We start from the raw sequence: 513,781 nt of genomic DNA, 5'->3' as shown, positions 1-513,781 counted from the left end.
ATGAATCATCGACACTGATTTGATATGCAGAAGCTTGCTTCATAAGGGCCACATGATCGATTGAAAACTAAGTGCGTACTCTTGCCCCACTCTACTCTAAAGCAAAAAAAGGTGTGGCCCGCGGGCCGCAATGTAATTTCGCTTTGATCAAGTTTTACGGAGTAATTTCAACACCAATAACCGTTTTAATACCCTCAGCTGATAGATATATTTTAAAGCTTTCTTCCAAGTACTAACTTGTATTGTCAAAGCTCATTTTTATTATGTAGCAAAATAAGGAAAAAAGGTCCAAAATGCTAAGCATCACTGACTTTTTGTCACCCCCGATGACGGTAGTATTGAAAATTCTCAGGAGCGTAATGTCTTTTATAGATTTTATGCAGTTTCTGTTTACTGTTTACGATTCTGTTTACGTTTGTCTATCTCGCTGGATTTGTCTATCCAAACTGGGTTCTTAGAGTAGAAGCTTTAGTACACATCAAATAGTGGCGGAAACCCGGACAAAACTTCAATATTTTTGTTTTTTTGTGAATCTCGTATTTTTTCAATTGTACACATATATATTAAATCAGATCAAAATTTGATTATAGCTTGAAAATTTAATTTTTGGTGACTTGTTGAAGTTGATGCTGTAAAGCGTCTCTCTGTATGTATGGAAAAAGGAAATTGACTACACTTTTTTTCGGGAAAAATTCTGAACTATCTTGCATCATGTATTAAAATCTATTGTTGTTTTTTGTTCTTTCCGGTGGTTAGTATGGTGAATTGCGACTAGCTGCGCCAAAGCTGGAAATTGACTTTGTTAATGTTAGGATGAAGACGCTGTTACTGTTTTAGATCCTAAAGCATGGGCTTCCAGAAGTGTTTGACTTGCATAACCTCAAAATGAGTTCAGCGATCCAAAATTACTCTTTGGTGAAAAATTTGAGCAACATATTAGGTTTTGTCCGGCATTTGTATGGGGGCCCACCACTGTGCACTGTAGCCATTAATAATGTTTTGTCCAGAGAAAAGATATTTTAGTTACTAGATAAAGATTGTCGCTTCGGTTCCCTTTGTTCTGCTGTCCGGAACATGTTGGGTACCAAGCTGTCAAATCGTATGTATTTTTCTTCTTTGACATTTAGCTCCTCTATCCTCGCCAGCAAAAGATGTTCCGGACAGCGACGACAGCGACAATCTTTATCTGGTAACTAAAATATCTTTTGTCCAGAGTGTATGTAATTAAGAGTGGCGACATGTGCCGCATTTGACAGGTCTTCTGCTCGTTTGGAACGCGATTTTGTATGGGAATGACAAATAAATTTTGTTCCAATTCTGAGAGTGTTAACACTCTTAATTACATAAACTCTGGTTTTGTGAAATAATGCATCCTTATGCTGAAATGGCTGTTTACTATGTACCATGTTGTATGTAGTAAATGTTTCATTTTACCAATAACACCGGTTTGAGAACCAGTAATTTGGCTGCTAAGCCGATGCAAATGCAAACTAGATATTGGTCACGCGAATAGGAGCGACACTAGCAATATAATATTTTGAATCAATTGTTACTAGAGAACTTGGAAGTTTTCTTTTGTTTTTGGGTACTATTTCATTCACATTTGCAAGCATGACGAGTGTTCAGCAAATGTCGTCGGCAAGCTGAACTGTACCGGATGATCTTGTGTGGAATTGCGTGGCAGAATATGTGGGGCGCCCTGAGACACAAAGAGGTTTCTGAGAAAATCATCGTCGTAATCGGCGAGATTCTGGTACGTGTGATTGACTGTGAACCAAACCGCTGCAGCCTATAACCATGAAGCACCTAAACAACTTTGAATTTGCGAATGATGTTGCACTCCTTGCTCAACGGCGCTCTGATATGGTCAACGACCTTGCCGAGCACTTCTTCTCGGCAGGTTTAATCAACGTAAACGTCAACGAAGCCAAATCGTTGGAGGCGAAAACGGCGACCCCTTCCATATTCACAGGGATTCCACCAGAAAAGGCAGCGACAGTTAATTAGAGCTAGGCATATGTCTGCCGAAGCTTGGGCAGCAGAAATACACATATTCATTGAATTCATATCCTCTTCGATTGCGTGGACGTGCCCTTAATTTTCCGACCGCATATTTCGGTCGGTTTTGCTGAATTTTGGAATTAATTGCATATTATTCGGCAACTCGGCCGTACGAAAACCATTTTTTTGTTAAATATCTTGGCTGTGCATATGCACAGCATATGTTTCGAAATGGACAAATTGATATGAAATTTTGCGAAAAAGAATCCACGTGTCTGTAATCAAGTGTCGGTCTTCCACCGTCATTAGTCGTCTGAGTACAGGCGACCGCTTACGAAAGGCAATCAAACTCATCAAATGCTTTAGCCAAGCAAGCAGGCACAGCAGAGTGCGATTGATTCGCATTCTATACCGTCCCGCCCAGCCAGTTGCTGGGGGGCATGGAGTGCGATCCTCTCGTTTAATAAACAATGTGCACTCGTTTGACTGTGGATATACAACAGTAAAGCACATGTGGAGATTGGACAAATCAAGCATCCGAAAGATATTCAATTTGCAAAAAAGAGAGCTAACCGCGGTGGAGGTTGGTACTCGGATTCTGATGGCTTTTCCGCAAACGTGACCTTTAAGTGGTCTTGTTGTGTAGGGGTCATCACGCCTATCTAGAGAGTAGGAGGTTGAGGGTTCGAGCCCCTCCAAGACACGTGGATTCTTTTTCGCAAAATTTCATTTGTTTTTGGTACGATTCTTGATTGATTGATTGGTCACTACGGACGTCGAAGTTTGAGATTGTGAATAATCGAAAATTAGAGCATTCACTGAACCGATTGGACAATTGCGAAACTGTTGGTTCCTCCAGGTAGGCTGCCACGGTATATGTCCCGTCGAGGCTAGAGATTTTGTATACTACATGCTGGTTTGTTCACCTCTCTATCCCTCACGTATAGCCGAGAATCATCTTGCGGAGTGGCTGCGCGGGCATCGCTGGAGCTGACTGATTGGCTGACTTAGCTCAGTGTTTTGCTGTGAAGGTCAGTTAAGCTAGAATAGTGTGTGTCCGCCGAAGCGAAGGAACTCTACGGTATATTACATCACATCTCTTTCTACCCCATATTTGCAACCACCCTATTGAGGAACGATTGCACCATCGAAGAACGGGCCAAGATGCCATCGCTTAAGCTGTTGATGGTCAAATTGAGGCTGCTTTCAACGATGTATATCGATTAAGTAGGGGGATTCAGGAGACTTCATCCCTCACACAGATTCTTCTTCGGCTGGAGAAAATTGACGATCTTTGGGAAAGGTACGGAGCTACTGTGGTGGAAATTCAATCCCACGAAGATTTCGACGAGGAGGATGTGGACGACGAGGGTAAAAGTGATTCTCTTAATAAAAATAGGCAGGAATTTAGTGGAATCGCTACTGTGAGGTTAAGGCAGTTTTAACAGATCAGGTTAGGGAAAGACAGGAACCAGCTACATTGTACCAACCTTTACTTGGTGATCCTCCAGCACCAGCTGCACTCAAACGTGTACGCCTTCCGCAGATTCTGCCATCTTTCAATGGGGAGATAGACGAATGGTTAAGTTTTAGGGATCTGTTCACTTCCTTAATCCATTGAAAGACAGATTTACCCGACGTAGAAAAGTTGCACTATTTAAAAGGCTGTCTGCAAGGAGAACCTAAAACCTTGATCGATTCTCTTCAGATCACTGCGGCCAAACGCAAACGCATGGAGAATGCTGACCAAACGCTGTAACAACAGCAAATTGTTGAAGAAGTGACAAATCCAGTCTCTTTTGAAGCTACCAGTTCTTGTCAAGGAATCTGCCTCGGAACTACACCTTTTAGTTGGAGGTTTTGAAAAAATCGTGCAAACTTTGGACCAAATCGTTCAACCGGGCGACTACAAAGACTTGTTGCTGGTGAATCTGCTGTCGTCGCGTCTAGATCCTTGTCCTTGTCGTAGTTGGGAAGAGTTCTCTACAACCAAAAAACAAGATACATTGAAGGAGCTTACCGAATTCCTTCAACGACGCGTCCACGTTCTAGAACCTTTACCTTTCAAGGCTGCAGATTGCACGAAATCAATCCATCAACCAGCATCCAGGCAGAAGGTCTCCGCTTCAGTACGATGCAAATGTCCGGGGGACACTGCCAACTGGCACTGGGACTGGCACCAGTGCGGCACTTTCCAACGAATGTCGGTGGCGGATAAGGATTCGTTACTACGGTCGCATTATTTGTGCAAGAACTGTTTCAGGCAAGGACATCAAGCCAAGCATTGTCAGTCCAAGTATTCCTGCAGAAATTGTAAGGGTAGACATCACACACAGGTCTGTTTTAAATCGGAAAGGGATTCCAACCCAAGGCCATCATCTAAGCAACGTTGTACCAACGTGTCCAAAGGAACCCCAGAACCTACTCCATCGACATCTGGCTCCACTTCACCCCAAGTAGCTAACCTGGCGGCTACGGACAGCTTGGTGGCAGGCACAGTTCAGCAATGCTCGTCGAAGCAATTGTCGTTGTTCAGGATGACGACGGCAAAAGGATTCCTGCTCGTGCTCTCCTCGATTTGGGATCAGGGAGTAATTTCATTACCGAGCATCTCAGCCAGCGGCTGAGAGTAATTTCGGAGTAAGGTTAATATTTCGGTTCACGGCATTGGTCTGGTAGCAACCAAAGTGAACCAACGGATTGTGGCTACGATTCACTCTCGGCTTTCGGAGTTATATCTTCTGGTGCTTCCGAAGGTAACAGGCAATCTTTCCACTGCTAACGTCAACATCGCTGGTTGGACAATATCTAAAGGAGTCGAGCTCGCCGATCCATCGTTTTGTGTGTCATCAGGGGTGGAATTGAAGCATTTTTTGACTATTTCGACTCTGGCAGAAAAATCGAGCTTGGAGCGAAACATCCAGCATTACATGACTCCGTATTTGGCTGGATTGTCAATGGAGGATTCTCCAAAGATATTCAAGGATTGCAAAGCAGCTGGAACATCGCAACTAAAGATCGATTAGAACATCTACTAACTCGATTCTGGGCCATGGAGGAAGCAGACTCGAAAACAGTTCAACGCAGATCCGATGGCCACTATTCCGTAGCACTTCCCAAGGACGATGCCATTTCCAGGTTGGGAGAATCCAAGGAGATCGAATTTCGGCGGTTTCTGGGCACCGAACGAAGACTTATCAAGGATACTAAACTTCGGAAGCAGTACGTAAAGTTTATGGAGGAGTACCTGCAGTTAGGTCATATGCGAAGGGTTGAAGAGGATCCAAAACCCACTAAACGATGTTTTCTTCCCCATCATCCGGTGGTCAAAGCTCTTAACATTTCAAAATTTAGGGTCACAATACTCACAATAAGTGAAGAAATGTGAATAAAAATGAGAAAAAAATCGATTTTGGCAACACAAATGGTCCAAACGTGTTGCCAAAATTGAATGGGATCTGTATCACTACTCTTCTATCATATTTGATTATACTTATAGATTCAAAGGCCTTAGCTCCAGCAAATTCATTGATGACCAAGAACATATACCGTGAATGCATTTTATTCTTTTTATCACTAGAAGCATGTAGCATATTTAAAACAGGCTGGATGATATTTGGTTACGTGTGTAGAGCAAAAGGCCATTCTTACATTCTAACTATAGTAGCACTATGCACCATATTTGAAACAGGCTGACTGATCTTCGGTTACGTGTGAAGATTCATAGGCCTTAACTCCAGGTTTGGATGACCAATAACATATACATTAGGGTGGTTCGAAAAATAGATTTTGCTCCACAGTGTTCATCTGATTCTTTATCATGTTCTGAGTGTCGTCTGAAAATTTGAGCTCATTTGGATTAAAACTGATTTACCACAAGCCGTTTCAAGTTTCCATGCAAATTAGTATGAAGAAATTTATTTTTTCATTATACTGTTAATAACGCTTCCCCATTAAGCGCAGGTTAAAAGAAAACCTACATAGCTAAAAGGAATACTTAAAAGCTTTCACTCAGTGAAAACCGCATCTTAATTAATCGTTCCAATAATTAGTAATCGAATTTAATCTATACCGTGATTTTCTGGAGCTAATTGCGTAACTTCTCAACAGGCAACATTGCTGCTCGTGGTGCGAAAGATAGCGCACACAAATTCAGGCTACTATGTTGCACTGCAAATTTTCAGTGATGCCCTCAAAGAAGTTTAACGATCATGACTAAAGATTCGCAACCTGTATTGAAATCGATTACTAATTATTGGGGCGATTAATCAACATGCGATTTTCGTTAGGTGAAAGCTGTTGAGTATTCCTTTTAGCTTTGTAGGGTTTCTTTTAACCTGCGCTTAATGAGGAAACGTTATTATCAATATAATGGAAAAATAAATTTTTCATACTAATTTGCATGCAAACTTGAAATGGCTTGTGCTAAATCAGTTTTAATCCAAATAAACTCAAATTTTCAGAGGACACTCAGAACATGATAAAGCATCAGATGAGCACTGTAGAGCAAAATCGATTTTTTGAACCACCCTAATATACATACTGTGAACGTATTTCATTATTTGTATCACCAAGAGCATGTACCATATTTGAAACAGAATGGCTGACCTTTGGTTACGTGTGTAGACTCAAAAGCCTTAACTCCAAGGATTTCTTGGATGGCTAAAACATATACTGTGAACGCATTTTATTCATTTTATGACTAAGAGCATGTAACATATTTGAAACGGATTGGCTGACCTTTGGTTACGCTTGTAGATCAAAAGGCCTTAGCTCCAGGGCTTACTTGAATGACCTAAACATATTCTGTAAATTCATTCTATCATTTACATCACTAGAGCAAGTTGAATGAAAATATTTTTTTTGAATGTAACATTCATGTTTGCCAAAAATACTACGCCTCAAAAAACATCAGATCTTACATGGAGCAATATTTTATTTTTATATACATAAAAATGAATTTCTGTCTGTCTGAACCTTATAGACTCGGAAACTACTGAACCGATTGGCGTTAAAATTCGTATGCAGAGGTTTTTGGGGCCGGGGAAGGTTCTTAAGATGGTTACAGACCCCTCCCCGCTTTGAAAAAGGGGGCTCCCATACAAATGAAACACCAATTTCTTCATAACTCGAGATAAAATTAAGCAAATGGAACCAAATCTGGCATGTGGAGGTTTTGAGAAGGAAGATATGCTTCTGTGGTGGTTCGAAACTCTCCTGCCGCCTTCTGCAAAGTGGGGCTCCCATACAAATGAAACAGAAATTTCAGCATAACCCGAGAACTAATAAGAGAATAAACCAATTTTAGGCGAAACGAAGTTCGTCGGGTCTGCTAGTACTCAAATATAACTGCTCACTAGCGCCACCTTTGGAAAAAGTAATCATTATACTGAGTACCGCTGTATAGTCCTGGATATCCTGAACAACTTTGTCGAATACAACTTGAGTGTAGATACAAAGGATCTCAAGCTAGAGCCATATTTCACACATATAAGAATATTGCAGGCACACTAACGCCACCTATTCGTAAGATTCCTAATTTCTTCTTCTATCAAACCCACTCAAAGAATATTTACAATGTACTATATTCCACATATATGAGAATCTTGAGTAGTCTAATATATTGGGTTCATACATACCACCACATAGCAGCCAAATTCTAAACTAATCAATGCCCCATATCAAAGCACACACCTTCCTGCATAACCTTTTTGAATAGGTGTAGTTTAAAATAAAAGATATTTTAGTTACCAGATAAAGATTGTCGCTTCGGTTTCCTTTGTTCTGCTGTCCGAAACATGTGTCGTACCTAACTGTCAAATCGTATGTATTTTTCCTTCATTGACATTTAGATCCCCTATCCTCGCCAGCAGAAGATGTTCCGGACAGTGACGACAGCGAAAATCTTTATCTGTAACTAAAATATGTTTTTTTCAAAATGGGTAGGATTTTCAGATATAAGCAAAATAAGCATAAAAAATCACTGTGTTCGTACCCTTTTTTACGAAAACCCCTCCCCGCGAGGTTCCCGCCCACCTATGATCAAACTTAGGTAACATTTTAAAAGGTGATTTAAGGTGATCGGAACAGCCCAAAAATCCAGAATTGACCAAACAACCAAAAAATTATAGCAATTTCAATTTGGGGTCTATATGACCCCAGAGCGCAGACAACGTAAGTTTTTTTGAGCACAGAAGGTTAAGCTTATGCAACTCGACAGACTACGGTGGGTTCAGAGTGTATGTAATTAAGAGTGGCGACATGTACTGCATTTGACAGGTCTCCTGCTGGTTTGGAACGCGATTTTGTATGGGAATGACAGATAAATTTTGTTCCAATTCTGACAGTGTCGCCACTCTTAATTACATACACTCTAAGTCAGAGGATCCCAAACTGTGGTTCGCGACCCCTGGGGGTGTCATGGGCTGTTCAGTGGTGTGTCGCGAAAGACAAATCTTAATTCATAATTTTGTTACTATTTTGTCCCACAAATCTATTCCATATTTTGAATTAGGATCTAACTAATGATTGGATGATTAAAGAATAACAAACCTGACGAAGTCAACGGCCTTTTTGTTATACGATATTTGAGCAAGTAGAAAGAAGTCCTATACAATCCAAATGTAAGCTCCGAACCCAATCCAAAACCAATCCTAAGAGTGAAATCAGTAGTGATTCAGTTTCATTCCAAATTTTCGACCACTATTCTAGTTTGAATCTGGAGCAAAATAGAACAAACTCGCTGGTTTCCCCAGCAGTGTTCCATTCATGTTTTTCAAATTTTCAATTAAATGAAATCATTATGTTGCTGCCAAGAAACATGCCGGAAAGTGGAATTGATTCGTAGATAAAATGACGTATTCATATACCAAAACAATTGAAAAAAAAATTAACCCCGTGATTCAATCGTGGTTCAAAATAGAACGGAGCGTTATACCTGTTTTATTTTTTTTGACAGTTGACTGGTATAAAAACTGAATCTAGAACAGTTGCTGGAAAAAATAATGTTGAATCACTGCTGATTTTACTCTAAGACAATTCGAATCCGATCTAAATCAAATCCAAATCTATTTTAAATCCAATCCATATCTAATTCAAATCCAATCCAAATCCAATCTGAATCCAGTCCTAATCAAATCGAAATCCAATTCAAAATCAATCTGAATAAATTTCAAATCCAATCCAAATGCAACACAAATTTAATTCAAATTCCATCCAAATCCAGTCCACATCCAATCCAAAAAATTGACGAATTTTTGACCAATAAAATAATGAATATAAATGCAAATACAATGAAGCTATTTATTATAATTTGTCCAATCTAACGCGAACTCATTTTTATCTAATTTTACAAAATCAATGCATTTGGTACTTGGTGGGTCGCGAGCAATATAGGATTCTGCTAGGTGGGTCGCATATCCAAAAGTTTGGGAACCTCTGCTCTAAGTGGGTTGTGTAGAGATGTAATGTTTCGTTTCATAATCTAGACTATAAAATCAAAATGTATAATTGATATACATGCGATTATTACAAGTTTTTATATGAAACGCTTCGTTCTATACAATCATGTGATGATGTTATCGTCAGATATGAAGTTATATCACGTGCTTTCTTTTGCTTGTTCTGATTTCATCTATCATGCTCATTACATCTCTACAGGTTGGACACGTTGTTCGTACTCCGGAAGAGCGTCAAGTAAAGATAATATTCAATAGACAACCCGGCATCATGTAAGTTTACTACAAAAGTTTAATATTATATTCGCTGGGGTTCTGCTCGAAGCAAAAACATAGAGTTTATTTGATATGAATAGGTAGTGACATTGCGATAAAGCGAACGAAAATCTTTAAATGTTTATTTACTTTATTATTTATTTCCACTGTAGGCTATAATTAATTGCTTTCACATGTATATATCATCACAATCATTGTTTACGTACACATTTTAAGTAGAACCATGATTTTAGTCCTGCTTCGTTGCACGAAGGCATCACTCGAATAGTGTGTGCACGATTTAAATTCTGTCTAACCGAAGACTACTCTTACAACTGCCAATTTTCTCTCAACAGTCCTTCCTTTTTTCAAATTTCTAAGCTACTGATACGTTAGTACAGCACGTGTTTGATTTGTGCAGTTCACAAAAAGGATACACATAAATTATTATGTTGTTAAATTACGTTTCATTATTACGTACTACAGCTATTTAAAGCGCTTTGTAAATTATGAGATGTATAAAGTAGCTGCATTGCAATATATAGATTTGATTGCGTTGTTACAAATAGCGATGGCAGTCCAATCGTTTTGTTTATTGAATTCCTTTTCCGTATTTTCCACGTGCTACATAAATCTGATTAATAAAAGATGCATACGGGATTTGTGTTCCTAATGTTTCTGGTCGATAATGATTTCATCACCGGAGCGAATGTTATAGCTGTAAAGCCGCTTGTGGGGATACTTCATCTCTTCCAGACCTTGGAGGTCACGCAAATCCTGATCGACGTAGAATAAACGCATTTTCGATGCTGGAAGCCCCACGATTCTTTCCAAACGCGACTTGAGATCCACGACAGTTCTAGAACGAGAGATGAAATAAGAAATTATTCATTAAGGTTCGTTCATAAATTACATAATGAAAATTGACCATTTTCGACCCACTCGTTACGTTTCTGAAATTTGTATATGCCGTAACATTCAGACAGATACCCTCACACCGCTAATGTGGTATGTAATTTGTGAATGGACCCTTACTAGCGAAAGTCTATTTTTTGGAGACTAGATTTTTTAGGCGGCTGAACAAGAAATGTCACGTCAGCTATTCCTAAGATGGCAGGCCAATTACGTGGCAAGATATCGTAGCCCTGGTGTCTTACCGAAAAACCCACAATTTACCCCGAAAAATGTAATCGAAAATAGAGTATTGAATAATCCACACGGCAATGTTTAACGGAAACTTATGGGAAACGCGAGAGCTGCAAATGGTGATGGTGGAGATCGCAGCACTTCAAGATGTCCGATGGCGAGAAACAGGAGAATGGGAATTCTGCGCATTGAACTCAATTGCGGGTACCTCATTCAAGTATCACTTACATCTACTATACTGTCTATGATCGCACATTGGTTCCATAACAAAACATCAAATGGAGAAAATGTGGAACAAACATCAAGCCTTCTTATCCCATCTTAAAAATGAGCACAGACCGAGTCCAATTATCAAGGAAAAAGGGATATGTGGTCATTTTCCATCTGGTACAAACTGGCTTGTATTTTTTTCGATTTTTCCCGAACAAACATTCATTTTTAACAGTTGCATTAGATAATACTATGATGAATATGACCGTTACAGATTCTAGCTCGAAAACTAAAAAAAAATCATACGGGGCTGATATGCGATGTTAGACAGTAGGGTAAACTGGGGTAAAATGCATCCTCGGACGAAACGACCTATTGGCATTTTTGGCGGTGTTTCAGATATATTATCAGGAATGTTTACTGCTGGATTGGTAGTTCGAATTCCTACATGCGACTACATGCGCTGTAGTTAATACTCTTGAAAAACTGACGAAAATGTCTCCAAAAACACCAAAGGATCTTTTTGCCCCGGGGGTGAATATTACTCCAGTTTCCCCTATAGTGGTGGCGAGAAGGAGGAGTTTGGAGTTGGTTTCGTAGTGCTTGGCAAGCGGTAGCGTTGAATTATTAGATGGAGGCTGGTAGGTGATCGCATCTGTGTTTTTTAACGACAAACTCGATGACGTGAAGGACGAATGCTATGAGTGTCTAGATTGTTACCGGCGGGTAACAAATAATAAATAATTTAGAATTATGATTGCGGGAAAATAGGGTAAATAATTGTAAAGTTTATTCGCGAGTTTTAACGGTCATTTTATATTGACGCGCATGGGGCAGGCGATATGTGCGTGAGGCGCACCAGGTGCGATGAAATCATTTGGGTGCTGAGTGGGTGACGAGATCCACTGAACTGGATATAAGAGGAGGAGAAAAGAAGCGATTATCGGTTTTGGGCGGGAAGGTGTTGGTGAACGCTTGGTATGGCAGTTGATGTAAACCTGCGAATTGTAAAGCATCAAAGGAGGATTGGCTTTTTTCTGTCCGCAAAGGAGCACATTTTTTATGACGATTGAGTGAAGCGATAGTGAGGGTTTTTTGTCACCCAAGTTCGAACCAGAAGATTTCGGGACTGTTTTGGCCAACCGAGCCCCGAGTGGACCGTTGAAGACGAAGCCCCGGGACATCTGCAGTGCAAGTGTTTTTGATAGTGGCCCGTGTATTCGGAGTTAGCCACTCCGTGGTCATCCCCGTACCTCCGGATGATATATTCAACAGCGTCGGTTTATCAAACGGAGCCACCGAAGATTCCCCGCCGGAATCACTCCCGGGACCGCCATTCTCTGAATTCCAAGTTTTTAAGCCCGTTGCCGGCGAGCCCCGGCTGGTCTACGTGATTGTCAAGCCATCTCATCATCGACGCGGCCGCCATTTGGATTTCAACAAGAGAAACAAGCGTCAGTGAAGATCGACCTTCCACCCTTGAGGCCGCTGGTTTGCTTTCCAGTGCCCCACCCTTCGTTGATTACCGTCGTTGATACCGCTGTCGATGCTCGTGGCCCTCAGCATCATTCGACGATCGCCGATACGGGATTATACCAAACCAACCATCGTCCGGTGGATTTCCACCGGATCCGACAAAGCTACCGCTAGTCCACGTGATTTCTAGTTGTTCCACCATACGACGATCGCTAGGACGCAATCGCATCCGGGCCGTATTCTTCTCAGCCGCACACTTTATTGGATTACTGCCGACACCAACGAAGCCCCCGCTACGATTGCCTCAATAAAACCAAGTCCGACCGTGAGTAATTTGCGTAAGTTAGGTTCCCGTGATCCGAAAGCTCCCCCGCGTCCGTACGCCCTGAGACCCGGAATCCAAAAGAGGTCTTGAGCACCCACCCCACGGACTGCCGTTGGCTTTAGACCAGCAGTCTGGGGTCTGCTGCCGGTTTCCCTCCGAACCCGAGCTTTTAGGTTCCGGGGTCAAAAAGTAGGTCTTATAAGATAAGAGAATACCCTACGGAGAATACCCAAAACACGACGTGAAATTCATCATCCGTGACGCAAATGCACAGATCGGAAGGGAAGTGTTCTTCCGCACAGTTATTGCAAAGGAGAGCATCTACGCAACTACCAATGACAACGGACTGAGGCTAGTCAATTTTGCCGCCACCAGAAGAATAGCTATCTGTAGCACCTATTTTGCACGCACACTCGAAGACAGCCAAATGGCGATGCGTGTTTTCAAATCGATAATTTTTTGATTACCGTTTGGCATTTCTCAGATGTCATATATGTGAGAACCTTCCGAGGCTCAAATATCGACTCTGATTACTATTTGGTGGTATGTAAGATTCGCGCAAGGCTGTATAGCCTTGGGGAGACCCCATGGGGAAGTTCACTTCTACCTGACACAATTCCTGTCAAACCATGGCTGCTTCCGACAGTACATCCACAGGTTTGAACACGCGCGAATCCCCAACTTACCTGACTGCCTAGGTGTTGACGAAATTGCAGAGCACATACTGTTCGTATATCTTCGTTTCGACGTCGAAAGGAGAGCTATGCACTCTAACTTTCACCTACTCAATGACTGGGTAAAATTGTATTACCATATCTTTTCTTCCCACGGAAACGTTACTCAATTTCCGTCAAAAGCAGGATTAAATATAGTTTTGAGTTGTCCTGCTTTTGACGGAAATTGAGTAAATTTTTCGTGCGATAGAAAGAGAGAGCAATACGATTTTACTCAGTCACTGAGTAGGTGAAAGTGAACGTGTGCTAGACGTTTGCGGTCGGGACACAGCCCGGATACCCTTATGGCCTTATCCAGAGGTGGTGTCAAACAGTGGAGAAGTGGAACACGTTCCGAGAAACAGTTGATCAGCATGATTAACTGGTGAATGATTAAATAGAGCGGAAAGGGTTCGTTCACAAATTACGTAACGCTATATTTGGCGATGTTGGATCTCATCCTCCCTCTCATTAGGGATCATCCATAAATTACGTAACGCTTATAGGGGGAGGGGGTTTCCCGGAGTGTGACAATCCATACAAAATTTTTAAATGATTCGACACTTCGAGGCATAGCAGTGAGGTGTCAGAGTGACCACTAAGTAAGCCTTACATGGTGTGTCAGGGATGAGCACCCAAGAAAACCTCACATGAGGTGAGCGTCTTTTTTTTTCTTCCTATGCAATGGAGCTCAACAGACATCCTAGGTTGTCCAGGAAGTGCGGGGTTAGGGGCCACCTCCAACAGCAAACGAGAGAGGCAGGACTGCATCCCCGACCCGCTAAACCATTTTCATTGCCGCCAAGCCCATCGTCTCTTCGGTACAACTAGAAAGTAATGCTTCAAAAGGGGGCCGGTGCACAACGCACCCTCGAGGTTAGCTGCGTGTCCTTGCAGCATCGAACATCGTGACTCGCTTTTTTAGAAGAACACCATGGTATCGTGCCAGCGCATTGCCGGCTTTCCAGGTGGCCTTACCACGCCCTATGTCTTCGGAAGGTTGGAAGGGTCGACTTCGCGCCTGCTTCCCTCTGCATGACTGGTATCAAGAATGATGATGCCGCGTGCACCCCAAATTGACCTCTCTGCGATAGGGCCTATTCGCCAGCACACAGAGGGACTTGCCGACGCGGTGCCTACGCCTGCTCCAGCCTTGACGAGGACCCCTTTCCGTCCTCGGGCTCGGAATCCGCCCGGTTGACCGACGCCGCGAAAGCGACGATATCATGTTGTTCTTCGCGCGATCATTTGTTCGATAAAAGGATCTAGTTCGACCACAGGGCACCGGTATGACCCATGAAGCCGACTCCGAACCTTTGGACCACCTCTTATTTGCGCCTGAACTAGCTATTCCTCGAGTCCACGCGCCACCTTCTGTGTAGCCCCGAGACGATTTGGACGATAGCCGATAAAACGGCGTTCCAGCCAACTTCATTTTTACACATCCTTCGGACTAGGTTGTCCGGGGTAGTGTCCAGACCACATGTGGCAAGCATGTGGTCACGCATTGTGCGAAAACGCGGACATACGAACAACACGTGTTCCGCCGTTTCCTCTAAACCTGCGCACACCGAACCGGTTTAGATACTGTCTGAAGCAATCATGGCCTGTAAGGACCTGGGTCAGGTGGAAAGTGATTTCCCTATGGCGCCTCTTGACCCACGTACCTATCTCCGGTACGGTACGCGCTCGCAACTCTTAGGCACATGAGCCTATACGTACTTTCTAACTTCGTTCTGTAGCAGTTAATACGCAGGGCCGTGCCCCAAGCTGGCCCCCATACCTCAGTATGGACAGAGCGACACTAGCCAGAAGCTTGCGCTTGCTGGCATAAACCGCAGAGCTATTGGACATCATCCGGGACAATGCCACTATAGCTGTGGAGGCACGCTTGCAGGCGTAATTGACGTGGCTACCAAAGGTGAGCTTATCGTCGATCATTACCCCCAAGAGTTTGATGGAGCGTTCAGAGGTGACCGCGCAGTTGCCTGCCCTTATCACCGCTTGTTGCTCCGACTTTCGGTTGTTAACAATAACCACCTCAGTCTTGTGGTGAGCCAGTTCTAACTTCCTGGAACTCATCCACTCCTCCACAATTGCGATCGAGTGGGCTGCAGTCAACTCCACCTCTTCGATCGCTTCGCCGTAGACCTCTAGCGTAATATCGTCAGCGAAGCCGACGATTACCACGCCCACCGGGAACTTCAACCTCAAGACATCGTCGTACATGACGTTCCATAACACCGGACCCAGTACGGAACCTTGTGGAACCCATGAGGTTATGTCAACGCACTTCCGAACCGCCTCCGTGTCGTATACCAGTACTCGATTCTGGAAGTAGCTTCCGAGAATCTTGTACTCGGGAATTCCAAGACGCAGTAGCTCATCTGCAAAAGCTGCCCAACTTTCACTATTGAATACATTCCTCACGTCGAGAGTCAATACTGCACAATAGCGAACTCCCGTCCTCTTACGCTGGATAGCTATCTCCGCGGATTTGGTAACCGACAAGATAGCGTCTACGGTCGACTTACCCTTTCGGAAGCCAAACTGGTTACTCGACAGACCATCCGCACCCTCCGTGCGTATCAACAACCTGTTGAGGATGATCTTCTCGAGCACCTTCCCCGCCGTATCAAGCAGGCATATTGGTCTATATGCCGACGGATCCCCCGGTTGTTTTCCCGCCTTTGGCAATATGACCAAGCTCTGCCTTTTCCATGCTTCAGGGAAGACTCCCTCGTCCAGGCATCTCTGCATGACAGATCTGAACATCTCGGGAGCCTCAGCAATGGCCGGGTTCAGAATACCATGCGGTCATGGCACCTTACCTACACTAAAGGACTGTGCAATCCCCGCAAGTCACCCTGGCCGCTGGCAGCTCCACATAGTGAGGCCAGGGACTTGAGTCGATGACGCCCTGCGATGATCCTCTCCAGCATCTCTGGAGACCGCTCTGTAGGGGCCATCACCCCACGTCTCTTGCCCATTACGACCCCCCAAGCAGCACGCGCAACATCTTTCAAATATGTGTTTGTTCCTTATAAATTGCATTGAGGACACTGGCAATACATCGAGTCATATTAAAGCCACTTCCCAGTTTCAGAAGAACACAATGTTTCATTTCCGTTTAAGTGGCGTCGCAATTTTCTACCCATCTGACTTCTTGGGTGGTTTAAAATTCGATGTGTTTCATATCAGAAACAACACAGATAAGTTGCAGAATTAATAACACTTCGGTTCATTGCTGTTACGACAGTGTTTCTGATATGTTGCAAAACACTTTGAGCTCAGCTGAGCAGTATTTTATTTTTGACAGTCCCCTGTATGTTCCGTATAAGGTACAATGAAGTTACAAATGACTTTGTTGTTTATGTAGTGCACTTGTAGCAGAATCTCCAAATAGAATTGTTGGTGTGGTGGCTATAGTAGAAGTTTGCAAATCTCAAGGTCCATGGTTCGATTCCCGGTTGGTTTTTGTGTTTTTATTTTCATTGTAGCACCAACATGTTGCAAATAGGCTCCACCTCTTGCGCTTTTTGTGTCACAAAGGAGTTCCACAGATGGTACGCAGCACTTTCCTTTCAAAAACACTCAGTGCGCGTTGGTCCTCCACGAGCATCGTCCAGGTCTCGTGTCCGTAGAGAACTACCAGTCTAATAAGCGTTTTGTAGATAGTCAGTTTGGTACGGCAGCGAACTCTATTCGATCGGAGCGTTTTGCGGAGTCCAAAGTACGTACGATTTCCTGTCATGATGCGTCTCCGAATTTCTCTGCTGGTATCGTTATCGGTGGTCACCAGTGATCCCAAGTACACGAATTCTTCAACCACCTCGATTTCGTCACCTCCGATAGAAACTCGTGGTGGGTGGCTTACATTGACCTCTCTTGATCCTCTTCCTATCATGTACTTCGTCTTCGATGTGTTGATGACTAGTCTAATCCGTTTAGCTTCGCTTTTCAGTCTGATGTAGGCTTCCTCCATCCTCTCAAAGTTACGTGCCATGATATCAATGTCGTCGGCGAAACCAAATAACTGGACGGACTTCGTGAATATCGCACCACTCGTGTCAATCCCTGCCCTTCGTATTACTCCCTCTAAAGCGATGTTGAATAGCAGACACGAAAGACCATCCCCTTGTCGTAACCCTCTGCGCGTTTCGAAGATACTCGAAACTCGAACTACGCACATCATCCATCGTCGCCTTGATCAACCGTATCAGTTTATCCGGAAATCCGTTTTCGTGCATTAGCTGCCATAGCTGGTCCCGATCGATTGTATCATATGCGGCTTTGAAGTCGATAAATAGATGATGTGTGGGCACGTTGTATTCGCGGCATTCCTGCAATACGTGACGTACGGCAAACACCTGGTCTGTGGTAGAGCTTTCACCCATAAATCCCGCCTGGTACTGCCCCACGGACTCTCTTGCAATTGGTGTTAGTCGGCGCGATAAAATTTGGGAGAGTACCTTGTAGGCGGCGTTCAGCAATGTGATTGCGCGGTAGTTGCTACAATCCAGCTTATCGACCTTTTTTGTAAATGGGACACACGACACCTTCCATCCACTCCTGCGGCAGAACATCATCCTCCCAAACTTTGGTAATTACCCAGTGAGCGCTCTAGCCAGTACCTCACCACCGTGTTTAAACAGCTCTCGTGCTAGTTGGTCAACTTCAGGGGCTTTGTTGTTTTTCAGCCGGCCGATCTCTCCCTAGATTTCCTGGAGATTCGGAGCCGGAAGTCGTATGCCCTGCACGCATACTCTCAGGTTCATTACCATGCCGCCACCGTTGTCTGCTACATCACCATTCAGGTGCTCTTCGTAGTGCTGCCAAAGGTGGGATCAGCTCACGCTCGTTCGTAAGAAGGTATCCGTTTATGTCCTAACACATATCGGGTTGTGGCACGTGGCCTTACGTGAACGGTTCAACTTCTCATAAAACTTTCATGCGTTATTAGCGCGGTACGGAGCCGTCTCTTCACAATCTCGATCTTCCTGCAGGCGCTTTTTCCGCCGAAAAATCGAGTTTTGTCTGCTCCGCGCCTGTTTGTATCGTGCCTCGTTCGCCCTCGTGCGGTGTTGTAGCAATCTTGCCCTTGCTGCATTCTTCTTCTCGACTGACTGCTCACATTCGCCGTCATACCAGTCGTTGCTCTGATCCGGGGGCACCGTGTCTAGTGCAGCGGCTGCGGTGCTTCCAATGACGCATCGAATATCTCTCCAGCCATCTTCAAGAGACGCTGCGCCTAGCTGATCTTACGTTGGGAGTGCCACTTCTAGCTGTTGCGCGTAGTCTTGTGCTAGTCTACCGTCTTGTAGCCGCCCACTGCTTTGCCGCGGCGGACGACTCCGACGAGTGTTGTACACCGTCGAGTGTTTTGAGTGCAGACATACTGCAATGTGGTAGTGGTCGGATTCAATATTCGCACTACGGTAAGTGCGTACGTTCGTGATGTCGGAGAAGAATTTACCGTCGATTAGAACGTGTTCGATTTGGTTTTCCGATTTTTGATTAGGTGATTTCCATGTGGCCTTGTGGATATTTTTGCGGGGGAAGAAAGTGCTTCGGACTACCATTCCGCGAGAAGCTGCAAAGTTTATGCATCGTTGGCCGTTGTCGTTCGATACGGTATGCAGACTATATGGTCCGATGACCGGTCTATAAATTTCCTCCCTTCCTACCTGAGCGTTCATATCGCCGATGACGATTTTGACGTCCCGCAGTGGGCATCCATCGTATGGCTGCTCGAGCTGTGCTTAGAACGCTTCTTTCTCGTCGTCGGGTCTCCCTTTGTGTGGGCAGTACACGTTGATGATGCTATAGTTGATGAAACGGCCTTTTATCCTCAGATTATACATCCTTGCATTGATTGGCTGCCTCCCAATCACGCTTTGGCGCATCTTGCCCAGGAAACAAAAGGTTGTTGAATTCTACGGGCCCCAATCCCCAGGATTGTGTCTTTGGATGAGAAAAATAATCTCTGAAATTTTCAGCTCAATCGCTTGTTGCATAAACTGGCGCAATTGATTTGAAGTTCATATGGTGGATTCAGCCAAAATCTCCTCCCTTATTGGCATTACATCCCCACACTGGGACAGAGCCGCCTCGCAGCTTAGTGTTCATTAAGCACTTCCACAGTTATTAACTGCGAGGTTTCTAAGCCAGGTTACCATTTTTGCATTCGTATATCATGAGGCTAACACGATGATACTTTTATGCCCAGGGAAGCCAAGCCAATTTCCAATCCGAAAATTGCCTAGACCGGCACCGGGAATCGAACCCAGCCACCCTCAGCATGGTCTTGCTTTGTAGCCGCGCGTCTTACCGCACGGCTAAGGAGGGCCCCCAAAATGCATAGGAAAATACACCTCTGCCACTCTTTCGTTCAGGAAACTGGTTCGGTGTGCTCGATTGAGCTCAGAATTGCAATAAAGATAGTTCATATATAATTAAATAAAAAGTTCTATAGTTTTCGCCCGATCTATTAGGAGTTAGCTTGTGCACTTTGGAATTGAAAGGTGCCTGCGATATGTGGTTTCGCGCGCGCTTAGGGGTGTCATACGAAAGGCTGAAACACATAAGGCTATACTCATAAGGCTGAACTCAAAAAGCTGAAATCCCGAATGGCTGAAAGTCTCTAAAGGCTGAAAGTATCAGAAGGCTGAAATGTATCGAAAGGATGAAATTAATCACAACCATAGGATATGTTGAATCAACTATGTTGAGTGGTTGGATAGTGAATAATGTTTGAAGAATAGAGAATGATTGACTTAAAACATAAAGACTTAATTGACTTAAAGAATGATGAATAAAGAAAAGAGAATGATAAATAAAGAATACAGAATGATGAATAAAGAATAAAGAAGAATAAATAATAAAGAATAAATAATAAAGAATAAAGAGTTGAGAATAGAGAATAAAGAATAAAAAACAAAGAATAAAGAATAAACAAATAAAGAATAAATACTAAAAAACAAATAAAAAAAATAAAGAATAAAGAATATAGAATAAAGAATGAAGAGTAAAAAATAAAGAATAAAGAATTAAAAATTGCACAAAGAAGAAGGAAGAAGAGAGAAAGAAGATGGGAGAAGGAAAAAAGATGAACGATGGAAGACAGAACATAGAAAAGGAAGAAGGAAAAAGTAAGACAAAGATGGAAGAAGGAATAATGATGAAGCAAGAAGAAACAAGGAAGAAAGAAGACAGAAGGAAAAAAGAAGAAGAAAATGGAAGAAGGGAGAGATAAGACTGAAGAAAAGAGAAGGAAAAAAAAGATGAATGATTAAAGAAAAAACATAGAAGAAAGAAGAAGGAAAAAGTAAGATAAAGATGGAAGAAGGCATAATTATGAAGCAAGAAGAAAGGAAGAGGAAGAATGAATGGAAGGGAGGAAGAATGAATGCAAAGGAAGAATGAATGCAAGGAAGAATGAAGACAAGAAGAAAGGATAAAGATGGAAGAATGAAGAACGAACAAGAACGAAGAAGAAAGAAAAAGGAGAAAGAAGGAAAAATGGAAAAAGGAAGGAAAATTATGGAAAAAGAAAACAGAACAAAAGAAGAAAGAAAGATGAGAAAGAAGAAAAAAAAGGACGATAGAAAGAAAAGGAAAAAAATAAAAGAACGAAGAAGGTAGAATAAAGAAAGAATAGAGAAAAAGGAAAACGGAAGAAGAAACTAGGAAAAGGAAGAAGGTAGAGGAAAGAAGACAGAAAAGGAGGAAAATCAAGGAAATAAAAAAAGGAGTTAAGAGGAAAAAACAAGGAAAAGGAAGAACTAAGAAAGCCTAAGGAATGAATGCAGAAGGGAGAAGAAGAACAAAGAAAAATGAAGGAGTAAGAGTAAGAAGAAGAAAAAAGGAACAAGGAAGGCAGAGGAAGGTGTTCGCCATTCGCCAAGTACTGCAGAAGTATGCAGTATGCAGACTATATGGTTCGATGACCGGTCTGTACATTTCCTCCCTTCTTACCTGAGCGATCTTGTCGCCGATGATGATTTTGAAGTCTCGTAGTGGGCATCCATCATATGTCTGCTCCAGATGAGCATAGAACGCTTCTTTCTTTCCGTCAGGTCTCCCTTTGTGTGGGCAGCATACGTTGATGATGCTATAGTTGATGAAACGGCCTTTTATCCTCAGATTATACATCCTTGCATTGATTGGCTGCCTCCCAATCACGCGTTGGCGCATCTTGCCCAGGAAACAAAAGGTTGTTGAATTCTACGGGCCCCAATTCCCAGGATTGTATCTTTGGATGAGAAAAATAATCTCCGAAAAATTTTCAGCTCAATCGCTTGTTGCATAAACTGGCGCAATTGATTTGAAGTTCATATGGTGGATTCAGCCAAAATCTCCTCCCTTATTGGCATTACATCCCCACACTGGGACAGAGCCGCCTCGCAGCTTAGTGTTCATTAAGCACTTCCACAGTTATTAACTGCGAGGTTTCTAAGCCAGGTTACCATTTTTGCATTCGTATATCATGAGGCTAACACGATGATACTTTTATGCCCAGGGAAGCCGAGCCAATTTCCAATCCGAAAATTGCCTAGACCGGCACCGGGAATCGAACCCAGCCACCCTCAGCATGGTCTTGCTTTGTAGCCGCGCGTCTTACCGCACGGCTAAGGAGGCCCCAAAATGCATAGGAAAATACACCTCTGCCACTCTTTCGTTCAGGAAACTGGTTCGGTGTGCTCGATTGAGCTCAGAATTGCAATAAAGATAGTTCATATATAATTAAATAAAAAGTTCTATAGTTTTCGCCCGATCTATTAGGAGTTAGCTTGTGCACTTTGGAATTGAAAGGTGCCTGCGATATGTGGTTTCGCGCGCGCTTAGGGGTGTCATACGAAAGGCTGAAACACATAAGGCTATACTCATAAGGCTGAACTCAAAAAGCTGAAATCCCGAAAGGCTGAAAGTCTCAAAAGGCTGAAAGTATCGGAAGGCTGAAATGTATCGAAAGGATGAAATTAATGCCAACCATACGATATGTTGTACCAACTATGTTGAGTGGTTGGATAGTGAATAATGTTTGAAGAATAGAGAATGATTGACTAAACTTAAAGAATGATGAATAAAGAATAAAGAATGATGAATAAATAATACAGAATGATGAATAAAGCATAAAGAAGAATAAATGAGAATAAATAATAAGGAATAAAAAATAAAGAATAAAGAATTGAGAATAAAGAATAAAAAACAAAGAATAAAGAATAAATAGTAAAGAATAAATAAAAACAATAAAGAATAAAGAATAAAGAATAAAAAATAAAAAGTAAAGGTTAAAGAATAAAGAATGAAAAATTGCACAAATAATAAGGAAGGAAGAAGACAGAAAGAAGATGGGAGAAGGAAAAAAGATGAACGATGGAAGACAGAACATAGAATAAGGAAGAAAGAAAAAGTAAGATAAAGATGGAAGAAGGAATAATGATGAAGCAAGAAGAAACAAGAAAGAAGGAAGACAGAAGGAAAAAAAAGAAGAAGAAAATGGAAGAAGGGAGAGAGAAGACGGAAGAAGGGAGAAGGAAAAAAAGATGAAAGATTAAAGAAAAAACATAAATAAAAGAAGAAGGAAAAAGTATGATAAAGATGGATGAAGGCATAATTATGAAGCAAGAAGAAAGGAAGAGGAAGAATGAATGGAAGGGAGGAAGAATGAATGCAAAGGAAGAATGAATGCAAGGAAGAATGAAGACAACAAGAAAGGATTAAGATGGAAGAATGAAGAACGAACAAGAACGAAGAAGCAAGGAAAAGGAGAAGGAAGAAAAAATGGAAAAAGGAAGGAAAATAATGGAAAAAGAAAACAGAACAAAAGAAGACAGAAAGATGAAGACACAAGGGACGAGGAAGAAAGAAGAAAAAAAAGGACGATAGAAAGAAAAGGAAAAAAATAAAATATCGAAGAAAGTAGAATAGAGAAAAAGGAAAACGGAAGAAGAAACTAGGAAAAGGAAGAAGGTAGAGGAAAGAAGACAGAAAAGGAGGAAAATCAAGGAAATAAAAAAGAAGAAAAAACAAGGAAAAGGAAGAACTAAGAAAGCCTAAGGAATGAATGCAGAAGGAAGAAGAAGAACAAAGAAAAATGAAGGAAGAAGAAACCAGAAGAAAAAGAGTAAGAAGAAGAAAAAAGGAACAAGGAAGGCAGAGGAAGGTGTTCGCCATTCGCCAAGTACTGCAGAAATGCCGCGAATACAACGTGCCCACACATCATCTATTCATCGACTTCAAAGCCGCATATGATACAATCGATCGGGACCAGCTATGGCAGCTAATGCATGAACACGGATTTCCGGATAAACTGACACGGTTGATCAAAGCGACGATGGATCGGGTGATGTGCGTAGTTCGAGTTTCAGGGGCATTCTCGAGTCCCTTCGAAACCCGCAGAGGGTTACGGCAAGGTGATGGTCTTTCGTGTCTGCTATTCAACATTGCTTTGGAAGGGAAGAAGAGCAGGGATTAACACGAGTGGTACAATTTTCAATAAGTCCGTCCAGCTATTTGGCTTTGCCGACGACATAGATATTATGGCACGTAACTTTGAGAAGATGGAGGAAGCCTACATCAGACTGAAAAGGGAAGCCAAGCGAATCGGACTAGTCATCAACACGTCGAAGACGAAGTACATGATAGGAAGAGGTTCAAGAGAAGACAATGTGAGCCACCCACCGCGAGTTGGCATCGGTGGTGACAAAATCGAGGTGGTAGAAGAATTTGTGTACTTGGGCTCACTGGTGACTGCCGAAAATGATACCAGCAGAGAAATTCGGAGACGTATAGTGGCTGGAAATCGTACATACTTTGGACTCCGCAAGACGCTCCGATCGAATAGAGTTCGCCGCCGTACCAAACTGACAATCTACAAAACGCTCATTAGACCGGTAGTCCTCTACGGACACGAGACCTGGACGATGCTCGTGGAGGACCAACGCGCACTCGGAGTTTTCGAAAGGAAAGTGCTGCGTACCATCTATGGTGGGGTGCAGATGGCGGACGGTACGTGGAGGTGGCGAATGAACCACGAGTTGCATCAGCTGTTGGGAGAACCATCCATCGTTCACACCGCGAAAATCGGACGACTGTGGTGGGCCGGGCACGTAGCCAGAATGTCGGACAATAACCCGGTGAAAATGGTTTTCGACAACGATCCGACGGGTACAAGAAGGCGAGGTGCGCAGAGGGCAAGGTGGATCGATCAGGTGGAAGATGACTTGCGGACCCTCCGTAGACTGCGTGGTTGGCGACGTGTAGCCATGGACCGAGCCGAATGGAGAAGACTCTTATATACCGCACAGGTCACTTCGGCCTTAGTCTGAATAAATAAATAATAATAAAGGCAGAGGAAGGACGAAGGAAATAGGAAAAAGGAAGAAGCAATTAAGAAGGAAGAACTATGGAGGAAGAACTAAGAAGAAAGGTAGAAAAAGAAGCAAGAAAGAAACAGGAAGGAACTAGGAAGGGTTGAAGAAGAAAGAAGTAAAAAAATTTAAAAAAAAAGTGGAATAAAAAAGAAGGAAAAAGTAAAAATGGAGAAGAAAGAGAAGAGAATGGAGAAGAATGAAGAAGAATAAAGAAGGGAAAAGAAGCAGGAAGAAGAGAGAAGAATAAACAATAATAAAAGAAAGTAATCTTGGCAAGAATCAGAAACCAAATCCAAGAACCAAGAACAACAAAGTCTTGTTCCTTTCAATGTTACCTCAACATTTTTAGCTGTATAGACTAAAATATAAGAATTCCATATAAAAATTGAAACACAACAAGAAGTCGCAAGAAGGTTGCGGATCATTTCAGTTTGTGCCTCTATTAGCGTTAAATGTGAATTCTTCCACTAAAATTGGTTTCTCACGATTTTTCAGCCTTTCGAGTTTCAGCCATTTGTTATTTCAGCCTTATGTGAGATTTTATCTTTTTCAGCCTTTCGTGTTCAGCCTTATGTGATTCAGCCTGTCGTGGAAGACCCATGTAGAGGAATGCGCGCCACATCACATATCTAAGCCACCTTTGATAACATGCGTACGTTTTTCATGGCAATCAATAAATTCCAAAGTGCACAACCTAACTCCTAATAGATTTTGTTCGTATATTTAATTTTTTTTAATTTTTCCTTCATGATATCACGATTTTTGTAAGTACGATATGGAAGCTCTTTCAATTATCTTTAGATACAATGCTATATATAAACCTTGGTGTCCCCTTTCAAAACTGGCATGAAGTGAAGCAAGATTTTGAAGAGAAAATCCTCGTTTTTTACCTTTTCTCAACTTTGATAACTAATATCTCAAAAACTATAACTCATAGGGACATGAAATTGTGGGGTTTTCTTATCTTGTGTATCTACTTTCGAAAAAAATAGTGAAAAAATGATTGGCGAAAGTCGATTTTCCGATTAATGTCCGATTAATTCCCATAGTGAAGTGGCGGGTGTGTAGGGAGCTTGGTAGGAAGACTGGCGATTGGCTGGCGACTGGCACAAAAACAAATGACCTGGAGTTTGACGTTACAATAGATTGTGCTTCGCATAATACGGACGGAGTATACGAACTTAGTCCTTTAATCCTTGTTGAAGAGATTTTTAGCCCGAGGCTATCTCGTCTCTTAGACTCAAAATTAATTTATTGTATAAATGTACGGTTTCAAGGGAAAGCCACTAAATTTTGGGTCATTTTGTTCTAGTTGAACTTCCACAGTAATAAATTTAGAGCTTCCGATGTAAACCTATATACATAAAAATGAATTTCTGTCTGTCTGAACCTTATAGACTCCGAATCTACTGAACCGATGGGCGTAAAATGTGGTATGCAGAGGTTTTTGGGGCCGGGGAAGGTTCTTAAAATGGTTCGAGACCCCTCCCGCCTTTGGAAAGGGGGGCTCCCATACAAATGAACCAGACATTTCTGCATAACTCGAGAGCTAAACAGAGAATGAATCAACTTTAGGCGAAACGAAGTTCGTCGGGTCTGCTAGTTAATGCATAAATGTGTTCACTAAAGTTGCTTTCTACCTGGATAGATTGCATTTTTTAATACATACCTCATTTTGCACTTTTTTTTAATGCCACCTGCTTTATCAATTTTATGTGGATTTTTACGTGGAATAATTTGACTGTTTTATTGAATTCGAAGGCAAAAAGAGCAGAACAGACCGTATAAAAGGCAACCCCAGTGTATACTGTGTGACAAGATTCTATTATCAACGTCGAAATAACATTGGTCTGAATGAGAAGTACCGTTTTATCTCAAACAAATGTGGACTTAAAGGGAGAAATAAAACGTTTAATTAAATCGGGCCAATAGTCTTGAGTAGGAATATAGTTTTTTTTCTGGGAATTTGGTTTATTCGGGCGTTAGTAATAAAATCGTGTGACAATAATATGATATGCCTAGAAAATTTCTCATCGAATAAAATAGGAAATAAAAATAAGGATGACATACTTCATTTTTCGGAAAAATGTCATGATAGGATTCCGAATAATGTCGTATCGCCAAAAAATGATATTCACCTGTAAACATCCACGGAACGCTCCTCGCTGGTATCTCCATAAGTAAATGTGATTTTTACGCGTCGCTCGGGCCTCAAGTCAATGTTGACTAGTGGATCCAATTTACCGTGCACAGCAACCAATTCAAAGTATCTACAAAACAAACGAAATTAATTACCTACTGTTGGAACTTATTCCCCTAGAGCAGTTATACCTGTCAGGTCGGTCACTCTCCGGTTTATCGAGGTAATACCGAATGAATGATCGTTCCGCATCCTCGCGCTCCACCGAGCCGATCACGTCCCCTCCATTCAGGATGTTGATCTTGGGCAGTCTGGCAATCAACAGCTGCCGTCGTTCGTGCTCCGTTGAATCACATTTATCCCACAATGGCCAGCACTATGGAGCATCATTAGCAATGAATAATAAATTGGCGGGATTTATAAATTTGATTAAACACAATACTTACCTGCACGCGAAGGTTTTTCAAGGCAGGAAACCGCGCTAATCGATCGATGTCGTCCCATGAATCAATTTTAGCGTTGCTCAAATTCAGCAGTGTTAAATTCCTGCAAGCGAAGAAATAATTAAGCAAACCTTGAACGGAATGAACAGTAAAATCTATGACACGAACTTGAAATGCTCATGGCTTTCCGTTTTCGTTGGTGAGGAAGACGATGAACTGCTTTGCTCTTCTTCGCTGTGGGCATCAGGTGGGCAAAGTGACCTGTTAAAGCATATTGAATTTCAGTTTTAGTTGACGGATACCTTTGACAAAGCTGCATGTGGACACTAACTAAATTAAGGATATGGAAAACACAATGTTGAGATTTTGGGAAGTTCATGTCACTCAATTCTATTTACGTTGTCGGTATCATATCGACATTGTTGAAAAAAATACACATTGATAAAACCGACAATATGAACAAATATCCAATAAATCTAAAAAAAAGGCCAGTGGTTTGATAAAGGAAATAAAAATACATCAGATAGAAAAAGTTACAACAGAAACAACGTTTACATGGGGAACAGCAGATCTCATGGATCAAGATCTCAATGCATCAAGGACTTATTTACCAAGCACATGGCATCGCTATCTATCATTGTTCCCCCAATGACGCCTTAAAACTGCTGGTGGACCGTCTAAGCAGTCGAAAGCTCCGTAGAGTAAAATAACAAGAAATAATTGAAAGGAGTATTGCCATAGATCCTAAATATATCAGGAAATAGCTGATTCGATAAAAGGTGAAATTGAGTTATGAGGGAAAAATGCAGCGTGCAGCATACATGATTTGCAGGAAGGATGAATTAAATGTGAAGCAGTGAAATCAACTGTTTTGATAGCTGCACAACAAAATTTTTAACGGGGCATTTTTAACCCCTCACAACTGCGCGTAGTGTACATATTCGTTTATCTTTGTAATATCTAATGAAAAACATTTGCCAAGACGGCAGTATAATCCCGGAAAAATTATAGCGAATGTTTATCAAAGAGTTGAGTGTCATAACTTTCCTTCATAGAATTAATTTTATACAGAGAATCACTTACCTAATAGGGCAGTCTGCTAATACTAAGGCTTCCAAATTTGGAAACAGCCGACCGACTCGCTCGATTTCGCTCCACTGGCTGATATGATTACCGGTAAGATGCAGTTTGTGGACGCCTGCATGTGCCTCCGTTTTCCTATAGATAGAACTTTCAGATGCACTTCGTTTCTGTCCACGACTAGATTGGGTTTGTTCCTCTTCTTGGCATTGTTGGCAGGTTGTGTCATCACAGCAGGACTCATCGGTAGCCGTTTCGGTTTCGTATCCATCATCCACGACGGTATCGATCAGAACGTGCGTATACTCGTTCAGGCTCAAGTGAAGTTCTTCCAAAACTGGAAGCAGCCGTAGAAGGGTTTCCACTCCATACCATTCGAGTTTTGTGTTGTTTAGCACCAGACTGCGTAGTCGATCCATCGTACAAGGAGGAGGCAGATCGATGGGTCCCCCCAACCGGTTCAGGCTCAGATTGACAAACTCTACTCGAGGCATGTGGCATAGTATTCCGAAAACCTGTAATTCACGAAGGGTATTTGTAGGGGTCGAAACAATACTTGTTGTCATTGATCCATACCTCTTCCCAGTTTTCCAGCTTATTCTGAGCTAAGTCCAACTCCTTGACGGTACAACATTTTCGGCGTAAATCCTCTGGTTCTCCCGCTTTATCGATGTTACAGTCATTCAAAATGAGTAATTCAGGAATACTAAGAAACAAAAATTATCGAAAAAATTATTATAACTTCAAGCGGTAATTGTGTTATTCTTACTAAATTGTGTTCCTAGAATAATGATCTTAATCATAAAAAGCGGCGTCAGTGCCTTTCAGGCAAGTACATACACTTGATTCTGTTTTTACACGGATTTTTTTTACACGGCCGTGTAAAAAAAATCCCATACAAAATTTTTGCAAAGTTGCTCCATTTTACATGATTTGTCGAGAAATCATAAAACTTTTTTTACACGGATTTTCAAATTTTGAACTGAAAACTTTTTTTACACGGAACGCATCCCCCGTGTAAAAAAAGAATCGGGTGTATTGCAAAATGGCCCATTAGGGTGGACCACACTAATATAAATAAAATCAAAATATTTTTTTCAAAACCTATGCCATCTCAAAATAAAGTTTTTTTGCTCCCAGAAGCTGTAAAAATTTCAGCCAGATCTGTCAACTCTAAGTGGATGCTCGACAAGCATAAAGTTTATATGGTAAAAATCGACTAAATATGGAAAAATGCATACTTTCCACTTTTTTGCCTCTAGGTCGCTGTAGTCATTCAATCCCGTTCATTAGTGACATTTACAATATTTACATTATTGCGAAGAGGCTCCCGAAAACCTTATTAGGCTTAGGCTTATTTTTCATACATGAGTAGTCCAGTAGTAGTGTTAATTTGTATTCATTGCATTTATTAAAATGTAACACCGGTTCTTCTATGTCGTCTGCTATGTTCTATATCTAGTGTTAGTATTTTATCATTAAATTGCGGGGGTAAGGGTAGCATACTTAGCAGGTTTTGTAGCTGTTTTCCTTCTGACAGTGGGCTTTGTTGAATAGCTGGGCTATAAAAACTTCATGAATCCACAAGCAGGTCCTTCTAAAGTATGCTGCTCAAAGCCCACCAGCCCAGTGTCAGTGTAGGTGGGATTCTAACACGATGGCCCTTCGGCAAGACAGACGTTCCTAAAGTCTATTCACCAAAGTATTTGTATTGAAGTATTGTTTCTTGCCGGTAGTCACTATTGTTTACATTAAGCCCCACCTGTGTATGCTATCATAATGAAATGGATGGTGGATCGATCCATAAACAATCTTCTAAATTTGAAATCCAGAGCGTATTTAGTGAGTCGTGGGTTCGAGTCCTATCGAAGAAAATTGTTTTTTTCCTGTTCGGGTGTGCCACTGCGACCAATTATTAGATCTATTGTAGCGTTACCCGTATCCTTAGTGTTTAAGTGCATGTCGAATTACTCCAGTGCTATTGAGAAGCAATGCAGTATCGGTTTCGATACAGTTGTTGTTTTGTTTTCTCAAGAACACCATGACAAGGTCCCGCTAATTAGACCCTTCATAGAGAGCAATCCCATTGAAGGCGCGCCACTTATCAATATGAAATCAATCCTTTCTTGGGAAAACAGAACAGTAATACTGTTTTTGGCCATGCCTCGCAGTCCTAGCCACATCCTTGTCTTGCTTCTAGAATATCACCAGTAAAACTCTTAAAACCCGGGATTTAGCTCTGTCTACAAGACCATTTCAAGCAAGAGAATTTGTTCAGTAATAAGAGCTTTCCATGTGCTCCTCTCACTACCATTGTTCACCAGTTTAAGAAACGTTAGTACTCGATTTTTCCAGCAGTCAGTTCAGCCTAGGACCGGGTACCGAAGTTTTTAACTAATTGCTTGAAAAGTTGTTTCCGCTGCATACAGTTTAGTCTCAAACAAGAGGAATTCGAGTCTGCAAGCTAACATTAATTATGTTTTATTTTTGAGACTGCTGTTGGTAGCGGGGACTTAATACGATGAATCCTTAATTACCACAACTTATTGCCATAGCTAGAAAATCTAGAAAATGTTTGGTAGATCTTACACCGTAACACAGTACGTCAAAGTGATCTACCGTCAACCGTGTTACGGGAAAAGATTAGGTCTCGCATAAAATTTGTTACCTCCAATACATTTTTCATATCAAAATCATCCACATAATGTACATATTTACATCTGAGTTTTTCAGAACATTGTGAATAGAAATGTGATCACCCATAGCAGATTCATTGTTGATTGAATAAGGAATAATACAGTATCAAGGTTTGTAAATTTTCTTTTATGATTTTATTTTAATTTATTTCACTTTTTTGAACTAATCTCGTTTCAGAGAGCGAGTAATGGCACTTTAGCCTAGGCATAACTCCCACACAAACGTTCAAACATGTCTGTCAAGCATTGACTTAGCCCCACAAAAATTAATATTTTGATGCAGTGCTTGACCGTATGTAGAGTTGTTGGTTAACCCGGTTCGTAAAATGACTCTACATATGTTCAAACATGGCGTCAGGTTTTCTAATTTTCTGGAGGTGAAGTCAATGTTTGTCAAACATGCTTAACCGTGTGTATGCGGAATAAGAGCCAGGACATTTGGGAGAAATACCTGTGTCCCATCCCTGGAAGTTGGATCATCAAGGAGAGACACTAATCCTTTTAGCAATGTCTCTCCCAACGTCATCTATTCATATAACCCCTAAATATGGAACGGTTGGTACGGCTGTCCCCGTTTCTTCCTTTCGTAAATTCAAAACTCTTCGTTGATTATGTTATTCATTATAACATAATGAATAATCTGATTGCCGGTGAATTATGAATTATCTCCCGATTTCAAGCCTACACGGTGGGCCTGGCCGATTTAATATTTGTTTCATATTTGAGATATGCTGCAAATATTAATGCTGACAAGAAAATGCTCGGGAATACAACCGACATTTCCAGGATGCTTTACAACACTGGTTGTGCATGTGCTAAGACAAGACAAGATATTGTAAATAGAAATGTGAACAAAGTTCCCAAGGGCGACATCAAGATCTGCATGTGCTTGCAATAAGGCTCCAACCACGCGGAGTAGAAGTCCGGGGAGCACTACTTGCGCATCTGACCATCACCTTCTAATTGGCGAGATCCGTCTACATATTGCTCAGTTGCAACGTTAATTAGCAAATTGGTATGAAAAAATCCAGATTAATCCACCGAGCGGTGATGGTGCCTTTCTCGACCTTCGTAAAATGTGTGTGTTTGAAAATAGATGTGAAAACCGAAAATTGTATTTTGTCCCATTCCCGGATGTCGCAACTGCATCGCGAGTGAGAAGAAATGTGAGAAAATGCGATTGTCGCGAGACCTAATTTCGGTTTTCAACTTGATCAACAATATGCTAATAAGAATTTCGACATTTTTTTTCCTTTTCCAATTTGACGTACATACTCTTGTTTTATTTTACCCAGTCATAAAGTAAAGTTTATTTTACCCAGTCACTCTTGGATGTTTGTTAAACTGCTCTGACTACACAATAAGAAAACGAGAATGTCATTCCAAACAACCGAGCGGAGGGCAATATTTATTATGATATAGGGGAACTGTTCCTATTCCATCTCACTGAACATATATATTCAATTCGTCGAACTTAGTCGATTGGTTTCGGCTAAGGAGTTGGTTGAAGTGACATTTTTTGCGTCGTTTTGTGCGCACACACACATATATACACACACAGACATCACCTCAATTCGTCGAACTGAGTCGATTGGTTTATAACACTATGGGTCTCCGGGCCTTCTATAAAAAGTTTGTTTTTGAAGCGATCATATAGCCTTAAGTATACGAGGAAGGCAAAACATTGGAACATGTTTTTCACAAATGTCCAAAGTGTGTTTTTACTTGTTAATTAATATTGTTTTTATCTCAAGTGAAATTTATCCATTCACCCAAAAAAATCTGCACGTTGTTTCCACCTTAAAAAGTACGTAGATTTTTTCCACCTGAAATTCACGTAACTTTTACCTGATTTTTCGATAGAATTTTCATTCTACGTGAAAATCAGGTAAGTTTTACCTGAGTTTTGAATATAATTCACCGGACACGTAAGTTTCACCTGAATTTTCTGAAGCATTTGCAGCTACGTGTGCACGTAAAATGTACCTGAAAATTCAGGTGGAAACAACGTTTAGATTACTTGGAGTGTTCTACTTAAAGAAACCATAAAAAACTCAACGACTTTTACTCGCGAACAAAATGCTGCCGTACTTTTTGTCTTTGCTCTATCCATACTCGAGAACAAAGCAAGCGCCATAAAAATGCAAGCACGCGCGGAAACAGAAAAAAAAAGTTCGCGCTAGTGTGGCATATTTGGTAGGCCTAATTACACTTTTTTTTCTACTCGTGATGGAAGTAATTGAATCTCAGCTCTCTGGTGGAGAAATGGGACAAAGCCGCAACAGCTGACGACATTCAGCTCCTCTATGATATCTTACGACGCCTGAGTGCAGCAAAGATGGACTCGAGGATGCCAGTGTTCAGATACTCATCGATTCAACTGATCAGCTGAAGTACATTGAACAAATTTTCCAAATTTTGATCCCCGACCAACCATTACAATCTATTAATGAGTCCCCAAATATGTGAGGCGTTACCTGTGTTACCCCCAAGTCCCAATTCTGTGAGAAATTGAAGCAGTCATCCGAGACATCCATAGTTCAAAAATGGATTCATCGACTTGGTCATCCGAGCTGATGTTAAAGCGCCAGACCTCTTGAAGTAGTGTTTTCCGATACATTGGAAATTGGGTAATCAGTCCAAGCGGATATATATAACACGGACATGAGTACAGGTAGAATTAGTTTTGTATGGCGGTGTTGATCCTGCGGCAGTGCTCATACACTTCATTCCCATCAAACATTGAAGATAAATTTGTCTACGTTGGTGTTCCAGTGGTTCCTTGATCTTTTCCAGTAGTTCCAGTGAATGATCAAGGTTCTATTCTTCAGTGTGATTCTCCTCTAAGGCTTCAACGACGCGTTTGAAGTTGCTAAACAACTACGGGTTAAAATTCCGCCAGCTGCGTGCACCTCCTTACTTGTTGTGCAATTTCGTTTCTTTTTCTATTATCGCACTCACCAGCATGTCACCAACGTAGTGGCGTTCCTAGTCTTGCTTATGGACGTTCGTTGCCAGAAAAATAGAACAAATCTGACATGCTGATTCTTCATTCCAATTAGGATTCTTGGCCAAATATCTTGATAGCAGGTGAAATGCAGACCTTTTTGGGATTATACAACAAAGTCAGAAATCAGTCATCTTGGAAACCACGTATTTTGTATTTTGTCAAGAGCACGAGTTAAGAGAACCATAACGCGCATAGAAGTGAGATAAAAACAGATCATTTGCTTACTTGTTATGAAGAATCGACTTTATTTTATGGAACGTACACACGGTCAAGCAGTTTGACCAACATTGACTCCACCTCTCGTTTATTCAAACATCCATCAAGTTTTACCAACAGCGGCACAAACAATCAATTTATTCGACCAACAATATCACACACGAACGACCGAAGCACCAACTCGAGCACCAACCATCAACAAATGTATGGGGGTTTGTGCAACTTCACTACAAATGCTCAAACATGTTCGGCGAACCTTGACTCCACCCCCGACCACTCAAACCAAAATCAAACCGTTTTAATTTTTTCCAACCGAGCCGCCAACTGTCAAATGGTTGTTCGAACAACTTCACACACGTTCAAACAAAGCAGCAACCGAAGCGTTTTCTTGGGGGCGGAGTCAATGTTCGTCAAACTGCTTGACTGGTGTGTACGTTGCATTAAGCACTGTACAAACATTATTACATTAGATTTGGGATTTTAAAAATAGGAGAAGTAAAGTATGTGGTGAATTTAAAATTCACCACGGGATTCATCGTATAATCACCTTGAAGTGACGACGAGGAAAAATTTATGGTGAAACGCGTGTGAAGTGTAGTAAGATTTAGGGTTCACATCGGTGTTGAATTCGGGTTTGGAAAGTTTTGCGGGCGTCCCGCTGGTGGTTCAATTTATCAGGTTTAATCGAGAAGGGTTTGTATGGAAGAATCCCCTGGCAAGCGTATTTTTTCTAAAGTAATAGCATTAACGAAGATAAAAAGAAAGACCTGTTTATGAACTTTGCGGGAATGACAGTATTTGAGGAATTAAAGTTGCTCTGTTACATCTTTTCTATTCAACAGAAGAAAACTAAACTTTAAACTTAGCTTAGTTAGTTAGAAGTCAGTAACTTTGCTTACTCCATGCAAGGTGTGCTTGTTGGAGTTTAGCACCGATTTCACGCTGGACGTTTGTTGAATAATTATCTCAACGCTTAACTCCTCCACCCCACAGTAAACATAGAGTTGTAACGTAGTATCTCCCTCAAGTTGCAGTTCACCCGCAAGTTCCTCGTCAAGCAAGGTGAGTTTGAACTCGTCTTCTAGAAAGGCATATGTTTTAATCAACCGCACTACGGGTTCTTCTTCTTCTAATTGGCATCACATGCCCATCTAGGACATTGCCACCATTGGTGTAGGGTACATAGCTACCTCTTGCTATTGGTCGTAAAATTGGTGGCCTCGTTCAGTAGAACGTTCAGGATGATTCTTCTGATGAATCGAAAACTGTTACAATGGATCCTGGGCTTTGGAAGACTCCCCATTATGTTGGGATATGGATACTCGGAAGTAGTGCGTAACGGTGTAAATTCGGCCATATCGCCAGGCTCAGTACAACACTGAAGCTGACATGGCTTAGATAGCGGCATGGGGTACCTCCTGCAGGCAGGTGAGTGTTTTAAAAAAAAAGGTCTTGGAAGGCGGTAGGTGTCGCCACTCTACTTGAATGATGGTACTGAATGAGGTACTGTCCCATGGAAACCCGACACGAAGGTTCGACCCTTGGGGTCGGTTGATACTGTTCCGGTAACGTAGCCTGGTGGGACCAAAAGCTGACTGCAGCATTCCGGCGCACAATACTGGTGGATCTACGATGTACTCTACATGTACTCCGTGCGCAGGGATCAGGAGGTTATGGTAATGACGAGAGAGTGCAGCAATTCCTTGCAGTCACTGAATTCCAAAGTTGCATCTTATCATCATGCAAGTTCGGGTCGACAGCTCATCATGGGTCGCACTAATAGATGTCATCCAGTTTTACGATTTGTTCATGAAACCGTTCTGCTATGAGCGAGCGTCTAAAGTATGCTCTCAATAAACCGTCTAAGACGAATTAAGTACTGTCCATTTAATTCCACCAGTTAATTTTCGTTATCTTTGCAGATACGTATTTCGACCACAACTGTGTGGTCGTCTTCAGTGTCTTGTACTTGACTCGACGTCGAGTCAAGTACAAGACACTGAAGACGACCACACAGTTGTGGTCGAAATACGTATCTGCAAAGATAACGAAAATTAACTGGTGGAATTAAATGGACAGTACTTAATTCGTCTTAGACGGTTTAATACATTCCACTAAACGAGCTTAATATATTTTTCTGAAGATGCTCTCAATAGTTAGTATTGAAGAAACCTATGAGATCCGTTTCTAGAAGGAAATACAACCCACTGCTGCGAAGGGGCAGCGGTTGATGCTGATACTATGGCTGCTGCTGGTGCGATTAAGATGACTGTCTCGACGGACCACCCCTTGATTGAAGAAAAGCTGCAGTAGAACTAGACTCCTGGCCACCTTTCGCTTTGGCTATCCAGGGAAAACTCTATATCGGGTGCGCGACTCCTACACATTGTTAGCAAGGTTTGCAGAAATCGCTCTCAATAGATAACAAACAACGATAAAAGAACGGCAAAAACTGTTCCGAATCATAACAAGCCATGACAACAAATTTATCAAACTTGTATACAAGTGCGAAAAACAAAATCGGATAGGCAGCCCCCACAGAGAAGTGAATATTTTCGCTCATTTTGTGTTGGGGACCGCACAGCTGGGTAGAACAAGTTGAAATGTATAATCAGAACCAGTGCTCCCCGTGTTTGGAGCTTTTTAAAAGAAATTTATCACAAAGTATGACAGCTTGCGAGACTTTTTTATTTTCTTTTGTATTCAACCCCTGACTGTTAGTGATGCCATTTTGAACACATGTCGCATTGCACTATTTTAGCGGATACAATATCCAAAGGATAGTAACCCTAAAGTGTGCGAACACCAGTCCGCGAACCATCCGGAACGATATCGGATATCATAGTCGTAGAAGAATACCGCCATCGCAATTCGCGGAAGAATATCATATCTGCCAAGAACATGAAGAAGCGACTGGCTGAGTTACAAAGGGTCTAGCAGAATGTCATAATGGATGAGAGAAAATTTAATCATTTCGGGACCGATTGACTGGTTAGGGAATGGCGCAAACCGGCTGCAGAATTAGAACCAATAAAATTGCCAACGACTGCGAAGCAAAGCGGTGGTCATGTTATGGTTTGGGGTAGCCCTGCCGTCCTGTTTAGTCACGCTTAGTCGACAACTAAGAAGCTTTCCCCTAAAGCAAAAATTTGTGTTGGTCTATTTTAGCTCATTAAAACTCAGATTCGCCTATATGGGTCTCAGTATGATAGTTACTGTCAACTGTGTGTACAAAAAATAGTCAACGAATCGGTTTTAATTGTTTAATTTTAATTTTTAATCGGTTTTTGTTGCGCAATTACGGCTTCGCACTGCCGGCGCCCACACGAGTCGCAGTTGAGCGCTGATAGTTACTATCAACTCCCTCAAAGCTAACATGTTGTGCATCCGCGAGTACGGCTTCGCACTGCCGGCGCCCATATGGATCTTGATTCTGCATTGAAAGTATTCTATTGTTCACCTAAAATCGCATTCCAACATCCCCTGAAAACATATTTTATTTTGGGATACTTGGGTCATTTTGGGGTCCTTTTAGTGCAAACGGCATCAAAAATCTAATGACCTAACCCTTATTAATATATGAATCATTTGTTTGAGAAACTGCATAAGTCCATTTTACACTATTTCGAGAAAACAACAAAAAACTGTTTTTGAACAAATTGGCACCGAATCTTTCGATTTCTTCGATACAGATCAATAGTTTTTGGCAAAACTCAACACCCTAGGGCACTTTCAGTGCAAAAAATGTAAGCAGTACTCCACAATTGCTCTTCAAAGTACGTGGACATATGTAGTTTCTCAAACAAACGAAAAAATTTCATACATTCCTGAACAAAAATTTTTTTTTCGTATTTTTTGCCACAATACGTATTTTTGGACGAGGATTCAGAATATATAAAAATCTCATTTTGGCCAAAAATGTTACATATGCAGTTTCTCAAACAAACGGTTCATATAGTTCTATAGACGATTGCACGAGCCAAATACTCCATTTGAAACATTTAAACATTGCTCTCATGAAACTTCACTTGCTATTTGAATACGGGTAAAAAAATGCTCTCATATGTTGTCATATAACATCATGTTGCAATGGTTCATGGATTGTTTTTTTTTTGAGTATTTTGAAGGATAATATGAAAGCAAGCGCCGTTGAATAGGGTCATAGATCCAATCTTTACTTTGTCTAAAACAATGGTCCAAAATATTCTTCCAATCTCGTCAAATAGTGGTTGCTGTACAATGCCGAATCAACGCTCCTGCATCCTCCCTCAACCCCATTAAAAACCTGTGGGGTGGGGCTCAAAACAAATTTGACGTTTAATTAATTCATTAGGATAACGGTACTAATACGCTAAGAGAAGAATGAATCCTGTCATCAAAAGAAAAAGTAGAATCATGAAAAGAATTTCACAGCGAGGTATGGAATGCAACTTTCAAAATAATTTTCAAAATTTCAAAATAAAATTTATTTATAAATAATTTATAGCATGAGGTTAGAATTTTTATTATCTACATTATACATATATTAATTTGATTGCTAATGACAATGAAGTTTTTTCTTGAAATGATTCCGGAGATGGTACTACTTTTAATCTTAATTGAATTTCTAATCCCGCCTAATAAATCATTTTCAAAAAAATGTCTGTTTGTAATTTTTTAAATTATTTTCAATTCCATTGGCTATACCTTGCCGTGTTAAATTTCAGTGATTCTACTTTTCCACTGATGACAGCGTTCATCCACTTCTCCTCGCGTATAGTGGAGGTATTAGTAGATCCACAAAAGAAAATATTTTTTAAAAATTGATAATTATGGGAAATTTACAGCTTTAATATTTTAGTCAATGGAAAAACTAATAAATTTGCTAACAAAAATGAGATAGATGCCATTTAACATCAACAATTACCAAATATTGCTTGCACCACTATGCGTACACCCTAAATATGTTTTATTAATGATTTTATATCCGGACCAAAACTATACGGACAATTTTTCGAAACAGTGTAAATCTTAATCGTCCTCCACACTTCAGCCTTTTTGTTACGAGACCGAATGACCTTCATAAATATTTTTTGAGCTGATATTGGACTTATTTTATTACACGAAATCATCAAAACAACTAAGTCGAAACATCAAAAGCCAATTTCTGATACTTCCTGGCCAACTACAGTAGACCCTGCATTAGTCGAAATTGATGGGACCATCGAGATCTGGACCATGTACTATATGGAGACCAAATCACAAAGTAATCTTTAGCCAGGTAAGTTTTGCATTCATATGACGATATTAAGACCAAAAACATCAGCGCAGAGAGGGTCGACTGTAATATCCAGATCGTAGCGGTATCGATTGGGCTTACATACGAACACCCTCCGCATTAGAAACAGTGAGAGCAAAACAAAACGCGAAAACTATGATATAATAGTCGGCTATCATTAACTGCTGCAGTACCGATCAAACGAGATCCGCGAACGAGGTAATTGTGTTAGTGGATCTGGTCGGCTATGTACGCCTAATACTAGAATAGATATCTAAGCCACGATCTAAGCCAAACCCCATCAAAGGGTCACATTCTTTACTCATCGTCGCTAATGATATTGCGTTTTTTTTTGTTGAGGCATGTAACGTTGAATAGGTGTAGTGGAACACATAGAGCCGTTCTTTTTCGTGATATTGCAAGGCCATTCTATCGGGGTATGAAATGAAACACTCATATTGTTTAGTAGGTGACGGTGCTTAATGTTCCGCAGGAAATAGTATGTAGTCATTATGATGGCTTACCTCAATCTGGGCGGCAGTTTAGGCACAAATATCGATATGAGTGCCTCGTCCAGTTTGTCTCTTTGGCCTCCGAGACCGTATTTTTCTTCCAAGGCTTCCAGTAGTGTTGGCATTTTGGCTGTAAAAAAAGAATGACAGAAAGCGTTTGAAAATAAATTAACGCTGTCGCGCATCGAATGGTCCACTCATATATGAGCGTTGAGACAAGATACCTTGAAATAAAAAAAATGAAGGTTTTACCGGCTTAAATCTTTTTTTGCCCATTAACAATTCCGTGGTATGTTTATGCTAGATGTTACTAGAGGTTTCTATTTGAAGATGATAATATCATATTACTTAGAAGGGTTTCTGTTTCAATATTATACAGAAATTCACCACCAACGAATTTGCTCCTATGGGTGTTGGTACACCACGAATGAATGAAGAATTCGCAATGTGGATTATTTTTTGCCCAAAAACATTCTTACAGGAGACTGGAGCAGTAAATATTGCTTGTACATATTCGATATTTTTTCTGTTTTGGAAAAAAACATACCGTTTTATTATATACAATTTTACTCAACAGCCCTCGATTTTGCTAATTAAAACCAAACATAACAACAAAATTGCATTTTTTAAGTGATGTGGTGAAGCACAACAATGTATCGATCAACTGATAAATATTTAATACTAATCAACGTCGGCAAATCCGATCTGCCAAAGTTTTTATAATCGAAGAAATCAAGCTGAAAGGAACTTACTTTAACCAGTGCGGCGTCGTTCGTTCCTTTTGCCTATTCCAAACGTTCAAGGTTCGCGCGCATTTTGTACACAGTGGAAGCTCACCATCGCAGTTAAATAGAAATTAAGCGGCAAAAACGATCGTACCGCGCGCCAATTCACATCTGATGGATACCGGCATTGGCTTGCGTTTTTTTTGGGCACCTCCATACTGGGGTTTTTCGCATGCCAGATTACGGTTCAGCGCTGCATTTACTAGGCAAGTTAGTAAATGCTTTTCGAGGTGAGGCTAGTTTTGCAATTACCGACAACCGACTACCTCCGACAAATAGTTAAAATATGCCCTGACGTTGAATCAATCGTAAACTGCGTTTCCATTGATGCTGTGAGGCAATTAATTGGCATTTAAAATTTGTTCTATAATGATGATTCTTTAGTAGAAGCCCAGGTAGAAGCTCCTATGTTTGAAATGATTATTCCTACCTAGCCAACATATCGTACTTTCGAACTTTAACCTTTCGGGACTTGCATATTCCTGATTCATGTAAGATATCTCACTTGTGTTGAGTAGAAAAAACGTGTATCTTTCGATAGTGTTTTGCCTTTTACAAAGGTGCGAGTCCCCGAAAGATGAAGAAATCCCAGAATCTACCACTAAAAAGTGACGGTGTATTGAAAAAGGAAATACAAAAACGAAAAGCACATTCTTTTTTACTTCTTTTAATTTACATTTCACACATTATACTGGGACATTGACGCCTCGCAGCTAATTGTGCATTAAGCACTTCAACAATGTGATCGGGGCTGGCCCAATTTTCGAATAGCGCAGTTGTCGGTTTTGGCCTCAAACGCCGATGTTGTTCCAGCCGTATTGTAGTGAATTACCAGGATCCCCCACTTGGGTTTCAGAAATATCTTCCGGCTCCTTGATTATGAATTGATTATTTATAGAAAATGAGATTTCTGTTCATTTCCATTTCTAACAGAATGCTAGAATAGATGATTGAAGAAGGTATGCTAGAAGATGAAAAAAGTATGGACTCCGTTTCCGCGATTGCTAGAACATGAGAAAAATAGGGAAAGATACAAAGTAGGAAGGTGTAACGAGCCTGGGATTGAGCTTGCGACCTCCTGTGTATGAAGCAGAATATAATATTGGTGGTCATATGGCTACCGCTTCTGCTTCATACACAGGAGGTCGCAGGTTCAATCCCAGCCCTCTTAAATGGAAATTAAGGCGTTATTCCTAAGCAGGGATTGAATCCAAAAGAGAATGAGAAAGTATCTCATTTCTCATTTCTGTATACATATACGATATGTAGCATTCCGCGAGAGACTTCTTTCTGCTGTCATGATAAAGAACTGATTCGGGAGGCTATACCTTATGATAAATTTCTTTTAAAAAGCTCCAAACGCGGGGAGCACTGGTTCTGATGATGCATTTCAACTTGTTCTACACAGCTGTGAGGTCCTTAACACAAAATGAGCGAGAACAAAGTGAAAATCATCACTTTTCTGTGGGGGCTGCCTATCCGATTCAGTCCGATTCTGTTTTCGCACTTGTATACAAGTTTGATAAATTTGTTATCATGGCTTGTTATGATTTGGAACAGTTTTTGAATTTATTTTATGGTTAGTCGTTATCTATTGAGAGCGATTTATGCAAACTCTGTTCCTAAGTACTTAGCACTAAGCACATAAATTTAACTTGATCTTGGGATTGATGACTGTACATTTCATAGTTGCTACTCTGTGATTGACCAGAAAAATCAGTATCAACTTTTCTCTAGACTGTAGACTTTTCAATGATCAATAACGGCGCCGGTTACGTGCCTTCGGTTTATCGGGAACGGGGAGGAAATGATGATGCAATCACTCGCCTACTGCAAGCCGAGAGCACGCCTGCATTTGCCACGAGTGGCAGTATGCAATTTGGTAAAATCTCAAATTCTCAAATCTTATCGGCGATTCAAATCATACGTGAGTCAATTCCCATCAAAGAATTGCTCATGATTCGAATCGAGATTTGCATAATTACATGATTTTTACGTGTTCTTCATGGTTGAATGCATTGACTTAAGGTCACTCCTCACGGAATCCAGGTTTCAAAGTGCTCGCGTTTTCCGGGGCACACCACTCGATAAGGAAGTAGCGTACAACTGTCATTTTTATTATTTCACGCATGCTGCGACGCAGCAAAGCTAAAATAATAAAAATGACAGTTGTGCGTTGCTTCCTTGTCGACTGGTGTGCCCTGCGAAATGCGAGTGCTTTGAAGTTTGAATTCCGTCAGGAGTGTCCTTAACTTGTTTCGCTTTAAACAATGGCTAATAAATCAATATGTAAACAAAACATATCCTCAATTGCGTTTGAATACTTTTTGAATCGAAATCATTTTATGGCGAATGAGCGAAGCTATGCGGTTCTGTCCGAAAAACTCAAGCGCGATGCTCTCCCTACAGAATGAATCTCCCACATTGAGCGTGCTTACAGTAGTGGTACACTAGGAGTTAACTTACTGAAATCCGTATGGCGAAAAGCATTTAAGGTGCGATTTCTCAAAATTAAGCACCTACATCGAAAATAGCGAGCAAGTAACGCAGCTTAACCGCAACCATTATGCGACCTCCCAGCGGTTGCCGTGGCAGGCAGTAGCAAAAGCGACCATGCTATCCTGGTGAACCCGTACCTCATCACCAAGACCGGTGAAATAATCGCCGGGGTGAGGTCGCTGGGGCGGAAGTTTCCCTCCAGTGCAAGCAACTGGACGAGGTCGAAAAGACCTTTGTACGTCTAAAAGGTGGTCCCTTTTGCACGCCGATAGCCTACTTTAGGTTACCGTTCGCGGAAGCCACAAAAAGTTCTGGAGCGAGGGAAGTTGAAGATCGGCTGGTCAGACGACTGTAAGTGCCCAGACGGTACCAACCTGTGGCGTCGTTGTGGTGAGGGAGAACACAAGGCGCAGGAATGCGATAAGCCACCAAAGTGCTTTATCTGCGCCAGAAAAATGCAAGACCTTTGACCACGTTACGGGTAGACCTTCTTGTCCCATGGGAGATACAAACAAGAAAAAGCCGTGCAAGTAACACAGCTGAATCTTTACCACTGTGCAACTGCTCAGCAACTGCTGTGGCAATTGGTCTCGGAGTCGTGGACCCATGTCGCCCTCCTGTACGAACCGTACCACGCCCTTGTCGATAACGGCAATTGGATGGCGGACGGGTTTGGGATGGCGGCTATTTGCACGACGGGTCGGGTTTTGCCTGGTCCAAGAGGTGGTACACTACTCCGCTGAGGGTGTTAGCCAAGATCAATGGTTTGTTCTACTGTAGCTGTTATGCCCCACCAAGGTGGCCATTAGAACAGTTCAACCAGATGATCGACAGATTATCGTCCGACCTAGTGGGTCGGAAACCATTCGACTTAGCGAGAGACTTTAACCCTTGGGCAGTGGAGTGGGGCAGCCGCTGCACCAATCGCAGGGGTCATGCGTTACATGAGCGGTTTGCGAAGCTCGACGCAGTGCAAGTCATTCCGTAGGAATGGGGTCTAGTCGTGTATTGACGTAACGTTTGTCAGTCCTGGTATGGCAATAGACATGGGCTGGAAGGTGGATGAGGGCTACACCCATAGTAACCATTTTGTAATTCGCTTTGAGATCAATTATGGTGTGCGGCATCCGAGGGTGTGGGATCCCTATCAGGCCCATGGGTGGAAGACCAATCACTTCGACAGCGAAGTTTTCACCGCGGCCCTGTGGCTGAGAGCAAACACTGACAGTCTAAGCGGGGATACGCTGCTGGTAGCTGTCCTACCACGCGCGTGTGACGCCACCACGTCGAGAAAAAAAAGAATATTGGTGGAGTGCCGAGATGGCAGCTTTTTTATCAGCCTGCCGAAACCGATGTCGGCCAGAGAAGCGTTCCTATTACCGCAGGGGCTCCGCAAGGTTCAATACTAGGCCCGGTATCATGGAACTTTATGTACAACTAGTCGACCCGGCAGACGTTGTCCTGCATAGTAGGCGAAAATACGTGTTCTGAGCTGCCCATGCAAAATTTCCATACTATTCATAATTTTAGTTTTTCGCGATTTACTCAACTTACTAATGATTTTCGACTGAGGAAATATCATATAAACCCGTCGGAAACTATAACGAATGTAACTGCTGAAGGAATGAATCAAATCCATTCAGCCGTTTTTGAGTTATGCGGATACGAACACAGACCATTTCATTTTTATTATATAGAAGATGTACGACGAGGTTCTGAAACCAAAGCTCCCTCTTGGTGCCAAGATTCTTGGCTTCGCCAATGACGTAACATTGAAGGTCTACAGAGGGTCAATCCCTGAGGTACAACTGATCGCATCACACGCGATCAGCACGGTGGCGGATTGGATGAGCGATAGAGGCTTTGAGCTCGGTCAACATAAGACGGAGGTGGTTATCGCCACTTACCGTTATTCGCTTCAGAGAAATTTTCGAATGTTTTCTCTAGCGAGAATTAGACCGTGGAGAAAATTGAACTAGCAGCAAGACACACTCCGCTTCAGGGTCAAACTTTTAGTATTATCAATGTCGATGAAATGGTCAGCCCTCTTCAGACACTTTCCTCTCCGCCTTTCTCAAAAGACGCATTGAAGTGATATAATTGGAGATAATCCAGCACCTCCGTTCATTTCCACATCATGCATCCCGCAAGGCAGCCATTTGGCCCTTTGATTTTTATCAACTCCTTGACTATCCTACGCTGATCACATCTAGATTTATCTACAAATCGGCTCAATCGAAGATTATACTTTGTTTCAGTGACAGATACTAGTTTTGCATTAATTGGGTAACATCCAACTACAGGGTACTTTAATCGAACGCATAAGCGAAATGAGAGACCTAGGAGTGATTGTGGATTCTCAAATAACGTTTAAACAACATATTTCCTATATTGTGGACAAGGCTTCCCGTACGTTGGGGTGCATATTCAGGATGCCCAAAAACTTTACAGATGTTTACGGTAATGGCTGTATTTTGGACCGGGCTCTTATTTTGGACCACCTAGCTGAATTTTGTATTTATATCACACAAAACTAAATAAAACATGCAATATTTAAATGTTATTGCAAAAAGAAACTATCCATAAGGTATTTCCTACATTTGTTTCTTATAAAATATTGCAATTATTAAGAATATTTTCACGTATTTACCCATGCCGGCTGGATTAGACCAAAACTAAGACGACATTGTAAAATTGAAGTCAACTTTCAAAAGCTGTAAGTTTATTTGTACATAGATTTAAAACACGTGAATGATGTTGTTGACTTATTAAATCTTAATTGAAGCAGTTTCATATCTCGAGCGAAACATTGTAAGTTTAAAAACAGTATTCTGAAGCATGTCCAAAATAGGTTCATTTTTTATTGAACCGAACATATTTTCGACATATCTTCTTTTAAGTTCTAGATCTCTTAAACTTTTATTTTTAACCATTTGTTTCTCTAGTATCGAACCATTAATAAATTACTGTTCTTACTGCATTTATAAATTACCGTTCATTGATATAAGCCCTAGAAAAATGTCTATTAACCCAACATGTAACTGTTTTTATTATGTCCATACGAAAATACTGCCTATGATCACATATCAGTCCCACCTTTGCTGTAATTCCTATCCATATGGGACAAATATGCGATTATGAGCAGAATAGTTGAGAAAGCTCTACGACAAGAACCAATCTTTGCTAGAGCTCTCCGTCCGTGCTGTTTGCCAATGCAACAGAGTTTCGCGTTCTACGATTATGTTTCGTTTTGAAAAATGCAAATATGCAAGGAGCAGAACAAGGAAGAACCGGGCAACCCACTACTATCAATGGCGCAAATGGAACAGATCTAACAAACTACATAAAAAATATGCAGGGTATGTATGCAGGTGCATACATCTTGGCAATGGGCCACAATGGGTTTTGCTTTGATGATGCTGTACCGAGTGGTACTGAAATTGATATTAGTTTCAATACCCTAAGCTTGTAGATATTGTTCTAAGCTTTGAATGCCTATAAAAATGTATTGCTTAATAAGGACTTTCAGGATGAAAACGCCGAAAATGCTAGAGATCACTAATTTAATCCAATAGTAACATAACTTTGCAAGCAATACAAAATTACTCGAGTGGTCCAAAATATGTTCAATAGGTGGTCCAAAATAAAAACAGGTGGTCCAAAATTTAATCTTACATATCTTCAGAATTTACGATAGTTTGGTTCTTTCGATGGGATTTGCAACACTTTTACCTACAAATCCTACCTAGCATTCACCACTTTTTAGTTGCATAGGGAATTGATCGATATTACGAAATCTAACTATTATTCGACAAAATTGTTCGGCCATCTCCTAAAGTGGTCCAAAATACCTCCCTTACCCTACTGCCTAAAATCGTTGTACTCAGGCTACAGTCATGCTATTCTTTAGCCCATCGCCAAATCGTAGCCAGGATGTCCCGGGCACAATTTTTTTTTCATACTACTTTTCAATGATGACAGCGGTCTATGTCTATTGATGATGATGACACCGCGCTTGACACAGGCTCGGTTGTACTGCTCGCTATCCCGATCGATCTTAACCATCCAACAAGTTCTTCATAGCAGCGGTCTCCCAACCAAAACCTTCTCGTTTTTATTTTCTCCCCCGTTTTCTCTCCATTCCTCCTTTCCATCCCCCTCTCACCTTTCAACTTTCTCTATCTCTTTTAATCTGGTTGTTGGTCAGAGATACCAACCTCTAGGAACTGGTTTAGGTGAGTAGTAAGATAGGAACGAGGTATATATTATAGGACAAACGAATGAAAATTTAAATTTTTGAGCTCAATTACTAGCTAGAATATTCACTTTATTTTTATCAGAGGTCTATTTTTACTGTTGCAAATCCCCTATATTGTACCCGTAGATGACGGTAACAAATCTTAGAATCGGCCTACAAATTATAATTTTAAAAATTAAGATACAATATTTTTTTCTAACTGGGTCGAAAAAATGTTATGGAGAAAATCATTTTCTCGTGCTGAGTCCGCTACCACAAAAACATTGGGAGAACGGTCCAAAATGCACAACTTAAGCTTTTTCGATGTTTTCACCTATATAAACAAGAGTATCGAACTATTTCAACGTGTAGATGCAAAATTTACAAAACAAGCTACATTTTACAATGACCTTTTATTCGAAACAACAAGGTTTTCATAACTTTTTAACGCATTTAAAATCGAGCCTGGGGCAAAACGCCCACATGGTGGAGTAAAATGGCCCAATTGCATGTAAAATAATGGTGAACGCATGGTTGCTTGTTTTGTCCTAATGAATTGAACGACAATCTTACGGGTGAGGTGAATAATTCGCATTTTCAATTCGAATATTCAATGTCCTACAAAAGATTATATGAGTGATTTTGTCAGTCAGGCCACTGTTCTCCCCTAACATAATCGTCTTCAGTTCTAGACCAACATTTGAAAAGGGCGTAACAGCCAAAATGTATTCCTTCTGATTCCTAGTCTACATATATAGCTATATATGTAGACAAAGAATCAGGAAGAATAAATTTTGGCTGTTACGCCCTTTTCAAATGTTGGTCTAGAGTTAGCCTTGAGAGCAAAGACAAAGATTTGTCAATCCTGTTGATGTGGGTAACATTCTTGATCTCTTGCGCATAGTGAATCCAACGTCCTCGTAAAAAAAATGTATTCGTGCATTGCCTGTATTAAACAGCTTTAAATTGATTACTGGTCAAGTTTAAAAACAGATCAATTTCTAAAGAATGTAGACTCATTTAGGAATAAGAACAAGAAAACATTAAATTCGCAGTCGCAGGGAACAATTTTACTACAATCCTTCCTTATTTTCTATCTGTATTGAAACAGTATTTGTTTATTTAAAGAGTGTTCACGATAAAATTGGATTTGTCAGCATTTTATGTACACAACTTGCGTGCACGTATTTTAGATGTTTGCTGATTGCTGTCTGGTGTATTCTGTACTTTTATGCCTAATCCAGGTCGATCCTTGACTTTTTGTACTTAGCTTTGCCACATCACATCACCACAGATTTGCGTTGAAAGCATCCCCACCGTTCAGTAATTTCAACAAAGTGGCCGTACACTAATTACGTAAGCACTTATGGAGGAGGGCGATTGTTAGGTGATTGGTGATTGTTAGATTTTCTAACAATCCTGTATAAAAACCCACCAAAATCTGTAGGGTAAAAGATCCAATATTGGAGGAACTAAGCACGTTCCACCACTATTTGTTGTGCCACACCATGTCTATACTTCATATAACTTACCTCAAATGTGCATATGAATGTTTATTTGTTATATTTTATCCTTTTATCCATGGGTTGAACATATTTTTGGAAAAACTGTTTGTACTTGTTTAGTACGTTTCTAGTTGTTTTTCATATCATCGTCCAGTGGATTGTTAGTTTGGTAGTTGTTTCATAATTATAAATCTTAGGTTCATGCACTGATATACAAATTGAACCATGACTTGCTTCTAGTCCTAATAGTTGAGTTATAACTTGTTCGCTTTACGACACGCTACGCTATTAGTGAAACCGATTGTGTGGGGCAACAGCAGCATGAAATTATTGAAACTTGATCTTCTTCTACAGGAAACGCACAGAATTACTATATTTGTCAGTTTGAACTTAACTGACCTTCGGTAGTGACGGGCTATGAGCTATAGTACTACAACACAGCGGAACCCAGACGTCTGACCGAGAGTTAGGTTAAAGCTTACAAAGCGACATCGCTTGCATTGCGTTTCGACTGAAAAGACACCACGCTGCAACCCGTTGGTTGCAAAATCGCGAGCTGTTGTGATTATCGATCCGTTTACATTTTATTCCATATGACGACTCGACGACGGGACGAGACACAACAAAGGGGTCTTGTCTGTCCAGCTAAGCAACGAACGTAGAGCGATGTAGTGCCAAACGACATCGCTGTTCCGCTTCTGCGCAGTCTATATCGCAAGCTCGGTTTTTATGGATATTACGAGTGATTATAAATTACATGTCGAAAGATAAAGGAAACGAAGCGAACAGCCACTAGTACCAGTGGCAAGCAATTCTGAATCATAGCAACTACCGTACTTATTTGTGTGACGGTGGCTGTAGTAGAAATCAGCTGTTGGCTTTCGTTGTCTAAGTGCACGTGCCAGCTTCTAGCATGTGAGTCGAAATGGACAATGCTGGGTATGACTAGTTCAACCGTAGGGTTGTCCTTTGTTTTGATTCTATGTTTAAAAGAATGACCGTATTAACTTTTCCAACAATGAAAAACCATTTTCCAAGTAACATTTTTGTCTTTATAAAAGTCTCGAGGACTATGAGTTGCTTCATTAAATTACTTTCATGGCCGTATAAAACTTTTATGTTATTTTCATTTTGTATGATTTATGTATAGACCGACATTATCAGATTCATTATTACAGAATTACACAATTACATTATCTAAATATCCTATTTAAATAATTATCAAAATATACTATTTAAACCAAGTTTACATTCAGTGCTTAATACCCTTCTGGTTAAAGATTTGACGTGGCACCCCTCAAAACAAGACAAAGTTTTTGATCATATTTCTATGGTCTTGTGACCAATTTGCGATCTTCAATCGATAGATAATTATAAGATTTCTAACTTGAGATATGTGACACAGGAACAGGAGTGGGAACAGGAGACTAAATCTATAATCTCTTGATACCATTTTAAAGAACACGGTGAAACAATCTTTATGAATTTACTAAACTTTAGCTTTAGCTTAGCTTAGACTGACTGTACATATCAATGATTGCTGACTGTACATATCAATGGCTTACATTGGTCAATAGTTTGGGGTCACCTTGGCATTAGAATTTACTTGTCATAAGACGAGTTTGTACAATCCCATTTAATTCCACCACTTAATTGTACCTTGACAGATACGTATTTCGACCTCAACAGTAAGGTCGTCTTCAGTGTCTCGTACTTGACTCGTATCTGTCAAGGTGCAATTAAGTGGTCGAATTAAATGGGATTGTACAAACTCGTCTTATGACAAGTGAAGACATTCCACTAAAAAGCTCAACATTAGAATTTAGTCATAACTTATATTTTATTTGACCAATTTAAGCTTATGCCGGTGCATATGAAGCATAATAAGTCTAACTTTACTGAATGGCTTGTCGGGAATCGAACCCAGCCACCTTCTGCATGGTTTTGCTTTGTAGCAGCGCATCTTACCACACGGCTAAGGAAAGCCCACCGTCGCAAACCGTTTGTAATGTTTTTGACGGTTGAATATGAATCTAGAACAGCTACAGGGTACATGAATGTTTCAGATTCATTTTCAAAATGATGCCCCGAACAATTTGAATTAGCAGAATTAGCTCCAGCGATGCCAGATTTGAAGACATGTCTTCAATTTGAAGACATTAGATATCTCTGTGAAGACATTTACTGCAACTAACCGCAAGTTGAGCACATCTATAAAAACGTGCAACTGAGAAAACTGCTTGCAATTTTTTTGTAATTCTTCTTGTAATTTTGATCATTTTGATCAGCTCTTAACGTCACACATCAAAGATTGTTTGAATCTTTAATAGATCATAGAGGCTAGAAAGTGAAAAACTCCCTTACCGTGTTGAAAATCGCAGTGTGACTGACTGATTGTTTACAATCAGTATTGTGAAGCAATTGATTTAGCCATGCCTCGTATGAGCCTAAGACAATATTTTAGGACTGTTAGTTACAATAGAACAACGTTATAAGTTTTTTTTAATGTAGTCTACATTATGTTTGACGGAATAAATAAATAAATAAATTGAACATTTTGAAACGCACATCGCAGATTTTCGTTTTAGGCATGATATAATGTCGGTAATGTAGTATCGATATCAAAACTCAACAAGTAGGGTAATTCGCCAAATGTTGAACGGCTAATTTCTTCGCCTATTGTTGAACGCACGTGCATTTCTTATGGGAGTTCAACAATAGGCGACAATTTCTTTCCGCAACAATATGAAAAAAAAATCGTACGGCCAAGTTGCCGAAAAATATGCAATTAATTGTAATATGAAAGTGTTTCATTGCCCGTCTAAAAATGAAGGAAAACATAACTAGATCAACATTTGAAAAGGGTGTAACAGCCAAAATTGATTACTTCTGATTCTTTGGCTATATATGCAGACGAAGAATCAGAAAGAATACATTTTGGCTGTTACGCCTTTTTCAAATGTTGGTCTAGATATATGCTACACCCCTTTGAACGAAAATTTTTCCACAAAGTTTTACTACTAATAAAGTTATTCAAACTAATTATTGCAAAACTAAATTAAGGTTAAACCATGGAGGTTTCCGAGATTAAAAAAAAAGTATTCTATTCCAAAAAGGTTACTGACAGTCCGAAAGGATTTTTGATCCAAGAAGTTTTCTAAGTATTTTTAATCTGTTACGCCCTTTTCAAATGTTGGCCTAGGAATGTCTAGAGGCTCAAGAATCAAGAATATTTAGAGGCTTTCCAAGAAATTAAGTGTTTTGATGATTTTATGGTTTTCCTTAAGGTTATTAAACATTTTCAGGAAGTACGCAGTGCTTTATTTTAAAAATATTTCTGGAATCTCAAAAGAATGCTTGAAATTCTATTTAAATTTCTGTAGAAAATAAAGATTGATGAAATTGGCATGATAAATTACAAGTTTATAAAAAGTCTTACTTATTTTGAGGATTCTGAAAGTAAATGATCATTTTTGCCTTTCGCGTATACTAAGTATACGTAAAGGCTATAGCGTAACTCCAAAACCGAACTTTTGATAGAAGTCTCGGTGACCCATAGTGTTATATACCAATCGACTCAGCTCGACGAATTGAGGTGATGTCTGTATGTATGTATGTGTGTGTGAGTGTGTACAAAAAAAATTGAGATACACAATTTAAAATAAAACATATTCGAAAGAACTTTTGCTATATGTAGCGTGCAGTTTCAACACGTTATATTGGAATTTGGTGATGCAAAAGTGAAATGATGGATAGCATACTGCGTGCAACGTATATTACAATTCCTCTATGCATCAATCTTCATTCATCTTCAAATTCAACTTAACTTCCAACCACAACATATACTTGAATTCCAAATGTTTACACAATTTTCTTCCAAATGATTTGTTTTTGTATCTGAGCACATGTATTGAACAAATATGAATAATTTGTATGACATTTTACGAAGGGAGTACACTTTCACTCGATGAGACTGACTTGCGTTTACTTTTCCATATGAGACAATGTGACTTGGTATTTTTTCTACTTTTCTAGAACAAACTTCCCGCATAGAATTAGAATAACATAACGTATGTGAAATAAAAAAACATGTGAAATAAAGTGTAATTACTCAAAATTGCCAAAAATTCAGATGTGCTTGACTTGCGGTCAGCGGCAGTTTATTTCATGAAGACATGTTGAAGACTTTTCAAAATATTGGAAGACTTATCTACCTCTTTAAAGAAACTTGAAGACAATTAATAAGCCAGCGAATAGAAAATATTATTTTATTACTTAATTATAAAATCTGCTATTTCTATATGTAATTTATATGAATATTACAAATGTTATAATAGTCTTTGTCTCGGGCTTAGAATCATACATAGAAGTATATTTACACTAGCCGTTTGATAACTGCAACGTATTTTAGAACTCTTACAGACTTAACTTTGAGTTGAGTTCTGGTTAAAGAAATTCAGGAAAATTGCACAAAAAATGGGTGGAGTTGAAGGCACAGTAGAAAATTCAGAGGAAACTTGTTACGCACTTTCGTTATTTTTTTCCTTGAATTCCTTTGGTAAATCTTTTAGAAATATCTTCCATGAATTTCTCCAAGAAATCGTTCTGGTGTTCTCTCTGAAATTCCTCCTGAAGGTCCTCTAGAAACTTGCCCAGAAGTTTCAGGGAATTCTCCGAAAAATCCTCCCGGAATTCCTTTGGAATTTTTCCTAGGAACTCCTCCGTAAGTTCGTCCAGTAATTTCTGCGTGAGTACACCAAAGAACTCCCTCGGAAGATCCTCCAGAACTCCTCCAGTAGTTCCTTCACGAATTCCTCGAAGAGCTGCTGAATCCAGCAGTTCTTCCAGAAATTCTTCCGAAAGTTCCCCCAGCAATTCCTCCGGAAGCTCCTCCAAGGATCCCTCCTGAAGTTTCTCCATGAACTCCTTCGGAAGTTTCTCCAGGAATTCCCCTGGAAGATTCTCCAAGAATGTTACCGATAGATTCTCCAAGAAAGACTCCGGAAGTATACTATGGAATTTCTCTGGTATTTCCTCTAGGATTTCATTCGGAAATTTGTGTAGCAATACCTCAAGAAGCTTCTCCAAGTATTCATCTAGAACTACCTCCAAAATTCCATTGGAAGATGCTTCAGAAATTCCTTCAGGAATATTCTTCAAAAATTCATTAGGAAAATCCTTCAGGAACTCGTCCAGAAAATCTCTCCGGAATTCATCCCGGAGTATCTACAGGAATTCCTCCTTAAGCTCCTCCAAGAATTCCTCCTGATATTCCTCCGGAAGTTCCTTCAGAAATTTCTATGGAGCTCCTTCAGTAAATCCTTTGGATGTTGCAACAGGAATTCCTCCAGAAATTCCATCAGAAGTCTTCCAAGAGTAACTAGAAGCGACATCCATCATCAGGAATTCATCTGGAAGTTGCTCCAGAAATTTTTCCAGAAGTTCCTACTGAAAATTCTTTGGAAGTTTCGTAAAGTATTTCACGGTAAATTTTGAATCCATACAGAGTATTGTTTTGAAAAGAAATGCGGAAAAATTCCACGTGGAAATTTATTAAACAAATCCGGTGGAATTTTTTTTAACGACTCATAGAACATCCGTGGGAAACTCGTTATATACTATCTCGTGAAAATGTTTAAGAATATTCTCTTGATTTCTAACATCTAACGTTAAAAATATTATTCCACATTAGTGAAACTAAGACATGATTGAATTCACGAACTGGTGATTTGGATTTTGAAATTTCTCGCTGATAATCATTATTTTAATATTGACGACATTTGAAAATATCACCTGGCATCCCTGTTTAGCTCTAATGTATGATATGTAAGTTTTAGCAGTTCAAATAATGTTACAAAATTTCAATAACTCTTCAGCCCTAAATAATCTATTGGTCATTATGTTTTGCATTTCAGATAAAAATGTTTTGTCATTGTGAATACAAATGCATCTCAAGAAGTGTCTCGTATTAATAAGTACATTGGTCAAAATAATCGATTTCTTTTTATATTGCAGTCTTGTGGGGGGTCTCCAGTCTCCAGTGCGAGCAAAGGCGTAGGATTGCCAATCCGGAGATGGCTAGTTCGGTTCTCGGTCCGGTCTAGGATATTTCGGGTTGGAAACTTTCTCGACACCCTGGGCATAGTGTATCCGTTGTACTTGCCACACAAGAAACATACTCATGCAATGCCGGGCATAGAAAAGCTTTCAATTAATAACTGAGGAAATTCTTAAAGAATACTAAGTTGAAAAGCAGACCAAGTACCAGTTGGAATGTAGAAGAAGAAAAAGAAGACATGTGTCCAATTATGAGGCCTACAACGTGATGTAGACCTATGATTGTCATAATCAACCCTTATTTTTGTATAAGTGTTTGTCCAAGTTAAATTGCTTGGTATACACTTAAAATAAATCGCCGACTTCGGTAAAATTTTACCGAAATCTCAACCGCTGAACTGTTCGGTAACCCGAGCAACACACATGTTGTAAATCAGTCTATTGTACTTATATACGACTAAATTTGGTTATATATGAGTTATTTCAACCAAATCAACGTGAGTTGTGCTGCTAGGGAAATTATTTTACTGATTTTCGGTGATTTTGACAGTTGAGCAATGGAAAGAAATACAAAAAATCGGTTCAGATTTCGGTAAAATTTACCGAATACTGTAAAATGAGCTAAGTGTGTATTTCTCGTACTTCTAGGCTGGAATCGCACACTTGCCATTTGACTTCAAAAACTTTGTGCCGAACAAATGGTTCGGCATGAGGAATTCATACTTATAAAAACAGCAAACTAAATTCAAGCATATATAGTTCCAAAAGCTTACTTTAGTTTGAGGGATATAGGAATGTAGAATATTTGCATTTGTATAAGTTTACTGGTGTCTGTGGAGCATCATCAAATTTTGCTTCCGTAATCAAATTTGTGTCAACATAGTTGAACTAGTCAGCTTTACCATACAACTTATGTTTTCGCATTTTTCTGAAAGATGATTCCTTCTCGCTGAAATCTCTGAAAAAGCCGGATGGGTTATCTTTATGTCAGAAACATAAAGTAACATAACATTTTCAAAGTCCCAAGAAAAAGTTTGCTTGTCCCGTTACAGATCGAAACATCCCTAACCTCGACCAAACCGCGAGTCTTTCGGTTCCCCAATACTAACATTAGTGTATAAGAATCATGAAAAACTGTATGATTTCGGCTCCGTAGCGCTTCATGGCAAATGAGCCTCCCAAATATTGGCAAATATGTTGTTAAGTTTTTCCGGACATCTATTAGACTGATTAGAAATCGACATGGATTTCAGGTTGACTTAAAAAATATTTGTCATCATGACAGATATACTTAAGATTCTCCATTCTGTGTTTATAAAATTATCATAAAGCTATCATAGACCACCCTCATGCAAGACAATACTGTGCATACTGATCTAGCGACTTCGTGAAGCTTACTCGAGGCGAGAACAAACCGGCACATTCATCAATACCTTTGTCTGTGTCGCTATAGCTTGCCCAGCCACCAAGTCAGCACAGAGATTGGCAAGAAGGTGGCTATAACGTAACGTCGTAACAAAGAAACATTTTCCATAGGAACATTTATTTAATGGATGCATGTGCTCCACCGCGACCGCAGTTACTGAATTTTCAGTTTGCTCGGTAGCCCGTACTTGGTCGCGTAGGTGATACACACAAACAATATTCCATGCACCACCCACCCCTTGTCCAAATGGATGTACGCTGCACTGTGGTCACATATGAAGGCCAAAAGCGTGTTAAGAAGTAGTTAAACAGAGCTTTAAATTGGTATAGTATATTTGTGCATTGGATTCATTTTAGTCTGCCAAACATGTGCATTAAAAAATTAAAGGAGTATGAAATTGACCGCTGAAAATCTCAAAATTAAATAATAATTCATGTTTACGTTATCACGTTTTCGACGTTGATTATGAACTGGTAATGTTTTCTGCACTATTGAAGCGGCAGTTTGGATTTATTTTTCCAAATGCTTGGCCGATCGCTGGACTTTGTTCCTGGTACCCGGAAGCACATTAGCGTACATGATCAATAATATACCTTTGCATCTGAAAACTGGATTGCAGTAGCTGATTTTTCGAATGAGATGAATTTGACTACACACTTATTTTTCACAGAGATTACAGCAATTGTTGAGATTTAACATAAATTCGCACACCTGAACGCAAGGATTTTGTTAATCTGCCGGAAGAAAAATTCTCACTAATATCAGTGATAGAAAAAAAATCCACGTTTTATGTAGTAACAAGTAGTAGCATTTTTGATCAATAAATGAAATATTGATCATAAACCATAACTTCCATCACAGCCATTTTTTGATAAAATCATTATATTCTACAGAAATCTAGGCAATTTGAAATGTCTGCCTGTGTTGGAATTGTAGTAAACCGATCGTACAGTTGTTGAAAATTGGATAAATGTATTATCGAAGTCGATAATTTATTCTAAGTATTAGACATAAGGGCTGGCGCGTTAGTGTAAAAACTTGGAGCATGTTTATCTTGTGCATAATTAAACATTTTTATTGTTTTATAATTGAATCATTTGTTTGAGAAACTACATAAGTCCATTTTACACAATTTCGAGAAAAAACCAAAAAACTGTTTTTGAACAAATTGGCACCGCATCTTTCGATTTCTTCGATACAGATCAATAGTTTTTGGCAAAACTCAACACCCTGGGACACTTCTGGTGCAAAAACTGTAAGCAGTACTTCACAATTGTTTTTCAAAGTGCGTGGACATATGTAGTTTCTCAAACAAACGAAAGTTCATACATTACAGAACAAAAAATGAATTTCTGTCTGTCTGAACCTTATAGAAACCGAAACTACTAAACCGATCAGCGTGAAGATTTGGATCTTAAGAGGGAAGGAAGGATCTTAAGATTGTTCGAGACCCCTCCCTCCTTTGAAAAGGGGGGCTCCCATACAAATGAAACAAAGATTTCTGCATAACTCGAGAATAAATTAATTTTAGGCGAAACGAAGTTCGTCGGGTCTGCTAGTACATAATAAATGAACACTAAAGAATGTATTCGTATCCATACATTCTATCAAAAAATCGTTTTTGGAAGGCGCACGATTTCGTACAATACAGGTCTCCAATTTCTAGAAATGACGATTTAATTTTTTTATTATGTTTTTATGAATATTAATGTAATGTTCTTCAGAAACATAGACATTGACTCGGATGTAAATTAAAATCGGGCGCGTCGATCTAACGTGAGGAATTCACGAAATAACAGAACGATATGTTCCAATATCCAACGCTTGGCAGTTGAAGGGGTTGCTGAAGAGAACCGCCAGAAGCTGGACGAGCACATACGAGATGCCAACGGATTTGGCGACGTAAACATATTAAGGGAGAATATCCACGAAACTGTAGCTACATCATTGATTTCCAAGAAGTGTACGATTCAATGGAATAAGCTGTGGCAGATAATGTCGGAACATGCTTTTCCAGTGAAACTGATTAGGCTGATATGTGCAACGCTTGATAGCTCGAAATCAAGTATTCGGATTAGAGATTAACCGGTCAATGGTCGAACATAAATATATAGGGGAAATGACGGATTTGGCAGGTTTTGTTCTATTATTGTCAGGGGGTTTTTGTTGACCAAATTTCATGAAATTTGGCCACAATATTCTTTGATATGCAAAATGTGAGCATAATTAGGAAAAAAACATTCTGTCAAGTTCCATCTGAAACTGACTGGCAAAAGAAAGATGATGCGATTTGATCGCATACCGTGGCGTGCGGAAAGGGTGTCGATCGACGAGTACTAACTCTAAGTATTTTTAAATGACATATGCGTTCACCATTATTTCACATATAATTAAATCATTTTGATCATTGTAAAATGTAGCATGTTTTGTTAATTTTGCATCTGCACGGTTAGAAAAGAGTGCCTAATATTAGGTACTTTTAACTCAAATCGGCGGTTTAGTGTTGGAACCCAAAATTAAGTAATTTTTTCTTGAAATTAAGTAAAATTCACTTAATATTAAGAAAAATATACTTAATTTTAAATAGAAACTAGACAAAAATTAGGTCAATTTTGCTCAACTTTTGTAAACATGATTTTATTTAACGTTGGGTTCCCACACTTTACTGCCCTTGTTGAGTGGTTTTGCTCTTCATTTTATGACAACAAAGGGAAGAGGGAGATGTAAGAGAAAAAAGTATTTAAAATTAGGTACTTTGTTCTAGTCGTGTGCACATTGATATTCTTCTTTTTAGTGGTATTTGGTTCGGTATTCTTGTTTTTAGTGGTGAAAACATCGAACAAGTTTAAGGGGTGCATTTTGGACTGTTCTTCTCTGTCAAACTTAGACGTACATTTCCATGATAGATTTGGAAGCGTAAGTATAGATTTGATAGTTCCGTTAGGATACTGCAGTCATGAACATTTTGTATGGGAGTGAATTTTAGAGGTGGATTTTCTGAGATTAAAGAATTGTTATCATTTAGTATAAGATTCTACAATTAGCGCAAATTCTGCAACTAGAGGAGTTTGAACAACGAACAGAATTGTAGAGGTAACATCGGCCATACAACACATTGTGATATTGAGTCTCTTGAATGAGTTTATGAGATTATTGATGAACTGGGAATGAAATATAAGACTTTTTATAACAAGATATATTTTACCAAGTAATGAAGCTTGCATACTAAATTGGTTTTTAAAATTGATTCAGTATCAAATTGACTTCCAAATAAATTTCCCACTTTATTACTCGAACGAAAATTGAATTTCGACCAAATGTCCATTCGAACAAATGTCCTTTTGACGGCCAATTATCATCCTACCAAACAGTCTAGATTCCGTTCGGCTGATGCATGCCAAAATAAGCATGCCGAACGAGTATGTACATCTAGAACTGTTCTCAATAAGGCTATTTTTGTCGAAAATTTCTATAGATTATAGCACTGTTCGCAAGTGGCACGTTATGGACTAATGAGATTGTACCTCTTTAAGCGGTACCTACATTTCCACTCAAAAATAATTTGCTAGATCAAATGTATTTTTCTAATGCATGTACATACGTGTCATATGTACAATTTAATAGTAGGTGCTTACGTAGTCAGCTTGTTATGATGAAAATTGTATTCTATGTTTAAGATTAGTCAATGCATATGATGTATGCGTATAAAGTGGTCTAGATACTATAGTTTATACTTTATTTTAGTGAATTTGAAACTCCAAAACAATATAACAGAGTTCTATATAAGTAAAGTTAATAATAAGAATTTGTTTATGATGTTTCAAATTAAACCTTTTCCCCTATTTTTGTCAACCAAAAAGTTTATCTTCTGATATTGAAAACTGATACTGATTTGAAAAATAAATCTTTCGTAATTCTTTGTTCTTATAGGGAATGTAAGGTTCAGCTTTTTCATTGGCATAATTCTCATTTTATAGGGGTTTACCGCGACACATTTGCCGATTGGGTATACATTTTTCATTACTTTTGTCAAAACTATTAAAAACTGAGTCTACTGTAAAAGTATAAATTTTGCAATTCAAACTGGTTGCAGCGTGATTCTTAAAAGTGGGTTATTCCTTCCACACGTCATGACAAAGAATTTATTACCTTTTTCTAAGTATAGCTATCTTTAAGCTATTGAATATCCGCTTGTCAAACGTTGTGGAGTGGGTAAGCAAATTCAGCTGCAAGGCAAATCACCTTCAAACGTACGTCGCTGCACTGTTGTGATACACTCGTCTGGACCAGGTCACAGACAACGATACTGATTTAGCGGATACACGTTTTCTCCCTTTATTCTCTATCACTCTGACTTGGCACTGCGTTTAATTTTGCCATATGCGTTGTATAACATTGACAGCACTGAGGTGGTTTCACGTTTTCTCCCAATAATTGCGCGTTATATTACCAACGTTGACAAATATTCACTCTTGCTTCGACAAGTGGTCACAGCTCACCCTACTCGGCATTCTACTCGTCAAATGTATATAGGTTGTATATTTTATTTCTTACTTAACATTGAAACTTTATTTCGTTTCGTAACATCGCAGATTTTTCTTGTTTACATCCGACTAAAATAGAAATACCACAATCATACACTAACTCGCTGTAGGTCAAGATTTGCATATGTTTACTTCGGTGGCGATCTTCACGGAGAACTTCTAACAGAAATAGCTCGTATCCAATGTGGGATAGCACTTTTCCCAGACAGCTACTGATATATCCACACACGAGAGATGCAAGGTCAACACATTGAAAACACTATTTTCCCTATCCTTTCTTTTGAAGCAACAACGCGTGGGTGTATGAGGGAAGCGCGATATTCACACAGTCTACGGTCACATCAAAGTAACCTTTATTGTTGTGTGTTGTTTGACTGTTTTCCGAATGCGAGATTTCTTCTAAATCGCGCGCACATCTTGCTTCGTACGCGAGCAGAAAGAAAATAAGCAACCCGCGAGAACTCTTGGTGTTTGTACCGAGCTTATAATACAGGTCGCGCGAAACAACGCGCTGACGCGAATATGGCGAATTTACGCCGCGAGCGTGAGAGGAGAGGTGAGAACAAAGTAAACAAACCGTGTTTGCTTGTGCGCTGCTTTGTGTAGGTTCATACCTGGGATAAGAAGCAGAAACTGAATTCAAACTGCCTTAATGGTATTTATACGTCTTTAGTTCAGTCCGAGGCTCTTGCGTTGATTGTAACTAACATCTCCAAAGGATGCTAAAAAATAAGTGCCAGGGTAACGTAGCAATTCCTTTGGGCTTATTCCATAGTTATTGACTGCGAGGTTTCTATGCCAAGTTATCATTTTATTTATTTATAAATTTCCTAGACCGGATATCAAACCCAGCAACTTTCAGCATGATTGATTTGTAGCTGCGCATTTTACCGCGCGGCTAAGAAAGACTCTAAGTGTTCTTTACGCAAAGAAATTTTATGTAAAAGTTATATCTGTAGCTGTCTTCGGCGAATGAGCCAAGGATGACCTGAAAGTCGGAACATGTTGTCACATCCTATCCTTGGTCTAAATAAGAACCATATAGAAACCTGTTTCCATGGAATAACCATCAGTATGCGCTTAATAGAGTTGATTCAAAGATATGACCCATGCACACTTTACGCTTAATTTTGGTTTGAAAGTGTTAGTTATTTTTTCTGAACTGTTATTAATATTTTCTGATTTTCATTATACACTGGATTTTATTTTTACACGATTTGCACTTTCCTAATTTTTCACCCATCCTTAATGCTTAACGCATATTAATTACCAGGTGATTTTTCTTTGAATTATTTAGGATTTTTTGAAACATGTTGCAAAGATTTTGGTGGCAAATTGAAGTCACACGAACAAAAATACGAGTGAAAAAAATCGTGTAAAAACAAAATCCTGTGTATTGCATTCTTTTAGAATATACGCAGCGCTGTAGCGCGTGGTTGGCCCGAAATCTAGAATTGCTCTATGGGAAATGATGACAAATCTAATCTAGATTTTTTACGCGGTTGGACACCACTTGAATTTTCTTTAATTTTTGGTGGGTGGGGTGATTGACAAATCGTTGGGAGTGACTTTGCTAAGAAGATTAATGTACACTCCTTGGGTCCTCGACGTCTTGGATGGGACACAGTTTTTAGTCCTTGGTCCTTTAGATGGGCAAAAATATTCGCATAAATTCAGATAGATTACTATGAAAGCATGACGAATACTTATCTCCATCAGTGTACATATAGGCCTAGGTTTAAGCGCCATTACTCGCTCCAACATACCCATTTTTTTTAACTAAAAAAAAGTTGTATTCTAAAATTCACCGGTTCAAAGTGTTTCAGATTCAAGCTTTTAACAGACGATTCCCTCGGTGACTAAATCCGTGAATAACCGTTTGACTAATTTTCGAAAGGCCCTTTTTCGTCAATCACTGATACAGGTATAAAGTACGTCGGCTCAGGGAGCATTTCCACTGACTTTTTTATCTTCTACTTGATGGAAAAGGAAATGAAAAATACAAAGCATAGCATAGCATATCTGACCGCACACTATCCTGGGTTGACTGTCGATAGGGACGTTAGATGCGCCAGAAAAACAGCCTGGGGCTTGGCATGTTTTTCATTCGACGATTCCTTTGTTCAACACCTGGTCAGGTCCTTACGATCAGTGGGGATTTGAGTGGGAAGTGTTGATTAGATACCTACTGAGGAAGATGCGGGGAACTCGCGCAACCTTCATAGGTATTTGGAGTTGGAGTTTGGATGGGTTTTTAAAGGGTGCTTTTCTTGGCGAACAAGCATGTTATATTTTAATTGGTATTGATATTGTAAAAGGTGATGTTTTGTTCTTGAATGTAATATGAATAAACAGATTTTGGAAAAACAATTGCATTGATTTTGCAATCTGCAGCATATTTCTGAAATAATAAATTGTAGTTATATTAGAATTTATAGTGTGATGATGTGATCAGCACCCAATGTTTCTGAAAGTGAAGATCAATAATTGTCATTTGGTTAGGTAAATCGTTTATGACAAGATATTGTTTATAAATGTTTATCCGAGATTATTTAAAATATATAGAGCTCCGTGGTAATTTAAGAAAATGTATGGAAATATTAAGAATAAGTTTAGGAAAAAACGTTGAAATTTATGAAAATTAAAGGACAGCAAATTGATCCTTGACGTGAAACAAACTTATAATGAAAATATAAAAATATTAGATTATGAGAAGAAAAACTAAATATATAAAAATATAAAATTATATTTGTATATCTGTGTAAATAAGACATAGAAAATATAAATATATGTAAAAAGGGGAATCCGGAAATATAAAAAAATTGACACAGAAATTAAAAAGCGTATCCCATCCTTCCGATCTCAAACTTCTTTGCTCTAACCAAAAGCGCGTACGAGCTGCAGATAGCCAATCTTCTCACACTCCCGATCAACCAGACTGCTAGCTACTAGCCTAGTGGAACAAACTTATTTCAAACTTAATTAACTTACAACACATATTTTTTAGACCTCCCCAAGAAAAAAAAACTCATGAACATATAACAAAATAAAGATATGGAAATATAAAAGTAAAAACAAAAACATAAAAACATATAAACTTGAAAATATGGAATAATACAAAAATATAAAAGTATAAATAAAAATATGTAAATATGGTATATAAGTGAAATACGAAAATATACGAAATATAAAAAGTAAACATTTAAACAAGCAAAATTATGAGAATATGAAAGCATGAGAATAAGAAAGTATAAAATATGAAAATTAACTTCACACTTTCACACTATTATATTTTCATGCTATAAAAATAAAAATAAAAATATAAATGTATGAAAATATAAATATATGAAAATATAAATATATGAAAACATAAATATATGAAAACATAAATATATGAAAACATAAACATATGAAAATATGAACGCACAAAGAAACGAAAATATGAAAATAAGATAAAATAAAAATATAAAAATATGCACATAGGAAAATATGGAAATGAGATAATGATAAAATAAGAACGTGATAATATGAAAATATATTTGAAAAATATATAAATGAAACTATGAAGACATAAAATATGGAAATTTTCTAATTTAATAATATAGTACCTTATCAGCAGTGTATGGCAGCATAAGAATACAACATTATGAAATTATGAAAGCATGAAAAATAAATAAATGAATATGAAGATAAAAAAAAACAAAATTTGGAAATATGAATGTATGAAAATATGAAATTAAGTAAATATAGAACATATAAATATGGAAATGTGAGGAAATTAATTTACGAAAATAAGAAAATATTCAAATACAAATATATGTAAAAAAATGAAAGTTAAATAAAACTCATGTTTCTATTGAAATGTCTGTCCACATTGCTATCAGAAATCAAGGTAGGTGTAATCCTTGATTTCAATCTAAGATAAAAATGACAAAAACGTGAGGATTACTACTCCGGACTACGCCCATCTGCACCACAACTAGGGGAGGGGAAGGAAATGTTGATGTGATACTTAAAGAGAGGCTCTGGACTGGATACTGGGAAGGTATTCGTTGGGTCAGGATTTGCCTTTGATTTGGCAATGTGACCGTGGTAGATCTTACCCCGTAACACACCACGTGAAGGTGTCTACCCAGAGTTACGGGTAGGAAAAGGAAATGAAAAATACAAAGGAACAGAAAATACAGATGAAAAGAATAATGGAACAAGTTTTTTGGGAAGAAGCCAAGTTTTTTGAGGACTGCAATATGCCAAATGCGAAACACAGAGTAACCTTATAAACGCGTATAATTTTTGTTCGCAACAGAGAAATCTAAGCCCTTTTTCAAATAATAGATGCTCGGAAGTAGTGATAGGGAGTTTGTTTGAATTTTAGATAAATTCTTTTATTTAATATAGGAAAACTATTTGAGGCTCAAAAATGGACCATGCATTTGATCCAGTGAAATTTTCGATTCCTTTAATCCAGATATTGGTATGATGGTGAAAAAACAAGCAAAGCCGTTGAATATTCGATGATATTTTAATTTTTTTTCTCTTGGGTCTATACCCGAGTAGACGAAAATAACTCATTAATATCAAATGTTGATAAGATAGCAAAATGAGATATTGACATGATTGATATAAGAGATAAAAGATCACACGACAATATCAATATTTTGCACTTAAATATCAAGAAGAGATCAAGCTATGCTATTTGTAAGAAATAATCAATATCATGTGCCATTAGTTTGTTCTTATGCATAACATATCTTGATGTTCAAATGATATTTCGGTGCAAATTTTTGATATTGTTGCCAGTTCTTTTATCTCTTATATCAATCAAAACCATATCATGTTTAGATATTCTGTTCATGGCTTCTACCCGGGTATAGTTTGGTAAAGCTTTAAACGAGGTACTTATCTAAAGACATGTTGAATACGAGAATCTGTATCGAGGGATTTCAGTAATGAGTTTAAATTTATTTTTTCTTGATTCGAATTGGTCCAAAGTTGAATTTCTTGAGTTGGATTTTTCTTCATTATTAGGTCTAGCGGCGATTCCGAAGGTCATTCGACCCACTTCAATGTAGAGTTGATACGACTACGCCCGAAAGTGATGCAACCACTGTCCGGGACACTTTGAAGATAAATTTTATCAGCCTAGCTAGATCCACTAGTGCGTCAACTCACAACAAGGAAGAATATTTTTCGGTAACACACGCACGGATCTAGTTTTTTCATTTGCGAGGTTTTATTTAATCTTTAAGAAAATCGTCAAAATTTCTAGAAAAGGGATTCTTAGAAATGTTCTGGCCTTTCTAATAATCCTTACTATCTACCTATTGGAACATATGCAGGTTAAAGAGGCTTAAGGAATTCATTTATTAAATCCACCACGCAAATAAGGTTGATTTTAAAAATATCTTGGCTCTTATCATCCTATTTGTTTTGAACATGCATGAAAGAAAAGGAGGAAGTTTTTAAAATTACCCACAGCTATTTAGATTTCAACAGTACTTCACAGTGCTATTTGATCCTATTGATTCCGTTATGATCTTTGCCTGGATCCGTGTCTACGCTATACATTCGATCCATTTGCTGAAGTAAAATTCAAACAAGCGGTGGTAATCCTGCAAACACACCGTTCCGGTAAAAAAAAGTTTTATAGCGTCACGTCTCTACACATTTTTTAAATTCATTTCAATATTTGTGTTGTCAATATAAAAGTTAAATTTCTAACCCGAAAAATCAAACTATTTTCGGTTAAAACGTGTTTTAACGCTTTAATAAGCATTTTGAAAAAATGAAGTCCTATAATATTCCTTAAATAAAAAAGCACCATACGGCATCCATTTTGTTTCCTCGCTTTCGTCAGGGCCAATACGAATATTTCCAAAGTTGTTTCGAGCTCATGCGAAATCTAAGGGCTTTGTTCGGTAGTAGTCAACAGATTGCCAATGTGGAAGGATACTCTAATATTAAGAAATTTGGTTCACTACAATATTTGCAAATTTCCATAATAGTTTTTTAGTGTTAAAACAATATAAGGCGTTTCAACATTTACGACCCATAATTAATGAACAAAAGCAGATTTTCAATTGAATGGTAGAATAATCTTCGATGTGGTTACATCTCCGTGTCCAAAATTTGCCCTCAATATTTTTTTTAGATTGCAATCAATAACTCTGTTCGATCAAAGAAAAAAAAAACAAAAATAGAAGTCTATTCATCGTTATCCCGCATCCGCATGGATCGCAATCATATATGGAAAGTTGTTCATGCCTTACCTGTAAGCTGGGCTGACACAGCTTAGTTCAACTATACCGGATTCCTTCTGCAATATTTGTTCACTTGAATACGGGGCATCGAAGAGTGACCGATGATTGTCGTTTTTGTTCACTTACACCTCTACTGATTAACAATAAGCTACGAATTTGGATAGTTGTATTAAACGTAATATTTACCTACATTAACATGGTTTATTGCTTTTAATTCTTTTTACATTTTAGAAAATGCCACAAATTGCAATGAATACTCGATCATCTGTCGCCATAATAATGCTGCAACATTGTACAATGAAAAAAAAGTAGAGGGTTGTATCATATATACGACCGCAAATTGAACGTAGAATTACGTATAGTGCGATAGTGGATGCGAAATTTGATCATCAAGATTCTATCCATTTTTATGCGGATGGCTAATAGCCGAAATGTAGGCAATTTACTGTTAAAGTGCAATTTTAATATAGGTTGGCAAAATTGAATTTTTCAATAGTTGTATAGAATCATAGAAAGTTTATTGATTGACTCATACCAAAATCTCCGGAATCCGTTGAAAAACGGCTGAGTTATTAGCTCGTACTTTCTGACCTCTTTTCGTGACGGTCCCAAATTTGAAACTTTGGAGTGACCATGTCTTACCGAAAGACGTAATTCTACGTCAAAAGTAAAATAAGCGATTGTACCTAAAGTTGTTTCCCTAGTCATTTTATCAATGTTCTTGGTATTTACCTATTTGTGCGAAAATATAAAAGTTTCATTTGCAGTAGACCATGCATTAGATTACAACTATTAACTAGGTATACCCAATTATAATGCTTGGGTGGCACAATGTAAGGAAATGAACAAACATGTTTAAGATAATTGAGATGGAGATTGTACGCAATCCGGGTGTTTAGAGCCCCGTGTACGTTTTGACAGATTTTTTGGTGACCCCATCCAGCGACCATGGGGTACTGTTTTTTTTCATTGTGACCTCTGGCTCTTACCGACATCTCCAATCAGTCGTCGTAGGACGAACGCGAATGCCACGTAGGAAGTGAAGTTGTCATGGTCGTTGGCGAGAATATTGACCTCGTATATAGGAACACCCCAGGTGTCAGGTATCAGAACGTCGGCTCCAGGGGCACGTTCACCTCAATTTGGGAGATTTGTACCATCGCCTTCACAGCCTTTTTCATCACACACCTGACGGAAAAGGAAGTGAACAAAAAGGAAAGGAATGTGGATGGGAGAACAAAGGAATTGTTTGGAAAAGGGCCCAAGAAGAGGGCATACAACGTATGAGCGTACAAGAGCTTATAGCTCCTTACCACAACGGGTTATGAACAACAAAATACTCTGAAGGTTCAGGTTTCACTAAGTAACTGTTTACCAAATATTTGGAAGCGCAATTGTGCATAGACTTGGCAGTTACATATTAGATGATAAGAAGTTCCATAATCGGACTCACAACTATCACAAACAGATGATTCAACACGTTGAATTTTTGCCATGTGATAGTTCAGTCGGCAGTGACCTGTCAAGGCCTTTGACTAAGACACTGTAATTCTGGTTAGACAGATTAGCTAAATAGCTTGCCACTACCGGAGATGGCTCTCGGATGTACAATTTTGTTTGATGACATGAATCTAGACTACTCCAATTCCATTTGTGTTGAGTGACAGCCCGAGAATTGATCAAAAGCTTCACCCAACACTTGGATATTGGAATAGCTGGCTGAGGAACAAAAAGTCATGTGCTGCTCCATTACGAGCTAACCTATCAGCCAATTCGTTTTCAGCTATGGAAGAATGGCTAGGTACCCGTATAAGGTGTAAAGTATTAACTGAACTCAGTTCCTCAATTTGAGTTCGACATGCGATTACTAACTTCGAACTTGGGTTGGCAGAGGCGAGAGCTTTAATAGCTGCTTGGCTATTTGAACAGAAGTATATTACTTTGCCCATAATACGTTGCTGCAGTGCAGATTGCATTCCACACATGATGGCAAATATTTCCGCTTGAAAGACAGTGCAGTGTGTACCCAGTGGAGTGTGACTGTTCCAATCTCAGCTCACGCGAATAGACGCCTGCACCTGCTCTACCGTCGAGGAGGGAGCCGTCAGTGTAACAAACAATGCTGTCCGACATACTTCACTCCAAATAGCCAAATATCCACTCATCCCGCGAGGGAAATTGTGTTGAAAATGTCCTATAAGGAAAACTACTAACGTGTGTGAGATCACTTGGAGCAAGGAAAATTTTGTCCCAATTAACCATAAGCGGTAACAACGAAGTGTTGTAGAACTGCGGTTTACAGGATTCTCTTTCACAAAACCGAGTACCCATAGTCGGTAAGTACAAGAAAATGCTTCTTGTTTGATATGTATGTGTAGTGGGACCACGTCGAAGAGAACTTCGAGAGCAGCCGTGGTAGTTGAAGAGAAAGCACCAGTCATTGCCATTAGGCACATCCTTTGAAGATGGCCTAATTTAGCCTGAATTGTCCTCACTTCCCCCTTTGGCCACAACACAAGACATGCCACAACGCAAACACTTAATTTCCTAATCGCTGCTTGACGTAATGTCGGTTTTTAAGCATCTGGTGAATATATTTGGTAATAATATTAGGTAGCCCATGACAACGGCTTCCAATATTGCATTGAAAGACATGTTGTCGAAAGCACCTTCAATATCTAAGAAAGCACCCAAGCACGACTGCTTTTGAGCGAACGCTTTCTCGATATCGTACACAACCTTGTTTAGAAGAGTCACGGTGGACTTTCCAAATCGGTAAGCATGTTGATTAACATGAAGAGGCATGTTTGCCAAACAGTCATCACGAATGTGATGATCGATAATACGTTCTAAGCATTTCAGAAGAAATGAGGTCAGACTGATGGGTCTAAAACTCTTTGCTTCTTCATACGAAGCACGTCCTCCTTTTGGGATAAACTTTACAATGACATACCGCCAGGATATGGGAATATACACAGTAGCAAAACTGCATACTAAAAGTTTTTTCAAAACATGTTTGATATGCTCAAAACCTCTCTGAAGTAGAACGGGATAAATCCCATCCTCCCCTGGAGATTTGTAGGGAGCAAAACTGTTAAGTGCCCATTGAATCGATTCTGCTGCCCCCAATACAATCGATCGAGATCAGCTATGGCAGCTAATTCATGAACACGTATTTCCGGATAAACTGATATGGTTGATCAAGGTGATGATGGATCGGGTGATGTACGTAGTTCGAGTTTCAGGGCCATTCTCGAGTCCCTTCAGAAAACGCAGAGGGTTACGGCAAGGTGATGGTCTTTCGTGTCTGCTATCATTGCTTTGAAGGGGGTAATACGAAGGTCAGGGATCGACACGAGTGGTACAATTTTCACGAAGTCCGTCATTTGGTTTCTCTGACGACATAGATATTATGACACGTAACTTTGAGAAGATCGAAGAAGCCTACATTAGACTGGAGGGTGACGCTAAGCGGTTCAGACTAGTCATCAACACGTCGAAGACGTAGAACGTGATAGGAAGAGGTTCAAGAGAAGAGAACGTGAGTAGCGGAGTTTGGGGCAAGTGTGCCACCTTACGCGATTTGTTCTGTAACTTTTAAAAAACTCTTTATTAAAACTCGAATATGCGTTCAATACCGATTTACACTTTACATTTTTACTAATGATTGGGTCCCAGAAGAAATGAATGCAAAAAAAGCCATTTCCGAAGCGTTTTAAAATTGAGATTATAAATAACTTAGAGTGTTTTTTTGGGCTATGGGGCAAGTGTACACCACCCATATGGGCAGTACGGCCACCTAAGATAATATTAACCCAAGAGAAATGATACATATCAACGAAGAATTGCCTAACTTATGGCGTTTACTAAACGCTTTACAGATAATGGTGGCACATTTGCCCTGGGCAATATTTACAAGCTTCAAAATTGACTTTTTTTCGTGAAAAAAAAATTATTTTCTCTGATTGACTTCTAAAGGAACAATCACTCTTTCGTTCAGGTTTCTACCATACACTATACACTTTCTTGATATTTTGTTTTCTATGTAATCAATGACGGCTTATTTGAAATTGGTTGGAATATTATAATTTTGCACTCAATTGTGACGCAACTGTTTATTAAAATTGATCACAAAAAAGTGAATATTTGATTATTCTATTCAAAATTCCATACACTATGTCTGGTAATACGACTCAGATCTAGGCTGTGTAAGCCTTTGGGTCGCCTAATAGATATTTTACTGAATAAATGACAGGTGGCTCACTTGCCCTAAAAGTCCGCTATTTGTATCGGTGGTGACGAAATCGAGGTGGTCGAAGAATTCGTGTACATGGGATTACTGGTGACTGCCGAAAATGATACCAGCAGAGAAATTCGAAGACGCATCGTGGCTGGAAACCGTACATACTTTGGACTCCGCAAGAATTCGCCACCGTGCCGTACCAAACTGACAATCTACAAAACGCTCATTAGACCGGTAGTTCTCTACGGATACGAAACCTGGACGATGCGCGTGGTGGACCAACGCGCACTTGAAGTTTTCTTAAGGAAAGTGCTGCGTACCATCTGGTGCGGATGGAGGCGAATGAACCACGAGTTGTATCAACTGTTAGGAGAACCATCTTTCGTTCACACCGCGAAAAACGGACGACTGCAGTGGGCCGAGCACGTAGCTAGAATGTCGGATAGTAATCCGGTGAAAATGATTTTTGGCAACGATCCGACGAGCACAAGAAGGCGAGGTGCACAGCAAGGTGCAAGGTGGATCGATCAGGGGGAAAACGATTTACGGACCCTCTGCAGACTGCATGGTTGGCGACGTGCAGCCATGAACCGAGCTGAATGAAGAATACTTTTATGTACTGCACAGGCCACTACTGTTTTAGCCTGGGCAAATAAATAAATAATGGTGAGCAATTTGGTTTTCGCCATGCGAATTTAACCGCTCGTCAATTATTAAGAGTTTAATTCGACTTAACAGATCTGAAGGTACATTCAAAGTTAATTGCCTATATGCCGGGTAAAAAGCCACCCGGAGTGGAAATTAATGAATTATTGGCAGTGGCTGATTTTCCTACTCACCTGCCAGCTTGCACATCCAGGCCGCTATAGTATATGCACAAAGTAATGCCAGCAAGAGTTAACCGCCAGAAATTTGTATGGTGAAAGACATCTAACATGGTTTTCTCAAAATTAAAGGAACTTTCAAGTGAAAAAACTATTTGGTACACCGGTTATGAGGGGATGGTATCCCGCTACTACTACGCCTACCAAATATTTTTTTCGATTAGAGTGCTTAATTTTGAGAAATCGAACCCAGATGCCTTTCGCCATACTGATTTCAGAAAGTTAACTTCTAGTATGTGCCGCTGTAAAGCATGCTCAAAGCAGTCGATTCATTACTATGTCTGAAACTTGATTATAAGGGCATATGTACAACATGTGATAGATTTAGTTCGGAAAAGGTGATTTGGAGGGTAACCGCCCCTTCAGTGGGCTTTGATCCCACGGACCCCAGTTCGCCTAGACAGGTGCTTTCCCCTACTAAGCGCAAGAGCTTAGCCGGGTACTTGATGAAAGTCCAAATTCCCAGCACCAGGTACCAGCCGATCTCTAGCAATACATTTTCAGAACTAACTCTTTTATATGTATTTTTGTACACATGCCAACCAAGTAGGATGAGTATTTAGTATTGTCCGGCTCCTACACACTTGCTTCATCAGCAACGGAGCTCAATGACCCTACTTCATGAACTGAACTGAAGTGAACTGTCATTGCATTTGATAATTATTTGCTGAATCATCAGCAAATCCGAATAGTTCGCTGAAATCTCAGTAGATTCAGCCACTATGGAATTTGACAGCAGCTTGCTGTGTAAATAAATTCAACAAAAATATATCCAACTGCTTGCACTATAATAAGCTTTTAGCTACCCAATAATTAATAAAGACGATGAACATATTTTTTGAAGGGTTTCTTTTTTATTTATTTATACATGATACAAATTTATTTAAATATTATTTATACATATAAAATAAATGTAGTGAAGCTATGAAGCTGGATTGAAGAATGTCTAGGATTACCCAACGATCTCTCTGATTTACTGAAAAAGATTTAAATTTATCACGTGACTGTTCTTCAGTTCATTGGTTAATAAGTAATGGTTGTGTAATACTTACAGGCATAAGGGGTTCGTGTGTTGACAGAAAAAGAGATTCTCACATCTTATCAACACAGCATAATGAAAAGCATTACTAAAAATGGATACTTTTTTCTAAAGTTTGACAGTTAATAGTCGGTCAGTAGAAAAAGCAGATCGATCAGTAAAATATGCTGATTTTCAGTAAACTTCATAATTACTGTTTTTTCTAGCAAAAAGAAGTTTGCTGAAAAACTTTTTAAGGATTTGGTGTATACAGCACTGCTAACAAAGGATATTTTAGTTACCAGATAAAGATTGTCGCTGTCGTCGCTGTCCGGAACATCTTTTGCTGGCGAGGATAGGGGAACTAAATGTCAAAGAAGAAAAATCCATACGATTTGACAGCTTGGTACCCAACATGTTCCGGACAGCAGAACAAAGGGAACCGAAGCGACAATCTTTATCTAGTATCTAAAATATCTTTTCTGCTAACGCTAAATGAAACGATAGTGACTGTCATGCTTTACATTCGGAGTCGCCAGGACAACATTGAAAACAAAACAACTATGATCTCGAGTCAAAATAAAAATCCAACGGTAAGGAGCGCGCATTTTCCATTTCAAATAATTGAGAATTCAATGTTATCATATATAAAATATCATGAAGGAGATAGTTTATATTACGGACGAAATCATACAAGCAGAAATAATGAAGCTTGGAAACGTTGGTAACCGTGTGAGTATTGTGTAAATTTCCTGATCATGGAACACAGTAATTCAATTTTCTATTTTTCAGTCAGCGGTCGTTGATGAACTTGTTAGAGCATATGGTCTTTTAGATTTTTGTAAAATGATTAGTTCCAAAAGAAGTACTAGAGCGGATTTATTATCCTTCCACAGTTCAGATTATATTGACTGTCTTTTGCGCTATAACGATGAAAATGACATCGAGGAGGTAACGGAAGAGCTGCAAGAGTATGGACTTGGCAAGTACTAAAACGGTTAACCATCAGTCGATTATCGATATTAAGATCTAGACGTAATGTAACACCATTTTAGCTTATGACTGTCCAATGATTGAGAAGGTGTACAATTTTGCTACGTCTGTAGTTGGTAGTACGCTGACAGCAATAGATGCTGTGCTGGAAGGAGCTTCGATCGCCATTAACTGGAATGGTGGTTGGCATCATGCTCAAAGGTTAGTCTAACGTGGCATAACAAGTTGGGTAGTTGGGTTGGATAGACAAATCTTGATTCATACTTTTGACACTATTTTGACCCACTAATCTATACCAGCATTCAGATTATGATCTAAGTAATTCTTCATTTATAATTGGATGATCAGAGAACAACGAATTTTATGATGTCAATGCCCTTCAGTCCAAAAGTATTCCAAATCAGATTCAAATTCAATTTAAATCCAATCAAAATGTAATCTAATCCTAATTCAATACGATCCAGTCCAAAAGTATTCCAAATCAAATTCAATTCATTTTAAATCCAATACAAATTCAATTCAAATCCAAGTCCAATACAAATTCATTCCAAATCCATTCTAAATCCAACCCAAATCCAATTCAAATCACATCTAAATCTAATTCAATTAAAGTTCAAATCTGATTCAATTCCAATTGCAATACAAATCTAATTCAAATCCAACCTAAATCCTAACCAAAATCCAATTAAAATCAAATCGAAATCTAATTCAAATCCAATTCCAATCAAAATCTAATTCAAATCCAATGAAAAATCAATTAAAATCCAATTTATATCTAAATCAAATCCAATTTCAATCCAAGTTTAATTCAAATCCAATCGAAATTCAATCCAAAGCCAATCTACGTCCAAATCCAATCCAATTCAAATCATATCTAAATCTATTTCAATTCAAATCTAATCCAAATCAAATTTAAAATTGATTCGATTTCAAATCTTATTCAAATCCAAATCTAATCTAAATCCTTCCCAAATCCAATTCAAATCAAATCCATATCTAATTCATACCCAAATCCAAATCTAATTCAATTCCAATCCAAATTTAATCCAAGTCCAATCCAAATCCAATTCAAATCCAAATCTAATTCAAATCCAAACCAAATTCAATTCACATCCAATCCAAATCTAATTCAAATCCAAGTTTTATTCAAATCCAATCCAAATTCGATCCAAATCCAATCTAAATCCAAACCAAATCCAATTCAAATCAAATCAAAATCTAAATCTAGTTCAATTTAAATCTAATCCAAATCAAATTCAAACCTGATTCAAACCCAATGGACCAATCAATAAGCAAAAACTGCCGCTATGAAATGAATAGATCAAATCCAATTCCAATCCAAATATAATTCAAATCCAATCCAAATTCAATTCAAATCCAATCTAAATCTAATTCAAATCCAATTTCAATGCAAGTCAAATTCAAATCAAATCCAAATTCAATCTATATCCAATCTAAATCCAAATCAAATCCAATTCAATACTACTATTAACAGGCCTTAACCATTGTGCCAATTGATTTAATTTCAATCATGTGACCATTATTTTATGACTGTGTCATTTGTTATTAGTTTTTTCATGAAGCTAAATTCAGTATTATTGAGTTCTTCGCTGAGTCCCTAAACGCTTGTTTATTTTGTTCGCCTGTTAAGAGGCAAAATTATGGGACCAGCCAACCAGTTTTTCGGGAGCGACTGGATCACAAGAAGGTGTTTTAGTATGGAAAGATGAAGCTGAGTGACCCTTCGGATTAAGCCATTACCTGATGGCACCGGATTTAACAATTGGTGTTTTCGAATAAAGAACGTATTTGCAGCAGCTGGATGTTTGCATTGCGTCGAGATGGCTGCCGAAGATGAAGGGATTTTTGGCACAATGTACCAAGTACAGATTCCTGGAAGATGTGAAAAAGCAACGAAGAAAGTTCAACAGGTGGCGCGCATTAAACAGGACAATAAGTGTCGATCCGTACTCATTCAAGCTTTTCATTGCGGATAGCCATCTTGAATACGTTAAAGATAAAGAAAAGGTGAGTCCGAAGCGCAGATGTGAGGATAGCCTTCATAATATTTTTCGAACGAAAGAGCATTACAAACCGTTTTATGCTCAAGCTGACAGCTAGCTTTCAATGCGTTACTGATGGTAAAGTGAACGTCTCTCCAGGAGCATTTTCTTTTGAAGTTCGACCAATTGCGCAGAGGTTAAAAGGAGCCGGGAGCAAGGATGGAAAGAAGAAGAGCATTATTTGGTCATCTGATGCTTACAATGCCGTGGAAAAGAAGTACGATGCAGTGACCACCGCTATGGAGGCGGTTTCCGAGAATCTTACTTTGGATATGGTACCGAAGGAAATACCTGGACGTCGAGGGCTAAGCGAAGAGGACAGCATCGGCAGGATGCGGAAAGAAGTAAGAAGCAGCGATTTTCTGGGAAACAAAAAGATGGGTGCGTTGTCTAAAGTGAAGTGTTTGTTTTTGGATTCATGGTAGTTTAGGGGCCTACAAGAAGGCACAGTGTAAGAAAAGTAGAAAGCTTCGAAGGCTCGAAAGCCAGAAAAGAAAAAGTTAGTGCATAAGGAAGCTTTTACACAATGCAGGTATGAAGACCGTAAGCTTTTGTAGCTGCAAGGACGAGTGAGGTTGCTGCGGCAGTTGAGCAAGGGGTGGAAATGAATCCCAGAAGTGGTATCTTGATAGTGGCGCGTCTGGAGCAATAATGGTTAATGAGCAGCACATTATTTTGATTCAATTTTGGAAAGATTGGAACACACCGGTTGCAGTTCAGACCGCGAAGAGTGGGTTGTTTTGCAGGCTCATCGGAAAAAGGAACGGTTGCTGTGTATGCTGTAGTGAACAACGAAGCGGATCGTAAAATCGTGATGAAAAATGTGCTGTACATCCCAGACTCTGGCATTGAATCTTCTTTCTCTTCGGCGTCTTCTGGAGAGTTCTGGAAAGAGAAAGGTTATCTTCTATCGTGGCTGTGTAACGGTGGAAGCTGATGGTGAAATTGTAGCAATTGGCAGGCAGGCTGGCAAGTGTTATACTGCATGAAGTTTTGAGCGTAAAGAGAACATCTGTGGAAAGTGCTATGGTGACCGGAAGAAAGTTTGCAAAAAGCTAGAACTGTGGCATCAACCCCACGATTTGGTCATTTGGCCTAGAAGTGAAAATCTTGCGAAGGCTGGTTTCGAAAGAACATGGTGGAAGGTATGAAGATGAAGAAGAGATTCCAAAATGTATCCGTGAAAATGCGTTAATGCTGAAACTTGCATCATTGCAGGAAGCAAACCAGAGAACCATTTCCAGTGTCGATGTAGAAAAGCGAGCAAGTCGACCGCTGGAAATATAGTGCATGAAGTGACGTTTGTGGACCGAAATAACCCCGGTGACGATGGGACGGACATAACTATTTCGTCACGTTCACAGATGAATTACACTCGCGCTGCTCTGTTGTGTATCTCATGCGATCGAAAAGCGAGGTTTTGAAGAATGTTTTGAAGAGTTTGAGGCGTATGGCGTTCGGCGCATTTCGGTTCTGAAAATAGGTCGACTGGTTTGCGACAACGGCGAGAGAATATGTGGGAGCAACGTATTCAAAATGTTTTTCGGCCGTCAAGAACGGTGATTCGAATACCGCAAACTATCTGTGCCATATACCCGCAGACAGAATGGGTGTAAGTGAGCGCCTCCAACAGAACGATAGTGGAAAAAAAGTTCGAACTATGTTGATTTCGAGTGGAATATCGAAGAATATATGTGGGGTGGGGAGAGCGGTCTATGCAGCTGTTTATCTTCTGAATCGGAGGTCCGTCTGTATGGCCCGTGGACGGTAACAGAACACTACGTATGAAGTTTGGCATGGCAAAAATGCCGAATGTTGCAGAATCTTCGAGTTTTTGGAAGTGAGGTGCTACATGCACATTCCGAAACAATTACGGAAGAAACTCGATTCGAAAGAGTGAAAAGTGATTTTTCGTCGGGTATGCGCTCCAAATGGAGTTCCGTGTATGGAATAGGAAAAAGGTATTTGTTGCTCGAGACGTTATATTCAACGAAGAAAGAATTCAGACATTGCTCCGTTACGGAAGACTCACCTTTCAAGGAAGCGGAAAGTGATGTGATTGTGATCGAAGGAACTTTGCTTGCATGATGGTAGAACTGATCAAAATGATCCAATCTTCTACAATGTAGAAAAATCTCGGAGACAATCTTCGATCTTGAAGAGGAAAGTGATTCAGGCGAAGACTTCTGAACAGTGGCATAGAAGGGCAGATATGAATTCGAACGACGTCGACATGGGGTCTTGCGGGACAGAACCGGTCGCTCAAGGAGTGCAGCCTGCGTGCGCATAATGACTATGATTTGGGACGGAGTGCGCTTAGCGATGCGTTTGCCTTGTGCGCCGAAGATTATTTGGAATGATATACCATCGGACATCGAAGCTCTTAAGAAGAGGAGCGATTGGGCCGTCGTGGAAAAAGATGCAAATTGAAGAAGAAATTACTATCACTCGAGAAAAACAATACTTGGTGTTTAGTGAGCTGGACCTGCTGGTCGGAAGCTTATCCCGACAATAGAGTGGGTTTTTAAAGTGAAAAGACAACAGCGACAATACTGTCGAGGAAGGTACAAGAAAGCCAAGACTGGTGGCTCACGGTTTTTCCCAGCGCCCTGGTTTTTGATTTCTCAGAGACTTATTCACCAGTTGCTAAAATGTATCGACCTTTACGGATTATATATTATGGCACTATGCGAATTCAGAGGATTGCGCATGTTCATCAGATGGATGTCACATGCGCACATTTTTGAATGGTTTTTTGAATGAGAGACATCTATATGCGTGAACCAGAAAGCTACAGCTTTGAGAGGGGTAATGAGTGCTTGTATGTAAGCTGGAATAAGGCCATTTACTGGCCGCTCAAACAAGCATCTCCGAAGCTGGAATCAGCGGTTCCATGCAATTTCATCAAGCAGAGCTTGGTTTCTGCCAGAAGTGAAACATGATTTTTGTTTGTATTATCGACGACAAAACGGAGTGGTGATGTATCTGGATCTCATCTACGTTGATGATATTTTGATCACTGGTAGTTCGGAGAAGGCTATTTGTATGCTGCTGAAAACGACTGAAGTCCACAGAGTTCGAGATGAAAGACCTACAGGAAGTGAGCTGTTTTCTGGGATTAAATATTCATGTAATCGTGAAGAGAATTACAGATGATCGATCAACAAGCATACGTTCGAAGTGTGTTCGAAAGATTTGGAATGAGCGATTGTAAGCTCACCGCTTACTCCAATGGAAACCACGACTCAAAGCTAGAGAAAGGACGAGATAAAAAGAGGTAACAGACAAGCCGTACAGAGCTAGCTGGTCGGCTGTCTGATGTACTTGATAAAGGTGACATCTAGGCCGGATTTATCGGCAGCGGTAAAACTATTTTGCTGGTTTTCCAGTGTTATCACCTACAACCGGGAACATTGGATCTCACTTGAGACGTGGTTTTTACGCTATCTGAAAGGCACCCGGAAAAATTTCAAACTGGTGTATCATTCTTAAAGAGCTCGTCGGAAGTAAGCTTAGAAGCGTTTGCTGATGCGGACTGGGGTAATAGTCCGAACGATCACGTAGATCGATTTCTGGAGTAATATTACTAAGTTGTACAGGTCAACTATTACTTGGGCGACTAAGAAGCAAAGGTTCAAATTGCCCTATATCAACTACGGAGGCAAGACTAATGACTCTATACTTAAACAAGTTGCGATGTGGTATGGATATGAAATTTATAATATCTGATGGACAGAAAGTTGAGGAGCCAATCACTATCTTCGAAGACAATCAACCGCGCATCGCTGTTACAAAGGATCCTCGTAAACTGCGACATATGAGGCATATCGAGAATTCAGCATTTTTGCAGCCAGGGGAGTTGGTGGAGAAAGGACATATACGATTGGGTAGCATCTGCCTACCGAAGAACAAGTGGCAGATATTCTGACAAAAGGATTACCATCATACGATTCCGTAAACTAAAGAGAACAATTAGGAATCATCAATTGAAGGGAGCCATTAACGAATATAACCATTAGCCAATTGAGTTACTCCGTCTTAACCGATATTTATATTGACTGTATTTGTTAATAGTTTTCATGAATAAAATTTGGTATTAGTATTGAGTTCTTCGCTTTGAGATCTAGCAACATTTATTTTGTTCGCCTGTTAAGAAATACCAAATCTAAATCTAATTTAATTCAAATCGAATCCAAATTAAATTCAAATCTAATTCAAATTCAAATCCAATCCAAAATCATTCCAAATCCAATCTAAATCCTTCCCAAATCCAATTCGAATCAAATCCATATCTAACTAATTCATACCCAAATCCAAATCTAATTCAATTCCAATCCAAATTTAATTCAAACCCAGTTCCAATCCAAATCTGAATCAAATCCAATCCAAATTCAATTCAAATCCAATTCAATCTAACTCAAATTCAATTCCAATCCAAGTCTAATTCAAATCCAATCCAAATTCAATCTTAATCCAATATAGATCCAAACCAAATCCAATTCAAATCAAATCCATATCTAATTCAAATCCAATTCGATCCAATTCTAATTCAAATCCAATCCAAATTCAATCCAAATCCAACCCAAATCCAGTTCAAATCAAATCCATATCTAATTCATTTTAAATCCAAAATCTAATTCAATTCTAATCCAAATTCAATCAAATTTATTCCAAATCTAAATCCAAATCTAATTCAAATCAATTCCAATCCAACTCTAATTTAAATCCAATCTTAATTCAATTCAAATCCAATCCTAATTCAATTACATTTGAAATCCAATCCAAATCTAATTCAAATCCACTTCCAAAACAAGTCTAATTCAAATTCAATCCAAATCCAATCTAAATCAAATATCCAATTCCATTTCAAATCCGATCCAAATCAATTTAAAATCTGATTCAAATCCAAATCTAATCCAAATCCCATTCAAATATAATCATCATCCAAATCAAATAGAAAAAAAATAAAGAGACTTTCGCAAGTTGACTTTGATTTATAAAATCAAACGCGAAATCATTTTTATCTCATTTCAAAGAATCAGCTATATTTGATACCTGGTGGCTCTGCAAACAATATGGGATTCCTGTTATGTAGGTCGCATATCCAAAAGTTTGGAATACTCTGCTAACCCTATTCGCTTGAGCATTTACGAGGAATATGTGATACAGTATACCATCGCTAATCCGACAAATTTATGGTCGAACTATCGAGGTTTTTCTCGTTAATCCGACTGTCAAATCCATACAAATGAACCAAAAGAAAGTCACTGTACAAATTTGAAAACTGACAGCATAATGTGTTTAAATGGATATTGATACTTAAAAAAAGATATTTTAGTTACCAGATAAATTCGAATCCGACGGTAACATTATCTAGTAGTAAGATGCTAAACCCAGGTATGTCATTCAATATTGCTCCTCTAGAATTGAATCGATCAGATCCCAGTTTAATTGCCTGTAGCGGCGAACGTACTAGACCTAATATCGAACACTTGAACGTAGTTAATGGTATATACGCGCAGTCTGGCCAAAGCTGTCACCGTCTCAGTCATTAGTTAGAAACGTTTCGGATTCAGTAGGCACGTTAACTGCCCAATCGGTGCTGGTAGGTTCCCATAAACCAACGCGTAATGAGTGTTCCTAGTAATTTGCATCCTATAACTACACCGGCGATTGTCAACAGAACAGCAAGTGATCCAAACGTCAACAGTGTTCCGCTAACGATTAATGGTTCAGGTGCAGTGCAACAAGCATCCGCGATGGGTGCTAATATCCAAACGACAGTGAATCCAGCAGTTTCAAATCAAAGGGTTTCAGTGGGCTCCAGGGTTCCGGTTCGCAGCAGGTGGGACGGCAGCAACAGCTTCAACCAGCGTTGCACCCTCCAATACATGTATATGGACCGACTTCAGCAAATCGCAGCAAGGCACGTTGTTCCGAAAGACTTGCCGGTGTTCACAGGTGATCCTACAGAATGGCCACTCTTCGCTAGTAGTTACTACAATCTGACTGATATGTGCGGTTATTCCGAAGGAGAGAACTTGATGGTTACAACGTTGCCTGAAGGGCAACGCACGGAAGCAGTCCATTGCCATCTTCTTCATCCATCGTCGGTGCCGCAGATAATGACGACACTACAAACTCATTTGGACGACCGAGCTCATTGTACGGTGCCTTCTGAGCAAGGTACACCACACCAGCCCCAAAGGCGGACAAGCTTGAAACACTTATCAGTTTTGGTCTCGTCGTTCAAAATCTCTGCAGCCATCTACAGTCCGCGGGTATGGAGGCTCACCTGTCGAATCCTACTCTACTTCAGGAATTGGTCGATAAACCACCTACAAATTTGAAGTTGGATTGGGCATTGCATCTGCGTCATCTGGCAGTTGTAGACCTGAGAGCATTTGGTGATTACATGTCAACGATTTTCGCTGCTACTAAAGTCTGTAGGTTCCGATCCCGCGAGAAAATCGGAAAACCAAAGGGAAAGAGAAAGGTTTTCTGAACGCTCATTCCACGGAGGATACAGAAAAGCGCAATCAAGAACGAAAGAGAATCAGCCCAGATTACATAAAGGCTACATACAATCCTAAACCTTGCCCGATTTGTAAGAAGGAAGGTACAAGGTGAAGGATTGCAGCGGTTTTCTAAAAGCAGCCATCGAAGAACGCTGGAAATTAGTGCATCAGGCAAATCTTCGCAGGCGCTGCTTGATCGGTCATGGCAAATGGCCGCAAAGCTACGATATGTGGATTAAATGGATGAATTGGTGTCACCACCAGCTGTTGCACTCGGAGAAACAAGAATCAACGTCGCTTGCAAGGATCGTCCAAAGATCACTGGGACCGTCGGTGTTCACCGTCATCATTCTCATCCAACCCTCTTCCGGATCATTCCTGAACATCATGTGAACGGACGTCAGTTCACGCTAGCGTTTCTCGACGATGGTTCTTCCTATACTTTGAGAACAGGAACTAGCCAAGAACTTGGCGCTATTGGCGAGGTTGAACCACTTTGTTCCAATGGACCAGCGGAATAACAAGAACGAAACGAACCTCAACTCTGCAAATGGAAGTATCCGAGTTTACAGGAACGCAAATACAGTTTGAGAATGTGCGAACAGTGGAGAAGCTCTGATTTGCCACCTCAATCGTTGTCGTATGATGAGTTGGCTAATAAGTACGAACATCTGCGAGGGCTTCCCGTGGCGTTATGGGAGTACGGTACCATTTTGATAGAGTGGACAACGCTAACATGTTAGTCACACTGAAGAAGAAAGAGAGGGAAGAATGTTCGATCCAATCGCAGCCAAAACAAGGCTTGGCTGGACGATTTACGGAAATGTGGAAGGACCAGCAGTTCGATCTCCAAGTTCCTACATTCACAGTTTCGTGCATCCGATGATGAACTCCAATGACAAGGTTAAAGAGTTCTTTTCGCAGAGAGTATCGGTGCTTTCGGTCTCTCACCAGAAATTGAAACAGAAGACGATCGTCGCTCATGAAATCATGGAGAAAACATCATCCGCACAATTCATCTGGAAAGTCTGATTGGTCTCGTGAGATATGACGAATTTCCCGAAGCGGGTTATGGCTGAGCATCGCCAAATGTTTGGAAAGTCATTGCAAAACTCTGAATTGTACGCCAATGCAAACAGCAAATAGTTGATTATCAGTACGTTGATATGCGCAATGAATTAACAGTACGCAAGTGTCTCAAACGACAAGTTTTGCGTCGATGAGGTGTTTGATCCACTAGGCTTGGCAGCATTCGTCATCCACGGGAAATGTTTGATTCAGGATATTTGGCGAACCAACATCGGATGGGATGATGTCATTCCAGAAAACTCCAAGAAACATGGCGGTTTGGATCGCCGTTCTTGAACGAATCCTCTACTAAAATTCCACGTTGCTACTTCCCGGACTACAGCCCCCGTAGTCTCGAAACTCTCAACTCCACATCTTCGTAGACGCCAGTGAAGAAAGGTACTTGCGTGGCTTATTTTCGAATTATAAGTGGATCGGATCCGTTGTGCATTGGTCTCGTCCAAAAACAAAGTGGCAACTTTAAAGCCGCATTCATACCACGGTTAGAGCTTCAGGCGGCGGTCATCGGTACACGTTTACAAATCTATACAGCAAAGTCACACGTTAACAGTCAGCCGGCGAATTATCTGGAGTGATTCGAGAACCGTCCTATCGTGGACAGTCAGATCAAAGGAAATACTGACAGTTTGTCGCCTTCGTGGAGAATATTGGATGACGAAGGTGGAAGAATGGAGATGGGTCCCATCCCGCCTCAACGTAGCGGATGAAGCTACAAAACAAAGGAACGGACCAGCTTTCAAGAGAACAGTAGATGGTTTTGTGGTCCAGCATTTCTCTAGAGGAAGAAGCAGAATGGCCTACCCAGGAGCTGCCGACACCGAGTACAATGGAATAACTGCGCTCGCTGCAAGCACATCATCGAGCTATACTGGAACCCATAGTGGATTACGGAAGATTTTCCAATCTTCAACGGTTGATTAGAACCGTTGGGTATATTCGTCGTTTGTTGCTGTGGCAAGGAAGAAATTTGAGCATGAGGTTCCTGCCCATACGTTTTGTCAAGTAACGAACCCAGGAAGTGGAACAATCTATGGCGCTGCGTTCAAAGAGAAGCTTACTGAAGAGTTACGTATTCTACAAGAATAAGCAGCGAACCCCATCTACAGCAGAAATTGCCAAGGACAGCCATTGCGCAAACTATGTCCCTTCATTGATGACTATGGATAACTGAGAGGACGATTGAGAACTTTCCATGCCTCATATGAGGCCAAATTTCCGGTGATTTTACCAAAACCCACTACTACACCGAATTACCGTTTTATGGTATCACCAACGGTTTGCGCACGGCAATAGTCAAACTGTACTCAACGAAGTTCGCCAAAAGTACCATATCCCAAGTCTCCGAGTCATCGTTCGAAAATTGCAAAACGATGTTCGTGGTAAGCCGTTTCAAGGCTAGCCCAAGATTTCCTGATGGCACTTTACCTGAGGCTCGCATAACCCCTATGTTCGTGCATTTACGTTCATAGGTATCGATTACTGCGGACCTCTTCTTGCTGCGTGTTCGAAGGTATGAAGTGAAAAAGTGGGTAATGTTAGTCACATGTCTCACTATCCGAGCGTGCACCAGAGGTAGTAGGAAGTCTATCCACGAAGCATGTAAATGGCTATAAGGAGGTTCATAGAGAAGAGGAGCACCGCAGGAAATATATAGCGACCAGGGGACCAACTTCATCGGAGCAAGCAGAGAGCTGAAAGAAGAGATAGCGAGCATCAACAAGGATTTATCCGAACATTCACTAATGCCGATACACAATGGCGCTTCAACTCCACCAGCTACGCCTCACATGGAGGGCCTGGAGCGCCTTGTGAGGTCGGTGAAGGCTGGTGAAAACTATTTCATCGGAAAGAAGACCAGACGAAGAAACCTTTCATACCTATTTAACGGAAGTGGAGTCCATTATCAATTCCCCGCCTGTTAACACATGTACCACTGAATGCGAAGTGATGAGGCCATTACACCTAACCACTTCTTGTTTTTAAGTTCCAGCGGCGTAGTACAGCCAGCACAGATGTTATTGGACGAGCGCAAGCATTAAGACCAATTGAACCATATTAGACATCTGTTGGATCTATTTTGGTCCAAATGGATTAAGGAGTATCTGCCTCTAGTTAATTGTAGGTCCAAGTGGTTGTCGGAATCTAAGCCACGTGCAAGGATTTAGTGATGCTAGTGGACGCTGGTTTAAAACAACTGGAAGCGTGGCAGGATTGTGAAGGTATACGGAGGAAAGGATGGAACAATACGGCGAGCAGATGTTCAGACTACCAACGGGACGATGCAGAGATCAGTAACAGGCTTTAGTCGTGTTGAGGTGATGAAGTGTATGGCTGATCAGGGTGGTCAGCAATACGGGTCGGGGAATGTTGAAGATCGGAATCACCTTGGCAACACTGATACCTAGCCAGGCTGAGCTCAACATCACACAGCGTAGAAGGTCAAGATGTCGACAATTGACATTGACATGGACACAGAAATAGACTTAGGAAATGAGACAATAATAAATTATAAAAAGAACATTGATTAGTAAGACACGTGAAGAATAAAATTAAATACAGTGAATTATTTGATTACACAATTTATTAAATAACACAATCATATGTAAGTACACGACAAAGAAATACATGTAGGTGAATAAATAACATGAAATTTGAGTTTATAGGACAATACGACGATTGTTATGTAACGAAACATTACCAGATTGACAGACAAGTTTATAAATAAAAGGACTTAGAATTGTAAGAGATTACGTATTATAACCACAGAAACACTCAATCAGGCTTAATTACAGCTTAAAGTATACCCACATAAAACCGAGTTGCTAGATAGAGCGTCCGAAAGCCCGTGTCGATAACTGGCCAAGCAACAAAGAGAACAACGAATTTTATGATGTCAATGGCCTTCTATTATAATACGATAGTTGGGCAAATAAAGTCCAAAACAATCCTAATCTGAGCCAATAAAAATTCAATTAAAGTCCAATATATATCTAAATCAAATCCAATTTCAATCCAAGTCTAATTCAAATCCAATCAAAATTCAATCCAAAGTCAATCTAAGTCCAAATCCAATCCAATTCAAATCATATCCAAATTTATTTCAATTCAAATCGAATCCAAATCAAATTTAAATTTGATTCAATTCCAAATCTTATTCAAATCCAAATCCAATCTAAATCCTTCCCAAATCCAATTCAAATCAAATCCATATCTAATTCATACCCAAATCGAAATCTAATTCATTTCCTATCAAAATTTAATCCAAGTCCAGTCCAAATCCAATTCATATTCAAACCAAATTCAATTCACATCCAATCCAAATCTAATTCAAATCCAAGTTTAATTCAAATCCAATCCCAATCCAAACCAAATCCAATTAAAATCAAATCCAAATCTAAATCTAGTTCAATTTAAATCTAATTCAAATCAAATTCAAACCTGATTCAACCCCAATTCCAATCAAAATATAATTCAGATCCAATCCCAATTCAATCCAAATCCAATATAATTCCAACCCAAATACTATTCAAATCAAATCCATATCTACCCAACAAACAATTTAAGCTGTATAAGCTAGTTTTTTAGCCGAAGAAGTCTATTTATGGTTAAATGAACGCTCCATCAGCTTCCAATGTTTGTTGGGTAATTCGTACCCAAATTCAAACCTAATTCAATTCCAATCCAAATCCAATCTAAATCTAATTCAAATCCAATTCCAATCCAAGTGTTGAAGATCGGAATCACCTTGGCAACACTGATACCTAGCCAGGCTGAGCTCAACATCACCACCAGGGTAGAAGCGTCAAGATGACGGTTGACAATTGACATTGACATGCGTGACACAGAAATAGACTTAAGGGAAATGAGACGAAAACAATAATAAATTATAAAAAAGAACATTGGATTAGTAAGACACGTGAAGAATAAAATTAAATACAGTGAATTATTTGGATTACACAATTTATTAAATAACACAATCATACGTTGTAAGTACACGGCAAAGAAATACATGTAGGTGTAATAAATAACATGAAATTTGAGTTATATAGGACACATACGACGATTGTTAGTGTAACGAAACATTACCAGATTGACACGGACAAGTTTATAAATAAAAGGACTTAGAATTGTAAGTAGACGATTACGTATTATAACTACAGAAACACTCAATCAGGCTTAATTACAGCTTAAAGCATACTCCAGCACATAAACCGAGTTGCTAGATAGAGCGTCCGAAAGCCCGTGTCGATAACTGGCCACAACAAACTTTAAGAATTCTAACCTCAATTCTGCCACAGAGGTTTTAGAATTTTACACTGTACGGCAAAATTTTGCTCTGCGATGGCAACATCGAACCGACGACAAAGTGTAGTTCGAAGGCTATCAGATGACGAAGATCATCATGATTGTCCACTTTGTACGCAACCGAATAGCGCCGACAAGTGGATGGTCCAATGCGACGGCTGTGAAAGTTGGATCCACTTCTCATGTGCCGGAGTGGACGAGAACGTACAGAACAACTCGTTTGTCTGCGTGACATGCGCTCCCCCTGCGCCGGCGAGATCAAGTTCGGCTAGATCTGCATCGTCTAGTGTACGTGCCGCCAAGCGGGAACTCGCACTACAAAGATTGGCCGAGTAAAAGGCACTGCAGGAAAGGTTGCTAATGGAACAGCAACAAGAAGAAGAAGTTCTGCAGAAGAAAGCCCTGGAGCAAGAGCAGGAACGGAAAAGGAAGGCGATGGGAGAAAAGTTAGAGCTAGAGAAGCAGTACATCGATAAAAAATTCGAAATATTGCAAGCAGGGCTTGAAGAAGAAGACGACAATCGGAGTGTTCGAAGTCAACGCAGTGTCCGAAGCGTTCGAAGCACAGTTCAGCATTGGGTTGAGGAACAGGAAAAGCTGACTATGGCCACCGGTACCGGAACAGGGGTTCCCACCGTTCGCTCGTCAAAAACTGGAACCATACCCAAACGAACGTCTGCCGAGAACAGAGATACCAGCCAACACATCGTGAACACATCCCAAGTCGATACGCTTAGTAGACTTCCGTCTGCAACTGTATCTTCTATCGCGCCAACAGCGTCCATCTGGCAGATTCCTTCGAAGCCATCCAAAGCGTCGGCAGCAGTTGATTCATCTCTGATGATTGACTTGACGCCTCTGCAGATTTCTCCTCCTACAATCAGCAAAAATAATCTGTTCACGTCCATGAACATGGTCATTTCACCGCCTTACGAGACCGCTGCACAAGGAATCAGTTCTTCGAATCGTCAACGATCGCACGCTGGGGACTGTCATCAGAAAGGAGGTATCGGTCAACAACAATCAGATCGATATCTAAGTTCTACTATCGTTCAGACTAGTCATTCGAATCCGACGGTAACATTATCTAGTAGTAAGATGCTAAACCCAGGTATGTCATTCAATATTGCTCCTCTAGAATTGAATCGATCAGATCCCAGTTTAATTGCCTGTAGCGGCGAACGTACTAGACCTAATATCGAACACTTGAACGTAGTTAATGGTATATACGCGCAGTCTGGCCAAAGCTGTCACCCGTCTCAGTCATTAGTTAGAAACGTTTCGGATTCAGTAGGCACGTTAACTGCCCAATCGGTGCTGGTAGGTTCCTCTATAAACCAACGCGTAATGAGTGTTCCTAGTAATTTGCATCCTATAACTACACCGGCGATTGTCAACAGAACAGCAAGTGATCCAAACGTCAACAGTGTTCCGCTAACGATTAATGGTTCAGGTGCAGTGCAACAAGCATCCGCGATGGGTGCTAATATCCAAACGACAGTGAATCCAGCAGTTTCAAATCAAAGCGGGTTTCAGTGGGCTCCAGTGGGTTCCGGTTCGCAGCAGTGCGGGACGGCAGCAACAGCCGTTCAACCAGCGTTGCACCCTCCAATACATGTATATGGACCGACTTCTCAGCAAATCGCAGCAAGGCACGTTGTTCCGAAAGACTTGCCGGTGTTCACAGGTGATCCTACAGAATGGCCACTCTTCGCTAGTAGTTACTACAATTCGACTGATATGTGCGGTTATTCCGAAGGAGAGAACTTGATGCGGTTACAACGTTGCCTGAAGGGCAACGCACGGGAAGCAGTCCATTGCCATCTTCTTCATCCATCGTCGGTGCCGCAGATAATGACGACACTACAAACTCTATTTGGACGACCGGAGCTCATTGTACGGTGCCTTCTGAGCAAGGTACAATCTACACCAGCCCCAAAGGCGGACAAGCTTGAAACACTTATCAGTTTTGGTCTCGTCGTTCAAAATCTCTGCAGCCATCTACAGTCCATGGGTATGGAGGCTCACCTGTCGAATCCTACTCTACTTCAGGAATTGGTCGATAAACTACCTACAAATTTGAAGCTGGATTGGGCATTGCATCTGCGTCATCTGGCAGTTGTAGACCTGAGAGCATTTGGTGATTACATGTCAACGATCGTTTTCGCTGCTACTAAAGTTACTGTAGGTTCCGATCCCGCGAGAAAATCGGAAAAACCAAAGGGAAAAGAGAAAGGTTTTCTGAACGCTCATTCCACGGAGGATACAGAAAAGCGCAATCAAGAACGAAAGAGAATCAGCTCAGATTACACAAAGGCTACATACAATCCTAAACCTTGCCCGATTTGTAAGAAGGAAGGTCACAAGGTGAAGGATTGCAGCGGTTTTCTAAAAGCAGCCATCGAAGAACGCTGGAAATTAGTGCATCAGGCAAATCTCTGCAGGCGCTGCTTGATCGGTCATGGCAAATGGCCGTGCAAAGCTACGATATGTGGATTAAATGGATGTGAATTGCGTCACCACCAGCTGTTGCACTCGGAGAAACAAGAATCAACGTCGCTTGGCAAGGATCGTCCAAAGATCACTGGGACCGTCGGTGTTCACCGTCATCATTCTCATCCAACCCTCTTCCGGATCATTCCGGTAACAATTCATGTGAACGGGACGTCAGTTCGCACGCTAGCGTTTCTCGACGATGGTTCTTCCTATACTTTGGTAGAACAGGAACTAGCCGAAGAACTTGGCGCTATTGGCGAGGTTGAACCACTTTGTCTCCAATGGACCAGCGGAATAACAAGAACTGAAACGAACTCTCAACTCTTGCAAATGGAAGTATCCGGAGTTTACAGTGAACGCAAATACAGTTTGGAGAATGTGCGAACAGTGGAGAAGCTCGATTTGCCACCTCAATCGTTGTCGTATGATGAGTTGGCTAATAAGTACGAACATCTGCGAGGGCTTCCCGTGGCAAGCTATGGGAGTACGGTACCGCGTATTTTGATAGGAGTGGACAACGCTAACATGTTAGTCACACTGAAGAAGAAAGAGGGGAAGAAGTTCAGACCAATCGCAGCCAAAACAAGGCTTGGCTGGACGATTTACGGAAATGTGGAAGGACCAGATAGTTCATCTCCAAGGCTCCTACATATCTGCGCTCGTGCATCCGATGATGAACTCCACGACAAGGTTAAAGAGTTCTTTTCGGTAGAGAGTATCGGTGTTTCGGTCTCACCAGAAATTGAAACAGAAGACGATCGTCGTGCTCGTGAAATCATGGAGAAAACCATCATCCGCACACCATCTGGAAAGTTTCAGATTGGTCTTCTGTGGAGATATGACTTCGTGGAATTTCCCGACAGTCGGGTTATGGCTGAGCATCGCCTTAAATGTTTGGAAAGACGGCTGTCTAAAATCCCTGAATTGTACGCCAATGTCAAACAGCAAATAGTTGATTATCAGCACAAAGGATATGCGCATGAATTAACAGTAGAAGAAGCTACTAATAGTGATCCTCGTCGGGTGTGGTATTTGCCTTTAGGGGTCGTTCTAAACCCCAATAAACCCGGTAAAGTTAGAGTCATCTGGGATGCTGCAGCCAAGATAGACGGAATTTCTTTCAACTCCATGTTGCTAAAGGGTCCTGACATGTTGACCTCGCTAACGACAGTGTTGTACCGTTTCCGGCAACGCCAAGTTGCCATAGCAGGTGACATCAAAGAGATGTTTCACCAGATTCAAATTCGCCCACAAGATCGACAAGCTCAAAGGTTCTTGTGGCGAAATAAACCTGATGAGCCTGTAAAAGAATTCTTCATTGACGTGGCAATCTATTGAACGACCTACTCTCCGTCTGCAGCTCAATATATTAAGAACCGGAACGCGGAAGAATGGAGGAAAGACTTTCCAGAGGCTGCGGTAGCGATTACAGAAAATCATTATGTAGACGACTACTTGGACAGTCTCGACTCTATAGAAGAAGCGGTGAAACTGGCGACCGACGTAAAGAATGTTCATGCTAAGGCTGGTTTTGAAATTCGGAATTGGCTGTCAAATTCGGTACAGGTCATGCAACGGGTCAGGGACTCCGGACAACAAATTGCGAAGAGCTTCACCGTCGGGAAAGGGACGGATACCGAACGAGTTCTGGGAATCAGCTGGACGCCGAAGGAAGACTCTTTCATCTTCGCTGTCAACTTTCGAAACGACATCCTATCGCTGGTGAAAGGTACAAGTGTACCAACTAAACGACAAGTTTTGCGCGTCGTGATGAGTGTGTTTGATCCACTAGGCTTGTTGGCAGCATTCGTCATCCACGGGAAATGTTTGATTCAGGATATTTGGCGAACCAACATCGGATGGGATGATGTCATTCCAGAAAAACTCCAAGAAACATGGCGGCTTTGGATCGCCGTTCTTGAACGAATCCCTCTACTCAAAATTCCACGTTGCTACTTCCCGGACTACAGCCCCCGTAGTCTCGAAACTCTACAACTCCACATCTTCGTAGACGCCAGTGAAGCAGCGTACTCTTGCGTGGCTTATTTTCGAATTATAAGCCAGGATCGGATCCGTTGTGCATTGGTCTCGTCCAAAACAAAAGTGGCACCTTTAAAGCCGCTATCTATACCACGGTTAGAGCTTCAGGCGGCGGTCATCGGTACACGTTTACTAAAATCTATACAGCAAAGTCACACGTTAACAGTCAGCCGGCGAATTATCTGGAGTGATTCGAGAACTGTCCTATCGTGGATACAGTCAGATCAAAGGAAATACCGACAGTTTGTCGCCTTTCGTGTAGGCGAAATATTGGATGAGACGAAGGTGGAAGAATGGAGATGGGTCCCATCCCGCCTCAACGTAGCGGATGAAGCTACAAAATGGGGCAACGGACCCAGCTTTCAAGAGAACAGCAGATGGTTTTGTGGTCCAGCATTTCTCTATGAGGAAGAATCAGAATGGCCTACGCAGGAGCTGCCAACACCGGATACAATGGAAGAACTGCGCCCGCTGCAAGCACATCATCGAGCTATTCTAGAACCCATAGTGGATTACGGAAGATTTTCCAATCTTCAACGGTTGATTAGAACCGTTGGGTATATTCGTCGTTTTGTTGCTGTGGCAAGGAAGAAATTTGTTGTCGAGGTTCCCGCTCCATACGTTTTGTCAAGTAACGAACTCCAGGAAGCGGAAACAATTCTATGGCGCTGCGTTCAAAGAGAAGCTTACCCCGAAGAGTTACGTATTCTCTACAAGAATAAGCAGCTCGAACCCCATCTACAGCAGAAATTCGCTAAGGACAGCTCATTGCGCAAACTATGTCCCTTCATTGATGACTATGGGATAATACGATTGGACGGACGATTGAGAAACTCTTCTCATGCCTCATATGAGGCCAAATTTCCGGTGATTTTACCAAAAACCCACTACTACACCGAATTACTCGTTTTATGGTATCACCAACGGTTTGCGCACGGCAATAGTCAAACTGTACTCAACGAAGTTCGCCAAAAGTACCATATCCCAAGTCTCCGAGTCATCGTTCGAAAAATTGCAAAACGATGTTCGTGGTGTGCCGTTTACAAGGCTAGCCCAAGATTTCCTAAGATGGCACCTTTACCTGAGGCTCGCATAACCCCCTATGTTCGTGCATTTACGTTCATAGGTATCGATTACTGCGGACCCTTCTTGCTGCGTGTTCGAAGGTATGAAGTGAAAAAGTGGGTAATGTTAGTCACATGTCTCACTATCCGAGCCGTGCACCTAGAGGTAGTAGGAAGTCTATCCACTGAAGCATGTAAAATGGCTATACGGAGGTTCATAGCGAGAAGAGGAGCACCGCAGGAAATATATAGCGACCAGGGACCAACTTCATCGGAGCAAGCAGAGAGCTGAAAGAAGAGATAGCGAGCATCAACAAGGATTTATCCGGAACATTCACTAATGCCGATACACAATGGCGCTTCAACCCACCAGCTACGCCTCACATGGGAGGGGCCTGGGAGCGCCTTGTGAGGTCGGTGAAGGCTGGATTGAAAACTATTTCATCGGAAAGAAGACCAGACGAAGAAACCTTCTATACCTATTTAACGGAAGTGGAGTCCATTATCAATTCCCGCCCGTTAACACATGTACCACTGGAATGCGAAGCTGATGAGGCCATTACACCTAACCACTTCTTGTTATTAAGTTCCAGCGGCGTAGTACAGCCAGCACAGATGTTATTGGACGAGCGCAAAGCATTAAGGACCAATTGGAACCATATTAGACATCTGTTGGATCTATTTTGGTCCAAATGGATTAAGGAGTATCTGCCTCTAGTTAATTGTAGGTCCAAGTGGTTGTCGGAATCTAAGCCACTGCAAGTTGGCGATTTAGTGATGCTAGTGGACGCTGGTTTACGAAACAACTGGAAGCGTGGCAGGATTGTGAAGGTATACGGAGGAAAGGATGGAACAATACGGCGAGCAGATGTTCAGACTACCAACGGGACGATGCAGAGATCAGTAACAGGCTTAGTCGTGCTTGAGGTGATGAAGCACAGTATGGCTGATCAGGGTGGTCAGCAATACGGGTCGGGGAATGTTGAAGATCGGAATCACCTTGGCAACACTGATACCTAGCCAGGCTGAGCTCAACATCACCACCAGGGTAGAAGCGTCAAGATGACGGTTGACAATTGACATTGACATGCGTGACACAGAAATAGACTTAAGGGAAATGAGACGAAAACAATAATAAATTATAAAAAAGAACATTGGATTAGTAAGACACGTGAAGAATAAAATTAAATACAGTGAATTATTTGGATTACACAATTTATTAAATAACACAATCATACGTTGTAAGTACACGACAAAGAAATACATGTAGGTGTAATAAATAACATGAAATTTGAGTTATATAGGACACATACGACGATTGTTAGTGTAACGAAACATTACCAGATTGACACGGACAAGTTTATAAATAAAAGGACTTAGAATTGTAAGTAGACGATTACGTATTATAACTACAGAAACACTCAATCAGGCTTAATTACAGCTTAAAGCATACTCCAGCACATAAACCGAGTTGCTAGATAGAGCGTCCGAAAGCCCGTGTCGATAACTGGCCACAACACCAAGTCTAATTCAAATCCAATCCAAATTCAATCTAAATCCAATATAGATCTAAACCAAATACAATTCAAATCCAATTTCTATCCAAGTCTAATTCAAATCCAATCCAAATTCAATCCAAAACCAACCCAAATCCAGTTCAAATCAAATCCATATCTAATTCATAAATACAAAAATTTTAATCCAAATTCAATCAAATTTATTCCAAATCCAATCCAAATCTAATTCAAATCCAATTCCAATCCAACTCTAATTTAAATCCAATCCTAATTCAATTCAAATCCAATTCTAATTCAATTACATTTGAAATCCAATCCAAATCTAATTCAAATCCAATTCCAAACCAAGTCTAATTCAAATTCAATCCAAATCCAATCTAAATCCAACCCAATTCCAATTCAAATCAAATCTAAATCAAATCCAAATCCATTTCAAATCCGATCCAAATCAAATTCAAATCTGATTCAAATCCAAATCTAATCCAAATCCCATTCAAATATAATCGTCATCCAAATCAAATAGAAAAAAATACAAGACTTTCGCAATTTATTTTGGTTTGTAAAATCAACCGCGAAATCATTTTTATCTGATTTCAAAGAATCATTATATTTGGTACCTGGTGGCTCGCAAGCAATATGGGATTCTGTTATGTGGGTCGCATATCCAAAAGTTTGGGAACCTCTGGTCTAGCCTATTCAACAAGCATTTACGAGGAATTTTAAGTGATACAGTATACCACCGCTAATCCGACAAATTTATGGTCGAACTATCGAAGTTTCTCTCGTTAATCCGACTGTCAAATCCATACAAATGAACCACAACAAAGTCACAGCACAAATTTGAAAACTGACAGCATAATGTGTTTAAATGGATATTGATACTTAAAAAAAAAGATATTTTAGTTACCAGATAAAGATTGTCGCTTCGGTTCCCTTTGTTCTGCTGTCCGAAACATGTGTGGTACCTAACTGTCAAATCGTATGTATTTTTCCTTCATTGACATTTAGATCCCCTATCCTCGCCAGCAAAAGATGTTCCGGACAGCGACGACAGCGACAATATTTATCTAGTAACTAAAATATCTTTTCTTTTTAATCCGGACAATTCCGAACTTACGAGTCTGTGGATTAGTGAGGTCCGAATTAGCGGGGAGATACTGAACTCTTTATCATGTCATTAAGCTATTTAAAGCTAAGGCTATTAAAAAGTGTTTTGCTATTTGATATAAGCAACAATAAACTGGCCATATGTGAAATTGCTAGATTTCTATCTTTGTAATAAAGGCATGATCCGTTATAACCGAGCCTGGGACAAGCGCGGTGTCATCATTGAACATCAATATAAAAAAATGTGCCTGGTACATCTTGGCTGAACAATAGGGTGTCAGTGGCCTGATTATAACGCTGAACCAACATTGGAACACCACTTACATGGTTACAGTTGATTCAATTGGTCTAGTTAAGTAGTCGAATAATGCTCTCTACGTTGCGTACCTGCATGAAATATTTTCAGGATAATGGTTTAGGAAGTTCTGAAGGCAGGTTTTACAATCGATTTTTAAATAATTGTTGAGACAGTTAAATGAAGCTCTTTATAGAAATTTGAGATCATACTTTAACTTCTTTTTGCAGGGACAAGGCTACTGGATTTTGCTATGTCAACGATATTGTGATTGGAATCCATAAATTACGGACCAGATTTCAGAAAGTTCTTTATTTGGACTTGGACGTACATCACGGTATTTAAATAAATATCGCTGTATCTTTCTTTTAGTTTGAACTAAAGAAGTTTGTCTCGACAGGTGACGGAGTGGAAGATGCATTTAGCTTCAGTAAATATGTTATGACTGTCTCTTTCCACCAATATGAACCAGGATACTTCCCTGGAACCGGTGATGTCTCGGATGTCGGATATGGACCCGGAAAGGGCTACACTGTTAATGCACCGTATGCAAGGGGCATTGCTGGGCCTGCGTTTGTGAAATATTTCCATAGCATAGCCACAGACGCGTATAGAGCATTCAAACCGGATGTATGTATTGTACAGTGCGGCGGAGACGTTATTGTTGGTGACCACTTAGGCGGAACAAATCTTATTCCCGATGATTGTTTGAAATGTGTTCAGGAGGTGTTGAGATGGAATACGCCGCTTGTATTTCTGGGTGGAGGTAAGTATACTGTACTACGCTCATTTAATTGTGTCTTATGTTCTTCGAAAATTTGAGTTGATTTGGACAGAAACTGACTGAACACGAGTCGTTCCAAGTCTATATGGAAATTAGAATGAGGAAATTGTCCACGTGTCGTCACACTTTGACGATATTTTGTGTTTGATTGGCCCTGACGGCAGCGCGAAAACAACCCGGCAAGACATATAGGACGTCAATTTTAAAAGGCTTATTAAAACATTAAAACACATTTTAGCCAAAAATAGAATAATCGCTTTCATGCTTCGAACAGCCGAATCCTATGAAAACACATTAATACCAAACTGGCTATCAAGCAATGAGGATTAAGATTATCAAATTGTTGTACTTCTATGAAAAGCTGCATTTATCCGCAAGTATGCCTCAAAGAAGCGACCGTGTGTCGCTCAAAGCGCAGTCTGTTCTCTACCCATAGCGCCTGTTTACCAAGGAAGTACGGCTCACAACAGCGTCTGTTTCCCATATTAGGGGTAGCTGATCTGTGGTGCAAAACAGTGCAGACAGATTATAGAGGAGAAGGACGCAGTGCGGGTGGTTGTAGCAAGGGACCATGCAGAGCGTAGAAAGCTATAGGCGGAATCTGCGATAGCAGACCCGCATCTTTCAGGATAACAAAACGCCGCCTGGAAGAAGCGGAGTGCGAGGAGATGGAACAGCTTGTATCAGAAACTTAACGCATCCTGCAAAGGTTTCGTGCCACGAGCCGAAATATGCATCTTGGCGGACGAACTTGTGGTGATCGAAAGGTGAAAGCAGCACTTGGAGGAGCACTTAAATGGCGCTGAAAGTACGATACCAACCAACCCCATCTGGAGGGAAGGTCAGAATGCTGTCAGAATGCTAATCAATAAAGCAGCCGATAAGGATGGCATCGGAGCTAAACTCATTAGGATGCGCCACTTTTCTGCACAGTTTGATAGTATCTGGAAAACTGGTCAGATGCCGGAGGAAGGAAGAGGTCATATACCCCATCTACAAGAAAGGTGACATGCTGGAGTGTGAGAACTTTCGAGCGATCATCTTCGAAATCATCTTCGCCAATAGTAAATGAGTTTGTGGGAAGTTAACTGACCGGCTTCGTTGACGGCCGCTCGACGACGGGTCAGATTTATACTGTACGGCAAATCCTTTAAAAATGCTGTAAATAACAGGTGCCAATACACCATCTGTTTGTCGATTTCAAGACGGCATACGATAGTATAGACCGCGTAGAGCTAAAAATCCTGGATGAGAACAGCTTTCCATCGCAGCTTACGAAACTGATCAAAGCAACGATGGATGGTGTGCAAAATTGTGTGAAGATTTCGAACAAACACTCCAGTTGATTCAAATCCCGCCAGGAACTATGACAAGGTGATGGACTATCATGCTTGTTGATCAATATTGCACTAGGAGGTGTCATGCAGGATGTGGAACAGGCGGGCATCGATTTTTAACAGATCTATTCAATTTATCTGTTTCGAGGATGATATGAATATTGGCGTGTACTTGGGCTCACTGGTGATCTTCGATAACGATACCAGCAGAGAAATTCGGAGACGTATCATGGTAGGAAATCGTACGTACTTTGGACTCCGCAAAACGCTCCGCTCCGCCAAACTGACTATCTACAAAACGCTTATTAGACCGGTAGTTCTCTACGGACACGATGCTCGTTGAGGACCAACGCGCACTGAGAGTTTTCAAAAAGAAAGTGTTGTACCATCTATGGCGGGGTGCATATGGCGGACGGTACTTGGAGGAGGCGAATGAAACAAGAATTGCATCAGCTGCTGGGAGAACCATCCATCGTTCACACCACGAAAATCGGAAGACTGTAGTGGGCCGGGCACGTAGCCAGAATGTCGTACAGTAATCCGGTGAAAATGGTTTTCGCCATCGATCCGACGGGAACAAGGAGGCAAGGTGCATAGCGAGCAAGGTGAATCGATCAGGTGGAGGACGATTTGCGGACCCTCCGCAGACTGTGTGGTTGACGACGTGCAGCCATGGAGCTAGCTAAATGGAGAAGACTTTTATGCACTGCACAGGCCACTCCGACCTTAGCCTGATAATAAATAAATAAATGAACATTGGCGGCCGAACATTTGAAAAAGTGGCAGAACTGTGTATACCGACAGGAAAATCAAACAGCTGAACGCTAACCTATTTTTTTTTTCAATATACATTATTTATGTGTTTATCTAATTTACTCATAAATAAACTCTCCTCTGTACTACCTTTTGCTTTGGATGTTGAAGTAAGGTTCAACTACCCTACTTTTGGTCCGCGGATCTTGTCGTGATACTGCTGCTCAAATAAAGTTTATGAACTTTCCATTCTCACTCTAGCTATTTCCTAGTTCTACTTACGACGGATCAACCTAATTTGTAGTCCGAAGTCTCTCCGAATTAGGCTGACCAAATCATTTCGGTGAAAAAAACGGGACAAACGCGCTTGCAAAACGGGAAATCTCAATAAACCTTGTGATAAAATTTAAAAGTTGTGGGAATTCCAAAATTTGTGAGCTTAATTTTCATTTTTGTTAAAGAAATCAGAAATATCTTATAGTGAGTCATTTGCCACCATAACATTCTATTGTATTAATTTAGTTGTGGAAAAATACGCAACTACAAATATTGCACTCATCAAATGTTCAATGTTTAAAATAAAGTAGAATTTTGAAATTTTATTTTGATCTACTCTTAGATATGCATTAAGGATTTTATTTTTGACCAATATCAATAACTTATCCAATTCTGAATAATTGAAAATGACAAACATAAGACAAAAATCCTGTCTAAGGTTTTGAGAAAATCTCTGTATCATGAATATTAGTAGGGGAAAATATGCGGAAAGAATTACAAGATTCCAAACAACGAAAGCACATTAATAAAACGTAATTTTAATTATTTCCATGAATATTGTTGGCGAGAATAAATGTCTTATCTCATCTATTCAAAGTCCTTTTTGATCGAAATTGATTTAAATGATGCTTAGGCTCTGTCTCATTTCCCGAATCAAATTTAATTTTACTTAAAACTGACAGTTCGAAAATTTGAAATTCAGCCGGCCATAAGAATGGCTGCGTGCTACCCAGCAATTCCAATAAGACATCGACCAATAATGATTCGATATCTGTCAAAAGTAATCCTGCTCATCCAGCAGGGTTATTCGATAATTATTGAACTGTCACTTTTAAGTTTAATTTGAGTTTAATTATCCAATTGAGACAGACCCTTAAAGTAGCCTCACACCTGGGAATCTTGTCTATTGATTTTGTTCCCATGTGCTCCCAAAAAAGGCGAGACTCAACCAAACTCAGTCTGGTTTACAACTTTTGGAGATTTCTACTGGATTATATTTTAAATCGGGCCGAATTTCTAATTTTTCATAACGGAATATCATATTAAATCCCGTCCACACACATGAGAGCGAAATTTGCAGACAAGCTCTTGATGTGTAAACTACACACTTAATTTTTTTCACCGAGATCTCAGCATTTTTTGTTTATTTTCCCGAGATGGGCACCGCCGAGTTTCAGCAAACATGATTTTTGCCGAGATCTCAGTAAAAGTGACGTTTCAGTTGCTGAGATATGGTAAATATTTTGCCGAAAATCAGTAATAAACAAAATTTTATGCCGAAGTTCAGTTCTGAAATTTACTGAGCTACAGCGGTGCCCGATTTTGCCGAGCTCGAGAAAGAAAAAGTTAGTGTGTAGCTTTAAAGTGCGTGATGACCCTAGCCTTCAATCTGACTAAATTTTCCCTTAAAGTCGATTTTATTCAATTGATTTTTAAGTTATTTTTTTCGTGCCGTCGTTTTTGAAATATTCAGAATTATTCAGAAAGACTTTGAATGATTCTTAATATTTCAAAAAAAAATCAAATTATTAAAAAAAAAAATGTGGTAAAGCAGATTTGAAAAAAAATGAATTGCCTACTTCGGAAGATTCAAAAAGAATAATCTAAAATAAACATTTTGATTTTAGATTCCCAAAATAATTGCCTAAAATAATGAATTTGTTTGAATAATATTTTGGAGCTCTTTGGAAGAATCAATAAAAATACGGGACAAATTGAGGATTTTTAAGATTAAGACGGGACAGCACAATAAAGTTCAAAAAACGGGACTGTCCCGTTAAATGCGGTACGTATGGTCGGCCTACTCCGAATAGGAATTCATGTATCATGTACAAAACACTCATAAGACCGGTGGTTCTTTATGGACCTAAAACTTGGAAGCACACGGAGTATTTGACTATTTGAGAGACGGAAGCACTTCCCAGACGATTTTGTGATAGAAGGTCCGGAGACCCATAGTGTTATATACCAATCGACTCAGCTGAACGAATTGAAATGATGTCTGTCTGTATGTGTGTGCGTGTTCGTATGTATGTGCGCAGAATAAAACTCACTCATTTTTAGGCACTTATCTTGATCCGATTTGTTTGCAATAAGTTGCATTCGACGGGGAATCCTTTCCCATTGTTTCCTATTGAAGTCATGAATTGGCCAAATCGGACAATGGGATCAAACGTTATGGCCGAAATACGATTTACATACAAAAAAACACCGCTAGGTGGATCAATCAGGGGTTTTTGCTTTTCTCGTACAGCAGCGGTTCTCAACCTTTTTCTTGAGAGGTACCCCTTCGAAGTTTTGCATAATATGAGGTACCCCCTCTCGAAAGCAGGCTTCCAATCCTCTTGAAAACATAATTCCGAGCCCTTTTGAAGGGAAGCTCCTTTAAGCTTTTGAGTCCCTTTAGAGTAGGCTTCCGCGCCTCTTTATTAGAGGCTTCTGAGCTTCTTGTAGAGAGGCTTCCGAGCCTCTTGAAGGCGGTTTTCGAGCCACTTAAAAGGAAGCTTCCGTTGCATCTTGAAAGAACGCTTATGAGCCTCTTAATAGTATGCCTCCAAGCCTATTGAAAGAAAAATTCTGAGCTTCTTGAAGCGAGGCTTCCTAGGCTCTTGAAAGGAGGCTGCCGAGCCTCTTGAAAGAAGGCTTCCGAACCACTTGAAAGTAGACTTCCGAGCCTCTTGAAAAGAGGCTTCCGAGCCTATTGAAAGGAGCCTTCCGATCCTCTTGGAAAAAGGCTTCAGAGCCTCTTGAAAGGAGGCTTCCGAGCCTCTTGAAAGGAGGCTTCCGAACCTCTTGAAAGGAGGCTTCCGAACATCTTGAAAGGAGGCTTCCGAACCTCTTGAAAGGAGGCTTTCGAGCCTCTTGAAAGAATGCAGCCTAACCACTTGAAAGGAGGCTTCCGAGCCTCTTGAAAGGAAGCCTTCGAGCTGCTTGGAAGAAGGATTCCGAGAGGCGTAAAAGGATGCTTCTAATTTTCTTGCAACGAAGCAATCGAGTTCTGGTGAAAAAAAAAAATCATTTTGTTCATTCAACGTTTTGTTCGTTGGATCTTTTGTTCCGCAGCCCTTCATACATTGTGCTGGTTGTATCAATTGGGATTTATTGGTCGCATTACATATTATGTACAATATAAATTTTTGAAATAGAAAATACACAAAAATCAAAACTTTATAAATGAATTTTGATTGAAATTGTAATACGTCCGCCATTACGCATTTTTGTCCGAGGTACCCCCTAGGACCAGCGAAGGTACCCCCAGGGGTACATGTACCCCAGGTTGAGAACCGCTGTCGTACAGCAAAGTTGTACCGAAAGGCTATCATTTCACTCAAAAATCAAACTTTTTATAGAAGTCTTGGAGACCCATGATGTTATATACCAATCGACTCAGCTCGTCGAACTGAACAAATGTCTGTCTGTCCATGTGTATGTGTGTGTATGCACACGAAAACCGAAAAACATTAGCCATTTTTTCATATAGTAATTCTTAACCGATTTTCTCGCAACAAGTTGCATTCGACAGAGGACAAAGCCTTGTTGATCACTATTGAATTTGATAACGATCGACCATTGCATTTAAAAGTTATTAAGAAAATGGACACGAACTGTATAAGCGCCATATAAGGTTGGTGTCTTGGCTAAATGCGAGAAAGGCCGTATCACCACTCGTTGAATTAAGTTGGGTTTTTGTTTAAGGTCAACTTTCTCAAAGAACCCACATTTTTTACGCCTCTGAATATTAAAAAAAATAAAACAAAAGGAAAGGTCAATAGCCGTGCGAGCAAAGGCGTAGGATTGCCAATATGGAGATGGCGAGTTCGATTCTCGGTCCCGGTGTAGGTGTCTAGGATGTTTTCGGGTTGAAAATATTATCAACTCCCTGGGCATAGTGTATCCATTGTAATTGCCACACAAGATACATACTCATGCAATGGCGGGCATAGAAAGCTTTCAATTTAGGTGATTATACAACAAAGCCACAAATCGGCCAGCTTGGAAACCACGTGTTTTTTTTAGTGATTTTTCAAGAGCACGAATTGAAAGAACCACAACGTCCATGGGGATGAAACATCCGTAAATCGTTTGCTTACTTATGCCAGACAATCCACGTTAATTTCAGCATTGTACGGAAATTATTACGCCAGATTTGACGGTATAACAAATTATGCTTTTTCTACGTCTCGCAGGTGGTGAGGCGTTTCGAATGAAATGAGAATACCGATACCTCCTATTTGAAATCTACGGTCGTCTCACGTGAGAATATTCGGGATTCTTTGACAATCTTGAATCACCCAAAGCCGAGACGTAGAATAAGCAAAAATTACTATTTATGATGCAAGAGAAAAGTACCACTTAAGCTAGGTGTATTAATCTAGATATTTTTATGTTTCATATTAAGTGATTTTCATCAATTTCCAGGAGGTTACAACGTTATCAATACAGCAAAATATTGGACACAGCTTACTGCCCTCATCGTAGGACAAACAATCTCCAGAGACATCCCGGAAAATGCGTTCTTTATGGACTATGGTCCTGATTTTACATTGGAAGTCTTTCCAACACATACAAAAGACCATAATACGAAAGACAATTTATTAGAAAATGAACGTTGTATAAAAGGTGACAAATGACTTATGATTTATTATCTTCAATTGACATCGTATTCTTATTTTTTTTTCAGATAACTTGGAACGCTATGTTGTGAAAACGGTATGAAATTACTATTTAGATATAACTATACAATAAAAAATCATAATTACAAATAGATGAATTTATTTGGTTTCACAGTTCTTCTTTCTTTTCCGTCCTATCATCGCCTTCGTCATCGTCAGATTTTGCTTTCAACGTCTCATACAAACATTGGTGATCATTTGCTTTCAAAACACGATCCTCGCATAGATATTTAATAAGCGGAACCTCTTCCTGTTTGTTAAAATACCACTTTTCTATGATGTCCTCAAAATTTTCCACCATCGTCTCGCATTGCGTTTTCATCTGAGTAATTTCAGCCGACGGCTTATCCCACAATTCGTATGGAATGCCTAAATCAACCTTCACACCCTTGTCCACCAGACCATGCAGGGTTTGGAAGGTTTGCGACATGCCTTTGGCGAACCGTGTACTATCCTTGCGCTCCTTATGGATATTGTACTCGAGAATCCTGTCGCAGACGTTCTCCATCGATTCCAGCAACCGGAGCTCGCTCCGTCGATATTCGGTTCGTTTTTTGGGCTTCACGTCGTCCACCGAGTAGCTGCAATGGAAGAGAAGATAATCAGTGTTATTGAACGCACTGCAATCTCTTAAAACCAATCGTATCACTGGACTTGGTTATCATTTCTACGAAAAAAAAAAGTCAAATAAACATGTCAGTACATATTTTCAATGACGCACTATGAGTGAGCCTAGTGTCAACAATGTGCAGTAGGGTGGCTCAAATTAGTATGGGAAAAACTTTTTTCAATTTTTTTGATGGGCCGCCCTCTTATTCGTTTCTATTTGAGGCCCTGATGCTCTGGACAAAATTTCAGCCAAATCGGTCAACGTTTGGGCAGTGCTAAACTCGTTGGAAATTTATATACAAAAATGTATGCAGAAACATCCCAAAACAGTGAATTGCAGTTGGATAGCACAACTTACGATGACGAACTATGATACTTATTTAGATCTTGGAGAATTTAATACAGAATGTCATGCAGAAAACCGCGAGAAGATTAGAGTTTGCCCGGCTAAGTTATTTGCATTTCTCTGTAGTGGGGTTTGAGCAAATTTCGTTTCTTTTACATTTGAAAAGAAATAAATTCACCCCTACAACACTCCAGTAAAATGCTAATATCTTTGCCTAAAAAACTCTAATCTTCTCGCGGTTTTCAGCATAACATTCTGTATTTAATTCTACAAGAACTGAATGAGTATCATGGTTCTTGATCGTAAATTGTACCGTCCAACTGCAAATCACTGTTTTTGGATATTTCTGCATACATTTTTCCATATAAACTTTTAACGAGTTTAGCACCGCCCAAACGTTGACCGATTTGGCTGAAATTTTGTCCAGAGCATCAGGGCATCAAATAGAACCGAATAAGAGGGCGGCCCATCAAAAAAATTGAAAAAGTGTTTTTTGAGCCACCCTAATGTGCAGTTTCAGTTGTTCGGTATGCAATCTACGCTGCATTTTTACATGATCTGGTGAACAGTTAGCAGCTGTGTTCACCGCATTCCAAAAATCTACGTCCCGTCCCATCCTCTCAACGAGGTCGCGGCATACGCTAACAAGTAGCATAACATTTCGCACAATGTCAAAATCAAGTGGACACTGTTCCCTGTCCACGGATGATGGGGTCAACGTTGATAAGCCCAGTGTCCGTTTTAATAAAGGTGGTCAGTTGAAATATAGTCAACAAATTTATCAAGATGCATCGCATTTTCTTTAAAAGACTGAATCGCGATTAATGTTTATACCCACAGGCGAATGGCTGCCAGAGGGTAGCTTAAGCGTCTTAAAACTAAAGAGAAGAAGAAGATTAGTGATGAAGTATGTGAACGGACTTTTAGAGCTTCTTTTGTATGATAGGAACATGGCTTAGACGTTACTGATGGGAAAGCTACTACGGCACAAAACTGAATACTCTGAAAAATATTGAAAGAGACTTTGTATAAAAAACTGTTTTAATCAGGCCCTAACAGGAAACTATAATAACTAATAGACTGATTATTTATTACTTTACTTTGTTGAACTACTTAAACTTATAACATCAGACATACCTGCAACAGGAAGAATTCAGATATCACGACTGCCAAACACAATTGTTTAACCGCATAAATATAAGAGAAGCTCTCTAAGATTTATACTTAATTGAAATTAGAGGTAAACGTAAAACATATAATCAATAATCATGAATTATAACTAACATCTCTCCGCAGCTTAAATATTAGTCATAAAACAATTCCCAACCAGCCAAAACTCCTTAGACAGTGATATTCTGCCGTTGGACGCATAAATGTTACATGTTACATTTTAACATTTTTGAGGTTTTAATGTCTAACGTCAAAATTTGATACGTATTTTTGAAATATTTTGTCAAAACAGAGGTTTTATTCTAGAAAACTCAAAAAAAACAATCTAAAGTCAATTTGTCACATTCGAACAAATGGACGCATACTTGTCACACTAAAAAAGAGATATAACTATCACACAAAAAGACACATAGCATTGCGTGATGTGTCCTGAGGACCGTCCATAAAATATACCATGCTTTTAGGGTCATCTATAATCCACGTTGACAGTTTAGAAGGGTGGCTGGTAAGTATACAAGGTCTTTCCCAACCTTCAGAATTTATATGGACGGTTGTTCATGAAAAAAGAAGGGAGGTATTATATTGTCTAAAACCTCTCCAAGTATAACGTGGGAGAAGGCGATATGAAACTGTGACATATTTAAAATATTCAAGGTCCGTAAAAAGTGTTAAACAGGAGCTTTTTAGCAAACTCATTTTTTTTTGTAAAGCTTTTTTTTGTGGTTTAAAATTCAGTTTATTTTGCCAAATTCATGTTAGTTTTTATAATGTTGTTTCGAATTCAAAAATCTATTGTTAGTTCAAACTCTAAAGCGTTTACATCAATTCTTCCATTACAAAGATTAACGTAGCAGATGTAATTAATTAGAAGTTTTAGAATTTGTACACGAGCTACTCTTCGTATGCCTGGCAAAGTGGGCTTCGCGAGGTTTTCAAACGAAAGTCGTCTCCATCCATCCGTTACTTCCGCCAGCTTCTACTGCAGGACCGTCCATGCCGGGCCGACACGAGTACAGGAAGAAAACTTGTGTTGAAGTGTTTCGGGGTTGCCACAGTGCTGGCAGTTCTCGTCAGCTGCTAATTGCATCACGTGTAGCAGTTTACGGTGCTCGGTTTTCTCGTTCACGAAAAGATAGAGTTATGTACGTTGTGCTGATGATAGCTCTTTCATGCGTATATTGCGCCACGCACGTGGCCAGTCAACTGCCGGACTGTTTCGTTCCACCTTTGGTAGCTCAGTTTGCAGTACGAAATGCTGGTGGATTTGATCGGCGGAGGGGTTTTGTAAGATTTGGCGAGGAATGTGGGATAAGTTTGAAAGGATTGATTTGATGTCGGGATTGTCTATTGGAGTTGCTGGGCGAAGATTTGCGTGGAGAATAAAGGATTTTTAGTGAGGAATGGAATCGATCTCTGTTATGTGTCTATTTATTGCAAGACTCTTTGCTTTCAGTGCTGGGACTTGTAAGCCTAAGCCACCATGGTCCTTTTTCCGAACAAGTTGCATAATGGGAACGCGGGCGACTATTCCTCTCCATAGGAAAGATCCCATCGTCGATGTGATTTTTGCTGTATGCATGCAAAGAGAGGTACCACAATTTCGACGTGCCGAACGTATTCAGCGTGATTACCTTCTGGTGCAGTGTAAGCTTGCGCAAAGATTGTAGCCACATTTGTTGCGCAAACTTTCCCACCATCGCGTTCCAATTCATCGTTGTCATCAAGCGTATTGAGTTTGCGAAGGAAATACCCAAAATTTTGACTACATGAGTAGTTTATAGCCACTTCGCAAAACCGAACATTCACCGCAACTGTTTTGCACAAATTCAGTCTCGTGCCGGCGGCAAGACCAAAACAACGAAAAACTTCCCTCATCGCCTCGATCTGCCACGGTGACGTTACGATGACGCTGATGTCGTCGGCGTAGGCAACGATCAGATCATTCCCACACACTTGGCCAAGCCTACACACCAGTGGATGGGGATAGAGCACGAACAGATGCATGGACAACGGGTCGCCTAGCCGCACCGACCGTGTGATCTAAAACGATCGAGAGATGTGCCCATTGATAAGCAGCCGGGATGTGGACCGACTGGCTATGTGCGAGAGAAGAGAGATGAGTTCCTCGTTGAACCTGAGCGACCGCATGGTTTCGAAAAGAACGAGTGCCGCACCCGATCGAAGGCGTTCTCCAGAGCGAAGCTGATGAGCTTACCAGCGCGACGGTGATGACGGAGACTGGCGATCCGATCCGATCCCGTCTGTAGCTGCGACATCGTTGTTTTCTTCCGTCGTCTTTCCTCCAGCTGGAATATCGACATTGGCTCGCCGGCCACGTGCGTCTCGTTGATGCGCATAAACATGTGGGAGAAATTACGCTGCAGTGCCAACATTTCTCGCTTAACTTTTCAAAAGGACCTAAGTAACATTTTTTTCATGATTTAATTTGAATAGTGCAATCAATAGCTTTCATGTTGTTCTGTTCTGTTCTGTTCTGTCTATTCAAATTAATTCACGAAAAAAATGTTACTAAGGTCCTTTTGAAAAGTTAAGCGAGATTTCCCCTTTCAGCCGGTTGATGGTGGTGATCATTTGTGGCTGCTGATAATAGCCGTCGTATGCTAGCCGTAGTTGCGCATAGAGGTGCTGATGCGTATCGTGGAACTCCTCGTAGACGGCAAGAGATTTCCACTAGAAAAAAAGATTTGATTTTTGGCTCAGATTTGGTGGCTGTCGTACCACCATTGCATACACGATGCGTAGTTTCTGTGCTGACGAGTCCAATATTGCCACTTATACTGAAACTCGGCAACGTTTTCTTCGGTTAGAAGATGCGGTCGAAGGGCCCAGAAACCGCGCCCGGGCTCGTTTCCCAGTGGGGGAAGACAAAGTCTGAGCGTTAGCGCCTTGTGATCCGTGAAACAGCAGACGTGCGTGTAGGCCGACTGCAGTTTGTCGCGAAGACCACGGCTGACAGATCCGATCGAGTCGAGATCGCGCGTTTCGACAGACATAAGTAAAACCTTCATCACGTGGACACAACTTCTCCCATACATCGTGTAGCTGCAGCTGCTGTACAGCTGTTTTGAGGGACGGACTGGTGTTCGGGCTGGACGAATCGCACGTACGCAGCACGCAATTGAAATCGCCAGCTACGATGACGTTCTCGGTGTGGTGGCAGAGATAATAGGCAAGCGTGCCATTGAAGAACTCCTCTCTAGCAGCGCGCTGAGCAGTGCCGGAGGGAGCGTATACGTTGCAGATCGTTGTGTCGTGCACTCGCAGCGCGATTAGTCGGCTGTCCAGGCTCTTCTCCACGTGAGTGACATGGATGTGCTCCTTTACCGCTACAGCTGTGCCTCTCCTCGTGTGGTCCACATTCGCGAAAACGACAAAGCCAGGCAAGGAAAGCTGTTCGTTTTCGACTTCCTGCGGACACACGATATCGAGGTTTTGGCTGCTTATGAAGGTTCGGAGTGCGTTCAGTTTTGTGGGGTTCGTGATCGTGCCGATGTTGATGCGAGATTGTATGACGTGAGAGCCATTTATGGAAGGAAGTCCACATCCTGCTCGTCGTCACCGTCGTGGCATCGCTGTTTCTTGCCGGGCGGATGCCCACGGCTTCGGCTACTTCTCGTCGATGTGGACGATTCGTCCGTGTCACATTCGCCCCACGAATATAAAAAAGCCTGAGTGTTCTTGACAATGAATCCATCAATGTCTTGAAAATAAATTATTATTTTCCTATCCAAGTATCATCAATTCAAGCCATCATGATTTTCTTTCAAACGGAAAAAGCATAAACTATTATCATGTTCTCTCCCACTGTGCGATAGATCCGGTAAAGGTGAAATCCAATGGTTAAGAAGGACAACGGTTAAGAAGGATGTCTAATGCTTGCTTTTTAGAGCATCACATCATAGTCGAACAGAGAATTTTGAAAATCATTAGTTCAGCACATTGATGAACTTCCCCAATGTGCTATAATCTGATAAAACTAAAACGTTAGTTCGACCTCAAATAAAGGTGGTAAACAAATAAATAGGCCAAGTCAAATATTAGTTGGATCAAATGCTGAGATGAAATCTGTCAAGCGATTTATTCAGCATCCTTTTAATTCAGCTATGAAGATTACAAATAAGCAATAATTCAACTTAGATGCTTATTTGTAGCTTGTCGTTGTTTGTTGGGTTGTCCTTTTTTGGCAGTGCGTCGATCATATCCGAAAGTTTTGAAATATTGTCCCTGAAGTTCTCCAACCCTAGCTGTTCTGCAGTTTCGTCAATCTCCTTCAAACGTTTGTCTTCCGCATCTTCTAATATAACTGGATTTTTTTTTACCATTTGTCCTGTTCTATTTGTGCTGCTAGCTCCGTGTCCGTTTCATATTGCAAATTTTCTTCCTCCGCTATTTCAATTACGTCTTCCTCGATGTCTATTTCCTGCGGCAGCACTGCTGTTCCCGACTCAACCACACCAGCATATGTTGTAGCATGAGTTTTCCTTTGCTTCTGTGGACAAGAATTCCTTCTGTGTCCCTCCAATTGGCATAAAAAGCATTTTTCTTTTAATCCATCGTAGTATACCTTTGCTTCCCAATTCGAAATTTTCAACGCCGGAGGAGTCTCGTTTTCAATCTCCATATGTACTCCTCGTACGCCAGTATTTAAATGGTCTAAACCAAGTTCCGCTGGAAATTTTTCTCGAATTAGGCGATGAATCTTTCCGAACGACCCGAGCACTGTAGCTAAATCCGAATCACCAACTTCCGGAGGAACATCAAACACTCGCACGTAATGGACTGTGATTCCTGCATCTATCATACGTAGCTCCACAACTCTGCCACTTGAATACTGAAAATTAACGGCATCAGCATTTTGTCGCAATGCATCTCGCATTGGCATTTCAGACTTGAACTTGATGTTTAAGCTTCGGTCTGATCCCATCTTATAAACAGTCTCCATTTCTGCTAAGTCGGCATTTAACTGCTTGAGAAAACTGGAAATTTCGACCCATGATGGCCGTGGTGACCCAGACGGGAATTTCAACTTGACGGTGTTGCAGATTGTCCGTCCATTCATATTGCAATTAATTTCAACGAGCAGCGAAAGGAACACAGGCGGCCCATTCCCATTGTACGAAAAGAGAATTGAACAATACGTAGGTATTAGGGTGTCCCAAAATTGGACAAAGTCTGGAATTTTTGGAATTTTGGGGGCTCAACCTTCAAATGAAAGCTTAGGGTAAAACAAAAGAAAAATTGTTCCACGACAACTCGGGCTGTGCTGTGCAATGTTTCACGATAACATGGAAATTAATTATTATATTAAGAAAAAATCATCATTTTTGGGCATTTAAAGCATCAGTGTAAAATATATAGAGCTAAAACATGCGGTATCAAAGTTTTACCATAAAGTATAGACCCTAAGTTAAATGTAAAAAATATAAAATGGATGGGTTTCATCGAATTTCTTTCCGATATACCGGTATTTTCGATGTTACCTATAAAAAATGCACTTTTTTCATAAAACGCGTCGGGGCCACCCCTAAACGTCATTTCCCAGAGTTGTCGTAGAACAATTTTTCTTTTCATTTGAAGGTTGAGCCCCCAAAATCCCAGACTTGGTCCAATTTTGGGACACCCTAGTAGGTATAGAAATATAAATCTATCTGCGTTGGAGTTTTAGCACTATCCAGTGTCACTGATGGATCCGATACATCCGACCGTATCCGTTGTCCTTGTACGATCAAAATATCACAAGTCAGTCGAAAAGCCGTTTGGTGCGGTTTGGCTGAACCCCGACCAATAGGGCACTGCACGGAAACATCTCTTTCTCTTTTGTTCCTCATAAATTTTGACGTTTACTGACCTTGTTGTTTTCTAATTTCTTTGTAGCAAGAATGAGACAAAGCAGTCCGTGCAGTGCCCTATTGTATCTCGATTCTAAGCATTGGTAAATGTTTCTTTTTGAACTTATTTTCCTGCATATCATCAAAACACAATGCCAAATATCCCATTGATCTTCATTATCGAGATTAAATTGGTATTAGTTAGGTTTACACTTAAAAGATAATCGGTTCCAAAATTTGTAAAGTTATCGCCGACGACAACTCGCCTACTTTTCACACCTGAGAAGTTATCAAATGATAATGATTGGCAGTGGCTGATTTTCTACCCACCGCTGTCACATCCAGGCACTATAGTATATGCGCAAAATAGCCAGCATGAGTTAACCACCTGAAGTTTGTATGGCGAAAGACATCTAACGCGGGTTTTCTCAACCGTAGGAACTTTTCACGAAAAACTATTTGGTACCGGTTATGTAGGAAGGTGTCCGCTACTTATTATTATTTTATTTTATTTTATTTAATCAGACTAAGGCCGAAGTGGCCTGTGCGGTATATAAGAGTCTTCTCCATTCGGCTCGGTCCATGGCTACACGTCGCCAACCACGCAGTCTACGGAGGGTCCGCAAGTCATCTTCCACCTGATCGATCCACCTTGCCCGCTGCGCACCTCGCCTTCTTGTGCCCGTCGGATCGTTGTCGAGAACCATTTTCACCGGGTTACTGTCCGACATTCTGGCTACGTGCCCGGCCCATCGCAGTCGTCCGATTTTCGCGGTGTGAACGATGGATGGTTCTCCCAACAGCTGATGCAATTCGTGGTTCATTCGCCTCCTCCACGTACCGTCCGCCATCTGCACCCCACCATAGATGGTACGCAGCACTTTCCTTTCGAAAACTCCAAGTGCGCGTTGGTCCTCCACGAGCATCGTCCAGGTCTCGTGTCCGTAGAGGACTACCGGTCTAATTAGCGTTTTGTAGATTGTCAGTTTGGTACGGCGGCGAACTCTATTCGATCTGAGCGTCTTGCGGAGTCCAAAGTACGTACGATTTCCAGCCACTATGCGTCTCCGAATTTCTCTGCTGGTGTCATTTTCGGCAGTCACCAGTGAGCCCAAGTACACAAATTCTTCTACCACCTCGATTTCGTCACCACCGATGCAAACTCGCGGTGGGTGGCTCACATTGTCTGCTCTTGAACCTCTTCCTATCATGTACTTCGTCTTCGACGTGTTGATGACTAGTCCGATCCGCTTAGCTTCCCTCTTCAGTCTGATGTAGGCTTCCTCCATCTTCTCAAAGTTACGTGCCATAATATCTATGTCGTCGGCGAAACCAAATAGCTGGACGGACTTATTGAAAATCGTACCACTCGTGTCAATCCCTGCTCTTCGTATTACCCTTCCAAAGCGATGTTGAATAGCAAACACGAAAGACCATCACCTTGCCGCAACCCTCTGCGGGTTTCGAAGGACTCGAGAATGCCCTGAAACTCGAACTACGCACATCACCCGATCCATCGTCGCTTTGATCAACCGTATCAGTTTATCCGGAAAACCGTGTTCGTGCATTAGCTGCCATAGCTGGTCCCGATCGATTGTATCATATGCGGCTTTGAAGTCGATGAATAGATGATGTGTGGGCACGTTGTATTCGCGGCATTTCTGCAGTACTTGGCGAATGGCGAACACCTGGTCCGTGGTGGAGCGTTCGCCCATAAAACCCGCCTGGTACTGCCCCACGAACTCCCTTGCAGTTGGTGCTAGTCGACGGCATAAAATTTGGGAGAGTACCTTGTAGGCGGCGTTCAGCAATGTGATTGCGCGGTAGTTGCTACAATCCAGCTTATCGCCCTTTTGTAGATGGGACACGACACCTTCCATCCACTCCTGCGGCAAAACTTCCTCCTCCCAAATCTTGGTAATGACCCAGTGCAGCGCTCTAGCCAGTGCCACACCACCGTGTTTAAATAGCTCTCCTGGTAGTTGGTCAACCCCAGGGCTTTGTTGTTCTTCAGCCGGCCAATCTCCTCCTGGATTTCCTGGAGATCCGGAGCCGGTAGAATTATGTCCTGCGCGCGTTCTCCCAGGTCCATCACCATACCGCCATCTTCGTCTGCCACATCGCCATTCAGGTGTTCTTCGTAGTGCTGCCGCCACCTTCGGATCACCTCACGCTCGTTCGTAAGAAGGTTCCCGTTAATGTCCTTACACATATCAGGCTGTGGCACGTGGCCCTTACGTGAACGGTTTAACTTCTCATAGAACTTTCGTGTGTTATTAGCGCGGTACAGTTGCTCCGTCTCTTCACGGTCTCGATCTTCCTGCTGGCGCTTTTTCCTCCGGAAAATCGAGTTTTGTCTGTTCCGCGCCTGTTTATATCGTGCCTCGTTCGCCCTCGTGCGGTGTTGCAGCAATCTCGCCCATGCTGCATTCTTCTCTTCCACTAACTGCTCACATTCGCCGTCATACCAGTCGTTTCTCTGATCCGGGGCACCGTGCCAAGTGCAGCGGTTGCGGTGCTACCAATGGCGGATCGAATATCTCTCCAGCCATCTTCAAGAGACGCTGCGCCTAGCTGCTCTTCCGTTGGAAGTGCCACTTCCAGCTGTTGCGCGTATTCTTGGGCTAGTCTACCATCTTGTAGCCGCCCAATGTTAAGCCGCGGCGTCCGACTTCGACGCGTGTTGTACACTGTCGAGAGTTTTGAGCGCAGGCATACTGCAACGAGGTAGTGGTCGGATTCAATATTCGCACTGCGGTAAGTGCGGACGTTCGTGATGTCGGAGAAGAATTTACCGTCGATTAGAACGTGGTCGATTTGGTTTTCCGTTTCTTGGTTAGGTGATCTCCATGTGGCCTTGTGGATATTTTTGCGGGAAAGAAGGTGCTTCGGACTACCATTCCGCGGGAGGCTGCAAAGTTTATGCATCGTTGGCCGTTGTCATTCGATACGGTGTGCAGACTATCCGGTCCGATGACCGGTCTATACATTTCCTCCCTTCCTACCTGTGCGTTCATGTCACCGATGACGATTTTAACGTCCCGCAGTGGGCATCCATCGTATGTCTGCTCCAGCTGTGCGTAGAACGCTTCTTTCTCGTCGTCGGGTCTCCCTTCGTGGGGGCAGTGCACGTTGATGATGCTATAGTTGAAGAAACGGCCTTTAATCCTCAGCTTGCACATCCTTGCGTTGATTGGCTGCCACCCAATCACGCGTTGGCGCATCTTACCCAGCACTATGAAGCCGGTTCCCAGCTCGTTGGTGGTGCCACAGCTTTGGTAGAAGGTAGCCGCTCGATGCCCGCTTTTCCACACTTTCTGTCCTGTCCAGCAAATCTCCTGCAGCGCCACGACGTCGAAGTTGCGGGGATGTAATTCATCGTAGATCATCCTGTTGCAACCTGCGAAACCTAGCGACTTGCAATTCCATGTTCCAAGCTTCCAATCGTGATCCTGTATTCGTCGCCTAGGTCTTTGCCGATTATATCGAGTCGCATTATCTCTTATATTGTTCGTAATGATTGGTTTTCTAGGCGGCTTATTGGGCCAGCGCAAACCTCCTGTCTCGTCGGAGGGCCGTCGTGTCAGGGCTGTTTAGCGTCCCACCTAACACCAGGACTTGGGCTTGTGCGCTTTGAGCGGCACACGGTCGCTTTGGTGGGGCCTACTTGCGGATACATGCAGCTTTTTATAGAGGTTTAACAGGGCCCACTGTCAAACCCCACCACATCCTAGGCAAGCCCCACAACTCGCAGATGGCCTGGGGAGGGATCGTCAAGCCCTTGGACATAGTCCCTGCTGCCCTGCAGTAGGTGTCCGCTACTACGCCTACCAAATATTTTTTTCGATTAAGGTGCTTATTTTCGAGATATTCTTCTTCTTATTGGCATTACATCCCCACACTGGGACAGAGCCGCCTCGCAGCTTAATGTTCATTAAGCACTTCCACAGTTATTAACTGCGAGGTTTCTAAGCCAAGCTACCATTTTTGCATTCGTATATCATGAGGCTAACACGATGATACTTTTATGCCCAGGGAAGTCGAGACAATTTCCAAACCGAAAATTGCCTAGACCGGCACCGGGAATCGAACCCAGCCACCCTCAGCATGGTCTTGCTTTGTAGCCGCGCGTCTTACCGCACGGCTAAGGAGGGAGATTCGATTCGAGATATTAAACATTACCCAAGCAACCAGAAGTTCGGATAAGAAGGGCTATACTGGCTTAATCAGCTCTCATTTTAAGTAATTTTTCGTATGGTGGGAGCGTTAAAGTGAACTTTAAAGTTTCGTTAAGGATGCTTGGAACTTGATGTGAACTAGCAACCCTATAACCAGAGACCGGCGGAGTGAAAAACTGTCGAAATGGCAACGTATGAAAACGCAAGAAATCGTGAAAATGATACTGGCAGCACTTGAACTTTTTGCTTGCTTCTTATGGGTGCAAAAAGTAAACAAGTCGAAATGGAACCGCTTTTGACGGTTCGATTGGAAACAAGATGGCGTCTTCGCCGATCTCTTATTCTAGTATTTTTAATGTGAACCATAGTGAACCAATTAGTTCGGTTAAGAGTAAATTTAAGTAAAATCTGAACTTCTGGTTGCTTGGGTAGATGCATTTAGCCATACTGATTTCCGAAAGTTAACTCCTAGTTTGCCGCTGTAAGCACGCTCAAAGCAGGCGATTCATTCCAATAATTATCGTATGAGAATGATTCAGCACAACCCTGGCTGATAGTGTATCGAACTTGGTACTGAAGCATGTGTGGGAAATAAAGTGAGCCTGAAAAAAAGCATTTCCAGTTTTGGTTACATTGATAAATAAAATAGAATTTAAATAAAACAAAATGATAACGATTTTGAAATCCTATCGTAGTAGGCATTCGAAATGCCAGCATACTGAGAAGAAATTTGAAATTGAATCTCAGTAGGCTGACATAGAATTCTAGATTGTTGGAAAGGGACAAAGAAAATAAATGAAGATCATTCAGCGTTCGTTTCTTGAGGCGTGAACACGTCATTTGTTTGCAAGTGTCCAACGCTTATTTTCAACAAAAAAAAAAAAAGTAAGTTGGTGAACGGATTTGCTTGGCTACGACAGCATGGTACATGGTACAAGACACACTAGTGGTACAACTTGTTCTATACGAAAGAACAAATACCACCAGTATGTCACTAGTATTAAACTGCATAATAATTGAATGATTTTTTTTATAGACCTATAAATATAGAAATCAAACCTTATTAAACTGTATTGCAACTACATAAAACAATTATCCTGATATGTTGTTACTATAATCATGAGTATGACAATGCCTTGACTGTCCTACCCGGCGTCACTACTGTCCTATCATAACAAATCTACAAAATTTACATTTCACATACTTCTAAGACAACTTTGTCAAATCAACATGCGTTTATTATTTGATTGCTCAAATGCTTCATTATTTGAGTGTATCATGAACTTATTCAGAATATATTGTAAAAATCAACTTGCGGCTTTTTGCTTAAAAGTTCCAATCTTTTAAGCCCCATCTTGCCTGCTTGCTTGCTATCAATAATCCAATCCAAAAATAAATCTTGCCTTAGCCTCAGTTCCCTAAAGGTTGGTTGTTTCAGTACCTAGCGATAGTGTAATATCTACAGAGCTCACTTACCCCAACTCAATAACATCGTGTGACTTGCCTGTTTCCGTCAGGCGGGCCTGCAATTCAGTGGCTAATATTTTACAGGCTTCGCATTTGCTGGCGTACTTTACACCTTCCTTTTCTTCCGGTCCACAATAAACAACGGCCGGAACTAACAGATATATAATTTGCACTAGTATACGCATCTTTCTGAAACGATATTCTAGGAAGCTTTAGTTAATTTTGATAAGGAATCACTAACTTCGTTGTTTACTTTCGTGCTCGAATCTGATTGGCTGAAATACCGGCAAGATACAAATTTTGTTTTTAGATAGATAGAGCTGGGAGTTTTATTTATCCTGCTTACACATAGTAGAGACATCTGTTGTTGAAAAATGTGAAAACCGATTAATAAAAACATACACTCATATACAAGCGTACTCAAAATTGAGTTTGAATTCACAAATACACGGTTAAACTCATCTACCCAAAATTAAGTTAAAATAACTCAAAATTAGCTCAAATTGGAACACTCAGGAAAATCGACACATACTTTATGGCAACAATCCATGTATTTTAAAATATGCATATCATGCGTCGGCACATAATTGCATACAAATTCACACATGGATACTATGACCCACATGAAAACTCATGCAATGAATGTGGGCGCATGGAATATATGTGTCGAAACCATTTTGCTATAGCTATAGGGTATACCCTCATTGCAAAAATCCATGTGTGAACTCATGAATATAATGCGGAGTTTTTTGTGAGTGAAGCCAATGGATCAATCAAGGTAACTCAATTTGCACTCACCGCATCCAAACAACGGCGGCACTGTATACGCATGTTTCTATTCATGTGTGTTTGACAGAACATGTCTACGGTGGCGCGATCTGTACTTTCCATAGCGGGAGTTTTTGCTTATTGATTGGCCCATTTTGTGTTGGATGGCTCAATTCAATAACAACGGATGGCACGTCAGAAATGCAAATCTAAAAGAACTCAAAATTTAGGTGGTTGTTTGATCTCCAAAAATATACTGATTTGGAGTGTGTGGAGTGCGCGTCACGTCAAAATGAATGTAGGCACTCTTTGTCCGCGCTCTCTTTTGCTAATAGATGCATTTCATGCTACTTTTTCGCTTCAGATATTCAGATTACGAAAGAGAAAGGAAGCAAATCTATTACGCATACGACAAAGCACTCAAAGCACTCTAGAATTTTTAAAATGCCCTACTCGCTAAACAGGCAATGAATTATTGGCAGTGGCTGATTTTCTACCCGCCGCTGCCACACCCAGGCGCTATAGTATATGCGCAAAATAGCCAGCATGAAATAACCGCCAGAAATTTGTATGGCGAAAGACATCTAACGCGGGTTTTCTCATAATGAATCAAATACAGTGGCTGGTTTCCTACCCGCCGCTGCCAGCACCAGGCGCTAACGTATATGTGAAAATAGCCAGCATGAGTTAACCATCCGAAGTTTGTATGGCGAAAGGCATCTAACGCGGGTTTTCTCAACAGTTGGAACTTTCAACGAAAAACTATTTGGTACCAGCTATGTAGGAAAGTGTCCGCTACCATGCCTACCAAATATTTTTTTGATTAGGGTGCTCATTTTCGAGATATTAAACATTAGATGCTTTTCGCCATACTGATTTCCAAAAGCTAACTCCTAGTGTGCCGCTGTAAGCACGCTCAAAGCAGGCGATTCATTAGGAACTTTTCATGAAAAAACTATTTGGTACCAGTTATTAAGGATGGTGTCCGCTACTACGCCTACCAAATATTTTTTCGATTAAGGTGCTTAATTTTGAGAAATCGAACCTTAGATGCCTTTCGCCATACTGATTTCAGAAAGTTAACTCCTAGTGTGCCGCTGTAAGCACGCTCAAAGCAGGCGATTTATTTTAATTTTTTTTCGTCTTGGTTTCTTATTGTGTCGATTGATAAAAATATATACTGCTGTACTCATTTGGGTGAATGTAGGGTAAAATGCCCAATAGTGGACCCCCTAGTAGCGAAATTTTGCTCTTTTTGTTCTAAGGAGTAGAAATTTTCAACATATTAATTCTGCTTGGCATCTAATACCAAGTTCTGCATCTCCTCTTCACGATACATACATAAAATACTCAAATACACGACGTTATTCGTTGAAATTAACATTTTAAAGTCTGACTGAATTCGCCCTATAGTAGACCCCCTGGGGGTCCATAATAGGAATTTGCTTCCCTATAGTCGACACTTCATTTGATTTTTATGTTCCGTTTCGGGACGTTCTTCTTCCCAATTATGGACCCCCCAAAATATTCCTATAATGGACACTCTCGTGCTTATTTTTTATAGAATTGTAAAAAATCATTTAATTTTACTTTTCATAGCATTTCCAATGCAAGTAATCAAATCATAGTACTGTAAGGTAGGTTCTCCCGATGGAATTTCATAGCAAAATGATTATATTGTGGTGTAATAATGCAAAAATGGCTGGAGGGTCCACTATTGGTTGGGGGTCCACTATTGGGCACTTTACCCTATTTAACCGTGACGTACTCGTTGTATCGGTTAAAAATGTTGTAACCGGTTGTAATCGGTTGCTGAGTGAATACCAGTGACATCTGTTGCTGAAACACGCAAAAACCGATTCAAATATGGGGGAGACATCTGTCGTTGAAACATAAGAAACCGATTATGATTTTGTCGTAAGGATGTGTGTGCCACGATGACGTCACGAGCCGATTTTCTGCGGATAAATTTCGATGACTATGAAACTAAGCGCGAGATTTTTTTTACGCTGCCTACCTCTGCCTACATATTTGTTGCAAATCTTGGAAAGATGGGATTGATATGCGATCATAGGCAGAACGTAACAGTAAAATCAGTAGTGATTGAAATCGTTCAGGGCTGTCAGTTTGACTATGAATCTGAAACATTTATAAAAGTCAACTATCAATCAAATAAAACTGGAATAACGCTCAGTTCTATTTTCTGCAGATTTGAACCACGAATGAATCACGGGATTCAAATATTTCGGCACCAACATTTCAAAAGGGCGAAACTGCTTTTGTAAACAAGAGCTTCTCACGTCTCTGGAAGGCTAATTTGTGCTCACCCACGCAATCCAGTACCATTAAATGAAAGAAGAGGATTCGATGCTTCCATCAGAGGTATTGGATTGCGTGGGTGGGCTCAAATTAACCAACCAGCGACGTGAGAAGCTTTTGTTTACAAAAGCAATTGCGCCCTTTTGAAATGTTGGTGCCGATTTTTCTGAGGGACCGACTGTTTGCTTCGATGAAATTTACATCCAGGGTGCAGCAGCCGTTAAAAGTGTAGACAACAACCTTCCGTGCACCATGCTTACGGTATTCGTCACTGAGTGGCGATACCGGCGTTTCTCTCTGTTGTGAAACCGGTGAAACCTGCTACCACAGACAAACATACGTAACATTGGAGATAAACCCGCCGCTGCCACATCCAGGCGATATCGTTTTTTTTTTATTCGTATTCAGCTTTTTACGCTAGCCATAAATAAACTGTGATTAATAATTTTTGACATATGCTGTGTACAGATTTTATGGTTCTGTCTAAGTAGCCATGAAATATGATGCCAAATGTCAAAGTTTTCCATGTTCGTCTGTTTTCTTATTTCAATGAATCGCCTGCTTTGAGCGTGCTTATAGCGGCACACTAGGAGTTAACTTTCTGAAATCAGTATGGAGAAAGGCATCTAAGGTTCGATTTCTCAAAATTAAGCACCTTAACCGAAAAAATATTTGGTAGGCGAAGTTGCGGACACCATCCTTCATAACCGGTACCAAATAGTTTTTCATGAAAAGTTCCTAATTTTGAGAAAACCCGCGTTAGATGTCTTTCGCCATACAAATTTCTGGCGGTTAACTCATGCTGGCTATTTGCGCATATACGATAGCGCCTGGATGTGGAAGCGGCGGGTAGAAAATCAGCCACTGTCAATAATTCATTGTCGCAGATACAATGAGCTCACCCATCAGAGTGACACGCACACAGGATCGCGGCAAGATTATGAAGCTCGTGTCTGCTACATACTCAACTTTGCGTTAGAAGGAGTATCGAAGTAACGATGGACAACGACTGACACTATTCACACGAAGCCCACATAGCCACCTGGTTGTACCAGATATGGATAGAACGTCCTAGGAGAAGGCTTGGAACAAGACAATGTCCGAAGACGCATGGTTTTTGCAATTCCAGTCAACGAAAATGCCACAAGTTTGGTGGGGTAACTAAATCCAGTTGGATGATTAATTCGTGTGGGGATTTCAAATCAGTCCATCTGGAATAAAGGAATTATTAAACACTACATATCAAAATTTATAAATCAAATGTTACGATTTGAAATCTCACAATAAACAATTGAAAAATGTGAAAAATTTTGACACGTGAACTGTTTGGGACATATCCTAGGCAACTTGGATTGTGATATAAAAACTGTACACGGTAAGTGTCAAAATTTATGTCACAGTTGATCCATAGCCATAATAAAAAGCTGGGCCGTGATCTACTGTGGTACTCTGCTGTACAGAATCCACACAGAATCTATTTTTAGACGTCCATAATTCGTTATTGTTGTCGTTGCCAGTCCATATCATCGTGAGTCCATTGTGTTCATTTGTCCATGTGGTGAAATCCAGTGATCGTTGCTTTGTTCGGTTGCCATTAATCGAAGAACGTTGGAGGAATGCCTCCGAGAAGAACAGTTCTGTCAGGCAGCCGTGTCGGTGAGGCGCGTTCCCCAAAACGCCACCGTACGGACTGCGCTTCTGGCGACTGACAAGGGTTTGGTGGAGGGGCTGGGAATCGAACCCATGACCATTCGCTTATGAGGCGAACGTGTAGCCAACCACGCTACGGGACCCCCCTAGGCGATATCGTATATGCGCAAAATAGCCAGCATGAGTTAACCGTCAGAAGTGTGTATATCGAAAGACATCTAACGCGGGTTTACTCGAAATAAGGTACCAGTCAAAACGATTCATTCATTGATCCACAGAGAACAGACATGGATGCTCGAACACAATTTCTTTAAAAAGGTGTGTTGTTACCGTATAAGGTAACAATAAGCCAACGAACTGACAATACCCCAACTATATTGCATCATAAAAACAGTACTAAACCAGAAATGTGAGACTTTGCATGTAGTTACCCATAAGTAAAATAGTCAAATAAAAGTTAGAACGTTTCTTTGGCTATTTTTCTTTAACCATGTGAACACTAACAAAAACCGATTCACCCCTTGACACATATGGCAATCCGAGCGAAATTCTTTCGGGTAACCCAAACCCCGAACGAAAAGAGAAAGGAACGAAAAAGAGAAAAAAACGATTCGAGATCGGGGAGAAGGTGGTTAACCGTGAGAGTGGAAAGTCGAAAAAACACAGTGCTCCAGAATAGTGAGGGAAGATAGGGCCGCGTGGGCCTCCTGGATACACCGGAGAAGATTGGTGAATCCCGTGTACTGGCCTTCCGGTGAGGACATAATGGTGGTCAACTAGTCGGTCCCGGGTATTACAGTACACCATCCGTGCGGGCCATGAAACACCATCCAAGCCGACCATTTCGGCGAATATAACCTGATAATCGGTCCACCCATCCACGTGTCCAACCAAGTTTTATCCAGGTCAGTCAACCTGCGGATTACAGTCAACCCCGCTCTGTCACTATCGTCGTACGCCACCCAAAGCTATTCCGGATCAGCAGCCCGCTGAATAGTGTCCATTCAGGTTCAGCACCGTCGGTGTGTCTCACCATTGTTCCGGGCATACGAACCCGTGAAACGACTCTGGGGTCCACCCAGGCTGCGCAACCATCTTCGTGTCCAACCTCCAGTTTGTTCCGGGTCAGTCAACCCGCAGAACACGGCCCATCCAGGTTCGCCACCTTTGGAAGAATCAATCCAAACTGCAGCTTAACCTGCGAACCCGTAAAACCCTGCCATCTTCGTGTCCAACCTCAAGTTTTTCCGGGTCAGTCAACCCGCAGAATACTGCTCATCCAGATTCGCTACCTTCGGGAGGTAGCTACAGACTTCAGGACGATCCAACCGGTGAAACGCCTCTGGCGTACATGAAAGCTTCATCACCACCATTGTGTCCAACCTCAAGTCTGCTCGAGGCCAGCCAACCAACGCGTAGATCTTCTTCAAAGCTCATCCAGGCTACCATCGTACTCCACTGTTCCGGGCATCCAAACCTGTCACAACCCCGAAGCGCCACGAAAGGTATGTCCCCCGCGTATCCTACTTCATGTCGCATGACTACTCTAAAGGTACCCAACGTCATCAAACGGCCGCATCGAACTAACATCCCAAAACTAACGCAACCAATGAACCCACAATAAATGATGTATAAAATGTACAACATTTACTTTCTGTTCCAAAGCCAAGCCCTCGGTTGCATGTCAGTTCGTCGTCTATCGTGTTGTCCGCTTCCGCTGTGATATGTTTCGTGTGATTCCTTTGAGCAAGTGTCTAGCCGACCCTGAGAACCCCAATAAAAGCAAAGAGAGCTAGTCAGGAGGACGTGAGGACGTCCACTCCGCAGGCGTTCGGACGCCGTCAAAGGAGATAGTTACAGTGTAAAGATTCAAATCGCACCTCAGCGCCGCCAACGTAGGCTGCCCGACATACAAACTCAATTTCACTAAGCGATGGTGTTGGCTTTTATTATATAAACAAGATGGTGCTACCACCTAGTGACGATTCGGAATGAACACTAGCGCTAAAAAGTAAAACACGGCAAACTTTCATCATATTTTTGTCAGCACACTAGCATCGCGCTACGGGGGCATAACCACAGAGAACAGACGATGAAGCTGCACTCGCCATGTTGTGATAACTTTTTACTGTTCATTTTGAATAACTTTGGAATGTCGCCGTTATCCCGTGCATAATCAGTTAGCACGCTAGCGCGTCATCGTGTTGTCAAAATGAGATTGTGAGTTGCAAGTCGACGTCGATGGCGTTGAGGTTCGCTGTGTTTGTTTTCACATGTTTTGCAAGAAATTTTGTTCGAGCCTCCATGTCTGTTCTCTATGGTTGCGGTGTACTTCGTAGATTGGACACTAGTGATACTCGTGTTTTTTTTTAAATCCGTATTCAGATTGCAACCAGAAATCAAGGTGGTCCTGCACATGTGTGGTCCTTGATTTCAATCTAGGATAAACATCACAAAAGCATGAGGATTACTACTCCTGGCCACGCCCATCTTCACCGTAACTTGGGAGAGGAAGGAAGTGTTGATGTAGTACTTACTTAAGGTCACTCCTGACAGAATCCAAGTTTCAAAGTGATCGCGTTTTCGAAGGCACACCACTCGATACGGAGGTAACGCACAACTGTCATTTTTATTTTTTCACGCATGCTGTGACGCAGCAAAGCTGAATCAACAAAAATGACTGTTGTCCGCCGCCTCCGTATCGAGTGGTGTGCCCCCGAAAACGCGATCACTTTGAAACTTGGATTCTGTCAGGAGTGACCTTAACGAGAGGCCTCCGACTCAGCGATACCCTATTAAGTACCACGGAGTTGGATATTGGGGAAGGTATTCGTTGGACCAGGATGCCTGTTGCTGACAAATGTGACCGTGGTAGATCTTACGCCGTAACACACCACGCACCAAAACTGGTAAATTGAAAGGTACAAGAAGACCATCAACATATAGAGATGTAAAAATATGTGGAGCATCAATGTGTAGAGAGAGAGAAAGGGTCGACTGTACTAAGGAAATTTGGTATTTTCCAACTGTTCATATTTTGGAACTGTTCATACACAAAATTCATCCATTCAAAAGTGTTATGAGGGAGAAAGAGTGTCAAAATTAGTGTAGGCCAGTTTTTAGGAGCCTATTTATAGTCGTTTGCTAGTTCGTATGAAACGGATGCCCGTGGGTGTGATCGATATAAATATGTGAGTTAAAGAAACAAAACAGCAAATTTCATTGAAATCCTTCACTTAATCAGTGACTCTTTTTATTTTTAGGATCAGTTGCTTTCTAAGTACGCTCTAATATTTTCAGTATCATAATGACGATTCTTAGTTATTAAATTTCCTCATTATCGTTATAAGAGTTGTGCTCATTTATCAATAGTCATCATTTACATTCACAAAACAATGCTCTATACAGTATAGATTATCATAAATTTTATTACCACAGTTGAATTTTGTCGCCATTGCTAAAACTTATTCTTTAAACTGATTATTCGTTAGTTCTGTGACATTTTTTACAAATTGTAAGTACGAGTGTTTATATGCGAAAAATGTTCTACTAACTTTAAAAATATCATCAGCAACCTATTTCTTCTATGTACATCATTCGTAGGAGAGGACGCATTTTTCGCTTTCCTGTAGTTCGTTTATAGTGTTTCTTCCCCTTCGTTGTTCTACCTACAAGATTAGTTGTATTATTTTTGGTAATTTTAGTGCCGATTTCTAATAAAGATGATTTCAGAGGAGCATGTTTCTTCTGTGTAACTCGGACTGGTAGTATTCTTCCTTCAGTGGCAATAGCATCTTCCTTCTTTTAATATGTTGGCATCGCATCCTTCATTGCAAAATTGCCGCCTCACAGCGTAGTGCTCATTGTGCTTTCATCCACTATTATGAACTGCGACTCCTGTGTTCCTAAGTCAAGTTACCATTTTTGCATTCGTATATCATGGGGCTAGCATGATGATACTTTTACGCCCAGAGAAGTCGAGAAAATTTCGTAGATCAGACCGGAAAATAAATCCAGCCACATGGCCTTGCTTGTTACCGCCAGACTAATGAATACTCCACCCGAGCAAAGCTTGAGAGCAAATCGATAAATTGTTTTGATGTTGTGAAATCGCCGAATATTATTACTTAATTTGATATCTTTTTGGTCGTTTTAAAAGTTAAAATAACAAAATGTATCCAGCTTTCCACGCTCGGTAATGGCGGCTTGTCGGTGTGAAAAAATCATTCGGTCACTGTAGCATTTGACACTAGCTGGAGGAAAGCTCATTGGCGTTCCTGGGAGAGGGGAAGGGAAAAAAGGCCTTTTCGCCGGTGAGTTTTCCTCCAGCTAGTGTCAAATGCTACAGTGACCGATTGATTTTTTCACACCGACAAGCCGCCATTACCGAGCGTGGAAGGCTGGATAGCAGGATGTAAAAAAAACTTGAATTGTTACTTGGGATCGCCTTATACTGTATTATGTGTCATTCACAGTTTTCAAAATTATTAATCAAGTTTTTCCAAGAGTTTTTCTATGGTTTTTGCACTAATAGTTGACGCCGGCGACGGTCAAGCTGTGGAACCACCAATGCTGGACAAGGTGAAGAAGGCTCCAAATAAGCTTAAAACCAGTAAAGCTGCTGGGAAGAACGAGATCCCGTTAGAGCTTCTCAAACACGGAAGTATCAATCAATCGATCCACCACATAGGCCTTTTCATGTGAGACTGCCGAGACTGCACTTGTTTACAACCGCTGAAGAGGCGCGCAACCCCGAAGCTGTCACTTTCATAGAAGAACTGTCAATTGACGGTAAAATCAGCTGTTTTTAAACGTATCATGAAAAGGCCTATTATGAGGCCTCATATGCCCAATCTATAAGACTAAAGTGTGCCAATTACAAAGGGATCACCCTTCTGAACTCGGCGTACGAAATTCTGTCGCGTATACTGTTCAACAGACTGAGACCACTTCAACAGACGGAGTCCTTCGTCGGCAGGTTTTCGTGAGAGCCGATCAACGACGGATCAGATTCTTAAGAGCGGAGCAGAATGGATACGTTTGCGTGCGTTTTGACAGTTTTCCCATGGCAAAACTGTCAAAACGCACGCAAACGTATCCATTCTGCTCAGCTCTTTAGCCTGTCGATGGTCAATGATGTATTAAAAAAAAAAAGACAGAATCACCGTCTTCGACAAGAGGTCGCACAGACTGAACACTTAACATCTAGCATGAGACAACGGACAGGACATTTACATAACACCCAGTGGACCAGTGAAGAGCTTTTCGCTTTACGAAAAAGTTTTCTCTTTACCGGGGTGGGAATCGAACCCACACTCCGCAGCACATGCGTCTAGACGATTGACGTCGCTAACCGCACGGCCACAAAGCCACAGCCCGAAGTCAATGATGTATTCCGGGAGTACAACTTTCAGATTCACCATCTGTTCATTGATTTCAAAGCAGCGTACGATTCAGTAAAAAGAAGTGAACTGTGGCCAGGGATTGAATCCAAAAGAGAATAAAAAAGTCTCACTCATCATCTCTGTATACATATACTACCATATGCGATATGTAGCATACCGCGTGAGACGATACTCCGATTCTGTTTATTCGCACTTGTATATAATATTTTTGACAAGATTTGAAATTTATTATCATGGCTTATTAAGATTCGGAGCAGTTTTTGTTTTTCCTTTTTCGTTGTTCGTTATATATGATTTATTGGCAATGGCTGATTTTTTACCCGCCGCTTCAACATCCAGGCGCTATCGTATATGCGCAAATAGCCAGCATAAGTTAACCGCCAGAAATCTGTATGGCGAAAGACGAAAGATATTAGGAACTTTTCATAGAAACTATTTCGTACCGGTTATGTAGGAAGGTGTCCGCTACTACGCCTACCAAATATTTGTTTCGATAAAGGTGCTTAATACTGAGAAATCGAACCTTAGATGCCTTTCGCAATACTGACTTCAGATTTTCGATTTCTGCAAACCCTGGCTGTGGCAGATGTGGCAGACGAAGTGTCAACCTCATTTGTGACCTTAGATGGATGAAGTAGGGTGATGCAAATTCGAATAAATTGTTCAACATTGCACTTGTGACCTGGCGTGCAGAGGAACGGCACTATCATCACATGGTTGCATACGCTCCTGGGCTTTGTGGACGATATCGACCTCATTGTAATCGATCGCAGAACAGTAGTCGAAGCTTTTGCCCCACTGAAGAGGGAGACGGCGAGGATAGGCTTAACCATTAAAAACAATATTCAACAGAGAATCGGATAAAGGCCGGCACGCGGTGGAATCGGACCTTGGGACCCTAAACGGGAGAAACATCGCCCAAGACCGACGATTATGGGGCTCTACAAAACGCCAGGTATAGGTGTATCAACCAGGTGGGTGGCACGACGCCATGTTTTCGTAGCCAACATCTCAGTGTAAAATTCATGATAGTATGTGTTTTGTTTACAAACATCACATTTGATTGTCATTAGGATACAGAACTGTAAGTGGGATACGGTCTCGCAGTGTTGGCTGCAAAACAAACCTATTGTGTGAGATAAAGATGCCACCGGGCTGTATCAACGCTGTAGCCAACCAGGTACCAAGTAGGTAGTTGACGTTTGACAGTTGTTTGAAATATTTGATCGATTATTTACTTCATGTACAGCACAATAAAATGATTCGGTTGTTAGTAGTATAAGGATTGCTGATGTTAATCATCTTTCTCTTGCACGCGCACAGAGGGGATAGGATTTGTTTTCATGAAAACAAATCCTATCCCCTCCGTGCGCGTAGAAGAGAAAGATGATCAAACGTCAGCAAGCTCTATTGTTTAAAGTGATTTGCAGACTGGATCGCATTGTCAATATAGTTTTTTTGCTTATAGCCCACATAATTAAATGAACTAAGTCCAATGAGTACCATGCTGGGAGGTCGGCAAGAAGAATTAGCAAGAGAGGACACAAAAACCACGAGTTTTCTCAAAGCATAGTCGTTACATCGAGTTGTGTTATCTGTACATGTGTTGAGCATTATTTTTAAGATTTTTGGCAATTACGTATTTTATCCAGCCTGAATACTATATCATTTGTATGCTCTTGCTAATTTACAATGCCTTATAGTTAATTTACAACTAAAACGTATAACTGGATAAAAGTACAGGAAATTAAATGCTCGAGACATTGCACTCATAATATATGTTGAGAAATACAGTGACAATTATGTTACAAAACTGGAATTTACAAGGAATCATGTCACTCGATTTCAGTTATTGCTTAAATTGTAACAACTAAAGCTTTTGAAATATCTATACAAAACGGAATCAGGTGAAACTATTTAAAAGCGTTCACTCTACAAGCTAATGACTGATGCTACGATCGATGGAAGCTAGAATAGCAGTTTGATAGCCCGCTACTAGCAGTTCTAATGTCAAAAGGTGGCCACGTTGGGGCTATTGCTGCGGCACTTTATCGAAATGGCCGATCCGTTGCTGCTGTTTGCTTCGGAGCGCTGTCGATCGATTGCGGCGAGGTTCAGGTTCTCCTGGGACGATGCGTGATGTAAGGTAGCACTGCCCAGCAGCAAATTGTTGCCATTGGAATCACAATGATGCGGCGAAGGAATACTGCCATGGCCTATCACTCCTGTTGATCCTCCTCCTCCTCCCGGCCCGCTGCCTGCCATTACACCCCCGCCATGGTTGTGATGCAGTGGGTTTTGGAGACCTGCCAAAGATCGAACTTGTAGCAGTAAGCCACTGTTCAGCAGGCGTGCTTGATGCTCCTGTGCTTTGGCTCGAAGGCAGGCTATGGAGTTGTTCCTGTGGATGAGAGGACCTACTTCAGTTCTGTATTGCTTTGGATGGATTTGTTTAGAATGATCAAAGAAGTTATGTGTAAAGGATCATTCATTTCAAGCTTTTGCAAAAATAAGGGCGTATGTACATAGCAATAGACAACTTCAAGCTCTATCTGGAATAAGGGCGAATGTCGCAAGAGAGGATTCTCTTCGTCGACTTCCCCTCTTTTTAATAAAAGTGACAAGCAGCGGATTTCTTTGTGGTTTATCACCTCAGCACGATAGAAAACAATGCGAACTTGCATTCTGAGGTGATAAACTGCAAAGAAATCCTCTGCTTGTCACTTTTATTTAAAAGAGGGGAAGTCGACGAAGAGAATTCTCTCTTGCGACATTCGCCCTTTTACCAGATAGAGCTTGACTTTTCCTATTGGTTTCCGTTCTTTTAAATAGAAGAAAAGAGATTGTTCTCTTGTGATATACACCCTTATTACAGTTATTGAAACTTGAACAGTTTAAGAGTCTACAACCTAGCATGATGGAATTAGAATTAGTCGGCAGGGCTGAAAATGTATGGGCATCCATGAGTGTGCCGAATATGTAGGTTATGATGAATATGGTTTTGCGAGGGCCCAGTTGAATGATCATTTGCACAGGTATATAAAAATAGTATTTTAAAAATAAGTATATAAAAAATCTAATCACCGTATGTATGAAACAGGATCCCTGTAGTCAACCCACCTAAACGCTTCTGGGTCGTTTTCGGGGTGGTAACTGTTACCGGTGGGACTGACGGTGGCGTTCAGCTTGAATTCTTTGCTGTCAACGGGACTGTGATGATGCGCCGGATGTGGAAGGTGAGGATGGTGGTGCGGATGGCCCAGCTGGCCCGATTGCGGTTGTCCTCCGCCGCCAGCAAGCGATACCAGCGGTGATGTTCGATGTCGCGTTAGTGTCGTTGGAGGCGGAGTTATCGATGCCGTAGATGAACTGTTGATTGGAGAATGTGCCGAAGTGGGTGATAGGTGCGATATCACACTGGTGGTGGGGTTGGAGTGAGTACTGTGGGACTGGCCACTACTTGAACTAGAACACAGGTGACTGGTACTGATGGTGCTTCCGCTGTTCGTACTTCCGGGGGGATTCAATCCAGGTGATTTGATCGGGGAACAACCATGATTGTTTAAACTTGAACCTGCACTAATATCACTGGCTTCCGTTCGAGTTTCTTCTCGATCGCTGTTATCTTCGGAGTTCTTTAGGGTTTCTGCCGCTTCCATCGACTTCTTGTGCATGCCTGAAGTTGGAACAGTACATTAATATGTCATGTTTATTAGGCTAATGATTTCAAATGATAACTACTAACTAAATGCGAGATTAATAAAATAAATTTAGGATGAGTTGAAAGCAATCATTAGAACATCAACTGTCTTATTCCCAAAGAAACTTGACTAATCTGGCAGGTGAGGGATGAGCATAGAAATAGAAAGATATTTACTTTTCATCTCCATACCTAGAAGCCACGGTGCAACGGACTCGTTCTCCTTGGCCGACTTGAGGATGGTCTCCGGCAGAGGCAGTGAGTGCCTCACCATAGCACCGTAGAGACCGTATTCCGCCATGATGGTGCTTCGACCCCAACATTTTTCAGTCTTACGCCATTTGGCTCGTCGATTTTGGAACCAAACCTGCAATGAGATGGAAAGGAAATATGTGGTGTTATTCAAAACTGCTACTTTTCATCAAAGACTGCAAGAGAAAACATGTCTCGAACGCTAACAAATTAAACGAAAGTTCATCGTCATATCTATAATATGTTTTCGGTTGGGCTCAGAGCATGTCTAGTGCGTGCGACAGCACGGTGCAAAACGGATTAAGGATATTAATTATTATGGGCTTTTGTCTGATTGCTGTGTCACATGAAAGGCTATTTGTGCTCGCACTGGCACAAAATTAATAATATTCCACGCTACAGTTGGCAGGATGTGCCGTTATTGGAATTTGAAATCCTTCGTGACCTTCCTCTTCTACCGCTGCTGCTTTCGTTTTGCTGGATTCACTGGCTATCGAGTTCCTTCACGACAGATATAATATGCTTTCGATTGCCACTAATCGCATTAAAATCTACTCAATCGAGCTAAGCTGTGCCATGTTATGCGGTGGCCGTCGCCAGCTCCCTTCAATTTGTACGACATCTATGATCGGAAAGGGGTTGGCCCGAGAATGAGCAAATCGATTAGTTGGGTTAGCTTTTATTAGGTGCAATATGCGATAATGATGATAAATATGGGGTGAAATATAAAACTATGAGACTTTAGAAATTCGATTTTAGTACAGTGAAAGAAAAATCTGGCCTTTCAAATCCACTAATATCGTCAATATATGCAAGAGGTATATCAAGCATATCTGTGGATATGCTTGATATACATCTTTTTTAGCGCTAAGACAAGCGGCGAAAAATTTATATCATGCTAAAATTGTCTAGACTCACTTGAATTACAGTTTTTGTTATATTTTTTTAACTCCTACTCTCTCCTGTGAAGTTTTTAAAGGAATTTATTCAGAACATTCTTCATGCCTGAATTCATAACTATCGTCACTAACTTTGAATAAATGTTATCTAAAAATCTAGTATAGAAGTTTGTCTGTACAGTTACAGTTATCGCAGAAATGATCCAAATAATAAATATCAAAATGGTGGAAACAATAAGGAGTTAAATGAAATTTTTCAGTTTTATATTCAGAATCTTCTGGACATTTTTCTTGAAATTCACACCAAATATGCTTTAATATTTTTTTTTTGATAGATTTACATAAGAATTTATAAAGATTTTCGTCAAGGAATTCATTAAGATGTTTCTCTTAGAATATTCTCCTAAATTTGTTTATAATGTCCATTAAAAATTGGTTGTTGTTGTGAAAATCTCCTCAAACATTTATTTTTTACTTGACTAACTCTAAAAGTCTCTATAACCTTCTCCGTGCATAGATTTTTTTAGGAAGCTTTTCTTGCATTCTTTTAAAGAATCAGAAAACGTCCCTTATTCCAATGCAGAGTAGTGCAGATTCAATTAATCAGGAGAAAAGGGGGTTCTTGGGCAGTCTAGTCTAGAGACTGATCCGAACTTGAAAAATCAGCAAAAACAAAAAAAAAATCCGTAAATATTAAAACATACACAGGTGGAAATAAGTATAAAGACACGCTTGGTTTCCACACAAAATGGCCTTAGGAAGGCAAATGTCTCGATTTTCAGCGTTTCGATTGGGATGATGTTTTGCCAGCAGGCCTAAAATGACTTGATTTTTTTATTATAATAAAATAATTATATGTTGTATGGAGCTCCATATAGAAAAGTGCTGTCTTTATAATTATTTCCAGATTCGGAGGTCAAAGTCAATAGAGATGTATATAATTAACACAAAGCTCGATAGTTCAAATTGAAAACAAGTGCTTAGTAAAATTTTAGCCAAATCGAATCGCTACGAATCGAGACTTCGATCCTCAAACATGATAAAAATGTATGAAAATCATGCTTGTCTTTATACTTATTTCCGGCACCATAGAAGTATTCTAAAGGATCAATAGAGGTTGAGTTGATTTGTCATACTCTGGATAACGCAGAATTCTTAGGAAGCTGAGGTGTTTGATTGTTTGAATAAACTAGAGGGTCTATAGAATGAATTTGAAGAATTTGTAATTCTACGGAATCAAAAATATCTGAAGACATTCTGAAAAGTTTAGTTCATGACAATGATCTGTGCCGGATTTGTGTACTTGTTAACAACGCTATCTTTGCTACACATATCTCTGAACTAACAGCCAGAGATGTATGTGCTGCTACAATTGATGTAACTTGTGGAACCCCCGTCATGAAATGCGTCTAGTTTATTTACCGCATGATGGGATGGTTCATGGATGGATGCTTTCAAACAAGTTGTCTATTATTGCACTTCAAAAGGCTGTCCACTAATTGTCGGCAGTGATGTTAATGCTCATCACATCATCTTGGTTAGCTCGGATGTCAATCTGAGAGGCTCCAGCTTGATGGAATACTTAAGTAATACCCAACTTAGTTTACTTAACATAGGCAATCGCCCAACATTTATGGTATCTAATAGAGCAGAAGTATTAGACATAACTCTCTGCTCCAACAAAACAATCACAGGTTAACGAATTGGCTTGTATCAGATGAGGAATCCATATCTGAACATCGCTACAACTTCTTTGATCATTTGAATGTTACTTCGCTGAGCTTGCTTTTTAGAAATCCTCGAGATCTACCATCCATTGAAGTTCGTACCGACTTGGATAATGCCTTTGAAACTACAACGTTGCATATCGAGGAAGCATACGAAGAAGCATGCCCTTTGCGTTCTGTGAAAACCTCAAGAGGAAGCCCATGGTGGAATTCAGAATTGGATAAATCCAGGAGGCAGAAGAAGTTGAAACAGCACCATTCAGTAGGGACGGAGTCTTTCAAGTTGGCTCGGAAAGCCTACATGAAGGCTCTTCGATATGCTGAAGGAAAAACCTGTGAGCAAATGTTTCCAATTTGAGTGAGGCTAGTAGTTAAAATTCTTGCAAGATCCAAGGATTTCAAAGTTGGCGAAATTCGCAAGCCAAAGGGCGACTATATTTCTTCTGAGGTGGAAGCGTTAGGGCCTGTAACACAGTTGTACAGAATTGTCCTTGTTCCAAGTGATCTCACACTCGCTAGTAGTTTTCCTTAGGACAGTCTCAGCACAATTCCCCTCAAATAAAAACGAACAGTGGGTAATGTCTGTGACATAACCGCTAAGTGGACGTAGGACTTGACTTGATCATGCCTTTAAGATACATAATATGTCCAAATTTCTCACATCAACTATTTTGGATAAATAATCGGCGTTGCATACCATTCCTTGGCAAAATCTTCTCATCAAACCGACATAGAAGGGGGGTCCCGTAGCGTAGTTGGCTACACGTTCGCCTCATAAGCGAATGGTCATGGGTTCGATTCCCAGCCCCTCCACCAAACTCTTGCCAGTCGCCAGAAGCGCAGTCCGTACGGTGACGTTTTGGGGAACGCGTCTCACCGACACGGCTGCCTCATGACGACTGACAAATCTGTTCTTCTCGGAGGCATTCCTCCAACGTACTTTGATTAATGGCAACCGAACAAAGCAACGATCACTGGATTCACCACATGGACAAATGAACACAATGGACTGACGATGATATGGACTGGCAACGATAACAATAACGAATTACGGACATCTAAAAATAGATTCTGTGTGGACTCTGTACAGCAGATTACCACAGTAGATTACGGCACAGTAGCGGTTAAGAACACAGAGTGCCTACCAAATAAATACACGAATAAAAAAAACGCCACAGAAATCAAATCTACCTCGAACAAGAATCATCCAAAAAATTCAGGAAGTATCTGTCCGGTCACGAAATATTAGCCTCGACAGTGGCAAGCTTCCCACTGAAGGACTGCCTGAAATAAACCACAAGTTGGCTCAGCAGGGGATGTAGACTGTATATCAGCCCTTCCACTGAAGAGCCTTCTAATCCGTGCGATAGCGACTGAAGGAGAACATTATTTTTAACTCTTAGAGCTTTGAAAAAGGCTGTTTGCTTCGGCTAAGTGCAAAAAGTAAGAAAACGATCTTTTCAAATAACCGCGAATTTCTAGTGATGGTATGAAAAAGATTGAATGCTCTGCGAGCGAATGCACTTTTCTTTTATACCTTATTTTGAATCTTCTCTGCTTCCCAATTGGTGGGCCAATCAGCTAGTGTCTTGTATCCCGTTTTTTGGCAGCCAAAGCGTCATCATCATCAACGCGTTGCTCGCTGCTGGCGTCTATTTCCGGGACTTTTCGCTAGATACAGGCCAATAAGCCGGGCAAGCGAGCTTAGAATTGCAGTTCAGGTGGGAAGTACGTGTTCTTTTCGGAGACAATATTGTTAGTAGTAGAAGGAAAGAAACACCCGGACATGGGATTTCGGGTGATAAGATTTAGAATTGGTAACATGGGACGATCATTCAGTCACGTTCGCTTTGTGTGCGGTCAGTATCAAACAATGTTTATCTAGGGGGAAAGACGGCTTTGGCAGGTTTTGTTCTATTATTGGCAGGGGGGGTTTTGTTGACCAAATTTTATGAAATTTGGCCACAATATTCTTTGATATGCAAAGAATGTTTAGGCCAAATTTGAGCCTAGTCAGTCATAAAAAACCCCCCTGCTAATAATAGAACAAAACCTGCCAAAGCCGTCATTCCCCCTACATATTTTTTTATCAATGCCAAAAAATCCAACATTTGATGAAAAATCGATTGATAGTTTATTAATGTTTGAGCTGTTATCGGTGTTTTTTTATCCAAATAAGATTATGTGAGAGATTTGGACATCTTATGAATCTTTAAAGGCATTGCCAAGCGAAGTCCTTCGTCCACTTCGCGGGTAAATCAGAAAAATTATCCACTGTTAGTTTTGACGCTATGTATGAAAATCTCGCATAAAATTTTATCTCTAGAATATTGGATTTGGCACCCAAGTACAATTCCTATCCCGAAGGGTATTGAAAGCATTGATATTGATCTCTATTATTGGCTCTCTGAAGAACCGTTTGTTTTTTGGACATACATGCTGCATCCACCCCCATGAAACGGCTGTCATCCACGAACAACTCGCCTGAAGCCAAAAACGTGGTGCTGCAACATGGTGCTGGATGTAAACATTGCCGGTTAAGCAATAAACACACGAAGCCAGAATAGTCGGATGCGTAAGCGGCATGTGTTGCATTGTTAAATTATATTTAACGAGATGTATTGCATTGTTGCGTGATTTTCGACGTTATTAATTGGCGCTTTGATGTTGCATGCAGAAGAAAAAGCAGAAAGGTGATATTTAAAGAATAAACGCACGGGAAAACATACGAGGATATTTTTGAAACTCTTCTCTGAAATTCTAGAGGCAATTTAATTAAAGGCTCCCCCAGACCTAAGTGATTTCATCGCCGCGACGGCGACAACTAGTCGCCGCGATTCTATCGTTCGGTCGCTGTCGGCAATGTTCTATTTACGCTTTCATATCATCGGCGACAGAATCGCTGTCGCCAAGCGATAGAATCGCGTGGCGACTGTCGCATCGCGTGTGTTTGGGGGAACCTTAAAAACGGTAAACAGTACGGCGTTGGACTTTTCTTATACTGTGTATTAAGTAGGGGAACGGTTCGACACTTCATCTCATAGCTCCGATTTCCATCCCATTAAAAACGAAGCAATGGAAAGGAATTTGGTTTGTTTATTATTTTTGTGATTTTTTTCAACAGTGAGCACGCATGTTTACAAAAAGAAGCAACGAATTTGGTGCCGTATTTCTTTGTTTAGCGATGAGATGGATATATGTACAGTGAGATGGAGATCGGAACAGTTCCCCTATGATATCACAAAATAAAAATTGAAATTGAAATATTGTGTTTATTATGCAGTAGAAAACAAGTCTAACCCCGTACCGCTTAACGTTTTTAATTAAATTGCTTCTAGAATTTTAAAGAAGAGTTTCAAAAATTTCTTCGTATGTTTTCCCGTGCGAATATTTTTGATTATCATCCTTCTGCTTCTTCTTCTTCATGCAATATCAAAGCGCCAATCGCCAATGCTCTCGCGGCGATATGAACGGAGCTTAAAATAGGAAAAGCAACACTAGCGCCACCAAATCGGTAGACGGCTTCAAGAACTACATCTCATTTCAGGGGGGTGGCTGCATCATGTGGCTTTTCTTCAGCCTGTCTCGGCTCATCACCGATGCCGGCCGGTCTCGGCTCGACTCTGCTGCTGCTGCCGGTATCTGCTCAGCATTGCTGCTTTGTCGGGTCTGTGGATGGGTGGAGGGTGGACTGCTGCTGTACCGGCTAGGTTTCGGCTGATGATGGTCGCTTCGATGGTGTCGAGCCGAAAAAGCGGTCGGTGCAGATTTCATTCCCTGCTAAAAGGTGTGAGTGCTGTTCAATCGATGATGAAGCGAAGCGCTTGTCCCGGTCAGAATGAAAGGAAAAAATCGCGTTGCGCTATTTTATGGCTTCTCGGCAGACCCAGCGGCTGCTCATTCGCTGGTGTCTGCACCAATCAGAACGTGGTAATGGAATGATGCAAGAATTATGAGATACCTATATTTATAGGTTCCCTTGATCTCAATGTTTTTCATTGAAAACAGTTTCATGCCTATTGAAACAAGTTTTTCGGGTCTTAGCAAGCATGGACATGGAAGACATACTTGAAATCTGTCGATTGAGGGGCTTATGGCAGAAATTCGTCCACTGAGACGAACGCTATTAACGTTTAAAATCTTTCAACCAAGGATGTTAACGATCATTCAGTAATTTGCGTTCGATCATAGCTATAACTCCGTTACTAGTGGAATTCAAACAACGAATCATTAGGCAGAGTTGTAGAAAAACCTCCGCACTAGAAGTCCACCATACAACATAGGGGAACTAGGTTTAAAATGCATGACAGCTAATACGAGCCATTGCATTTTCTGGGTTATTAGGCTAAGTACCACAAAACCGATGGCAGCTGGTGCCTAAACATGTTTTTAGATCAACAAATTAAAAATAATGAGTCAAGACATTTATAATAAAATTTTTAAAATAAATTTGTTTTTTTTCGCCTTTTGATAAAATTAAAGCTTTCGTTCCCTTAAGGATTTTCCACTAGATAAGAACATTTTTCAATAATCTTTGCACATGTCAGGAAAACAAATGAGTTAAGATTGTGCCAAGTTACTAAAAGTTAACTTACTACATTTTTCATAGAAAACCATACATTTTATTAAAACTTCTGCATGCAGGATAAAACGCGCCCATCAGATATGCTTGACTATGGATGTCATAGTTTGAGAAGGGCGGTGCTGATAATAATTTATTTTAAAATATTATCAATTAAAAAGTAAAAAAGTAAAAATTGAAAAGTGATAAAATAAAAGTGAAAAGTGGTGAGTGAGAAGTTATGATTGATGAGAAGTGAGAAACAACAAGTGAGAAGTAGGAATTCAGAATTCGACTAAAAAGCCCTAAATAGTTTTATAATCAATCGTGAATTGTAAGCTGGATTTGAGATATGAGAACTGAGGAGTGAGGTGGAGAAGCAAGAAAAAGAATGAGAATTGAGAAGTGAGAAGCGAAAGGCAGTAAAAAGTGCGAAATAAGATGTGATCAGTGAAAAGCGAGAAGCAAGTAGTAGAAGGGAGAAGTAGTAAGCGAGATACTTTGTGAGAAATGAGTAAAAAGCATGAAGAGAATATGACAATTGATAAATGGGATGTGAAGTGAGAAACGAGACGTGAGAGGTGCAAGGTACAAGGAGTGAAATTGAAGAATAGTAAAAAAGCAAGAATAGATGCGAGTTTTTTCAGCATAGATTTTTGGGCATCCAATAAATCCTTTTTGGATGTAGATGTGAATATTATAAGTCAACGGCAGAGGTTTCGGTCATCCAAGAAATCCATGGAGTTTCGTCCTCAGATCTACAAGCGTAACTAAAGATCAATCGGACTGTTTTAAATGTGGTACATGCCCTTGGATGTGAAGAATAGAATAAGTCAACGACAGAGGTTTTTGGTCACCCAAGAAATCCCTGAAAAAGAGGGAGCGTTATTTGTGATTTTGAGCGTAAAAGGAGGAGAGCGCTATTTGGAATTTGGAGCGTAAAAAAAGTTTGCAATCTTTAAGGTAAGCAAAAGTTTGATATCTAACACACTTTTAGTCTTAAGATGTGTCTTTTACCTATTTCGGTATTAGGGTCGTCCAAATTGTTTTCGTTATCATGGTCGTCCCATTGTTTGAAGGCTGAGGCCTCAAGATGTTCTTGGTACGCCAAGAAATCAAGAAGTCATAAGTAGTAAAGATCCTTGATGACGCACAGTAAGACGTTCATTATCATTTTCAAGGCTTTAAAGTTTTTCGAGAACCTCCTGGAGCTTGGACCTTTGTTCTGTGATACATTGGATAAAATGCAACCATTGCACATGTTCATGGTCATCCAAGAAAACTCTGGGAAAGGCCTTAAAATATACACGCGTAACCAGAGCTCTTTCGGCTTGTTTCAAAAGTGGTACAACCCGTTTGAGGTACATAGAATAGAATGCGTCCGTTGCATAGGTTCACGGTGATCCAAGAAAATCCTGGAATATGCATTAAGATTTACAAGCGTAACCAGAGATCTTTCGACTTGTTTCACAGTGGTACAACCCTTTGTGGCACATAGAATAGAATGCGTCCATTGCATAGGTTCATGGTCACCCAAGAAAACCCTGGAATAGGCCTTAAGATTTACACGCGTAACCATAGAGCTTTCGACTTGTTTCTAAAGTGGTACATACCCTTTGGGATACATTGAATAGAATGCGTCCATTGCATAGGTTCACGGTGATCCAAGAAAACTCTGGAATACGCCTTAAGATCTACACGCGTAACCAGAGCTCTTTCAGCTTGTTCTAAAAGTGGTATAACTCCTTTGTGGTGCCATAGGATAGAATGCGTCCATTGCATAGGTTCACGGTGATCCAAGAAAACTTTGGAATACGCCTTTAAGATCTACACGCGTAACCAGAGACCTTTCGACTTGTTTCAAAAGTGGTACAACCCTTTGTGGTACAAATAATAGAATGAGTCCATTGCATAGTTTCAGGGTGATTCAGGAAAACTCTGAATAGACCCCTGAGATCTGCACGCGTAACCAGAGCTCTTTCGGCTTGTTTCAAAATTGGTACAACCCCTTTGTGGCATTTAGAATAGAATGCGTCCATTGCATAGGTTCATAGTCATCCAAGAAAACTTTGGAATGCGCTCTAAGATCTACACGCGTAACCAGAGACCTTTCGACTTATTACAAAAGTGGTACAACCCCTTTGTGGTACAAATAATAGAATGCGTCCATTTCATAGGTTCATGGTCATCCGAGAAACCCTGGAATAGGCCTTAAGATCTACACGCGTAACCAGAGCATTTTCGGATTGTTTCAAAAGTGGTACAACTCCTTTGTGGTACATAGAATGAATCGTCCATTATAGGTTCACGGTGATCCAAAAAACTCTGAATAGACCCTAAGATCTACATGCGTAACCAGAGCTCTTTCGGCTTGTTTCAAAATTGGTACATTACCTTTGTGGTACATAGAATAGAATGCGTCCATTGCATAGGTTCACGGTGATCCAAGAAAACTTGGAATACGCCTTAAGATTCTACACGTAACCAGAGCTCTTTCAGCTTGTTCTAAAAGTGGTACAACTCCCTTTTGTGGTACATAGGATAGAATGCGTCCATTGCATAGGTTCACGGTGATCCAAGAAAACTTTTGGAATACGCCTTAAGATCTACACGCGTAACCAGAGACCTTTAGACTTGTTTCAAAAGTGGTACAACCCCTTTGTGGTACAAATAATAGAATGTGTCCATTGCATAGTTTCAGGGTGATTCAGGAAAACTCTGGAATAGACCCTGAGATCTACACGCGTAACCAGAGCACTTTCGGCTTGTTTCAAAAGTGGTACAACCCCTTTGTGGTACATAGAAAATAATGCATCCATTGCATAGGTTCATAGTAATCCAAGAAAACTTTGAATGCGCCCTAAGATCTACACGCGTAACCAGAGCACTTTCGGATTGTTTCAAAAGTGGTACAACTCCTTTGAGGTACATAGAATGAATGCGTCCATTTCATAGGTTCATGGTGATCCAAGAAAACTCTGGAATAGACCCTAAGATCTAAACGCGTAACCAGAGCTCTTTTCGACTTGTTTCAACAGTGGTACAACCCCTTTGTGGCACATATAATAGAATGCGTCCATTGCATAGGTTCATAGTCATCCAAGAAAACTTTGGAATACGCCTTAAGATCTACACGCGTAACCAGAGCACTTTCGGATTGTTTCAAAAGTGGTGCAACTCCTTTGTGGTACATAGAATGAATGCGTCCATTTCATAGGTTTACGGTGATCAAAGAAAACTCTGAATAGACCCTAAGATCTAAAACGTAACCAGAGCTCTTTCGGCTTGTTTCAAAATTGGTACAACCCTTGTGGCACATAGAATAGAATGCGTCCATTGCATAGGTTCATAGTCACCCAAGAAAACTTTGGAATACGCCTTAAGATCTACACGCGTAACCAGAGATCTTTCGACTTGTTTCAAAAGTGGTACAACACCTTTGTGGTACAAATAATAGAATGCGTCCATCCAAGGTCATCCAAAAAACCTGGAAAAGGCCTGCACGCTTAACTAGAGATCGTTTAGCCTGTTTGAAAAGTTGAACATGCCTTTATGGTACGTAGAATAGAATGGGTTATTTCAAATTTTCATGGTCATCCAGGAAAACCCGGAAGTAAGACGTTTGGATCTATGCTTAACCAGAGATATATCAATCTGTTTTAAATGTGGTACTTTTCCTTGTGGTCCATAGAATAAAAATGCGTTCATGGCATATGCTAATGGCCCTCCCAGAAATTTATGGAGTAAGGCTTCAGGCTTACACACGGTAACATGGTAAGGTAAAAGAAGGCGGTAACACGGTACATGATCTAATATAGCGCCGTTTTACCTTACGTTTTTATCGTGAGATTATCTCGTTCCAATTTATACACATTTTGCATTTCAAGTAAACAGTTTCGTACGTGATATGAATGAAGTTAGTATACTACCTGGAACCCATGACAATAAGAACTACTTGGAATGCGAATATATCAAAATGAGGTTGCACACCTTGTCAATAACTGCCTAGAACTAATGACACAAACTTGAACTATTTGGAATGCAAAACGAATACCAACAGCCTCCCGTTCGGGGGTTAATCTGCAAATCATAACTGTATCGAGTTCATACATAGTTCCTACTACCATGGAAACAACTAAAGCTACTTGGAAGGCAGACTTTCACTCAGATGAGGTTGCACAGCTTGTTATTTTTTCGATAAATGGCTTCATCACGAAGGTTAATCAGCAGGCCCTAACTCTACGAATTTCGTAGATTACTTCGAACCCATGCCAATAACATGCACCACATGGAATGCGAACATATACAGTATTTACCCGATTTTGTCGTGCCCGATTTTACCACGTTTTCGACCCGATTTTATCACCACAAAAGTTGTGGTTTATTATGGATCATTACAGAGAATCTGTCAAGAATTTTGTAAGCCTGTTCGACAAGAAATTACAGGTTCCTTTCAGGTATTTTGCCTTTTTCTATTTCATCCCCCCAAAATTTACTAGGATTGAAAAAATCGGGATATTACTGTACCAAAAAGGGGTCACAAAAAGTGTTTAATGCTCAATAACTACGTCCATTACGGAGCCCACGACAACAAAAAGAACTACTTTAAAGACAAACATATACCAAGAAAGGGCCACACAACTTATTTGTTTTCAAATAACTGCCTCCATTGAGGAGGTTGATACACCGACCTTAATTCTATGGAGTAGACTACCTGGAATTCACGACTACAACAAGAACTACTCGAAATACAAACATATATCAGGAAGAAGTCACACAATTTGTTCATTCTTCAATAACTGCTCTCCGTTTCGGAAGGTGATCCACAGACCTTGACTCTATGGAGTTTGAAGATTACCTGGAGCCCACGACAACAACAATAACTACTTGGAATACTAACATTTACCAAGAAGGGGTTACACAACTTGTTTATTTTTCAATAAATAACAATAAATAGCTGCCTCCGTTACGGAGGTTGATCCACACGCCTTGACTCTATGGAGTTCGTAGACTACCTGGCACCAATGACAAAACAAAACTACTTGATGTTCAAACATTTACCAAAAAGGGGTTACACAACTTATTTATTCTTCAATAGCTGCCTCCATTACGGAGGTTGACCCATGGACCTTGATTCTATGGAGTTCGTAGACTACCTGAAGCCCACGACAACATCAAGAACTACTTGGAATACAAACATATACCAATAAGGGTCACACAACTTGTTTATTTTCTCCAATAACTGCCTCCATTACGGAGGTTGATCCACAGGCCTTGACTCTATGGAGTTCGTAGACTACCTGGAACCAACGACAACAAAAAAAACTAATTGGAGTACAAACATATACCAAAAGGGTCACACAACTTGTTTATTCTCCAATAGCTGCCTCCATTACGGAGGTTGATCTACAAACCTTGACTCTATGGAGTTCGTACACTACTTGGATCCCACGACAAACAACTCGGAATATAAACATATACTAACTAGAGTCACACAGCTTGTTTTATTTATCAATAGCTGCCTCCATAACGGAGGTTGATCCACGGATCTTGAATCTATGGAGTTCGTGGACTGCCTGGAACCCACAAAAACAAAAAGAACTACTTGGAATACAAACATATACCAAGAAGAGGTCACACAACTTGTTTATTATCCAATAATTGCCTACATTACGGAGGTTGATCCATAGACCTTGACTTCATGAAGTTCATAGACTACCTGAAGCCAACGACAATAACAAGAACTACTAGGAACACAAACATATACCAAGAAGGGGTCATACAATTTGTTTATTCTCCAATAGCTGCCTCCATTACGGAGGTTGATCTATAGACCTTGTCTCTATGGAGTTCGTAGACTACCTGGATCCAACAACAACAAGAACTACTTGCAATACAAACATATACCAAGAAGGAGTCACACAACTTGTTTATTCTTCAATATTTGCCTCCATTACGGAGGTTGATCCACAGACCTTGACTCTATGGAGATCGTAGACTACCTGGCATCAGTGACAACATCAAGAACTACTCGAAATACAAACATATACCTAGAAAGGGTCACACAACTTGTTTATTCTCCAATAGCTGCCTCCATTACGGAGGTTGATCACATACCTTGACTCTATGGAGTTCAAGGAAGACTTTCTGGAACCAACAACAACAAAAGAACTACTTGGAATACAAACATATTTCAAGAAGGGTCACAACATTGTTTTTTCTCCAATAACTGCCTCCATTGCGGAGGTTGACCCATGGACCTTGACTCCATGGAGTTCATAGACTATCTGGAGCCCACGACAACAACAAGAACTACTTGAAATACAAACATATACTAACTAGGGGTCCTTACAACTTGTTTGTTTTTCAATAACTGCCTCCATTACGGAGATTGATCCACTGGCCTTGACTCTATGGAGGTCGTCGGCTACCTGGCACTAATGACAACAACAAGAACTACTTGGAATACAAACATATATCTAGAAGGGGTCACACAACTTGTTTATTCTCCAATAGCTGCCTCCATTACGGAGGTTGATCAACATACCTTGACTCTATGGAGCTCGTAGACTACCTGGAACCCACGACAACAACAAGAGCTACTTGGAATACTAACATATACCATGGAGGTGTTACACAACCTGTTTATTTTCCAATAACTGCCTCCATTATGTAGGTTGATCCCCACGCCTTGAATCTATGGTGTTCAGAGACTACCTGGCTTCAGTGACAACATCAAGAACTACTTGGAATACAAACATATACCAAGAAGGGGTCATACTTGTATATTCTTCAATATCCGCCTCCAATACGAAGGTTAATCAACAGACGTTGAATGTATAGAGTTGTAGACTACCTACAACCCATGACAACAGGTAATACCACTTCGCATCGTAATCTTTGGATCCGCATGTAGACCTAAAGGCCTATTCCAGGGATTTCTTGGATGACCAAGAACTCATACTTTGATCACATTATATTCTATTGCATCACAAAAGGCAAGTCACATATTTGAAACAAACTAAGAAATCTTTGGTTTCGCGTGTAGACCGAAAGGCCTATTCCAGGGATTTCTTGGATGACCAAGAACCTATGCTGGGTACGCATTCTATTCTATGTGTCATAAAGGGGTACAAATCATGTTTAAAACCGTCCGATCGATTTTTTGTTGCTTCTATAGACTTTATAGCCTTAATCCAGAGATTTCTTGGACTATCAAGAACCTATGATGTAAAACGTTCTATTCTACGTATCACAAAGGGCATATATCACATTCTGAAGCAGTCCGATAGATCGTTGGTTACTCATGTAGACTGTAAGATCTCACTTCTTGGAAGTGTGATACATGTACCATGCACAGAAAATCGTGATTTGGCTCCATGTAATACACAAGGTCACATGCGCCCACCAAATAAATTAAAGAATGAACATATCTTGTTTGCACACATCAACTAGTTACACGAAAATTTTGCAAAAAAATAATTTACATTTCATTGCAGTGGAAACGAGAATAGGACTTTTCATTAATTGATACTAAATTCTTCTGTCAGTTACACTGTATTTGTTTATATTTTTATGTTGGCGCATTTTAGCTGCGGGATGGCGTGTTTCAACCTGCATGGTTTGAGTTTGCACAAAAATGCAGCGCTTCAAAATAAAATCGTTTTCTATAATAATATAATTGAATTTTCGTCCAAATTTTTATTCCGTATCATAGATGGTAAGTTAAATTAGTGGTTAACACATTGGAAGTACATAATTTCGACCATTATCATCGTTAAATTCGAAGATTTGCTTAGGGGGCGCATATTGAACGTCTCTCCCCTATTATGAAATTCAGCTTCTGGAATGTGTTATTGACAAACTACTAAAAGATCGAACGCAAATTACTGAATGATCGTCAACATCCTTGCTTTCAACACAGCGTAACGCGGTCGATTTGAATATTTTGAAATGACACCCGGTATAGTAAAGAGAGACGTAAGTTCTACATCTGGCTATTTGGAGGGAAGTATGTCAGAAGTATGTTTTTTACACTATGGGCTCCCTCCTCGAAGGTGGAGCGGGTACAGGTGTCTACTCGCGTAAACTGAGAATGGGACAATGCCATTCATTGCACTGTTTTTCAAGCGGAAATATTTCCTTTAGGTACAATTAAGTGGTGGAATTAAATGGGATTGTACAAACTCGTCTTATGACAAGTGAATACATTCCACTAAACAGCTCAAAAGAATTTTTTTAACGGAAATATTTGCCATTGTGTGTAGAGTGCAACAACACATTATGGGCAAAGTAATATACTTCTGCCCAGACAGCCAAGCAGCTGTTAAAGCTCTCGTTTCGGCCAACTCAAGGTCGAAGTTAGTAATCGCATGCCGAATTCAAATTGAGGAACTTAATTCAGTTAATACGTTACACCTTATATGGGTACCTTGCCATTCTTCCATAGCTGCAAACGAATTCGCGGATGAGTTAGCTCCCACTCATCACAAGACTTTATTGGTCCTGAGCCAGCAATTCCAATATCTAAGTATTGGGCGAACCTTTTGATTAGCTCTTGGGCTTCCACTCAGCACAAACGGTATTGGAGTAGTTTGGATTCATGTTGACAAACAATATTGCTTATCCGAAAGCTATCTCCAGTAGTAGCAAACTATTTAGGTAACCTATCTCAACAGAATTGCAGTATCTTAGTCAATGCCTTGACACTACAGGGCACTGCCGACTCAACTATCACATGGCAAATATTCAACGTGTTGAATGTTGAATCATTTGTCAACTTCTTATCATCTGATATGTACCTGCCCAGTTTATGCGCATCTGCGTTTTCAAATATTTGGTGAACACTTACTAAGTGAAATTAACTTCAGAAACCTGAACCTCCAGAGTATTCTGTTGTTCATAACTCATTCTGGTAAGGAGTTACGAGATTTTGTACGTTTATACGTTGTATATGATGATGATGATGATGATGGTCCCGCCACATACCCCTACAAAGGTTTGAGCTGGACGAGTTATCTTTAAGATAATTAATGTAGCATCCCTTACATCTTTCGCCTTATTCAAATCTGTTTCACATTAACATCTTGAAATTCAATCCTAGAGAACGAAGCCTTAAATTTATAGTTTACATTCCGTTCTCAGTAGGTCATAAAATTCCATTACAAGGTCGCCTCGAACCTTTCTCTTGTTTACACACTTTTGCCTGTTGAATAAGCACAACTGTTTTTAGCCTTCCGCATGGGCGCAGCTATGCTTACGCTGCAGGGTCATATGGTTGTAATTAAATTGTTTTTGGAAACATCGCTGGTGGCTTGAGTTTGGTCAAGCATGAGCAAGTAGCCTTTAAGATATATGGTAAGCGAAATACACGAGCAGTCGAATACTGAAGCTGAAACAGAGAACGTGACATGTTATGCTATCATCCGAACTCCAAACTTTAGTTGGCGACCGTGACAGAGATCACTGAAAGTGTGAATAGTGATAGATTAACTTAGCCACTGAAAAGTGAAATCGAATCAAAGTCGCAAAAGTTGAACTACTATTGGTGAACAAACCTAAGTGGCAGTGCAGTGCACACACGGTGAAACGGATCGAGCAAGTGTTTGTTTCTTTGCCCAACGAAAATTGAACAATCGAAATGGGCTGGTTTAGTGACACATTTATCACCCACAATGAAGTAAGCACCACCGAAATACGTATCGTCGCTGGAACAGCAGTGATTCTGCTAGTAGTGCTGTTGGCGTACCTGTGCTTAAGAATGCATGGCAAATTCACAAACGCAAAATACAAGATAAAGTGCAACGAGAAATACGACTCAATAATTTGAGCGCTAGTAACGTGGTGTAATGCAGAAATTATGCACGAACATAAAACTCTCAATGTCAAAACTAAACTCTTTGTGTAACGTTAACGAAAACCAACGTACATATAGACAATAGTGCAGTGCGTTAAGTTCAATGAAGACGAGTATTAGACAAAAGTGAAGTGCTGTAGCCAAAGACGAGCTAAATTATTATCAACAACAAGAAACAGGCGAAGGAAGAGCCAATTATGAGTTAATACGCAACGACGAAGATTGAACAGGGATGTGCCAAAATATCATCAACAACAAGAAACAGGCGAAGGAAGAGCTGATTATGAACGACGAAGATTGGCCAAGGAAGAGTCAAATTGTCATCAACACCCGTGGATTTTGGAGATCGGTGCGCTATGACCCAGCGCTATAGACGACGTTGCTGATGATGTGCTGTACACTGCGAGCGGTAAATTAAGGTACTGTGAATCTTGAAATGTAAATAGTGGATCCAACCTTGAATTGATTACTAGATTATATACCCAAACTAAAAATCATGTGCGATTTCAAGTGTAATGGACATAATAGAATGTAATTTAGCTCAATTAAAAATTATTCAAACGAATTTTAGAAAAGCTCCTAATCGGAAATATCGCAGAAGTACACTACTGAATAAACTTGCGGAAGTTCAAACTCTTAGAAATAATATAAATAATGAATTAATCGCCATTGAAAACACTATTGCTATTGGAACATTTGATCAAATTAGAAAAATAGAAAGGTCGATAACTGGGGAATTGCAGCTTACTATTGAACATATATTGAATACTATTAGCTAACCTGGGTGATAAACCTGATATAACATTAAAAAGCTTAGGAAAACTTATTGTCATTAGTTATCGGTTAACCAAATCTGCAAAAATGGCAACGCTTATAGAAACAGTCAAGACTGTAACCGCACTTTTGCCTACGTACGATGGCACACCTAGTAAACTGAGAAATTTTTTGGACGCACTTGAAGTCGTCAAACAGATTGCCACAAAAGCAGATCAATTACCGACGGTAATTAACATTGTTTTAACAAAATTGGAAGGGCGAGCAAGACATGCTTTCCCGGCAGCACCTGCAACTATTGATGCAATCATCACCAAACTAAAAGAGGTGTCGTCACCGACTCCTCCCGAGACTATCATTGCCAAATTGTCCTCTTGTAATCAGAGAAATAATATCGCTGCATACACTAAGGAAGTAGAAGAACTAACAATGCAACTTGAAGCGGCGTATATAGCGAAAGAAATTCCTACGGCCGTAGCTCAATCAATGGCTACGAAAGAAGGAATTAAATACTTAACTGCGGGACTGAAAGACGAAAAAACTTCCATCATTATTAAAGCGGGCCAGTTTAAATCAATTACAGAAGCAATTAACAAAACTCTTGAAGAGTCTCCTCAGAGCTCAAATGTGGTAACAGTACAGTATGCAAGAAGCCACCCTAGACAATATCAGTCTAGATGGCAAGCATCTGGAAATCAACAGTCCAATCGATTCCATAATTCAAACTACCGTGGTGGACGCTATAATTATCGCACCCAAAATAATCAGCGCTACCATGATCGCCCACAAAATAGTGAAAACCGTGAAAATCGAGATGGCAGAAACGAAAATTTTAACACTCATCGGCGGTATGGTAATAATCAATCTCGTGGGAGCAGAGGTCGAGGTGGACCTCCTCCTCAACGAAACGTGTATGTTTCGGAAAACGGCAGAGGGCCTTCGGAAAATCCCCAAGCCGAGGCACGACAAAGCAACAGGGAGACAACAATTCCAAACAGGGAGAAAATGTGGTTAACTGTGACTTAAATCACTCCAATTTCGTTCAACTTAGACTAGATATGTGTGAGAAACCTGTAAATTTAACTGTAGACACTGGTGCGGATGTGTCCATAATTAAAGAAAATTTGTTAAATGAATTCAAAAAAATATATATTAAACAAAAGTGCACCATTAAAGGGGTGACCGATGGGAAAATTGAAACTATCGGAAGCACGCCCACGAACATAATAATTGATAACACTTCCATACCACATAACTTCCAAGTTGTTACAAAACATTTCCCGATTCAAACAGATGGTATACTTGGAAGGGATTTCTTAGCCAAGCATGGATGCAATATTTGTTTGAAAACTTGGCTTATAACATTTGAAATTGGTCGAAAAAGATTTGAAGTACCAATAGAAGATAAATTTAATGGTAATATAGTTATTCCTCCAAGGTGTCAAGTCATCAAAAAGTTAAAATTATCCCACGTAAAGGAAGACAGTGTAATTCTGTCCAAGCAAATCAGACCAGGAGTGTTCTGCGCCAATACCATAGTTGGTCCTGAGGCACAATATGTAAAATTTGTAAATGTTAATAATAAAGCCGAAGTAATTCCACATAATTTTGACGTTTTGAAAATTGTACCAATCAGAAATTACTCCACATTACCGCTAGATAAACATGAAAATAATGACAACGATAGGGTTCAACAGTTAATGAATGAACTTAATTTACAAAGCTCATTGCCAGAAGTCAAGCGGAAGCTGGGAGACTTATGCGCAAAATTTAATGATATCTTCGCATTGAAAAATGACACACTAACAGCGAATAACTTTTATAAACAAAAAATTCATTTGGAGAAAAGTAATCCAGTTTATATAAAAATTATAGATTACCGGAGGTTCACAGGCAAGAAATAAATAACCAAGTGAACAAAATGCTTCATGATAAAATTATTCAACCATCCATTTCACCTTTTAATTCACCAATTCTTTTGGTGCCCAAAAATCCAACACTGACGAAAAGAAATGGCGATTAGTCGTTGATTTTCGTCAGCTCAATAAACAAATAATACCGGATAAATTCCCACTTCCACGCATTGACGAAATCCTAGACCACATTGGACGAGCAAAATATTTTACTACTTTGGATTTAATGTCCGGGTTTCATCAAATTGAGCTCGACAATAAGTCAAAACGATATACAGCCTTCTCCAGTCCTGATGGACATTACGAGTTCAATCGCCTACCATTCGGATTGAACATATCACCTAACAGCTTCCAGAGGATGATGACGATTGCGCTCAGTGGACTACCACCAGAGTGCGCGTTTCTTACATTGACGATATCATTGTCATGGGTTGTTCCGTCAGTCATCACCTTAAAAACCTGGAATGCGTGTTTACCAAACTACGAGAACATAACTTGAAACTTAATCCCTCGAAATGTGTCTTCTTTGCATCAGACGTTACGTATTTGGGTCATCATATTTCTGAAAAAGGCATCCAACCAGATAGGTCGAAATTCTCCGCAATAGAAAATTATCCCACACCGAAAGATGCAGACGAAGTTCGTCGATTTGTCGCGTTCTGTAACTATTACAGACGATTTATTCAAAATTTTGCAGAGATTGCCTACCCTTTGAACAAACTATTACGGAAAAATGTAAAATTTGATTGGACCTCAGAATGCCAACTTGCATTCGATTCTCTGAAAAGAAATTAGTATCACCTACCATACTACAATTTCCTAATTTTAAAGAACATTTTACCCTGATAACCGACGCTTCGAAAATTGCATGTGGTGCAGTCCTTACTCAAAAGTATGATAATATTGACTTACCAATTGCGTTTGCGAGCAAAGCATTCACAAAAGGTGAAGCCAATAAATCAACTATTGAGCAAGAGCTCACTGCAATTCACTGGGCTATCACTCATTTTCGTCCCTATCTTTACGGTCGTAAATTTACTGTGAAAACAGACCATAGGCCGTTAGTATATTTGTTTTCAATGAAAAACCCTTCTTCTAAATTAACCAGAATGAGAGTAGATCTCGAAGAGTTTGATTTCGATGTACAATATGTGCCTGGAAAGACAAACTTTGGAGCTGATGCTCTGTCTAGAATCAAAGTTGATACCGAAGTCTTGAAAGACATGTCTGTTCTTATGGTACAAACAAGAGCAGCAGCAAAGAAAAATGAAAATAATACCGATAATGACATACAAGTGAATTCCGGCAATGAAGAGACTGATCACCTCAACATCCGAGAGTCACTCAACTACTATGAAACATACCACCTTCCTAAATTAGTCATTGAGCGCTCAGCCACACGAGATGGCATTTTAATCAACATAATGGATAAAAGCTATAAAAGGGAGTTGACTCAAGCGTCAATCATCCACACAAAGCTATCCGAAGTAAATGAGAATCTAAGTAAAATCGTGAAACAAATTGAAGCAATTGCAAATAAGCTGAAGGTAAAGTTGTTAGCTCTAGCGTTGACTAACGAAATCTTCCGAATAACTGATATTCAAACTTTCAAGCAAGCTTGTAACAACGAATTGAAGAATTTAAACATCTTGATTTATCAACCACCACAGTTGGTTGTTAACAAAGATGAAATAGAAAACATAATTAAATCATATCATAATACGTGTATTGGAGGCCATGTTGGTTCAAACAGACTTTATCAAAAGTTAAGGTGCCAATACACATGGAAAAATATGAAGAAATCTATTTTGATTTTGTCAAAACATGTTCAAGTTGTCAGAAAAACAAACACACAGTTAAAACAAACGAAAATTTTGTCCTAACACCCACACCGCATAAACCTTTCGATTCAATTGCCATGGATACAATTGGACCATTTACAAAAATCTAATACAGGAAATAGGTATGCACTTACAATACAATGCGACCTATCCAAATATATAATCATCAAGGCAATACCAAATAAACAAGCAGAAACTTTAGCTAAAGCGTTTGTGGAAAGTTTCGTTTTGATATATGGAACACCTTCAATCATTAGAACGGATCAAGGTACCGAGTATAAACCGAAATTTTTGACAAAATCGCTGAACTATTACATATGAAGCAATCTTTCTCAACACCTTACCACCCACAGACTATTGGAAGTCTTGAAAGGAATCACCGTTGCCTGAATGAATATATAAGACAGTTTGTCAATGAATCACATAGTGATTGGGATGAATGGTTACCTTATTATTCATTTTGCTACAACACGACTCCACGTCCAGATTTTCAATACACTCCATTTGAACTAATTTTCGGTCATCAAGCAGTTCTTCCTCAAAATCTAATTGATCCAAAAGCAATAGAACCAATTTATAATTTAGATCAGTATCAGTTTGAACTTAAACAAAAATTGCAAGCAGCTAGAATTAAAACCAAATATTTAATAGAAAAGGAGAAAAATAAACGAATTCAAAAGCAAGGCATGAATAGTAACCCCATCGAAATTCAAGTAAATGATAAGGTAATGATTACAAATGAAAACCGAAATAAATTAGATGCAGTTTACAAAGGACCATATACAGTGGTTCAAATAAATCATCCAAACGTTAAAATCAAAAATGAAAAATCAGATATACAAGAAGTTCATAAAATAGATTAATTAAACTTCACTAAAAATAATATCAAAACAGGAAAAATGTTAAAAAAATATAATAGTTATAGCAATGTTATCTCAAATTCAAGCCAGCAACTTTTATCGGAACGCTCTGGGCATTCCTTCTCAAAGGGGATGGTGTAGCATCCCTTACATCTTTCGCCTTATTCAAATCTGTTTCACATTAACATCTTGAAATTCAATCCTAGAGAACGAAGCCTTAAATTTATAGTTTACATTCCGTTCTCAGTAGGTCATAAAATTCCATTACAAGGTCGCCTCGAACCTTTCTCTTGTTTACACACTTTTGCCTGTTGAATAAGCACAACTGTTTTTAGCCTTCCGCATGGGCGCAGCTATGCTTACGCTGCAGGGTCATATGGTTGTAATTAAATTGTTTTTGGAAACATCGCTGGTGGCTTGAGTTTGGTCAAGCATGAGCAAGTAGCCTTTAAGATATATGGTAAGCGAAATACACGAGCAGTCGAATACTGAAGCTGAAACAGAGAACGTGACATGTTATGCTATCATCCGAACTCCAAACTTTAGTATAAGATCAATGTAATCGGTTTTGCAAACAAACGATGCCCTCTTCAAGGGTCCCTTTACCAAATTTTCCATTTTACACTCATCCATATTCCTTTTTATTAACTTCCATTTCCGTCAGGTTCGTGATGAGAAAAGCTGTGAAGGCGATGGCACAAATCTCCGGACGTTCTGATACCTGATGATCTGAATCAGACGGATCTAAGTCACACCCCCCCCCCCGAAATTTATAAAAAATCAACGCTTTGTCGATTTTTACTAAATTCTAAAACATTCTGAATAAAAAAAATCAGTCATCATTCAAATTAATCTTTAGACTAAAAACTTACATAATACAACGGACTTAGTAAACCTGATGATTTATTTGCTTATGGCATGTTCTGTGATGAAAAGGGATAGTGGAAATACGCGGCGAAATTTTCTAAATTTTGCGGTTATCCAATTCCAAACACCTGAAAATTCGCGGCAATTTCGCGGTTACCTAATTTTTTCAAATATATAGGAAACATCCCGAATAAAAAATATTATAGAAAAACAATACAATGTATTGTAACATCACTATAAAACACAATAAATTTACAATAAATTTGAATGTAGATGAAATAATAGAAATACATTAGAATGCATTGTTATGAACCATTCATTAAATTGTAAATGAAGTTTTCGCATTAGAACGTACGGGTTGTTAAGTATCGTAACTATACAAAATTTGATATTTTTTCATACACTTTTTTTGTCAAACAATAGAGTGTATCGTAAATATATTGTTGAAATACCGGAAGGAAACCGTTCAAATTACATTAGGTTGAATTGTATTTTTATAGTAAAACAATACTAAACACTATATTGGATTTCTTAATTATGACAGCTTTACCGGTCAAAAATGAAGGTTTAAGAAAAATAATGCATATTTGCGGCAATAGGATAAATATTGTTATATTGCTAATATGCAATTTAAACAAAATTTTCAGAAGTTATCAATGATTAAAATTTATGCACTAACATGTTCTAAAAACAATTGGAAACATTGTTACATTAGAGAACAATGTTAATATATTATATCCACGGTGTTGATACAATATTGACAACTATCGAGAAACAATATATCCTATTGTATACCGTAGAGCATATGGTTATTCAATTGTTTACACTGTTGAGCCTATGGTACACTTTTATCCGGGATAATAATATAGAGTCCACTTTTTAATCAAACGTTACGACAAGTTTGCGGACTGATTTGTTGGGGGCACATTCCGCAATTTGATCGAACACTTCATCAACAGAAGCTTGCAGGGGATCCAGTAATTGGGCCGGTCATAGAACCTTAACACTCAATTTGCAGAATCATGAGGTGATCGTTAAGTAGTATTGCTTCATCTTATTCGACAGACCGATGAATGCTTTTCATTGCCATCGAGATAGTCTCTTGTGCTTGAATTTGTTTTATTACCGACTTTGCGGAAACAATGGTTTTGGCGATCAGAGAAGGTCCCACGAAATATTTTAAATTATTATTGAAGGCAACCTACTTTAATTAAAATTTCAAACTCTAGAACGCTATCTTTGAAATTCAAAATAAAACGTCGTATCCTATCAAATGTACAGGGTGTTCAATAAGTTCGAATACACTTTCGAAAAATGTTTCAAAATTGAGATTAAATTAATTCTTTTCCCGGTTCCATTTCATCAAAAGTATTGTTTATAAGGAACGTTTGAAACATTTCTTTTGGAATGACCTCTATTTTGTACTTCTTTACGGGCTTCTAACGTTTCTAAAACCCATCGCAAGCGGCACGAAAGGTCTTCATGGGCATTTCGTTCCAGATTTCGAGAGTTGCGTCTTAAACTGGTCCCCATATTAGGCTTAAATCGCATTTTCCGTGTATAAAGGAGTATCGTCCTATTGAAATACGTAGGGCTCATCTCCGTATTGGCACCGGACCACTGGAAGTACCAACCGTCCCCAAAACCTAGTTTTGTAGTACGCCGCAATGATTTTGATTTTCAAAAGCGGCCCCAATACATTTTCAACGCTCGTCATAACCAAGCCACAAGTGACAGAATGTAATCACCAACTACATCCGTTCGCGTATATATTAGGGTGGTTAAAAAAAATCGATTATGCTCCACAGCGCTCATCTGATGTTCTGATCATGTTCTGAGTGTGAGTGTGTCAGAATAAAATGGGAAAATTTATCCCCAGTTTATACATACTCCTTACCACTATTTTTGTGTATCAGTTATTATCCCAGAAGGGCCATCCAAAACAGGGTTGAAATAAACATTATGGTTCCGAAGGTCTCTCAGTGATCGGCAAAAATCCAGACCAATCAAATGAATTGTTGATGTAAAAATTAAGATATATTTTTTTCACCAATCCACAACGCAGAAAATTGTGTCTTTTACACCATAACTCAATTTCCCAATGGTAAATTATATCGTATCCTCAAATTGCTAGTTAAATAACCAAACAATACGCAATTCATCAACGTTCACTTAGTGTTCAATACAAACTAACCACTTAGGGTGAAACATAATATCTAGCTTATGTTCCTACATCATCGCCGAACGCTACCAAATCAAAGCTCTCAATGGGCCCCGTGCGTATATGGTGTGTGAGCATTTCCTCAAAATGTAACACATCATCCGAGCGGAGTGCGTCCCAAACAACCAGGAGAAACAAAAACAGATCGCTTGGCTGCCGGCACCGAGCGTAGAAAAAAGAACTCCCTCAAACGTCAAAGTCCACTTTTAAGTGTTACTTGGAAATGCACAGAAATTAACTCCCACTTATGATACTCGAGTATTTAAGTCGAAAATGAGATGCTCTCGTCCGTTCGACCATCATCGTTCTCCTCTCCGCAGACGACGACGCCGTTGACGACGTGGCGATTGTTCCCACCTTTCTGGGACGCGGGATTCGGTATTCTGTTTCCCGGGAAGATGGGCGAAAAAACTACCGTCGAGCGTGATGTTCCCCTCTTCTGGCGCTACTCGGCAACGTGGCCACCAACTCTCGACTGCCAGGTTTTATTCTAGTCTTGCTCTAGTGGGTAAAAAGCGTGATGAAAACGTCAATCACACTCCAATTCTCTATCCTTGGCTGCACGTTGCTAAAGCGTTCCTCATCTCTTCATCTGCGGTTGGTTTGGTTGGGTTCAGTTGGGATTCTGCCTCATGGTGCTCGACATTGACTTTTGACTTTGCACATTTAGCCGACATGCCGCGACGACCGATGACGGTGGGATAATTCCGGAGAAAATTGTATGAGTCTTCTTTTTCGGGTCACACTGGTGGCAGACGGTGGAGCAGACAAGGTATCAGGAGCCACGTATTGTACGCACGGAGGCTGATCTGATCGCTGGCAGCTGGAACAACGGGCCTGCATGGGTGGCATTTTCCGAACACACATATTGAGACGAATAGCGCGCTGGAGCTCTGGGAGGCATCCTCTTAAATTTTCAATGGAACCGCAATTGCTGGCTCCGTGCTTTACAGCGGGTATTCGTGTCGAGTTTGGTGGAAGACGAGCGAAGTGTAAAATAGAATAATTGCTCATTAATAAGGGAGCTATTTTGGGTATCTCGGCATTCCGGCGTTTATTTTGAAGCAAATTATGGAAATTAGGATGAATAAATTTGAGAATAAAGACGTAGTGTTTAAAAAAGAAATACCTTTCTATCATCGAATCTCTTTAAACTATTTTCATTGATGGAAGCTGTTTAATGGAAGTGACAAATATTGTTCAAAGGAGCGTGAATCAGCGTCACTAAGAATTGCACCCTGTTTCTAAAACGCTCTAACCGATCGATCAGATTTGGGTTTGGTCAATCGAAAGTTAAACTTACAAAATCACCTAATATTGATTGTTTCGATAACATCTTCCGGAGATGAGTGTTTCCGATAAATATTTACCTAAATCGATAAGCAACACTTTGCTGCCCACTAGAGAGGACCACTTGCGCGTGTATCTGTCTTGTATCTCAATCACTTGAACATGCCTCCCTCGTTCAGGCGATAAGTGCACCCACCACAAGTACCAGCCGGAATCCTTCCCTCCAGTCAGTGGTGCAATCGGATCGGAAGGGAAAGACCGGTCATAAGAAGGCTTTGAGCCTTCTGTATCGCAGTTCTTGGCACTCTTTTCACTCGCCAGACGGTCCGTGGCGAAAATGATCGAATAGGCTAGGGACGACACGCATCTTCTTCACCAGTTGTTACATTTTTGTTTCCGATCCCTGCGAACCGATAGGAGGAGGATGTTAAACGGTTTACCTACCACCGCGGACCGAGGAGGGGTGGAAACAGCTCGGAGCTTCTGTAGTGAGTCGGGGCAAAGGGACGAAACAAGGGCTTTGTATGCTGACACGCGTTTTTTCGACTATGATGTGATCCAGCGATGGTAATCATTAAGGTTAAATGTACCATCAACTTGTTGTTCGCATTTATTATGCAGGAGGGTGCCTCGACATACTGGTAGCAGCTACTGTTGTTTATTTATTAATTATGTTTGTCTAGGAAGTGATTAGCGAGCAACACTTGCAACTTTATAGGCGTTGAAAGCGGAGCGACAAAAAGCTATCTACTTGAGGATACACGACTGCAAATAAACTGAAATACTAAATGATAACAAATCATCAAATTAATTCAAAGGGATAATACTTATGAAGAATGGATTTGTAAAAATCTTATCTTGTTATCAGAGCCTGAAAATTTAATCTTTATAAAGCATGTTCGATTGTTGACCAATATCGCATGATCATTCAAAATATAAAATGTGCACCTACCGTTGAAAATCGTAGTCAAATCTATGTGGTAGGTTTAATTTGTTTTAAATGTGTTTAAAATTACAGTAATAAAGGTGTTGCATCACAGCAGAAACGCTTTAGAAAATTACTCATAGCAAAAAGTCTCCTTTTCTTATGTATGGCCTTGAATAGGGTCAATTACCTAATCATGCATCTTTCTAATCACTAACACAACAGCAGCCAACCATTAGTACGAAACTTATAAGAAAATAAAACGTAAGTGCTGCTGCTGGTCGATCACACGGTGATCTCCCGCTGAACTGTAGCAGACGCCGTCGTTCAACTACTCTGACGAACACCATCAAGCCTGGTGGGAATCAGTGACGACCACTATCGGCGTCTTCATGCCTGAGCTGATGTGTCTGCTCCCCGCGAAAGCTTGTTCGAACTGAGGATTGGAGCCAAACCTGCAAGTGACTCGGGTTTGATGTCTGTGATTGCGACGCATGCACGGAATTGGTTGATCTAGCTAGTTCCACACTTTTGAATAACTATCGATGATTATTAATTGAAAATCAATGTGAATCATTTGTTTGAGAAACTGAATATATCCATTTTACACAATTTCGAGAAAACAACAAAAACTGTTTTTGAACAAATTGGCACCGAATCTTTCGATTTCTTCGATACAGATCAATAGTTTTTGGCAAAACTCAAAACCCTGGGGCAATTTCAGTATGAAAACTGTAAACAGTACTCCATAATTGCTCTTTAAAATGCGTGCACTTATGTATTTTCTCAAACAAACGAAAACAATTTCATACATTCATGAACAAACATTTTGTTTTCGTGTTTTTTTTGCCAGAAAACGTATTTTTGGACGAGGATTCAGAATATATAAAAATCTCAATTTGGCCATTAATGTTACATAGGCAGTTTCTCAAACAAACGGTTCATGTTTGTAGAAGACTATCTAGAAGCGATAAATCTTCCTTGGTCGAATGGTTAAGAAAAATTGAAAATCCATTGAGAAACGAGACAATGAGTGAGTTTTTTTTTCAAGCACATACATACACAGACAAACATCAATCAATGGGTGCATGTTGATCGTGTTTCTGCTCTGTGTGCAGGTAGTTAGTTCCTACTGCTTTATGCGGCTGAGTAATATATAGTTCAAATCATTGTGTAAAAAAAACTGGCACGGTCCATCACTTATCAGAGTGAATTCAGACACAACGATGCCTAACGACTAACTAATAATCCTTTCTGTGTTTTTTGTGGAGACGCAGAGGTAAACACGGTCTTAAAATTAGTAAAACACCACCTACTAATATTCCTTCCCTCCTCCTAAGTCCTAATTGACTGTTTGCGCTCAAACTATCGGCTTCATCAAGCTATTGTGCGCGCGGAAAGGAAACAATATCAAAGGCCCATTGTTGCATTCACCAGCGGCAAAGATGAGAAGCAGTACGCGCCACAGCCACTTCACAACACTGTGAGCCTAGATTTGTTAATTGTTTCTCTGTTCTCTGATTGTTGGTTCTGCCTATAAAAGGCAAATCTTGTTCGTACTTTTTGTATAGCGTTTGTCGATCCCCACACTTTATTATCCCTCCTCTTTCAAGTTTTAGCTCCTGTAATGAAATTGTATTAAAATTGCATTGAGACATTTCTCACAATATATTACAGTACTCCTGTACATAATATGTGCATCCAAAGTTCATTTAAATGCTTTTTTAACAGAATTTGATTCTCTTTGAACAAATTTTCAAAAATGTTTTTAGTTTCTTAAGACGACGGAAATAATAAATTTTTAATAATTCATAAAATGGTCCTCATCCATTCACAATTTCAACACAGATCCAATAAATCAATCTATTAGTCTGCAAGGCACTGATTGAAAAATTTAACCATAACAATAAATCGCCGCTTGGGGCTGGGAAATTAAATGGAATTGAAGTCCTTCATGCTCTGGATTCGTCGTTTGCTGTCCACGTCGTTGTTGGCTGGTCTGGCAGCAGCCGTCTGGACGGTTGGCAAATTGGCAAATCGGAGATCCCAATTCGGTTGCCAATCTCGTTGTGCTTTCTGTGTGACCCAAAACCCAGCCATCATCAGCCAGCAGGGTTCCCCATATGCGTCACGTGGTTGACATCGAATTCAGTGCGAAGAGACAGAAGAAATGGGTAGCGGAGAGAATAACAATTCGAGCGATCCACTTTTAGAGGGATATGATGTTTAACAAATAATTGGAAACTTCGGTCAGTTTCTCCATGTTGAACATATAATGTGAAGTGATCCAAATTATCTCAATTCCAATTTCTCTTAAATTCTCAAAATAATGTTGCAATTTCATATTAAAGGTAATAAGTATGAGCTGAAAACCAAAAAAATCGGAGCGATTTCAATGCCCTTCTTATGTTTAGCTTGTGAATTCAAAACGCCAGAAACAGCAATGTGCCGAGGAGATGAGAAAATTCGATTAATTTATCAGTGGGTGGTTTGAAAAAGCGGCGACAGTTTTCATTCGCTTTTCAATTTACCGCCGTGCTCACAGTGTGTTTCCTGTACCTACTTCCCGGGAGATGCCCTTTTTTGGGCCAACCATGCGAGGCAAACACAATTATAAATCTTTTTGTCTCTTTCTGCTGCTCCTCCTGGTGGTGGTGGTGGTGATACCATGGCTTGGGATCCAGGATTTCGGGAAAACAGAACGGAGATTTATTGAATGCCACAGTCGTGTCAGTTTGGCCAGAAGAAAGCTCTTCTTTTCGTCGTCACGGATTTTTTTTGGCAATTTTTCAATTTCATTCACATTCTCACACCGACCGTTCAAAATCCGGTGGAAGAAAAGAAGTTTCAAAACAGGAAAATTGAATTTTCACGCATGATGGAACATTTTCTAAACATGGGCGGTCATAGAGAAGATATTTAGCGACCGTCAAATGAATAGGGAGTTTCAACACGTCTGGCGTAAAATGAACTAGTTTAGTATTTTTGAAACTTACAACAAAAATTCCGCACAGCCTTGTTATAATCATATCCTAGTAACGTTGGAAGTTATATTATAGCTTATTTTTTGGTGGTTTAGTCAAAATGTCTCTTAATTGAATCATATTACTTAATTCTTTACGTAGTCTATAATCAGAAAAATATATATCGCGTAACGTGTCCAAACAGCAACTCAAAAAACACTTAACAAGACTAATTTAAATACAAATGATGTTCGGAGCAACAACCGTAAGCCTGCCGGCCAACTTCTCATACCGCACGCCCACACGCAATCCCAACGGACATCATCGAGCCCGGCATACATTTTCACGCCCGATTTACGAGCCAAGTGAAAATAATTCCCACAGTTGCAGAAAAATGAAACAAATTTGTAAAATTAATTTAATACCTCAGAGAGTTCGACTGGCATTGTTCGGCCGAACAAGGATGAGGATGTAGCGCGGTATCAAAATAACAAACCCAAACTGAACAGGGGGAAAGCGAGATGCTACTCTACTTGGTATTCATTGCTATCTGGCCGAATCCCAGAGCGAGGCTTGATCATATGTTATTCATTTTCGTTAGCATCGTGGTTGAATTTTCTCACATTTACGGACCATTATGAGATAGTCATTTGCTACGCTTCGTATCCGCAGATGAAACGAAAAAAAGTAGGGGATGCTCTGTGCGTTATGTGACAGGTTGACAATTCGTCACATTAAAGAAGATATTCTCGTTAAAAGTTGTTTGAGTAAGGTAATTACATACAATCTTTATGTAGATGTTTTATTTAGCTAACAAAAGGAAAATTTTTCGGGAATGTATTCATAGTTTAATATGAAATTGATCACTGAGATCTTGAGATTTCGGTCCAGAATTGCGACCATGGGGTTTTTTCAGCCGTGTTTCTTCCTCATTTTCTTCTAGTGATTATAAGCTTATTGCCAGAAATTTCCCACATTTGTCATTGCTTTTTTTTTGTGGAACATTTTTATTTTTTACTATTTTTTAAAAGTTCCGTAATCAAAATTTCACTCATAGACTAGTTTATCTCTCATGGTAGACGCGGGTATGGCTAGTATGCAACCGGCTAGTATTCGCTGTCCGTGTCCGTTAGCCATATCGACTACTGTTCAATATCTCCCTTTATTTTTTATTTACGGCTGTTAAAAGCTGTTCCAATCTCGTTTGCAGATCTACTCCAGGCGTCAATTTGGTGACGTATGACCGGATCGACCTGTGGTGATCCCGGTAGCCACAATGTTCGAGAACTCAATGGAAGACTGTATCTTGAACCGAGTCTTTCTTTATTCCTTGTTTCATTGGTTGTCGAGTAGATTGTAGGGTAGAAGCTTACAGAATCGGAGATGACGCAGATTGTATTAAATGATAAAGCATGAAAAAAGGCAGCGCATCAGGTGACTAAAAAACAGAGCACCAATCGGGAAATCGGTAGAAAAATCCATTATTGCTTTCAGCAACGACGAAGTCGATTTTACTCATAACATTAGAACCTTTGTGTACTGATGATGGTAGTTACGGTACTCCTATCTAACTCACATTCACTCACTTACGCACGGGTCCTCAGTGCGCCTAGGGATACATAAGGCCATCGTAAAAAAATCTCTATCCTGGGGGACTGCTCACTTTGATATGGGTCCAGGTCAGATTCCTATCGACTGCTAAGTCTTCGTCACTACCAGCTTCTTGGTTAGCATACCGGAAGCGGATATTAGTCCAAAGCTTGCTTGCATATGTCGAATGTCTGTTGATGTCAGCTTTCGATTGTAGATGAAGCTCAGTATTCGAGATCCAGTCTTAAGTCCCCCAAAGGCGAATTATAAATGGTATTTAGTTGATGAACAGAGATGACATGTTAGGGTTGGATATTCGGAATTTGATGCGTCGACAAACTTATTGAATCTCCATATGTTTCGTAAACTTTCAAAAGCAGGCCTAGTCATTTTGATACGCGTCTATTCCTGGAACGCCTTTTGACCTTAAAAGTCGACCATTAAAAGTCGTGGTGCCCCAAATATTGCAGAAGTTTATGTAACATTCATCTGGAAAGCATGGTATCAGCCTTGAGCACATTTACTGATATGCGATCGATCCTGGAAGCCTTGAATTTTATGCATCAGATGGCTGATTCAATCTCCTGCAGTGATAAGGCTTCGAAGTTGACACGGGTAATGCGTCGCACCCTTGTCGGCTCATACCGAGATTTTGTCAGATTACCGTCAAAACTTGGAGAAGTTGTGAAACTAACGTTTCAGCAGATCAGTTCGGTCGATGAGTAGCTGACCTGAAACGTCTGTCAGTAGTATTCTCCGATTAATTCCTGCTCCACTCAGGCGTCGCGAGATATCGTAGAGGAGGCGAATATCACTAGTTATTGCGGTGTTTCATTTTCAGCCGCTGGATGCCAGATCAGACGTTGTCAGACGCTAACAGCTGTCAGAAATATGAACACATTAAAATGGAACCGTTTCCGACTGTTTCCGGAAAAAATACGACGAAACGTCCGGAAGGCACGGCATTTAAATTGTCCCAGTGGCCCAAATGTATGCTAGAAAGTTCTATCGAAAGTAGAATCGAAACCAAGGTACGTCCTGGTGAACATGTGAAGGCGGATACACAAGAATTTTGGAGTCACTTTGCTCACGCTTGCCATTCTTGAGGAAACATGACAGTAGAATGAGGACAAATTCACCATTCTTGGCTTGGCAGGACAACTTCAAGTGTGACAAAGTCCCTAGTAACACAATTCAAACCGATTTGGTTGCACGAACTCAAATGTGACTTGCTCTGGATAAATATGAGTCATAAACTGATCTTTGACATGTGCGTTGTTCAGGATGTGCCAGTTCTACAAGTCTACAAAGAAAAGTAAATATATACAGAAGTACTTCCTGCGTAACGAAAGCAAGACGCTGTTTTAAAATTCCGTCACTATACGCAGCAGTTTTTTTTTGTCAAAAACTTTCGACCCTTCTAACTCACCAGAACTTTGCCCGATTGAAACACATGAGCTGACTTTGAGCAAACGGTGAGTAGACGTATCAAGAGAAGGCGGATTACCATTGCATTGGCCAAAACTAGTAAGTGGTGTCAAAGACAAGGCGCGGGCATTCGTTTCTAAAAAGGCTACCAGCAGCACGAATGCGCTGGTAGCCTTTTTAAACGAAAAACCATTGCATTGGTGGGGGTCGTCGGCGGCGTGGTTGCTGCAGATCATTCAACTTCAACGAACCAGCATTCTATGTGAAAGGGTTTATTACAAAAATGGCGTCTGTTGCGACCCCGCGCCACCAGTGGCGATGCTGAAAATTTATTCCAAATTGTGGCGTCTTACTTAGAGGGTAGCCGTGGGACAAAAACTGCGTTGAGGACTTTTTCCGTCCCATAATTGGTAGGGAGAGCCTTCACTCCGCTACCAATGACAACGGCCTACGGCTAGTAAATTTCGCTGCTGCTAGAGGGATGGCCATCAGTAGCACCTACTTTGCACGAAAGAATATCCGAAAGCACACCTGGAGACACCCAAATGGTGAAACTCGCAACCAGATAGACATGTTCTCGTGGATTGGAGCCATTTCTCGGATGTTATCGATGTGCGGACATTCAGAGGTTCGAACATTGACTCTGATCACTACCTCGTTGTTAGTAAAATTCGAACACGGTTGTTAACTGTTGTCAACTGTATCGAAGGGAAGATCACAGCGAATGATGCGTTACAATATCCAGCGATTGTCGGCGAAGGAGTATCGGCTGAGTACCGCCAGAAGCTCGACGAACGGATAAGTGCAATCAACGTTAGCGACAACATCAATAATCTATGGAAGTCGATCCATGGAGCGGAGAGCACAACAGCATGAGAAGGGGTAGGCGCTGTACAGAGGTGACCCAGGACGGGTTGATTCGATGTGGAGTGTCAGAGAGTGACAGACGAGAAGAACGTTGCCAGAAGCCGGATGTTGGTGTCGGGTACCCGATCGAATAGAAAAACGAACCCACCGCAGGAAGAAGGAAGAGTATGAAGAACAAGTGATTAGCGAGGCGCAGGAAAAAATGGAGCAGAATGATATGCGGAGGTTTTATGAGACTGCAATGGCGTACGGAGAAAGACAGCGCCATCTCCCATCATGTGCAACGACCAACAAGGGAATTGGCTGACAGATAAAACCGAAGTAGCAGCCAGGTGGAAGCAACACTTCGAGACTTTGTTGAATAGTGGAAGTGGCGGTGTATAGGTGAACAGAATAAATATTAGCAACGATGGACATGCTGTGGAGTCGCTTACACTAGATGAGATTAAAAAAGCTATTAAAGAGCTGAAAAACAATAAGGCTGCGGGGAAGGACCAGCTCCCGGCTGAACTTCTGAAAGATGGAAGTGAGCAGCTTTATGAAGTTCTGCACCATATTATGTCAAAAATATGGGAAGGAGAGGAAATGCCTGCTAGCTGGTTGAACAGCCTCATTTACCCTCTCTTTAAGAAAGGGTACAGACTGGAGTGCGCCAATTACTGAGAAATAACCCTCCTTAACTCGGCGTACAAAATTATGTCCCGTATTCTTTTCAACAGATTGGGACTCATTGAAGAGTCCTTCGTCGGCGAATACCAAGCAGGTTTTCGTGAGGGCCAATCAACGACGGTTCAAATATTTACCCTGAGACAAATCCTTGATATGATATATGGCAAATTAAGCTAGAACATGGTTTTCCGACGAAACTGATACGGCTGATTCGTTTAACGTTGGACGGATTGAAATCAAGTGTAAGGATTGCGGATGAAATATCGACGTCATTTGTTACCTTAGATGCATTAAAGCATGGTGATGCACTCTCGAATCTACTGTTCAGTATAGCGCTCGAAGGAGCGATTAGGAGAGCTGGTGTGCAAATTTGGTGGGATTTGCGGACGATATCGATATTATCGGGATTGATCGCCATGCCGTAGAAGAGGCTTTTGTGCCTTTTAAGAGGGAGACAGCGAGGATTGGGCTCACTCTCAATACCAGCAAAACGAAGTACATGGTCACTGGCAATCAACGTGGGTTCATTAGTGGTGGTGGTAGCGAAATGGTAGCTAGTTGGTGAAAAATTTGAAGTCGTAGAAGAATTTGTGTATCTCGGAACATAAGTGACGTGCGATACTGATGTTACCCACGAGGTGAAAATGCGTATTGGAGCTGCAAATTGAGGCTTATTACGGACTACCCCTAGTAACATTTTGGATTTAACCTGGTTTTATAACAGTCTTTTAGAGTAAATTATGCTCTTCAAGAGCATTATTAAACTTAAAATGTTACTTGGGACGTAACCAGCTTAAGTCCCGTAGTCTGCAAACGAAAACAAAACTCGCGTTGTATACTACTCTTATTCTTCCGGAGGCTTTATACGGTCATGAAACATGGACGTTAAAGGAGGCTGATCGGAGAGCTTTCGGAGTGTTTGAGCGTAAGGTGGTGCGGACAATACTCGGCGGTAAACAGGAGAACGGTATCTGGCGGCGTCGCATTATTTGGAAGCGATTGGCCCAGGATCGAGTCCAGTGGAGAAGAATACTTCATTCGGCGTAGGTTCATCGAAGAGCTGTAACCCTTCAAGTATCAAGTAAGTAGAAAATTCATCTCGGATTAATCTTCTTTTGTACAGAATGGTGGACCGGAAAAATCGTTTTTTTTTCCAATGACTGACAGGAACAAAGCCAAAGAATCTTAGACGCCACCTTAGTAGATTTTTTTTTGCTTTTTTTGCGATTTCTGAATGGACTTACCTATTTTCGCACATTTGATGAACGGATAACAATCACACTATTCATATTAAATTAACAATTTTCATTAGTAGCTATGGCGAGACATATTTGGAGCACTCGTTGCTAAAATACTGCTTACGATTTTCATTTGAAGCAGCACATTATAATTGCCTTACGGCTTTTACAGACGATGCATATTGAATAATGCACCAACCTTTATATAAAAAGCATCCACAATCAGAACTAAGATCACAAAAAATGTGGGTTTTTACTACTACTTACTACTAACTAAAAGTAAGCAAGCCGTCTGGTATGGTATTGGTATTCAATGGAATAGTGTGGGTTCAATTTCCACCGGCAGCTGAATCTTTTGACGTTGGACAAACTTACCCTCTTACCCGAAGGTACTGGATGTCAAATCAGAATCTAAAATTGAGGACCGTCACGAAATCATGTATGATTTGAACGTAATGGCGGCTTAATATTTCGAAGGATTTTAAAGATTTATATATGAATCATCTAAAATTCTTCAGCAATTTGTCAAATTTATTGAAACTCAAAATTATTTATGATAAACTATTGGAACTAAAGTCAGTAAAAATCTCAGATCCAACCAATTCCGTTCGTGCAACCCTAACACGGACATCAGAATAACCGACCCACCGCAAGATTTTCTTTGTGTATAAAAGAAGCAGTGTCTGTCGATCGTGAATCATTCACTACACGCGCATCGAACCGAACGGACCAGAGCGAAATGAATCGAGGCATGGCACTCAAGCTGGCGGCGGCAAGGCAGGACGACGATGATGGCTGTAACAACAACGGTAGCGGGGGTGGCCTAGCAAGACCAGAAGAACATCGTCAAGCCCGACAACAGCCGAAGCGGAAACCACAGAGGGAGTTTACGACATCTTCGAGTGCATCGCAGCCGAAACCTCCCGTCTGACGCACTACAACACAAGCACAACGCTGACCAGTGCAATAATTCACACCTGCGGCCGCCTCCTGCTGCCGAACAAGCTGGTCAAGTACGCCGTCTGAACGAATCGAAGCCGTCACCAAGTACACCAGTTCCAGCAGAACACAAGCAACGTCGAATGGTATACAAAAACGGCTCTTTTCAGGGTCACAGCCATATTTGCAGAAAAAAAACGGTTTTCGTACACGTACAACAAGCCAGATATGATATGCGGACATTATGGTAATTTGTGAGATGAGGATTTGTGATACAAGTTCGGCGGAGGGGTTTTAGTGATGTTTGGTTCTTAAATGAAATTCCAATATTGCATCCTCTATTGGTTTTGTCTTTAGTTTTGTTGCTGTTATTGATTCGAAAGGCGCATTATTGGAAATTAATCGGTTCTTTCCAGGGGTATACCCCGTTAGGCATAAGTACGTTAGGCATAAAGACGTTAGGCATAAGTACGTTAGGCATAATGGACGTTAGGCGTAACAGACGATAGGCATAATGTACGTTAGGCATAATGGACGTTAGGCATAAAATGACCCAAAGAACAGCCTATGACATAAAGAAGGCAGAATTATGCCAAACGTCCATTATGCCTAACGTACTTATGCCTAATGTCCTTATGCCTAACGTACTTATGCCTAACGTCGCGGACCCCTTTTCAGGACCACTATTCTATACAAGAGAGGGTTGGGAAATACGAAATAGAAATGAGATTTTCATATACTCTGAATCCTTATGCAAAAATACCTATATATCCTGGCAGAAAAAAAATCAGAAGGGTTATGTACAAGACATGATCAAGCGACGTAAACTAAATAAAACATTTTGATGTATTGAGGAATGTAGTGTCATCATGCACAAATATTATAGAACAATTTGATTTCTTATGTCACTAGTTTCGAACAAAACTGGCGTAATTCAAAATATGAGAATTATTGGATACAATTCTAAATGTTCACTTAAAATCCCAAACTTATTTCCCAATGGTTTCTTAAACTTATTCCTCAAATTCCTTTTTGGATTCGACTTATTGTGGTCAATTCATCGAAAGATAAAGGCGCTATCAACGTTCAAAATTTTACATAATTTCGTGACGGTCCACAATTTTGAAATTTTCGTTTTATAAAACTGTATCCCTGTATCCGAGTCTTCCCATGCCAAAGACAAAAAAAATGTGTTTGAAAATAAACCAAAAAATTGTCGCTTGTTCAAGAAACTACATATATGCATGCATTTTAAAGTGCAACTATGTAGCCGAGTTGAAAATTTACTAAATTTGATTCACAAGTTCACAAGCAATGATAAAATAAAAATATACAAAGAAGCTGAAAATGGTAAAGTTTCAGTTAAATGATGGTAGGCAGCCAAAAGAGGTAAACTTTTTGTATCGACTTGAATTGCTTCTAATACATGGCTCCGCTTCCATCCCACAACGATTACTCAATCAGCAAATTGACTCTGATCAACGACTTCCATTACACTGTCTACGCCCACCGAGAAATCTTTTCGATCATGATTGATATGGAACTAACATCGTTACGTATCGCTTTCCACATCTGATTACTGTTTGCGAAAAGGTCAATCCGAAAAGGGAACATGGGAAAATCTGCTATTCCGCTTTAGCAGTGAATCAAAACCCCGAAAGCAGGACACATTAGTGTAATTCAATTATTCAATTCACTCTTGCTGTACACAAGCTCTTGAAGGAAGTACATACCAAGGCACAACCGCGCCCAAATGAACACAAAAGCGATTAAAATGCTTCCCAATCTCGGTTGGATGGTAGGAAGCTAACGTACACAGCAAAACAAACGCCTGGGCACTAACTCAATTACCCCATTAGAAAGTCATGACTTTCAGCGCGCGCGAAGTATGATTTAATTAAAATGCTTTAAAATTCTATTCCTTCGAGAATTTGTCGGCTTTCCCCTTATGACGATTTTGGGTTGAGGAAGAAGCATTTAGCTGAGCCTGCACTTGAAAAGGTGCTCCCAAACTATTTTTATTCATAGTAATTTTAAATTCAAAACTCTTAAAAAAGAGATCTGTTAATGATCACGTTCGAATGAAATGTCGCTTCAATCAAGCATAAACATATAATATACCATTTCGTCATTGGAAATAGGATCAAATAGTTGGGAACATCTGATCACTAGTCCTCAGTTTGTCGTCATTGGCTCTGCCCGGTATGTATTCGCCACGAGTACAACTCGCAGAGACTATAATTAAATTTAAAATATTTTCACAAATTCACGCACTTGCTTATGCTAATCCCGACCAGCAGTCAGTCGTTGGATGCAGTCTAGTCGGAGGATGAGCAAATAATCGGGCTGCTATGAAGGAGACTATTATAGTGACATAGGGTGGGTTGCGACACACTCCGTCCACGTTCGGCCAGCCGCCACTGCATTTTGCTATAATTTGCAATAAAACCAAATATTATATTTAATTTCAGCACAACAAAGTTCATCGATAATTTATCACCACCAGCAGTAGCAGCAGAGAACCCTAATGTTTGCTGGCTGACAAAGTCGGTCGTAACGGTAGTGCACCCCTTCTGCTCTCTTTCAAAGGGGGTTGTTGTGGCATTTGGCACAAGGAAGAACGATGCGACCGGATCCCACCCCGGTATAAAGTCAAGTGGAATTGGGTGTGCCTTATGATGCGTGAAACATGGTTTAGTCTTTCGATCTACTGCTGGCGACTTCGTTTGCCTGAATCTAATTGATATTTATGGGCATTATGTGCTCATCACATCGGCAGACTATTCAACGCAGCGAAACGTTGTCGCTAATCTAATTAGTAAAACAACGGCAATGATGTAAATATACATAAAGGTTTTAAATCGATTTTCTTACCACATTTATGTTTCGTAGAATAAAGGAGGATGATAAATGAATGAGTGGAATCATGCTGCTCACGTTGATCATCAGGAGAAAATCGATCAATGAAGCATTGCAGTTGCATACTCTGCATAACTGGATAATAAGTATTTATTGTACTAAGTATAATTGATCTATATTTGATTGACGGCAAATACATAAATAAAAGGCTGAGAGGCTGAGTTCGTTACATTTATTTAACTTCTTTAATAAATTTAACTTATTTAATTCGAGACCCTCTCCTGGAAGGGAGGGATCCCATACTAATGAACCACAAATTTCTGCATAACTCAAGAACTAATCATGCAAATGGAACCAAATTTGGCGTAACCCTTTCCCGCTCTAAAGAAGGGGGTTCCCATACAAATTAAACAAACATTTAGGAAATAATCTATTTTTGTCGAGACGTAGTTCGACGGGGCTGCTAGTGTTTAATAAAAAAAACAGCAATATCTCACTAATAATGGACGTTGACTTTATATTAATTTAAGAAATAATTGATATAATAATCAACGTCCATTATTAGTGAGCTATCCCCAAAATGTCAACAAATCTCATTTTATTGATTTTTTTTCAAAGCGTTTTCGGTTAATACTTATTGCTACAATTTTTTTGTAGACCTTTTTGTGGATAATAAAAGATAATGAAAGATAAAGAATATTTTGGAATATAAAAAATATCTTTCTAATCTCCTTGTTAGAGATAAAGGAGATTAGGAAGAATGATATTCATTCCAAAGTTCTAGAAAGGCATCTTAATCTTTATCCATGATGCTTTGGAACTGCTCAATATTCTTTTAAGCCACAAAAAATATATATATACTAGAGATGGTTATCGTATTATCCACTCGGAGTTGATTAATTAGAAGTGTCCAAAGAAGTGGCAAGCTGAGAGGCCTAAGTGCTGTGTAATGTCGGCAGCAAGCAGAGAAAGAACAGTAAATATCCATTCGCATAAACGAAGGAAAGTTTGAAATCATTCACCTTCAGTAGAGTACGTAACCTAAAGAGATAACTTTCAGAGAACACTTCCGAAAGTGGTCTAATAAATTATGTGTTGACATTCCAGTTGTGGTTAACTTTGCCGTATGCAGTCCAATGTGCTGTCTATGAAACTTTGGTATTTTATTGTCACTTAAGGTTTAAAATGCTGTGAACAAAGATGGTAGTTCAGAGTTAGTTGAGAGCCATTCTTTCCAATAGATATTATATTTTTATGAATTCTTTAATTGACCTGGTTTAAAAAATATAATAATTATTTTGATAATATGCACGTATTTTCTATTTGCGTGTAATTCAATCTTTTTCGTTGCACGTAAAAATACCGCAAAAAGAAAATAAAATAATGGTACTGTATTGCTCATCAGCAATTAGGAATCGAGATGCTTTCATAACCCTTTTATCGCAGTTACTCCCAAGTTTGCCCTCTGATAATTAAAAAGTTTTCCCACCACAAACTGTGGTACGCACTTCTCAAGTCACACAAAAATTGCCAGCTTGGTACTTTTCCACAACATCAGCTTGACGGTCTTTGATGTTTGAACAAATATTATCGTTTTTTGTTATTGTAATAAATTAAAGAAAACTCAAACATCCTCTCCCTTCAATACCACATCTCCGTCCTCAGTCGTTTCTGCTCGAGTTACCAAACTTTGGCATGTCTGAGCTGGATCCAGGCATAATGAATGAAGCCGGCACATAATAAAGAACTATAATGTGGAGACCAACTCATCGAGGCGAACATTTTCTGTGGCTTACAATGATGAATGGTTCATAGGTAGGTAAGCTTGCTACAATCGGCAGTCACATGTTATCCGCGGTGTGGCGCGTAAAATCTAGCTTCATCATCGTTAACACAGTTGGACGCGATAGTTGGATAGGTCAGTGAAATTTGAAGAGAACATCAGTAGGATGGTTTCTTTTATTAACTACATAGCTGGATGCCTAAAACTGCTTGTGCTCGGAAGATCCGTACTCATTAAAAGAAATGTTTTCTCGGCGGACACAAAACCTAATAATTTTTAATCTTGTGTCGTAGATTTGACAGACTTTGGTAGAACCTCATTTTTTATATCATTTAATTCAATTATTAATTTGAACCATCTACAGAATCACAAAGCATTATTGATTGTTTTACAATGTAATTACATTTTGATCACTTAGTTGTAACAAATTGTAGTTCCAAAAAAACCGAACTTTTGACAGAAAGCACGCAAAACCATTATATACAAATGACTCAATTCGGCGAATATGGCGCCTTTCAATACGGTGAGGCGCCGGATATTTACGGTGAGACCCCGCTTGTGCAAATGTTCGAAGCATGTCGGCAGGGATTGGTACCAGTTATCAGGTGCTAGCATCAAGCTGTCAGTACAATCCATTCCCATTCGAAAGATTATTGAAGTCCTAGTTGTATTGTTCGACCGGGGACTCACGTTTTTTCCTCACTTCTGGTTAATCAAAATTTGCCAAGGTTAACCCGGTGAAAACCCAGGTTAACCTTGGCAAATCTACGTCTCCGGGTAGGGCAAGCCATCATCTATAGTAGGTTACTCTATGGACTGGGACTTGCCTACCTAGCCCAGTAGAATTTGGACGAGGTTCTGGTCCGACTTTAAATCAGTACGTATGGATTGCTTCTGGAGTGCTCTCCTCTACATCTGCCAAATTTGCCTGCTCCGAAGCAGGTATTCCTCCATTTCGTCACCGTGTGCAGGGGGCCATCTACCGTAAGGCCGTCTATTTTGCTTCTGAAACCCCCGGAGAATACATCGTTTCTCTCTTTATGCAAGGTGACCGATGTCGATCTCCCCATTACTGGCATGAAGCGAGAAGCTGACACTCCTTCGAAGCCAAAGTCAATGGCTCTATCGCGAGACGTTTTAGGAAAGGAGACAACAAGAAAGCCCAAAAATTTGAGATGCTTGGTGCAGGTTACGCTGGATATGAACACAGATGGTTCGGTCTCTACTATGGGAGTTAGAATAGGAGTCTCTAGGAGAAATTTACCCGTCTCCAACAAACTGATTCAAAGTACTATTGCCAACTTGCACAAGTCTACGACCTTTGTTTGGAACTCGGGACACTATGGAGTGCCGGACAACGTGACGGTTCACCTACTGGCTAGAACTGCACATCAAGGCCAGTAATAAAGTCGTCTCGTTTCGTGAAAACCATTTCGCAAACCATGTAAACTATCATACGAAAAGGCTGTTAAGTCGAGATGCACAAAGACACCGAATTTTACTTCCTCAGTCTCCCGATGTTGACAAAATGTGTATCAAAAAGGTGATCAGCCAGGACTGGAGGAATCAATCCAACAATATGCAGTTAAGGAATATCAAGCGGTCTACAAAGTCATGCAGCAACCTACCTAACTATAAACAGAAAATCGTCTCTCGCATTCGTGCCGGATACACACGTTTCTCGCACTTTGGGGCAGTACCTTTGGTGGAGCTCTCAACTCCTATTGGTGCCCACAATAAGGTCCCAGAACAAATTACGGGATTTCTTCCGTGATACCCTAGTCCATGACACTGGCACTATAACAGCCTTCGTCTGTTATCTCAAGAAGAAAAAGGGCTGCGTCTTCAGGTAAGTCTCACCCCCGGAGGCGAACGAGCTGGAAGGCTTCCTGTCTTCTTCCAATTTGTCTTTTCCCGCTGCACTTCACCAAAAATGGTTCGATCATGGTTTCCTCACCCATTGCGAACCTAAAGTTTCTCATCATCAGCAATTATGCTACCGAATAAGTTTTAAATAATTTATTCTCTTTCGAGCGCCTGAAGTGCGATCAATTTCCACTTCTGGACTTCAGCATGAAATTTGATTAAGCTTTAGCCAATCGAGCCAACAAGATTAAGGAAGGCAGTTTAAGGGACGAGTCTCCTACATGATCTGACATTAAACGTCCGGTAAAGTGCGCGAATATTGTTGACCGTTGCTGTGTTGCTGACTCAGTAAATGCCAAGGGAGAAAGGCCTTCAACTTTACAACATAGGGTGTGCCAATCTATTCTATTTTTCTACCGGTCCCTTAAAGCTCATTTCCCTATTTGGAGTAGTGTGGCGAAATGCCAAAATCAAAGGCTTGTCATTCGAGTTTCGCACATTAATATTTATTTGTGATTAATCCTATTTTCATTGTTGATTCTTTTCATTCTTTTATTCATAACCTTTCCTTCGAGTTTCGCATTTTTCTACCGCATATGAAATACCAACACTTGAAAACATTTCTTTTTGTTGAAACATAGGGTATTCTTATTTTTATCAAAGTATTGCTAGGCTTTATTAACTTCAATTGTAATTCATGAAAATAGTTCTTCACTCATTTTCATCAAAATGATGATTCAAAATATATAATTTCAGCTTAACATACCATCTTCTAATGACAGTAATTTTATTTTTATGTGCTCAACAGATGATACGTTTTTGTTCACAAAATTTGTTTTTAAGTAACTATGCACTAATGTACAAAGGGAATTTTCAACCCTCCCTCCCGATTCCCCTATGTCTGACTTTTTGTAAGAAACATCTGAAAATTTGGTATAGATCGTCAAACTTCGCTTAACTTCGCTTACGTGATTTGTGAATGTTTGTGTTTCATTTTTAAGTCAACTAGTAACCCTCTAACGCCCAAGACCGCCTTCAGACGGGAAATTACAATATTTTTTTTACCTGTTTTTCATTCAACCTTCTGTTATTTTTTCGACCCTCGTTTCCTTCGACATTTTGTCATTTTGACTACTTTTACTTTCAATTTTTTGAGTTTCGACCTTTATCTCTTGAATTTTTTGACTTTTCGACATTTTATCCTTTCGGTCTTTTGTTTTCGACCTTTTATTCTTTCGAACTTTTATCCTTTCGACCTTCTATCCTTTCGGCCTTTTATCCTTTCGACCTTTTGTCCTTTCAACCATTTGTCCTTTCGACCATTTGTCCTTTCGACCATTTGTCCTTTCGACCTTTTGTCCTTTTGATCTTTTGTCCTTTCGATCTTTTGTCCTTTCGACCTTTTGTCCTTTCGACATTTAGTCCTTTCGACCTTTTGTCCTTTCGACCTTATGACCTTTCGACCTTTTGACCTTTCGACCTTTTGTCCTTCGACCTTATGACCTTCGACCTTTTGACCTTCGACCTTTTGACACAGATTCGTATACATATGAGTTCAACTTTGTCTCGATGCCCACGCAGTTTCTATTTAACGCCACGTGCACCTAGAGTTAGAATAACGCAGGTATGCATCGAATGGGTGACGCTGCGCTACCGCCTTTTCTTGTTGTACACCTGCGCCTTTTTGACATTGAAAAACACTACGTTGGTGTATCGAGCCTTAGCATCATATATTGTTGTTGCATTCGACGGGATCAGCGTGGACAGTTATCTCTCTCAACTGCCCGAGTAGAAGAAATTAACTCAATAGTACCTCATTCTGTTATTGATACCATACTCTGTTATGAACTAGCCTTCCCAAGCAGGAGCGACGACCTCGATAACAGAAATTGGTATGAACTAACCTTGCATAAGAGATAAAATACCAAAAAATAATACCAAGAAGGGTTCATTCACTAACCCTCGTAACGTTTGTTGTATGGAAGGGTTCAAAAATTTGTATGGGCCGTAACGCTCGGACAGACACCCTCCCACCCCCATCAGCGTTATGTAATTTGTGAATGGGCCCGAACTCATATGCAGAATACTGCTTAGGTGTTTCAATACCAAACGAATAATTTACTGATTGTGGATCGACCGTACGTTTTAATTTTTTATTTATTGAACGGCTACTCAGTCTTGCAATTATTACAACGAGTTGTTTATTTACCCGACGTTTCGACACGAGGATTGTGTCTTTTTGAAGGGGAAAATATATTTGTTGTTTGTCGTCGTATGTTTAGTTTAACTTGCGCCGTCTGTTTGTCTAATTGTCCGTACATTACTTCGGAAGCACTGTTATCAACATTTATTTTTTATTTTCTTTTTATTTTTATTTTTCTAGCTAGAAATTTATATAAATGTCATATTTCAGGAAAAAAAAAATTTCTAACAAAAACTTCTGTCATGTCCATATTGAGTGAAAATTTATCAGCGTGTTCAGCTACTATCAACCAACGACACATTTTGGACGTATAAAAATTTGATTAGGAAGCAATTTAGCATAATCTAACATTAATGTGGACCAACATTTGAAAAGGGTTTATATTTTCTTTGACTTTATGTATCGAAGTAACTAAAAAACAATTGGGTTCACAAAAATATATTAATTATTATTAAGGTTACTTTATAATACTTGGTACTTTAACCTTTTTTTTATTGAATTAAATAACCGTTGAATTGCCTGAAGATGTCGTACGGTGCATAATTTGAAAAAGTCTTGTTTATTCATTGCTGCTGACTGTCCATTAGTACCTGTACATAAACTAACTATAGTTTAATAAGTCTCGCTATGAAAAGACTTTTGTCAATGAGAATATATCAGTTGTTAAGTTTTATTACGTTTAAAATTCAAAATGGATAAATCATGTGTCAATAAATTCCAAAAATGTTGTGCAAATATTGGAAATCCAAATTGCACTCGAAAATCAGTTTAACATGGTCAACACGTGAAGGGAACGAATTGCAATGTTCACAAGACCTGTAGAGCATACCAGAAGCTTTCGTAGAGTGGTTGTTGCAATAGTTTTAGGCGTTTTTATCTCTTGTTAGATGTTTTTCAAAATTGTAAATACTCCAAAAACACTAAATCGACTTGAGCCACTTCGAAATTTTATCCGAATTAGCTGAAAATTTGACAGGAGTCTTAATTTACCAAGAGAATTGTGATTCTGGGCTGACCGGTTGAATTTTTGATACTTTTTGAAAACATGGAGAGGTCTACCGTATATAAACTATATAGTTTAAAGAGTCTCAAAAAGGATAAATCAACTGAAAATAAATTCCAGAAATGTTGTGCAAATATTGGAAATCCAAATTGCACTCGCTCAGAAAACTGAATGGTGTATCGGCATCAATTATTGAAAAAATAAATTCGCTGGTATATATGCACGGCCCTCCTTAGCCGTGCTGTAAGACGCTCAGCTACAAAGCAAGACCATGCTGAGGATGGCTGGGTTCGATTCCTGGTGCCGGTCTAGGCAATTTTCGGATTGGAAATTGTCTCGACTTCCCTGGGCATAAAAGTATCATCGTGTTAGCCTCATGATATACGAATGCAAAAATGGTAACTTGGCTTAGAAACCTCGCAGTTAATAACTGTGGAAGTGCTTAATGAACACTAAGCTGCGAGGCGGCTCTGTCCCCCAGTGTGGGGATGTAATGCCAATAAGAAGAAGAAGAAGATATGCACCAGCAATGTGAAGGAATGCGTATTTGTGGAAGTGTGTTTTTGAATGTACGTTTATCCGTCAAAATGTTTATCTGATAACAAAAATCGAGCTACAACTTTTTTTTTGCTCAACCAATTTTAATCTTTACATCCATTGATTAATTTTCTCGGTGATCGAAACGCTCTTTCATGTTTCAGATTTTACAGTTTAGACAAATTTACAATAGTCCATCAAACATCACAATTTTGTAAATTTGGTAATTTGTTATAAGAAATCTAGGAAAATATACGCCTTTTTCAAATGTTGGTCCACATTAATGTTAGATTAGGTGCAATGAGCAGTACACCATCGAGTGCACTAAATGCTTTACTGTACATGCTTCCTCTGCATCAAATTGTACAATTAGAAGCTGAAAAGATTGCCTTGAGAATCAGAAGATCCGAAAACCTCTTAGGAGGTGACCCTAAGGGTCATCTTAGCATTCTTAAAAAAACTTCAGTATAAACTCCCTAGTAATAAGCAATGAGGACTGGATGGAGAAAAAGTACAATTTCAATAGACTGTTCAAAGTAATTGATCCTGGGCGCAATACATGGTTGAATGGAGGACCAACACTTCGTTCAGGATCAATTACGTTTTATACTGATGGTTCAAAATTGAACAACTAAGTGGGAGCAGGAGTTTCTGGCCCTGGGATAGACATATCGATTCCCATGGGCAGTTGGTCATCCGTATTCCAAACGGAAGTTCACGCAATTCTAGAGTGTTCTGTAATATGTTTGCGTAGGAACTACAGACACTCAAATATTTGCATAATGTCCGACAGCCAAGCAGCTTTGAATGCTCTACTCTAAAGTCGGCAACATGCACTTCAAATCAAGTTTGGGAATGCATTCAGTCCCTCTAAAAATTGTCTTGTCGGAACAAAGTCAATCTATATTGGGCTCCAGGACACTGTGGAATAGATGGTAACGAAAAAGCCGATATGCTGGCGAGACTCGGATCATCAAATCGGTACAGGACCGGAACCTTTTTGCAGCTTACCAACTTCTTCTCTTCGTATGGAGCTGAAGGTATGGGAATCTATGAAAATAGAAACCAATTTTAGGAACGCAACTAATGCCAGGCAATCGAAACGCTTTATCACTCCAAATGTTTTCATGACTCGCAACATCTTAGAATTATCTAAAAGAGACCTAAGCACTTATACAGGTCTCATTACAGGTCATTGTTCGAGTCGATAAGCTTGGTAGAACAAATCCCAATTCGGTGGTGCATTTCATTCGAAAAGCTGAGCCGTGTTGGGGAGGGGCTGTTAGTCAAACAATGGCGATCACTCCCAATAGCGATACGCCATAGTGACATAGCTAGAAAAAAAGGGGAATATATTACAATAGATAAAAAAAATGGTCGCAGTGATAAAAAAAAATACCCCACAAGGAGAAACAAAAAAAAGTTAGATTATGATAAATTGCTTACTAAAAAAATTTTAATACGTCCAAAATGTGTCGTTGGTTGATGGTTGGCTGCTGAACCTATAATTGGCGCTGTAGGCATAAAACACGCTGATAAATTTTCACTCAATATGGCCATGAATAAAGTTTTTGTTAGAAAAACTTTTTTTCCTTAAATATGTCACAGGAACATTATTTCCTGAAAAGTTAGACAATTAAATTACCTATCTGCAGAAAAAAATTCATCGATTTCTGAGACGAGGTTTTTTTTTAATATCGATTTTAATTTTTTAAACTTTTTTTTTCAGTGTAGAAATCGGTTTTTTTATTTTTTGGATATTTTTTCAAAAAACTTTCAAAAGAATTTCACGACAGACCGCCATACAACACTTTTTTTTGTGATTAATTTTAGAGTTAAATCGATTTAAAAAAAAACAATGAAAAAAAAATAGGCTCTCATCAAATGTTACTCTTGACAATTTTTGAAAAACTAAGTATGCAGAGTGGCTTAGAAATACCATATCTTTATGCCCTCCAAGTTTCATTCGATTCTGAGATGGTGCTGCCAACCGCTGGTCGAGTTGGCGCGAAATTCATCTATAGCAGAACGTTCCTCCAGAGCTTAGGGATGAGTTTGGCAAAAAATGTTTCTTTTATTGGGTTTCGAGACTATTGCAAAACGTCGAAAATGCCTGTTTTAATTGTAATGCAATCAAACGAGAGCGAGTTATTTTAAAATTTTCAATATGCGTTTTTAATCGAAAAAGTTGTGTTAATGTTCAACACTTCTCTCTACAAACAATCCTTGAGTCTATGTTGCGACAATGCTTAGATTAAATCCTATTGTATACACCAACAAAAGGTATATCCACAGACAAACAGACAAAACACTCGTCAAATTTCCATCGTTCACTGCTTTACTGGTCAATTCAAATAATCATTAGTTGGTTTTGCTCTAGTTTGACGTTTGCTCACTACCGCCATCTGGTTCGTGATTTGCCCCACTAACTGAAATCAACAGATGTCGTTAGTGTTTAAACGACGATGAATTTGATGAGTGGATGTTCAATGTGTTATGTCTGTTTGTCTGGGGTATATCTGTATTATTACATTAGGATAGTTTATCTACATGACTATATGAAAATAACAGCTGTTATGAACAAATGCAATGGATTCCACGAAACTAGAATTGAACAGTTACCCATTGAATACTAGTTTCTTTAACCCTTTCTTTCCCATGGTAGCTCATTTTTCACCTTTCAACTTTCATCGAATTGTTTTAACAACAAAAATAAATATTTAGCGCATCTTTATTGTCGCATTGAATAGCTTATGTAATCAATTTTGCGTAAAAATTATGTAACTTTTGAAAACAATCAAGTAGCTATTGATTTACAATCAAAAACTTTTTTTCCGTTTTACACTATTTTTAGCTATACCAAATAACTTTTTCCTACCGTTTTCCTCTAAGATGATTCCTTCCTATTGAAATCTTTGAAAAAAGCCGTGGGAAGGAGAGGGTTAAGAATTGTTGAGTCCTGACATAATATTGAATGCTTGGCATGCAAAATCATTCTCAAACGTCGAGTCAAAAAATATCTAATTTTAGGTACTTAAACTCAACTCATTATCAGAGTGGGAAAATTTGAGAAATTTTTAAGTAGATTATGCGAAATTTAGTTAAAATGAATCGCCTGCTTTGAGCGTGCTTACAGCGGCACACTAGGAGTTAACTTTCTGAAATCAGTATGGCGAATAGCATCTAAGGCTCGATTTCTCAAAAATAAGCACTTTCATCAAAAAAATATTTGGTAGGCATGGTAGCGGACACCTTCCTGCATAATCGGTACCAAATAGTTTTTCATGAAAAGTTTCTTATTTTGAGAAAACCCGCGTTAGATGACTTTCGCCATACAAATTTCTGGCGGTTAACTCTTGCTGGCTGTTTTGCGCATATACTATAGCGCCTGGATGTGACGGCGGCGAGTAGAAAATCAGCCACTGCCAATAATTCATTAAGAAAAAATTATCTACTGTTGGTAAGAAATTTACCTACGTTTAGTTAAAATTTATTTGACTTTGATAAACACGATTTTACCTAACGTTGAGCACTCAACAATGCCTTTGTTGGGTGGGTGTGCTCGTCATTTTTTAAAAACGTAGGAAAGTGGGAGTGAGATGCAAAACATTAGGTTCTTTATTCATACAGTGTACTACAAAACTGCAGGCCAGGAATTTCTGATCATTTTTCAAGATCAAAAACTAATGACCTAATTAGATATATAATATTAAATAAAAGAATAATTTGAGCGATGAAATTTCGTAAGCTACGACAATAATAAATACAACCTGATTAAGTCAACCTGAGAAAAGCATCTGTTGCAATGAACTCGAGTAGGCTTTTCAACCAGCCTACTGCGCCTAGGTGCAACGTCGTCAAAGTATCATCTTGACACAAGAAGCCGTGCCGCTTCCACCACATTGTGTTAAAAAGAAGGCGAAACTCAACCAAATTACATTGCTCAGAGCGTGTAAACATGTGTTAACTAACTTGTTTGCATTATAACAGTTTCTTTGGCTGTCCGTTTCTGCTCATCACACTGCGTATAATGAGACGAACAAAGCCGATGACTAGTAATTCATTCAATTATAATTATACATATCCCGCCATTTGATGATTTTGCATATTTAGGATCATTGCACACACCTCGTGTTCCGTTCTATCCCACTTCGCGAGGTCGGATTTGCTTGGCTGGTTCGACTTTGTTAAAAAAAAACAACAACAATACACACCATGGTGCGCGGAGGTAACCTCTTGTATCGCAACGGCACTGGGTTTCTGACTTGTGTTAGCTTCAAAAACGATCCTCCGGACAGAAATGGGCATCAGCAGAAACGCGAATTAAGTACAGTAATCCCAACGAATAGCGGATATGGTGAGTGCCTGTCAAGCTACCATCAGTGCCCTATATTGATGTCTTGGATGTATTCTCCTCATGATAACTAGTTTTTATCACTTTGGATTTTACGAAGGCATGATCCGCACAACTCTAGTAAAAGCTGTGCCTACCAAGAAGGGGGTGTTGAGCTCACAAGGAGACAGGATATCAAACGATCAACGCGTTGTTAGCGCGCACAAGTCAAGAAGTTGCACCGTTTCGGTTCGCCGTAAGAGAGAAGTGGCAGCAATGAGGTGTGCATTTTTCGCCCTCTCGCCTGCGACGATGTTCTTTTCTTCTCCGATTCAACGAAGAGAGGTGAAAAATATCGAAATGCACTTGGAAAATAAACACTGACGGATTTCGAAAACGTTAATCAGCGGACAAGAGGGATGCACTCGACTCGACATCACACAACCGGCTCTCGGAAAAGGAGTCAGCGTGTTTACAATGCAGACAAAAGAGCACCTTCTTTTCTTGGCTTGGGATCTTTTCATCGGAATCGTGCTCCACCGGGCCAACTATAAGCCAAGAAGTGATGAAGGTGTTCGAAAAGCGGGAAAAAAAGTTACATTCCCTCCCAACGCAACGCCGAACTGAACGAATGGTTTTGTTCTCATCAAGTATCAAAATGAAAAAGTGGATTAATTTGTGGAAGAAAGATGTTCACGGTAAGTAGTGTTTGTTTAGCATTAAGTCATTCCGCCGGGCTGTGCTCAACCTTAATTTAGGAAGCATTGTTCGCTACCGCCCGGTTGTGAAGGGGTGCAACAATTTCTTCTGTTATGCTAATGGTCAATGCTCTTGGATATTTTCTAAGAGCTAATTTCCAAATTGTTGGAATTTGAAGAACAATACATATAAGTCAAAATTAAAATCTTTTTGTAGCAGTGTTTCAAGAACTAGGTCATACAAATATATTTCCAAAAAACACACCATATAACCGGAATTGAAATATTTACAGAAAAGTATCTATTTATTAATAACTAGCAGACCCGACGAACTTCGTTTCGCCTTAAGTAGATTTGAATCATTTGTTTGAGAAACTGCATAAGTCCATTTTTCACAATTTCGAGAAAACAACAAAAAAACTGTTTATGAACAAAAATTGGCACCGAATCTTTCGATTTCTTCGATACAGATCAATAGTTTTTGGCAAAACTCAACACCCTGGGGTGCTTCTGGTGCAAAAACTGTAAGCAGTACTTCACAATTGCTCTTCAAGGTGGGTGGACATATGTAGTTTCTCAAACAAACAATAATTTCATACATTCCTGAACAAATTTTTTTTTTGTTTTTTTTTTGCAGAATACGTATTTTTGGACGAGGATTCAGAATATATAAAAATCTCATTTTGGTCAAAAATGTTACATATGCAGTTTCTCAAACAAACGGTTCATTTATTCTCTGATTAGTTCTTGACTTATGCAGAAATTTAGGCTTCATTTGTATGGGAGCCCCCGTTTCCAGAAGAGGGAGGGGTTTCGAACATCATCACAGAAACATATCGTTCCTTCCAAAACCTCCACAAATTTGGTTCTATTTGCTTGGTTAATTCTCGAGTTATGAAGAAATTGGTGTTACATTTGTATGGGAACTCCTCTTTCCAAACGAAAAACCTTAAGAACCTTCCCCGGCCCGAAAACCATACTGCATACAAATTTTCATGCCGATCGGTTCAGTAGTTTCCTAGTCTATAAGGGTCAGACAGACAGAAATATATTTTTATGTTCTAATTTGTTTAACTTTTAATTGAATGTTTAACTAAAAACTATGAATAATAAGAAAAATTTACGCAGTTTAGATTTGGCTTTTTTATGATTTTTGGGGCTATTAATAAATTATGTAACGCAATTTTTTTTGTATGAAAGCAAAGCTTGGAACGACTCCCTTACAAGCTTTATGTTATCTATGGATAGTAGAGTGGGGCGTCATGGTCATTTTTTCAAATCAATGGTTTTTCGAAGCCATTCTGGATCCTAAACAACTGTGCAGAATTTGGGACCGATTGGTTGCTTCCTCGCTTTCCGCATCGCGTTTGAAGTTTGTATGGAAATTAGTATGGGAGAACGTCTATTTTTGCATTTCTACTACTAGAGGTGTCAGTTCATCGTAAACCAAGTGGCACAATACGTTAAAGTATAACCCAAAGGATGCCGAAAAACTTTGCTGAAGAAGGCACGATGCTGGAACGTCCACGAAAAAAGTTATAACGCTTCAAAGATTGAGTGTTCAAACCATATGCAAAAAATTATTTATTCTGCCAACACTGCCGAACTACGTGGAGCAATAATTTAACTGAGTGTTATTTCAAAATGATTGATTTTATAGGACTTTTGAGCTAATGGGAGATATTAGGAATGATTTCACAAAGTAAAAATTTCAACTAGAAGGAAAATGGGCCTTGCCCTCTGACAATTGCGGGTTGTCCGGTAGTGCTGGCAGAAACATTGATTTCTTGCATATGGTTTAAACAATCAATTTTCGAAATGTAATAACATTTTTTGTAGACCTTCCAGCTACGTACCTTCTTCGGCAAAGTCTTTCGGCATTTTCCAGGCTATATGCTAACGTATGGAGTCACGTGATTGATGATAAATTGAAGCCGCTAAGAGCAAAAATGTTAAAAAGTACGTTTTTCCATACTAAATTCCATGTAAATTTAAAACGCGATGCGGCATGCGAGGTCGCAACCAATCGAGCCCATATTTTGCATAGTTGATTGGGGTCCCAAAACGATTCAGAAAAACCTTGATCTCACTTGATCGGACGAAGTTTGCGTTTTTCCATACAACTGCGCCCCACTCTAATGGATAGTTCCATCATAAATGCAAATTTTGAACAGTAATAGAGATAAACGAAAAACAGTCGTATTTCTTTATTATTAAGATTTTCATTCCTCGACTGGTTGGAGTCAGATCAGTAGTATTATCTTTTTTAATTCCTTATTAAGTAAATTGATCAATTGATCAGAGACTAACCGGTTGCAGCACTCAAAAAGTTAAAATCACAAACGAAAAAAAAACCTTTGCTACGATTCTGAGTTCACGCGGTTCATGAAAGCCGCTGGGTAACCGAATCTTGTTGAGATTCCAGAGAGCCAGACAAGCAAAACATTGAATCCAGCTATTCCTACACTACACCACTATCCCACAGGGAGAAAGCAATCACGGTTGATAAACATGTTACTCTGCTCAATGGTAGGAATTTCAAGCACTGGACATCTCCGAAATATTCCTTCGACCGCGTCGACCGGGCCACCACGATGGAGGAACCCCCCAATTCCACAACGCAGTGGTGCAGATGATACCTGCCGCCAGCCGGCCCGGTTTGATCTAGAAAAGCACTTCACGACAGACGAAAGCGCCCAAACGAACGTAGCAGCAGTGCCAACGTCGTGAGAGCCCAGAGCCGGTGTGAGAAAAAGCAAAAGTGGCTCATCCGCGGCCGGTGGAGGCGAATCACCAGAAAAGCTTACCGCCGCTGAGAACTTCTAAGTTAACACTTGAGCAAACACTTGCAATTCAACATCAGGCAAATAGCCTTTCGTTATTGTTAATTATTATTTTACAACATCAAAGCTCAGCTGCCGACAACCAGGCGGCACCAGACGCCACCATACCGGTGCCCTTCTTTGATAAATTGAGTGAGAGCTTTGGGGAAAATAGGAAATGATTTCGATTGGTTGTCGCTGTGGATTTGCGAACCTAATTAAGTCTTGAGATCAGGATTGTTTGATGCTGATATATGACATAGGGAAGATCCATAAAGTACGTCACGCAAAAATTGGCAATTTTTAACCACCCCTCCCCCCTTCGTCACGCTTTTTGTAATAAACCCCCAAAATTTTTATATGGATCGTCATGCTGCTCAGGACCCCCCTCCCCCTAGAGGCGTTATGTACTTTGTGGATGGCCCCATAGAAATTTTTTCTAATAACTACAATAGGGGTTCGACAGAATGATCGGGACAGGGAATATTTAATCAAAATTCAAATGACCATATCTCTGTGAATTATCAACCGATTCCTTTGGTTCTTTGAACTAAAAAGTCATCTGGTTTTGAAAAGGAACTTTTTGGGTCAAATTCATGTTCTGTCGGATATGGAGACTCCGGAGATTACAATAACTAAATAAATATCATAGTTCTTGATTGTGAATGGTATCATCAAATCACTATATTTCAATGTTTCTCTATATATTTAGTTTAGAACCGCCCAAAACGTTGATCGATTTAGCTGATTTTTTTTCTAGAGTATTAGGGGCCCTAATTTAGGGCATCAAATAGAACAGAATAAGATTAAGAAAACAATGGAAGTGTTTATTGAGCCATCTTACTATATACATAATTCACTTTTATACATGCCGTGATTTTCTCAGTTTTCTCTTTTTTGTTTTAATAAATTTTTGCTCTCTAAAATCAAGCAATAGTAGTAACTTATTATGTAAGATGTGTTTTGTGTTTTATGATCTCCCCTCCCCCGATGTGAGATTTTTTTCATACACACAGTGTTGGTAAAATCACTCATAAATCTCAATCAACGAGCGCTCCCGTGCGAACGAAATTGTCTGCGAATTTAAAGGAATGCATCACGCTTGAATTTTTCATGCCAGAACGCATCATTTCACTCATTTGCCAAAAAATCATTTTGGTTTAAAAACGGATTTGAAATCAATTTGGGGGCAATTTATTGCTTATATATAAAAGAGTGTCTAATATTTTATGCGACAAACGTCAATTCAATGTTTTTAACGAAGGAGAACAAAAGAAAACCTACGATGATTCAAATGGATGATTCAACTCATCCATGAGTTTTTAGGTGCTGAGTTGGGTGCGTTTCAACTCAGGCTTGATTTGAATCATCCATGAGTTTTGAGATTTTGAGTTTTTACCAACACTGCATACACATTATTATTTTTTGTATATATGAATCTTAAGGAAATGACAAAACTTCCTTCCAATCCCACCCTATTCAAAAAAGCTTACGTAATTAGTATGCGGCCCCTAAATAGTATGTGCAGTGGATCCAGTGCGTATATGGATTCCCTGAACAATATAGAAAATGATATTTCGAGAAGTTTTAAACACAGTATTTCTAGAATTAGTACAAATCGCCAGCAGAATGTAGATTTTCTAATAATTCTGCAAGCCAAGTTTTAGCAGCTACCAAAGATAAAAGAGAATTAAAAGAAATTGCTCACTGCTGTATAATTTGACTTCAAAAAAGAATATCCAAACAACTGTGTAGTGTGCCGCCACAGACAACAAACGAAACGCCGCGTCAGCCTCTTGAAAACTTTAAAAATTTATCAAACTTTAAGTGCACTAGAAGCTTCAAAATCACCTCAAGTGAGCTGATCATCGCCGGAATCGCAGCCAGACACACAAGCGTAATGAACGATTTATAATTGTAATTAGTATTCAAACCGTTTCAAGCTGAGCAAACATCTCAACACCAGACCGACAGAGACAGGTCCACATACAGTTGTTTTTTGTAGGACTACGCATCGCTCGAGAAAGACTTATTACTGCGATGGCTTACTTTATCTAATTGATTGCTGCGGAAGAAACATAAACGATTTGATAGAAATGTTTGGCTGAAATGAGTGGATTGTTATGTATGAGCGGTTTTGTTCCGATTGCTGTCGGCAATGCCTTTTGAAAGTTTGCAATGTTTCAAATTGAATGTGAAACGTGTTAGAAATTGAAAATTTTAACTATATACGGTACCGTCGTCGGGGGTGACAATGGGTCAAATGGGGGTCAGTATGGGTCACTGTTTAATCTACATAGAATGCTTGTAGAATAGATCTAATGTATCTGAGGACAAGAAAACTGAATTATAAGAGACCATTTTGAACGGTTTTGTTATCCGACCTCCGGACTGTCAATGAGGGCGCTGACCCATTCTCAACCCCAGACCCATTGTCACCCCCGACGTTGGTACACACTTAGAGAATGTTACCGAACTCGATATCTGCTGAATTCTTACTGCTGCCTTGGTTCAAGGAAGTTCAAACAATTTATTTATTTATTATCAGACTAAGGCCGGAGTGGCCTGTGCTGCACATAAAAGTCTTCTCCATTCAGCTCGGTCCATGGCTGCACTTCGCCAACCACACAGTCTGCGGAGGGTCCGCAAATCGTCCTCCACCTGATCGATCCACCTTGCCCGCTGTGCACCTCGCCTTCTTGTTCCCGTCGGATCGTTGTCGAGAACCATTTTCACCGGATTACTGTCCGACATTCTGGCTACGTGCCCGGCCCACCGCAGTCGTCCGATTTTCGCGGTGTGAACGATGGATGGTTCTCCCAACAGCTGATGCAACTCGTGGTTCATTCGCCTCCTCCACGTACCGTCCGCAATCTGCACCCCACCATAGATGGTACGCAACACTTTCCTTTCAAAAACTCCCAGTGCGCGTTGGTCCTCCACGAACATCGTGCAGGTCTCGTGTCCGTAGAGAACTACCGGTCTTATAAGCGTTTTGTAGATAGTCAGTTTGGTACGGCGGCGAACTCTATTCGATCGGAGCGTCTTACGGAGTCCAAAGTACGTACGATTTCCAGCCACTGTGCGCCTCCGAATTTTTCTGCTGGTATCGTTATTGGCGGTCACCAGTGAGCCCAAGTACACGAATTCTTCAACCACCTCGATTTCGTCACCACCGATAGAAACTCGTGGTGGGTGGCTTACATTGACCTCCCTTGAGCCTCTTCCTATCATGTACTTCGTCTTCGACGTGTTGATGACTAGTCCAATCCGTTTAGCTTCGCTTTTCAGTCTGATGTAGGCTTCCTCCATCCTCTCAAAGTTACGTACCATGATAGCATTGTCGTCGGCGAAACCAAATAGCTGGACGGACTTCGTGAAAATCGTACCACTCGTGTCAATCCCTGCCCTTCGTATTACTCCCTCCAAAGCGATGTTGAATAGCAGACACGAGAGACCATATCCTTGCCGTAACCCTCTACGCGTTTCGAAGGGACTCGAGAATGCCCCTGAAACTCGAACTACGCACATCACCCGATCCATCGTCGCCTTGATCAACCGTATCAGTTTATCCGGAAATCCGTTTTCGTGCATTAGCTGCCATAGCTGGTCCCGATCGATTGTATCATATGCGGCTTTGAAGTCGATAAATAGATGATGTGTGGGCACGTTGTATTCGCGTTGTATTCACCCATAAATCCCGCCTGGTACTGCCCCACGAACTCTCTTGCAATTGGTGTTAGTCGGCGGCATACAATTTGGGAGAGTACCTTGTAGGCGGCGTTCAGCAATGTGATTGCGCGGTAGTTGCTACAATCCAGCTTATCACCCTTTTTGTAGATGGGACACACGACACCTTCCATCCACTCCTGCGTCAGAACCTCATCCTCCCAAACCATGGTAATCACCCAGTGCAGCGCTCTAGTCAGTGCCTCACCACCGTGTTTAAACAGCTCTCCTGGTAGTTGGTCAATTCCAGGGGCTTTGTTGTTTTTCAGCCGGCCGATCTCCTCCTGGATTTCCTGGAGATTCGGAGCTGGAAATCGCATGTCCTGCGCGCGTGCTCCTAGGTTCATTACTCTCTTCGTAGTGCTGCTCTTCGTAGTGCTGCCGCCACCTTTGGATCACCTTACGCTCGTTTGTAAGAAGGTTCCCGTTTTTGTCCTTACACATATCGGGCTGTGGCACGTGGCCCTTACATGAACGGTTTAACTTCTCATAGAACTTTCGTGCGTTATTAGCGCGGTAACGTTCCTCCGTCTCTTCACGGTCTCGATCTTCCTGCTGGCGCTTTTTCCTCCGGAAAATCGAGTTTTGTCTGTTCCGCGCCCGTTTGTATCGTGCCTCGTTCGCCCTCGTGCGGTGTTGCAGCAATCTCGCCCATGCTGTATTCTTCTCCTCAACTAACTGCTCACATTCGCCGTCATACCAGTCGTTTCTCTGATCCGGAGCCACCGTGCCTAGTGCAGCGGTTGCGGTGCTTCCAATGGCGGATCGAACATCTCTCCACCCATCTTCAAGAGACGCTGCGCCTAGCTGCTGTTCCGTTGGGAGTGCCACTTTCAGCTGCTGCGCGTAGTCTTGGGCTAGTCTACCGTCTTGTAGCCGCCCAATGTTTAGCCGCGGCGGACGACTCCGACGCGTGTTGATCACCGTCGAGAGTTTTGAGCGCAGACATACTGCAACGAGGTAGTGGTCGGATTCAATATTCGCACTGCGGTAAGTGCGTACGTTCGTGATGTCGGAGAAGAATTTACCGTCGATTAGAACGTGGTCGATTTGGTTTTCCGTTACTTGATTAGGTGATTTCCATGTGGCCTTGTGGATATTCTTGCGGGGGAAGAGAGTGCTTCGGACTACCATTCCGCGGGAGGCTGCAAACGGTATGCAGACTATCCAGTCCGATGACCGGTCTATACATTTCCTCATTTCCTACCTGAGAGTTCATGTCACCGATGACGATTTTGACGTCCCGCAGTGGGCATCCATCGTATGTCTGCTCCAGCTGCGCATAGAACGCTTCTTTCTCGTCGTCGGATCTCCCTTCGTGTGGGCAGTGCACGTTGATGATGCTATAGTTGAAGAAACGGCCTTTTATCCTAAGCTTGCACATCCTTGCGTTGATTGGCTGCCACCCAATCACGCGTTGGCGCATCTTTCCCAGCACTATGAAGCCGGTTCCCAGCTCGTTGGTGGTGCCACAGCTTTGGTAGAAGGTAGCCGCTCGATGCCCGCTTTTCCATACTTTCTGTCCTGTCCAGCAGATTTCCTGCAGTGCTACGACATCGAAGTTGCGGGGATGTAATTCATCGTAGATTATCCTGTCGCAACCTGCGAAGCCTAGCGACTTGCAGTTCCATGTTCCAAGCTTCCAATCGTGATCCTTTATTTGTCGCCTAGGTCGTTGCCGATTGTATCGAGTCGTATTATCTTCTATGTCGTTCGTAATAGTTGTTTTTAAAGGCGGCTTATTGGGCCTGCGCAAACCTCCTGTCTCGTCGGAGGGCCGTCGTGTCAGGGCTGTTTAGCGTCCCACCTAACACCAGGACTTGGGCTTATGCGCTTTGAGCGGCACACGGTCGCTTTGGCGGAGCCTACTTGCGGATTCATGCAGCTTTTCAACAGGGCCCACTGTCAAACCCCACCACATCCTAGGCAGGCGCCACAACTCGCAGATGGCCTGGGGAGGGATCGTCAAGCCCTTGGACATAGTCCCTGCTGCCCCCGAAGTTCAAACAAGCGCTCTGTAAAAAGGCGTTGGGTTCATCCTGACAAATAAATCGGTTAACGGTAAGTGCCAAACAATACAAAAATCACTTCCGTTCGTCATGCTTAATCCATGAACAACATTATGGGTCTCTCGGTTGCCTATAAAATGTTCCTCTTTTGGAGTATTGCTTATAGCCTTTAAGGTATCAACCTTTATCTGGTACGGCTACACTTAGCCCTCAAGGAATATCCTCCGAAACCCAGAGGGGTACTCGGTATAAGCCTCGGGCTTTAGGTCTGACCAAAGGCATCCAACGAAGTGGGCTCAAAGCCTTTATTTGGTCCTCAAGTCCCAGGGTCATTTTAAGACAAAGTGTGGAAGTTTTTACACCTTGTTAAAGGAGATTTGAGTGTTAGTTATCGCTGACTCGTCGGTGACAGATCGACAGGTAAAGGGCCATAGCGAGATTAGCGTCGTGGAACATCTGAATTCCAAAGAATTTCTTTCGAGGCGGGATGTCTAACGTCACGGAGGCGCCGGTTGTCCGGCTTCCACTGTCAAAACTTGGGCAGAGTGTGTTTAAGGGATGATGACCAGTCAACGAGGTAAGAAAGCTTTGTGTGCCGTCGCGTCGACGAAAGACTTCTGCAGTCGCGTCCTGCAACGATTGCTCCGAATGGTCACTGATGAACAGCTTATGATTGAGGTGTGCTTGGCGGTGAACGGAGGTTCTTGAAGGCGGGATCCGAATAGTCACCAATGGGCATCCCACCAAGGAGGAAAACTGAGTGTTATCGTGCAAGCTTCGATAGCTGACCGTAGATTGACGATATGTGGTACGACTTGTGGGTGGCCTTTACCGGGTGGCACTCAAGAAACGAGTGGTTGGCAAGCCCAGAAGACGGACCACGCCGGATTGTCGGCTCACACCAGATTGTAGGCTCACTGTATGGCAAGGAAGATTAGCTCTACTGTTTGTGCGGGCTTTCTGACTTTCACTGCACGACTAGATGGCGTCGATTTCAGGATCATCGAGAGGGACAATATTTTCCAGAAACGAGTAGCTTTGAGTTTTTAGGAAAGATCCTGTAGAGAAAAGTTAACACAACTTCACTGTCCGATATTCTGTGCCCAAGATTGCGCCTCCCACAAATCACACTATCATCATCCCAGTCCAATCAGCCCATTTTCTGTGAAGATATCTTTGGACTATACATACGCTGCTTTGGCTGTCGATCGGCAAGCCCATATTTATCACTGCTACCCCCATAGTTAACAAGCAATGCAAGCTGTAATAGGGTTCTATAACGTCTTCCTATATGCAACATATAACAGGGCAGAGACAATTGCTTGCGGATATTTGAATTGAAATTATTTTACGGTTATATGAGACTGGCAACTGGCGAGTTGCGGCCCAAGAAAGAGCGAGCTGGACCAATACATTACATTCGGTTTTGCTTTGGACAACACGGAGTGTACGACCACCACAGGTAGGTTTCGGTTACAATTTAATATACGAGGAATGAAAAATACAGGCTCGGTGAGTATTTCAAAATATAGTGCTTCAAACCAGTTGATCTTCATACCATCAGTAGTGCTGCTTCAGGATTTTCCACCAGAGAAATGCTGCTTCAGTATTTTCGAATGGCTTTGCAATTTTCGGCTCTCCACAGGTGCATACATTTGATATTAGTTACGAAAGACCGGATTAGGAGGTGAGGATGCTTGATTGAACTTAAACTTCAGTGCGTTGAAAGTGTTACCGCCAGAGCAAAACCTTTTCAGCCAAAATCCGGTTTTTGGAGTTGATCAACCAAGCGTGGATCAAGGCACAATCCGCTGCCAATGCTGACCTCCGTTGATGGTCAAACTTGGTAGGCTTTACTATGACAGCCTGTAAATGCGTACAAGAATACGTTTGCAGGTGGAGGCATCAACTGTCCGAACCGTACCTTAAGTTGGATGACCAAAAAGATTGTGAAAGTTCTTGAACTCTCCATTGACCGGTGCCACTAGTACCTTCCTCAATTACCAACGTAAAAGTAAGATGTTGGACCATAGTGGACCAACCTGGATCGAACTTTGTCTAAGTTTTATCGAACCAACAACAGGAGCCTCCGATTAATGATCGGGCAGGCTATCATTGATAGCTACCTACTCTACCGCTTGGAACTGACTTGTATCGCCCATCGTAACCTTGTCGAAACTCTGTTGCTGACTTTTAGTTCCTACCGGCCGCCTCAGGATTGTTCTCCTCAACACCAGCAGGGTCTGCCTGTGCCGAGGCAGGCATCTCGCCTTTTCGCCACCGTGCGCTGAAGGCCACTTGCTGCAAAGCCGCCTTGTTCGCAGCTGACACCTCCGGAGAATAGAGGATATCTCTTTTCACTGAAGAGGACAGAATTCTGCATACGATGGCCAGCGTTGATCTTCCCTCTGTGGTCCGAGTTCACTGGCATGGTGCGAGGAGTTGGCACTCATCAGCCATTATAAATAGCTCCACAGCCTGCAACTTACGATGGGGTGACAATTCCATGGCTCTTAGAAGATCGGGGGCCAAGCATCTCTCTAAAGAAACTTCCACAACCACAAACACAGGCTTACGGATGGGTCGGTTACAGGCCGTTGAGTGGGACTTTAAGTTGCCGGGACAAGTTTCACGTCATTTCCGCACTCCAAAGCATCTTAGCGATCAAGCTATCGAGCACGACATTCGCTTAGATTCCGGGGCACTGCGGATATGCTTGCCGGAGTCGGATATCAGGGCCAGCGTTTCAATTCATCCGTCCCGTAACGTCATAATTTCCTTTTCGTCGACTTTTTTTTATTCTGGTAAAGTTATATTCAATTTTAAAAGTGTTGGCAATAAGTATTAAGTTCATTAAAAATAAAATTTGCCAATGAAAGGTATAACGGGTGGACCTGAGGGTGGCCATCCTGCCCCCTTTCCCTGCCGAGTGCCGCTGCCCTTGATACTCTCGACGAGAGAAGATCTTAACATTCACATAGGGGAACTGCTCCTGGAATTCATCTCATGGCTCCGATATTAATCCCATCAAAAGCAAAGCAATGGAAAGCAATTTGATTTGTTTCTCATTTTTGTGATTTTTTTCAGCAGTGAGCATGCAAGTTGACAAAAAGAAGCGATGAAATTGGTGCTGTATTTCTTCGTTTCCCAATGAGATGAATATACACCCAGGTTTTTTTTACGCGGTTGGAATTCATTATTTTCTCGGTTAACCTGAATTTTCACAGCCTATTAAATACCCCCTGAATTTTCTTTGATTTTTTGTGAATTTTTTCGTGGGGTTAACTCATTGCTTCATTCACGCTGAAGGTCTTAAACGATATGCTAATTGAGATGGACATATAGGAACAGTTCCCCTATATAAAGGAGAGAAAAAAGCAATCAGTACCCGGAGACACGCGTATAAATAAGTTCTGGTTCCGGAGATCCCAGGACATTCCGTGAGGAAGTGTGTACTTATAATTCTAGTGTCTAGAGACTTTGAAGACGGCCTTACTGTTGAGGTCGAAATACGTATCTGTCAAGATACAATTAAGTGGTGGAATTCAATGGGATTGTATTAACTCGTCTTATGACAAGTGAAGACATTCCACTAAAAAGCTCAAAATAATTTTCTTATCAATTCTAGATTGTTTTTTCAAATAGATGTAACTGTATTTGACCTTGAAATTTGTAACGGCTAATATAATGTGACCAGATAAATTTTGTGTGAGCGCGGGACAAAAAAAGTTCATAGTTTAATACGTTTTAGCAATACGCTTCAGTCAAATCTTTCAATTTTTTGTTTTTTAGCAAGGCTTAGTTTGCTAACTGTTTTATACTGGCTGTGCATATGCTAAGACAAGACAAGCCTTAGTTTGCTAACTGTTTGATAAACGGCTACTTATTTTAGAAGTCAAAGCTTTCTTCAAACGTTGATTTTGCAGCTCAATGGAGTTGCCATGGAGTTTCGTATAATTTTAAAGTTTAGCGGTTCCCTATCCGATAACTATAAAACTGTTGCAACTATCGAATTGCCGTTAAAATGCGTTGCAATTAAATGACAGCTGTTGATGGTCTAGTGTACAGAATTTTGTTAGATTTTTTTTTGTAACTATAGAAGCAATGATGTCGAATCTCGAAAATTATTTCCTGAATAACCTTAATAACTATTTCTAAAATATATAACAAAAGTAGATACTGTGATTATGAATTAATTAGAACATATTTTTCTAAAAGTCTATTCTGGTTGATGCTTTCGCCTTCAGGAATCAGGTCCACGGTTATTGTTCCAATTTATTTCCAAACAGGTGAGACTGAATAGATATCTGCTCAGAAAATCAAAAATTTCGTCCCATTTCAGATCGCTTGCGATTCTGCAGGGAGAGCATCGTGGTTGAGTTTTGCATGCAGAATCGCATCGTTCCGCTTAATCGCTAAAAAGGATTTCGCTTCAAAAAGAACCAAAACCTAATAGAAGCGTATTCTATGTTACTTTCATAGATTTATTTTCCAATATTTTAAGCAAAGAAAGTAAATTCGATTAATTCAACGGAGAATGAAACGTAGAAATCAAGCAATGATTCAAACCACAAGTCGAATCATGAACGATTCTCTCTGCCATGAGTCGGGTGGTATTTGTCTCGCGCTTGATTTGAACTTTGGATGAGATCTAAGAATTTGAGTTTTTCCCAACACTGTTATCGATATCCAATATCAACACAGTAAAGGTCATCTTCTAACTGGAGTAGATTTTCCACAAGATTTTGCTCCGCATGACATTTAAATGGAGTGATATTTTGGATGTTCCGTGTCGAAATACAAGCAATTACGCAGCAGGAAATACATAGAGGCAAAATCTGCTCACAAGATTCCCATGGTAAGACAAACAATAGAAATAATGTAGTCACAGAACATTTTATTCTTGATTTCTATTATCCATATGATTGTCTTATAAAACTTAGTATTAGTCAAAATTATAAATTTTAAAAATCTTATAATTTCTTTTAAAATACTAAGCAATGACTAAAAATGTATTCTATTTTTCTGTATTTCGCGGGACATTATTTAGAAATAAGCTGAATGCGGGACGTTTCGCGGGACGCTTTTCAGCGCGGGACAAATAGTAAAAATGCGGGACTGTCCCGCGAAACGCGGGACGTATGGTCACATTAGGCTAATACTCTCTCAAATCAGTATATTTCGTATAACTGACATTACTACTCGAAAGATCTATCTGGAATCTATTCTATCTGTTAGGCACATCAGTTCACCCAAATAGTTTGAATGAAGAGCACAATTGCTGCTCCAAAAATCAAGGTTAGAATCAATTACGCCCATTTAAAAAAAGTTGCTGGATTATATTATTCTACAGATACACAATTGTTATGCATTACTACTTTAATTCTCCTTTTATTCCTTCCGTCTTGTGGAATGATTTTCAGTTTGTCGTCGCCTTAATTATCATCTAGGACTATTACCAATCATCTCTTTTTTTTAGATTACAAAAGCGGCCTTCTCCGACACCGATAAATGGATATGGCTTTCCCAGTCGACCTCCATTTTGTATCTTGACTCCATAATGGCTCATCACTTGGCTCATTGATTCTACCGGCACGCCATCGTTGTCGAACGAGACATTGGAATCTCGCGTAGCAGGTGGGCGAGCATTGAGTCTCATCATCATAATTACGGTGGAATAATTGGCGAACGTATGCAACAGAAGCATCAATCCCCACGCAGAGACCGTGTTGTTATAATATTATTTCTACTTTGCTTCCACGTTTTTTTTGCTACTCTCTTTGTATACCGTCCGATTGCCTCATCGATCCGGTCGAACCCCAAACCCACGGCAGACAGCGTGCCTGGCGATGAGATATGAATAATCATCCAATAAAGCACGTTCGAAACATCATTGCAAAGGAAATCGTTCAATTGTTTTGCAATGGCAATTCGAAGGCTCTCGATGCCTGTCCTACCTAGATTTGTTTGTTGTCACGTGCCGCCCACGCCTACCAATCGAAGCAGTTTCAAATTGAGTCCGTGAAATGACAATGTTGCCAAAAAAATATGAAATTTGTCCCACATGCTTTAACACTTTATAAGGCAGCCCCTTGACTTGCATTTAGGCAGTAATTACTGTGCGATGAGCAGCTGATAATTGATTACATTCTCATGCCTTCGTATCCTATAGGGAGAGCATAATCTCACCTCAGCACGGTCAGAGCGGATCAGCCGTGACCATTGTAAAGGACGTTTGCTATTGTGATACACATCCGAGCAGCCCAGTGTTATTCCATTAGATGGAAAATTGGAGAAGAAAAGTCCTCTTAATAACACCGCAAAATAATTGGCCAACGGTGGGCCACGTGTCGGGGTGAATAACGTGTCGCTACCGGGAGAGCCACCCGCTGTGCCATCACACGGACCGGGCGCCGGTTGTTGTCTACTGGGAGGGGTGCTAGTGACGATGTAATGGTGAAATAATTTCTTCCAGAAGGTCGATGAGATATTTCATATTCATCACCCCTGCTCAACGACTGTCGATTAGGATGGACAAGTGAAAGTAAGAAACGACTCTGATCAGTTGATGTGAAAACATTTTTTTTTTGGAGTGTATATTTCAGCTAGTCTAATCTACACAAACTCAGTTTACTATAACATAATATATTATTGTCTAGCGTAATCTAAGTTAGTTTAAATTAATTAGATCACTTTGATCTTACTCTGCTATAGTTTAAAAAATGTGGTATAATTTAATTTAGCCAACAGTTACATGGTTAGAGAATTCAATTCGGTTAAGCAGCAAATTCCTGCATGATAATCTCTATTGAACAGTAGCAAAAAACACACGCCAAGTCTCATCATCCGGGGTTTCCTATCATTGGACCACACCGACTTACCACCCAAACATTATACAACAATCTCCACTCCAATGAGGGGACAATTGGCATTGAGTGGCTTAAGCGTGACAAGGTAAAAATAGTTGGCTGTTGTCTAAAATGTCATTTGCTTTTGTTATGATAAACAGTAACACGATACTTGACTGCCCGCCGCGTTCGGACGCGATGCTTAACCACATTACTTTTGTTTTCATCGTATGGTTCCGTCACTGCTCGGAGAAGTCTTGTCATACCTAAATATTGGTAGCGGTGGCCTCCTAGAAGAGCCATGTCGTTGCTTTCCCCTTTGGATACTTATGGCTTAAACTTCTTGGGATACCAACAGTGCTGAACTCCAACAATTAGCATTTCATTGAGATTCAAAACTGCTTCAGCTGGGCTTCAAGATGCATTTTTTCTTCCCTCGTTTTCATGAATTTTAAATGAATGAGTGAGCAATGGCCAGCAACCACCAAGTAAGCAAGGAAATTGATTTTGAGTGGAAAACTAGTGCTATAAGCTTAATTTGCATAATAATGTGAAACGAGAGCGATGCAGACGGTATGGAACGATTGTGGTGTTCAATTATTTAATTCCACTATGTCGGAGCTGAGCCGGTAAGAACATGGTAGGAAATCCTTGATTAATTAAAAAATTGTTTGCATAATAATGAAACTGCTGGCTAGTTATAGAGCAGTTAACAGTTAGTGATGATGTGACGCATTTACGAGACTGCGACAAGAGGTAACGAGATGCTGGGATCCGCAATGCATCTTATGATTCACGTTGTATGGACGCCAAAAATTCGGGCTATTGGAGAGAATAATTCCGTTTTGACTCAAATCTCGAACAGACATATATTCTTTATTCTTTATTTGGAGCAGGGAAAAACCCGCTTGAGTAGAGCAAAATCCTTCCTCAAGCGGGCGCAAAACCTCCTCTTCTTTTATATCAACAGAAATTACAATTTCCAGCATATATTCCGAATACTCGTCACATGGAGATTTATCTGGAACGTTTCATTATAATTGTATAAATAAACAAATTTTCTTGGCAGACGCACAAATCAAGGACGTAACCTGTCAAACTTTGTCTGAAATGCCGAACACAACATTAAAAGCCCTAAAGTGCAAAAAGTGCAATAAATTAAAAAATTGGCAATGAAGAAATCAGAGTGGAAGCAATAATTCGGTAAATCTAAATGTTTTCTAAATAATACGAAATTTCAATAACCATGAGGATTCCTCCTTAAAAGCATTTATTTCATAAAAAATATGAAATAAGGAGAAATTACATTTATTTTTTCTTTTGAGGATTGCAAAATTTTCTCAAAAAATAAAAATAATGGAATGCAATAAAAAATTGAAAATTTCCATTCAACAAAATATTAAAGAGCAATAACATAGAATGAAATTCCAATAAACAACAACAAAATTTGAAAAATCTAAGAATAAAATACCAGATCTATTGTTTTTGATGAAAAATTTTGCCTTGTCATCGATATTTTCACATTAAAAATAGCTAATATCAATGTATTTTCATTATTTGGAAATTTTTCCTTCCACCTTGACTTGTCTATTGACATTTTTTAAATATAAAGACAGGAACACCGTCTTCGACCATAGATCGTACAGACTGAACTGAACAGATTTAATACCTAGCTAGACAATGGACAGGACAGTAGAAGCATAAGTATTAAAACGCTAGAGGTGTTATTATCCCATAAGGCATTTGTTTATTTATTTATTTGTTTATCTAAAATTCATCTGACATTTAACAGTCTTAATTAATAACATGCATATTGTCTTAAATTAGGTTCTTTCTTTTTATACGGTTTACAAACTGAAATGTGGAAACTTCAAAATCGAAAGCTGCTTCAACTGATGATAACAAACGTATCATGGCGTAAATGGGCTGGTTATAACCAAATACAGTGCCGATCCAAGGTATCAAAACCAAGCAATTGGCATCTATCAGGATACGCAAAAAGATATGCGGGGCCTCTCCACGGAAAATGTCTCAATTCAAGCCTGATGAATCGTTTTTGGACACGCTTGATTCTCAGATTCCATGTTATGTCGTTTGGTGCCCATACAATGGATGAGTTTTCGAGAATTGGCCTTACAAGGGAACAATACAGTCAGTGCTTTTAGACAACGTGGATTAGTGAATTCCTTTGCAATTTTGGTAACGAAGCCAAGTTGACGATTAGCCTTGGAAATAATCGACGCATAATGTGAGGGAAAGGTGAGCTTTGGGTCCAACACAATGCCAAGATCTGTTATATGATCCAATCTCTTGAGGCAGCAGTTATCTATGTGGTAATCAAATATTATCGGATCTTTAGAACGATGGAAAGTCATAACCGCACATTCCGAAACACTGATCACTAGCTTATTTCTTGACATCAGAGAGCAGCCTTAACAGATGAGAACAGTCTTTAATGCTATGTATATTTTTAGATCATCCGCATAAATCAGCTTACATCTAAATCCAAGAGAAATTGCTACGTCATTGAAAAATATGACAAACAGAAACGGTCCCAAATTGCTTCCTTGTGGGACACCAGAGCAGCTGGTGAATGGTGAGGAAACACCAGCGCCATACATTTGTGATCAACATGATTCAGCCATATAGTAATCATAGGTTTGATCGGTACCTTAATTGTCAAATTTATTGATTTGGTTTGCTTATTCTAAAGTATGAAAATTGGGCTTGTTATGGGAAAAATTGACGTCTGACACATAAAGTACCATCTTGAACAAAACATGTTGATCACAATATTTGAAGCGCGATTAGCAATCTAATAGCAATCAAATTAGCAATCTATTACTTATGCATCTACTGACAGAAGATATTATTACCCAGAAGACCGGTGGAGAATTTTTCTTTCACGAAAAGTTTCCTCCTCACCATGGCGGAATCGAACCCACACTTGATAGCCTACCCGTGTAGAGGTGAATAACAAATAAATAACATAATAATAACAAATTTTGCATATAACATTTTCAACACATCAATAAAAACTGATTTTGATATTTCCTTTCCTGCAAATATTTTGCTATTGGCTCTTATAATGGCAAAACGAGTTATGTTTTAGTTATTCGCTCGAACAATTTGTGCTATTATTTTAATTATTTTAGCAACTATATCAAACAAATTAACATCAGATTATGCTGTTCTGTTAATCATATATTAATGTTAAAATTTTTTATTCTTTTGGTATTTTCTTCTACCCGGGTATGCGGGATGCGAAATGGTGAGTTGACATCTGGGAAGGAGAGACCTGCACAGCTCTGGTCCTCACAAGTTCCAATCTCACGCTTCTACGGGTCTTCCGATGACAATCGACCGCCAGCTAAGGGTTTTGTACTTAGCTGGTAGTGCAGCCTGGGCACTGTTGTCCTTCTGACATCAGCTAGAGTGAGTGGATGCGACCAACGGGACCATCGTCCCTAACCCCTAATCCCAAGGCGTTAAGCGACCCGTGCCGAGGGGATGCATGGCCAGGGGGTGAAATATGGGTATGCATCTAGACCAGTGATGGTAAATGTTAAACAAATGTCATGGGATTGCTATTACTAATTTGCTAAAAACTTATTTCAAAAGTTATTTACTATCCGGTTAATTTTTAACATGTTATACTTGAAGGATCCTAGAAATTTGCTAAACAGATCGTTGCTCTAAATACAAAGTGTGTGGCATAATAACGAAATTTAAAAAAAATGACGCGGAATGTCATTACATTAATGTCATCCCGACTAGAAGGTCATATCAAAATTATATCATACTATGTTATTATGTTATACTAAATTTTTATAACAAAATTTGTTAGAAACATGGTGCAGGATGTTGTTAAAATAACTAAATTTCTATCAAAAACTGCACTATTGGAAACAAAAAACTATCAAATTTTGTTACAATTTTATCATAAAAATAACATATTTTGTTAGAAATTTATAACAGAATCAGATACAAAATATATTGTTTCTGTGCAGTTGGAATTTTTACAGGTCGTAAGAGGTCTATATATATAGATTGTCCTCAACAACCACATTTTTTTTTGCTGAACAAGAATATTTTTTGAGAACATGAAATTAACAACATTACAAATAAGGCAACCTTCTCAAATTATTATATCAACGTTGTGATATCTATGGCTGGGAGACTTTGCTACGTCTATTTTAATTGCCTACTGTTGGGCAATTCGGTGTTAAGCATTTTTCAAATCATATTATGATATAATCCTCTTACAACATTTGAAAGATAATGACTACTGAGAACAAAATTGTATCAAAATAAGTTATAAATATCACAATATGTTAAAATTGTGTTCAATTTTTGTTATGCTCTTCTAGTCGGGATTTGACACAAATTTCGGCTCTCATGCCGCCAATTTCAGATTTAGAGCAATGGTCTATTAGAAAAAGTTTTAGGATCAATTACGGGCTACACGTTTATATAAAACAAACAATTGTAAATAACATGTGAAAAAAGTTAATAATAAATTAATCCCATGACATGGATATGACATTTCCCATCACTGGTGTAGACGATTGACGTCGCTAACTCCCAAAGCCCACAATTTATTTATCTTTATGGAGATTTTTTAAGCTAAATGAACCACATTTGTAATGAAGCGGGGCGCAATCAAGGATGCAAAGATGTAGCCTCGAACCGTGTATTGTGGCGTCCAATTATTGATTCAGTGTTATCAGTTTAAATGTTAGGTAAATAAATGAATTAAATGTAACGCAGTTGTAGATTAAAGGGTGTATCCGCCCACACAAAATTCGAGTTTTTATCCGATTTATCATCAAATTATGGAGTAAAAAGAAACCATTAAAAATTAGTTTAGGTCAGTCATGATCAATGTTGTTTTTGAACCAAGATTGAGAATTATGCACAAGCAGTGGACCAACCCACACTGTTAAGGTCAGGTGATGTTAGGGATTAAGGCGTTATTTTGGAATGAAACATTGTTTCCATAGATACAAAAAAAAGTAATTTTCTCCATAACTTCCTTATCTGATATAAAAAATTTATTTAATTAGATGATACCTTGAGTAAGAGAGGGGCCCTCCTTAGCCGTGCGGTAAGACGCGTGGCTACAAAGCTAGACCATGCTGAGAATGGCTGGGTGTTAGCCTCATGATATACGAATGCAAAAATGGTAACCTGGCTTAGAAACCTCGCAGTTAATAACTGTGGAAGTGCTTAATAAGCACTAAGCTGCGAGGTGGCTCTGTCCCAGTGTGGGAATGTAATGCCAATAAGAAGAAGAAGACCTTGAGTAAGCTGAAATACTTGCTTTGGCCATGCATGTTTACAAAATCATGAACTTAGTTTTGATACGAACTTTCCATATTGGCTCTAAACGAAACAAAACAAAATATAGATATTGTTTCGGAACTTCAAACTAAAAGAACAAAATTAAATGAAACAAAACCATAGTTCCTCACTCATAATTAAGGCTCTGATGACGTACCATTAACCGTTAATAAATATGTGCTATAATAGACTTATTGAAATAGCAGAATTTGTTATCGCTAACAACAATTTTTAAGAGCTTTACAACTTAAAAGAGAGTGAAATATGCTCACTTTTTGCTCCTGAACCAGTCGTCATCCGTTATCCGTTGATATTTACCATGGATCTACTCCAGGAAATCCGATATTTCCGTTTGTTTAATAAAGCTTCCAATCAATGATACTATCCACTGACAAGCACAATATAATTAGCGGTGCACTAAAATGACGAACTGAATATCCGTGAAAATCAACCTTCCCCAAGTTGCAGATTTACTCGACTGCAAACACGAAGCACAGATTGCAAAGATCATCACAAACGTATACGTTTCCAATGCGCCTCCCATTACTGGTAATGCAATAATTTCCGCTATCCACTCTTCACAGATCAGGCCGACGAAAGCCAGTAGAGTTGGTTACTTCGTCTATTTCCGGTTAGGAAATTAGATCGGTTAGTTAGAGCTCAAATGTTGGCGAAATGTAACTTTGGCATCGTGCAGTTGCATTGGGTTGTTGCAGATATGGAACTATCGTTTTTCAGTCCGGCTTATTTGTGAATTTATCGTTGCATCATCCATTGGAAAATGGAACCGCCGCCGGGGGGAGAGCCACCGGAAACGGAATCGAAACCGTACCCAGCCAGTTTCAGCCCAACGGTGTTGCATAGTGCGGTCTGTACAGTACAACATAGCATAAGTTGAAAATGAAATGTCCAGCGTGGAATTGGAATACCTTTCATTAGTCAGTGGATGGATCGACTGTTGAATTGGCGGTAAGTGTGCCCGAACAGTGGTTTCTAATGGTAGCTCCACCTTCAGCTCCCCAGAAAAAGTTTCAAAGTATTTTGAACTACTCATCTCTAGACTGTAATCAGTCTTGATTGAAGTTGGTCGAATGTGCAAATTTGTCGCCTGACTCCTGATTGAGAACCACTGTGTTAGACAACACGAGCGGGCATGCAACAAAATTCGCTCTTTTTGATACGGAATGGCAGCCACAAGGCAAAGGCGAGATTATTTCATTATAAACATTATCAAATTATGACTGTGATAATAAATCGTGCTAGACTTTCGTTCTGGGGCTGTTTTGTAGCAACGCTCTCCAACGATGGCGACGGGCCTCTCTTTGGCTGGGTTGGAACGATTGCGCTATATAGGAAAGCTGTCAGACAGCCGCCTGCCTAGCACGGCTAGTGAGAAGTTCGGTCGAACATAAATGGGTGGTGACGGGTGACGAACTTTCCCGGGGATCTTCCGGACAAGAAAAACGAACATCAACCCGGTAGTATAGTTGGGTTCATCTGTCGGGTATTTGTTTTGGCGTGCACACGAGAGAGAAATTGAATTAAATTACGATTATTGCTTTTTATCGCTTCACATAAATTTAATAAATTAAATCAAAATCTTTATCACAACATAATAAACAATGCAGTTAATGGTGTAGAAAACGATTCTATTATGGAAATAATCGCCGTCAGGTTTAAGTGATCTGTTGCCAGCCATTGCATCGGGTTGAAAGGATAGCAAATATTGGGAACGGGTTCACTTTTGACACAGATTATTACCGGGCTGGACTTGGAGGAAATTTAGTGGAGAAATTTTTCGACCGCCGCCATAAAGCATCCGATAATAACGGCTTGGAGCACAGGGCGTGAAAGTTAAGATAATTAATCACAAGAAGTCTGAAAATATTGGCAACCTTTTAAGTTAGGTAACATAAGTTACATAATATTGTAAAGCTGTTGGATATATGCCTCTAAGTATTTTTTGTTTTCGAATTATATTCCAGGCTTATGATCTGCGCCATATTTATTACCATCGTAGCATATACTTTAAGCGCAATCAAAATCAAAAGATTTCGCAGTGCTCGAATTTTGGTGAAAACCCTATAGAATACACCCGTGGGGCAAAATGGCCCAACACATAAAACACCCGTAAAATCGAGAAAATATTTTCATTACTACTCAATAATAGCTATTCCTTATCGGGTTGTCGGACGCCTGAGAAAAAGTTCTCTGAAATTGAACGATTATCGGTTCTTTAAGGACTAAGGGCACCCCATTCAAAACGGAAACCACGCACGACTGTCACTTTTATTATTCCATGCATGCTGCCGTGCTTTTAAAAACGCATTTAGTATTGTATTCCAGCAGGCTTGTACTTAAGCTTACTCGGATTGATTGACCAAGACCAACTGTGGGGACAACCCTACGTAGTGATTATTCACATAGCTACACACCTTGTCAGGCAGTATGATCTGCTGAGGCAGCTAAACATGCGGCTGAAAACCATTCCATATCTACATTAATCATCTTACAATGGCACAAGGATTTGGAGCTCGTTTTTATTGGCCAAATTCTGAAGAGGATGATTATGGTTATGATAGGGTATCTAATAGAATGTATAGCGAAAAATACCTCAAAACAGGCGATTATCCTATACTTCTTTTTGTACGCTGAATCACCGTCCTCTTCTGTTGCCTCTCGCTTTTCGCTATGAGTAAATACCGAGTGGAAAAATGGTGTAGAAAAGTATCGAACATTATAATGGTAATCCTCTTCTCTACGAGGTTGCTTTTGTCGGACTTGTTCGGCCTCAGATCTGCTGCTTCTGAATGCTGGTTAGCCTCGGCCTTGGTTGATACGGTTCAAACCAACCATTTATTATGTTTCGGTTTTTCCACTGAATCATTTGCCCGCTCACATTCTCCTACATTGTGTGGCAGAAGGGAAAATTGTATGGCACCGTGAGGTAGCTTCACAATATTCAAACAGCATGAAGAGAGGAGAAAAAAGATTTCGTGGTTAGTTGCTACGTGTGTTTGCTGAGCCTATTAGTCGTAGTGGCGCTGAGCATCACTAATTGGATTTAAAACACCGAAAATGAAGGGCCAGCCCCGTATCTCGCACGTGCCAGGCTGTGGTCTTGGCAAGCTCTGGTCTCGGCCACCTTTAGGATACTTGATACCCTTTGGGAAGCAATATCTAAATTTTACGAACATAATCGAAACCACCCTACCCCCATCCTGGTTTTAATTTGCCACTTCGCAAAAGTTGATTTTGGTGTCAATAATTTGGTAATCAGATACCGCAGAAGTTGGCGGTCGGTATGGTTGCAAGCGGGCGAGATATTGGCGAGTTAATGTTCTTGTTTGCAATTTAATGGCTGCGATGATTGTTAGTTTTGTGCTCTGACTAATTACATGTCTATGGCAAATTTGATGAAATACAGCACACACTATGGTTCGCATGGTATCCAATTTCGAAGGGTCATTAGCGCTTGAGTTGTGAAGTGTTGGAGTGACCTTGCATGGAGAATAGACTGATTGAATGACCGACCACAACCACATGCACTTTTTACGGTATGCGATACTTCAAATAGTCTAATCGGTAAAGGCACGGTACTGTGGAGCCAGAAATATCAGGTGCAGTTCCCGCTGCTGGTGAAAAAATGCATCTCTTGGGCTGTTGTAAGGATTGAATCCAAAAGAGAATAAAAAAGTCTCTCGTTTATCATCTTTGTTTACATATGCGATATGTAGCATACCGCGAAAGATTTTTTTCGCAAGCTGTCATGATAAAGAACTGATTTGGGAGGCTATACCTCATGAAAAATTTCTATTTAAAGGTTCCAAACGCGGGGAGCACTGGTTCTAATGATGCATTTCAACTTGTTCAATACAGCGGTCCCAAACACAAAATGAGCGTGAAAAAAGCGAGAATCACCACTTCTCTGTGAGGGCCGCCTATCCGAAATTGTGAGAACTGGACGTTTTGCCCCATTTACCCCTAAAAATCATATTTTTCCTATGACAGCTACAATTTAAAATCTATTACCGGAAACTATTTCTATGTTTTCTGATGCTAATTTAGTAGAAAATACGAATGGTATCTATTCCGACCTTATACCATGACTGGAAGTGGCCGTTTTGTCCCATTTCCCCTTGAAATCGTTGTTTTTCTATGGCAGCTACAACTTAAACTCAATCGCGGCTGACTATTTTTATTTTTTCTGATCCTAATTTAATAAAACATACGATTGGTATAAATTCCGGTCTTGGATCATGACTGGAAGTGGCCATTTTGCCCCATATACCCCCAAACATATTTTTTATGACAGTTTCAATTTAAACTAATTATTCTTTTGTTTTCTGATGCTAATTTAGTAGAAAGTACGACTGGCATCAATTCCGACCTTGGATCACGATAGGAAGTGGCCATTTTGCCCCATTTACTCCTGAAATCGTATATTTTCTATGACAATTGCAAGTTAAAATCAATTGCGGCTGACTATTTCTATGTTTTCTTATGCTTATTTAGTAGGAAATCAAATGGTATAAAATCGGTCATGACTGGAAGTGGCCATTTGCCTCATTTACCCCCGAAAATTGTTTTTATGGCAGTTACAATTTAAAATCGATTGTGGCTAATTATTTCCATGTTTATACCATTGATATATATTCCGCCCTTGAATCATGACAGGAAGTGGCCGTTTTGCCCATTAGCTTCTTAAAATCGATTGCGACTGGCTAATTGTATGTTTTTTTTACTAAAGGTAGCCTCACACCTCGGGAAAACTTTTCGCTCATCTAGAAAAAAAAAATTTTTATAGGTAAATGGGACAAAACGGTCACTTGCAGTCATGATCCAAGGCCTTAATATGTAACAACCGTATTTTCTTCTAAGTTAGCATTAGAAGGCATAGAAATACCAAGCCGCAGTTGATTTTAAATCGTAGCTGTCATACAAAAATGGATTTTTTTTTATAGAAAATGGAACATAATAGCAATTTTTAGTCACGATCTAATGCTGGAATATATATCATTTGTAGTTCCTACTGAATTTGCATCAAGAATCATAGAAATAATTGACCGCAATCGATTTTAAATTTAAGCATTCATATGATAAATTGCCTTTTAGAGGTAAATGGGGCAAAAAAGCCATTTCTAGTGACAGTCCAAGACCGGATTATATACAATTTATACCATTCGTATTTTCTATTAAATTGGCATCAGATAACATAGAAATCGTTAGCCTAAATCGATTTTAAATTGAAGCTGTCGTAGAAAAACGTGTAGATTTTCGTGGGTAAATGGGATAAAATGATAATCAAGGCCGAAATTTATACCATACGTATTTTTTTACTAAATTAGCATCAGAAACATGGAAATAGTCCGCCGCAATTGATTTTAATGTTTTGTTGTTTTTAAGTTGTCATAGAAAAAATACGATGTCATTGGAAAATGAAGCAACACGACCACTTCCAGTCATCGTATAAGGTTGGAATAGATACCATTTGTATTTTCTACAGAATAAGCATCAGAAAACATGGAATTTTAAATTGTAGCTATCATAGAAAAAAATATGATTGTTAGGGATAAATGAGGCAAAACGACCAGTTCTAATAATTGAATGAAAATCGCACCATTCGATTTGTCGTGGATTTTGCCTTTAGGAAAGGTATTTTTCCGGCGTAGCAAGTAGCCACAATAAATAGGTACCTTTTTGGGTCGGATGTTCCCCGCTGTGCGATGGTATTTAAGTTCTGTTGTCACTAAAAATGTTATTTTTATGTTTGTAACGTTTAAGACGTTATTCGGGCTGAGTAACTTCTGTTGCTGAAAAGACAACATTTTAGAATGAATGAACTATTGGTACAAAACGCCAGGCCCATATATCTGCCAAAAGTTGAGTCAAGTGCCCTGCGGTGTTTTGCAAGTGCATTTGAACCCATATTATACTATTTCATTTCATACGTCAAACAGGACCAATCATGTCGTGCTAATCTTCTTCTATTTTTTTTAAATTGAGCGACGTTCCTTTCGACTTCTGAATCGAAAAATAATCTGACGCATCAAGGATGATTAGCTTCATCGTTCCCTGAAAGAAATTCTTCATTTTAGAATCTAATTGCCTCAGTCTCCGTCGACAGAGAGGTGGAATGTACACCATCAAACCTTTTGCTCAATGAACCCAGGAGTGTATGCGATGAATCACACCAATTCAGCATATTCTATGAAGCAAATGTTAATATCAATCCCACAAATTTCTCGTTAGCCAGCAGTAGTGCAGGTTGGCCAATATCCTACTAGATATCAAATAGAACAATATTACACTTGCCAAGCAGGTTGGCCCGCATTCTCCAAGCGGCGTGGTTCAGATAATATTAAACTTAACTATTTTCACAAAATTCTGAAATCTCTACAGAACTGTTCGGCGATTATTTCACAGGTTCTCTCTCTGCTCAACTTCCATTTTCTCACTATCAAAATCACCGGAAATCCGTAAACATTTTTTTTCGAACAGTTCTTCTGTGACTTCAGTGAAATTTTATCGAATTGAATGAAAGACGAATCTGTCCAACCTCGCTCGTGCTTCTTTTTGCCTTTCGCGCATACTAAGTATACGTAAAGGCTATATGATCACTCCAAAACCATAACCCATAGTGTTATATACCAATCGACTCAGCTCGACGAATTGAGGTGATGTCTGTATGTGTGTATGTGTGTGTACGAAGAAATGTGAGACAAACTTGTTTGTACTTAGCATTATCTAATTTGCTTGCTTGCGACGCGGAATCCTTCCTAATTTTTCGCTATTGAAAATTGCCCCAATCGGCCATTGCATTCCGAAGTTATTAAAAAAACATTGTTTTTTCCCCAATTTTCCCTCTTGGAAAAAAAAAAATCAAAATCGATTTTTTTTTTTTCAAAATCCGCTGTAATGCATTCTATTGGACGCAACAAATGTGAATTGATGAAAATAAATGAATCTATATCCCTTAAGTGTAATTTTGACCTCTATTATGCGATTTTCTTGTTACATTTTATAATACACGAGAAAGGCAAAACATCACCGAAAGGTGGATTATTTTGGGTGCTTCATCTAGTGATCTAGCTGTCAATCGTGTGTTTGACTGAAGCAACGCACACTAGATCGATTTCAATTCAAGCTGATGGCCTTTTTCAGAAATCATGAAAATACAATGTTTTTGACAATTTTCCATCTTTCCCAGTTAAATTGATAAACTCTTAGTATTGTGCCTTGCAACAAAATGACAAAGTTAGCGTGAGGTTTATGGACATTTGTAAATTGCAAGTAAGAAAATAAATTTCATAAATTTAGAGCCATTTGTGCTATATTCTTTTGATGTAAGGGAAGAAACCCATAATTACAGTCATTAGTGGACTGAAATTAGTGAGCAGGTATTATAATATTTTATGGCGGAATCTAAGATAGGTACGAAGTGCAGTAAAGGCCACCACTGGGATTCAGAGAGGAAAAAATAACTGTCATTTTTGTTGATTTAGCCTTTTGCTGCGGCTCGCAGCATGCGTGAAATAACAATAAAATGACAGTTGTGCGTTGCTTTCCGTATCGAGTGGTGCGTGCCCCGAAAACGCGAGCATTTTTAATCTTGGATTCCGCAGGAGTGACCTTAAAGCGAGGTAAAGGTTATTTTTTCATTCTGCGGGCTATATGCTTCATACCCCATCGTGAAAAAAGTGCCTTCATGCCCTTGATCTTATAGTTGACGTATCAACCATTCGAAATTTCAGCGAGTTTCATTGATTACGCGTTCACTAAGATAATTTAACCACTGTAACATCGATACGTTGCTTATCTCTGGGCCTCATTTAGGTGCTTTCATCGGGTTGAAATGTTTTAAATTTCCATAGTTTATCCCCAAAATATCTCGGAAATACATACGAAAGTGCAATGGTTGTCAACTATGTCAACTATGGAATCATGGGCAGTGCATTTGTGCGACCCCTACAACTCACTACGCTTGCAGCTTCGCAGAGTTGTTTCCGGACAGCAGTCATAATGCTTTGCCTTTGAAAAAAATATTAAAACACTCTCCAGTTAGTATTGCGAGCAAAGGCGCTGGATTGCTAATCCGAAGATGGTGAGTTCGATTCTCGCTCCGGTTTAGAATTTTTTACACGCAAGTTCTACAGTTGTAAATAGGGAGCCATTAGGAAACAAAAGAAGTACGACCTTATTGACGTTTTGCAAAAAAAAAGAAATCACTTAACGCAAAAATTAGATAGACATATTAAATTTGAGCGAAACTTTTGTTTTGACCTCGTAATTGAAGTCCCGTGTAATCCCAAAACGTCAAAACATATACATAAGCAAGGCAAATTTTGTGCAAAACGGCCCAACATATAAAATCACTCGTAAAACAATTTTTATTAAACATTTCCTAATGAATATTACCATTACTATTCTATATTTGTTATTCATTAGCGGGTTGAAACGAAAAGATTGAGAAAAATCCCTTTATTTTCACTGAAATTTAACGGTTTGCGATTATTTCACCTCACCCGTAAGATTGTCATTCCATCTATCAACATAAACAAACTACCATGCGTTCACTATTTATTGGCTTTCCAATTGACAAAAAAATTAAGAGCTGAAACGCAAGACACTCTCCTAGGGTAATGTACTATAGGCAACTTATACTTTTTTGAGTAATTTTGTAGCCTCAATCTAGATCTGGAAGTTTGTGTTACAGATGCTAAAAGTGCAAATAAGTTACAGTACAAATTTTGGTTGAGGTATATATTCTATAAAGCCGACGGCATTTTCACCACACTATGGATTGACACATAACACTTGGTATCCATAATTTCTAAGTGTCTGACTTTGATTGCCAAGTTACTAGCATATGTACAGAAATAATTTTAAGTTCTTAGAAATTATGCACATTTTTCGTTTCCTTAAATTTCGGGTAGTAACATGTGCAGTGCACTTCTTATCGTCACATTGATCAACGGATAGCTAGCAACCTAAATGGCTAATTAGGAATCACCTTTACTCGGCTTCTGGAATCGTACCTACTCGGTTGCGCATAGATATAGAAGTTCTGTAAAAGTACCACCACATGACATGGTAGGACGATTACCAGAGCAAGCAAAGGAGCGCTGGGAGAACGAACCGGATGACCGAGCTGTAGTAAAGTGGCAGTGTATTGAGCAGTATTAGCTATCAAATATATGAAGATGACTGGAGGCAAGATGAAGTGGTAAACGGTGGAATTTCGTGCTCTGCTCGTAGCAGTATTTACCACCCTGCTACAACTGAGCGCTCAAATCATCACCTTCGATGTAGGGCTTGCGGCGGCGAGCACATGGTTCAGAGTCTGCGATTATTTTACATTCCGAACAACCAATTTGATCTTTGGTTGTGGAAATCGTAACTTCAACGCCGGAGATTGTATTAGTGAGATGAATCTTCTCCCCCCGATTACCATGGATGCTGGGGGATGGTTTCTATGGTAGCAGTAGTAGGCCATGGAGCACCAGCGGTAGAAGCACTGCCAAGGGAAAACTCTGCTACGCTGTGCGGCAAGCCTCCGCTCTACACCTCAGCAGGCGACGACAACGACGTAACAACAACCATCCGTTGACTGCGGGTGGCTCCGGTGGGTGGTGTAACGACCATGCGTAGGGTGGCGCAATGTTTTGAATCTTAATTTGCACTCTTATAAAGCGTTGCCTTTCATCAGACGTGTTCTTTTTTCTTAAAGTTCTGTCATGGTAAGTGCCCCTCTTGTTAGCATTTCTTTTTTTGTTCAGTAGGGAAACAACTGAAAAGAATTTCTATGGAATACCCAAAAATGGCACAAATTTATTGCAATAAAAATACATGCATGGTTACATTTTAATTGTAACCGTTCATTATTAGCAGAAAAAAGTATAACTTTGAAGAGAGAATGTGTTATTCGTTTTGCTTGAATCAGCATTTTATGTTTTTTATTATTTTATCTGTATTGAAAGGTACAAAATTCACGCTCAAGTGCGAATTTGCTATACGTGTAGGAGAGAAAACTGATCGATGCACTAAGTATACTTCCTGCAGATTTGCAATCATAAAGTGAATTAGGTTATTTGCACAATTAAATGCCAATGAACATTTTTGCTCGAGTTGATCCAAACGTCGCCTTCAAAAAAAAAGGTGGATTAGTCAGGATTTTTATCCGTGACATGACAACGAGTGCTTGAAATATTTCCGGATGATGTCCCATTTAAAGGCCATAAAAAAGACTAAACGAGATGTGATTTTTTGTCTCTTTTAATTAAATAACTCAATAAGTGCCAGGCATGCTGCTGGTGGAGAAAAGTCTTCAACAAAAGGAATTTAATTCAATTCGGCGTTCGTCTCTGTTTCCAGCTCTGAGCCCAGTGGAATTAAGGTGTACACGAGTGGCACTTGCAAATTACGGTAAACCTCCTGTCTGGTATGTTGGAGGATCAGTTGAAGCGACGACGAAAAAAAAGTGAGAAACAGACAACTCAAAAGGATCGTGATTGTTAATTAAGACAAAGGGGATATCGCGCGCAGCCATATTGGAAATATTTTGCCAACACAAACACCTTGGCTTTATTCTCAAGTGTGAAGTTGGCTCGTCGTAGTTCTGATGCTTCCTGAATAAACGCGTGGAGATTAAATTTATGTCCTGTCGTCACTCAGCGCACTCTGACGGTACCTCCGCTGCAGAACAGAGCTGAAATGATTTACGCGATAAAGGTTGGAATTCCGTTCTTGATGACGACTGTTTAGTGCCTGAAGGAACAGCAACAGCAGTGCTAGGGAATATTGTCTCATGATCCTACTGGTACAATTTTGGGAACAAAGCGCATTCGAATTTTTCGAATTTTTCAGTGACAGTAAAGAAATGTCTCTGACGAGTCTTTATTCCACGAAAAAGAAAAGGGGTTCCATATAGGATAGGAGTTTTGCAAACTCGCAAGGAGCGTACTGTCTAATAGAATAGGGCCACAATATTTTCCCGAGTCTTTGTCACACGCATTTGTTATGTAAATTAACCATTGCAAAACATCAGCACTTATCCTTGACCTAGAAAGCTGCCAAGAGGTCGATATGCTTGTGAAGCACCCAAGAGAAAATTATAAAGTGTGTGGCGGAAGCATGTTGACTCACCTGTATCCTATCTTCTGGAAGATCTGTTTTTAACGAAAGCATTTCTCTCGCATACACGTCGGGGTAGTGGGCTTCTTTGAAGGCTTTTTCTAATTCGTCTAGCTGGTAACTGGTGAATATCGTCCGGCTGAAACGTAATTTTCAATATTAATTAGATGAAGTTAATGCGTATTGAGTAAGAGTTTCATTGATTTATCATAGAATTAGTTATATACACTTGACTTAATTCTGTAATGTGACCAGATATATTTTAGCCAGCGCGGGATAATTTTTTTTAAATCTTTGTTTTTAATTCAAAAAGTCAAAACTTTCAAATTTGATAAACCCCTCTAAATTCACTTTGGCCCTCTGATCAATTCACACAATCCCACCCCACCAACTTCTTTTTACAACGGTGTGAGTTGTTGATGGCCAAACTTTATTTGTATTGATTACACATCTGTTTAACTAACATTCTGGAAGTGATCGTATTATCAGCTGTAATTTACGCACGGTGAGTGCTCAAATTTGCTCATACGCCTACACAAAATAAAGTTGATGCAATGCTTTTTTCAGATGGTTAAGACACCAACCTTATATGGCGTTGATATGAAATTGATGTACCATTTTTCTTTGTAACTTTCAAACGCAAAGGTCGACCGTTTAAAATTCAATAGTGATCAACAAGGCTTCGCCCCTGTCGAATGAAAATTGTTGGTAGAAACCGGCTAAGAATTATTATATGGAAAGTTGTCTAATGTTTTTCTTAGCTTTTGTGCAGACACATACACACGGACAGTACAGACACTATTTAATTTGATAACGATCGACGTTGTGTTTAAAAGTTATGAAGAAAATAGTACATCGTACCATACGCCCCATATAAGGTTGGTGTCTTGATCTAAATGCTAGAAAGGCAGCATCACTTTATTCGATGAATTAATTAGGTCGGTTTTACTTTTCTCGTACAACAAAGTTAAAATTGAAAGGCTACTCATTTCACCTGAAAACGAACTTTTTATAGAAGCCTCTTCAAAGCACCCAAAGTGTTATATACTAATCGAATCAGCTTGACGAGTTGAGCAAATGTCTGTCTGTCCGTGTGTATGTATGTGTGTATGTGTGTGTATGTGCACAAAAGCTACGACAAAACATTAGACAACTTTTCATATAGTAATTCTTAACTGATTTTCTGCAACAAGTTCTGACAGGGACAAAGCCTTGTTGGATCACTATCGAATTTTTATAACGATCGAACGTTGTGTTTAAAAGTTATGAAGAAAATGGCAGCATTTAAATTCATATTGTTAGCAATTCATATAAGCGTTGGTGTCTTGGCTAAATGCGAGAAAGGCAATATCATTTACTCGGGAATTAAGTTGTTTTTTTATTATTTCTAGTTGCCATTACTTCTATCAGTAGAAGATATTTTTCGAGATTTTTTTTGAGAGCAGCCTGATTTATTAGAACATATTTTTAAATTTTGTCCAGTTGTTTTGTCATCGGTTCGATGTTTTCTTCCAGAAGAAAGAAAAGTTTGCTTTTTGTTAAGCTATGATAGGTGTTCCGTTACAAAGAGCAAAAACATTTTTTCCCTGAAGAAGTACATCGAACCATGATACTGAAACGTTGGACAAAATTTAAAATTTTTCCAATAAATCAGACTGTATAGACGAAAATCTCGAAAATTTATTATTTCTGTGAATTTTTGAAATGACTTTAGTTCTTCACTTCAAAAGTATTGTTATTGTTGCAGATTGAGTCTCTTTTCGTTCTCGTGTCCCATGAGGATTTGCTCTAGGATTCCTAAAAATACACCAAAGCAGGGCTTGTCAAAATTCCTCAAATCCGCTTAAGTTTAGTATGAAATGAAATTGGAAATCAACAAAACACGTTGCAGTTTTAAGTGAGTGGTTGTGCTGCTGCTCGGCGGGTGCACTCACCACGCTGAAGTTATAATTTCGTGTGGGAGAATTTTGGAAAGATACAAATGACGTTGATGACAATATAAGGAAAAATTCTTGGAGAAACCTCTTTCTCTGCGTCCAAATTCATATTTCTTACATCTTAAATACAAATTACTCATCAGTAACAAACAGAGTATAGTTGAAGAGCTTTTCAAACAAATTTCGTTTTAAACCATATGACGAGTGTGGCCGTGGCGTTGGGTGAAGAAGATTACTTCCATCAAGCCTCTTGGAGCGATGCTGCTTGTATGTGACGAAAATCGAAAATCGGAAAACCATTAATAAATCATAATAAATTTCCAAAATCTTATAAGTTCTTGGAGAACGTCTTACTAAATTACTGCATTAGTTTATTAAATATTTCTTTATTTCGCGGGACATTATTTTGAAAATAAGTGAAACGTGCAGGACATTCTCCTGAGGGATCTCTTTTCAGCGCGGGACAAATGGCGAAAATGCGGGACTGTCCCGCGAAACGCGGGACGTCTGGTCACCTTACTTAATTCTCTCATTTTTGTGAAACTTTACAATGACAAAATTGTCCTATATGCGTACGATATTAAGCAAATATGCGACAGTTGTGCTTGTAGGCTGCGAACTCTAGGCCAACATTCGAAAAGGGCGCAACAGTAAAAATGTATTGTCTCCGATTCCTCTTCTACATACATAGCTATACATATAGACAAAGAACTAGAAAGAACAAATTTTGGCTGTTACGCCCTTCTCAAATATTGGTGTAGAACTAATTCGATAATAATTTTACAAACCTTCTGTGAATTTTGTTAGTTCTTTTCTTTATTAAATGGCTCTACACTCCAACTAGAACTTGACCTGCTTATCAACTTAGTGTTTTCTTAACATTGGCACAGTTATTAATTGCTTTTCTATGCCCGCCATTGCATGAATATGTTGTTCTTCTACGGCAAGTACAATGGATACAATATGCCCATGAAGTTGAGGATGTTCCCACCCGAAAACACCCTACTCGCCATCTCCAGGTTGGTTATTTTACGCCATTCTTCTTCTTCTTCTTCGTTAGCATTACATCCCTCACTGGGATAGAGCCGCCTCGCAGCTTAGTGTTCATTAAGCACTTCCACAGTTATTAACTGCGAGGTTTCTAAGTCAAGTTGGTACCATTTACCTTTACTGTATATCATGAGGCTAAGTGCTAACACGATGATATACTTCTTTTATGCCCAGGGGAAGTAGAGAGACAATTTCCAATCCGAAAATTGTCTGTGGGGACTGGCACCTGGGAATCGAACACAGCCACCCTCATCATGGTTCTTTGCTTGTAGCCGCATTCATCTTACCGCAACGGCTAAAGAGATCCGCACAATTTCTAACGGTAATTCATTACTGTAAGTGCGGGGTAAATTAGAGTAGTTTAATTGCTAGTTGAAAAAATCTTCTATTTGATTTCCGATCAAATCCGTTGTGGAGTTTACAGAAATATGCGCAACGAGTTGATTATCTAATTATAAAAACATAATTAATTGTGAATTATGCACACTTATTTCTTAGTCTGAAAATCAGCAAATAATTTGCCGAAAATCTGCTAACAAACGTTGGGTTTATCAGTTTTAATTTTGCTGGGCACACGGCTGAGCGATTTTTTGCAGAGCTGCAGTGTGTGGACTTTAATGTTTGATAATTAATTGTTTTCTATAATTATAATATCTTTAGATTCAATGATTATTAATTTGTGTAGTCAATCATTCGCCGTTATGAATTCGAAATGTGTTATGGTTTCCTTCATCACGCTTCGGTTCGAGAAGAACTATTCAATTAAGCAAAAAAGTCTTTCTTTTGATCATTTTGTCTTGGGATTCGCAGTAGTGATAATTCGTCTGGAAGAGTTGAAATAATCATTAATGCAACTACTTCCAAAAATTCATTTTTTTTTTAATTTTATTAACAAATGGGGAAATGAAAAATAATAATAATAAAATAAAATTGTATTAACAAATGGTGAAAAGGCTCAAAAACTTGCTCAGTAGTGCCCATAATTTTAGTCCAATTAAGGATTAGGTTACACGGAGCTTCGAAAACATTCATAATCAAGAGAATGTTTTAGAACCTTCGTTGGAAACTAATTTGGATGAGGTGAGATCTATTACAAGAAAATTTAAAAATATGAAAGCACCTGGTGATGTTGGTATTTTCTACATCTTCTTCTTCAATGGCATTACATTTACATCCCCAACGGGGACGTTGCCGCCTCGCAGCAATCCGAAAACTATCTAGAGCGGTACCGGGAATCGAACCCAGCCACCCTCAGGCCTTGCTTTGTGGCTGCTTTGTAGAGCGCTCTGTCATTTTTGGTCAACTTATTTGACAAATGTTTTCATTTGGCATACTTCCCAGATAAATGGAAACCAGCCAAAGTTGTTCCAATTTTGAAGTCGGACAAAAATCCAGCTGGGGGTTCTAGTTATCGCCCAATCAGTATGCTTTCTTCAATAAGCAAACTGTTTGAAAAGATTATTTTAAATAGAATGATGGTTCATATGAATGACAATTCTATTTTTGCTGATGAGCAATTTACCACCCATCAGTGATTAAGAGTTAAGAATTTAATTCTGCTCAACAAATCCGAAGGATATTCGACTGGAGTTGCTCTTCTTGATATAGAGAAAGCATTTCACAGTGTTTGACATGAAGTTTTGATTGTAAAATTGATGAATTTTAATTTTCCTCTGTACATTATTAAACTGATCCAAAATTATTTATCAGGGATCGTTCATTACATAAACTATCAGAATTCTCGAAATCTGATAGGATTTACCTGGAAGTGGGCTGGTGTTCCACTAGGGCAGCATACTGGGACCCATATTGTATAACATTTTTACTTCTGACTTACCTGTTTTACCACCAGGGTGTCAAAAATCTTTGTTTGCAGATGACACCCCGACTTGAAGGTCGTATCATCTATGACTAGGATACTTTGGTACATCTATTTTTATTGCCTACTGTTGAGAAATTCGGTTTAAGGCATTTTTTAAATCATATTATGAATAAATCCTGTTACAACATTTGAATGAATGAAATTTGAAATGAAATTTTATCAAAATAAGTTGTATGGCGCATCACAATGTCATGTTAAATTGTGCTTCAAACCAGTTTTTGTTATTATGCTGTTCTAGTCGGACGGACTTTCTTTCACGCCAAAGGGCGATAGCCTTTGGTGTCATTTGGTGGTAGATTGCATAAAAAGTTTTGATATTTTCTACTTACTTGCAAAAAGTGGAGAAAATTTTCCTGAATACTTCCAAAATTCAGCTTATAATTTACCCACATAAGCAGAGAGCTTTCTTATCTGAAACCTTCTAGCAGACATATTATCGTCACTATGAATATGCGTCCAATTTGAATTAATTCTAGCAAAAGCTAAATATCAGGACATCTGCTAGATCGAAAATTATAATTGAAGTTGCATTTAATGTATCAAATATATTAAAGTGTCTATGTATCCACTTATAAACAGAAAATCAAAACTTTGCCTTTAAGAACAAATTCTAAATTTACAAACAAACTTTCTAGACCAGCAATGTTGTATGCTGTGCCAATATGGGACTAGTTGCTGCAATACCAGAAAGAAGGCACTTCAGAGGATCTGTTTCTAAAATAAAATTTGAAAATGATTCTAAAATTGCCTCAGTGGTATAGTACCAATTACGAACTTCATAGAATTTCTAATATTGAGATATATTGCAAACAAATGTCCAATAAAGTAATTTTAATTTTAGATAAAAATCATTGCAATCTTCTATTGCAACGATTAGCTCCTTGTACTCTTAGTATAAACTAGGTTAGGCGTAGGCGTAGCCCAAAGATTGAGAAATGTCTTTTGATTTCCACCGAAATTCAACGATTTGAGGCTCTTTCAACTCACTCGTAAGATTTTTGTTCAATCCGCTAAGGTTTACAAACAACCATGCGTTCACCGTTTATTTTTCATACGAGTGGATGATTTTACAACACCCATATGCGTATTTTCTCAGATCCATTCTTAAACACATTTTAAATGCTTTAGAGAATAAAGAAAACCTTGCTATTTTGAGCCGGATGCTTGTGTGTTAGTATTTGTTTTGTTTTTATTTTGTTGTCAGTAATGTAGCGCTACATTTTTTGTTTCCGTTTGCAACACTTTGTATACAGTTGGACTCAAGCGATTCTGATGAAACAATTGTTCCATTCCACGGATCAATCACCTCATTTGAAAATAATGTCGAAAACTGTAATCAGTACATCAATGGGTTTCATGATCGTTTGGTTAGTATCGACCGACAGTTATTTAGTCGCATTGTGCTGACGGGTGCGGGTTCGATCACCACCTTAGGGGTCGCAAAAACTTCTTTAAAAAAAAAAAGTTTTCGGCAGAGCCAATGGACGTCGCATGCTGGTCTATCTAGTGGGTCTATGAGCGAAATGCTCACTGTAATCTTTAAACGAGGGGAGGGGTGGTGGCCTGAAGTGTGACGACCTATTCAAAACTTTCAGATGCTTTGTGGGCCCTCCTTAGCCGTGCGGTAAGACGCGCGGCTACAGAGCAAGACCATGCTGAGGGTGGCTGGGTTCGATTCCCGGTGCCGGTCTAGGTAAATTTTCTGTATTGAAATTCTCTCGACTTCTGGGCATAAAAAAGTATCATCGCATTAGCCTCATGATATACGAATGCAAAAAACGGTAACTTCAGCTTTAGAAACCCCAGTTAATAACTGTGGAAGTGCTTTTGATGAACACTAAGCTGCGAGGCGGTTTAGAAGAAGATGCTTCATACAAAAAATGTGACATAGGGGGAGGAGCTGGTTTGAAATGGCCATTTCATTGCTTTACGTAAAAGTAATGGATCTTCCCTAATGCCTTCTTTTTTTCAATCCTATATCAGGTTCTTTTCACCACCATAATTTTTAATTTAGTAATTGACGAGACTGTATAAAAAACATGGGTAGCTTTCCATAAAGACATTTCCATAATCTTCTAGTGCAATATTGGATTTTCTGTAAGCGACTCATGAAGATCATGAAAATCATGAGAAAAATTCAAAACTGTTGGGAATGTTCACAAAACTAAGATGTTTTTTTGTTTGTTTGTTTAGTTTATTGTGGCCTCAGCTGTTTATTAAAAACTCTACAGAGCCAAGAGCAAATAGTTCTAATATATAAATCTTCTATATACAAAAAAAATGAATTTCTGTCTGCCTGACCCTTATATACTTGGAAACTACTGATCGGTGTGAAAATTAGTACACAAAGGTGTTTGTGGCCGGGAAAGGTTTTTAAGACAGTTCTTAAGTCAGTTCTTAGCGCTACATTTGTTGTTTCCGTTTGCAACACTTTTGTAGTACAGTTGACTCGTTGATTCTGATGAAAGTTTCAAGTTCCATTCCACGGATCAACTTCACCTCATTTGAAACAATGTCGAAAACTGAAATCATTACATCAGTGGGGTTTCTGTGGAACGTTTGGTTAGTATCGACTGAAAGTTATTTAGTCGCATTGTGCTGACGGGTGCGGGTTCGATCACCACCTTAGTCGCAAAACTTAAAAAAAAAAAAGTTTTCGGCAGAGCCAATGGACGTCGCATGCTGGTCTATCTAGTGGGTCTATGAGCGAAATGCTCACTGTAATCTTTAAACGAGGGGAGGGGTGGTGGCCTGAAGTGTGACGACCTATTCAAAACTTTCAGATGCTTTAGGGTTCTCCTTAGCCGTGTGCGCGGTAAGACGCGCGGGCTACAGAGTAAGACCATGCTGAGGGTGGCTGGGTTCGATTCCCGGTGCCGGTCTAGGCAATTTTCGTATTGAAATTCTCTCTCGACTTCCCTGGGCATAAAAGTATCATCGTATTACTTCCTCATGATATACGAATGCAAAAATGGTAACTTAGCTTAGAAACCTCAGCTGCAGCATTAATAAACTGTGGAAGTGCTTAATGAACACTAAGCTGCGAGGCGGCTTAGAAGAAGATACTTCATACAAAAAATGTGACATAGGGGGAGGAGCTGGTTTGAAAATGGCCATTTTTTGCTTTACGTAAGTAATGGATCTTCCCTAATGCCTTTTTTTCAATCCTACATCAGGTTCTACACCTTTGAAATAATTCTTAATTTAGTAATTGACGAGACTGTATAAAAAACATGGGTAGCTTTCCATAAAGACATTTCCATAATCTTCTAGTGCAATATTGGATTTTCTGTAAGCGACTCATGAAGATCATGAAAATCATGAGAAAAATTCAAAACTGTTGGGAATGCTCACAAAACTAAGATGTTTTTTTGTTTGTTTGTTTATTTATTAAGCTCAGTTGTTTATTAAAAACTCTACAGAGCCAAGAGCAAATAGTTCTAATATATAAATCTTCTATATACATAAAAATGAATTTCTGTCTGCTCTGAATCCCTTTATGTAGACTCGGAAACTACTGATCGGTGTGAAAATTAGTACACAAAGGTGTTTGTGGCCGGGAAAGGTTTTTAAGATAGTTCGAGATCCCTCCTCCTATGGAAAGGGGGGCTTCCATACAAATGGAACTCAATTTTCTTCATAACTCAAGAATGAACTGCTTTGAATCATCCATGAGTTTTGAGATTTTGAGTTTTTACCAACACTGCAGTGTGGAAGATGATATCTCCACTGGCAAAAGGAAGAGATTTATACCATTACAAATATTGCCTTCCGCTCGCTTTCAAATCGAATTCTATAAAAAAAACCATTCTTCATGCCTGCCGTATCCTAACGGAACTATCAAATCTATACTTTCGCCTCTAATTCTATCATGAACATGTAAGTCTATGTTGATGATATTAACATTTCCATATCATTGTAAATCGTATAACTTCACGTAGAAGTAATACACTCATATCATTAATAGAGTGTATAAATAGCCGGTGTATTTATATTTCAGGTATTGCACACAACAGTACTTCCAGCAAAACTGGGGATATAACAAAGTTGTCATATCTGCCCTTTCGCCCCTTTGGAGTGGCTTACTTTAACTTCATTCTAATAATGGCAGGAAGTTACTTCTTGGTGAATAGTTTTAAAAATCTTCCACAATTGCAATGGTATAACGTTTACAAAGCAAAACATTTCTTGTATGTAAATAGGACATTACTTACTCGCAATTTAGTATTTATTGAATGAAAACACCACTTGTAATACTCTAAACTAAAGAAAGTAGAGAATATTTAAAAAACAAAAATTACCTAGATTTGACCAAAACACGAATCTATCCTCAGCGTTTATCTGATATATTTTTCAAAAATAGTACAGTGATCGTTCGCTAAATGGGGCATGACCTCACCCCAACCAGCGAATGCCGTTCGCTAATTGGGGCGTTTTGACAAGCGTCTATGTTGTTTACTTTTTGCAATGAACAAAGGAAATTTTTACGCGCCAGAAAATATCGATCCCGCCAAACACGGAAACAAAACGTCAACGCGTATTTGACATCACATTCTGACGTTTAGCTGCTTTTTAATTGGGTTTCACCGCCCCAACTAGAAAAAAACCCAATTAGCGAACGTTCACTGTATAGTCTTCGTCTGTTTGAATTGTTATATGTAAATAGGTTCATCCGTTAAACTTTGTTAGGTTGTTGGTTACTGCCAACTGTAAACTTTAATCACCTTAAAATTTGTTAATACTTTAGTTTATAATCATATTCGATGGTCGCCATAAGAAAAACGATAAACCTGCGTCGTATAATAACTCGTATCGTCTAATCGCGATGTGGTCGAGCATGCGGAAACTGTTAGAGATGATGTTTCTCAAACTTCTCGAAAAATGGGTTGAACCAAATTGCTTTCTATCAGATACTCAATTCGCACTCCCCAGGATAGGGGAACGAACGACTGTCTTGCGTTGCTTACTACAGAAATACAACTGGCCTATTCTCAAAAAGTACAAATGAGTTCACCTTTTTTGGACATTAAGGGGGCTTTGGACATTAAGAGTTTGCGTTGGCGTCCACCAATCCATTGGCGTCCACAGAGTCCACCAATATTGAACAACTATTTGTACAACTTGTTGTCTGAGAAATATATGAGCTTCTCTCATGGGAACTCAACAACTTCAAGATTTACTTACATGGGTCTCCCCCAGGGCACATGCCTAAGCCCCCTTCTTTATAATTTTTATGTTAGATGTGCCGATGTGGAAAATTGCTCATAAAGGCAGCTTGCGGACAACGCCATTGTCTCCTTAACAGGAACAGGAGCAGGGATCTGCAAGGACCATGACTTTCGGGTATTCACTTATATTTACCATGTTTGAGATAGCCTTAATAAAACTAGACTTGAAATTATGTAGCTTAAGCGAAAAAAGTGTCAAAATAATAGATAGGAAAGGAGGAAAAATCGAAATTTTCCACATTTTTATGAATCATCTAACATTTTGGCGAGGCAAAACGCCCTAGTGGGGCTAACCTACAATGTACTACGCGTTTCCATGCACTGTCCATACAAGAATGCTGATGTGCCGACGCGTGGTACGTGTTCCCTAAGAGCTGCCGGCTAAAAGGCGTTTTGCCTCATGAGTTTTCCGGCAACGAAATACAGGGGCGTCGTCGACTTTTGCTACACCTGTTCTACCATGCTGATAAAAAATATTCATCAAGCTGAGTGGTTTCGAATGAAAGTTGTGCATTAATAGCTTATTGATATCTTTTGTTACAAAAATGTTTTAAATTTAGATGCACTTAAAATTTTCAACTCTCGCAAATCGTTCAAAATCTAACTTGGTAACAGTTGGCAATAACTGGATATTGTTTAGAATAGAGATCTTTCAAATCGGCTCATTCCACCATTAGGGGTACACGGGTCCCATCGCCGCTAATATTTAAAGTCTAACATATTTTGTTGGTATGAAAGAAATGTTATTAACCATTATTAGTACAATAATTATAGTATATAATTATACCATTCTTGTTTGATGCGACCCCAGATTGTGACAACCAATGAGTCACATTTAGAAGCTGAAATGTATCCCAGTTATTTAATTCTTCAAATTTAGAGAAAACTATGCCTTTTTCTCTATGTTGATTGATTTTGAGTAATTTCGTAAAAAGGCATTATAAACACAAGACATAAAAAAGCATTATTTCTCGCGTGATTTTTGAAAACGTCGTAGGTCCAGAAGAGAGGCTCTCTTTGTTTACTTTCTCTTTCGATTATTACAAAGCCGTACTAACATTTACATTGGATTTTCCAGCACCGATCTGAAGAAAATAGCTTTGTCTAGTGTGCTGAGGTGAAAATATTGCAAAAATTTTTAAACTAGCCTAGATATTAGCAAAAGAGAGCGTAATGAAAGAGAGTCTCTCATTTGGACTTACGACGTTTTCAAAAATCACGCGAGATTTAATGTCTCTTTTGAAAACGCAAACATTAATTTAATATTGTTCTTCCTTGATGCATTGCATAATCATCAGAAGAAAAAAGAAAAACAAATTGTTTCCACTCATCGAAGTATGCACGAAAGCGTGCGCGGTTCGCCTTTTGGCAAAGCACAGCCCGACACTACGATCGAGTCTAACCGAAGGTTCGTCGCGTTGTTGATTGTTCTCGCAGCGCGTCGAACGGGTTTGACTCCTGCTGCGCGCATAGCAGAATTTGCATCTAAACGTGCTTGCTTCGCATGCGAAAGAGGATGATGTGAGGAAACGGAGAAAGCTGGCAACGCTCACGCTGGTTCTCTGCGCGCGGAGAACGAGTGAGCATACCAAGGAGGAAATTATTTCAAATCATTTGTCATGGCTCAAAACATTAAATTTGACTTCTGGCAGCGCTGCTGTTGGTTCTTCATTATGGATCGTACGACTGGCAAAAGCTTTCTATGCGATGGGGTGTGGTGTGTCGGGGAAACACACATTTAGCTGCAATTTGACTGTATACGCCAAGCATGTGGCGTTAACTTGATCTGCTTACGAAATATTTTGTTTCTTTAGATGTTTAGATGTTAAAATCATTGGAAATATTACGTGAATTTTTGTTTAAAAAATTACCGAGTAAATTATTTGCCCTAATAATTAATTGCCAAGACATTAATTTCATACTTCTGACCTAAAAAAGGTTACCTGTTCCATGAACAGGTAGAACGTATGGACGAGTCGCCTCTGACGAAATATCACCTTTTTTTTTAAATATGAATATTATCAATATGATTGAGATTTTTCTAATTTTAATATGGCATCAGCTAGCTATGTTATTCAGCTGTTGCGTGAAGTAGAAACACCGCATGAAAATCTTTGTAGCTAAGGCATAAAAGCAGTCTATGCTTAGCCTTGATATCAGGTATTAGGCCGAGAGCCGTTAAGCCAATACATTTGGCCGAAGGTCATTAGGCCGAATGGTCATTAAATGGCCGAACGGTCGTTAGGCCGGGGTATGGCCACGATGAAACAAATTAACAAAAGAAGCAAAAGGTGAAAAATGAGAGAAGTTCTTTCTTCACCTTACCCATTCTTCTTTCTTCTTCCTTCTTCTTTCTTCCTTCTTCCTTTTCCTTCTTCCTTCTTCCTACTTCATTCTTCCTTCTTCCTTCTCCCTTCTTCCTACTTTTTTTCTTCTTCCTTCTTCTTTCTTCTTTCTTCCCTCTTCCTTCTTTAACCCGTATTCCTTCTTCCTTCTTCTTTCTTCTTTCATCCTTCTTTTGTTTTTCCTTCGTCTTTTTTTCATTTTTCTTTTTTTCCTTCTTTTTCATCCTTCTTCTTTCTTCTTTCTTTCTTCTTCCTCTACCTTGTTTCTCTCCTGTCTTCTTTCTTCATTCTTCATTTCTTCCTTCTTCTTTCATCTTCCCTCTTCCTTCTTTCCCCCGTCTTCTTTTTTCCTTCTTCCTTCTTCCTTCTTCCTTCTTCTTTCTTCCTTCTTTCTTCTTTCTCCCGTCTTCCTTCTTCCTTCTTCTTGCTTCCTTCTTCTTCCTACCTTCTTCTTTCTTCCTTCATCTTTCTTTCCTTTTCCTTCTTCCTTCTTCCTTCATACCTTTATTGCTTATCTTCCTTCTTCTTCTTCTTTCTTTTTTCTCCCTTTCTTCTTCTTCCTTCTTCCTTCCTCAATGTCTTCATCCTCCTTCTTTCTTCCTTCTCTTTCTTCCCTTCTTCTTCCTTCTTCCTCTTACTTTATTCTCCTTCCTTCTTTCTTCTTTCTTCCATTTTCTTTCTTCTTTTTTCCGTTTTCTTACTTCTTTCTCGCGTCCTGCTTCTTTCTTCCTTCTTCTGTATTCCTTCTTCCTTCTTCCGCCTTCCTTCTTACTTCTTCCTCCTTTTTTCTTATTATCTTCCGTTCTACTTATTCCCCTCACTACACTAATTACCTCACAATTCTCCTCCCCAGTTCTCATTCGGCTCAATGGCCATTCATCGACCGTTCATATCAATGATTGACCATTCCGGCCTAATGGTTTTACCTACTGGCCTGTGGTTGGCCCACGGCCTTTGGCAACTAATGGCTCGGCCTAATGACCTGCGGCCTAATGACCCAGCATCCTATTGCCCCTCCTTCCCCTACAGTTTGTCCTTGTATGCACCACATGAGCTACGCTACCTACGCACAAGTTATAACCCCCACGCCATATCCCCTCCAATTTTTTATGTACTCCCTCAATCTCTCAGATTAAGCCACAAGTTTTTGGGTTCTGCATTAACATGTATAAAATCTTAGAAGCAAATTTTGAAATTGTAACAACATTTCAAATGTATCGGTAATTCATAGACTCCCGGGATATTGAACAGACTTTAAACTATTCTAAATTACCTCAAAAAATCATAATCGATGTTTAACTTACCTATGCCTCCGTTTCTTTTTCTTTTTCTTTCCATATCCGTTAATATTGTCTAACGTGAAATTCTTTACTAGATTTTATACCCACCAATTAAAGCAATAGTAAAAAACACACAATAATTAATACAACTTCATTTAAAAAACTGGTGAATAAAATAATATTATTTTAGTGCCACTTTTAAAATCAGTACCAATTGTAGTCCCTATAAAAGCATCCAAGTACGTTCTATCCAGACAACTTACAAATAGAGAGTGGGAAAGTGGAATTGAAGATTGTCCCCAAATCAACCATTTACGAGTGTGCGGCCAGATCGTGAGATAAAAAAATGCGTGAAGTTGATTGCTGTGTAAAAGGAAATCAAATAGAATTTGCTAAATTTGAGGTAGAGGGAGAATAATACAGGTAGCGAACATATCCTTTGCTGGCGGCAAAAGCGAAGAACCTTTTCTCGATGCGAAGAAAAAAAAACGGAAGATAGCGATCACTCGAGAGAGAAAAAAAAGTCGTATCGTAAGAGTGCCTTTCGTTAAAGCGCGCGGCTGCTGTGTACTATTTTAAATTCCATATGCACAGTAATGAACGAAGTTTCGTTAACCCGGTATGGTTTGGCTTTTGTGGCAGTTTAACGGTTCTTTGCATGAATACCAAATGGTTGACTGTTGTTAGAATCCCATTATCCGATGCTTCGGGGTTTCTTTGGCTTGTCCAATATCAGCTCTTGCAAAGTAGCAAGATGGTGATGCCAAGGCTTACATGCGGCGCTCATGGGAGCTTCTGTAAATTCAATGAACTGAAGGTCTTCCGACAACATAAAAGCAAAAGTTAACGAACTACTATGCTTGCCATTTTGACGTGTAACATTTGATGTTTCGTTTGACATTATAACAAGGAGATAGTTTGAATCGAAGGATAAACAAACATGTAATAGGAAATTTTATAAAATCTTCAGATCATGGCTAATAAAACTCCATTAGTGTTAGTCGAACAATTCTACATTGAGTCTATGAAGCGTATCACGAAAGCATTTTCTTAGATAATTATCCTTGAGAACATTAATGGCCGTAAGGCTTTCAAAACTTCAGATTTGTAAGTTCCAATTTCACACTTGGTAGTGAGGATCTTCTTTCGTGGAGTTGGAGAGCACGATTCTACATCATCAAAATTAATGAACCATGTTGAACGCTGCATTTTTCGTCTTCGTTTAACAACATTTATATTACAATTCATGTAGTAGCCCACAAATATTTTTTCCAACTTTTTTGCCCAAAATCTATGCAAATGCACTTTGGAACGATCCATTTTCAAGCCAGTGACGCAATCCAGATAGGCGTCCCGCGTTTCGCCGGACGCTTGCTTGTCCACATTATCGTAAACGAATGATGATTTAGCATGTCATGATTTGATTAAAGAGCGGATTTGGATAATCTCGCTGATTTATGGAAAGTGTGTTGGACAATTTTGCTTGAAACCAATACAATCGCATTCATATTGGCCTGGAGTATGAAACCTCACTTAACATTTGGACCAAAGACAGAGATATACAAGATGTGTAGCTCTCCAATATAGTCTATTGTCCATATTTCAATCGGTGAATTAGGACAGTTTTAAAAACAATCCCAAATATGTCTGTAACAATGGTCGGCATAACCCTCATCTTGCGTTTCTAGAGCCTCAAATATTATATGATCAACGAGAATGATAATCTTTTTCTAATCATGCTGCGACACAGTAAAGATAAAAAATGGTTTTCGGTTATTCTTGCATCTTGCGTTTTGGTTTAATCGTCTGAAAGCGTGAGGTTAATTTGAGATTGGATTCGAACATGTGACCAATGTGACCTAGCGATCACATCCGGTACGACTGTAACTATCTCTGTCTGATGTCCATTTTGTCTTAACAGGTCTTAGCATATTGTAAACAGAAATGGCACTATGGTTTTTGGAGATTTTCATCGCAAAATTTGTCGTCTGTACGTCCAACTGCAAAAATCGATGGTTAATTCTGTGCAAGCGCTTTCGCTACAATTCATACGATATAACCCTTGATACCAATTCATCCGTTTACACTTGAACTCCTTCTGATATGTGTATAACAAGAAACATGATTCCTTTCACTTCGAACACCCAGGAAGTCACCACAAAATTACCTGGCTTCGTACGATGCAGATGGTAGATATCTGCAAAAAAAAGGGTTGAATATTGTGACACTTTGATTACGTTCCCAAAGCGTGTCAATTTACTCAAATTAAATAACTATCACAAAATTATTATAATCATGTCAACCGAAATTGCTTTTCAGCAGCAGCACACCTTTCCAAACGGGCGTCATCACTGCTGTAGCAGCAGCAGACGCGTCGCGAAAAGCAGAAAAGGTCGAAAGAATAAAATCACATTTCTATAGCAATGTCGTCGCACCGCTTGCTTGCTTGCTTGGCTCGATGTCTGCTGCAGTGGGGTTGTGTGTGCGCTTTTGTCGTTCTGTCAACCAAAATATCATTGGGACATAAAGGCCAGCTTTCTTAACACAGGAGGGCACTCACTGCATAGTCATATTCTCGCCTTCCTTCTGCTTCCGTTGCTTCGCAAACTGACACCTTCCACGAACCGGGATGCTGGCGTAATGTCTTCGTCTATTCAGCATGAATTTATTCGCAATGAAAAGGGAAATTTTCTTTTATGTTGCTTGATACATGTGTCAAATGCATCTATGCGAAAAAATGTTCGTAAGTATGTTTATGTGATAAAATAAACTTTAGAATGCAACATTTTTCGAAAAATTGTCGAGATTTGTTTACTAAAATGAATTGAAAATGGATTAAATCAGTTTTTTTTTAAATTCCTTCCATTATGGCCGAAGCGAAGATAAAATCGAAGTATTACTGTACTTCTCATCAACACCCTCCAAAAACGAATAACGGATCAGCATGGAAGGAATGACTTCCTACCCCTTTTCGGACTTCCGTTAATTCTGCGGGTTGCTTTGTTTCTGCTTTTCGCAATCATTGTGGTTTATTTTCTTTGCTTTTTTCCCTATCCCCCCGTACATGAATGCAACTTCCATTAAAGTTCTGCTGCTGAGTGATTGTAAAACAACAAAGTGGGAAGCCATGTTTGTTTCCCCAGGGTTGTAAGGTATTTGCGGTGGCACACTCAAGTGAACATTCCAATTGGATCCGCTAATTATATGTAGGATTGCATATTCAGGGTAATCAGTACCACTTGTTATTGCAAAATGCATTAGATGTAATACTCGTCGATATCACTCTGCCCTGGGATGTCGAGGACATTTCAAACTGGATACCTACTGAGCCGCAACTGGAATTAACCCAACCACCTACAGCATGGTCTTACTGTACGCATCTTATGGTCTGATTAAAAACGAACTTTTTATCGGAGGCCCGGGGTCCCACAGTGTTAAATACCAATCGATTCAGCTAGACGAAAAGTGATGTCTGTATGTGTGTGTAGGTGTGATTGTGTATAAAAAATCTGGTTTTGGAACTCCAGTCCCATTGTTTTCTAAAGAAAATTGGCCAGGACGGGCTAAAGAGCTCGGTAAGATTATGGCTATGTGCTATTTCTTGCCTTTCTCAAGGCTGGAAGTAAATATATAGAGGCAAGAAACGCTCTCATGAGGCAAGTTAATCTAAACTTTGCGATACATCCACTCATTGTTCGCAATGCTATCATTACGTAAAAGCATTTTTCTGGAAGTTATACAGGCCCCCGCCCCTTCGTTAATTTTTAAATGTCGAAGGATGGGATGTCGAGGACATTTCAAACCTGATACTTTAGAGAACTGAACAGGGTGAACCCAACCACCTGTTGCATGAATGTTCACTATTGCAGTATCTTATGCGTATGATTAAAACGAACTTATTTGAGGCCTGAGGTCCGTCATGTTAGGTAAAACACCAATCGATTCAGCTTAGACGCGAAAGTGATGCAACTGTAATATTGTGGTAGTGTGATTGGCCAGTATAAAAATCTGGTTTTGGAACTCCAAACCATTGTTTCTAAAGAAATCAATAACCCGCAGGCCGAATGAGGGTCAGAAGTTATGGCTAAAATGCTATTTTTGCCTTTCTCGTATACAAAGTATATATAGAGGCAATATGTTCGCTCTCAAGGGGCAAGTAACTCTAAACTTTGCGATAATATCACTCATTGTTTCATAATAAGTATTACTTATACGTCATTTTTTCTAGGTTCAGTCTCCCCAACCCCCTGTTTTTCATACAAATGATTTTTATTTATTTATATGGTGCGTAAAAACGAAAGGTCCCTCCCCATGGTAGCACACTGAGTAATAATGGCGACTCAACATAGCGTTTGTCAGTTGATTGATAAATACAATTGCTTATTGGTGCCCAGTACTGAGGCTACAATTTCTACCTTCAACAGATAGAAAACTTTTCAAACTCATTTATGTTTCTAATACCATCAGAAGCAAAACGTAGGCTCCGAGTTTACTCAAAAAAGTAATAAAGTAATAAAATTGTTGTTCAGGTATTTTCAGACTTAAAGAGACCGAAGCATGAACCTGGCAACATGTATCGACTAGGTGGCAAGTTGTGTTTCTTGCTTTCTAGCCAGGGCTCTTCGATCAATCGCGGTCGTCGATACGACGTAGTTTTCAAGCTAGTATTTGTTAGTATTTTTGGACAATAGAAAGCTTAGAAAGTTAATTTCCCTTGTTCGTCTAAAATCAAACTTTTATAGAAGGCCCGAGACTCCAAGTACAGTGCAAACAACTGACTCAGCTCGACGAATTGAAGTGGATGTCTGTGTGTTCAAATTGTGCGTGTGTGCAAAAACTCACTCATTTTCAGGCACCATCGCCTTAACTGATTCCACTTCTACCGTTGCATTCCGAGCAGAGAATCCATTGTTTCCCTATTGAAATTCTACCAAATCAACTGAGTGTAAACCAAAAGTTGCCATACAAAATAATAATTTTAAAACCTGTATAAAAGTTACATTGCTTGAAACACGGTATGCATGTCCGATTTGCTTGCAACAAGTTGCGTTAGGCAGGAAATTTTACAATACGTATAAACAAATGTGGAAAATAAGACCTACCCATCTATTTGTGTTATATAAGTCTTTTCTCATATGTTTCTCAACCCTTTTTAACTAACGAGCAAGACATCATCACCGCTAGGTGAATTGGTTCAGGGATTTAGCCGTAAAACAAAACAGTCAAGCATTTTTACATATATAATGCTTGATTACAAGCAATAAGCACTGGGTTATGTGTGGACTAATTAGGGTTTATTTGATTAACTGCCATTCACTAATTTGGTAATTTCCATTTGTTCTTCGGTTCGGTTCGGCGTTCTCCTTTACAGGTGAGTTACGGCGGCACGTCAAAATGGCAGCCACAATAGCCGTGCATTCTCTCACCACTTTCGCGTTTTGCTCGCACAATGGCTTGAATATTTAGGTGGTTAGCATCTGGAAACCATTTTTACATGTATGCGAGCAAAAGGGAAAGTGTATCAGCTTTTTTGCTTTTGATCAGCGTTCACTTTTTCAAGTTATATTGCCTCAAAGAAGTGCATGTAGATTTAAGAATTGGGGCCCAAAGGATTCACCTTAAAACTCTGTTGAACATGTTTTTTCTATAATTGAGTTCTGTTTTGATCCGTAAAGGTTGAATTTTCGATTCTTTTTTTACACAGGGGATGTAATCGTTCCGTAAAAAAGCTGTTCAGGTTAAAATTTGAAAATCTGTGGCAAAAGTTTTATGATTTCTCGACGAATCATGTAAAATGGAGCTAACTTGTAAAAATTTTATTGTAGGATTTTTTACAGGGCTACGTAAAAAAAAAAATCCGTGTAAAAACAGAATCAGATGTATATTCAAAAGGTTGGTTAATTGGGAACAAAAAAAAATCATTAGAATACTATTTTAGGTCAGCTGTTAAGAGGAAAAAACAAAACAAACGGGCGGAAATTGATCTAGAGTGCGGTGCTACAAATAGTTTATTGTGACATTTGCCCCGGGCAAAGCTGGGTTTCTTTTGCTAGTTTGATAATAAAAGCAAAGTTTTGATTTTCTATTTATAAGAATTAAGACACTGAGTAGGCTTCTTGGGCGTGTGGTTAACGACAAATCGTGCTTTGATACCCAAGTGCTATAGTGTAGGTAATGACTCGCTCCTGGTAAGGAGAAACTTTCGAAACGAAAATTCTCCACCACTGGTCCACTGGGTGTTATGCAAATCCTTGTCTGCATTGTCTCCTGCTAGATGTTATAAAAATATCGAAGCGACTTCTCCGGTCGAAGATGGGTTCTGTTGCTCAAATAAAATTTGTTTCATTTGACTTCGATGTCTTTAATGTGATTATTAAAAGATAACTTTTGACATAGCCATTAGTTCTAAATATTTGACTTCGCTATACCAAATCGTTGGACCCCACTCATAGTAACAATATGACTTCTAGAAGGTTTCAAATAGTAATTTTCCATGTGTGCAAGTAAATAGAAAACGTATCCAAACTGGAATCTACTGCTACTAACAATTACTGAATTAAAAACTATTAAAAACTGATAAGTGAAAAGTGCTATTGAGTATGCGCACATAATATCCTAGTATTAATGCTTCTATGTATGCAGGCAGATTATAGAGTAATGTTTCTATTGTGTAATGATGACATTTGTTTAGTCCAAAACATCACAAATCACAAATTTGAACTTTAGCCAGGCGCATTGATGCTCTATATGAAATAGATTATTAATATTATGAATTATAATTCAACATTAGATTTTGTTAAATTAGTGGATAGGAAATTAAAATTCCCATAACTTTGCTTAAAACGGTCCGATTTTGACAAAACCGCAACCATAAGCGGATGCTTCTAGTTTTCTAGTGCTACTGATAAAAACCGTCTAAGACGAATTAAGTACTGTCCATTTAATTCCACCAGTTAACTGGTGGAATTAAATGGACAGTACTTAATTCGTCTTAGACGGTTTAATACATTCCACTAAGAGCTTAATATTTTTTTCTGATAAAAACCGGTTATGTTGCCGACCTTGCTAATATTTTTACAGTAGGGCGCTTTTTAACTAGGTTAAAACACAAAGTGGTAACTTACAAGTGATACACTTTGTGTTTGATGAAAATAATAAGAAAAAAAATCAACTAACCTTACTCATAAATTTGACTTTGTGTTTGATGAAAATAATAAGAAAAAAATCAACTAACCTTACTCATAAATTTGATACGTAACAAAACGCAAATGTAATAAAGTTCCATTGAAATTGAGTTTTCTGCAATTCAGTAGCGTAAATGTTTGAGCACATCAAATATATCACATATTGACAGCTGATTCGTGAGAAATGACCCAGAAATATTTCAAAAGTTTAGAAATCCGGCTGATTTAGATTTTGGATGGAATATCATACATTGAGCAGCGCACAATGGTCGGATTCGTTCAATTTCACGACATAAATCGATAACTCGAAAACTATCAGTGCTAGAGCATTGACGTCTTCAGAAGAAATGATCTACAAGAAAAGATATATTTTGGTGAAAGTTGCCATTAGGGTTGGCCTTGTGAATTTTTTTTCGAAATCTATTTTTTAACCTTTCGAGTTATTATCATCATTGTTCTACAAAGTTATAGAGAATTTAATTCTAAGCATTTTTGCTTAATAAACATTCATTTTATCTCATACAGGTAATGTTTTAGGACAAAATTACTAAATTTAGATAGGTGGCTCCGAAAAAATTGTTTTAGCTTCCACTTCTTTCCCAATTCAAAATATTTTTAAAACTGTCTAAGCATCGCTTCACGATCTTTTGGAAAGCGCGTCTTTTGGTTACATAAGATGGTTGATAGTTTCATTTTCAAGCATATTATAAGCATTTTTCACGAAAAAGTGATTTTTCTGAGCATTCTACTGCAGCTAGTAGCAAATATTAGCAAAATTTCAATCGTTTTCTGGAAGTATACATTTAGGCCCATCGAATCCATGTTATTTCATTTGTCCATCTTTGTCCACTTTTGTTTGATGATAATATTAGTTTTGTACGAAAAATAAGGAATTTCATGTGAACACTTATACAATCTTTAGGATTTCAATATTTGGTAAAATAAAGATAGAAACACAGTCTTCGACCAGAGATCGTATAGACTGACACCTAGATAACGGACAGGACAATATAATACTCAGTGGACTGGTGAAGAATTTTTCGATCACGAATAGTAGTTCATTTACTGGGGCGGGGATCTGAACCCATCGCTCCATATCACATGCGTCTAGACGATTGACGAAGCTAACTGCACAGCCACAAAGAATCGTTCTTTATCTAAAATATCAACTCGTGTGGAAAAATAGTCGGAAAAATTGTTTTGACATTTTAACTTCTGGACCGATTTTGTTCTCATAAAATAAATGCTTAAGAGCGCTACTTTTGTGGCGAAACCGAAACCATAAAATTCAAGTTGATTCACAGAACAATTCCATTTTCGCAGTTTCTAAGTGAGGGTCACCAATGACTACATGTGATTCCATGAGCATTGATAATCGGTCCAGTTCAAAAATTATGTTTTAAAAAAAATATGTTTTCAAAAATGTTGATTTTTTCGACCTTCCTGGATTTAGATTAGTGAATCGAACAAAACAAAAAAAGTAATTTTTTTTTAGTAGGGTTTTGGTCACCGTGAATTTTTATATCTTTGGGTTGTTGATTTGTAAGTGGGTGAAAAAGAAAATTGTATTTAACTAAAAGTAATTAATAAAACATTTTCACAGATCTGATGATGGCTGAATGGAGTAAGCCGAAACGTTATTAAAAAACGGGAATTGTGTGTGTCGTTTTTCACCAAAAAAAATCAACAACCCAAAGATATACAAAAAAAGTAAGTTTATTTATTTTCGAAAAAGAATGATTCTACTAAATATTGCAAAACACAGAGATATGGTATATGTGTTTTCCATGGAATGACTTTTCATACAAAAACTAATATGATTTTCAAACAAAAGTGGACAAAGATGGACAAATGAAATACCATGGATTTGATGGGCCTGCATGTATACTTTCAGAGTACGATTAAAATTTTTGTTAATATTTGCTACTAGCTGCAGTAGAATGCTCAGAAAAATACCACTTTTTTATGAAAAAACGCTTATAATATGCTTGAAAATGAAGTTATCAACCATCTTATGTTAACAAAAGATGCGCTTTCCAAAGACCGTGAAGCGATGCTTAGACAGTTTTGAAAATATTTTGAATTGGTGAAAGTGGAAGCTAAAAACAATTCTTTTCGGAGCCACCCTATCTAAATTTAGTAATTTTGTCATAAAACATTCCCTTTATGAGATAGAATAAATTTTATTTAAGCAAAAATGCTTAGAATTAAATTCTCTATAACTTTGTAGAATAATATGATCTCCTAACTCGAAAGGTTAAAAAATAGATTGAAAAAAAATCACAAAAGGGCCACTCTAATAGCAACTTTCACCAAAATATATCTTTTCTTGTAGATCATTTCTTCTGAAGACGTCAATGCTCTAGCACTGATAGTTTTCGAGTTATCGATTTATGTCGTGAAATTTGACGAATCCGACCATTGTGCATTGAGGTGATCGGATTTGTGCGAATTGCTAATGCTGATAGACAAACAGACATCTGATAAAAGTATATTGATTGTGCCCCACAATTTCGAGATATTGAATATTTTGTTCAAAAATGAATTAATTTCAGGTAATCTATTTAACTTATTTTTTGCAAATCCTGATCTTAATATTGGTTTTACAGTTCGTATTCGAGTGATAAAACGGCCTACTCTTCCATACCATGATTTTCGCTTAACTTTTCAAAAGGACCTAAGTAACATTTTTTTCATGAATTAATTTGAATAGCGCAATCAACAGAACAACATGAAAGCTTTTGAATGCAGCACTCAAATTAATTCATGAAAAAATGTTACTTAGGTCCTTTTGAAAAGTTAAGCGAGATTTTTTCAGCACGAGTTGTATGTTATTTTTTGCAATGACGAAATATGGCCTTTAATATGGTAAATCTGCACCAAAATTGTACAGTCGAATTTACTCCACATGGTCATTCATGCCAATAAGTTATGTTGCTGCAGAGAACAATCAGATTCCATGTTATCGTGTCACATTGCATAGCTCTTCAAGCCATGAAGCGTTTGCCTTTGGAAAATGTTGATGCCATGTCGTGAAATACGAAATCGCATAATCTATGAAAGTCGGGCCTACTACGGGCTCCAGAAGAAACTGCGGTAAAAAAAACACACCCACACCAAAAATGTCTCGCACCAAACGCTTATAAAACCGGTAGTCCTCTACAGATATGAAGCTTGGATGGTGCTTGAAGAGGACCTGTGAACTATCGGAGTATTTGAGAGACAGGTGTTTAGGACCACCCGACCAGTTAATCATTACAAAATTTTATCACAAATATTACAATATTACAAATAACAATATCTGCAAAAAAATGATAAAAATGATATAAAAATTCTCTACCTCGGCTGAGGAACAGAAAATTCCATGATCGTCAAAACATGATTGATTAAACAAGGTAAATGCAAGGAAAGGTTGGTGCGTCGCAACTCGATGTATTGCGACAGTGCTATTCTAAGGGAGCTGTCCCGTTTTCCATCTCATTGAACATATATTCATCTTATTTTCAAACAAAGAAATGCAGCACCAATTTCGTTGCTTCTTATTGCTGCCATGCGTGCTTACTGCTGAAAAAAATCTCAACAATAATAAGGAACATTAACCATACTATAATAGATGAGGTTCTGGTAATACGTTAACCAAACATTATTTAATGTTGTCAGTAAAAAAGCCGCTTGGTGCGGTGTGGCTGAACCTCGACCAACTGAGATTTCCACGTTTGGATGGAACAAATACGTAAAACGCTTTTCCGACACTAACCTACGATATACCACGCGCCTCCATGCACAGCAAAATAAATGTTCTCCAGACATATGTGGTTTCATCGCCGCGACAACTAGCTCCGATAGAATCGATTGTCTCGTCGCGTGTGTTTGGGGGAATCTTAATCGCTGAGGTGGGTGCGTCGCTGCCTAAAAGCTACCAGCTACAAGGCTCCCCCATACCGAAGCGATTTCATCGTCGCGACGGAGACAACTAGTCGCCGCAGTTCTATCGTTGGGTCGCTGCAGGCAATGTTCCGTTTACGCTTTCATACCAAGCGATAGAAACACGTCGCGATTGTCGCATCACGTATGTTCGGGGGTACCTGCAAATGCTTTATCTCGACGAGTTCTCAGGCAGCAGGAAATCACCACTTAGGTATTTGCATTTGCTTTAATTTGTATTTGTTCCATTATTAATATCATGCAGAATTTTAGCGTAGATTGCTACATATGTATATGAATACATTATATGAATTCAAGGAGCAGTAACCCTATCAAAAATGTGAATGTAATCCAATTTCAAGATATTTTCGAACATTTTCAAATGGTGTCAGTATATTTGAATTTTAAAGTCATAAATATACGACAGAACATATATAATTTCATATCACTTTAGCTCATTCTCTCGTCGTCTTATTATAATCAATCCTTAAAACCAATACCTTGTATTCATTCATCAGAAGCCGTGATGGTTAAGCTAACGATTGATGAATCGTTTGTAGAAGCGTAGGCTGGCTGGCGACATAAAAGCTATTTATTTCATTAAATCCAACCAAGCCCCCACTATATATTCTGTGCTAGGTAATATTCCACCCCATGCCGGGTACCTCACGGCATTTACACATATGACGAGACGAGACTCTATTCCGCCTTGTGTTGTGTATTTCTACACACTACAAAAATTTCTTTGGCAATGGTTTGTCTTGATAAGCACATCGTTGCCAACAACAGACTGTGAAAAAAAAAACGAACTAATAAAACAAAAGTTTCGCGTCCTAACCTCCAGTGCTTCATAGCATCATGCATAATAACTAATTTGAAGCTTCTGCGCAGGGCAAATATCCTTCGTCCTTTTTCATGTCCCTCCATTCCATCGATTCAACACAGTAGGCCAGGATTTGCACGTATGTGTTTCCTGTTATTGGCGCCCGTGGTATTCTCCAGGCGAAGTAGACGAAAAGCATTCTAAAATCACGTCACTCCGTTGGTTGCATGGCCTGCTATAGACTGAAGACGAGATGCAACATCGGATCGACCGAAAACTGCTCGAAAGCATCCCAGAGCGCTATGTACGGGCAGAAAAGAGGTGCGTTCGTAAACTGTGGCATTCACGCTGCTGGAAGCATGTACGTACATTATGCTGATGGACTGGCAGTAAGGAGATAGCGGTAATGTCGTTGATGTTTGTGTTTTCACGCCTCGTGTGTAGTCGTTCCTAGGTATATGGTACGAAGCACGTGAGACCGAGACGAAAGGTTTAATTTGTCGAAACCATACATGTAAAGAATTTTCCTAATTTCATTTTATTAGTTCTTTTGGGAAAATTAATTACACAATAACAACACGTCTATGGTAATGGAACTTACGGTTTGTTTTGCGAAAATGTAGAATTGAATGTCATTTTTATATTTGGTCTGTCTGCTGTGGAAACTGCTAACTAATTATTGCAACAAAATTTCATTACATCTTAACAGATTCAAATTCTAATGAAAAAAAAAATTATTCCAACATCCTAATATAAATACAATCTTCATTATTTTTAACTGTTAAGTTTTTATTGAATAAAAATTGCATAGCTGCCTATTACTTGCTAATAATTAATCGCTAAGTAGAATCAATCCGTTAATCTAAGACAAATTTGTCAATAACGTCTTGACAGCAATTTGAGAAAGGGAATCCTTCGAATGTGGTAAACATGCCTGCTAAATTTTCGCCTTCATTTCAGCTCCGCCACGTAAAATGCTCTAAACTTGGTGTGTGCAAACAACCCTTAATCCTAACACTATGCATGCGGTATGTCCTTTAAGTGTGAATACATCCCCCAAGCACATCAATTTTATGGCAGTCAGATGGAACCGGAATACCACCTTCATCTGGGTGCGGGTATCTACACATGCTCACCCCGTAAACAAACTGGTCAGACAGATAAACTAGCAGCATATGTAGGCAACCCCATTCCGGATGGGAAAAGGGGTAGCATGCTTCGGTAGAGAGACGAATGCCTGTGTGTGAAAAATTGAGGCATTCACGGTATTTCACAAATTAACCATCAACACACATGAGAGCGCAGGTTCGTTTAATTAAGGCAGATAATCGATAAATCACCAGACTAGTGCTAGATTGGATTTAATTAAAACAATTATTGTTGTGCGGAATAACGTTTAAATTAAATATTTACCCAGCAGTGGCAGCACTAGAAGAGACAAGAGCGCGCGGCCCAACCAGGATCGATCTCGAATGTCACACTCGGCAGCTCGAGTGGAAAATTCTACAAATTTGCATACCGATGGTGCAATGTTTAACCAATGATTGACAATTAGGCTGAATGGTAATTGCTTTGACTTTCAATGAGCTCTGGCTTAGTGCCACAATTGAAGGTCGGTTTATTGTCTGCTTTATGGCTGTTTTCACTTCTGAATCACTAACATATCGGGATCGGCCATCAGTAGTGTTGCTTTGAAATTTAATCATATCGATATTACCAATTTTGAATCTAGGTAAGTGAAAAATTGATCTTACTGCTAATGACTACACGGTTGTCCTGAATGTCTGGTTAAAATTGCCTCGCAGCAAGAGATTATCGTAACTTGAATATGATAGAGAATGATCGTCGTTAAGTAGCCGGTTTCTTATTGATGTTTTTGATTAGAATTTATTAGTTGTCAATATTTAAGCTTGAAAACAAAACATGTAACCTAGTAGTTTGTGCAAAAAGTTGCAAAAGGATGATTTTTTCAGCATGAGTTGTACGTTTATCCAACGAGGCTTGCTGAAATACTACGAGTGCTGAAAAAAAAACGAATTTTGCAACTAATGCACACGCTATTTTTTGCAATGACGAAAAATGGACTTTAATTTGACTAATCTGTACCAAAATTGTACAGTTTAAATTACCTCACAAGATCATTGTTGCCAATAAATTATGTTGCTGCAGAGAACAATCAGATTACATGTTACCTTGCCACATTGCATAGTTCGATAAGCCGTGAAGAGATAGATGTGCTTGCCCTTGGAATTTTTTGATGTCATATCCATCAAATTGCTTAGTATTGCAGTTATTGATCAACTCAGTATAACTTCTGATCCCTTTAGTCGATTTCAAACAAATTTGGAACACACTTACTTTATCATAAGGAGACGACGATAAGGGGTTAGAGATGCTCTTTGGAAAAGGGGTAGGGTATGGGGGAGGGGTATTGTTAAGGTAACAATCAACACAGTGTACCTTCTGAACACCTTGGCCGATTTCAACCAAATTTGGAACACATGATTTATAATTAGGATAGTATTGATCGCCGCGTGACTTTATCGAAATTAATTTATTGGCTTTTTCGGTGATAATTACACTACTCAAAGCGAAAGGGAGTAGATGAAAGTAATTAAGATACAGATTCGATTGACACCGCAAGCGAGCATCAAGTGTGAAATGAATAGAAACTGAAGATCAGCAGAGGGCCATATGAGAGAACAATCATTGTTGAAATCGCTGTTATTCTGCCTAACGTCCACCCAGGAATGGCTTAGATAGTGACGTGGTGATCACTGTACCAAGACAGCCGGTGTCAATCGAATCTGTATCTTCATTACTTTCATCTACACTTCCTTTCGCTTTGAGTAGTGTAATTATCACCGAAAAAAGCCAATAAATTAATTTCGACACATTATTTATGTTAAGGAGACGACGATAGTGTGGTTAGGGATGCTCTTTGAAAAAGAGGGAGGGTATGGGGGAGGGGTATTGTTGAGGTTGCGATCAACTCAATGTAAGTCTTGAACCCCATGACCGATTTGAACCAAATTTATATCAAATATTGTCTGTCCTAAGGTAACGATTTTAGTGGATGTGGATAGGACATTTTAAAATGGGGAGAGTGTGAGAGAGCGGTAGGGGAAGGTGGGTAGACTTGATCCCCGGGGAGACTTGATCACCCCATGTTTTATCGAGAACTAGAGTAGTTTTGTTCGAGCGTATTTTTTTAGTAAAGATCCTCTAGACAAATGACCTTTATGTGGTGATTATTTTTTTGGATTGACAACCTTATATATTCTGCAGAGCGGTTTGTATGTTTTGACCTTCCTAAAGATTTTTTTATTGGCCACGCAAAATTTGATCAACTTTTCATAACAATGACCAAAGTCTTTCGTTTTTTCACAGCAACAAGCCATAAATATGCTTATTCATCTGTACTGATGAAAATGTCAACATTCCATCAAAGTTTTAGGATATTTGGATTTAAAGTTATTGCCTCAATATGGGGACACTTGATCCCCCGTTAGTCACCCATACAAAAATTTGGAAAAAAAAAATCCAAAAAATATAAATCTGTTGCTTCTAATTTTTTGTTGATTTGACGGATTGGATGAAGGGTTGGCAGGAAAAATTATTTATTGCGTAGATCTCATAGAAAGGGGATTAAGTCTCCTCAAATTTAAAAATTGCATGTGCTGTCGAATTCAATAACAAAAATCGTTTATGTATACGCACAGCAATTCGATAATTCTGCGTATTTTGAAGGAAAATATTCAAAAAATCTGAGGGCACCTTTCTAATTTTATCAAAGCAAGTTCTTGGGGAGGGTTCAATTTCCCCCGAATTCAAATTTCAAAGTTGATTTTTGACAGCACTCCAAAAAATCGATTGTGTATCAATAACAACAATAATTTAAGGACTGTCATACATCAGTAAAGTTAAATACTATATTTCTTAGAGAGACTGTGTGAAAATCGTGTATGTTTATTTATTTTTGGTTGTGATACATCGGAAATCAGAAAAGGGGATCAAGTCTGCCCAGTCTCCCCTATTGTTTAGTTATCGATCCATTTAGCATAACTTCTGAATTCATTTACCGATGTCCACCATTAGGAAACCATATTCTCTGTCTAAGGCAGACTGGGTAGGAGTGTCATAGGTGAAGAGAGAGGGTATATTTATTAAACGACCTTTATTAAAATATTTTTTAAATTGAAATCCCTCTTATTTAGCTCACTCGAGGTTCTTTGACTTTGTAAAATGTTCCGAAAACAAATTGCCCGAATTCCTCAAAAAATAGCAAATCCTCAACAATAACATTTTCCCGGTAATAACATTTCCCCAAAAATGACTTTAACGAAAATGATATAGTATTTTTGTGGTTTTTGGCTTTTCAGTCTGTGGTTTTTTTTTTAAACAACCGTTTAAGATCTGTCCCAACGTTTCGGCAAATTGTTGTTGCCTTCATTTGCCGAAACGTTGGGACAGATCTTAAACGGTTGTTCTAAAAAAAAACACAGACTGAAAAGCCAAAAACCACAAAAATACTCAAACATTAGCAGTCGAACTCTCAATCTAATGAAAATGATATATCCCGAAAATATGACAGAATATGACATACACTTCATCGAAATCATGGTTAGCTCAGTGAAAAGCAATGATTACTGTGTTTCCTTCTGGATGGTGAACGTGATTGCTTCTTTAATAGTAGGTATTTGTCCGGAATAAGGCAATGGTGGGTGTGATGCCTTCTTTTAAAAATATGCGTTTGCCCGGAATAAGACATCGGTGGTTGTTTTTCCTTCTAAAGAAGGAAAGACGTTTGCCCGGAATAAGGCTATTAAAATCCAACATCCCTTCAAAATCAGTCAATGTTTCCAAAAGCCTTCTTTTAATCAAATGATGAAGTATCAATTAGTAAACACAATTACTCTGTTGACCCATTGGTTTTATCATTTTCCGATTGTGAAAAAAAAAACTGTGAATCAAACTGGCAATTCCGAGCAAGGCCGGGTACATAAAGCTAATTGAAGATAAATATGAACGCAAAATTGTCGATGATTTTTTTTGGTATAGATAGCACTTGGAACCGAAACAGGTTCCACACATGGTTAATGATGATGAAATTAATGATGAAATTAATAAATTAATAAAAGAACTGTCCACAATATTCTTTATCTAGCAGATTCGCCTAAATCAGCGGTTCTCTTGAGGGGTACCACTTCAAACTTTTGCATCTATTAAGGTATCCTTTTTTTTGAGTAAATAAAAGTAAACGTAGATAAGATATTTGAACAACGGACCTGAGAACTAACGGGTTATATGACTCCCCATAAAGATTGTGACATTAATTTTTTTAAGTTTATACATCAAGCTTCCTACAGGACTTATGTCTATTCGAAGCTTCCGAGCCTCTTGAAAGGAGGCTTCCGAGCCTCTTGAAGGGAGGCTTACACGTCTTCTGAAAGCAGAGATATGGCCATTTTCGTGAAAACGATACGGGATTACCCATACACCCTGAACAAATGTCACTTTCGCAGAACTTCCGGAACTTGTGACAAATTGGCCAAAGAGTCTTACAGTCTCCAAAATATATCTCTAATAAAGATCCTATATTCATCGTCTTGGGAAAACATGAATTTTGACACCCATCTATGCATGATTCCAGATGGTGCCAAAACCGGCCCCTCCTGGAAGGCCCATGGAACCTGCTATAAGGGTGGCAGTGGACACTATCATTCTGGAAATGTTTTTTGCAATCATCGTCTCGCAAAGCCATGAAGTCAGATACTCATATTTACATTATTCCGATGTGTTTTCATTTCATCATGTTCCCGGTACCGTTTTTACGGAAATGGCCGTATCTCTGTGTAGTTTAGATGGATTCTCGATCTACAGCCACCATTGGCCGGCATATTAGTTCTTGTTTTCGGAGAAAGCATAAAATATGATGAAAGTTACCGTCACATAAAAGGATAAGGAGTGGAAAAAATGCATCTTGAACATACCCTCGGAAAACCCGGAACATTTCCGGTGGCCAAGGCCCAATCTCAGGTTTTGCAGGGAGACAGTATACTAGAAGAGTGTCCGCTTCTGATGGTCCTGGTTTTTATCAAATTCGGATTATTATACGCAAAGTTATACTGATTTGAACTTTTTGTCTAACCCCTGAATATAGATAAGAAGTAGATGCAGAAACATCAAACAATATTATTGGCCACCACTAGTGGGCTGGTAAGCCTCCGGGCCCTCCTTAGCCGTGCGGTAAGACGCGCGGCTACAAAGCAAGACCATGCTGAGGGTGGCTGGGTTCGATTCCCGGTGCCGGTCTAGACAATTTTCGAATTGGAAATTGTCTCGACTTCCCTGGGCATAAAAGTATCATCGTGTTAGCCTCATGATATACGAATGCAAAAATGGTAACTTGGCTTAGAAACCTCGCAGTTAATAACTGTGAAAGTGCTTAATGAACACTAAGCTGCGAGGCGGCTCTGTCCCAGTGTGGGGATGTAATGCCAATAAGAAGAAGAAGAATACGCAAAGTTATGCTGATTTGAGTTTTGACTTATTCTTACCTATCTCAACCTTTTTGTCTAACCCCTGTATATATAAATGAAATGGTCCGCATAACTCGAAAACGGCTGGATAGATTTTCTTCAATTCTTCAGCAGGTATGTTGGTGATCGTTTCCGACGGGTTTATATGACCTTTCTTCATGCAAAAACTACGAATAAGATCGACTAAGTCGTGAAAAACTAAATCTTAGATTTGTATGGGAATTCAGCATGGGCAGTTCACAACGCGCATTTTCGCCTACTGTGCAGGACAGCATCTACCGGGTCGACCTGTTTTTACAGTATTCTAGTATGATTTTATGCAATGAATCGCCTGCTTTGAGCGTGCTTACAGCGGCACAGAAGGAGTTAACTTTCTGAAATCAGTATGGCGAAAGGCATCTACGGTTCGATTACTCGAAATTAAGCACCTTAATCGAAAAATATTTGGTAGGTGTAGTAGCGGACACCATCCTTCATAACCGGTACCAAATAGTTTTTCATGAAAAGTTCCTAATCTTGAGAAAACCCACGTTAGATGTCTTTCGCCATACAAATTTCTGGCGGTTAACTCATGCTGGCTATTTTGCGCATATACTATAGCGCCGGGATGTGATAGCGGCGAGTAGAAAATCAGCCACTGCCAATAATTCATTGTTAAAGCTTTTAATGAGGAAGAACAGGCCTCATCAGCAGAGTATTTGAGGTTTTTACAAGGAGAAATAACGTCAAGCCGTTACAATAACCAGCTGAGAAAGAAGCAGATTTAAACGAGCAATTTGTCAAAAACCACTGGAGAAATCAATACAATAACCAGCTGAGAAAGAAGCAGATTTAAACGAGCAATTTGTCTAAAACCACTGGAGAAATCAATCCACTTCAACATATTCAAGGACTGGCTTTGATACTATCTCGCAAGTAGTCATAATAATGTCGACCAACCGCAAATGTATAAATGCGTATTCTAAATAAAAAAAACTAACTGAATGAATAATATTAATTGTTTACCGTGATTCAAAAAATATCTGGGGATTGGTCATTCTGGCAAAATGTTTTCTAGCGAATGGTGCATTCTGGCGTTTGGTTTTCTGGGGAATGGCACTTTTTGGCATTGGTAGGTGAAGGATTCCGCTACCTGTTGATGGTGTTGGTTTGCGTGGGAGAGCTATCAGATTCGTCAAATCGTCGTTTGAATCTTTGTTTACAAAAGCAGATAAGTCGTTTTGAAAATTTTGTCCTGAATTGTTATTCTTTCACGTGTGTCGCATTGCACGTCGCGTTTACTCTGGCCGTCAGCCGTCAGTAAAGAAAGGCTAAGTTTTCTCCTTAAATAAACTTTTTATAAGTTGTAAGAAGACATACATTTATGTCTTTCTTTGGTTCCATCATTGAGAGATTATAAAAATTTCTTGTCAGGTCAAGAATTGTTTGCTCAAATGTATTGGTTACTGTTCTTACTGGTCGCTCGATCTAATGAATGCACACCGTTCGCTATTTGACCTACCGCTACCAGACAGTTATTTCAATACATCCATTGTCGACTTCAACCTTACAAATAATGTCTATCAACGCTCAGCCCAGACATAAAAATAACAAGAAGTGTCGTCCCTAGAACACTTTACCAGACAAATCTGCAGGAAGAAATGCCTTCGAAATGTCTAATTTTATACAGGCATACGAAACGGTGTATTTGGTTAGCGTATTTTTGAAAGTATTCCTTTGATATTCCTTTCAGAAATGTCATGCATCTGTAAAAATTATGTTATAAAATTGAAGATCATTCGCTTCGCTTAGATATACTATAACATAATTTACATGACCGTGTAAATGGTGAAGAGAATTCATTATATGCAGTAACGTGCATTTATGATCACTGATGTTCACATATGATCAGACAGTTTGATATGCGCAATACTTATGAAAAGTAGCACAAATTCTAGGAAGAGGGCTAGTTTAGTTCTAGGTGGGGCTAAAGCCCCCTAGCCCCCCTGTTATTATGCCAATGCATTTTTGTCAATATATTTGATTTATGCTGGTTTTTCAAATGATCTCATGATAAGGTTTACAAATCACTGCAAATTGACTGGCTAACCAATCGACATGACGTCTACTCATCGAAAATGCAGTGTTTGTCAGCCAGCGTGTCAATTATTCACATTTTTCCCACAATTATATGTTCCTACTACACACGCATGAGAAAACTACGGGTTAGAAGAAAACCTCCGCAATTCGTTCTTCGAAGTAATACGATACCATATTTTGTTACAATCTGATGAAGATCATAATAAACATAGGACATGGCAGCGTATCAGAGAGTGACTGAGTGTCAACAGAGGGTAAATCAATAGCAAACAGTCTGTCCGCTGTCAGCGTCATTCGTTTGTGGTGATGGGCGACGCGGCAGCAGCTTTGTGTAATGCTGATGTGGATGGATGGGACAATTATCGTGTCGTCGACGCCGCGCCGGTCTCCGGTTTAATGCACTATAGTCAGTGTTATTCTTGGCGCCTCGTTTGGAACAATTATGGTAGCTCATTGTGGCGAGGGTGATTGGAAAGGGAGAATGGCCAGTCTTCTGCATAGTTGACCCTCATACAGGTTGGACGCTTTTTCTTTCGTATGTCACAATTGATAAAAGATTCATTTCTCAAATCAACTCTGCTGTGGTATCAATAATCGTGCCAAATTATATCGACTGCATTCCGTCTGTTTCAAACAAATGGGTTAATGTTTTTAATGTTGAATCTGTCATTGGCACTACCAACATATTCATTGTTTAAAAATATTGAAAATAATCAAATTGACCCAACCAACCTGCAAATCTCCAGAATTATGATCTTGCCATTACAAGTATCACCCAGCGAGCACATTATCTCATATTGTCACATTGATGCCCAAGTGGAAGCGATATATTCATCCTTTTTCATTGAGTTCGGATGTATATTGTATTTTTTATAGTGGGTATTGTAACCGGCTCCAATACCCGATCCGGTCTTTTTTTTTTCTTATTTTTTCCGAGGCGAGTTTTCCAGAGACTATTACAGATAACAAATGTACAGATTTCGATACCTCGCAGTAGCTGGGCAAAGATTGAGATCAAATCTATAACTTGTTTGTTAAAACTTGTTGTCGAAAACTATTTCTGTCAACTGATTCTAATGTTGGTTTTCGCTAACAGAATTAGTAATCAATATGATGTCATATAATAGGGGAGTCCCCCAGTGACGGACACCTAAACCATTTAATGCAAAACAAAACCGTCGGTGTTGTGGTGACTGGCACACCGTGAATGCAAAGTTTGATAGTTGATGATTCATATGAACCATATTTGAGCATTTGATCATGTTTTTGGCGATGTATTTTTTTATGAAAGTGAACCCTTATACCGGGCACATGTACTATTTTTCAGTGACTTTTTGATATCTTAGCAAAAAGTAACAATTGAATTGTAGTAAATTTAACAATACTGCTGTTTAAAATTATTGTTTGCTCACATGGAAAATGTTACGGCCTGCATCAGTGAGACATCTCTTCTGATGCCGAAATTGGATTCAGACTATATTTACGTAAGATATCCAACTAATCATGATCGTTATCCAAAATTAGCGAATTTATAAAGAATTGCATTTTTCAACAAAAAGATGCAGGGTTTTTATGCCAATTGATTGCTTTGCCTACCGTAAAAGTTTATAGAGATAGATATACTCAATTTGCGATATATATATATATATAAATAAATATATAAATAAATAATAAATGAAAAAAAAAGTGAAGTAAACAAAGATTGTCTTAGAATCTAAGAAATTTCGCATTTTCCAAAATTGTTCCATGTACAATTCAGGAATAAACAGCAAATGAGAGTCCAAGTCGAGTCAAGTACAAGACACTGAAGACGACCACACAGTTGTGGTCGAAATACGTATCTGCAAAGATAACGAAAGTTAACTGGTGGAATTAAATGGACAGTACTTAATTCGTCTTAGACGGTTGAATACATTCCACTAAAAGAGCTATATATATTTTTCTGAGCAAATGAGAATTAAATTAGCAATTAATCATAAAGGTTAAAAATTAAATACAATTATGATTTCAATTAGATGTTAACTTCAAAATATGTTTTGCTCTAGTTTCAATGTCAGGCTTTGCTCGGGTAGTCATTCATTTTCTTGCTCGTACTATTCTGCAGCATAAATATAATTATACGTGAAACTCCTCTCAAAAATTTGATATCGATAATATCGTTTTCCTGGGTCGTGATCAGAAGAACCCTAAAACGGCCTGTCGGATGTGAAGAATTGTGGATAAATTGCAGTAAGCCGCAATACAAAAGAAAACTATGCAATTGCCGTAGAAGATTTTGTTTCCTCAATAGAATGGCAAATTTTCCATTTTAGAAAACGGCCAATAAAAAAAAAGTTCAAACCAAATTGTGTACCAACGAAAACATCAAAGTAAACATAAAACAACGCACTCCTAAATAGGCGGCCCACCCTATATCAACAAGCACCGGTGGGTCTGTATGTGTGTATGCGAGAGAATGGTGCACGCGGTGTATCGTCAGACTCAGTAATGGAAAATTGCATAATTGGAAATTGAATTGATGAAAAGATTTGCTCAGCAGAGTGCTCCCTCGAGGGGATGTATTTTTAATGATATTATTCTCGTTTCGCTTTTATTTTCCAAATTTACCTTCCAACCATTGCTGGTAACGGTGCGGTGCGGTGGCCGTGTGACGTCTTTTCAAGCTGGAAGGCACTTTTCGCAATCGCTCCGTCCCGTTCGGATCCGTTGTCCGAGGGTATGTTTTTCGTTTCACTCGGCAACGTTCCGTAGCAGGGATGAATAATCAAAACGGAGAGTGGGATCCATTCTGCGCGCAAAATACCTTAGAGCTCACCATCTTACCTCGGCTCAGCCCTGCTCTGCAACCGACCGGGCCCAGACTCTATTGGTACTCTTGCTGATTAAATAATTGGATTGGGTAATACAGATGCCATGTTCATTATGGCGGAGTGCGGAGATATTGTTTTCAAAGTATTCTGTGGTTTGGGAAAACCGTTTTTCGCTCGGTACCGGTGTAGACAAAGCAGAAAATGTCTGCCGTCCCGGCATGGATTTTAGAGGTAGGTAATACCACCAGCGATCCGCTAGATGACTGATGAATGAAACCGCAATCGCGGATTAAACCTCTTTAATTGAGACGTTGCAACTAACATCGAAAAACATTAATGGCTGAAATGAATTAAGTGAAGATTCCAAACATTGATTCAATCCACCACTTTTTTGTGTCCTGGAAAAATGCATATTATGACCCGAATTGTAAACTCGTTTTAAGGCTTAAGGTAAATAAACCATTGAAGACGACCTTGCAGTTGCGGTCGAAATACGCGTATCTGTCAGAATAAGCGTATTGTTGCGTAATTGCATAAAAAATATGTATAAAGATGTATAAAGATTGAAGTTGTTTTGAGAATGCGTCTACGATAAATTTCGGACACCCATCTTCCAATGCGGGTTTTAAAAACTTTTATAAATCCCTGAGACGATCCATTTACATGACAGCTAAATATCTTTTCTATATGAGCTGCTTCCAGCATGTTTAGATCTCATTCAAATTGATGAAATGGTGAAAAATCAATTGAACATTATCCAAGTGTCAGGAATTTAAGGTGGACAGGCTTTAAATGTCAATGTATCGATACCACATGGTTATTCAAGGCAGGAGAATAGATACAAACATATGGTCGTGGATCCTGCACCCGTATTTTCGAAATTGTTCACAAACAGAGGTGCGTCCATGTTTCAACTGATGGGTGTGACACAAAGGGGACATGTTAAATCCCGATTTTATCAACTTCTTAGTTAATTTTGGAGGAGTGATAAAACAGGGCATGTGACAAAACCTGTTTTTTTTATTTTCAATTTTTTGCTTCGTTTCACAAATATGAATCAGTTTATGCCTTGGTATGGTAAGCATTATTTCTTGTCGAAAATGCTTACAGAATCCTGCACATGCACTCAGAAGTGATTTATAATAAACTACATATGGTGAAGGTTATTTCATGAAAATCATTCTTATTTGCTGTATTATTTACGAAAACAAAAAGAACGACTAGGTGAGGGACAGGCCATTGCATTGTGGCAATCATTTTTGACCTATGTTGTTTGGTTTGAAGCAAATTATCAAACTTTTTATTGAGTATTAATTTTTATTGAGCCATTTCTATGGATTGTAGTGATTCATTGTTTCGTACTAAGAAATCATATGGTCATGATCTTTATTTTTGCGGGTTTGGACATATTTGTGATTCCTTCACACTAAAATTATTCAAAGATTGCTGTAAATTTCCTCAACAGCGGTATTGTTTGATAATTATTTCGTAGATTGTGATTTTCCATTGCTAAGCTTTTGAAATGATCGAAAATCTGTTAAATTATTTACCAAACATTTCTGCTGTTTGTATTTCAGCGAAGTTTCACTGAAGGCTGCAATTTATTTTTATTTTTTATTCCTTTATTTATTTGTCAGGCACTCTGTGTTACTTAACCCGAGACTTAACAACAGAAATTAGTATGAACTAGCCTTGCATAAGAGGTAAAATATCAAAAAAATAATACCAAAAACTTATATGCAGCGAATACTTGAGGCATAACATGCTTAGGTATTTCAATACCAAACGAATAATAATTGGTTATGCATTTGGTGTTGAAATTCAATTTAATACCTGAGTATGTTATGGCTCAAGTATTGTGCATATTAGTTTTTGGTATTTAACCTCTTATGCAGGGCTAGTTCATAACAAAGTATGGTATAAATAACAGAATTAGGTATTATTTAGCCAATTTCTCTTGATGGAAGTTGCTACTGTGCCGAGATCTACTGTGGTATTCTGCTGTACAAAATCCACACAGAATCTATTTTTAGATTTCCATTGCTCATTATGGTTTTAATTGCCAGTCCATCTCTTCGTGAGTCCATTATGTCCGTATGTCTATGTCGTATATTTAATGATCGTTGCGTTGTTCGGTTGCCATTTTATCCGGGTAACGTTGGGAGAATGCCTTCGATAAGAACAAGTTGTCAGTCGCCATGATGCAGCCGAGACGGTGAGGCGCGTACTCCAAAACGCCCCCATCACTATGGGGCGCTCCAAAAGTAGGTGGCCGAAAACATTTTCATTTCATTTCAGCAATATTTCACACTTATATCGGAGATTAATGTCTAAAACAGAGGTTCCCAATCTTTCGGATATGCGACCCACCTAGCAGAATCCCATATTGCTTGCAACCCACCAAGTACCAGATACATTGATTTTGTGAAATTAGATAAAAATGAGTTAGCTTTAGATTGGACAAATTATAATAAATTGCTTTATATGCCATCATTGTATTTGTCAAAAATTCGTCAATTTTTTGGATTGGATGTGGATTGGATTTGGATGGAATTTGAATTGAATTTGGATTGGATTTAAAATTTATTCAGATTGAATTTGAATTGGATTTCGATTTGATTAGGTTTGGATTTGCATTGAATTAGATTTGGATTGGATTAGAATTAGAATTGGATGGGGTTTCAAATAGATTTGGGTTTGATTTAGTTTGGATTCGAATTGGATTAGGATTGGTTTTGGATTGGGTTCGGGGGCTTACATTTGGATTGTATAGGACTTTTTTCTACTTGCCCGATCATCGTATAACAAAAAAAAACTCGTCGGGATTGTTGTTTTTTAATCATTCAATCATTAGTTAGATCCTAATTCAAAATATGGAATAGGTTTGTGGAACAAAATAGTAACAAAATTATGAATTAAAAATTTGTCTTTCGCGACACACCACTGAACAACCTACGACCCCCCTGGGGGTCGCGACCCACAGTTTGGGAACCTCTGGTCTAAAATATGTGAAATTCTTGTTTTGCAGGTCATTATTGCTTCTAAGGTCTCCAAACTTCCTGGAATGCAGCCCTTTAATCTCCATGGGATATATCCCTTTTATCTACGAACGAAACACAGCAGTCCATAGATATGTATTTTATTGAAGCACAGACCGGTAGAGTTCGAATTAGAAAATTGTATATTGTTTTTGTGTTTATTGAGTTGTACATATATTCTAAGTTGCCCAATGACTCCGCGGAATACAGGCCTTTGCATCTACAAGCGCAACAGGTGATTTTTGAAGGATTTTTCAAATAGGATCAGACTCTTAATTCTCAAATCAAGTAAAGGGAATACAATATAAAGCTCAATGGAAGCTTCAAGATGTACAAGTATACTGCAACCACATTTATTTAATCATTATGTACATGAACATCCTCAACAAAATCATCATTTATTTCTTCAAGATCGATTAAAATATCTGCTGGGGCATCTCTATCTTTTCTGCACTCGAATCTGTTGTAGTGCAGGAACTTTCAGTCACTAAAAAACTTTGAACATTTTCTGGATATTCCAGATTAGATTTATTTTGAAGTCGGTTACCTAAGCTGAGGGATCTTATTAAAGGATGCAACGAGTTCATAGCACGAATGAAATCGTCATGTAAATTATTCTCTCTTAAAGCTTTCCTGGCATAATGATTCCGACTTTTTTTAAGTGCTTATGTTGACACTCAGCTACTTCTTCAGCCAACATTCCAAGTGGTGCTGGTGAATGAATTATTATAACCCCCCATGGGCAAGGACTTTATGCGCCGTAGCAGGAATTTTATACCAATCATACAGCTGCAAATATAACCGGTAGGTTGCTTTACAGTCTAGCTTTTCAGGATTGATTGGCTCTTGGCAGTTTATCGCGATCAGAATGTTCCAGAACTGGTGTATTAGCTCTTCGTTGACATCTAATGCTTTACTTAACACCTTATTTTTACCTAATTTGGATTCGAAAAGGCTCGTCGACAAATGTTTCCAGTTGTACTTGCTCCGCCTTGCCTTGGCTGCACCAAAGCTATCATAAAACCTTTTCTGTATAAGTTGTTTTCTTTTCAGGTACGCTTTCTTTAATATCTTTGGCTCTGGCTCAGCACGATAAAATTCTTCCAATTCAAATTCTGTGTCAAGCCATTATCCTCATTATATGAATCATAGTAAGTTTTGGACCAGGATTCAGCCCGCTATTTTTTTTCAAATTTCGAATGCAGATTTTTCAATTTTGTATGGAGTTGACTCTTTTTTTGTTTTTTCACAGCGAAGCTTTGGCAGATATACTTTTTTTTCAACACGATCTACCTGACGAAGATATTGGTAGTTGAATAATGCATTGATTTTTCATGAACTAAAAAGTGTCTGGTTCTGATGTCTATATCTTGATAACCATATGGCTTAGAGTGCTGATATTCTGGGGTTTAATGCTCCAAAACATTAACATTTAGTAGGTCAACTTGAATTACGATTCGGAGAAAGTCGATATTTTTATTTTCGGCTACCTGATTCCCCATATGTGGTTTATGGGCTGCGGATCTGGCGACTGACGAGGGTTTGGTGGAGGGGCTGGGCAATTTTGTTTCAGCATATATGGAATTCAATATCTTCTTCAGGATTTTAGAAAACTTTCCCACATGGGTTGATCTGGTAACAATCCATCGAGTCGCTTCAAAACGTGTCTGGTATTCAACATCGGTTCAGAAGGAGTAATACGTAGGGCAGGGATTAGCACGACTGGTATGATTTTTACGAAGTCCTCTTCAGCCTTTTTGGATTCGCCGACGACAATGATGTTATGTCACGTAATTTTGAGTAGATGGAGGAAGCCTACATCAGATCGAAATAGGAAGCAAAACGGATCGGACTAGTCATCATCACATCGAAAACGAAGTAAATGATATAAAGAGGCTCAAAAGAGTGAAATGGGTTTGTATCGGTGGTGACGAAATGAAGGTGGTTGAAGAATTCGTGTACTTATGCTCACTGGTGACCTCCAATAATGATATAAACAGAGAAATCCGGAGACGCATCATGGCAGGAAATTGTACGTACCTTGAACTCCGCAAGACGTTCCATCAAATAGAGTTCGCCGTCGTACCATCAACAAAAGGTTTTTTTTATCTTTATTAAGGTGTTACTACAAAAAGGCTCATTAGACTGGTAATCCTCTACGGATACGAGACTTGGAAAATGCTCGTGGAGGACCAACGCACTTGGAGTTTTGAAGGGAAAGTTTTGTGAACTATCTATGCGTGGTGCAGATGAAGAAGGCGAATGAACCACGAGTTGCAAATGCTGTTCATCGGTCACAGCGCGAAAAGCGGAAGACTGCTTTGGGCCGGGCACGTAGCCAGAATGTCGGACAACAACCCGGTGAAAATGGTTCTCAATAGCGATCTGACGGGTACAAGAAGGCGAGGAGCGCAGCGAGCAAGATTGGTCGATCAGGTGGAAGACGATTTGCAGACCCTCCGCAGACTGCGTGGATGATCAATGATCATGTACAGCCATGGACCGAACTGAATGGAGACGACTGTTTACTGCATAGGCCACTGAAGGCCGGCTCAGGCTGAATAAATGAAGAATTGAGTTGTATAATGGACATCATAGCACCTGTTTCATTAGGTCCGTAGGTCCTTTTATCATTCAAACACGAACCTTAAAATATTATGGTCTAGAATTGCAAAAAGAATTATTTCTTATGCGTAGGACAGGTCCTACTTTTCCCACTCACTCCATGTGCTTCTGTCCACAAACAGTTCATTAAAAGATTTTCGGATTTTAAAAATATGTACAGACTGGTTTTCACTTTTGTGCTTCAGGCGGTATGGAAATTTGTTATCTGATGGTATTTTTTTAGAACGGTCTTTGATAAGGGAATTTATATCTATCCCGAATTCCCTAGATTAGATTAATTTGAAGTGCGTAGTTTCTAATAGAGGCTGGAATACATATTATAAACATTACAAATATTATATTAGAAATATCTTCTATTTTGGGCCAGAAAAAAATGCTTTGACCATTTTCACGGTGCCTTTTTTTTTGAAAAATCACCTAGTAAAAAGCGTAGAACTATTAGATCAGTCGAATTTTCATTGGAAGTGTTTAATAATGTTATTCTTGTCGTCGAGAAGTTGTTGCAAGGTTAGAAAACCTCGAAAAAGTCCAAAACTTTACCTAGGTAAATAATAATAAACTGATTCATGCGTGGCATAAAAATCAAAGCACTTTGGCGTTTGATATATGTTGGGATCATTAAGAATCCTAGTTATAAGCCAACAAGCAAAAAACATGCTAAATAAGTGAAAACGAGGGCTTGACATTTTTTTGAAATTTGAAATTTTGTGAAATTTTAAGTTTTGACACCTGTAATGCTTGGTAATGCAATGGATTTTGTATGGATATTGATGAGAAATTTGAAGAAACTACTTCAAACTTTGTTGTGCAAACACCTTAGAACCATGTGAAGCCAAAAATCCTCAAACATGACTTATATTCCATAAAATCGGAAAAATTCGCCACTATAAGAAAATAGACAATATAATAAAATATATGTGGCTAAAAACTTATAAAAAAATTGAAAAAAAGCCCATGTATTAAAAAAAACAAATGTGCTTATAATTTCTGGATCAGTCTATTGGCCCGGGAAGCAACGATATCAAAAGAGTCTGCTTTGTCAAAGCAGGTGGTGGAATGGACTGGGGGTCCAAGCTGCCTAACCTCAGAGGGAAGTCAATCGGCCTTCCTACGACAGTCCAACATCGGGTTGAAAATCACTGACAATTTGTCAGCAGAGCAAAGTAGAAGGTGAACTCGCCATATTCTGCAAGGACACTGATGAACAGAGGTCTTGTTGGTAAAAATCTACACAGAAAAGTACGGTGAAGCCCTGAAATCTATGCGAGGCGAGGTTCCCAAAGACATTCCGTACTGAGTCAGAATCAGTGTTGGGGAAAACACTTAAAACTCATTGAAACGCATCTAACTCAACACCTCCAAACTCATGGCTGAATTGAATCATCCTATGTTCTGAAAACTCATGAGTGAATATGTACATTATTGGAGGTAACCACTTTCCTTCGATGGGACTCGAACCCACGACCATCAGTACGCTAGATTTGTGCTTTTAACCAACAAAGCTACGACGGACCCTCGTCGGCCTTCGCAACTTAGCAGTTGAATGAGTCCGAGGTTTCTGTTTCTGATATGTTGCAAAACACTTTGGTTTCAGCTGCGGTTCACTTTTATTTTTATTAATTCCGCATGTTCCCTCAGAGGTACAATAAAGTTACAAATAGCTTTGTTGTTTATATGGTGCACTGGTTAGAGTGAAAGGTTGCAAATCTGAAGATCCATGGTTTGGTTCCCAGTTGGTTTTCGTGTTTTTATTTTCATTGTAGCCGCAAGATGTTGCAAAAAGACTCCACTTCTTGCGCTTTTTGTATTACAAAGAAGTTTCACATACGACGCGCTGTGCATAATTCATACCTTTAGTAAATCACATCACAGTTGCTGTTACGCATTGAGAAACAAGTGGTGCTGCTTGGGCGATCAGCCTTCTACGAAGTCTGTAATAAGCCCTGTTTGCAGCTCCAATACGCCTTTTCACCTCGCGGGTAGCACCATAATCGCACGTCACTAGAGTTCCAAGGTACACAAATTCTTCTATCTTCTCCTTACGATACAGAAGTAGCGAACATACATACATACAAACATACAAACACATATTGATAAAGAAGATGGAAGATAGAAGATAAGCAAAAGTAGTAATACGAAAAGATTAAAAAAATGTTTTTTTTTATTTATTATCAGACCAAGGCCGGAGTGGCCTGTGCTGCACATAAAAGTCTTCTCCATTCAGCTCGGTCCATGGCTGCACTTCGCTTAGCCAACCACGCAGTCTGCGGAGGGTCCGCAAATCGTCCTCCACCTGATCGATCCACCTTGCCCGCTGTGCACCTCGCCCGTCGGATCATTGTCGAGAACCATTTTCACCGGATTACTGTCCGACATTCTGGCTACGTGCCTGGCCCACCGCAGTCTTCCGATTTTCGCGGTGTGAACGATGGATGGTTCTCCCAACAGCTGATGCAACTCGTGGTTCATTTGCCTCCTCCACGTACCGTCCGCCATCTGCACCCCACCATAGATGGTACTCAACACTTTCCTTTCAAAAACTCCCAGTGCGCGTTGGTCCTCCACGAGCATCGTCTAGGTCTCGTGTCCGTAGAGAACTACCGGTCTTATAAGCGTTTTGTAGATAGTCAGTTTGGTACGCCGGCGAACTCTATTCGATCGGAGCGTCTTGCGGAGTCTAAAGTACGTACGATTTCGGCGGTCACCAGTGAGCCCAAGTACACGAATTCTTCAACCACTTCGATTTCGTCACCACCGATAGAAACTCGTGGTGGGTGGCTTACATTGACCTCTCTTGAGCCTCTTCCTATCATGTACTTCGTCTTCGACGTGTTGATGACTAGTCCAATCCGATTAGCTTCGCTTTTCAGTCTGATGTAGGCTTCTTCCATCCTCTCAAAGTTACGTGCCATGATATCAATGTCGTCGGCGAAACCAAATAACTGGACGGACTTCGTGAAAATCGTACCACTCGTGTCAATCCCTGCCCTTCGTATTACTCCCTCCAAAGCGATGTTGAATAGCAGACACGAAAGACCATCACCTTGCCGTAACCCTCTACGGGTTTCGAAGGGACTCGAGAATGCCCCTGAAACTCGAACTACGCACATCACCCGATCCATCGTCGCCTTGATCAACCGTATCAGTTTATCCGGAAATCCGTTTTCGTGCATTAGCTGCCATAGCTGGTCCCGATCGATTGTATCATATGTGGCTTTGAAGTCGATAAATAGATGATGTGTGGGCACGTTGTATTCGCGGCATTTCTGCAATACCTGACGTATGGCGAACACCTGGTCTGTGGTAGAGCGTTCACCCATAAATCCCGCCTGGTACTGCCCCACGAACTCTCTTGCAATTGGTGTTAGTCGGCGGCATAAAATTTGGGAGAGTACCTTGTAGGCGGCGTTCAGCAATGTGATTGCGCGGTAGTTGCTACAGTCCAGCTTATCGCCCTTTTTGTAGATGGGACATACGACACCTTCCATCCACTCCTGCGGCAGAACCTCATCCTCCCAAACCTTGGTAATCACCCAGTGCAGCGCTCTATCCAGTGCTTCACCACCGTGTTTAAACAGCTCTCCTGGTAGTTGGTCAACTCCAGGGGATTTGTTGTTTTTCAGCCGGCCGATCTCCTCCTGGATTTCCTGGAGATTCGGAGCCGGAAGTCGCATGTCCCGCGCGCGTGCTCCTAGGTTCATCACCATACCGCCATCGTTGTCTGCCATATCGCCATTCAGGTGCTCTTCGTAGTGCTGCCGCCACCTTTGGATCACCTCACGATCGTTTGTAAGAAGGTTCACGTTTATGTCCTTACACATATCGGGCTCTGGCATGTGGCCCTTACGTGAACGGTTCAACTTCTTATAGAACTTTCGTGCCTTATTAGCGCGGTACAGTTCCTCCGTCTCTTCACGGTCTCGATCTTCCTGCTGGCGCGTTTTCCTCCGGAAAATCGAGTTTTGCCTGTTCCGCGCCCGTTTGTAACGTGCCTCGTTCGCCCTCGTGCGGTGTTGCAGCAATCTCGCCCATGCTGCATTCTTCTCCTCAACTAACTGCTCACATTCGCCGACATACCAGTCGTTTCTCTGATCCGGAGCCACCGTTCCTAGTGCAGCGGTTGCGGTGCTTCCAATGGCGGATCGAATATCTCTTCAGCCACCTTCAAGAGATGCTGCGCCTAGCTGCTCTTCCGTTGGGAGTGCCGCTTCCAGCTGCTGCGCGTAGTCTTGGGCTAGTCTACCGTCTTGCAGCCGCCCAATGTTTAGCCGCGGCGGACGACTCCGACGCGTGTTGATCACCGTCGAGAGTTTTGAGCGCAGACATACTGCAACAAGGTAGTGGTCGGATTCAATATTCGCACTGCGGTAAGTGCGTACGTTCATGATGTCGGAGAAGAATTTACCGTCGATTAGAACGTGGTCGATTTGGTTTTCCGTTACTTGATTAGGTGATTTCCATGTGGCCTTGTGGATATTCTTGCGGGGGAAGAAAGTGCTTCGGACTACCATTCCGCGGGAGGCTGCTAAGTTTATGCATCGTTAGCCGTTGTCGTTCGATACGGTATGCAGACTATCCGGTCCGATCACATCTATACATATCCTCCCTTCCTACCTGAGCGTTCATGTCACCGATGACGATTTTGACGTCCCGCAGTGGGCATCCATCGTATGTCTGCTCCAGCTGCGCATAGAACGCTTTTTTCTCGTCGTCGGATCTCCCTTCGTGTGGGCAGTGCACGTTGATGATGCTATAGTTGAAGAAACGGCCTTTATGCTCAGCTTGCACATCCTTGCGTTGATTGGCTGCCACCCAATCACGCGTTGGCGCATCTTTCTCAGCACTATGAAGCCGGTTCCCAGCTCGTTGGTGGTGCCACAGCTTTGGTAGAAGGTAGCCGCTCGATGCCCGCTTTTCCACACTTTCTGTCCTGTCCAGCAGATTTCCTGCAGCACTACGACATCGAAGTTGCGGGGATGTAATTCATCGTCTTGGAACTAATAAACCTTTCATGAAACGGATCTATTGTCCGCTGCTTTATTTATTTGTGATTTTATTTTGTGATCGATTATAAACACGCCTGGTAACATAGGAGAGATTTTTACGCCAATGCTCATAAACAGTACAAGAATGCGCACTTATTTTTGCTACTGCATTCCAGAGTTTTTGTTTTTTTTTTAATTATATTTTTTGTCTTCGAAGGTTCTCCTCTTAGATTTTTTTTTAAATTTCAGGAACTGCTGCAATACGCACAATGCAATAGTTAATGCAAATAAATGCGAATTGATAGAAATAATTTAATTGGTCTTCAAAAGGACAAGTTACACCCTCAAAAAATTATTTATTGACAAAAAAATACAAGAAGGGGGAACTAGATTAGACATAGTTGTTTTTTAAAATTGTATCAATGTACTATTGTGACCTATCGTATGTGATTTTCGTACTACACTGTAAGAAAGGCAGCTCCATCTTCAGGTGGATTGACCTGTTTTTTGTTTTGAGCAGATATAAATTTGTATCCGTGAGATTGAAGCTAACTAAAAACATTCCCCAGTTATTTTTTTACACGGGTGTGGTTTAGTCGATTAAGACTGTTAGCGTTAGTGAAACTATGAGTTAACCCCATAAAAAAATTCCCAAAAAATTAAAGAAAAATCAGCTGGTAGGGACACTGCAGGTATTTCCGTCCATCGTCATAGGGGCTAAAACCAACGAAAGCAACGTACATTTGCTAGAACTCCACTATAGCAGAACGTTTCTCCTGAGCTTACGATTTGGTACGTATGAGTTTTACAAAAAAAGCGTCTTTTTTATTGATTTTCGAGACTATGACGAACAGACGAAAATACCTGCCGTGTCCCTATTTAAAAAGCTGTGAAAGATCAGGTTAACCGGGAAATTGAAGAATACCAACCGCGTAAAAATATATATTGGGTGCACGAGCTAAATCTAGCAGCTGAATTGATCGGCAGAATCGGCTTATTATTAAACTAATATAATTTCAAACCATACTAGAACAGTAGTACACGTTAGTTCAATAACTTGCGCATGATAGGCAACGTGGCTGCAGCTTCCACCTGAATCAATATTCATGCCGTACGCTACGATTGTTTTCTTTCGTTTGCTGCCGGATATAGTTTTTTTTCTCTCCTGTGGGTCATTCAACAATGGAACATCTATAGTTATGATTGCCTTCATCTCGAAGCTGATTTGCATAATTGGTACTACGGCATAGCAACTGAATCAATATTGAACAGCATACTCGTTATTAGCTCTTGACACAGTAATGGGAGACTACTGTTTGCTGGTTGAATAGAATGAAAGTGAAATGATGTGACTAGTGCAGAAAATGCTTTCTAATAAGATAATGCTGTCGGATGAGATGAAACATCGAAGAACAAAAAGCGTTTTGTGAAGATACGATTGCATATAACCATCATCTAACATTAATAAATTAATTACGCACCGCTCTAAATAGCTAAGTCCTGGTTCTGGTCCTGACCGACTCACGAATACAATAACTGTTATCCCAATAATAGGTTTACCTAGCTCTGCATTTTACTTTAATACTGTTTAATGCATAGACTTTATATTTATTAAGATTCAAAAAGTATATGGAAATCGACCCGTAATTCGGTATTCATAATCATTTAAAGTTGTGCACATAAGCTAAACTGGGTAATTTGAAGAAATCCTAACGTGCAAATGTGTGACAAATGTTCAGCTTCTGATTTTTAAGAATTCAACGGTAAATCGCACATTGGCAATTATATTACTCAAATGTAAAGTAGTAAATTAGCAATTATTTATCATAAGTTCAAGAATTTTGTAGAACAACTACTTTTAGGGGAAACATTGTTCATATGCACTTAAAAGCTCGAAAATCACTTTAACATGGTGAAAACGTGATCAGAACAAATCGCAATGTTCACAATACTTGTAGAGCACACCAAACGCTTCCGTATAGAGGTCGTTGCGATAGTTTTCGGCGTTTATATCTCCTGTTAGATTTTTTTTTCAAAATTGAAAATAGCCCAAAAACACTAAACTGACTTGAGCTACATCGAAATTTTATCCGAATTATCTAAAAATTTGACAGGATGCTTATTTTAGCATAAGAATTGTAGATTCTGGGCTAACCGGTTGAATTTTTGATACTTTTTGAAAACATAAAGAGGTCTAATAAATATGTATCTTGTGTGGCAAGTACAATGGACACCCAATGCCCAGGGAATCAAGAATGCTTCCCACCGAGAATCGAAATCACCATCTCCGGATTGGCGATCCTACGCCTTTGTTCGCAAGACTAACTGAAGAGAGTAAACTCAATAACTGTCAATAAATTACATTACTTCACGGCAATCTCAACCAAATATTTGCAGGATTATTTCCACTAATTCTGTGTAAATAATTATTTACGTGGGCGTATTATATGAATTATTGCCTTTCTTGTACACTAAGTGTATGCAAATTTTATATGTATTATCACGCCAAAAACGAGTTTTGCATAGAGTTACATACACAACTTTTTATCGATGACGTAAATTGTCTTTAACTAGGTGATTCGGGTCCAAAATGCTTCTGTTTCAATTACTTCCAAACAGCGCTCTTGGCAAAAAAAAATAAATTGATGGAAAGAACAATATGTTTGTAAATAAGACGGTCAAATGCAAAGGAGTGTAAATGGCAAAAACTTAGTTATGAGAAAAATCGGTAAAATGTTTATCAATATTTTTATTTTCAAATTGTTCAATAGTTCATAAATTTACATATTTTATGAGAAATTTTACATTTATTACAAATAACGTACAAACGATAGCAATATATTTCCGAAAAGCTCTAAAACCAGAGCATTTTTTATAAAATCAGCTCAGATTTGCCTAAAATGTCACTAATAACCCTTCTGCTTCTAACCCCTCAAATGATTTCTAAGATGCAGTGCCCCATAGCATAACTCAATAAATTGTACGGATGTAAGGACAGCGGATAGGGACCCTCCGTAACCTAGCGGTGAGACGCACGTGTTCGATTCCCGGTGTAGGTCTAGGCAATTTTTGGGTTGGAAATTGTATCGACTTCCCTGGGCATAAAAGTATCATCGTGTTAGCCTCATGATATACAAATGCAAAAATGGTATCAAGGCTTAGAAACCTCGAAGTTAGTATCAGTGGAAATGCTGTATGAATACTAAGGTGCGAGGCGACAATGTCCCAGTAGACACGATATCTAGGGCTGAATCTTCCAATATCAGCTGAAAGCTCTAAAAGTTTAAGCTGATTCATAAACGTAACGCATATATGGTAGCTGTTTGCGGATGATTATACATAGGTACACCCCTATTCAATATAACCGTGATTGTTTATGTTGATATCATAGTGGCAATTTTAAACCAGTTCAGAGTAACCATTGTTCCTCGAATTGTTTCTCCTTTGTTCATTGTTGAATAATGCCAGGTACTGCAAACGCGCATTAGTTCTACGCAGGCTGTCACACAGCAGAATGGCAGCCATCTTGGAACCAGCGAGCTCATTTCAAAACAAACCTTTTGAACCCCGGCATTGTTTCTGCGGTTAGCAGTGGGGTTACTTTTTTTTTCCCTCGACGAAGGTTTTACAGAACGTTGCTATGACACCGCAGAGTAATTCACAATCATAATCATCATCCAATGTGTGCACCCACACCACGGCCACTCGCAGCCACGCCATCATATCAGTCGGAACGTGTGCCGGCTGTTTATACCAACGCGATACTCCATCCGCGTATAGTCGTGATTATGATTCCGCTTTCGTTTGAGTGCACCCCTGCTTTATGTATCATCCGCAGCATATGTAGGTACGTACATTCACATATGGAGCCACCATGCTGCATTGGGGATAATGCAAAAATATGCGAAGCGTGCTACAGTCTTTATTATCCAATCTAGTTGAGCGCCAAAGACTGCGATGATGCCAACGACAGTCACAAAATTCTTAATTATTACGGGGCTCGCCTTCCATACAAAGAACAAAATGGCATGCATACATAGGCGCGGGGAGTCGTAAATATTATCCCGACTGTTTACTGTATTCTTCCGTCTGGTTGATGGGAAGTGAAGGAAGCTTTCTGCGATGAAAACCACCACTCCATAATGCTCATTAATGTTTGGCTCTTGTTAGCACAGGGCAACGACTAATATGACGATAGGCATGGTGGAATTAGAATGCGGCCATCATGGAGCGAATGGTATTTAGGGGGGAAAGCTAGGGATAACTAATAGGGTAAGTAAAATATTAATCGGTAAGCATTTAATTTTTGTTACAAATTTATATTTTATTAAATCCTTTTTGCTGCTATTTGAAAATCTAACATAGACTGACTCTAAATGTCTCAATGATTGTTACTCTGTGAGTCCAGTCAAAGCTTTCCTCAAATCTACACTGCCATGTTAAGCATAGTGGTCCCGGTCCCGTTATTTTACTATACTATGATTCCCACTGTACTCGTGGTTAGCGGTTTTGCATTTGCCTTAATAAGTTAGTTCTCCATTGGTGAATAATAATTCTGGGACCAAAAATGATGGCAATACAAGATACAAGCGAAAGCAGAATTAGGATATTTGTAAATTTCTTCAGCCAATCCTAATTGTTGCTGTGCACAATTCTCAAAGTTCTATGCAAAGTTATTTTAGCCCGGATTGATTTATTTATTTATTTATTTATCTATATAGTAACATAAATAACCTTTGAAGATTTTCAAAGTAAATAATACCATAACTATAACTAATTGCAGAAGGCCATTGTACTCTAACTACGGTTGAAAAATGATGTAATTCTATTTTTAAACGAATGAAAATGTCTTTCAAGCCTACAATTTGACGGTAACTCGTTCCATAATTTGACCGCGCGGTGACGAAATCTCGCTTAACTTTTCAAAAGGACCTAAGTAACATTTTTTTCATGAATTAATTTTAATACAGCAATCAATAGCTTTAATGTTGTTCTGTTGATTGCGCTAATCAAATTAATTCATGAAAAAAATGTTACTTAGGTCCTTTTGAAAAGTTAAGCGAGAAATAAATCCTTTAAGTAATTTGTGTAGTATCTCGAAACAATCAGTGACGGTGTTCTTGCCGAACGCGTATAAGTGAAAAAGTTTTCGAGATATTTAGGAGGGTTACTAAGTATTTTAAACGTTTGTGTGCATGTTCTAATCTTAAGATGGTTAGAAAAACTGCATCCAAGAAGTAGATTGGCGTAATTGGATACGTGGTCAAACTTTCTTAAATTGAATACATATCTTGTAATAGTGTTAAAAACTAGTGTGAGTTTTCTGAGGTTTCTTTGAGTGGAATAATTTGAGATCTAACCATTTTTAGTCTAATATGTTGAGGGGTGAAATGTCTTAATATTACTAAGCTATGGAGTGCGTTGAATACTTTACCACACACAGCATTAACTTGAGCATTCCAATTCATATTGCAATCCATGATAATTCCAAGGTTTTTAACTGTTTCAGAATATTCAATAATGTTATCCCCAACATTTACCATCGGGGCATCTCGCACACACATACGTTTTGTACGGAAAATAATAGATTGGGTTTTCTTGGTGTTTAGTGCTAGTCCAAAATTTTCACACCATCTGACCACATTATTAATGTCGATGTTCATTTTCCTAACTATTTCCGGAAGATCACTATGTTTACCCGAAATATACAACTGGCAATCATCGGCGTATAAATGGAACTTACAAAATGATAGTGCAAGGGGTAGATCATTTATGTACATTGAGAATAGCAGGGGACCCAGTATAGACCTTTGAGGTACACCACATGATACCGATATTTTCTTAGACCGTTTGTTGTTAAATTCAACGAATTGGTGTCTTTCTGTTAAGTAGGAAAACATTAGGTTTACTGAAGGTTGATCCAGTTTGAAGTTTTGAAAAAGCTTATCACAAAGCAAGTGATGGTTAACTGAGTCAAATGCCTTACTAAAGTCCAATAACACAATTAAAGTTGCCCTTTTGTTATCAAGCGCCTCTCGAATATCATTTTCAATTCTAATCAAGGCTGTAACTGTACTGCAAGTTTTGTGATATCCTGATTGGAGTGTACATAGCAAATTTTGTTGCGTTAAATATTCATTAAGCTGATTAGAGAGAATGGATTCAAATATTTTCGATAAAGCGATAAAGCATAATGGATAAAGCAGAATCGATTCAAAAGAAGATCGAAGCACCATTCCGGTGGCAGGCCGGATTGCGTGCCGGAAGATCTTCCCAAGTAACAATCGCAATGCTTCGAAGATTTATGCTAGTTTTATAGAGGTTTTATTACGGCATGTAGAAATGCTTAATGTTTTATTTTGGTTATATACAGTTGTCATTTAATCAGATCCGCAAGAGTACTTGAGAACTACGTTTTGAATTCCAATATAAAACCACAGCTCTTTAGGTTTTATAATGCTCCTGCGTTCCTCCTCAGAACTTATAAACATAACTGACATCAGCCCCGCAGTTAAGTTAAAGGTTAGCTTTGATCAATAAAATATGACAAGCTTCGTAAAGTCCTGTATACAACCCACATATAACCTTTAATCCTTAAGAAGACCTGCATAGGAATACAAAGCTTTAAACCACTACAATAAAGGGCACAAAACCAAATTTCAATTTCAGCACAAATTGTTTGACCAATGGAAGTCTTTCTTTTCATTTTGATTTCAGTCGAAAAAAACCAACTGAATTATGTAGAGGAACTGTTCCGATCTCCATCTCACTGAACATACATTCATCTTACCGGAAAGCAAAGAAATACGGCACCAATTTCGTCGCTTCTTTTTGCCAACATGCGAGCTCTGCTGAAAAAAAATCACAAATCAAATACCTTTCCATTGCTCTGCTTTTGATTTGATGAACACCGGGGCCATGAGATGAAATCCAGGAGCAGTTCCCTTATATATTTAAGTCGACGAAAAACTGTTTAAACAGCATTTGCCGATGAGAGAAATGAAAATATGTATTTCATCCATATATGCTTTATCACTTTAACACGAGTAAAAACCTTTTGGTACAAAATGTACCATTTAACAAATGTCACTATATGCTATTTAATTGTAATACTTATTTTTAAAATTACATGGCTGGATGCCGAGGGCAAACAAAGTTTGTTTATGTTTTTTTTATATCTGTCTACGTTGTCATGTTGTTATTATATATAAAACTACTAATCTTTTAGTTTGATAAAACTTTTTACAATGTTATGGAAACTCATATGTGAATATGTACATTATATGGAAGATATTGATTTGGAAAATGTATTGGAGGTAACCACTTTCACTTCGATGGGACTCGAACCCCAATGCGGTCGGGTCCGAGCTTGACGACCGACTGGCAAATGCTTACACAACCTCACTTGATCAGTACCGTTGCTGATGAAGAATGTGTATAGCCGCCAGACATTCTAAATACTCACGCTCCTCTAATGTGGACGTGTACAATACACATGTGGAAGTATTGGCTTGAGAAATGGATTGCGAGTGATTTGACTATGCGTCCAATTTGGGAATCTCGAACTCGTTCAGTAGCCGCTAGGTTGCGAAGGCCGACGGAGGTCCTTCGTAGCTTAGTTGGTTAAAGCACCAGTCAAGCGTACTGTAGGGTCATGGGTTCGAGTCCCATCGAAGGGAAAGTGGTTACCTCCAATACATTTTTCAAATCAATATCTTCCACATAACGTACATATTCACATATGAGTTTCCATAACATTGTAAATTAACGTCCAAGTCGGGTGGTTTAATCCCCGGAAATTGGCAATTAACTTTGATTGAACTGATAAAACTTGCTAGTCGTAACATGGCCTTGAGAAAAGCCAAGATAAAACCTCTAGTTGTTTGAAATGCCAAGATAGGGTCAGTTTAGGAGTAGTGGTTATATAGAGGCATATTTTATGCAATCAAAGTTTTATTCGAAAACCCAGATTAATCCACCTACAGTGAGACTTCATTATTTAAAACGAGATAAAACTACTCAGCTTCCCACGGCGATTTACCGTGAAAGTGACAAAATAATTGCTTACCCAAAGGCGGATGGCATGGGTTGAGTGACAACACAACGAATGATAACGTAATGTACGTCATGCTGCATATCTATAAGGCGTTCATCGGATTGAATAGCTATTGTGACGTGGCTAGTAACTACGATATTAATTAATCCAGAACTAACTAAATCAGTCATTGATCTGAGCGAAATTCAATAGCTTTCAATAATAACATATATTTCGCCTTATGGATGCCTAATTTTGTAAAACTAGTCTTGTTTAATATCTTAAAAATGAGTGAGATTTAAATGGTAGTAAATTTCAGAATTAGCACACATACGCACACATACATGCATATAAGTGGTCTACTAGTGTCTCAAAACATGCTCACATTTGCTATCTAGCTTCAACTGAAGAAATTTTTAAAACCTCCTTCAATTTTTACGTTTTTGCTTTTCTGAGAAGATTGTTTTGTACATGCTTCTACATGTTTCTCAATTAAAATCAGAAAAATAGGCATATTTCCTTATCATATCATTTGTTATAATTATATTTTCAATATTAAAGTTGATTTGTTAAAATTTTAAAAGTTTAATTTATTTAAAATAAATTTTATCTCATAATTCGCAAGATTTCTTGATAGATTAATACGTCGCACACCTGCGTAACGCATACAAAGTGAAATTATATACAGTTCCGAAAGAAGGAAAATAATTGATTGATTGTTTATTTGTCTTCGATTGGATCGTACAGACTACTCTTATTCTAAGTTCCTTATTCTAGATTTGAAACAATACTTGGACACATTAAAATCAAACAAATTACAAACATTATTAAAAGCTCTAAGGCAGGAGCTAAAGGGATTATTGTATCCGTACGTTGTTCGGTGGGTTGGGACAGCGAGTAAATCAGCGTGACGCAGGCTATGGCTAGGTATGCTCAACTGTACATCCACGAGCAAGTCCGGACAGTCTATGTTACTGCTGATGATGTCATACACTACAAGTCTGAAGGTGAGTCGTCTAGTTGAGAGTAGTTCCAGGTTAATTAGCTGACATCGGGCTCTATAGTCAGGTAAGTGCATTGGATCGTTCCACGGTAGGTGCCGAAGTGCAAAACGGATGAACTGCTTTTGAACTCATTCAATGCGAATCACTTAGGTCGTATGGTACGGCGTCCAAATAGGGGCAGCATTATCTAAAATACTCCTCACAAGTGCACAGTACAGAGCTTTCAAGGTGTAAACATCGGTGAAATGAGCTGCATTCCTACGAATAAATCCAAAAACTGCGAATGCCTTCGCCGTTATTGAAGAAATATGTTCGTTGAACCGCAATTTCGAGTCCATTGTAACGCCCAAGTCACGATTCGACGAAACACGCTCTAGTGCAGCATCGGCAAAAGTATAGCTGTACATTATTGGGGATATGATTCGGCAGAAGGTGATGACTTTACATTTCGCCACATTCACGCTCATTCCGTTTTCATCGCACCAAAACGGTGGAGTACGTCAATATCAGTTTGAAGAGCAACACAATCCAGTAAATAGTGTATTACTCTGAAAATGTTGAGGTCGTCAGCGTACAGAAGCTTTGCAGAGGTAAGGCAGTTGGTCAAGTCATTGATATACAGCATAAACAGTAAAGGTTCCAGCACGCTACCCTGGGGCACACCCGAGGTAATGCTGAAAAATCTAGACCGTGAGGCGTCAATACGAACGAAGGCCTTTCTACCAGTCAGGTATGACATTATCCAATCTGCTATCCATTCAATGAAACCCATGTGGCGTAACTTTGCAACGGCATGTTAGTGAGATACGGGACGAAAGCTTTCGAAAAATCTACGTTTACGGAGTCCACCTGATTGCGCTTCTCGACTTCACAAAAGAGCGCATTAGAATAGCATAGTAGATTCGTTGTACTAGAACGTTGAGGAAGAAAACCGTGCTGATGAATCGAAATGAATGGTTTAATAGCAGATAACAGAACTTTATGAACTAATGGTTCAAGAAGTTTTCCAACACAACAAAGAATGGAAACTCCACGGTAGTTATTTTTCCATTGCGCAAACTTCCAGATTTGTGAATTGGAATCATCGTTGCTGTTTTCCATAGTCCAGGGAACGTTTTTTCACTCAACGATCTGTTGAAAAGTAGTGTTAGTGGAGCCGCTAGTGATTCAGTACAGGCTTTCAGCAGGAAAGGTGTTAGGCCATCCACTCCGGCACCTTTTGAAGCATCTAAATCGCGAAGAGCTTTCAACACTTCTAGGTCGGAGAACAGGAAGGGCGCGAGGTCAATATCGTGCGGTAGAGCATTCGAAAAACTACCTGGGTGAGTTCACATTGAACACACTCTGAAAAAAGTCGGCGAAAAGGCTCGCAGCTTCATCAGATGTGGTAGCTGTAGTGTCGCCAAAAACAACATTGTTCGGAACTTGATTAGCCGTCTTTTGCGATTTGATAAATCTCCAAAACCTGGACGGATTATTTTTAAGGTTTGATTGGAGGTTGTCCATTTATCTTCGGTAACTGGCATCGAGGAGGTCGTTATAAGAGGTTTCTTCCTGATGGAGGGAAACTCTGTTCCCGTCAGTTTTGTTAGCGATGTACTGTTTGCGTAGCTTCCTCAATCTGTTTCGCAGGTTTCTGAGTTGAGCATTCCACCAAGGCTTGTTATTAACACCTCGATTAATGCGACGAAGGCGAGGAGCTATTAAGTGCAATATTTCGTACAGCTTGTCGTAAAATAGCAGTACGTTAGCATCTACTGAGTGCCCATGGAAATGATGACTCCAATCAACCGCAGAAAGCTCTGTATTAAGTGAAGTAAAATCGCACCGCCGAAAGTCGTAATCCATGGGATCCGGTTCCTGGTCAGAATAACGTGGTATTAGGCAGCAGGTGTCGATATGTAACACTACCGGTGGATGGTGCTCGTCGATTGGTATGAGCGGCAGAACGGGCTGAGAGATGTCCATGTTGTCAGAAGCATAAAACCAAGTCGAGCAGCCTATTGTTACGGTTAACGAAGGGGTTGATTTGCACCAAACCACATGTCGAGATGGCTTCGCTAAGGGAAATTTCTTGCTCGCTAGATGCGTTAGTTGCCAGATAGCCGTTGATGTCGTCATCGAAGATCCATTGAAGATGAGGGAGATTATAATCCCCAAGCAGCAGGAAAAAAAATCATAATCGAAATATCATGCACATTTATGTTTCATCTTGCAAACGGTAAAATTGGTCATCTTAATAAGTTTTAAGAATAATACTTTGATTATTTGATCAAACAATGAGGTTATTCATTGAAATTATTTTGAAAGTAATTAACTAAGGCGATTAATTAAACTGGTAAAAATCTAAATAATAACAAATTAACGAAGCGCATTGTTAAAATACAAATTATTTATCATGATTTCACCATGAAAAATCCCTGGCATGCCTTCAAACATGCATATAGCACTAAAAGCCAGATATGAACTTTTATTGACCGCCATGGTCAGCCATTGACAATAATTCTTATATTTTTGTTGCTGACATGTAATCCATGTATTGAAGGAAGAAAAACATATTCCTATTCGAGTACAAACAATAAACAAATTAGCAACCTGAGAGTTGACAACTGTCTTATTATCGGCTTATTTGTTTTATCATAGTTTTATCAAACCACCAAGTCTGGATGAGGTTTTGTGTTGCATGTTTTATGTGAGACTTGAAGTATATTATAAAACCGATGGACTGTTGTGCGACATATGTGCTGCTTGGGCTAGCACTGCGTCGAGCTGCGCTAGCGCTTCTAGTAACGCTTGAACCCTTCGATTGGTGCAGCGGCTGCCCCACTCCACTGCCCAAGCGTTAAAATCTCCTGCTATGACGACCGGCTTACGACTCACTAGACGATAGCCTATCGATTATCTGGTTGAACTGTATTATGTCTGTATGTGTGAATGTATGTATGTATGTGTGTGTACAAAAACATGTGAGACACACTTTTTTGTACTTAGCCTTATCCGATTTAAAAAAAAGTTTTTCAATAACTCCGGAACGCAATGACCGATTGGACCAATTTACAAAAGGGGAAAACTAAGGAAGCATTCCGCGTTGATTGCAACCTGCAACAGGTTGCAATCAACGCTGAATCCTTCCTAATTTTTCGCTATTTAAAATTGGTCCAATCGGTCATTGCGTTCCGGAGTTATTGAAAAACATTTTTTTTTCTTGGAGGAATGATAGTCCGAACCACTTTTTTCGGCGGTAGAATATAAAGACGAGTTTATAACGGTGATGACGAAATCGAGGTGGTTGAAGAGTTTGTGTACTTGGACTCACTGGTCACCACCAAAAACGATACCAGCAGAGAAATTCGGAGAAGCATCGTTGCAAGAAATTGTACGTATTTTAGACTCCGCAAGACGCTTCTATCGATTAAAGCTCGCCGCCGTACCAAACCGACTATCCACTAACCCTCATGAAAAACGTTTCATGGAGGACGTTATCAAAATTTGGAAAATATAAAGTAACGGAGTGATAATGTCATCGATAAACGTTTGATGAACGTTTTCAGAAATACGGAAGGAACTCCATCCAGACCGGAGTTGTAGGATGTTTCAGTTTCTTCACGACCTAACCCGACATTGATGTCAACTCTGCTCATAACTTGACCGGAGAGAAAAACTTTGCTAATAGCATTTCAAATTTGGCCTTCTGTTAATCTTTCATAGCTGAAAACATTGACGAGTTTTTCAGCGAACAATCCATTGATATTCTCAGGAATATACGCTGAAATTCCGTTGAACGCCATGCGCAAAGGTAGACCAGGTTCATGGCGTCGTTACTTCACGTACTTTCAGAGCATTTTGGGATGTGACTTCAGCGTCCTGAGTAGTCCAACTTTTGGCAGCCTGCACAGAAAAACATATGAAAAGTTAACAGTGCGTAAATCTTGACATGAGGAATTTTACGCCATTCTACGCAACTTGCATCCAATATTGACGATTTACGTCAAATATTATATACATTTGGGCAACATCTCGCGTGGAATTACGCCGATATTTGCGTTCCATTTATGTTTATGTCTACGATGCTTAAAAAACTTTTTCAAGGCCGCTCTTTTATACAATTTCAGTCGTAGAAGACCACTTGCTTGCCATGGGCCTCGAAGTAAGAAGAATCTCTCTGACCGACGGAAATTTAATAGGGACGTTTCGAATCAATAGCCCATGTACTTTTTAAGCTGAATGGTGATTGTTAACGAGATTCATAAGATTCTATTCCAGATACTTCACTTCATTTTAATAATACCAACACTATTTACATGAATAACGAATATCACACACTAATCATGAAATATATAATGGTACAACATCCACTTATCCAATAACTCAATTAACCAACATCCTCAAGAAAACCAAGTCTCACCCCTTACAAATTTCCCAAACCAGCCTGTCACCATATATACTACATAACCATCATCTACCAGTTCAGTATGCTTAGGAGGTACTTTGTATGACTGTCGTCTAGAACGGAAATGGTCGTCAATGTACACACTGCGCGATCATAATCAGCCATATTTTTTCCCAATTTGCAAATTTTTGAATGGCAAGAATAAAACACAGGGGGAAGCAAAAATCACGAAGGAAACCTGCCATCGCCGAAGCGTAGCTCTCACAGTATCCCGTCAACGTCGACTCCATGTCTGGGAATTATTCAACTAGCTTGACGACTACGGCGACGGTCGTAATAAAAGTAAAGAGAGCAAAACTCAATTTGTACAATCTCATTATAGCTAAACTCGAGAGTTCAGTTCGGTGCTTGGCATTACTCCGGGAAGAAGCAATTTGAACTTGGTTGTTTATGTATTTGAAATCTGTTCGCCCGTAGTCGTATGTTTGGTGGAAACTGGAAGTACATAAAGGAATCCCCTCCAATCGATGCCAGATCTCACCAACTATGAGAAAACGATTACAACATTGCGCATGATTCAAGTTTTCCGGAGGGGAATCTTCGACTCGATGGTGTGGAGATGAAACACATTGATGCTGCTGTAGAGTTGTGTGGATGGTGAGGAGTTTTGTTTGGGAAAAGGGGGTGTTCGTTACAGGGAGTGAAGGACTCGGACCCTGCCGCCGCACTGAATCTAATTTGTGTCTAACTGAGCTGGAAATTGCTACCTAATAGAAGGCACTCGGGGTAATTTGATAATGATGAGTAATCTGCATTGTGGGGCACATATACACGAGCAGATTTCGAAGCTACGTTTACATTCTGATGAATTTACAAGAGTATTTCTGCTGATGCAGATTCTCGGAAGGTCTTTGTTTCATCGAATGTTTCCAGTAGACAGGATCCGGAATTAGTCATTATCACTAGTATTGGTGGAAAAGTAGGGTTTCGTATACGTGTTCTTGCTGTTACATTTTAACCGACGGCACAATTGATAAAAGAAAAACCTAATTTTCAAAGCGTCAGGTGTTATTGAAGCATTCAACGAAATTAGCTCGAAAAGAGCATTATTTTTACCTTTTCCATAAGGTAAAATAACTTTGAATTGTCAATGAATCAATTCAAACACAAAAAATACGATGTTTCGAATCAAGTGAGCAAAGTGATGGTGATAATTGGAGCCCCGACGGACGATGGGTAATTCTGCCACCCATGCTAATTCCGTCGGTAGGGATTTTCGTTTTCTTGCTTTGTAAGAACGGTATTTATTGAAGTAGTAGAATTTGAAGCACGTGTGCCACTTTAAACGATTTGTTCTGTAACTGCCACCCATATGCGGCATCCTAGATACACACTAGATTTTTTACACGTTTAGGTTTTAGTCGATTATGATATTCAACGTCAATGATCCTATGAGTTCACCCCACGAAAAAATTCACAAAAAATCAAAGCAAATTCAGGTGGCTGTGAAATTTCAGGTTAACTGAGAAATTAATAAATACCAACAGTGTAAAAAAAAAATATTTAGGGTAATATAATTTTCCACTGATTGACGTAGGGTAAATGATGTATTTTGGACATCTGAATATATTCTGGACTTTTGGTTATATTTTGCGTGTTTTTCGAATTGGAAAGCTAAGCTAAATAGCTAAATAAATAGGAATCATGTGTCTCTTTGACCTCTTTCATAATCACATTTCTAACCACATTTATGTAACATAATAAACAAAATATAGCCAAAAGTCCAAAATATATTCAGATGTCCAAAATACCATCGTTACCCTATGATATAACAGTAAATATCAATATACTGTTTATACTGTCAAGCGAAAACTTTGCTTGTGAAAAAGGCTGATTTTTTAAGGTGACTTAACTCAATAACCCAGTCAGCGTATTGATATTTATCTAATAACTGTATTCCAAACTGTTGAAACTATATATATGAGATTGTTCGTTTACAGTTGTCAACCTTAATGGTAAACGTCGCAACAGTAAAGGAGACTGCCACCTGTTGCCGATTTCAAAGAAAAATATCCATGTATGGGGCCCTCCTTAGCCGTACGATAAGATGCGCGGCTACAAAGCAAGACCATGCTGAGGGTGGCTGGGTTCGATTCCCGATGCCGATCTAGACAATTTTCGGATTGGAAATTGTCTCGACTTCCCTGGGCATAAAAGTATCATCGTTTTAGCCTCATGATATACGAATGCAGAAATGGTAACTTGGCTTAGAAAGCCACTACTGAACATTCCACTGTTTTTTTTTCTTTTTTCCACCGTATTGCAACCAGAGCATTAGTGAATCATTATTCATTAATCATAATCATACAAAAAATACGATTCAATCATTGATCACTAATCGTTAATCATATATTTTTACATTTAATCATTAATCACTAATCATATTCATGATTGTTTTGAGTTTGTTCATTAATCATCAATTTTAATCATTGCATACATCGTTTTCTATTCATTATTCTTTAATCATAATCATACAATTTTTATACCTTTTATTAACACAATTTGGTAGAAAAGTTACTTGATTATTGATCTCTATGAAAATCATTTAATTTGATTATTCATAATCATTAATCATTAATCATGCACATATTGTGTCTATATTTGATTACGATCGATAATCGTTAATCATACTACAAACGTTTTATTTATTAATCATAATCATTAAACATTGTCCAAATTTAATTTAATCGTTAATCATAATCATTAATCATTGTCAAAAATGAATAAATCATTAATCATAATCTCTAATAATAAAGTTGAATGATTTAATCATAACAAATTTAATCATTCATTCGGAAAGAAACAATCTTTGCGTATGTGCCATCAAATATAACTCGCTTGCAATCTAAAAAGCGCAAGGGGTGAGGCTTACGGAAACATCCCTCGATTGCAGTATAATTGCAATAATGTTGCAAAATTCTACAGCGGAAAAAATAGAATAAAAATATAATTCGATTTATGGATCTTGTGATTGATAGTCCTTCACTCTACAACAGCACCATTCAACACTTCGAAGGGACTGCATGTTGACTCACCATAAAAACCATACGGTTATGAAGCTTTGTACTCGGGTTTCCTGTTACTTGATTTAAACAAACAATTTATTCTATTTTGAAAAACGCATTGAAGTTACTTGGTAAAATAATATGCAACTTAATGATTTTGTTTCGTGTATGCAACATGCAGTGCAATATTCCTAGTTTGTTTATTTCCAAATGTCAAACGCGTATTGCATTGCAATGTTGATGAAACATTGATCACAATTTGAACATTTTCGACATCTTGATGCAACTTTTTTGTGCTTTGATGCTTTTCCAATGCCTTTATTGAAACGGAATAGAAACAAGGTGCTTTTTGGAAGATGTTGCGTGTGCTACTTGAGTAAGCTGCGAGGCGGCAATGTACCAGTTGGGGTTGTAATACCAATGAAAACGAAAAAGTAGTTCGCAGTTATGCGGGATGGCAGCTTATTTTAATTGATTGGAATATAATAAAAATCCACTGAATGTTGACTGTTTGACTTGACTGTTCTACATAAAATTTCGTACACTGTCTGGTAATTCGATCGAATATATCTGTGTACCTGATGGGTCGTTTAATAGATATTTTACTGAATAAATGGCGGGTTGCTCACTTGCTCCTCGCTAGTCATGTGACACAAATCCCACAAATCCGCTAGTCATGTAAAATTATTTCAAAATAGGCTGACTGTTGTTTTTTGCTATTTCGCTGCATAACAAGCTGCTAAAGGAGTAAAACTATACACATAAGAAGATATAAGTTATACTCTGCAGTCTATAGTATCAATTGAGGTGTAAAAATTAAATATACAGATGACGAAAAACTCACTTAATTCGACGAAAATGTGAATTCTATCTAGTGAGATAGCCTGCATAACTGCAACTTAACCATTTCAGGCCCAATTTTTTCTAAGCGGTATTACGCAATAAATTTGATATGTTCCATTTGTTTTCGTGATTTATAATGGAGAACTGACAAAACAAAATGAAAAATATGTTTCCCGTTTATACTAGATCATCCAAACTGTCCTTGATTCCGGAACTTGCGATCTACAGTTACAATGCGAGCTTTTTTCGTCACTCTAAGTTTGGATATGTATTCAACCATGTCCATAACATATTCCTAAAGATCAAAAGATCAAAAGACATGGTCAGATGGTTTTGGGATATTCTGGGTCATCCAAACTGTCCTTGAGTACAGAACTTGAGATCTACAGCCACGAAACTAGATTTTTTTTCGCCACTAGAAACTTGGATATGTATTCAACCATGTCCAACCAGAAGACCATGAGACATGGTAAGATGGTTTTGGGATATCTCGGGTCAACTAATACCCAGAATATATTTGTGAAGAGACATTGTTAAGAGGTTTTGGCATATCATGGGTCATCCAAACTATCCTGTTGTGAAGAAAGTCATAGTCGAAGTCGCTTGTTTGTGTCGTCTCGGTTTCCGTGAAGAATTTATCGGATTACGCTGTTTTAAATCGTGAGATTTTAGTTTATGTTAATTGTACACTTCATTTGTTCAACGAGAGTGAGTTCGATTTTTAACTGCACCGGTACTTGGTAAATCAGCTCAGAAATTCTTGTAAATACCTATCGCGTCGGATATTTGTTTTGTGTCAAAATGGCAAACTATTGTGATAAATGCACCCTTGCTATCGGTATCGACTCCTTTTTTACTGTGTGCGAAGGATTTTGCGCTTAATCGTATCACGCTAGCTGTGTTGGGTTTGCAATGTGTGCATGGCTTCGCTTTGTAGAATGCGGGAGCGTACTGTTGTTGATGCAACTAACGTCCAGTGGAAGAAGAGTTCAAAAACCTGTAGAGAAAAATACCGAATATTGTTCAAACGCTTGCAGATGTGATTGTGAAACCAGTTCTAGATGCTGTGAAGAGACACTCAACGCCTATTGCTCTGTTGTACCGGAATAGATCAACTGATGAGATAGCTGGTTATTCACAACAAACCGAACATGAAAGTGATAAGTTTTCGTTGTTTTTAAAAAACATTGATAAACGTGCAACGGAAAATGATATTAGTCTTATGATATCACGCTCTTTAAGTACACCTTTATCGACCTGCAATGATATCGTAAAATTAGTTCCAAAATGGAAAGATGTAAATACAATGGACTACGTATCGTTTAAGGTGAGGTTGAACTCAAATTTAAAAGAGTTAGCACTGTCCGGCAATACTTGGCTAAACGAAGTGAAGTTTGGAGAATTTGTAAACCGCTCAAACGAAACTTGGAAATCGAATCTGTAAAACGTAGTTAAATGTGATGTTGAGACAATGTTTATTCGAGAATGCAAATATTGAATTTATATTATTATTATTTATAATGCTGTTTATTGTAATGAGTTTTGTAAATCTGTTTGTATGCATTGAATAATTCCTGTTACCTATAAATGTATGCTCTGTGAATGTAATATAGTGTAAGTAGTTCAATAAGACCATATTTGGTCAGTTGGATGTAATAAATAAATACAAAAACAAATACAAATACGACCACCACTCTAACTATTTTCGTCGCTCCAAGCTTGGATATGCATTCAACTATATCCTTGACATGTTTCAGAAGACCAGAAGATAAGGTAAGATAGTTTTGAGACATCCTGGGTTATCCAAACTGTCCTTGAGTTCCGAACTTGCGATCTACAGCTACGACACTAGCTTTTCTTGTCACTAGAAACTTGGATATGTATTCAAGCATGTCCATAACATATTCCAGGAGACCAGGAGACATGGTAAGTTGGTTTTGGGACATCCTGGGTTATCCAAATCGTTCTTGAGTTCAGAACTTGCGATCTACAGCCACCACTCTAGCTTTTTTCGTCGCTTTAAGTTTGGATATGTATTCATCCATATCCATAATACATTCCTGAAAACCAAGGGACATGTTTAGATGATTTTGAGATATCCTGGGTCATCAAAACCATCTTCGAGTTCAGAACATGCGATCTAGAGGCACAGCAGTACATTTTCCAGCTAACCGTAAGCATTTAAAAAATCCGTACGTGCGACTATAACGCTGTCGCAGTGCAACCATGCTTTATACTGCCTTATATAGCAGTATATTTCCAAAAAGGCTAAATATAGTGCTAATAGTTACTATGGGTATCCGTCACTCAAAGCTCTAATATATCGGCACCAACATTTCAAATTTTCTCAAAGTTACTATAGTCTAGAATATCTCAAAACTTTTTTACGATATCCATTGACCTCCCGAAAGTGTAATGGATATCATGGAAAGCTTTGAATAACGAAAAGAACTTCTAAACAGCTGTAGATCTGAAGTCCCGAACTCAAGGATAGTTTGGATTGCCCAAAATATCTTAAAAGAATATTACAATATCCGTTGACCTCCCTGAGCTTTGAGTATTGAAAAGAGCTTCTAAGCAGCTTCAGATCTCAAGTCCCGAACTCAAGGACACTTTGGATTTCCCAGTATATCTTAAAACTATCCTACCATATCCGTTGACCTCCCGGGAGGTGTACTGGATATAATTGAACGGATATTGAAGCCTTGAGTACCGAAAAGAGCTTCTAAGCAGCTGTAGATCTCAAGTCCCAAACTCAATGTCAGTTTGGATTGCCCAGAATATTTCAGAACTATCTTACCATATCCGTTGACCTCCCGGGAAGTGTAATGGATATAATTGAATGAATATTGAAACTTTGAGTACCGAAAAGAGCCTCTAAGCAGCTGTAGATCTTAAGATCTTAGTCCCGAACTCAAGAACAGTTTGGATTGCCCAGAATTTCTCGAAACTATCTCACCATATCTCATATCTATCTTACCATATCCGTTGACCTCCCGGGAGGTGTAATGGGTATAATTGAACGAATATTGAAACTTTGAGTACCGAAAAGAGCTTCTAAGCAGCTGTAGATCTCAATTCCCGAGCTCAAGGACAGTTTGGATTGCCCAGAATATCTCAGAACTATCCTACGATATCTGTTGACCTCCCGGGAAATGTCATGGATATAATTGAATGCATATTGAAGCTTTCAGTACTGAAGAACGATTTTCTTGCAGCTGTTGATCTCAAGTAATGTTTGGATGGCCTAGGACGTCCAAGGAACTTGAAAAATTGTTCATAGTACATCACAGTAACTCTTCGGATACGTTTGAATACAAATCTTATTTTGAAACAATTCAATAGGGGAGTAAATTTCAAGCAATTTTGCTGAAGAGAGTATTCCCTTTCATCTTTCGTGCGATTTTATATATCCTTTTTCTGTTGGGGCCATATATGATCCCGTGGGCCTGAAAGGGTTTTATTTCAGAAGGCTATTCGTTGTTTTTATAAACTACCCGGCACAGATTTGTAACAGGTTACGATTACAACACAACACAAATACAAAAACGAACTTGGAATCTAACCATAGACCTTGTGATTTGCAATCTTCTACTATAAACATCACACCATCTTGAAAGTTCTGCCTTCAAGTACACTACATAAAAAAACAGAAAAAGTTATTTATGACTTCATCTTTTTCTTAATAAAGAGGCTTTCAGCTCTTGGCTGGTTCACCTCTGTTAGACTTTGAGTGAGCCAGATTTCTCAACAACAACTATCTTTAAGATTTTGTGCGGGCTGCTAGGATTTTTGTATGCTATAAGTGGTGAGGCATTATGTGTACCGCTCTCAAAGTTCTATGCAAAGTGATCCTAGTCCGGCTTCAGGAGAATACCGATGGGACCCGATTCCGGAAGCCGGATTCCGTACCGGAAGATTCTGTGTGGACGCAATTAAGTTCTGGATTCTCGTGCATAGTGCTACACAACCACTAATGTTCCTTATCGTAAAAGACGAGGGTTTAGATGATTTAAGTTGACACTTTGAACCACTCGAGGTTTTGTGTCATAAGTATAATAAATTTTTAAAAATGAAAATACTTTTTACTTGGGCGAACATAGTAAAAATAAAATTTATTTCCTAAAATGAAAAGTTTTATTAAGGGCCCAGGTTTCACAACGCTCCAAATGACCAAACTGCAAAAATCAGCCTGGAAGACATCCGTAGAATTCATATCTTCAATTTGGTTCTTAAAGATTGAAAATTAGTTCGAAAATGAGCTTTAGTAAATGACTTGAAGTTTGGGTCATTTTTGACCCGCTGATGCACTTGGTGTCACTTTTTATTAATGGGCTAGAAAGGTCCAGGGTCTGGTGGCTTGAAACAGTTACACTGACGGTGAAAAATAGTATTCACTTACCCGGTAAGCAAGGGCTGCCTGCTGAGCCGAATGTAGATTTGAGATGGGGAAAACCTGTAAGAAAATAATATCGGTAATTATTTTGATTCGCATCTTGAAGCTTACAATCGAATGTATTAGCATTGAAATATTAACCGATTCAAACTCGCCATTATTCAAGGCTTTGAGCAACTGGGTGGTAGAAAATGCGCACTTGAAATAATTATCCCTCGATCTGCCAGATACCATTATGCTACAAAACGCTCGAAAGTAGCATAAAATTATACTCAACAACAAAACGACCTAATCATCGTTCCGTTTTAGCCGACACCACCGAGCCGCTCATTGTTCTTTCACCATTTGGATAGGAGAAGCCGGCCCACCGTACCGCAGCCAAAGTTTGTAAGCGTTGGATCGCCAAAAGAAAAAAAATGGAAGTTTTCAGTTTGTCTCTGCGCTTAACAAGCTTACTTGAAATTATACACCGTACCGCGTATAATGATAGATATGATTTATGACTGACACGCAATCTCGATTTCACGATTCCAGCAAAGGTGAAAATCAACTACACCGCTCGGTATGGTGATTCACACTCAGACGGATTCGGGCACTGCCGAGGAATGGAAAAACGATATTTTTACTAGGAATGGTCTTGATATCAATTGAATTTGAAACGGCGCATGTGATCTATTCCTCACTAAAGATGATAGACATTGCACACTTCAGGCCTATTTAGTCGCTGCAACTCATACATAGAGGGAATGACGGCTTGGCCAGGTTTTGTTCTATTATTGACAGGGGTTTTTTTATTACTGACTAGGCTCAAATTTGGCCTAAACATTCTTTGCATATCAAAGAATATTGTTGCCAAATTTTATAAAATTTTGTGGACAAAACCCCCCTGCCAATAATAGAACAAAACCTGCCAAAGCCGTCTTTCCCCCCATATGATGGTATTTGGACTGTGCAGAAAATAGTACTCAACTCTGAAATTGTTCATCGTTGAAATTGCAAAGTTGGAAGACTTTATTAGCATTACCTTTCAGCTTTCATTCCACGACAGTAGATTGCAATTTTCGTCGTGTAACGTCGATTTTTCTAACCACCAGTTGGTAATCAAATAAAATTTCTCAATATTTCACCTAGTGATATTGCCTTTATACAAAGTGATATTGCTATATATACAAAGCAAAATCACGAACCTTCGACACACAATTTTCTTCGTAACTTCTGAAAGCATGCCTAATTGTAATAAAATTTTACAGCGATCAATAGCAATAAAATTTAATAGCGATGACACCCGTCTATATGAATTTGAGTCAATTAGTATATGTACAACACTTTAGTCTACGAGCCATCTATGAAAAGTGAAATGATAGCACGAGGAACTCTATTTATTGGAATCGATCTTTTGATCGAAAAGGATCTTTTGAGAAGTGGGGAGATAGGATGTCGATCTCACATTCAATTGCCGCCCGCTTTCGGTATCAATCGTTCGACACCATAAGCAAAGTAAAAACGGACCAACGGTTATTTACTCCTCGTTTCGTTTCATGATTGAATCGTTTGCGTAGGCTGTTGGTAAAGCTAGCGGCAAAACAGTACGAAGCGAGTAAAAAAGTGTACAAGTAATCATTTTAAATCGATATTGATAGAATAATTGATTAATTATATGCTAATGCTACCACCTCCAATTGCCGCCGCACTCATATTGTGCGACGATGAACGATGGCTCACGATGATGGACTTTTGATGAGTAGTCCATGCCTGGAAGCACCTCCGTTGGCGTTGTTGCCTTCAGCGGTCAAAATTTCAGAAGAAACACGCCCACATTCCGCATTTTTCTATCTCAGTTGAGGCCATTATTACTTCATCGCTTTTACCATTTTTTTTCTCAAAGTATGAGGTTGTGGTAAGTATCAAATATGATCCACAATTGGTACGCGAGGCAAGTCGCGGCTGGGTAAGTATCGACATTCGACAAAGTATTGTGAAGCTAAATAGAACACTTGGTCGTCGGGCGATTCAGTAGTGGCTAACTAATACCGAACATGACTATATGTATTTTGAATAGCGTTTGAACATGATTATTAGACGTTGATTTGAAAGTAAATGGAAGAGAGGGAAAAATGTTTCGGGAACACAATTCTGATCTTTTGGAAGAATTACAGCGCGGACAGTTTTGGCTACCAATTATGACGAGCCTATGACGAGTTGTTATTTAATAGGGGAAAGGTGGACAAACCCGACACTCAAAGTATTCCTGTTAACTTCCTTATCGAAATGCCATTTTCGATAGATTATAATCCCCGAATCGAAGGAATCGACAGAATCCACATGATTGTCGGTACGATTCGTTTCTGAATAACCCTTGCATGATACATGTTCTACATAAGTTAAAGCAACTCATTTGTGACCAGATTTAATCGCAATTATGTTACTGTGACCATTTTTGACTGGCTTGTGCTGCCCGGGAAAGGCAATATAACCGAAACTATAGTGTTTGAGGTTATCGAAGGGAATGGAAGTACATTGATTGAATTTGTGCTGGCTGTTATTGCTGATTTTGCTCTAATGTCGAACCAACGTGCTCAGAATGTCAATATGAAGAAATCCATGAAGAATTTACAGGGAACATTCGCTAATTGCGAATGAGAGAAATGGTCGACTTCTTAGCCTTCAAAACCTATATTTTTTTTCGTGATTTTCATTTTTCATTTTTTTTCTGAAATGTACCCCCATTTATCGAAAACAAAGACGTAGTCCTGCGTAAAAAACAGCCAAACGTCCTAATGTGTTGTCAAAACCACGATGTTGTTTCGTTATCGTTTCTGGCGGAATTTATACAATTTGTTGCTTGAATGTTTTCTATGCCAAATCTAAAACTGAACTACATTGGCGATTGTCAAAACGTCCCAACCCAAGTAAGAATGTTTAGTTAAATACAAATTTGAAGAAGAGTAGAAGCACTATTTGTTAAAACTCAATTTAAATCTAAACTACTTTCAAAGGTTTGATGAAGAAATCATACATTCAATTTGGCGCATGCTACAAGGTGCTTTAGAGAAATTGAATTAAAATATTTTAAAACTGTCTAGTTTTCAATTGATGCATTTTTAGCAGGGTTTGCAGAAATCGCTCTCAATGAATCACATACAGCGGCTGGTTTTCTACCCGCCGATGACAGCTTCAGGCACTAACACACATAATAGCCAGCATGAGTTAACTAGCGAGTTTTCTCAACAGTAGGAACTTTTCATGAAAAACTATTTGGTACTAGTTATGTAGGAAGGTGTCTGCTACAAAGCCTATCAAATATTTTTTTTCGATTAAGGTGCTTATTTTCGAGATAACTCCTAGTGAGCCGCTGTAAGCACGCCCAAAGTAGGCAATTCATAGATAACGAATAACGATAAAAGAAAGTCAAAAACTGTTCCGAATCATAACAAGCCATGATAACAAATTTATCAAACTTGTATACAGTCACTCTCAAAATTGAGCGTACACAAGGATTAGATGAATATATTCGAAAATTCCAAAGGAAATTTAATTGTTGGCTCGGTTGTTTTTAATGCATTTCAATATTCATCCCTTCCTTCAATGTATGCGTACATAAAATGGTTGAATTTTTTTTTTCTAAAGTTCATTTATTTGAAAATAATCTCAAAATACGCCTATCAGATGTGACAAAATTGAGCGTACAGCTAATGTTTTTCTATAAAATTTCTTATTATAAACACGATTAATGTATTTTAAAATTGTTTTTTCATGATTATATTTATAATAATAAACATCCGCTACTTAAACGTTCAATGTTATGAAATTAAACCATGTATTAATCAAAATGGCTAACAAGTAAGATGTATAAACAGTGTTATTTAACAATTCAATGCTGCTGGGCAAAATAGATGCTTTAAGATATGGATTTCACCGGCATCGTGTCTTATATATGATAGACAATCGAAATCGAGCGAGACATACGATAAATTTGGGAAAATTCAGTCGGTAAATGATGAAAACAGATGTAAACATACAAAGAAAACGACAAATGTTGGGAACGGCATATTTCAAATTAAGTATAACTTTATTTAAAAGTCGATGTAGCAAAGCAATGTTCTTACTTCTCACTTGTTCGCCATTTTGACCAAAACATGGTTTAATTTCAAAACATTGAATGTTTAAGTAGCGGATGTTTATTATTATAAATATAATCATGAAAAAACAATATTAAAATACATTAATCGTGTTTATAATAAGAAATTTTATAGAAAAACATTAGCTGTCCGCTCAATTTTGTCACATCTAATAGGCGTATTTTGAGATTATTTTCAAATAAATGAACTTTAGAGAAACAATTTCAACAATTTTATGTACGCATAGATTGAAGGAAGGGATGAATATTGAAATGCATTAAAAACAACCGAGCTAACTATTGAATTTCCTTTGAAATTTTCGAATGTAGTCAACTAATCCATACTGTACGCTCAATTTTGAGAGTGACTGTATGTACAAGTGCAAAAAAACAGAATCGGATAGGCAGCCCCACAGAGAAGTGATGATTCTCGCTTTGTTTTCGCTCATTTTGTGTTGGGGACCCTACAGCTGTGGAGAACAAGTTAAATTGCATCATTAACACTGCTTCCCAGGCGGGCCCTTCCGCGCTCGGTTCCGCCCACAAGCATGTACTTTGTCTTCGAAGCATTCATCACCAGTCCAACTTTTGTTGCTTCACGTTTCAGGCGGGTGTACAGCTCTGCCACCTTTGCAAATGTTCGGCCAACATTGTCCATGTCATCCGCGAAACAAATAAATTGACTGGATCTGTTGAAAATCGTACCCCGTCTGTTACACCCGGCTCTCCACATGACACCTTCTAGCGCAATGTTGAACAACAGGCACGAAAGTCCATCACCTTGTCTTAGTCCCCGGCGCGATAAGAACGAACTCATTCACTAATGGTGACAGACGACGGAAGATGATCTGGGATATCACTTTGTAGGCGGCATTAAGGATGGTGATCGCTCGAAGGTTCTCACACTCCTTGTCGCCTTTCTTGTAGATGGGGCATATAACCCCTTCCTTCCACTCCTCCGGTAGCTGTCCAGTTTCCCAGATTCTGACTATCAATTTGTGCAGGCAAGTGGCTAGCTTTTTCGGGCCCATCTTGATGAGCTCAGCTCCGATGCCATCCTTACCAGCTGCTTTATTGGTCTTTAGCTGTTGGATGGCATCCCTCACTTCCCTCAAGGTAGATGGGTTGGCTTCCATCGTCCGTTGAACTGACGTAGTCATCTCCTTTGCTGCCTTGACTTTCACTGCCTGTACCCTCAGCGCCATTCAAATGTTCCTCGTAGTGCTGCTTCCACCTTTCGATCACCACACGTTCGTCCGTCAAGATGCTTCCATCCTTATCCCGGCACATTTCGGCTCGCGGCACGAAGCCTTTGCGGGATGCGTTGAGCTTCTGGTAGAACTTGCGTGTTTCTTGAGAACGGCTCAGCTGTTCCATTTCATCGCACTCCACTTCTTCCAGGCGGCGTTTCTTCTCCTGAAAAAAGGCGGGTCTGCTGTCTCCGCTTCAGTCTATAACGTTCCACGTTCTGCCGGGTACCTTGCTGCATCGCGACCGCCCGTGCTGCGTCCTTCTCCTCCAGAATCTGTCTGCACTCTTCGTCGAACCAATCGTTCCGTTGCTTATGTTTTTTTTGGCTGGCTTGCAGGGTCTGACACCAAACCCCCTAAATTTCCGGAGCACTATTCCTCCTTATTCCCGGTGGACCATGATGCACAGTTTCATTTAGAGTCCCTCGCTGGTACTCGGACGATGATCAGCCGCCCCTAACATGGAGAACAGACGCTGTTGTGAGCCGATCCTGACATGGAGAACAGACGCTCAGTAAGATTTGCACCTCTGGAGAGGAGCAAACCACCCCCCCCCCCTTCCCTGTCAGCATACGCCCATAGTTCCCACCGAGATTGGTTACCCGATCTTCCCTAAGGTTGCTCGTTTCCCGGCCAGCACCGCGGGGAGGTAGGGATAGGAGTATCTGGGTAAGAGGCTAAGGACCGCGAGATGGGGTCTATTTTATTCCTTCAGGTACGCGAAGTACTAATCCATTTGCCGTTCCAAACTAAACTACTATGTGCTTTTGTATCGTAAAAAGCAACGGAACTTTCAATAAATGAGGGGTATCGATGTAAGCATAAAAAACCGATTCCTTATAATACTTGTTTACCACAAAAGACGCAAAATTCTCCTTGCTAGCCGTACACGACAATTCTAGGATTACATATCATCGACCTTTTGTGAGATGTATCATCCCACAAAGTAGGATATCATCCATCGACAGTAGCCTCTATGGCGATTCTAACGACACTTGAGATTGCCACATGCCTTATTTACCTTTCGGTAGATTATATAGGGAAAAAAAAGATTCCATGCCCACTTGTTCCGACATGGCGAACAAAATTTCATATCATTGAATAAACATCAATTTGCTGGAACCGGGTCTAACGAGCTGATTGAAGGTGGGTATGCTCCATTACTGCAATCGATTTGAACCCCTTTTCAATCACTCATGGCAAAGAACTTGCATGGCAGCAAACTGTACAACACTACCTTCTTGACTAACGGCATTCAAACACATTCGTGACGGACTTGGCTCACGGATTTGTAGTCCCGAGACGTCCCCTGTGTGAGTGTAGCTGACTACAATTGGAAAATTGCTTTCCCGAGAAACTGGAGACAGCGTTTTTATTGTAGAGCTTTCTCTTGCGCTTGTCGTCGATTTTCTTGGCAGAATGTGAACAATTCCGCTTGCCGGAATGTAAAACAAAGTGGGCTTGCACACGGCGTTTATTTACTACCTAGCAAGAATATTTTTTTTTATACTAATTTAAATTCAAAATTGTAAAATTGTAATACTGTTCTAAGCAACTTGAATATACCTCCACAAATATGATTTGTAGTGAAAAAACAACTTTTCAGTGCATTGTGATTGTAAGAGTGAGGAGCAGAGGAGTGTTCATATGCAAATTTATTTAATTGTCTTGCGGGAATTTTCGAAGGAATCAACATTCATTTGATGCCTGTAGTTATCAAAGACGGGGCTGAAACTGTCATTTTTGCGCGACATAGAATCAAAAAACTAAACTGAACTGGTTTAAACAGCAAATGCGACACGTCAAAACCAAAACAAGCAGTTAAATGCAGGGACGCATCATGGCAAGAAATCATACTTGACTAGGTCTTCAATTTATTTCGATTTAAATGAACAGTAAGATCGATCAAATATTGCGTTTATTTGCATGTTCCAAATATGTGCATGAAAATACATTTAAAATCACAACATATCTTTATCTGTGCAAGGTTTCAAGACATGGATCTTTTAAAAAAAAGACCTTCCACTATAAATTCTGGAGCACTATTAATTTATTGTATCTTTGGAAATTTCAAACACACCGCTGGCTTCTTCTGCCCTTTCTTGCCAATAACTGTGGAAAAGCTGATCGGATTGAAAAAAACGGTTCCAAGCAGTAAATTCAGGTAACCCTGGCAAGAAATCGATGTCATACATATTTGAGTATGCAAACAACACGTCACCATCACAAAAGAACTCACAGGACATGAAAAAATCAATCCGATAACAACACATCCTGATACGGACGAAGAGACGGGGAGAGTACATGAGACCTTTTCACGACTCAATACCTGCCCGAGTGAACTCCACTTTCCCATCGAATGCTGCACAATCCAATCAATTCGATAGTCGCTTTACCTTTGCTTCGGCACTTTCTTCTTGGCACTTATTCCTAAACTGTGACGGGGGTTGAGGGAAACTTGCGGAAACTAAGGGAAACGATTTGGGCTTGGACTTCGGAAAACGATTCGATTTTATTGCCCATATAATTGAATAATAAGAAAGCGGATGCGAGACGATATAATTACATTTCTTCCCTCTTTGATTGAGCCGTTCCTTACGGGTCAGGACAATAGCCTTGCCTTGTGGTTTCGAATGTCAATTTATGTTATTCTGCTTCTGGTCGTAATGTGTATGGAATGGAAAAAAATCCGAAGAATATGAAGAATATGAAAGGAGCACGCTCCGTTTTTAAGTAGCATTTTCTAGGAAAAAGTTTACAAAGCACGCTACAAAGGCATTTGAAAATAAAACAAATCGTATGTTGTATGCTTTGGCCAATTTACGACTGATTGAAAATGGTTTCCTAATTCTTTCTGCACTTCTTATTGGATTTTATGAAATATTTCAATACTATTTTGGTGAATTGTATATGTGCACTATTTTAACCCCTCCCTTACAGAGCGGTTTGAACGAAACTCACGCCCTTTTCTCTGCAGGCATGGTTTTCTTTACTTACGCTTTGCATCACTCGATATAACTCGATATGTCACACGGGATTTATTCATTTGTATTGGCTCTAGAGGACATAAGTGATTCAAAAAGATTGTCAAATTCAATGTGATCGATCTTCAAATAAATTTATTTTGAAAAGCATGTAGGTAAATGTTGTCTAGGAACTTTTTTTCAAATTTGACCTTGAAATTTGAAACGGTTTGAAACTCTCTCAATGGAGAGCTATCACGGCATGTAAAAATCTCCAACTGCACAGTAAACAATAGATTTTGTATCTGATTCTGTTATAAATTTCTACAAAATGTGTTATTTTTATGATAAAATTGTAATAAAATTTGATAGTTTTTTGTTTTAAGTAGTGTATTTTTTGATAGAAATTTAGATATTTTAACAACATCCTGCACCATGTTTCTAACAAATTTTGTTATAAAAATTAAGTATAACATAATAACATATGTTGATATAATTTTGATATGACCTTCTAGTCGGGAAGTCTGTTGTTCTGTCCTCTGTAAATTTGCAAATATGTTTTGCTCCACATCATTATTTTTTTTGGGATTTGGATTTATACAAGTCTGGTGTAAACTCAATGATTATTCGCTTTACATGATAATTAGGTGAATTTTGAGGCTTTACAAAGCTAAAGATCACATTATTGAACTATTTGGTATTGACCGCGAAAAAGTTCGCCGCAAAATAGTACTAACCACGGAATGGTATACCGCGATATGATACTGAACGCGAAGTGATAGGCCACGAACTGGTACTCCGCGAAATGGTTAACCGCGCAATGTTTTACCGCGAAATGTCGTACAATCTAAAAAACAGGTGAAAAAATAGATTTGCAAAGTTTGTGGGACATTCGAACCCAAATATAACTGAATAAGACTCTTTAGTTTCAATAATCACAATCTGCGTTTCAAGACGTTGGCAGTACAAAAAGTTGAACTAACAAAAATTATGTTTTGTGAGTGTTGTTAAAAATCTTCTTCTTCTATATAAATATACAAATCAATCTATCGGTGACGTCTCGAAACCTCACTTTTTACCTGCCTCTTTACCTGACACTAAAATGAAATTTTTTGATATTTTTACATCCCGAATAGAAAAGAAAATATTCAGAGTCGATTAAACTTATTAAAATCTGTTTATTCCTTACGAGGCGAACCGGTCCAGGGCCGAAAACCTCATTAATAAAGATATTAATAATAATAATGTTTATTCCATGCATTTTCTTGTAGAAATTTCTCAAATTTGAATCCGATGAACAGGTAGATTGACGTTAAGGAATTGCCACTGCAATCTATGTATGTATGTATGTATGTATGTATGTTCGCAGACACAATATCTATCCTCAGGAGAAGATAGCAAAAATGGGTGGTCATTAGAAAAAGGGGGAGGGGTGAGAGAGGGGTTTTCTTTAAAAACCTAACAATACAGTGTAACTTTCAACTCCCAGGAACGATTTCAACTGAATTATGTACACATATTATAGAGGTGGGGAAGTAAATTAGGGGGAGGGTTTGAAGGGAGAGATAAAATCAAGAACACTAACTGATTTGAATCAAATTTTGTTTACATTTTTTTTTCCTTAGACGATTATATGGGGATGGGAGAATCATTAGAAAAAAGGCAGGTGTGGTGAGAGGTGTATTGATTACAAAATCAACATTTCATTACAACTCATTTTAACCCAAATTTGGGAGACATGTTATCTATTCTAAGAAGACGATTATATTGGTTATGATTAGAAAAGGGGGAGATGTGTTTTGCACACACTTTTTCTCCAATCACGGTTGTCCAAATCTCGGTTTAAGTTTGTTTGCTATGGTAGTTTCTTTGTTGTTTGTCTTTGTTGCTAAATTTTAAGCAGAAAGTCAAAAACCGAGCCCTCAGCTATGCGGATTTCGGCAAAATAATCAAAATATGCCGAACTGAACTGAGTGTGCAAGAAACGAATCGCATGGGACGATTTGTAGAAATGAAAAATGCTGAAGCCAGAAGAAAGAAAAAATAGAAAGTGAAACAGAAAAAGAGGGAAAAATGAATAAGAGAGATAGAAGAAGGATTAAAAAAGAAGGAAGCGCCGGAGACGAGCCAGCCTCGGGCTGAAAGTCTCCTTAATAAAGTCAATAAAAAAAAAAAAAAAAGAAAAAGGAAGAGATTGAAAGAAGGAAAAAAGAAGATAAAAGAAAATGGCAGAGGGATAAAAAAACAAAGGAAGCGAAAAAAGGGGAAAAAATAAGAAGAAAAAAAGAAGAAAACGAAAAAAATACTGAAAAAGAAGGAAGATAGAAGAAAAAGCAGAATAAAGAAACAAAGAAGAAAGATGAAGAAAAATTAAGAAGATAGAAAGAAGGTAGAAAATAGCAATAAAGAATACAGGAGAGAGGAATGAACACACTCAGTTTAGCTCGGCATTTTTGGTTCGTTTTCCGAAATCCGCACAGCCGCGCTCTCGGTTTGTGACTTTCTGCTGATATCTCAGCTAAGATTGTAATTTGTTTCCTTAAAGCACTTAAAGGAGCCTCCAATATCATAAGTTTAATCAGCTGATATTCGAATTTATTCAAACCAAGATTTGCACAGCCAAGATTGGTATAATCATTTAAGTGTGCAGAAGGAGCCTATATAATATTCTGCCCAAGAGATTCAATTTTCAACCTATTGTTGTATCAAGCCAAACGACATTCGGCCAAATGGCCTAACACCATATAGCCATCATCAAGAGAAACCGATTACAGTGTACACACCGATTTCCTTCTATGTATCGATCTATCATTCTGTAAAACAATTTACTTATGTGCGTTTGGTGCCGCAATAAGACATTTGAATAACATAATTTACTTTTCAACCCTGAGCAAAGCCGGGTACATAAAGCTAGTATAAATTAAAACCAAAAACGAGGCCATTTGCCACTCTCTCATAATAGAATTTAATGTTTATTGAAGACGCTTTTCAGTTTTGGCTACATTCGATTTTTGCAACATGCATTTCATGTTGACAAAAAATACTTTGTTTTTTTAAATGCTTATACACTGAAGTATGTTGGCCGACGGATTGAATGATAAAAAAAGTTGTTCGAAGTTCGTTTCAGCTGATCAGTTGGGTCGCTGACCTGCTACGTCCTTCATTGGGATCATCACCTTCAATCAGTCGTCGTGAGATATCAGAGAAAGCGAATATCTCCGGTTTTCGGGACTTTCTACTCGTCGGTCAGGGGTGATCTGACTTTTCAATGTCCCCAAGGCAGCCATCTTGGATTTTTGTATAGAATTAAAGCTTATTTATTTACGTTTGGCACTAAAAATGAGCTTTTCATCCCGCGCTGGTTATTCCCATCATCGAACTCATATGACCTCACATAGGGGAAATGACGGTTTTGTTCTATTATTGGCAGGGGGTTTTCTATAACCAATTATGCTCAAATTTGACCTAAACTTTCTTTGCATATCAAAGAATATTGTGATCAAATTTCATAAAATTTGGTCAACAAAAACCCCCTGCCAATAATAGAACAAAACCTGCCAGAGCCGTCATTCCCCCTATATAAAGATCTTGGATCTTTCCACAGCTGTATCTTCTAGATCCAGCCTCTCCTCTCGTCGTTGAATTCGAGCAATGCGTTAGAAGGTGATGAAAAGACACGATGCAAGCGCTGTCTTTATTCTGGACAACATGAAAGCTTCTCGCTTAACTTTTCAAAAGGACCTAAGTAACATTTTTTTCATTAATTAATTTGAATATTGCAATCAACATACCAATATGAAAGCTTACTCAAATTAATTCATGAAAAAATGCCACTTAGGTCCTATTGAAAAGTTAACATTTTTGGCAGATGTGGTCAATTTGATTTTCAGTATGTTCATCACGAGAGATGGCGAAAAAAATCATTATGTCGTTGTTGCCACAGAATTCTACAAACAACTCAACGTCCATTTGTTTTGGCTATCAAATAGCGTTTATCAAACCCCCTCAGTGGGGGCCGCCTCACATAGGAGTAAATAAGTCAAAAAGCTGGCCAAAATTATTTTTATGCATTTTGGACTACGTCTTGGTTTGAATTATCAAAAAGTATACTGATATGAATAAAAATCGTTTCTACATTGGATAATATCCACCTAGCAGTGATATTAAAGAATTGCCATTGAAACCTATAGTTTCATACATCAAATATATTGCAGTTTGTCGAGGAAAATGACGTAGTAAAAGTAATAACATGCACGGATATTTTTTAAATTTTTACTTAACAAAAACTTAGTCTTGCATCTGGACTCTTAAAATCTAATCCTTTCTTCAAAGACTGAGCTCTATGTTTCTGAATCATGTGTTTCCGATTCAATTTCACTGTCATCTTCACTTGTTGGAATCCCTGGTTTCAAAAGCTGCAACGCTTCATGTGAAAACGAGGTATTTCGCTTCTTTGACTTCGGTCTCATGCTGGTAATGAGTGGATCTGAGTTCAAAAGAAGCATGTTAAGAATGTCACGATTGCATGTTTTTCTTGAAAACTTTCTTGAAAACATCAGGCGATAGGATCGAAACTGTTTATTCCCGGTTTGGCTGCCGCCTCGGAACGCTATCCGATGGGTAGAATTGAATGTTCAATCATTACTGCACCGTGCATTAATATTTTTTTTTGCACTGTTGGTGTCATTGGATGCCATGCACAGATAGAAAAATTCACTGAAATTTACACTAAAAATCATGCACATAAATGGAACATCATTATTAGCGTAGTTCCACGCGTGATATAGCCTAAATCTATACAATATTTAACGTGAATCATCAATATTGCTTGCAAGTTGTACGCAAACTTGTTAGGAAGAGAACCGTTTCAGTGATAAATAGCGTAGATTTCCGCATCTCAAGTTTTACGCGCTGTTTACTTTTCACAATTTTTTTCTGTGTGGATACAATTTGACGTAAAGCTCGGCAGTTTGGAATGCATAGGAGTCGAATTTTGCAGCATCTATTTCGTGCCCGCTCGTCAAAACTTCGATGATCACCTTGAGCCTAACGATAAGTGAAAGATCTATGCCAGTGATCTCCGAAGCCTTCTCTGGTTCAGCAAAAAATCTTCGAGCAGTATTCCCATCGTTTGTATTGCCGCTTCCTGCTTTGGGAATGTCTACCAACAATCCCATCTCTTGCTTGAAAGCATTCTGTATTCTCTGTTTTGTTTGTGCAACTATAGCTTTCTGTTGCTCTGATCTTGCTTGCCAACTCTTTATCGGTAATTTGTAAGAAATATGGAGAATAGACTCAAAACATCTGATTCTAGCATGTAGTGTTGATAATCCAAACCTCAGTGTTTCTGGGTTGATATCTTTGCGTTCGCTCAACTTGTTGAAATTCTTTGGTGTCTCTCCACAGACAAAACAACGCATAGTTGATGTTGTATTAGTGGCTGCGTTGCAAACCTTTGCGTCTACCATTGTGGGGATCATTTTATGAACAACCCTTAGAACTTCTCCATTCTTCGTCGACATTTCTGTTAGTTTCAAACCTTCGGCTTGCTTCTCAATATATTTGATTTCCTCAGTCGTTACAGTAGCCGTTTCTCGGATAAAGCGATACCTTATTGGTCTACAATAGCGAGGCGAAGAAGGAACAGGGTTCTGCCAAATAACTTTTTCGTTGTTGTCAACATAGGTGCGCAGCCTGAGAGGAACGAATGAACTTTGAAAAATATTAGCATCGCTGTTCCCTTTTTCTTCGAACTTTTGTTTGTACTGTGACTGCTGAGAACCATCACAGCCCCACTTTGATACCAATTCAAGATTCTCTCTTTCTACTACCGATAATGATTGAAGAACTTCATCCAAATACAGACACAAACGAGATACAGTGTGATCCAAAAGGTCCTGCAATCGAATTTCTGCACTAGTTTCAGTGATGGTGATGGCTTCCTCGTTGGGATAACACACAGCTTTCTCCTTCTGTATAACAGAAAATGAGGGATACCTGTCTTTGCTAAGACCTTGTATCACTTCATATTGTTGCCGTGATAAATTTGCTTCAACGAACATTCCAAGAGCTTCTGTTGGTGTCATTTTCTGTACTTGCTTTGTATTAGAACTTTTAATTTTCTTGTTGATTTCTTTCGCTTCTGTAGGGCTTTTAGTAACTAGCTTTATTTAGAGTCCTACAAGAAGAGTAACGTCATGTACCACGTTTGACAGGTCTCCTGCTCGTTTGGAACGCGCATTTGTATGGAACTGACAGACGATTCTGTTCCAATTCTGACACTTGACGACACTGTTATTATAGTCACTGTAGCTTTATTATGTTTGCTGCAACAGGGTTCCCAGCTCCCCTTTGACTCATCTGATTAGCATATGCCAATTCATCAACGGATGATGTTTTCCGCAAAATTTCGGTGCGCCGGCGCTTGCTGCGATCACTTAGATCACTGAAGTTCAGTGAAGGCCGCCCTGGTCCTGCAGAGTTCGGCCGAATTGGAATCTGAATCGAACCACCCAACCATTTTCCATGCATTTTACAGAATGATTTTCGATTGTAACTCGATGCTTTCCATTTGTTACTGAATTGCATTTTAAAAATATGGAGTTGTTGTTTCAATGCAGGGATTTCAACCTCGTGACAGTGTAGTCTATTAATTAGCATCTGCTCCAAATGAATAAATTTGTCATTTTGTGATCTTTCACAGCATTTATTCAAAAAATCACACATCATTGTCCTGGAAACCAGAATAGTAGAACCTGAAAAGGTTGATCGTAAAAAATATTACGTTTCCGAAAAAAATGATGAACATTTTAGGGGAACAATTAGCATGTGAGTAAGACACCATCCAATATCAATGAAAATGTAGTCATGTTAATGCATGAGCTAACACAAAAAATAAAATATGAAGTAAAACTGTACGCGAAAGACTACGCAATGCATCATACGTACGCATCATTAAATGTAGATAACATACATAATATGTTGCTGTGCTACTGCGCATTGAACTTTGATCAACAATAGTAGTTTGTGCAACAAGTTGCAAAAAGATGATTTTTTCAGCACGAGTTGTACGTTTATCAAACGAGGCTTGCCGAGTTGGATAAATACTACGAGAGCTGAAAAAATCGAGTTTTGCAACGAGTTGCACACGCTATTTTTTGCAATGACGAAAATTGGGCTTTAATATGATAAATTTGTATCAAAAGGGTACAATCTAATTCACTTCACATGATAATTATTGCTAATAAATCATGTTGCTGCAGAGAACAGTCAGATTTCGTTTTATCGTGCTACATTGCATAGCTCTACATACCGTGAAGCGATAGATGAACCTGCCTTTGGAGAATTTTGAAGTAATGTCCATCAAACTATTCAATTTATTAAGCGACGCATAGAATTCACTATTTGTACTCTTACCCAAGCTGATTCAGCAATATTTAGTCATGTAACTACTGTTCTGATGTTAGTTTTTCATTATAGCACCCAAATGAGTGCTATAATGGATTTTATGCAACCCATTTGAGTTGCATAATGGTCATTAAAGCACCCATTTCATTGGTATGGAAAAGTAGGCCGTTTTATCACTCAAACACGAACTGTAAACCAGGTATTATGATCAAGAATTGCAAAAAATTATATATTTACATTTCTCTTAGACTTGCAATCAGTATAGCTTTGGAGTTCGGACGAGTTCGGATGAGATTTACCCACTAAAAGAACCGGAAAAGTGTAATCTTTCGTTTCGTTACTATTTTGAAGTGTTATTTTATTTTAATCATAACTAAAACTCATTTTTTTAATTAAAAAAACAATGAAAAATCTCAGAAAATGCATTTGGTACATGTTCTTAATACATACATATAATTAAAAAAAACAATTGATATTATCACGTGGAACTCTTCGTTTTACCTTCTCTTTGGATATCCATACTAATAAACACCGATAAACTAAGAAGTTAAATCACGAAACACTTTTTTTCACAACGTAAAATGTTCTAAAATAACAGCTGAACAGAACGATCAATAGAACTACAAACTTGAATCGCCTGCTGATGGGTGTAAACAAAGAATTTCCTTGAAATTTATACGTACTGTCATTCATCAAGGTATACACGACTAAATGACACTGTGCTAGTATGTGTTTAACCACTTTTATTTTTTTGGTTTATGACCAAGCATATGCTGCATTTACTCCTTAGTGATCCGAATCAGTTTTTTTTTCAACTTGTATACAAGTGCGGTAGTTTTGTTTTCATAGCTTGTTTTGATTCGAAGAGCAAGAGGTTTTTGCAAAAAATATTGTACTTCCAGTTGAAAACCGAAGTGAGCACTCGCGACAATCGAGTTTTCTCCCGTTTCCTTTTGTCGCAACTACGTCGCGACTAGTGCGCATCATAGCGCACGGCGGTGGCATAGATGCGCACTAGTCGCGATGCAGTTGCGACATCAGGAAATAAGGAAAAACTCAATCGTCGCGAGAGCTCACTTCAGTTTTCAACTGGAAGCACAATATTTTAGTTACTAGATAAAGATTGTCGCTGTCGTCCCTGTCCGGAACATCTTTTGCTGGCGAGGATAGGGGAACTAAATGTCAAAGAAGGAAAATCCATACGATTTGACAGGTATGTACCACACATGTTTCGGACAGCAGAACAAAGGGAACCGAAGCGACAATCTTTATCTAGTAACTAAAATATCTTTTGTTTTTGCCTCTCTTCTATCGTTGTTCGTTATCTATTGAGAGCGATTTCTGCAAACCCTGGTTTGGAGCTTAATAATCGTGTGGCGCATATTTGTTGGATGACGCATAGATTGTCATGGTCAATAACAGTATTGGCATTATGCCAAAAAAATATTTCATATCTTATTGAGATTTGTGCCATTAAAACGCAAACTTTGGACTAAGTTGACGAATTCTTGGATTGCGTTGCGCTCGTCTTCAAATTTGCTTTAATCATCGTCCCACGATGCGCCAACGATTATACGCCATTCAATGCTCAACAATTTCATAGAAATAATCTCTTCATTTCTTTGTGAAAAATGTGCGTACGCTACAATAGATCTAATAATTGGTCGCAGTGGCACACCCGAACAGGATAAAAAAAATGTGCGTTTGCTTCCTTACGTTAATCGATATGACACCACACGACATAACCAGTAAAAAACGTGCACTTCAAATACAACGAAAACATACTCTTTCTTTCAAAGAACAACTCTTTTCGTACAATAAATTCTTGCTCAGTCGTGTGTTCCAGACATTTCACAGTCAAATAATAGGAGTATCAAATGACGAAAAATTTCGATTCGAAATTCCAGCAGCGGCATACAGTACAAAGGGTTGCAAGATGTAAAGGTGAAATTTTATTTATAAACCAAACCGATGTACAATCGACATTCGAGAAAGTTGAGTTTTAACGAAAAATTCTTCAAATACCTGGTATATTTAATACATGTCCTTCCTATTCTCCGTAGATGCATATTCAGCCGTTTCCCATTTCCCACTTCCAATTTTACCTTTTGACATACGAAGGCAGTTAATGGGACATCAATGAATAGCAACCGATTTTTCTTCAATTCTTTGGCACAACCATGAAATAATTATTTTATTTTGAGATTTTATGGGATTAATTTTACTTTCCTTTTCTTTGCAATTTGTGAACACGAGTAGACATCCTTTTGGTGTTTATTACATTTTTTTTCTCCACTGTCTGCTTCTTGTTAGATCGACCTTCCGAGCGGGAAAAAAATACGTCTGTAAAATGAGACATAAGTGTGAAGAAAGCACAACCACAAAACATCTGTAGGCGTTTTGTTTTCGGAATTTCGCTTGAACCCGGCCGAGATTGCTGCGGTGGATTTATTTTCTTTGGCAGCCGTACTCTCTTCCTGGATCTGAATGGGCGTTTTGGGCGCTGTGTGGAACTGAGATGCAGGAAGGGAAACCGAAGTGAACATCGGTCGTCATCATCCCTGTGATTGAGTGGATAATCTGCTGGCTGCGATATTGGCAGAACTGGGCTCTCAAAATATCGCATTGTTTTCGGATGGGATTATGGTTGTAGTTCTTTGAAACAGATTAAGCTACCACTTAAGCCCGTTTGAAAGCGACAATTCACACGCCTCATCATCAGCTGTTGGGACAAATTGTAGGCCTTATGTTTTCGTTTAGCCTATGATGTGTGAATTCGGCAGCCAAGTGGTGCTGGGTGAAGATCGGTGCTTATTGTTTTGGAACTGATGTTTCACGTTTTCAATCGAAGCATGACGTTTTAGATCATAAGGTGAATATGCAAGGTAATGGTACCGTTGAAATTCAAAAGCTGCTTTTGACATATATTTATACAATCAATATGATATAATGATTAGTATATATATGTACACTTCACGTGGGTAGGACTCTTGATCGTCTGAATCCTCTTATTATTAAAAATGTAGCTTTGCTAATAATCTCTAAGATTAAGATGATATCTGGACACAAACTAGTGAAATCAGTGTCCCCGATATTGCAATTCGAAGCGATGGCAGAAAACTTGGAAAAGTTGTTTGAAAAACTGTATATGTCTATTTAACACACTTTCGAGAAAACAAACAAAAAAAACTGTTAAACCAATTGGCACCGAATGTTCGATACAGATCAATATTTATAGGCAAAACTCAACGCCCTGAGGCACTTCATTTTTGCACCTGTGTTTTTTGTCATACTATGTGGCTTCAAAATGATTTCTATTGAAAATACATTCTGGCCAAAATTGAAACTTATGCAGTTTCTCAAACAAACGGTTCATTTGAGAAGAGCAGATTTTGTTGTCAACGATGCATCATTGCTAGTCAATATAGTCGGAAAGCGAGAAATCAAGGGCAAATTGAAGTCGTTGAAGGTTGCTGCTAAAACCTGTCCACGTTAAATTTCGGACACTGAGACAATGTCCAACTGGTTTGTAGCCTTTTTGTCTCTTTGGACAAGAAGGAAAACCCGCTAAAAGAATAACATAAAGCGGAGAGATTCAACTGTCGTGTAAATTGATCTCCTCAGTGGTTTGTGAAAATTTTAAAAAATCGCATTGGATGATGGGTGTCCGAAATTTAACGTGAACAGGTTTTATTTTGTTACAGCAGGGCCTTTATAAAGCGCTTTTTCTTCAGACAACTTCACTACCGATGTTCTGGAAGTGGGTGATACAAATGGCGTGATTCTCGTAAGTGGCTAATTAAATCAGTCGCAAGCTGTTGTCGTTTTTCGTACGCTGGCAAACCTGATCAACATAAATCTAATAAAAAAATCTTGACATCATGATTTGGACAGCAATCGTATTCACGTTCAAGCTGCGCGTATAATACCTCCATATTGTTAGTAGATAAAGAACAGCATAAACTGCATTTCTTGCTCGATCATTCTCACCCGATCACGCGTTTATGTTTTTTTTCTTTTCAAGAAAGTAATGCAATGTGGAAAAATAATTTACATAAAAATCGAATGTTTGAAAATTTGAATACACTTTCCAAGCAAAGAAAACCTTCAATTAACTGCTCACAACCATGCCAAGTAGAAGATGAAATCACTCCTCCTCGACTCTCTACTTGATGCAATTTCCCTACCACCCCCGTGAAAAGCACATCGGCTTGTAGCATTGTACAGCGTGCAAAGACCATAACAGAGTTTCTGGCATCTAAAACATTCACACACATGTGCATAAGTGCTAGGGCACTGATGTGGTAAACGAGAAACAAAGGCCGCTCTGATAGAAGCGGAACACACCTGTACTTGTAATGATGATTTATGCTCTGTCACCTCTGGATAATTGGCACAGTGCAATCCAGATCCTGTGAACCGAGCCGTGATTCGACAGAGCACTGTCTGTTCCGGCCTCGAGTGCCGGCAACATTGTGAGACCGTACTGTAAGGGGGGAACTGGTCAGAAGTGCAACGAAGCAACATGACTTCGATTCAAATGCATGTAAAAGCAAAGCATGATAATTAGTTAATCGAAATTCTTCCATTTTTTTCCAATTCACATTCGTTTTCTTCTTGCTATTTTTTTGGAAAAAAATTATGATTTTCACAATGTAATCGTTTGCACAACAAAAGAACAAAGTAAAACACTAAAACTCAGGGTTTTACTTGAGGAAATTAGTTTGCCTTGTTCAAAGTATTTCAAATATTCCAAAAGACAAAACAACCTCGAAATAACCTAAAAGTTACATTATAGATCGGCCTCCCCGAATGCAAACCGGGATTCGCGTGTGCAAAACTTCAATTCCCATCACCCCGGTATAATAATTCTGCATCGCGGATTTTGAAGGATCGGTGGCATTCATTGCTCCTCATGCGGATACTAGTGGCTCACATCGGTCCTTGCCGCTGATGAATGGATGCCGCCGTGGAGTCGCGCTCGTAAATCCGTGTTGGTGCACCGTAAAATGCACATTTTTGTCTCAACGACAGCCCCGGCATATCTACATGCACCCATACTCGGATGGAAATGTGATTGTACTGCACCGTAGTAGGGCCAACTAACCGTGAGGATAAATTTGCCCATGCATCATTGTTGGAATGGGTGACGTTAATTTCGAAATCTACAGTAGAATGGTGGAAAATTGTGTTAAACAGTTAACTGATTGTTGGAAGCAACTATTTCAAATGCAACATTAGAAGTAGACTTAGAGCTCTTGTATGATTTTTCTTAATTTCATTCCATTTTTGATGATTATTTTTACAAATTTTTGGATTTTTTTAGATCAATAAGTTAGATAATTGTTAAGCACTCTTTTACTGACATTGATTATATTTGATAATAATTTCGATTTGCCTTAGAGGTCCAAAATAACTGACATACACGGTACGATACTAGACGATCTCAATAGGTTGGTCCATGAAAACCATTTTTATGTCATTGGAATAAAATGGTAAGGAACTGACAGTATAAAACTGCTATTTTCAAAGTGCGTTCATGCATAGCATGTAAAAGATTTGATTCGAAAAATGTATTGGAGGGATTCGAACCCACCACCCCAGTACGGGTCGTAATGTGTAAAGAATGTATGTATACATTGCGAATAATTTTTACGAACAATTTTTAACACCGTTTAAGGAAATTTGTACAAGAAGTAAATGATTAAAAAAATGTCATCCCTTGGCTCATCGTAAAGTGACATAACAAACCTCGTGAAATAGAGCTGCAGCTGCTTCTGTAGGTTTGTCTAATGACCTTCCTAAAGTTTTGATCCATCTGGTCGCAGCGTAAATGTCGGCATAATTTTGCTTCCACAAATTCATGGGGAACAAAAAAAATGTGAACACCCTAAACTAAACCATACCATATGACTTCAATGGCATACGTTTCCCCACAAGTTGGGTGGGATATGAAGAGATTGGCCACATGTTCAAATCTAACAGATTTGCTCGTTAGTACTAATCTTTGTTAATTTTTTCGTTCTTTGTATCAATTGACAACTTTTATTTGAATTCAACAAAATATTTAAATTGACTTGTGCTAAACCGGAGCGGTATCCAAACCGATCCTTTTTCATAGCTAAATGCTCAAATCCAACACAGAAGCTAAACTTCCCCGAAAGATCTCAACAACTAGATGTGTCTCTCGTTATAATTACCCGTTGTGTATGAACCGTTTTCCACACCGCAAGCAAATCCTACCGGCATTTACCTTCGTACCAACTGCCGTCGTCTGAATGTATGTTGAGGGCAAATTAACGCGACACTTCTTTTTCTCATTATCCTTCATCCCGCCAAGGTACGGAGTTTTTGTTTTCAATTATGTTAATACAGAATTGTGAGTTATTCTTGCGCGTCTCTTCCCCGGTTTTCTCGGGGTTCGGTCCTAGACAGAAGGTGCAAGCACAGAGTGGCACTTGAACCGATAACTACCTTCCGTGGCATGATTGCCTAAATCTAGCCCTGGACACACACAGACAGATGGATTTCGCGCTATGCAGCTTCGGCCCGCTCTCACATGGAGCAACAGCAGGAATTCACTTGGTGCGAACATATTAGCATAATTCCAGCGATGAAAAAGTGGGTTAATCTGGGATGTTTATTGCCTTTTTATCCTCTGGAAGGATCAGGAACTGCAGCTTCACGATTTTTTAAACAGCAAACTGTCCTATATAGTTCGTATTGTTGCTTATATTTGATTTTCACGTCCATGATATGTTGGTGATTATTTGTAACTTACACCGATTTAAACATTCGCATTGTAAATTGCATTAACTCTCCTTTGCATCGCATATCAGGAAAAGGAGAATGCCTCCAAAATAACACAAACTGGGTCAATAATTGATGTCCAGCTTCACGTCGGACACATAAGCAGATATTCGCTATATTTGTTCGTTAGCCCTCACGCAGAAATTCTATCTCCAACGATGAATTAATAAGCAATGGTAAAGTTAATTAATGCATTCAACTTGACTGTGAAACATGCGAAAAATACAACAGAAAATTCCTCAAACAAAAGGTCCATTGAAAAGTATTGAATTTCAAACTGCTCTGCTCCTCCGTGGAGCGAGCGAGCTCTCCGTTGTGTGGCAGCCGAGGTTGATGGACTAGGTATTTGCTGCTTGCTACCGTACGTTGCAGCAGCGACCCTACTGGAACACAGCTAAGGAATGTCGGATTCGCCTTATGGGCATCGATCTGCAATGTTCGTGTGGGATGAAGTGCATAGAAAAAACAGCTGTTGGTTGGCAGAGTTAGTTTTGAAATCAATTAAAGCACTTTTCTTATCTTATATAAGTTTACCAGTTCGGAGATCGATAAAATTTTAGCAAAATTCAGATTAGGCATCGTACACTAATTACGTAAGCATTTTTTTTATTCGGTTTTCGACTCCCCTCCCCCCATGTGAGATTTTTTCATACATATTATTTTTGTCTTTCTCGTACAACAAAGTTGTACCGAAAGGCTATAGGATGACTCCACAAAACAATGGACACCCATAGTTTTATATACCGATCGACTCAGCTGGACAAACTGAGTTGATGTCTGTATGTGTGTGTATGTGTACACATTTTGTAGACACACTTTCTAGAAATTAGCATTACCCGATTTACTCGCCACAAGATGTATTCGATGGGGAATGCGGGCCTATTTTTTACTGAAAATTGACTCGATCCGGCATTGCATTTCAGAATTATTGGAAAATCCCAAAGTCCTCCATTGGAAATAAAATATTTGAAATAGAAAATAAATTAAGAGTGGTGGAAATGCGTATTACTTTATGCAAAAACATGCCAAATGATAGAAAACCTGCAATATATTCCCCTAAAGTGTTTTTTTATTACCTTTCTCATGTGATGTTTCCAATACATTTTATGATGCACGAGAAAGGTTGTTAATCTGAAATGTGAACCGTAATATGCAGTTTTGCCTTTCGCGTATACTTAGCTATAGGGTCACTCCAAAACCGAACTTTTGATAGAAGGCTCGGAGAACCATATTGTTATATACCAATCGCCTCAGCTCGACGAATTGAGGTGATGTCTGTATGTGTGTATGTGTATGTGAGACACACTTTTTTGCACTTAGCCTTACCCGATTTGCTTGCAACAGCTATTTTGCTATTGAAAATTTGCCCAATCAGCCATTGCGTTCCGAAGTTATTGAAAAAACATAGTTTTATTTTCATTTTTCCCAAGGGAAATTGAAATTTTTTTTTCAACAACTGCTGCAATGCATTCAAATAAACGCAAATAAGTGTAAATTGATGGAAATAACAGAATCAATCTCCCTAAAGTGCAGTTTTGACTTCTATTATATGCTTTTCTTGTTACTCTTATGTGTTTTCTTGCTTTATAATATACGAGAAAGGCACCAGCACCGCTAGGTGGATTATTCTGAGTTTTTGTTTTTTAAATTGCTTTTCATTCCAACTGAAATTTGACATGCTTTTCAACTTGCCGTTCTATTATTATTTCCCAACTTGTTAACTGATAGCCGCCCGTAACATCATAGACTGAACCAATAATCGAACTCGCCATCTCCGTATGGGAAATTCTATGCCTTTGATAGAAATTTGCCAACCGGAAACATATAATTCAGCGCTTATTAAAAATGATGATTTTTTCTTTTAATATTTGCTTGTTGTTTGCAATAGATATAATTTTTGAAATTCCAAGCAGTTCCAACATACAGCTTCGAATGACTTTAAAATTGGAAACAACGGTAGTGTTCTAATTCAAATTATTATCAATATAAAAAACAGAATTGACTGAAAGAGAGTAGGTGTTATATCGGCCCATTACATCAGTTGAATGAAAAGGATATTGAAAATTTAAACCAGGAATGATTGATAAGAAAATTATTTTGAGCTTTTTAGTGGAATGTCTTCACTTGTCATAAGACGAGTTTATACAATCCCATTGATTCCACCACTTAATTGTATCTTGACAGATACGTATTTCGACCTCAACAGTAAGGCCGTCTTCAGTGTCTCGTACTTGACTCGACCAGGAATGATTTTTTGTCATTTTCAACAGTTTAAAGCATTGAAATGAAGTACTCAAATGCCGTTTTTCATACAATACGGTCGTTTTTGTGGCTGTAGTTTTGAATATATTTAAAAAGATATTTACCGCCAAAAAATTTATTTTGGTTTTGCTACGTTTAGGCAGAAGCCACACGATCCGATGCGCTCATTATTTTACTTGCTAGAAAGATGCAGAGAAAACGCAAAGATTCTGGATTATGCTCGAGGCCCACGTTGCGTCTTTTCACGGTGTTAACATAACGCAGGTGTGCATCGGCGCAGTGACGCTGCGTTAGCGATACACACCTGCGTCGTTTTAACGCCGCGTATACGTAGCGTTGAAAAAACGCTTTGTGAGCATTTGCTTTTATTGTAGTTGGACGACGCAAAGTCGAACAAAAAAAAAATCATAATCAGTTTTAGAGATGAAATATTAAAAATGCTTCTTTGAACGTTGAATACAACCTCCCTCCATCTGAGAAATTTTCTGGCTAAGCCTGTGTCGGGATTACTTTTTTCACGTGTTCTAAACTGAACATTTTTTCTTCTGATGAATCAAAACACTGGGCAAGCACAACTCAAAGTTGGTGCTTTCCCGCAGAATTTCTAGTGAGTACCATATTATCAATTTATGTATAAGAAGCTACCGAAATCAGTATAAGAACTGGACATATGCCTAATTGGTGAATTTTAATGCAGAAATGTTTAAGTCTTATACAGAATTTTTGGGGAAAGATTTGCAAAATTGTAAGGTTTTATACCGAACGCGGGTCAGCCGGAAAGGTTGAGATAGACTAAATGTCCATCTCAACCAGCCGAATGCATCGAACCCAAAAATTCTTCTAGTTATCTGTCATCATTCGAGTATATGGGAAGATAATTTTGAAAAGGTGCAGGGTACTGAGGGAGGGGTATTGTATAGAAAATAAAAAAATCAGCGTTATTTCTGAAATCCTGGGCCGATTTCAACCAAATTTGTTTATCATATTGTTTATTCTATATCTTGATGTGAAGATAGAGGGAGGGGAGGCCGGTTATTAGAGTCATTAGGAAAATGGGAGGGTGTGGTGGGAGGTGTACTGTTAAAAAAACTCAAAGGTGCAGCCCAATCGGGTTGTACGCAAAGGTGACGTTGAACTACGTAGCTGTATGTAATGTACAGGTTTTCGACTATTCTGTGCGATGAGACCAAAGCAAGCGTTTTTCAAGCCCAGCCTGAATCTGCTTTCGTTGTTTATCCTATGCTCAAACTGCTTACAGAGACTAACCACCCGTCGCTAAGTCAGTCTAAACCCCTGGTGGTTCATTGCAGAAAAACCTATTGCGAAAGCTGGGCTGTCAACGGCGTTATCTTCTATATAATAAAAATGAGTTTAATTTCCCTTCCTGACGATTGAACTCCAAAACGGGTTAACCGATTTGTAAAATTTCCTCCCTAATCGATACGTCTTGGGATCCGTAATGTTTGTATATACAAAAAGCTGCTGAATTTTATGGGGAAAGGTTAAAAATCGGTGGAATACAACTTTGGGTCAGTGGTTGAGGAAAGCAAAAAAATCAGACGGAAATTGATCTAGAGTGCGGTGCTGCAAATAGTTCAGTCTCTATGTGACATTTGCAACATAAACACCCAGGCAAAGTTGGGTATTTTTCGCTAGATGATAATAATTATTATTCCTTCACGTTAATTGCGACGGACTTAGCGTTTACTCCGACAGACACCTACGAATCAGCAAAAACGAGCCAAAGAAAGTTTTTCCAGAACGCATTCACTGCAGCAGCGAAGAAGATTTCGAGCCCCATCTACTGGCATCAACAGACGTAAGCAAAAAGCTACCGTCAAACGCCCCCAAGCTTTCCAAAGGAAAACGCGCGTTTAAGTTAGCATAAACGAACTGCACCAGCTAAAAGCCCTGCAATGGCGGACATAAAAAACTTTCAATTAATAACTAAAGAAACGCTAATAGATTACTAAGTTGCAAAGCAGGCCAAGTTCTAGTTGGAATGTAGTGCTATGGAAGAAGAAGCTTGCGATGCACTTACGAGATTGGCTGATTCACCGAAACTAAGTGCTAAACTGTTAGCAAGTTTTTAATAGTAAATATTATCATACATTGATATTGTAACACACTAGAGTTGGTTTTCACGCTGAGGATATGGGCCGCGTAAATTAAAACAACGTAAAAAACCGCGTAAATCCCAAAGTGCCCAATAGTGGACCCCCAACCAATAGTGGACCCTCCAGCCATTTTTGCATCATTACAGCACAATGTAAACATTTTGCTATGAAATTCCATCGGGAGAACCTACCTTGCAGTCCTATGATTTGATTACATGCATTGGAAATGGTATGGAAAGTAAAATTTAATGATTTTTTACAATTCTATAAAAAATAAACACGAAAGTGTCCATTATAGGAATATTTTGGGGGGTCTATAATAGGGAAGAAGAACGTCCCGAAACGGAACATAAAATCAAATGAAGTGTCGACTATAGGGAAGTAAATTCCTATTATGGACCCCCAAGGGGTCTACTATAGGGCGAATTCAGTCGGACTTTAAAATGTTAATTTCAACGAATAACGTCGTGTATTTGAGTGTTTTATGTATGTATCGTGAAGAGGAGATGCAGAACTTGGTATTAGATGTCAAGCAGAATTAATATGTTGAAAATTTCTACTCCTTATGACACAAAGAGCAAAATTTCGCTACTAGGGGGTCCACTATTGGGCATTTTACCCTATGACTGAATGAATCGCGGAAATCCAGAAATTCGTGTGGAAAAAAAATCGCAAAAAAAACGATTCGTGTGGAAAAAAAATCGCAAAAAAAACGATTCCTGTAAAAATAACCGCGTAACAAACGACTTAAGTGTACATCGGGTAAGAAGCGTTGGCTCTTCCTTGATCGAATGGTCCAAGAAAATTGAAAATCCATAGAGAAACGGCTGAGATATTAACGATCAAAGTCTATCATATTTTCGTGACGATTTTCATTTTTTTTTTAATCGTAAAGTGTACCCCAATATAGAAAAGACAGATGTAGTTCTACGTCAAAACGAACAATTGAGTACAGCTTCTGAACCGCTGAACCGATTTCAACCAAATTTGGTACACATATTCTTTATCCTGAGTAGACGGTTAAGTCGACGATTAAGTTAAGTTATGATTAAGTCCCATAGGAATTTCTTCGTTTTCGTATCTGAATCTCTAACGGTCATATTCACAATAGTATTATCGATTGCAACTGTTAAATAGGAATGCTTGTTCAGGAAAAGTCTAAAAAATATCAAGCCAGTTTGTCTCAGATGGAAAATGACCTCGGGAGAATATATTATTTAAAAGTAAAACATTCAGTTCGCGTTTGCACGTGTTTTCTGAAGTTTGCATATGCCACCGAGCGCGCATGGTGTGCCGTTTTCCTCGTCAAGGGATAGCGAAGGTTATTGATTAGTGTTTGGATGATCGTGCGTTAGTGTTACGCGTCGACTCTGAGCAGCTGTCATATTTACTTTGCGATTCGATTGATGACATCATCTGGTTCAGCCACCCAACTATTTGAATACTAGATATTAGCAAACTTTTGCCACTATCTCAGAAGTTTTTGGAAAAGTTTTAAATAAATTAGTATTTGTATTGGAACGTGAAGCTTTTGGCATTGTGAAAAGCGATGGAAAATCAAGTCGAATCAAATGGAGGCTTTTTATTTCATCATATAAGCTGTAACATTTTTATACTGTGAATATTTATCTCGAATGAGTGGTTTCAAACATTTAAACGTTGCCTATTAACTTTGCACAACATGTAAATTAAATTACGACATCATTCGTACTTATAAACAGTAATTAACTACAAGTCAAGCTACTAATTTCTACTAGCATTTTATCTGTGCAGTAGTCACTTATTATTGCCACTAATAATATTAGGGTGATTGGCTATTATTAGACTTACACGCAAAAAAAAGCGTTCATGAATTCGTGAACTAACGAGTTTACGGTGTATTTTTTCGGGAACAACAGACACGGATTCGGGAATACAGTCACGTTGTCTGGAACGTTCTGGAAAACGTGACTGGTGTTCTCGAATCCATGATTCAAATCACGGTGTATTTTTGCTGGTTCACGAATTCGGGAACACTTTTTTTATTGCGTGTATTCAATAGATTCAATATACAACGAAAAAATACAAGTATTATGTTACCGGCAAATAACAATGTTATGGAGTGGTGGAGTGCAGACTGTTGGGAGAACCATCCTTCGTTCACACCACGAAAATCGGAAGACTGCGGTGGGCCGGGCACGTAGCCAGAATGTCGGACATAATTCCGGTGAAAATGGTTCTCGACAGCGATCCGACGGGAACAAGAAGGCGAAGTGCACAACGGGCAAGGTGGATCGATCAGGTGGAGAACGGTTTTGCGGACCATCCGCAGACTGCGTGGTTGGCAACGTGCCGCCATGGACCGAGCTGAATAGAGAAGACTTTTATGTATTGCACAGGCCACTCCGGTCTTAGTCTGCTAATAATAATAATGTTACCGACAGAATCGACAATAATAAATAACCGCAATAAATTTAGATTCCAAAACTATTGAAAGAGCGTCCTTGTATAAAGATAAAAAAAAATCTAAGGACTTTAACTAATTTGAATGGAAAGCAAAAATATATGCTTTTGTTAACAAACTATGTAAAAGAAAACATAAACCATTAGCTAACTGTATGTTCAAACAAAATAATTGCGAACCTTTGCTTATAAATTCAAATTTTGTATGACACAATAAAGAAAAGCCTCGGTTCACGTGAAAAGGGAACGACTCGGAGTCGAAAACACCAGAGGGGGGAGGAAAGGAGACAACGTAAGGTGGTAGCGACGAATGGATGAGAGGAGATGATTTTTGAGAGATTCGGAAAAAATAGACTGAAAACTCGGACTTCAGTCTGGGATAAGTAGCAAAATACTTTTATTTTTTGTAAAACGCTGGATAGAGAAAAGTTGACAGTTTGAAGTGGTGTGTTCGGAGCTTGTAAGATTTTCACTGTGTGCGGTGATAAAAGTTGTGCTTTTTAAATTGAAAACAAGGTATCCACGACTCAACTCAACGGGACACTTCTTCCCCAGCCCGCTTCCGGGACTATTCATCACTGGAATATTGAAAACCAGGACCACCGAATTCGTTAGCCTACCATCAATGGTTTAAAGAATTAACTTCAACCCTGATCCATCTCTCAACGATGCCACTCGACGCTTTCAGCAAAGTCCAGCGACCACCACGTAGGTGCGGTTCGCGCCGAGTATGTCTCCAACTCCCCTCCTACGATATCATAATGGGCCCCAACGAAACGATTCAGAAAAAGACTAAATATTGTCAAGTTAGAATAGTTTAAAAATGATTTGGGACTAATTACTATCTCTTAAATGAAAGCAATGCACTCTCCAATAGTCGAGATCTGTCCTGGCCACGTCCTTGCGAATGCTGAGGAAGGAAAGGATGGTTAGTTGGACACTCACTCAAGAAAGATGCATCTCATAGGTGCCTCAGGAGGTTTTTTGGAATTGTTAGTGTGGAAGGTTATAAAAGTAGGAATCGTTTTGGTAGAACGCGAAGCACAGAAAGAACTGGAAAAGGAATAGAAAGTAAGAAAGGGACGAGTCTGGATTTGAGCCCACTATCTCCTGCAGAAGTGGTAGCCACTAGACCACCGAGCTCGTCTCTGCTCAACTCAATACTTTATCTATAGTAAAACTCAAGAGAGCAAACCCCTTATAAAAAATTTAGCTTTCCCTGGCTTGGTCGAAACGTGACAGCTTAGTGTAGCGTTGCTCATCCGACCCTGAGATATATTTTACGGTGAGCTGGCCTAGACGAGATTGTAACTCTAAATTAACTATAAACAATGCAAAAAAATCATATATTTTTATTGGAAAAAATCTATAAGTTTAACCCATGATATTCAAAAAAGTCCAGACAAATCAAATGAAATGCACTTGTGGCCAAAAAAATACATGAGTGGCAATAAATAATTATTACATTTATGTGTAGATTCTTGATTGTATAAAATATGTGTTTGACAGCTTTGTACACTTAACCAAAAACAGTTCTTACAATTCTGCATAAAATCGTGGAAATATGCAAGCGAGCAGTTAACTATCATTTAAAATCACTTAAAGTAACTTAAAAAAAAGCTATGCAAATGCGAGATTCTAATATAAAAATTATAAGTTTCTGACACGCGTATCGTCTTGTTAATGAATTTTACACCAAATCAAGGTGCAGATTCTCCAGACATGGCACTCATAAAGGAATATCGGTTTACTCATTGCTCAAATAGTATTATTTTACTACTAGGCGAATTTTGAAGCAGATTTATTCATCCTAATGTATTTTTTTTAAATAATTATTTATGTACGAGCTTCAATCAACATATTAAGTACAATCAGATTTTATATCACTATTGTTTTTTAGAAATTCCCATTATTCCAACACGGTTTCTTTCTTGCACATTACGAAAAAATATGGAAAATCGCATTTGAAATTAAAAAAAAACTTTTTGGCATACATTTAAGCAACACATCGTTTTAAATTTTCGCTATTTTTAGCATGTACATTGTTATTTTTGTAATTTTGTATTATACAGCTATTGAGAGAAGCTTTGACAAACACACGGTCTTACAATATTTGTATAAGAACTTAGCAATTATGTATATGCCATTTTTATACAGAATTTGTTTGATTTTTACACAGCATTGTTTGTAAATTAGACATATGTGTGGTCGCTACTCCGTGATTGATCAGAACTGGTGTAAATGGCAATATGATTCAAGTGAATAGAGGTTGGGACTTGCCAACTATTCTCATAGTACACATTACAGCAATAGTACTCAAATGTCATTCAAAAACGCTAATTAGTCCACCTAGCGGTGATGGTGCCTTTCTCGTGCAAATTTAAAAAAAATGTTTTGGCCATAGCTTCTGAGCCCATAGTCCGATCTGGCCAATTTTCGATAACTTGTTGTGAATAAATCAGTGACAATTTTTTACTTGATTTTTCTCTATATATCTGTGTATATGCAAAAATATGTGTTGCCCACACATACACCACATGGACACATAGTTGATTCGATATAATACAGAAGTTTGCTTTTGCGTGCACCTTTTGCGTGTATGAAAAAATCGGAAAGTGTAAATACACAATAAAGAGAATTTCCAAATTGTAGATTTTAAACCAATTTAGCACAACAAATTGCATTCTTCGTATTTATTCTTCTTCTTTCGATGCTGTGGCTAATTATGAGAAAAGCTGCTAATTATGCTACTAGGTGAATCAATATTGATTTTTATCTTTTATTTATCCTTAATTATTATCTTTTATTATTGTTTATCTTTTATCTTTCATTATTCTAAAAATGCCATAAAAATATATACAATCTATTTTCATTTTAATCCTAACTTCATTTTATAAACCAAAAGCACTTCACAGATTCCTGTGAATCACAATTAAGTTTCACGTTGATGACAGATTTATAGTTATTGCAAGGGAGATGAACGTTGGGCATGTTAAGGCATGTTGTAAAAAATGGGACAATTACAAGTATAGTGACCATCAACACAAAATATTAAGGAGTCTCATACAGAAAAAGTGTAAAAAATAGTAGTTTGTGCAACTAGTTGCAAAAAGATGATTTTTTCAGCACGAGTTGTACGTAATACTACGTACTACGTAATACGGATAAATACTACGAGTGCTGAAAAAATCGAGTTTTGCAACGAGTTGCACACGCTATTTTTTGCAATGACTAAAAATGGGCTTGAATATAATGAATCTGTACCAAAATGGTACAATTTTATTTACTTCACATGATCAATCTTGCCAAAATATCACGTTGCTGCAGAAAACAAGCAGATTCCATGTTATCGTGCCCCATTGGGTGCTCGACAGACCATAAAGCGATAAATAAACCTGCCTTTGAAGAATTTGATGTCATGCCCACCAAATAATTTCGTTTATTACGTGACACAGAGAATACACTATTTGAACACTCACCCAAGCCAATTGAGCTAAATGTGGTCATGTAACTATTGTTCTAATGCTGGTTTTCCATTATAGCACCCAAATGAGTGCTATAATGGATTTTTTGCAATTCCTGATCATAATATCTGGTTTACAGTTCGTCTTTGAGTGATAAAACGGCCTACTTTTCCATACCAAAGAAATGGATGCTTTAATGAACATTATGCAACTCAAATGGGTTGCATAATATTCATTATAACACTCATTTGGGTGCTATAATGAAAAACCAACACCAGAACAGTCGTTACGTGACTAGATTTTACTAAATTAGCTTGGGTAAGTGCTCAAATAGTGTATTCTATGCGCCCCGTAATAAATTAAATAGTTTGGCGGTCATGACATCCAAAATTTCCAAAGGCAAGTACATCTATCGCTTCACGGCTCATTGAACTTTGCAATGTGGCACGGTAACATGGAATCTGATTCTTCTCCGCAGCAACATAATTTATTGGCAAGAATGATCATGTGGAGAAAATTAGACTACAATTTTGGAATAGATTTATCAAATTGAAGTCCATTTTTCGTCATTGCAAAAAATAGCGTGTGCAACTCGTTGCAAAACTCGATTTTTTCAGCACTCGTAGTATTTATCCAACTCGGCAAGCCTCGTTGGATAAATGTACAACTCGTACTGAAAAAATCATCTTTTTGCAACTTGTTGCACAAACTACTATTATGCAACCGATTTGAGTTGCATAATGTTCATTAAAGCACCCATGTCATTGGTATGGAAAAGTAGGCCGTTTTATCACTTAAACGCCAACTGTAAACCAGGTATTATGATCAGGAAATGCAAAAAAGTAATATTCGCATTTTTTTAGCGATATAGTTTATGACACGCAAAATTGGTGTAGCTCTTTTTTTATAATTCAGAAGAAATCAAACTTGTGAAATTGTACCTTTTTGATTCGAATTATAAATGTTGAATTGCTGTTTAAATTTTTGTTTTTAAATGTCACCTTCCAGTATTTTTTACAGGTGGTAATAATTGATTTTTTTTTAATCGAACGTCATCATTTTTGACAGAAATAGTTTTCATTTTTATGAACATAGTTGTGAAGAAAATATGTTTTCTCCAGTTTTATGTTGATCGTAACAATTGAATCATTAGACTGTTTTTTTATTTTGACTAACACAACGAGATAGGACTCAGAGATCTATAAATGTCACTCGTGTATATGAAATAACAGTTTCAATTAGACGATTTCGGTAAAAAAAAATGAGATACATACCGATTAATATTTCAAAATCGTGGGATAAAATACATAATAATTCGCCTAGCAGTGATGGTGCTTTTTTAGCATTTAGAACGCTTTGAGAATAGCACATAAAAAAGTCGAAAAAGGGCTGTAAAGTGTTAGATTCTATTATTTCCATAAGTTCACATTTGCTTTCATTCATTACTGTGCATTTCCGCTCAATCCAGTTTTAATTATTTTCCAATGAGTGACATTTGGTAAAATAAAAAATGATTTGGCAATAATTCAGCACAAAATGCTCAATCTGTTCAATTTTGAATAAGAAACAGTTACCCATCTAATGGAACTAATATAAAGTAAATAGATTAGTAAGTTTTTTTTATGGATCTCCGGTTTACGAGAAAGGTATACATGAAAAGATCTAATTTTATTTTACCCCTTTTCACTTTGAACGACAAAACTTGAAGTAACTTTCAGGAACAAAAATCCCGAATTGCCATTATCCAACTTACCAGCAGAAGACTGATGATGAAGCTGCAGTGGACCGCCGGCCGCGCTTGCTGCCATATTGTGCGGCAAGAACGCGGCCGCCACAGCCGCGTGAGCGTTGAAGTAGGCCATCCGTGAAGCTGCCATCTGCATCTGGTGCGGGTCGGCCGTGAACGGAGTTTGTCCAACACCGGGATAGAGGGACGGCGTTACAGCCGACACCACGCCGCTCGGTCTGGAACTGTCGCTCAGACCGAGTAGCTCCTGGATTGCGAACGGTGACCGCTGGGGCATGGTTTGTGGAGGGCGCGTGGTGGCTCCTGGAGCTGCAACGTGAATTGTCTCGGGTCGAGGTATTGAGTCCAAATTCATTGTTTACTTCGCTACACTATTCGCTGACGAAGTTGTAGGCAGTTCAACTCCAACACTTTACACTTGCTCCATCATCTGGATGTTTCCTGCACAATGTTTCCCTAGTATTTGTAATAATTCCCAAAATCGTCACAACACTAAATCCAGATTACACCAAAAATCACCGACGGCAAAACACACAATTCATCATTCCATTTATCTTGATGTAATGAAATTATTCATTATACAGACTTTCGTTGTACTGATTATGGCTTAGCTCAAGAACAGTATTCACCAGATATTCGTAAGGAACACGTTGAACAAGCAGTTCCCAATAATCTTATTAGAATATAAACTCCCTCGATTTTTGCACAGTATCATCAACGGGAACCGAACGCGGAGAAATGTGCTGAAAGCATCCGAACGGTTGTGATATCACGGTTAAACTAAAATTTAAATGTCATGATAATCATGTTCATGACCGCACGTACATGAAATAATTTATCACTGTACACGCGACGCGAACCCGATGATAAACAAAAGCATACACAGAGAGGTGCACGATCACAGTTGTCGTTGGCGGCGGGAATCTCGTGAGCGTTTTTCTTCTACACATGGGCTACTGCGATGCGGAATGCATCATCACGCGCGACAAGCTCGAAATTCTATGTGACTCTGGTGGGTTTTTTACCAGCAAGCACCATGCTCGCGAGCAAGCAAGATGTTTGATGCAAAATATGAAAAATACACATTCAAACGAATGGAAGAGGGAAGAAAGCGTACGCAAATAAAAACAACCAGCTCTCTCACGCACACAGATGCCTGCAAGAGCCGGCTCCGGCATTAATTTCACTGGTGGATGGGAGGTGCGGAGGTCTGCCCTGATACCCACAATCCAACTGGTGTAGCGTGGCGATAGAGGAAACACTGTTCCTCATGCAGCCAAAACAAGCGCATTCATCATGCAATCAGGCGGATGCCGAGCAAAAGCGAGAGAAAATAACTACAAGAAAACATCCCTCCAACTGCAAGAAAAAATGGGTGTTGCTGAATCAGTAGGCGTGGCTAAGGCGAAGCAATTGTACGCACACTTCTAAAACAGCTTATACACGCACCGCATGGAAGGGGTAATCGAAGGTACTACCGTAGGTCAAAAGAATGAATGGAAAGCGTGAGTGGAACGTGTATACATAATAGGCGAGGAGAACTGGGGAAAAAAGAACATGGCCCTCTAACATGGAATCACGCTAGATACCATCATCTGTTTTCCGAGTGTAACGCACACATGGCAGGTCCAAAGGTGTTTACTGGTATGCGTCGGGACGCGTCGAGGATGTGATTAAGCAGAGATCCGAACGATGCCAGGCATTCGGCGTCGCTCGTAAAATCTGTAATTTTATTACGGATTTAACAATGAGAACATGTTAATTAAAACAGTAATTAGTTCGTTATCGATTGGCTGCATCGATACGCGGTAGAATTCTTTGCCGTTTCGCTACTCTTGCTGTCGCTACTCATGCCGTAGTCAATAATGGGGGTGGTGTGGTTGGGAGATATTAATGTTGCTTCAGTTTCAACTAGCATTATAGGAAGGCATTGGGAAAAAAAATGTTACATACATGCTCGAATGATTAAATCATTTTATATATTTACGTCCATAGACCCATAGTGTTATCTACCATTTGATTAAGATTGGCGAAATGACGATAACGTTACAATCGTTAAAATCCAATTTCAAAACTACCTCACGCTTTCAGAAGCATACATTTCGAAAAGTAAGATATAGAAACCGGTAAAAATCAATTTGTCATCGTTGCTGCGTCGCAGCATGCATACAAAAATTACTGTTGTGTTTGTTTGAGATTTGTGTCCAAAGTGGCCATAGCGGCTGCCATTTTTAGACTTTGCTGTGGTTGTCCTTAAGTCAAGTTAAAGCCATATTTTTCGATTCCGTTTTCTTGTTTATTGCTCTAGATAAATAGTCCCAGTCAAGATTGTATAGATTGTTTTGTTCCATATATCCCATACAAAGGTACGAACTAGATGGAACACCGTCTTCGACCAGAGGTCGTACAGATTGAACACTTAACATCTAGACCAGTGGAGAATTTTTCGATCAGATTAATCAGATTAGCAAAACAAATTATTACCAATAAAGAAACCAGGGTATGAGCAAATAATGCAAAATTTCCATGAACTATTAGAAAATTTCCACGAAACAAAAAAAATGCACTTTTTAAATAAAAATTGCAACTATAAAAGAAAAATTTTCCATAACATGTTCCACAGAAAAAACACAAAATTTTTCGAAACATATTTTTTCCCACAAAAAACTGAAAACTTTCTACAATAAAATCAAAAAAGAGCAATTAAAAAAATATGAAAATTTCCAAAAAGAAATATAAAAACCCAAATTAATCCACGTGCACCATAAAATTTCGATTTTGATTTTTTTTTTCTAAGGAAAAAACAATGACTTTTCAATAATTCCGAAATGCAATGTCCAATCGGGCTAATTTTCAATAGCAAACAATGGGACCACATTTCCCGTCGAATGGAACTTGTTGCGACTTGCGAGTAAATCGGAAAATGCTAATTTCCAAAAAGTGTGTCTGCAAAATACGCACACATACACGCATACAGATATCACCTCGGCTCGTCGAACTGAGTCGATCGGTATATAACACTATGGGTCGCCGGGCCTTCTATCAAAAATTGTTATTTTGAGTAATTCCATAGCCTTTCGGTACAACTGAGCGTTTATTCATATATGGAAATTTTCTAATTTATTTATTGCTCTTTATTGATTATTTTGTGAAATTTTTTTTAATGGAAATTTTAATCAGAAATAACCCAACTAAAAGGTCATATCAAAATTATATCAACCTATGTTATTATGTTATGCTAAATTTTTATAACAAAATTTGTTAGAAACATGGTGCAGGATGTTGTTAAAATATCTAAATTTCTATCAAAAATTACACTACTGGAAACAAAAAAACTATCAAAATTTTGTTACATTTTTATCATAAAAATAACAAATTTTGATAAAAATTTATAGCAAAATCAAATCATTTTACATGGCTGTTCCGCCACATTGAGAGTTGACGTAAAGTCAATGTCAACTTCTCTCCACGAACAGCCTAGATAGCCGTGTGGTGTCGGCAGCTGGTTATCTGGCTAAGAATAACATTACGGATTGCCTGTTCCAGTGGTAAAAGTCCATCATACAGGTGACCCCTAATTCTCGGTGTGATGCGGCTTTATGCTTACCGTGCCTACGAATGAATGGTTAGGGGGGGTCTAATAAGATCCTAACCGCAAACGGAGCCTGTGAAGCACCAGGGCCCCCTTCACAGTATTTAGCCCTCGCTGCGCTAGCCTGAGCTATGGCGTAGTTGACTTTCTACTTCTCCGAGATAATCGGTTACTCTTATTCAACCTCATCGTGGGGTTAAATAAGAGTGGGGTTATCGAATATGTGTTTTACCTAGTTTTCAACAAATTATCACCTATATGGATTCGCATTATGCGTTTTTACAATGTACTTTGTGTATGTTACCTATATGGATTCGCATTATGCATTTTTTCACAGTGTACTCTGTGTCTCGTCCTTGACGTTTGGCTTCGACTACTCTTGTTCAATCTCAACGTGAGGTTAAATAAGAGTGGGGTTATAAATATGTGTTTTACATAGTATTCAACAAATTGTCACCTATATGGATTCGCATTATGCGTTTTTCACAGTGTACTCTGTGTCTCGTCTTTGACGTTCGGCTTTGGCTATTCTTGTTCAATCTCAACGTGAGTTTGGGGTTATGAATATATGTTTTACTTAGTTTTTCAACAAACCTCCACCTATATGGATTCGCATTATGCATTTTTTTTTACAATGTACTTTGTGTTTGTCACCTATATGGATTCGCATTATGCGCTTTTCACAGTGTACTCTGTGTTTCGTCTTTGACGTTCGGCTTCAGCTACTCTTGTTTAATCTTAACTTGAGGTTGAATAAGAGTGGGGTTATGAATATGTTTTTTACTTAGTTTTTTAACAAATTTTCACCTGTATGGATTCGCATTATGCGTTTTTCAAAGTGTAATCTGTGTTTCGTCTTTGACGTTCGGCTTCAGCTAATCTTGTTTAATCTCAACTTGAGGTTGAATAAGGGTGGGGTTATGAAAATGTTTTTTTTACTTAGTTTTTTTTTCAACAAATTGTCACCTATATTGATTCGCATTATGCGTTTTTTTAACAATGTACTTTGTGTATGTTGCCTATATGGAACCGCATTATGCGTTTTGCACAGTGTACTCTGTGTCACGTTCTTGACGTACGGCTTCGGCTACTCTTGTTCAATCTCAACGTGAGGTTCAATAAAAATGGGGTTATGAATATGTGTTTTACTTAGTTTTCAACAAATTGCCACCTATATGGATTCGCATTATGCGATTTTTACAATGTACTTTGTGATTGTCACCTATATGGATTCGCATTATGCGTTTTTCACAGTGCACTCTGTGTTTCGTCTTTGACGTTCGTCCATTGTTACGTCCACTGTGTTTTTGTGACACCTCTCTTTAGTCCCTAGCTGAATGCGTGTGAGTCTACATAATTGGCTTTCCTATAAATGGTTCCATTCTCCTTTCCAACTTCACTTCCTCTTCCTTTCCCCTTTTCACTTCCTTTTCCGTCAGGTAAATGATGAGAAAGGCCAGTGAAGGCGATGGCACAAATCTTCCAAATTGAGGGGAACGTGCCTCCTGAGCCGACGTTCTGATATCTGATACCTGATATGCTAAATTTTTATAACAAAATTTGTTAGAAACATGGTGCAGGATGTTGTTAAAATATCTAAATTTCTATCAAAAATTACACTACTGGAAACAAAAAAACTATCAAATTTTGTTACATTTTTATCATAAAAATAACAAATTTTGATAAAAATTTATAGCAAAATCAGATACAACATATATTGTTTAGGGGCCGTACACATATTACGTAAGCACTTATGGGGGGTGAGGGGGTCGGTCAATATCTTACGCTCCATATAAATAAAAAATCATTTGTATGAAAAAAATCTTACATGGGGGTGGGGGTCGAAAAACACAGAAAATTGCTTACGTAATAATTGTACGACCCCTTATGTGCAGTTGGAATTTTTTACAGGTCATGATAGGTCTCCAGATTGTGATCAACAATCAGAAATTTTTGTTTGTATATTTTGTTGTTTTTTTATATATTTTCGAGAATATGAAACTAACAACATTGCAATAAAGGCAATCTTTTCAAATTATATCAGCATTGCGATATCTAAGGCTGGAGGACTTTGCTAGGGGAAGTGGGGGTAGCACGCCCATAGGGGTTAAAACGCGCCACCCCTGAATAAGGTTAAATATCCCCATTTTGATGATTTTCAATAGTCTATACGATAAAGCAATGGAAAATATTGCCATTGGATACATATATTTCATGATTTTTCTCTAGTTATACATGAAAAACTCGAAAAAACGATTTTTGCGTGTTTTGATGCAATTCTAGCTCGGTGGAATTTAGTCTTTCTGTCGCTGTTATACATTGATAAATTAATAATTGAGCCATGAGCCATGCTGCTTACTCGTGTTCTTTATGTTCCACACGAAATCGTCGTCAAAAATGGTTTTAAAACGATTTTATGGGCCTTCAAACTTCTGAGGTCGGTGTGGGGCATTACGCCCATGCTCATTTCGTATGACCGAAACAGCTGAAACATTCGGTTAATTGCCTTAATGTAGGCAATTAAAATGAAAATCAGTACGATAAGCACATGCGCGTTTTAACCCATCCACTGGCGCATCTCACCCCGCATGGTTTCAAAATCATTTTTTTCGGGTGCTTTTTAAAAATCAAATTTCTGTGCAATAAAATGGACAATTAGATATCTGTTATCGGTAGTCAGTCGCAGATATGCTGTTCTTCAGTATGCGCTGATGAAAACTGGCTGAAATGGTGGTTTTCATTGATAAAAATGGCATTTTCCTTAACGTGGGCGTCCTACCCCCAGTTCCCCTACATCTATTTTAATTGCCTACTGTTGGGCAATTCAGTGTTAAGCTTTTTTTTTAAATCATATAATGATAAAATCCTGTTACAACATTTGAAAGATAGTGCTGCTAAGAACAACATTGTATCAAAATAAGTTATAAATATCACAATATGTTAAAATTGTGTTCAGTTTCTGTTATGCTCTTCTAGTCGGGTAAGCAAAAAAAAACTATTATGCGTTGCTTGTTTTGGAGGAAATCAAAGGTGTTATCGTATCATATGAATATGCTTTATCGATATGAACTTGGTTTGCGGTGATTTGATTGGCCATTTGGCTTATAAAGCACTAGTGCGACAACTGGTGCTATAGCCACGACTGGTACATCTAACCTATTATTTTATTTATATTGCTAATATAGATTTATTTATGGGAATTTTGATTTTTTTTTCGTGGGAGATTTTGATTTCTTTATGGAAGATTTTTTTTTTCTTTTATAGCGGGCTTTGTGGTCATATGGCTACCGCTTCTGCCTCATACGCAGAAGGTCGTGGGTTCAATCCCAGGCCCGTTCCATTCCTCCTACTTTGTATCTTTTCATATATTTCTCATGTTCTAGCAATCGCTAGAACTGGAAATGGGCTTTCATACCGTTTCCATCTTCTAAACCTATATCTACAAATTGGTTAGTTCCAGCAGGTAACTGTTAGAATTCGAAATGAACCAAAAAAAGCTCGTTTCGGCATCCAATTAGAATATACTCCACCCTTTCATTACTATCACATTGGCAACCCGTTAATCAAGACGAACCTCTGCCGTGAAACCTAACCCCAGATTCCAATAAAATTCCGCAGCAACTCGTGGCGAGTGCAGAGGTGTTCTCGGCTTGCAGTGGGCGAGTGACTGCATCATTAATTCCTTTCCATCCCCGATGATCGTGAGGACGTGGCCAGCGCCGTTATCGACCATCCAAAATACTAGACTAGGACTGTGCACATTGAGGTTGGAGAGCAAAATCCCATGCTTCCATCCCATTGGTTCCCTGTGCAATTGCGATTGTTCTGGTCGATCACGGAGTAGCAACTACGAAATGCACGGTCATCATGCTCATGCTCATGCTCATGCTCTTTATGGAATATTTTGTTTTTATATGTTTTTGCTTTTGAAGGTGCTGATTTATTTTTGTTTTGTGGAAAATTTTCAATTGCTTATGGAAATTTTGCATTGTTTGTAGAAATTTTATATTTATTTGTTGCTCATACCCTGATTTTTTTATTGGCAATTTACTATTTTTTATGGAAAATCTTCACCGTAACAAGGGGAGGATGGAGCTTAGCAACAGGCAACCGACTTGGCAACACCATCATAAATATCACAAAGTTGGATATTTAGGAAGGTATCTATTGGGTTAGCTAGAGGCTAGCTATATGACCATGGTAAACCTTATTCCGTGACACACCACGTAATGGTATTTACCCAGCTTTGCGGGAGCACACTAAACCAAGTTTATAATTTCAACAACGATTTTGTAGATTTTTCCGTAAAACTGCAGCTTGTATATGAAAATGGCAGAACGATATATGTATAGCTAATTTTGCACCGTCTTTTACTACCGTCTAAAAATATTATCTCACTAAAATATATTCCCACCAGTTTTACCATTTATGGATAATTGGATGAGCTGCAAAAAAGGGAGAAAGAGTGCAAGAACGATGTTTTGGATTGTCTCTGAAGACGAGCCAGCCTAGTGCTGAAAATCTCCTTAATAAAGATAATAAAAAAATGTTTTGATTGCGCTTTCGCTAATTTCTATGCAGTTAAACGTGGTGAACATTTGTGTTGGCGGTTCTTCGATAAAAAAGCAATAAAATGATCTAATTAATTACTAGACAGAGAATTATTTGGAATCACAAAGCTTATAAATCTTTATCAGCACAAATTGTTTAAAAAAACTTAAAGAATTCAAAATTATGAAGACATTTTTTATAAATACAATTTTTATTAATTATTAATAACATTTTAAAAAATAACAAATTTAAATGCATACAGTGCCCATTTGTCATTTTTGAGCTCCTGGTCTCGGTGGCGCGTGAACCAATTTGACTAAAAAATTAACCAGAACTCAGATATAACATGAATTTTACCATACCTAAGTTTCGACCGGCGCGAATCCGGGCCAACTTAAATCAAATACGCGACATTTCCGCGTGACATGAAATCCAATTCGCGCCAACTACGAGCGAAATATCAATTTTTGTTACCACAATTTACAGAACGTGTTCTCTTTCAGTACGTTTCATATAATATAACTGATTTTTTACATGATTTTACCACATTGAAAAAGAACAAAGAAAATATCCATTAGTATCACATCTATTCTGGATGGTCCTGTTCACCAACGTTCTAACTAAGCAAACAAGAATGAAGCAGTCAAAACTATTTCTATAATCTACGTTTCATAGAGAAAATGATGGTTGCTGCTTTGTTGTAATTGTTGTTCATAAGCCAAACTTACGTAAAAATAAGGTAATAAAATAATGTTAATTTGTTTTTCGAACGAAACTTCTGTATACCGATTATTTGAATTCATATAAAAATATGAAAATTATTCGGATTTATATCCAGAGAGAAATAATTCAGAATCTTACAAAGTTGTTCAAGTTTCGTAAAATGTGATCCATGATGTTCCATCCATTCTGAAGATTTTTTTTCGGAAATTTCTGCAGAAGTTGAATTTGTAGGATTTTTTTAAAAGAAATTGTGCGGAAAACACTTCAATTCTTCAATTCTCCAAGAGTTAGGACGGAATTTCCAACAGGAATCCGATATCCGCACAAAAATTTCCGGAAACTCTTGCATACCATAAATTCAAATCGGATTATATTGCAGATATTCATGCTGTCTTTCAGGTAATCGCAAAGTTAATTCTTGTAAAAACTTCTCCGGCAATCCATGAAAAAAAACTTCCTCAAATACAAGCGCATTTTTCCATGAATTCCGGTGGAAATCGCTTTGAGAATTCCTGTAGATATTGTTTAGTGAATTCGAATTCCTAAGAAAAACCTTCCGAAAATTATTTCCCAAATTCAAGACGGAATTTTACGCGAAGATTTAAGCAGTCATCGCTACAAAAATTACAGTGAAAGCTCCTCCAAGAGAAAAAAAAATCTACTTTTTTGGAGCAAAGTTCAGCAGACTAAATAAGAGTTTCATCGAATTGTTGAAAAAAAAATCAACGGGAATTACTTTGAGAATAATTAGGAAAATCATATTTCTGTACAACAAACAAGGAACATATATATGTGTTTCAAATTTTTGTAAAGACCCTGTTTCTTTCTAGATGAATGCTATAAAAACAATATTAAACCTTCAATACTTCAAACAAATTCCTGACAAAAAAAATCGAAAAATGATGGCATGTTGGCATTGGCATGTTCATGCTGTGTGGTTCGTCGTAGAGGGGTTAATAAAGCAGAAACTAAGACATATCTCGGAATTATGCCAAAATTCACGTGACAAAAATTGATATTCAAAAACGATGAAAAATGACCACAAGTGAAGTTTTTACTCTTTACACTCTTTACACTCTTTACACTCCGAGAGCTCTCCGATCAGCCTCCTTTAACGTCCATGTCTCATGGCCGTATAAAGCCACCGGAAGAATCAGAGTAGTATACAGCGCGAGTTCGTTTGCAGACTACGGGACTTAAGTTGGTTACGAAGTCCGTAATAATCCCTATTTGCAGCTGCAATACGTCTTTCACCTCGCGGGTAACATCATTATCGCACGTCACTAATGTTCCTAGATACACAAATTCTTCTACCACTTTAAATTTTTCACCATCCAGCACCATTTCGCTACCACCACCACTAATGAACCCATGTTGATTTCCAGCGACCATGTACTTCGTTTTGCTGGTATTGATCGTGAGTCCAATCCTCGCTGTCTTCCTCTTAAAAGGCATAAAAGCCTCTTCCACGGCACGGCGATCAATTCCGATAATATCGATATCGTCCGCAAATCCCAGGAGCATATGCGATTTTGTGATAATGGTACCGCTTCTTTGCACACCAACTCTCCTAATCGCTCCCTCGAGCGCTTTATTGAATAGTAGATTCGAGAGTGCATCACCCTGCTTTAATCCATCTAAGGTAACAAATGAGGTAATAATTTGCCATAATTCATTCCGTTTCACTGAATCGTACGCCGCCTTGAAATCAATAAACAGATGATGTGTCTGCAAGTTGTACTCCCGGAATTTATCATGGATTTGTCTCAGGGTAAACATTTGATCCGTCGCTGATCAGCCCTCACGAAAACCTGCATGGTATTCGCCGACGAAGGACTCTTCAAGCGGTCTCAATCTGTTGAACAGAATACGGGACATAAGTTTGTACGCCGAATTAAGGAGGGTTATTCCTCGGTAATTGACGCACTTCAGTCTGTGCCCTTTCCTAAAGGGAAGCCAAATGAGGCCGTCCAACCAGCTAGCAGGCATTTCCTCGTCTTCCCATATTTTCGACATAATATGGTGCAGAACTTCATAAAGCTGCTCACTGCCATGTTTGAGAAGTTCAGCCGGGAGCTGGTCCTTCCCCGCAGCCTTATTGTTTTTCAGTTCTTTAATAGCTTTTTTAACCTCATCTAGTGTAGGTGACTCCACAGATTGTCCATCGTCGCTGTTGTGACCCCCGGAAATAGCGTTCTAGCACCAAACTCCGACACACAGCATGCCTTTACTGGTGGAATAAGTGTGCAATTACTCCAATGCACCAACGGGTTCTGCTCTCTGTTCTTTAAGGCTTTTCAAACAAACTACACAAGCACTTCAACAGGTTCACAAACAGTTTATTTGCATTTAACACTTATTTCAGCTATGACAGACACTTTATTGGGCAACTAACTATACATTTATTACAATAACTACTTCTAATTAACTAATTAATTTCGGTGACCGGCCGAGCAAGATGGGATTTTTTGAATAATGCGCCGACATACTGGAGATGCTCTTTTATAAACCTAGATGGCGGGAAAAAGAGGGTTCGTATCTAATCGGAGCTTTCGATGCATGTGATGAGCTTCTGAATTGATCTTAACCTATACCCAGTACATATACGTATTCAACATCACAGCATATAACTTTACGCCTACCCTAATGCTACTACACACAAACAAATATTTATAGCAAACTCTTTACTACAACATAGCCGGCCACCTAAATTTGAAAGCTCGAATTTATATAAACAAACTGTTACGATGCAGACGAACAGGAATGACGTTATTTCACAAAACAATTACTTATTTATCTTTATTTTCAGCTAACTTCGTATCGGAAATATCGGCTACGGCATTCATCGGTTGCTGGTCGAAGTTAAGCGGAAAAATTCGGGTCACAGGTCGTTTGTAGGTTCCACCAGCTGTTCGCAAAGTTACGACCCTTACTACTCCGTCTGCTCCAGGATGAATTTGTTCGATGCGTGCAATAGGCCAAGCGATGGTAGGTTTGCCGTCCTCCTGAACAAAAACAATTTGACCGATGTGAACATCAATGGGAAGTGTTGTTTTCTCTCGACGATGGTTCAGTTCTGTGAGGTATTCTTTCCTCCAGCGATCCCAGTGCTGCTGGACCAATTTTTGCAACTGTTGGTAGTGGTTTAGTCGGTTGGTGGGAATTTGCACGTAGTTTGGTTCCGGGAGGCTTATGAGCGGTGCCCCGATGATGAAATGACCGGGAGTGAGGACATCTAGCTCAATAGGGTCGATGGATAAGGACGTAAGCGGTCGGCTGTTCATGTTTGCCTCGATTTGTGCTAGCACTGTTGCGTAGTCTTCGTAGGACAGCTGCGTTTTTCCGAGCACTTTTCTCAGTGTTGTTTTTGCGGTTTTCACAGCGGCCTCCCATAGACCGCCGAAGGTTGGTGTACTTGGCGGAATGAAGTGCCACTGAATTCGGTGTTTGCTGCATTCTCGGTTGATTGATTCTCTGGTGTGTTTCGCTTCGAGAAGACGGTACAATTCGGTCAACGTATTCGACGCCCCTTGAAAATTTGTACCGTTGTCCGAATGGATTTCTGCTTGCATCCCGTGGTGTGCGATGAAGCGACGTAAGGCTGCAATAAAGGCCTCTGTGGATAGGTCACAGACCAATTCCAGATGCACGGCTTTGGAGGCGAAACAAACAAATACGGCAATGAATGCCTTCCGTGGTGCTGCTCGTCGGTGCGCTGGTTTTAAGTAAACGGGTCCGCAGTAGTCCACTCCAACTACGGTGAAAGCTCTACATGGTGCTGTGCGGGACTTTGGCAATTGGCCAACGGGTTGAGAAACTGGAGCAGGGTTTAGGCGATAGCATTGCGGACATTTGCGACAAACAAAATTGGCGATTGTCTTTCCGTTAACTGGCCAGAATTCTTGATGCATTGTAGCTAAGGTCATGCGAGGACCGGAATGCATGCATTGTTCGTGATAGTGCTGTGTTATGAGGCGTGTGAGTGGGTGGAATTTTGGTAAAATTATAGGATGCTTTGTGTGGTAGTTCTCGGAGGAGTGTTCAAGTCGTCCACCGAGTCGAATGATTCCCTTTTCATCGAGGAACGGGCCAAGTAGTTTTAAAGATGACTTTTTGGAGACGGTTCGCGTTTTATCCAGTTGTTTCCACTCTTCCACAAATACTTCCTGTTGCGCCAATTTCGACAATGTTTCCTTAGCTTGCTCTAGTTCTCCTACTGAAGCGAATAGGTTTGGGTGGCAATTAGGTTTGCGACGACATCGATTCACAAAACGAAGAATTAAGGCAGTAATCCGAAGTAAACGCCAAAAGCTTGAATAACGGTGGAATAGAAAGTTATGCTCTGGTGTTTGTTGAATCACGAGTGCTGTTTTTCGGCGTTCTAGTAGATCCTCGGGTGGCGTACCAGTTGGGTGCTTAGGCCAATATTCCTCCTCGTTCGAGAGCCATGATGGACCGCAGCGCCACACAGTGGTGACGGAGAAATCTTGAGGAAGCATTCCACGTGAAATCAAGTCAGCCGGGTTTTCAGTTCCTTTCACGTGATTCCAGCTGTGCCCGTGGGTTAACTGTTGAATCTCTGCAGTCCGGTTCCCTATGAAGGTTTGCCATGTGTTAGGTGAGGCCTGAATTCAATGAAGCGTCACCATTGAATCTGACCAGAACCAACAAGAAACTCCTTCCATCTTGAGTGCTGCTGAAACTTTAGCATATAATTTTGCTCCCAGGAGTGCAGCACAGAGCTCGAGCCGAGGTAAGCTAACGCGCTTGAGTGGTGCCACCCGTGATTTGGCTGCTATGAGCTCGATTTTGATTTGCTTCGCCTTGTCGATAGAGCGCGCATAGATGCAGGCACCATATCCAATTTCCGATGCATCGGTGAATACATGGAACTGTATAGAGACAAAATCCGGCAGAAAGATGAAGCGAGGTACCTTATAGTCGTTCAGAATCGGCAGCTGTGTCACGAAATCCATCCATTCGCTTGCGATTTTCTCCGGAACTGGATCGTCCCATTCAACAGCGGTAAGCTAAAGATGTTGCATTCGGATTTTTGCCCATGCGATGACTGGCGAAACAAGACCAAGCGGGTCGTACAGCTTGGCAATCGTAGAAAATATCTTCCGTTTTGTCCAAATACATTCTTCTGACGATGGTTGAACCTCGATGCACAGATGATCTGGTTTTGTTTCCCATCCGATACCAAGCGTTTTTATTCTCTGATCTTCTCCAAAGTGTAGAGTTGTATCACCGACAAGAGCCTCGTTAGGAACATTTTTCAAGACATCCGAATTATTTGAAGACCATTTCCGAAGCTCTAGACCTCCTTCTTCCAACAAATTTTGCACTTCCTTTTGAAGCAGTATTGCCTTTTCCACCGTGGCTGCACCCGACAGGAAGTCATCCATATAAAAATCTTCTTCCACGGAGCTGGCTGCATGCTCGTATTTTTCACCCAAATCCAAAACCAGTTGCTTCAGTACCCGGGTAGCGAGAAACGACGATGGAGACAATCCGTAAGTGACAGTTTGTAGCTCGTAAACTGCTATTGGATCCGAAGGATCGAATCGCCAAAGAATTCGTTGGAGCGGTTTATCGTCATCATGGATCAGAATTTGACGGTACATTTTTGCAACGTCCGCCACCAGGGCAACGGCATGTTTCCGGAATCGAATCATTATTTCAAGTAGTTCGTCTTGAATAGTTGGCCCTGTAAGTAGAGCTTCATTGAGCGAATAGTTCGTGGAAGTTTTCGCTGATCCGTCGAAGACCACACGCATTTTCGTCGTTGAGCTTGTTTCCTTAAATACAGCATGGTGTGGAAGATAGCAGACAATTTTGCCTTCATCCAAGCTTGAGTCATCCGCCACTCCAATGCACTTCATGTGACCCAGCTCAATGTACTCCATCATGAAGTCACTGTACTGCGATCGCAGATCACAGTTTAGTTTCAATCGTCTTTCAGTGTGATGAAATCTTCGGAGAGCCATCTGTTTCGATTCACCAATCATGCTGTTGAAATTCATGTGCTTAGGGTACCGCACAATATACCTGCCAGTGTCATCACGAGAGACTGTGTTAACGAAATGTGTCTCACAATCTTCCTCTTCCTGTGAGCGTGGTGTTTTAACCGTAAATTCTTCCACTGCCCAAAACCGTTCGATTGCCTTGTCCAAAGATTCCACCTTCGCAATATGGCAACTAACCCGCGACTGCCCTTCCATACATGTAACCTCGCCAGCTGCTACCCATCCAAATACCGTATTGACAAATACTGGGAGCGTATTGTCGAATTTACGAGTTTGCAACCGGCCACCATCGCTTATATGGAAATCATAGAAGTATTGGGTACCTAAGACCAAATCGATCGGACCAGAAACGTTAAAACCAGGATCAGCCAAAACCATATCAGCCGGAGGTTTCCATTCTCGCATCGGAATCGAGTATGATGGCTGATCGTCAGTGAGCTGCTCTAACACCAGAAATTCCATTGAAGTTGAGAAATTCTCCGTCCGAGAAGAAATTGTAGTGGAGACTTCATAAGCTGTGCGATTTCGTGATCGACCAATACCAGTTATTTCCACCTTTTTGTCCCGCCTTGAAAGTTGAAGCAGCTTGCAGAGATTTGCCGGCATCAAGTTGGCCTGTGATCCGGAGTCTAGAAGCGCCCTTGCCTGATGTATCCTTCCCCAAACGTCCTTCACATTGAGCAATACCGTGAGCAAAAATATATGCGAATTAGCCTGCCCTACCGCCGAATTGGATGAAATTAATGCCATCGAACTAGAAACAGATTCACCAGAGTTCGAAGCACCGCCAGTTGATGATGATGTAGAAGGATTTACGTTTTCATTCATTGCCGAAGTAGAAATAGAAGTGGGAACAGAACCAGAACCAGGAAACCCAGGATGCAACAACGTATGGTGCTTCTTCGAGCACGTTCTGCAACGATATTTTGATGGACAGTCCCGTGCCAAGTGATTCCGGCCAAGACAATTACTGCAGAGCCGCTTGGAATTAGTGAGCTGCAGCCGTTTATCTATTCCTAAATTTGCGAAAGTTGGGCACTGCGTAATCCAATGCTTTTCATTACAGGCGAAGCAGTTCGGCGACTTCGTTTCAGTCGCCGAGTTGACCGAAACTTTCGTGGGTCGGAATTTGCTAATGCTAGATGACGTTGTCGTTGAAAACATACGCTGATCGACCGAAACCGCATCTAACACCCGGGTTTGCTTTTTGAGGAAATCGACCAACGACCCAAATGACGGTTCCTTATCTGGTGTCACAATTTCTTCCCACCGTTTCTGAATAACTTCGTCCAGTTTGGAAACCAATAAATGGACTAACATTGCTCCCCAACCACTCGTTCTTTCACCTAACTGGTCCAGGATTTTTGTGTTGCGCTCGAAACAATCAATTAGATCGTGCAGACCAGCAGCTGATTCCTTCTTCATCCTTGGGTACTCGAACAACGCATTAAGATGACGTTTTTTGAGGAGATAATTGTTGGAGAACCGATCGACCAAAACCTCCCATGCAACCCTATAATTAGCCTCACTCATCGCATATGAATCAATTACCTTTAAAGCATCACCTTTCAAGGAGGCACGCAGATAATGGAATTTCTGTATGTCCGTGAGCTCTGCCGAAGAGTCAATCAAAGCTACATAAATATCGTGAAACGGAAGCCAATTTTGAAAGTTGCCATCGAACTCCGGCAAATTGATCTGTGGAAGTCGTACGGAGGCTTGGACATTTGGAACTTGATTTGTGTGCGCATTGGATGTGTTTGGTGTCGCTTGACCTTGCTGTACCTTTCTCGCCAACCCTGCTCTTACCTCAAAGTACTTTCCTTCGAATTCTGCCCTGAGTTGATGGTGCTCTGGCATGTTCTCCTCATTGTCCTCCATGCTCTCGATATCGTTCTGGAGATCCTCGAACTCATTCCACTTTTGCTCGAGTTTCTCTATCCGAATGTTGACCGACTGCTCATCGAACTCCTTGTTGTTTTTCAGGTACTGTTCAATCCGGTCCATGAACTCGAGAACGCTGTCTCTGTTGCGTATCAAGCTCTTGAGTTTCTTCGACGTCGACATCTTGCTTGCACCGAACGGAATTCACGAGATCACCAAAGAGCTGTGGAAATATAACCAGGGAAGCACCTTCCAGAGAAAGTATATTTGATGGACAGGGACTCACCTGGTGAGCCTGTCTAACAGGCCTTGTATACTAATACAATCTCTGGGCAGCAATAGTCCACACCACCAGCAATACCATACGAGAGCTCGAAGGCTGTAAAATTTGACCAGCGAAGCACCTTCCACAGAAAATTATTTGATTGGACAGGGACTCACCTGGTGAGCCCGTCTAACAGGCCTTGTACAATAATACGATTTCTGGGCAGCAATAGTCCACACCACCAGCAATACCATACGAGAGCTTGAGGGCTGTAAAATTTAACCAGCGAAGCACCTTCCACAGAAAAGTATTTGATTGGACAGGAACTCACCTGGTGAGCCCGTCTAACAGGCCTTGTACAATAATACGATTTCTGGGCAGCAATAGTCCACACCTCCAGCAACACCATACGAGATCTCGAGAGCTGTAAAATTTAACCAGCAAAGCACCTTCCAGAGAAAAGTATATTTGATGGACAGGAACTCACCTGGTGAGCCTGTCTAATAGGCCTTGTATACTAATGCTCTGGTCAGCAAACACCGCCGGAAACACCTCGCGAGAATTGACGCGCCTTGCACAGGACCGTCCACTACGTTAGCGTTAAGGGAGTCCTAGATTGTTCTTCCTCACCCACCAGTAGTCCAAGATGCACGTTGAAGAATCCGGCCACCGAAAACTCCGTCGAAGTAGTTTTAGAAATAGAACCAAGAAATGACCAGGTAGAGATGAATATAGAAGTGTAATTCGTTGGACAGGTCCTCACCTGGTAGGCCTGTCTAACAAGCCTTGAATAATTATTCAATCTCTCCTCGAAACCAACTCCAAAAACTGCTATGGCTGCGCCCAATAGTTCCAGAAATGTGATATTCGTGATGGCAGCTCGAGTGCATTCACGATAGCTATGGCGCTTTTCACCTTTGTAGTCGCCGAGAATGGCGCCAAACCAATTGTCCGTTGACCCAAATGGCTTATTGGCGTCGGAAATTTCCAAAGAAACGCTATCCTGGTCACGGCACCAATGTTGTGACCCCCGGAAATAGCGTTCTAGCACCAAACTCCGACACACAGCATGCCTTTACTGGTGGAATAAGTGTGCAATTACTCCAATGCACCAACGGGTTCTGCTCTCTGTTCTTTAAGGCTTTTCAAACAAACTACACAAGCACTTCAACAGGTTCACAAACAGTTTATTTGCATTTAACACTTATTTCAGCTATGACAGACACTTTATTGGGCAACTAACTATACATTTATTACAATAACTACTTCTAATTAACTAATTAATTTCGGTGACCGGCCGAGCAAGATGGGATTTTTTGAATAATGCGCCGACATACTGGAGATGCTCTTTTATAAACCTAGATGGCGGGAAAAAAGAGGGTTCGTATCTAATCGGAGCTTTCGATGCATGTGATGAGCTTCCGAATTGACCTTAACCTATACAAAGTACATATATGTATTCAACATCACAGTATATAACTTTACGCCTACCCTAATGCTACTACACACAAACAAATATTTATAGCAAACTCTTTACTACAACAGTCGCTAATATTTATTCTGTCCACCGATGCACCGTCCCTTCCTCCATTCAACAAAGTCTCGAAGTGTTGCTTCAACATGGCAGCCACTTCAGTTTTATCTGTCAGCAAATTACCTTGTTGGTCGTTGCACATGATGGGAGATGGTGCTGTCTTTCTCCGCACGCCATTGACATACTCGTAAAACCTCCGCATATCGTTCTGCTCCATTTTTCCTGCGCCTCACTAATAACTTGTTCTCGTACTCTTTTTTCTTCCTGCGGTGGGTTCGTTTTTCGGCTGCTCTTGCTTCCTTGGGTACCCGACCCAACATCCGGCTTCTGGCAACGTTCTTCTCGTCTGTCACTCTCTGGCACTCCACATCGAACCAACCCGTCCTGGATCGCCTCTGTGCAGTGCCTACCACTTCTCGTGCTGTTGTGCTCACCGCTCCATGGATCGACGCCCATAGATGTTGTCGCTAACGTTGATTGCACTTATCCGTTCGTCGAGCTTCTGGCGGTACGCAGCCGATACTCCTTCCGCCGACAATCGCTGGATATTGTAACGCATCGTTCGCTGTGATCTTTCGTTCGATACAGTTGACAACCGTCACCGAATTTTACTGACAACGAGGTAGTGATCAGGGTCAATGTTCGGACCTCTGAATGTCCGCACATCGATAACATCCGAGAAATGGCGCCCATCCACCAGAACATGGTCTATCTGGTTGCAAGTTTCACCATTTGGGTATCTCCAGGTGTGCTTTCGGATATTCTTTCGTGCAAAGTAGGTGCTACTGATGGTCATCCTTCTGGCAGCAGCAAAATTTACTAGCCGTAGGCCGTTGTCATTGGTAGCGGAGTGAAGGCTCTCCCTACCGATTATGGGACGGAAAAAGTCCTCTCTACCGACCTGAGCGTTAGCGTCTCCGATAACAATTTTCACGTCATGCTTTGGGCACATAGGCTTTATCAAGACATTCATAAAACGTGTCCTTCACGTCGTCGGATTTATCGTTTGTCGGTGTGTAAACGTTGATTAGGCTGTACTTGAAGAATTTGCCCCGTATCCTCAACACACAGATTCGTTCCCTAATGGGTTTCCACCGCATCACTCGCTTCATCTGCTTGCCCATCACTACGAAACCAACTCCATGCTCTGCTTTTTCACCGCCGCTGTGATAGATGTTATACTTGAATGCAGTGTAGGGTCGTGGGGTCCACGGCTCGGAATTCACGTTCTTCGGATCTTCTCCGGGTTTTCACTGAGTGAAAGCTGTTGAGTATTCCTTTTAGCTATATAGGTTTTCTTTTAACCTGCGGGGAAGCGTCATTAACAGTATAATGAAAAAATAAATTTCCCTATACTAATTTGCATGCAAACTTGAAACGGCTTGTGCTAAATCAGTTTTAATCCAAATGAGCTCATATTTTCAGAGGACACTCAGAACATGGTAAAGAATTAGATGAGCGCTGTGGAGCAAAATCAATTTTTTGAACCACCCTACTATGCATATTTGTGTTTGGTAGAGTTCACAACGAATCAAAAGGATCCAGATTTTTCTGAAATGGTGCCTACATGTGGCATTGAACAAAATTAATCGTCTTTGTAAAAAACAGACTTCATTCGAATTTGGCAACACGCTCGGAACATTTATGTTTCCAATATCGACTGGTTTTTGTTTTTTCATGATACTTCACATTTCTTTACTTATTGTGACAGTAGACACACTGTGATGATTTTCACGCGGATTTTGAAATCTAATTTTTTTCACGTGATTTTCTACGATTGTTTTCCTCCACGGTCTTTTTACGCGGATTTTGATTTTCTTTTTTTGCAATTTTTTTGCTTCAGTTCGGGGGTCTATCCAGTTTTTTACGCGGACTAAGAGATTTACGGGGTATATAAGCCTTTAAAAAAAGAAATGTTTTGCTCAGCAAATCGCACTACTTCGTAGATGATACACTGCCGTTCTACGCATAACTGTTCCACAGACAAACAGACATACCACATTGAACATTCACTCATCAAATTCATCGTTGTTCACACACTAACGACATCTGTTGTTTTCACTAAGTTGGGCAAATAACGCACCAGGTGGCAGTAGGGAGCAAACGTCAATCTTGAACAAATCTGATTAGCGCGTCACGAGTGATTGATTGGCCAACTAATGATTATTTAAATTGACCAGTAAATCAGTGAACGGTGAGAATTTCACGAGTGTTATGTCTGTTTGTCTGTGATGCTACCTTTGTTAAAAAATATCAAGCTAGCGTCAATTTGTCCCATCAATATCAATATCCATTGGATCTAAAAAAAATTGCCAACATTTTTGGAGTGTGATGAGCGTAGGCTACACTTCTTCAGACTATAAAACTGATCATTACTCATGTAAACGATTTTCAGTCTCCATTATCTTCAAACAACTACACCCGATTCTTTTTTTATACGGGGTATGCGTTCCGTGTAAAAAAAGTTTTCAGTTCAAAATTCGAAAATCCTTTTAATACGTTTTATGATTTCTCGACGAATCGTGCAAAATGGAGCAACTTTGCAAAAATTTTGTATGGGATTTTTTTTACACGGCCGTGTAAAAAAATCCGTGTAAAAACAGAATCGGGTGTACTTCATTTTTTCAGTGGGATAAATCGACTCGAGTTTGGATTTTTTCATCAAAGGTAACATGTGACAATTATGCGTAGAATGGCAGTACGAACTTGGACTATTGTATGAGAAGCATCGCTTCCATCCGTTACCCCCTGTGCACTCACCCAGGACGGGCCGCCGTACCTAAGAATAGATACGGCAACGCCTGCCAGAAGCCTACAGTTACTGGCGCACACTTTGGAACTATTGGACATCATCCTCGATAATGCTGTAACAGCAATCGAAGCTCTCTTGCATGCATAGTCGACATGGCTGCGGAAAGTCAGCTAGACGCTTTCACGTGATCGCGACTTCACCCATTACATTGAATTGACGAAAACAACCTCCGTCTTATGCTGAGCGAGCTCCAGGCCAATCCAATACGACACGGTGCTGATCGCATGTGCTGTGGTCGGTTCTACCTCGGGAATTGACTCCCCGTAGAGCTCCACGGTTACGTCAGCCGACAATCTGGCAACATGAGGGCTTCCCGGCCTTTGGCAACAGCCGGTTTCCCTGCCTTCGGCAACAGTACCAGCTTCTGCCTTTTCCATTTATCCGCAAGTCGACACGCATTGAGATATCTCTGCAGAACTAGCCTGAACATATTCGGGTTTGCTATGATTGCTACCTTGAGAGCGCTGTTCGGAACTCCATCAGGCTCTGAAGCCATCATATCGGCCGCACCCATAACGCCGTGCGGTGTATATAGGAGACCCTGGGCTTGTTGTTCGGGACGGGAAGAGTGCCTCGATAATCATCGCCAACCAATCCGCGGACCGTTCGGGGGTGTTATACATCACTACTGCTTATACTTTAGATACTGCTGTTGGTATTTGCTGTAAACTAATGTTGAACTGTGAAAATAATTCTCGACAACGATCCGACGGGAACAAGAAGGCGAGGTGCACAGCGGGTAAGGTGGATCGATCAGGTGGAGGACGATTTGCGGACCCTCCGCAGACGACGTGGTTGGAGACGTGCAGCCATGGACCGAGCTGAATGGAGAAGACTTTTGTGTACTGCACAGGCCACTCCGGCCTTAGTATGGTAATAAATAAATGAGTAATATTGTTGCGGATTGAAAATAGATTTATATGTTTTCATACTTCAGTTACACGACATGTATCTAGTAAACGGATTTGGTCCAGTTTTAAACATTTTTTTAGTACTTCAATTCCGTGATTTTTTATTTCAATTATAAGATCAGTTTAAAATAATGTGACCATACGCTGCATTTTTCAACTTCGTTTTAGACATTTCTTGGGACCTAGTTAGTTTTACATCGCTAGATCCATAACTATTTCGGAAAGTTAGTGAAGCATCATAGCAGTAAGCAATAAATGACTGAAACCATTGAACATTTAGACAATTTTTTGTGATCTGTAACCTCTTCTGCTGGTGGAAGTTTGTAAAAATATTCGATAAGCGTAAAAATTCCAAGATGTATGTAATATTTTTTGGTAATTCTTAAACAATCTTGGAAAAGCAATATTTGTCCAGAAAATCGAAGACAATTTCTCAAATTATAATAGTATTTTGTCCGCAAAAATTTTCCAAGTCCTAACTGTTTTTAGACTTGATTATGTTGACGTAAAGTTCTTTGCATATTTATCAACCTTCCTACAGTGCTTCCAATTTTTATTTTTTATTTTATTTTATTTTTATTTTATTTTGGGAGGAGGGAAAAGCCCTTTTGAGTTGAGCATACAAGAACTCTCTCTCAAATGGGCGCAAAACCTTCTCATCTTTTCTATCAACAGAATACAGTTTCCTAATGATAGAACTATCTTAAAACTATGCATACAATTGAAATTTTCGAAAGCAACAAACATACACTAATTAACTAATCACAATCCCGCGATAATAAACGGCTTCAACGGCTCTTCATTCCAACTGGAACTTGGCCTGCTTTGACCAATTTGTCTGAACTCCAAGATGATTTGGAGATCTTAGAACAGAACATCCGGTTTAAACATATCTAAATTGTAAATCATGCATATTGCCTCTAAGGGTCTGTACGGACCATGGGTTGCTATTGACTTTGTTTTAAGCCCAGTTGAATAGATAGACCAATTCGTCTGAACTCCAGAATGATTTAGAGATCTTAGAACAGTCGTATAGGCCTGCTTCCAACTATTGATATTCTACTAGCATTTCCTCAGTTATTAATTAAAAGCTGAGGCATATCTAAATAAAATCATGAGCATGGCTTCCAAGGCACTTTTTGAACACCATGGGTTGCTGATACTTACAACTCTACTGCATAAGAAACATTGTCGGAACTTGGAAAAAATTAAAAATGAAAAATCTTCCAAATAGATTTAGAGGTAAATCATGACGAAGGGTTGAATTCATTTTTATTCATGTACTAGTCGACCCGGCAGACGTTGTCCTGCATAGTAGGCGATGAAGAGCGTTGTGAACTGCCCATGCGAAATTCCCATACAAATCATAATTTTAGTTTTTCACTATTTTCTCAACTTTTCCCGTGATTTTCGCATGAAGAAATATCATATAAACCTGTCGGAAACGATAACCAACATACTTGCTGAAGGCAAGAAGAAAATCCATCCAGCCGTTTTCGTGTTATGCGGATACGAACACAGACCATTTAAATTTTTATTATATAGATACTACATAAATGCCAGATTTTTGTATTGTGCCATACAACCCTATTCTAAATTATACGTTATTGCTATAAATGCAAATTTATGAGCTACTAACCGCAATATACGTGAGAAAACAGGAGGTTTTTTTTATTATTATTCATCAGTCCTCACTTATTTGGACATGTTTACCTTTGTTTACACTCGAATCCTATGCGTCCTGTCCGCATCCCTTATAACCAGCGTCAAAATATTTGAAAACATCTTTTTATCCACTCTTCTCAACTTGCCACATCCAACGCCTAACAGATGGATAGGAAGCTGTGGGAAGTAGACAACGCCCGAGAGCCGAGATCCACGACACAGGCGGTATGGATTTGACATAGCATGAATGGACGTCCAAATGTGCTAACATCTTATTCCTTTTCAAGTATTCTCAAACAAAAGCTATTTTCGGCCGTTATAAAAACGGATTCCATTGGTCATTACCAAATTATTCCATTCGAGGAAATTGCCAACTTGAAATGACATTTGTGCTACAGCCTACCGGAAGTATGGCATTCAGAATACATTGCACGCAGTTTACTCATTTTGTTCGAAGAAGGTTAAAGAAAATCTCCAAACATTCCTTATTGGTGGGAACTGCAATTGAACCATGTATTGATCCGGCACATCCGTACGAAACGTGTTTAAACTCATTGAATCCCTCGATACAAATTCTGAAATAACGTTTTCATGATGGTTTTTGTTGATATGTTAGAAACTCTGCGTGGTCTTTCGAGAAAGGTCGCGATCAATAGAAACATATCGCATTACATAACGAAGGAACTGGTTTGAAAGAACAAAAGAGGAAATTCAATGAACAGTGGCTTTCTCTATGGCTATGATCATGAATGAGAAAACAATTCAACTTGGGTATTTACTCCTAATAAGCTGTATATTATGCATCAGTTGAACAAATCGAAGTTAATAATAGCTGGCAAGTTCTTGAATGCTAATTTAAGTTGAATAAAATCCCGAGCTGACTGAAATTGTGGAAATTTTATTTGCAAAAAATCTTAAATAATTCTTCCTACCTTGTATTAGTAAATCAATGGTATCAATAAGATTATCAGAAGTTGCATTTTTTTAGGAAGTTCTTTTAGTAAAAGTAATATCTTTCTTATATCTTTTATAAAATCAATATTCTTCTAGTCAAAGACAATTTGATGAGCTAATTGCCGAATAGCGTAAACATTCCATAACATTCCATCTTTTACATTTTCCAATCGAATGTAATGCTTGACGAATCGAAAGGCTAGATTTACAGATCGACAAATGCGACCGATGACTGGCGTATGCTGGTATAAACAAAAGTCTCTCAAAACTCAAGGGAATCATTTTTAGGATAAGCAAATTTAATGTCTGGATAGCCCTATAGATCAATTTGTAGAATAATAAAATGTACACACTGCCAAGCGATAGAATCCCCAAACTAAATTTGCCTCCAAGTTTAACAATCTTGTAGAAAGACGGTATCTTTCTGAATCTCACTGATTGCAATATATCTAAACTGAAAATAATTCCTCTTATACTAGCGCCGCCAAACTAAACCTGCTTCCAAATTGGTTTTTACCACTCGAACGACTTTGTGAAAGACGGTAACTTTATTAATTTCACAGATTGCAAGATACCTAACAAGTAGTTCTTCATTCACTAGCATCGCCTAGCATGTAGAATCCCTACTTAGACCAGTCTCCAAATTAGCTTTCACCACCCGAACAGCTTAGAAAACGTCAGCTTTCTAAATCCCACTGATTGCGACATATCACTCCTAACAAGTAGTTCTGCTCACTTATAAGTAATTGTTCATGGACTTGCGTCGCCATGCGGCATGCACGTTCTGCCAACCAATTCCTACTGTAATAACCTTCCACACTAACAATTCTAGAACCTCCAGAGGCACTTTTGAGAGGTCGTAGAGTTCTCTGCATCTTTCTTAAGTAGGTGTCCTACTAATCACCCTTACCCTTCCAGAGCATTTGCTAGGACATGGCCTTAGATCTTGGATATTGTAGAGTGCATTGCTTCCATCTAAGAGGTAGTGGTTAGTCTCAAATCAATATCTTTAGTAACGCATGGAAGCAATTTATCAATAATGCCTCCTGAGTGCGATTCTTTTGCTTTGTATTTTTCTCTGCTCCTCTTTGCATTTAGTTATGCCCTTCAGTCAGAAAGACAAAACAGGAATAGCTAAGCCCACTCGGTTCGCCAACAGCGGGCTGAAGCTGATGATCATTCGGCACAAATTTCCTGTCTTTTTCTTTCAAGTGATAGTATTCACCCATGCATTTAGGGCCGTCACTTTCATGCACCAACGAGTGAACTGTCACTGTGGGCTGCGTGTGCGATGAGAAAAGAGATCTTTCGTTTCCTTTATCTCTGATTGTTTCTGCTAACCATTTTAAGTTTTCACTGCTAGGAAGTGAGTGTGAACAGGCAATGGTATCAATATCCTACAAATCTCAGTCACTGATACCGAGAATTCGCACCACTGCTTACAATAGTCCAGGCTTGAACCACCTACCAATTTGTTCTAATTTCTTAATGTTAATGCTATTTAGTGGTCCACCTTAATATGAGGTCTTTAGCAGCATTGTCAACCCAATTATGTCTTTTGGGCATACATGATTCACTAGTAGTCCGTATCCAGGCACATTCGGTCTTCCAAGATCTCAAAATTGTATTGAAATTTGAATAAATTCGTCTACCGAATCAACCATAGCTTCAATGATGTCTCAGGCAACGGTTTCAACCTAATTGTGTCCTTCATATACATGCCGTTTTCTTGCGGTCCATATCATGTTGTGAGATCTATAAATTCCGAAGCCTTCCGGAAGATGATCCCTAAGGAGGTATGATTCGAGCACGACACTACGCCACACCTTTCACGACATCGAATACTCAGATGAGTAACTGAAATACCTTAATGCTATATCCCCCCGTCCGTCCTAAAATTACGCAATTTTCGAACATTGAGTCACCAAGAGTATTTTGGTCTGCTCACCTATTGAGTGTTAATGATAAGATGATATCAACTGTATAACATCATATTAAAGAATTGCGGCTCCATATAGTCATACACGAATGAGCCTGCAAAATAAACAAACTAGGTAAAAAATAAAAAAGATGTTTTGAAGTTTGAATAAAATGGTCTATCGAATCAATCACAGCATCCATAATGATTATAGGAACGATATTGACCTAATTATGTCCACCAACCACATACACTGCCAATGGTCGCGAATTTGTAACAATTGACAAAATTAACTATGTGAGTAATGGAACGTTCAAGTTTGTGATATGTGTTATGATGCGATCTTATTACTCTTCTACAAATCAACAACAAATTTTTAGTTATTTACATTTTATACCAGTGAATACCCATTTGAATAAAAATATATGACTTTCCACAGCATTCAACAACTACAAGTTGAGGAAAATGAAGATGGTCCAGTAGTTGGGCAATAACTGCGGTCAGGGCGGATTCAGGCTCGCGACCAGCTGCATTTGGCAGAGAGTGAAGCCTATTTAATCGCTATGGAGTTTGAGTACGATCGGGCATTGCATTAAAAAATGGTTGGCGTATCGGCTAAATGCGAGACAGGCAGTATCACTACTAGGAAACTAGGAATTATTTTGGGTTGGATAGGCGACGATTGTACACTTTGTGTTGCCAAAACCGAATGTTTCCAAAATCGAATGGGGTCTGTACTTCCACGTTTTTAGTCTATTGCTACCTCCCCAGAAGCCTGTCCCATGCTTTTTGCCATATGCCTTTCCTGTTCTTATCTTTTTTACTATCCGTCAAATAAAGTATGAAAAAGACAAACTTTTTAAATACATGGTAACGTGCACCTTAACCGACGTTCTGATACCTACATTAATTATTAACGGAAAAGGGTGCTCCGAATAGTGCCAAATGATTGATTACGGAATCGTAGATTACCGATGAAATCATCTGATCGCTTGAATCTGAATTACTTTGAAACAGTGAATTTGAGAATAATTTGTGATCATTTCCCATAGCGAAATTCTTGGTTTCGGCACCCCTTAAAGCCTCCCGCGCCAGGTCAACCACACGCTACGGCGCTGACCACAATATAAGTGTCGTCAGCGAATTAAAATAGCTGAAAGGACTGTGTGAGTATCATACCTCTGGTATCCATTTTCCATCTCTGCCTTTCGAATCCCTTCTCCGAAGTGATGGTAGATAGCGGGCATATAAAAGTGTACCCTAGTGATTAATATCAATCTGGATGAAATTGTGGTTTGAAATAAAACCTTTTTCAAATTTGTTTTTTTTGCGGTTAATCATTAAGGTCACTCCTGACGGAATCCAAGATTGGAAGTACTCTCACCACTCGATAAGGAAGCAACGCACAACTGTCATTTTTATTACGCAGCAAAGCTAAATCAACAAAAATGACAGTTGTGCGCCGCCTCTGAATCGAGTGGTGTGCCCCCGAAAACGCGAGCACTTTAAGTCTTGGATTCCGTCAGGAGTGACCTTAAGTTAGCAATTTTTTTAATTTACCAGCCCGGGTGTAACAAATGTCACAATGAACTTATTTGCAGCACCGCACTCTAGATCAATTTCCGTGCGTTTGTTTTGTTTTCCTCAACAGCTGACCCAAAGTTGTATTCTAATGTTTTTTTTTACATTTCCCCGTCAAAATTACCAAATTTTTGTATATACAAATCTTGCGGATCACAAAACGAATCAATCAGAGAAAAAATCTTGAAAATCGGTCAACCCGTTCGCGAGATAAATCGTTAGGAAGGAAATTTCAAATCATTTTTATTATATAGAAGAAGAAGATTTATTAATTATTAGGTCTATCATAAACTTTTCCATAAAACCTCCCAAACAAATGTATGAACAAGTACACGTATTGAGGATATGAGCTCGACTAGCTCATCAGAATTATCAGAGTATGCGAATTACAACTTTATAAAATAAAACAACTTTCTGAGTGATCCAAATTTTAAGGAATCGTACTCAACAGAGTGTTTCATATTCACAACCAGTTACAAGCTGATGGAATTTTCAAAATCTTATAGATTTTAAGTAACACATATTCCTTATCCACTATAGCACCGCCAAACGGGTGACTTCCAAGCTAAGCAGATTATATTTTTTTATTGCCTGTGAGATTTTATAGGAAACAGCTGTTTACATATTTACACTGACTTATTTCAAAATATCTAACATAACAGATTATTACTTATACACCAGTACCTCCCAGTAGCTAAGATTTGAACTGAACTTCATCACAATGATTCTCACCACTCGAACAACTTTATAGAAGATTTCCCTACCATTACCATCCAAACAACTTACATATGGAAAACGGCAACATTCTAGATGTTATGGATTGCGAGAAATCTATACAGTTCTTCATAGAAGGCTGCAATATTCTAATTCATATAATTTAGAGATTTCTAACCAAGCTGATATTCCTTATATATAAAAGCGACATCAAACGGTTAAATGTCGAACTGAAATGGTATGCAGAAGACGTCTATATCTCATTTTATCCACCACGCGGTTGAATATCAAATTGAACTTACTTCCGTCACAAGAGCGATTACCATCCAAACAACTTTGCAGAGGTCAACATATTTCAAAATCTCGCAGATGTTAGAATATTTAACCAAACCAGAAATTCCTGATAAACTAGCACCGTCAAGTGGCTTAATTCCGTGCTAAACTTGCTTCTGTATTGAATTTCCCCACCAGAACAGATTCTGAGTTATATTACCTAAGAAGCACCAACAGGTGTTTGAATTCCAAAACAAACTTGCTTCCACCAAAGTAGTTCTTATCACCAGAACAACTTTGTAATTATGACGTTAACTATCTAAATCTTGCAGATTTCGAGATAACCAACCGAACGTGCATTCCTTTCACACTAGCGACGCACGGCGGTTGAATATTAAACAGATCTGCCCTCAGTTACGATGATTTTGACCATCCGAGCTACTTTGTAGAAACCGTCAACTTTCTACATTTTACGATTTTACAGATTTTGAAATATCTAACTAGAATGATGTTCGCTGTAAGCTAGCACCGCCTATCAGTAGAAGTCAGAACTAAACTGGCCTTCATCACGATGATTTTTACCACCTGAACAACTTTGTAGAGGACAACAACTTCCTAAACCTTATAGGTCTGGAAATGTTCACCCTTTTGGATCATCGCACGTATACTAGCGCCACCAAACAGATGAATTCTTAACTACTTTACATTTCAGCTTGAAAGCCTGAATGTCCTGAACAATTTTGTTGAAAGTTGTGTCTATCTCCATAGGTTTAATAGATATAACAATAATAAACGCACAATTTAACGGTGTTGTGCAAAATACAATGCATGCGTGCTCGTGTTACAAAAATTGGCGCACGTTCTGAAAGGTTGAAGTAGTTAACCCTTGTGTGGCCGGCTGGGTACCCGGGTACCTTTTTGGAATTCAATTCGCGATATCTAAATAAATTTTCATAGTAGGATGTTGAAACTCTGTCATATCCACAATAATGACGGCCAACATCGATTGTACGGGTTAACTGAAATTTAGATTAAGGAGGGGTGGAGGGAGGGGTTCCGACATTTTTTTACCCTTTAAATGGCCGGCAGGGTACCCGGGTACCCACGAAACGAAAATGCTTATATCTTTGACAATTTTTAACCGATTTCAACCGTTTTGGGCTCATTCAATTCAGAATTTTGTCCTTTATCATGCTGTTTTAGGATTGGATTGGTCGGGTCCCTCGGATCACCGGGAAATCCGGATTTCTAGGGACATGTCCTGCATAGATGATACTGACCGTGGATTTCGATAGGTAATCAGCAATATGAGTATCAAACTTCTTGATATTTCATCAGCAGGTTGATTTTTATTGATTTGGGTCCATCAAACGTGCAGATCTTCAATTGGCCATCTTCAATTCCAGAACAGGTTCCTCGAGGGGTCATATATGGCCATGAACAATTTTCAAGGGAACATCAACTATATGGGTATCAAACTTCTATTTCCAGCGTGTGTTCTTGACAAGTTGACTCCGGAGTGGCCATTTTGGAACAAGTTCTCCTGGTGGGGAAAGGGGGGGGGGGGGGGTTTGGTCAAGGTAGGCCAAAAACATTTCTCATTGCATCCCCAACAATATGGATGTCAAAATTCTCCAAATTTCCACAGCAGACTGTTGTGTATTATTTTGGTATACCAACAGATGTGTGAAAATTTGAGTGGCCATTTCGGAACAGGTTCCCAGTGGGGCCAAGAATGGTCATAAACAATTTTCAAATGAACCTCAACAAAATGGGCATCAAACTTCATGAAATTGCCTCAGCAGTTTGTTTCTGACTGTTTTAGAGCCACCAGACGTGCTGACTTTATAGTTTCCATTCCAGGATAGGTTCCCCGTAGGGTCTTAAGTGGCCATGAATACTTGTCAATATAAATAAATATAAATACAAAAATAGAAGCTGCAGTATTTTGCAATCCGTGTGTTGAGAGTAAAATCATTGCAAGGACCACCCTTCGACACCAGAAGGCAACTAAGTGGACCACCGAAAGCTCCAAAACATCCGGAGAAGTTGCCGATTCTGAAAGTTTATCCTAGAAAACTGAGACTTTTTAGAATTTTAGTGTTGTAGCAATGAGGGAGCAAAATCAATACAAGGGCTACTCATTCATCCCGGATGGCTACTAAGTGGTTTTTAGAAAGTGCTGGAACAAAAGATATTTTAGCTGTCGTCGCTGTCCGGATCATCTTTTGCTGGCGAGGATAGGGGATCTAAACGTCAATGAAGGAAAAATACATACGATTTGACAGTTAGGTACCACACATCGCAAGTAACATTTTAAGTTTTATAACGCTCTTGTAGACTATACCTTACTCTAAACTAGCAAAAACTAGCATAAAACCAAAATGTTACTAGGGATATTTCGGACAGCAGAACAAAGGGAACCGAAGCGACAATCTTTATCTAGTAACTAAAATATCTTTTGCTGGACATCAGGAGAAATGAAATGAGAAATGATGATTTTTTTTTAAGTCTATTGTTGGCGTAATAAAAATTCTGGAAATCCGTCCTAGAAACTATTACTTGTTGTAGCATTGTGAGAGTAAAATCATTGCATGAACAACGCATTGACCACCATTGGCCATCTGGCACTGAAGGTCTGGAACACCCATAGTAAAGACAAATTCTTGAAAATCATCCTAGAATACAGTGGTTTGTTATGAATGTGAGAGCAAAACTCCGCTAAATGGTCCTCCAAGGAACTCCGGAACATTCTGAGAAAAGGGTCAATTTTTAAATTCATCCTCGTAAACCGTACTGTTTCACAAAACGATTTATGCATCAAAATGAGATCAATATCATTTCAAGAACCGAACGTTGACCCCAGGAGGCCATTAAGTGGTGCTCCAGAAGCTATGGAACAGCCGAAAAGGGAATCAATTCTAGAAACTCGCTCTATAAAGCTGCGACTTTTTTGTAGCTGTGTGCGATCAAAATCAATTCGGGAATCATTCATTGACACCGTGTGGCCGTTAGGTGAGCATCTGGAAGCTTCGAAACTTTCGAAGATGTGCCAATTTTTAAGTCGTCGTTTAAGAAAGTTGTGAGGTTTTAGAAATCGCTTGTTGAGAAATGTGAGAGCATAAATGATGCAATCTAAACGGATAGCCACAATGCATCCAATAATGCTGCGACTTTCAATAAATCGTTCGTTCACTTCAAATAGTGGAATAAAATGGGATTGTACGAAATCGTCTTATGACAAGTGAAGACACTCCACTAGAAGCTCTAAACAACCTTTGACTGACGTATTGTAGAGCTTCACAATTGTCAATCTTGGGTGATGTTCCTCCAGTTTTCATAAACGTTTAGGGTTCCCAGGTCCGATTCCACCGCGTGCAGCAGCTAGCGTGTTCGTGGCCTTCCACGAAGTCACTGGCCTCTATCCGGATCTGTGGTGAATATTGTTTTTGCTATTCTTTCTTCCGACATTCGCACTAAGTGACCGGCCCACCGGAGTTTGCCGTATTTTATACGATTTACAATATTTCTTCTTTATACACTTGATACAGCTCGTGATCCATACGTCTGCGCCACACATCTTTATCCAGTTTCTCATCGAGAATTGTACGTAGCACTTTTTGCTCGAAAATGTCAAAAGCTTTCCTGTCCGCCTCTTTTTACATTCTTACGAATCAGAGCAAATTTCGTTTCCAATATTCGAGGAAGCCCCTGTTTGCAGCAGCAATACGTCTTTTCACTTCACAGAAACCTCATTGTCACATGTCATGTGTTCAAAGATAAACAAATTCTACAACAACTTTCCCATCAAGCACTACCTAAGCACTAACACCAATAGGTCGACTTTTATCTTTACCAGCAACCTTGGACTCCGTCTTGGTAGAGTCGATGATTTAGCCTATCTTCGCCGGCTCCCTCTTCATTAGGGCAATAACCTCCACTACTGCCCTGTGATCGAGGGTAGTTAATGTCGTCCACAAAGATCAGGAGCATATGCGACCATGTGATGATAATGTCATTCTTCTGCGCACCAGATCTCCTAATCACCCCCTCGGGTGCAATATTTACAATAAATTTGAAAGCGCATCACTCTGCTTCAATCTCTCCACGGTTGATACGTCGTCTGCAACCCGAATACTTTATTTCGAGTCATCTAGCGTTGCACGTATCATCGTAATCAACTTCGCCGGAGAACCATGTTTAGACATTATCTGCCATAGCTAATTTCTTTTCACTGAATCGTACGCTGCTTTGAAATCAATAGACAGATGGTGAGTCTGCAAGTTGTACTCCCGAAATTCATAAAGGATCATCTTCAGGCTAAACATCTCATCCGTCGTCGATCGGCCTTCACGGCCGGACAGGTAGATTTTGAAACTGGAACGACGAAACTGATAGGATTTGCCAGTTTCTTCATCTACTGAGGGAGCCCATCTAGTTACAGATTTTTTTATCACACAGATTATCAGTGGATTCAGAATGCAAGTCAATGGGGATGAAATGAATGCAATCACTCGCCCACTGCAAGACGAATATACCTCTGCACTTGCCACGAGTTCGAGAAAAATTAAAATTCATCAATTCCTGCCAAAGGCTGTCAAATGTTTTCTCTTTATCAGGAAAAGCAACCCCAGTCGAATACTCTTAAGATCCTCTCCGGAGGTGCAAATCTTACTGAGCGTCTGTTCTCCATGTCAGGATCGGCTCACAACAGCGTCTGTTCTCCATGTTAGGGGCGGCTGATCATTGTCCGAGTGCCAGCGAGGGACTCTAAACTAAACTGTGCACACCATGTTGCATCGTGTCAGTATCGAGAAGGCAGTCCCTTCAACGCAATGTAGGTAGCGCAACCCTGGCAAGGTAGCCTACCGAAGATTCTACAATTACCAAGAAAGGCAAAAGTAGAGCAAACGGATTGATTAAACGGCAACAGACCCGGCAACGAATAAAGGACAACGATTGAAAAGTAGAATCTTGGAACGTGAGAACTTTGAATGAATTCGCACGTATTGGGCTCTTATTGGGAAATACGGTAGCCCAGAACTGGAGAACGTGAATTCCGGGCGGTGGATCCCATCGCGAACACTTCATTCAAGTACCACATCTACTATAGCGGCGGTGACAGAGCAGAACGAGGAGTTGGTTTCATGGTGATCGGGAAGCAGATGAAGCGTGTTATCCGGTGGAAGCTGATAAGCGACCTCATTTGCGTATTGAGAATGAAGGGCAAATTCTTCAACTATAGAACGATAAGCCTGATGACATGAAGGATGAGTTCTATGAGAACCTTGATAAGGCCTACGGAGAGTGCCCAACACACGATGTAAAGATGATCATCAGGGATGCAAATGCGCAGATCGGAAAAGAAAGTTTCTTTCGCCCTGTCATTGGTACGGAAAGCCTTCATTCCGCTACCAACGATAATGGTCTGCGACTTGTAACCTTTGCTGATGCTAGAGGGATGACAATAAGGAGTACCTACTTCGCACGTTAGAATATCCGCAAACACACCTGGCAACATCCGAGTGGAGACACTTGCTCACAGATAGACCACGTGCTGGTCGGCGGACGACATTTCTCGGATGTTATAGATGTAAGGTCCTTCAGAGGTCCGAACATCGACTCGAATTACTACCTTGTAGTTGCAAAAATTAGGACGCGACTCTCCAGCGTCACGAATTCACGAAACAATCCAAAATATCCAACGCTTGTCAGTTGAAGAAGTTGCTGAACAGTACCACCTGGACGAGCGGATAGAAGATGCCACCGAATCTGGTGACGTCAACAGATTGTGGGAACATATCCACGAAGCTGTGACTAAAACTGCGCAGGAAGTGTTAGGCACTGCACAGCGACGCCAACGAAATTGTTGGTTTGATGAGGACTGCCAGCGAGTGACGGACGAGAAAAATGTTGCTAGGACTAGGAGTCGAATGCTAGTGACTCGTACCCGTTCCAACAGAGAGGGGTATAGTGTAGCAAAGTCAGAAGATAAACAAATTCACCGCAGGAAACATAGGCAACACGAAGAGAGTGTGATAGCTGAAGTGCAGGAGAACATGGATAGAACCGTCGGTGAATACCAGGCAGGTTTTCATGAGGGGAGATCAACGATGGATCAGATGTCAGGCCTGCGGATGATCCTAGATGAATTCCGGGAGAACAAATTGCAGACTCACCATCTGTTCATTGATTTCAAAGCAGCGTGAAAGCAGATAATGTCCGAACATGGTTTTCCGGCGAGGGGGCAGCAGGGACTATGTCCAAGGGCTTGACGATCCCTCCCCAGGCCATCTGCGAGTTGTGGCGCCTGCCTAGGATGTGGTGGGGTTTGACAGTGGGCCCTGTTAAACCTCTATAAAAAGCTGCATGAATCCGCAAGTAGGCTCCGCCAAAGCGACCGTGTGCCGCTCAAAGCGCACAAGCCCAAGCCCTGGTGTTAGGTGGGACGCTAAATAGCCCTGACACGACGGCCCTCCGACGAGACAGGAGGTTTGCACAGGCCCAATAAGCCGCCTTTAAAAACAACTATTACGAACGACATAGAAGATAATACGACTCGATACAATCGGCAACGACCTAGGCGACGAATAAAGGATCACGATTGGAAGCTTGGAACATGGAACTGCAAGTCGCTAGGCTTCGCAGGTTGCGACAGGATAATCTACGATGAATTACATCCCCGCAACTTCGATGTCGTAGCGCTGCAGGAAATCTGCTGGACAGGACAGAAAGTGTGGAAAGGCGGGCATCGAGCGACTACCTTCTACCAAAGCTGTGGCACTACCAACGAGCTGGGAACAGGCTTCATAGTGATGGGAAAGATGCGCCAACGCGTGAATGGGTGGCAGCCAGTCAACGCAAGGATGTGCAAGCTGAGGATAAAAGGCCGTTTCTTCAACTATAGCATCATCAACGTGCACTGCCCACACGAAGGGAGATCCGACGACGTGAAAGAAGCGTTCTATGCGCAGCTGGAGCAGACATACGACGGATGCCTACTGCGGGACGTCAAAATCGTCATCGGTGACATGAACGCTCAGGTAGGAAGGGAGGAAATGTATAGACCGGTCATCGGACCGGATAGTCTGCATACCGTATCGAACGACAACGGCCAACGATGCATAAACTTTGCAGCCTCCCGCGGAATGGTAGTCCGAAGCACTTTCTTCCCCCGCAAGAATATTCACAAGGCCACATAAAAATCACCTAATCAAGTAACGGAAAACCAAATCGACCACGTACTAATCGACGGTAAATTTTTCTCCGACATCACGAACGTACGCACTTACCGCAGTGCGAATATTGAATCCGACCACTACCTCGTTGCAGTATGTCTGCGCTCAAAACTCTCGACGGTGTACAACACGCGTCGGAGTCGTCCGCCGCGGCTAAACATTGGGCGGCTACAAGACGGTAGACTAGCCCAAGACTACGCGCAGCAGCTAGAAGTGGCACTCCCAACGGAAGAGCAGCTAGGCGCAGCATCTCTTGAAGATGGCTGGAGAGATATTCGATCCGCCATTGGAAGCACCGCAACCGCTGCACTAGGCACGGTGGCTCCGGATCAGAGGAACGACTGGTATGATGGCGAATGTGAGCAGTTAGTTGAGGAGAAGAATGCAGCATGGGCGAGATTGCTGCAACACCGCACGAGGGCGAACGAGGCACGTTACAAACGGGCGCGGAACAGACAAAACTCGATTCTCCGGAGGAAAAAGCGTCAACAGGAAGATCGAGACCGTGAAGAGACGGAGGACCGCGCTAATAACGCACGAAAGTTCTATGAGAAGTTGAACCGTTCACGTAAGGGCCACGTGCCACAGCCCGATATGTGTAAGGACATAAACGGGAACCTTCTTACAAACGATCGTGAGGTGATCCAAAGGTGGCGGCAGCACTACGAAGAGCACCTGAATGGCGATGTGGCAGACAACGGTGGCGGTATGGTAATGAATCTAGGCGCACGCGCGCAGGACATGCGACTTCCGGCTCCGAATCTCCAGGAAATCCAGGAGGAGATCGGCCGGCTGAAAAACAACAAAGCCCCTGGAGTTGACCAACTACCAGGAGAGCTGTTTAAACACGGCGGTGAAGCACTGGCTAGAGCGCTGCACTGGGTGATTACCAAGGTTTGGGAGGATGAGGTTCTGCCGCAGGAGTGGATGGAAGGTGTCGTGTGTCCCATCTACAAAAAGGGCGTCAGCAACTACCGCGCAATCACATTGCTGAACGCCGCCTACAAGGTACTCTCCCAAATTTTATGCCGCCGACTAACACCAATTGCAAGAGAGTTCGTGGGACAGTACCAGGCGGGATTTATGGGTGAACGCTCTACCACAGACCAGGTGTTCGCCATACGTCAGGTATTGCAGAAATGCCGCGAATACAACGTGCCCACACATCTATTTATCGACTTCAAAGCCGCATATGATACAATCGATGGGGTCCAGCTATGGCAGCTAATGCACGAAAACGGATTTCCGGATAAACTGATACGGTTGATCAAGGCGACGATGGATCGGGTGATGTGCGTAGTTCGAGTTTCAGGGGCATTCTCGAGTCCCTTCGAAACGCGTAGAGGGTTACGGCAAAGTGATGGTCTTTCGTGTCTGCTATTCAACATCGCTTTGGAAGGAGTAATACGAAGGGCAGGGATTGACACGAGTGGTACGATTTTCACGAAGTCCGTCCAGTTATTTGGTTTCGCCGACGACATTGATATCATGGCACGTAACTTTGAGAGGATGGAGGAAGCCTACATCAGACTGAAAAGCGAAGCTAAACGGATTGGAGTAGTCATCAACACGTCGAAGACGAAGTACATGATAGGAAGAGGCTCAAGAGAGGTCAATGTAAGCCACCCACCACGAGTTTCTATCGGTGGTGATGAAATCGAGGTGGTTGAAGAATTCGTGTACTTGGGCTTACTGGTGACCGCCGATAACGATACCAGCAGAGAAATTCGAAGGCGCATAGTGGCTGGAAATCGTACGTACTTTGGACTCCGTAAGACGCTCCGATCGAATAGAGTTCGCCGCCGTACCAAATTGACTACCTACAAAACGCTTATAAGACCGGTAGTTCTCTACGGATACGAGACCTGGACGATGCTCGTGGAGGACCAACGCGCGCTGGGAGTTTTCGAAAGGAAAGTGTTGCGTACCATCTATGGTGGGTTGCAGATGGCGGACGGTACGTGGAGGAGGCGAATGAACCACGAGTTGCATGAGCTGCTGGGAGAACCATCCATCGTTCACACCGCGAAAATCGGAAGACTGCGGTGGGCCGGGCACGTAGCCAAAATGTCGGACAGTAATCCGGTGAAAATGGTTCTCGACAACGATCCGACGGGAACAAGAAGGCGAGGTGCACAGCGGGCAAGGTGGATCGATCAGGTGGAGGACGATTTGCGGACCCTCCGCAGACTGAGTGGTTGGCGAAGTGCAGCCATGGACCGAGCTGAATGGAGAAGACTTTTATGTGCAGCACAGGCCACTCCGGCCTTAGTCTGATAATAAATAAAAAAATGGCTTTCCGACGAAACTGATTAGACTGATACGTGCAACGCTGGATGGCTCGAAATCAAGTATTTGGACTGCAGACAAAGTGTCAACCTCGTTTGTGACCTTAGACGGATTGAAGCAGGGCGATGCGCTTTCGAATATATTGTTCAACATTGCACCGTGAAGTGGAAAGACGTATTGCTGCTGCTAATAGGGCCTTTTACGGATTACGGAACCAGCTTAGGACCCGCAACATGCAGACAGAAACGAAATTTGCTTTATACAAAGCTCTGATTCTACCAGTGGCCCTTTATGGACATGAAGCATGGACATTAAAAGAGGCGGACCGGAGTGCTTTCGGGGTTTTCGAGCGAAAAGTGCTGCGTACAATACTCGGAGGGAAACTAGAAAATGGTGTGTGGCGCAGACGCATAAATCATGAGCTGTATCAAGTATACAAAGAAAAAAATATTGTGAATCGTGTAAAATAAGGCAGACTTTAGTGGGCTGGTCACTTAGAGCGAATGTCAGAGGAAAGAATAGCGAAAACAATATTCAACAGAGAACCAGATAGGGGCCGGCGACTTCGTGGAAGGCCACGAACACGCTGGCTGCATGCGGTGGAATCTAGCCTTGGGACCCTGAACGTTCGGGGAAACTGGAGGAACATCGCCCAAGACCGACGATTATGGAACTCTACAATACGCCAGGCATGACACATGATTCATAGATCTTTGGAAAATGATCAATGAAAAACTATATTTTGATCCATAAATCTTCAAATTTGCGCAATCGTGATTCACAATTTCAGTAATATGATCCATAATTGTTCCAAAACTTTGATAATATGAACAAAATCAAATGAACAAAAATGTGGATCATGTTACTGAAATTATGGATAATCATCACGTTAAAAATTGCGCAAATTTGAACTTTTATGATTCAAAATATAGTTTTTTATTTCCAAATAATTATGAACCATTTGTCATACGTTCATGGAAACATAACAAGAATGTTATTGTTTTTTGACCATGTCTAACAAAACATATTCATTATTCTATCGTTTTTCATTAATTTATGGAAAATTCTTTATTGTTATATGCAATACAGAGCCTAAAATATTCATCTTAATGAAGCAACTTCAGTCCGAATTTTGACAAACATCGCATGATTATTCAAAACATAGAATGACATAGTCAGACGACTACTCCACCAACTCATTCATTCGACTGTCACTGAGTGTGCTTACTTCGTGCAGAAAAAAAATAGCATTGTTTATATTGATGTTTACCGTTGAAAGTGCCTCGCGGATGCAAATCGGATTCAGTTCTATGCGATAAACTACTTTACTAATTTAAAATGTGTTAAGATTCCAAATAACTTATCAATTTGTAGAATGTGCAGAAATATTCAATGACCAATATTCAACCGAATATTGACAGCCCAGAGCCGACTATGAATGTGTTTGGAAGTGAGCTGACAAATGAAGGAAGATGGACTTCACCAAAAAATTTCAATTATTTTACACTCTATGCAAAAGTATGTTTTCCCTTATTTTAATAAAATTCATCTTCATATTTTTTTGATGTGTGGGTCACCCAGTCTTCTATTAAAAGATCGTCTTTTGACTGATTCTACTGCTTATACGTACACGTAGTGTACAGTAAAATAACCATCCAATCTTGATGTTATTGCGAAAATGCAAAACCAAGGACCATATTGCGAACTAATTGCAAAATTCACGAAATGAATCAGCCAGCTATGGCGCACCGTATAGGGCGACAGGAGGCTTTCCAAACCCCCCTCATCGAATGCATATCGTTTGCAATTATGCTCTCTCTTTCGTTTGGACGATTTCCGCGAATTCGCTGGCTTGCGCGCTGTTTTGTGTTTCACCGGTTGCTTGCTGACAGAAATATGCAACTATAGCGTGTCGCAGTGATTATTATACGACTAGGAACGGGTCGTCGTTATGAAGAAAAGCCCATATCATACTTATGAGTCGGTATGTCTGTATGTGTTTTGGAAAATTATGAGCGCCGTCAAGCATTATGAGCCATGATGATTTCGGCCTGAAATGGTAGAGCTGGTAAAGAAAAAAAATCTATTCCTGGCAGCGCTACTCACTCTTTCGTGCACTTTACTCGCCGCAGAAAGCGCGAAATGCAGAAAAGATATAGGCGGGAAACCTGGCAAAGTGCAATAATTAAAGGATGGGAATCGACGTGTGATACAAAGAGGGAAATTTAAATACTTAATGTTGAATGCTGACGAGTAAATTAAATGCAAATTTTTAATTTCTTTTGTAGAACAGACCGCGTACTGCAAGAAGCTGGATGGCTTTCTACTGATGAGGTTTGAGTGTGCAATTTAGAGAGGGATGCTTAAAAATCTTGCGAAATGAAACAAAAACATCATAATGTTTCGATGGCTTGCTTTATGTTTCACAAGTGGCCTTTCTAATCCATAAATCTGGATTTGTAGAAAGATCTAACACGAAATTATCACATCACAGTTTATTCATTAACACTTCTCCGACCGTTAGTTAACCGATTTGAACAATTTTGGAACTCACAAATTTTCCCGTCCATCAAGATTAGTTTGAGATGTTGAGACCACTGGTCGGACCAAAAATGACCTTTGTGGACCTCAAAACGTCGGAGCAAGTCGCGTGGTTGGTGCTCAACAGCTTGATGTTCATGCTAATATTAGAAAGATATTTCGAAATCCGTGAGATTTAGAAAGTTGCCGTTTTCTACAATTTTGTTCAGCAGACCACAACCATACTGACACAGATCATATTATTTCGGAACTCGCCTGCTTGGCGGCGCTAGTGTATATGGGAAAACTCGTTGGGTCAAATATTTCGGAATCCGCAAGATTAAAAAGCTGCCATCTGATACAATCTCGTTCAGGAGGGTAAAACCATCCTGTCGAAGATCACATTATTTCTGAACTCATCCGATTGGCAGCGCTAATGTATATGGGAAAGCTCTTTGGGTCAAATATTTCGGAATCCGGAAGATTTAGAAAGCTGCCGTCTTCTACAATCTTGTTCAGGAGCCCAAAACAATATTGTCGCAAATCATATTATTTCGGAACTAGTCCGCTTGGCGGCGCTAATGTACATGGGAAAACTCGTTGGATCAAATATTTCGGAATCCGTGAGATTTAGAAAGCTGCCGTCTTCTACAATCTTGTTCAGGAGGGTAAAACCATATTGTCGCAAATCACATTATTTCGGAACTCATCCGCTTGGCGGCGCTAGTGTATATGGGAAAGCTCGTTGGGTCAAATAATTCAGAATCCGTAAGATTTAGAAAGCTGCCGTCTTCTACAATCTTGTTCAGGATTTCATTATTTCGGAACTCATCCAATTGGCGGCGCTAGTGTATATGGAAAAGCTCGTTGGGCCAATTACAGTAATATACCGATTTTATCACCCCCATGGTGAATTTTGGGGTGATGAAACCAGAGCCTAAAATATTCGTCTTCATGAAGCAACTTCGGTCCGAATTTTGACAAACATCGCATGAATATTCAAAACATAGAATGACATAGTCAGACGACTAGTCCACGAACTCATTCATTCGACTGATACTTAATGTGTTTACTATGTGCAGAAAAAAACATAATGAATTATTGGCAGTGGCTGATTTTCTACTCGCCGCTGTCACATCCAGGCGCTATAGTATATGCGCAAAACAGCCAGCAAGAGTTAACCGCCTGGAATTTGTATGGCGAAAGTCATCTAATGCGGGTTTTCTCAAAATAAGAAACATTTCATGAAAAACTATTTGGTACCGATTATGTAGGAAGGTGTCCGCTACCATGCCTACCAAATATTTTTTTGATGAAAGTGCTTAATTTTGAGAAATCGAACATTAGATGCCTTTCGCCATACTGATTTCAGAAAGTTAACTCCAAGTGTGCCGCTGTGCAGGCGATTCATTATCATTGTTTATGTTGTTTACCGCTGAAAATGCCTCGCGGGTGAAAATCGGATTCAGTCCTATGTGATAAATCACTTTACTCATTTGAAACGTGTTCAGATTTCAGGTAATTTATCAATTTGTGAAATGTGCATAAATATTCAATGACTAATATTCAACTGAATATTGACTGTCCAGAGCTGACTATGAATGTGTCGAAAGTGAACTGACAAATGAAGAAAAATGGACTTCACTAAAAATTTTCGATTATTTTACACTCTGGATAAAACAGGGTATGTGACAAAATCGGAAAAAAAATTATTTTAAATTTTTTAATTCACTTCACAAATATGAATCATTTTATGCCTTGGAAATGCAAAATGCGTGAACGGTACCCGTTATTTATTGTCGAAAATGCCTACAGAATCCTTCCCAGGTACTCAGAAGTCATTCATAATAAACTACAGGCGGCGAAAGATATTTCATGGAAATCATCGTTGTTTGCGGTATTATTTAAGAAAATAAAAAGAATGACTAAAATTTTCCAAAATGTTTGCGGTGACAAAATCGGGTCAAACACGTGATAAAATCGGGGGTAGACAAAATCGGGGAGTGACAAAATCGGGTCAATGCTGTATTTCGGAATCCGTAAGATTTAGAAAGCTGCCGTCTTCTACAATCTTGTTCAGGCGGGTAAAACCATCCTGTCGCAGATCACATTATTTCAGAACTCGTCTGCTTGGCGACGCTAGTGTATATGGGAAAGCTCGTTGGGTCAAATATTTCGGAATCTGTAAGATTTAGAAGGCTGCCATCTTCTACAATCTTGTTCAGGAGGGAAAAACCATCCTGTCGAAGGTCTCATTAATTTGCAACTCGTCCGCTTGGCGGCGCTAGTGTATATGGGAAAGCTTAATGGGTCAAATATTTCGGAATCCGTAAGATTTAGAAAGCTGCCGTCTTCTACAATTTTGTTCAGGAGGGTAAAACCATCCTGTCGAAGATCACATTATTTCGGAACTCGTCCGCTTGGCGGCGCTAGTGTATATGGGAATACACGTTGGTTCAAATATTTCGGAATCCGAAAGGTTTAGAAAGCTGCCGTCTTCTACAATCTTGTTCAGGAGGCCAAAACCATATTGTCGCAGATCATATTATTTCGGAACTAGTCCGCTTGGCGACGCTAGTGTATATGGGAAATGTTGGATCAAATATTTCGGAATCCGTCAGATTTAGAAAACTGCCTTCTTCTGCAATCTTGTTCAGTAGGGTAAAACCATACTGTCGCAGATCATATTATTCCAGAACTCGTCCGCTTGGCAGCGCTAGTGTATACTCGTTGGGTCGGTACTCGTTGCTACGAATTTGTTCAGGAGGTCAAAACTGGACCTGTGCGCCGCCACGCCACTCTACCGCTGCCGTTGATTTTCACACGCCGCGTGCCAGCGAAAGTGGTACATGTTACATTAAGTAAATTTTACAGGAGACGCAATTGAGCTTGAGCTTGATTGACTGCTCGTAGTTGCTACTCCATTATGACCAGATCAGCTGTTTTTGCACAGGGAACCAACAGATGTTTGCTTGGGACTAGCACACATCTTAAATGTACAAGTACTGGTGATCTCATTTGTTAGGTCATACTGGCGCCTGCCACGTCAGAATGCAAGTCAATGTGGGGAAGGGGGAGGAAATGATAATGCAATCACTCGCCCACTGCAAGCCGAATATACCTCTGCACTTGCCACGAGTTCATGCGGAATTTGTTGGAATTTCTGGGTTAGGTTGGAGAGGCAGAGGTCCGTCTTGGTTAACGAGCTGCCAATGTGATAGGTAGGAGAAGGTAACTGATGGAATTTCTAATTGGATGTAGGAAACGAGCTCTATAGTTCATTTCCAATTCTAGCAGATTACTGTTAGAATACTCAAGTTGAAGGTATAGGGATAGTAATGGAAACGGTATGGAAGTCCATTTCCAGTTCTAGCGATTGCTAGAACATGAGAAATAAAGTGAAAGATACAAAGTAGGAGAATGGAACGGACCTGGGATTGAACCCACGACCTCCTGCGTATGAGGCAGAAGCAGTAGCCATATGACTACCAAGCCCGCTATTAAGTAAATTTTACAGGAGACGCAATTTTCCAAAAACTTCTAAAATAAAATTCAAATTAGCAATTTTCTGCATCTCTCTCAACTGTAACAACGTGTTATGAATGATGTGCATAAAGGTAGTAATGGGAAATATGCGAAGTTTCGTGACAAATTTCAAGTTTGTTGGAACAAAATGCACATGTACCACTATCAATGGAAACAAAATGCAACAGAAACTAAAAATCGTTGCCAGTAAAAGTGGTACATTTATAAAATTATTTTAAACTGCAATAAACCATCTTCAACCAGTTCAAAACAGGGTTAAAATCTATGGCGGAACTATCCATGTTGTCAAATTTTGTGTAGAACTGAACATGTACCACTTTTCCTGGCAACGAAATTGCCATTGTTATATATACCAGGAATTAAAAAGTACACATCTCCAGATTTAGTGTCAAAAATCACTTAATCGTTATTCCCTTACTAGACCTTTGCTCACAGAAACAGCTGGTGTAAAAAACACAAAATCGACAAAAATGGTTTATGTACCACTTTCGCTGGCACCGGTTCATAAATTGAAGTAAATCGCATGTGTTGCACGAGTTGTACTAACTAGATACCATTATTTTATTTACCAAATTATTTTACTACAACTTTTGTTGTATTTTATATGAAGCTTAATTCATAATCTTTGTAAAACATACTGATGATCAAGTTTTTAAACTTTTTCGCCATTTCTAGACCAACATTTTAAAAGTTGTCTACATACATAGCTATATGCATAAACGACAAATAACTGGAAAGAATAAATTTTGGCTATTTTGTTCTTTTCAAATGTTGGTGTAGACAAACAATTGAGGGCTGTGGTCCGGAGGAAGGTTAGAAACACATCAATAATTTTGAATGATAATCGAATATGACTCGAGGAATCAATGCATTTTCGAGACATCAGTCTAAATAATCAAAACAACGTTAACACCCCTTTCGAAGGCCGGCTGCATCAAATTCTCCCGCAAAGGGTTTATCATGGTGTGCAAAGTAGTACCCGCAATGAAGTGGTTAAGTAATAAAAAAAATCGTTGCCGAGGCCGCTGTTTGCACATTTCTTCAAAAGCTTCTATAATACGGGTACCCGCCTTTCTCTCCCCGACTTGTGACCGCTGATGCCTTCCTCGTGCGCATCAGAACGAGCGATTCAACCAGCATGATAAAGACCGACTCGAAAAGAGGTGTGGGCTTTGCTCTCCGTCATCAAGCAGTCATTAAATAATTCATCGCGCAAAATTATGATATAATTAACAAGAAAATTTTTTAATTGAAGTGGAGCTTTCTGCTGCCTCTTGATTTCTGCGCGCCCGGAATCCTAATAGTATGTGTGGTCTGCCATGGCAATTTGAGTCGGAAAATCAACCGCGAAACGGAAGGCGTGCACCATGAAAAGAGGCCTGGTGGCATTGCTTTATGCATTCAACCGGTCTGGAATGGCAGCTTATTGCGAACTAATGAGGAATGACGAATGCTGAGGTTTTGAATTTAGAGAAAAGTTTTGGGAATCATATTAGATTCGTCTTTTTTTCGTACAATCTAGTCAGACTAAACGCCTTTCTAAAATCGGATTGTAATTAATAGAAAGAAATTAAATTTTCAGCTCAATCCGCAAGACAAATCAACTGAGTATTATTGTACCTTTGATATATGAACTTTATCCTTTTGAACTATTAAGGTTCCAGAAGTTTTACAAAGAAATAGAATATTCTTCTTATCTTCTTATTCTTGTACATTTAGTGTACGAGAAAAGCAAAACACTGATTAATCTCCTCAATGGTGCTGTTTCTGTCTCGTACGCTAGAAGACCGTTTTGGCTCAAATTCCGAACATGACTCATATTCCGAACAATGGCGTTTTAGCGCCCTTAAACTAACATTTCCATTTATTTTAGATACGGAGGATCAAGATTACAAACAAACTCAATATTCTACGGAAAGAATTACCATTGTCCATTTGATAGTGATATATATATATGAGTCATGTTCGGAGGTTGAGTCAAAACAGTTCAAAGCATGGTTAAATAGTAAAGTAATACATTGTACAAGTCAGTGCCAGTGGTTGGTTTCCTAACCGCCACTGCATGAATCTAGGCGCTAACATAATAGGCAATACCACAACCTTGGGGCCCTCCTTAGCCGTGCGGTAAGATGCGTGGCTACGCATGAACACCATGCTGAGGATGGCTGGGTTCGATTCCCGGTGTCGGTCTAGGCAATTTTCGGTCTGGAAATTGTCTCTACTTCCCTGGGCATAAAAGTATCATCGTGTTAGCCTCTTGATATACGAATGCGGGAATGGTAACTTGGCTTACAAACCTCGCAGGTAATAACTGTGGCAATGTCCCAGTGGAGGATGTAATGCCAATGAAGATAAACAAAGAAGAAGGACTGACCTTCAAAAAAATCGCAGCTATAGGCAAATGCGACCTATTATCAAGGAAGTTTGATCTTATAGTTCACAAGTTTAGCAGATATGACGCAATATTTACGGAACTAGAGTTAGTGAAGACTATTCGACTACATACTGCAATGTGCGAAAAGATAAAGGGTAGCAACTGTATTGATCGAGTTCTCTTAATTGATTTTATTTTTTTGTTAATGACTCAACTGTTGTAAACGCTACAATCGTGATTGTCGCTTCTGGTGCAAAATGCAATCAACATTCATCACTCAAAACCATAGAATCTTTGGGGCCGTCCAAAAACCACGTGGTCAAACATATGGGGAGGAGAGGGTTTGTCAAATGAAACTACGATAAATCACATGGGGGTCTGACGGCCGAACTACGTGGTTTTAGTTATTTATTTGTTATTTCAATGTTTGATGACGCAAAAAGTTCTTAACAAATCACATTAAGTTGATATGTAAAAATTACTCACCATTAAAATACTAAGTGCAAGCACATTCTCGATATTCTTGAGAGAATCTTAGTTCCGTCATTTCTAAAATAATTTAGCGAATATTAGAACTTCGAGAAAGATCCGAAAGTTTTGTGAACATTGAGCAGAAACAACGTATGAGTGTTTGCTGTACTGCTAATCAGCAAGAATACACGTCGCGGAATATTCGCATTTTTCGTCTGCAAAAACGGCGAAAAATCATTCGGAGTACCGTCAGAAGTTGTTTGTGCGATTGTCATTGTAAAACCATTCGGGATTATCTTCACTATAACGCCCATTGGGCCTGGAACAATCCAATATGGATGGAAGCGGAACATGCAGCGCAGTAGCGTACGGTTGGCCAGGTTGGCCCTCGCCAAGAGCGCCAGCCTATAGGGGGCGCCGAAATCCAGAAATACGCTATGCGGAGTAGAACAGTGTTGTTAGTTAAAAGCACAATAATAATAACAAAGCTACTTCACTAAACGCCAATGGAAGAAAAGTTTTTAGTAATCTAGAATTCTAGAGCAAAAATAGAATATTTCTGAATTGAATTGACTAAAATAAAAACTCCCCGTAAAAATTAGAAATTTCCTATAAAGAATTAGAAAATTGCCAATAAAGAAATCAGAGTATGAGCAATAAATAAATTAAAAATTTCCACAAACAAAACAAATTTTTCATTTCCATTTCCAAAATTTCCAGAATTTTCCACAAAATAAAAATAAATAAGCACTTTTAAAAGCAAAATTTGCAATTATAATAGAAGAATTTTCCATAAAAAAACTAAAAAGTACCACGAAAGAATTTAAAATTTGCATAAATAAATCAACATTAACAAATTACAAAATTTTCCACAAAGTAAATATATTTTTTTCATAAAAAAAATTAAAAAATTTCCGCCAAATGTTCAATAAAGAGCAATCAAAAAATAAGAAAATTTCCATAAAGAAATATAAAAAAGCAATCAAACTGTGATTTTTTTTTCCATAGATGACCCCTTCTTAGAAAGCGTTTAAGGTTCATGTAAAATTTCATAAGCTTTATTGCTTTCTCGTATTTTTTATGGAAATTTTCTTATTTTTTTATTGCTTTAAAAACATACTTATTTTTTAGAAAATTTTGTGATTGTTTATTGCTAATATTGGTTTATTTATGGGAATTTTGTATTTTTTCTTGTAGAACTTTTGATTTCTTTATGGAAAATTCTTCTTTTATAATTGCTATTTTTGCTTTTAAAAGTGCTTATTAATTTTTTTTTTGTGAACTAGTCTCAATTGTTTGTGGAAATTTTATATTTATTTATTGCTCATACCCTGATTTCTTTATTAGCAATTTCTTTATTGTTTATGGAAGAGTTTCTATTTTTTATGGAAATTTTATTTTGCTGCCGATTGGATTAGATTCATTATTGGCCACTGTTATGGTCATCGAGGAACTTCCAGAACCTTAAAGCCTAATATCAGTAAGGACAAATTACTCTCAAATTGATTGGTTTGGTAAGTTTTAACTTGGTGTCTAAGTTCCTCAAAGAAGTAGTAGTATGGATGTTGTGTAGTTTTGTGATAAATTTCAATGAGTTGTCCACAAACCACGTAGACCAAATTTTCACATTTTTAAACCCCCTCTTCCCCCTAGTAGACTTTCCGAAACACCTCCCACTCTCTTGAAGTCTACGTAGACTTTTTCAAATTTTACAAAATGCATTTCGAAATAATATAAAAATCAATCACATGTTAAGTAATTCAATTATTGAAAACCATTTTAGTATAAAAACATTACAACAAAAGTCAAATTTCGAACAGAACAAAACCCAACAAAACAAAAATCAATTTGAAACTAAATCAAATTTAATCCTCTGATCTTGAAGCCATCTAATGCAACTTCCGGTGGATTCGATTCCTCGTGAATTGTGCGCCACCGCTACCGTTATTTTTGCATCGGTGCGCCACTGATTCTGAAATTCTGAAGAATCATCCTTTGAAATCTAAAGAATTTCGGCATAATTTCCAAAAGTTTTTACGGATTTGAGAATTTACGCAGACATTCTGAAATATTTCCCGTTGAATTTTAGAATAGTTCATCATTGTTTTTTCTCTATTTCTCTTACAAATTTCGAGCAATTTTCTGTGGAAAACCCAAAGAATTTTCTACTGAAAATTTCGGTGAATATCTATAAAAATTCTGGATAAATGTTCTTGAATACTACAAAGCTTTCCAAAAATTTTCCCATGGAGATTTAAAAGAATTTCTCAAGGACCTTACGGAAAATGTACAGCGGAAAATCCGAAGGGTTTTTTGTGGAAATTTCCATTGTAAATTCCAAAAACCTTCCAAGAATTCAGAAATTCTAAATAATGTCCCGTGAAAATTCTAAAAAATGTAAAGTGTAATTTCCAAAAAAGTTTCTAAGGAAACTTCAAAGATTTTTTCGTGGAATCTGCGATAAATTTTGAGAGGAAAAACTGCAAAGTTTTCCGAAGGATTTTTTAAAATACGCAGAATAAAAACAACACAGTAAACAACACAGAAGAATTTCCTGGAAATCCGTAATCGTTTTACACCGAAATGTAGATTTCAACTTTAGTGAAATTCATTCATTTTTTCCTGGATAAATTCAAAAGATTCTCTCGTTTTTTCTCTCCTTGTTACGCTTTTTTGCCACTATTATCTAATATTATGTAAACTATGGCCACTATTATTCGGTATGTATGTTATGGATGGTCTAAAAAGCAATTTTTTGAACTTCGTGTCCGACATTGAAATGATCCTTAATTTCTTACAAATTTTTCGTATAATAAAATATTACTACAAAACTTGAAAAATACCTAGAGATATTTTATGTATATTTATTATTTGTAATTTCTCAATTTCAATGAGAGATCTCATGCGATGTTTACATATCTGCTCTGCTTTAAAAACTATTTTGTCACCCCGCCACCCCCCGCCCGGATTTTTTTTGCCAAAAAATAATATTTTGAGGGGGCAACAAAACAAAATTCGTATAATTTTAAAAAAAATTCAAAACATTCTTTAACAAATCCGAGGAGTTTTTTTTATTTTTTTCATTTTAATATTTATTTTTTATTATCCCCTCCCCTTGACCTCTCGGAGACCAATAGGACATAATGTAATAATATATTTGTAACGGCATTATCGTTCTTTGCATATATTTATCAAAATAATTTAGATTTTTTTATTTTAAAACAAGGCACAACATCCTTTCATGACTGCTTTTCATGTGAAATTGATCAAAGAACCGTATCATGGGTGCATTTTGTCGCCTGAGAGAAAAAAATGCGCTTTGTAAATGTGATAGGCTGAGTATCGAAAAGCTATTCAAATATCGCCGCTCCCGCAATTTTTGGTTGATGTGAGACCGTTGTAGTTACATTACGGCATTATGGTGAAGAAAACGCCTGAAGCCATTGTACCAGAAACCAACAAGATCGACAAAATCAACGATGAATTTGCGTAGCTGAGAAAACAAATTTCTGCGATAAATCTCTCTCTACTGCTGTCGCCAACTCTCTACGCAGTGACCACAACTTTGATTCACAAAACGCCAACTGGCCCATCGTAGAGTCGTCACTATTGTCATTATCATATGCCCAACAAGGAACAAAATCTGTTGATAATCCAAGCAGTGTAGTGGAAACAAGCTGTCCAAATGATCGATCTAGGATATTTCTGATAATTTTGGATAGGATATCAAATTGTGTGAAAAAGCATGAAATGTTCAAGCTTCTCACTGATTCTTAAAATTAGTTCCAGCATTGAAAGATTCATCATCAATGCCCTTTATTTCCTTCAAAATTAACGTCTTTAAGAAATTTCGCTGCTCCCGTCTACGCGACCATCCAGATTGCATTTTATGATCAAGGGAAATAGTAGTTCCATTCCGGTCTATACGACCTTTTGTTCGTTTATCTAATACGCTAGGTTAGCGACCTCACGTTGTCTTATCGACCGAATCAACCTCCACGTTGGAGAGAACCCCTTCTCGACGTGACCAATACGATCTCGTCCGTAGTCTGTCGATTGGGTCAACGAAGAGAACACCGAAGCTACATCTGATAGCGTCCCTGAGAGGCAAGCTGCCATCTCAACCGATCAAAGCTACCCGCGACAACGCCATCGCCCGGAGCCACTCGAGCCACCAACTCACCATCATCCGACCAAGCTACCAGATCGCCATCGACCACCAATTCACCTGCCGCTGCGAGCGCTCGCCAACGTCTTCCAGTAACACCACCAGTGCGTACCAAACAACGGAAAGTAGAAATTCACCCAATACAGATTTCAAACTGAAAAACCCCAATAAATTAGACTTCTTAAAACCAACTTTAAATCCTTTACAAGACCTTTACACTAAATTACAATTAATTAATTCCACAATTTCTCCACCGTTAGCTATGCGTAGCCCCTCCGAACAAACTAAACATTTCAACTATACAAGTGAGGTAGGCTACGAAAATGTGATAAGCGATGGCTAATACTCGAGGTGCCTGTTTTTCTCCTATAGGGGGAGATCCCCCAGCGCCGGACACCTCCCAATACCGGACACTTCTAAAAACAACACTTGCAGAGATCCCTCCATCACCTCATGTAGTACAAAAGAAAGCTATTGAAAAGTCCTTTACTTGCATGGAATATCAGATTCTCATGTTGTAAACTTTGTACAAAATTTGAAATTGAACAAAAATGTCAAAAATGTTCATGTTTCGCCTTATTTTAGAAGGTTTGAATCAACAATATTAAAATCAGTCAAATGCATTCTGATTATGTAGAGATGGTCAATATTATTCATATTTCAAATCTATCAATTTCTGTATCCGGTAGCTGTCCCCCCGGGTCCGGACAGTGAGGTTTTTCATGTGATCAAATAGCCATTCTTTGCACCTGTTTTGTTAAACTTACTTCAATTCAATTGTTTTTTTCTTACTGAGGTATCAGAAAGCCATATAAATAAGCAGAAACAAAAATTGAAGATGTCATCGATTTTTTTTTCAACACCTAAATAAAGATTAAAAAAAAACAGAGGGAGTTTTGAGTAGGATGTAAGAAATTGAGCTGGAGCATCAAATAAGCTCTACTAGCACGTGTTAATATCTACAACTTGAAGCAAGTGAAAAATATAACCATTCTAAATGATGTCTTTTTGGAATTTGGTCATATTTGAACATGACGCAATAGGGGACACTTTTCTGAACCGTGAAAATTTTCACCAAAATTCATCATCAAAATGCTTCGTCGAAAAACGAGTTCAAATAATCAAATATAGTTTGTATGAATCAATAATGATCATATTTTGTGTAAATGGTATACAAGTAAACATAATCCGGATAATTAGAGAGTTTTTCGTAGAATGGCTTATGTGTCCGGCACTGGGGGATCTCCCCTTACTCTATTTAGAATATTTTCGGCATGATAGTTTGCAGTATACATATATGGTATATACGACATCACTAAGGTGTAAGCTGCTGTTATAGCATCGAAGCAGCATGAGGGAGCAATAAGAGAAAATCGTAAATTCGATGACTAAACGAATGAAAATGGTGTACCAAACCGAACTGAGTAATGTAATAATTAACTATTTTGTGCTGATAGAAACTTGAAAAAATTCAATTAATTAAAGTTTTACGATAAAAACTACTATTCCATTTAGTTTCACCACTTGATTGTAGCTTTGAAAGATACGTATTTCGACCTCAACAGTAAGGCCGTCTTCAATGTCTCGTACTTGACTGGTGGAAACTAATGGAATTGTACGAATCAGTCTTATGACAAGTAAACACATTCCGCTACTGAAAGCTCAACATAATTTTCTTATGAGTGTATTTATTATTTTGGGACCCTTTTTTCACAAATTTATTTTTATTGCAAAGCATTATTAATTTACATCCCGAAACTACACAAAAAAATGAGTGGAGATCGATGCAACAGAAGTTAATCTAAAAAAGGGATGTACCTATTAATGTGGACTGCAGGTCTGACTGGTGCTAATAATAGAACAGCAGTTACAATACAACATTATCAAAAATACTGTTGACAATGACATCTACTTGAACGAAATACGCATATTTGATAACTGGTGTAACAAAAGCTTACTACAACTTAATGTCAAGAAATGTAATTTGATCACTTTCAGTAGAAAACGGAGCACACCATCGATAACTGTAACTCTAGGAAATCAACCAGTACAAAAATGTGAAAGGGTTAGAGATTTGGGTGTAATCTTAGATGCTAAGCTAACCTTTACTGACCACTACAACACTATTATCCATAGAGCAACAAATATGCTCAGTTTTATTAAAAGATTTAGTTATAACTTTCAAGATCCTTATACAATTAAAACTTTGTACGTTGCGTATGTCAGATCAATTATAGAATATTGTAGCATTGTATGGTCTCCGTATATGAAATCACATGATGATCGAATAGAATCAATTCAAAAGCAATTCCTTTTATATGCCTTACGCAAATTAGGGTGGACAACATTCCCACTTCCGTCGTACGAGGCGCGATGTATGCTTATAGATATCCAATCATTAAAAAAGCGTCGTGAATTTGCCATGATCTCATTTGTGAATGATATTGTTTCGCACCGCATTGATTCCACCAAACTATTGTCTTGTTTAAATTTTTACACTCCTACTCGGCAATTGAGAAATCGAAACTTGTTTGCCACCTGTCATCATCGAACAAATTATGCAAAATTTAGTCCAATGAATCAAATGATGTCTGTTTACAATCAGTATTGTGAAGCAATTGATTTAGCCATGCCTCGTATGAGCCTAAGAAAATATTTTAGGAACATTAGTTACAATAGAACATAGTTATAAGTTTTTAATGTAGTCTACATTATGTTTGACGAAATAAATAAATAAATAAATAAATATGCTCAATAAGACGTGTTCAAATAGTACATTCTTCGCATCGCGTAATCAATGAAATTGATTGATGGGTATAATTTCGAAAATCTCATCTATGCTTCATGGTTTGTGTAGCTCTACAATGCGACTCGATAACATGGAAATTGATTGCTTGACCAACTTGATTTCTTAGCAAAAAGAGCACGTGCATTAAATCAGGCATGGCCATTTTGACCTCGATTTATTATATTTTAAACGCCTTTATTCGTCATTGCAAAAAATAGTGCATCGTTGTAGAACTTGAATTTATAAGCATTCATAGTATTTGTCCAACAATCCTCGATGGATAAACGTATAGCTAGTGCTGTGAAAATCATCTATTTGCAACTAGTTGCTCAAATATCTGTGAAATGATATTCTCACAAAATTAACATCAATGAGCCTCGTATTCCTCGCCCTAGGCGCGGGCCAACCGCACGCTACGGCGCGGGCCAACCGCACGCTACGGCGCGGGCCAACAGCACGCTACGGTGCTAGGTGAGCATATCCGAAATGGAGGTAACAGCTAACCAATATCAAACAACTGTTCTGGAAAATATGTAGTGTATTTCTTCCAGATCCATTGTTTTTATTGCAAGTTTTGGATTGCGATTTTCTCCTACTAATTTATTACTTCACTATCGTAGAGGCAGATATATTATCAGCTACCAACGCCAAATGAGAAAGCTTCCGGTTGTACCGTAGCATTACAGCGCCTCTTGTGACCAATAGCGAAAATCTGGTTTCGCATGTCGCGTGACATGAATTTACGCCTCGTTACTTACCAATGCAACATAGAAGGATTGCCAACAACACACTGTTGCATAAAACAACTGATTATTTAATATCTTATAACCATTCCATAGTTTCCCGGAAAATGGTATTCAGTTGAGTTTCCACATTTTTCCAAACAAAATAATGTTTGGAAAAACATTTCCAAATTAATCATTTTTTACTTCGCCTTTACTTTACTTCCCAGTTTGGTCTCGACAAATTTGATGAGACATATCAACTGGACAATAAAGGCAAAAAATGGAAGTAAATAGCTAGCTTTTGGTATATAGATAAAAAAAAATCTCTTCTGATTTTAAGCGTAAAAAGTAACATGCGTATAAAAAATCTGAAAAATATTTGTTTTTTCTGTAATATAATATCTGTAATATAAATATCTGTTTTTTTCCTATAGAGATCATATTGCAGTTATGTGTGGTTGATGAGAACGCGTGGTTTATCCATACAAATTTAGATTAATACAAATGTCGTGTATCTTTCTCACAGCAGCTTAGCTTTTCTATGGTATTGTATATGATAAAAATTGGCGGAAAATCTTTTTTTTAAAGACAATTTTGGCGTATATTATTAAATTTCAGTGAAATATTATATTTGGTGAGTCACGTGCCCCAGCTTAATTCCGCCTGTGTTAGTTTAGATTATTTTCACCCGAAATAAATTACCAATTTAAAATTAAGTCCATTTTTCATTTTATTGTCACATTATTGCTATTGGCAATCACTGCCAATAACGTTTAATTATTGGTCAAGCCAAATACCACCAACATAAAACGGAAACACAAAATTGATGGACGATCAGAACCAGTGTATAGTTTGTGAAAGTTTTCGTGCTGAAGAGATTAATCTAATAAAAATAAAATTGTTCAACAGTTCAGAATAGGTAATCAACAAATGAAAATCATTATCCTACCATATGCATTAAATACATTTTCTACTAAAAATACACTATATTTGCATAACTTCTTATACAACCACCAGACTTTGCAGTGATCAATGAGCTTCATTTTCATTTATCTATCTATGGGAAGGAATCTATAGGATCATCTATAGGAAAGATCAGAAATGTAATTTCAAAAAGGTTCACTAATTATCAAACCCCCTGGAACAAATGTGTTTCTTACTTTCAAAACCACAAATATCTCTATATCCGAACTGGGAATACAACTCAGTTATCTCCGGCATGACCTTGGCATGATTATCTCACATGCAGGTAAAACTGGATCAATAATAATATCCTTGGATATGTGATAAAAAATCATTATGTTTTCAGAAATCGTTATATCTTTAGTGTCGGAATCCCATCGTTTTTCAAGCTCAAACAATTTATTTATTTATCATCAGACTAAGGCCGGAGTGGCCTGTGCTGCACATAAAAGACTTCTCCATTCAGCTCGGTTCATGGCTGCACTTCGCCAACCACGCAGTCTTCGGAGGGTCCGCAAGTCGTCCTCCACCTGATCGATCCACCTTGCCCGCTGTGCACCTCGCCTTCTTGTTCCCGTCGGATCGTTGTCGAGAACCATTTTCACCGGATTACTGTCCGACATTCTGGCTACGTGCCCGGCCCACCGCAGTCTTCCGATTTTCGCGGTGTGAACGATGGATGGTTCTCCCAACAGCTGATGCAGCTCGTGGTTCATTCGCCTCCTCCACGTACCGTCCGCCATCTGCACCCCACCATAGATGGTACGCAACACTTTCCTTTCGAAAACTCCCAGTGCGCGTTGGTCCTCCACGAGCATCGTCCAGGTCTCGTGTCCGTAGAGAACTACCGGTCTTATAAGCGTTTTGTAGATAGTCAGTTTGGAACGGCGGCGAACTCTATTCGATCGGAGCGTCTTGCGGAGTCCAAAGTACGTACGATTTCCAGCCACTATGCGTCTCCGAATTTCTCTGCTGGTATCGTTATCGGCGGTCACCAGTGAGCCCAAGTACACGAATTCTTCAACCACCTCGATTTCGTCACCACCGATAGAAACTCGTGGTGTGTGGCTCACATTGACCTCTCTTGAGCCTCTTCCTATCATGTACTTCGTCTTCGACGTGTTGATGACTAGTCCAATCCGTTTAGCTTCGCTTTTCAGTCTGATGTAGACTTCCTCAATCCTTTCAAAGTTACGTGCCATGATATCAATGTCGTCGGCGAAACCAAATAACTGGACGGACTTCGTGAAAATCGTACCACTCGTGTCAATCCCTGCCCTTCGTATTACTCCCTCCAAAGCGATGTTGAATAGCAGACACGAAAGACCATCACCTTGCCGTAACCCTCTACGGGTTTCGAAGGGACTCGAGAATGCCCCTGAAACTCGAACTACGCACATCACCCGATCCATCGTCGCCTTGATCAACCGTATCAGTTTATCCGGAAATCCGTTTTCGTGCATTAGTTGCCATAGCTGGTCCCGATCGGTTGTATCATATGCGGCTTTGAAGTCGATAAATAGATGATGTGGGGGCACGTTGTATTCGCGGCATTTCTGAAATACCTGACGTATGGCGAACATCTGGTCTGTGGTAGAACGTTCACCCATAAATCCCGCCTGGTACTGCCCCACGAACTCTCTTGCAATTGTTGTTAGTCGACGGCATAAAATTTGGGAGAGTACCTTGTAGGCGGCGTTCAGCAATGTGATTGCGCGGTAGTTGCTACAATCCAGCTTATCGCCCTTTTTGTAGATGGGACACACGATACCTTCCATCCACTCCTGCGGCAGAACCTCATCCTCCCAAACCTTGGTAATCACCCAGTGCAGCGCTCTAGCCAGTGCTTCACCACCGTGTTTAAACAGCTCTCCTGGTAGTTGGTCGACTCCAGAGGCTTTGTTGTTTTTCAGCCGACCGATCTCCTCCTGGATTTCCTGGAGATTCGGAGCCGGAAGTCGCATGTCCTGCGCGCGTGTCTGCCATATCGCCATTCAGGTGCTCTTCGTAGTGCTGCCACCACCTTTGGATCACCTCACGCTCGTTCGTTAAAAGGTTCCCGTTTATGTCCTTACACATATCGGGCTGTGGCACGTGGCCCTTACGTAAACGGTTCAACTTCTCATAGAACTTTCGTGCGTTATTAGCGCGGTACAGTTCCTCCGTCTCTTCATGGTCTCGGTCTTCCTGCTGGCGCTTTTTCTTCCGGAAAATCGAGTTTTGTCTGTTCCGCGCCCGTTTGTATCGTGCCTCGTTCGCCCTCGTGCGGTGTTGCAGCAATCTCGCCCATGCTGCATTCTTCTCCTCAACTAACTGCTCACATTCGCCTTCATACCAGTCGTTTCTCGGATGCGGGGGCACCGTGTCTGGTGCAGCGGTTGCGGTGCTTCCAATAGCAGATCGAATATCTCTCCAGCCATCTTCAAGAGATGCTGCGCCTAGCTGCTCTTCCGTTGGGAGTGCCACTTCCAGCTGCTGCGCGTAGTCTTGGGCTAGTCTACCGTCTTGTAGCCGCCCAATGTTAAGCCGCGGCAGACGACTCCGACGCGTGTTGATCACCGTCGAGAGTTTTGAGCGCAGACATACTGCGACGAGGTAGTGGTCGGATTCAATATTCGCACTGCGGTAAGTGCGTACGTTCGTGATGTCGGAGAAGAATTTACCGTCGATTAGAACGTGGTCGATTTGGTTTTCCGTTACTTGATTGGGTGATTTCCATGTGGCCTTGTGGATATTCTTGCGGGGGAAGAAAGTGCTTCGGACTACCATTCCGCGGGAGGCTGCAAAGTTTATGCATCGTTGGCCGTTGTCGTTCGATACGGTATGCAGACTATCCGGTCCGATGACCGGTCTATACATTTCCTCCCTTCCTACCTGAGCGTTCATGTCACCGATGACGATTTTGACGTCCCGCAGTGGGCATCCATCGAATGTCTGCTCCAGCTGCGCATAGAACGCTTCTTTCTCGTCGTCGGATCTCCCTTCGTGTGGGCAGTGCACATTGATGATGCTATAGTTGAAGAAACGGCCTTTTATCCTCAGCTTGCACATCCTTGCGTTGATTGGCTGCCACCCAATCACGCGTTGGCGCATCTTTCCCAGCACTATGAAGCCGGTTCCCAGCTCGTTGGTGGTGCCACAGCTTTGGTAGAAGGTGGCCGCTCGATGCCCGCTTTTCCACACTTTCTGTCCTGTCCAGCAGATTTCCTGCAGCGCTACGACATCGAAGTTACGATGATGTAATTCATCGTAGATTATCCTGGCGCAACCTGCGAAGCTCAAACAATCAATTGGTAAATTCTCATATTTCTGGACTAATTTCTACGAGTTTACATTAAAATCCAAAAATTTTAACAAGAAATTAAATATATTGATCAGGGAGAAATTGCTGTTAAAAAATACCAAAAGTTAGAAAAGGGACGAGCCTGAAATTGAACCCACAACAATATAAGAGTATAGCAGTATAAGAAAAGTCCAACTCCGTTCCGTACTGCTTACCGTTATTAGTTAAATTGCTTCTTGAGCTTTTGAGAAGAGTTTCAAAAATGTCTCCGTATGGTTTCCTGATACAGTAATATCCCGATTTTAACACCCCCTGGTAAATTTCGGTGTGAAAAAACCGGAAAAATGAATTTCCATTTTTGTTTTATTCATTTCACAAATATGAACGACTTTATGCCTTGGAAAGGCAAAATGCGTGAACGGTACCCATTATTTCTTGTCGAAAGGCTTACACAATCCTCGACAGGCACTCAGAAATGGTTTATAAAAGCCTACATGTGGTGAAAGTTATTTCATGAAAATCATTGATGTAAGAGGTGAGCCAGCTTACACTACTAAAAATCCACACATATTTATTGGCAAAAATCCATAGATTTAACTTATGATGTATATCAGCGCACACATAACCATTCTCCACGCGAACTACTTATAAAATATATATCCAAATAAACTTTATGTGTGGTCTCGAATTAGCAATTATTTAATTTATGTGTGGTTCTATATCGATTATATTAGGGTGGAGCTATTGCAAAAATCTATAACGGCGACACATATATCTTATATAAATATTTTTGGCAGTGTAGGACTGAAAACCTCTAAAACAAAAAAAAAACATTGATGTTTGCGGTATTATGTACGAAAATTGGTGTGACAAAATCGGGTCGAAAGCGTGACAAAATCGGGACGTGATAAAATCGGGTCGAAACGTGATAAAATTGGGGGTAGACAAAATTGGGGCAACACTGTATTTTAAAATATCTTTCTGCTTGTTCTTCATACAACATCAAAGCGCCAATAAAGATTCCATTTGAGTAATGAATGAATCACAGTAGTTGCATTTGCTGGTTTCTTACCCGTCGCTGCCAGCATCAAGGCGCTAATGTATATGCGCGAACAACAGCATGAAGTTTAGCGTCAGAAATTCATATGGCGAAAACATATAACGCGGATTTTTATTCAAAAGTTAGCACTTTTTACGAAAAATGTTTGACTATTTATGCATGTTTTATCTGTTCAATCAAAGTTAATCCCCGGAATATAGCCAATTAACTTTGATAAACCTGAACCTTAGTTGCGTGCTCTTGCCTACGCAATGCGGTCGGGTCTGAGCTAGACGACCGACTGGCAAATAGCTCACACAACCTCACTTGATTGCCTTACAAGCGGATGGTCATGGGTTCGATTCCCAGCCCCTTCACCAAAACCTCGTCAGTCGCCGGATCCGCAGCCCATACGGTGGCGTTTGGGGTACGCGCCTTGCCGTCACGGCTGCCTGATGACGACTGACAACTTGTTCTTCTCGGAAGCATTCCTCCAACGTTAGCCGGATAAATTGCAACCGAACAATGCAACGATCATTGGATACACGACATGGACAAACGGACACAATGGACTCACGTTGAGATGGACTGGCAACGACAACAATAATGGTAATGGAAATCTAAAAATAGATTCTGTATGGATTCTGTACAGCAGAATACCACAGTAGATCTGGGCACAGTAGCGGTTAAGAAACACAGAGTGCCTACCAAATTAGAAAAGAAATAAAAAAAACCTCACTTGATAAGTACAGTTGCTGATGAAAAATATGTGTAGCCGCCAGACATTCTAAACACTCACGTTCTTCTAATGTGAACGTATACTACACATGTGGAAGTGTTGACTTTACTTGTCATAAGACGAGTTTATACAATCCCACTTAACTTAAGTGGTGGAATTCAATGGAATTGTATAAACTTGTCTTATGACAAGTGAAGACATTCCACTAAAAAGCTCAAACTAATTTTCTTAACAGTGTTGGCCTGACAAATGGATTGCGAGTGATTTGACTATGCGTCCAATTTGGGAATCTCGAGCTCATTCAGTAGCCGCTAGGTTGCGAAGGCCGGCGGAGGTCGTTCGTAGCTTAGTTGGTTAAAACACCAGTCTAGCGTACTGTAGGGTTGTGGGTGCGAGTCCCATCGAAGGGAAAGTTCGCAACTCCAATACATTTTTCAAATCATTATCTTCCACATAATGTACATATTCATATATGAGTTTTCATAACATTTTAGATTATGTTTTATGTTTTATGTTTTATGTTTTATGTTTTATGTTTTATGTTTTATGTTTTATGTTTTATGTTTTATGTTTTATGTTTTATGTTTTATGTTTTATGTTTTATGTTTTATGTTTTATGTTTTATGTTTTATGTTTTATGTTTTATGTTTTATGTTTTATGTTTTATGTTTTATGTTTTATGTTACTCCCGGCTGTCCGCATGACACCTTCTAGCGCAATGTTGAATAACAGCCACAATAGTCCATTATTTAGTCCCCGGCACGAATCGAATGAACTGGAGTGTCCGCCCGAAATCTTCACACAGTGTTGCACACCATCTACTGTTGCTTTGATCAGTCTGGTAAGCTTCAAAGGGAAGCTGTTCTCGTCCATTATTTTCCATAGCTCTAAGCGGTAAATCAATGAACAGATGGTGCGTTGGGACATGATCTTTTTCTTCTTCTTATTGGCATTACATCCCCACGCTGGGATAGAGCCGCCTCGCAGCTTAGTGTCCATTAAGCACTTCCACAGTTATTAACTGCGAGGTTTCTAAGCCAGGTTACCATTTTTGCATTCGTATTACCATGAGGCTAGCACGATGATACTTTTATGCCCAAGGAAGTCGAGACAATTTCCAATCCGAAAATTGCCTAGACCAGCACCGGGAATCGAACCCAGCCACCCTCAGCATTGTCTTGCTTTGTAGCCGCGCGTCTTACCGCATGGCTAAGGAGGGCCCCGTATTCACAGCATTTTTGAAGGAGTTGCCGTACAGTAAAGGGTTCTATCACAAAAGCCCGAATGACACTCGCCCGAATGACAAACGCCCGAATTCCATTCGCCCGAATTCCATTTGCCCGAAAAGACCAAACGCCCGAAAAGACCATTCGCCGGAAAAGACCATTCGCCCGAATAGACTATACGCCTGAATGAACGCCTCAGCTTACTTGACGAGAAGATTTTTTGTGACTAATAAAAAGAAATAGTATATTTGATTTCCTACTTATCTCATATTTTGTTGTACACGTCTCTCACATGTATTTAAATATTCGTTTCGTTTATGTGTAAAATAATAAGAAAAATAACGACGTTATGTACTTTCTTTTTCATAATATTCAAGTAATGACTTAATTTCTTTATATAAGTACGTATGCATAAAGTCCTTTAAGGTAGCTTCACACCTCGATAATTTGGTTTGCAGTTTTTTCCCCAGGGCACAGGGACCAAAATCCGGCGGAATACTTTCCCGAGGTGTAAAGCCCCATTTAACATTTATTATAAATAAAATCAACTCATCACATGCAATCCATTCATATAGAAAGATAAAGTCGGTTTTAATCGCTCAGCATTGTTGAGAGAATCAGATATTGAAATATGTTATATGAATGCTTGTCGCTTATACCAGTCCACAAACATCCTGAAATGAATAAAAACCTGAATAATCAGAGCTGTAACGGAAAATAACGTGGCAAGGGTACTTATTTAAACCAATCGTCAAAAATAAGAGACGCAAATAGGTATTCACCTTTCTTTTCTTCATACATTGTTCTTTCTAAATGTATTGAAGACATGATTTCTTCCCTAAGTATTAAGGTTCAAGCAAAATTCGTTTTAAAGATAAGCAAAAACGAGCCACGTCGTATAATGTAACGCCGGTGACGACGTGATGAACTCTTATAACCATCAGAATGTGACGATATATATGTGCATATCGACAGATGCTATATGATAACATTGGACGCAGAACCTTTCTTGCGATCGACTATCCATGGTAATGATGGGACGATCTTTCTATTTCCTTCAACACATCATTCAGTGTTGTAAGCACAAGCCAAGATTTGGATAATTGATGGAACATTCTCAACTGCTCCACAACAATTTGCTCAAGTGTTCACAATTCACGGCGAAGGTCGAACTATAGGCGAAGGTCAACACCGTCGATTCGTCCCCTTGGTATTAATGCTAAAACACGGGAACGTATAACACGGTGTGTTTGTCCGAAGAGGCTTATTTTCAAAAAATCAGTATCTCTAAAGCACTTGTAACAGGTTCCGGGTGTTCTGCGAAAGTGACATTTGTTCAGGGTGTATGGCCAATCCCGTACCGTTTTCACGAAAATGGCCATATCTCTGCGTATACTTAACGGATTTTCGATCTACAGCCAGCATTGGCCAGCATATTAGTTCTAGTATCTGAGGAAAGCATGAAACTTGATGGCAGTAAACGTCACATAAAATGACAAGCAGAGGAAAAAATGCATTTTTAACATACCTTCGGAAAACCCGGAACATCTCCGCTGGTCAAAGGCCAATCTGAGCTCCGCGTCCGAAGGTCCCGGTTTCATCAAAATCGGATCATTCTACGCAAAGTTATGCTGATTTGAACTTCGACAAAAGTTTTCCTATCTCAACCTTTTTGCCTAACCCCTGTAGGTTGTAGGTTCGATTAATTTGATGACGGATTGGCTCGAAACAATATTTATTGAACAGATAGATATCATAACAGATAAATATTTCGTCTGTAAATGTCTGTTAAATGTAACGGTTAAATGTAACGGATGTGACGAAATACTGATGACCTCCTATTGGGAGTAATATTATTATTGCAAGCGATGTAGCATAATTTCTATTCCTGTAACAAAGCACGTGCCTTGTTTAGTCTTTGCTGTCCTATTGCAATTTACAATAGCTTGCGGCGATTTATCTCCCCCTTATGGTAAGCTGATGCTTGATGGGAAGAATCAAAATGGAACGGTCCTACATTGCTAACAAAAATGAGGATGTTTATTGTTCGAATCGCTTTATCAAAACTATACGAAACGCATTGTTCAACGGATGCATGAGCTGAAAACTGTCGTAGTGTTTATAAATATTTTGACATTTTTCTTACACCTCCATCAATCAAGGACAGTGAGTGAGACATAATTTAAAGGAAAAGTTCTATCAGATAACCTCATTCCCCAAAAAATCGTCTCTTATTTCAAATTGAGTTGAGTTGAATTAGGGTTTTCATTAGTTGTGTTGAAAATTCAATCCTTTACCAAATTACCCATAAAACAATTGTTGTATTTCATTCATGGAGCGGTTGTTCGATTTGTGTTTCTAACTGAAAACAGAGCTACATCATTCAAGCCACGCACCATTTCTCACAACACGTGTAAAGCAAGCACACATCAAAAATGTGTGAAAGATATCGTTCCCATCATATCCCTTATATGCTGATGATCACCATTTTTCGAACATGTAGGACGTGCCGAATGCGAAACTAAACTAGTAATGAAAACAAAACATAACGAAAGAATGATTTCAACAATGGCAATGAATTCGCGGAGCACACAAATGTGGAATATGTTTATAGCTTAATTGTATTTGCCTAAAAACAAAGCCTTCATGTTGGAAATATGGCACTGACAGCTGTAAAATGGGGAAGCTGTGGGAAAGAGCATTTTGAAGACAAATCAGAGATTTGCATGTTCGACAATATAGCCGCTAGATCAACAAGTCGGGTGTGATATATTCTTAGCATATTCATCAGAAGACAGTGTCATTTGGAAGCATTAACCGACCTGGTCATCAATAATAAAAGCGTTAATTATTTCAATAAGTATAAAAATGCTATGAAATATGCTTCACATAAATCACAGTGTGATCTCCAAAAATACCTCGTAACTCCTGAATGGTTCATTAACTCGATCCTCAAGAACACCTCATTTTCCATAAATCGAAACCCAGACTTAGCGCTACGAAAAATATTAAATTTTTCTTTCGTCTCTTCGCTAGTATCAGTAGAAAAAAACTTGCTTATTTTTTGAAATTAATTTGGCGAAATATCCTAACTGCCATAATTGATCAATATCAAAAGAACAGCATCGCTGCTCCTCACCTTTTTTTTTCGCAATTTGCAATCAAACCGTCACCTACTGTCACAAGAAATAATGATGACGACACTTTGCAGCAGAGGCGAGCAAACGTGTGTAAGAGAACGAGGCTGGAAGATCCTGGAAGGATTTTTTTGCGCTTACTCCAATCAACAGCAATCATGGCTGATTGTGATATCACGATGTCAAAGATGGTCCATACGCAAAACCAATCAAACAGGGAAAAAGAAATTAAATCACGAATATACACGGCAATAATGATGAGAAATTAAACTGTTGAGAACGTGACTTTTGTTCGGCAGATCCTATTTGAAGGAAGCTTCTTCAGCAGTGAGTGACACGTGGTGGTGGCTCGGTAAATCTGGCGAATCAAGGGACAACCATATTGGGTTACAGTTGTGACATTCTTGTTTTTCTTTTTTTATGAGGGTGTCATTCATTATTATATCACGCTGCAGGGAGCATTGTGAAGTGTTTCTTGATAGAAGATATTTGCTAGTTTATAAACATATAAAAAAATTGAAAGGTCGAAACCCTAATTAAAAAGACTATAGCATGGGTTTGATACAATTGCATCAGTAATTAGTAATTGTATCATTTGTTCTTCAGAAAAATATGGAATCTATAGAAATATGTCGGAGCTACTTATAACGACAATACAGTCAATCAAAATCAATTTTTCAATGGCGCAATTCTAAGAAAAATTGACAAATAAGAACTGTAATGTTTTGCTGTCAAACACTTATCAACAATAGTGTTTTCAGATAGAACAACGTCAACAATCCATTCTTCACTGATTGAATTGTTGACGTTCTTCTTCTTCTTCTTATTGGCATTACATCCCCACACTGGGACAGAGCCGCCTCGCAGCTTAGTGTTCATTAAGCACTTCCACAGTTATTAACCGGGAGGTTTCTAAGCCAGGTTACCATTTTTGCATTCGTATATCATGAGGCTAACACGATGATACTTTTATGCCCAGGGAAGTCGAGACAATTTCCAATCCGAAAATTGCCTAGACCGGACCGGGAATCGAACCCAGCTGCCCTCAGCATGGTCTTGCTTTGGAGCCGCGCGTCTTACCGCACGGCTAAGGAGGTCAATCCTCACGGAACCCAAATTTAAAAGTACTCGCGTTTTTAAGGGCACAACACCAAATACGGAAGCAGAGCGGGCTGGGTAGTCATATGGCTACTGCTTCTGCCTCATACGCAGGAGGTCGTGGGTTCAATCCCAGGTCCGTTCCATTATCCTACTTTGTATCTTTCTCTATATTTCTCATGTTCTAGCAATCGCTAGAACTGGAAATGGACTTTCATACCGTTTCCATTACTATTCCTACATCTTCAACTTGAGTATTCTAACAGTAATCTGCTAGAATTGGAAATGAACTATATAGAGGTCGTTTCCTACATCTAATTAGAAATTCCATCAGTTGCCTTCTCCTGTCTTTCACATTGGCAGCTCGTTAACCAAGACGAACCTCTGCCTCGAACGAACCTAACCCAAAAATTTAAACAAAGTCCGCATGAACTCGTGGCAAGTGCAGATGTATATTCGACTTGCAGTGGGCGAGTGATTGCATCATCATTCCCCCCCCCCTTTCCTTACATTGGCTTGTACATATTCTTACGTGGCAGGCGCCAGTGTGACCTAACAAATGAGATCACCAGTACTTGTACAATGAAGATGAGTGCTAGTCCCAAGCAATCATCTGTTAATTATTTGTTTGTGCAAGAACAGCTGATCTGGTCATAATGGAGTAGCAACCACGAGTAGTCAATCAAGCTCAAGCTCAAGCACAACACTATATACGGAAGCAACGCACAGCTATATTTTTCATTATTTCAGCTTTGCTGCATCGCATGCGTGCATGTGTTTGTTTCTCTTGAGCAAGGGTAAACGGAAATCTGCATCCAGACACCTGAGAAGGTTAACTCAAGTAGTGTGGGGATGGCTATGTCATGTAACTCTTACCCGACCCACTAAAACCAAAACCCTTTCGCCAGTCCGTACCCCCGGCCCGCAATTAAGCAATACATCAGGGGGGACTATTGAGAACGCTCACGCCTATGCTAACGCACTTGACGTTAATACACACAACATCGACTTCAAGGGTGGTAACCTCACCACCCGTCGATCGCAAGCTATGATAGTAACCTAGCGGTCCGTATCATAATCTCACGTTGGAAATGAGCACCCCGACAATAACCACCGCGCATGAACCGCAATGACCTCTATATCTACATACTGAGGTCCCCGCAGCCCACCCGCGACATGTTGGTTGTCGGGGTGAGCAAAGTGTTCACTGCATCACAGATGCCCTTACTGCATTCGTTGGTTTTGCTCAAGACGCCACCACCACCGCTGCAGTTTCGACATAATCTGTTGAGATGCTGTGTTCACCGCATTCCATATAACTTCCTCCCGGCACATCCTCTCGACGAAGTTGTCCGGGGTTGTATCCATGCCGCTGACAAGCAGCATGGCATTGCGTTCTACCTCGAATCGCGGGCATGCGAACATCACATGCTCTGCCGACTCTACCTCACCTACACATTCTGGACACTCCGCAGAATCTGCGAAGCCAAACCTGTGTAGGAATTTTTTAAAGCAGCCATGTTCAGACAACACCTGTGGAAGCTGACCCGACCATGCTTTCTATCGACCCAGTTGGACACATCCGGAATCAGTCTGTGGGTGCAACGACCTTTGACTGCGGTGTCCCATGCTCTTTGCCATTTGGCAGCGAGGCTGCTCTCTTGACACGTCGCACTTGCATCGAGTTCCTTCTTGTGATGTGCAAGGGACAACTGCCTCTAGTTAAGCCATTCCTCCACTCTGCCAATCGCGTATGAAGCCTTCAGTTTGACTTCGTCGAGAGTGTCTCCTATTACCTCTAGCATTACGTCATCCGCGAAGCCTTCTATTTTCACACCGGCCGGGAGACTTAAGCGTAATACTCCTTCGTACATAATATTCCACAGAACCGGTCCGAGGATCGATCCCTGTGGCCGTAGCAGCACAATTCACGTTGATTTGGTTGAAATAACTCATATATGACCAAATTTAGTCGTATATGAGTATAATAGACTGATTTACAACATGTGTGATGCTCGTGTGGAATGCCCGCAGACACTTCGATCGACTTTTGACTAGCATCCGTGTAGTATATCAGCACCCTTCTCTGAAAATAACTTTTCGGTATCCTGCACAGGTAATCCGGAACTCCCAATCTGTGCAGGGAGTCAGCAATAGCTGCCCAGCTAGCATTATTAAACGCATTTTTTTCATCAAGTGTAATCAATGCGCAGTACCTAATACCTCGCCTGTTAAAACCTCTCGCTACCTTGGCCGTATTCGTTACCGATCGAATTGCTTCGATGATAGCACGGCCCTTACGGAAACCATACTGGTTGCTGAATAGGCCACCAGCACACTCTGTATAAGCCGACAATCTATTCAGGATGACCCTCTCTAGCAGTTTTCCAAATTGATCTGTATGCCGAAGGGTCCCCAGCTGCTTGCCGGGCTTCGGTAATAGCACAAATTTCTGCCGTTTCCATCGATCTGGGAAGTTTCCTTCGTCCATGCATCTCTGGAGGCAGCTCCTGAACATATCTGGATCAGCAAGAATAGCATGTCTAAGGACCAGGTTTGGAATATTATCCGGGCCTGGTGCCTCATTGAACTTAAGTATCCCTGCAGCTACGATAAGCTCCTCGTTAGTCACTAGCCGTATCACGTCGACTGACTCGTACGGGGTAGCGGGCTAGTTGGATGATTCATGCCTCGGAAACAACCCTTCGACTATTTTGGCCAACATCTCCGGAGACTTCTCAGGTGGCGTGCTGTTAGTCCTAGCTATCACCATCCTGTATGCACCTCCCCATGGATTGTCGTTTGCCATCTTGCACAGCCGCTCAAAGCAGGCTCTCTTACTACATTTGATCTCGAAATTCAGAGCTCTGCTCGCTGTCTGGAATACCCGGCGTCTCTCGACCTTCTCAGCGTCTCTTCTGGCACGTCGCAGCCTTCTCTTTGCTCGAAAACAGGTTCTACGAAGGTGTGCAATTGTGTCAGTCCACCAGTACGCAGGTAGGGGCAGCAGGGACTTTGTCCAAGGGCTTGACGACCCCCCCCCCCCATGGCCACTGCGAGTTAGACCGGGACCATCGTCCCTAACCCCTAATCCCAAGGCGTCAAGCGACCCGTGCCGAGGGGATGCATGGCCAGGGGGGTGAAATAATAAGCTAGGCCTTTGACGGAGCCTGTGGGGTACCTGGGCACCCTCCACAGTAATTGTCCCTTACCGCGTCATGCTGGGCTCTGGCGTGGTGGACTTCTTTTCCCGAGCAACTCGTGGGACCAAAATGGAAAACCAAGTCAATTCTTCAATTAGTGGTAGTAGTGTAGGCGACAACCCCTTCGCAAGAGGTGGGTTGTTCAGGTCTCCGCCTAGGAGGCCAGAGGCAATAGTCGGCAGCTCAGTGCGCAGCGCCAGCGTGGGTCACTCAACCTTCCTCTCGGCTATAAAAACGCCGGTAGGGGTTATTGACGGCCCATGGCTTGTGGAGGCGATGAACCGCAAACGCGATGGGCTTTCGGCCTTCGAGGTGGCGACGGAACAGCTGGACGCCATCATCGACTTTGCGTCATCGAAGCATAATATCAGCAAGGACCTCAAGAGGAGCTTGCAGAAACTTCGAAAGTCGATGCTGGACGACAAGCTGGAGAGGGCGGTCGGGACGGCTAAGTGTAAACCCGTGAAATCGGTGGAGTCGAGGTCTACCCAGACTGAGGCCCAAGGATTCGCGGACTCGGGCAAGGTCGAATCGACCGAAGGCGTGCCAGCGAAGACGGTGGTGCCAAAGTCTACCCAGACTGAGGCTCAAGTATTTGCGGGTACGTCGGGGGTGACTGCTCCAACGGAGCAGACACAAAAACGGGGGTGACAGTCTCCAGGGGATGAGCTCCCTGGGGGCCGCTCCAAAACGCGGAGGGTTACTACCCCGAACAAGGGTAGTGGGGCTGGGAAGCTGAACCCCGGTCAGGTACCTCCAAAACCGGGGGAGGAAGGACCTGGAAAGGTCCGTCCACTCAGGAAAGACGGTGATAAGGGGTTACGGCAGGCTAAAAGTTCTCAGCCGCACCAGACCAGGGAAATAGAGGGGGGTGACGCCTCCTGGACCCTGGTCAAGAACAAGAGGAAACCGAAGACGTCAAGGGTCGAAAAGAAGGCGCAGGCGAATGAGGGTAGCAAGAAGTCTAGGGTAGGCGCCAATCGCTCCAGGGGCGATGCCCTAGTCATCACGGTGGACGAGGCTAAGTACTCGGATGTTTTGAAGGCGATGAGGAGTGACGTCAAGCTCGGTGAACTCGGCGCCGACGTACGTCGAATAAGACGTACCCGGATGGGCGAGATGATACTCGAGCTGAAGCGGGGCGTCTCGCAAAAGGGCGCCGCCTACAAGAAGTTGGCGGAAGAGGTCCTAGGCGAGACGGTCAAGGTGAGGGCACTCACGACGGAGGTGAATCTAAGGGTTAAAGACCTGGACGAGATCACTGAAGACGAAGAGCTCGTCACGGCACTGCGGCGACAGTGTGAAGTGGAGACGACCACCGCAGCCGTTCGGCTACGGAAAGGTCCGGCAGGGACGCAGGTAGCATTGGTTCGGCTATCTGCAGCGGACGCCTCCAAGGTAGTCAAGTTAGGGAGCGTCAAGGTGGGATGGTCGGTATGCCCTGTGCGCATATACGAGCAACCCGAAGTTTGCTTCAAGTGCCTGGAACCGGGGCACAAGCAATGGGACTGCAAAGGCCCTGACAGAAGCAATCTCTGCCGACGCTGCGGATTGGAGGGACATAAGGCACAATGCTGCACGAACCCTCCCAATTGCTTGATTTGTTCCAGCAAAGCTGTGAACAGCAAGCACCCCATGGGGGGTTCGATGTGCCCGGCGTTTAAGCGTGCTGCAAAATCAAAGTGCAGGTAACGCAGCTGGCTTGCTCGGCCTCGCCCGAGTGTTTGGTGTGCGCAGGTTTAGAGGAAACGGCGGAAAACGTGTTGTTCGTGTGCTCACGTTTTCGCGCAATGCGTGACCACATGCTTGCCACATGTGGTTTGGACACTTCCTCGGACAACCTAGTTCGGAGGATGTGTAAAGATGAAGTTGGCTGGAACGCCGTTTTATCGGCTATCGCCCAAATCGTCTCGGAGCTACACAGAAGGTGGCGCGTGGACTCAAGGATGGCTAGTTCAGGCGCAAATAAGAGGTGGTCCAAGGGATCGGAGTCGGCTTCATGGGTCATACCGGTGGTCATGCTCTGTGGTCGAACTCGATCCTTTTATCGAACAAGTGGCCGCGCGAAGAACAACATGGTATCGTCGCTTTCGCGGCGTCGGTCAACCGGGCGGGTTCCGAGCCCGAGGACGAAAAGGGGTCCTCGTCAAGGCTGGGGCAGGCGTAGGCCTCGCGTCGGCAAGTCCCTCTGTGTGCTGGCGAATAGGCCCTATCGCAGAAAGGTCAATTTGGGGTGCACGCGGCATCATCATTCTTGATACCAGTCGTGCAGAGGGAAGCAGGCGCGAAGTCGACCCTTCCCACCTTCCGAGGACATAGGGCGTGGTAAGGCCACCTGGAAAGCCGGCAACGCGCTGGCACGATACCATGGTGTTCTTCTAGAAAAGCGAGTTACGATGTTCAGTGCTGCAAGGACACGCAGCTAACCTCGAGGGTGCGTTGTGCACTGGCCCCCCTTTGAAGCATTACTTTCTGGTTGTACCGAAGGGACTATGGGCTTGGCGGCAATGGAAACGGTTTTTTTTTACAAGGGAGAATGCATTTACACACTAACCCAGTACACGTGCATTGTAGTTGCCAAACTACCACACGGAAGTGTACTGGAGTGTCGGACTCGACCATACCGGTAATACCGACTAAACTCCCTTGGGCTCCACCATCGTTTTCCCCAGGAACTACCTCGCAGTACTACTTCTGGGGGGATGGCAGTACTAAGCGTACTCGCTCATTATCGCTCACACAGGCACTCGTCCCATGCGAGACTGACTTGGGTGCTCGCACACCATTCACTCCATTTGAGTCTTACTTGGATGCTCTCCCGGGCGCTCCGCTGCCATGCCTCGAGGTGTCAATAGCGGTAACTGCCTGGGCCTACAGATATTACGCTACGACACTCCTGCCTCAGCACGAGCAGATCAATCACACCACTGCCGAAGCAGACCACACGCTACCCTGCCGAAGCAGGGACACTCCCCATGCACCACATGTGCACAACTGTAGGTGTGTGGGTACAACCCACTGCTACCCTGCCGCCGAAGCAGCTTCTCCAAAGACCATTCGCTCCATGTGACCCTTTTTCGGGTGCTCACTCTAACACTCCACTGCCATGCCTCGAGGTGTCGATAGGTACCTCGACTCCTACCTCAGCATGTGCAGTCCATACTCAGACTTCTGCTGCGCTTCGAGGTGACAATAGCGGCGACACGCTATGACACTCCTGCCTCAGCACAACCAGATCACTCACTCCCTGCCGAAGCAGCTCACGCGCTACCCTACCGAAGTAGGGACACTCCCCAACTCACTCTAACACTCCACTGCCATGCCTCGAGGTGTCGATAGCGGTATGTAGGGACCAATCAACGATCCTACACTACGACACTCCTACCTCAGCATGTGCAGTCCATACTCAGACTTCTGCTGCGCTTCGAGGTGACAATAGCGGTGACGCGCTATGACACTCCTGCCTCAGCACAAACAGATCACTCACTCCCTGCCGAAGCAGCTCATGCGCTACCCTACCGAAGTAGGGACACTTCCCATGCCAATTGGCACTCCCTGGGCTTGTGCTTTTGAAGCGGCACACAGTCGCTTTGATAGAGTCTGATTACGGGCACTTGTGGTTTTTTGGGAGGGATTTTAGCAGAGCCCACTGCTAAATCCCACCACGCCCTAGGCAGTTCTCCCTGACTCGCAGACAGCTGGGGAGGGGTCGTCAAGCCCTTGGACATGGTCCATGCTGTCCCTGCTGTCCCTGCTGCCCCCATGGAAACGGTTTAGCGGGTCGGGAATGTAGTCCTGCCTCCCTCGGTGATCGCTAACCCCGCTTGAGCAGATTCCCCCTCCATTGTTTAGGAAGAAAAAAAAAAAAACAGTACGCAGGTTGCCGATTTCCGGGAGGTTTGGTCCTCCTAGGCATCGTCGCATCGCATGCACGAGTTAGTACATCGATTCATCGCCACTTAATCCCGTTGTTCGCGTCTCACATTGTAGTGATTCCTTCAAGAGTTCTGGGTTGAACTGCGAGGTGCGCCATCCTAGATCGGTCTTGCCGATCCACCTTGTGGTTGCGACGGGATATACCGGATCATAAAACGAATAATCTGATGGTCGCTGAAGGTATGCCCCTTATGAACCTCCCATTCTGGCTCCACCGTTCATACCGCGCTGCAGAAGGTCACATCGATGCATGAATCACCTCTAAGTCCCCTGAACGTTGGCTCTTGGCCTTCATTCAGCAGGACTACGTTGAATATCGCTAGCGACTTTAGCAGGGTAGGACCTCTAGCGTTTGTGGACCGGGATCCCCAGTCCACTGCCCACGCATTGAAGTCGCCTGCTACAACTAATGGTTTTAAGCCAATTAGTTTCGCTGCAAGAATGTCCACTACCCTAGTAAACTGCACTATACTCCACCTGGGAGGACAGTAGCAGCTACAAAAGTAAACACTGTTTACCTTTGCTATGACGAAACCCTCATCATCAGGTGATGATAATATCTCCAAGCCAGCAAGTCCAGATGACCACCGTCTGAGACTTATCCGCAATCCAACTGCCGTTTCCAGCAGGGATGTGGTATGGATCGGACAGTTGTAGCAGCAGTTAAGCCGCCTCGCAGTGGTTTTTGGTCAAAAATCAAACCTTCATATTTTCTTAATTTCCAGCAAAAAATCGGAACTAATATATCACGTGAAAGATTATGATGTAATCTATAAGAGGGATCGACATTTTCATGAAATATTAAGTGCCATTCCAATTACCGTCTATTTCCTAGTGTATTTATAATTATCGGAACGGCCTATAGAATAAAACATCATCCTTTCATTCAATAGCAATCTAAGGTTCGATTTCTCAAAATTAAGCACCTTCATCGAAAAAATATTTGGTAGCCGTGGTAGCGAACACCTTCCTACATAACCGGTTAAATAGTTTTTCGTGAAAAGTTTCTAATTTTGAGAAAACTCGCGTTAGATGTCTTTCGCCATACAAATGTCTGGCGGTTGACTCATGCTGGTTGTTTACGCATATACGATAGCGCATGGATGTGGAAGCGGCGGGTAGAAAATCAGCCACTGCCAATAATTTATTGTGATTGCTCTGGTCAATCACGGATTAGCAACTACGAAATGCTCATCTTCTACTGTGGATTTACAGTTAGCCCATGACATCTATATACTAAATATGCAATGCATAGTGCTTCAGCCTCAGTTTAGAATTTAAACGTTTGCCAGCGCCATTGTATCAAAAATTATTTGTTACACGATATAATAATCGTGAATGAACACTAAGCTGCGAGACAACAATCTCCTACTTGGGATATAATGTCAATAAGAAGAAGTAAGAAGAAGCTGTCAATCGGTTGAATTTCAAACCTAAATGTGTTGACCTCTCATCCTAAATATGTTGACTCATGAATAGTTTTATAGAAAAAGAAAGGGAAATATGTTTCCTTATTACGTAAAGGGAGAAGTGAGATGTCCAATTCATAGTAGTGAAAAGTGATTACTGAGTAGTTAGACGTGTGTGGTAGCTGAGACGTGAGAAGTAGGATAAAGTAGTGAGAAAAACAGAAGCAAGAGGTGAGAAGTGAGAAGCGAGATGTTGAGAAATGAGAAGTGAGTGGTGAAATAATAGACAGAAATAATAAGGAGAGTAGAGAAAAAATAAGAATGAAGAAAGAGAAATAATGAGGACCAAGGAAAAGAGAGAATAAAAAAGAAGGAAGAAAGAAGAAGGAAAAAGATAGAGGGCAGATGGAAGAAATAAGAAGGAAGGAAGAAAAAGAAGAAAGAAAGAAGAAGAAGAAATAAGGGAAAAGAAAGAAGGAAGAAGAAAAAAGAAGGAGAAAGAAGTAGAAAGAAGAAGAAAGAAGAAGGAGGAAGAAGAAATAAGAAAGACAAGAAAGAATGGAGAAGGAGGCATGAAGTAAGCAGGTAGAAGCAATAATGAAGAAGAAAGAAAGAAGATGAAAAAAGGAAGAAGAAAAAAATGGAAAATATAAAGGAAGGAGGAAGAAAGAAGAAAACCAAGGATCATTCACCTGGGTGATGTGATGTTATGAAAGTTACACATTAGAGAGGTCAAAATAGCACTATAGGGAAATTGATTTCATTGATGATGATGATTTATTCATTTAGTTTTAATGCATTGTGCTATCTTCGTAAGAAAGTTTTTTATTGTCTTTATTAAGGAGTCTGGCTTGTCTCAGGAGCATGTAAGAAAGGAAGGGAGGCTGTTGACAAAAAACAAGGTTTTTTGCCTTTCTCGTATACTAAGTATACGTAAAGGCTATATGTTCGCTCCAAAAATGAACTTTTTATAGGAGGCCCGGAGACCCATAGTGTTATCTACCAATCAACTCAGCTCGACGAATTGAGGTGATGTCTGTGTGTGTGTGTGTGTGTGTGTGTGTGTGTGTGTGTGTGTGTGTGTGTGTGTGTGTGTGTGTGTGTGTGTGTGTGTGTGTGTGTGTGTGTGTGTGTGTGTGTGTGTGTGTGTGTGTGTGTGTGTTTTTTTTTTATTGAGTTATGACACTAATGTCTGCACTTCCTCGCAAAACTGCTTGGAAACATTCACCATCACCCCTTGCTGTCTGCTAGGGGGATTGGGCTCTGGGGTTCACGCCTGCTATGTTACCTATAATTAGGTAATCCTTGTTTCTATGGAAACTTGCTTTCACTGTGATGGGAGGAAAACCTCAAATGAGGGAAAAACCTCCTTTCCTAGCTTTGCTATCTTGCTCCTCCTACGAGCTCATTCGACATTATCATCAAATCTTTCTGTGTCGATGCCTGCACTTCTCCGGTACTACCAATCTGCTTTACTTCTGAGAAGTCGGCCTGTTGTGCTGTTAAGCACCTCTTTTTGGCCTCCACTTTGAAGTGGTTGGTGTATTGACGACTTTAAACAACTAATTCTTCGCGTTCTACTCGGTCTAGTCCTCAAGGGCGGATCTAGCTACCCTACAGAGAATTCCCCGGCGATCCCACACCGAAGCCAACCAGCCGGGTGCCAAGGTCAGTCCAGCGATTCCGGTGGAACAGGGCGTCCGGTTCACTGGTGCCCTGACTACCCGTCGCTGGTGGTATTTCGTCGCGATCTACTCAGTCTAGTCCCCGGCGGTGGATCTAGCCTACACCGACGGAGAGTTCCCCGACAAAAGAATTTCTCCCGGTACCGATTCTCTTTGGTCGTTGCGCCATTTCTTTTGCAAAACTGATGATATGCGCGATACTACCCTGTCGACCGCATTCCAAGTGCTTTCCTCTCGACACATTTCCTCAACGACGTTCTCCAAGCTTAAACCGGTTATTTCCCTTCGTAGTGCCTCAAACCTTGGACATACGAAGACCACGTGCTCCGGCGTCTCTTCGACGTTCTCACAGTTCGGACAGAACGGTGAGTTGGCATGCCCGAACCGATGCAGATACTTCCTGAAGCATCCGTGGCCCGACAGGAACTGCGTCAGGTGGAAGTTTACCTCGCCATGCTTTCTATTTATCCACGTTGCCAGATTCGGAATAAGAAGGTGGGTCCACCTTCCTTTCTCCGTACTGTCCCACTCCTGTTGCCATCTCGCCATCGAACGGATTCTCACCACCTTCCTTATGTTTCTGGTGTCTTTTCGCTGATAACACTCGATATCTTCCTCCAGTGCGATGCAGATAGGTAACATCCCGGCAATAACGCATGCTGCCTCCGACGATATTGTTCTATACGCGCTTGCAACCCGTATGGCCATCAACCGGAACACACTTTTTAGTTTTTCACGGTTCCGCTTGGTTTGCAGTGCTTTCCCCCAAGCAGAAACTCCATACCGCAGTATCGATGACGAGACAGTAGCTAGCAGACGCCTCGTGCTGCTTCTTGGTCCGCCAACGCTTGGCATGATCCTCGTTATCGCGTTCATTGCCTTCGCCGACTTTTCACAGGCGTAGTCGACATGGCTGTTGAAGCTCAGCAGGTCATCAATCATCACTCCCAGGTGCTTCAGTGACCGTTTCGATGTAATTTCACGCCTTCCGATTACGATCTCCATCCGTTGGATTGCTTTGTAGTTGCTGAATAATAGCACCTCCGTTTCGTGAGCTATCTGTAGCTTGACTCCATTCATCCAACTCTCGATTGTGGTTATCGCCTCCGTCACAGACGCCTCCACTTCTTCGAGTGTCTCGCCCATCACTGTTAGCGACACGTCGTCCGCAAAACCCACGATTCTCACTTTCCTGGGCAGCTGCAGTGTCAGGACTCCATCATACATCCCGTTCCAAAGGCTTGGGCCGAGTATGGAACCCTGAGGAACACCCGCCGTAACACGCATCGACTTTTGCCCTTCGTTTGTTTCATATACACCAGAACTCTGCTCTGAAAGTAGCTCTTCAGAATGTTACACAGATAGCCGGGAACCCGCATTCTGTGCAGCGCTGCGGCAATTGCTTCAAAACTGGCGCTGTTGAACGCGTTCTTCACGTCTATCGTAACCACTGCGCAGTATCGATCTCCTCTTCGCTTCTGTTTGGACGCTTTCTCAGCACTTTCGAGTACTGTCCGGATTGCATCAACAGTTGATACTCCTTTTCGGAATCCGAACTGCATCATTGACAGTCCACCCTCACCCTCCATACACTTTGTCAACCTGTTGAGGATGATCCTCTCCAGGAGCTTCCCAACTGTATCTATCAGGCATATCGGTCTATACGAGGCCGGATTCCCCGGCGGCTTCCCAGGTTTTGGCAGCAACACCAGCTTCTGGGTCTTCCACATTTCTGGAAAGTTACCCTCGTCCAGGCACCGCTGGAGTACCGTTCTGAACATGTCCGGATATGCCAAGATCGCAGCTTTCAGAGCCACGTTTGGTATTCCATCTGGACCGGGAGCTTTCTTCGTTTTCAGGTGCCTTGCTGCTTCTGTCAGCTCGTCATTGGACACTTGTCGATCCTCGGCAATTGCTTCCGCATCTTCGCCGTATGGTGTTGGTGGCCACGTAGTCAGGTCGTGTTTCGGGAAGAGACCTTCCACGATTTCCTTCAGCATTACTGGACACATTTCAGCTGGCGTCGACGGGCCTTTGATCTTCGCCATCACAATTCTGTACGCATCACCCCAGGGATTGGCGTCTGCTTCTCGGCATAGCTCCTTGTAGCAGTCTGATTTGCTAATCTTGATTGCTCGTTTCAATGCGGTTCTAGCTTCCCGGAATGCCGCCTTGCGCTCCTCTCTTTCTGGTTCCGTCCTCGCTCTCTGTGCCCGCCTCCTGGATCTGAGACAAGCAGCACGCAGCGCACTGAGCCTCTCATTCCACCAGTAGGCTGGACGGCGATTGCTTCTAGGTTCCAGTTTTCGCGGCATTGCGGCGTCACAAGCCGTTACCATTCTCCTTATCAGTTCGGCCGCATCAATGTGCTCGATGCTATTGTCCGGACGAAGCGCCTCAACGAAGAGGTCCTTATTAAAAGCTCTCATCTTCCACTTCTGCTCAACGGTCGCTCTTCTTCGTGTTGTCGCAGGGATTCGTTGCCCAATACAGTAGCGAATCGCCTGGTGATCGCTATGGGTGTACATTTCACTAACTCTCCAGTTCATGTTCGGCATCAGCGAAGGACTGCAGAACGTGATGTCGATGATAGACTCCTCCCGTCTCTGCGAAATGTGCTTACGGTGCCTTCATTGCACAATCGTACGTCTAGCTTTGCTAGAGCTTCCTGCAGAATGTATCCCTCGTATTGGTTACTCTGCTGCTCCACTCCACAGCCCAGGCATTGAAATCACCTCCTATAACTATCGGCCCTCGTCCAATCAGCTTGTCGGTTAACTGCTCTAGCATCTGGCTGAACTGCTCCACCGTCCACCTTGGAGGTGCATAGCAACTGCATATGTAAATGCCGTTGATTTTGGCAATCACGAATCCTTCACATAAACTCTCCACCACTTCTTGGATAGGCAGTCTGCCCATAACTTGTATCGCAGCCATTCCCGTTCTATCAGCGACCCAGTTGCCATTATCAGGGGGAACTCGATACGGCTCTGCAATTATTGCTATGTCACACATCACTTCTGTTGTTGACTGCCATAACAGTTGCTGTGCGGTTTCGCAGTGATTCAGATTAATCTGATTAATCTGTGTGTGTGTGTGTGTGTGTGTGTGTGTGTATGTGTGTGTGTATGTGCGCACCAAAAGAGCAAAAAGTTTAGCTCACTTTTTTTGCACTTACCCCCAACCAATATACTCGCAACTGGTTGCATTCGACGGAGTATACTGCCCCATTATTTCCTATTGAAAATTGGGCGGATCGGACTATGGGCTTGGAAGTTATGGCCAAAATACTTTTTCTCTTAAAAAAACGCGTAAAAAAGTCTAGCTCACTTTTAATGCACTTACCCTAAACGGATTCCCTCACAACAGGCTGCATTCGATGCAGTATCCTGCCCCATTGTTTCCTATTGAAAATTGGACGGATGGGACAATAGGCTGGGTAGTTATGGTCAAAATACTTTTTCTCAGAAAAAAGTGCGGAAAAAAATCTAGCTCACTTTTAATGCACTTACCCTGAACCGATTTCCTGAACCTCCTCCTCCTCAGGTTGCATTCGACGCAGAATCTTGTCTCATTATTTCCTATTGAAAATTGGCCCGATCGGACTATGGGCTCAGAAGTAATGCCCGAAATACTATTTTTTACCGCACGAGAAAGGCATCATCACCGCTAGGTGGATTAATCTGGTTTTTTTCAACAACTCCGAAACGCAATGGTCTGACCTGTTTTTCAAAAGGGTCTTACCGCATTCCGCGTCGAACGCAATCTGTTGCGAGCTAATCGGATAATGTTAAGTACCAAAATGTTTGTTTCTCATTTTCATACACATATTTTAATCTGCTATGTGCGGTCGAAAAATTAATTGGCGCGCGATCGATCTTGGTTTGAGTGTGCGTAATAGTCTTGAGACTCGTGTTATTTTGTTCTGCTTTGTGCGGTAATACTACACATTACAGCATACCGTTTACCAAACCGAACATCGCTACCTCTCTACCCCATATATCTAACATTCCAGTCATTACTCGTGGAAGTACATGCTTCTATTAAAGGGAGTATAACGTCAACATATTCCTACTCTTTCCTTAATCGACCTGCTACTGTGACGGGTCAATCGTGCTCATGCTCATTCCTCGTTTCTCACTTCTCAAATAACACTTTTCACTTCTCCTTTTTCATTACTTTTTTCTCACTTTTTACTTTTCACTTTTAACTTTGCACTTCTCACTTTTAACTTCTCGCTTCTCACTAGTCACCCTTCACTCTAACTTTCAACTTTTCACTGTTCACTTCTCATTTCTCACTTTTCATTGCTCACTTCCCACTTCTGTCATTTGTCACTTCTCACTACTCACTACTTACTTCTCACTTCTCATGTTTCACATTTTACTTCTCATGTCATACTTCTTATGAGATGTGAGAACGACCCGAAAAATTCTATTTAAGACGGAAACTTTCTAATTCTTACAGATTTTGAGATAGGGGGAAAGACGGCTTTGGCAGATTTTGTTGTCAGGGGGGTTTTTGTCGACCAAATTGTATGAAATTTGGCCACAATATTCTTTGATATGCAAAGAATATTTAGGTCAAATTTGAGCATAGTCAGTAGGGTGGCTCAAAAAACACTTTTTCAAAAATTTTGATGGGCCGCCCTCTTATTCGGTTCTATTTGATGCCCTGGTGCTCTGGACAAAGTTTCAGCCAAATCGGTCAACGTTTGGGCGGTGCTAAACTCGTCGGAAGTTTATATGTAAAAATGTATGCAGAAACATCCAAAAACAGTGATTTGCAGTTGGACGGTACAATTTACGATCAAGAACAATGATACTCATTCAGTTCTTGTAGAATTAAATACAGAATGTAATGCTGAAAACCGCGAGACGATTAGAGTTTATTAGGCAAAGATATTAGCATTTTACTGGAGTGTTGTAGGGGTGAATTTATTTCTTTTCAAAGGTAAAAGAAGCGAAATTTGCTCAAACCCCACTACAGAGAAATGCTAATAACTTAGCCGGGCAAACTCTAATCTTCTCGCGGTTTTCAGCATTACATTCTGTATTAAATTCTTCAAGATCTGGATGAATATCATTGTTCTTCTTTCTAAGTTGTGCCGTCCAACTGCAATTCACTGTTTTTGGATGTTTCTGCATACATTTTTGCATATAAACTTCCAACGAGTTTAGCACCGCCCAAACGTTGACCGATTTGGCTGAAATTTTGTCCAGAGCATAAGGGCATCAAATAGAACCGAATAAGAGGGCGGCCCATCAAAAAAATTGGAAAAAGTTTTTCCCATACTAATTTGAGCCACCCTAATAGTCAGTCATAAAAAAACCCCTGCCAATAATAGATTAGAATAGATAGAATTTAGCCTAAATGATAATACTTCAACACTAGCGTCGTCAAACGGTTGAATAACAAACATAAATGGATGAACCGCCACCCATACAACTGTACATATTTATACATTAACGCCACCTTATTATTAAATTCCAAAATAATTTGTCCTCCAACACAATTGTTTTGACCACCTGTACAACTTTGTAAAAGACGGAAATATTCTAAATCGGGTACTGAGATACCTAACCCGACCATTTTATTATACATAACACAACGCAATCTTGCGGATGAAAACCAAATTATCTGTTCTCTAGGCTAGACCGTTTTAACAACTTTGTCGAACACGGAAACTTTTTAAATCCTGTCGGTCTTGCGATATCTGTTCCACTAAGTCATTGCATATGATCTCTATAGTCGGCCAATTAGGGTAAGACGGTATAATATCCCCCCCCCCCCCCTACGGCAACTCCTTGATAACTTTCTACTTTTCAACGCAAGTTATGCAAACTTGTGTTATTTGGTAGTCCAGGAAGTCGCAAATGCATTGCCCGTGAGTAGTCTTATAAAAAAATTACTGAAAACACGTAATAGAGCTTTTTTGAAAAATCGTTAAAACATGGATTTCAAAATGTGCCTGGGCAATACGCCCCACCTTAACCAAAGGCGTTTCATAGCTCTTTATTAGTATTTTATCAATCCCACAATAAAAAGGTTACAAATCCTTATGTGCTTGACATTAAAAAACCAACATAAGTCCATTTAAGAGCACCTTCACGGAAGTCCTCATCGCTATTCTTATTATAGCGCTCCATCCCGAGTGCTATTTTAAGATAGCGCCCCATCCTCCCATCGGTGGTTTCGGTTTTAGGTATAGCGACTTCGTAAACATATTGAGTTCTCACCGGGCGTTGCTAAAAGTAGTCATATTCTTCTTCAATGGCTCTACATTCCAGCTGGAACTTGGCTAGCTGCTCAACTCAGTATTCTATTAGCATTTCCTCAGTTATTAATTGAAAGCTTTGCTGTGCTCACCATTGCATAAGTATGTATTTTTTGTGACAACTACGCCCAAGGAGCCCACTCGAAAACATCCTTGACCGATTCGGGAATAGAAATCGCCATCTTCTGGATTTCCTTCCTCCTGGAAATTTCATTCGGGGATTCATACTTGCAGTCGAAGAAATTCCTCCTGAAATTCCCACCAGTTTTCCTACAAGAACCTCTTGACGAAATCATGCAGGAATGATTCCACATTTTTTCTCTGAAGGATGTCCCGGAGAAAAAATGTTATAACAACATCCGAAAGAATTCGGAGAATTCTCTTGGAAAAACTTGCTAAGTTCTTCCACAAAAGAAATGATGTATATAGGGTTATTCCAATAAAAAATCCCGAGATATGGAACCATATGAGAGATTCCTGGAAGACCTCCTCCTTGAAACAAATTGCAAAAGGAAAGCGGTAGAATTTTCTTTCGCAAAAATTACATGAATATTTCGGGCTCTAGCGGGCGCCGGTGCGCATTGTTCCTCATTATAGCTTATCCATTACTTACTGTAATTACTTCTTCGCGGAGTTGAACTGAGGCACTAGATCCATAAAATTGAATATTTCTCTTGCTATTTACTGTACGCCGAAATTGTTCTGAAAAAGAGAATAAAATTTTTCCACAAAATTTTTATCAACACCAAAGTGACGTTTCCCATAATAGCAACCCTGTATGGAAATTTAAATTTAAAAACTCACGGCAAATTTTGAGTTGCCTTCTTATTTTACATTCCTGTTTAGATACCTCCGGTGTAAAAGTAGGTCCCTATCCAACTTTCCACGCTCGCCATAATGGCGGATGCTATAAAAAATTTGACGTTAACTGCTTCCCGACACTGAACTGAAATTTTCGTCTCAGTAAGCGATGATGTCTTTAGTTACCTTGGTAGCCCAAAGTTTATTATTTTCTGTCAACAAGAAAACCTGTATAGAAAATCGTATCTTTGAAAAATAATTCGCTGAAAATCTTCTAATATTTGATTTATTTCAGGTAATAAGTAACTAGAATTACTTTTCATGAGGCTCAAGAGCTAATAGAGTGGGCATCTAATAGCTAATCGAATCTCTGGGACGAGGATAATGGACAGATATCGCATTTGTTCCATAAGGGCAGTGATAAGCCGAACTCAACTGAACCTCGATGTGGCCAACAATCGTACTCAGAATCGACATATATTCAACACGATTTAATTTGACATTCTTTCTACTCCTACACGGCTCAAGCTACGACTGCGGTCCCGTAGATGCAGCAACAAAACTGCATCGACTTAGTTTCACATTCCCTTTTTTTTGTGAACAGTAACATTCGAATGTGCGTGTTAATGAAGCGTTGAAGGTGGTTGAAGATCTTCTATAAGTATACCTACCTATGGACTTATGTTGAGCTTTTGAAACGCTTATTAAGATAGCGCAATGATCGTTATCCAAAACGTATTGGCTGAGTTTATATTTTGTTATATTAGTTGCGTCCGGAGATATTTTTACAGGCAATTAAGTAGATGGCAGTAATATCAATGTAACATGGTATCATTTCAAAGTTGTTCTGACCTAAATATATGTTATCTGTGGTTTAATTTTGTTAGTTTTAGATCGGGATTTTGTTCGTTCTTTATTAGTTAAGCTTTTCTTGAATTCAACCCAATATTTTGAGGAATACAAAAGTTTTGTCAAATCTTTTAACTTAAAATCTTTTGGAAAAAGAAAGAAAAGGAAGATCAACAGTAAATCGACCAAATTTTTAGTAAGCAATAAAATATGGAGTGTTGTTTTCAAAGCATCAAGCAGAGAGAACCACATTCTTCTTAGATGATAATCCGTGGTTCTTTTTCCTTAGTACTAGATGATAATCTGTGGTCATTTTTTCATTGTGCTCATATACCGAGCAACAGTACTTGAAACCTAGATGAGCTGCATTTTTTTACAGTAACGCTTGTCAGGGTCACCGTTCGTTGTGTTTCGCAGCAATATCTGGAAGGTATATCTTATATTAGTATTTGTTAAAATGTATTCAATTCCTTTTTTAATGGTAAAGATGAACAGTTTTGATCATGCAGTAATTTCTTGTTGGCAGAAATAATAAACTTTGGGGTGCCATTGGTAACGGAGGTCTTCATTGCTTACTTAGATGAAAATTCTAGTTCAGTGTCGGGAAGCAGTTATTGTCAAAAAAAATTATAGCATCCGCCATTATGGCGAGCGTTGAAAGCTGGATAAAAGGCCCGGAAATAGCTATCCAGCTTTCCACGCTCACCATAATGGCGGATGCTATAATAAGTTTGACAAGAACTGCTTCCCGACACTGAACTGAAATTTTCGTCTCAGGAAACCCTGATTTTGCCGATTTTTCCCGTTACCAACGATACACAATTATTTGTTTATTTTTCCATCAACAAAAGCATTTGCGCAAGGCTCCAAATCTTATATTTTTTTATTTACTATGCTTCCTAACTCTCCTTCTTTTGCAGGTATTATTGGATAATGAAAAATGCGAGGAAATATACATACAATTCCAGATTCTATTGGTTTTAATTTAGCTTCAATTCTAACATGGCCTTGAAGTTTGAGAAGCATGTGACCAACAGCAGTATACATATTTTGTTCAGTAACTGTGTTCGTTATGTCACACAAAATGAGTTGGGCATATAATACGTATAAAGCAGAGCTTCGTGAAGTCTGGTAAAAGCGATTTAGGATTTTTGAAACCACCATTTTTAAACAATCGATAATCTAGCTGTGCCGTTGCATGCACTTGCAAAGTAGAAGTTATTTGGGGTAAAGAAACGAATATAGTATTGTGATACTATTCGAATGAGGAGTAAAACATTGAATATTTCAGTTTAAATTGTCGGTATCAAGAATTTAAGTCAGAATTTTCCTGAATTGATGACTTTCATGTTACTTTACTTGTGCTGTATGACAAAAAAAAGCAAAAGAAAAAAGTATTGAATTGAAAAGTTTTTTTTTTACATTTGAATTGAACTTCTGACAATTTAGTAAGGTGATACGACGCTACGCAGCTCAACTTCCCGGGATCATATTATTGCGGATGCGTGGCGGATGATGCGATGCGTGTTGTGCTAGCACTTTTTAGCAATTAATATACCATTCCTTTTTTAAATGAGAATAATAGATATTAGCGTTTTACAAATGTCTTACATCATATCTTGATATATATATTTCAAACACGAGTTCTACGGTCCTAGGCTATGGGAGGTAACATCCAGATCCACACGGTTTTACGTGAAACCGGCGTCTATGCTTTTTTTAAACATAGGATTATATTCCAACAATTGTAAATCTCTGGCAAAATGTTCGAGAATACAAAAATTTAAAATAAATGCTATTCCAGATTGATATTGGTGGAAAGCTTCAGCATCTCATTGGTTTCGGGAAGACCGATAAGACTTCTTCACGAACCTTCTAGCGAGGGATTCCGCTACCCTTAGTCATGTTTTATGGAAATTAATGGAACCGTTAAATTACAAAACTCTTCATTCATGACTGTTTACTTCGGGATCATTTTATCATATCTGAAATAAGAAAAACATTAGAAAATGTTCGCACGATTATTAATAAGAAATTTAGAAGTCTTGCGTGAATTTGGTTGTTGATAAAATAATAAACAATGCTATAGGTGTCATTGGTAACGAGAACAATCAGCGTTTGCTTAGATTTGAATTTCAGTTCAGTGTCGGGAAACAGTTCTTGTCAAAACTTTTATAGCATCCGCCATTATGGTGAGCGTGGAAAGCTGGATAGGGACTCAGATGGGGACTCCCGTGGAGGTGCTCTAAGAAGGTTTGAATTACATTTCAACAGTTTCCATATCATTTGGAAGCAACTGCTGCAAGCTCGCCGTGCTTGTGTCCAGTTGGTAAGGGCATATCGTCCTGCCAGCACTGCACTATGGAGAAAAGGGTGGTCATTAATCGAAAAATTTACTATTTTCAATTTATCTAATTTATATATCACATGAAAGCATATACTCTAGATAAGAGAATCGGAAAATATTGAAGTGCTGTGTTTATTCAGTCAAAAGATATGAGCTGTCGAAATTAAAAAAGCTGATGAAAATAAATAATCATCCCTTACTTTGATTTGTATGTAATGAAGTCTATTTTTCTCCAAATATGAGGTTTTATATACCATTTTAAAGCTTAATTTTTCAAACCTTAGCTTTTAGATAGTTTTGTTTGTTTTGCACGCAAAGATTGATATAAAAAAGTTGTAGAAGAAAAACTTTAATTATGATAATTCTTCGTATAAAATGGTCCCGCAAACCTAATGCCCCCAAATGCCCCTCATCTGTGAATGGGGGATTGAAATATAACCCTAGTACCACCTTTTAGTGAGTGATTTGCTTGCGCATATTTGCGCTTTTACAAGAACGCAGCAATCAAAGTTTTCTTGAAAATTGTGGTTTTTATTCTCTATACCTCGTAATGATTAGAAAATGAGCAACATTATCACTAGAAATATGATTGTTTGCTATTTTATGCATGCTGTATCGAAAACAAACAAACAAAATTGCCCCAAAAAAATTTTTTTTTTCGTGGGTGACATTTGTTGAAGGGTTAAGGTGAGTTACGGCGGCGTCCAAAAATGGCAGCCACAATGGCCGTGCTATCCCTCACCTCGCGTTTTTGCTCGCACAAATGTGAATATTTAGGCGGTTAGCACATCTGGAAACCATTTTTTCGTGTATGCTGCAAGTGAGCAAAGGTGAAAAACTACTTTCCGTTTATGTCTGTCGTTTACTTTTCGAGTTATGTGCCCTTCAAAGCGCTATGTAGAATTTTAATTGGACTCCAACGCGATTCACCTTAACGATGGCCCTTAAAGGGTTCCTTCACATAATATATGTTGCATAGAAACAGTTTTCATTGAAAAAATATTGTTGGCCGCCCATTTGTATGAGAATTCCCCATAGTGCACTGGGGCGTTTTGAACAGTGAAACATAATTTATAAAAATGTTACATTTTTGAAAATGGAAGCAATTTTATATCACTGAGAAAAGTTATTTTGTTGCCAAACTGAGTGTTCCAGTGCAAGTTTTGCGGACAGTATGCTAGCATCGATCCAAAATGTATGAGCAAACAAACATTTAAAGTTACATCAAAACTGTGACTTTTTGTATTTTGCTATTATTTTCATTATTTAATACAAAAATACTTCCACCTTCACATAAGATGATGGTTTTACAAATATTTATAGGTACCAACTGATTTTGACCCTTAGTTAGTTATAGTTTTCTAGAAATCAAAGGGAACGTTTTGGCCAGGTGGGGCGCATTATACCGCCTTACCCTAATAGATTTCCGTCGGGTGTAAAATGCTGTTCCTGGTGTCCAATGCAGGGTAAAACCGCAGAATAATCTACCTAGGTGATGGTGCCTTTCTCGTGTATTATAAAATGTAACGAGAAAAGCATCTAAGAAAAGTCAAATTTTATTTTAGGGGGATAGTTTTAGTTATTTCCATTAATTCACATTTATTTGCTTTCACTTGAATGCAGTGCAGGGCCCTCCTTAGCCGTGCGGTAAGACGCGCAGCTACAAAGCAAGACCATGCTGAGGGTGGCTGGGTTCGATTCCTGGTGCCGGTCTAGGCAATTTTCGGATTGGAAATTATCTCGACTTCCTTGGGCATAAAAGTATCATCGTGTTAGCCTCATGATATACGAATGCAAAAATGGTAACCTGACTAAGAAACCTAGCAGTTAATAACTGTGAAAGTGCTTAATGAACACTTAGCTGCAAGGCGGCTCTGTCCCAGTATGGGGATGTAATGCCAACAAGAAGAAGAAGAAGAAGATGAATGCATTGCATTAGTTTGGAAAAGAAAAATTGAGAAAAAAAACAATGTTTTTTTCAATAACTCCGGAACGCAACGAGTAAATTTTCAAAAGCTAAAAAATATGAAGGATTTCTCGTCGAATGCAACCAACCCGGATACGGCCAAGTACAAAAAAGTGCGTCATTCATATGTATGCGCACACACACATACATACACACATACAGATATCACTCTAATTTGTTAAGCAGGGTTGATTGGTAAATAACAATATGGGTCTCCGAGCCTTCTAAGAAAAGTTCGGATTTGTAGTGATCCTATAGCCTTTACATATATGTACTTAGTGTACGAGAAAGGTAAACATGCTTTTGTGCATAGTGAAAAAAACTGCAGAATAAAAATATGTATTTTATTGTTGGCATAATTAAGTTATAGTAGCCTTCAGAAAAAAAAATCCCGAAATAGCTTTCTTTCAGGCCGCCAGAGTGTATTAATCCTCTAAAAGTTCGATTTTGGAGTAAACATATAGCCATTACTTTTACTGAACTTCAAAGCTTAGAATATACATTTTAAGATTCAAAAAAATACTTTTCTTAATGCAGCACTTCAACACAAGTGCGGACCAAGGGTCTTCTTGAAAAATGGTTTTGGGCGGAAAGTTAAATGCGCATTTTAAACTCAAAACGCATTATTTATAATTATGTTTTCAAATGCACATGAAAACTCATTACTGCAACTTCAAAGCCAGGAAGGAAACTGTTTTTCTTTTCTTTAGCCTCAGAAAGCTTTCTGCTGAAATCCACCATACTTCCATACTTTGGAGGGCGTATGCAATTTTTCCTTGCGGAAGAAAAAACTCTCAAGAGGCCAGAGGATAAAAATGGAAATTGCACATTGCAGGAAAAAAGTCAAAGGAAAAAAGGAACCGGAGCCTGCCTTCAATGGAAATACATAAGAAGGAATATGCAAATATGACGAGGTATCACTTGAAACCATGTGCGATTATACTCTTCTCCCATACGAGAGGAAAACTTTGTAATAGCATTGCTGGAACGAGCCATTCATTTGACTTGCATTATGCATTTGTTGCCACATCCTTTTTTCTTTCTGCTCTGTCACCACTGGCGTAATGTGTGTTGCGCAAAGTATGCTAAAACTATGGCGGATTATTATGCATGGGTTTATGAATCACCTACAATAGTTGTTTCTAGAGTGGGCAAACAGATTGGTGCCCCTTAAACATGGATTGGGCGATGAATCTACATTAAAAATCAAACTTTTTTCTTATTACATTTTATAATATGTAAGAAAGGCATCACCATCGCTAGGTTGATTATCTGTATTTTGTTTTTATTTTAAATTAATGAGGATTATTTTTACATTCAGGACAATTACGCATTTTTACACTCAGGACAATCAAATAAATGTATGTGGTCTAAACTTAATATACAATATAAGAATACCTAATAGGTATGCGCTACACATTTGAACATTCTGAAAATAACACACTGTGAAAAAATATTTGAACGACGAGAAAGAAGCGTTCTATGCGCAGCTGAAGCAGACATACGATGGATGCCCACTGCGGGACGTCAAAATCGTCATCGGTGACATGAACGCTCAGGTAGGAAGGGAGGAAATGTATAGACCGGTCATCGGACCGGATAGTCTGCATACCGTATCGAACGACAACGGCCAACGATGCATAAACTTTGCAGCCTCCCGCGGAATGGTAGTCCGAAGCACTTTCTTCCCTCGTAAGAATATCCACAAGGCCACATGGAAATCACCTAATCAAGTAACGGAAAACCAAATCGACCACGTTCTAATCGACGGTAAATTCTTCTCCGACATCACGAACGTACGCACTTACCGCAGTGCGAATATTGAATCCGACCACTACCTCGTCGCAGTATGTCTGCGCTCAAAACTCTCGACGGTGATCAACACGCGTCGGAGTCGTCCGCCGCGGCTTAAGGTCACTCCTGACGGAATCCAGTTTTCGGGGTACTCGCGTTTTCAAGGGCACACCATTCGATACGGAAGCAGCGCACGGCTGTCATTTTTATTTTTTCACGCATGCTGCGACGCAGCAAAGCTGAAGAAATGAAAATTACAGTTGTGCGTTGCTTCCGTACCGAATGGTGTGCCCTTGAAAACGCGAGTACTTTGAAGGTTGGATTCCGTCAGGAGTGACCTTAACATTGGGCGGCTACAAGACGGTAGACTAGCCCAAGACTACGCGCAGCAGCTGGAAGTGGCACTCCCAACGGAAGAGCAGCTAGGCGCAGCATCTCTTGAAGATGGCTGGAGAGATATTCGATCCGCCATTGGAAGCACCGCAACCGCTGCACTAGGCACTGTGGCTCCGGATCAGAGAAACGACTGGTATGACGGCGAATGTGAGCAGTTAGTTGAGGAGAAGAATGCAGCCGAGGATGTTAACGATCATTCAGTAATTTGCGTTCGATCATTTAGTAGTTTGTTAATAACACATTCCAGAAGCTGAATTTCAAAATATGTTGTATGGTGGACTTCTAGTGCGAAGGTTTTTCTACAACTCTGTCTAATGGTTCGTTGTTTGAATTCCGGTAGTAACGGAGTTATAGCTATAGTTTCAGTAACTTAGACTAAACGATAACAAAATTCCAATCATTTAGTTTAAGTTACTGCAACTAGCGCTCTAACTACGTTATTAGTTGAATTCTACTAACGAACCATTATGCAAAGTTGTAGAAAAACCTTCGCACTAGAAGTCCACCATACAACATATTTTGAAATTCAGCTTCTGGAATGTGTTATTGACAAACTACTAAATGATCGAACGCAAATTACTGGATGATCGTTAACATCCTTGAATGCAGCATGGGCGAGATTGCTGCAACACCGCACGAGGGCGAACGAGGCACGATACAAACGGGCGCGGAACAGACAAAACTCGATTTTCCGGAGGAAAAAGCGCCAGCAGGAAGATCGAGACCGTGAAGAGACGGAGGAACTGTACCGCGCTAATAACGCTCGAAAGTTCTATGAGAAGTTGAACTGTTCACGTAAGGGCCACGTGCCACAGCCCGATATGTGTAAGGACATAAATGGGAACCTTCTTACGAACGAGCGTGAGGTGATCCAAAGGTGGCGGCAGCACTACGAAGAGCACCTGAATGGCGATATGGCAGACAACGGTGGCGGTATGGTAATGAACCTAGGAGCACGCGCGCAGGACATGCGATTTCCGGCTCCGAATCTCCAGGAAATCCAGGAGGAGATCGGCCGGCTGAAAAACAACAAAGCCCCTGGAGTTGACCAACTACCTAGCTGTTTAAACACGGTGGTGAAGCACTGGCTAGAGCGCTGCATACGGTAATTTCCAAGATTTGTGAGGATGAGGTTCTGCCGCAGGAGTGGATGTTACATCTACGAAAAGGGCGATAAGCTGGACTGTAGCAACTACTGCGCAATCACATTGCTGAACGCCACCTACAAGATCCTGTCCCAACTTTTATGCCGTCGACTAACACCAATTGCAAGAGAGTTCGTGGGGCAGTACCAGGCGGGATTTATGGGTGAACGCTCTACCACAGACCAGGTGTTCGCCATACGTCAGGTATTGCAGAAATGCCGCGAATACAACGTGCCCACACATCATCTATTTATCGACTTCAAAGCCACATATGATACAATCGATCGGGACCAGCTATGGCAGCAAATGCACGAAAACGGATTTCCGGATAAACTGATACGGTTGATCAAGGCGACGATGGATCGGGTGATGTGCGTAGTTCGAGTTTCAGGGGCATTCTCGAGTCCCTTCGAAACCCGTAGAGGGTTACGGCAAGGTGATGGTCTTTCGTGTCTGCTATTCAACATCGCTTTGGAGGGAGTAATACGAAGGGCAGGGATTGATACGAGTGGTACGATTTTCACGAAGTCCGTCCAGTTATTTGGTTTCGCCGACGACATTGATATCATGGCACGTAACTTTGAGAGGATGGAGGAAGCCTCCATCAGACTAAAAAGCGAAGCTAAACGGATTGGACTAGTCATCAACACGTTGAAGACGAAGTACATGATAGGAAGAGACTCAAGAGACGTCAATGTGAGCCACCCACCACGAGTTTCTATCGGTGGTGACGAAATCGAGGTGGTTGTAGAATTCGTGTACTTGGGCTCACTGGTGACCGCCAATAACGATACCAGCAGAGAAATTCGGAGACGCATAGTGGCTGGAAATCGTACGTACTTTGGACTCCGCAAGACGCTCCGATCGAGTAGAGTTCGCCGCCGTACCAAACTGACTATCTACAAAACGCTTATAAGACCGGTAGTTCTCTACGGACACGAGACCTGGACGATGCTCGTGGAGGACCAACGCGCACTGGGAGTTTTCGAAAGGAAATTGTTGCGTACCATCTATGGTGGGTTGCAGATGGCGGACGGTACGTGGAGGAGGCGAATGAACCACGAGTTGCATCAGCTGCTGGGAGAACCATCCATCGTTCACACCGCGAAAATCGGAAGACTGCGGTGGGCCGGGCTCGTAGCCAGAATGTCGGACAGTAATCCGGTGAAAATGGTTCTCGACAACGATCCGACGGGAACAAGAAGGCGAGGTGCACAGCGGGCAAGGTGGATCGATCAGGTGGAGGACGATTTGCGGACCCTCTGCAGACTGCGTGGTTGGCGAAGTGCAGCCATGAACCGAGCTGAATGGAGAAGTCTTTTATGTGCAGCACAGGCCACTCCGGCCTTAGTCTGATGATAAATAAATAAATCACAATATCGTATTTGGAATGAATATATAGCTTTTTCGTTGCAGCTTGGTGTACGAGAAAGGCAAAAAATAATAATCAAATGGAGCCTTTTTGTTACTTTATAGGAGAACTGTTCCGTTTTCCATCTCACTGAACATATATTTATCTCATCGCAAAACAGAGACATACAGCACCAATCTTGTCGCTTTTTTTGCTAACATGCGTGCTAACTGCTGAAAAAAACAGGTTAAATACCTTTTCATTGCTTTGTTTTTGATGGGATGGAAATGAGAACTATGAGATGAAGTGCCGAACCGTTCCCCTATATGCTTTAACATTATTATACTGTGCCCCAAATGCAGCACCCATTTTTCTGAAATTTTGTTGCTATCCTCATTTTTTGGTGGATATCCCGAGGAGAAGTTTACTTTAATGTTTTTTTTCCAATCCAAGGGAATATTTCCACATCCCTCTTCTACAGCGTTACGGAATTTGTTAACGACCCCCAAACGGCAGAGACAAAAAAATAACAAATTCTTTGAAATCTTGTACTCTATTTTGCCACATTACGATTGTTAAGATTATCAGTAATAAGGTTACCAAATCTACAGATTTTTCTGTATTTATTCGAATTATTCCGGTCACTAAGCACTAAGAATCTATAGCATATGTTTGCAAAACTTTTTTGTAATTTTACAGTAGTTTATTCAGATTTTCCTAATTTCAATTCAAACAGATTTGAGCAGAGTTAGTCATATAATGATATAGATTTTACATCATATATTGATACAGATATTTTTTGACAAGCAGTAATTTTCAAGACCTGAGCAGATCCTATTAGTCGCAAAAGTTAAATTTGTTTCTTCCGGTAAACAAAATTCACTATCTCATACAGAAATTTGAAATGAAGGTAAATCACTAGCGCTGCTTATGACATACACATTAATAAAGGATATTTCCCTCTGGAAAAATACGAATAATAATCATCTTTTAATTTTTGCATTTCAGCGATGGCGCTTGCTGTTAACGACGGTGATGACGAATAAAGGATTGTAAAAATGAATAGAAAGAGAAGGTATCATGCCATTATAATATGTGCTGCGCTGGCTGGCTGGTTGGTTATTCAACACACCTTTTGTCAATGCTCGCTCGTATCGCAAACATCCTTCCTCGATTCACTTCATTATAATAACGCGGATAATGATGGCGGTGCAATTTCCTGAAGTACAGGAGTATTCACCATTGCACAGGCGGATGAATCTAACGATGTGTGGAAGGTTTTCGATATGATTTATTTGAGCGTATTTTTTAATGATTTCTAAATTGATATATGCAATGAACATCATAGCCCATGCGATGGGTTCCTCATAAATTATGCTTGGGAAATCAAATCAAAAGAATGGTTCAAGAACGCTCAATGAGTTTGAATGCTATTCCTATAAGCATAGATAATCATTATCTGAAGCAAGCGATCAGGTTTACGGTGAAGTGACACCGACAAGCGATTTATATAATGGACCCCATTGGAATTAAAGGTCCTTGGGGTTAATTCTAAGAAATTAAATCGTATGAGATGACAAATAAAACATATTTCGTTTTAAATAAAAAGCTGGTATTCCTAACTGACTAGACTATTGCGCTTCGGCACCACTTCTAATGATGGAAACCGATTCCTTCATTACTTTTAAACGCTAAGGTCAATCGTTTTCAAATTCAGAGGAGAACTAGGCTATCTGCCCTGACGAATGAAACTAGTTGCTAGAAAATTGGTTGGGGATTACTATATGAAAAAATGTTTTATGTTTTCTTAGTTTTTGTCCACACACATGCACACACATGTGACTGGCATTTGCTCAACTTGTTGAGCTGTCGATTGGTATTTAACAATGCATGATTCTTTGGCTTATTTAAAAAGTTCGTTTTTGGATTGAAATGATAGCCTTTCGGTACAACAGTTTGTGGTTTTCAAATCAGATCTAGTGTCTGTTCGATATATTAGGAACGGTTCCCGTGTTAGGGATGCCCGCACGTATTGGGCTCCTGTCTCGTGAGCAGCAGAAGTTCGGCTATAGCGTAGCAGCAATCTAGGAAATGCGCTTGCCCAAAACCGAAGAACGTAAATTCCATCACAAACCCTTCACTCTATGTCGTACAAAATCTACTTTAGTGGGATTGCTGAAAAGTAGTGCCAGAAGCTGGACGAGACGAGGAGGGAGAGATCTGATGGGAGAATATCCACACCCAACCGGTGATTGTTAAATTTTCTAACAATTCTGTATAAGAACTGGGCATACCTATGCTAAAATGCTTGATTCTTACACAAATATTGTATGAGACCTTACAGTTTTGCAAGCTTTTCTTACAATATTTGTTTGTGAGCTTACATTTTTCGTATAAGAATCTAACAATTTCGCATATGTTCTTATGCAGGTTTTGGTAGGTTTCTATACAGAATTGTTAGAAAATCTACACACACAACACCACAGGGACGACAACGATATGGTTGCTTTCATGAGGTGTTCCAGCGATTAACGGACAACAAAAATGCTGCCAGGAGTTAAGGATGCTGGTGTCTTTATTAACCGATACAACAAAGAACGTTACAGTGTTGCAAGGCAAAGGCTAGCTTAGCTAAGCTTTATTGATTGTACACATCGTAGTTGTCCGAGAAACGAAAAATAAGCACAGCTCACTAAATAAATAGTTTTCTTGGGGCTAGAAAACTATTCTCACTGTACATGTCACATGCCTCCTTGAAGCTGAAATGAAAAAAATGTTGGAATATCAGGTAGTGTGCGACGCTTCGCAGTAGATCGTAGATGGTTAGGAAGCAGGCGTCGGTTAGTTATAGTTGCTCTTTGGTATAGATTAAGTAAATATGTGGTGTTGTATTGTATGTACGATCAGGGTAAGAAAGGGACTTATTCCAAAACCGGGGCCATCAATCAATCAGCAGCATAAAGGTGAACACATGTGAGTATTTGCTTCCAGTTTTCGACATAATATTTTGGAACACATTCAACATATTACTTATCACATTCAAGTCTAACACACACAGCGTTTATTGAACTAATTAAAACTTATTATTTATTGTTTGAACATAATTTACTTTTCTGCTTAAATTCTACCACTTCATGCAAAAAACACATATCGATACGTTCTCGTGAAATCAAACATTCAGGCGAGGCAAATTAGACCGATCCCGGCGAGGTAGATAGTGGCAACTGATCTTCGGGGGGGGGGGGGGGGGGTCAGTAGAGTAGTTGTCTACACTTACTTACTTAATTATGGATCCTGTACACCTCCGGTGGTGCAAAGGGCCGACTTGAAAGATCTCCATCCTGAGCGATGCCCGGCTATCGCTTTAACCTGTTGCCAGGTTAGATTTCGGTCGACTTCTTTTATTTCTTTATTGAGGCTTCGCCGCCATGAGCCTCTGGGTCTGCCTCTGCTGCGATGTCCCGCTGGGTTCCAGTCTAATGCTTGCTTACAGATTTCGTTTTCGCCCCTACGTAGAGTGTGGCCGACCCAGCCCCACTTCCGATCCCGAATTTCTGTTGTTATCGGCCTCTGGTGACAACGACGATGGAGCTCGATGTTTGAGATCCAGTTGTGAGGCCACCAGGCCCGAATTATATACCGCAGGCATCTGTTAATGAACACCTGCAGCCGTTAAGTGTTCTCCACTGATACACACCATGTTTCGCTAGCGCATAACAGCACAGATTTCACGTTAGAGTTGAAAATCCGTATTTTGGTGCGTTCACTTATCTGCCTGATATTTCTTAAACTCGCAAAGGCAGCCCTTGCTTTCTTGACCCGTGCGCCTATGTCGATCTTGGTACCGCCGTCTGACGCCATTTGGCTACCAAGATATTGGAAGCTTTCAACATTCTCCACTGGTTGCCCGGCTACTGTGAAACTGGAAGGAGTCACCGTGTTTACATCCAACGATTTGGTTTTGTTGACGTTGATAACTAAACCTGCCGAGGAGGAGCGATCGGCAAGGTCGTTGAGCTTACTCTGCATATCAGAGCGCCGTTGCGCGAGTAGTGCAACGCCATCCGCCAATTCGAAGTCGTTTAGGTGCTCCATGGTTATAGGCTGCCATAACAGCCCGCGGTTTGGTTCACGGTCAATCGCATCTACCAGAATCTCATCGATTACGATGAGGAACAGTAACGGTGATAGAATACATCCTTGCCTCACACCAGCTACGACCCGGATAGGGTCGGACAGGACCCCACTATACACGAAAAGGCCTCGTACTGTGCTTCAATGAGGCCGATGATTTTCTCAGGAACCCCTTTGCGTATCAGGGCGCCCCACATATTCTCGTGATTGAGAGGGTCGAGAGTTTCGTAGTCAATGAATACCAAGTAAAGGGACTCTTGAAATTCGTTGACCTGCTCCAGAATGATGCGGAGCGGGACAATATGGTCCACACAGGATCTTCCGGCACGGAATCCGGCCTGCTGCCGCCGGAGAGTCGTATCGATCTTCTCCTGAATCCGGCTAGGATAACTTTGCATAGAACTTTGAGAACGGTACACAGCAACATAATGCCTCGCCAGTTATCGCATACAGTCAAGTCACCCTTTTGGGCACTTTCACTAAGATATCTTGCATCCAGTCGACCGGGAAAGTTGCGGTGTCCCAGATATTACGAAATAAACGATGCAGTAGTTGAGCGGATGTCATGGGGTCAGCTTTGAGAATCTCGGCTGATATGCGATCGACCCCTGGGGCTTTATTCGATTTCATGCTTTGGATGGCTGTTTGAATCTCTAGCAGTGATGGAGCTTCGGTATTGACACGTGTTATACGTCGGATCCTAGGCAGATCATGCCGAGGTGGTGATGGCCTGGTTGGCACTTGAAAAAGTTGTTCGAAGTGCTCGAACCAGCGTTTCAGCTGGTCAGTTGGGTCGGTCAATAACTGATCATTCGCGTCTTTCACAGGCATCGTTGCATTCATCTTCGCCCCGCTTAAGTGTCGTGAGATATCGTAGAGGAGGCGAATGTCCCCGGCTGCGGCGGCTCTCTCTCCTTCGTCGGCCAGAGAGTCTGCCCACGCTCGCTTGTCCCGTCGACATGAGCGTTTTACTTCCTTCTCAAGAGCCGTGTATCGTTGACGGGCTAAGACTTTGGCTCCTCTGGTTTTCGATCGCTCTATCGCGGCTTTGGCTTCTCTTCGCTCCTCTATCTTCCTCCAGGTCTCATCGGTGATCCATTGTTTTCTCTGGGTGCGTAGTTCGCCCAGATTGTTCTCGCTGGTGGCGATGAAGGCATTCTTGATGGCGGTCCATTGGTCTTCCACGCTGCCACCTTCCGGAATATCTGCAGCACGCGTCTCCAGTTCTTCAACGAAGGACCATTTCACCGTGGCATCTTCCAGTCGGCGTGTGTTGAATCGTCGTCCAACTCTTTCCTCCTGCCGACGAATCCGCGCAATGCGCAGGCGTATTTCGCCGATGAGGAGGTGATGATCAGACGCGATATCGGCACTACGTTTATTCCGTACATCAAGAAGGCTCCGTTTCCATTTTCGGCTGATGCAGATGTGGTCGATTTGATTTTCTGTAAAGCCGTCACGAGAGACCCACGTGACCTTGTGAACTGGTCGATGAGGGAAGAGCGATCCCCCGATCATGCGCAGCCATGTCGTTATTACCACAAAATTCTGCGAACAGCTATCCGTTTTCGCTCATTTCTCCGAGACCATGGCGTCCAATAATACGCTCATGGTTCGAGTTGTCGGATCCGATCTTCGCATTGAAGTTGCCCAAACAGATCTTGATATCACCCTTCGGAATTCTATCTACGATGGCATTGAGTTGACTGTAGAAGTTCTCTTAGTCTTGCAGATCGATAGCATCGGTTGGCGCATAACATTGGATTATAGTAAGGTTTCGGACCCGTGTTCTAAATCTGGCAACGATTATTCTTTCACTTATAGGTTCCCACTTCATAAGCGCAGAGTGTGCCTGAGCGCTTAGTAGGAAGCCAACTCCGCGATGCCGGGGAGCGTGTTCACCTCGTAAACCAGAGTATAGCAGAACTTGTCCCGACGGCGTTCTGTGTTCTCCAAAGTTTGGCCAACGGACTTCACTCAGTCCCAGGATCTCAAGCTTCATGCGGCGTGCCTCATTGGCAAGTTGTGCCAATTTACCCTGCTGGGCTAGGGTTAAAACGTTCCATGTTCCTAGTCGTGTCCGTTGTTTCGCGCTAAGAGTCGTCGCCGTAAAATCAGTCCGTATTCTTTCATTATCGGATTCTCGAACAAATTGATGTTTCGGGAACAGTAGGGTGTTGGCCCAAGGTTCCTATCCACCGGGATGGGGCTGCCATCTTAGGTATAGCTTCCGGGAATAGCATTCCATACTCAGCCGCTGGATGCCAGAACAGACGCTGTTGGAGCCGCACCTCCTTGGTGGACAGACGCTCGATCAGTCGGGTCAAATTTGTTTAAAGTCCCACCCAACACCAGTACTAGGCTATTGCGCTTTGAATGGCACACGGTCGCTTTGATAGGGCCTGATGGTGGATACTTGCAGCTTTTATAGAAGTTCAACAGAGCCCACTGTCGAACCCCACCACATCCTAGGCAGACCCCACAGTACGCACCCTCTCACTCTAGCTGATGTCAGAAGGACAACAGTGCCCAGGCTGCATTACCAGCTAAGTACCCAACCCTTAGCTGGCGGTCAATTGTCATCGGAAGACCCGTGGAAGCGTGAGTATTGCAACTTGTGAGGACCAGAGCTATGTTAGGCACCCCTTCCCGGATGTCAACTCACCATTTCGCAGCCCTTAGTTGTCTACACGTCTGACTCTAAATCAGATGGTCATGGGTTCGATTTCCACCCCCTCCACACCCTTTAAATATTAAAGAGGTGATAGTCTATATGACTTTAAACGAATGCAAAAGTCTACGGACATAAAAACAAACGAATTATAATTGTAAGACAATTTAAAAAAATACAATACAGCCGATAAAGAAGAGCATGATTGTAAACTCCATTGGAGTATAAATAGAAATAGGTGGACATATGGCCTGCGATGCCGGTCCAGTTAGGTGGGTGGTGCACAAAAGAAAGCACCACCCAAACAGAAAGAAGAAGAAGAACTGATCTTCGGTGATATTTTATCGGTCTATCTAGCAATCCATAGGTAGATGACGCTGTTTTCGTACCGTTGAATTGCTGCCGAATCGTTGGTTCTCCCGCTCACTGCTCCAGCTCGTAGACCTAGATTGCTCCATCGCGTCGCCCATCGTATATTGCTCTCCACCGGTCATCCGACATGGCTATACATACTACCGTAGGTTCAAACTGCCTGTTTACGTCGTGTTGGTGGTGGCACGTGGTTAATGATTAGTCTGCGTTGTTGAACCAAATTGTAGCACCACTTGTACAGTCGTATATTGGTCCACTCATATGCAAACATCCTGCCTCCCCCAGAAATAACTATTTATGAGTGCTTAGGTTGTCGGAACGGAACGGAACGGAAGCAAATATAAGACCTGGTAGATCCGGAGGCAAAGTATAAACGATTGGACAGACCCTTACCTTGGACCTTGCGAATTAAGGCCTTGTATTGGAATAAAGATGAACTGCGTCAATCGTTGATCATGGTGGATCCTCGAACGTCGGATAGAACATGCAATTATAAGACTCGGTAGATCTGGAGGCAAAGTATAGGAGATTGGACAGGTCCTTGCCTTGGACCTTACATATAAAGGCCTTGTATTTTACTACAGATGAACTGCCAATCGCCGAACAAAGTTTTAATGGTTGCTGCTAATTGGATTTCGTGACGACTACACCTTCACTAGAGTCTGTGTTAATATCGGGTGATACTGGTACTGGTAATAGGCATAATTTAGCCACCGGACGGGTGTTTGTAGCGTGACTACCCGTACTACGCCGTCTTTTCCAGAGTGGAGTTCTTGGATTCTTCCTGTCGGCCACCGCATTGGTGGCAAGTTTTCATCTTGAATTATCACTAGTTGATTCCGCTGAACTTTCACAGGGGGATTAAACCATTTGGCTCTAGATTGTAACATGGCAAGATACTCTAAGTGCCATCGTTTCCATATATCCTGCATTGTTTTTTGCGTTTGCTCCATATCGTCGTGCGCCAGCAGTCGAGATCCCAAGACCCGTGAGAAATGCTTTTGAGCCGACCGTATTGCCGACCCAGAGCCCACCAAAATGAGATCCTTTGGGAGGGTTGAAGTGCCATCGAATACCATTTTCCGTACACTCTTGGGCCATTTGCTCCTTGTACTCGCTGCTTCGTATAAGTTTCTTGAGCTCATTCGCTGCGCCCACAAAATTCTTCCCATTATCCGTGGGCCCTCCTTAGCCGTACGGTAAGACGCGCGGCTACAAAGCAAGACCATGCTGATGGTGGCTGGGTTCGATTCCCGATGCCGGTCTAGGCAATTTTCGGATTGGAAATTGTCTAGACTTCCCTGGGCATAAAAGTATCATCGTGTTAGCCTCATGATATACGAATGCAAAAATGGTAAACTTGGCTTAGAAACCTCGCAGTTAATAACCGTGGAAGTTCTTAATGAACACTAAGCAGCGAGGCGGCTCTGTCCCAGTGTGGTGTAATGCTCATAAGAAGAAGAAGAATCCGTGAATACTTCAGAGCAGAGACCATGGCAAGCCACAAAACGTCGAAAGGCTTGCAGAAATTTGGCTGTAGTCAAATTTGAGACGAGCTCAATATGAACTGCCTTTGTAGAAAAGCAGACAAAGACAGCAATGTATGCCTTAATTGGAACATCACGCCGGTGCCGTGGTTGAAGTTGTATTGGTCCCCAAAAATCTATGCCCACCCGAGAAAACGGTCGAGCTGCTGGGAGTTCAGACATAAATTGTTCGAAGAGCTTCGGTCTAGCGCGCACACAGGTAATACATTTGTGTACAATCTGCCGTGCCACACTTCTTCCACTTAGTAGCCAATAGTTTAATCGAACAGTATTTACCAGTAGCTGGGGGGCTGCATGTAGTAACTTCAGATGATATGATGAGAGTAGCAATTTCGACAGTTCCAGGTAGCAAAATGGAATGCTTGAAGTCGTAATATTGATTTGATTGACCGAGACGACCGCCGATTCGAATGATATTGTCGTTGGGAGATATCATTGGATGAAACCATTTCAAGCGAGAGCCTTTCGCAACATGTTATCCACCTTTCAGTCGTTTCCATTCATCCGGGAAGCTTTGTTGCTGCAGCAATCGGATAAGCGCATGTTCGGCTGTTTTCAGTTCGTCGGTCCTTAGAAAGGTGAATGTAATATTTTCCTTCCGTGTTCGTAGCAACGACAAGAATCGCCGCCAATAAGCTGTGATTCGGATCATCTTCGTGTAATAAGAGAAATTGGCAACGTATTCGTCGAGAAACGAGGGTGTAGTAGTAGCCGATACTAAAACTGCTACAGGAAGGAAACTTTGCTCAATGCTGCTTTGCACGGGAAAAAACATCTGCCGGATTATCGAGTCCTGCGATGTGGTTCCAATTAAAATTTTGAGTGGCGTTTTGAATTTTGGACACTCTGTTTGCCACCAAGGTAGTCCAAGTGGAGGGTGTTGCCTTCAACCAATTAATGACGGTCATAAAAACTGTCCAAAAACTTGTGGTGAAAGAATGCTGCAGGGAAGCGGCGATGCGTTGGTACAACTCGGCAGAAAGTAGAGCACCACACAATTCTAGCCGTGGTGTTGTTTGCTTTTTCAAAGGAGCGAGCTTCGAAGAGCTGAGCGATGAAAGAAAGCGTAAGACGCTTGGTGAGAGTAGTGTTGGGTGGTAAATGCAGGTCGATTTTGTATTTGAGAACATCAATACCCGGTTCCCAATGCAGACCAAGTGTTTTGATCGTTTGGTCTCGATCAAAGTCGATTGAGTGCTGAAGAGCTCGATTCTCAGGCGGAATGCCTTCCAGAACAGCTTCGCCATTGGCGTAAATAAGGGGGGCTAGGGGGGGCTTAGCCCTCCCTAGAAAAAAAATTAGCCCCCCCTAGGATTTGATAAGTTAGTTAGCAGTGATATCAGTTTTCAACATATAGCATAATGAATTACCGAAAAAGTTTGAAGACTAAAGAGTTATCTCTCATAATCACTCTATCATACTTAATGAAACGAGTGGAAGAAAAATTAGCTTGTTTCTGAATTCTGAGAAAGATTCCCATCAGCATCCGAGAAGGATTCTCATCAGAATCCGAGAAGAATTCTCACTTCAATCTCTAAAGAATTCTTTTCGGATTCATCGAAGTATTTCAATCGTAATCCAGAAGAATTCCTACTGGATTCTTTCCAGTATTGTTAAGCAATACCCTTGGGAATCTGTGAAAAATACCCTTTAAAATCCATGGAGGATTTGCTTTAGAACCTCTCGTTGATTTGCTCCGGAATATCTCCAGATTCGTTTTAAGATTGGTTTAGGAATTCCTTGACAAATCAGAATCCTTCGGCGATTTGCTTCGTAATACTTTGAAGATTTAATTCGGAGTCTCTCGACGTTTTGCAAATAATCTGCGTTGGGATCTCTAGACGATAAGGAATCCGGCTGACGATTATCTTCGGAATCCCGCGAAGAATTGCTTCAAAATCATTCGACGTTTCGTTTCGGAATACATCGACGGTTTGCTTCAAAATTTCTCATAGATTTTGTTCAGAGTCCCTTAACGTATTTTTTTAAACCATTCGACGGTTTGCTTCGAAATCCTTTGATGATTTGCATCGGAATCCCTCAACGATTTGCTTCAACATCCTTGGAGGATTCCCTTCGGGATCGCTGGAGGATTCTTTTCGAAATAACTGAAGGATTAATTCGGAGTCGCTCGACGATTTGCTTCGAAGTCCTTCGACGGACTGCTTCGGAATCCTTCGACGATATGCGTCTTCATCCCTGGAACATTGCTCATGAAATACCTGGAACCATCATACTGGAATTCCTGGAGGGTTTTCGACGAAATCCCTGGAATATTCCCCTTCAAATTCCTGAAATATTCCCGTCGAAATTGCTGGAGGGTGAAGGATCCCTGGTACATTCTCGTCGGAAATTTTGTCCGTTGGAATTCCTGAAACGTTCCCTCCGAAATCTCTGGTGGTTTTCCCTTCATGATCCCTGGAGGCTCCCATCGGCATTCTTGAAGGATTTATGTCGAAATATCAAGAGATTCCCGTCGGAGTCCCTGGAACATTCCAGTCAGGATCACTAAAGGATTCTCATCAGAATTCTTGGAAGATTCTCGGTGGAATCCGTGGAAAGTTGCACTATTTTTTTTATTTGAGATAAACAGAATATTTATGAAGTATGCAAATATATCCACTGCCTGACGCTAGTCGAGCGCAATTAAACATAGTTGTTGCTCACACGTGCACACGTGCACGTGCTTGAGAAAAGAGAATAATATGAATGAGTGTGATGGATCCGCAATTGCCTTAGGTGGTTGGACTGCATTTGTCACATTACCGCTGATAACTTGATGAGATGTTAAAATGTTCGAGAATTTTCAAAAAGAGGGTCAATTTCGAGAAAAAATATAAAGGGGCTATAGCCCCCGCTAGACATTGGAGGTAGTTACGCCAATGAGCTTCGCAATTAGATGCCCACTATATCATTTGAAATCCTCCCTTGGACAGCATACCATCAAGTTGCTCTCGTAGCTCGATAGCCTTTCCTACTGTTGCCGCTCCGGTAAAAAGGTCATCGACGTAAAAATCTTTCTCCACTACTTTCGCCGCTAATGGGAAGTTCAATGCCTCGTCGCTTGCCAACTGCTTCAGTACCCGGGTGGCCAGAAAGGGAGCCGAAGCGGTTCCGTATGTCACCGTTTGGAGAACAAATGTTTCGATTGGTTGATCCGGAGATTGCCGCCAGTATATGCATAAATATGCAGAGTCATCAAAAGCATGCCGCACCTGGCGGTACATTCTTTCTGCATTCGCAACGAGAATAATTTCTTGAGTACGTGATCGCATGACAATTGATCGCAAATCGTCTTGCACGATTGGACCAACGAGGAGGGTATCGTTTAGGGAGATGCCGGTGCTTGTTTTGCTAGAAGCATCAAAAACGACGCGCAGCTTTGTTGTAGTGCTACTCTCTTTTACCACTGGATGATGTGGCAAATAGTATTTCGGATGGATCTCTTCTCCTAAACTACTGAGTGGCACAGTTGCAAATATTCGGTCATAAAGTCCCGATATTGTTGAGCGATCTTAGCATCACGAGATAGTCGATTCTCCAACATTCGAAAACGATGCAATGCCGATTTGCAATTTTCACCAAGTTGTTGAACGACTGACTGCTTGAATGGAAGGCGTAATCGACCCGAAGAATCACGAGTAACAGTGCGTTGGAAGAAAGTTTCGCAGGCTTTTTCGTCCGGGGAATAGTTTGTAGCAGTGGGATTCTCTTCAACTTTCCAGAACTTTTCCATGTAGTTGTGTAGATCAGCGACAGTAGCCACGTTACAATGGACGGGTGCTTCTTGCCGGCTTTGTGTGGTGCGACCAGACAGCACCCACCCGAAGACCGAATTAACTAACGAAGGGAGTGACTCTCCAAGTGAAATGCGTCCTGGTACGTCGAACAGATCGAAGAAAATTTCGGCCCCCAACACAATGTCAATGGTACTCGATTGGAAGAAAGCAGGATCGGCAAGATTGATGTTGGATGGGATGTTCCAAGCAGCGACATCGATGCTTGTTGATGGCAGGTCCATGGTGACTTTTGGCAAGATAAGAAAGTCGACGTTGGTTGTGTAATCCTAGTTTCGGGAGTTTATAAAGGCTCGATATTGGTGCTTAACTTTAGTAGTAGCCTTTCCTATTCCTGCAACCGGCGTATTCACCCTCGATCGTCTGACATTCATCATTTGGGAAGGTTGAACGGATGAGAAACAGCATTCGCCAGAGTCCAGCAGAGCGCGTGCGAAGTGCTCCTTCCGACCGGAGCAACACAGAATGGTAGGAACGATGAAGAAAGGTCCGGTGATGATCACTTCGAACGTTCCTTCTCACTTGCGCAAGCTACATCATCTCAGACAGAAGCAGCAATTGACGATACTCCTATGGATAGTTTCGAGTTCAACATATTTGATATCACTGACGATCATATAGAAAATGCGCTGCGCAAACTCCGTCGACTTTGCTGAAGAAATGCACTACTTCTTTACTGAATCCATTGAAAAAACTGTTCAATTTGTCGTTGCAACAGAGAACCTTTCCTGCCGCATGGAAATCATCTCTCTTTTTTCCAGTGCACAAGAAAGGAGACAAATGCAACATCTCTAACTAAGGAGGTATTACTTCGTTGAGTGCTTGCTCAAAACTTTTTGAAATCATCATAAACACCGCACTCTTTGAAAAATGCAAAAACTATATCTCAACGGCGCAGCACGGATTCTTTCCGAAACGTTCCGTAAACACAAATCTAGTCGAATTCACATCGCTTTGCGTACGATCAATGGATGCTGGATTTCAAGTGGATGCTGTATATACGGATTTCAAGGCCGCCTTCGATCGCGTTGATCATAGGATACTTCTGCGTAAACTACAGAAACTCGGTGTATCTATTGGACTAGACCTGTGCGCCGCCGCGCCGCGCCGCCGCCGCCGGTGGTTTTACTCACGCCGCCGCCGCCGGCGATTTTGGGTCGGCGCGCCGCCGATCATAATTTTGCCAACGCCGATGACTAATCGCAATAAAAAAAAATCAATTAACCTTACAGCGAAAAAATACGTATTTGTAAGACAATACAACGTGGTGGAATTGATTGGAATAGTACTAAAATCGTGTTATGATTGTTGTTGTTAGTTAGTTGTAAGAATGTTGTTGAGGTGGAACTTGTCAGAATTCAATTTCAAATCTACCTCAAGTGATGGTGCCTCTAAGACAGTGTGTTGACAAACATTCGATAATGAATTGGTTGGTTGATTAATTGTGAATTTGAATTAGGCTGTATCTAGTACATTTAATCTACTAAGTAGAATAATACAACAAATGTTGAAATGGTCTTTGGAATTCGTCTAAGTCAAAACCTCATTCAGTCGGGCACCTAAATCTGTAGGCAGTGTTGTCCTACACTCTGTGCAAAAAATTCTGCTCTATGATTTTACTCCATCCAAACGATTTTACAATCTTAACTAAGTCAGTGCAACTAATAGAAGGCTATTTGAATTTTCTAAATGTCCATCGTTTAGATGGAGTAAAATCAAAGAGCAGAATTTCTTGCACAGAGTGTAAGACAACACTGCCTGTAGGTGACTCGCAAATTATGTTTGTTGGGCACATAAGCTTTTGTGAAGCCTTGAATACATCCCCAAAGCGCCAAAACCACTTGGTATATTTCCTAGTAAATTTCTCCAGATATTCCTCCGAAAAGTTTCAATAAAAAACCTTGGAAAATTACTTCATGTATTCTTCCGGAAATGTCTTACAAAATTTCTCCGAAAATTCTTTCAGAAATTCCATTACGGATTTCTTCAAAAAATCCTTCACGAATTTCTTCAGGAAATTTCTTATGGAATGCATACAAAAAAATTGTTTCAGTAATTTCTACGAAAATGTTGTTAAGAATTCCTTAGGAGAATCGTTAAGGAATTCCTTCGGAAGTTTCTTTAGCGATTCCTTCGGATATTTCTTAATAAATTTCTCAAGAAATTCCATTTGGAGTTTCTTCAAAAACTGTTTAACAACTCTTCATTTTTTTAAAGGAATACCTCCTCATGAATTTCTTCGGCAATTATTCTAAGAATTTTTCAAATAAATTCTTCCAGAGATTGCATAAGGGATTTCTTCCAAATTTTCCTAAGGAATTTCTTCAGAGCTTCTTCTAGCAATTCCTTTAAAACATTCTTCGAGAATTGTTCCAGAACTGCAGGAATTCCATTGAAAATACCTCCATGGGTTCTTTACGAAATTCTTTCAGCAATACCTTCGGATTTTTTCAGTGCTAGTTGTTTAATTTATTTGTTTTATTTATTCAAAAATTCAATTAGCAACTCCACCGAAAACTATTTCATTATCTAATTAATTTTCAATAGATTTCCTGGAAGACATCTAAGAAGGAATCCTAAGAGAGGCTTTTCGAAGAAATTTTTAAAGAAACCCCTGGTGAAATATTCAAAAGAATTCTTGGTGGAGTTTTTTTTAGATTATTCAAGGAATTTTTTTTGAGGAGCTCTTAAATGAATTTTTGGAGAAGTTTTTGAAGAAATTCCTGGAGGGTTTTGTGCATATATATATATACTTCCGAAGGCATTTTTAAAAGAGAGCCTGTATGGATTTTCGAAAATAATTCCCATTTGAACAACTTTAAGAGATTTTGAAAGTATTTCTAAACAACTTCCCACAAACCACGTAGGCCGAATTTTCACATTTTCAAACCCACCCCCCTTTCCTCCCTAGTAGACTTTTCCAAAACCCCTTCCCCACCCCCTTGAAGTCTACGTAGACTTTTTCAAATTTAACAAAATGTCATAAGTGACTGGGAAAAAATTGGAAATCAACCACGTTTTCAGCAATTCAGATATACAAATCTATTTTCAAATCCACTGTGAACACTACAGTAAAATTCAAATTTTAAACCTAACAAAATCAAACTGAATAAAATCCAACTCAATATCAATTAAAAATTCAAATTCAATTCTCTGTGCATAGCTCCTGAAAACAAATCTCGAAGCTAATTAATTTAATTTCTGTTGGATTTGATTCCACCGGCACTTGCATAGGCGCGCCACTGCTTAAAATCTGTCACGCATCTGAATTATAATTCTTCATGCCGGTTCAAATTTGTAGAAAACCCAAGAATTTTCAGAATTTCGAGTTGAAATTCCGAGAACGTCAAGCCTACATTCCAAAAAGTTTGTCGTAGAAATTCCGTAGAATTTCCCGATTAATAACCTTCAAAGTTTCCAGGTAATACTCCAAAGAACTCTCCGTGATAATTCCGATATTTTTCTTAAAAATTCCATTCCGCTGAAATCTCAAGAATTTTTTCTAAATTCCAAAAGTTTTCCCGTTAAAATGTCGAGTAATTTTCCGAGAAAATTTTGAATTATTCCCGTTGAAACCATGCTAAAGGTTTCCTACGATTTTTTGACATTTCTTTTGCAAAGTAAAAGCGATTTCCTGAAGAAATTTAAAAAAAAATCCTATGGACATTCCAAAGAGTTTTCCAGATAATTTTCGGTGGAAATTATGGAGGATTTCTGTTGAATTTGTGGTGAATTTATCGTAAAAAAATAGAATAAATTTTCATTAAAATTACTAATGCTTTCTTACAAGAATTGCAATATTTTTTTTGTGAAGACTCAAAGAGTTTTTGGTGGGAAATTGAAATAATTTCTCGTGAAAGTTTATAAAAATTTCTTTTTCCATCGATAATTCCAAAGAATTTTCATTAGAACTGCCGAAGAATTTCGCTTATATGTACAGTCCAAAGAATTCCTCGCGAAAATTCCAAGAATTTCAGAAATTAAGACAAATTTCCCGGGGACTTCCTAGAAAATCTTCAGTGGAAATTCTGAAGGATTTCTCACGGAAATTTCGGAGAATTCCCCTTAAAAGTTCCAAAGAATGTCTTTTGGAAATTCCAGACTTCTTCTTGGATATTCCAAAATGCTTCCTTTGTAAATTCTAAATAATTTTTCGTCGAAGTGCGATATAATTCCCCGTGGAAATACTAAAGAATCACTTGTAGTTTCTAAAGAAGTTCCTGCCAAAAATCAAAAGATATTTTAGTAGAATCTACAATGTAATCAATGTAATCCAAGTGGAAATTTTGAAAAATTTTCGAAATTTTTTATAGAATATTTTGGAGAATTTTCTTGCTCAACACAGAAGAATTTGCTGTTAAAATCATGATATTTTTAAGCCGTAGTTCAGACTATTACTTCAGTGAAATCCATAAGAGATTCGAGAGATTATTTCGGTAAAGTCTTGCAAAAAAAACGGAAAAATCGAAAAAAATATCAAACAAGTGAACTTCGCACAAAGCTGCTGTATGAAATGTTTTCCGAAAAAAAAAATAAAAAAAGTCTACGTAGACTTTTCATATACCCCCGCCCCCCTTCGTAGACTGACGTAAACTGTTTTCGAACCCCCTCTCCCTCAAGAGTCTACGTGGTTTATGGACAACCCCTAAAGGAATTTCTGAAGAAACATTTGAAGGAATTTCCGGAGGAATTCTCAAAGGAATTTATGAAGAAATTTCTAATAGAATTTCAGAGGAAATGCCTACTGGTATTTCTGAAGTCATTCCTAAAATTCTCCAGGATTTTTTTTGTAATTCTCCAAAAAATCCTATGGAGATTCGTCCAGGGATTCCCTCGGATATTACCTCAAGAAGTTCTACAAAAACTCCTCCGGAAACGAATTCCAGAAAGTCTTTCGAAAATTCTCTCAGCTATATTCGGAAATTTCTCTCAGGAATTATTTCGGAAAAAGTTCCTTCAGAAATTTGTTTTAGAAAACCTTGGGAAAATCGTTAAGGTGTTTTCCCGAAAATTCCTCAAGAAATTCTTCTAAGAATTCTTTTGGAATTCCTTGAAAAGTTCTAGGACGAAATTTCCTTAAGAATTCCTGAACAAGTTCCTGAAGGAATATCCGTAGAAGTCCCTGTAGGTTTTTTTTTCAAAGTAACTACTGAAGAAACTTCTGACAGTCTTAGATATCTCCGAAAATTCCTTTTGGACATTCTGTCAAGACTTCGTTCAGAAATTCGGATATACCTTCTGAAAATCCTTCTTTTTGAAATATCTACAGAGAATGTTTTAGGAGTTCCTCAGGAATTTTTTTCAAAATTCCAAATTTCTAAAAACTCCTTCAGAAATTTATTGACGGATTACTTCGGAAATTTCTGTCAGCTTCGGAATTTTGATTTGGAATTTCTTTGAAAATCAATTTGACATTCCTTCGGAATTTTTTTTTAGTAATTCCTCTAGGAGTTCCTTAGCAAGTTCCTTGACAATAATTGTTCCTGAAATTCCCATAGGAATTCTTCCAAAACTACTTTAAGCAAATTAATATAGAATTTCTCAGGGTAATCCTTTGAAAATTCATCCAGAAAATTCTTTTGTAACTTCATGACGCTACCTACAGACACTGACAAAACTAGCTCTGTACACATCGTTGATTCGTCCAGTCGTCCTGTACGGCCATGAATCATGGACGTTAAAAGATGCAGATTATCAAATTCTCAAAGTGTTTGAGTTGAAAATACTGTGCTCAATACTTGGCAGCGTGGTGGAAAATGGTAAATGGAGCAGACGAATGAATGAATCACGAGTTAAACCAAGTATACAAAAATGTAGACATAGGCAGGTTGATAAAATAAGGCAGATTACAGTGGGTTGGACATGTAGTGCGTATGCAGGAAGAGAGACTAGCAAAAGAACTTGCAGAGAACCTGGAACAGGACGTTGGCTCTGGGGTGTGCAATCGAGGAAGATGCGGAAGCAGCCCCTGATGCATTTTGGAAATACTGTTAGGAATTCCTTCGAAATGTCTGTGGGGATTTGCTCAAAATTTTCTTAAAAGGTTCCTACTACACTTTCCAACACTACTTCAGGAATTTTCTCGGAAAGTCCTTTAGAAAATTCTCTTAGGAATTCCATCCGAAAATAGTTCATTCTTTAATAAATTTCCGAATGAATTCCTGCAGGAATATTTTATGTTTTACTAAATGAATGTATTTTATTTTTTAACTAGACTATTTTTTGTTATTTTAATGTGTTCTATTTGTAATACTGTATGCTAAAAAAAAAAGATGCAGGGTTTTTATGCCAATTTTTGGGCTTTTCCCTACCAGAGTACTTCATAGAGACAGATATAGTCAAATGAAGATATACAAGAAAATAAATAAATAAATAAATAAATATCCGGATGTCGATGGCATGTAAGCAAGGGAAGACCCGGTAGACGAGCGATATAAAAGTGAAGCGATTGGAATATCACTCACCTGCTTGAACAATTATCAATGCCTTGCAATTGTTCTCAGACAGCTTCAATGATGGAGATGGGTGGGAAATTGTGATGGCGATTTCCTTGATGAAAACCGTGTCACACGCAGGAATGGCGTAGGAACCATTTGCCGTAGATTCACCGGCTGATCGGAAACGGGTCGACGATCATCCGGTTCGAAGGACCAGATGTACGATCAGGGTAAGAAAGGTACTTATTCCAAAACCGGGGCCATCAATCAATCAGCAGCATAAAGGTGAACACATGTGGGTATTTTCTTCCAGTTTTCGACATAATATTTTGGAACACATTCAACACATTACTTATCACATTCAAGTCTAACACACACAGCGTTTATTGAACTAATTAAAACTTATTATTTATTGTTTGAACTTAATTTACTTTTCTGCTTAAATTCTAACACTTCATGCAAAAAACACAGATCGATACGTTCTCGTGAAATCAAACATTCAGGCGAGGCAAATTAGACCGATCCCGGCGAGGCAGATAGTGGCAACTGATCTTCGGTGATATTCTATCGGTCTATCTAGCAATCCATAGGTAGACAGCTCGTAAACCTAGATTGCTCCATCACGTCGCCCCATCGTATAACCAAATTGTAGCACCGCTTGTACAGTCGTATATTGGTCCACTCATATGCAAACATTGTATATACCTATTGTTTTTTTTTGAGGGGGTTTTCTTTGTCTGCTCAACAAAAAAAGGATTTAAAAAAATATTATCAAAACTACTAGCGCAAGAATACTATTCATAAGCAAAGATGAAGGGCCATGTGGCCAAACACTTGACCTTTTAAACAATGTTTAAATTAAAAATAAACAAACCTAAAGTAAAAAAAATCTGTACCCGTGGAGTTTCTTAAGTACACGACCAATACGATCACAGCCGATTTAGGATTAATTCGATTCGAATTAGTTCGACATAAAAGGTGAGCCATACCAGGGCTGCAAACCTCTCTAATAAAAACATAAAAAAGTTCGACACTCACACTTTCTTCGACACAAGAAAAGAATTAAGGGGGTTAGTTGGCAAACCAATCTATAAGAAGTTGCCTTGGTAAGCGGCTGGATTCTTTTTTACGTAAACTACGTCTAAGGGGAAAGCTCGGATAAAGAGTGTAAAATGAAAATTTCTATATTCGAAAACGTCACGAAATCAAAAATGATTTAAAACGCGAATACTGCCCATGATTTCATTGTTGACGTAACAACCATTTCACTTTCGCACGTATTTCGAATGATTTAGGGACAAACATCACACATTTAAAACATTTCAACCCGTAAGCACTTAAATGAGGTTTGGAACAAGCAACGTGTCGATGTTGCAGCGGTCGAATTACTTTAGTAAGCGCGTAACAAATCAAATTCGCTAAAATTTCAAATGGTTGATACGTCAACTATGAAATCATGGGCAGAATAGTCCTTTATGTTTTGATGTATTTTCGAGATTTTTTTATCAATCGATTCAAAAACTCTTCACCATTTATTGTGATCAAGATTTATTGGAACTATTATCGATTATTGAATTGTGTAAGAGCGTAGTGTATGAATAGCAACGGTAATAAGTGTTGCTCCTAAAAGAAAATTGAAGAAAAAGTTAACTCAACAATTGAAACATGGAAATTTGATGAGGCTTGCCTCAGTCGTGCGGTAAGATGCGCGGCTACAAAGCAAGACCATGCTGAAGGTTGCCAGGTTCGATTCCCGGTTTGGTCTAGACATTTTTCGAAATGGAAGTTTTCTCGACTTCCCTGAGCATAAAAGTATCATCGTGTTAGCCTCATGATATATGAATGCAAAATTGGTTACATGGCTTAGAAACCTCGCGGTTAATGATTGTGCTGAAGTGCTGAAGGCGGCAATGTCCCCCCAGTGCCAGTGGATGTAATGCCAATGAGAAGAAGAAGATGGAAATTTGATATGACATGATATAGAGTAAAATACCCAATAGTGGACTCCCTAGTAGCAGAATTTTAAACTTGACTAGGAAATTTTCAAGTTTTGTTGTTGAATGTTGAATTCGCATAGTATCTAATAACACTACACAAATTTACTACGTTCTTCACATTATACCTAATATGGGAAGTATAATTGATTGATACCACTTCAAACCAAACTTGAATGCATCGAATTATTTTACGTAGTTTACGACGTGCGGTTACGTCTTGTATAACCCTTCTGATTTTTCCAACACCACTATATCTGCACAATGGTCGAAAAAATACAAAATTTGTCCAAAACTATATTGAACGCGTTTTTTACTAGATTATCTTACCTGGCTGCAGTGTTGTCCTACACTCAGTGCAAAAAATTCTGCTCTTTGATTTTACTCCATTTAAACGATTTTATAATCTTAGCTAAGTAAGTGTAACTAATAGAGGGATATTTGAATTTTCTAATTGCCATGTCAAATTATTGAAAAAATGCACACCAGAGCCACAGTGTTTTCACTGGAGTGTATTTTCAGCGCGCGCGCTCCTGTTGCTCTGACGTGCATTTTTTTTGACAGTTTGATATGACATTTAGAAAATTCAAATATCCTTTTATTAGTTGCCCTTACTTAGTTAAGTCTATAAAATCGTTTAGATGGAGTAAAATCAAAAAGCAGTTTTTTTCGCATTGAGTGTAGGACAACACTACCTGGCTGTACAATAGGCTAGATTATCTTACCAGGAATATACAGCTAATAGTTTTGAAGATTCAACGACGTGTAAAATTGCATCTAATCTGATCAAACCAAATCACATTCGATATTCAATTAAATTCGACTGAATTTTACAAGCAAGCACAGTTCAAATTTATTTCGATTAAAAAAAAAACAGCGGGATTGATAGAATATTTGGAGTATTCCTAGGGTTTCACGGAGTCAAAGATACATGCTATCGGTAGTACAGTCAATTTGTTACTAAAATCTATATTACATTTGATAGGACATTTGCTCTTGAGCGAGTGTGATACAACATGTTTGAGTAGCTGCTGTATGTTACATTGCTGGATGTTTTTTATGGTACAAATGATGTGATAAACATTATAGTTGTGTTTCGTCACACTACTCCTTACTTACTTTACTTATGGATCCTGTACACCTTCGGTCCAGCTATCGCTTTAACCAGTTGCCAGGTTAGATTTCACTGCCACACTACTCCCCCTTTACCAGAACCTTTGAGGAATTCTGACATGACGTTCTGATTTCGTTTGGTATTGCTTTGGTTCCACGTCATTTCGGCTACTTGATGGAGACGCTTGGTTGAAAACAAGGGCTTGACGATCCCTCCCCAGGCCATCTGCGAGTTGTGGCGCCTGCCTAGAATGTGGTGGGGTTTGACAGTGGGCCCTGTTAAACCTCTATAAAAAGCTGCATGAATCCGCAAGTAGGCTCCGCCAAAGCGACCGTGTGCCGCTCAAAGTGCACAAGCCCAAGCCCTGGTGTTAGGTGGGACGCTAAACAGCCCTGACACGACGGCCCTCCGACGAGACAGGAGGTATGCGCAGGCCCAATAAGCCGCCTTTAAAAACAACTATTACGAACGACATAGAAGATAATACGACTCGATACAATCGGCAACGACCTAGGCGACGAATAAAGGATGACGATTGGAAGCTTGGAACATGGAACTGCAAGTCGCTAGGCTTCGCAGGTTGCGATAGGATAATCTACGATGAATTACATCCCCGCAACTTTGACGTCGTAGCGCTGCAGGAAATCTGCTGGACAGGACAGAAAGTATGGAAAAGCTGGCATCGAGCGGCTACCTTCTACCAAAGCTGTGGCACCACCAACGAGCTGGGAACCGGCTTCATAGTGCTGGGAAAGATGCGCCAACGCGTGATTTGGTGGCAGCCAATCAACGCAAGGATGTGCAAGCTGAGGATAAAAGGCCGTTTCTTCAACTATAGCATCATCAACGTGCACTGCCCACACGAAGGGAGATCCGACGACAAGAAAGAAGCGTTCTATGCTCTGCTGGAGCAGACATACGATGGATGCCCACTGCGGAACGTCAAAATCGTCATCGGTGACATGAACGCTCAGGTAGAAAGGGAGGAAATGTAATGTATAGACCGGTCATCGGACTGGATAGTCTGCATACCGTATCGAACGACAACGGCCAACGATGCATAAACTTGGCAGCCTCCCGCGGAATGGTAGTCCGAAGCACTTTCTTCCCCCGCAAGAATATCCACAAGGCCACATGGAAATCAGCTAATCAAGTAACGGAAAACTAAATCGACCACGTTCTAATCGACGGTAAATTCTTCTCCGAAGTCACGAACGTACGCACTGACCGCAGTGCGAATATTGAATCCCACCACTACCTCGTTGCAGTATGCTTGCGCTCAAAACTCTCGACGGTGATCAACACGCGTCGGAGTCGTCCGCCGCGGCTAAACATTGGACGGTTACAAGACGGTAGAGTAGCCCAAGACTACGCGCAGCAGCTGGAAGTGGCACTGCCAACGGAAGAGCAGCCAGACGCAGCATCTCTTGAAGATGGCTGGAGAGATATTCGATCCGCCATTGGAAGCACCGCAACCGCTGCACTAGGCACGGTGGTTCCGGATCAGACTGGTATGACGGCGAATGTGAGCAGTTAGTGGAAGAGAAGAATGCAGCATGGGCGAGATTTCTGCAACACCGCACGAGGGCGAACGAGGCACAATACAAACGGGCGTGGAACAGACAAAACTCGATTTTCCAGAGAAAAAGCGCCAGCAGGAAGATCGAGACCGTGAAGAGACGGAGCAACTATACCGCGCTAATAACGCACGAAAGTTCTATGAGAAATGAACCGTTCACGTACAGACCACATGCCACAGCCCGTTGTGTAAGGACATCGTGAGGTGATCTAAAGGTGGCGGCAGCACTACGAAGAGCACCTGAATGGCGATATGGCAGAAGAAGATGGCGGTATGGTAATGAACCTAGGAGCACGCGCGTAGGACATGCGACTTCCGGCTCCGAATCTCCAAGAAATCCAGGAGGAGATCGGCCGGTTGAAAAACAACAAAGCCCCTGGAGTTGACCAACTACCAGGAGAGCTGTTTAAACACGGTGGTGAGGCACTGGCTAGAGCGCTGCACTGGGTGATTACCAAGGTTTGGGAGGATGAGGTTCTACCGCAGGAGTGGATGGAAGGTGTCGTGTGTCCCATCTACAAAAAGGGCGATTGTAACAACTACCGCGCAATCACAATTTTATGCCGCCGACTAACACCAATTGCAAGAGAGTTCGTGGGGCAGTACCAGGCGGGATTTATGGGTGAACGCTTTACCACAGACCAGGAATACAACGTGCCCACACATCATCTATTTATCGACTTCAAAGCCGCATATGATACAATCGATCGGGACCAGCTAGGGCAGTTGATGCACGAAAACGGATTTCCGGATAAACTGATACGGTTGATCAAGGCGACGATGAATCGGGTGATGTGCGTAGTTCGAGTTTCAGGGGCATTCTCGAGTCCCTTCGAAACACGTAGAGGGTTACGGCAAGGTGATGGTCTTTCTTGTCTGCTATTCAACATCGCTTTGGAGGGAGTAATACGAAGGGCAGGGATTGACACGAATAGTACGATTTTTACGAAGTCGGTCCAGTTATTTGGTTTCGCCGACGACATTGATATCATGGCACGTAACTTTGAGAGGATGGAGGAAGCCTACATCAGACTGAAAAGCGAAGCTAAACGGATTGGACTAGTCATCAATACGTCAAAGACGAAGTACATAATAGGAAGAGGCTCAAGAGAGGTCAATGTAAGCCACCCACCACGAGTTTCTATCGGTGGTGACGAAATCGAGGTGGTTGAAGAATTCGTGTACTTGGGCTCACTTGTGACCGCCGATAACGATACCAGCAGAGAAATTCGGAGGCGCATAGTGGCTGGAAATCGTACGTACTTTGGACTCCGTAAGACGCTCCGATCGAATAGAGTTCGCCGCCGTACCAATCTGACTATCTACAAAACACTTATAAGACCGGTAGTTCTCTACGGGCACGAGACCTGGACGATGCTCGTGGAGGACCAACGCGCTGGGAGGTTTTGAAAGGAAAGTATTGCATACCATCTATGGTAGGGTGCAGATGGCGAACAGTACGTGGAGGAGGCGAATGAACCACGAGTTGCATCAGCTGTTGAGAGAACCATCCATCGTTCACACCGCGAACACCGGAAGACTGCGGTGGGCCGGGCACGTAGCCAGAATGTCGGACAGTAATCCGGTGAAAATGGTTCTCGACAACGATCCGACGGGAACAAGAAGGCGAGGTGCACAGCGGGCGATCAGGTGGAGGACGATTTGCGGACCCTCCGCAGACTGCGTGGTTGGCGAAGTGCAGCCATGGACCGAGCTGAATGGAGAAGACTTTTATGTGCAGCACAGGCCACTCCGGTCTTAGTCTGATAATAAATTTTAAAAAAATGTAGCTTCGGCTGATGATGCTTGCAGATCTTCTCGTAGAGATGATCTCAATCCAAGCAGAGATGCATCCTGAACAGAACGTGAACCAAGAGATGTTCAGTGTGCACAAAATAAACTTAAAAATATAAAAAATATTATTATTGGAATTACATCCCCCATTGGGACATTGCCGCCTCGCTGCGTAGTGTTCATTCAGCACTTCCACATTTATGACCCGGAGGTTTCTAAGCTAAGTTACCATTTTTGCATTCGTATATCATGAGGCTATGATACTTTTATGCCCAGGGAAGTCGAGACTTCTGCACTTCATTGGGTACATCTTTGTTGGGCTTTATCATAAATAAAGAGAAATTCCACCTAGTAGGAACAGCCTGTTTGAGCGACTTTGAAAACATGTTGTTAAATCTTGATTTTTACATGTAATTTACCAACTTTTTTAATGCATCTAATGATTCCTATACCTCTGAATAATCGTTTTTCGCTTTACTATCAAATCAAGTAAATGAGAAACTATCAAGGTCATGACATGGCATTGGCATTCAAAGCGTTGCTCAAATATGGATTTAACGTTACTTTCCCCATCAGTCACACTTACTGAGTGTGCCATCACTAGATCGGCTTTCGATGAACCACCAGAAAATTTCTCCAGGGTTACTTTAATCTTATTTCTAATATTCTCAATATTTTTTCTTTCCTCAAAGTCAATTAGTGCCATGCAAGTAGAACGCAATTTTAAAACTTTCAAAATAGTTAGTGATAATCGACTTGTCTGACCTCAAGTCAAACGCAAAGCTCATCTTTGGAAACGATGGCGCTAAAAAGATATTGATCCTTACCTCGTCGAGCCGCTGTCGTTTCAAAGTATGACGGCTTTGTCCACACTGTATGGTCCGTGCCGAGCTCCAAAGTTCAGAAAGGCTTGACAAATCATGTGAAATCCTGTTGCTTTGACGGCACTCAAAGGCATCAAGTCACAGGCTAAGCCCTCATCAACAACCTGGTTTAAACGCACGACTTCTTTGTTCGATACATTGGGTTTCTTCACGAAATCCAAAATTTTCGTCCTCGATCGTTTGTTTTTTCTTCCCTTGCGTGAACCGAAACATGCGTTTGTAAGGAGTTTGTCCCGGGTTTTTCTCTATTCCACACCAGCAAAACACCACACTCACAACATCGCACAAAATTAACTGCCTGACAATCCACTTCTAATGCTTGCAATGTTTTCCAAACATCCGATTTACTTCGCGATTTGTCCACAAATTTCACACACCCACTGTTAGATTTAATCAATGATGACGCCAACGGATTAGCGAGATGTTCCGGCAAAAGGTTCCATTTTGAAATTTCACAACAAAACAACAGCTCCGTTACAAGATATCTAAGGGACCGTACACTTATTACGCAAGCATTTTTTCTGAGTTTTTCAATCCTTCATCCCCCCATGTACGATTTTTCCCAAACAATTTTTTTTATTTATATGGAGCGTAAGAAAATGGCAGACCCCCCTCCCCCATAAGTTCTTACGTAATTGGTGTACGACCCCTAATCTAAAACAAAACACAAACTCACTTTGACAATAGTTTCCATTATGCAACGTACACACCAGTCAAACAGTTTGACGAACATTGACTCCGCCCCCAAGAAAACGCTTTGGTTGCTGCTTTGTTTGAACGTGTGTGAAGTTGTTCGAACACCATTTGACAGTTCGCGACTCGGTTGGAAAAAATAAAACGGTTTGATTTTGGTTTAAGTTGTCGGGGGTGGAGCCAAGGTTCGCAGAATATGTTTGAGCATTTGTAGTGAAGTTGCACAAACCCCCATATATTTTTTGAATTTTTTTTTGCAAAACAGCACTTAAAACAAGTTTAATAACAACAACAAAATAAGTTCGTATCTATATTAAGTGATAACTAGACCAACATTTGAAAAGGGCGCAACAGCCAAAATTTATTCCTTCTGATTCTTCGTCTACATATAAAGCTATATATGTGGACAAATAATCAGAAGGAATAAATGTTGGCTGTTACGCCCTTTTCAAATGTTGGTCTAGATAAGCAACCTTATTTCCTTGGTTAATCCTAGTTTTTGTTTCGAAATTTGAAAAACCAGATAATTCCACTAGCGGTGATGATGTCTTTCTCGAAATAACCGATGCACATCGCTTCAGCTTCAGAGATTCCAACTATAATTGCCTACCTTAGGGCATTTTCATACGTTTTCTCTATAGATAAATAATTGATCAAAGCTACCCCAAATTGAAAAATAAAGAAACTCGACAAAAAACATTTTTAAAACAAATTCAAAATTATCAAATATTCAAGAACAACAGCCTTATACGATATACTCGCTTTAAAAATATGAAAAAAGTTATGATTTCACTTAAGGGGGAAATATTTACAAAACAATGAATCGCCTGCTTTGAGCGTGCTTACAGCGGCACACTAGGAGTTAACTTTCTGAAATCAGTATGGCGAGAGGCATCTAAGGTTCGATTTCTCAAAATTAAGCACCCTAATCGAAAAAATATTTGGTAGGCGTAGTAGCGGACACCATCCTTCATAACCGGTACCAAATAATTTTTATGAAAAGTTCCTAATTTTGAGAAAATCCGCGTTAGATGTCTTTCGCCATACAAATTTCTGGCGGTTAACTCATGCTGGCCATTTTGCGCATGTACTATAGCGCCTGTATGTGGAAGCGGCGGGTAGAAAATCAGCCACTGCCAATAATTCAATGAAAAAATTATCAATGTTCCCCCGGATTACGGTACCGCGTTGACAACATTAGGGGAGACTGGGTAGACTTGATCCCCTTTTCTGATTTCCGATGTATCACAGCCAAAAATAACTAAACATACGCGATTTCCACACAGACTCTCTAAGAAATATAGTATTTAACTTTACTGATGTATGACAGTCCTTAAATTATTATTGTTATTGACACACAATCAATTTTTTGTATTGCTGTCAAAAATCGACTTTTGAAATATTCGGGGGAAATTAATCCCTCTCCAAGAACTTGCTTTGATAAAATTAGAAAGGCGCCCTCAGATTTTTTAAATATTTTTCCTTCCAAATACGCGGTATTTTCGAATTGCTGTGCGTATACGTGAACGATTTTTGCTATTGAATTCGACAGCTCATGCAATTTTAAAATTTGTGGAGACTTGATCCCCTTTTTATGATATCTACGCATTAAATAATTTTTCCTGACAATCCAAATCAAATCTACAAAAAAAAAATTTGAATTTTTTCGCCATATGTTTGTATGGGTGACAAGTGTCCCCATATTGAGGCAATAACTTCAAATCCAAATATCCTAAAACTTTGATGAAATGTTAACATTTCCATCAGTACAGATCATTAAGCATATTTATGACTTTGTGCAGTGAAAAAAAACGAAACCATTTGGTCAATGTTATGAAAAGTTGTTTAAATTTTGCTTGGCCAATAAAAAAATCTTTAGGAAGGTCAAAACATACAAACCGCCCTGCAGAATAAACAAGGTTGTCAATCCAAAAAATAACTCACCACATAAAGGTCATTTATCTAGAGGATCTATACTAAAAAATACGCTAGAACAAAACTACTTTAGTCCTCGAATAAACAGGGGGTGATCAAGTCTCCCCGGGGATCAAGTCTACTCACCTTCCCCTATAGTAATCCCATCCCACACCACGTTTCGTATGGAAAGAGTCCAGTTTTGTTTTATGGGTTTTATGCGATACTAGCAGACCCGACGAACTTCGTTTCGCCTAAAATTTATTTATTTTCTGATTAGTTCTCGAGTTATGGATAAATTTCTGGTTCAATTTGTTTAGGGAGCCCTCCTTTCCAGAAGAGGGAAGGGTTTCAAACCACCACAGCAACATATTGTCTCTTTCAAAACCTCCACATTGCAGATTTGGTTCCATTAGCTTGATAAACTGTCGAGCTATGAAGAAATTGGTGTTTCATTTGTATGGGAGCCCCCCTTACCAGAGGGAGGAGAGGTCTCAAACTATCTTAAGAACCTTCCCCGGCCCCAAAAACCTCAACATACAAATTTTCAAGCCGATCGGTTCAGTAGTTTCCGAGTGTATAAGGGTCAGACAGACAGAAATTCATTTTTATGTATATAGATTGTATTCGCCAACTAACCTGGATGAACCCAGTAAACCTACCCGATTACTACACAAGCCGCTGCAGACTGATTGCGTTAGAGACGCTTATACCTGGTCTTAGACCAGTTGCTGAATAAAGTTTTGCTTTATGCTCCCTTTCATCAGCTGCGTGAGCGCCACAGAACCACAGTAATGTCTTCGTTCTCTCAAAAGTGTCAGTGCAGTATTAGATTTAAACATGTAATGTGTTTGATTAAGATATAGTCTGTGGAAATATGTAAAATATTCGAGATGGTGATTAATAAATAATTACGAAGCAATACTTCCTTTCTTATCGACACTCCTATACTGCCTGTAATCGCATATCTGTCCCATATGAATAGGAACTCAACAAAGATGGGACAAAAATGGGAATAGGAACTCAACAAAGATGGGGTTACATGCAGTATAGGCACTACGGAGCATGGTTTTGGGAACGTATTAGTTGTTTCGCTACCACAGGTTGTACAACTTTGAATCCTCCCCCAGGGAATTTGGTTCGGCCGGAGTAAAGTCGGAACATCTGTGGGTAAGTTGTACGACTGTTGGACAGTACAACTTGCCCACAGAGAAGGTCCGACTTTATTTCGACGAACCAAATTTCCTGGGGGGGAGTCGAAGTTGTACAACACGTCGGAGCGTGTATGGTGCCCCTAGCCCCACCTATTTCAGTTAGGGCCTACCATCTAAAATTTGTTTTTGGAGTGAACATATAACATATGCCTTGGTATACAAGAAAACCATAAATAAAATCTACGAAAAATCTTTTGAGCTTAAACCATATTTTCTTCATAAAACAACACAAATACCTACGTATGAATCGACTCAAAAACGTGCTAATAGACGTTGCAAAGACTTATGAAACATTTTCTTTTATCGAACTTTTTATGAAGCTGCAAGGTTAATTTGGAAAATTTAAACTTTGGCTATCATTTATCTAAGTAAATAAGCACTACCTTTCATAAACTAACATCCCGACAAGTGGTGGCAAAAAACTGTTAATCAGCAAAGAATCCCCTCGACTATATCACTTCGAAGATGGCTGATATCTGAGGTTAAGCATTGCAGCCATCTGTAGAGGGATTTTGTCTCCACTGAGCACAGTGGCCGGAGGTCCTGCGAAGTCATCAGTGATATAAGTTGTAATAAGAATAAGAAACTATAATATTGCGAAGTATTTTCTTATGTTCATATGAAGTTGAATATTAATTACAGATGATAAAAAAATTAAAACCAGCAGCTACTAGGTATTACATGTTCATCATACTCAAGCCACTACACAAATCTATTAAACTGGAAATGGGAAGACAATTGGTAAAACTATAAAACCAAAACTTAGGCTTATGGGGGAGGAAGATTCTGTCATTGTCTCAATCGAAATTATTGATAAATTGATAACATTTTATATCTATATAAATTTTCTATATTGTTATATATTTAATATGGATTCATTATAACGTAAATACGAATTACTAAAATTGTAAGTTTTCAACCCCTACATACCCAATTGGCGGATGGCAGATTCGAATACAGTTCTGTTTTAAAGCCTTCTGAAGTCATATACAAATTCGGATGCTTTTAATACAATCATTGTTTTAAAATTTTACAATCTTGTATTAGTTTAATACGGTATCTATATATTTTTAGAAGAAACAATATTGAATGTAAATAAAAGAAACAATGTTAAAGCAAAACTGGTTATAGATCCAAAATGCTCTTGTTAGCTTTTCTTAAAATTCTATATAAGCACCTATCAAAATCTGGGAAAATTTCTAGATTCTTATAGATTATATTCAAACATTATTTTACATTCTGTCTCGCCACTGCACGATTCTTCGTTGTGATGATGGCGCATGGTGGAAACGACATTCGAATGAATGGTCAAAGGTGGTTCCGCTACACGGCACATCCGGCAACGGCATCGTCATTCTAAGCCAGGAGAAACGAACTTCTATATAACGTGCGATTCTGCTGAGGTATGACAAGAGGGAAAAAACTCCTGTACGGAACCTACATATGCCCGCAGCCGTTTCCACTGATTAAAAAATGTGAAAAGAAATCATAAATTGTGATTTTTCTCTTTCTCGTTTCATTTCGCTTTACCTCGCCTTCTGACGTGCGCGCTTGGTAAGGCATGCTGAGCTTTGATTCGTCGACAAACTCTGTCGGTGATGCAGGGCGGGACGATATAAATAATCATTTCTGATTCCATGCTGCAGAATTTTTCCTTGCCTTTGGCGCCCGAAGTGGTGACTGCCGAAGCCGGAGAGCTGTTCTATTCTGCTTTGGTAGAGGAGTGTAACCGCCATGCATATGAAACCCCGTCGTCGCACAGCAGAGTAAGTGACGCGGAAAAAATGATAGGGAAATACACTCGATTGCGTTGTCGTGGGGCGATAATAATGAAGAGGGAGCTACGAGTCGTTCTTTTTTTTGCGCCCTACGGGAATTGAGAGCGTGGGATGGTTTCAATAGGAATAATTACGGAACGACGTGCAAATCGTTCTAATTCATGTGCCCATACTATCAATCAGTGCCATTTTCTTTTCGAGTCATAATTTATGCAGTGCCACAATAAGGATGAGAGATTTTTCATTCGTCTGCGTAAAGAATGATGATCTATTTGGGAAGTTAATTCGATTAGGAAATCAGACAATTAGTATTATGTAGAAGAAATTTGAATATTGAAAAAAATGCTTCTGACAATATTTTTACATAAGACCTATAGATTTATTTATTATTTGTTTTCTTCATCTAACTTGACGTCTTAATGAAGTTTGATGGGGGGAAAAGCCGGCTTGAGGTGGCCAACTGTAGCCTTCCTCAAACAGGCATAAAAACCCCATTTCTTTTCCAGATTTACATATAAACAATACAAACTTAAAAAAAAATTAAAAGTAATAGTCAGATGTCTAAAATAATTGCATGAAATAAACAAAACTACAATACTAAGTTTACACGGCTTAATTGATTAGCGAAACTAGTTATAGGTATATTGAAGTCGAAGTGTTCAAATACCTCGTTGAAGCGCAGTGCCATTATCCGAATTGGATCGTGTTGACCATAGCGACTGTTGCGCGGTTGCAGATATAAGAAATCTCGTCGTCGTAGAGCACGCTCCGGAACGTATATATTCATATCAGAAAGTAGAGCAGGGAAATTTATTTCATTTATAATCACTTTTGCAACAAAACCACTTGCATCATTGTTCTCCGCTTTTCTAGCGTGTCGATTCCGAGCAGCATACATCGATTCTCGTATGGTGGAAGATTCACGCGTCACACCAAGGTAAATTACGTAAGGCAATACGAACAAACTTCCGTTGAATAGCCTCAATTCTCTCGATCCATGTTCTATTATAAGGACACCAAACCACAGCCGAAGATTCCAAGATTGAACGCACCAATGCACAGTAGAGGGATTTTAAACAAAGAGGGTCGTTAAATCCGTCAGCCATCCTTAAAATGAAACCTAGCTGTCTGTTAGCTTTAGCAATCGTGCACTCTAAATGCGAACGAAATGTTAGTTTGGTGTCCAGAATTACGCCGAGATCTGTCACTTCATTTAGCCGTTCCAGTTGTTGACCGCAGAGGGTGTATGTGTAATTATACGGATGATTACTTCTACTGAAAGATATCGTTCTGCATTTTCGACACACAAAACAAGGCAGTTTCGCTTGCTCCAATCTTCGAAACAATCCAGTAGCTTCTGTAGCGCTACGCAGTCTTCCATACTCGAAATAATCATGTAAAATTTCATATCGTCAGCGTAGCATATTCGATGTCCAGTTGGCACTACATACATCACATCATTTACGAATAATGAAAATAGAAGTGGAAGTTACTACCTTGGGGAACACCAGAGGGAACGACGAAACTGTCCGAATTTGAGCAGCCTATTCTTACTTTCATGGACCTTCCGGATAGATAAGATCTCAACCAGCGAACGATCGCGGAAGACACTCCTAACCTTTCGAGCTTGTTTACAAGAATTTCATGATTGACACGATCAAACGCAGCCTTGAAGTCTGTGTATATAGCATCGACTTGCAAGCCGGCGTCCATGGAACGAATGCAAATAGAGGAGTACTCGACCAGGTTTGTATTGACAGATCTTTTCGGATAGAATCCGTGTTGGGCACTAGATATATAGTTGCAGGATTCGAATAGTGCATTGTTTACGACAATTTCGAACACTTTAGAGCAGGCACACAGTGATGTGATTCCTCTGTAGTTGGCAATGCTACATTTATCGCCTTTCTTGTAGATCGGAGACATGAAAGATACCTTTCAGTTAGTCGGAAATACTCCTCGTCGTAATGAAATGTTGAACAGTTTTACAAGCGGGGTGATGAGCGTTTTGAGCACTTTTCAACACAGCGGATGGAATCCCGTCTGGCCCAGATGATACGGAGTATTTCAGTTTGCGCAACGCGCATAGCACCTGCTCATCAGATATTACATCTAGATGGAAATGAAAACTATTTGCTGGAGCGTCTTGTATTGCTGCATCTATTTGGGAGGCTGAAACTTGCATACTCGAAAAAGCATTTTTGAAATGTTGAGCGAACAATTCGCATTTGCTGGCAGGTGTATTAGCGGATAAGTCATGCAAGTTCATTGATGTTGGTAGTCCATCTTCCTTCCGCTTAGTGCGGACAAAATTCCAGAACTTTTTGGGACATGTTCGGAGACTTCGTTGCATTCTATCGACGTAACGAGCATAAAGGAAGTGATTGTATCGTTTATATGTAGTGCTAGCAAGTGCGAAGCGTCGTTTTGAGCAAAGTGAACGACGATGGCGGTAATTCTGAAGGGCAGCTCGCTTAAGCCGTTTCATCTTGCGAAGACGATTGTTTGTCCACGGAGGTTTCGGAGGCGGACGTTGTAACGGAATATGCGAATCAATTACTCGTCTTATCTTATCGCTAAACAGATGTACCATAACGTCCAGATCTCGATCAGAATCCAAAAATTGCCAGTCAATTGAAGAAAGTGCAACGTTAAGTAGATTGAAGTCCGCACGTCGGAAGTCGTACCGAGTGTTATCTAACGATGGTTCGTATAGCGCAGGCGAATCAATGGTTTCGAAGACTGAAGTTAACAGACCCTGGTCATTCACCATGACCAAATCCAGTATTTTTGAGTTACAGTTGAGCACTGAATTCATCTGGGTTAATCCATGAAAACAAAAGCCATCGAACAATAAGCTACCTGCTGTAGTCAATCGTGACCGGTGACCGAGAAGCATCTAATTTGAAGCCCCCTTCTTCAGAGCGAGTTCAATGTAATTCAGGGTGATTGTAATCGCCAAGCTGGATTAAAATATCAGACTGATTTAAGTTAGATACAACGGAATCAATAGACTCAATGTGTTGCTGGATAAGGCTCTGATCGTCTCTACGATCTGGAGGAAGATAGAGCACCCCAATACTGACGAAATTGCTTTGCAGTTTGATTTTAACCCAAATCTGCTCCAACTTGTTGCTCACCGGTGCTGGATCGATGCTACAACTTAAATTTGACGCTACTGCTATCAAAACTCCACCTTCTCTAGTTTTGCGACTGTTAATGGAATTACGATCTATTCTGAATACAGTGAAGGAACTCCCGAAAAGTAGAGTGGATAAAACTGAATCATCCAACCAAGTTTCTGTTAATACGATAACATCATAGGTCGAATCCACAGCCGCGAGGAAGAAACTATCGATTTTTGTTCTGAGCCCTCTCACATTCTGGTAATATATTCGTAATGAAGAACGGGAGAAATGTTCGCTTTGCGCTGCCTCAGCTTCGGGAACACTAACACAAGCCGAATAGCTCTCAGAATGCCTTTGATGTAGATTGGTAGGAGCTTCCATTAAAGAGCGGCGACTGGAAGATGCAGATGTATCACGCGGTGAATTGTTCAAAGACCCAACAAACTTGCCTGACGTCGGAGTCCGGAAGCCCTCTTCCCCAGACTCATTCACAGGACCAGGACGGCTGGAGAACGATGACGGCGGAGGCTCGACTGCGATGATCGGGTAGAAGGCTTCCTTAATGCTATCGTCATTGTTGCGTCCCGGTATTCGTGGCGAGTAAGTAGATGGTTTACTTGGCGATTCAGTGCAAACTGAACGAGTATGATTCAGAGCATATCGACTGGAAGGTTCCAATTTGTCAGGGGCAGAATTGTTCAAACGCGTAAAGTACTTGCCTGTCGTCGGAGTTCGGAAGCCCCATTCTCCGCTATCATACGCAGGACCAGGACGGCTGAAGATCGATGACGGCAACGGCTCGACTGCGATGATCGGATAAAGGGCTTCCTCAATACTGTCGGCATTTTTGCGTCCCGGTGTTAGTGAAGTAGAACTGGATGATTTACATGGCAGATGCAGATTATCGACGATTCTCGAAATAAGCTGTCGGCTAGAAGTCACCAAATTAACAGGGACAGAATTGCTCGAATGAGTAGAGTACTTGCCCGATGATGGATTTCGGAAACTCCATTCTCCGAACTCATGCGCAGGACCAGGACGGCTGGTGCTCGGTGATGACAAAGGCTCGACTGCGATGATCGGATATGGAGCTTCCTTAATACTTTTGGTATTTTGCGTCCCGGTGTTCTTGAAAAGTTGAAGGAGGTTGATTTTGCAGGGAGACAGCTGATGATTGAAGACTGGATGGGCTCGAGTTGGCTGAAAGTTTTGAATTTGTCACAGGAAGCTTTGTTCAGAAACGCGAAGTACTTGCCTATCGTTGGATTTCGGAAGCCCCCGTTTCCTGATTCAATCACAGGACCAGGACGGCTGAAGATCGGTAACTGGAGAGACTCGACTGTGATGAACGGATGTGAGGCTTCCTTAATACATATGGCAGGTGTGCGTCCTGGTGTGCAATGATGAACGGCATGTGGTATAACAGAGTGCGAGAATTGCGTTGTTATCATTCCATCGTGATCGAGTTTGGAATGAGTCTGACTACATCCGGTGACATGGGTGAATTTTCGACGTTGGATGATTCCTCCGGCTTCCAAAAATTTTGGTTTTTTCTATTGTCAACGAATTCTCGGAACAATAGTCCTCTAGGCCACGTACTCGACGATAACGCTTTCTCCTTCAAATCCATGCTGACACCGACTTTGTACGAAATAAAGGACATAGACTGAATATCTTTATTTTTGGCTACTAGGCGAACAACTTCCACATTTTCCGTAGCAAGACGGCACTGCGTTAAACGATGAATTTGTTCTGGAGTAACTTCACGCGCGATGCGTGATAAGTATACCCAGAATTTGTCCTCGGCACGAACTGGTACAGTTAAGCATCCAAAACTAGGAGAAAGCGAATCCCCTGTGGCGCGCATTAAGGCAGGTATGTCATTGTCTTTCCTGCCAAACAATCTGCGACTTCCGATGGTACGCTGTAGAGCTCCAATGTGCCTCGAAGTCACGGGGGTAGCTGAAGAAGAATTCACGATTTTGGTAAAGTTGGAACGTATTTCTTGTTTCAGGTCGGTCATGATTTCCATTTTCAGCTGCTGAAGTAGCTTGGTATGAGTACTTAATTGCTTTTCAATACCAGCATCATAGGCATCCTTAATATTTTTGCGGTGTCGTACATCAGTCATGACAATAGTACATGACTTACACATCCAGAATATTTGATCATTCCGATCTATCTGATCAGCTAATTCCATCGAAACGCCACAGCATTTTGGATGAAAGACAGCTTTACAGAATCCACGGCAGTTGATTTTCTCGTCTTGAATGTCGTTGGCGCAAGAATGGCAAACAAGACTCATCTTCGAATTGGCTAGATAAGCACGCGATGTGATTGATGTCACAAACCAGCACGATGGTACGGTGGATCGGTGGTGAATAAAAACGCGCCGAGATGTAGACAACAATAAAAAAGTTCTTCTTAAACTTTGACAAGCTTCCAAAAAATGCTACCAGCTGTCGCTTCCAAGACACCAAAGCACGTATGGGATTATGTTTAGCAATATCGTTTTGTAGAACAGAGCACTTTCACGTATCACAAGAATGCAGACTCTATGTAGATCAGCAGAGTACACAAGTATCACTTGCACATAAACACCGATGAAATGGAATGCCAAATGCACAAATCGATAATAAAACAATCGAGATACGATGAGATTTAACTTATTTGTTAAGATAACGAAACAGATTCACATAAACAAATTAGCAGTGTTGCCATGAAAGTGTATTCTCCATAAATTCACCTGACTCGAATAAAATGTTCAATTTAAACTTACATCTTTTAATCTAATCAATCGCATTCAACTCAATTCATAAAAACATAGGTGTGCGGTGCACAATGTGGGGAACGGAGGCGACAAATACTCAATCTCTTCTTCTTCGGGGGTGGGCAATCAATTTGCATTTCTGGCTAACACTAACAGGCCAAGGAAAACAGGTTGTCCGTGTGCAAGTCAGTCCGGTGTCCACAACATATTACCGGAAGGGTCTGAGAGTGGATCGGACTGATGGAACAAACACTGAATTCCTTTGTCAGTGCTCCAGGAACAATTGACGCCGTGCAAATAGCCTGTCCGTGTGCAGTCGAACCGGTGTCCAAAACTGACTACCACTGGAGGGATCAGGTAATGGATCGGAACGAGGGGACAGCACTATTTGACTAGATGAGCTCGGTTGAGCAACCAACGATGGACTGTATCGGCAGATTGGAGCAGCAGCAGCGATCGGTGACTTCACACCGGCAGTGAGGAATGGTAATGGTTCTCTTTCGGTGGCAGGAAAAAGACTCGGAAACGTTTAACTCCTTCTATTCTTCGTTTGAAATATACAAAAACAATGAATCGCTCTGCGCGACGTGCTTCTTTTTTATACACATATTTTCTGTGATGCAACAGCTTATTTGCGTGACTTAGCTCCTCCCATATTCGAAGGAACAACAAACAAAAATAACAAAAAGGAACATTGTGTTTGGTTGGGAGGAGGCTACTGTGATCGTGTAGTAATGACCGTTGTCATGATTGAATGATTGAGGGATTGGGGAAGGAAGGAAGGGATTACATTTTGATTCACAGACAAATGGACTTAATACTATAAATAACACATCGATGGGAAAGGATAATAAAATTAAGAATAATAAAAAATAATCATTCGTTTGTAAACGAACATTCTCCCGCCCGGCTAGATTGTGGATCTGCAGATGCGAATGCTTCATCATTATCTGATATTGGTAGTGGTGCGAGTCTTGAAACAGAACGACGGTAAACCCCAGTAGATGTCTGTACATCTACCACCCTTACCACTAAATCAGTACCAGTATAAGCAGTAATAATCTTGCCCATTTTCCATGAAAGCGGAGGAAGATTGTCTTCCTTGATTAGGACAATTAGTCCAGGCACAACGTTCGGTGAACCCTTAGTCCATTTAGAGCGAGCTTGTAGCGTATGTAGGTACTCGTTTGACCAACGTCTCCAGAAATGTTCTCGTAGAGCCTACAGATACTTCCATCTTGTCAAACGGTTCTCAGGAATATTCGCAAGTGTAGGTTCGGGTATGGCTACCAACTCTCGACCAATGAGAAAATGGTCTGGTGTTAAGACAGATGGTTCATGAGTGTCCAGAGTGTTAGCAATGAGGGGACAGGAGTTGAGCACTGCTTCAATTTGCGTAAGAACGGTATAAAACTCTTCGAAATTCAGACAGGCATTAGCCAACACTTTACGCAAATGAGTTTTGTACTTTCCACCCTGCCTCCCATAGTCCTCCAAAGTTCGGAGAACGAGGAGGGATGAATTCCACACTATTTCACGGGCGGAACAGAAGCCAGCAATTTTTCCCTTCGACCGATCATCTTGGAACATTACCAACAGTTCATGGAGATCCGACTTTGCACCTGCAAAGTTTGTCCCGTGATCGGAGTGAATTTCTTCGACTAAGCCCCGGCGGCTGACAAATCGCTGTAAAGCTGCAATGAAGGCTGCGGATGACAGGTCGGAAACCAATTCCAAATGAATAGCCTTAACGGCAAGACACACGAATATACAGATGTATGCCTTTACTCGAACGGTCTTACGCAGACCAACCTTTATATACACCGGTCCCGCGAAGTCTACACCGGTTCGAGAGAATGGAATGGACGGAACAACACGAGCCTCGGGCAATCGGCCCATCATGGGTTGAAGACAGCGAGGGCGATTTCGAAAACATGTAATACACCTTCTCAATACTTTACGAATGGTTGATTTGGCGTTTATCAACCAAAATCGTTGTCGCAACAACGGCATTAATCCGGACGGTCCAAGATGTAGATTTTCTAGATGCATATCGCGGATGAGGAGCTCACAAACTGGGCTCTTATTATGTAGTAATAATTGGTGGCGAGCATCGTAGGGCAAGCGAGCATTATCGAGTCTACCTCCTACTCTCAACAGGCCATCCACCACTACTGGATCTAACGCAGCGAAGCGACGACTAGGTTTTCCCGCGGAGATCAAACTGATTTCATCGGCCATTTCAAGGCGCTGGACCAATCCAATTATAGTTATCATCGACTTACGTAATTCGGAGACTGTCAAGCCTTTGTTTGATACACGATCATTACGATTCGATCGGCAGTTCGTTGCAAAGCGTAAAATGTATCCCACAATCCTTTATAACGTCTTGTGGATCAATGGTGGTGGATATAACTGGCATAGTGGAAACGGTTTCAGGTAACTCAATTTCTGTAGGTAGTTCAATGTTAACCATTTCATATTGCAGGGTTTTCAAAAACGACGGACCATTCCACCACAGCATGTTGTTCACAAGAATCTGAGGTAATTGTCCGCGGGACACAACATCAGCTGGGTTGTCTTCGGAGCGGACAAAAACAGTAGAATTGGTTGGTTGTGGTAGTTATTTCCGTCACACGGTTACGGACAAAGACTTCGAGCTGACTGGGAGATTTCTTTAACCATGCCAGAACAATTTGGCTGTCGGACCATAGACAGACGCGATAGATTTCAATTTTCAGCGAAGCAATACATTTGGGGATCAACCTTGATAACAACAAAGCCGCACACAATTCCATTTTTGGGATCGTCAAGGGTTTTAGGGGAGCAATTCTTGACTTACTACAAAGCAGTGAAACCTTAACATCTGTACCGGAAACTGCTCTCAGGTAAACAACAGCTCCGTAAGCACGATTCGAAGCGTCAGCAAATCCGTGTATTTCATAGAATTCGATGTTCGGTAATCCAACGAAGCGTGGTATTTTGATAGAATCCACAAATTTTAAAGACTCTCTGAACGTAATCCAAGCCTGCAGAATGTCACCTTCCAAAGCATCATCCCATCCCACTCCATCCTTCCACAAAAGTTGCATTATCTCCTTGGCCAAAACTATCACCGGAGCAACTAATCCCAACGGGTCAAACAATCGTGCTATTTCGGAGAGAACGATGCGCTTAGTTGGCCTCGCCAATGGTTGGAAGTTCAATTGACAATGAAAACGAAAATTATCTTCTGCAGGATCCCACAGTAGGCCTAGGGTCTTGATAACCTTATTGTTGTCAGAGTTTTCGAATTCCAAATATTTCTCACGGTCGGTTTCGGGAACGGTTTCAAGAATGACTGTATCATTCGCACACCATTTATGGACTGGAAATCCACCGGAATTCAACAGACTTGTCAAATCAGAAACAAGTTGCATGGCTTGCTCAATCGTATCAGCTCCTGATACCACATCATCTACATAGACGTCCTCTTCTACCACCTTAGACGATGTTGGAAAACGCTGGTACTCATCGCAGGCTAACTGCAACAATGTTCGAGTGGCCAAGAAAGGGGCGCTGGATGTCCCATAGGTGACAGTTGTTAGTTCTAATATTTGAAGCGGATGAGAAGGATTTTCTCTCCAGAATATGCGCTGGAGGCCGGAGTGAACTTCATCGACACGGATTCTCCTGTACATTTTTGAAATGTCAGCCGTGATCGCAAAACGATGCTTTCGAAATCTAAGGACAATGGCAAAAATATCATCTTGAACAGTAGGACCAGTCATCAAAACTTCGTTCAGCGAAGGACCAGATGTTCTTGCTGAGGCATCGAAAACAACCCTCAGACGGGTAGTGGAACTGCTTGGTTTCAATACTGCGTGATGGGGTAAATAATGGACCAACTTCTCTGGTGTATCATCGGACTCTGATACAATTTTACAATGAGACAGTATCTTATACTCATTAATGAAATCAACGTAAGCCATCTTCAATTCAGCATTCTTGATTAGGCGCTGCTCAAGAATGTGGAAACGCTTCAGAGCCAAAGATCGATTACTGCTCAACTCACTTATAGATTCGGTCAATGGTAAATGAACAGTGTACAGACCATCTGGGTTTCTAACGGTAGTTGAACTATAAATCTGTTCACAAACTTGCTCTTCCTTAGATGCGGGATCATGAGCCTCAATCGATTCCACAGACCAAAACTTCTCTATGCACTCTGTCAGCGGACGTAGACTGGCAGTATAGCAATGTTGATTCTCACTAGCATCATCAGCTCCGCCTGCAACAACCCACCCTAGGAGGGTTTCCTTGAGAATAGGTAGATTACTGCCAAGTACCAACTGTCCGGGGAGCATCAGATGGAAGAACAATTTGATTCCAACTAGTAGTTGAACGTCTCCTGGGACACAGAAGGTCGGATCAGCAAGGGATATGCCGGAGGGAATATTCCAATATCGCGGATCCAATCTACGACCGGGAAGGGGACCTGTCACCACATCGGTGACCAAACATTCAATTTGGGCCTGATAATCCGTACAACGGGAACGAAAAGAGAGCGTAGCCTTTCTGTTAAGCACCGATCCTTTACCTCCTACAACTTTGCTCCTACAACTTCAACGTGGGTAGATACCTGATCGATTCCCAAACTCTCAACAAGTGAACTGGAAACTAAATGTGGCTGGGAACCACAATCAAGGAATGCACGGCAAGGGTGATAATTTCCAGATTTGTCTAATACATCAACCACGGCCGTAAGCAATAGCGTACCATCTGATCGTGGTACCTTATGGACAGAATTGGACAAAGATGAAATACTTCCTGATGGCGGTAACTTGGAACAAGCGACTTGGGGTATTTCTGGTTGGGGATTTGGACTATCAACGGGTTTTTGAACGTGCCTTGTAGGTTTGGGCTCATGGAGTAACGTATTGTGCTTACCCTGGCACTCATGGCCAGATTTAGTCGAAGGGCATTTTGAGGATTGGTGACCCTTCCTCGAACAATTGAAACAAAGGTTAAGTTCTCTTACCTTAACTCTTCGTTAGGGAACCGTTAAAGAAACAAACCTGTCACACTTAAAGTTGGGATGATTTGCATTGCAGATGTCACATGTTGCATCACTGTTAGCTACGGTCGTAGCCACAGCGAACGACTTCACTGGCGTGAGCATCGAGGTTGGCTTCTGGATGGGTTTCTTGACTGACGATTTTGGACGACTGGCTTCACAACGCTCCAATAGTGAGCAGCGCTCCTTCAAAAACTTAACGGTGTCTTCATACGTCGGTATCTCCTTATGGGGAATGGTGGCTTCCCACTGCTTCCTGGTCTCGGGGTCAAAGGCATCAGATAGGACAACGACGACAAATCTCTCGGAAACTCCTTCCAGATCCTGTCCTAGCAGCTTCAAACCTTCAACGTGGCGGATTGTCTCGTTCAGTAGGCTTCTCATTTGTTTGGAACACTCTCCTTGCATCCGCTTCAAGCTCAGCAGACCGTGGATGTGGGAGTCTACCGCCTTTCTTTCATCTTCATAAACGTCGAGCAGTAGATCCCAAGCATGTGCAAAATTACCTTCGCTGAGTGTTCTCGGGTCGATGATCTTGGAGGCAGAACCACTTGCTAGAGCTTTCTCAAGATGATGTAGCTTGATGGCGTCAGAATCCTTGGACCTTGACATTATATCCATAAACACTTGCTGGAATCTCGGCCAGTTCTCCGGTTTCCCATCAAACGAGGGGATTGGGACCGGCAGCGGTTGCTGCTGCACGACTACTTGTGCATGTGGGACACCGGGCACGGTAGCAGGTACGACTGCGGGGGTAGGTGGCGGGGTAGCATCCTGGATTAATGCTTCCACTAGCATTGCTGTTTCGGTATGATGGGTTTCGAACTGCAGACACATTTCATCGTTGTCATCTAATTTCTCCGCTGGCAACAAAGCGGTGATTTGGTGGTGGAAATTCAAATATTCCTGGAAGTGGGTATCCAGATTTTCCAAGTACACTTTCAGTTGGGACAATGTTAATTGAACAATGCCAGCTTTCGAAATTTCTTCAATGGTTTTCCGGATCCTTGTCACTTTGGCCTTCGCTTGGCCACGAAGATGTACGAGCGTCTTCAGCTAGCCCATTTTATCTGCAGCACTTTTTAAAGGTGTATGCGTCAGCGACATTGATGGGAATAGAATTCACGACTTTTTCAGTCCAATCGTTCACACACACTAGAACACTGTTCTTTCTTCTTACCCAAAAAGGGCACAAACACTACTGAGCTGTCTATACCGAAACTTGTTCGGACCTGTTTCAACAGGATTCACTTAGCACTCGCGCGAACTGTACTTTCGCAACGCGATGGCGAGGAACACGGGAAACGGAATTATCACGACGGTATTTTCGTTTTACCACCAGAGCCAAACAAACAACCTTCAACTGCCTTCAGGGAGGCCCGATGCTGCTATCCGGTTCGATTTCGGACCAAAATGTGCGGTGCACAATGTGGGGGAACGGAGGGCGATACATACTCAATCTCTTCTTCTTCTTCGGAATGGGCAATCAATTTGCATTTCTGGCTAACACTAACAGACCAAGGAAAACAGGTTGTCCGTGTGCAAGTTAGTCCGGTGTCCACAACAGATTACCGGAAGGGTCTGGATCGGACTGATGGAACAAACACTGAATTCCTTTGTCAGTGCTCCAGGAACAATTGACGCCGTGCAAATAGTCTGTCCGTGTGCAGTCGAACCGGTGTCCAAAACTGACTACCACTGGAGGGATCAGGTAATGGATCGGAACGAGGGGACAGCACTATTTAACTAGATGAGCTCGGTTGAGCAACCAACGATGGACTGTATCGGCAGATTGGAGCAGCAGCAGCGATCGGTGACTTCACACCGGCAGTGAGGAATGGTAATGGTTCTCTTTCGGTGGCAGGAAAAGGACTCGGAAACGTTTAACTCCTTCTATTCTTCGTTTGAAATATACAAAAACAATGAATCGCTCTGCCCGACGTGCTTCTTTTTTATACGCATATTTTATGTGATGCAACAGCTTATTTGCATGACTTAGCTCCTCCCATATTCGAAGGAACAACAAACAAAAATAACAAAAAGGAACATTGTGTTTGGTTGGGAGGAGGCTACTGTGATCGTGTAGTAATGACCGTTGTCATGATTGAATGATTGAGGGATTGGGGAAGGAAGGAAGGGATTACATTTTGATTCACAGACAAATGGACTTAATACTATGAATAACACATCGATGGGAAAGGATAATAAAATTAAGAATAATAAAAAATAATCATTCGTTTGTAAACGAACAACTCAATTCATAAAAACATAGGGGAACTGCTCCTGGATTTCATCTCATGGCTCCGATGTGCCTCCTATCAAAAACAAAGCAGAGGAAGGTATTTTATATGTTTCTCATTTTTGTGATTTTATCAGCAGTGAGCACGCATGTTGACAAAAAGAAGCGACGAAATTGGTGCCGTATTTCTTTCTTTCGCGATGAGATGAATATATGTTCAGTGAGTTGGAGATCGGAACAGTTCCCCTACAGTTGCGTAGCAGTGCTCTATGATTCGACAAATCGACGTTTGAATCTTTGTTTCCAAAGGAGATAAGTCGTTTGAAAATTTGGTATTGAATTAATCGATAATGTCAGACTTAGGTTTAATCAGCTGTAGGACAAAAAATCGAATTATCAGAAAATAGTAGAATAATTATATTTAAAAAAAACCAGATTAATCCACCTAGTTTGGAGCAGATTATTTTTTTGACGTAGGACTTACGTCTTTCTTTACTATACTGGGTGCACACTTAAAATAAATCGCAGATTTCTGTGAAATTTCATCGAAATCTCAACAGCAGAACTGTTCGGTGAATAATTTTACAGATTTTCTGTAGTTTTAACAGTTGAACAAAGGAAAAATCGCAGAAAATTTTGTGAAATAATTACCGAACAATTCTGCTGTTGAGATTTCGGTGAATTGAAACAAAAATCACCGAAATCTGTGAAATGATTTAAGTGTGCGTCATTTAGATTTTTGGAAATCGAGAGCGTTACGCTGGAAGGGAAGATTTTGAACGCTACTAGCGCCTTTATCTTTCGATGGATTTTTAAGATTTATATATCAATCGACTCGGACACTATCCACCATTTTGCCTATTTCATTGAAACTTAAGATTATTAACGATAAGCTATTGAAAATTTCAATTCTTGTCAAAGCCAGTAAAAATTTCATATGTAACCAATCCCGTGCATTCCTAACACGGACATCAGAATGCGGTATGTCACGGGCCTTCGGGTCTACCAGAAGATTTTCTTTGTGTATAAAAGAAGCAGTGCCTGCCGTGTGCGAGTCATTACAATTTGTGACAGCAGCGCGTACTGACGTGCTTTTTGCTCGTGCATTTTTCGTTTCGTTCGTTCGTTCGCGTTCGGTAGAACTGCCGGTGGGTCTGCGAATATGCATGATAGAACTGGGCGCATTTTTTTTTCGTCATTCTGTGCTTGGTGATGGTTGGATGCAGTGGTGTCGGTTGCGATGGATGCAATCGCCTATCGCATCGCTCGGAGTTCACGGCTAGAGGCCGATGATGGCTGAGGCAGCCAGTGGTGGAAATCTTTGAGCCTTCCCGGATAAAAAATACAATAGAATTGCATTAAAATATCATAAAAATACAATAGATTTTATTGATGAGCATTAAATTCTATTGTTTTTATATCATACCAATTAAAGTGCCATTTTGTTATTCAAATAGACGTACAATAAATTCTATTGCCAGTGAAATTTCGGCAATAGAATTACAATAAATTCAATTGTAATGGCAAAAATTTGTTCGAGAAAAAATCGATTTTTTTATTGTAAAGATACATAACAACCCCTATTTTCTATTGTAAAACTGCCATTTACAATAGACTTTATGGTGGAAAACAATAGGCTTCAATGTAATTCTATTGTGAGCCACAATAGAGTTTAATGTAATTACTATTAATTTCAGCGTACTGTCACAATAATTTCTATTGTAATTCTTTAGGGATTTTTATTAGGTTGCTCTCACAACGAGAAGTAGGCAATGCAAAATACTCGCGAACACTTGTTGCCTTTTTCTTGCCTACCTACTACTCGCAGAGAAAACAGAAAAACGAACCCCGAAAAATGTTCTTGAAGCTTCGCGAGTCAATCGGGTTAATTTGTAAAATGTCATAAAACAACTTCGGAACATGTTTATCACAGATGTTCGAGGTGTTCGAGCAAGAACACCTTTGTTTATAGTTATTGTGTTTATCACAAGGGAAATTTATCCATTGTATTCGAAATAACCACAAATACTCGCGACCGTGATTTTTATTCCCGAACAAAATACTGCCCTGTCCTACTCGCGAACAAAGCAAGCACCAGAAAAATGCAGGCAGTAGGTTCGCGCGAGTGTGGCATTTTTTGTACGCCCAATTACTCTCTTTTCTTACTCGTGAAGCGAGTATTTCCACCACTGGAGGCAGCGAGGGCAGCGGCGGAGGATGGGGAAGAAGAAAATCAGAGAGATTTGATCTGCTCATCCACGAAAAGTGATTGGTTTCATAATCCACATGATCCCGAGATGGGTACGAGTCATGTCATATGACTGACCATTAGGGCAGTTCACATTTCAAAAATGTTCGAAGATTCCAACTCCCATATGTCTAATAGCATCATTATGATAATATAGGAGTCCTGGCAAAATTTTAGGCAATTCGGTGGCCATTTAGGGGTGGCGCGAAGTCAATTTATGTTTATATGGAAATTTGTATGGGAAAAACTTAAAATTTATTCAATTTCCCCTACAACTTTTAAATCGTGATGAATTTAAATAAACATCCCCAACCTCCATTTTTAGAATCTATTTGAGCTCAACCAGTGGGTAACTAATTAATTTTGATTTTTATTTTCACTGCTACGTTGAGGCTAATTACACCATTTTAGCCATTTGTCTCATAAGGGTCAAACACAATGCTGCGTCATCGCAGACTTCAACTTCATCGCATATGGATCCGGCCATATGCGATGAAGTTGAAGTCTGCGATGACGCAGCATTGTGTTCGCCCCAATATTCACACTGTCAATAGAACCGTTCAATCCACTCATAACTAATGTGTTATCCGGAGGTCTCATTTATAAAGATTCCAAAAAAGGAGATTGGGGATGTTTTTTTGAATTCATCACGATTTGACAGTTGTAGGGAGACTTGAATAAATTTTAAGTTTTTCCCATACAAATTTCCATATAAACATAAATTGACTTCGCGCCACCCCTAAATGGCCACCGAATTGCCTGAAATTTTGCCAGGACTCATATATTATCAAAATGATGCTAATGGACATATGGGAGTTGGATTTTTCAAACATTTTTGAAATTTGAACTGCCCTACTGACCATATGTTAAGTTGTGCTTGGTACTAGACGACACGTACATTAAAACATGGTTATACTATAATAGTTCTGATTCCCCAGCAAAAAAAATCAACTACACTGATGAAAATAAAATTTTGAATTAAATAATTACTTTCATTTATTTGTAGAAGAGATTAGCAATTAAAGATGCACAATCAGCAATAGTGTTATTATCCATTTTACAATAGAAAATTTCGCTGTGTTACATGTAAATCTTTAAAACCCAGATTAATCCACCTAGCGTTGGTGGTGCCTTTCTCGCGCATTAAAATAATAAGAAAAACACATAAGAGAGGTCGAAATAGCACTTTAGGGGGATAGATTTTACCTTTTCCATCAATTCATATGCATTTGCGGTCATTTGAATGCATTGCTGCAAACTTTGAAAAAAAAATATTTTTTTTTCGTTTTTGATTTTTTTTCCCAAGGGGGGACCCTTGGCAGAAAAACAATGTTTTTCCAATAACTTTGGAACGCAATGACCGATCAAGCCAATTTTCAATAGGAAACAACTAGACCGCAATCCGCGTCGACTGCAACTTGTTGCGAGCAAATCGAATAATGCTAAAGTGTGTCTCACATTTTGCACACACACACACACACACACACACACACACACACACACACACACACACACACACACACACACACACACACACACACACACATACATACAGCCCGAGCCTTCTATCAAAAGTTCGGTTTTGGAGTGATCCTATAGCCTTTACGTATACTTTGTATACGAGAAAGGCAAAAAGTCAGCAAAAAATAATTTCCAGAAGTAAAAAAATTTATCTTATTCTTTGTTTTTCATTTTCTGAGAAATTGTATTATTAAATTTGACCTAGACTCGGAGTTTGGTATCAAAACATTAAATAATTTTTCGTTGATGTATTAGCAATACCTCCTCTATTTTAGTAGGGATACTGCTCATTGACTTGCACTGGCGGAGACAGAGGTGGGGCACCACACGATGCAATCACACCATTGTTCTTAACGGCTATTATTCTTGCACCAAGCGGTGCCCCACCAAATAACAATAGCTGGCTCCGCCAGTGTTGACTTGTTTCTTATTGTTGTGATTTTTTTCCAGTAGTGAGCGCGCATGTTAGCAAAAAGAATCAACGAAATTGGAACTGTATTTCTTTGTTTGGAAAACGGGATAGTTCCCCAAAATAGCACATTTTGCCCAAGTATGAAAATTTTATGAATAGAATTTTTAAACTTACGTAAAAGGCAATCAAACTCATCAAATGCTTTAGCCAAGCAAGCCTTTGGCACAGCAGAGTGCGATTGAATTCGCATTCTATACCGTCCCGCCCAGACAGTTACTGGGGGGCATGGAGTGCGATCCTCTCGTTTAATAAACAATGTGCACTCGCTTGGCTGTGGATATACAATAGTAAAGCACATGTGGAGATTGGACAAATCAAGCATCCGAAAGATATTCAAAAAAGAGAGCTAACCGCGGTGGAGGTTGGTACTCGGATTCTGATGGCTTTTCCGCAAACGTGACCTTTAAGTGGTCTTGTTGTGTAGGGGTTATCACGCCTATCTAGAGAGTAGGAGGTTGAGGGTTCGAGTCCCTCCAAGACACGTGGATTCTTTTTCGCAAATTTCATATCAATTTGTCCATTTCGAAACATATGCTGTGCATATGCACAGCCAAGATATTTAACAAAAACTCAAAGGTGCAGCCCAATCGGGTTGTACGCAAAGGTGACGTAGGACTACGTAGCTATTCGAAATTGATAGTATTTGCCATAATAATTTTCGTCGTTTTATTAACATTGAGCAAACTGCTCGGAGGCCAACTGAATCAAGAAGTCGAATAGTTGTTCCCAGTCGGATGAACTTTGAGTCTCTAACCGTGGAATTAACATGACTCATTGGCCGCTGAAGCCACTCGACTGGCTTTCAGTCGGGGACATCACAATCCTTACTTTGCCACGAACGCTTACATCGCGGGCGAAAACCAAACGTTGCATATAATTATATTTGCGTTTGGTTTCACGCCACTGATTCTGCTTATTTCTCCTTTATTTCGACCATTTTTGAGGATGGTGTCCTCCAAAAAGGTCTTTATGCATACAAAAGAAGGTTGATCCGACAATCCGATATGAACTTTCTTTAAAGTGCAAAACTCAATCGTAACTAGCAAATTTGATAGCGCGGCGGAGGGAGATGATGCAATTAATTTGAACGGGTGGAATCACTAACAGCAACCAAGCTACCACGCCGAACCCGATGCCACCGAAACAGTCCATTTTCGCAATTAACTCTTTCTTTCCATAAAATGTTGGTCCTGAGAAGAGCCAATTTTCTTTTCCCAATGTTCCTTTCCAACTAACTGACATCACAATTTGTAACAAATTTTGAGCATCGGTATTGGCGGTGCGGGATCGCCACAGTGCTATTTTCATGGTCAACCTTTTCTTCATATAAAATTCTGGTTCGTTGAGGTTGAATGATCTGCAGCAACACATCGAGCACCACAACCATTGCGATGGATTCTCTTTGAAAATGTTATTAGCACCCTTGCGTTGAAATTGTCCGACCGCCAACCGCCTTCGTGCTGCTGTGTCCGCTTCGCTGCATCGAATATCGAACCGCCTTCTGTGGAATCCCGATCAAAATGGCTCGCGCGCGCCGAACAGCAGCTTTCTTGTATTTAATAAATTAAACTCGTAAGCCTCGCCCCTTTGTGAGCTGATTCGGTGTAAATATAATGTGCACTCATAACGATTAATGAAGGGGCGGGGCTAATGGAATTACTTCATTAGATATAAGAAAGCTGCTTTTCGGCGCGCGCGAGCCATTTTGATCGGGATTCCGCATACAACGAACCGTTCGGAGAATGACAAATTCTAAGAATCCTATGAAATTTTGTCGCAAGATTCTGAATTTGGTTATGAGCTGTTGGTTATCTAAGATGCGTATTGTTACGAGGAATAACAGCAGAAATTTCATTCAAGACGAAGTTTCTCCATATTACCAAACATTATCTCTTGGCATCTGTTTGTCCGAGCAACGTTCACCGATGGGTGGTTGCTGTAGAAAGTTTCCACTGAGGTGGCGTCTTCATTGATTTTATACGAAAGAAGGTTGATCTGACTATCCGAAATAAACTTTCTTCAAAGTGCAATACTCAATCGTAAATAGCGAATTTGATAGCACGTCGGAGGGAGATGATGTAGTGAATTTTAATGGATGGAATCACTAACAGCAACCAAGCTACCACGCCAAACACGATGCCACCGAGACAGTCCATTTTCGCAATTAACTCTTTCTTTTCATAAAATGTTGGTCCTGAGAAGAACCAATTTTCTTTTCCCAATGTTCCTTTCCAACTAACTGACATCACAATTTGTAACAAATTTTGAGCATCGGAATTGGCGGTGCGGGATCGCCACAGTGCTATTTTTATGGTCAACCTTTTCTTCATATAAAATTCTGGTTCGTTGAGGTTGAATGATCTGCAGCAACACATCGAGCACCACAACCATTGCGATGGATTTTCTTTGAAAATGTTATTAGCACCTCCGTGATGCGTCTGCTATGCGTAAAATCTTGTTCAAACTAAGGATTAGATCCAAACACGCAAGTGATTGATTTTTGATGTCTGTGCTAGTGATGCATGTACGTGATTGGTTAGTTTACCTATTTCTAAACTTTTCATCAATTATCGATAATAAATAATTAAAAATCAGTATTTTCAAATAAATGCAAAGAAGCGTTGACTCATCCTTGATCGATAGGTCCAAAAAAATTGAAAATCCATCGAGAAACGGCTTAGATATTAAAGTTTAAAGTCTATCATATTTTCGTGACGGTCCCCGATTTTCGCAATCGTAAAGTGTACCCCAATATAGAAAACACAGACGTAGTCCTACGTCAAAAATGGTTTTCGTACGGCCGAGTTGCCGAATAATATGCAATTCCACTAATAATAATAATCCACTACCGTGCAGATTGTGTGACAGTTCTTCTATAGAATCAAAAGCGCCCAATATCGAAGAACACTGAGCCAATTGCTCCTTGTGCGTAAATGCCAGTTGTATATCTGAAAAGATCAACGGTAGACAATCGTTTGTTCCTTTCCCTTTTCGAAATCCAAACTGAGTATTTGAAAGCAATGCATTTTCTTTGGCCCAATGGTCGACTCTTGAAAGGATCATTTTCTCCAATAATTTTCTCATGCATGATAGCATGGTAATCGGTAGGTATGAATTGTGGTCAGACGCGGGTTCTCCAGGCTTTAGAATAGCTATTACTTTGACCTGTCGCCATTCTAGAGGTACGATGTTGTACTCCATGTAACAATTGTACAGGTCAAGTAATCGTCTTTTTGCGATATTTGGGAAATTTTTAAGAAGATTAAATTTGATATTATCGCATCCCGGAGCAGAGTTATTCGATGAAAGAAGAGACATGGATAGTTCCAGCTTTGAGAATGGTCCACCAAATGAACCTGGATAAGTGACTGATTCTTGAAATAGCGATTCTGTAGGTACAGAATCTGGATAGACATTTTTGCGAAGTTGAATATCCATCTATTGGAATATTCTTTACTCTCTTTACTTAAATGCGGTTCCGCATGTTGCGGGCCATTTTCCAAAGTGTTGCCATGTTTCTCACGATAGTCCCCCGAAAGTAGCTACGTTTTTAGCCTTTAGAAGATTTTTGAGCTTTCTTTCAAGATTTGAAGGCATCAGATTTCTCAGAATTCAACTTAGTATATTCATCATCCCATCCAGTATATGTGATATTTCATTGTTTGCCTTTCACGAACTCTAAGTGCACAAGTGCAGGTTAAATGTTCATTCCAAAAACAAACTGAAACAAACTTATTTGAACATGCTTGCTAGAACTGACGGAAACCACAAAAATAAGAAACTAATCAAGTTATTTTGCATTCATTTACTTATTTAGAAACTCTTATTATATAATGCCGAACCTACAGTATATTTCAATTAATTTGACATTTTGTAACAATATTCAAGCTTTACGATTCATTGACAATAACATTACAAACCGAATTTGCCTGCAATCAGCACCCTTACGCGAAAAAGTATCACTCCTTCCCTTTTTCCAAATGCATTCTCATTGAACTCCCCAGAAGTGTATAATAATCAGAGTCATCAAAAAATCATTCAATAGAGCAGATTTTCAATTTCATTTCCTATTCATCCCCACGGTTTCATTGTTAATCCTTGGATAAATCTTCACCAACAACCAAAGCCACGGTCCAGCCAAAGGAAGGATACCTTTCACTCACTCCCAAAAAGGATCACCGTTCGCTGGCTGGTTGCCGTGCCCGCGCGCATAGTGCTAAATAACGATATTCACCTATTCAGCACAAATCCCTCCTCAAGATGGAAATCTACTCTCGTTCCGAACTCGCTCGGGCTCACTCAAAAGGGCCATTAGTTCGACAAGGAAAATGATGATGATGATAATAACGATGATGTTGACAATAATGATAAATTTATAACTGATGAATAAATTTGTCTGGTTGGATCCCAAGCGCAACCGCTCGTATCATCGGCAGCCGGAGCTGCAAGGGAAAGAAATAGGAACATCGAAACCAGAAGAATATAAATTGCGGAGAAAAAAAATCACCGCTATGAATATTTGCAAATCTACCGAGAGAAAATTTATTTCCATTCAAATTGCTGTGATAAAAAGAAAACGGGAAAATTACAATAATTTGAAATTTTCCAAATGTTTCCTGTGATAAAGGAAAAAGGAGATAATTTGATGCTCTATTGATAATGCGCCTTTGAATCGATGTGTACCAGCATTATCCGAAAAGGTCGAGCATAAGTGATGCGTGTATCAAAGAAAAAATGCCATCCAGAAAAGAAGCCTGTCTATAATTCACACTCCAGTAACTTGCTGTGGCTATTTATTTAAAAAAAAACATCGGGAAGTATAGGACTTCTTCTTGAGATTCGTTCTTACTTATGTTTGACGAAAATCTGTTTCATTGTAATTATGTGTAATTTATACGCTTGTGATTTATATATCTTTCGTTCATACGCAACTTTTATTACTTTTTACTCTTAGAGACGCCGTTTTCTAACTATTTGTGACATCTGCCATAAAGGTAAAGGCAAAGACAAAATTGAAAAGACGCATCTTAATTCGACATGAACAGAAAGGGTTAAAGCCAAATGACATACTGGTGGTATTCATACCATGGTACAAGTTGTACTACTAGTGTGCCACCTAGTACCATTAAGTATCTATCGGCATTCTAAAAATTAGTAAAGTGTGGGTTACTCTTTGTTATTAAATCAATTTGACATGGATCATACGAGTTTTTCGTGTAAGCATGGGTAAACTTGTCCCAATTGATAAATTATATCATTTTTGAAAAATCCTTGTTCATTATCTCGTTCTATTCAATATTAGTGCCCAATAGATGCAAAGATTATCGATCACATTGAGACGGACGATTGAGCAGAGGTATTTAATACTTTTGAAAACTTTACGAGGTGAACCAGCCCAGGGCCGAAAACCTCACTAATAGAGATAATAATAATAACTTTTGAAAGCTCTTTTCAAGACAAGCCTCTGGTTTTCCCACCGTATGCTTAGAGTAGTTTCCTGGTCATCGATATTCCGCACTTTTCAGTGTCCGTACTTGACTGTAAGGTGGGCAGCTGTATGTCGAAAACATGGAATTTGCATTTTATTAACGGGATTATAGATCAGTTTTTGTTTCTGGATCTGATGGCAAAAAATGTAAAGATATGCGCGAAAGAATGAATTATTGGCAGTGGCTGATTTGCTACTCGCCGCTATCACATCAAGGCGCTATAGTATATGCGCAAAATAGCCAGCATGAGTTAACCACCAGGAATTTGTATGGCGAAAGACATCTAACGCGGGTTTTCTCAACAGTAGGAGCTTTTCACGAAAAACTATTTGGTACCAGTTATGCAGTAAGGTGTCCGCTCTTACGCCTACCAAATATTTTTTCGATTAATTGCCTATTTTCGAAATATTAAACATTAGATGCCTTTCGCCACACTGATTTACCAAAGTTAACTCTTAGTGTGCCGCTGTAAGCACGCTCAAAGCAGGCGATTCATTGGAAGCATCGAAGACATTTAACTTCTACCAAAAAACGATCCTAAGCATGCGGCGGTAAAACTAGAGGGATGTCTTGGAAAACTTTTATCCATAAACAAGTCCACTCAATGAATCGCCTGCTTTGAGCGTGCTTACAGCGGCACACTAGGAGTTAACTTTTGGAAATCAGTATGGCGAAAAGCATCTAATGTTTAATATCTCGAAAATGAGCACCCTAATCAAAAAAATATTTGGTAGGCATGGTAGCGGACACTTTCCTACATAACTGGTACCAAATAGTTTTTCGTTGAAAGTTCCAACTGTTGAGAAAATCCGCGTTAGATGCCTTTCGCCACACAAACTTCGGATGGTTAACTCATGCTGGCTATTTTCACATATACGTTAGCGCCTGGTGCTGGCAGCGGCGGGTAGGAAACCAGCCACTGTATTTGATTCATTGATGACGAGATTTCGATCAGTTGATCGAATCTGTCTCATAAATGGCTTATAATCAAATATCTAAAGACACAAAAATAAAATTTGGCATTGTTAAAAATGTAATATGTTTTCACTATTTGCATGTATTTGCTACTCAACCAGTTGTATATTGAATTAAAAACTCTGAATTGAATTTTCCCTGCTCCTCAATGTCGATTCTTTTCCAAAGGACAAATGTACATAATGTGTTATACATATGAACCGAGGGGTAACTAACAAAATGACGTAACATCCACAAATATGGCCGCAACCATCAGAAGTACGACTGGATCCAATCATATCTGGATCATAATTTATGCACCCTTCGGTTTGTTTACCTGCTGTCGGTGAAATGAATTAAATTGCTGATTTTCTCGCCAAGATACAATCAATAAACACTCAAACAAACCCAATAACGTGTCAGAAGCGGAGAGCTACCTTTCGCAATGAATAGGAGGCACAAAACCTCCTCTTCACGTCAATTATAGCCATCATGATGATGATGAGCATTATTCCGGCGAAAAAAGTTCTATGCTACTGCACCTTTTTGGTTCGCACAAAGAAAAATAGGTGTGAAACATCTGCCTGATGCTCTTGTTATGATGGTTAGGATTCACAAACGATAAATGTACAGCTTCTTGTTTCTTTTATGTTTTTCGACCAAAGTAGTGCGGATATAAATAAAAGGATAAGATTTCAATCTTGTTCTAGAAACACTTGAAAGAATTGAAAACTGTTTCAATATCCATGATCTAGATTCTAGAAAAAATAAGAAATCATTCGTGAAAATCGATTTGAAAGGAACATCACGGAAAATAATATCGGTTTCTCATAGAACTATATTTTTAAATATTCTAATGTTTGAATAATGTTTCTTTTGTAGTTTTTGTTTGTTATTGTAGTCTACAAGGACACTTGAACGTTCACTATTTTGTTAATTTTGTTTTTTAGTTGAGATTCCTTGTACTTTATTGAATTTGTGTGATGGGGTGTCTTCGGTTCTGAGCTTAATTGCATGTTTCGCTTATAACTTTTTCCTAGTCAACATTATGCAGTAATATAAAATTGAATGCTTATGAATTGATGAAAAAAGAACGTTTATTTATATTAGAAGCCTTCAATGACGAAAAAACACAAAATAATGGCTAAAAATTACAAAATGAGAGAGAATTATTATTGCATGTCTTTATCTAAATGATAAAGATTAACACTCACCTCTTTCCGATGTTTCGCTTCGATTTATCGCACTTGAAAAATGACAAAACTTTGAAACACAAACAAATTTTTACAATTTGTTTTTTTGTTTGCTCGCGACAAGAAACCATATGCGTGTGCTGTGCACGCTTCGATAGTGGCTCTGGTTATGTATGCTGCCAAACTACAAGTTTGACATTACTCAAATTTGTCATATCTATCAAGCAGAGCATTAGTGATTAATCATAGATTTAATCATGATTAATGAATAATGGTTTATTCAATCATTATTCAATAATCTTAATCATCTAGAAAATATGATTTAATCATTAATCACTAATCAATAATCATCATTTTGCATTTAAACATTAATCACCAATCATATCCATTATTATTTTGACTTTATTCATTGATCGTCAATCTTAATCATTGCATACATCGCTTTTATTCATTCACGTATAATCATAATAATATAACTTTTATATCTTTTAATAACCCAATTGGGTAGCCTTAGAGAAAGATCACTGATTATTAATCACTATGCAAATTATTCAATTTGATTATTTATAATTATTAATCATAAATCATATCGATCGTTAATCATTAATCATACGCATATTGTGTTAATATTTAATCACGATCAATAATCGTTAATCATACTCCAAACGTTTTATTCATTAACCATAATCGTAAATCATTGCCAAAAAATGATTGAATCGTTAATCATAATCATTAATCATAGTCAAAAACAAATTACTCATTAATCATAATCTTTAATCATAGAGTTGAATGATTTAATCATAACAAATTTAATAATCCTTTGGACGAGCTCGGTGGTCTAGTGGCTATCGCTTCTGCCTTATAAGCAGGTTCATGGATTCAATTCCAGGCTAGTCCCTTTCCTACTTTGTATTTATATCTTAGTTCTTTCTGTGTTTCACGTTCTACCAAAACGATTCCTACTGTTATAACCTTCCACGCAATCCCAAAACCTCTCGTGGCACCTATGAGAGGTCGTAGAGTTCTCTGCATCTTTCTAGACTAAATGATAACAAGACTAAATGATAAGAAAATTTCAATCTAAATTGAGAATTTTAAGAAATCACAAAAATTGAGCATCTGCAAAGAAAAAGTGAAGCTCAGTATGCCCCGTTAGAAATCAATATGTTAGGCATAATGATCGTTAGTCATAGAACAACCCATAAAGAAGGTATAATTAGGCCCAACGTATTTATGCCTAACGTCTGTTATGACTATCGTCCATTATGCCTGCCTAACGCCGAGTACCCAGTCAATCATGCTTTCCGAATACGACTTTGGAGATATTGCCCTCGAAAAAAACCTCTGGAGGCATAAAAATCCTTTGTTTTCAAAAATGATGAACCATCGCAAATGGGTATCAACAATTGGTATTTTGCAATGCAAACAAAATTTTGAAATCAAATTATGAATCGTGTGATGTTGGCCACCCTGGGAGTAGGAATTATGCATTTTATACCGGCCATTTACAAAACAAAGATTAATCCACATAACGGCCTTTCTGGTTCATTTTTAATATGCAAATTTTCGATAGGAATCAATTGGATATGATTCCTCATCGAATGCAAATACAAAAGTAATTCTATAGCCTTTACGTACACAAAGCTTGTACTAGAAAGGCTAAACCACAAACCATGGTGTAAAGTCTGGAACTCGGAACCGTGATTAAAAACACAAAAACTTCTTCTTTAACTTCGATTTATTTCTCAGTCACTTAAAGACCACACACCGCACGCGTCTTTACTCGTAATCGTCTCTTCAAAGGTTCCCTCTCACTCGATCTCACATCAGGGTTACCAACTCAATCTTACACGAGTTACATTTACAAAAGGCGTATGATACACAAACCATTGTTAGGACTCTACATCCCCCCTTAACTTTATTATCTTGAACACAACTTATGAACAATATTCTTTTAGATAAGATGGCTTATGGTGAATACGTTTTGGACGCTCTGATACAATTTCTAGACCGGGCTGCTCTGTTAGTCTTGAGTTTATCTCATCTTCTAACAAGTTTGTCTTATCGGTGTTTGCTGTGTTAGATTGATCCATACAAGGAATACGTTTCAAATGGGCGATATTTCGTTTGAAAATCCGTTCTGATTTCTTACATCGCAAAGTTGCTTCGGGACCATCCATGCTGATAATTTCACATTCTTCCGGTTCGAAATTGCTTGACAGCTTGTTTTCTTTAACCATGCGTTTTGTGACAACGTTATCCCCTTCTTTGAAAAGAGAATATTTTGCTCCTCGTCGTGTGTTCGTGTATTCCGCTCCCTTTATCTTATTTGTCCAATCTCTATCACGAACTTCCTCCTCTTCAATGCGTCCTCCTCTTTCATTAAAAACCGGAATTTTGTCTCGTAAAACTCGTCCAAACATCAGTTTCGAAGGTGAAATTCCCGTGGTTGCATGTGGAGTAGAATTATACATGAGAAGAAATGATCGCAAATCCCATATCCAATTCGAATTTTCCGAAGCTTGGCTGATTTTTAATCGTTTAAGTATGGCTCGATTAGCTCTCTCTACCTCCCCGTTTGCTTGTGGCCAATATGGTGTCGTTTTTAACAATTCTATCCCATATTGATCACAGAACGACTTAAGCTCTTCGCTTATGAATTGGGGACCATTGTCGGAACGGATGGTTTCTGGCATCCCAAACCTGCAAAAGGTTTCATGTAGCACATCAACCGTAAGTTTTGCAGTAGTTTGTTTCATGACCACCGCTTCAATAAATCGACTATAGTAGTCGACTATGACAAATATTGAATGACCGGAGGGAAGCGGTCCCATAAAGTCAACGGCTATGTCGGTCCAGGGTTTATCCGGCAGCCTAGTTCGCCGAAGTGGTTCCGGTACTCCAAGCGAACCGACTAATATGCATGGTTTACAATTCTTCACGTAGTCTTCAGCATTCTTATCAATACATGGCCACCAAACTTTTTGCCGTAGTCTGCGTTTCATGGCTGCAATTCCGGGATGTGCTTCATGTGCGAGCTCTAGGACGCGTTGTCGTAGCTTTGAAGGAATGACTAACCTGTTCCCTCTTAGAAGAACTCCTTCAACTTGACACAATTCATTGGCAAACGGTTTGAATTCTTTAGGAACATCGTCTAATGAGGGAGATTGTAAAGTTTTTGAAAGTTTATCAAGGACCTCGTCGTCATTAGTTGCTTCAACTATTTCATCGTATTTAATAGCAACCGGTGTCGAGCTCTCTGCTACATAACGGATAAATACATCCGTAGAGGCATCAAAGTGTTCAGGAGATGACATAGACAATCTGGAAACCGCATCCGCAATATTGGCATTTCCAGGAATGTGTTCAACGTCGTATGAGTACGCTTGTAGTCGAAGGACCCATCGCTCGATTCTAGCGCAGGGTTTGGACCTAGCACTAAATAAAAACTTAAGTGCCTTGCAATCAGTCAGAAGAATGAACTTTCGGCCTAGCAAATAAAGTTTGAATTTTTCAACCCCCCATACAAGTGATAGGGCCTCTCTTTCTGTCTGAAAGTATTTTCTTTCTAAATCGGTTAGCGCCTTACTGGCAAAAGCGATAATTCTCGTGTGTCCTTTCTTGTCTTCTTGCAGAAGGACTGCTCCCAATCCGGATGGACTTGCGTCGGTAATGAGCTTTGTGCAATCTTTTGGATTGAAATACCCTAAACAATCAATTTTACAAATAGCAGATTTGATCGATTGGAATGCGGAGCTCTCGTTATCTGTCCATTTGAACGATACTCCTGATCGAAGCAATTGTCTCAAGGAATCTGCTTTGCTTGCCAAATATGGTGACGCAACATGTGGTATGAATCTATATACGTAACAGACCAGTCCCAAGAAGCTTCGAAGCTCCGAAACGCTTTTTGGTTCGCGAAATTTCTGAATAGCATCCAGTCTGCTTTCCTTAGGGAGAACACCATCCGCTGACAGCTCATGTCCAAGAAATTCTAGCGATTCTACGTTATAGACGCATTTTTGATCGTTCAGTTTGATATCGAATTCCGACAACCTTTTCAATGTATCACTCAATCTTTTATCATGTTCTGCTTGGGTAGTGCCATACACCATGACGTCGTCGAGATATATAACCACTCCTTCGAGTCCTGCCAACACAGATTCCATAACTTTTTGGAATAGTTCAGGCGCACAGCTTACGCCGAACATTAGGCGTTTGTATCTACATTATTCAAAAAAATGGTAGTTAACAAAAAAAAAACAAAAGAAAAAACACAGTTCAAATAAAAAAATGTATTGTTCAGAATAAATTATTTCAAAAAAAAAATATCCATTCAAAAGTAAAACAAATTCATAGAACTGCTTTCCATTTTACCTGAAAAGTCCTTGTTTTGTGATAAACGTAGTTATCGGACAGGATCGCTCTGAAATTTCTACTTGATGGTACGCTTCTTTTATATCTATCTTTGAAAACTTCACAGCGCCGTTCACTGATCCCAGTAGTTCTTCAACAAGCGGCAAAGGATGAGTCTCCCGCAGCACTGCTTTGTTCGCCTGACGCATGTCGATGCATAGCCGTATTTCGCCTGAATCTTTGGCTACTGGTACCATCGGCGATACCCAGGGGGACGGCTCTGTAACGCGTTCGATGATATCCTGTTCGAGTAATGTGCGAAGCTTTTTTCCGATTTCTTCCTCCATAGCTATCGGGTGGCGCCGATAAGGCTGCTGGATAGGTTGAATGCTCTTGTCTATGGGGATCTCAACAGTAACGCCTCGAATTTTCGGAAAAGGCTGCACTGATGCTTCATTCACCGTGCGCACATTGTATCCGACTTTCAAAACTTGTAGTTCCTTTGCAGTTTTGTCACCCAACAAACACTGTTGACCGTTTTCAACTACGTAGAATTTGGAGCAAGTTCGACGATTTCCAGCCTCGATTTCTGCTTGGAACATTCCCACCATTTTCATCGGCTGGTTCGATGCGTACGCAACAAGAGTACGATCTACTTCCTTCGTCATTTGGGCAACATCTGCACCGGCTTCTTTCATCTGCTCCCAAATGTCCTTTGCGATCACGTTTGCGTCGGCTCCCGAGTCGATAGTCATCGGAATATCCACCCCACCAACCTTGAAAGTGAATACATTCCGACCCATGGCAAAGAACACATAGTCCAAATCATGCTGCTTATCTACTTCTTCAGTAATTGCACGAATTCGCTTTGGGGCTGGCCCATTTCCAGGTGATTGTTGGCGTCGTTTCTGTGCGTCTCCACGTGAATAACATCTCTTGGCCCAATGGCCAAGTCTACCACAACTAGCGCATTTAGTATGCTTGGCTGGGCACTCTTCATTTCCTTGGACATGACCTCTACGACCGCAGCTGTAACAAATGAAACGTTCGCTTTGACGTTCATTTACTCGTTTTTCAACATCAGTTCGAAACATCCCTTCACGCCTGGCATTTCGAGCCTTCCAGTTCATTCCCCGTGCAGAGATTCTGTTGATCTCGTGAGCACTGCTCCTGAACGATGTGGACTGCATGAATTTCTTGGAATGTTCGGCTGATTCAGCCATACTTGTTCCCAAAACAACTACTTCCTCGAGGCTTCTGTCTTTTTGAAGTAGTTTGATGCGCAAATCTTCTGATGCACAGCCTTGAGCAATTCTATCTGCTATAAGTTCGTCCACCACAATTGAATCATACCCACATCTTGATATTTGTTTGCGAAGTCGCATCACAAAATCGGCAAAGCGTTCACCCGACGATTGGGTAATTTGATGGAAAACATGACGTTCGTATGTCTTGCGACGAAAAGGTTCGAAATATTCGTCGAGACATTTAATAGCAACATCATAGAAAGGCGGATCCATCGAAACATGTGGAACTTGGTTTGAGCCCGGTAGATGACGCAATAACTCCTGAAGGCCTGGCCCACCCAAGTAAGCCAATTGCGCTCTTCTTTCCGATTGTGTGTCGATGTGTTGTGCAATGAAAAAAGATTCGAGATCCAATTTCCACGTCTCCCATTCTGAAGGTAGTTTACTTGTTTCGATATTGACATCAAATGGCTTGATACGACTTGGTACACTCATCCTATATTCGAAATTTTAGAAAATTTGATGTAAAAAACACTTTTTTTCTTATTATGTGATGTAACTGCTCTATCGTTATTATTGTTGTCATTATGTAATCACACATCCTATTTATGTTTGATGATGCTGAAATGTTGAAATGACCCAATTAAAATTCCACTTTCACAAAATAAATTTAGTACTTTTATAATAAGATGTATCACAAAATCAGTGAGGATATATTATTCAAATCATTCACAATTTATATGAATACAACTTTCACTTACCTTTTACCTTTCCATCTGCCGGTAGTTTCACGTGTGGACAATATCAGGATTTCCAAAAAAACAGAAAATGATACTAGAATCTCTCCTGTTCAATTGCCAACATAAATACATAACGAAATTATGTATGATAGGTACTCATAGGTCTGTTCTGGCATCCAGCGGCTGAGTATGAAATGCTATTCCCCGGAAGCTATACCTAAGATGGCAGCCCCATCCCGGTGGATAGGGAACCTTGGGCCAACAACCTACTGTTCCCGAAACATCAATTTGTTCGAGAATCCGATAATGAAAGAATACGGACTGATTTTACGGCGACGACTCTTAGCGCGAAACAACGGACACGAATAGGAACATGGAACGTTTTAACCCTAGCCCAGCAGGGTAAATTGGCACAACTTGCCAATGAGGCACGCCGCATGAAGCTTGAGATCCTGGGACTGAGTGAAGTCCGTTGGCCAAACTTTGGAGAACACAGAACGCCGTCGGGACAAGTTCTGCTATACTCTGGTTTACGAGGTGAACACGCTCCCCGGCATCGCGGAGTTGGCTTCCTACTAAGCGCTCAGGCACACTCTGCGCTTATGAAGTGGGAACCTATAAGTGAAAGGATAATCGTTGCCAGATTTAGAACACGGGTCCGAAACCTTACTATAATCCAATGTTATGCGCCAACCGATGCTGCCGATCTGCAAGACAAAGAGAACTTCTACAGTCAACTCAATGCCGTCGTAGATAGAATTCCGAAGGGTGATATCAAGATCTGTTTGGGCGACTTCAATGCGAAGATCGGATCCGACAACTCGAACCATGAGCGCATTATGGGACGCCATGGTCTCGGAGAAATGAGCGAAAACGGAGAGCTGTTCGCAGAATTTTGTGGTAATAACGACATGGTGATCGGGGGATCGCTCTTCCCTCATCGACCGGTTCACAAGGTCACGTGGGTCTCCCGTGATGGCTTTACAGAAAATCAAATCGACCACATCTGCATCAGCCGAAAATGGAAACGGAGCCTTCTTGATGTACGGAATAAACGTAGTGCCGATATCGCGTCTGATCATCACCTCCTCATCGGCGAAATACGCCTGCGCATTGCGCGGATTCGTCGGCAGGAGGAAAGAGTTGGACGACGATTCAACACACGCCGACTGGAAGATGCCACGGTGAAACGGTCCTTCGTTGAAGAACTGGAGACGCGTGCTGCAGATATTCCGGAAGGTGGCAGCGTGGAAGACCAATGGACCGCCATCAAGAATGCCTTCATCGCCACCAGCGAGAACAATCTGGGCGAACTACGCACCCAGAGAAAACAATGGATCACCGATGACACCTGGAGGAAGATAGAGGAGCGAAGAGAAGCCAAAGCCGCGATAGAGCGATCGAAAACCAGAGGAGCCAAAGTCTTAGCCCGTCAACGATACACGGCTCTTGAGAAGGAAGTAAAACGCTCATGTCGACGGGACAAGCGAGCGTGGGCAGACTCTCTGGCCGACGAAGGAGAGAGAGCCGCCGCAACCGGGGACATTCGCCTCCTCTACGATATCTCACGACGCTTAAGCGGGGCGAAGATGAATGCAACGATGCCTGTGAAAGACGCGAATGATCAGTTATTGACCGACCCAACTGACCAGCTGAAACGCTGGTTCGAGCACTCCGAACAACTTTTTCAAGTGCCAACCAGGCCATCACCACCTCGGCATGATCTGCCTAGGATCCGACGTATAACACGTGTCAATACCGAAGCTCCATCACTGCTAGAGATTCAAACAGCCATCCAAATCATGAAATCGAATAAAGCCCCAGGGGTCGACCGCATATCAGCCGAGATGCTCAAAGCTGACCCCATGACATCCGCTCAACTGCTGCATCGTTTATTTCGTAATATCTGGGACACCGCAACTTTCCCGGTCGACTGGATGCAAGGTATCTTAGTGAAGGTGCCCAAAAAGGGTGACCTGACTGTATGCGATAACTGGCGAGGCATTATGTTGCTGTGTACCGTTCTCAAAGTTCTGTGCAAAATTATCCTAGCCCGGATTCAGGAGAAGATCGATGCGACTCTCCGGCGGCAGCAAGCCGGATTTTGTCACGCTCCGCATCATTTTGGAGCAGGTCAACGAATTCCAAGAGTCCCTTTACTTGGTACTTATTGACTACGAAAAAGCTTTCGACCGTCTCAATCACGAGAATATGTGGGGCGCCCTGAGACGCAAGGGGTTCCTGAGAAAATCATCGGCCTCATCGAAGCACAGTACGAGGCCTTTTCGTGTAGAGTGCTGCACAATGGGGTCCTGTCCGACCCTATCCGGGTCGTAGCTGGTGTGAGGCAAGGATGTATTCTATCACCGTTACTGTTCCTCATCGTAATCGATGAGATTCTGGTAGATGCGATTGACCGTGAACCAAACCGCGGGCTGTTATGGCAGCCTATAACCATGGAGCACCTAAACGACTTCGAATTGGCGGATGACGTTGCACTACTCGCGCAACGGCGCTCTGATATGCAGAGTAAGCTCAACGACCTTGCCGATCGCTCCTCCTCGGCAGGTTTAGTCATCAACGTCAACAAAACCAAATCGTTGGATGTAAACACGGTGACTCCTTCCAGTTTCACAGTAGCCGGGCAACCAGTGGAGAATGTTGAAAGCTTCCAATATCTTGGTAGCCAAATGGCGTCAGACGGCGGTAACAAGATCGACATAGGTGCACGGATCAAGAAAGCAAGGGCTGCCTTTGCGAGTTTAAGAAATATCTGGAAAAACAGGCAGATAAGTGAACGCACCAAAATACGAATTTTCAACTCTAATGTGAAATCTGTGCTGTTATACGCTAGCGAAACATGGTGTGTATCAGTGGAGAACACTCAACGGCTGCAGGTGTTCATTAACAGATGCCTGCGGTATATAATTCGGGCCTGGTGGCCTCACAACTGGATCTCAAACAACGAGCTCCATCGTCGTTGTCACCAGAGGCCGATAACAACAGAAATTCGGGATCGGAAGTGGGGCTGGGTCGGCCACACTCTACGTAGGGGCGGAAACGAAATCTGTAAGCAAGCATTAGACTGGAACCCAGCGGGACATCGCAGCAGAGGCAGACCCAGAGGCTCATGGCGGAGAAGCCTCAATAAAGAAATAAAAGAAGTCGACTGAAATCTAACCTGGCAACAGGTTAAAGCGATAGCCGGGCATCGCTCAGGATGGAGATCTTTCAAGTCGGCCCTTTGCACCACCGGAGGTGTACAGGATCCATAAGTAAGTAAGTAAGTACTCATAGGTTACATAACCAGCCCTGCTGTTTTTACCGTGGTCAAAACCTTATTTTGTTTGTCAGGTACATAACCTTTTATGTGCTACACAAAATTATGTCCTGCTTCGCAGTCCAATTTTCATGGCACACGACCATACATCATAGCAGTAAAAACATACACAAGCGTGACAGGTACACAACCTTTTACAAATCTTCACATCTTTCTCTTCATGGTACATAACCAGACACAGTTTACTCTCTGCATTTGCTTTTGGTACACAACCATCGCTCAATTATATTAGCAAAAAAACGCTTAAACCTGGTACACAACCATTTGCATTCTTCGCCGTGGTACACAACCATTTCCATTTTATGCCACTCCTTCCATAGGCAGCACCATTCCATTTATTTCAGGTACACAACCTCATTTGCACTATGCGGTACACAACCAAGACTTTTTTTTTCCGTAGCCACTTGTGTGTGTGGAGATCATCAATCTAACCAAATGTCAATTTCGTATTTATGTCGAGATGCACACTACATTTTTCCGACAATCAACGACACATAATATCTTTTCTTTCTTCTGTTTCTCGTTTTGTTTATGTGAAACAATCATACAACAATAATAACGATATTAGTCACTAACACAGCTAACAGCACTTCGTTTCTTTGGCTCTGCACCTAACCTCACTTCTTACCTTTTGCTTTTCGAGGGCAGAGACCGGGACCCTTTCTTTTTTTTCTCTTCTACCGCGCTTGATATTTTCACTCACTAAAACTCCGCGTTTTCCGAAACGTTGGAAAAACCCTTTTTTCGATCCTCGTCGCCACTTGTAAAGTCTGGAACTCGGAACCGTGATTAAAAACACAAAAACATCTTCTTTAACTTCGATTTATTACTCAGTCACTTAAAGACCACACACCGCACGCGTCTTTACTCGTACTCGTCTCTTCAAAGGTTCCCTCTCACTCGATCTCACATCAGGGTTACCAACTCAATCTTACACGAGTTACATTTACAAAAGGCGTATGATACACAAACCATTGTTAGGACTCTACACATGGAAAAATCATTTGTAATTTTATGTTCCTCGAAATTGTCCCCTAGTGGACCAATATCCCAGATTCATAATAAGAAGTCATAATTCTTCTTGTCCTGCAAATTTATGAAGTTTGTTGTTGTATTGTTTTTGATTGGTTGAAAATGACCGATTATGGACCCTCTGTAGCAGGGTGTCTACTCATCTGTAAAAACAAAATTTTCTGATTTTTCCAGGTTTTTTCAGGTACTTTACATTAATTTACAGGTAGAAACAAACATGGCATATATAGATTTTAGCAGCAAAATAATCAATTCAAAAAAATCAATATCGCGAAAAATATTTTTTTTTTTTTTTTGGTGGCCTCACAAAAACAATGTTGTAAATTACTTAAGAAATTCCTCCAGGAATTCCAACAGGAAGTCCAACTGTGCGGCCAGGAATCTCGCCGGAATAGCGAGGCGAGCGTCGATACGGACGATTCTCGTCCGACGGGGCCAGCGGGCGTTGCTGGACGATGGTGGGCATGATGTATGAAAGAACTAAAATTTTCAATAGTTTAGCGTTGATACTCAAAAGTTTCAACACTACTAGCAAATTAGTGGAGAGTTTGCGAATCGATTACTATATAAATCTTTAAAATCCATTGAAAGATTAATGTTACAAATCTTACATGATTTCGTGACGGTCCTGAATTTTACACCCTGTATCCGAGTATTCCCCTTAGACGTAGTTTACGTCAAAATCGTTCTTTCAGTTGCGTGTGTTCTAGTGTATATTGCGCAGATTCCGCCTTATTAGGCTCCTGCGCGAACATTATTTGCGTGAATATTTTCCCCGTGTCACACACACAAATGAATTAACATTGTTTGCTGGTTATTTGAGTAAACAAAAACACGAATGTCCGATAAATAACAACAAACAAAAACAATTACAAAGATAAGCTTGAATAAAGATATTTTAGTTACTAGATAAAGATTGTCGCTTCGGTTCCCTTTGTTCTGCTGTCCGGAACATGTTGGGTACCAAGCTGTCAAATCGTATGGATTTTCCTTCTTTGACATTTAGCTCCCCTATCATCGCCAACAAAAGATGTTCCGGACAGCGACGACAGCGACAATCTTTATCTGGTAACTAAAATATCCTTTGCTTGAATGTATTGGTGTGTACCCTGAAAATTCAAAGCAAAACGAAGTTGCGCCAGAGTCTAAAAATTGATGCAACGGGCAATATTGCGCATAAGCCCCAAAATTTTATTCCCACCTTTGGGCTTCCGCGCCGAGCACTCAGCGCCATATTCGACGACAAGGAGATAGTGGTCAAGTTGGTACTCCTGATTTTGACGTAAACTACGTCTAAGGGGAAGACTCGGATACATGGTGTCAAATGAGAATTTCAAAACTGGAGACCGTCACGAAATCATATAGGTCCTTTATCTTTCTCGGCGTCTTTCCTCGTAGGCGCGATCGGCCGGCTGTGGCTTAGCCACCTTGGACGTCCGAGAGGGGAACTTCTCCTTGACGATTAGGGCCTACGGCCCGAGGAATCGTCCAGTGAAAGACATTACAATCCTTGACGGATTAGGCGCGGAAGCCAAATAACTTCGCGGGCCGAACCGTGTGCTGGACGAATTGGCAGTTCGAAAGGACAAATTGGTATTAAAACCGAGTTCTGCAGTGAACAGCGTCGGATTACCTGAACACTTTTTCCCAACTATTAAATCTAGCTCCTGCTAGTAAAGGGGGGGGGGGTCACTCACTTTATTACACTGCACTTTGGAATTCACGTCGTCAGCACACGGACGCCTGTTTTATTAAGAGGCCGATATTGGGCAATGACTACTCTTTTATAACAAATTCCCACTTTATTTTCCCGCTATTTTCTATCCATTTATGGTCAACATGACATTTGCTTCCATAATGATGCCATGTTGAATAATGAATTATTGGCAGTGGCTGATTTTCTACTCGCCGCAACCACATCCAGGCGCTATAGTATATGCACAAAATAGCCAGCAAGAGTTAACCGCCAGAAATTTGTATGGCGAAAGACATCTAACGCTGGTTTTCTCAAAATTAGGAACTTTTCATGAAAAAATATTTGGTACCGGTTATGAGGGATGGTGTCTGCTACTACGCCTACCAAATATTTTTTCGATTAAAGTGCTTAATTTTGAGAAATCGAGCCTTAGATGCCTTTCGCCATACTGATTTCAGAAAGTTAACTCCTAGTGTGCCGCTGTAAGCACGCTCAAAGCAGCCGATTCATTGGTGGCATGTTCATTCTTTTACAGCGGCACAATCCCTAACGCTTCTGTGGTAGCATCTACTGTTATTGCACAAGGAACGTGAAGGTTCCGAAACAACAACATAATGACAAAACAAAAATCTACAATTTGTTACCAAACGGTTACACATTTAATCAAAATTCATTCAGGAATCACATAGGAAATTTCTCCAGGAATTCCTTCGAAAATGTCTCCATAGATTCCATGGAAAATCCTCCGGATTTTAAGAATTGCTTCAGAACTTCCTCAAGGATTTAATTTGAAAATTTCTTTGCTACAACTTTAGAAAACATCTCAAAGAATTGTTCCGGAAATTCATTTAGAGATGCATTTGGTGGTTCCTTTAATTTTTTTTGAATTCCTTTAGGTGTTTGTTTGAAAATGTCTTGTGAAAATACCTCGGAAATACCTTTATAAAATACTTTGCAGATTTCTTCAGATATTCTTTTGATTTTTTTTTAAGGAATTTCTTTTGGTTAAGAATTCTTTCGGAAATTTCTTAGAATTTTATTTCAGCTGTTGTTTTAAAGATGCTTAAGAAAACTTCTTAAGGAAATGTTCCGGAAATATGTTTGGGAATATCTTCAGGAAATCCTTCAGAACTTCTTACGAGAACTCCATCAAGAAATGTGTTGATGCAAAAATATAAGATTGCTGGATCCATAACGTTAGGCATAATACCTTCTTTATGTCGTGGGCTGTTTTTGGGGCATTTTATCCTTAACATCCATATGATCATAAATAGCATGATAAACAACAACCTGATGCCATCCCCATACATTCAATTTTCTTTCCCAGCTTTAACACGATATTTATTACGATAAATAATCTGATCGTAATATGAATAGGCTATTAAGCTTATTGAAGCATATTATGGCAGAATAATTTCAATGGTAACAGCGCCACTAGCGTTCTATTACTGCTTTACTGTAAAACCTTCGGAAAATGCTTCGGAAATTCTTTTGAAATTCCTTGGGATTTTTTAGGAACACATTCAGAAGTACCTTGAGGAAACCCCTGGAGGAATTTTTCCGGATATTTTGCTTTTAAGAATTCTTTAGAAATCCTTCAAGAATACTTTTAGCAACTCCTTTGAAAAATCCAATCCGGATTCCTTCGGCTATTCTTTCAAGAATTCCTTTAACAACAATCCTTCACAAATCACTTTATAAATCGAGAATTTCTTAAAGAAACCATACGAAAAATCGTACGGAAATTCGTTTTGAAATTCCTCCGGGAATTCTTTTCGGTTTTTGTCTTTGAAATTCCTCCAGAAATAATTTACAAAATTGCTAATCTTTCTGTATGGACACTCTTTTAGTGATTTCTTCGAAAAATTCCTTGGAAAACTGATCCCGAAATTCCTTCGGAAGTTCCTCCAGGAATTTCTTTGAAAAATCCTAACTAATTTAGTATTTTTTAATATACTCCTAAAGAATTTCCGATAGAATACTCAAATAAATTTACAAAGCAATCCCTAATTGAATTCCCGAATAAATTCCTAGATTTCACCAAGAGTAGCTTCGGAAATTCTCCAGGATTTTTTTTGAAGATGGTAAAAAGTTTTTTTCGGAACAAAGATCCATTAACGTTCATGGTGGATCGAAGTGTGCTACGTACAAAACTTGACGTAAAAAATTTCACGTCCTGTTTTTTTTTTTTTTTGTCCATAGAATTTTGAATATCTATTTTTGCTCCAATATTTATGAGCAATCGGATTCAAGTTCGCAGGAAAATTCAAAAGTGTAGTGGTGATGTATCCTGTAGGAAATTTTTTAAATCAAGTCAACATCAAGGAAATTCGTCAATTGAAGGTCGTACATATGATGAAATGAAGAAAATGTCGAGAAGAAATATTCCTGGGTGGCGTTCTTTGGCAGCCACATCCTGAACACGAAGCGCATAAAAATGTGGGAAGCTGAAAGTTGTCGTGACGCATCAGCGCGACAACGTCCTGCGGTTGATAATCAGATTGAGAGACGCCGGAGTCTTAACGCATTTCTTTCCGGCAAGCGGAAGGGGTAGTGGAGAGGTCGTATTCGTAAGTTCAAGCTGAATTTGGTAAGTTTTTATGACATTTTTAATTTTGAATCTAGAAAAAAACTAAAGCCTATCAAAAAATTTCACCTTTGTGGCAATCTCATTTGTCGAGTAAGTTCAGCCTAAAAATATCCTGGTCCTTTGCTTGCAAGGTTTATTGTATGCCTTACATTCAATGTCTTATGTATAATATAATCATTACACTTATAACACGTTTTATAAACTATTTTGTAAACTGCAAATCTTAAATTTTTGGATGATCCTTCGAATATGGAGTATCAGGGCGTCAATTCAAGGTCAATTGCATTACTTTCATTAAATCATCCATAGGGTATTCGAACCACGAACTTTATTATGTAATATAGAGTAAATTGCCATGAAAAGTCTTATACATTATAGTAATAGAACAAAGGTTTTCACCAATTACGATTGTATTGATAAAAATATTTCCTAATAATAAATCTAAAATATAGCCAAATGTGCTTCTTAAAAACTACACATTTTTCTACAAGCTAATGTCTGGCAGTTTCAATTGAGCACAGTTCATATAGGATTAACTTAATTACTAGCTCTCTCATTTATTATATGTCTTATACTTTATATATTTGGAAATTATTACCTTAATTTCAAAAGACAAAGGGTACTAGGCTCTGTGAACCGCATTTGCTGGTCGAACTAAGCATACCGATGGTAGTGGATCGGTACCATTTACACGATGTTACGAAACATACGCTATCCAATTGAATTCTCAGTACAGCTTACGGGACTATTTTCCAGAAACAGATTTAGCCAATATTTGAAGAGGAGGACAAATTGGCTAACCAACATGTGTTTTGAAGCAGTATTACTCATAATTAATAAAATTGAATGCATTAAAAAATTAATAAATAATATTTCATGCTTAACTTTCCATATTGATGAACAATGTTTGGTAATTTGTGATTTATTTAGAATGAACCTGGGAGAAGAACGAAAGTCTGCTTTCTCGATGATTTTTTTTCGTTTCTCTATTTTAACTCCTTTCTAACTTTTCGGGAGAATTTGTGGTAAGCAATTTTAATAAATTGTGTTTTGACGGGAATAATTTAAAAGAAAACCCATTCCAAGCACGGAAAATATGGAGATGCTGTAAGTAAAAATATGGTAAAATTTTATCGTCTTATGAGTTTTCGCTTGTTTTTCATCGCTTTTGTTTCTTTTTCTTTTTTTCGTTTCAGAGAGCGAGTAATGGCGCTTAAACCTAGACCTATATGTACACTGATGTATATAAATATTCGTCATGTATTCATAGTAATCTAACTGAATTTATGCGAATACTTTTGCCCATCAGTGAATAAGTCAGGGCACTAGACTAAAAACTGTGTCCCATCCCAAGACGTCGAGGACCCAAGGAGTGTACATTAATCTTCTTAGCAAAGTCACTCCCAACGATTCATCAATTATATATCCCCTTGAATGTGAAACGGTTGGTACGGCTGTCCCCGTTTCTTCCTTTCGTAGATTCAAAACTCTTCATTGATCATGTTATTTATTACTAAATAATCTGATTGCCGGGGAGTTATGGATTATCTCCCAAATTCAAGCCTGCACGGTGGGCCTGGCCGTTTTAATACTTGCGTCATATTTACAATATGCTGCAAATATTAATGCAGACAAGAAAATGCTCGGGAATACAACCGACATTTCCAGGATGCTTTTCAATACTGGCTGTGCATGTGCTAAGACAAGACAAGACAAGACAAGACAAGACAAAGATCCATTAACGTTCACCACATTTTCAATAGAATTGATTGTTATATTTATTCAAATATTTTTAAGGATTTTTTCATATTTTGAGAGAATTTCACTCATTATCACCGGATATTGAAATTTCCCTGATTATGTCAGGAATTCCCTGATAATTCCAGGTATTTTCCAGGTGGTGAGAAATTCTCAGATAATTTCAGGTTTTTCCAGGTAGTAGACACTATAGATAGTGGAATCTATAGATGAGCGAAGATAAATCCTCTGTCTCCAAACGAACTGTCAAACGTGTCTCCAAACGAGCATGACATCACGATTTCAATGTAAATGTTAAGGGCTGTGACGTCATATGCGCATCTGCACGGTCAAAAAAAGCGACTCAGCCATGCTTTCGCTCATCTATAGATTCTACTATCTATAGTAGACACCCGTTAGACATTTTAAAAAGCTTCAGAACTACGCCTACGGCCAATATTATCAGAATCATAACTGGGTACCATAATTCATCTTATTGGTAAAGTTTTGAAGTACGATACTTGTTTGGTCACAACTAGTATATCAGTTTTGGAAAACGGGCGATATCGATGCCTTCGGAGTCAGTCTCTGGAACTGTATCCGGGAAGATCAATACCCCATGAGTTACAGCTCGTTGTCATGATCCCACTTGCCTTACAAAGGCTGAAGCACGATACCCATTCCGTAATAGTTCCTAATCCATTCCTAAAAATCTGTCGAAATGGAATGAAACGGGACCAAAAAAGTGACATTTTATTGAAATAGTATCGCCAAAAAAAAGTATAACGTTTAACGTTTTTTGTTGTTGTTAATTAATTATTCGTAAACTGAAAATATAATAAGATTAAAATAATAACTTTTAAGGACATCGTTGGAAGAGTACCACGATGGCAGCCAATATGGCACCGGACCTTCCACGGGTCAACCCCATACCTCCCGCACTCCTCTCTCACCAACATTCGAATGCATTGAACAGCATCGAACAAAAGTTTAATATTCTAATTACTAACCTGTTCTCATCACATTTATTTACTTACCTTTATTTATTTATTAATGAACATGTTCTTCAAAAAGTCCTATGTATTTCGACTCGAATTATATCATAAATCAGCAGTTTCGTGCCAATTTAATAGCCGTTCGCGATTTGGTGGGTTTATGCACTTCACTTCTTCTCAAAGGGCATTGAAAAAATCATGTTTTTAATCACTTCTCCGCACATGAGCAGCCCCAAAATGTTGATCGAATGCATATTAAACATCACTTTTTGAAATCAGTCACTTCTTTGAAGCGAAACCTAAATAAAAACTGCTATTTTAGCCCGATAAAAATTATTAAAAACTGATCGCGGAGCGAATGTAAACACCACCACTGATTGCAGCAAACTAATAATTAGGGTGCTTCAAAAATTATTTTGCTCCGCCACGCTCAGTTGATTATGTTTTATATTTTGGGTGTGGTTCGATGGTTTACCACACTAGTTTTCATACAAACTTGAACCGGCTTCTGCTCATCTAGTTTTTGTTCAAATCGGCTTTTGGAGGACACTCGGAGCATGGGACGGAATCGAGTGAGCGTGGTGTAGCTGGGTCGTTTTTAACCACCCTACTAATATCCTTTGTTTTTTTATTAATAACGACACCAATACTTCTACAGTATATGACAGTTGTTATTGTACCAATACTTTCAAAGCTTTGTTTTTTGTACTCAACCCACCTTCACCTTAAAAAAAAGCTTGTGTTGATAAAATCGAGCTATCTCTGTGCTCAACTCGCGTACGTGGAGCATGTTATAAAAGTTTTGCTTTTATAGCATGGCTCTAAATTTAAAATAAACGCTTTAAATTCGCCATGCTTCTCGTCGCCATGCAAATCATTTGGCACGACTTTTCAATAATGCATTTTCCTGAAGAATAGTTACTTTCTAAAATACTTGAATATAGCTCAAATTTGAAAAGAGGCAAAGTTTCTTGGCGTAGCTATTTCATCCGCTCGATCATTTCGCTAGAAGATCGGCTTTAAGACAGAAGTACCCAATTAGAGTGATACTTACGTTTTCGAATATCTTGTGTGATTTGAAGTTCAATTTTAAGGTAACATTAGTGAGTGAGTTTAAAAAAATCATGAGTGGTGTTAAACGTTTTGTGTTTCTTTCTTTGTTTAGTGGACTGAGGTCCTTTTGTATCGCGAATTCTGCTTGAATTTTTATTTAAATCTATTAATACGAAAAAAAGCAACACGAACGCAGAACAAAAAGGCAACACGAAGAGAGTGTGATAGCTGAACCGCAGGAGAACATGGATAGAAACGATATGCGAAGGTTTCACGCAACTGTCAATGGCGCGCGGCATGTCACTGCGCCAGTGCCCGCCATGGGCAATGACGAGAGGAGAATTTGCTGACAGAAAAGACTATGGTGGCAGCCAGGTGAAGGAGCACTTCGAAGATTTGTTGAACGGTGAGAATGAAGGTGTATTAAGGAGCAGGATGGACATAGTCGGCGACGGTCAAGCTGTGGAACCACCAACGCACTATGGGGAAAAGGGTGGCCATTAATCGGAAAATTTACTATCTCCAATTTGTCTAATTTATATATCATATGAAAGTATATACCCTAGATAAGAGAATTGCAAAATATTGAAGCGTTTTTGTAATTCAGTCAAAAGATATGGGCCGGCGAAATAAAAAAAAAGCTGGTAAAAATAAAAAATCATTACTAACTTTGATTTGCATGTTATGAAGTCATTTTTTCTCCATACCGTTTCAAAGCTTAAAACTTTAGCTTTCCGATAGATTGGTTTGTTTTGCACGCGAAGTTTAATATCAAAAAGTTGTAGAAGAAAAACTTTAATTATCATAATTCTTTGCTATAAAATGGTCCCGCAAAACTAATGTCCCCAAATGTTCCCTGATCTGTAAATGGGGGATTGAAATATAACCCTGGTACCACCTTATTGTAGGTGATTTGCTTGCGCATATGACTCATTCCAGCGTAACGCGACACCATGAGGAGCCGACTTTCAGCGAGAAATTAGGTCTGCATTCGAAAATTATCCTCGGGGACATATGATTAAACAGGTGTAAAATTATCCTCACTAAATTTCCTTTCTGATAGAATATTCATTTTAAGATTTTTCGCTTTGAATATGATAAATATAGCGCGCTGCATTTCGTAACGCGACACCATCGCTGAATTGCACTTTTTCGCATTTTGAAATGCAATTGCGTTTTTCAGCTCTGGTATACGGTTTGGAGTCTCGATTTTTTCTAAGCATTTCTCGTATACATCAACAGAAATGAGGCTGTGAATTAAAATCGCAGGAAAAACGGAAATTATAATGAAAGTAACTGAATTGATATGAACACCGCCGCGTTACGCTGATTGACAAACAGTCTCCTGCAAATGGTGTCGCGTTACGCAAACGTTTTTGCCTTTCTCGTATACTAAGTATACGGTAAAGGCTATATGATCACTCCAAAAACAAACTTTTTATAGAAGGCCCGGAGACCCATAGTGTTATATACCAATCGACTCAGTTCGACGAATTGAGGTGATGTCTGTGTTTTTTTTTTTTTTTTTTTATAGAGGGTGTAACTGCCACTGACGTCCTGCCGTCTATGCAGTGGACGTCCACACGTCCCAAACTAGCTTATCTTCGTGGTTCTCAGGGTTGCCTTTACCTTCTCAAGGGATACACGACGGGATAGCAAAGAGAAGTGGACAATACAATGAGAGTTCGTCGCAATTGCATGCATTTAGGGATAGCGTTGGAAAATAACTGAGAATTTGAAGATACATTTTTATCTATATTTAATTTTTCCATTTTCTGTTGTTGGGTTTTGGGGTTAGTGGGAAGAAAGGAGTTGTTGCGGCCGTTCATGAGAGTTGGGGCCCATTGTCGACATGCTCATGTGGTTTGACATACCTGGGGTACTCAACGGTACCGGCAACGGGTTTCGAGTTCGGCGAGGCGGCAGTGTTGCACACGTAGACGTTGGACACGATGACGTTAGCTTTGGCTTTGTCGAGACCGCCAGCGGGCTGCACCGTGTTCGTTCTTGGTGGGTCTTTCCCGGCTCCGCCGGATAGCCAGCCAGCGACGCGATAGTGTTGGACACGTGGACGGTAGTTTAATGGTTCGCCAGCCGGCGTGGCTGTAGTGTTGGACACGTCGAAGGGGGGGGGGGTTAGCTCGAGGCTTCGTCCCGTTCTTTTCCCGGCGCGGCTGTGGTGTTGGACACGTTGAGAGGGGTGGTAGCACGAGGCTTCGTCCCGTCGTTTTCCGGCGCGGCTGTAGTGTTGGACACGCAGGGGGGGGGGGAGCTCGTGGCTTCGTCACGTCGTTTTCCCGGCTGTGGTGTTGGACACGTAGGCGTTGGGCACAGTGACGTCAGAGGGCTAACGGGAACGGTGCCTGGTTCGATCTTGTGGCTCTTTCCAGCGAGGCTCTAGTGTTGGACACGTCGAGAGGGGTGGTAGCACGAGGCTTTGTCCCGTCGTTTTCCGGCGCGGCTGTAGTGTTAAACACGAAGGGGGGGAGCTCGTGGCTTCGTCACCACGTTTTCCCGGCTGTGGTGTTGGACACAGTGACGTCAGAGGGCTAACGGGAACGGTGCCTGGTTCGATCTTGTGGCTCTTTCCAGCGAAGCTCTAGTGTTGGACACGTGGACGGCAGCTGAGGGTCACAGTTTTTTCTTCCCCTCCACGAGAAGCGCCGCCAGCAGGCGGAAGCGTTGGACACGAGGTCACGGGCTGTTTTTGGGATTTATTGGGAAAGGCAGCCGCCAAGGCTGTATTGTTCCGCCGGTGGATGGGAGCTTCGATAATCGTTGGAACTTGTTCCCTAGCTTCGCGATCCATGCAATTTACACCAGGCCTTCACTAGCAAACACACCTTTCACAATACTCAGAATTGCACTTTTTTTTTAACTTTCGGTAGGTCTTGCGTCGATGACAGTCCAGATACGACTCCCCGAGCAGTCCACGATTTCTCCCTCAGCTCCCCAAAGTTTTCTCTTCTCCTCTTTCTTAATCGACATTCGGCTTTTTCAGCGGAAATGGTGTTGCCTCCTTTGGTATTTATTTTGCTCCAAGGGCAGGAATTGGGATAATGGATAGGAAAGTAGATACACTTTGATTGTGAATGAGGCGAAATGCCTCAATATTGTTACCTAAATATTTAAATATTACGCAAGTATGTCGACGGTTCGTTGGTTGTTACTATATTCGGTAACAATTATCCCCTCTCAGGAGGAAAAATTAAGTCTTATGAATGACTTAATTTTTTCGCAAACCGTGCTTCAATGGTTGATTGAGAGAAAAGATTCTTAATAACAGCAGCCGAGAGGCTGGTCTAATTTGGCGCTAGTTTGGATCTTAAAATATTTAAACTCTCGTACCCGTTTGCATTCACCTCCTTGAAGACTTGGAACTCTTCTGATATTGCTCAAAATTAATCTTTCTTCTTTCCGCAATATTAACTTTTATTTCTTATTTTTCTCTGTAAGTTTTTTTTGTATTCTTTTTTTTCGAGAAACTAATGTATATTTCTCTGAGGGTTTCTTTGAAAGGAATAATTGTTCTCCCTTTCCGGTTTATTTTCTATTGGTTCTAGTCAATTCCATTCAGTTCAGTCATTCTTTCACATTCAATGGGCCCTTTTTCATTCATTCGGCGCTCATTCATTCCGTATCATATATAAATGCCTAATTATATTCTAATTATCCTTAAGACGCTTACCATCTTCAGGTCCACTCCACGAGTCACATACTGGCTCAGGAGAATCAATATTATTGTTCTTAATTACCGGGGATAATCATTTTTACATTTTCCCCATTTTACTTGTTTTTCTACGTATTTTTATTTTAACGTGTGGTACTATTTCGTTTTCACGGTGTTCGCCGCACGATTAGAGTAGAGTGGGGCAAGAGTGCGCGTGGGGTAAGAGTACGTTTTCGATTTTTTGAAGTAATAAAAAAAGATAAACTAGCAGCACTGCATCAGTTTGACAGGTATTCTGGCCAACTATTATCATGTGTAATTGTAAACGATTTGAATAAACAACAAGGGAGATATGGAGTTAGATAACTTTTTGATCATTTTGCTAAAAATAATTGGATTTCCGCAACTAGTATTTCATTACCATATATACGTTCAATCAGGTGAACATTATACCATTTCGATAACCTATTGTATAGAGTACTTTATGGTACAGAACACCAATCCGGTTGGTTTTCCAAGAAGTCAAAACCATTACTTGAATATTTTTTGGGACTGTGGGGTAAAAGTACGCAGGAACCGGTGGGGCAAGAGTACGCATATGAATCTTCAAGTTATGATGTCAAACCCATATCTCCGGCCGAAATAAGACTTCTTCCAAAGCGTAAATATTCACAACTAAGAAAAAAGGGACAGAATTTGAAATTATCACAAGTTTTTAGGATAAGTTGAAGTAATTCGGTGTTAGAAAGGACTTAGCGAACAAAGCACTGAAGCGAAATAATGAAATTGTATTAGTATTGTTGTACAACAAAACATAGTACGAAAATACAATTTCATCTAAATGATAATTTCATTTAATCAAAAGAAACATTCATAAATTACGCAACGTTTAGCTGGGAGGGGTTGCGAGATGTGTGAGGATTCATATATTTTCTAGAGGATTCATACAAATAGTGTAAGATAGGGGGGAGGGGGTTATGAAATAGCCAAATTTTACGTTACGTGATTGGTGGACTTTCTTTAAGGAAATGCTTTTGTATACGCCACGCGTAACCTGATATATATTTTTACCTCTGTAGTTTTTTGTATATATTTTTTTATATATCGTTTGAAAGTGCACATTTTTAGGACCCCCTCCCCCTTTAAGAGTTACGTAATCTTTAAACATTCCCTAATATATGCTCATTAAACTTCAATTAAATATTATCAACTCTTATTTGTGTCAATATATACTTAAAGCACAAGATTGGATAAATGCGTACTCTTACCCCACCCGATGCGCACTTTTACCCCACCGGTGGGGTAAGAGTGCGTTTTTCACTTGTCTTGCAATAAGGGTTCTACTTAAACGAATCTCAATAATTTCAATATTTTTTCCACTGGGTAACAAAAAGGAAGAGTATATGAATCATCGACACTGATTTTATATGCAGAAGCTTGCATCATTAGGGCTACATGATCGATTGAAAACTAAGTGCGTACTCTTGCCCCACTCTACTCTAATGTGAACGCACGGTACCACAGTTGATTTTCGCTTATCATGGCAGACAACTTCACGTCTGCGAATGATCAGAAGAAAGAAAATCCAACCATAAACAAAACAAACTGTCAGTGACAGTTTAAAATTACTCCAAAGAAGCAACACTCTTCACGGGATACGGAGAATTTCGTCAATTAGTTCAGGAATTTTACTCTAATGTTAGATGCAGTTCGGTATGAATTGAAACCACATCTTTACCAATCATGTTGTCGTTTTTAACGCATCCGACCTAAATAGTGTCATGTGTAGTGAATTCATGATTTTAATTTCAAGTGTTTGTTAGCAAATCGATTACCCAGGCTTGAGATGGGCCGCTGGCCAAACGCCCAACGATTTACCGTCAAGGTCCTCCAATTTATAGGATGACGTGCCTATTCGTTCCACGACCCGAGCTGGTATGAATAGAGGGCCGTATTTAGCGTTATAATTGTCCACTGCGCTGGACAATTTCATATTTCGCCTAAAGACGAGCTGACCTACATCTAAAGCTTTACCGAATTTTCGATGACGGAGGTCGTATCGCTTTTGACTCTCATGGTGGGCTTTGGAAAGATTAGTTTTAACCAATTCACAAATCTTTCCGAATAAGTCCGTTTGCACACTACTCCGTTCATCTGGAGTGAGCGATTGTACAGGTCCTCCTAGACGATGATCAGACCCTTTGAGCATCAATTCATAACCATGAGTTGTAAAAAAGGGTGTTAGTTCCGTAGCCGAGTGAATAGAAGTATTTAATATGTTTTCTATTTCAGATAGCCTTCCGTCCCACAGTCTCTGGTCCTCACGAACATATGTTCGAATGGCCCCGTTTATTGTTCTATGTACTCGCTCCACAGGGTTGGCCTGGGAGTGGTACTTTGAGTTGAGCCAATGTCTCACGTCGAAACGCTGTAATAGGCTCCTAAACTCCTTGGATAAAAAGCAAGAAGCGTTATCTGTAATTACTACCTCAGGTACTGAATTACGCAGAAACCAGTGATCACGGAGCGTGACGCACAATGAACTGCTATCGATTTTTTTAAAAGGCATTAGCATAACAAATTTGCTAAACAAATCCATAACGGATAAAATATATTGGTTTTGCTTTTTGCTACGTGGCAAAGGACCAATAAAATCTAAAGCAACAATTTGCCAAGGATGGGTCGTGATCCGCTGCTCCCCAATAGGAGGAGCCAGGGCTGTATTGGCCGCCTTAGACTCTTTGCAGATCGTGCATTTTTGAATATGATCACGCACTTCAATAGCCATGCGGGGCCAGAAGTATCGTTGGCGAATACGGGCAAGTGTCTTATCCACTCCCATATGCATTGAATCATCGTGACTCTGTCGTATGATTCCTAATCGTTCAGCGGGCGAAGGCACCTCCTTCCAATCAAACCGATTATCTTGAATTAGCCCAGGTCTAGAAAGGTATTTATAGAGCCTCCCGTCACGTATTTCATAATCCACGTTATCGGTAGGCTTTTCAATCACGTCATTCATTAATTTTTCGTACCACATAGTGGCGGGGTCGGCTTGGGTGGTAGTAATTGCGATCGGTGACATTGTCTCAAGACTCTGATCGCCGTCGGCGTTAGACGCTGTTGTTGAAACAATTGCTACAGCCCGAGATAGGGCGTCCGGGACCGTATTCTCTTTCCCTTTTCGGTGGAGAATGGTCATGTTATGATACTGCAGTTCTAAGCACCATCTGCTGCATCTGGAGGCCGTCTTCAATTTAGCTGTCATTATATGCGTTAAAGCAGAAGAGTCCGTTATGAGAGTGAAGTGTGACCCTTCTATATATCCCCTAAAAGCGTCGATGGACAGGAGAGCAGCTAAAGCTTCCTTTTCACACGCATGGTAATTCCTTTGGGGAGTAGTCATTTTGTGTGAAAAGTAAGCTATAACTGTCTCCTGGCCATTTTGCTTCTGGTCAGGACTCCAGCCACCGCCACATCACTGGCGTCGGTCTGGATAGAAAACTCCAGATTAAAATCCGGTGGAGACAATATGGGCGCCGAAATTAATTTTTCCTTTATATGGGAAAATGCCTCCTCGGCAGATTCGTTCCATCCGAGGATTTTTGATTTTGTTTTTAGTAAATCAGACAGTGGAGCTGTAGCTCCACTAAAGTCGTCAATAAATCGACGATAATAGTTTGCCATTCCTAGGAACCGTCGCAGTTTAGTAACCGTATTCGGTCGGTCGTACTCTACTATCGCCCGAACCTTTTCTGGATTGGGCCGGAGCCCGTCGGTGGAAAGTAGGTACCCTAGGAATGGCAATTCATTGACGCAAAACTTCGATTTATCGAGGTTGATGGACAAGTTGGCCTCTGCTAGACGCCTCGCTATCTCGCTGAGTAACCGAACGTGTTCCTCGAACGTCTCCGTAACAATGACTATATCGTCAAGATATACGAAGACGTTCAGTTCCAATTCACCATGCCCCAATACCCGGTCCATCAGTCTGGACAAAGACGCTGGACTGTTTACTAGACCGAATGGGAGCCTGGTGAATTGGAACATCCCCTTGCCCTGAATACTGAACGCCGTGTACCGCCGCGAGCTCTTCTCTAAAGGAATTTGGAGAAAAGCTTCAGATAGGTCGATGGTACTTAGGTAACGAGCTCTAGGCAGATGACTCAGTATCCTTCCAGGGTGGGGCAAGGGGTAGGCGTCTCGAACGGTCCGCTCATTGATTTTGCGGGCGTCTAAACAGAGACGTACTTTCCCTGAAGGCTTTATGACCGGGACCACATTGGATGACCAGTCTGAGTGAGCTCTCTCAATAATGCCCAACTTGAACATTCGCTCGAGTTCGGCGTTCACCTTTTCCTGAGTTTTGGGGGATAACGGGTACGGATATTGGCGTATTGGGGCCTTTCCTTTCCATTCATCGGAAATTTCAATCCGATGTTCAGATAACGAAGTTAGCGATAGCTTATCGGGATTGGCAACTTGGAAAAGGCTCTTTACTTCATCTAGCTCGAGCTTTTCCAAATCTGTCAGCTTGAGTGACTGATGGTCTAATGAACAGTTTTCAACGTCCACCAAAGCACAATTACGTACTGTAGGCCAAATTCGAAATTTAGTCCAGAAATCCATACCCAGAATGCAACATACTGACAATTGTCGAACTACTAGAGTGGGTATGATTTTTACCTTCCCTTGGAAGTTGAATGGTATATATAGCTGACCCAATACCTCGAGATCTGATCCATTCGCTGAATGAACTTTGATGATCCGTGTCAGCGGTCGTAATTTAATTCCGTTTAATTTCTGATAGATTCGTTCGCTAATAAGTGTGACTTGGCTCCCAGAATCTAAGAGACCCTTTTCTGGAATGCCATAAATTTTAATTGACGCAAATGGTCGGTTGTCCTGTTGTCGCGAGAGGAAATTGTCATAATTTTTGTGTTTCTGATTGGTAAGCCTCTTCTGGTACTGGTTCCCACCATTCAGAAGGGTAGTACCCACCGGGAAACTATTTACGCGTTTGGGTGTGGGTTCGGCGATCGGCGTTTTCGATCGTCCGTAGTCCGTTTTGTGCAATATGGACAATGTTGAGTATCAAAACCCTTAAAGCCACACACTAGGCACATCAAGCCTGTATAGCTGCGACATTGTTCGAGAGAGTGGTTCGTTTGCCTGCAAAACAGGCATTCTTGGTCTCGTGGCGGCCTATAGCCCTCCACTAGGTAATCTAGGGTTCGTTTCGGTCTCGAGCTTCCTTCACCGGGATTCTCCGATTTTCTCGCCTGATCAGGAGTGAGTGGTGACTTGGGCTCAATTTTGGAATTTACATTCCTCTTGTGCGCAGTGTTTCCACTCTCTTTAAAGTTATTCTTTCCGGGGATTTAGAGTAACTTGAATAACGACAAGATTGTTTCTTCTCATCTCGATTTAGGTTGTTTAACGACACTGCATTTGTGGATTTCTCAGTATCAAACATTTTGAGAAAAGCGAGAAGTTCAGAAGCGTCTATTAGGTGTCCCGCATCGAGCAACTCAGAAAGGCTAGCAATGGGCTTCCACAGCAAAGCCTTCTTGTAATCATGACGCATGTTTCTACGTACCACATCTAGTTTTTCACATTCCCCATGGGATTACTCATGGAACGGAACATACTATCCATTTCGTAGAAAAATTCTTGAAATGTTTCACCCCGAGCCTGCCTTCGTTGGTATATTTTGCTCGAACCAGCGAATCCAGCTCGGGATGTACAAAAGCTTTGCGTAATTCGAAAACTAAATGAATCCAGTTCGCCAATCGACTAGTTGACCTCATGGACATATACCAGTTCAGCGCTGGTCCGGTGAAAAGGTGGAAGGCTGAATCAAAAAGCTCTGCCTCCGACACATTCTCGGACAATGCCAGCTGCGAAACCAGATGAAGGAATTCATTCAACTTTAGTCCCTGATCTGTGCCAGCGTATTTGGTCAACTTCCATTTCGATACGGGCAGTGATTTTCGATTATACAGCCTTGGGGTAGTATCCACCACTCTTTGAGGAGGACATACTAATGGATCATTCAGCTGGGTAGCGACTAAAGGTGTGGTAGCAGTTACGTCAACATTCATTGGCAGTTGTCCAGCGGGGTAGCTCCTGTCAGTCCAGGTATCGAACAGTGAGCCCAGCCCGACGCATTGTTCATAACTTGGTTCGGTAGTGAACCAGAGATGGGAGGTATTCCCTGACTTCCAACTAAAGTTTGTGGTTGGGTTGAGCTAAACGAGTTATTGGTTCGTTCGCTTCCCCCGTAAGGTACCATTTTCCATGAATTATATGGCCACCCAGCATTGGGTGGTATTTGGTCACCTGGTAATGGAAAAGTTGATGTTGTCACTGATTGTGTAGAAGCCTGTATGGGTTGTGCAATAGAAACCCCGATTGTGACTGGAGTCCATCTGTACCCAGCACCAGAATTGATAGATGAGGCCAGCCTTGGGACCGTATTTGTATGGGTGGGGTTCGTAACGGTATTCATTACAGGGTACATACCTGTGTTGGCTACATAGGAGTTTGCACAATCCGGGTTGGTAAAGTGGGAGTCACCGAACTGATAAGAATATGGCTGAGTGTTTTGTGGTAAGATATTTGGCTCCGTAAAGCGCACCTGTCTTGAGACCATCGGAGTGTTAGACAACGTTTGTTTTGGAATGGTTCCGGTGTAAGTCGACTGATTCAAAATTGTTGGGACTTTTGCATGCCTAGCATTGGAATTTGAGTGTATCGAGTGATTTTCTTTGAACTTTCGCAAAAGATATAATTCGTGTTCAAGCATTAACATACCTTGCTTGAGATCTACTGACCCTATTTCGGTGGAATTTACTAAGCCTAGCCTTTGCAATGAACCTAGCAAATCTTCATCTATTTCGACCGCACCATCGCTTGATGCTTGTCTACCTGTCGTCTGGTTTTCGGTGAACAGTCTCTTGAGCCCAATGTCCACTTCCTGGCGCTTTTGATAAAAAAAATCTCTTAAATATGATACCACTTTCTCTATCATTTCATCTACCTGTGTTGCATTTTCTAGCTCAGTGAATTTTCCTAAAAGTTTCATTCGATTTCCCAGATGCAGTAATGAAGACTGACATCTGGGAGGCAAGTCCTTTGTGGAGTTCTGTATTGTGCTCTCAATCTCTTGAAGCTTGAGTACACAAGCATTTAGTTCATCTTGTGGCTCCCTCTTCCAGGAATAATCTTTAGGACCATCCGATTTCTCCAGCTTAAGCGTCTCTCTCAAAGCGCGTCGCTTTCTTGACATGGATTCCCCATCTACGAAAACGATATCCCGTACCTCTAGCTCGAAATCTAGTTCGTCTTCATTCAGATGATCTACGCGGATGTCATAAAACCACTTCCCAATCTCTTCCTCACTAAACCGGTTTTCCTGTGCCATTTTATGTATAAATTTTATTCCAGTTCAATAATTAGTTCAATAGTCTTAGATTTAGTTTTGAAATATATACAGTTTATACTTAAATTATTCTAATTCTATTAAATTCAGTTCGATATATTCTAATTCAATTTCAATTCTTAAAGAGAAAAATAATAATATAATGCAAAAATTAATTTACTACAAAACGGAGCAATTCAGATAAATTCACAGTCTCACTTATAGGGGTGACTTGGACCGGCAAGAGCACCGCAAGGAGATCAAACAAACCTTAACCGTTCTACCAGATGTTCTCTGCACTGACGTCACCAAGAAATCTTCCCGCTTAACCAACGAAATAGCGTTCGTGGGTCGCCCCGAGCAGGCATAAAATATTCTGAACCAAGTGAAGAATATTTTCTTATTATGTTGGATCGCCAATTGTAACTGCCACTGACGTCCTGCCGTCTATGCAGTGGACGTCCACACGTCCCAAACTAGCTTACCTTCAGGGTTCTCAGGGTTGCCTTTACCTGCTCAAGGGATACACGACGGAATAGCGAAGAGAGGTGGACAATACAACAAGAGTTCGACGCAATTGCATGCATTTAGGGATAGCGTTGGAAAATAACTGAGAATTTGAAGATACATTTTTATCTATATTTTATTTTTTCATTTTCTGTTGTTGGGTTTTGGGGTTAGTGGGAAGAAAGGAGTTGTTGCGGCCGTTCATGAGAGTTGGGGCCCATTGTCGACATGCTCATGTGGTTTGACATACCTGGGGTACTCAACGGTACCGGCAACGGGTTTCGTGTTCGGCGAGGCGGCAGTGTTGCACACGTAGACGTTGGACACGATGACGTTAGCTTTGGCTTTGTCGAGACCGCCAGCGGGCTGCCCCGTGTTCGTTCTTGGTGGGTCTTTCCCGGCTCCGCCGGATAGCCAGCCAGCGACGCGATAGTGTTGGACACGTGGACGGTAGTTTAATGGTTCGCCAGCCGGCGTGGCTGTACTGCTGGACACGTCGAGGGGGGGGGGGGCTAGCTCGCGGCTTCGTCCCGTCCTTTTCCCGGCGCGGCGGTAGTGTTGGACACGTTGAGAGGGGTGGTAGCACGAGGCTTCGTCCCGTCGTTTTCCGGCGCGGCTGTAGGGTTGGACACGCAGGGGGGGGGAGGAACTCGTGGCTTCGTCACGTCGTTTTCCCGGCTGTGGTGTTGGACACGTAGGCGTTGGGCACAGTGACGTCAGAGGGCTAACGGGAACGGTGCCTGGTTCGATCTTGTGGCTCTTTCCAGCGAGGCTCTAGTGTTGGACACGTCGAGAGGGGTGGTAGCACGAGGCTTTGTCCCGTCGTTTTCCGGCGCGGCTGTAGTGTTGGACACGCAGGGGGGGGAGCTCGTGGCTTCGTCACGTCGTTTTCCCGGCTGTGGTGTTGGACACGTAGGCGTTGGGCACAGTGACGTCAGAGGGCTAACGGGAACGGTGCCTGGTTCGATCTTGTGGCTCTTTCCAGCGAAGCTCTAGTGTTGGACACGTGGACGGCAGCTGAGGGTCACAGTTTTTTCTTCCCCTCCGCGAGAAGCGCCGCCAGCAGGCGGAAGCGTTGGACACGAGGTCACGGGCTGTTTTTGGGATTTATTGGGAAAGGCAGCCGCCAAGGCTGTATTGTTCCGCCGGTGGATGGTAGCTTCGATAATCGTTGGAACTTGTTCCCTAGCTTCGCGATCCATGCAATTTACACCAGGCCTTCACTAGCAAACACACCTTTCACAATACTCGGAATTGCACTTTTTTTTAACTTTCGGTAGGTCTTGCGTCGATGACAGTCCAGATACGACTCCCCGAGCAGTCCACGATTTCTCCCTCAGCTCCCCAAAGTTTTCTCTTCTCCTCTTTCTTATTCGACATTCGGCTTTTTCAGCGGAAATGGTGTTGCCTCCTTTGGTATTTATTTTGCTCCAAGGGCAGGAATTGGGATAATGGATAGGAAAGTAGATACACTTTGATTGTGAATGAGGCGAAATGCCTCAATATTGTTACCTAAATATTTAAATATTACGCAAGTATGTCGATGGTTCGTTGGTTGTTACTATATTCGGTAACAAGGGATGAAGGCAAATCTGCTTACAGACACCTGAAATTAACACTCAGGGAGTGGGGTTGGCGCGGAAAGCAGAAGGCCAGCCCGCCGAACCCACTAAACCCACCCAAGCAACAGAAGGTTACTTGAGTTACCCTCTCTTCTAATGCCCTGGTCCCTCCGGGACTTACTGGATGTCAATACTTCGGAGAGGGGCTGTGCTCATGCACTTCACTTGTCCAGCCTCTAGCAAGCATTGCTAGTTCGCTGCATTCTACTCATCATTACTGATGCAAGTATGACTGCGTATCTCCACTACGATACGTTTTGCATTTGGCGCTCGTACAATTGCTCTCACTTCTTAATTACGGCACGGTTACATCGATCATTGGGCGTACCGATTGAGTGCCGAGGTCGGTCCAGTGATTCCGGTTGAAGGATGGCTTCCGGTTCACTGGAGCCCCGACGACTCGAACCGGTCGTTTTCCCACGATCGGCTACTATTCATCTCCTTCGCTCACTATCCAGTGCTCTCTGGTCTTCACGCCATTTTCGCTGCAACGACAGCATGATCTGCGTTACTGCTCTGTTCACCATGTTCCACGTATTTTCATTTTCGCACATTTCCTGAACGATGTTGTCAGGATTTATGCTTCGAGTGTTGACCGTTGAGATCCAACTCCGTTCTGCCCTGAATCGTGAACAGTCGAATATCACGTGCTCCGGTGTTTCTTCACAGTTCGGAGTTCGGTGATGTCTGTGTGTGTGTGTGTGTGTGTGTGTGTGTGTGTGTGTGTGTGTGTGTGTGTGTGTGTGTGTGTGTGTGTGTGTGTGTGTGTGTGTGTGTGTGTGTGTGTGTGTGTGTGTGTGTGTGTGTGTGTGTGTGTGTGTGTGTGTGTGTGTGTGTGTGTGTGTGTGTGTGTGTGTGTGTGTGCGCAAAACTACTCAAAAAATGTCACTCATTTTTTGGGCACTTATCCTCAACCGATTTGCTCGCAACAAGTTGCATTCGACGCAGAATCCTGTCCCATTGTTTCTTATTTGAAATTGGCCAGATCGGACTATGGGATCGAAAGTTATGGCCAAAATACAAATTCATATGGAAAAATCGCGTAAAAAATGTCTCTCAATTTTCGGGCACTTATCTTCAACCGATTTGCTCGCAACAAGTTGCATTCGATGCATAATCTTGTCCCATTGTTTCCTATTTGAAATTGGCCAGATCGGACTATGGGATCGAAAGTTATGGCCAAAATACAAATTCATACGGAAAAATCGCGTAAAAAATGTCACTCAATTACTATGGGATCAAAAGTTATGGTTAAAATACAAATTTATACGAAAAAATCGCGTAAAAATGTCACTCATTTTTCGGGCACTGATCCTCAACCTATTTGCTCACAACAAGTTGCATTCGACGTAGAATCCTGTCCCGTTTTATCCTATTGAAAATTGGCCATATCGGACTATGGGATCGAAAATTATACCATTTTTGCCTTTCTCGTATACTAAGTATACGGTAAAGGCTATATGATCGCTCCAAAAACAAACTTTTTATAGAAGTCCCGGAGACCCATAGTGTTATATACCAATCGACTCAGTTCGACGAATTGAGGTGATGTCTGTGTGTGCGTGTGTGTGTGTGTGTATGTGTGTGTGTGTGCGCACAAAACGACGCAAAAAATGTCACTCATTTTTCGGGCACTTATCCTCAACCGATTTGCTCGCAACAAATTGCATTCGACGCAGAATCCTTTCCCATTGTTTTCTATTGAAAATTGGCCAGGTCGAACTATGGGATCGGAAGTTATGGCCAAAATACAAATTCATACGTAAAAATCGCGTAAAAAATGTCACTCATTTTTCGGGCACATATCCTTAGCCGATTTGCTCGCAACAAGTTGCATTCGACGTAGAATCCTGTCCCGTTGTTCCCTATTGAAAATTGGCCATATCGGACTATGGGATCGAAAATTATACCATTTTGCCTTTCTCGTATACTAAGTATACGGTAAAGGATATATGAACGCTCCAAAAACAAACTTTCTATAGATGTCACGGAGACCCATAATGTTATATACCAATCGACTCGGTTCGACGAATTGATGTGATGTCTGTGTGTGCGTGTGTGTGTGTGTGTGTGTGTGTGTGTGTGTGTGTGTGTGTGTGTGCGCACAAAACGACGCAAAAAATGTCACTCATTTTTCGGGCACTTATCCTCAACCGATTGGCTCGCAACAAATTGCAGTCGACGCAGAATCCTTTCCCATTGTTTCTTATTGAAAATTGGCTAGGTCGAACTATGGGATCGGAAGTTATGGCCAAAATACAAATTCATACGAAAAAATTGCGTAAGAAATGTCACTCATTTATCGGGCACTTATCCTCAACCGATTTGCTCTCAACAAGTTGCATTCGACGCAGAATTCTGCCCCAGTATTTCCTATTTGAAATTGGCCAGATCGAACTATGGGATCGAAAGTTATGGCCAAAATACAAATTCATATGAAAAAATCGCGTCAAAAATGTCACTCATTTTTCGGGCACATATCCTCAACCGATTTGCTCACAACAAGTTGCATTCGACGTAGAATCCTGTCCCGTTGTTTCCTATTGAAAATTGGCCATATCGGACTATGGGATCGAAAATTATACCATTTTTGCCTTTCTCGTATACTAAGTATACGGTAAAGGCTATATGATCGCTCCAAAAACAAACTTTTTATAGAAGTCCCGGAGACCCATAGTGTTATATACCAATCGACTCAGTTCGACGAATTGAGGTGATGTCTGTGTGTGCGTGTGTGTGTGTATGTGTGTGTGTGTGTGTGTGTGTGCGCACAAAACGACGCAAAAAATGTCACTCATTTTTCGGGCACTTATCCTCAACCGATTTGCTCGCAACAAATTGCATTCGACGCAGAATCCTGTCCCATTGTTTCCTATTGAAAATTGGCCAGGTCGAACTATGGGATCGGAAGTTATGGCCAAAATACAAATTTATACTTATTTTATTATTTATGTAAAAATCGCGTAAAAAATGTCACTCATTTTTCGGGCATTTATCCTCAACCGATTTGCTCGCAACAAACTGAAACGCTGAAAATGACGCTGAATCCTTTCCCATTGTTTCCTATTGAAAATTGGACAGGTCGGACAGGATCGGAAGTTATGGCCGAAACACCATTTTTGCCTTTTTATACGAAAAGGCTGTATGTTCGCTCCAAAACCAAACTTTTACAGAAGGCCTGGAGACCCATAGTGTTAGGGGAACGGTTCGCCACTTCATCTCATAGCTCCTATTTCCATCCCATCAAAAACAAAGCAATGGAAAGGAATTTCGTGTGTTTATTATTTTTGTGATTTTTTTCAGCAGTGAGCACGCATGTTGACAAAAAGAAGCGACGAATTTGGTGCCGTACACACTTAAATTATTTTGTAGACCTCGGCAAAATTTTTGCCGAGATTTCAACAGCCGAGATCTTGGTGATATTTTTTACTGAAATTCGGTAATTTCTTTACCGAAATTTCGTCAACATTTTGCCGATCACAATTACCGATCACTCGGTAAAGTTTACCGAAATCTCGGTAAAAGTTTTACCGAAATTCGTCGAAATTATTACCAATATCTCGGCTGTTGGATTCTCGGCAAACGGTAAACTTAGAATTTTAAGTGTGTATTTCTTTGTTTAGCGATGAGAAGGATATATGTACAGTGAGATGGAGATCGGAACAGTTCCCTTATATACCAATCAACTCAGCTCGACGAACTGAGATGATGTCTCTGTGTGTGTGTGCGCGCACCAAAAATGCGAAAAGTTTAGCTCACTTTTTGGAACTTAGCCTCAACCGATTTAATTCCAAGTCATTCGACGCGGAATCCTATCGTTTTGTTTTCTATTGAAAATTTGGAAGATCGGACCATGGGCACAGAAATTATGGTCAAAATATACTATGTGTTATAAAAAAGCGAATAAAAAAGTCTAGCTGACTTTTAATGGAATTACCCTGAACCGAATTGCTCACAACAAATTGCATTAGACGCGGAATCCTGTTCTATTATTTTCTATTGAAAGTTGGCCAGATTGGACTATCATCTTAGAAATTATGGCCAAAATACTTTTTGCCTTTCTTGTGCAACAAAGTTGTACCGAAAGGCTATAATTTCTTTCCGAAAATGAACTATCGGATGCTTCCACACTGATACACTTCCCTCACTGTTAGATGACTTTACCCATTAATGGGTACTATGTTATTGTTGGTATTATTCCCACCGTGAAAAAATCACCAATTTTCTTTAAAAAGCGCCACTACTCATTAAAATGGGTAGTGGCACTTTTTCAAGAAAATGGGTGAATTTTTCACGGTGGGAATAATATCAACAATAACATAGCACCCATTAATGGGTAAAGCCATCTAACCGTGCTCCCTCTTCATACGGGAGTTTGGCAGAAAGACGGTCATGAGATTTATATCATAACAAATATTGCCCTCCGCTCGCTTGATGGGAATGACATTTTCGTTTTCTTTTTGTGTAGTCGGAGCTTCAGTTCAACTAACATCCAAAAGTGATATCCTTAAAAAGATTGGAAAAGGAAACAAAAATGTCGAAATTCTTATTAGCATATTGTAGATCAAGCTGAAAACCGAACCGAGGTCCCGCGAAATCGCATTTTCTCGCATTTCCGGATGTTGCAACTGCATCGCGAGTAGTGCGCAACTGTGCCATAGTCGGGCACCACTCGCGATGCAGTTGCGACATCCGGAAATGGGACAAAATATGATTTTCGGTTTTCAACTGGATCTACAATATCTTTGCCATAAATAATCTGATTTTCATAGAACGGACAAAGAAATTTGTCTTTTTTACTCTTAGCTACTAGCTCATCTATTTTCAAGCACACACATTTTACGAAGGTCGAGAAAGGCACCATCACCGCTAGGTGGATTAATCTGGGTTTTATCGTTGATAGAATACGTAATTTCAGCCGATTTTGATGCGACATGTTATATTCGACACAGAATATTATCACATTATGTAGTTCGAGTTGGTGGTTACGAACTGGAGTTTCAGTTAATAAAGTTTTGAGGGACTGTCCGGCATAAATATAGAACTGAACAATTCCATTCGTATCACATATTCAGTTTTAGAATCAAATTAAATGGTAATGGGTTTTCCTATTTTTATATTAGTCACACCCAAGTATGACCCGGACCGGTTTTTAAGTACGTGGTCAGACGATCGATCCTCCTAGAAGTGAGTTTTTTACACTGAAAAGTTCTATACAGTCAAACCTCCATGAGTCGATATTGAAGGAACCATCGACTCATGGAAATATCGAGATGTGGAATAGAAAATCCTCGGGAAGCTTTTTGATGGGAACATCACAGTAGCCCAGAAAATATTTTTTAATATGGCATAATTTGCTTCCATGAGTCGATATCGAGTCATAGAACATCGACTCATGGAGGTTTAACTGTATTGCCTTTTTTCTACGTTAACCATTTTGAAAGGTGATGATGGCCCAATAAGCTCAGCAATGTTGAAGAGGAATATTTCTGTCGTTTTTCATTCTACGTTTCTACTGGAACGTTGTCTGTTTTCAACTTTTTATTTATTTCCGAAAAGATTGGAATACGTCTCATGTCTCATCCAATGTTTATCACAAGAACGTATGCGTCGTTCCCTGCGTGCACCACTTTTAACTACATTTTCAATCTTTACGCTATCATCAAAAAATATAATCATACTTGGCATCCACAAACAAGTTTGATGGTTCGTGACATGGTAGAAGGAAACCGTGTTCGTCAGCAAACTGTTAGTTACGTTTACTCATATGAGTGATCATTAAAACTGTATTTAATTACGTATTCATCAATACATTTCCATCCAAATAGGTGCGATAGAGCACATTAGGGAGTCTTTTTTTTATACTAAAAGTCTGCTACTTTGATTGGCTATTAAACAATGTTCCGAAAACATTTTTCAGTGGAAGAAATGCTTTTCTTGTAATGCAATATGTATGTTTCCCTGTCCTACAGATATTGGATCCTAATTTTTAGTTCGAAATGTTTGTCCTTTGGTGTAGAAGTGCGTGGATTGTGTCATATTTGCGCGTTTACGAGAACGCTGCAATCAAAGTTTTCTTTTTATTCTCTATACCTCGTTATGATTAGAAAATGAACAACATTATTACTAGAAATATGGTTGTTTGCTATTTTATGCATGCTGTATTAAAAAAAAAACAAAAAAAATTAAAACAAAATTTGTTTTTTCGCGGGTTAACGATGGCCCTTAAAGGGTTAAAAAAGGTTCTTAAATATTCATGCACATAAAATATGTTGCATAGAAACAGTTTTCATTGAAAAAATATTTTTGGCCACCCATTTGTATGAGAATTCCCCATAGTGCAACGCTGGAGGAGGTAAAGAAGGCCCTAAATGAGCTGAAAAACAGCAAAACTGCTGGGAAGGACGAGATCTCGGTAGAACTTCTCAAACACGGAAGTGAGCAGCTGAATCAATCAATCCGCCACATAATCCAGAAAATATGGGGGATGAAGAACTGCCTTCCAGCTGGTTGCCCAATCTATAAGAAAGGGCACAGACTAGAGTGTGCCAATTACAGAGGGATCACCCTTCTGAACACGGCGTACAAAATCCTGTCGCGTATCCTGTTTAACAGACTGAGACCGCTTGAGGAGTCCTTCGTCGGTGAACACCAGGCAGGTTTTCGTGAGGGCCGATAAACGACGGATCAGATGTTAAGCTTGCTAATGATCCTTGATAAATTCCGGGAGTACAACTTGCAGACTCACCATCTGTTCATTGATTTCAAAGCAGCGTACGATTCAGTGAAGAGAAATGAGCTGTGGCAGATAATGTCCGAACATAGTTTTCCGGCGAATTTGATTAGACTGATACGTGCAACTCTGGATGGCTCGAAATCAAGTATTCGGATTGCAGACGAAGTGTTAACCTCGTTTGTGACCTTAGACGGATTGAAGCAGGGTGATGTACTTTCGAATTTATTGTTCAACATTGCACTCGAAGGCGCTATTAGAAGATCTGGCGTGCAGAGGAACGGCACTATCATCACACGGTCGCATATGCTCCTGGGCTTTGTGGACGACATCGACCTTATTGGAATCGATCGCAGAGCAGTAGTGGATGCGTTTGTCCCACTGAAAAGGGAGACGGCGAGGATAGGCTTAACCATTAGCTCTACCACAACATGGTGACAGGTAAAGATAGAAGACCTAGTGGTGTTGGTGCTGAGGCAGTGCTTGATGGTGATGTATTTGAAGCTGTTGAAAAATTTGTTTACCTTGGAACGCTTGTGACATGTGACAATGACGTTTCCCGTGAAGTGAAAAGACGTATCGCTGCTGCGAATATGGCCTTTTACGGATTACGTGACCAGCTTAGGTCCCACAACATGCAGACGGAAACGAAATTTGCTCTATACAAAACACTGATTCTACCAGTCAGTGGCCCTTTATGGACATGAAGCAAGGACATTAAAAGAGGCGGACCGAAGAGCTTTCGGGGTTTTCGAGCGAAAAGTGCTGTGTACAATACTCGGAGGGAAACTAGAAAATGGTGTGTGGCGCAGACGCATGAATCATGAGCTGTATCAAGTATACAAAGAAGAAAATATTGTGAATCGTATAAAATACGGCAGACTTCAGTGGGCTGGTCACTTAGTGCGAATGTCGGAAGAAAGAATGGCGAAACAATATTCAACGGAGAATCAGATAGGGTCCGGCGACTTCGTGAAAGGCCACGAACACGCTGGCTGCACGCGGTGGAATTGGACCTGGGGACCCTGAACGTTCGGGGAAACTGGAGGAACATCGCCCAAGACCGACGATTATGGAGCTCTACAATACGCCAGGCATAGGTGTATCGACGCTGTAGCCAACCAGGTATACAGGTAGGTAATACGAAAAAAGGTAATTATACTCAATTATATGAGCGTTTTCGTCATCTTGTGGCGACTATCCAAGGTTCCGTCGTGGAGCAAGCCGTGAATCCCGTCCAAGATCATTGAGACCCGTGTGTACCGTGAAAGCCCGCCTCAAGAAGGTAGTTAATCGGAGTGAGTGAAGTCGTTCAAACCCATTGTAGCGAAGAATCTCCCATCGGTCGCTCATTGCCGAAGGTAAGGTCTTCTCTCCGCTCGGTGGAACGGAAAGGTACGCGAAGCCGGGTCGCTGTATATGTGGATCGCCCCGTGGACGTAATCGGCATTTTTACGCCACCATTGCTCTCGCGGAACAAGACTGCCTCCGCATATGTATCTAGTTCGGCCATAACACACACGCGGGTCATCTTTTCGTTGCGCGCCAAATCGCAGCATGGACATCTCGGTGGCAGCATTTGCATCACCGCCATCAACGAGATTTCCTCGAGCCAGAACCTGCCGATTAGCACAAGTTCGTCGGGTTCCATCGGTCATCAAAAAAACTGCGCAGGTACGTTTAGAGCTAAGTTACATGGCCATGTTTGCTCTTTTGTTTCCATTCGCAACTGAGTCGCGAGTAGTGCGCATCTATTCCATAGCCGAGCGCCATCATGCGCACCACTCGCGATGGAGTTGCGACATTCGGAAATCGGAGAAAATGCGATTGTCGCGAGAGCTCAGTTCGGTTTTCAACTGGATCTACTATAAAACATTCTAGAAATGAAGTGATTGTGATTAGTTTAATTACGTTTAACGTCAGTTTATGGAATAAACGACTCACTAATTCGGGAGCTAAACACGTTATTTTCTTGGTTGATTAGAAACTTTTTGTGGTCCCTAAGATCTTGCAGACTGCAAGTTGCAGTGAATGAATGGGAGGAGATTTAGCTTGCGTTTGAGAGATTTTGAAAATTTTGCATAATAACCGTTCTAAGGTTTTCCCCTGAGCCAAACAGTCTCAAAAGGTCGAGCAATTAAAACGTGACCGGTGGTCTCTCTTTGAGGGTGGTGCTAAATCCGCCCATTGTATAATCTCGGCAAACGTGAACGGTTATAAAAGAAAGTAGTTGTCAAATTTACTACATCTGACCCAGTGACCCACTGGAATCACACCGGATAGTGGTCTGAACATGTATTACGTCAACAGCCTTTTAGAAAGTCTTATGTGCAAATGGCATATAGATATATCCATAAATTACGTAACGCTTAGAGGGTAGAGGGGCTTGAATGAAGTGTGGCTGAGCTGAGCTTGTCACAGTAGATGAATGTCGAGGTAAAGAAA

General features: G+C 40.2%; 6 protein-coding genes and 3 long non-coding RNA genes across 12 annotated transcripts; 4 read left to right on the top strand and 5 right to left on the bottom strand.

Annotated features, from left to right (window-relative positions):
• Positions 1-9,846: 9,846 nt before the first annotated feature.
• LOC134227646 (tubulin-specific chaperone cofactor E-like protein) lies at positions 9,847-67,844 on the bottom strand. Of its 4 annotated transcripts, none has more exons than XM_062709292.1 (9): positions 67,638-67,844; positions 40,328-40,445; positions 29,201-29,330; positions 28,628-29,139; positions 27,713-27,805; positions 27,548-27,647; positions 27,293-27,477; positions 27,100-27,231; positions 9,847-10,572 (listed from the first exon to the last, which is right to left on the bottom strand). In XM_062709292.1, exons 2-9 carry the CDS (start codon positions 40,438-40,440, stop codon positions 10,383-10,385), a joined length of 1,455 nt encoding a protein of 484 aa, XP_062565276.1. In that variant the 5' UTR covers positions 40,441-40,445; positions 67,638-67,844; the 3' UTR covers positions 9,847-10,382. The 4 variants fall into 4 exon arrangements, with proteins under 4 accessions (XP_062565276.1, XP_062565275.1, XP_062565278.1 ...); XM_062709291.1 differs by lacking the exon at positions 67,638-67,844 and adding an exon at positions 60,974-61,825; XM_062709294.1 differs by lacking the exon at positions 67,638-67,844 and adding an exon at positions 49,741-49,881.
• A 6,503-nt stretch (positions 67,845-74,347) lies between these two features.
• LOC134227635 (histone deacetylase 8-like) lies at positions 74,348-105,195 on the top strand. Its single transcript, XM_062709268.1, has 7 exons — positions 74,348-74,505; positions 74,566-74,755; positions 74,829-74,967; positions 97,491-97,597; positions 97,661-98,026; positions 104,830-105,030; positions 105,092-105,195. Exons 1-7 carry the CDS (start codon positions 74,431-74,433, stop codon positions 105,124-105,126), a joined length of 1,113 nt encoding a protein of 370 aa, XP_062565252.1. The 5' UTR covers positions 74,348-74,430; the 3' UTR covers positions 105,127-105,195.
• On the top strand, positions 88,168-89,048 carry LOC134225668 (uncharacterized). The gene is made up of 3 exons (XR_009983300.1): positions 88,168-88,422; positions 88,486-88,565; positions 88,623-89,048. It is a non-coding gene; the product is annotated as an uncharacterized LOC134225668 (long non-coding RNA).
• Positions 94,641-95,860, top strand: LOC134227637 (uncharacterized). Its single transcript, XR_009983714.1, has 3 exons — positions 94,641-95,582; positions 95,646-95,725; positions 95,783-95,860. It is a non-coding gene; the product is annotated as an uncharacterized LOC134227637 (long non-coding RNA).
• On the bottom strand, positions 104,990-119,003 carry LOC134227636 (protein canopy homolog 4). Its single transcript, XM_062709269.1, has 3 exons — positions 118,956-119,003; positions 118,712-118,891; positions 104,990-105,664 (listed from the first exon to the last, which is right to left on the bottom strand). The coding sequence occupies exons 2-3, from the start codon at positions 118,885-118,887 to the stop codon at positions 105,193-105,195; spliced, it is 648 nt and encodes a 215-aa protein (XP_062565253.1). The 5' UTR covers positions 118,888-118,891; positions 118,956-119,003; the 3' UTR covers positions 104,990-105,192.
• A 9,573-nt stretch (positions 119,004-128,576) lies between these two features.
• LOC134224567 (homeobox protein aristaless-like) lies at positions 128,577-322,398 on the bottom strand. Its single transcript, XM_062703967.1, has 8 exons — positions 321,441-322,398; positions 286,862-286,915; positions 242,914-242,928; positions 231,137-231,203; positions 217,403-217,529; positions 132,737-132,911; positions 131,929-132,520; positions 128,577-131,245 (listed from the first exon to the last, which is right to left on the bottom strand). Exons 1-8 carry the CDS (start codon positions 321,787-321,789, stop codon positions 130,855-130,857), a joined length of 1,770 nt encoding a protein of 589 aa, XP_062559951.1. The 5' UTR covers positions 321,790-322,398; the 3' UTR covers positions 128,577-130,854.
• LOC134226674 (uncharacterized) lies at positions 172,531-173,297 on the top strand. Its single transcript, XR_009983536.1, has 3 exons — positions 172,531-172,603; positions 172,696-173,061; positions 173,117-173,297. It is a non-coding gene; the product is annotated as an uncharacterized LOC134226674 (long non-coding RNA).
• A 10,691-nt stretch (positions 322,399-333,089) lies between the features above and the next one.
• LOC134222258 (uncharacterized) lies at positions 333,090-334,211 on the bottom strand. The gene has a single exon (XM_062701401.1). It carries the CDS (start codon positions 334,209-334,211, stop codon positions 333,090-333,092), a length of 1,122 nt encoding a protein of 373 aa, XP_062557385.1.
• Positions 334,212-335,330: 1,119 nt separating this feature from the next.
• Positions 335,331-338,396, bottom strand: LOC134222257 (uncharacterized). Its single transcript, XM_062701400.1, has one exon. It carries the CDS (start codon positions 338,394-338,396, stop codon positions 335,331-335,333), a length of 3,066 nt encoding a protein of 1,021 aa, XP_062557384.1.
• Positions 338,397-513,781: the final 175,385 nt, after the last annotated feature.

This window comes from Armigeres subalbatus, chromosome 3 (genome assembly GCF_024139115.2).
Source record: "Armigeres subalbatus isolate Guangzhou_Male chromosome 3, GZ_Asu_2, whole genome shotgun sequence".
Classification (NCBI taxonomy): Eukaryota; Metazoa; Arthropoda; class Insecta; order Diptera; family Culicidae; genus Armigeres; species Armigeres subalbatus.
This window is presented reverse-complemented; position numbering and strand designations above follow the sequence as displayed.

Coding starts and splice junctions, on each gene's coding strand:
- LOC134227646 (XM_062709292.1), bottom strand. CDS start 40,440: ATGCCAACACTACTGGAAGCCTTGGAAGAAAAATACGGTCTCGGAGGC. Junction 29,331..40,327: donor AAACTGCCGCCCAGATTGAG/GTAAGCCATCAT, acceptor TTTGTTTCTTAG/TATTCCTGAATTACTCATTT. Junction 27,806..28,627: donor TTAGCAGACTGCCCTATTAG/GTAAGTGATTCT, acceptor ATGCTTTAACAG/GTCACTTTGCCCACCTGATG.
- LOC134227635 (XM_062709268.1), top strand. CDS start 74,431: ATGAAGGAGATAGTTTATATTACGGACGAAATCATACAAGCAGAAATA. Junction 74,968..97,490: donor GGTTGGCATCATGCTCAAAG/GTTAGTCTAACG, acceptor TTCTTTTTGCAG/GGACAAGGCTACTGGATTTT. Junction 97,598..97,660: donor GGACTTGGACGTACATCACG/GTATTTAAATAA, acceptor TTGTCTCGACAG/GTGACGGAGTGGAAGATGCA.
- LOC134227636 (XM_062709269.1), bottom strand. CDS start 118,887: ATGCGTATACTAGTGCAAATTATATATCTGTTAGTTCCGGCCGTTGTT. Junction 105,665..118,711: donor CACGATGTTATTGAGTTGGG/GTAAGTGAGCTC, acceptor CTTCCATTGCAG/CTACTCGGTGGACGACGTGA.
- LOC134224567 (XM_062703967.1), bottom strand. CDS start 321,789: ATGAATTTGGACTCAATACCTCGACCCGAGACAATTCACGTTGCAGCT. Junction 286,916..321,440: donor TCATCATCAGTCTTCTGCTG/GTAAGTTGGATA, acceptor ATTTTCTTACAG/GTTTTCCCCATCTCAAATCT. Junction 132,521..132,736: donor CGTTGCACCGTGGCTTCTAG/GTATGGAGATGA, acceptor TTCCAACTTCAG/GCATGCACAAGAAGTCGATG.
- LOC134222258 (XM_062701401.1), bottom strand. CDS start 334,211: ATGCATCAAGAATTCTGGCCAGTTAACGGAAAGACAATCGCCAATTTT.
- LOC134222257 (XM_062701400.1), bottom strand. CDS start 338,396: ATGTCGACGTCGAAGAAACTCAAGAGCTTGATACGCAACAGAGACAGC.